Here is a 426386-nt window from a genome sequence, read left to right as displayed (position 1 = left end):
GTGCTGTATCATATAGCACCGCATAGATATTGTACCCACTTTGTTCCCAGACTTCCCCTGCACACAGTTTTATTGCACAGTGTGCAGGTGATGAGATAGTGTAACTTGTTTCCTTGTAGTATGAAGAACTTCGACACTTTGGACTTTCTCAATGGAGCAAGAAGGCATGTCCCTCTCTGCTCTTCTAGATGCTAAGAAGTTGTTGAGAGTGGCAGGGGTGGTCCTGTGGCTGCCAGACACAGATGTTTAGCACTTTCAGATCTGACACGCTGTCCTTGAAAAACCCTGAACAAAGGTGGTAAAATGTAGCATTATAATTCCTTCCAATTCCTGTAAGTGTGACATGAAGATCCTCCTTTTCCTCCTATCTATCACTGGTTTCCACAATCGCATGTTGCAACCTGGACTCAGATGAGACGGCAACTCTATCTTTGATGTCTTCATCATCATCATCATCTTTTACACCATTGTCAGTGGATGTGGGTGGTGGGAATGGAGATCAGGAGGATCCCACATCCTGCCCCTCTGTACTTGTTTCTCTCAACTTGTGAGTAGGTACAAGCTGTAACTCCTCTTTACATTGCAAACTCACTTACAGCCCCTGGATGCTATTTGCTAGTTCTAAAAGAATTATGCAAGGTTGTCAATGCTATGATTTATAGCCACCAAAATTAATTGCCTCCCATCAGCACGGAATTATCAGACTTTTTCTAAGCAATCAACAAGCATTTTCTCTGGTCACTGCACTGATTTACAGCAGCTCAATGCATCTCCTCCTGCCCAGCAAGAATTATGATAGTTTTCCTAAACAAGCAACACGTATTTTTTCTGGCCAAAAAACAATGGTACACTTGCACTGAATATAAGTCCTCCTGCCAAACATGAATATAACACTCTTTTCCTGCAACTAGTATTTACTCACACTATTAAAAGATGACATGCTCACTCACAGCCACTGAATATAATCTCCTGACTACCGTGGATTATAAGACTTGTTCTGCACAGGAAACAAGCATTTCTCTGACCACAAAAAGATGACACACTACGTTACAGCCACTGAATGCCCTCTGTTGCCTCGATTTGTTATTCACAATTTGAAAAGCAACAAGTATTTGGTGTGACCTCAAATTGATAGCACACTTCTTTACAGCCACTGAATATAGTCTCCTCTGGCCTATCAACAATTTAAATACTTTTCATACACAAGAAACAATGATTTCCTCAGGCAATAAAAGATACCACACTCAATTTCAGCTGCTGTAGGAAATATCCTCCCTGCCTACTAAGAATTGTAAGACTTTCTGCAACTGGTATTTTTTCTTGCCTCGAAATGAGGACAAACTTACTTATAGTCACTACATATAAGCTCCTCTTATACCTACCAAGTAATGTAAGACTTTTCTCCACAACTAGCAACTCCTCTGGGTACAATATGATGACACTCTGTTATTGTTGTCACATGCCAAATTAGTGGGAGCACATACAGGCCAACAGAGGGTTACGTTTTTTAACGCTTTTATTTACAAATAACATAAATGTTTGTATAACTCGCCTCAAAGTAAATTGTGATTAAACAAAAGTGTCTCTTCACATCCCGGTGTGGGCGGATCCTTGCCCAGTTTCCAAAGTCCAGGAGATTACTCTTGCATTGTCTTCACGTTGCAAATGTTCAGCCTCCTGAGCTCCCTTGTCAAGAGTGTACCACTAAAGGCTGTCCAGGTCCACAGTTCTCATACAGCTTGCAATCTGATGGTCTCCTCCACGGGTCTGAGGTCCTGGCATAGCTTCTCCCACAGTGGTCCACTTTTTTTGGGGTCTCAGTCCTGGGATCTGGGTATCCCCTGTCTTGCCTGATCGCAGGGAGACTGACAACCTGACTGTCCCTGCAATAAGTTCCCTGTCCCCAGGTGAAGTTGCACATATCCTACCTCCTTACATAAGTCTTCCCTGAACCAACCTAGTCCACTGTAACTTGCCTGTCCTTTCTTACTGGTAGTGGTACCTGTTCTCCCCTCACCTCCTCAGGTATTTCCGCTTTATCACCCCTCAGGTTTTCCTTCATCTTCCTTCCCAGATTTTATTAAAAGATAGTGTTGTGGCCTCAAAGGATGACAGGACGCTTGGAGAGGTTCTAACTGGCTTTATTGCCTGATATGACAATTAACTGCAACTGACCATGCAAGGGGGCAGGGCATGTACTCACAGTCTCAGGCTGGGTTTCCCCAGTTACTTCACTGGGGGCAAGGTGTGCATGGACTGCACGCTGTAACTTCCAGTGCCCCCATGAGGCCTCCTGTGGCATTGGACTTATGCCCTGGAAGTGGTAGTCAACAGGTTAACAGGCTTCCTGTTATAAGGCTCCACATATGGAGCAGCGCTCGCCAGTGCGACTGGTCTTGTCACTGCCAGCCTCTCTCTGGCGCCAAACGCTTCTCGCGGAGTGCGGGCTCTTGAGATCCTGTTTGGCCGAGATCTGGCGAGACCTCGCTCCCGCGATCACGTGATGTCCCCACACACCTCCTTTGCTGGGAAAAGGATGGACGGTCACTCCATGACAAAGTCTGCAAACTTGCTGGGTTTCCTGTTCTCTCTCTGTGGTCTGCTTTGATCTGGATGCGGGGCAGGGGTGTGAGAGTACTCTTGGGGAGGTGCGGGTGATTCAAGTTCTCCTTGCTTTGCCCTGCTCTGTAACTCCCTGAGTAGGGCTGGGGAGTTGCTCCTGGAGACTTCGCTGCCGCAGGTTGACTCCGAGGGACCTCTTTCCGACTGGCGATGGCTTTCAGATTGTTCTTGTTGGTTTTGATCTTCTCCGGTCTCCCAGTGTGGCTGTTCCATGGATTCCTTCCTGCGGTACATTGCCACTCTCTCTAGATTCCATTTTCTTCCGTCACTGGTGCAGATGTGGTTTGACCCTTTGGCAACAACCTCTATGGGACTGCTGTACCTGGAACCAGTCACCATGTCTTTGTGGGGAAGATGAATTTTGACCAAGTCGCCTCTGTTGACTGCTGTGTGTTGAGCAGCCCGCCGCGTGTCTCCTTGAGCCTTCATGGCTTCCTTGTTCCGCTGCATGCGAAAGACTACGTCTCCCATGTCTACGTCTTCGTCAGCCCTCACTTGATGGAGCCAAGGGGGTACCAATGTGGATGCTGCCCTTCTCCCCCTCAGCAGATGGAATGGTGACACGCCAGTGACTGCGTTAGGGGTGATGCGGTGGGCCGCGACGGCCTCCTTGACAGTCTTGTATGGGTTGTGGCCCGAGGCATGCGCTAGTTGCAGCGCTCCTTTGATGAAGCGGTTCGCCCGCTCGACCAGGCCGTTGGCCTGTGGGTGGTAGAGACTTGCTCTTCGCTGTCGAATATTGTTGAGTCTGAGGAATTTCTCCATTTCTCGAGAGACCAACTGGACACCATTGTCCGTCACAATTTCCTCCAGGAGGCCTTCACGCTGGAATATGGCGGTGAATGCTTCAATGACTGTGTTTGTGGTGATGTCCGAAGTGAAATCGACTTCGACCCATTTTGAGAAATAGTCGACTGTGACAATCCCGTATTTATGTTCTGGAGGCATGCTGTCCAGGGGGCCGATGAAGTCCAAGCCTAGTTTGTGCCAAACTCCCTTGGGGATCTCGGTGGGCAACATGGGGGCTTGTCTCACAGACTGGCGCTTGTCGCTGTTTGTGCATTCATGGCATCTTTCAACCATTTGTCGTATGTCCTGATCCATGCCTGGCCACCAGTATGCGTCGCGAATCCTGCGCCTGGTCATGTTGCACCCCAGATGGCCTGAATGCGCTCTGCACAGTACTACTTTGCGAATTCCACCGGGCGGGATCACTTGGTCGCCTCTCAGAATGAGACCGTTCATGGCAGTGATTTCGTACTTCACCTTCCAGTAGGGACGTAGGCCTTCGGGAATCGCTTTTTCATCAGGCCAACCTTCGCGGGCCCAGGCTGCCACGCGCAATAGGGCATCATCCTGCTCGAATTCCTCCTGCCAATGGCGCTCACTCAGGTCCATGTATCCGCCATTCCTCAAGTCGCCTATGGAGGCTACGACACATTCGTCTTCTAGGAATGTGGTCCCAGGGGTGTTTTGGTTCAAGAGCCTGGACATGCAGTCCGCTTGTGCATTTTTCCAGCCGGCAATGTGGGCTATCTCGTATGTATACTCTTGAAGTTTTGTGGCGATCCTGGCCAGTCTCGGGATAGCGGTCTTGGTGCCGCCTGGGCTTAACATGTGGATGAGGGGTTTGTGGTCGGTGACCAATTTAAATTTTGTGCCCCAAACGTAAAATCTGAAGTAGTCGATGGCCCAGGCACAGGCCAGCATTTCTTTCTCTACGGTGGAGTATTTCGTCTCCGCTAATGATAGTGCTTTAGATGCAAATGCCACAATGTTTTCAGTGTCGCCCCTTTTCTGGGTTAGGGTAGCCCCCAGTCCATACGCGCTGGCATCCGTGGTGATGCAGGTGTCCCATTCAGGGTTGAAGGGTTTCAGGCATGGTGCGTGCATAATCCTACTTTTGATTTTTGAAAAGGCTCCGTCTTGCTCTGGGCCCCAGGAGTATGTTGCACCTTTCTTCAAAAGTTCCCTCATGTGAGACGTGGTTTCGGAGAACCTTGGGACAAATTTTGCATAGTACTCCGCCAGGCCCAGGAATGAGCAGAGTTCTTCTCTGGACATCGGGGCCGGGGCGTCTGCTATGGCTTCCATAAGGTTCTTCTTGGGACTCACCCCTTCGCTCGAGATACAGTATCCAAGGTATTCCACCTTGCTCGCCCGGAAGACACATTTCTCGTGGCGAAGATGCACGCCTGCCTCTTGAAGCTTGCTCAGGACAGCCCTGAGTGCTCTGTCATGGGTCTCATTGTCCTTGGCATACACAAGGATGTCGTCCTGAAGGAATGACATGTTTGTGAGTCCTTTAAGTAGGGAATTCATCATTCTCTGAAATGCGGACGCTGCCGAGGACAGCCCAAACGGCATACAGGTGTATTGAAAAGTGCCGAAAGGAGTGATGAACGCCATAAGGGGGCGTGAAGACTTGTGTAATGGAATTTGGTGATAGGCATCTCGCATGGCTAACTTCGAGAAGATTGCTGCTTCTTTCATCATTAGGACAATTTTGCTGATACTGGGGAGCGGGAAGCTGTCGGTGACGACCTCTAGATTCAGACTTCTCAGGTCGATGCATATTCTGAGGTCATTGCTGGATTTCTTCTTGACTAAAACCACGAGGCTCAGCCACTCTGAGGATTCCACTGTCTCAATGGTCCCTTCTTCGACCATCTTCCAGAGATGGGCATCCAACGCAGGTCTCGCCGTGGCAGGCACCGGTCTAACTTTGTGTTTCACAGGTACCGCATTGGGTTTCAAACGAATCTTGTGAACAAAGTTTCTCACTTTCCCCGGTCTCTCGGAAAACAGGTCTGGGAACATCTCCTTGTAGTCTTGCGCTGCTCCTGAGGAGACCATAAGTACCTGTTCCGGAGTGCTGGGATCTAGTTTGATGCTAGGTCTGTGTTGATCGTCCCATCCGAGCACAGCTGGACCTTTGGGTGAGAAGTACACCTTGGTGGTGGTGGTTCTCCCTTTGAATTCAATTTGGGCTCTGATGTACCCCAGTAGGTCGACGGTTGCACCGCCGAAGAACGTCGGTTTCTGCTTGGTCGACATGATTTCCACTTTTGCTTGTCCCATCATCTCCTTGTACATGTCGATGGGGAGGATTGTGAGGTCCGATCCTGAGTCTGCCATGACATGCGCTTGCATGCCGTCCACTTTGATGGTGCAGTGGGGCTTTTCTCTCCTGGCGTGAAGGGCATTTACCATGACGACCATGGGTCTGTCCTGTAGCTCGTCATCGTCGCTTGAGGCATGGTCACCATCGACGCGGGAGCTAGTTCTTTCCCGCCACGTGCATGCCGGGGCCACATGGCCGATGCGGCCGCACTTGGAGCACTCCTCATTCCTGGCGGGGCAGTCACGATCATTTGCCATATGCTTGGTGCTGGCACATCTGTAGCATTTCGGCACCTCCCTTTGCTTGGGACCTTTTTCCCTGGGAGTGTCGCGGGGCTGCTTCTCTCTGCGCCCTCTCCATTGCAGCACTGCAAGCTCGGGTACAGGTGGATGACTTCCCGCCCCTTTGCGCCTGCTGGAGGTTTCTTCTTCCGCCCTGGCAATTTGGATGGCTTTGTCGAGGGTCACTTCCTTTTCTTGTATGAACTTGTCCTGCACCTTCCTAGAGTTGGTGTGCACAACCAGCATGTTGCAGATGACCTGTTCCGCGTTGGCGCCGAAAGCGCATAAGGATGCCAGCTCCCTCATCCTCGTGATGTAGTCGTCCACGGGTTCACTCCCTTCTTGTTTGCGAGTGTAGAATTTTAGCCTGTGTAGCACCACGTTCTCCTTATTGGTGAACCGCTTTACAATGCGACGGATTGCCTCTTTGTAGACGTTGTCGTCGTCATCCTCCACTGGTATGGCTGACAAACTGGCAAAAATGCGCTGTCCCTCAACCCCCATTGCGTTCAGCAGCATCGCCTTCTTCCTTGCAGGGGCATATCCCGTGCCGCCTACGGCCTCCAGATACGTGGAGAAAAGGGGCTCCCATTGCATCCACGGAATTGCCGGGGTCCCGGGTGAGGGGAGGAACGCAGGGGGCGGTGTGGCGCCTTGCATGGTGGGTCCTTGGGTCTTGAGATATCCTTGTCGCTAGTTATGTTATGGCCTCAAAGGTTGACAGGACGCTTGGAGAGGTTCTAACTGGCTTTATTGCCTGATATAACAATTAACTGCAACTGACCATGCAAGGGGGCAGGGCATGTACTCACAGTCTCAGGCTGGGCTTCCCCAGTTACTTCACTGGGGGCAAGGTGTGCATGGACTGCACGCTGTAACTTTCAGGGCCCCCATGAGGCCTCCTGTGGCATTGGACTTATGCCCTGGAAGTGGTAGTCAACAGGTTAACAGGCTTCCTGTTATAAGGCTCCTCATAAGGAGCAGCTCTCGCCTGTGCGACTGGTCTTGTCACTGCCAGCCTCGCTCTGGCGCCACATGCTTCTCGCGGAGCGCGGGCTCGCGATATCCCGTTTGGCCGAGATCTCGCGAGACCACGCTCCCGCGATCACGTGATGTCCCCACAGATAGCTTCTAAGCGGCGGACTGGGATCGGTCCCATGGTGCATGACTAAGAGGGTTATTCCGAGTTTGGAGGCAGCCATGGTGCTGTTAGCACCATGGTTGCCTCCAAACCTGGGTCCGGTGTCTCTGAATGGGGATTTACCAGGTCATTCCAACCTTGGAGGACCCGGTAAGTCCCCATTCAGAAACTCATTCCCCATTCCCATGTGAGCCCCCATAGGGCTCAATGGGAATGGAGAAGGCGCTAATAACAGGCACCCAAATTGTGGGCCTGTTATTTGCTCCCTGGTCCCCTAACGGGACCCTCTAAGGACGTCTGGTCTGACCAGACATTTTTCAGCGGGTCCCGCTAGAAAACCTCGGAATAGGGTGGTAAGGGGTTATCGGCACCGGCATCCTTACCGGTGCCGGTAACCCCTTACCGCCCAACTCAGAATTAGCCCCTAAGTCTTGTTACAAATGTGAGCACGTTGCTCCTGAGCTACCCTCCAGATGCATATGTTATTAGGACCACCAGTGGAAGTTGGTGAATATTTTTGGTACATGGCATAAATATTTTCCCTCATAATTAGCATGAGCGACCGAAATAGCGTGGAAGACTGAAAACAACCAAGGAGGGCGTTGGGAGGGGGGCGTTTCTTCCCCAATACAATTTTTGAAATAATGATTTGAAATGGTCATTTATTTGTACAGCACATGTAGAAATATTTGATCAAATGTCATACAGTTTGCAATTAGTTCTGTGGGGTAACATGAAAAATCCAATTGATGCAGGTAATCAAAACACATTCTCACAAGCCTTCTGTCAACAATATGACTGCACTGCCACTGTAAAGCACATATTCATGATACTTTCCCCACTATATATGCCTGCATTGCCACTGTAATGCACTTTTATGACAGTGCCTACAACATATGCAATCATTGGCCTTTAAAACATGCTTTTATGATGCTGGTACCCGAATTGTTGTCTGCATTTGCACTCTAATACACTGTCATGATGGTGGAACCCAAAATATGTCATTATTGTCTCTATACAACACTTTCATGATGCCTGTACCCACAATATATACCAGCACTGCCACTAATTGAAGTGCCACAATTCAGCCTTGCCCCAGGCAAAACAGTGCATGTGGACACACACAAGCACATGCATGCACTTCCACCTTACACACACCATTTTGTTTCCTTGTCTATCTGCTCAGCCCAGTCCCACTAGCCTCTGTTGCACCTTCTTAGAGACCCCTCTGAGTGCACACTGCATACCAGGAAGGAACCAAGATTCATCGGAGGATCACGTTTCAGATCCCTGCAGATACAAACATTGCACATTTACGATGCTCTGAAACTAGATTAAAGGGATAGGAGACTTTATCAAAAGATCATCAGGCATATCTGGCGAGCTACTCTCCCAACTTGTACTGTCATAAACCAGAAGGTGTCTCACCCACTAGTCCCAGGTGATCTGTCATCCAGGTTGCGTTTGGATCCAGTTCCTTGGGGTGGATCAGTGCGGGATAGATCACCTGGGTGAGGGGTCTTCGGCGAGTGAGAGTGGGACACTGTATGGTGAGACGCAGTATACCATTCCCTATAACACCTTTTCCCCATCCTACCAAGTGGGATACGTAGGAGTTTTACCCCTCCGCCCCTTTCTCAACATGAACACTCTGTCACTGACAGCTCACTCTAAGGGAAAACAGATTAACACCCGAGCTTTGTACCTGACGTGTCCCAATACTATGGTCAGGCAAGGACAGGCAATTTTCGACAATCGCTCACAACTGACTCCCATTACACTTCCCCACATGGATAAAAGGCAGAAAAAGAGGGCACACTCTGAACGAGGTACAGCACACAAGGAAACAGCAGTTCCAAGATGGCAGTTTAATGAGAGGAGAAAGACAGCGAAACAGGGGGGGGTCGCAAGGAGGGAAGCTAGAGTGACCTTTTCGACCAAGAACCACTGCATCCATGAAACCTCGCGAGAAAGCGTAAGACCAGGATTCCAGGCTAAAAAATCCTGCATTGTGTGTAGGAGGTAGCCGGGGCCCTCCCGCATCAGTAAACAAGGCAGGGAGAATCTCCAGCCACCATGGTATCATCCTTGGCTCCAAGAACAAAGCTGCTTCAGTGAAAGCAACACGGCCCCTAGTTGGGGAGACTAATATGAGACCGGTCTGTTGAAGAGGGAAAATGGGACGATCCCTTTCCCCGATTCCCATCCAGACCATGGCTTATGACGTCACGACCTAAGCACCCACCGCGGGATGAGTACAGCCTTATGACTGCTGCCCCAGACATCAAGATTCACCGTGGCCACGCCCCGCACCCCCAGGTCAGCTGCGCATCATCCAAAGCATGTGGTGGGACTTCAGGTGGAGCTGAGACCGACCATATGGACCAACTCGATTAGACGTCCCCCACCAATATCACCATAATTAGAGATGACAAGACGACATAGCCAACGGACAAGAACACACGTGCCACCAAGCTCCTGGATCAGACACACACCAACCCAAACAAAGAACATACTCAGTGCTATGACGCAGAGGGCCGCTCACACTCACACACATGTATCGTTGTTATTTTTCACATAGGCTAACTGTAAAGACGCTGTCTCCAGACTGATTATGATTACTTCATGCAGGTTTATTACAGCTTCTTAAGTTACAGTTATAGTTCCTCACATAAGACATACTGGATAGTTACAAGGACATCAGCTATGACAAACACCGGCTCCCATCACCCAGGCAGGCCAAGCTGTAACTGCCTTCACCTAGAACTCTCACACCACAACACTCCACCACTCAATCATCAACATTCCACGTGACATCATTAGCCGCACATCATCAGACAGGCACAACACAGCACTAACCACTGCACCGCAGAACCGCAAGACGCCAGAAGAGCTCGTGTATATGCTTGCAGATGCTTTTGCTACTAAAAACCCTCAAGATGTCACCTTGTAGATGGACCAATGTATAAGGACCCAAGTCGCACCTCGCGACCCCCGTGTTATGGACTGTATGCAGCCACCCATGAACTAGGCCAAGGTAGGCCACAAACCAGAGTCCCCAGGCCCAGAGCACCTCAAACAGAGCTGCAAGGTGCTGATCATGTAGAACAAACTCCGACGGGAGCCCCACAGCCAAGGCCACAAAGTTGCAATCTACATGCTGCGCTCTCAGCGCCAAGGTTACACCTTCCACTGCTAAACACTCTTCGGAGCAGAAATACAAATCAAATCCCGTAATTCTGCTTCAGCCACGGTCTCTCAAAACGTGACCAGACCGACCTGATACGTTGCCAAGCTCCAAGGACCAGAGAAGCTCTGGGGTCTCATGCCTGGGACCTGGACTGCAACAACGAAGTTACAAGTTGGAAACCGGCGGCGATGGGAAAGGAGCACACAACAGCCAGTAGTAAGACCTGTCCATTGTCCGCCACTGACACATAGTCATACATTGTTGCCAACACCAGGTACATCGTGAGCTGGGAATGACGCTGGTCCCAGATTTGGGGGCTCGCCGATGAACCAATCAGAACATGGGGGGCTAATCACTAATGACACTATAGTTCAACCAATCACTAACTTTCTTCATGTAACACTTTCCATGTAACCATTTTTAGGGACGACCCAAGCGTACCACCTGACCTCTTCTCCACCACTAAAACTCTCTCCTATACTGATCCATACTGACCCTACCACTCGGGGAACCAACCCGGAGTAGTGTTAGGTTTAGGGGCTAGTTTTCCCAGGTGACGCACATAGTAGCGTCATCCTGCTCGAAAAAGGGCCTGCAAGCCCATCACCGCTGAAATGTTCCTTGGGCACCTATGCTCCGAGAACCTGTTCCTGTCTGTTTTGTGCAATAAACAGCAGTAACTCTTTGCTCATGTGTGTGCCTCATACTCCTTTGGGACGCGGGAGGATTTGGGGCCTCCCCAACCCCGGAGGTCCGCGTACTGCCCTGCCGACCCCCGGGAAATCACCCCGACAAGTTGGAGGCACTGCTGAGATAGATGGTGAGATAGACCACAGAGAGATCGTTTGCGTTAAGGTGGCCCAGCAATGCGGCCCCCTCTGCCGTTGCCCACTTTGGAGGACTGCAGGACCATTGCGGAACTGCGAGACGACCGGACAGCGCAATCCGGAGATTGGCTGTCGGGAGCTGACTTCAGAAATGTTCCCGCCTGCGGTTGGCGAGTGTCCAGACGTGGTCCAGACGAGGAGAGGTGGCGAGCTGATTGTGGAGGAGTGCCCGCAGCCGAGCGGCACCAGCAGGCGAGAGCCTGATGTGAGTATGGCACACGCAACCAGCAGTGTAATGTTGTGCGGGTGGCGGGAGGCATTGTGAATAGGGTGGCAGGTGGTTTTACAGCGTGTTAAGAAAAGATTTTGGTCATTTAGCAGTGATCGATGTGCAAGGTGTAGTGCGGAACGGAACGAAGGCTGTCCCTTCGCGTGTTACGGACCATGCTGGGTGGGGCTTCGAGCTCCCACGTGTTGACTGGCGGATCGCGCTGATTGGTCTGGATCGCGGACACCTGTACAGGGTGTGTGGCTATCCTATGAGTTGGCGTTGTAGGTCGATGAATAGATGAGGATTCCTATTAATTGAGTGTTTTTAGCTCAGTGAATAGATGACATATTCCCGCAAGAGGTAGCTAGATTATTTCTTAGTGCGGAAGATAGTTGGTTGGTTAAGCCTCCCTAGGGAGGGGGCGTATCACACGCGAGGCGACGCAGCGGGTGCAGCACAATTATAATAACGAAAGTGATTAATGAATACTCCACTCCGGGTGCGGTGGGTAGACAGCTGTGGGGATTGTGGGAAATAACATTGTCAAAATTGGCGCATATTTTATGTTACAACTGTACGGACTGGTAACACATTGTACTAGATGGTGACATCACCCATAGGGCTTGCATAGGACACCGCAGTCTTCTTCAATGTAATTGGAGTAACGGCATGCGGCTAAGGAGAGGTGAAGGGGAACAGGCGGCCGCACGCAGAGAACTCCGGCACGTCCTCGACCAAAGGGGTCGTGCTGAGCAGCGGTGCGATCAGTGGGAGGGGGAAGAGACGGAATACACTGCGCAGTAGGGACAGAAAGAAAGGAGGAGGAGTTAGAAGAATATCGCAGGCGCGCAGAGTAGCGGCCGTGCTGAGAAGGCGGGGCGGCTCAAAAGCATGCCGCGCTGGGTGCGAGGATGCAAGGGGCCTCACGCGCCATGGGTAAAGGGAGCCCTAGCTCCGAAAGGAGGGATGTCAAGGGGGCGATAGCCTTATGAAGAGCAGGAGAGCTGTGGTGGCCAGCACAAATGTACTGTAATAACAACATACTTTTCTTTGCAGCGGAAAGTAGGAAGTCCCCAAATTACGGGGCCAGGTAACGGCGGTAAACAAAATTCGCAAATTTCTAAATGTCTGTCTATTATGGGATAGGGGCAGGATATAGGCCCAACACATTAACAACACCACTGCAGAACATCTGCGCAACACTAATACCGCACAGAGACAAAATAGTGAAGTACAGTATTGAATGGACTCAAGGAACAGATGACCGGATTAGGATACCGTGGCCACCCAACGGCAGCTTTGACATGACAACTCAACATTGACTGCTAGCATACCTATATAACACCTACAAGGGGAAGAAGTTAGCAGGCCACCTAGAAGTTTTCGACTTCTGGAGAATGTTTCAGGGGTATACACCGGGGATGTTGAGCATGCAGGAGGTAAAGAAGGAGGAGGGGAGCGAGGGGGAGGGTGCAGCACGCCCCATGCTCCGCCCAGTGCTGAGGAGAGCGAGGAAGAGGCAGAAAGTTCATACCCCATTGCGGAAATAAAAAAGGAAAGTGAGGGAGAGACAACCCCAATTAAAGAGCTGAAGAAGGAAACAGAAGGTTTGCATCCAATGAGGGAATTGAGAGAAGCAACACGACCGCAATTAACAGCTGCTAAGGGATACTCAAACCCTGCATACAGCCCACCACCATATGCGCCAGAAGACCACTACCAAAAGGAGCTGGGTACAGGGACTACAGCAGACACCAAACACACACAGGTAAGCTCTGGTAGCATAAAAAAGACCCAAATAGACTTGACAAGTATAGGACCAGACGAGTGGATAGCAGCACAGGTGTTATTTAAGCTTCGGGGCATGGTAACAGGAGAAGAGGAGGAGGTGATAAGGGAAGTAGATAAGGAGGAGGTAGGACACACTCAGAAAGGGAGCGAGGTAAGTACCAGGGAAGAGGGAAACATGAAGGAAGAAGAGGCGGTGTTGGAGGCGAAACTAGTAGAGCTGAGGGAGGCGCAAAGCGTATTGATTAGACAGCTCGAGCACAAGGAGCGGGAGAGGAAGGTGAAGACGCGAGAAGGGAGGGAAGCGCAAGTGGGATTAAAACAGCAAGAGGAAGAGAGAAAGAAAAGGGAAGAGGATCGCATAAGGGGGATTGCAGAATGGATAGCACGTATGGAGCAACGGGAAATCAGGAAGAAAGAAGTAGAACAAGAAGAGAACGACAAGGAGATGAGACGATTATATCAGAGAGCACACGGAAGTACCAGGAAGGGAGAATAATAGACAGTATATTGGCAAAAGAGGGCGAGACGTGGAACGACAAGGACAGAGATGCAAGGGTGCTAGGACAGGTAAGTGATGCCATACGGGGAGACGTTAGGGTGCTAGGACAGGTAAGTGACGCGATAATGAATGAACTTCGCAGGGCGAGAACAGAGTTAGAGAATGAAGGAGGCCAACGAAGCAATCAAGGGCTAAGAGGAACAAGCCAAGCACCCAGGAGTAAGATCAATGCATGTAGTAGTAAAGAGGTAGCGATACCACAAGTACGGGGAGACACGGAGGGAACAGATGAGTACACAGACATAGACTTGGAGACAGTAACAGTGGGAGGAGCACGCCCACGCACAAAATTGACATTCTCAGATGGCTTTTGTAGTGATGCAACTATTGCAGAGGATGGGTTTTTGACTAAAGCACGTACATAGGACCCCTACCAGAGGCTCTCAAAGAGGCACAAAGGGGGCGAGAAAGTTGGAATGGACAAGAGAAATGACTGATGCATTTAATGAACTAAAAGAGGCCATTTCAACGGCACCAGTTCTGGGTACCCCTAACTATGATAATGAGCTGTACATATTCTCACATTGCGATGGTGCAGTAATGAAGGCGGTGCTGACACAAAAGATGAGCATGGGATACAAACCAATAGCATTTTACAGCAGCCATTTGGATCCAGTAATTATGGGACACTTCCCGTGCGAACAACATTTGGCTGCAGCAGCTTTTGCAGTAGAAAAGCCATCATCCATTACTATGGGTTGCTCCACCACACTATACGTGGAACACAACCTTTTTGCGATATTAAACAAACCAAAATCCACACTGACTACACAGAAAGCTACAGGGTATGAGATTATCCTCTCTAGGCCTGAATAGAAAATAGTAAGGTGTAGCAATGTCAATCCAGCACAGTTCATAGCAGAGGAAGTGGCCGAAGGAGAATATGCACACGACTGTACACATGCAATTGAATTTTTCTCATCCACTAGAAAGGTGGAAGAAAATGCCCTAGAGGGGGGTGAGGTGGTAAAGATTAATGGGTCATCAACAATTGACCAAAGTGATGGTGTGAGGAGGACTGGAGCAGCTGTAGTGCGGTTGAGAGAGGATTGGACATACGTTCCGGTCAAATGTGTTAGATTACCCGAACAATACTCAGCACAAGCAGCAGAGTTGGTAGCACTGATCATAGCTTTAGAAGAAAGAAACGGGAAAAGAGTAACAATATATTCTGATAGTGTATATGTCACCTCAACAGTACATTCAGGATTATTAAAGTGGTTTAGAAGAGGATTTAGGAGAGCAGATGGTACTCCAGTGCAACATGCTCTCCTCCTGGGTGAACTAATAGAAGTAATAGCATACCGAGCAGAGGTAGCCCTGGTGAAGTGTCAGGCACACACGAAAGGGGAAGATCCAATATCAAGAGGTAATGAAACAGCAGACGTACATGCAAAATATGCTGCATACTTTGGCGAGACATGGGACCTTCAAGAAAAACAAAAAGATAAGGGGAGGGTAAGACAGATGATAATGAAGGATGGGTACACACACATCCCAGAGACCAATGGCAGAAAAGGAACTGTGGGTTAAAAGAGGATGCACCATGTCCCCCACAGATGCACTATGGCGACAGAATAATACAGTGAAAGTTGTGATGCCCCTGGCCCTACTAAAACAGCTCTGGCCCAACTACACCACCCCACTCACACAGGGAAAGAAGTAATTGCAGCATGAATAAAAGAATCATGGTTAGGCCCGAGCTAAACTCACACGATGCAAATTTCATTAGCAATTGCCTCAAATGCCAACAATTTAAAGCCGGTAACACGCTGCAAGTGATCAAATACCCCGGCCTGAAGGACCCTTTTTGCACCTACACATTGACTTTGTTGACATGATCAACGTATGTCAAGGATACAGATACATTATTGTAGTAGTATGCCCATTTTCAAGGTGGATTGAGGCCGACCCGGGCTCTCCTGCAGATGCATTTGGAGCAGCTACATTTTTTGTAAGGGAGGTCTTCCCGAGGTGGGGGGTTTGCGAAGTATTAAGATCAGACAACGGTCCCCACTTCGCCAATGAATTATTTCAGCATGTAACTGCCCTTCTGGGGATCAAGCATAAATTTGCCTGTGCATATCACCCGCAAGCAAATGGCGTCTGTGAACGCCTCAACGGCCTCCTGAAAGAAGCGATAGCAAAGATCCAACAAACAACCAAAAAAGAGCTGGCTCTATTGCCTTCCTATGGCTCTGTTTGAATTGAGGAATAAACCAGATTCGGACCACCACCTCGCACCACATGAGGTGGTGACCGGACGCCAAATGCACCTTCCCCTCACACCACCATCAAGGGCTATGAGCGATTGTCATGCAGCAAGTACTGTTTTTGGTGAAGAAATGCATGAGTATGTCTCTTCCCTGGTTACTAGTGCTGCTTTTATCTCTCAACAGATTCAACAGACGCAGGTCGGGTCAAAGAACAACCAACTGGAAACAGCAACGAACAAGGAGCAGGAACTGACTGGACAGTGGACAGTGAAAGAAGGAGACACAGTACTGCTTAGAAACTATTGGAGGAAGTGGAATTTTACAGGGCCACATACAGTCCAGAAAGTGGCCCCTAGGGCCGTCAAACTGTCCGATAAGGACGTTTGTACACACATTCACGACATCAAGCCCTACAAAGCACAGACCTGCCCCTATCCCTACAGCGACTGGGCCAACGCATCAGCACGACATCCAACAATAACGACACAGCGCAAACGCCAGATACCCCAAAAGACACAAACAAACAACCATCCATAGCCCACCCCATGGTTACGAGATTGCAGACCAAATACACCCCCACACCAGAACAATAACATTATTTTCATAAAATAACTGCTAATAGAACTGGAAAAATAAGCTTGACTAAAAAGCACCCGCCAACAACAAAAGAACATTGTCAAAGAGATCTGTAATATGCACCACACTGTGTATGCTCTCTTCTCCTTTTGTCTCGCACATGCAGGTATCGCGCATTGTAATTGTTGTATGCAAATATCTGACAAAAAACATACGCCACTGCCCAGAGGCAAATGCTACCCACAGAGCTATCCCAAAAGCACTGTCACACCAATTTCTATACATTATAAAAAGGCCAAAGTACTTAAGGCCCAGGAGAATACGCATCTATTATAATGCGTTTCTCATGCTAATAGTACGTTCGTTTCCACACCTCCATGCAGCATTACCTACCTTGAGAGATAGGACGGTAAGGAAGGCATGGGAGGAGCTTTTCGCCTGGGCATTGAACGGCCACTTGATACGCAGGGCTTGAATAACAAACACTGACAGAAATAACACAACTTTTTAGAGATTTGCAGGCGGGCACCTATATCATGTAAAGTAAAGTAGCTGCAGGACGGCAGCACAGGTAAGATAAAAATGACAGTGGTAATAGCAACTGTGATAAAGATGTTGGGGCTATTTCTCACCACTGGTCTAATAACTGCCGGTGTCTGGCAGGCCTACTATGCTTTTCACGTGACTGCAACTTCCAATACTAACATTTCCCCTACCACACCTGCAAGGAGAACTGTGTTAGATGGTACAAGTAGCACGGGACCCAACGTAAAATGAGGTAAACGTAGTGTTTCTCTAGATGTACATGGGGTGGACACATATCTTACGGAATCCGCACACGTCTCCAACAACATGTGGTATAAAAACATGTTCAAAATTGGTAAGGATAAGACAAATGACAACTGCTATGTGTGCTCGTTGATCCCATACGCCATGGGCGCCTCAAGAACATTTGTGGCTACTGAAGTACCAGCAGCTACAGCAGAAAGCCTTTTATATTTAGCACTATTTCGAAACACGAGGGCGATTTCAAGGTAAACAGGCAACACTAAGATGGAAGTCAAGGTCAACATACCCCATGAAGACAACTTCATCAAGACACTACCGGTGTATGACAATTATTGGCAGCTGACTGAAGGACTTCAATACATAACCGACGGACCTGATAAGGGAGACACAAAAGAAGTGACATTGAACTACTTGCCATGCAAACGGAATGCAAGAGAGGTTGGAGGTGAACCAGGGTGCTGGGAGAGACTACTACTATTAGTATTTGGCAAAGTGTATAAAAAGAACGGATCGGTGGATGGAGTAGTAGGAAGCAATATAGTGACATTGGCAAAATCATCAGTGATGACAGTACAAGGGGAAAACAAGAAGTGCTACAAGGAATGGACAAAGAGTGCAGCACTGCTAACATGGTTGGACAAAGAGGAGGAACCCATGACGATAATACCCGTTGAAGCACCTATACTATGTTACCAGCACAATGGTGAGGTTGATGTTGGAGTAAACGAAGGATGTAAAAGAACAATAAAGATTCCTGAGGGGGGAGCAGGAACAGCAGTACTGATGGACCACTTTTGGGCCTGCAGAACAAAATCTTATAACAGCCTACCACAATCATGAAACAAGGTCCCAATGGACCCAGTCTTGGCGCCTATGGCACCAAGCTCATTTCAAAGTGTGCTCAGCACACAGAACATCAGGGGCACGTGCAGCAAGGCCGGGCGGGGCCCGATTACCATTGAGAGGGCACGTGCAGAAGACTGAAGGAAGAGCTAGGTGGGGCCCCAAGGCGGAGCCTGCAGGGAGTGGCTGGGGCCAGGCTATATAAGCCGGCTGTCAGGACTCAGGGCTGGCAAAGACGAGGAGTGTCTAGATATGCCTCTTAAGCTGGGAAGGTCTAGAAACTATAATTCCCAGCATTCTCTGGGTCTGCGTTTAGTTCAACACACGCGCGCTTGGCCAGCTGTCTGGGATTAAGGACAGCATATTAACTGGTAACGGCAGCATGCAGGTGTGGCTTATTCCGATTCAGCGTGGAGGCAGGCAGGCCGCGTACGGAGAGGAACGATGGAGAGCAGGACTGCATGAACTACAGCCGGCCGCATTTCGGAAGGAGCAGGAGAGTGCAGATAAGGATCACAGCTTTACGGTCATTGTCTTGGAAGTCCCGTGGGGCTACCCAGACCAAAGATAAGTACGGGGAAATGCAGGGTGATTGCTTACATTGTTGGGAGTGATTTACAGCGGGTCGCATTTTGTCTGGGAAGTCCCGAGGGGCTCCCAGACATAAGATAAGTAGCGGCAAACGTTTTTGGAATGTTGTGCTGAGAAAACACAGTGTATTCACTCATGTCCTGCAGCGTTGGGAAATCCAGGCTGTTCACTCATTTATGGTTGTATTGGGCAAACCCAGTGGGTATCAAGTAATAGTGAATCTGCATCTTTAATGGGTCTCTATGAGTAATGAACTATTTACTGACAAAAGATTCAATATGATACATGGACATTACATTTATCAAGTTCACCAAATCTTCACTGGTGCAGTAAACTAGTGTAGGAGGGAAATCTTTTATGTTATATGTTGCTTTGCTGCCCGAAGGGCCATGTGTCTTGTTTATCATGATGGGAAGTTCTCCTAATGTTTGTTTTCATCATGTTGCTTGCTTATGTGTTTTCTTGTGAACCAACCGGGGTTAGTACACGTAGTAAGGTGTACTAGGTAGGAAGTTAGGTTATATATGTGGTCAGTGTTACATGCTGGACAGAGTAGGGTTCTTTCCTGGTGTTTCCCCTGTCCCATCCAAAGTAGGAGTTCCTTACCCTTTTTCCGGTGTTCCTAAATTCCCCATCCTTTCCACAACCTCTCCCTAACCCCTCTTCCCCCCATTGGCTGCCACATGGCGACCTGTTTTATATATCAGGTGTCTGTGCCAACCACAGTGGGGGGGTCGAGTTCATTCGGCTTCCGTGGTTCGGGGGAGAGTGTCGATCTCTCTTCCTTTCCTGTAAAGTGTGATTGTGACACCAGCCCCATCCGAACACTGGCGCTTCGCGTTAGTTTGCTATCAGCAACGTAACGCTCACCACAGACCAGAAGCATCTTACCAGATCCAGCACGTGCGCTCCTAGTCACCAGAGCCCTTCGCCATCCACCTGAAATCAACGTGCGCACATCCAGCCACCTCGACCATCTAACCTGGAAAACATCATCACCGGAGGCCTTGTCATTCGCTTCCTCTCGACAGTCGCTGCGCTCGCCTTAGCTGAGATCGCACCACCGTCAGAAGCACAGCCATCTGCCTTCACTCAGCGGCCGCAGCGTAAGCCTTACCTGTGATCGCTTCGTTGCTGGAAGTCTCGCCATCAGCTCCCGACTCGGCCGCATTCATACTCACCTTCTCGGAGTCATCAACAGGTACTTCCAACAACCTTACCTGTACCGCATTCCATCGATTAGGACCTTCTTTGGGTGCTGTCTCCACGCGAACCTACGTCTCCGACCACCATCAGGAGCCAGGTACCAGCCTCCAGCCTTCTCCAACCTGCTGCATCTGCAAAGAGAGTAAAAGACATAAGGTGAGCGAAATCACCAGCTTACTTACCAGTGGTTCAAATTCCCAGAGATGCTTCCTTTTGCCATCATGCGCTCCTGGGTCATCTTCATTGCTACAGGGGGAAGAAAGGACAACATACCCTTACGAACAATAACTGTCATCACAAGGACAGAGACAATACGAAAGTCATAAAAACACTTACCTTCAAGACGGAACGGTCACAGCCGGTCTGGACCTCTGCAATTAGGACCAGCGACGTAACTAGGTCCATCCGCAGCGCACCTGCTGAAGGAAAGCAGGACGGAGAGCTCGCCCTTGCATACTATCAGGTGAGCCTGCATGGGTAAACTTCTGCACACCATATTCTGGCATGAAAGGGCGGAAGAGAACCACAAATCCACCACTCAAGCCTCATTGTCTCTCACCTTCTCGCCGGAACAGGTTCTGCCTTCCAGGCCCACAAAGTGGCAGTTGTTGGGGAAGAGAAGCGGTCTGAGGTAGTCAACTACAGGGAGGGCTCCAACCGTGCCCAAACGCCCCCGCAGAGACCAGGTGAGCATAACAGAAATGGGGTATGTACCATGGTACACGTCAACGTACCATCTCTGGTAGTACTGCAAGAACACATCAACCTGGAGAATTTCCCTAAGGTGGACGAAGAAAACAAAAGCAAGAGAAGGTCCGTGGAAGAAGCAGGAAGCGCCTCAAGGAATGACGCTACTAAAGATAATAAAGTATCCAGAGTAAAAAGACAATGAGAACCACTCACTGGAAATTACCTATGGGGAAGGTCAGAAACGGCACTGAGTGAAATTCAACCAGCACACAGACTATTTAGCAGAGCGGCAATGTTCTTTTCCTCTGTGATCCATCCAGGAGTGCAGGCGTATGCAAATGCAAAATGGCTACTGTCACGACCCGTATCAAAAAAAAACCCTGGCCAGCCCATGGGCCAGGAGGGGCCTTAGATCGGGTCTCTAACAAATTCAGGCATCCTTTGCTGAAGCCCATTTGGGGCCAGTCCTGGCGCCGTTGGCGCCAGGCTCATTCTTCGTGAGGACTTGTGTTTTGGGACTACTTTGTTTCCAGTGCCAGCCACCATGGAGGCACCCACATAGCTTGGTTCCCTTGGAACCAAGCTATGCGGTATAGTGTTTTGGGCGTGGTAGCCTAGGAACTGCTTTACCTGGACTACTTTTCTGAAGCTATTTAAACCACAACCGACTTGAATGACACGCTTCGCGTTACTTTGCAATCCTGCAACGTGACGCTCATCGTGTTCAGCTGTACCTGTGAACCTCGGAAGAACAGCATCTGAAAAACAAAAGGACATGGTTAATAGCAGTAGCTTACCTGCAATTCCATCGCTATCTGCCCTCAGCTCCTGCAAACAGCATCCAAGGATCAGCGGGCCTCCCGGACCGTCGGATCTGCAAAAAAGGGAGAAGCAGGACATTAGACATTTTACAATCCTGCCGGAAGCTTACCTCACAAGTCGCCCATCGACCAGCATTGCCTTGGGACTTCTTGCTCGGGTGAGCACCGCAATCTACGGGAACGAACAGGCAACAGGTTAGCAAAGGCAAGGCATCATAGCGCTGCGCATAGCACCTACTTCCCGCATCAAGGCGCTCTCGATGCACCATCATTTACCGTCAAGTTCCAACTCAGCCAACGTTCCACAGTGAACTTCCGCGCACCTAAGGAAAGAAAAAAGACATTATTTAAACCAAAGAAAGGCATACAAGCACAACAGTAATAAGACCTACCTGAAAGACTCAAAAGGGCCAGCATCAGTGAAGTAATTAGATCGCACTCGCCCACGAAGGACAACGCGTCCCTGCCAAGAAGGCAGGGCGGAGAGCACGCCAAAACCCATAACAAGATGAGGAAAGGTCTGGGGGGGGGCTGCGGGCATACGGGGTGTTGGGAGGCTCTTACCCCAGTTGCCCAGTCTTGAACATTGCCCACCTGTATTCCAGGCAGAACTTCTCTGCTGATCATACCTGGGAGCCGCTGAGAAGGATACCAGAGTCCCCACAGCTAGGTGGCGTCCCCGTGGATACCAGGTGAGCACAACAGAACACGAAGCCTGCCAAACCAATCCACCTGGGCGCCATGGAAACATCAGAATTAGACCAATTGGCCCAATTGTTAGGAGAACTTCGTGCCGAGGTTCATTCTGCCCGACAGGAGACTAACGCTCTCCAGAGAGACGTATTGGTGACTAAAGAGGGTACCGAAGATATCAGCAGGCAAGTCTTGCAATCACAAGCGGGTCAGACGCCTCTATCTGGGAACAACCCACTGATGCAAAATCCTACCATGTCATCCACTGTCTCTACTCCGGTACAAGTTGTGTTACCAGGTACAGTTCCTTTGGCACCACCGGAGAGGTTTGCTGGTGATCCACGAAAATACACAGCTTTCATGAATCAGTGTTGCCTTCATTTTCTTTGCAGGCCGGGAGCATTCCCAAATGACCAAGCCCGGGTAGCCTTTGTTTTATGATACCTAAGTGGCAGCGCCGCAGATTGGTCAGTACCATTGGTGTCCCATGATGATCCTTTATTACATGACTTTGGGGGATTTCAGAGGGAAATGGAAAAACATTTTGCTCGCCATACCCGAGAACAAGCTGTGGACAATGAACTCCTTTCCCTCCGACAGGGGAATCAGGATTTGTTAATGTACATCGCTACTTTCAACCGATTGATTGGTTGCTGAAGCTAGGTGGCCTGAAAACAAAAGAACCACGTTGTTTCATCGGGGCTTATGAGGCAAATTAAAAGACATTCTAGCTCAAGTGGTTAATCCTCCTAGAGATTGTTCTTAATTCATAGACTTGGTTGTGCAACTGGACCACCAGTTGCAAGACCAAAAAGGAGACCGTTCTAAAATGGACCCTCGGCCAGTGTATGTTCGACCTACAGACAGTGTAACTCGAGTGCAAGAAAATACTGTGGAGCCTATGCAAATCGGAGGGGTACGACCCCCACTAACAAAACAAGAGCGAGATAAAAGGAGACAACAACAACTATGTCTGTATTGCGGAAAGTCAGGGCATTTCCTGAAGGACTGCCCAGTGAAACCCCAGAGGAAGATCGTCGGGGCCACGGAAAAAGATGAAGAGAAGGAGTGTCAGTCGGAAAACTACCCAGCTCGGCAAACGTAGAGGTCAGTTTGTCGAGTGAGAGAAAAGAGCCACCGACCTCACACTTTGCAATACCGGTGATCTTAATTAATAACCAACGATCGTCAAGAATGCATGCCATTGAAGCATACATCGACAGCGGAGCAGTTGGGAATTATATAGATCAGGACCTGGCTTCAGAGATGGGGCTTCCCCTGTGTTCCAAGCCCACTACAGACAAGGTAACCACGGTGGATGGGACAGAAATCGCTTCCGGACCCGTAACCCAGCGCACAGCCGAGATAACCTTGCTGTGCAGGACGGACATCGGGAACTTATTTCGTTCGATCTCATCAAGGCACCTCAATTCCGGCTCATAATAGGGATGCCATGGTTAGTCGCTCACAACCCTTTGATTGACTGGTGGGCCAGAAAATTAACCTTCCCCAGTGACTGCTCCCCAGCCTGTTATTACCAAGAACAGAAATCTGCTTTCAGTATCTCCACGACTCCTGAAGTGGCAACCCTGGGAGTGACTAATACCTCGCCTGAGGAATACCACGATTTCCAGGACGTATTCCAGAAGGACCAAGCAAACACGCTGCCGCCACACAGGCCCTCTGACTGCCAGATCGACCTTGTTCCCGATGCTCAAGTTCCTTGCGGCAGAATTCTATGCTCTCACGGAACCCGAGAACCTTCATCTGAAGTCTTACTTAGACCAGTACCTCGCAAATGGATTCATCCGTCCATCTAAGTCCCCTGCAGCTAGTCTTTTGTTCTTTGTACCGAAAATAGAAGGGGACGTAAGAACCTGTATTGACTACCGCGCATTAAACCAGATCACTGTGAAGAACCGTTACCCCTTGCCGCTCATCCCTGAAATGCTGGACCAGGTCAAAGATGCCCAAATTTACACCAAACTGGACCTTCGAGGAGCATGCTGCGGGTCAGAAGCGGTGACGAATGGAAAATTGCTTTCCGCACCAAATACGGTTTGTACGAATATCAAGTCATGCCCTTTGGGTTATGCAACGCTCCTGCAGCATTTCAGTATTTCATGAATGACGTATTGAGAGAGTTAATTGATGTCTGCGCCCTAGTGTGCATAGATGATATCTTAGTGTACTCAACTTAAAAACAGGATCATATCAAGCACGTGCGTTCAGTCCTCTCCAAGCTACGGGAACATCGTTTATATGCAAAGCTGGAGAAGTGTTTCTTTCACGTCACCGAAGTAGAGTTTCTGGGTTTTATTCTTACTCCAGGAGGCATCAGAATGGACCTGCATAAAATAGATGCCGTTTTGAAATGGCCATCACCAACATCAGTAAAAGGGGTACAGAGCATGTTGGGCTTTGCAAACTTCTATCGCCGGTTCATACCAGACTTCTCACAGGTTGTACACCCAATCACCGTATTGCTACGAAAAAATAACAAAAAATTTGCCTGGACCGAAGAAGCAGAAAAAGCTTTTCAGGAACTCAAAAAAAGGTTCACCTCCGCACCAATCCTGTGACATCCTCGCCCAGATCTTCCTTATATCGTGGAAACAGACGCTACCAGTATAGCGATGGGAGCTGTCCTCTCACAAAGAGATCCAGAAACAGGTCAGCTACATCCAGTGGCCTTTAGGTCGAAAAAATTCTCTCCTCCGGAGATGAATTATGCCATCACGGACAAAGAACTTTTGGCGATCAAATCCGCCTTTAAGGCCTGGCGGCACTACCTTCTGGGGGCCAGACACACCATTACAGTTATCACGGACCACCGAAACCTGCAATACCTTAAAACAGCTAAAGCCCAGTCTTTACGCCAATTGCGGTGGGCCCTTTTCTTTGCCGAATACAACTATGTCATCACTTTTTGACCAGGGGTCAAGAATGGAAAAGCTGACGGACTCTCTCATACAGGTCCTGATGACTTGGTATATACGACCCCAGACCCAGTCCTCATTATACCGGAAGACAAACTCTTGGGCCTCACTACGGCCTTAACTCAAGTAGAACTGAGAGATAAGATTCAACGAACCATGAACCCAGATGCCTTCCTCGCATGGCAAGTGCAAGGAGAACAATATTCCATTAAAGATCACTTACCCTTTTTTAAGGATCGTTTCTATGTACCCACCAAGGACTAACAACAACAAATTGTTTCAGGTTATCATGATTCCCTGATCGAAGGGCACCCTGGAATCACCAAGACTTTAGCCATGATAAAACAGAACTTCTGGTGGCCTGCCTGGCATAAGGATGTCATCCAATATATTCAGTCCTGCGGAGTCTGTGCACAAAATAAGTCGCAAAAACAAAAACCATCCGGTCTTCTGCTACCTTTGGACATTCCTCCCACTCCATGGCACACTCGTTCCCTCAAATTCATCACTGACCTACCTCCCAGCCAAGGGTTTAACACCATCCTCGTAGTCGTGGACTTATTCTCAAAAATGGCACATTTTATTCCACTCAAGGGCCTCCCTGACGCATCTACGCTAGCCAAAGTTTTCCTGGATGGTATTGTCAAATTACATGGCTTTCCATCAGTCCTGATCTCCGACTGAGGTAGCCAGTTTGTCTCCAACTTCTGGAGAAAGTGTTGCGCAATGGCGCAAATTGACATCTGGCTATCAACTAGCCGTCATCCTCAAACAGACGGTCAAACCGAGAGGACCAACCAGACCCTCGAACAACACCTACGGTGCATGTTGCACCAGGAACTAAGAGACTGGAAAGATTTACTTTGGATAGCCGAGTACGCATATAATAATTCCTTGCATTCAAGTACTGGACAAACACCCTTTTATACCCTTTATGGTAGACATCCACGTACCTCAGAACTGGATCTCCCAACCAGTTTGGAAATGCTAGCAGTAAAAACTCTTCACACCAACATCACTCAAGCTTTCAAAAGGGCCAAAGAACATCTTATTCACGCCAAAGAAAAACAAAAGCAATTTGCCGACCAACACCGGAAAAAGGCCCCTGACTATCAGGTAGGAGACAGGGTCTGGCTGGCCGCCAAATTTGTACCCATTAAAGGACCCCAGACCTTTCAGGCCAGGTATTTAGGGCCTTAAACCATCAAAGCAATTATTAATCCGGCGGCCGTCAAACTGGATTTACCAGCTAACCTACAAATCCATCCGGTATTCCACGTGTCCCTTCTAAAACCAATGCAGCCTGGTACACGGATTGGGACACCACCAAAACCCATACTTATTGAAGGGGAACCAGAATTCGAAGTCAGAAGCATCTTGGATTCCAAGTACTCAAGGGGCAAGTTTTACTATCTAGTTGATTGGAAAGGATTTGGACCCCAAGATAGGTCCTGGGAACCTTGTGGGAACATTCATGCACCACGTCTAATCAAACAATACCATCGAAACTTCCCAACTAACCCTGGGCCGGACACAAGGAACACCTTGAGAGAGGCCTTGGGGGGGAGAGCTGTCACGACCCGTCTAAAAAAAAAACCCTAACCAGCCCATGGGCCAGGAGGGGCCTTGGATCGGGTCTCTAACCAACTCAGGCATCCTTTGCTGAAGCCCTCTTGGGGCAAGTCCTGGCTCATACTTTGTGAGGACTTGTGTTTTGGGACTACTTTGTTTACAGTGCCAGCCAACATGGAGGCACCCACATAGCTTGGTTCCCTTGGAACCAAGCTATGCGGTATAGTGTTTTGGGTGTGGTAGCCTAGGAACTACTTTACCTGGACTACTTTTCTGAAGCTATTTAAACCACACCCGACTTGAATGACACGCTTCGCGTTACTTTGCAATCCTGCAACGTGATGCTCATCGTGTTCAGCTGTACCTGTGAACCTCGGAAGAACAGCATCTGAAAAACAAAAGGACATCGACATTTTACAATCCTGCCGGAAGCTTACCTCACGAGTCGCCCATCGACCAGCATCGCCTTGGGACTTCTTGCTCCGGGTGAGCATCGCAATCTACAGGAACGAAAAGGCAACAGGTTAGCAAAGGCAAAGCATCATAGCGCTGCGCATAGCGCCTACTTACCGCATCAAGGCGCTCTCGATGCACCATCATTTACCGGCGAGTCCCAACTCAGCCAACGTTCCACAGTGAACTTCCGCGCACCTAAGGAAAGAGAAAAGACATTATTTAAACCAAAGAAAGGCATACAAGCACAACAGTAATAAGACCTACTTGAAAGACTCAAAAGGGCCGGCATCAGTGAAGTAACTAGATCGCACTCGCCCACGAACGACAACGCGCCCCTGCCAAGAAGGCAGGACGGAGAGCATGCCAAAACCCGTAACAAGGTGAGGAAAGGTCCAGGGGGGCTGCGGGCATACGGGGTGTTGGGAGGCTCTTACCCCAGTTGCCCAGTCTTCAACATTGCCCACCTGTATTCCAGGCAGAACGTCTCCGCTGATCATACCTGGGAGCCGCTGAGAAGGATACCAGAGTCCCCAAAGCTGGGTGGCATCCCCGTGGATACCAGGTGAGCGTAACAGCTACAGATAACAAGATGGGAGCTAATGATGACGATTAACTCCACCGTCAACGGATTCAACGCAATCAAAGAGGAACTGATGGCAATAAGGATGGTGGCTCTACAGAATAGGTATGTGCTAGACCTTCTAACAGCAAAAGGAGGTGTTTGCGCAAACATTGGAAGTTCCTGCTGCACGTTCATTCCTGCAAACGACGAGGACAACGGCACTTTGCCTGCAGCAGTATCACAGCTGGCCAAAATGCATGCCAAAATGGAAGAAGAAGCAAAGGGGGTGAAGAAGGATGGTAGCTGGTTTTCATACAGCTGTCGTGGATGCCATCATGGTTGTCAGATGTCCTCAAGGTTGTGGCAGAATGCATGATTCTGGGAATGGCTTCACTGATGGGGATAAAACTATGGATGGCAAGGTCAAAGTGCACTGCCGAGGAAATGATAGGCATGCATGTGCTAATGCCCGCTGAAGACAACAAACACGTAGATATATTAATTAAGGAACGCAAAAGGCTGCGACAACAGATAGTGAACGCAGACGTGTACCCGCCATCGATAGAAGTTGAGAATCCACGAAACCCGAAGAGCTAGGTTGGAAAATGGGTTTATTTCAAGCCCGGTGGCGGATGTGTATACATGTCCTGGTCCTTTGAAGATCACGTGGGCAGATACGGACACCTGGCAGGAATAACAAAGGTATGGCGAGTGAGATGAGATAAAGAGTAGATAATTTTGTGGTCGACAAGTCGACCAGAGGGGGGACTGAAGAGGGAAAATGGGACGATCCCGTCCCCTGATTCCGTCCAGACCATGGCCTATGACGTCACGACCTAAGAACCCACTGCGGGATGAGTTCAGCCCTCTGACTGCTGCCCCAGACTTCAAGATTCACTGTGGCCACGCTCCGCACCCCCAGGGCGGCTGCACATCATCCAAAGCATGTGGTGGAACTTCAGGTGGAGCTGAGACCGACCATATGGACCAACTCGATTAGATGTCACCCACCAATATCGCCATCATTAGAGGTGACATGACGACATAGCCAACGGATAAGAACACACATGCCACCAAGGACCTGGATCAGACACACACCGACCCACACGAAGAACATACTCAGTGCTATGACCTAGAGGACCGCTCACACACATTCATCATTGTTATTTTTCACATAGGCTAACCACCGCACCGCAGAAACGCAAGACGTCAGAAGAGCTTGTGTATATCACACCTTGCGACCCCCGTGTTATGGACTGTATTCAGCCACCCATAAACTAGACCAAGGTAGGCCGCAAAGCAGAGTCCCCAGGCCGGGAGCAGCTCAAACGGAGCTGCAAGGTCCTGATCATGCAGAACAAACCCTTACGGGAGCCCCACAGCCAAGGCCACGAAGTTGCAATTTACACGCCACGCTCTCAGCGCCAAGGTTACACCTGCCACTGCTAAACACTCTTCAGAGCAGAAATACAAATCAAATCCCCGTACTTCTGTTTCAGCCACGGTCTCTCAAAACGTGACCAGGCCGACCTGATATGATATGATATGATATGGCATTTGTAACGCGCCTATACACAAGTGTTTCAAGGCGCGATACGATGCCAAGCTCCAAGGACCAGAGAAGCTCTGGGGTCTCATGCCTGGGACCTGGACTGCAACAACAAAGTTACAAGTTGGACACTGGCGGTGATGGGAAAGGAGAACCCAACAGCCTAGTAAGACCTGTCCGTTGTCCGCCACTGACACATAGTCATACATTGTTGCCAACACCAGGTACATCGTGAGCTGGGAATGACGCTGGTCCCAGATTTGGGGGCTCGCCGATGAACCAATCAGAACATGAGGGGCTAATCACTAATGACACTATAGTTCAACCAATCACTAACTTTCTTCATGTAACACTTTCCATGTAACCATTTTTAGGGATGACCCAAGCGTAACACCTGACCTCTTCTCCACCACTAAAACTCTCTCCCATACTGATCCATACTGACCCTACCACTCGGGGAACCAACCCAGAGTAGCGCTAGGTTTAGGGGTTAGTTTTCCAAGGTGATGCACATAGTAGCATCATCCTGCTAGAAAAAGGGCCTGCAAGCCCATCACCGCTGAGATGTTCCTTAAGCTCCGAGAATCTGTCCCTGTCTGTTTTGTGCAATAAACAGCAGTAACTCTTTGCTCTTGTGTGTGCCTCATACTCATTTGGGATGCAGAGGAGTTGGGGCCTCCCCAACACCGGAGGTCCGCGGACTGCCTTGCCGACCCCCGGGAAATCACCCCGACACTGTGCTGAAGCCAGGGTGGCAAGCAGCAAAATTGTATGGCGAGCGCTGGAACGAACATTGTTAAAACGTGTGTGATAAGAGACGCGAAGTAAGTTAAACTGCTGAGGTTAAAGCAAGCTACAATTCTTTTGAAAGAGTTGTAGAGAAAGGCTTGGTATCATCAATGAAGTGACAGCGCATGGCTACATGGCTGTGGCGTTGCCCGATGACGGGCGAACGCGGCGGCGTGACGTGTCACGCCGCCGCGTGGTGTTTAAATAAAGGGGGCGTTCCCGGCCGCGACAGAGCGACCGGGAAGCCCGAGCCAGCAACACCGTGTCTCCGTGTGGTCTGTGTTACGGGGCTTGCGGGACCGCACCGGGGGCACAGATACAGCCCCACAACAGTGGCGACGAGGTGTAGAGGAGACCCGGGCCCGGCGGTGAATGAATTCATCTAATTTTTTCTTACCGGAGCGGATCGAAGATTCGCTCCGATCAAGGCCGGGTCGCGAGGACGCACACGCGGCCGGCGGCCATTTTGTCTCGAGGCCATAAATCTTTCTCAGGCTCCGGTTTGGAGCAGAAACGTTGTATGAGCCTAATTTTTGGACACATTAAGAGCGGATAGCTCAATCTGCACGCCCATATCCTTGTTATGGATTTTTGAGTTTTTCTGGGACTCCTACGTCGTGTGAAGCTCGGAGAAGGATTGTTATGACTGGGCTTGCCTGAAACCAATCCATGCTCCAGGCTTAAATTTTGGAACTTCCTAAATTGGAATGGACATTCAATAGTGGTTGCTTGACAGCTTCTTGATCACCTTCATCATCAGTGTGCTGTGCATCTCCTTCTTCATCTCCTTCATCATCAGGTACACCTGGCGTTTTGGGTTTTGCCGGATCTACCCCATTGTGACTGTTGGTGTGCTGGGGTGACCAGATTGAGGCTGCTGCACGAACGCCGAAATGGTCGTGGGTTGAGTTGCGGCCCCCAACGCAGTAGGTGGGGGTGCCTGTGCGCTCAGGTCCATGGACGGATCTGATGGTTCAGACGGCGACACTCCATCAACGTCGCGACCCCGGGATCGTGGCCAGGTGGCTGCCCCGCGGACCGCCCAACAGCCGGCTACTGCACCCCCAGTGACTCAGGCTCCTCCAGGTCTGCTGCTGGGTCAACCTGCACCCCCCATCATGGCTCAACTACCAGTGCCCACCGCACACGCAGCTCTGCAGCCCATTCCAGAGTTTGATGCGTCAGGTCCACCCTCAAGCATGGGGCCCCGATGGAGGAGATGGGTGAGTCGTCTTGATATGTACTTCAGGGCGGCACACGTGACGGATGATGACAGTAGAATCGCCACTATGCTGTATTCGGCTGGATCCGCAGTCCAAGACATTTTTGAGTCCCTTACGCCTGCCAACAACACGTATGATGCGGCCAAGGCGGCACTCCTTACTCATTTTCTCCCTCTTGCTAACGCGGACTATGAGAGGTTTGTCATGCTCTCGGCCAAACAAAAGGAGGAGGAGACACTGGACACTTTCTATGGTCGCCTACGCCGTCTCTCTCTGGGATGTGCATGGGGGGATGCGGACGACATGATGCGCACCATGCTCATTCAAGCATGTTCGTCGGGGAAACTCAGGAGACAAGTCCTCAGGGAGCCTGGTATCACGCTGCCACGCATATTGGAGCTAGGCCGGTGCCATGAGGTAGCTGAAGCCCGGGCTGTCAAGATGGAGTCTGGATCTCGATCAGTGAGGTCGGAGGAGGTGTGCGTCGTGTGGCGAGGTGGCCGAGGAGCGAGGCGTCCGGGTGGAGGGCCCCGAGACAGGGCAGGAAGAGCCGGTGAGTCATGCCAAAAGTGCGGCTATGACCTCCCTCACGCAGCGGAGTGCCCGGCGGCTGGAAAGGTCTGTGGGAGGTGTGGACTGGCAGATCACTTCTCGAGGGTGTGCCGTGCAGCCCTGCCCGTGATGGTGCCGAGAGGTCAGGCTCGGATATGGGCCCCTCGCCAACACCAGCAGCCCAGCGTAGCCCATGTGGAACAGGGTGAGGTTGATCCTCAGGCGGAGGTGGCTGATGAAGATGACGAGGAAAACATATTTTTTGTCTCGAGTGTGGGGATGCTCAAAGGGAAGAGCAGAAGGCAGCCACGGTGTATCGTAGAGATCAACAACGCCCCGGTCCCAGTCCTGGTGGACACAGGTGCCTCTGTCAATGTGATGGCCAGGGAACATTATGACTCTCTTAAACCCCCCCCAGGTTTGGTAACGCCGAGGGCCCGTATATTTGCGTTCGGTGGTCAAGATCCCATACCACTGGATGGGGCGTTTGTAGCGAGGGTGGAGCATGATGGGTCGCACATCAAGGCTCGATTTTACGTAACCCCAGTCAGTAGCAATACCTTGCTCAGTTGTGCGGCTGCGGAAGCCTTGGGGATCGTAAGATTTGCATACGCCGTGCACCGAGAGGACATCAATGACCTCCTGGACCGTTACGCTAAACTCTTCAATGGGATCGGCAAGATGGCTGGAGAACCGATCCGATTGCATATTGATGAGTCCGTGCAACCTGTTGCGCTGAAACACCGCAGAGTGCCCTTCCATCTCAGAGAACTGGTGGACAAAGAACTGGACAATTTGGTGCACCTCGATATCATCGAGAAAGTGGAGGGCCCGACACCCTGGGTGTCCCCGATTGTGGTTGCCAGAAAACCTAAGCAACCCGACTCAGTACGCATCTGTGTGGACATGAGGCTCCCCAATAAAGCCATCCGGAGGGAGCGGCACCTCACACCGACCATCGATGACATTATTGCTGAGGTCCAAGGGGCTCGTGTGTTCTCCAAGCTGGACCTCCGAGCTGGCTATCATCAGGTCGTACTCCACCCTGAGTCCCGGTACATTACGACCTTTACTACTCATCGGGGGTTGTATCGGTACAAGCGGCTGAGCTTTGGAGTATCGTCGGCCGCCGAGGTATTCCAGAATATCATCAGGGGCGCCCTGGCAGATCTGGAAGGCGTCCTTAATATCAGCGATGATATTCTGGTGTTTGCCAAGACCGAGGTGGACCATATGCAGAGACTGGGAAAGACTCTAGAACGCCTTCTGTCGCTGGGCCTCACCCTTCACAGGGAGAAATGTGAGTTCCTGCGCTCGTCTATCGAGTTCTTTGGGTTCATATTTAAGGAGGGTGGGGTGTCGCCAGATCCGAAGAAAGTCCAAGACATTAAGGCGGCGAAAGCACCTGAGTCAGTAACGGAGGTGAGGAGTTTTCTAGGGATGGTCACGTACTGTGGGCGTTTCATCCAGAATCTGGCCTCAAGATCGGAACCTCTTCGGGCGCTCACCAAGAAGGACACGCTGTGGCACTGGGGCCCCCTGGAACAAGCTGCCTTCGAAGACATCAAAGGTGCTCTCACCATGGAGGACACTATGGCATTCTTCGACCCAGCGCTGGAGTCGGAAATTGTGGTCGATGCGAGCCCTTTCGGGCTGGGTGCTGTGTTGACCCAAATAGACATCACTGGGACCATTCGACCTGTGGCGTATGCCAGCAAGGCTCTCACAGACACGGAACAGAGATACTCCCAAATTGAACGGGAAGCTTTGGCGGTGTTATGGGGCTGCCGCCACTTCCGGCTCTACGTGCTGGGGCGCCCGGTGACTGTGGTAACAGACCATAAATCACTGATTCCAATACTGGCAGGGTCCTCATCTAAACCCCCGGCAAGAATCGAGAGATGGATGCTTGCCCTGCTCGAATACTCCGTCACCCTTGTTTACAGACCAGGAGCCAACAATGCGGCGGACTACTTATCCCGCCATCCTGGAGCGAGTGGGGGAGAGGGGTATGATACCTGTGAAGAGGAAGCGGACAGTCATATACGCATGGTCGTGGAGGCGGCAACACCAAATGCGATGTCCATAGAGGAACTGGAGGTGGCAGCAGCAGGAGATGAGTGTTTTCAAATACTGAAACAATCGATGCACAACGGATCCTGGAAGTCCATTCTGGAGGCAGTGGCCGGACGCACACCAGAAGCTAGAGCATCGCTGGAACAGTTGTGGAAGGTCAAGGAAGAGTTATCGTTCTCTAACTCCGGGCTGCTGCTCCGGGGGGACCGCATTGTTGTTCCACAATCAAAGGTCCTCGAGGTGATCAGTCTCGCCCACCATGGACATCAAGGGGCCGCCAAGACCAAGGCGCGACTCCGCTCGAAGGTTTGGTTTCCCGAGCTGGAGAGAAAGGTCGACGAGTTTGTGGCAGCATGTGTGTGGTGTCAAGCGGCCTCCCCTCTCCAACGGGAGCCTGCCATTGAGGCCATGCCTAGGGGCACGAGGCCTTGGGAGATCGTTCATGCGGACTTTGGCTCGACGTCAGTGGGGACTCATTTCCTGGTGATAATAGATGAATACTCCAGATATCCTGAGGTTGAGTTTGTGGAGTCCGTGGCATTCGAGCATGTGGTGATCGCTGTTGAGAAGATCTTTGCGGCCCATGGTTTTCCACACACACTCTGTTCCAACAATGGTTCGCCGTTTCAAAGCGAGAGATTCTCTGAGCTGATGGAGAGCTGTGGAATACATCATAGGAAGGTGTCCCCACTGTGGCCCCGGGCAAATGGGGATGCCGAGAGACTGATGCGGACATTGAACAAAACATTCCGGATTGCTCAGGGACAAGGCCAATCCTTACAACGGGCCCTTTATCAGTTTCTCCGTGTGTACCGTACCACTCCCCATGCCGCCACCGGAGTGGCCCCGGCGGAGGTGCTGTTCCGGAGATGCCCCCGAGGACTGCTGCCGGAAGCGGGGGACAGGGAACCAGGGGTCATTGATGATCAGCGAGTTGAGGTTAAAAGACGGCTTCGGATTGAGCAGGAAAATCTACGACGGGGCCTTCAACCTCAGAGGCTCGAACCAGGGGATGAGGTTCTAATCCGGAATAGACATCCCCAGGGCAAACTCTCACTACCCTACGAACCTGAACCATTGGACGTTGTGGCGGTGAAAGGTTCTATGGTCACGGCCTCTGATGGCAGGTCGGCCGTCACCCGGAACGTCAGCTTCTTCAAGAAGTTGGGTGATTCGCGAACTGAAACCCCTCCTGAACCTGATCCTCCCTACACATCGTTCAACGACAGCTTCCAGGACGAGTTGCCGGATTCTCCCCTCCGAGGTGAAGCAGCCGAGGGACATCATGTGCCGGAGGTAGGCCGGAGGTACCCCCAGCGATCTGGGCGTGGGAAACCCGCCTACCTCAGTGACTATGTTGTTGGACAGATGGCCAGTGAATTTGGGGATCCTAATAGGGGTGGCTGCAATTAAAGGGGTTCTGCTCTTCTGGGTGTGCAGTGAAGTTTTCATAAGTGTGGTTAGTGGGTTAATAAAGTTGAAGGTTTTGTATTGTTTGTTGATCCTCCCGGAAAAGGAGGAGTGTGGCGTTGCCCGATGACGGGCGAACGCGGCGGCGTGACGTGTCACGCCGCCGCGTGGTGTTTAAATAAAGGGGGCGTTCCCGGCCGCGACAGAGCGACCGGGAAGCCCGAGCCAGCAACACCGTGTCTCCGTGTGGTCTGTGTTACGGGGCTTGCGGGACCGCACCGGGGGCACAGATACAGCCCCACAACAATGGCCACGGAATAGGCCGTGATTCCTGTGTGCCCCTGCAGATCCGCGATTGATCCTGGAAAAATAAGGTGTTTGGAGTAAGCTGCAAAGTGTCCACGGATCCCTATGGAAGCATGAATATGCTAAGAATGCAGCAGCCGAAGGCCTGGGGAAATTTGTAGCAAGGAAAAGAAACTGTGTGCTGACGAAGTAGGAAGAGCTCGAGATGTGTAAAGGACAAAATGGCGCCTAACGAACAAAGGACTGCATCGCGGCACAGCCTTGTGAAAAGGTAGCTGGAAGCAAGTACTGTTACCCGCTTGTAAGCTGAGGACTCAGAAAACGAGAACACAAGGAAAGAAGCTGACGGTGCTTGGCAAGACTGAAAAGACAGCTATGCGCTGAAAAGGGCCGCGGTGAAAGCAGAAGTCTGGGAAAATTCTTATGGAGCGCAGAGACAGACACAGTGAAGCGAATAATTAAGCAGCAGCTTAGAGGACATGCTCCTGCAAGAATTAGGAGCTGGAACACTCACCTAAGGGTTTACTGTAGAGAAAGCGCACAGAGCCCTAACAAGGAGACTCTAGCTGGGCACCCCTCCCCACAATAGCAAAGATATTGAATTATAAAGATAGGGAGAAAATCCTATAACACTTCCGGAAAGGCGGTACGATCAACAGAGCATCAGCATCCATCACGGTGTACCCGGATTATACCTATCTGGTGCAAAAACAGAGGATGAGCGATGGACCAGTAAAAAGGAGGTTGCGCACAGCTAATCTCAAATACATGCTGCTGTATCCCGCGAAGATGAAAGTCTTGTATAAAGATTGAGGTGTTTTTTCGAGACACCAGAAGATGTGGGCAAGTGGATGGACTTGCAAAACATGCCGACGGAAAAAGAAGATTGGATGGGAGAAGGAGGTGATAAGTGAAGCTGCTATTAGTGATTAATATGCCTTGATGGGACATGTGGGCCACTGCATAATGGGTTGTCAGAGACACTTCAGCGTTAAATGTATACGTTTCTTACTGTAGCTTAGAGCAGGTAGCATAAGGGTGGCCTAAGACAGACGACCTGGGAATCACACTATTCACCCACATTAGGTAGTTTAGTTAGGATACTAGTAGTTTGGTATCCTCCTGCTGCACTCCGAGTACAGGCAAGACGGAGAAAGGGGCGAGATGCGAGGTAGCCTCAGATTCAGTATTGGAGCTGGGCAAAAGTGGGGAACGGTTCGGGTGGGGGGAGGGAGGGGAGTTGGGGGAGTAAGAGGAAAGTTGGCCTACGGAGACGCACCGGATAACTGGTGTGGAGATATCATGATAGTGTTGCGGATGAGAGAGACCAAAGAATATGGGGGAATTTAAAATAGTAACCTGGAACGTGAGAGGCTTGCTTGAACAGCTATATCAAAAGGAACGGGGTTATGACATACCTGCAGAGGCAGAAAATAGATGTAGCGTTTTTGCAAGAAACCTACTTAACCAGGGAGAAACAAGACAGGATAGCACCGAAATGGAGCAGGGTTACATTGGGCTGAACATACTCGGCTTATGCTCGAGGGGTCCTAATTTGGGTAGCACCAGTGGTCCCATTCCAGATCCTCCAGACCCATCAAGATACAGATGGCAGGGGATGGCCGAAAGTAGAGAAATATGCATCATCAACATGTATGCCCCGAACCAAGATACTGCAGCTTACTTCAGATCGTTGTATCCCAAGATAAGCTCACATAGAGATGGGGGGATAATATGGAGGGGGACTTTAATTGCACTTTGGACCCGACATTTGATAAATCCGATAACAAATACATGAATCCAGCCCCTGCAGCAAAAGCTTTGAACACACTGCTAAGTACATTCAAGCTAGTTGATGTTTGGAGATCCATGCACCACCGAGATCGAGGGTACTCACACTATATCACCTCAAATAATTTATACACAAGGTTGGATTATGTGTTTGGAGGTTACCTAGTCAGTTGCAATTTGTGGCCAAATGGCTATCAGATGAACAGACACCCGACTCAAGGTTGCTACGTGCAGAATGCGCTCCGTTCAATCTGAACAAAATGATATGGTTACTTGATTCAAGCGGGATGTGTGAGAGCCGATTGGTGCGCCTAGGGCGCACGATGTGGCACAGAGCATGTCGAGTAATGGGCAAAGCAACAACATATGCCCCATGAGGGGAGGCCCATGGAATTTGAGGCGCTGACGGGGATCACAGGAGTGCACAGAGGTCAATATATCACACATTCCTGACTCCTGTGGGGCCTCAGGCAGAGATGCCCGGAGACCGATGTGCCCCTACAGGCAGAGGAGGTTGTAGAGACAGTTTACGATGTTTCAGAAGGAGGACATAAAGTCTCACGCATATACCAACTGTTGATGTCTAGGGTAAGGGAACATACGGGACAGATGAGACAAAAATGGGAGGCAGATATAGGGAAACCAATTTCAGATGAGATGTTGAACAGGGTGTTGGGGTACCACAAAAAAGGTATTGAGAAATGCGAGATTACAACAGATCCAGCTATATATTACCCACAGAGCATATTTGACCACAAACAAATTAGCCAAGTTCCAACAAGCAGATGTATAGGCATGTCCGAAGTGTGGGGAGGTCAACGCAGATTTAGTACATATGTTCTGGGCATGCGTAGAGATTGGCAAATTCTGGGGGGAAGTGGCCCAAACATTGGCAAAAGCAGGAATTACCCTGGATGTGGGATCCCCTAGGGCTACTCTGTTAGGAGGTTTCCTGATACCTAAGAGAACCAAACAATTGAGCAAGCTTAAGGATTTTGCATACATACTAGCGAAACGCAGAATAGCGATGGGATGGAAAGCAAGGACAAGACCAGCAGCGCAAGTATGGTGGAGAGATCTGTTGAAACGGGCCAATGCTGAATCTGTGGTATGGCAGCAAGCGAGAGGGAGGATCCCAGAACAGAAGGAGGGTGGGTTGGAGGTTTGAAGGCAATTGGTAGCTGATCTGGCCATCTCGGAACAGAGTAATCTGGACTCGGAACAGACATCGACGTGAAGGACAGTGTAGAGTGGAGCGGTGGTGAAGGAGGGAATGACATGGAAGGAGAGGGCGACGTAGGTCGGGAAGGGTGGGGGGACTTTGGGGAAGAATACGGAGATTATATAATCAAATGTGTATTGTGTGAACTTAAGCCACAGTTGTAAGGTGGTATGTTGAGGTGTGTAAAACCAATAAAAATGTTTTTTTTTTAAATCATCAATGAAGACTGACACAGTTCAAGGGTGTTTATTGAATTTTAAAGGGTTGGTTAAAAGCCTATCTAAATCTAAATCTAAGGATAGGAGCAAGCTACAATCATCAAACTAAAATAATGCAGTCCTAGTCGAGTCTGTCAAAATAAAAGGGCCTATACTAATAAACCTATTGCCAGTCCTTACTTCTAGATACAAAATGGTGTGGGATAGTAGTGTATGCAAAAAAGGAAAAGTGTTCAAGACATATGTCAGTACAGTTGAGCAGTTGGCTTCCCTTCCACACGCTTTCAGCATGAGACAAGGCAGCACGCTCAAGCTTTGTGCACACTTTGGCTTCTTTGGCACGAGGACACAGTTCAACGGTTCAGCTGGTTTCACACCACTCTAACAAAGTCCTTAAGAAACAAAAAGGATTCTCAAAAGAAACGTCTTTTGTCAAAACACAGGCTTCTTCCGCCTTGAAAAAAAGTTCACTTTGCTTGTCAAACACAGACTTCCTTTGTCAGAATACAGGTTTCCTCTGCCTTGAAACAGAAGTTCACTTTACTTGTCAAAACACACAGTATTACTTATTTTCCCAGTGACTGCTGATACTTGTAGTTCCTTTTGTTACCCGTATAGTTCAATATCTCAGTATCAGGACCTTCTGTGCCAAAGACTCTTTGTCATTCAAAGTCTCTTACTGCAAAGGGGCTGATGTAGCAAACAAAACGCAAATGTTTCTTTCCTTTGTCAGGATTCTCACATTCATAATTTCACGATTGGTCTCCCTCATCCAGGCTCAGACCATGGAACCCCCTCGTCCAGGCTCAGATCCCTTTTCACACATTGTTCACAATTTGGTCTCCCTCATCTGTGCTCGGACCATGAATCCCCTTCTTCCGGGCTTAGATCTCTTTTCACACCCGAATCGAAGACTTTCGACTGTGCGCAGGATTTGCTTCAACCGTCGAACGGCCACTACGATTTATAATTCTTTACAACTTTTTCTTATAAACTCTTTTTAATAGTTTTCCAACAACAAAAACAAACAGATCAAGACCATCAGAGATGTCAGTGCAATGGTACATTAATAAATAAAATCAATGTCAATTTACCGCCAAAGATCAGAAAACTTTTAACGTTCACTTCTACCACTTCTCAGCTGGATACCTTACAGAGACCTTCGATTGGGTACACGCGCAGTGCCGAACCACTCTGTTGCTCAGAGTGTGTCTGGGTGACTGACCTTTTATGCTCTTTGAAAGAAGTGATTGAAGTCAGGTGTGAGTAGTTGTTCCTCCCTGCCTGACTCTGCCTGAACTCATTATCGTGACAACATGGAGACTGCCCGTAGGAATCCATTTGACCATGGATTCCTATGGGTAATCCTCATGACTCCCATCTGCCTGTTTTTCGTCCCAGTAGTTGGACTTCCAAAATGTAAGTAGGGATTGTGGGACTTGTAGGTTTTTCCTGGAGATCATGGAAAAACCATGTAGGTTTTTGTCCGGATGAAGGGGGTAAATGTATTGTGATGGGTGAATGGATTTTCTATTGGGTTTTAATTTCCTGGTCATTTTCTCCTTTTTCTTATAGAAAGGTACTGGGGTTTGATGGGATTCTGCTGACAATATCCCATGACAACGGAGGGGATGTCGAGTAGGGGTGTATCGGAATGGGAGGAATACCATGTCTCACCCGAAGGCGTGTCTCACATAAACCACAAGGACCCCCTGCCCAGCTGACCTTCCCTCGCTCGTCTTCCCCCAGGGTTGGGATCCAAGAGCGATGGCCCTCCTCTGGCCACTTGAACAAAAGATCCCCGGGAATAGCCTGGTAAAAACGCTTCAGGTTTCACACAGAGTGGTCCGTCACCGCATGGGTGTTCAATCAAATGTCTCTGCAAGGTACCCAGCTGAGAAGTGATAAAAGTAGATAACGGTGGACCAAGGACGGTAGAGGGGGATCAACTAAATACATGTGAATCAAAGGGGTCCTGCGACGGGTCAAGTCAAATCCTGCGCACAATCGAAAGTCTTTGATTTCGATGAAGTAGAGAAAGTTTGGAAGAGTACATGGATTTGGTCCCACCGCGACAGAGGGAGATCAATGGAAAGCTTTGTGTTAGAGTGGGTCTGGGGTGAATCGAAAATCAGCCAAGAATTTGTACATGCGAATCCTAAGGAGAAAGGACATTTTTAATGTTTGTCGCATCAGACCCTCTGAAGCAAGAGACTGAATGGCAAAGAGACTTTGGCATAGAAGGCCCTAATACTGAGATTTGAACAGCATCCTTGTGCTAGAGAAGCCAGAGACTGTGCTAAGCATGAGTGTACCGCCTTGTCCATTGCAGAAAACGTGGGGAAGGGAGGCCAATGGCTTGAATATCCTGACATATTACTTCTTGAACACTTTTCTTTTGCATAACATTGTTTCCCACACTATTTGTAATTAGAGGTAAGGATAAGGCAATAGGTTTATTAGTATAGGCCCTTTTATTTTTACAAGACACCACTAGGACTCTTTTATTATTATTTGATGGTCGTAGTTTGCTCCCATCTGTAGATTTAGGGTTAGAAACTAGATTGAAGTTCAATAAACACCATTAAACTGTGATCACTTGTGTCTGTCTTACTATTTGATACCATGCCTTCCTTACAGTACCGATGTGCACACAATAAGTGCCACTAAATTGTTATTATTAGCTGAATCCATTAATGACTTTTATATTTACCTGTTTTGCTCACGGAAGGTATGAAATCATTTTTTATCATTTATTTTGCACAAGCATGCATGACAGCCCTTCTAAAAGCCGGGCCAAAAATCAACCCAAATATGAGAGCCACTAACTGCAAGAAAAACAGCTTTAATGCATGCAATTACTGGCCAGGAGGCCAGTCTAGTTGCAGGAGACCAAAAGCTGAGAGCTCTCAATCGCCATCATTGGTTTACAATATTTAAAGACAAAAACCACACAATTTGAATACATTAGAATAAATTACGAAATGTCAGGTGTTTGTTAATTCCCTCATCCCCATTGACTCCGACCTATATAAGAATCTGAAGAACACCCTACATTATCCCACATTATTGGTTAAAGCAATTCTAGTGACAGTATGAGTGCATCCCCTGCAGATGATCGTGTGTGTCATCAGTAAGAAGAGGGAAGTCGAGACCCCATGGCAACAAAACTAGATACAGTAAGATCCGCTCTCATGGAACTAGACATCTGGCAACCCATATGATTTTTAGACCTTTCAGCTTCCTCATGTTTTAAACATATCTTTTTCAACTACAAGCCCCTTGAAACACTTGTGTATAGGCACATTATAAATGCCATAACATATCATGTTGCTATCCCCATTGCTCATCCTTCTAGCGAATCCAAGAACAGAAACTGTTAGTTTGCAGTACCTCATGAAATATGTGGCAAAGGCTCCATTCTCGAGGAGTAATTTCTTATATTATTTGTACTACCAGCCACTCTATCACAAACTCTGCAATCCTGGCATCCTCTAGGGGGCAGTAGAGTCACAACCCAATTTGGCACTTTGATAGTGCCTCAACCCGAGGCCTGGTTCCCATCAAAACAGGTCTTCTGTATCGTATTGGTGCCTTCCTGCTTGCCGATCTTTTTCACAACTTAGCAAGCCCCGCCCACCTGGTGCCTTCCTGCTTCCCGCTCTTTTTCACCACTTAGCAAGCCACGCCCACCTGGTGCCTTCCTGCTTGCCGCTCTGTTTCCCTACTTAAGGAGCCCTCCAGCTTCTTTTCCTTTGCAGATGGGGAGCAGGTGCAAGTGGATCTAGGTCACCTGGCCTAATCCCCGCCCACCTGGTACCTTCCTGCCTGCTGCTCTTTTTCACCACTTAGCAAGCCCCGCCCACCTGGTGCCTTCCTTCACCATCACTGTCTTGTGGCCAATGCTGGATTTGACTTTTATGGACTTCATTCATTCACGATGCGTCACTCTTTCTCAACTCTCATGCTGGACTTCCTTTGCATCTTGTACTCATGGTGGCCCTGAATCATGCTGTTCCCATCTTCATCTTGTATCCTGGCTTGCAACATTATGTGTTACTAATTACTTCTGCAATTGTATTCACTCTCCACTCTTGCTTCTCCACTCTTTTTGACTGCTTACTCTCTTTTCTCTCCTCCTTTCCCTTCTCCCTTTTCCTATCTCCTCCCCTTACTTTCTTCTATGCACTTACTCTATTAGAATTGTCCCTGGACCTAATATGATAGCAACCTCGTCTGTTTCCTCCGCCCTCCCATTACTGTTTTTTTCCTCCCCAACACGCCTCCAGCACTATCAGAAATGTCGTCAGTCCTAGTATGATAGTCGCTTGTTTTGTTCCTCCCCTCCCTTTTTGCACCCCTCTCCCTCACCTTTTGTTTTTCTCCAGCTCTACCAGAAATGTTGTCAGGCCTAGTACGGTAGTCGCCTGTCTGTTTCCATTTCCTTCCCACTCTCCCCCTCCCTTCCTTATCTATGTCTTAGCTCTTGCACTATCTGAAATGTCGTCAGGCCGAGTACAATAGTTAATTTCACAACCTTACTGTTCATGGCCTGTAGGAATGTGGTTGTATTTTCCCTTGTTCCCTCCCTTGCCTTGAAGCGCTTCGAAACACATTGTGTATAGGTGCTATATAAATAAACGATCATCTCATATCATATCATATCTATTGTATTAGCTTCCTCCTACTGCTAAGAATATAAACCGATAGTATTCACTGTGCTTAAATTCTCTGGGAAACTCTTCATGAGAAAGGATGACAGGAATATGAATCTTGCCATAAGGACTAATGTGTGCTCTGCACCCTTCTTTCCACTTCATTGCTAGAAGAGCTCGGGCGGCGAGCAAGAGGTGCGGGGCCAAGCCCTGTACTCTTCTCCATTCAACCTCGTATTTCTCAAACCCAAACAGGACGAGGTGAAGATCTACCAATCTCTGCATGCCATCTAGGTCCTTGATCCACTCCAGGACTTCATCCCAATAGACTTCGATCCGTAGGCAATCCCACCACATATGTAAGAGTTTGATGGCGTGGAGTTTATATTGGCATGATATGGAGGTTTGGAATGTTGCGCGGCACATTCTATTCCATGTTTCATGTTCGATGTCTGTCCCCAGATCTCTCTCCCATTGCGCTCTAAGATGCTCCATATTTCCTCTACCTGCTTCTATCAGTGTTTGGTACATAGCGGATATTAGGCCCTTCCTGTTTGTCCTGGAGTCAAGCAACTTTTCAAAGGGGGTAAGTTCTCTGCTCAGTTTGTCTTTCCATATCTGTTTTGTCAGCACTCCCTTGATCTGTAAAAAATGTAATGCGGTAAATACTCCTATTCCCAATGCTTCTGTGAGTTCTGGGAGTGTAATGAAGGATTCACTTCGTACGAGTTGGCCCACCCTTTCCAACCCCGCTTCATACCAGGCCTGAAATCTCTCAACATTGGGGATATGATTATTTATACCCGGGACCATAGATGGCTCAGTGTTGATGGCCATGTGGTGAACCTTCTCATCACCGTGCCTTCTCTCCATATTTCCCAAATAGTTGCCAGGATTGGATGCGCCTTTGATCTGTTTAGTATTCTCCTCCTCTGAGCCCATAGCCACTCTGAGGCTGTTGCCGGGTACAGATAGTGGTTATCCATTGCAATCCACTGTGGCTCTTTCTGATTACGGAAGTGTGGAATGAGTACCTGCAGTTGGGCTGCTTCGTAATATTGCCTGAGGTCTGGGAGGGCTACCCCGCCCTTGTCCTTAGATAGTGTTAAAGTGTCATAAGCTATTCTAGCCTTTTTCCCCTGTCACAGGAATTTTAGGACTGCTTTCTTGACCCCTAAGAAATAATGTCTTGGGATTATAATGGGAAGCATTTGAAAGGAGTACAAAAGCCTAGGAAGACAGACCATTTTTATCGTATTGAGGCGCCCTAACCAAGATATTTTGAGTTTGTTCCATCCAGCTAGGTCTGCGTGGAAGTTTTCAAGGAGTTTCGGGAAGTTGGCTTCGTATAGGGTTACTATTTGTTTCGTAATTCGTATCTCCAGGTATTGTAACTCGTTATGTTCGAGGGTAAGGTCAAGAAAGGAGTATTTGGTTTCGTTTTCATCTACGGTTCCTTTTAGGGGGAACAAGATTGATTTGGTTTGATTAATTTTGAATCCAGACATCTGGCGTACTCCTTGAGGAGGAATATAGCTCTGGGAATGGATGTTCCTGGATTGGTCACATGCAGGAGTATATCGTCAGCATAAAGTGCCACTTTGTTTTCAATCTGGCCTAGGTACATCCCCTCTACCTGGGGATCTGCCCTCATCTTTTGCGCCAATGGTTCAAGTGAGAGAGCAAACAGAATGGCTGACAGGGGGCATCCCTGTCTGGTGCCTCGCTTTAGTTCGAACCACCTGGAATATTCTCCGTTTACAGATACTGAGGCTTTAGGGTTTCGTATACACCGCCTGGATTCCTCTCCTGAAATTGGGCCCAATACCGGTCTTGCGTAAGACATGCATCAGGAAATCCCAGTCATCTCTATCAAAGGCCTTTTCTGCATTGATGGAGAGCAAGGCGGGGTCATTGTTCATATTTTGGGAGGCGTGTACCAAATGTAGGGTTTTGCACATAGTGTCGGCCCCCTGTCGGCCTTGTATAAAGCCTACTTGGTCAGGGTGGATAAGATGGGGCATGAGTGATTGGATTCTGGCGACTAGGACGCTTGTATACATTTTCGCGCCTACATTTAATAGAGAAATGGGGCGATACGATCCGCATCTTTTGGGGTCTCTTCCCTCCTTTGGGACCACTGTGATGAGGGCTCTGACAAATGAGTCTGGTGGTTTTCCTGTTTCCAGGATCTCATTAAATAGCTCTACCAGAAAGGGAGTGAGCTGGGTGCTAAAGGATTTATAGAAACCAGCCGTGTATCCATCTTCTCCTGGGGACTTGCCTAGGGTTAATCTTTTTATCGCATTCTGTATCTCTTCTCCCGTTATGGGAGTTTCCAGATAGGCTGATTCAGTGGGTGTTATTTTGGGCATATTGATGTTTTCTAAATATGACTCAATGACAGATGAGTCTGGATCTACCTCTGGGGTATATAATGTTTCATAGAAGTCGGTAAAGGCTTCGGCGATGGTGGTTTTATTAGTTTCTGTATTGGGCCCTCTTTCTGTTATCTCTTGGACTCTACGTTCTGCTCGCTGTTCCCTCAACCTGGCCGCAAGTAGAGTGTCTGCTTTGTCCCCTTTCTGATAAAATTTTTGTTTTAATAATCAGAGTTTGCGGACTATTTGCTCTTGTTCTAGAAGGTGGAGTTCTTCCCTCTTTTTCTTCGCTTCACTGATCTTGTCAGGGTCTTCCCATTTTTCGCCTCATTGTCTAGCTGATGAATTTCCTCTCGGATCCTGTTTTCGATCAGAGTTCTCTCCCTTTTTTTCCTGGCTCCCTCTCTCATGAGGATTCCCCTGCCTTTCCTGCATCCCAGACTCCCTGTTTAGAGACCTCCCCTGTATCATTAAATCTAAAGTATTCAGTAATTTCAATTTCCATCTCTGTCTTGAAGATGGGGTCTTTCCATAGAGTCTCATTACACCTCCATCTCCCGCCTTTGATTGGCAGATTCTCCCATTGCATGTCAGCGAGCACCGTATTGTGATCAGACCATGTGATTGGGGTGATCTCTGTATGTGTTGTCATGTTATATAAATCTTTTGTGAGGTAGATGTAATCAATGCCAGTGAAGGTGTTGTGTGGGGTTGAAAAGAAGGTGTAGGCTTTTTCACTGGGATGCATTTGTCTCCATACATCATTCATTCCATATAAATTCATCATCCCGGTGAAATTGGTGTTTTCATCTCTAGGTTTGTCTCGTGTTTCGGGATTACCAGTTTTTTGGTCTAATGTGGGATCAGCCCATATATTGAAGTCGCCTCCTAGGATGACATGACCGTAGGATTCTAACATAATTTTGGTAATAGTCTTGGAGAGAAATAGGGTCCGGCCTTCCATATCTGACCACGTCTTGGTGGTCTTGAAGTCTACCCCCTTCCTGATGAGGATTCCCACTCCTCCCTTTCTCAATGGGCCAGAGCCCCAGAATTCTATCCCGCCCTTCATGTACTTAGTCTCTTGCAAAAGAAGAATGTCAATTTTCGTTCTACGGAATTCTCTGTACACCAGTGATCTCTTGGTCGGCGAGTTAAGACCCTTAACATTAAGTGTTCCCACCCTTATGGAGCCCCTACTATAGGATTCAGCGGTCATCATAACCTTGAGATCTAGAATTGTACCTATTATTCTATTGTTTCCGCCGACTTGTTCTTTTTTCAAATAAGCACTTCACAGATCTGTTTTTTGGATAATCTGCCCTAGCCCTTTTCTCAGTGTTATCCCATGCCCGTGTTTTCCCCCTCCCTCCCTTTTTTCCTCTCTCCCTCCCCCTATGTGGTGGCGTTCGATCGGGTCCAGTTGATAGCACTGGCCCGGGATCGAACCACGAGTGGAGACTGTTACCTCACGGTCTCGTTAAAAAAATAGAATTAACATATTAATAAATGAGCCCCCACTAACCCTTCTTTGGAATTGCCATATGGTACCAGGTCGTACGTTGGTCCCTGTGACTTTTGTACAATCAGTATCTATGTTCACTATTATCAAGCAACAGTTAAGTTAAATGTACCATGTTTGTCAGGGATTAGTTGTCCCCATCCAGGTGAGATGTTGCCTCTACAATATTTCCTCGAACCCTTCACCTTTCTTCTCTGTGGGCCTTGAATACGCCATTCTCTCCTACCTTTTGTGGATTCGATCCGATCTTCTTCGTGTCCTTGTGGACCCAGCATGTCCGATATGCATGTTTTGAAGTCTTTCTCTGAGCTCAATCTGATCTTTGTGCCTTCATGTTCGAAGGAGAGGGAGAAGGGGTATCCCCATCTATAATGGGTGTCCCGTTCATTCAACCATTTTGTGAGAGGTTTACACATTTTCCTGAGAGCCAAGGTCAGGGAAGAGAGGTCTTGATATATCGTTATTTGAGCTCCTCCTAAGGTAATGGGGGCCTCCATTCCTTGCTCTCTCCAACACTCTGGTTTTGTCCTGATACCGGTGAAACCATGCCAGTACTGATCTTGGGCTTCCAGGTGGGCCACCGGCTCTATGAATGCGTTCCGTTTTGGGTTCATCGATGGCTTTGTCTGCTACTAGCAGTTTGATGATGTTGTGGAGCGTTGTTTTGAGGTCCCCCTCCATCTCTCCCTCTTGTTCTGGAATCCCAAAAATTTGCAAGTTATTTCTTCTCTTCCGGTTTTCTAAATCATCCATCTTAAGTTTGAACTCCTCCTCTCTCTGCTCCAAATTTGTTATTCTGTGGGCCAGTTGTGTTTCTAAGGTGTCTATTGAGGCTTGATTGTTTTCCACTCCTTCGACCCTATCTTCTATGCTATCCAGGCGTTGCGTACGTTTTTCCATTTTGCTGCTTATATTGGCCCCCATGTTCTTTATCTCTGTCAACAAAGCAGCTATATCTCCCTTCGTGGCGGCAGTGTCTGCGCTCGGACTTGGTGTTGATGCCATCCTGGGGTCGGCGGAGTGAAGAATTGTTGGTTTATATGCGTAGATGGCGAGCTTCCGTTGTACGTTCATGCACCTGGTTCAGACCCTTCAGCGTCCTCTTCGGTGTCTTGGATGGTAGGGGTACTGCCACTGAAGAGGTATGTGAGGAGGCACACGCCCCTAATATGGGGGCCCAACCCTCAGTCCTGGTGGTGTTTGTTAGGTTGTTGACTCCGAAGCAATGTCTCCTATCCCTCGTTGGGAGATGGCATTTTGTGGGGAGCGCTACAATGAGGGACGCATAGGTGCTCCGGGGCAACCTTTTACTTTGGCTGGGATATGTGTAGTAGGCGTTTCACTTGCGGTCCGTTTCACTTCTATTACACACAGGGTGCTAGTGGTTCATGCCACTTCTTGATCCCACTTTGTCGTGCACCTCTGTCTATAGCAGTGCTGTGACGTGTGCCCCAGGTTTGCAAGTACTGTCCTCTAGGGTACGGGTGGAGGGTTCATGTTGCGTTCTGCTGTTTAATTTCTTTTCTTTCCCCGCGTTTTATGGGATCAATGCGGCATCCGTGCCTACTACTGGTGGCATCGGAATGATTCCAGATAGTGAAGCTGCACTATGTTTGTCCGCTTTGTTCAGGGCCCATTTTGCAGGTATACTTTCATTCTCACTGCCCTGTCTCCATATGGCAGAGGGGCCCGTGGTGTACCTATTGTGTTTCCTCCTCCCCTGGTCATGTGCTTTGGGGGTCCCCCACTTGGAGCAGCTGTTATGTGCTCAAGCGTGGGGCCTGCCGAATTAATTGCCGCAATGTTCTTTGTACTGTACTGGATACAGGAGGTGGCGACTGGCACAGGATTGTGTGCGGTCAGCAGAGGAGCTGCGGTATGTTTGATATGGCTGACGCACTTTCCTGAACATACGTCTATCCGCTCAGGCTGCTCCAATTGACTCACACTTCCGGGTCTGCAGGCTCCGTGGAAGGGGAGTCGTCTCCTTGGAGCAGCGCCACTGCAGGAGCACAGTCTCCTGGGCTCCGCACTCGCGCCGCTCCGTTCCGCTACCTCCGCGAGGGGGGGGGCTCTCAACGCCCGTGAGACTAGTCTCTAAGTGGAGCGACACGCGCTGATGGATCCTGCGCGCTCCCCAAGTGATGGTGCCAGTTATGTTTGGATAGCGCCTCTACGTGGACTGGGGCTCGAGCGGTCGAGGCCGCGAGTCGCTCTATGCCGAAGCTGCGTGTCACTCACTATTCAACCAGGGTGTAATGTGCGAGCTGTCTGTGGTTGGTGACTGTCCCTTTTCGATCAGCACTGATGCCGCTAGTAGTTCGTTCAATGCCTCATCCCGGGTTTCCTCAGCGTTCCATCCGTCACAGCGTCTCCGGTTCCACTGGAGTTCGCGCGGAGCCGGTGTGTATTACGCAGCCGAGCAGTAAATCACATACTGTTGCTTTTCTCTATGATTCCTTGTGCGATTTTCTTTGGGTTTTTTCTTACTTTATGGTGGGTCTCATCCTATTCCGTCGAGTGTGCTTGAGTGGGGGCTTGTAGTGGGGGCTCAATCCACTTCTCCAGGACCTTGCGTCAGAGCTCACACAGAGGAGTTATTCATCTGTGCGCCCCCGCGCCCTCTGGTGGCCAACCGGATTTAAGAGTTCTAGTGGTGGGCATCTAGTAGTTCAAATAGAGTGACCAGTATCCTGGGGGCACTAGGTCCTAAATCTGAATAGGGCTGTTTTGGCAGCGGAGGACCTCTACCCTGGCTCCCAAGAGATCGTCCTTCAGACACAGCCACAGTCCTGCTTGCGCTTAGCTAGTCATATTCCTTTCTACTTGCTGTGCCTGCTGTATGAGACAATGGGATAGTTGTTTCTATTCCGTGTGAAGGCCTTTCAGTTTGCTGCCTGAGCTGTGTACGGGGATAGGAAAGTACATTGGTGATGAAAAACCAGAATATGCGATCGCATCGCTGAAGGTGGAGCCTAGCCTTTCCAGGCCTCATCCTCAAAATGGTCTTAGTTCAGTGCTTATTGGTCCAGGGCTAAGCTGGCTTGCCCACCTTGCATTACCAAGAACTATGATATGCTGTTGCCCCTACAGGGCACCCCCACTCCTCCTACAGTTCTGCTTCTACATTACCATGTGTCCCTAATACATTTTCCTGAACCAAAATCGTTTTGGGAGCAGGGGATTTCAATATGCATCCCAACACTAAGAAGCACTGTCCTTCGTTAACGATTCTTGTAGCTTTGCAAATCACCTGCCAGGACTCCTCGTATGTAGCTTCAACTGCCTGGTGTACTCCCCAGCCAGGACATTTTATGTTTTCCAATTGCCTGATATTCTTAAGTTCAACTGCCTGGTGTACTCCCCTGCCAGGGCTTCTTACATTCTTAGTGTGCGAGTAGTCTTGCTGCTGTTCTGTAGTCTCTGTACTTTTTGGTAAGGTAGTCCGACATTCCAAGATGGAATGATGTCGGCTTAGTCTATTCTTGACATGTGGAGGGAGATGATGGTGAGTGTTCTATGTGGCAAGGTAGTCTTATTTGCTCAGCAGCCATCCCTTTGATGTGGCTACCACAGAAATTAAAATGAAACCGAACACTTACTAAACTTCTTTTCAGTTTCCGTGTTTGGAGCAGCACATAGCCCTAGACATGATAGTGTACACAGCTGAGTGCTTGGGAAGTATCATTACCTTCATTGTATTCAGTGCTGGAAATAATTTACTGTGGGATCCGACCAGCGATGGAGGGGGTGTTTTTACTTCTTAGAAGATTGAACACCTGCAGAATACCCAGGAATAATGTTGCTGGCAAAGTATAAAAGGTGGACACCTTTTAACCCCAGAATCTGTATTTAAATATTTCCTGCAGAGTACAATCCAAATGAGCGGTTTCACAGGCACTGTGATCAGACCTTCATGTGTTCTTGTGGGTAAGTGTCTCACCTGGTCTTTACTTCATCTCTTTTTTTAAAATAGTTCGGAACACACTAAACACTGCAGGTGCAGTCTTCACTGGGACAAGAGCTTGTTTTTTTTTCCAGTTCCGATAGCCTGGGAGACATGTTTTATCGGGTCACGGGTCTGGAAAATTCCAAATGGACCAAATCCAGTACTGAGCCTATTCACAAACTAATTTAGGTTAAGGACCAATGTGAACTTTCCTGATTCCATCATCACAAGAAAGATGATGAAACAAAATCCTGATCCAAAGGAACCCAATACGTCCTTTATCCCATTTAGGAGGACTTTCTGTCTAACCTTTTATCCACGGAGGAAAGGACGTTCTCGGACAGTGTTGGAAGAGCCAGAAACTCTCATTTGTAACCTAACTCCATGATTCATAGCACACATTATTCTTGGGTTATCGTGACCCATTTATCTAGAAATACTGGCAGTCAGGCCACTACTTAGATACTGTAGTTGGCATCGTCTCTGCTACTTTGAGGAAGTCATTTTACTGGTAGACTGACCTGTTTTCACTCCTGTGTTTTTACCTGGCCTACTCTTGTATCAGGTGAAGGAACTCTAATGCTGCCTGTAATTCCCCAGTGCCTTGAGCACCTGGCTCTAGCTGTCTGTTTCCTCTTCTGTCGCAGTTTATCTTCATGATTATCATTACACAAACGTCCTATGATCCCGCCTTCATGGTAATCATTGAATTACAGGTATCCTTTGGCCTTCCAGTCACAAACATGGATGTTTCTCCTCCTTGAGATAGTTGACCCAATGGATATGGCTGCTCACATCACCCCATCAAATGCAAGGACTGGTAGATACTCTACCTACCTCTGCATGGCCCCGAGAATCAGAGCACAATCTACCAATAATCAAATGTAGCTCGTTGCAGGTCTTGAAAGCCGTGGAGCACTGCCTGGTGTGGGGTGTAATCAAAGGCCCCAAACTTGAAGGTCCATGTGAAAAAGGCCTACCTGTCATTACCAAAGGCAAAGCAGCAATTTAATTCACAATGGAAGAAGAAATTCAAAGGTCCCTTTCACATGAAAAACAGGATTTGTAAATACTGACACAAAAACAGCTTTGAATGCGTGTTTGCAGTTTAAATGTGAAACATATACCCTTGCTAACATAAAAATGTCAGGGAAAATATATGGCGCGTTTTGACAAAAAGTAATGTATATTATGTTTTGCATGCAAAACACCAGTAAACATTTGAAGAGAAAAGGCCACTTTGTTTCCATGAAAAAGTTTCTGTAGGCCTGAGGCAAACGCTTTGCTTGCTGTGGGACAAATGTCATAAAGGACTCCCGCTGCGGAAAGCCGGGCTTGCATCCCAGTGCAATCAAATGTGGCCTGCCTGAAATGTGTTGTTGTCATGATGCCCGCTCCCGGGGAGCCGATTCAAGCCCTGCGTCCCCGAAAGCGGACATCCAGTCCCCAAGGAAGGACCCAGCAACCCCATATAGGGGCCCTTTGGACAGTGTCCTGGCGCCTATGGCGCCAGGCTCATAAAAGACATCAGTCCTGGCGCCATAGGCGCCAGGCTCATTATGGGAGTGCTTGAGTGCACTTACCTGATGCAGACCATGCTGCAGGATCCCGGCCTCCTTGAGGCCTGAAAGGAACTACTTTACCTGTGGGACTAATTTACCATCCGGGCGTGGTCGGGGAAGGATACATACCTGATTGGAGGAAGGATACATACCTGGAACTTATTCCAAGGCTATTTAAACCCCACCCGAACAGCCACACGTGCTTCGCGTTGTTCTGCATCTAGCAGCTGGACGCTCACCGTGTCTGCTCCTGCATCCTGACTTCTGCCACGCCTGCCAGCATCCTGGATCACCTGCAGAGGAAGAGAAGAAGAGAACAGAAGAAGGAAAAGTCCTTACCTGCTAAATCCGCATCCCGGAGACATCTCGCCGACAATCCTGAAAAGGAAAACTTTTATTTAAAAGCTCATCGCGTCGATCGCTGCAGCGCCGCATTCCACTCACCTTTACAGGGCGCCTCCATGTTCAGCAGCGATCATCCGGATTCGCAGTCACGCCCCAGCGCCTAGGGAGAAAAAGACCAGAACAAAAGGTGAGAGAGAGAAGGGAATAAGGAAAGCTAAATCTCCATGTTAAGACTTACCTGTCGATACATTCCCTCGTCATTTCGGGTCCGCGCCGCATCCTGGCATTTCCGGACCCCGGCCCCTAAGGGGAAAAAGAGACATCAGCGTTAATGAGCGAATGAAAAGACATTACCAAAAAAAACGCTCATTATAGACTTACCTGATTTCTACAAGGATTTCACCTCTCATCTGTTCCCCGGCATTCCGTACCCCGGCCCCTATGGGGAAAAAGACACTAGCATTAGTACATTAATGCATGGACACAAAGGGAACCTCTGATCAAAAAAAAACTTACCTGGAAGCCAAGCAAGTTTGGTTCTCACCAATCCGAAAATCCAGTGGAGTAACTGGATGCCAACGCGCCCCTGCTTCAGAAGCAGGATGGAGAGCTCGTCCTTCCAGACCCTAAGGTGAGACACTACGAGGAATCACAGAAGGGTTTCGAGGAGGGTGAGAGGAGAAAGTGGGAGGCCGATTGCATTACCCCGCAGACAGTTAATCCCCTATTTTCACCTACTGAAGGATACTTCTGCGAGCCAGACAAGCCAGATTTGGGGGCCCGGTCCAGTCCGTCTTCCGAACCCTGCGCATCACCTTAGAAGAGGTCAGCAGCGTGAACCAGGTCAGCGCCTCTGTGGGAGTCAGGTGAGCATAACAGAACGCGAAGCCTTCCTACAAATTCCCACCCAGGCGCTATGGAAAGTTCTGAGACTGATCAGTTGGCCCAATTACTGGGGGAATTACGGGCCGAAGTGCATGTCGCTCGTCAAGAGACTAATGCCCTCAGGAGGGAATTAATAATATCAAAGGAAAGAACTGATGACCTGGCCAGACAGCTTTTGCAAGGTCAAGCTGGGCAAACTCCTCTACCCGGTTCCGGAGGGAATCCCGCTCCTGTGGTTTCCAGTAACCCTGTGCAGATTAATCTACCTGGAAACATGCCGCTGGCCCCACCCGAACGCTTTGCTGGGGACCCCAAACAATTCGCCGTATTCATGAATCAGTGTCGTTTGCACTTCCTATGCAGGCCTGGGGCCTTCCCTAATGATCAGACCAAGGTAGCCTTTGTATTGTCATATCTCAGCGGCTGCGCTGCCGATTGGTCAGTTCCACTGGTTACTCAAGATGCCCCGATTCTCCGTGATTTTCAAAGGTTTCAAGCAAGCATGGAAAGGTTATTTGCTCGACACTCTCAGGGTGTCAGAACACTCTGGTCCTAGGCGCAGGAGCGACGCAGTACCAACCACCCCCACTATGGTCGTGGAGCCTGCAAGTCGAAGCTTACGCAGGCTACCCGGACCAGAGCAGGGAAGGAGGGTTAGGGTCTCGTTGATTGGATAGGTTGGGGGATTTTAGGGAAACCGGATTGAGGTTTGGGTAGAGGTTGTGGATAGGACGGGGAATTGAAGGGTTGATTGTTGCACACTTTAGATTGTACTTGGTACCAAGTAGTTATTTGCACACCACCTCCACATAGTCAGACTTAGGCCCCCTCACTGTTCAATCTAACGTACAAGTCTAAGCCATGCACCTAATTCTGTCCACAACTAATTAGCATTTTTTCAGCATGCAAACTTAGCTCTGGGTTTCAGTGTCCTGTCCATGATGAAGCCGTCAAGTCTTGTGGCAGGTCCGTAATGTTCAGTGCTGGTCCAAGAAGCTAAAAGAAATAACACAAGTTAGGGTGTTGCCTCCGCATTCCCATAACCTTCTCATTCATTCCTCACACACACAAACACACAACATTCTAGCTGCCACCCGGGCTCAAATCACGGGCTTTAGAGTGTGCCAAAGTTCGCCACTCTTCGGGGCTTTTCCACTTGTTCCTGATGTGGAATAAATGCCAGTGTTAACTCCCACAGGGGTCTTCCTTCAGACCGCCGCGGTAACTTTTGCCCATGTGTTTTCGCCTCCCGTGCGCCGAGTTTTCCCTGGTTCCAGGAGGCGGGAACACACGTACTAGTGTTTCGTACGGTTCAGTTCCCCACTACAAATGCAAGCGCGGATTAGCGATGCGCCTAGGACACGCCCACTTATCTTTCCTGTAGGCGCAGGGGCTAGGAATGGGCGGGCTAAAGCCCCCTGCGCTTCTCCCCCGATCCCTCTGATCCCCAAGATGGGTTAAAAGACTTATCTTGCGGGAGCGAGGGGCCGAACTGCTTCTCCGGCGGGGCGGGGCCCCTCGCGAATGATTCTGGAGGAGCTGGGCTTTGCACGTCCTCTCCTTCCGAAGTCTCAAGCGCAAGCCCCGTGCCTCGGGGCTTGCGCATGCGCGTTGATGTGCCACACCCTGCTGGACTCCTGATTGGCCCGTGGCGCCCCCGAGCATGCTGGGAGTTGTAGGCAGGAGACTGCTTCTGCTGGGAGCTGTAGTTTTTGAAGGCTGCTTTTCTGCAAAAGGGGCACAGCAGCCTTTTAAATGGATACAGCTTTCTGGACCCAACTTGTACGTGCATCACAGCCCCCACCATGCCCCTCTGCACCCCTTGTCTTGGTTTGGTCTTGGCTTTGGTCCTGACAGCACTCCCCCTCCCACGGAAGGTAGGCCCTCCGGGTTTATCTGGATAATTCTTGTGGAAAGTGCGCAACAATCTTGGAGCATGAAGGTGATGTGAGGGCTCCCACGAGCGCTCTTCAGGTCCATACCCCACCCAGTCCACTAAATAATACAATTGGCCGTTAGTGCTCTTTTTGGAGTTCAAAATTGCACGTACCTCATATTCAGGTTCCCCGTGAACAATTATCGGGGGGGGTTTTTTAACGGGAGTTCCATGCGGGGCAGGTTTTAGCAGGGACGTGTGGAACGTGGGATGGATTTTCATTTGGGAGGGTAATTTCAATCGAATTGCGACTGGATTCACGATCTGTACAATTGGGAATGGGCCTAAGTAACGGGGCTGTAATTTCCGGGGACCATCCAATCGAATATTGCGGGTGGAAAGCCACACCTTGTCACCCACACGATAGGGAGGACTGGCACGGCGATTTTTGTCTGCATAATACTTATAAGAGTTTTTTGCTCTAACGAGATTACCTTGTACCTCCTTCCAAACTTGCTCAATTTCTATCCGCTGTCCCGCTAGTGTGGGCAATTCCACTTCTAAGGACGGGACAGCTACGGGAAGAATACGTGGATGTCGTCCATAAAGACAGTAAAAGGGAGTCTTTTTGGTGGACGTGTGTAAGGCATTATTGTAGGCCAGTTCAGCTAACCAAGTATGCTGGACCCAAGTGGTTTCCCTGCTTGCAGCAAAGCAACGCAAGTATTGCTCGAGCCCTTGATTTACACGCTCGGTTTGGCCGTCAGTCTCGGGATGATACCCGGATGACAAATGGACTTCCATCCCAACGATCCTACAAAATTCACGCCAAAATCGTGAAATGAATTGTGGGCCTCTGTCGGTGATAACATGGTGTGGAAGCCCGTGTAGGCGAATGACGTTTTGCAGGAAGAGTTCTGCAATTGCACTAGCGGTTGGGACTCCCTTGCAAGGAATAAAATGGGCCATTTTTGAAAAGGTATCTACTACAACCAATATTGACGTGTAACCCTGTATCTGCGGGAGATCCACAATGAGGTCCATGGTTACAGTATGCCATGGTACGTCCGGAGTTGGTAAAGGACACAGAAGGCCTGCAGGTCTTTGGTGACTGGCCTTATTGCGGGCACAGGTGTCACACTTCAATATGTGTTGCTGAACATCTTGTCGCCACTTTGGCCACCAGAAGTATCTAGCCACCAGCTCTTGTGTTTTTGACCTTCCCGGATGACCTACAAGGGATGAATCATGACACCACGACATGGCCTTTTCCCGGAGTGCCGCAGTAGGCAAATACAGAGCATGAGCGTGGTAGGGAAGCCCTGCAAGAACTACGTTCCGAGGGTCCTGTTTGCACCAATGGTGTAGTTCTTGCATAGGGAATTCTTTCTGAATTCCTTCAAAGAAATCAGAGGTCGCTCCAATAATATGAGCGGGGGGGATTATTGATTGGGGCGTGGGGTTCGCCTCTCGAATTGTCGGCTCGGGATAGCGTGACAAGATGTCAGCTTTCTGGTTGCTGTTTCCGGGCCTATATGTGATGATAAAGTCGAACTCCGCGAAATACATGGCCCAACGCAGCTGACGCGGGCTCAGGGTCTTGGCGGTTTTGATAAATTGTAGGTTTCGATGGTCCGTGATTACTGTTATCGTATGACGTGCTCCCATCAGATAGTGCCGCCATTCACTAAATGCTGCCTTTATTGCCAGCAGTTCTCGATCTGCGATGATATAATTCACCTCGGCTGGCAGCAGCTTCCTAGAATAATAGGCCACCGGATGTAATAAACCCGTCATTGGATCCCTTTGGGACAGAACGGCCCCCAAAGCATAACTGGAGGCGTCCGTTTCAACCACAAATGGTCTGGACAAGTCTGGGTGTTTTAGTACCGGAGCGTCAGTGAAGGCCTTTTTGAGCTGATTAAAACCCTGTTCGGCTGAGGCATCCCAAACAAACGGGCAACTCTTACGAAGAAGCTTCGTGATTGGAGTAACCAATGCTGAAAAATTCTTAACAAAGCGTCTGTAAAAATTTGCAAATCCTAGAAAGGATTGTATATCCTTCACATTAGCAGGGGGTGCCCAATCTAAAATTGCCTGCACCTTTTTGGTATCCATTTGTACGCCGGTTGGGGTTAGGAAATAACCTAAGAACTCCACAGTGGTACGATGAAACTCGCACTTTTCTAACTTTGCGTACAGATGATGTTCTCGCAATTTTTGCAACACCGCACGAACATGTCGGACATGTTCCTGGAGACTACTGGAATAGATGAGGATGTCGTCAATGTACACAACGGCACATACATCTAAATATTCTCGAAGTACCTCATCCAGGAAATGTTGAAAGGCGGCGGGGGCGTTACAGAGGCCGAATGGCATGACCTGATATTCATACAATCCGAACTTGGTTCGGAAGGCGGTCTTCAACTCGTCTCCTTCACGTACCCGTACCAAGTGGTATGCGCCTCGAAGGTCCAACTTGGTATAGATGACCGCATCCCTGACTTGGTCAAGAAGTACTGGGATTAAAGGGAGCGGATAACGGTTTTTAATGGTTATCCGGTTCACTCCGCGGTAATCAATACAAGTCCGGAGCTCCCCAGACTTCTTCGGTACGAAGAACAGAGGTGACGAAACTGGAGAATTGGAGTGCCGAATAAAACCACTCTTGAGGTTTGATGCTATGTATTCCCGGAGGTGGTCATTCTCAGCCTCGGTCAAAGCGTAGATGCGGCTGCATGGCAATACCGCTCCTGGCTCCAGGTCTATCCGGCAATCAAAGGGCCGGTGTGGAGGTAAAGACTCAGCAGCCTGTTTATTAAACACATCCACAAAGTCGGCATACTCTTGGGGCAGATCTTCAGGACGTACCACTGGTTGACTGTTAGCAATGCAGATGGAGCGTATGTCCGGCAAAGCCTTTTTTAAGCAATGTTCTTTGCAGTATGGAGAATTCAGGTCTATCGACCCTGAGGTCCATTGAATGTGAGGGTCATGTTTCTTTAACCATGGCAAACCCAGGATAAGCCCAAATTGCGGGGCGGCAATAATGTCAAAGGCAATCTTTTCTGTATGCCCATCTCCACACTGAAGAATCATAACACAGGTACTATGGGTAACGGGACCTGAACTAAGGGGGGTACCGTCAACTGCATGTACCAGTTCTGACGTAGGTTTACATTGCACCGGAATTCCTAAAGTACCCACGAACTGGGCATCGATGAAATTGCCAGTCGCACCCGAGTCGATTAGCAGTGTAACCTGTTTCCTCTTTGTCAAGAACTCTAAGCAACCCTTCTGAGTGATATAGGGGCCATGATTGGAATAGCCTGCAATTGGGGCCCTGCTGACTAGGCTCGGCCGGGTGACCCCCACTACCGACGAGCCAAGGCGTTTCCCTGGGTTTTTGGTTTGGCGGGGCATTCGCGAACGAAATGCCCAGCCTTACCGCAATACATACAGACCCCGTCTTTTCTTCTCTGCTCTTTCTCTTCTTTTGTTAGGGGGCCCCGGATGGAGCCGATTTGCATCGGCTCATCCCCCTCAGATTTGTCCACCGTCCCACGAGATCCTTTAAACTGGTCTAACCGTGGTACAGGACGAGATTCTCCTCTTCTCTTGTCGCCTCGCCTTTCCGCCAAGCGGTGGTCAAGACGCAAGGCTAAGTTGATCATATCCGAACACTCTCTTGGCTGTGGATCAACCTGAGCTATAAGATCTTTTAACTCATCTTTTAACCCCTGATAAAATAGGGACATCCTCTTTTCTCTGGGCCATTCGGCTTCTGCTACTAGCCGGTTGAACTGCGTGACATAAGTCACCAGTTCCCTATTGCCTTGCCTTAAACTCAGCAATTCCCGATCCTTACAGAGGGTGGCTGCCTGTCGATTAAAGATCTTCTCAAATTCCCCTAGGAACTCATCCCAGTCATACAGGACGGCATCGTCCTTTTGAACCAAAGGATTCGCCCAAGAGGCGGCGTCCCCTGTAAGGTACGATATCACGAAGGCTGTACGTGCTTGAGCAGACCGAAAGGCTGATGCCTTGGTGAGAAAGTGGAGACGACATTGGGTCAAAAACGTAGAGAATCTTTGCGGATCCCCTGCATATCGCTCTGGAGGTGCAAGGGGAACTATGGCTTCCGGGGTTACATGTACCTGTACCGGGGTAGACGGTTGACCAGGTAAGGGCGATGCTTGGGCAGCTAGATTCCGCACCTGCACGGACAAAGTTGCATATTCTTGCCTGGATGCGGCTAACTCCCCTTGCAAATCCTGCAAGGCTTTAGCAATCTCTTCCATGATTTGTTGTGAGGGTTGGCTGTGCCGCTCAGGCGCCTGGAAAATACGTGGGCTTGCGCTTCTGTCAGAACACTCTGGTCCTAGGCGCAGGAGCGACGCAGTACCAACCACCCCCACTATGGTCGTGGAGCCTGCAAGTCGAAGCTTACGCAGGCTACCCGGACCAGAGCAGGGAAGGAGGGTTAGGGTCTCGTTGATTGGATAGGTTGGGGGATTTTAGGGAAACCGGATTGAGGTTTGGGTAGAGGTTGTGGATAGGACGGGGAATTGAAGGGTTGATTGTTGCACACTTTAGATTGTACTTGGTACCAAGTAGTTATTTGCACACCACCTCCACATAGTCAGACTTAGGCCCCCTCACTGTTCAATCTAACGTACAAGTCTAAGCCATGCACCTAATTCTGTCCACAACTAATTAGCATTTTTTCAGCATGCAAACTTAGCTCTGGGTTTCAGTGTCCTGTCCATGATGAAGCCGTCAAGTCTTGTGGCAGGTCCGTAATGTTCAGTGCTGGTCCAAGAAGCTAAAAGAAATAACACAAGTTAGGGTGTTGCCTCCGCATTCCCATAACCTTCTCATTCATTCCTCACACACACAAACACACAACATTCTAGCTGCCACCCGGGCTCAAATCACGGGCTTTAGAGTGTGCCAAAGTTCGCCACTCTTCGGGGCTTTTCCACTTGTTCCTGATGTGGAAAAAATGCCAGTGATAACTCCCACAGGGGTCTTCCTTCAGACCGCCGCGGTAACTTTTGCCCATGTGTTTTCGCCTCCCGTGCGCCGAGTTTTCCCTGGTTCCAGGAGGCGGGAACACACGTACTAGTGTTTCGTACGGTTCAGTTCCCCACTACAAATGCAAGCGCGGATTAGCGACGCGCCTAGGACACGCCCACTTATCTTTCCTGTAGGCGCAGGGGCTAGGAATGGGCGGGCTAAAGCCCCCTGCGCTTCTCCCCCGATCCCTCTGATCCCCAAGATGGGTTAAAAGACTTATCTTGCGGGAGCGAGGGGCCGAACTGCTTCTCCGGCGGGGCGGGGCCCCTCGCGAATGATTCTGGAGGAGCTGGGCTTTGCACGTCCTCTCCTTCCGAAGTCTCAAGCGCAAGCCCCGTGCCTCGGGGCTTGCGCATGCGCGTTGATGTGCCACACCCTGCTGGACTCCTGATTGGCCCGTGGCGCCCCCGAGCATGCTGGGAGTTGTAGGCAGGAGACTGCTTCTGCTGGGAGCTGTAGTTTTTGAAGGCTGCTTTTCTGCAAAAGGGGCACAGCAGCCTTTTAAATGGATACAGCTTTCTGGACCCAACTTGTACGTGCATCACAGCCCCCACCATGCCCCTCTGCACCCCTTGTCTTGGTTTGGTCTTGGCTTTGGTCCTGACACAGGGGCAGGCTCTGGATGACGAACTTCTATCCCTGCGACAGGGCAATCAGGACCTCCTATCCTATATTGCAACCTTTAATAGACTAATTGTGGAAACGGGATGGCCAGAGGATAAAAGAGTCACGTTGTTTTATCGAGGCCTACGCGGAGAACTTAAAGATGTCTTGGCCCAAGTTGTAAATCCGCCCCAAGAATGCACAGAGTATATAGACTTAGTGGTCCAATTGGATCAGAAAACAGAAAAGCAGATTGGGCCAGGTTTGAGACCCGGGTGTTGGTCAAGACCCATGCTAATCCCAAGGGAATTGATGCTCTGAGCCTATGCAAATTGGAGGGGTTAAAGGACCCTTAACTCAAAAGGAACGTGAAAGGAGGCGGCAGTTAAAATTATGTCTTTATTGTGGGAATTCTGGACACTTTCTACGAGATTGCCCGGCAAAACCGCCCCGAAAGGCGGTAGGAGCCGCTGATAAAAACCATGAAGACTCTGTTTCGGGAAACGACTCCGCCCGACAAGTGTAGGGGTCCGCTTGCCGAGCTTGAAAACTAACTCTCAGACCTCGCATTTCATTGTGCCAATGGTTCTCGTAGATCCAGAACAGCCTAAGCGGTTGCATGCAATAAAGGCATACATCGATAGTGGGGCTATTGGAAACTATGTGGATCGTGAATTGGTCTCTAGGATTAACCTCCCTCTCCGTCCTAAAACCAGCAAAGATGTCATCACCACAGTCGATGGAACTGAAATTGCCTCTGGACCGGTAACACATTCCACTACTGAGGTGACTCTTATTGATCCCGACGGCCATCGGGAGGGTGTTGTGTTTGATGTAATCAAGGTTCCACAGTTTCAGGTTATTCTTGGAATCCCTTGGTTAAAGACACATAATCCTCGAATTGATTGGCGAGCTAAGAGAATAACCTTCCCGGATTGTACACAAACCTGCTACTCAGAAAACCTGAAGATTAATCTAGCATCTGTAACCCCTGCCTCCATGCTACTACCTCCGGAATACCAAGACTTTCAGGACGTCTTCCAAAAGGAACAGGCCAACACGTTACCTCCTCACAGATCATACGATTGCCAAATCGATCTGGTGCCCGGTGCACAACCCCCTTGTAGCAGGATTTATACCCTTACTGGACCTGAGAATCTGCATTTGAGACAATATTTGGATCAATACCTAGCTAATGGTTTTATTCGCCCGTCAAAGTCCCCGGCATCCTCGGCTTTGTTCTTCGTGCCCAAAAAAGAAGGCGACCTTAGAACTTGTATCGATTACCGCGCATTGAACCAGATAACGGTTAAAAACCGTTATCCTCTGCCTCTGATCCCTGAACTCCTTGACCAGGTGGAGGACGCTTGCATATACACCAAGTTAGATCTCCGGGGGGCTTATCATCTGGTACGAGTTAAAGAAGGCAACGAATAGAAAACTGCCTTCCGTACTAAATACGGATTATTCGAGTACCAGGTCATGCCTTTCGGATTGTGTAACGCGCCGGCTGCCTTCCAATACTTCATGAATGATGTCCTTCGGGAACTCATCGATGTTTGTGTTGTCGTATATATCGATGACATTCTGGTGTACTCCTCTTCGGAATCTGATCACAGAAAACACGTCAGGGCAGTACTTGAAAAACTGCGCCAACACAAACTATTTGCTAAATTGGAGAAATGTGTTTTCCATACCACAGAAGTCGAGTTTCTAGGTTTCATCCTGACACCCAAAGGAGTCTGAATGGACTCAAGAAAAGTGGATGCCATCCTCAAATGGTCATCACCTAGCTCTGTAAAAGGGGTTCAAAGCATGCTCGGCTTTGCCAATTTCTATCGCAGGTTTATCCTGGAATTTTCACGCGTGGTACAACCCATTACTGCACTCTTGAGGAAAAATAAATGTTTTGAATGGTCTGAAGAAGCCGAGCAGGCCTTTCAGGATTTAAAAGCTAAGTTTACCTCCGCACCTATATTGAAACACCCGCGTCCAGATCTCCCTTATGTCGTCGAGACTGACGCATCCAGCCTAGCCATGGGAGCTGTCCTGTCCCAAAGAGATCCCGAAACCAACCAACTGCATCCCGTAGCATTTTGGTCCAGAAAATTCTCGGCACCCGAGGTTAATTATGCAATCACGGACAAAGAACTGTTAGCCATTAAGTCCGCTTTTAAAGCCTGGCGGCATTATCTGCTTGGCGCTCGACATACCATCACAGTGATCACTGATCACCGGAATTTACAGTATTTGAAAACCGCCAAGGCTCAGTCATCACGGCAGCTCCGATGGGCTTTGTTTTTCGCTGAATTTGATTTCGTGATTACCTATCGACCTGGCTGCAAGAATGGCAAAGCAGACGCCTTAACCCGAATTGGAATGGGAGAATCTGATACAAACTCAGAACCAGTACCAATAATTCCCGAACAGAGGATTCTAGGCATGACTTCGTTACAGACGCTTGAAGACATTCAAGCTAGAGTGAAACAACTCCTGGACCCTACAACCTTACAGGAATGGATACAAAAGGGATCAGACTTTACCATAGATAATGGTTTACCTTATTCCCAAGGACGCTTATTCCTGCCACATAAGGAATTACACGAACTAGTTATTTCCGGTTATCATGATACATTAATAGAGGGACACCCCGGTATTGCCAAGACAGAGAAAAAGGTGAAACGACAATTTTGGTGGCCCTCTTGGCGAAAAGATGTTAAATCTTTTGTGAAATCCTGTGGTGTTTGTGCCCAAAATAAAAGTCAAAAGAAAAGACCAGCCGGTCTCCTTCAACCTCTAGACATACCGCCAGCACCCTGGCACACCCTATCAATGGATTTTATTACGGACCTGCCTCCTTGTTCGGGGTACAATACTATTCTGGTAATTGTGGATTTGTTTTCCAAAATGGCCCACTTTATTCCTTTGAAAGGTTTACCTTCAGCTTCTGTCCTAGCCAAAGAATTCCTCGAAAATATTGTTCGGCTACATGGATTCCCATCTATACTAATCTCTGACCGGGGAAGCCAATTCATTTCCCACTTCTGGCGCAAATGTTGTCAAATGGCGCAGATCGACGTAAGATTATCGACCAGTCACCACCCTCAGACCGATGGTCAGACCGAGAGGACAAATCAGACCGTTGAGCAGTACTTACGGTGTATGTTACAGCAATCTGAAAGCAACTGGAAAGACATTCTTTGGATAGCCGAATACGCATATAATAATTCGGTACACTCTAGAACTGGCCACAGTCCTTTTTATACTTTGTTTGGGCATCACCCTCGAACCTCAAACCTTGACTCACCTCAGAACCTCGGAATGCCTGCAGTAGAACATCTGCATTCTACAATTACCCAAGCCTTCAAAGAGGCAACTACACATTTACGACAAGCCAAGAGAAAATACAAGGAGAATGCTGATCTACATCGGAGTGAAGCACCTCCGTATCAGATTGGGGATCAAGTGTGGTTAGCTACCAGACATTTACCACTCAAAGGGCCTCAAACTTTTAACCCAAAATATCTGGGACCTTATTCTATTACGGCAATAATTAACCCAGTGGCGGTTAAACTTGATTTACCGGCTAGTATGCGAATTCACCCTGTTTTTCATGTGTCACTTCTGAAACCAGTGGTACCCGGAACCCGACTACTCAAACCTCCAGAACCTATTCTAATAGATGGGGAGCCCGAATTCGAAGTGAAGAACATTTTAGACTCAAAAATGTTTAGGTCAAAACTGTTCTACCTAATTGATTGGAAGGGGTACGGACCTCAGGAGAGGTCGTGGGAACCCAGCGACCATGTGCATGCACCTCGATTAGTCAGGAAATTCCACCAACTCTTCCCAGACAAACCAAAACCCCCGGAGGGAACAACCTTGGGAGGGGCCTTGGGGGGGAGTGCTGTCATGATGCCCGCTCCCGGGGAGCCGGTTCAAGCCCTGCGTCCCCGAAAGCGGACATCCAGTCCCCAAGGAAGGACCCAGCAACCCCATATAGGGGCCCTTTGGACAGTGTCCTGGCGCCTATGGCGCCAGGCTCATAAAAGACATCAGTCCTGGCGCCATGGGCACCAGGCTCATTATGGGAGTGCTTGGGTGCACTTACCTGATGCAGACCATGCTGCAGGATCCCGGCCTCCTTGAGGCCTGAAATGAACTACTTTACCTGTGGGACTAATTTACCATCCGGCGTGGTCGGGGAAGGATACATACCTGATTGGAGGAAGGATACATACCTTGAACTTCTTCCAAGGCTATTTAAAACCCACCCGAACAGCCACACATGCTTCGCATTGTTCTGCATCTAGCAGCTGGACCCTCACTCCTGCATCCTGACTTCTGCCACGCCTGCCAGCATCCTGGATCACCTGCAGAGGAAGAGAAGAAGAGAACAGAAGAAGGAAAAGTCCTTACCTGCTAAATCCTCATCCCGGAGACATCTCGCCGACAATCCTGAAAAGGAAAACTTTTATTTAAAAGCTCATCGCGTCGATCGCTGCAGCGCCGCATTCCACTCACCTTTACAGGGCGCCTCCTTGTTCAGCAGTGATCATCCGGATTCGCAGTCACGCCCAGGCGCCTAGGGAGAAAAAGACCAGAACAAAAGGTGAGAGAGAGAAGGGAATAAGGAAAGCTAAATCTCCATGTTAAGACTTACCTGTCGATTCATTCCCTCTTCATTTCGGGTCCCCGCCGCATCCTGGCATTTCCGGACCCCGGCCCCTAAGGGGAAAAAGAGACATCAGCGTTAATGAGCGAATGAAAAGACATTACCAAAAAAAAACGCTCATTAAAGACTTACCTGATTTCTACAAGGATTTTACCTCTCATCTCGGGTCGGTGCCTGTTCCCCGGCATTCGTACCCCGGCCCCTATGGGGAAAAAGACACTAGCATTAGTACATTAATGCATGGACACAAGGGGAACCTCTTATCAAAAAACTTACCTGGAAGCCAAGCAAGTTTGGTTCTCACCAATCCGAAAATCCAGTGGAGTAACTGGATGCCAACGCGCCCCTGCATCAGAAGCAGGATGGAGAGCTCGTCCTTCCAGACCCTAAGGCGAGACGCTACAAGGAATCACAGAAGGGTTTCGAGGAGGGTGAGAGGGGAAAGTGGGAGGCCGATTGCATTACCCCGCAGTCAGTTAATCCCCTATTTTCACCTACAGAAGGACACTTCTGCGAGCCAGACAAGCCAGATTTGGGGGCCCGGTCCAGTCCGTCTTCCGAACCCTGCGCATCACCTTAGAAGAGGTCAGCAGCGTGAACCAGGTCAGCGCCTCCGTGGGAGTCAGGTGAGCGTAACAGTTGTCCCTCAAGGCTGGACTCTGTGCACAGATTGCCCTGGCTGGTGTCAACAGGGGCTACAATTAAGAGGAGCTGAACCTTGAAAGAAATACAAGAAATGGATGTCTTTTAGGAAATAAATTGTGGTCCTCTCCAGATAAGAGGACAGGCATCATAAAGCACAGGGCCGCCATGACTCATTATCTACATTGGGGGATCTCTGTGTAGCAAATGAATCCCGTATTTTTGAGCTGTAACCAACTTCAGATGACCAACTTCAAAGAGACTAATAAAAACTCTGCTTACAGGCTGGCCCAGTGAGAACAAATGGCACTGAAGACGCGAAAGGACTATTATCATTTATGCCTTTTTCTCAGCAACTGTAAGTCGGATCTTCTTTATTTATGTGTCATTTTTTTAGATAATTTGCAGACGATTTTGGTGATATACAATTCATCCACCTTCAATTTAGGGAACTGTAATGGCCAGTTAAAATAGGTTCCTGGCCTACTGAAAATGTCACAAATTTAAGAGTTGACAAACTGGTGAAGGGTGAAATTATGAATGTGAAGAGTAAATTACATGTTCATAACTGTTATGCTTTCTGTGAAAACAGTGCAATATTGCCAAAAGGTCGTGCAAAACGGTGCAGACCTGGCTGTCATTTTATTTAATCCCCCATGATTAGCTGAAAAGGAAATTATATATATATGTTATGGCAGTTGCTAGTAAAATTATGAGGTTTTGCCACATAACTAGTTTTTGCCAATAATCTGACATGAGAACAAATGGGGATTGCAAATGAAGCTGCCATATGTCTGCTCCAGACTCGTAAACCAACCCATAGAGATGGGCTGGAATTTGGAGGAGAGAGAAAGGTAACTGTCCAATTCTAGTTGTGAGAACTCTTGAATCGTACTCCCCTGTAAACTTGATAGTGTCATTGCTGCTATAAAAGGTGGAATACACTATGAGGAAGGGAAAGAGCAGCTGACATTTTTCATCTGGGAGAGCTGCTGAAACTTACCATCTGACAGCTGCCAAACAGCAAACGAGAAAATCGAAATTACATCTGGGTGGAGCTGTCCATTATTGGGGAGGCCTAAAAAAGCTGTCTGGACTCTACGGTGAAGAGCTAGAGGCCATCCTTCAGAGTGGTGTGACCAGGCCCCAGCCCTATCCTTCCAGAGGGTCCTGACAGCCGCTGGATTTCCTAAACTTACATGGAAAGCAAGTAGAACTGAGCCCTGGGATACCAAGGTGGGGGAGTCTGCTTGCCTTAAATCCGTTCCCTTTATTGCAGGGGGAGCAGCAAAACTGTCTAGATCCTTAGCCTATTTAACTAAAAATATTAATTTAATTAATTCCTTTGGCAGAACACTACAAGGTGATTTTCAACAAAGCTCACTTCCCAGTGTGTGCTGAAAAACGACAGCCTATAATTTAATTGGGTAATTCTTTTTGTCCTGTTGACCCTGACTTCTTTAAGTCTTTGTTCCTAAATCGGTCCAATCTTTTTGTCCAACTTTGCCCATAACAGGCCTTTCGGTGGAGTGGGGTCTGAAATCCAAAATTCTTCAATCATTCAAATTTTTCTGTCAGACTTCCCCAACCCAGACCAAAGTCTGAGGCTGCCTGACAAACAAGCGCTAAATCGCCCTGTGTTTATTTTAAAGCGAAAGTGTAGGTGAAATAATAATTGCCATATCCATGTGCCCAAATTTGTAAAACTAAAGTGCTAGCCTTTTAAGCGTGCATGAAAATCTAAATTGCACAGCACTACATTCGTAATTGTTTGTGTTCAATGACTAGTGCTAATTATTATTTGAATTGAAATTGAGATAAAATACTGTAATTTGTGTGTTTCCCCAATTAATTTGTGTGATTTATTTGTGTAACAAGAAGTTGATTGTGAGCCACAAAGAAGGGGGCGGGCGTAGTTGTGCGATTTTTCTTAACATCTTATTCAAATAAACTTAAATATATTTCCTGGACACCGGCCTGGTTCTTGGCTCATTGGTAGCTCAGGAAGAGGGATCCAAAGGGTATTTGATGAATTGGAGATAGGGCTGAATAAAAGAAAACATTACACAGTTTGTTGCATGACATCTTGAGTGGGGAGGGAAGGAACTTCCTGTGTTTAGGATGGCCCCTCAATAAACCGTTAACTGTGAAGTATAACATGCATTCATAGCAGACCTCATGGAGAAGTGGAATGTGTGTAAACATCAGGGCCCCATCCGCCTTCTTGTCTACTGGACCTCAGACCGGGCATCATTCACTGTGTATGATCTTCCTGTAAGGCTGGGCAGGACCCAATCAATCAGGACATCTATGGTAAAGTTTGGACAAATTTGAGGCTCCTCTTTTCCAGTTCCTTCCATTCTCAGGGTGTCTTCTTCATTATATCAGAGAGCGATTCCTGGAAGAGCCACTTTTACTCCATGCTTGAATTGACATATTTTATGGTCTCTATCATGGTCCTTGGTATCCAAGAAGATAAACCTATGTCTTCTGACACCTCTTCTAGTACCTCTACTGCTGCATCACTGGATAAGTATGTATGCTTCTAGCCCTCAACCTTGAAAGATTCAGGCATCCCCGGAGGAAGAGGCTGATGATGAGGGAAATGTAGAAGAAGAGAATGTAGAAGAAGTGTTGGCATGCTTTATCTTCTCCCCCTCTCTACTTCACTATTTCCTTAACCTGAGAGGGTAGATGCCTGATTATTTGTGATTTGTTTTTCCATCTTTCTCTTCTGCCTAGTAGAAGAGTGTGAATCAGACGTGATGCTCAGTGCCTGCATAATGATGTGCTTTCTCTTCCGTGTGGCCTTCCTGCCAGAGGAGTATTGTAGGTTCCTTGGGTATGAAGTCACTGAAGCCCAGGCTCTTTAATCTAAAATTATTGATCTACTGGTATACATCAGTTAAGTCACATAAATAGGTTGCTGGACATAAGACACTAGCACATCCGCACCCTTCAGCTCCAAGATTTAACTGCCACACATAGAATCCCCAGCAGTCACCCACACACAACATTCCACCATGACCTCACTACATTCCCATGTACCTCACTACATTCTGCAAGAATAGTACTTGCACCTCTAGAGCAAGACTACTACACACCTCCTTCCGTTACACAACTAAAACACAAGGAGCATAAACAACAAAGAACCCCATAAACTCTGCAATGTAGACTGAAAACCAAAATCACAACCTCTCTCTTTCTCCATTAATAGTCCACCAACCACACACACACACACACATATGCAAAATCCAACATCAGGACCTGCCACACGCACAACACACCCATTCCAGATCACCCGACAATAAAGATTGCCCACGCTGATAGCTCAGGAAGTCTTCATTCTATTAAAGACAAGGAGGCGAGCATTATGGTATTTCTTTCTTTATTTACTGCCATGTCAGCACTTTGAAACTTTCAACTTTAATACTGAACATTTCTGTTTTTAGAAACAAAGTTTAGAAAACAAAATGCAGAAGTGTAAAGATCCTTTAGTCCATAGTCTTATTCGTTTAATCTGCATCAGGGAACTACAAGCCCCATGAGTCTTAGGTCTGAGGTAGTCCTGACCTTTCCCCTCTGCCCCTATCCGAGGGCAGCCCTCTCCATAAGAACCCATCAGACCAGGTCCTTTCCTCTTTCTTTATGTCTGTCCACTCGAACAACTTCATTTTTGCAAACCAAACCGTCCATTATAATTGAACAGAGAATTGTCCCTTGAAACTGAGAACTTTTGCGGTCCAACATGACCAACTTGAACTGTCTTCCTTCCACTGTTGAGTACGGTTTCATCCGGCCGTCTTTTGCTCTTCTCCTGTAAATAATGGAGAGCAAATCATGAGGGTGGGAATGAGCAAAGGAGTTACATCATAACAAATATAACAATGCATACAATAATCTTGCCATTCCGGGTGGGATAAAATGTTTGCCTCCTTGTCTTTAATAGAATGAAGACTTCCTGAGCTATAAGCGTGGGCAATCTTTATTCTATGCAGGGCTGGACTGCCCCACCGGGAAACCGGGACATCCCCCAGTAGGCCTCTGGCCACATAGGGCCTCTTTGGTGCGGAAGGATACACGTGGCGTGAAACCGTCTGGGTGCTTTCTTTTGAATTGGCTGATGCAGGCGCTGCACATTTTTTTGTTTCTTCATTGCAGGGCTGACGGCTCGCGCATGCGCTGGAGGGCCTGGGCACCGGGGAACCGCACGTGCCTTGCACACATATTGCGCAGGTCAGGTGCAGGGTCAGGTTGCAGGCAGCAGCCATCCCTACGGGCATGAGGCCTTCAGCTGGAGACTCGAAGGTAAGCAGAAACTTTTAATGAAAGCAGGGCAGTGTGCCACGAAATACAGAGGTCCCATGGGCTACCAGGGATGAGTGCAATGTTACCCTGAATTTGTGTGTCAGCTTTATAGATATGTTAAACTCAATTCGCTTTTCACAGCACTGATTTTCTTTTCACTTAGTGGCTGAGGTGGGGGAGGGGAAGCATCCGACAAAGCCGGGGCAGAATAGCTGAGCACAATGAAAGAACACAGGGTGATTTGCTGCACTGGTAAATACACAGGTGGCAGTAAAGGGTGGTGTGCCAGTTTAGGGAGTGTTGGCCCACACTTGTGTTCATGTAGATGACTGACTGCTCCGTACACTGGCTCTTTTCAGGTAATTGGCATATTCCCAGCATAGCCTGTCACCCACCACGGGATGCGGGAACAGTCCTCAGCAGCCCTCCCCTCCAGAGTTCCCCGAGATAAGATTTCATGTCATGTGCGTCCTTGAGTATAGTGGGACCCCGAGGAATTCGAAGGATGGCCAGAGGGAGGACGCGCTAGAGGTGTCTCGTACGAAACAGGCTTGGTGGGGTTTCGGGAGCCCATCTTCCACTGATATGTTGCAGTGCCCATTATTAACCCCATGCCGCCAAGTGCTCCAAACAGAAAAGAACCACACACAGTAAATTCACAAAACATCCGATTGCCATTTTCCATGAAGGCGAAATGCCTCTCGGCGTGCATTTGTTTTGTATTTTCGGTGGTACTGTTCATTTTAAAAATATGCGTGAGGTCCACAGCGTGTTGCACTGCAGCACAGACTGCCCGGAAAGCCAGTACCCGAGACAGCAGCTTAACAGGGACACGGATTTCCGGCAGGCAGGGGGTGGGGGGTGGGGATACCCAACCAGGAAGACATTAGTTTAGACGCAGAACAGAAATAATATAGAGATTGCGAACTGTGAAGGGTTTTAGCCAGGGAAAGGCTCGTGGTGGGATGATCTAGTGAAGAGCAGAGTCACGCCCTTTTAAGGGAGTCTATCGTAGAACTGGAGGTCACTGGGTAATCCTGCAGTCAGAAGTGAAAGCGATGTGAGCAGAAATGGTCCCAGTGCAGTAGCAAAGAGCGAACAATGAAGTGGCATAATGCTTTACAGTTATTTTTTAACAAACACTGACATACTTCGAAGGTAATGTGTTTATGCCCTTAATTTACAGATTTTGAAGACTGGAATCCCTATTCATGTGTGCATGAATCTCTACACACGAATGCAAAACACACACACACACACATGAGCCCACACGCAAAACACAAACAGGATTATCAGTGTGCATGATTTTGTGTGGAGAGTTGATGTACTTTTCTCCGCAGGCACCAAAATTATGTGTCTCAAACAATTCTCTGGTTAATCATAACTGCACACGTGCTATCACCATCTCTGTAATATTACCGTGTTATGGTTGCATGACACTTTACATAGGAAAATAAGAAAACAAACACTCATGCCATGATGGTTCATGGACATTTTCGTGTGAAAAATGAACGTGTCCATTTTAATTTTCAAGAATTCTAACATACAGCTATCCCTTTCCTGGAACTGGTGCACACCAAAGTCATTTAAACAGCATTGCCAATGCCAACAGTTTTGCTTTTGTGTAGGTATGGGAAGACAATCAACAGGCACAGCCGTAGTGATATATTATCTATCCATTGTTGGTAAAAGGTGCGAATACCTGGGCATCTAATGGCAGTGCCTGACAAAAGCGTAAAACGTATGAACTAACCAAAGGTATTGGCTTTTCCAACGCTTGTTTTGAACAGGACTTCAGTGGCTTTGCCAATGCTTGTTTTCAACAGGACTTCAGTGAAGGACATGCAGAGTGCTTATAAATCGAGTCCCGAAGGCAGGCCTGGTAAGTCATTTTGACTACACCAGTGGCGTGTTTACAGCTCCAATTAAGTCATTAACTCTCCGAAGACTGCTTTGAACAAACACTGGCAGGCACTTTGAATGTAAAGTCTGATGGAATTGAATGTAAAGTCTGATGGAAGGGCTTCATGAAAGAGTTCCCACAAGGAGGTGTTTTGGGCAGGCGGGGGCAGGAATGGGTGGGAATGTCCATAGGGATTAGCATGGCCATGGGCAGGCAATGGGTGGGTACATAACCAAACAACACCAACAGACTATCACCCTGATTTGAGGGAATTATTTGCATGTAAAACGGGGATTTGCATGCCATTCTGCCCGCAAATCCCTGTTTGATGAATGGGGATTTGCAGGCAGAATGACACGCACATCACCAGGGGTGGACTGGCTGCTGAAAAAATGTGTAATATGGGGCCACTTTGAAAATTATTTCCAGGGCCTCTTTTGGTTCCCAGTCCACCCCTGATTCTATGACAAGACAGGAGGCTCGCATTATGCTTGTTGAACGCTTGCTACCACCATATTTGTAATCTCAGAAACAGGCTTAAAATAAAATGTCTTAAAGGTTGATTCGGGAGACCAATCTGCTGATTTCATAATGTCCTGAAGAGACACCCCTGGCGCAAAAGCTTTGGAAGCCATCGCTCCCCTAGCAGAGTGCGCCCCAAAAAGTGACAAATCAATTCCTGTCCATTGCATGATTTCTCTCGCCCATCTAGCAATGGTCGCAGACGCTACAGCATGATAAGGCTTCCTGCGTGCTATAAGCAGCTGTGACACCCCTCGCGGTCTAAGATGCGCTGTTGCTTTTTCATAATCTTTAATACACTGCGCAACGCAAAGTTTCTTATTACTTGTGAAGTATGGGTAATCTATTACTCTCGAATCGGTCTTTGTTCTCTTGGAAATGGTAAATGATACCCCGTCTGGATAGAATATTTTCCTATCGACTTCAAGCGCTTTGACATCAGAAACTCTCCTATAGGAAGTAAGGCAGAGCAGCATAGCTAGTTTTCCTGATAGCTGAGATCGGGATAAATTCTCGTTATCTGGCCATCTGAGGAATAGACGAAATATGTCTCTCACATCCCATAACACCTTATACTTGGGTTCCGGTGGCTTCCAGAGCCTCATTCCTCTTAGCAATCTCTCGACCGCTGGGTGCTCTCCCACCGTTTTACCTTCCACTTTTTCGTGACCCGCTGAGATAGCAGACCTATAGACTCCACTGTTCTGAAGGCGCCGCCTTCTTGAAATTTAAAAGCTAAGAAGTTGAAAACCTCTTCTACAGGGGCTGAAACGGGATCCACACTGTGGTCCGAACACCAGCTAGCCCACCCGTTCCATGCCGCACCATAGCTCCGAAGGGTGGAAGGCGCCCAGGAATCTCTGATGCACTCTGCAGCGAGCTGTGAAATTCCCGGCAATTCCCATCTTTTCCTGAAACTCTGCAGGCTATCAATTGCAGCGTGCCGGCTGCTATGAGCGGGTGAGCTTGCCCTGATGGGTCGAGAAGAAGGTCCAGCAGAATGGGAACTATCCTCGGAAAATCCGTAGAAAGTTCCATCGCTACTGGAAACCAAGGCTGAGCCTTCCATAAGGGTAGGACCATCACAAGCTCCGCGTGATCCCTGCGAATTTTCGCTAGCGCTCTCGTTATCATAATGAATGGCGGGAAGGCATAATGCACTGCTCCTGTCCATGACTGCAGGATGGCGTCTGTGCCCGCTGCATCCGGGTCTATCCTCCAGCTGAAATATTCTGGCGTCTGAGCGTTCAGTCTGGACGCAAACAGATCTATGTGCAGGGGCCCCCAGAGTTCCTGCAATTGTTGGAACACTAGGGGGTGAAGCTTCCAATCGCTGGAGTCCACAAGATAACATGAATTCCAGTCTGCCACTGTCATGATGCCTACCCCCGGAGCACCAGGCCAGGCCCAGCACCCCCGGGAGCAGGCATCACGCCCCTGGGTAAAAGCCCAACGGCCCCTTATAGGGGCTCTTTGGACTCTGTCCTGGCGCCGTTGGCGCCAGGCTCATGTTGGACATCAGTCCTGGCGCCATAGGCGCCAGGCTCATAAAGGAAGGTGTTTTGTGCACTTACCTGATGCAGACCATGCTGCAAGATTCAGGCCTCCCTGAGACCTGAAAGGGACTATTTTTTCATTGGGACTATTTTGCCACTCGGGCATGGCCAGGGAAGAATACTTACCTGGAACTACTTTGGGGGCTATTTAAGCCACGCCCAGACAGTAGCTCACGCTTCGCGTTGTTCTGCATCCAAGCAGCTGAACGCTCACCGTGTCTGCTCCTGCATCTGGTCTCCAGCCACGCCCGCCTCGATCCTGGAACACCTGTAAGGAAAGAAGAGAAGAGAAAGGTGAAAACCAAGAATTTTATCAAACTTCTTACCTGCATCCGGAACCTTCACGCCAGCGTTCCTGAGAAAAGACTTTCATTTAAAAGCACTGCGTTGCTCGCTGCAGCGCCGCGCTTCACTCACCTGTCCTCAGGAGTTCTTCTGGCTCCACCGCGACTGTCTGCACCGGTCGCCACATCTCTGCGCCTAGGAGAGAGAAGAAGAGACAAAAGGTGAGCAGAAGGAACTTATGAGGAAAGCCTAATTTTCCGCCATAACACTTACCGGTCTTCTGTTGGTGGACCATTCCTCATTTCGGGTCGGCGCCGGTTCGTTGGCAGGTACCGCACCCCGGCCCCTATGGGGAAAGGACAAAAGACATTACTGGAGGAATATAAAGACATTAAGAGGGATCGCCCCCATCGCTAACTCACCTAAATTTACCATCGGCAATTCAATCCCTCAACGCATCGCCTTCATTCTGCACCTGAAATAAAGGACAGATCACAGGTAGGAAGGCAACAGAAAAGGAGGCTCTACACTTGAACTTTTGTAATCTTCATACTTACGGCGTTCCGCTCGGAAAAGTCAAGTGGATTTTGCCAGCGCCATTCTGAAAACCAGTGAAGTAACTGGACAAACACGCGCCCCTGCATCAGAAGCAGGATGGAGAGTTCATCCTTTCAAACCATAAGTTGAGCTTCAACCGGGGATTTCGGAGGAAGTTAGAGAAGAACGAGGGGGGGAAGTGGGGAGCAAGCACACTATTCTGCAGACTGTTAATCCCCTTTCTCATCTGCAGAAGGATATTCCTACGGGCCAGACAAGCACGATTTGAGGGTCCTGTTCAGTCAGTGTTCCGAGTTCTGCGCATCACGCTCGAAGAGGCCACAGCACCCCAGACTAGACCAGCGCCTCCGTGGGAGTCAGGTGAGCGTTACAGCCACTTCGTTCAGAGTTCCTGGCAAATACTCTGCTGATACCAATATTCTGTTCTGGAGACAGTAATGCCAGAAGCTCTTCGCTAATTCTGCCAGCATTTTGGACCTTGTCCCACCCAATTTGTTTATATACCTTACTGCAGAGATATTGTCCATCTTGAGCAGGACGCAGCACTTTACTCTGTCTTTCGTAAAAGCGCGAACTGCGAAAGAGCCCGCTAGTAACTCGAGGCAATTTATATGGAGCTGTAACTCTTCTTCTGACCATTTGCCTCCTGTCTGCACGTGTTCGCACCTGGCTCCCCAACCTGATCTGCTCGCATCTGATTCTATTACCAGATCTGGGGCGTCGCCGAAAATGGCGCGACTGTTCCAATCCTCCATATTCTGCAAACACCAATGGAGCTCTGTGAGGGCTGGTGGTCCAGAGTTACTAGTTGGTGGTAGCGAAGGCCTCCTTGCAGATGTCTTATTTTGAGCCGCTGAAGAGCTCGATAATGAAGCGGTTCCGGAAAAATCACTTGAATAGAGGCTGCTAGCAGACCTACTACTCTGGCTAGATTGCGAAGCGAGATAACCCTTTTCGCTATCACAGCTCTGAGCTCCTTCTTGATCGTTCTCACTTTGTACCCTGGGAGTTCGAGCCTTCACAGAATCTATTGTGAAACCCAGGAATTCTATTCTCTGGACCGGAGTCAGCTGAGATTTCTCCAGGTTCACTAAAAAACCGAGCGAAGTCAGAAGTGAGAATACCCACTGGACGCTCTTTGTCAAGGTTAATTTGTCTGGGCCAAAGACGAGGATGTCATCTAGATAGATAATAATACAAATTCCTCTCTCTCTGATGGCAGCTGCCACTGATTTCATGAGCTTGGTGAAAGCAGACGGAGCGGAGGACAGGCCGAACGGGAGGCAGGAGAAACGCCATACTTCTCCGTTCCATAGGAAGCGTAGATACTTCCGAAACGCTGCTGCTATCAGAATAGTAAGGTATGCGTCCTTGAGATCTAGGCGGGCCAGCCAGTCTCTGGTACGCAACAGATCTCGAAGCAGATGAAACCCTTCCATCTTGAAATGGTTGTATACCACCCATTCGTTTAGATCTTTCAAATTTATCACGGGCCTTATTTTGTCCCCTCTGTGAACTAGGAACATGGTGCTGAGGAAACCGGGACCTTGTTGGTACTCGCGCTCTATCGCGCCTTTGCTTTCTAACTTCGTGAGCTCGCAGTGCAGGAGCGCTGCTTTCTCTTGCGTCATGTGTATGGGGCGAGGTTCTGCTGTCTGCACGGGTGTTCCTATAAACTCTAAACGCAGCCCCACTACTGCTTAAAATACCCAAGCATCGCTTGCAAGCTTGCGGTACTCACCCGCTGATTGCCCCGGTTGTCGGTACGATTCTCTTCCTCTTCGCCCTCTTGGAAATCTTGTCCTGGCAGGGAAGAAGGTATCCTGCTGTCTAGACTGCCAGTAATTTGATTGTTGTCCCTGGGGTCTTCGCTGGAAGGTATAGCGACCGGACGAGCGACCCCTATGTCGTCCGGTCCCGGTAAAAACTCGCCCGGGGAAGATCTTCCTGATGGAACTCTGCGCACTCTCTAGAGCAGTATATGTGCCCACGAATTCAGACATTTCTTTAGCGAATGCTTCGCCGAACAACAGTCCTTTGGCGCCTTCACCTGCCTCGTAGCTGGCGAGATCACTCAATTTGTTATCTATTTTTAACAGGACTCTTCTTCTTCTTTCTGAAGAGATGGCACAGTTGGCGTTGCCTAGGAGGCATACCGCTCGTTGCGGCCAGTTACCTAGTACCGTCACGTCTACTGGAATACCGGTATCTTTTGATTTTTCCGCCAGATCCATGATCTTGGCTAGAGGCCCTGAGATGTCTAGGAGCTTGTCCTGACACCCCCCTCCAGGCACGGTCTACTCCTTTCCTTATGTCACGAGCTGCTTTGGTCACAAAGGTGACCATCTTGGGGTCTAGGTCTGGAGTATCTGCTAGATTATTCGGCAGCTCTGGTCTGGGGCACTCCGATCTCATTCGTGACCTTACTTCCCTTTCCAAGGGTTTTCTAATGTGCTGGGCCATGTATGCTGCCACTCTGGGTGACAGCGCCCAATCCGATGACTTGGGATGCCGAATGGCCTCTGGATCGAACATGTCTGTTGTATCATCGATGCTGTGGGGGTCTTCTACATCTTTATCAATGTCTTCCTCCTCCTCACCCCCTTCATCGTCGGGCGAATAGCCCTCCTCTTCGTCCCCTAGATTATACACCCCTGTGGCAGGGGGTCTGTCCTGACTTTCTTTTTTCTTTGCCAGGAAGGCTTCTTTAAGCCTGGCGACAGGGTCGCCTTCCAATTGGGGAACAGTGTTAACCCTTTCAGTGATACCCGGGGGGGTCAAAGAGTGCTTGCTCTTCCAGGCTACTTTACACCCCTTCTTTTCAACCCCTTTCTGAGGTTGTCCTGCTGACGTTCCTTCCTCCGGGCTGCTAGGCCGCCTTTTCCTGGCTGTAAGCTGTTTCTGCTGCTTAGCCATAATCATTTCTCGAGTGTCCAGCCTTTTCGTAACAGGTTACACCCCCTTTGAGACAGCTTGAATCAAGGAGTCTCCAAGTACTTTTTTAAAACTTAATGATAAGTCAGAATATTGTTGGGAAGGGTCTTCTACCCACTCTTCTTGGCTCCATTCTGGGGAAGTGGAAGGAGTATTAGTGGGGGTGCCAAATGTAGCCATGTCCTTGGTGTTGGCAGAGCCAACTGTGAGGAAGTCAGCAGCTGGAAATGCTTCTGCACACTCTTGAACACGTGCTGTATATCTGCTAGCAGCGTGTGTGTGTGAAAGCAGCTTCCCTTTTTATTTTTATTTTTATTTTTTTTCAAAAATCTGACTGGAGCTCTATTAAACCAACTTTCTTCGTTCTCTGTTCGTGCGCAATGCGCGCGGAAGCTGGATTCCCAGGGGACGCTGGGAACTGTGGAAGGTTCCAGCTCCCCTGGGTCCTAACGGCCGCTGTGTTTCGCTGGTGCCGAAATACAGAAAGAGAGAGAGCGGGGCACGGTAGTCTAACGCGGGCTAAATGTGCACGCGACTCCGGCCCCAGCTCGCTCACAACACTCTTCTTACCCGCGGTGTGCGGGAAACTCGCTGCGCTCGCGCTGCCCTAATTTTACGCGCCACAGTAAGAACATGCGCGCGTTCTGAGGTGACTACAAAATCATTGTAAATGCATTTCATTTTCCTGCGCGAGCCGTTGAAAATGGGCAGTAAGCACTACTAGTGTGTTACAACAAATATCCAAGCATTTAATACCCATATACAGGTAATATAGAGTTTATCTAGCTCTTCTACTGAAGAAACAATAAATCATGTCACTTATCTATTGGCAGCAGAAAGAAAGAGGAAAGGACCTGGTCAGAGGGGTTCTTATGTAGAGGGCTGCCCTCGGATAGGGGCAGAGGGGAAAGGTCAGGACTACCTCAGACCTAAGACTCATGGGGCTTGTAGTTCCCTGATGCAGATTAAACAAATAAGACTATGGACTAAAGGATCTTTAAACTTCTGCATTTTATTTTCTAAACTTTGTTTCTAAAAACAGAAATGTGCAGTATTAAAGTTGAAAGTTTTAAAGTGCTGACATGGCAGTAAATAAAGAAAGAAATAGCATAATGCGAGCCTCCTGTCTTGTCATAGAATGACAAGTATAAGCTCTCTCACAGAACTAAACATGTGGCCAGCACATAAACTCAACCCAACTCTGTCCCAACGGGTCATCCCCACCCTCTCTGGACCCCCGTGTTATTTCCTTGTACCCCCCCTTCCCGCACAGAGGAATCTGTCCTGCTACATTCTGGTTTCACCATCACCGTCTTGCGGCCAATGCTGGATTTTACTTTTATGGACTTCATTGATTCACGGTGCGTTACCCTTTCTCAACTCTCATGCTGGACTTCCTTTACATCTTGTACTCATGGTGACCCTGAATCATGCTATTCCCATCTTCATCTTGTATCCTGGCTTGCAACATTATGTGTTACTACTGACTTCTGCAATTGTATTCGCTCTCCCCTCTTGCTTCTCCACTCTTTTTGATGGCCTACTCTCTGTTCTCTCCTCCCCTCTCTTTTTTCCTATCTCCTCCCCTCCTCCCCTTACTTTCTTCTACGCACTTACTCTATCAGAATTGTCCCCGGACCTAGTATGATAGCAAACTCGTCTGTCACTCCCCCATCCCCTTACTGTTCCCCCCCTCCCTTCAGCACTATCCGAAATGTTGTCAGGCCTAGTACGATAATCGCTTGTTTTGTTCCTCCCCTCTCTTCCTTATCTATGTCTTAGCTCTTGCACTATCTGAAATGTCGTCAGGCCGAGTACGATAGTTAATTTCACATCCTTACTGTTCATGGCCTGTAAGAATGTCATTGTATTTTCCCTTGTTCCCTCCATTGCCTTGAAGTGCTTTGAAACACATTGTGTATAGGCGCTATATAAATAAACTCTCATATCATATCATATCATATCATATCATATCATATCAATGAAAGAACCAACAGTATGTAAAAAAACAAATGGGTGTGGACCCACAACTGCGACCAGAAGGAGCCCCACTAAACTCAAAGGGCAACAAAATAAAAACCAACTGTGCAGCATAGAACACAAACCCTACAGCGCAGCAAAGAGGACACATGCTGCTGCAGAAAACCCCTAGGATAACATGAGGCATAAAATCTATTGACCAAACCCCTGCAGCAAAACCGGTAAACAGCAAAGCACCCCACTGCAACCGTTACCTACCCTGAATCAACTACTGACAGGAAGACCGCCCTCTGATGCCAGTAAATGCAGCATCTCACTGCATTCCAAAACAAAAAGAAACTGAAACCATAACTCCAACACACAAAGCAAACCCCACAATGCAACTCCCAGTAAGCAGTCAAACATAGCATGAAAAATGCCAAGCAGACAACATATCCCAAACAAGTCCATGACCTGAGCCTGACGTCTGGCAAAGAAGATTAGGGGAACAATTGCTTGAGACAAGACACAAAATACCAACCCGACAGCACCTCACTGCAAAAACACTCAGAACCCACCCGGCCACCCTGAACAGCGGCAGCACCTCACTGCAAAACCACAAACTCTCAGAAACCACCTGGCAATTCTGGACCACAGCAGCACCTCACTGCAGAAATATTGACACACTCAGAACCCAGCGGGCCATTCAAGAAATACCAAAATCCATCAGGGGAAAGTTCCCTACGAACAATACAGAAAACAAAAAACATGGAACCACATGTAATATGCTTTGCCCAAAATATGAAACCTAAAACCCCAACAACTTGAGTTCCAGTGCTTGCTCCACACCCTCATGTCTTAAAATGGTTAAAACAAACAAACGGGAGGCCACCAGGGGGCGCACAGGCAATGGCTGCCTGAGTGCACAGCTCCCGCCTTGACTGGGTTACCGCAGGGGATTGAGCCCTCCCCACCCCCCTGGCAGGCCCACCTCGACGGACCCACCTGGGGACCCCCCCGGGCACCCACCAGGCGAAACAGCGGCGCTCGGGGTCCCCGGATAACCGTAGATCGGGACCCGGGCCTTCTGAGCGATTTGCAGGGCGCGGCCTGGGCGGCCGCGGAGCCGGAGGAGAGGCGGTCCTCGCTCGCGCCCTTCTGGTCCCTTGACTTGGCCTGCCCCCTCCACACAGGCGACCTCCTCGACGGGAGCGGAGGACCGGCCTGGATGGGGACCGGCCCCCTGAAGGCCAGGAGACACCGCGGTGGCCTGGGGGACGGGGCCCCCCCGCCCTCCGCCCCTCCCCCCGTCCCGGACAGCACCACACGAGGATCCCCCAGCGAGGTGGAGGACGGGGACTCCCTTGGCACCCGAAGGCCCGACACGGCGGGTCCGGGCCCGGTGCCCCCCCTCGACCCACGTGAACAGCACAGATCTGCCCCCCCCCCCCTCCGGGGACCTCGTTCGCGGGCCGGCGCGGCCCTGTGGAGTGACGTGGCGGTTGGGCCGCGGGGTGCCCGAGACCCCTGGAGGGCATCGGTGGGGGCCGCAGAGCATCAGCGGAACGCGCTGCCCCCCCCAGACACAGAGACTGGGCCACGGGCCCCTGGAAATACCCGGGAGCGAGGCCCCCACCCGCAGAGGGTGGGGCGTGTGCCCGCCCAGAGGTGGTCCGCCCACCCCCCTACCTTCTGAAGATCAGGGTTCGGCCAGGTTGCTGGGCCCCCGCGGGCGGGCTGCGGGAGTTGAGGCACCTTTCCCCCCCTGTCTGCTTGGACCCCCGGCCTCCCCCCCCCTTTTCCTGGAGACACAAAGCCAGCGCACCTCGACCTGGGGGATACCCAGGTGTGAGGCCCCCGTCGGTCGCAGGTAGGGCATGTGCCCGCCCGGGGGTGGACCCCCCTCCCCCCATCTCCATATCTAGTGTCCACTGGCTGAGGGTGGGAGCATCGAACAATCCACCTGACCAGGCCACAGGGGCCCTCCAGGCGCCATCACCCCCTCTCAAGGAGACCAGAGGAGGCCCAAATCGGGCACGACGAAATTGACCAGGGTGTGAGGCCCCTGCCGGCGGACAGGTGGGGCGTGTGCCCGCCCCCCCGGACTACGATACTCCCCAGGGGACATCGGTGAAGACCCCAAACGGAGCGAGGGGTGACCGGACCGCGCCTCCTCTTCCCCGGCACGCTCCCCCCGAGACGGTCTGGGCGGCCAAGGACTGGGACGGGGGGGACCCCCCACCCCCGTTCGGGACCGCGGAGCATTGGCCTGCAGAGCATAAGGAAGCGTCAGATGAGCTGGAGGGAAGCCCTACAGGGATACCGCTTCCAGGACACCGCAAGGGGCAGCGGGGGCACGAGCCTCAAGAGGACCATGGCCCATTCAGAGGGTGCAACCCCGTCCTCAGCTGCAATGGAAAGGGGCTTTGCCTCGATTTTACAGGAAATCAGGGACATGCGGTCCGACATAGCCCAGAAATTTGAGAAAATGGACCAAAGGGTGGACAAGGTCGAGGACAGACTGTTGCAGGTCGAGACCAACCAATCGTCTTCAGCAGCCCAGGACGTACAAACATACATGAGGCTGGCGGCCCTGGAGAAGAGAGACGAGGAAAGAGCTCGGCAGATGGACGATTTCGAGAACAGGGAGAGGAGAAACAACCTCAGAATTTTCGGTGTGCCCGAGACAGAAGGGGAAACGGAGAGGGACATCACCCGAGTGGTGCGTGAGATCATCACCCTCTTGTTCGCAGAAGAGATGACAACCAAACCCACCTTCGACAGGGTACACAGAGCGGGGGGCAGGGCGGGAGCCCCCAGATCGATCTTGGTCCGGTTCCACTACTACACAGAGAAAATGAAAGTGCTGGAGGAGGCCAGAAAGGCCAGAGAAATCACCTACAATAATGCCCAGATCTCCATATACCAGGACCTCTCCGCCTACACGCTGGCTAAGCGTAGAATGTGCCGCCCCCTCACGCAACTGCTCAAGGAAAAGGGCATACTCTATAGATGGGGCTACCCGTTCTCCCTAACTTTCGAATGCATGGGCCAACGCTCGACCCTGACCACGGAAGAGGATATAAGGGGGGCTATTCAAGAGTACACAGTGGACTCGAACCCCAGGAGGGGCCCAACGGGGCCGGAGCATGGCAGACCTAATGGCCCTGGTCTGTCCGGTGAAAGAAGAAAGCGCACCGGCGCTAGGAAATACAGGAAAATGAACACCCCTTCCCCAGCGAAAGACGGAGAATGGAATGACTCAGAGGACTGAAACGGGGACGTCCAATCGGGTCCTTGACAGATGGGCGCAGATCCTGAGATTTCACTATTTACATCGTCCTACTGAACAGCAAGTATGATGGGTTCACACGCGGGACGCAGCTGAGGGGGGGTTCTGTGGGGCTCAAGGGAATGAGCATCTTACGTGGATTTCCTGGCCGAGGTGGGCAGGCTGGTGGTTCGGCTAAAAGCCAGTGATGGCGGAACTAATTGGCTGGACGCCGGGGTGGGGGGTGGCGGGGTACACAAAAGTTGGGGTTGTTCAGTTGGGGTTTGGGGAAGGGGGCAGTTGGGGTTTCGTTCTAGGCCCAGCCGAGGGGCAGGGGAAGGGGGCGCAGGGGATCAAAATACTATCCAATGGGAGCATGCAGGGAAGAGCTATGGGAAGAAGTTGACCGAGAAAGAGGAAATTCTAGATCATGGCTGATAGTCTGCCCGCCCTGGAGGTGGGCTCCCTTAACGTACGAGGCTTGAACACCCCTACGAAAAGATCCCTGGTTTGCAGGGAATTTAGACGGGCAAACCTCGATTTTCTCTTCGTGCAAGAGACTCACTGGCCACGGGGGAAGGAGCCTAAGATGCGGGGAGGAGGGATCGGGGAGGTCTTCAGCGCTTCCCACAAATGCAAAAAGAGGGGGGTCGCCATCTTAGTAGCGAGGAACGTGGGTTTCGAGAACAAGGCCACGCTGAAAGACCCAGGGGGCCGCTATCTGCTAGTGCGAGGATCCCTGCAGGGGGCCCCACTCACCCTTGCCGTTATCTACGGCCCCAACGAGGGCCAAGCGCAATTCTGGGAGGAGGTGAGCGATAAACTCAAGCATTTCGTCCAGGGCACGGTAGTGGTGGGGGGAGACTTCAACATGGTCCTGGACCCAGTCCGAGATAGAAAACGTGCGGGACACCAGCCCTCCAGAGCGGCAGACAAGATCATGGCTCGCAACTTCCAAAGGGTCAACTCAGAACTTAGCCTGATGGACACGATTCCGACCCCCAGAACAGACGCCCCCTCTTTCACATATTATTCAGCGGTCCACACGTCTTTTTCCACGATAGATTACATCCTGGCAGACGAGATCATTTCGGGCTACAGGGTTGACCCGGTCCCCTGGTCCGACCATGATCTGGTCCGCATCACTATAGCGAGGGGAGGGCTAAGCGATTGCAGGGGGAGGTGGACGTGCAATGACTCCTTGTTGAAAGATGAGGTCCTAGCCCAGGAGGTTCTCGAGACCATCACAGACTTATCAACGATAATGGGGAGGTAGGCTTGCATACCTTATGGGACGCCTTCAAGGCTACCCTTCGGGGAGTCCTGATCAAAATGGGAGCCAAGAAAAAAAGGGAAAGGGAGACCCAGGAAAGGGTTTTGAGGGCGAAGATTGCCCAACTCCAACCGGGGGGCCCTCCCACGGCCCCCTTGGACCGTGCTCAGGTGGCCGCTCTGGCCGACCACAGGCTCCAGCTGAGGGATCTCCTCCTCCACAAGACGGAGAGAAGTCTCCAACTGATCAAACAAAAGTATTACGAAAAGGGGGACAGGGCGGACAAGATCCTGGCTTGGAAACTGAGGGAGGTTCAGAGAAGTAGATTGGTGAAGGCAGTGAAGAACGAGGCGGGTGTGGTGGGCCACGATACGCCCCACATTGGAGAGGCCTTCCGCCGATACTATGAGAAGTTATATTCTTCGGAATACAATGGGGGTGAGGCGGAGATTGAGGGGTTCCTAAACTCTTTACAGATCCCGGCCCTGTCCAGGGAGATGGCGGAGGAGTTGGAGGGTCCGGTGACAGAGGACGTTGTGGAACGGGCGATCCGAGGTATGAAAGTGGGCACTTCCCCGGGGGAAGACGGTTATTCGGTCTACTTCTATAAAAGGTTCCGCTCGACCCTTTCCCCCCACTTGGTGAAGGTGTTCAACGCGGTGCTGGAGGGGGGTTCCCTCCCGGACTCCATGATGGAGGCAATCATAGTGGTTCTCCCCAAACTCCCCAAAGAGGACAGGGACCCCGCGGAGTGTTCCTCTTACTGCCCAATTTCTTTGTTGAATATTGACGTAAAAATCCTGGCCAAGGTGATAGGGGGGCGGGTGGAGGGGATCCTACCGAAACTGATCCATGGTGACCAGGTGGGGTTCATCAGGGGAAGACAGGGCTCAGATAACATCCGTAAAACTATTGATCTACTTCACTATGCCCAGGTGTCTGACTTAGACGCAAGCGTCCTGTCCCTCGATTCGGAAAAGGCGTTCGACAGGGTGGAGTGGAGATTCATGGAACTCACACTCCGGAAAATGGGCTTTGGGTCACACATTAGAGAATGGGTGGCGGCGTTATATAGGGCCCCAAGGGCTAGGGTCCAAGTGAACGGCAAGTTGTCAGAACCATTCCCCCTCTCGCGGGGAACAAGGCAGGGTTGCCCATTGTCCCCTTTGATCTACGTCCTCTCCATGGAACCTGTGGCCATTGCGGTCAGAGCTCACCCGGACATAAGGGGGATAAGGCGAGGCGAAGTGGAATTCAAACTCTCCCTGTTCGTGGACGATATCCTGGCCTACCTGGTGGACCCGGTGTCCTCGCTTCCCCCCCTCCTGTCCCTGATGGCAGCCTTTGGTCGCCTCTCGGGCCTTAAGATTAATGCCTCTAAATCAGTTCTGCTCCCCATGAGATCCCTGGACCCGGTCTTGGATCCGCTGGTCAGCCTGGAAGGGATAACAATAGGGAAGGTCTCCATTAGATACCTGGGAGTCCTTCTCACCCGGGACCTGTCCAACCTCGCCCAGGCCAATTATGATCCCATTGTATCAAGAGTCACTGCAGATCTTAGGAGGTGGGGGGCAATGATTCTGTCATGGTACGGTCAGATGACGGCGGTGAAGATGAACATACTCCCGCGCTTGCTATACCTCTTTACCGCCCTCCCGACTAAAGTCCCCGACCAAACCTTCAGGGTCCTCCAGAACGCAGTGCGGGAATTTATATGGCAGGGTAGAACCCCGAGAACCGCAAAGGCCGTCCTGACCTTGCCGAGGGAGATGGGAGGGTTTGGGCTGCCAGACTTTCAACTCTACTTCCGCGCTGCCCAGCTGCGCGTACTTTTGGAACATATGAAAGAGGGGATGGGCACATACTGGTCGTACCTAGAGGACATGGACGCTCACCCGCTTAAGGTTCGGCACCTCCTTTGGGCCCCAAGCAAATTCATCCCGAATAGACTCAAATCACACCCAACTTTGGGAGTCCTCTGGGCGATCTGGAAGGAAGGCCCCCAGACGGCCCACTTAACGACATGGCCGTCACTGATGTCCTCGCTCTGGGGTCACCCCCTCAAACTGGGAAGCAGGGGGTTCCGCAACGCACAGTCCTGGTCTGACTCGGGGTTGGAGTGGGCGGGGCAAGTGTTTAGGTATGGAGAGTTTCTGCGCTATGAGGATTTGAGAGAGGCCCTGGGGCAGGGGTCCCTCACCATATTTGAATATCTCCGCTTGAAGGGAATCCTAGGCGACCAATCCTGGGGACAGAATTTGAAAAGACAGCTGACCCCCTTTGAGAAATTCCCGGATACAGCGACCACCAGAAAAGGGGCGGTCTCAGGGATGTACAGAATACTGAACACTGTTAACCTGGGGGAAAGGAGGAGATTCCGTGCTTTTTGGAGGGACTTGGCGGGGGAGGAGATCTCTGAAGACGCCTGGGCAAGGATATTTAAAATAGCCTTCCATGGGAACCTATTCACAGCGGACATGGAACACAACCTCAAGATCCTTCAGGGGTGGCATAGAGATCCCGCAAAATTGTCGAAGATGTTTACGGGAGTGTCCCCTGCATGCCCGAGGGGTTGCGACCAGGTCGGTACAAGAGGGCACATGTGGTGGCACTGCCCGAAAGCACAGGCGTAATGGGTGGAGGTTAGAGGCTGGATCGCGGAAGTCTCGGAGGAACTGTTCCCCCTAAACCCTCTAACAATGCTACTGGGCCTCCCCCCTGAGGACGCGGACATAGCCAGATACCCAAGAATGTGGGAAACAATGCTGAGGGCGGGAAGGGTGGCCCTGGCCCAGAAATGGAAAAGCCCGGAGACCCCCTCAAAGGAGGGCTGGTTAAAAAAAGTCAAAAACATGTTCCTGATGGATAAACTCACGGCAATGATGAACAATGGTCTGGGCACATTCCAAGCCAACTGGTACGGGGTACAGCAGACATGGGGATGGGACGTTCACTGATCCACAGGGTAGAGTCACGGAAGGAACGGGCGCCCACGCCCCAGGAGACGGCAGACATTACACAGCCACACATGCAGTCAACGCTCAGGTTCTTTCTCAAGCTCCGGATACATTGAGCTCCCTACGCGTCTCCTTAAAAGAAGCATTCGTAAAGGAGACTAAGTTTGTTTGGGGGGGTGGATTCGCGGGGGGAGTGCGTAGGGGGGATCACCGGGCCTGTTACAAGTATAATTTTTTTATCTTTGCTGAAAAGGTTTCATGCCCGTTTGTTCTATTATGAAAATGCTAATAAAACAAAGTTTAAAAAAAAAAAAAACAAACGGTCCAAATCTAGAACCCGTGCATCCATGTACCCACATGCCCATATAAGTCCCAAAACCAGTCCCCTGCACCCTGCACCCTCATAGCCACGAAAAAAAGTCCTGTGTTTCCCTGCACACACTTGTCCATGTAGCCCCCTGAAAGAAACAATGTCACAGCAGGAACCCAAATCACATCCCCATGTCCTGTTAAAAAGCCGATATTGTCCAATAAATGTCCATGTGCATCCCCGATCCCTCAAGTCCAAAAGAAACATTTCCCTGTGCTTACCCATGCTTCCCCAGACTCCACAACTACATCCTAAATGGGAAAGGCCACACACATGAACATAGCAGCAGTAACAGGCCCTAAACTGGCATTTCTAATTTCAAACACCTCCCCAGGACCACGACACAAACACAGCACACAATAAAAAAATACAGGCCTCACAAACATGTTATTGATAATCTCTCCTGCACCCCGGGGCAATCAAGATGAAATAGCTCCAGCAGTTGATGGTCAAAATCCCCCCCAACACACAGTACCTCCATGAAATTGCTCACCAGCAGGACCACATAATTTTCCTTTCACCATCCTTTACGGCGGCTTCCCCTCCATTCTCCCTTCTCATGTCCTTATTAGCTCTGATTAATCCCGCAGCACTCGGGCCCATCCTGACACCTGTGCGCTTCACTATCACAGAGTATCAATGACAGCTATGATGCTCTACCGTTTGAATTCCCTGTCTGTACCTGCTCAAAGCAGACAGAGGAATCCCTAACTAACCTGGCCTAGTTTCCCTGCATGCAAGTTATGCTCAAAGAAGCTGTGAAGAACTCTGATTGGTTGGTAAGTCAAAAAAGTCCACTTTCTGTCTGTGGTGTGGGTGCTTTCAGAAGCATACAACAGAGTGACGTAACTCTGTTGCATGCATAAACGGGGCATCCCTGCTACGGCATGTCAGTGAACGAGCAGAGCCTGGATGGCTAACAGCATCTACTGTGTATTCTGTGGGGTTGGGGGCTACCTTCGTACGAGGCCCACTGGGGGGCCATATAACATTAAGATGGACCCGGAGGTCGGGCTAGGCGTGGTGACTCCCAGTACACTCACAGTTGGCAGTGTTGTTATCGAGTGACATTCGCGTGCCGTGGATTCATAATGTGCAATGTCAAACAGAAAGACGATGAGCCATTGGACATATTATATGGCAGACTGAGACATATTTCATCTACGTGTGCATGGGACAATGAGGAAGGCATGATGTGCAATCAGCTAATTCAAGGTTGCATGTCACGAAAGCAGCTACGCCAAGTACTGAGAGAGCCAGGCCGAACCCTGGCATGAATTCTCCAACTAGGGGGGTCACATGAACTAGCAGATACGCGCACTTCCAAAATGGACACGGCTATTCGCACATTAAAAATTGATGACGTGTGTTCTGTGGGGCACCCTCAAAGGACAAGAGGGGTGCAGAGAAATATGACATCTGCAAGGTTGAGCCTTCCGACACCTAACCCTTGCCTCCAATGTGGGTATGACCTCCCATATGCAGCTGAGTGTCCTGCAAAGGGTAGAGCGTGCAGAGGTTGTGGAAATCCCGACACTATGCACGCAATTGCCTGGCACCGCTCCCAGTGGTGGTGCAGAGAGAAACAGCTAGAAAGGGGTCGGTCAGACAAGGACGTCCCCAGAATGTGGCCCTGATGAATCAAGAAGAATACCTGGGTGGACAGGACCTGGAAGCGGAGGATGACGAGATCATTTTCTTAATCTCCAACGTGAGTGAAATGAAGGCAAGAGCCAGACGACAACCAAACTGTATAGTGAGAGTTAACGGGTCGGATGTTCCCGTGCTGGTGGATACCGGAGCCTCTGTGAATGTGATGGAACTGAACACTATGAGGCGATGGCAGAACTTCCAGCTCTAAACTACGCAGAGTGCACATCTTCACGCCTCGAGGGGACAAACCTATTCCGCTATTCTGCGCATTTGTCTTTAAGGCCAGGTTTTTCATTACGGGTGTTAGTGGCAACACCCTACTGAGCTGTGCTGCGGCTTAAGCACTGAAAAGCGTGAGCTTCACATCTGCGGTGCACGTTGAAGATGTCCAGGTGGTGTTGGTGTGATTTGCCAAGGTATTTGTAGGAATTGGAAAACTAGTAGGTGACCCCGTCAAACTCCACATAGACCAGTCCATTCGCCCAGTATCCCTGAAACAAAGAAGGGTTACTTTTCATCTGAGGGCACTGGTGGACAAGGAACTGGATAGTCTGGTCAAGCTTGACGTTTTCTAAAAGCTAGGAGGACCGACTCCTTGAGTATCCCCTATTGTTGTGGCAAGAAAACCCTGATTCAGTAAGAATTTGTGTAGACATGAGGTTACCAAACAAGCCATAAAGAGGGCACCTGACCCCACACCATTGATGATATTGTTGCAGAACTTCAGGGAGCCAGGTTTTTTTCAAAACCAGTTTTGAGGGCTGAATACCATAAGGAAGTAATCCAACCTGAGTCAAGGAACATAACCACCTTTATGACACACAGAGGACTGTATCGGTACAAGCGCCTTCGTCTTGGAGTGTCTTCGGCTGCTGAAGTTTTTCAGAACATAATACGGGGCGCCCTAGCTGATTTAGAGGGTGTGCTGAACATAAGTGATGACATTCTGGTCTTCGCCGGCTCTGAGGTTGACCACATGGAAAGACTGGTTAAAACACTAGAACGGATCAAGTTGCTGGGTCTCACTCTGCACAAAGAGAAATGTGAGTTCCTAAAGACCAGCATTAATTTCTTTAGATTTGTATTCAAGGAAGGTGGCGTTTCACCTGACCCAGGAAGGTTCGGGACATTAAAGGGGCCAAACCCCCAGACTGTGACAGAAGTACGCAGCTTCCTGGGGATGGTGACGTACTGTGGTCGCTTTATCAGGAATTTGGTCACATTAGGAGAGCCATTAAGAAACCTTACAAAGAAGAAGACCGTGTGGCAATGTCCACTGGAACAGACTGTATTCGTTCAGGTCAAGGAAGCCCTCACGGCAAACAACACCATGGCATTCTATGACTCATCTTTGATGTCGGAAATCATGGTTGATGCAAGCCTGTTTGGTCTGGGTGTGGTACTGATGCAGCGCGATGCCAGCGGAACTGTGAGACCGGTGGCGTTCGCCAGCCGTGCCCTCTTAGAGACGGAGCAGAGGTACTCCCAAATTGAGCGCGAAGCTCTGGCAGTACTGTGGGGGTGCCGGCACTTCCATCTATACATCTTGGGAAGACATGCGACAGTGGTCACTGACCATAAGCCGCTCATTTTGATCATGGCTGGCTCATCTTCCAAACCACCGGCCAGGATCGAGAGGTGAATGGTGGCACTACTGGAGTATGGAGTAGGTCTGGTGTACAAAGCTAGGGCCAATAATGCTGATTACTCCTCACAAGGCATCCACAGGAGGGAGGGGCACATGGCTGGTGAAAATAGTGCAGAGGAGACAGAAGACTATGTTCAGGTCATCTATGAGTTAACCACCCTGAACTCGATGCCCATCCAGGAAATAGCAGAGGCATCTGAAGAGGACAAGTGTTTCCGTCTTCTTCAAGGGGCATTGCAGCGGTGAGAGTGGAGAGGAATTTTGGAAGGTCTAAACAAAAGGACTCAGGATGCCCGTGCCACCCTCGAACAACTGTGGAAGATCAGAGAGGAACATTCATCGACTCAGGCCTAATACTCAAGGACCAAAGATGGTGGTTCCTGCAAGCAAGATCCAGCAAGTAATAACAATGGCTCACCAGGGGCATCAAGGGACAGCCAAGACTAAGACTTAAGGTGTGGTTTCCATACCTGAAGAAGCGAGTGGATGAGTTTGTGGCCAGGTGCGTGTGGTGTCAAGTGGCATCCCCGTTGCAACGAGAACCATCAATAGTCCATTCCATGGAGCTCACAACACTGGGAAAATGTGCATGTGGACTTCGGCGCAGTTGGAAGAGACACGCATTTCATGGTGGTGATCGACCAATGGACAAGATACCCCAAAGTTGAGTTCCTTGAGTCAGTGGCATTTCACCATATTGCTTCGGCCCTGGAAAAGGTCTTTGCAATGCATTGTTTTCCGCAAGTGGTATGTTCAGACAATGGGCCACCTTTGCAAGAAGAGAATTTTGGACAAATAATGAGATAGTGTGGCATTCAACACCGAAAGAAATCACCAGGTTGGCCCAGGGCAAAAGGTGAAGCTGAACGCTTCATTCGAACTCTCAACAAGGTGTTCTGCATTGCCCACGGACAGGGCCAGTGCCTGAACAGAGCCCTCTATCAATCTATCAATTCCTGAGAGAAAATTGAGTGACCCTCCACTGCTCAACTGGCGCTGCGCCTGCTGAACCGTTGTTCAAAAGATGGACCAGAGGACTGTTACTGGACACTGGAGAGAGGGCGCCTGCAGAGATCGACGACGAGAGGGTGGCCGAAGAGAGGACGGCCAGAAACGAGGGAGAGAACATTCAGAGACGTCTCCGGACACAGCAGTTGGTTCAGGGAGATGAAGTGCTCGTAAAGAATCAACATCTGCTAGGGAAGCTATCACTGCCGTACAAACCCAGTCCCATGGACGTAGTAGAGGTGAAAGGTTCATTGGTGACTGCGTCTGATGTGAAAGCCACAGTAACGAGGAACACAAGTTTCTTCAAGAAAGTAAGTGAAGGCAGTCATACGAGCATCACGCCATGGAGCGGGTAGGAGGAAGAGCCTGATGAAGGTGGAGGGGGTGGCAGTCCCCAAGAACCGGTGGACCGAGGAGAGGCAGATGAGGGGACATGCGCTACCCATAATGCACCAGCCGATGTAGGCCTTCCTGTCTAAATGACTATGTGCTGGATGCATAATTGTGATGGGACACCGGTTGATTGTTGGTACAAATGTTATATCAGTTATTGATGGTAAATTGTGTTGCACGCTTCTTTTTGTATTTGTTATGAAAAAGGAGGCGTGTCGTTGGTTTAAGAAGCACGCAACAGAGTGACGTAACTCTGTCGTGTGAATAAACGGGGCGGCTAACAGCATCCCCTGTGTATTCTGTGGGGCTGGGTGCTAACTTTGAACGAGACCCACTGGGGGAGCCATATAACACTCCCCAATTGGGTGCCAGCTGATCACCGGTAACCGCAGGGGAGCCCACTGCTGCTCCATCCCCATCCCTACCTGCAAATAGGTGTTTCCAGGTTATGCACCACCCACCGCCTCAGTACACTAAGAGCCAGCCACCAACCCTGTGTCGCTAAACAGACACCCATAATCCAAAACCTAAACCAAGATGTGACCGAAAGAAAGCCTGATGCATGTGGGCAGGTCCCTCTCGACCCGTCACCTACAGCTCCCTACCACAAGTCACTAGGTTTTTGTTAATGTTATGGCGGGTCAGATGGCATTGACTGGTACAGTGGAACGAGCGTATACGCATGCGCGAGCCTCGTTTGGGCTCACGCATGCGCAATGTGAATAAACGCATCCCGAACGGCAGTTGCCGCTGGGACCTTGCAAGCCACAGGCGTGCCTCTGCGTTCTTTACTGTATGCATGTATGTGTGTGTTTTAAGGCGGCCCGAGGCACTCTGGAAGGTCAACATTGGCGACGAGGACATCGGCTCGTGGTAGGAGTATGAATGCAACACAGTTACGACCCGCAAGGCGTGGCAATCCTTCCTCCTACGCAGCCGGAATCCGACGCTGATACGGTCGACCGTCTTGAATTCGCTCGTGGTGCAGTAGCGGCCCGCGAGGGTGCTCGTGCGCTGCCCACGAGTCGTAAAATTACAATTTTTTGAACATTCATGGTTCTCTTTCCAGGAGAGCCGCGATTGTGGCCCTGGGGGCCCACAAATTAAGAAAAAGGGGAAGAGAGTCATCCCAGCCTGAAGTCCCAATCCAAGGGGGAGTCACTGAAAAAGGAGCCTGCGTGCTACACAAAAAGGACATTAAGGTCAGTGGTCAACAGTGCTGGACTGGAAACTCACTGCTGCCAACATTCTTTCAGCAGTGAAATGCTACCCAAGAGAGAAAGGTTAGCAGCCTCATACACGTGGATGAGGTGCCTGTGCGACCTGTGAGAATGAGTGACCAAGAAGGTGAAGCAGCGGCACCTGCGCAAGTGTCACGTCGGCAGCATGGCACCCTGGCACCCATGCCGGAGTTCCACACTTCAGGTCCACCATCCAAGCTGGGGCCCAAGTGGCTCGTATGGATCAAGAAGCTGGACATGTTCTTCAGAGCGACTGGGGAAGATGACAACGATGCTAAGGTTGCAACGCTGCTATACTCAGCAGGTACTGAGGTGCTACGCATCTATGAATCACTAAACATTCAAGTGGTAACATATGCCGCCGTCAAGACTGCTCTTCAGAATCACTTCATTCCGCTTTCGAATGTGGACTTTGATAGGTTAGTGATGTGTGGCGAAAAGCAACACGACGATGAGTCCCTGGACCAATTCTGTGCACGACTGCGCCAACTGTCAAGCACGTGCAGATGGGTCAATGAGGAGGTGATGATCAGAAACCAACTAATACAGGGGTGTATTTCAAGTAAGTTGCGGAGGCAAATCCTGTAGGACCCTGGAATGATATTGGTCCAAATCCTAGACACTGGCAGGGTATATGAACTAGCAGAAAGCAGGGGGCTAAAATGGAAGCGGCGGTACGCCCAAGCAAAGGGGAAGAGGCTTTTGCCATAGGAAAGTTAACCCCATCGAAGTCCCATTGGAGCCAAAAGCGCCAAGATACATCCTCCGCCCAGGGCACCCCAGCAGTATGCAAATACTGCGGATACGATTTACCGCACGCTGAGGACTGCCCCGCAAAGTCAAGGGTATGTGGTAGGTGCAACACACCGGGCCACTACGCAAGAATGTGCAGAGCTGCAGCGCCAGTGATGACTCACAGGGGCACTGCGAGTGGTGATAATTTCAGGAGACCACGGAGCGTAGCCATGCTGGAACGGGACACACAGAGACTGAACATGGCTGAAGAGGAAGACAAAGAAATATTCTTCATTTCCAATATAGCTTCGGGAGCCAAGAAAAGAAGGCAGCCCACCTGTGTAGTGGACATGAAGGGCACCCCCACACCGGTCCTCATAGACACAGGTGCATCTGTGTGCATTCTGGCCACAGAGCATTACAAGGCCCTCCCTGGCCCACCGCAGCTGGAAAATTCGAAAGCCAGAATCTACACATTCGGAGGCGACACGCCCCTGCCGATCCAAGGGGTCTTTGTTGCGCCAGTTACCCATGGCCCTAATGCGATCAAAGCTCGTTTTTATGTGACAGATGTCAGCCCACACTCTCTCCTAAACTGCGCAGCATCGGAGGTGCTGAACATCGTCCATTTCACGCTAGCAGTGTACCAGGCAGACATTGAACAGCTCCTGAGCAGGTTTGAAAACATGTTCCAAGGGGTAGGCAAGCTAAAAGCAGCACCGATTCGCCTACACATTGACGAGACTGTAAGGCCCACCGCTCTCAAGCATAGGAGGATACCTTTCCATTTGAGAACGTAAGTGGAGAAGGAACTGCAGACTCTAATCAAGATGGACATCATCGAGAAAGTTGAAGGACCCACGCCGTGGGTATCGCCAATCGTTGTAGCACCTAAACCCAAACAACCAGGTGCTGTCTGCATCTGTGTGGACATGCGGTTGCCCAATGCGGCCATAAAAAGGGAACGCCACATTACCCCAATGCTGGACAACTTTGTCAGTGAGCTGCAAGGGGCCAAAGTCTTTTTAAAGTTTGACCTACCTTCCGGGTACCATCAGCTTGAGCTTCACCCGGAATCAAGGTACATAACGACCTTCACAACCCATGAGGGGCTATATCAATTTAAGCGACTGAGCTTTGGCATTTCCTCCGCCGCCGAAGTTTTTCAAAACTCGATCAGGGGTGCACTGGCTGGCCCACGTGGGGTCCTCAACATGAGCGACGATATCTTAGTGTTTGCGTCGTCGGAAATGGAACACATGAAGCGGCTAAAACTGACCCTGCAGAGATTGAGCGACAGGGGGTTGACGCTGCACCGAAGTAAGTGCGAGTTTATCAGAGACCGCATAGAGTTCTTCAGGTACGTCTTTTATGCAGGGGGGATCTTGCCCGACCCGGAAAAGGTTTGCGACATTCGCGAGGCCGCAGCACCGGAATCGCCCACAGAAGTGCGCAGTTTCCTTGGAATGGTGAATTACTGCGGCCGATTCATCACACGACTTGCTTTGCTCTCAGAACCTCTCCGAGCTCTGAGGAAGAGTGACGTGCCGTGGACATGGGAAAAAAGGGAACAAAAGGCGTTCCAGGACATTAAGCTGGCACTGTCTGATCAGGGCACCATGGCCTACTTTGATCCAGCAGTCGAGTTTGAGATCGTGGTGGATGCCAGCCCTGTGGGTTCGGGGGCTGTACTGCTGCAGGCAGGCGCACAAGGAAGTTTGCGTCCAATCGGGTATGCAAGCAAGGTGCTGTCAGAGACAGAAAAAAGATATTCTTAAATCGAGAGAGAAGCGCTCGCAATTTTGTGGGGCTGCCGACATTTCCGCCTTTACATACATGGGAAGCCAGTGGTCGTGGTCACTGATCACAAACCCCTTATCCTCATCATGGCAGGGGCATCCTCGAAACCTCCACCGCAGATTGAACGCTGGATGCTGTCACTCATAGAATATGGGGTGAAACTTCAGTACAGGCCCGGAACAAACAACCCTGCTGACTACCTGTCTCGCCACCCAAATAGCAAATGGGAGCAAGGCCAAAGAGAGATCGTGGCGTGTCAAGAAATAATACACAACGTCATAGAGGTGGCCATGCCAGTAGCACTGTCGAGAGAGGTCATCGCCAGAGCGACCAACAAAGACAAAATATTCAAGGTCATCCAGTCGGCCATCAGGAGTGGAGAGTGGAAGGAGGTCCTGAACAACAACACAAGGCGGGAAGTGAGAGCGCAACGGGACCTACAGGCACTGTGGAAGGTGAGACACGAACTGTCAATCTCAGAGGAAGGCCTACTCCTACGGGGCCGACAGATAGTGATCTCATGTGCACTTGTGCCAAAAGTGCTTGAACTGGCGCATACATGTCACCAGGGGTCCGCCAAAACTAAGGCGAGGCTGAGGCCAAAAGCGTGGTTTCCCGACCTGGAAGAAAGGGTGGATGAGCATGTGCAGAGATGCCTGCCGTGGCAGGCCGCAAGTCCAGCAGAAAGGGCACCTTCCATCAAATCCATGGACAGGAGCGAACACCCGTGGGGAACGGAGCACGCAGATTTCGGCTCAACTGGCAGAGGGATGTACTTCTTAGCCGTCATAGACCAGTGGTCGAGGTACCCCGAAGTAGAGCTGGTAGAATCCACCGCATGTGACCACACAATCCTAGCCCTAGAGAAAATGTTTGTGACCCACGGGTTCCCGACCGTCCTATGCTCGGACAATTGCCCACTGTTCATGGGGAGTCCGTTCGCAAAGTATATGGAGGAGAGGGGGATACAACACAGGAAAGTGACACCTCTATGGCCCAGGGCGAACGGTGAAGCGGAGAGATTTATGAGGACTTTAAACTAAGTATTTCGGATCTCGGTGAATGGAGGGGGAGAACTAAAGAGGAACCATATTTGAGTTCTTGCGGGAGTACAGAACAACCCCTCATCAATCCACAGGAGTTTCCGCTGTGGAGGCCCTGTTCAGACGCTGCCAAGAGGGCTCCTCCCGGAGCTGAAAGGGAGAGCGCCAGGAGTGATCGATGACGCCCGGGTCAGACAGGAAAGAATGGCCAGGAACGAGAAGGAGAGTGAGAGAAGACGCATGCAGGAGAAGGAGGTGACAGTGGGCGATAACGTGCTGGTCAAGAACCGCCACCCAGAGGGTAAACTGGCGCTCACTTACGAGCCGCAACCCTGGAAAGTGACCCACGTGAAAGGGTCGATGATAACCGCAGCCAACGAGAGGGGAACTGTAACCAGGAACAAGTCTTTCTTCAAGAAAGTGGACTCGAGTCTCGTGGAGGAATCACATGATAAGGCCTTGCGTCCAGAAGCGAGAGAATGTCTCCCAGAGGCGGAGAGACCAGAGGGACCTGCGCCCAATGAGGTTGCACCGCTGCCGACCAGTGGGAGCAGCAGTCGGTATCCGACCAGACAGGATCAACAACCCCCTGCGCGATTCAAAAACTATAACATGGACTCAGGGGACTGAGCCAGCAGCAGCCAAGGTTGAGCGACTCACGTTGGGTCCTGTTATGTTACAGATCGTTGATTGTTTTCTGTTTAAAGAAAAGGAGGGATGTTACAGTGGAACGAGCGTATACACATGCGCAAGCCTCGTTTGCGCTCACGCATTCACAATGTGAATAAACGTGTCCCGAACGGCAGTTGCCGCTGGGGCACTGCAAGCCACAGACGTGTCTCTGCATTTTACTGTATGCCTGTGTGTGTGTGTGTGTTGTATGCTTTACTGTATGCATGTGTGTGTGTGTTGTAAGGCGGCCCGAGGCACTCCGGAAGGTCAACCTGGCACTTCTTCTTCTTCTTACTGATAGATTTTTATCAGCTGTGATTTTTGGATACCGAGGCTTGAGCATCATTACTCCATCTTCTCGGGGGCCATGCGCTGCTTTTATTGAAGGTATGACAGCTCTACCACGTGTCACTATGCCCGTGACACCACGAGCACAGGTGGGGCTTCGGGTCACAACAGTTAAATCGGGGCTTTTTTCTTTGAATTTTGCATTTGTCACTGTGAAGACAGAACTGCAATTTCAAACCTTAACTTGAGCGCTCTGGAATACCATCAAAGGACATCGTTTTCATGTCGTCATGCAATGCTTGCGTGTGTAGTAAGTTTTTGCCCAGTCATGCAGCAGGCGTGTGATTTTGGTCAAGATTTGTCAGGTTGCATAGGTCTGACCAGCTTGAGTTTACGCAAGAATATCCTAGAACTCTGTCCCTGGTCTTCTCTGCCTCCGCTCACCCTGGGAAGGCGGGGGAGGGGGCGGACCGTTTAACTGGCAGGAAACAGGCCAGCGCACACACAAGTAAACTACAGTTTCAAACAATAGCCAATAGTTCGGGTAGAGGATGCTCTCATCTAAATAATATCCGTGCTCTGCATTTGTAACGGGCACCCCTTGGCCTGCTCCCAGGCCCAGGAGAGGAAACAACATTTGCATCGTACTGAAGATAGAGCCGGGAACGGCGGAAGTTCACTGACTGCAGAATTAGTGCGGAAGAAATACAGCGTCGGGTAAAACGTCAACATGGACGTGTTTGGTATAATTTCCTGGCTGATGCTGTCTGCGGTGGGCGCCGGGGTCCTCGCCTTCCTGCTCTTCTGCTGCTACCTGCAATACATTCACATGAAGTTCGACCACATCCCGGGACCCCCGAGGGACAGGTGAGAAGCTTAGAATGCATTAACCCCCAAACCGCCATGGCTACATGTGCACTGTCATTGCCTGCCCTACTTCTTCACACCACTTCCTGAGTTTTCACTTGACCGGAAGTGATGTCCAGTGACACAAGCTTCCTCCAGAGACCCACGTTTACTAAGCAAGACATCTCTTTTGAAGGATCACAAGCTGCGTTACAGCCCAGGCTGTCTACGGGACGATAGAAGGGTTCAATCTTCCCAGTTATTTTTCAACAGTTGGTCGGTAAAAAGACACGCATCATCACAGACGCACTCATTTGTATAGAAAAGGTCGTTTTAATGTGACCACACGCTTGCGAAACCACTGTGGCGTCGCTTGTCTCTTTAACAGCGATACTCCCGTGACATTCGTTCCCCCTCTTTTAACGCAGACACCAACTCTCCTTGGCTCGGGCTAGCATACAGATCTACTCTCCCCCAGCCTCTTTTTCCGAACATGTCCTCTTTTCATCCCCACCAGGGTCGGACTGGGACAAGAAATAGGGCCGGACGCCCAAGAAAAAGTGGCCCACCCCTCGCCTCAAGACCCTTGACCTCTGATGACATAATTTTATCCCACCCCAAAGTGACATCCCGGGAAACGATGAAACACGACCTTTCACCCCTTGACAAAACAGAAAATGGCATCAAATAGCATTGCTCTTAAGTACACTAGGAAAAATATGGTTATGATTTCACTAATGTGATATATATTTCATACAAGAATGGCTCACCATATGTATCATTAATATCTGTCAAATTACTGTGAATGCAAGCAGACGTCCAAGGCTAAATGATAATATGTTATTGTATAGCACTTACGCTTAAGCTCTTTTTTATAGAACAAATATGCATACAATATCACCCAACCTGTGTTGGTGCTCATTTATCGACCTGAGAAGGATGAAAGGCTGAGATGGCCTTGCTGGGATTCAAACCTGCAGATCACACACACATCGCAGCAGTGAGCGCTCACCCACTGAGCTATCATACCTGCTATAGTAAAATGAGCAATTATTGTGTAGTGGATACCATTAAACTGGTAACTAAGATTTGCAGACCAGTTAAATTCATCTGCAGGTCTGGTGCAAAGTTGGCTGCATGTCAAGCCTTCATGCATCTACTTTCAGGCTTCAGAGGTTGGCAAAATAGGGAAAGCAGCGCACTCACAGGACATTCCATACTCTGAGCACTCGTTACCTCATACATGCAAACAAACATCCTGAACAGCATGCCAGGGAGATGGGAAAAATAGACACATTACAACAAAGCATTCATTGTGGCACAATGAAGTCAATGGCCACTTGATGCCTGATGCTCTTTTTCACCACTTTGCAAGCCCTGCCCACCTGGTGCCTTCCTTCACCATCACTGTCTTGTGGCCAATGCTGATTTGACTTTTATGGACTTCATTTATTCACGGTGCGTCACTCTTTCTCAACTCTCATGCTGGACTTCCTTTGCATCTTGCACTCATGGTGGCCCTGAATCATGCTGTTCCCAGCTTCATCTTGTATCCTGGCTCGCAACATTATGTGTTACTACTGACTTCTGCAATTGTATTTGCTCTCCACTCTTGCTTCTCCACTCTTTTTGACTGCTTACTCTCTTTTCTCTCCTCCTTTCCCTTGTCACTTTTCCTATCTCCTCCCCTTACTTTCTTCTATGCACTTACTCTATCAGAATTATCCCTGGACCTAATATGATAGCAACCTTGTATGTTTCCTCCACCCTCCCATTACTGTTTTTTTCCTCCCCACCACACCTCCAGCACTATCTGAAATGTCGTCAGGCCTAGTATGATAGTCGCTTGTTTTGTTCCTCCCCTCCCTTTCTGCACTCATCTCCCTCACCTTTTGTTTATCTCCGGCTCTATCAGAAATGTCGTCAGGCCTAGTACGGTAGTCGCATGTCTGTTTCCATTTCCTTCCCACTCTCCTATCTGAAATCTCTTCAGGCCGAGTACGATAGTTAATTTCACATCCTTACTGTTCATGGCCTGTAGGAATGTGGTTGTATTTTCCCTTGTTCCCTCCCTTGCCTTGAAGCGCTTTGAAACACATTGTGTATATGCGCTATATAAATAAACGATCATATCATATCATATCATGCTCAAATATTTCTACAGTGTACAGAAGCTTTTAGACACAAGGAATTTGTCAAGTGACCGAGGACACCTCTCAGCAAATCGCATCTTGTGATGATCATAACAGAGACAACGGCAGAAAAAAACATGCTATTACTGCAACGGGCAAAACGCAAAATACATAGTCCGAAATGGATGCTTATTCTACTCTAAAATTGGTTGTTGATCATTAATATCACTAATGTATATTTATCACTAATACAACAGCACAGCCACTTCAGGGGGCACCATGGCCTCAACTGTGCATGCTGCAGCAGCATGTGAACGATGCATGTCTCATAATTTATGATGCACACATCATGCATACAAATCAATCATTAGGTAAAATGTGTTACCTTGCTTTGATGAATTATGCCGTTGCAGGTGTTTATTTTAATCTCAAAAATAAATATTGTTTTTTCCAAAAAGTTTTTTTTTCAAATGTTTTTTTTCAAACCGGCCCAGGAGTGGGCAAAAACTGGCCCCCAGTCCCCAGAGACAATTTCGTCCCGGACACGGGCCTAGAGGCAGAGGGGCCAATCCGAACCTGATCCCCACTAACCTATTCCGCAGTCAGCAAAACCCCTTCTCCGAGTGCTTTAAGTAGAATTGGAAATCGAGGGGGGCCCTAGTTAGCAGGTGTGACCTAAGGACATGCCCCTAACCACCCCCTCCCTCGCCTTGATTAGGGCGGGGGGCTGGTAAAAGTTGGAGCTGGGCCACACTGGTATTATTAGCTTTGATGCGCCCAGACCCTCCTTTTAAACAAAAGAAGGGGCTGGGCAGACCAAAAGGCGAGACACCAGTGTGCCCCAGCTCGCACGCAGTCCTTTCATTCAAGGAGCCCACTTTAACCACGGGCTCCTTCAATTAAAGGTCTGTACTTGAAACAGAAGGAGGGCGGGAGGGCCCAATCTCTCCTTTGGTTTAAAAGAAGAGCTGGCCTGTGTACCCTTCCTCCTGTTTCAAGTACATAGACATGAGGCAGCCTGCACTGCACAGTTATGCCTGCTGCTTGTGCTGACACCTGCAGGCAGCTTGTGTAACCGTAAAGCCTCTACACGGGTTGCCTGAGGTGTCGGCTGGCTGGGGCTAGTCGGGGGTGGACCCCGGCTCGGGAGCCTTTGCTGGAGACTGCCGGGGCCTGGCGCCAGCTGGCCCCGGCCCACTTAAGCCCTGCCTTCTCTGTAGTGGTCCTATCTCTGCCACTTATCTTCTCCCATGCACTTTGCCAAACTTATCTCTTTCGTATCCAAGAGGTTCCGTAGCAAATAAAACCTGTTTGTTAAGTAAAAGACGTTGGGCCTCATTGCGAGTTGGCTGGTAAAAAAGCAAATTACAGGCATGCCAGTGCAACCGTGTCCGTGTAGCACTGCTGCTGCAATCAACGGTTGATTCTGAGTCAGCATGCACACGCTTACTGGCATGCCGGTAATGGCTGCACCGGCATGCCGGTAAGGCCCTCCAAACCCCCGATAGCGGCATCATCAATGCCGCAGACACCGGCATCCTAGCTGCCGTTCAGATGTTACCGTAGATACCGGCATCGTAAATACCGGTACCGGAAGTGCCGCTACCGGAAGCAACATCAGCGCACCGGAACGGGAAATGGTCCGGCGGCCATCTTTAAAAACACAATCCATTGCAATCCTCTGCCTACAGCACCTGGATCAGAGAAATCTGGGCTGCGTCAGTAAGGTGATGACCAAGGCAACCAGAAAAGGCATTGTGTGGCTGCGAAAGCCACGTTTCAGTGATGAGGAGCTCATCATGCTCGCTGACACACTAGTTGAGCATGCAGATGTTGTGTTCTGTGCAGACCTGCACTGTGCGGCACAAATACGCAAAAAAAACATCTGGGAGGAGGTGACGCAGAAGCTCTCTGCGGTGGGGACAACCCCACACACCGTTAGAGACTGCAGGAAACGCTGGGACGATCTGCGGCTGCGTGTCTGCAACATCCTCTCAGAAAATCGCAGCCAGGCCCAGGCAACAGGTGGTGGAGCATCATCCCCTATAAAGCTGGCAGGTTGGGAGGAGACATGCATCTCCGTCATAAACATGGAGGCCATCGAGGGTGTTGACCATTCCGAGATGGGAGTCCCATCATAGGCCGATGACGGTGAGTGACCCTTAGCATAATACAAAAGTCACCACACCCATCTAATACCCCAAGTACAATGGTGGAGTCCAAATGGCAAGTAGATGAGAGCAAATACATGGCCCATCACCTCCCACCTAAAGTCAGCCCTTACAAAACCGCAATATCCTTGCCATGAAAACACACAACAAACCCCACTGACACAAACCACATGAGTCCCCAATTTCAAACAGAAGCACCATCTGCATGCACACACACACACACACACACATACATCACTGTACAGATGCAGGCCTGACCACTGTGCCATCCCATTGCATGGTACACACATCTCCACTACTGACTGCACACTTGACCCACATCCAAACAGCACAAGGCACACAACCCCTGAGGCATGGCTAAAGCACGAAAGCCATGATACACCTGTAGGCCACCCAACAGACACCATGCCCACCATGGCTGCACCAGAAGGATGCCCAAACACTGCACCCCTCCAACTCCTGTAAGCACCATGGCCGCCACTCCAACATGTACACGACAAAGCACAGGACTCTAAATGTACCAGCAACAATGAATGTAGGATGTACGTTCACCCATGACTGATGCCCTGCCTCTCTGCTCCCCACAGGCTCGGGATCAGACAGCGAGGAGGAACACACCGCAACACCAAAAAAGACACCAGCACGCCTGAGCAGAGGGAACGACGATGCCTCCAGGCCGTCAACATCAAGGGCTGGCCAGAAGCGAACCACCACTCCCAAGCCACAGCCCCCCAGCCAACAGGGTACACAGGCTGGAAACCCAGACGAGCAGCTACCTCCAACACCTATGCAGGTGCCCCAGCAAGAACACATTGCTGCAATCAAGACACCCATGCCAAAAGGCACACCTACCACAAAGGTTACATAAAAAAACTCTGCCCTACAGCAAACACCTCAGGTGGATGAGGAGGGATCACCAGTGGCCAGTGATGTGGAGGGGCCACAGTCAACAGCCACGAGTGATATCGGTGAGGCGGCACAATCCATGCAACATAGCGCGGAGGAGGAGGAGGAAGTGGAGGAGGCGGACACCGCAGGCTATTGCATGTCTGAGGACATGCCAAACACCCCAACCTTGCTGCTTACACCACAGTTCTCCTCCCAACATGGGTCAGGTGGACGCAGCTCTGCGGAGGACATGCCCGTAGTTGAACGTAGCCCTGAAACCAGACACACACCACCTCCCGTACAACCACCAGCTGCACAAACCATACAGGACCTGGAGGGGCGGCTGACCCACATGGAGGAGCGCCAGAAGGCCATGCATGACATGGTGAAGCAGTACATTGCTGATGGGGAAGCCACACGCTGGGCCATGCAAGAAAATTCCAGGACAGTAAGCCGTGCTGTCTACCGTGTGGCCCGGTGGGTGTGTGAAGGTATGGCAGCCATGACACAGGCTGTCACCCAGTTGGTTGCCACCATGGCCCAACATCCTTATGCAGAGGCCGACCCACAACCCCCACCACCGACCAGCACAACCCCGGTGAGTTCTACCCAGACAAGCCCGGTGCGGAGGTCACTGCGCAGTGTGCGCCGCCCAGCCGAACAACCCCCTCCACCTAAAAGGGGGCGTCAGTAGCCTGACACACATGGACATGTCAGGTGGGAGTCCAGTTGAACTTGAAGTGGGTGCAGGCGGGTGTGTGGGGGTGTTGGGGGCGTGGGTGTGTGGGGGTTTTGGGGACTGGGGAATGGGGGGCATGGGTGTGTGGGGGTTTTGGGGGGTGGGGGTAGTTTGTAGTATATTAAAGGGTAGAGGTCCACGTTGGTTCCTGTACACTGTACATAGTTTTCATTTAATTAGTACACCTGGTGTGCATAAGAAAAACACATGACTGGACATTGCTTTTTGAGTGTGTCAATTTATTTCTTACCAGTGCCTTGTGTTACCCATTCCATCAAAAGTATTGTGCAATCAAAGTTTGGTGTACAACACATCCTTCATTCACAGTGTGCCGTGGTCGATATGCAGCATCTTCACCATCATCCTCCTCATCTTCCGGCGGTATCAGGTCTGTGTCAGGGGGCAGGGGTATGTTGCGCCGGATGCACTTGTTGTGCAGCATGGCACATGCCAGGACTATCATGCCCACCTTCTCAGGCCTGTATATGAGTGCCCCACCCGACCTGCTGAGGCAGCAAAAACGGGCTTTCAAAAGGCCAAAAGTCTGCTCAATCGTGACACGTGTGCGTGCATGTGCATGGTTATAGTCCTCTTCGTGCCTGTTGACTGGTTGCCCGATGGGGTCAGGAGCCACGGCTTCAGGCGATACCCAGCATCACCTGCACTGGAGCACGGTAAGTGTATTTGTGAAGATTGTTGTCATTCCTTGTGTGCAATGCCTGTACAGTGTTCATGGTCACATGCCACAGATTCATCATGACTGCACTTGACATTTCCTTATAGTAGACTCAGGTAAGTGTATTTAGGGATATTGATATTGATATTTTATTTCTATCACGCTCGTACACAAGTGTTTCAGAGCGCGACAAGGCAAGGGAGGGGAACAGGGGAGAACAAAAACAATGATCTTACTAGGCCCAGTGACATTGAGAACGTGCAAGTGCATGGGAGAGGGGGAGGGGAAAAGTGCATGGAAGGGGGGAGAAGTGGAAAGTGCGGAGCAAAGGAGAAACAGATAAATAATAATAAATAGATAAATAATAAAGGCAACAAACAGTGGTTGTGCAGCCAGCAATTGGCTAGTGCTGGGTATAACTCCATGAACTTGATGTTGCCTCAGCTATCGCCTAATCTGAGTGGGACCACTCTCAGGAAGTAGCCTGTGTGCTACCTCTTCATGCATATCCTTCTCGTCTTATGCAGGCAGTCTGCCTATGATGTACCCTTTCCTGTGGAAAGTGATTCTGTGTTAATTGTTTAACTCTTGTAACCACGTGTTTCTATTCCAATCTGTAACCTGCAACCGTTGTAACCATTTGCGTGAAACCTATGCACCCAGCTGCCCCAGGGCAAGGTGCGCAATATAAATAAACAAATACAAATACAAATAAGGCAGCAGATAGGTCTCATAAGTGCAGGAAGAAAAAAGGGGGGGCTGTATGGGTACAGATACAGACCCCAGTGCAAGGGGTGGCCTGGGGGCATTGCGGGAGGGTGGCAGGGTGAGCAGGTACCTGGGCCCGGAGGACAGAGGGTGGCCAGGTGCACAGTGCCAAGAGTCACAACAGGTCCCTGCAGATGCAGGTGGCACCGGCATCACGGGTCGTAACGGTTGTCAATGCCGGTATTCACTTATCGGTATCGTTATTACTGGACCGGCAACCGTGTAGTGAGGCCCATTGCCGATTATACACAAGTGAACCACATCCTGTTGAGACGTGCCAGTCACATTAAATGTAAGCTCATCGTGTACCAAAACCGTTACGATCCAATATGCAAAAACCCCCAACATCTCTACCTGTTTACCTGTTACCTGGCTCTGCCCATAGCCCTGCTCCACACTCTGCCATGTGAGAATGCTGTCTAAACATACACACAATCCTGCCATTGCTCCTGTCATCGTTTGGTTATATCTCCTAGTTGATGCCAAAAGTGTACATGGACAGAAAGAGAACTAATGGTTTGGCATGTTGTGAGGGGAAATGACTTTGCTTGATAAATACAGGGATTGGGCTTGTGACGTCCACGTTTTGCAAACGTTTTCCTTGTCACGTGTTGGGGACAGGGAGTTGCAGGAAGGGGAGGGGCAGGAGGTGGGAGAGGGAAGGCAGTTCCTGTTGAGACATGCAAGAATAAAGACATGCATATTCATACTCTAGAATCCGTCTCCTCCCTGCTGCGCCGGCCGTGTTTGGTTGAGAGAGAACGCGTGGGTGCCTCAGGCGAGGGGTTTTGAGACCCCTCACTGTGACAGCTCTTCCTCACGAAGGCGCGAGTGGAGCGAGTGGCCGCACCAAGCACCGGAGGGCGAGATTGGTGGTCCGCCGCCCCCATTCATAGTGAGAGAGAGGCACCCGGGCAGCGGAGGAACGCGAGGAGCTTCCCGTACCTCAACCCTGGGTGTGGAGCTCAGCTCTGCCCACGCAAACACCATCCCTGCCACAGGCTCTCCAGACAGCTGCAGTGCGCAACAGCCGCGGCACAAATAAGGACCCTGCAACGCCAGTCTGGAAACAAATGGAGACTTCAAAGATCAGTGAAGTAGGCAGTAGGGTGCGCAAGGAAGCACACTGCCTGTAGTGAAACTCCACTGGCTACAGCAGCATCACAAAGGCTAGGCCAGTCAGACAACAGAGGTGCAGGCATCTGGAAGCACGTGGAGGGCGGGAAGAAAAGCGCGTGCTCCATTTCACAGACAGCTCCACCAGCACCTCGGGCAGAACCCGCCTTCTTTCATCTCCATCATTGCCAGCCTGAAAACTCATCCAGGTCAGTGGAAAGGGGACACAGCCAGCACATTGTCAGGTTGTGAAGTACAGTCACCCGCGCAAAGCAATATAAAGGTGGAGGTGAGCACATCCAAGCCAAAATGTCGGATACTGATAATCCCACAGACCCATCACACCAGCGGCAACCCTAGCCCCAAGAATGCAAGACAGCTTCATCACACAATTACCCTCCCATTTTGACCTGACAGAATCCAGCAGTTTAGGCCACGCTAGAAAAGATGGATTAGAGATTTTGAAGTGTGCCTCAAAGCAGTTGGCCCCATAGATGAGGAAAAGAAGCACAGTCTCTTCACCCTTTCCATTGGCCCCAACGTCAGGGACATCGTGGATGAACTCCCTGATGAAGCCAAAGACACGTATTCAAACCTAAAAGCAACCCTAACAGACTACTTTATTCCACATACGAATGTAAACTACGAGAGGCACGTGTTCCACACGACCAAGTAAACCAAGGGAGAGTCCATGGATGCCTTCGTCGTGAGGCTTAGAGTAAAAATGAAACACTGTGACTTTAACAATTATTCAAACAATGAGGCATTAGGATCCCATAGTGGATTGCGAATGCGCGGAGTTCAGAAAAGACTGTTACAGAAACAACGCACGCTAGAGGAAATACTACGCCTCGTTCGCTCGGACGCAGCTCTGGCCTCCCAAGTAAAAGGCCTGGGCGAAATCAAGATAATCAAGATAACCCACGGTAAAAGTGAATGCATCACAAACTGGACACTGTGTTTTGTTTAGGGGCAACGGCAAACCATTCTGTTATTGATGTGGCTACGAATTCCGGTTATAGGTGAAAGGATCGAATCCAAAGGATCAAAATGCAATAGTTTTGAGTCAAAAGGACTGGGAAAAAAAGGTCGATGTTTTTCTTAATTTTTTTGGGGTATAAAAACCACTTTTTTTCCTAAACGGAAACCTAAAAGAAAAAAAAAAAAAAGGTATTCTACCTTTTTTTTCCGTCCTTTTGACTCTCAACTATTGTATTAGATCATTTTGTTGACAATCACTTTAAAGCCGTCTGCCGAATGTACCGAAGCCAGATGCGAGGCATAGGCAAACAACCCGCCAGAAGAGACAGACAGGCACAAAACCCCCCTAGGACACACCACCAAACATTCGAACCTGCCCCACGCATACTCATGGAAGAAAAATCAGAAAGAAGGTCACACAAATGAGCGTCGAATGAGTGGCGAGACAGCAAGCCGTCACCGACGAGATCGAAGAGGCGGCCCCAGAGATACGTACACTACCTAGTTGAACACTTGCAGTCAGAAAGCAGATCAAGCGCATTATCAGAGGAAGAAACTCAAAGAAAGGAAAAGCATTGAGAGGAGCCAAGGAAAAGGGGATACTTGTACGCCTTAGGTAACCCAACTGCAAAGGAACACAGCCCAACCCCCATTCTTCAAGTAAACCAGACACCTGCCGAATTCCTGCTTGACACGGGTGCAACCGTTAACGTCATTAGCGAAGACGTGTACAATAGCATACCTCAGGCCCTCAGCTCAAACCGGCAAAATTCCACATCTATCCCTAAGGTCCCACACCATGCGTATCCACCATAGTCCCTTGGAGTAGCGGCAGAGTAGCAGTCTCAGGCAGTGACTGCAGGCTACTCTCTTTCAGTCTGTCTACAGTGTTTGTCCCTGACCAGCGACCAGTTAAAAGCTCTTTGATATCGCAGAGTAGCGGCAGAGTAGCAGTCTCAGGCAGTGACTGCAGGCTACTCTCTTTCAGTCTGTCTACAGTGTTTGTTCCTGACCAGCGACCAGTTAAAAGCTCCTTGATACCGCAGAGTGGCTGCAGAGTAGCGGCAGAGTAGCAGTCTCAGGCAGTGACTGCAGGCTACTCTCTTTCAGTCTATCTACAGTGTTTGTTCCTGACCAGCGACCAGTTAAAAGCTCCTAGTAGCGGCAGAGTAGCAGTGTCAGGCAGTGACTGCAGGCTACTCTCTTTCAGTCTGACTACAGTGTTTGTTCCTGACCAGCGACCAGTTAAAAGCTCCTTGATACCGCGGAGCGGCCGCGGAGTAGCGGCAGAGTAGCAGTCTATGGCAGCCATGGACGCTGAGGACGCTACTCTGCTATCGCCGCTCAATCCTGCAGAACGCGATAAAGACTCACATCAAAGGAGCTCACGCTCCCGTACTCGAGCAGAAGTGGGAAGAAAACAGCCCTTGAGTACTGAGAAAATTTCACCACATCCCAAACAAAGCAACTTGATCAATAAAGATACACTGGTGCGAGAAATGTGGCAGGTGAATTATTGAAGCAAGATCAAGATCATATAATAACGGGCCCAGGGAGCTGTGGAGGCTCCTGCCCCAAGACAATTTGGACCAAGGAGCAGGTGGCGGCGAAAACAACACCCACAGCACGGGGAGCCCAGGCTACCTTATTGAGCACCAATCCTGCGGAGATGCGGGGAGAGGCAAACTTCGACACACTGCCCGCCCGCCAAAACACGGAGCAAACCAACCTTAACTCATCGGAGGAATCCGCCGCTTCACTGGATATTGCCGGCGGTGCTCCCCACGGACAAGGCCGTGCCTCATCGGTCGCAAACTCCCTGCCGTCCGTCGGAGGACGGACAGCGTTGATTTCTGCGGAGATGGGAGGGGCCACTCTGCGGGAGCAAGCCGGGGAACGAGAGGGGGTTCCGGCAAGCAACCAGGACGCTACAGCGGTACGCCCTGTGGTGGGGTTGTACGGGCAGGAAACTGTGGAGGACGACGTTGATCGACCAGTAGTGGAGGACCCCCTGGTGGCAGAGTTGATTGAGGCACGAACTGGAAATGAACAGGTTTCAAACCTGTATGAAGCCCCCTATCCTGGGGGCTAACTTGGAGGTACACCGGTAAGGGTGGACGTGGTAATCCACCCGACGCCTCCTTTTACGCCTCCTACCACAGGAGGGTCAAAAGAAATAGATCAAAACAAAGACGGCGAGGTCCAGGGCGAACACAGTGACTCCACAGAGCGTTCACCCACAAGACCCTTGGACACACGAACGGATGAAGGCCCGTGTCCCAAAAAATTGAAAACAGTGCAAAAATATTTTAAAAAAACATGTCACCAGCTCCTTCTTCAAGCCAACCTGTACACCCAGGCAATTTACCAAGGTCTAAAGGAGCCGAATCCAACAGTGCGGATAAACAGAGAGCCAAACGGACGATAAGGCGAACACTGAAAGCCACAAACAACAAAAGGAAGCCAGAAAACAAAATGTACTCTTCCCATAGCCTAGCAGACTTTTTTGTGAAACGTCATAAAAGAAAGTTTGAAAACATATGTGAAGTAAGCGACAGCGAGATGCTGGAAGTTGTCTACAGCTCAGAGGATTTGGTGAGTGAGAAACCTAGCACAATTTTAGACACCAGCGTGCCTAGCCTAGAGGGTCAAAAGAATCCACCGTCCAGCCCAACGGATGAGATAGAAGAACTTGAGTCCAGAGGTAAACATCAGCCAGATGCAACCCCTCCAATGACACTAGAGAAAGAGATTGGGACGGACTGCTTGGAAACTCCCCAATTGCCAATTGATAGAAGGCAAAATGACAAAGACACAGAGGAGGCAAGAAAGAAAGCCCTCATGGAAAGTGATGAAGCTGCTGCCTTGACGACGATACCTGAGGTGATAAATCCAGTGGTGAAAGACACATACATACCTGTAATTATTACGCCAATTAAGGAAAAGGGACGAAGTCCTTGTCGAGAATCTATGCCTGAGAAATCACCTGAAAAAAAATTGGACATGGTGACGCTTATGTCAGCAGTCACGGTGGCCATGGCGTCTTTTACCAAACTATATGAGGCCATAAATGATTCATTTAAGGACCATAGTTCTCTACTGGCAACAATGCATTCAAAGTTCCTATATTTGGAAGGCTACGTCACTGCGGTTGAAAAAGAAAAAATAAACGCATGCAAACTCCGACACCGAGTGATACCTTCAGAAGAAGTCAAAACGTCCTCTACAACTGCAACCATTGAAAGGGGATCTCAAACTGCGCATAGTGAGCCAAACAAAAGCCAACTGCCACCGAATGTAGCGGAGGGTGCAGATACGTATATCACTAAGCCAAGTTCTACAGTTTAACAGCCAGCTAAAAAGTCCAAGGCCATTAGCCTGCCGCGGAGCAATCTAGAAAGGAAAGGCAGTGCCATTAGCCTCCAGGAACGCAAGAAGGTCCAAAGCTGTGCATGTGAAAAAAAAGACACAATAGTGGCGTTCGACTTTGAGAACCCTACTACGAAAGCTAGTGAATCAACGATAAACAAAGACTTCTCTATTTTCGCAGATTGCCGACCGATAAATGTACCAGCTACTAACACCGAGAAACAACTGGTATTTTGCTTACCGGTTCAGGAAAAGAGCTTCATTGATAGAAAGCTGTGCCATAAGGACGGACTAAGGTCAAACACAAAATCAAATTGCTCAACTCCAACCCACGTTGAGGAAGCTTCTATTCCAATTTGTATTGACCTTATGGAGACGTCCAAAGCTTCAAACACCTCAAAATCTACAGAAGACCTCTTGATGGAAGAAGTTCTTGAAAACCTGAGCCAATCCTGTGAGGTAATCCCCTCTGAACTCACTGAGAGATCAACGAGAAGGGGGAAAAAATGTGAACACAAATCTGAATCTCAACTAGACACAGCTACAAAAGATGTAGAAGACAAATTCCTATTTATATCATTGGAGGACCGATGTAAGAAGATATCCCACACTGCTAATTGGGGCTCTGAAATACCGTCAGAGAAAGGTTGTAAGAAACCCAGCCAAGGATCCCAAAATCACTACCATACCAAAGTCATAAAATCTGACAACTGTAGTGTAGGGAAACTGGCATACAACGCAGTTGAAAAAGGGGAGCAGACTCATGATCGACACAAGAGAGATGCATGGCGAGAAGATAGCAAAGAGAATAGTAGAGTTAATAGACATGAAAGAGAACCGCAAGGAAGAGGGGTGCTACCTAAAAAGCGACTCCATTCGATGAAGATCGGTCCTTCTGCCTTCAAACTGGAACAAATAGGCAATTGCCGAGACTATGTGATCTTGAACAGAAGAACGGTGATGGAATTGATACATAGCATCCTTAAATTAAGATCTGTAGAATCGAGGGACTTGCAAATAGTGGAGCCGATCCACGAAGGCCGACAAGTGACCGCCTATTTATTTATCTCCTCGAGATCAGTCAAACAGAAGCTGCGTGACACCCTCAAGCACCTTCTGAAACTGGGATATGACCTAAGTGAAATTGAAGTCGAGGGAGGTGAACAATTGGAGGAAGGCATAAACTTTAGTCCCAATCACCGAAGTTTAAGGAAAAGGGTAGATTCGATCAAGGACACTAGATCTTCCAATGAGAGGAGGCAAAAACATCCTTCAGAGCGGGATAACTACGCAAAGTCAGTAGCATCAGTGACAGAAACGTCGCCCATCGTGCATAAGAGAAGATCCCACTTAGAAACTACAAAAAAATCAGAAAGACCTCGACCAACCTCAGTAAGCTATAAAGAAAGATCAGACGAGCCAGTGACGAAATATGAAAGATATCTGCGTGGGCCACTAACACCAATTAAAAGAATTTGTATTGAGATGGTTACAACGGCTCAAAATTCTAACGAAGATAAGGAAAAATCCAACCCTCTACAAAACCTCTGGCCATGGCTTCCGAAAGCCTTGGCCCAGCAAAAAAAAAAATAGCAATTCAAGTCCAGCAATATCTCTGACGACGACTCTACACGAGGCTTAGACATCAATCAAGCCAAACTAGGCTCGTGGAACACCCGTGGGTTTATGCATCTTGCAGTACGGGGTGACGTCATCTTGGCCTCTTTTAAAGGAATGGTCTAGTAAAAATGTTTATTGTCCCTACGGGCTGGCCATGTTTTTTTAAGCCTAAGTGGCTCGATTTTAGAAAACTTTCCTATGGACCTTACCCGAGTTTTCGTCCATTAAACGCACGCGAAAACAAGCACCAGGCAGCCGCCATTTTCTGATAATCCTATCTTTTCCCCGATCGCCCTGGCTGACCTGCTTTTGCGGCACTAAATCAATTCCCCCGCCCCTGAGCCTGACATTATCAAAACATTCATATTCCCCGCCTCTCCCCGTGACGTTACTGTGCTGCGTAGGCAAACGCGCCCAGTCGTCTTCTGCGTGACTCCTCACAGAACCCGGAAACCAACACAGATCAACTCACAACACAGCGCGCCACAATTCGGAATATGAAACTGTACTTTAAAATGAAACAGCAACACGGTACATTTGGTAAAGTACATTTATTTGACATTAAATGTTTAGAGAATATTCAGCAATTGACATATGAACTCCGGAAGCCATTTATTTTCTTTTATCTGTATCCGCAATAACTGTTCCGTTTCATCTTGAGTCACGCGCTGTTCCTTTATGGTACACAGGGTGTTCATTTTCGTAAAAAGAATCACTTTGGAAGCACTGTGAACCGCAAGGCTGTTCCATCAACTAGGCATTAGTCCAGCCTAAAGGTTGATATGTTGCTTCTAGCCACTAGTACAGCGTAAGGGCATGTGGGCCCTTGGCGATCGTCCCATAATATGGTGATCGTGCTCCAGTTGTTGACACGAAGCTGCAGGTGTCTGCTGAAGAATCCATCCGCCGGTGTCTCAAACAGATGGCAGTGGCAGAAAGGGATCAAATACCTGTTATGAAAACAAAAAAATGATAATTAGTCTCGCTAGCCGAACTTCATTAATATTACTCATTTTATTTATTACGGCCGATCAGAAACTATTTGCTTGCAAGGATAGTTCAATGGAGTATGTTCGCCTCTAAAATCAATGCGAAAAGTAACGAGATAAATCGAGGCCAACACACAATGATAAACGACAGTTCTACATGCGTGAGGAATGATATGATATATGATATGGCACTTGTAACGTGCCTATACTCAAGTGTTTCTAGGCGTGACGAGGCAGGTGGGGAACAAGGGCAGACAGACAACAATCCTACTAGGCCAGGTGTCTTTCTGATCGCGCATGGGGAAGGGCTGTACATGGTTAGTTGAATACAAATTAAATAATTGGGCCAGCTGGTGGCAAGTGCAAGGTAAATGCCGGGGGAAGAGGCTCAAGGATACAGAGACAGTCCGGTAGTGCAGGGAAAAGTGGCTGGGCCAAGGACCGAGATCGGTGAGACCAGTGGACCTCCATGCCCATGTGCCCACTACGAACAGTTTTACTTGCTTTTCCTAGCTCTTCATTCATTCATTTATTCATGCATCCATTCATTAAATCTTCATTCCGGTATAAAATCGTGTAAAGATTTACTTACATTATATTTGAAATTTCCATTGTGTCTCTTTGTAATGCAGTCTGTAAAACGGACCGTGCTCTTGACAATGATTTTTCGTATACTGACCTAAAACTGAAACTCGGTCTAGTTTCTGAATTTTCTGCCTTATCGTCTCTTACGTTATTGCGCACTCCCTTCAAATGTAGTTCTTTCGGCATGGTCCCTGTCTCAAGGTCAAAAAACAATAGACCCTTATACTTCCAGTGCGACTTGTGGGCCTCATCTGGGCGCTGTCCTTCGCATTCTTTATTTGCAACATCACGTAGTATAGGCAACTGTGAGAACTTGAAGTTTAGAATCCGTCTATGTAGTGCGCCTCAATGTGCAAATGCGAACTGGCTTCTCTCCCAAATGCCACGGCCCGCTTGGCTGGCTCGTTCTAAGTGCCCCAATTTTGTCCCCGTTGTCTGCGAGCTTTGCAGCCCAAATTGAGACATTAAATTTTTGGCGGAAGGTCAGGGAAAGTATAAAGTACCACAGGAGTTGAGTTAAAAGTGAGATTTATTGTTTGTTTGTTTGTTTTATTATTTGCAATACGCAAGCTTCCCCTCCGTTAACAGTGCGCAGCATTTACATTTACATGAGATGAGACATGAGAAAAATATATACATACACATATGTGAGGTGAATAGAGAGAATTCAAAGATGACACCCAGCTTGTTCGCCACCCATGATGGTGAAGGTAGGGGTTAGGTTTACAGGTACACTGTACAATAACATTTATTTACAAAAAGACAATCGTATTGCAATTATTTAAACCGGGATTTGTACTTCACAATCAGCTGTGCTTCGGGTGGGCATGGCACAGTTGCAATGTTCGGTGGCAATGGATCACTGCTCTGCACAGAAACGTCCAAAATTCCATATCTGTGCTTATCTAACACAGCAACAATAAGGGCTTTCACAAAGTCGAACTGCATTTTATCATAGACTGGTTTGATCACCCATTGCTTACTTCGTTTTGAAAACACCTTAGTGTAGCGAGGCATCCTTACTTTACCCCTAGTCCTAGATTGTTCACGTCCGACATTGCTGTTATGGGCCAAGACCGCTAGTAGAGTGCGATGTTTCATGCCCCGAAAGCTAAAATGCAAGCGCTTTGGCCTGTACTTTAGGCACATATTGTGGAACACCTCCAAATCTCCTGTGTGACAGAATTCTGTCAGTCCTCTCAAATCTCTTGATAGAGTTTTGTCGAAAACAATCTTCTCAATGGCTTTGTGTGTCGGTGAAGATGGAATCAACCACTTCTTCTTCCGTGCCTCCTCTGGGGACAAAGGGCCATGTTCACATTGGTGGAAATGTTCATTTGCTGTCCAGCGGTGAACGTTGGTACAGTGGTGCATCAGTGACCGCCATTTTTCAAGTAGTATTTCCACTGACCCCTCACAAGTTTTTGAGCTCCACCAAAGATGGTTGGTGATAGAATGTGACCACTGCAAAATACTTTCAAAACCTTTTTTTTTCCCTGCAGCCGAGATTTTCTTATTGATTGATTTAGCAAGATGCCATACGTCAAATTGATGTTTAATATGTGGGAACTGCTCTCTCATTGTCTTGGCAATTGAAACGTGTCTATCCGTGGCTATGAGGTCGATGTGCATTCCCCTCGATTGTAGATATTCCACTGATTTTATAAAACTTAGTTTCTCCATGGCCACTGAGGATGTACATTGTGTTACCTGCACGACCACCGAACTCACAATTTTCTCATTATCCATGTCCTGAAAGTGGTAGGTGCAGTACTTGGCAGAAAATCCAGGGCTGTCGCACTGTCCATCGCCGGCTAGCCTGAATCGTTTGCCTTCGAATGTACTTGCTAGAGACAATTGTTCAATTTTCCAAGCATCACTAATGGCCGGAAACAGATAATCACGTTGGTATGTGTAGTACAGCGCTTTAGAAATGAAATGGAGTCCCACAAACTGAAAGAAAGCATCTAACTTTCTAAAACTGGAGCCACTAAAAAGTGATGCAGCTGCACACAGTAGATTGCCTGCTGGGAGTTTCCCCAGCATCGGTTGTGCAGACCATGAGAACCTATGATTTAATCTACAGGCGGCATTTATTTTGACGTTATTTGACGAGTCACATTAATCAATGGCTTCCCACATACTTTCCCTCTAATGGAATGCACACATTTCAGCATACTTATAATTTCCATCAAACAACTGTCGAATACAATGTATTTGCTCTCTTTCATTAGACTGTCATCCTGCGTCAACGTTGATTCGGCCTTTGACGTTGTGGAGATTTCAACACATTGGAAAGTAATATCGCTGATATCAAGTTCTGATGCGTCTATGGATGCTGCGGCTGGTTCATTCTCTGTCATTTCAACATCTATTACTTCAACATTGATGGGAGAACACAACAATGTCGACAGGTTTTTTGGTGTCAAATATTTGGCGGGTGTAGATTGTGTAAATTGATCTGCAACTAATTCAGAGCTATCTTCAATACATTCAATAACATCTTCTTGTGGTGGTGCGGTCTCACTGTAGCTATGGTCCAATGCAACTTTGCTGTAGTCTCCAAACACAATTAATTCATGTTCTGGCCATTGGACATGAGCATCTCGAGCCTGAACACGCCTCGCCTCAATTAATAGTTCCCCCATAGTGTACACGGTCTGGCAAGCCACATCTCTCATTCGCTTCACTGTCTGTGTGTGTATAGTTCTGACACCCACGGGTAACTGGAAGAGAGATTGGAAAAGGGATGTTCAGTTTAAACACAATATGGAGTGTAGTAGAATTGACTGGAAAAAAACATAAAATAGTCCCCAGCACAAACATTTTTTTAAAGTTATGAACTGTTTGTAACTAACCTTTTTTGTTTTTTTTTCTTTGCAACTTTTTTGACTCGACCTTCAACATCTGCATGCTGTAGCTCCGATTCGTTTCCGCATGTCCTCCCTTCCTCTTGCGCTGCAACGACTATATTTTCTGTATCCGCATAGACAGCACGGAATGAGGCTCCATCGTCTCCCTGAAACATAGTACTTTCATTACTATGTATCAAAATATTGTTAGCATAAAACACACGTGAGGACGAACACACAGGTACATCTCAATAGCCAAATACGATTTAAACATTGTGTGCAACAATCAAACGACAAGTATTCGACCAGTGATGATCTATTTCGATGGAACTGTCAGTATCCATACCTCTGGCTCTGCATGGACTGCCATGAATGGTTGTATTGGAGAGGAGGCATCCGCATCTCCCTGAAACACAGTACTTGCATTAGTATGCTTTTCAATATTGGAAACACAACACACACTTGGGGTCGACGGCACAGTTACATATAAAGAGATAACCGCAAATGATGCATTGTCCAAAAGAATCAAGGAAAATCCAAATATGATCACATTTCATCGACTTATTTCAATGATTCCTTTACATCTGCATCATCTAAATGAGATGTTGTGATTGTGGTGGAAGCTCCGTCGTCTCCCTGAAACACAGTACTTGGATTAGTATGGTTTTCAATATTGGAAACATAACACACACTTGGGGTCGAACGCAGAGGTACATATAAAGAAATAACCGCGAAAGATGCATTGTCCAAAAGAATCAAGGAAAATCCAAATATGATCACATTTCATCGACTTATTTCAACGATTCCTTTACATCTGCATCATCTAAATGAGATGTTGTGATTGTTGTGGAAGCTCCGTCGTCTCCCTGAAACACAGTACTTGGATTAGTATGGTTTTCAATATTGGAAACATAACACACACTTGGGGTCGAACGCACAGGTACATATAAAGAGATAACCGCGAAAGATGCATTCTCCAAAAGAATCAAGGAAAATCCAAATATGATCACATTTCATCGACTTATTTCAACGATTCCTTTACATCTGCATCATCTAAATGAGATGTTGTGATTGTGGTGGAAGCTTCGTCGTCTCCCTGAAACACAGCACTTGCGTTAATAGGGAAGAAAGTATAGCAAATGGAATCACGTTATATGATCACGCATGATGGAGCTGTCATTATCCATACCTCGTGCTGCTGAAGAATATCTATGGATGTTGCAAATGTAGTGCGCACTTCCGAAAGCTGTTGCGCCGATTTGTATACTTGAATGTCAGGCTCTGCATCAAGTGCAGGGGTTGACGTTCCATCAACTGCCTGAAACATAGTACTTGCATTAGTGAGGATTACAATTGTGAAAACATAACACACACCAGGGGTCGACAGCACAGGTACATATCAACGGCTAACCACGAATGAAACATTGTGTAGAACAATCAAACGACAAGAATTCCAGCTCTGATGATGATGCTCGATGGAGCTGTCAGTATCCATACCTCCTGATGTTGAAAAACATCTAGAAATGTTGTAGATGTGGCGGACGCTTCAGCATCTCCCTGAAAGACAGTACTTGCATTAGTATGGATAACACTAATTATAACTGAAAACAAACACCAGTGGACGATAACTAAGGTGAATATCAATTGGAAAGCAGTAACCAAACATTCGGTAAAATAATTACACGATAGAATAAAACTATTACTTGACATGCATAAAACAAGTATGTAGCGGGTTAGCCTAGTAAGATTACCTGATACGCGCTAGAAGTGGTTGATAACTGCGACCACGTCAAGGATGTAGAATGTTCTTGCTTCAGATTCAAGGGATAGTCAAGAAGTTGTAAAGGTCAATTAATGATTGATAATGAAATGCCAATATTAAAAATAGCCATGTAAGCCGACAGAATACTTGAAAAATGCTCAATACAGCACAGTTCCCTGTCCCCATATATATATACATTGCGTTTGTGGGTTATGAAATCGAAAAAGAATATATTGATAAATGTCATTATTCAAAAAACTATACACTCATATCAATATCGAAATTATTACAAGGGATAGAACACCTACAATATCAATTAATCCATTCGGCTACACACTACCGCAAGGCCGAAAGCTAAATCCGGACACTTGACTCACCGGTGGCGGAATGTGGACGAATAGAGTGAGAATAGCGTTTTGGCGCAATTTCCGTGTCGTTCGCCGTTTATTCTTCTTTGTTACCCAAGAAGTTGTGTGCATGTCCAAAGAAAAGTGCCGGCTGCAGATGCGGTATCGATCACCCCTCTTGTCCTCTAAGACTTGTTGGACTCTACTTTCCAGCTCATCCAGTGGATATCCACAATGTCTGACCCATTCTCTTATTCGCTCAACAGTTTTCGGGAATACATGCATTGTAGTTCCTTCAGATTTCGCATGGGTCTTCGAAGGGCAACCGCTAATCGAACAGGCAGGCATTGTTGATAAATCTGAAAAGTAAATATCGACATTATTATACAATCTTCAAGAGTAAAGATTTGATACAAAAGTAAATGAATCATACAATGATCAATGCAAGGTTTGTTTTGGTTGCAGGAACTATACCAGTTCATTATGTGCTGCTTAGTATTTGCATAAGTTGCAGAAATGTATAATTGATGTGACTGAAATCTGAACATGTGACTCGTCCCTTGGATGTTCTGCTTGCACGAGAAGGAAACATGCTTACATTATAGACTGGACCCCCGAAGGATGCAATTCAATGACAATAGACACAGATGAAAATAAATAGATCTATTGATAGCATAGCAATGGAAACTCAAGTCCATACCAATGAGACCAATGAACACAGCACTATTGTGTACTCTACTCGAAAATAGATAGAAATTTAAAAATCTGCGAAATATGACCAGGATACATGGCCTTACCTTGACCAACAAACAGTTGGATTCAGCAAGCAGAGCAGTATGTTGCGGGAGAATAGGTGGATGGCCACAGGTAGCGCACTGATGGGTATGCTCGAAGCGGTCACAGTAGTTCACGGATAGCACGACGACAAGCAGATTAGCATAGATCTCAGTGGTTCCCAGGTAGCACATTCAGGAGTTGACTTGCAAAGCACAAAGATGTTCTCATGAGACATATCGAGTGGTTTTTAAAGTATTAGAAACTGGGGTGTGTTTGTGAATGAATGACGTATGTATGTCGTGGTATTAGGGGGGCGGCCTGCTTGAAGGGGAGGCCTGCCTGGAGACACGGGGTCTGAGGAGGCCATGTGACCGATGGCCCCTTGGCGTGGGACACCTTTTGAAGTGTACATGCAGTTTGGCACCTTGGCCTTTCGCGCCCCTGACAGCCCCCCATGCCAGCGCTCATCCCCGGGTGTGAACCGCCTTTGATAGAGGGGGGTGGGATGGATGGGCCTGGGGCGTGCAGATAAGGCACAGGAAGACTGCTGAATGGAGACACACTTATGTGTATTTCAGGGGGGCGGCCTGCCTCAGCGGAGGCCTGCCTGGAGACACGGGGTCTGAGGAGGCCATGTGACCGATGGCCCCTTGGCGTGGGACACCTTTTGAAGTGTACATGTAGTTTGGCACCTTGGCCGTTTGCGCCCGTCACAGTCCCCCATGCCAGCGCGCATCCACCAGCGCGAACCGCCTTTGATACAGGGGGGGTGGGATGGATGGCCCTGGGGCGTGCAGATAAGGTACAGGAAGACTGCTGAATGGAGACACACCTATGTGGATTGCAGGGGGGCGGCCTGCCTCAGGGGAGGCCTGCCTGGAGACACGGGGTCTGAGGAGACCATGTGAACAATGGCCCCTTGGCGTGGGACACCTTTTGAAGTGTACATGTAGTTTGGCACCTTGGCCTTTCGTGCCCCTGACAGCGCCCCATGCCAGCGCGCATCCACCGACGCGAACCGCCTTTATATCAATATACAGTATATCGCCTTTATATCAATGATAGTAAATCGTTGCTTATCAATAACAAATGCCACATACCGGAGATTCTTGTGAGCACAGACCCACTCTTCAACCGGTGTATTATAGCGGTCAAGACTGTATAATCCAATGGTAAATGTTAGTATAGATATATGTGTGATTTTTATAGAGACATAACCTACTGAAAGACTTTGAACAAGTGTGTTTTAGTGCACGCATTATCGAGAATATGTTATGTTAGCTTAGATAGATAGTGACCACCCTGCTTCACAGCAACCAGACCTTCACCCATTCGGAGCACAGATGTCAGACGTCCATCCTTGAATGGAGACATACTTGAATTATTTAAAAAATCGAGACAACCGTTGTTAAAATATATGTGGTGTTTTATTTTGTATCTTATTGTCATGACACAAAAATACAAGACTTTAAAGATTATACAGGTCAGGTTGCAGCACAGCGAGAGAAAATCCCCTGTACTGACCACTGTCACTCGGGAACGTTTCTCTAATGGCACGAACGGCACAGGCGGGTATCACTCTTCGAACGCGGTGTCCAAGCCTCCCGTGAAGCCACCATGTAAAGGAACGATAGGCCACCAGCCTGTACCACCTGTGAAAAGGAATGAAACAAACTGTTTTTAAATTACCGGCGCGAACCGCCTTTGATACAGGGGGGTGGGATGGATGGCCCTGGGGCGTGCAGATAAGGCACAGGAAGACTGCTGAATGGAGACACACTTATGTGGATAGCAGGGGGGCGGCCTGCTTCAAGGGGAGGCCAGGCTGGAGACACTGGGTCTGAGGAGGCCATGTGACCGATGGCCCCTTGGCGTGGGACACCTTTTGAAGTGTACATGTAGTTTGGCACCTTGGCCGTTTGCGCCCGTCACAGTCCCCCATGCCAGCGCGCATCCACCAGCGCGAACCGCCTTTGATACAGGGGGGGTGGGATGGATGGCCCTGGGGCGTGCAGATAAGGCACAGGAAGACTGCTGAATGGAGACACACCTATGTGGATTGCAGGGGGGCGGCCTGCCTCAGGGGAGGCCTGCCTGGAGACACGGGGTCTGAGGAGACCATGTGAACAATGGCCCCTTGGCGTGGGACACCTTTTGAAGTGTACATGTAGTTTGGCACCTTGGCCTTTCGCGCCCCTGACAGCGCCCCATGCCAGCGCGCATCCACCGACGCGAACCGCCTTTATATCAATATACAGTATATCGCCTTTATATCAATGATAGTAAATCGTTGCTTATCAATAACAAATGCCACATACCAGAGATTCTTGTGAGCACAGACCCACACTTCAACCGGTGTATTATAGTGGTCAAGACTGTATAATCCAATGGTAAATGTTAGTATAGATATATGTGTGACTTTTATAGAGACATAACCTACTGAAAGACTTTGAACAAGTGTGTTTTAGTGCACGCATTATCGAGAATATGTTATGTTAGCTTAGATAGATAGTGACCACCCTGCTTCACAGCAACCAGACCTTCACCCATTCGGAGCACAGATGTCAGACGTCCATCCTTGAATGGAGACATACTTGAATTATTTAAAAAATCGAGACAACCGTTGTTAAAATATATGTGGTGTTTTATTTTGTATCTTATTGTCATGACACAAAAATACAAGACTTTAAAGATTATACAGGTCAGGTTGCAGCACAGCGAGAGAAAATCCCCTGTACTGACCGCTGTCACTCGGGAACGTTTCTCTAATGGCACGAACGGCACAGGCGGGTATCACTCTTCGAACGCGGTGTCCAAGCCTCCCGTGAAGCCACCATGTAAAGGAACGATAGGCCACCAGCCTGTACCACCTGTGAATAGGAATGAAACAAACTGTTTTTAAATTACCAAGATAAGTTTAATAAACGTTTGTTGTCAATGACAATTCTTGTAACTAATGGCATTTTACACGGAAAAATGCTATCTAGACAATGCACACTATTCAACGACTTACATGCGTTACAATGATATGTAGATGTAATTTTGGATATAGTAGAAGACCATGAAATAGGAGTGGCATGACAAGCAGAGTATACTTACTCGTTACTCGGATTACGAGGACGAACAGTTGCTCGAAGTTCGTGCATAAGCACCAGAAGTATTCTCAATGGAAAAGGAATGAAACTGATTAAAATCTTAACAATATCACTCTTTATGATTTTGATACAAGTAAAATGGAACTACTGGAATGTAGTATTGAATAAATCAGCGTCAACAACAGCGATAATCATTAACGTGTACTGGAATCCTGATGCCATTTCTAATCAAGACTTTTTGGATATGGTGGAAAAAGAAATTGACAAAGCATATATCGAATACTCTGAAGTCCATCTGTATGTCTGTGGAGACTTGAACGCTGTATGCATCAAGAAATTGACAGGAAAGGCCGGAACCAAGGCAGAACTTAGGGGGGAAAAATGGTCACTGTTGATGAAATCCAAAAATCTTGTTAATGTGGACACACTATTCCCAAGTATAAACCAGCTTCCAACATGGGAAGGACTCAGTTCGTCGGCAACAATAGACTACATTTACGCCTCGTCTGCCCTACTATCAATTATCGCATCCTTTGACATTGTGAAAACCAAGGCGAGTGACCACAACTTGCTATGCCTAACCTGGCCAGTCACCTTAAGGGAAAAAACAGCACCTGTCCCAATGCTTGAAGCGAATTTGAAAGGAAACCGACTCGCCCTGAGCTTAAATAATGTCATCTCCCTAACAACTTATTACGCCAAGCTGAAGTCATCGGACGGCGTCTTCATACCACCTGATTACAGTACCTTGCTGAATGTCTTCAAGAAGCCCAGACTGAAAAACAGAACATCTACGAACAAATCAGTCCACACCTATGATCAAATTCTGGTTACTAGAAGATGACAACTTAGGAAACTAAAGAGAAGATTTGTGAAAGTTAGTGAAAGTTAGTTCCAACATCAACAAACAGGCATGGATCAGCGAGCTAAGGTCCTACAAGTCTTGGCTGATAGAGCATCGTCATGCTTTGTATCAAATAGACTTAGAAGATATGCTGCGATGTGTGTGTGTAGTAAAAACTCTCGCGAATTCTGGGCTCTGATTAATGCAACCGAACGGATCAACTCAGATGCATTAATCAATGGTATTGCAGAGGCTAAATGGACATTGCATTTTGAAAATCTCTTCTTCGACTCTGCTGCTGACATCACAACTATACAGGACCAAGGTTCATCATCTTGGGTTGAGCTCCACGATCCTGAAGATGTACTGTACATTGTGAAAAAATTGAAAAACTCAAGAGCCCCAGGGCCGGACGGCCTGACCAATATGCATTTAAAAGAACACCCGGAGGCTTGGGCTAAGTTTATTAGTGCCGTTTTCCGAAGAGTTACATCAGCGAAAGTTCTACCGGAATCTTGGACCAACGCTGTGGTTGTTCCTATCTATAAAAAGGGGACGAGAGATGATCCTAAGAACTTTCGGCCTATTGCCCTGCTAAATGTGATCGGCAAGGTTTATGGCTCATTACTTCTTCGACATTTCCAAAACTGGGCAAAGGACGCTCCTTGCAATGGCACGTTCCAATCTGGTTTTAAAAAGAATGTGGGAACAACGATCAACATTCTAACGATTAACATCCTAAAAAGCAAGTCTCTTGCCGGTGGCACACAAACCTATATGGCTTTTATTGATCTGAGCCAAGCCTTCGACCAAGTCAACAGATCGAGGCTCTGTGAAAAGCTAAGGTCTTGGAAGTGCACAGCGGCTATACTACATCCCATTATAGCACTCCACACGGCTACAAGGATCTAAGTGAGGCTCGACCATCAAGGGGCACTCTCTGAGGAGATCCTAACAAACCAGGGGGTTAAGCAAGGATGCCCGTTGGCCCTGGCGCTCTTTTTGAGTTTCATTGGAGACTACTAAGAAACAGAGCACAAGGTCAGATCATTTCCGCCGCAAATTGCAAACATGAAAATTTCAAGAATTCTGTATGCAGATGATATCATCATCGCAGACCAAACAGCAATAGGGCTACAGAGACAACTTACCAACTTTGCTGAATACATCGCTGCAAATGGTCTCGAAATAAACAAGCCCAATACCAAAATTTTGTTCTTCAGAAAAGGGAGACAAAAAAGCGACTGCTTTATATGGTCTATGGAAGAAGAGAACATCGAGACGGTCACAGAATTTAAATATCTGGGTATTATGGTGGACAACTCGCGAAAGGAAAACGCAATGCAAAAACAGCTGCTGGCAAAAACGAAGAGCTTAATATCCCAGGCAAAAGCGATAGATAATAAATTTGGTCGCTTCTCTCTTATACCAATTGTGGACTTTTACAAAGCAAAGGTCATCCCTACACTCGTGTATGGAGCTGAAGCCATGCCCGGGCTACCCAAAAAAATCTGGACCACACTTGAAAGTCAATACTGGAGGGAAGTTTTGAACTTACCAAGCTCAACGCCATTGGTCTTGATAAGACGTGAAATGAGTCAGCTCTCAATGGTCTCGATTGTAGAAAGGAAAATCATGATGCTGTTCAGAAAACTACTGCTGGAGAAACGACCTATGTTACTTGAAGCAATAAACAAAGAGGCAGAAGGAGGGTGTTCCGCGGTCCTGAATCAATGGTACAATGATCAAGAAGTGAAACTGGACTCCTGGACTCCAAAAAAGAGCTGATGGAGAATCCTATGAAAATCCCCAAAAAACGAAACAAGCTTGATTGGATTAACACCTTGGAACACACCGCCTCGTACAAACTGGTGTCACACCTGCCCCTCATGACCTATAAATTACATGAACTACAACCGTTCGTGAAAAAATACCCTAACCGCAAGCTGAGGAATACCTTTTTAAGAGCCCGACTCAATTTACTCCACACCAACGAAATCTTGAAGATACGAGGCCTGGCCACAACAAACAAACGCAGATTTTGTAAGGATCCGTCGGTAGAGGAAACGACGAAACATCTGCTTGTAGTGTGTGCAGGAGTGGAGGTTATAAGAAGTTCCTATTTGAAGGAGATGTTAGCTGCGGCACATATCTTTAACGAAGAGACCTGGTGGTTTAGGTTAATTGGAGGTGGCCGTACAACCTGGGTCACAGCTACAGCAAAGATTTTGGACACAATTCTTTCAACTGTAGATAAAGAAAAGTAGAGACTGAAAACTTAAAGGAACTCAACACAAAATCTTTTAAAAACCCTTGGGTTAAATAAAGTATTAAAAAAAATAACAATAAAAAATAGTCCCTTTCCCGAAGAGGGACTCAACCAACATACGCATATGCGTAGACATGCGCAGGCCAAATGGATCCATTCTGAGAGAACAACACCCAGTACCACGCATCACCGACATGGTGCACCTGTTAAATGGAGCCACGACCTTCTCCAAACTAGATCTCAACAAGGAATACCATCAACTGGAACTCAGCAAAAACTTGAGGTACACCACCTCCGCCACTCACCTAGGTTTATATAGATATAAAAGGCTCAGCTTCAGAGTCTCATCGGCAGCGGAGATCTTCCAATCCGAATGTCATGATGCCTACCCCCAGGCATCCGGACCAAGCCCAACAGCCCCGGGAGCAGGCATCTAGACATTTAGTAAAACCTCAGCAGCCCCGGCTAGGGGCTATCTTGGTTCAGTCCTGGCGCCTTGGGCGCCAGGCTCATAGTAGGAATCTGTCCTGGCGCCTAAGGCGCCAGGCTCATATTCATTAATTACCTCAGGCAGACCATGCTGCAAATGACTCCAATCCAACATGAAGCCTGAAAGGGACTATTTATCTACAGGGACAATTTTTTACTCGGGTGTGGTTCTAGGGACTTCTTACCTGGAACTACTTTTGAGGCTATTTAAACCACACCCGACCAGCAACACACGCTTCGCGTTATTCTGCATCCAGCAGCGTAACACTCCCCGCGTTGCGCTCATTGGGTGCAAGTCTCACATCTTGATTTGAAGCACACTCTCATGTATTAGATTAAAGTCACACATCTTAACAGAAAAGTGACGCTCATTTAGCATGTCACATCAGAAAGTTTCGGAACACTTTAAATCGATTTAGCTGTTGTCATTGCTTGCATTTTGTTATGCCAAGCTTGACTCTTTATTGGGTAATTTTCCAATAAATGTAGCACAAGTGAGTCAGACACCAAGGGCCTGATTCATGGAACGTTTTCATATGGGATTGCGCCATTATAAAACACTTCCATGAATCAGGCCCTAAATGTCCGTCTTTCAGCTGAACAACGGGTAATGATAATAATTCAACTCTTGCCCTTCCCTCAATTCATATGCTAGTTTCATCCATCAAAGCCTTTAACAAAACGGGCACATCCCTGACCACCCCCTTAACAAAAAAATAGTGATCCAGTGAAGGTGGCCCTTGGTCTCTTAATGTTCTACAGAACAACTACCATTTCAAAAAGGAGCCACAGTAACTCCCACAGTGCATTACACATGGAATAGCAAGTAGGCATGGCCTGGTCGTGCAAATTCAACCCTCAAACCGCAGCCAAAAGTCATCCTGTGCGTGTGCAGGAAGGAATATAAAGAAAGCTTTAGTGTTCTATTTTACTGTGAGTGTCCCAACGAATGGTGCCGCTCCACCCAGATTTTCACAGCGCCGCTCTCCAAAGCCCACCTCCCTTCCACCAGCTGCCGAGGCATCTTCTCCATAATCACTTCCAGTTGATCCATTGCTGAGCACCAATTTTCTTCTCACCTTGGGACCTTTGGACACTAACTTAAAAACAAATTCAAAATATGGGCTCAACGAAACCATCCACTACCTGGGTAAAAGTGCAACCGTACTTTCAACCTGACCAGTGTTGGAACCATAGACCTCTGCTCCTGCACATGTCATCCACATTTCATCCAGTCCCTTTACATACATGCCAACATTCAGACGCACCTGGGAGGGAGATTTCTACAGGGAAATCGGGAGACACACATATACCCATAGGAATACATTGGGGCTACAGTTATTTTAGGTGGGAGACCGTGAAAAATAGCAATGTTTTTCACTGAAAAATCGGGAGTTTCCCACCTAAATCGGGAGGGTTGGCATGTATGCCTTTAACGCCCTCCCTTCTAAAGCAAAATGTTTGGCCCCACACCTACTGCATTCGTGCTTAAATCTACAAAACTCTCGAATGTTCATGCATTTATTAAAAGAACAGCAGACATCGACTGGCGGATACTGAATTCAATTCCCAGCACTCAGTGGATGGGTTGCCCTAGAAAGGTCCTGTGAACATAGTGAGTTGCTTGAGCGCACCAGATGGGCGCCATTCACTTAAGCCATAAATCCATGCCTAATTCTTTCAACGCCACCAACTCCAGTCCTCCAGTATCCAATCTCTAAACGCTTTGTCATAGCTTTGCCTTCCTAGGCGGCCAACCTTTGCAAAAGTCTTCATCATGACGTCCATGTATGTAAACAATGCCACACAAATCTATCTAGGCAATTTTTACAATACACTCATCCATAAATTCCATAAAGGATGAGGCCTGGGGTCCACATTTCAAATTGCATGCTGCTAGCCATGCTTAAAAAGTTACTTACCCCCTCAGTTCTCCACATATACACACTGGATGATTACTTACTTGCCAAGAGTCACTCGCCAATGACTAGCGGCAAGTGTAGATTTTGTGGTCTTTTAGCTAATTTCTTTTACTCTTATTAGGGCTTTTCTTTGCACTTCAGTTCCCTATGGCGAAGCCATGTGACTTGGCAATGCTGCAGATAATGTTTTGAGGTGGGAGTTATTTACTCCCTATTTTTAAACTTTGAGAGTAAATGTGATTTCATTAGAGTAAACATGACTTTTCTCCTTTGCAAGAGAGTAAAGTGTATGTAACATCCAGCTGACGTGTGCAAAAACTGTATGGAAATCATTACTGTTTAGCAGCTTTTTGCATTGTGACAGAATACACCTTTCATTATTTCTCTAAGTTCTGGCCATTTGATCTCTCCTGTATATATTTAAATGTTGAAAACACGAAACCTAGCCAATTAGATCTTAAAGCAAACATGAATTGTATTGTGTGTTTTGAGGTTCGATAGCAGAATTGTCTTTTGATGTTTAATGAAAGTCCTCATTTCCTGGAGCTATTACTACTACCTAATGGTATGCCAATGTTATGATACAACCGTGTAGAGAGGCGAGGACTCAACGCTAAATTCTATACCTAATCTCTTGTCTTGGTCAAATGGTTATTTGTATAGCGCTTTTGGCAAAGCCCTGTACATAGAACTTATTTATCATAATTATCACCAAACCGAACTCGGTGCTCCTTTATCTTCCTTGAAAGGATCAAAGGCAGAGTTGGCCTTGCCGGTATTCTAACCTGCAACCTGCTCAGTCCCAGCCTCCTTTATGGGATGTTGTTACCTTTTCCCCCTCTTATTAGTATTATTACTTATAAGAAGGCATCCACAGTCTAGGCAAACCAGGAAGGAGGTGAAGAAGAAAGATTCTGAAGACAGGACAGGGCATCCCCCTTTTCCCTATGAGAACCAACCTCCCGCTTCCCGTCCTTTATGGGCTGCGGTAAAACATTTCCCCTCATTTAACCCACTAGTACTGGGACGAGGAAGAGGCGGCTAGGAGTAGTGAACACTAGTAACTCATTTCACCACTCTATTACTGAGATGAGGAAGAGGCCTGCAGAGTATTGTGAAGGTGAGGCATGTCCAAAATTCTCCTCTAATTGCAAACAGGCAATTACAATTTGGTAAATTCACACCTGCATGGTAAATTCACACCTGCAACCTGTCAAGTGGTTGCAGGTGTATAAGAAGGGAGGAGACCAGCAGTAAAGAGACCAGCAGGGAATTCTTTATGCGAGGAGGCTGGCATTGTGGATCCTGCAGGAGAGCCAGGACACTGGCAGACGACCCCAAGGAACTGTGAAGCCCTGGCTCAGACAGGCCGCGAGAAGATCACAGGTGTGGGAGCCTCCATTGTCAGAGATACGCAGCAGGAGTTGCGGGCAAAGAAAAGGAAGCAAAGTGACCGACATTGTCCGTGCAGAGGAAGCAGATCTGCCGGGCGAGAACGGGAGATAAACTGAAGTGCAAACGGGGCTCGCGGGTGAAGGAAAACCAGCAGGCAGAGCTGAAAAGGGAACGCCAAGACAGGTGAGTGAAGAGGGAAAGTCCCTCAAGTCGGGGGGCTCCTGGGGGCTGTGGGAAAGCTTTGTGAACGCTGAATGAATGAAACGGCTTGCGCACAATGAAACAAACCCGAAGCCATAGGTTTGGGAGCAAATTAAGCAGAGCATAGTATGCAAGCGGCAAAGCTAATAATCACAGATTTTGAATACCGAACTGAATGAGAACTTTTTGGCAAAACTGCAACCTGATGACAAATGAATGTGAAATTGAGATATTGCCTAACTGAAAGCAAAACATGAAACAAGAAAGCAAGTAAGCCAAGAGGCTGACAAAGAGAAGCCAACTGAGTGTGGCCATTCACGCAGGGGCATATACAGAAGAACCTGTATGGGCTAGAAAGCCTAGGGTTCCCGGTTGCGCAACCTGTGATGGGTGGACCGTGTGGTCTGACAGATGCGCCTAGACCGTGGAAACCTAAATTGTGAGAGCTACAGACATTGTTGAATTGAACTAAGAAGCAGTAATATGATTGAATTATTAATCAAATACAGAAGCAGTGTAAAGTTGACGCGCTCTGAAACACTTGTGTATGAGAGCGATATAAATAAAATATCATATCATATCATACGTGTAGTTGTTTTGAAAATTTAAAGATTGAGAATAAGTGCAACTTGACTATCTTAAACCTGGGCAAGGGCACCGCAAGGATTTGTGGAACTGCATTGAACTTGGGGAAGGGAACCCCGATGATTTGTAGAGTTGTCTTGGACTTGGGAAAAGTAATCCGGACACTTCGGTGGAACTTTCTTGAACTTGGGGAAGGGGAGTTGAAAAGTAAGCTAGGAGCTGGAAGATGCGCAGAACTTTATTTCAGTCACTATTTCTTTTATTGCTGACATCCATACACATTGTTTAGCTTTAGTTGTGAGGGCAAAGATAGGTTTTGGACAACGACAGACTTTTAAATTGAACTTTCAGACTCAGACTTCCCTTAGTTTCATTCAGGTAGGGAAATCCCACCTCAGTATAGGGCAAGTTAGGTCTTCATCCATCCTGACATTTAAGTTAATAAAACCTTTTTGTTTGAACTTTGAATCTGTTGTCTGTGGCTTGCTTCATGATGCCTTTACAGGTGCTACTGCCCCCCAGTTTCCCCCTTCCCAAGAACCCAAGGAAGAGACACTGCTGCTTCCTACTCCTAGGATCCCTTACATATGTTTCTGTGCATGTTTCAGGTGACTTTTTTAGGATGTTGTCACATCTGCTGTTTTGACGACCTATCTTCATTTTGTGGTGCAATCTCTATACAATACTCTCTTAATTTTGATTAGGTGTACCCTGGGGCACATGCTCCCTCTATTGCGATCAACCTGTGGTGGCGCTCCTTTAAATGGAGTGTCAGACTTGCTCTTTTTTGTCCTTGATCCTGCACCCTCATTCATCAAGGTTGACTTCCGTAACTCTACTCTTGTTGTCAAAGAACGTTCTCATTTTGTGCATGTTCACCTTGTCTCCTAATCAGTGCCTTAAGTGGCACTACAAAATGAACCAGCGTTCATGAAGGCAGTGGGGCCTAACGGCAAGGGTCCTGCTGGCATGTTAGGCCACGCCCCCCTGACGAGCCCGGCTCAATGGGTTACTAGCACCCCTGCCAGGCAGCTTTTTGGGTGCTGATCTCTGCATTTATATGCTATAGGCTTGCCTGGCAGGGGACAGCGCCTCGCCTATTCAGTCTTAATGGTGGCGCTGCCCCTCGCCAGCTGGGGAGGGGCAGCGTCACCATTATGGCTGAAAGGGTGAGGCTGCTGGAAGCAGAGGCCGTTTTCATGAAGACTGAAACTCCCACGAATGCGCGGGAGCTTCAGAATTTAGAAAACAAGGCCTCTGCTTCCAGCGGCCTCACGTTTTCTCCATAAGGGTGGTGCCGGCCCACGGGCATCTCTTGCTTGAAGGAATGGCTTGCAGGTGCAGTGCCACCATTATGGCTGAAATGCATTTTTTTCTGAAGCCTGAAGCTCTCCCACACGAGCAAGAGCTTCAGGCTATAGAAAAAAAGCCTTTTCATGTAGTGGCCGGGGCTGCCACGGGAGATTAGTGTGCCCCGGCAGGGCCCCGCCTCAAAACAAGATTTTGGAGCCTGCTTAAAGCCCTGCTCCTAATTGTATTGTGTGTTGCCTTTTACCAGTGGGTGCCATTACAGTAGCCTGGGCTGATTGTTCTGCCGAACTCTATGATTGGTGATGGTTGACTATATTTGGTCGTGGTCAATCTTGTTTGGCAATAGTCTTCGGTGGTTAGTGAAGATAAACTATGGTTGGTAATGTTTGGCAAAGGTGCTGATGTTGGGGGACTGTTGACGATTGTTGACGATGGTAAACAGTACTTGGACAATGTATAACGTGAAATGTGCGCACTACACTCAGAAAAATGCAGCATATTTTCTGCACGGAAATGCTCTTCCTTTCCCCTTCGAAGTTCAGACTCTGTAGGGCAGTGATAAATGAACACAGTCAGTAGCACGTTTTTAACAAGTCTGAATGTTATTTTCTTTCATACTTTATGATGTAGCAACTAGTCTATCCCTAAACCTGCTGCTTGCATCTTGATTTAAAATAAATTCCAGTTATGTGTTTCAACACCTGCGGCGGAGGAGCCCTGTTAGCATTCTTATCAACATGCATACGCTTATTTCTGCAAAACTCTGTTTCAGATTCTACGTTTCACTTTAGGGTCAGTGTGCCAGCCGTGTTACATCTGTAGCTACATGGTATGCCCCATAACTCCAAGCCTCATTCCTCTTTGCCCCACACATCCAGGTCCCGTTTCCCTGCTACCCCTCACACACTTCTTTCTTTCTTCAAACACTCCTCTACCCTAATAACCCTTTCCTAGCCCATCTCTGTTTACCCTTCCTCCCACTATTCTAATTGCCCTCATTCTACTACTTGGCCATTCCTTCCAATCCCTCTGTTCCCCACCCACTCACCTATTTCCAATCCTGCAGTATCTCTCCACAGCTAACTCCTGACATGAATTCCTTCCTCTCCCACTCTTCATGTACTCCAACACTCCATACTCGTGTGCTGTTATACCCGTTCATTCCTACACTAGCTCACTAGCAGTCCTACCCTCTTCCCACTTTTCCACTTCCTGTGCTCCTCACTTCCTATTTCAACCCACCCTGCCCCTAGTCACCCACCCGCCCCTGCAGCTGACTCCCTTTCCCAGTCCCCTCGCCCCCAGTTATCACTGCAACCAATTCATGATCCTAATGCTCGCTCTGACTCCAATCTCCACTGTACCTTTTCCCATCTACTCCAGCTTCCCTCCTTTCTTCTCTCCCACTAATGACTATACTTATATTCCCTCTCCCCTTCCCATCACTGATCTCTCTAGTTACATGCTGTCCTCCTCCTGCAAAACTCTGCCATGCACTGCAAGTGTTAAATCGCCTCAGCTGGCCCCTTGCACCAATCACCCCTATATCAGTACCCCACTCCCACACCACCATGCTCCAATTACCCTGCACCGCAGCATACTCCAATCTTCACTCCTGCTATGCTGTTTAACCCGCCTCCTCAATTTGCACCCTTTCTCAACCCTACTCATGTTTTTCAGGTCAAGTAAAGTCCGTTTTATTTGGCTAGATTTTAAAATTTTCAGAAAGTTGCAATACAAGCCTACTTCTTACATGCAAAAACATAGAACACTTTATATGTTAAGTTACATAAAATACACGTTGCGCTAAAACTGTCTGCAAACGCACAAAGGGCCTCATTGCGGGTTCAGAGATAACTATAATTACCGTCACTTTTTCAGTACTCATGATTATGATTTGCAAACCTATTAGGAGGCATTGCTTCCAGCATATGTACAGAGGAATTACCTCGAGTAGAATAATCTCCAATGGTTATTCCTCCATTCCCCAACAGTAGAATGGGTTATTTCAGCTATCCGTTACCCATGCCACCGCACCACCCCTGGCCATCCACAGAGGGTAAGCTCTAGTTCAGTGCCACTGAGGGCTGCATTGCAGTTATGCAACTTAACTCAAATGGGTGCTTTATGCTTCAGAAGACAGTCAGAAACCTCCTCCACAAAAAATCCTTGCCCAATATGGTAATACCACATTTCCCCAAAATGGGTAATAACACAAGGGTCCCACATGACTCAAAATCATGCAGATCCTTCACGTTACTGCTACTGCATCCTTAACACATGCAGTAATAGTAAAGGAGTTTGGCAGTATTACTAGAGATGGTACCACTAAACTTGTAATGGGGTCCAGAGGCTTACAGTGCAGGGCACACTTCAGGAGCCCTCTCCAGAAAGTAAAGAAAGCCACCAGAGAGCAGAGCTGCAACTCCACTTGGGGATCCAATATTGAAAGTTGGTTAAGAACGTCCAGCAGTCTCCCAGCTCACCTACCATTCCAGAGTGCCTGCACAATGCCCACAGGTCCTGTGCAGGGTCCGCCATCTTGGCTTGGGCACTCTGACTGAACTAAAGGTCGTAGGAAAAAAGAAATGTATGCTTAAATAGACCAAATCCACATCTAACTCTCATCCCCAATATATCCTAGCACTGATACTGTGTGAAGGCCTCCCTACCAAAACATTTGCTGTACACACATTACATCTGCAATGTGAAAGACCCAACCAACTGAACCTCGCCTTCCCGAAGCCACCTGAAAATACCCTGGAATAGTGGGGTCCTATAAGGTTAGCTATACTGATTAATCTGAATGAGGTTGGAGAGAGGATTATTGAAGAACTGAGGAGCACTGGTTAAGTGAGGCGCACTGAGCCTGCCAAGACAGACATTTTCCGGAAGTGTGTTGTATCTTGTGGTGAGAGTCACCTGCGTGTCTGTAGTGTTGGAGGCACACGTGAGGTTGCGTGTGGAGTTCTGACAGGGACGGTTGGTCGAGTCTTGGTGACAGCTGGGACCGTGTTGGCTGCTGGGTGGGGCGTCCAGTGTTTCCTCCCATGAGTGATCATCAACATTGTAAATGAGACAATAAACACCCTTGAAGACTTACCCAGTGCTGTCATCATTTACCCGGCAGCTACTTTGCCACAAAGTGCTTTCTGTTTTCGGAAAAGTGTTGTCTCTTCAGAATCCTACTCCAGTGGAGATTAGAGTGTATGTGTATCCTCGCAAAACTTTGGGCCTGATTTACAAAGCCTTTTTCAATGGAGTTGCCCATTCAAAAGTGTTTTTGAAATCAGACCCTTTGGCCCTCATTAGGACCCTGGCGGTAAGGGGTTTGCGCCAGCGTTAGCTGCGCCGACCCCTTACCGCCAACTACGAGTTCCCATAGCGCCATGGTCATTTTTCCGCCCGCTTTTTGTGGGCGTAAAAATCCATGGCGCTATGGGACCTTGGTGTTAATTACGCCACCGTAATTTACGGTGGCGTAATTAACGCCTTCCCCACTCCCATTGAGCCCTATGGGGCCGAAATGGGAATGGGGAAGGGTAAATGGGTCAATGGGGACTTACCGCCCCGCCGACCTCGGAATGGGGCGGTAAGTCCGCCATCCGCCATGGCGTAAAGGGACTTTGCGCCATGGCGGAAAAGTCCGCCGACGGCGGAAAAAATCCGCCAGGGTCCTAATGAGGGCCTTTGTCTTTTAGAATATGTTTTTTACATTGTTTGTTTTTGTTTTGATATTATAGATATCTTTAATGATGTATTGTTTTTTTTAATGACTTTTATGGTCGCTTTTATTTTATGTAATACAGTGCTCAGCAGCTGGTGTATATTTTGAATAAATACAATTGGCAACACAAATAACAGATGTTAACCATGTGCTCTTATCAAACATTAAGGTTTTTGTGGCAACAGCAAATGTATTTAATACCTTGTTACAACTTCAGAGATATTTTATATATAGGATATCAGTACCCCCAAGGTGCATCTCATAAGGTAGTCTTAACTACCACACTCCTAGTGTTCAAAAATGTTGCTACCCTAACCTCTGCACTGGACTCTGCCAAATCCTCCTACTTCACAAACGTAATCTTTGCCCTTCAGAATCACCCCCGTAAACTTTCATCAACCCGGCAATCTTTGCTCACATCACCCAAGCCGGTATCCATCGCCTCATCCCTTTCTACTCAAGAGATTGCTCACTACTTTCCCTCTAAAATTTCAAATACATGACACTCACACAGCCCTCCTCTCTCCTTCCCCAACCCATCTGTCTACCATATACCTCCCTGCCTCTTCTACTCTTGCCTACTTCTTACCAATGTTTCCTATTGAATTCCAACCCATCTTGCGCTTCTATCGACCCTTTTGGTCCCCAAATGGTCACAGACATAAAGCCTCAATATGAGTTGGCCGGTGCAGAATTACTGTTTAATGGCACGTTTCTGCACCAGCCAACTACAAGTTGGTCAGTGAGGCACCTGAATTACCTACAGCTAAGAGCTGGCGGTAAATCGTTCGCCAGTAATTTGGTCACTGAAAAATTGCAGTTTTTACATCTAATCGTGGCAAAAAGGCTGTGGTGTGACCCAGTAAAAGTGTTTCCATTATACCACAAAAGTGGAGTGGGGGTTGCAGGGTGTCCCCCGCTCCCCTTGTGCGGAATAACAGGTGCATGGTGTGAAGGGGTGTTCCCCTTATCCATTACATGGATTGCGAGGGCCACACCACAGCCTTTTTGCCGCAATTCTTATTAAAATTGCTATTTTCGCTGTGACTTTATTACATGGAACCAGTAAGTCAGGCACCTTACCAGCAGAGATCGCCAGTATTACTGGCACCGCCATTACCGGCAAATTCCCCCATGGAGTCAATAGGACTCCATGGAACTGGGATTTACATCTGACATCGGCACTCGTAATCCGACAGTAATACCGCCGGACCGAGTGCCGGTATCAGTATTTCAGTTTGCCTGTATCCTGGCGAATTTCCCGCTGGGTTACCAGAAAACTTGTAATGAGGCTCACAGTCTCATTCGCTTGCCCTTATCTCACTGATCTCTTTAACCTCCCTCTCCGCTGGACTCTTCCCTGCCTCATTCAAATCTGCAACTGTTTTACCCCTATTGAAGAAACCATCTGCTGACCCAAACGTCCCAGTAGAATTCCACCCAGTTTCACTTCTTCCTCATTATTCAAAGGTCCCTGAGTGGGTTGTCTTCCAGCGAATCACTGAGTACCTTTGTGATAATGGCCTTGTAGATCGACTTCAACCTTGCTTCCGTAATAAACACTCCACCAAAACTGCACACATGTATGTCTCCAACTTTCTCTATAATGCTCACCAGTCCAAACTCTCTTTTATACTCCTCCTTTTGGACCTTTCTGCCACATTCAACACCGTCAACCACTCCTCATTCCTTGCAAATCTGCTCTTGCCTAGATTGTCCATTATGATTGATCCTTTAAAATCCCATGGAACTCACACACCTCACCTCTGATCCCCACAACCCCTCTCCCTCTCAGCTTTCCCAAGGATCAGTACTTGGACAACTGCTCTTTACACTCTATACCTCTGCCCTACTAAGATGTACCTCATTCTTTAGCTTTCACTATCACCTTTTTGCTGATGACACACATATATAATTTTCTCCTTTCCCTCCCTTAACCCCTGCCATCTCGCAACAGATTACAAACTGCCTCCCTGCAATTCTTCATTGGATGGTCTCTGCTGCCTCATGCTGAACTTTCCAAAAATGGAAGTCATCTTTCTCTATGCTTCCATTGTCATCCCTCTCCTCACCTGCTCCCTCACCCAAGTCTTAGAATCTTGGAGTCCTCTTTGATAGCTACCTACAACAACTGCAGAAATTCATCACTACCACTGCGTCTGCTGCTTGTATTACCCTCAACATTCTGAAAATTCTTGGTTTTCTTACTAACCATTCTACAAAATCACCAGTCTCCACTCTCGCGCTCAGCAAACTGGACTAATGATCCAACCTACTCCTTGACCATCCTCTCCACATTTCCTCCCTCTAAACAAAGATCTCTGCTTTGCAACCCGCACTCTCTCCAACCTACCCAGATTCTCCCCCACTTCTAACCACTGACAACATGCTGGTTAGCTCATCATCTCTTTTCAAATTCCTTACTCTAATCTGCAAAGCTTTTACTGGTTGTGCTCCTCAGTACCTGTCTGACTGTATCTCAGTTTACTCACCAGCTTGTTTCCACCGATCCTCCTCTGCATGCAACCTCACCATCCCATACCCTCCCTGTGCCTCCTTTCACTTTTTCTCTTTCTCCCTACTTTCCCCGCTCCACTGGAACCCAATACCCATAATAATTAAAGCCAGCCCAACTGTGGATCTTACTTGCTAAAGATGGAACTCCCCCTGACCTCTCCCCCATCCTCCCTACCTAACCTGTGAGAATCCTAAGGGTATCCTCACTCCTACTCCCCCTGGATCCTCTTCTCAGGTGGCCAGGGAAAGGCCATGGTTTTTGGATCCTGGCCCTGTGGGCAGAGAAGCGAGGGAGGATCAGCTCGGTGGAGGGTCCACCAATGGGGATTGGAAGTGGGGTGCCCTGGGGTGAGACATGGTATCCCCCTTTTCCTGTTGAGGAACAACCTAGCCCTCCCTGGCCTTTGTAGGCTACTGTTGAACAGCTCCCTGCATTTCCCCAAATTCAACCTCTAACAGTACCGAGACGAGGAAGAGGCGACTAAGAGTAATAAACACTTCAGTGGAAGCAGTGCGGCATCCGCTCATCCAAACTGCCGATCTACATTGGTGGATGAGGTACGTGCACCAGAGTGTATGGGTCGTTGCAAGGTGCTTTTCTTCTTTATTGCATCGGCGTGCCGAGCTGCGTCATCATGAAGACATGCTCGGGCACGCCAACCGCGTTTAAGCCCGCGCGGCGAGTTTGACGTGAAACAAATACTGCCTTAAAGCAGAGACGCGAGCCAGCATCTCGACGTGGGCGAAAAATGCTCACAGACCCAGCTCACGTATACTGAACCTGCCTGCATGCTCTGCAACTCCTGTGCGCCTGCACTCACAGTGGTAGTCCCGCTGTCTTACAAAATAAACAAACGGTCTGCTTTTTCGCGCTGGAGCACTTAAATGTTAATATGCAAGATACACAAATCTTAATATGTGAGATACATAAATGCACAACTGAAACCCGCAATGAAATAAAGGGACAGTCAGAGACTGTAGCATATAAATTATCACAGTAATCTCGGAAAAACTCAAAATAGAACTTATCTGCTGGAAAGCAAGAAAAAGAAGAGGAAGACACCCGGACAGGACATGACATGGGGGAGTCTGGAGGGTCCTCATTGGTTGGATTTTAAAAAGGAAAACTACTGAAGCAGGAAAGGTCTCATGGTAGATCGTTTTTCCCTAAATAGTTTCCAGTTTGTTTGAAAAAGTGAGAACAAATGTTGGAAAATGTTTTAAAGTTTTGTTTATGGAATTTCTTTCTGTGATTTGAAGCGCTGCTGTATAGTAACATTAAATAGGTATAAGCATAATGCTCACCTCCGTGTCTTTAATAGAATCAAGACTCCCTGTGCTATACGCCTGGGTAATCTTCATTGGTGTCCCCAAAATCATGCACGCATAATAAGGGTAGTGTGAGAACGGAACCAAATATGTGATTGCAAAGCAATGAAAGGGTCAGATATACCTTACCTTTTTTGTTTGTCTTGCAGCTTTTTCCTTGGACACTTTCCGTCAATATCAAGGAAATCAGACGATGGTGGCACTATCTATGACCTCCTCCTGGAGTGGTGAGTATTGAGAAGTCCCTTTTCATTCACTCGAGTCTCCTAGTAATCAAGGACATGCTCACACACACCTTGTGGTACTCCTAATGAAAGAGCTTGATGGAAACATACTCCGTGATTACAGATGTTGGTAATAAACAAGGTTGGGTTTTCCTGTGAAATCCATTCTTTGAGGGAGTTTGTGGGAAATGGAGCACATTGGGCCCAAAGCATCGGTTGAAGCTAGTGCTTCATGTAATTAAAGTTGCTCATAATGGCCGTAGAAAACTGATCCATGCTGGCCATCCCATTAAAACACTTGCAGAACGCTACGACCGCCCTTCTGGCTCGTCCTTCAGCGGACAATACAACAACTATTCTGCAGAAATGCACATCTACTTACTGGGCCCACGAAAACATAGGCTTCCATTGCGGTAATGGAAATGAGTGTTCAAAATGGCCGTTCCTCTGCGCCATAGTTCTTTTGCTCGTTTTTCGCACACGCACCACACTGAGTTAGACTGTCAACTCTGATTTGACACTTAGACATTTTAATCATCAATCCTAATTTTTACAAAATTGTCAGTACTGCTTACACCCTAGTAACATGTTTAATGGCTGCCTCGACCCACACATGTATGTTGTCTTGATAATTGTCACAATCTTGTGGAAGGGCCACTGCAGAGGTTGCTATGCCCCACATGGATCTAGGTCTGAAGTCTGCAAATATAAGAGCGACATGGCGGGAGGCCACCAGGTGAAAGACGTGCCCTGCAAGGTTCCTCTTATACCTCTGCCCTTACCCATGTACACTTTAGTTTGGGGGTCTTCGTCACCATCCCTCCCCTCCCACTCCGCAGCCCTTTCCCCCTGTCCCACTTTGCCTGCTTTTTCCCTCGGCCCCAGCACTTACCTTAATCCAACTCCTGCTCCATCTTTTTCCACTCTCCAGTACACTTCTTCGAAGTGTGACGTACTGAGTGTTGCCTAATGTGATGCAGCCTTTTATGTGTGGCACTTAAGGGAAGTGGCCATGTGACAATTATAGGCTCTACTCAGCCCTAATGTAGGATGCATAGCTCATGAGTAAGGCACTAGCCTCCAACATGAGGGCAGCCTGCACTTCACAAGTTCACATCCCACGTTCATCCTTTCCAGTTTGATGAATTGTGTATCACTTAAATGAGGGGATAAAAATACCTGGCAGTACAGCATTTAGAACTGGTGGACTCCGGCATGAAGCTCAATTCAAGAATACACTTCGGGCCCTGTACCTTGGGTCCTCCTTAGCTATGTCCCTATACAATGAGGCGTCAGGGAAATGGAGAAAGTCATCAGACTTTGCTTCCTCTTCGTCTCCTGACTCTGCCTCAGAGTAAGGGACACATGTGAGGATAGAGGTTAGTAACTGCTTGTGACGTAATCTGAATATCCGTCCCTACCGCGGAACCTCGCTAGCCGTATCCATCGTTCACTCATGAGAGAGTATCAGCTATGGCTGTGCTTGACATTAGTGAATTGGAGAAGCAAGTTTGAATCATCTCTTCTGCCACACGATTCACGAGTCTCTTCTGGGTGAAGGAAGTGTTTATACAGCTGCTGGAGAACTAAATGATGACTTATAAAAGACTATACCCTAAACTATGTTTTGTTCCTCAAAGAAGCTCAGATGTTTCGCACTGGGACACCGCTCCAACATAGGTGCTAAAAGAGGGAAGGAACCCGTACTGTTCCTTATTGGGCTTGACTCTAGTGAAGGGTTTATGGGTATTTCAGCTGGGCCGGGTTCACTTGTGCCTTTAGAGTTGTATAGATCTTCAGAGACACTCCGGTTGGCTGGTGCTCACACCGCTGGAAACCTCTGGAGCTGAATCTCACATGGGACCCTTTCCATTCCTGTGGGTGTTGATTCCCCATTGCCTCCGTCTTGTTGTGGTGGCCCAGTGGATGTGTCAGTGTGCTCCCGCAGTAGCTGAAGCATATCCTCATGTGAGGAAGAAGTGGGAGAGCCTGCCTCTGGGGTGACGTGCATTGTGTTTCCCTCAGAGGGAGACAAGTTGGAGTCTGTGTCTGGTGTGTGAATGCCTGTGAGAATGCTGTCTTGCATATTGTATATGTGGGACTTTGTGGCGTGAGAATGGATGTCATGCGTGCTGGTGGAATATTGAGTGTACAATGCATGCATGAACGAGTGAATGTTCTAAATACAACACTCTTACTTTGTCCCAGACCAGCTTATCAAGCTCCATCCTCAAAGCTTCCCCATCCATTACAGTCACACGACACACTTTGTGTAATTATGGAAGGGCCTCCTCTTTTGTATCATTTTACGTGCGAAACCTTCCGGATAATTCTTCACTAGCACTTATATTCACACCCAACATCTGTACATCTTCACCTGCCATTATTTTAACTATCGTTTCTCAAACCATCTCATATACAACTTACCCTCTGCCTATTTGTCCTTTTATTGTATACATGCCTATTTCTCCCCTATCATTTGTATGGATGTGTGCCTATATGATCTGGGATTTGTCTACAGGCAGCAGAAATACAATATCACGTTTACAATCTTGCTCATATACAGCATGTAAATGTGATATAGATGGAGAAAATAAATGGATTAAAATCTTTACTTCCACACTGTTGCGCCTCGACACGTTCCAAGGCCCCTTCTTAATTTGCAACAGAGCCAACTATACAACACAGGCTTCAAATATGTGCTTCCCAGAATGGCTTCTTTGTAGGGGACAGTTCTCACAAGCCAGTATCTTATAGCTGGGCTCTGATGCTAAAGTAATGACCTGAGGAAAAAAAGATGGAATTTGTGATATGTTGTATTGCTCTACAGATGGTGATTCGTGGTGTATTCATTTGAGTTGAGATAGCATCCTGAAATGGGTTCCTTGGCTAAGTTTGGATGAAATTGGGTGATATGAAATATAGACCCCTTAATATATCAAAATGTCGATTCTCAAAGCAGTATTTCGTGGCCTAATCACAGATGCAGCATTTTCGGCTTTTTGAGGATTGTCCACCCAATGGAAAAGCCTATATCATTTCTTCCCCAGCTATAGGGGAAGCGTTTGTTCTCCCCTCAGCTCATGCCGTCCCAACACTTGATTTTCCTGCTTGGCCGTTGAGTGACATCACTCTTTCTTTTACTAACATGCTATGTGCCATTGTCCAGCCCTACTATGTTATGGGTACAGAGTTTAGAGGCAAGTATCCTGGTCTTCCAGGAGTGCATTTTACTGATTCCCAAAGTGGACCTAGTGGCTGACACCTTGTTCGTCATGTAAGGTTTCTGATATTTTTGATACGCGTCATACTAGTCCCAGGGACATCATCAGGGAATTGCTCTCATCCTTCATGGAAGCAGTCTACAGTCCAGCAGAATAGCAAAGCTTTTCAGCTTGTCATGCAGGCAAGATAACCTCAAGGTACGCCCCAAAGCAGTCGATCACAGCTTGGACCAGTATAAGGGGATCTGGCTTTTTTATTGGTGGGTGGAGCTTTGGCGCCCCAGGTCAACCCACAAGGCATTTCCCAGGCAGGGCATCCCTGTGTCATTCTCTCTCTGGTAGTTCTTGGTCATTGTGCCACATCTCACACCACATATGCTGTGTTTCCAAAATGGCTATAGTCTTCCAGGAACTGGATACATTTTTCTCACATGTTACCCAGTTCAATTTGCTATTTCAATAGAGATTTGGAAATCAATTAATAACTAAATGGAGATTTCGTCCATTGTGTGGGAGGCGAAATGAGCCTTTGTCAGAGCGACATTCCAGCATTGTAATTTTGAGAGATAGTTTAAAGAAATCACATTATAAGTACGTGTATCCTGATGAAAAGCTTTGGCATTAAATATGTGCATTCCACACGATGACTCTTCTGAGCAAGGAGCAGATGTGTAGAAATTCTTTTTTTTTTCTGCAGTTGGGAGTATACAGAGTCACAATAAACAATATTGAATTAAACAAATCCATTGTAATGACTGAGAACCAGACTCAGCTACACCTAACTTTTGTTTTTGACATAGGAATATTTAAATAGCATGGGTGATCAATAACGGTCTTAATTGTGTAGTTTCGGATCATGTTTAATTTTAACAACGGCTAATTGTGGATTGTTATCGAACTCTCCAGTACAATGAAATAATTGTAATTTGTGTTCTTGTTTATTTTCCCTTCCAGGGCTGAGAAATATGGTCCAGTTGTGCGTTTTAATGGTTTGCATACGGTGTCACTAATTGTAACAAGTCCTGAAGCAACAAAGGTATAGCAACATAATAAACTCAAATCAAGAGCAAATGTTATGTGTATAGATCAGTGAAACTTGTATATAAAATGGGAAAAGCGTGAGCAGCATTGTGAGGATTGAGGAAGGGCGTTATAAACAAGTACTTTAACTGGTAAGCACTGTCCCATATACAGATAGGCTAACAAGTTAGATCACCGAGTTATCACTTCCAACCTGTTGCAATAAACACTTCAGTAACACATGCATGTACATGTCTGCATAAGTACGCATTCACATACTGATTGTCCGAGTATCATTACATGAAGCGAGATGTGTTCACATGTTTGCAAAAGCTGCAGAGTTTGCGCCTGTACGTACACTTCCAGACATGGAGGCTTGCAGGCAAGGGCATGTAGATCTTTTGGCATAGATGTTGAGATGCTGTCAATGCAGTTCAGGTGTACACATGCATACATGTCACAAGCTTTGACACTCTCCTCCCTGACGGCTACAAGATCCTCTCCACCCCCAGATCCAGCCGACACGGTGGGGGTGTTAGCCCTGATCTTCCCTAAGTGGATTCCTACCTCTATCATCCCCACTCAGACCTACTCCTCTTTCGAATGCCTTGTCTGTAGGTTCTGTCTCTCTCCTAGCCACTCCCTTACTATTGCTACTCTCTACGGGCCCCCTGGTCAAGTCACCTATTTTTTTCTGAGTGGGCAGACCCCACCTCCGCCCTCCTGAACTCTACCTCTCAACTCCTCCTCCCTGGTGATCTCCACATCCATCTTGATTCTCCCTGTTCCTCATCTGCGCTCTTTCGCGACCTCTGTGATTCACTCTCCCTCTCTATCCTCCCCTCCGGCCCCACTCCCTCTGCTTGCCACACACTGATGTCTTGATCTCCTCTGGCCTCCCCCTTTCTACCCCCCCTCATTACTCCTCTCTCCTGGAGTTATCACTGCCTCCTCTCCTCTCATCTCCCCATCTCCTCCCGTCAAGCCAAGCATGCCCCAAGACTGCCACCCACCTTCTCGGACATCCGGCCCATGAAGCGTTTGTCAGTTGAGGCTTTTGCTGCCACCTTCTAACCCCCACCTTCACTTCAGGCTGGCGCACACCCTGACACAGCCCTGGCTCTGCTCTACTCCTCCATCTCTGCTACTCTTGATGCTCTTGCCCCTATCATGAGGATCCGTTTGAAGCCCAAAGTGAAGTGCAATTCTTGGTATGACTGACCTAGCTACACTTAAATGTAAGTGTAGGGCGGCCGAGAGGAAATGGAGGGCCTCATGTTCATCCTCTGATAAACTGGCTTGCCACCTGCCCCAAAGGCAATACCGACTCTCTGTACACAGCAAGAAGAGAGTCCAAATTCAAGCCTGTGTCTCTGCGGCATTGAACAATTCGGCCGAACTCTTTAAAATCTGCAAGGAGCTGGCCAACCCTTCTGCAGTATCCACCTCTCCTCTGGCCTCTCAGGCTCTTTGCAATGACCTTGCCTCACACTTTATCTCTAAAACCAAGGACATCTTGTCCACACTCTCCTACTCTCCCGCTCCTCTCCCCTCCCCTTCTCTGCGTGTTGATCCACCCTCAGCTACTCCCCTCCCTCTTTCTCAGGCCTTTCCTCTTTTCTCCTGTGATGAGGTCACTAGACAAGTCTGATCTATGAAAGCCTCATCAAAACAGGTCCATCCCTCTAAAACTTTAAGGACCACATCGATACCCTCGCACCAGCCCTTGCTGATTTCTGCAACCTTTCCTTCGCCACTGGATCTTTCCCCTCCCCTCTGAAGCACTCCTTGTGCATCCTCTCCTCAAGAAACCCACAGCTTATCCTTCTTGTCCAGCTAACTATTGCCCAATTTCCATTACTCCCTTTTTGGGTAAGCTCCTGGAAAAGCTTGCCATTTCTCATCTTAACCTTCATTCCGACTCTGTGGGCTCTCTCCATGACCACCAATCCGGCTTCAGAGCTGCCAGAGGTACGGAAACTGCTCTCCTGAACATCCGTAAAGACCTGCTCTCCAACCTGGACTCTAGTATTCCCTCTGTCCTTATCCTACTTGATCTCTCCTCAGCTTTTGATGCGGTCAACCATACCACCCTGCTCAATCGTCTCCATGACAACCTGGATATCACTGATCAGGCTGTGGCCTGGGTGACCTTTCTCTCCGATCGACCCTCCAAGGTACAACTTGGGTCCTTCCTCTCTTCTATCTCCCTCTCTACTTGTGGTGTTCCCCAGGGGTCTAACCTCTCACCCTGGCTTTTCAACCAATACTTGGCAACTCTCGCCTACTGTATTTCCATTTTTTGCTCAAATTTCCAGTGCTATGCCGACGACACCCAACTCATTTTGAGGCTTCCCTCAGCCACCTCCTCTCCTTCCCTCATCTCTTACTGTCTAATCGCCATTCAAAATTAGTGTGCCGCCAATGATCTTTGTTTAAATGCCAACAAAACTGAGATCCTCCTCATTGGTACAACCTCTGCACCCTTTCCCCTCACTCTCTGGCTGGCCTCCCTTGGCCCTCCCCCTGCCCCTACCTGCGAAGCTAAGATCTCGGGGTCATCTTTGACTCCACACTTTCCTTCTCTGCACAGATCTCCAACGTCTCTAAAAAGTCTAACGCCTCCTTAGAGGTACTCTTCCTTTCCTCTCCTTCCCTCAGAAGCTCACTGTCTCCCAAGCTCTGATTCTCTCTAGGTTGGACTACTGTAACAGCCTCTTTCTAAATCTACCTGCCTCCACTCTCCCCCCTTCACAACTAATCCAGAACAGGACTGCGAGTCCTTGGCCTCAAGCCCTGGGATTGTATCTCTCCAGCTCTGAAATCCCTTCATTGGCTCCCAGTGGATGCATGGATTAAATTTAAAACCCTTTGCATTGTCCACAAGGCTTTCTGGGGCCTAGGTACAAAATACCTGAACTATCCCTGCGTAACGACCTCCCCTCTCGAGCCCTTCACTTCTCTACCTCTAACTCCCTCAGGGTCAGTCGTTTTTCAAAGAAACGAGCTGGGGGCAGATTTCTGTCTTCAGCTGGGGCCTCCCATTGGGACTGCCTCCCTGCCACCTTGAAACTTGAGGAGAACCATCTACGGTTCCGTAATCTCAAGACCTTCCTCTTCGCCTATGCCTTTGCCCCTCTTCTCCCATGTTGATCTGCTTTCTCTCTCGACACTGTCGCACCTGGCCACCCCCTGTCCTTCGGGCCCAGATACCTGCTCACCCTGCCACCCTCTTGCACTGGTCCCTTGCCACTCTTTGACACTGGGGCTTGTATCTGTACCCATACAGCCACCCATTCCTCTTCTGCACTTATCAGATACACCCTATCTGACTAACCTTGCACTTTGCAACTCACAGGCTGCACTACCACTGTTCTTGATCACCTTATTTATTTATTTATTTGCTTATTATTTATCTTGTTCTCTCCTATGCTCTACACTTTCCAATGTCTCTCCTCTCCCATGCACAATCCCCTTTTTCCCTTCTCCATGCTCTTGCACGTTCTCAATGTTACTGGGCCAAGTAAGATCGTTGTTTTTTGTTTTCTTCCCCTGTCCCCCTTCGCTTTGCCTGGTCGCGCTCTGAAACACCTGTGTACGAGCGCGATATAAATAAAATATCATATCATATCATGCGCTCACATTTTAGCAGTCCATCCAGAGATCAGGTCTATATGTGTCCATGCATATTTTATATATTTCATATATTTATATATGTTTTTATTCCTGTATATACTTATAGAATTGTAAGCATATTTTTCCGGGACATATTTAAATCTATATATTATCACAGTGTACTTACTATGTGAGACCAAGAGTGGACTATCTTTATTGGGGGTTTTAGCACAGGAATGGGAAACTCAAGGGAAAATTTGATTTTCCCAAACATAAATAAATGTCGGGATGGTTCTCCCTAAATAGGATTTGGCCCTTTCTCATCAGTGCCACGTCCCCCTTGTCAACTGTCTCTCTCCTGGATTACGCAGTCCTCTGCTTTTACAGTCTCTCTCTAGTAAATGTCATACAGTTCACAAAGAGGTTATGTCATCCCCTCTTGGTGATGCAGCTCTTGGGGCAGTTGACATAAATGACAGAGCTTAAGGGGGTCGCTGGGATCGAACCGTGGCTTTCTCCTGTGTTCTCTTGCCCCACCTCTGTGCAGGGCCAACCTGCTCTTACAATCTAATGTTGTGGCGAACCAGAAAGAGGAGAAGGACAACAAGACATATTCAACTTTAAATCAAATTGTTATTTAACTTAAAAGAAAATGCCTCACCTAGTCCGAACCTACGGTGCAAGTTCCCTATCCTAGAAAGTAAGAAAAAGGTGCACGTTAGGATGTCGTCCAAACTAAACTCCTGTCGTGTGTCCTAACCTGTGCTGGTGCTCTCAACTGTTCCCACCACTTGACAAAATAAAAATAAAACGCCTGTTCGGCTTGAGTGAAAAGCGTTTGTGTAGCTGTCCCCCACAGTTTGAAGAGTTCTTAAAAAATAAGTGTCCTTTTCAACCAATGATTCCTTAAGAGGAGCATAAATGTCTCTCTCACACAACACTTTCTTCTAGATGGCAAAATGTGCTATGGAAAATTAGCAAAAGTGTCTCTTTTACGCAACACTTTCTTCAGGATGGCAAAAAGTGTCTTTTGAAGAATAGCCAAAGTGTTTCCTTTCCACAACAACTGTTAAAGGAGGGCAAGAAGGGCGAATGTGTCTTTTCAAACAATGATTAGCAGAAATGTCTATTTCACTCAACACTTTCGTGAGGATGTGTTTTCTTGGTGTACTCCCAAGCCAGGAATCCTTATGGGTTTTGTAGTTCCCCTGGTATACTCCCCTGCCAGGTCTCATTCTCACAAAGGCTCACTGCCTTATGTGTGTCTTCCACCAGGACTGTCTACAATGTTCTCGTTCAGTTCAACACAGTTGTACTCCTTCACTGTTTATACTGTTTTGACTTTAGATGTTACTTATTCCAATTTTCCCCATATTGACATCTCATAAATGAAGACTTGTACAAAATGTGCCTTTCAACTTCTTCATTAGTGTTCAATTGCTTATGACAACATTTACCCAAGCGTTCCCCAAATCAACATCTCATATATGGAGAATTGTGTACATTCTGTCTTTCTATATTACATGGTTGATATTCAAAACAAGTTTCCAATTGTTTGTACACCTGTCAGTATGCCCCGGGGTTCCCAATACTTCTGGGCAGACTCACTAGTGTTTGCTGGCGTTTCCGACATGTACCGCTTGGCTGCGGCGAAGTCCTTGCTTCTGGGAAAGCGTTTTCTGCTCTGCAAACCCTTTTGCAGGTCTCTTGTCGCCTTCTCGTTCGCCCGCTGGTTGAACTGCTGCTCTTCAATGTGACCGTGTCCCCGACAGCCTCTCTACTGCTGCCGGCACCCCAGCGGCACTCCTGCGGTACCCGTTGTGCTTCTGTCGGTCTCTCGTCTTTCCAGTAGGAAGCACCTGCCTCAATCAAGCTTCGTTCTGTTTCCAACTTTGCCTGCTCTGCATCTCTCGTCTCCACATTCAACTTGAAAAGGAACACCATTTTTGTCACACACAGCTGATTTCCATCACAACTAGTCTGCACATTTAGCTTGATGTTTCTTTTAATCCACATTAACTCCTTCTTCTTCCTCTTCCTCGTCTCAGTACTTGAGTCTCTATAGGGGTTGGAGTCCATAGGATTATTGTTTAAATCAAAACAATCAGAAACAGAAAGTGTTACAGATGTGTTATGTACATATGAGGTGTGAATGCTATCAGTGTTTGACAAGAAGGGGGTTTTAGGATTTTACAATCGGAACTATTTGTATAATGACAACATGCCATCAGGAACTTAGGAATTGATAGTGTCTTCTTCACATGAAAGGGAAGAATACCGGGTCTCCCCTGATGGGGTCACCTCATCTCCCCGATAACCGTGATCCTCCCTCATGATACCACCCCCAGGGTCAGGATCAGGTAGCCATCAGGCAGCTGCCATCCCCTGGTCACGTGGGAGGAGGCTTTAGGCTGGGGATCAGTGATGACTCCACTGGATTCATCACTGTAGTAAAGAGGGTATTTCTCATCCCTTTCCAAACCCTTGTATTAAAGGTACTAATTCAGCGGCAGACAGGGGGACGCACCTACCAACTGTTAGAGTAAAGAAGGGGGACAGTGGGGGCAGCTACACAGGAAATGACAGGTATTCTAAGCCACAGACGCCCCATACAAAGGGCTTCACCGGGAACGGTAGGGGGTAATGATGCAGTCCAAGATACTGGCTTATGATTATTTAACGAAAGGGAATGCCAAAAATAGCACCATCATAAACACACCTAGTGCGAAACCCCCTGAGGTGGGTTGGACCCAGGAAACCTCAATCAGAAACACGTGACCAATACGACAGGGATCTGCAAAGGGGGTGGAGCTTAACCTAACTAGAACAAGGTGATGTAGTTACAGGGCGGTCAGAGAAACTAGACGTCCTACACATCAGCAGGGAGAGAGGCTCTGTACCAGTGTGCCGGTCACATGACCCCCCCAAGCCCATCGGCAGGCGGCTGTGGGAGAGGAACACTGGACAGAGTGGCGTTCCTAGGAGAACCAATCGGACGGTAAGTTCTAGAGCTCTGGTGAGGTGGCCAGCCTTCAAAGTATCTACCACAGAGTTTGCAAAGGTCATCATCTAACAGGTATCATGTGAATGTTCCCTTTCCCACCAGCTGCAGGGTGTCTTGTGTTCCGTTCTCAATGAGGCTGACGAATGGCAGTGTATTAAAGTTCTGGGCTGTCAGCACAAATGTTACATCAGTAATAACAAGTTGTTCCGGGGTGGGGTGTGAATAAATGTGGTACCACATGCATAGGCATTGTAATGGGAAACTGTTAAATTGTTTGCTTCAATTATGCTTCACTAATCAACGTAAACTTCGAGGTGGTGATGTCTACGAACCAATGAAATCCCTGGGAAACATAGAAAAAGTGAATTCTCTATCTTGCAAGTCTTTCGATGGATTTCCACCATTGTATTTCTTGGTATAAAATTACTGTTCATATTCCATTCAGATGTCAGCCTTTCGATCAGAGCCTGTCCACTGTCATATTTGATTTGTGCTCAACCAGCTGTAATACACATTGTTGCTTCTTGCCCAGTGTTTGCTCTGCTTTTTGAGTACATGGTTTTTATTATGCTCTAATTGGTGTACCCTTGGCTACGTTTTTGGAGGCCCCAGCGAGATGTCTCAGTCCTCCCCGTACCACTGAGGGAATCCCCCTCCCTGGGGGCACAGGTGTGGCGACCGCAGACATATTCGCTGCGCATCACTGTTAAGATAGATTTCTGAACTCTAACCTGGTGGGTAGAGGTTCAGAAGGGCAGCCTAGTTTCTTGGAACAGGGTAACCTCTGGACAACCCAGACCAATCAGGGTAGCTATGGCAGACGGTCAAGACTAAGTCTCAGGAGGGGTGAGGGTGACTGAAGGACCTCAATTAGCACACAAAGCAAGGACACTTACAAATTACTCCAGACAGGTGTTATATCAAAAATATAAACACATTTATTTCAAGGCCTTTGTAACATCGACCATAGCAAAAGAATCACAGTAACACTAAGTAAACTAACACATCACAATCAATATAATATATATACAAGACCATTGGGGTCTAAAGGGTTAATGTCATGATCTCTGCTTCCAAAAGGTCAGGGTTTTCCCAACTCCCTTGGAAGCAGATCCATAACCCAGGTTCCGAGTGCCAACCAGTCCCAATTGGGACCTTTTGGACCCAGTCCTGGCGCCAGTGGCACCAGGCTCATAAATATGCCCAGTCCCAGCGCTGGAAGCGCCGGGCTCATAATGCTTGGGTGGACTTACCTTCAGCAGACCATGCTGCTTACTTGCCTGCCAGTTGAGCCTCTGATCCTCTTCTGTTTGGAACTACTTTTCCTGTTGGGTGGGGCTGGAGCCACTCACTAGATTCAGAACACTGGAACTCTTCTGGAAGGCAGGAACTCTTTTCTTACCAGGAACTCTTTTCTTACTTAGGCGTGGCTGTGGAAGGAGACCTAAGCACTACAGGAGGCTATTTAAACCACACCCGGTGGATGAATCTTGCTTTGCGTTATTCTGCAACCTCTGCAGCAGAACGCTCATCGTGTCTTCTGCATCCGGTCCTGGGCCTAAGGAAAAAGGCTTACCATCCTGAATCCAGTCTTCAGCAACACCTATAAAGACAAGAAAGAACAGGTTAGCATTCCGGCATCTGAAAGGCAAAGGCTTACCATCCTGAATCCAGTCTTCAGCAACACCTATAAAGACAAGAAAGAACAGGTTAGCATTCCGGCATCTGAAAGGCAAAGGCTTACCTACTCTTCGTGCGCTCCGGAGGTCTTCACACTGCATTCCGGCATCTGAAAGACAAAAGTTTACCAACTCTTTGCACGCTCCGGAGGCCTTCGGCGCTGCATCCCGCATCTGAAAGACAAAACAAGGTGCGTTTAAAGACATTGGGGAACTTTAATACTCACGTGCCATTACTCCTTTCCACATCTAATCCAGTGGGTATTCCGGCACCCTGCAGCCGCTCCGAACTCGTACCTGCAAAATAAAAAGACAGTTAGAGCGCATAGTGAAGCAGGCAACAAGCGCTTACTTACGTGCTTCCAGGCGCTTCTATTCATCACACGGGCTCCATCTTCAACTCACTTCAGCCCGTCATCCGCCATCGCCGGAACCCTGCAAAACAAGAGACATCATTACTAAAGACTTTAAAGACATTTGAATGACTCGAAACTTACCTTTCGTGCAGTAAACGACGGACAGCAGTCCTCTGAAGTCAAGAGGCCTGCGCTACCTATCCAGTGAAGAAACTGGTTACAGCACCCTGCCCCGAGGCAGATGGAGAGCTCGGCATTCACTTACCTAAGACATCTTACTCTACACGTCAGGCATACAGTGCACAGAGGTCCAGCCCAAAGAGCCAACCGGGTGCTACACATCACCTTTGAAGATACGGTAGTCGCCCAGTCAAGACCGGCGCCTCTGCGAGAATCAGGTGAGCGTTACAGAACGCAAAGCCTACCGCAAAACTCTCGCCCAGGCGCTATGGAAACCTCGGATACTGACCCCCTAGCCCGGTTACTTGGGGAACTAAGGGCAGAAGTGCATGCAGCTCGTCAGGAAACGAATGCTCTAAGAAGGGAACTAATTATTTCCAAGGAGAGAACAGACAATCTTGCTAGACAAGTGCTACAGTCACAAGCCGGACAGACCCCGTTACCCGCATCAGGGGCAAATCTTCCTTCAACATCCTCTATGAATCCAGTGCAGATCAACCTACCTGGGAATGTACCTCTGGCTCCGCCCGAACGATTTTCTGGTGACCCAAAGAGGTTTGCAGTATTTATCAATCAGTGCCGGTTGCACTTCTTATGCCGGCCAGCAGCCTTTCCAACTGATGAAGCAAAAGTAGCTTTTGTACTTTCGTACCTTAGTGGCAATGCGGCAGACTGGTCGATCCCTCTAGTTAATCAAGATGATCCGGTTCTCCATGATTTTCAAGCCTTTCAGCTTAGTATGGAAAAACTGTTCGCAAGACATTCACAGGGGCAGGCCTTGGACAATGAGCTTCTTTCGTTGCGACAGGGTAATCAAGACCTTTTGGCTTATATTGCATCTTTCAATAGACTAATAGTGGAAACTCAATGGCCTGAGGACAAAAGGATTACGCTGTTTTATAGAGGTCTACGTGGAGAGCTCAAAGACGTTTTAGCCCAAGTAGTGAATCCCCCACAAGACTGTTCGGATTATATAGACTTGGTCGTTCAAATAGATCACAGGCTGCAGAACAGGAAGGCCGATCGTTCCAAGTTTGATGCTCGAGTATTTTCCAAACCGCCAACTCCTTCCAAAGGAGTAGACTCCGGGGAACCCATGCAAATAGGGGGTCTGAAAGGTCCTCTAACACAAAGGGAGCGGGAAAGGAGGAAACAGTTGCAATTATGCCTATATTGCGGAAACTCAGGGCACTTTCTTCGAGACTGTCCGGTGAAACCTGCCAAGAAGGCAGTAGGAGCTGCAGTTACCAAAGTTACAAACTCTGAGCAGGGAAACGACCTCGCCCGACAAGAATAGAGGTCCTCTTGCCGAGCGTGAAAACCAGTTCCGTGACCTCGCATTTCGTGATACCTATGGTCCTCATTAGCCCTGATAATCCGGATCGATTACATGCAATTGAAGCTTACGTCGACAGCGGTGCCATCGGCAATTATGTGGATCATGAAATGGTTTTGAGGATGAATCTAACTCTTTGTCCCAAGGCTGTAAAGGACGTCATTACTACGGTGGATGGTACGGAGATAGCCTCCGGGCCAGTAACGCATACCACTCAAGAGGTGACGCTAGTAAGTCAAGATGGACACCATGAGAAGATCGTGTTCGATGTGATCAAGGCCCCTCAGTTTCAGATTATTCTAGGAATACCTTGGTTAGAGAAACACAATCCTCTGATCGATTGGCGAGCAAGAACGGTCCAGTTTCCAGAATGTGTCTCTACTTGTCACCCTCCACCTGGTGTTGCACTGGCCGCAATTTCTTCAGAGACTCCCCAGTTACCTCCCGAATACCTAGAATACCAAGATGTTTTCCGGAAGGATCAGGCTAACTCTCTACCTCCTCATAGGTCTTATGACTGCCAGATAGACCTGATACCTGGATCTACTCCTCCTTGTAGTAGAATGTATGCCCTCACCGAGCCTGAGAACCTTCACCTTCGACAATACCTGGATCAATACCTGGCAAATGGGTTTATTCGTCCTTCCAAGTCCCCTGCTTCTTCAGCTTTGTTCTTCGTTCCAAAAAAGGAAGGAGACCTTAGAACTTGTATCGATTATCGCTCCCTGAACCAGATCACTGTTAAGAATAGATATCCGTTACCTTTGATCCCTGAACTCCTGGACCAAGTCAGAAAAGCATGCATATATACAAAGCTGGATCTTAGAGGAGCTTACCACTTGGTACGAGTAAAAGAGGGCGATGAATGGAAGACGGCCTTCCGCACCAAGTATGGGCTATTTGAATATCAGGTCATGCCCTTCGGACTTTGCAATGCCCCGGCCGCCTTTCAATATTTTATGAACGATGTCCTCAGAGAGCTCATAGATGTATGTGTTGTTGTTTACATTGACGACATCCTCGTTTATTCTTCATCGGAATCTGAACATCGGAAACACGTGAAAATGGTCCTCGAAAGATTGCGTCAACACAAACTTTTCGCTAAGTTGGAAAAATGTGTTTTCAACGTGACTGAAGTTGAATTCTTGGGATTCATATTATCACCTGGCGGAGTGCGTATGGATTCAAAGAAGGTCGATGCAGTTCTCAAATGGCCATCACCATCCTCCGTAAAAGGTGTGCAAAGCATGTTAGGCTTCGCTAACTTTTACCGCAGGTTTATCCCCGAATTCTCTCGAATAGTCCAGCCCATCACTGCCTTGTTAAAGAAAAACAAACGTTTTGAATGGTCTACCGAGGCGGAACAAGCTTTCCAGGATTTGAAGACTAAATTTATCTCGGCACCAATCTTAAAACACCCTCGCCCCGAACTCCCCTACATCGTGGAAACTGATGCTTCAAGCCTTGCCATGGGGGCAGTTATATCACAAAAGGACCCGGTAACCAATCAGTTGCATCCCGTGGCATTTTGGTCCCGCAAATTCTCGCCTCCTGAAATCAATTACACGATTACTGACAAGGAACTTCTGGCTATCAAGTCTGCCTTTAAGGCTTGGCGGCATTATCTGCTGGGGGCCCGACACACCTTTACTGTGATTACGGATCACCGAAACCTGCAATATTTGAAGACCGCAAAAGCCCAATCCTCTAGACAACTCCGTTGGGCATTATTCTTTGCCGAGTTTGACTTCATAATTACCTATCGACCTGGTACAAAGAACGGTAAAGCCGATGCCCTTTCTCGGATGGGAGTGGAAGAACACTTGGTCAACCCTAAACCTGTACCAATCATTCCCGAACAAAGAATTCTGGGTGTAATCGCCACAGAATCCATAGAGGAAGTTAAGGATAAAGCCAGGCAACTTGTAACTCCAGCAGACATACAGAATTGGCATCTGCAGGGAAAGGACTTTGCAGTAAAGGACAACTTATTGTATTTCCAAGAACGATTATACCTACCCAGCACAGATTTACAGAAAAAAGTAATCTCTTGTTATCACGACTCTTTAATGGAAGGTCATCCTGGTATAGCCAAGACCTCAGAAAAGATCAAGCGCTACTTCTGGTGGCCGTCTTGGAAAAAAGATATCAGAGACTTTATAATGTCCTGTGGAGTATGTGCCCAAAACAAGAGTCAAAAGGAAAGACCAGCAGGCCTCTTACGCCCTATTGACATCCCACCTCGCCCTTGGCATACGCTTTCTATGGACTTCATCACCGATCTACCTCCATGCTCCGGATACAATACGATTCTAGTAATCGTGGACTTATTCTCCAAGATGGCGCATTTCATTCCGCTCAAAGGCTTGCCAACAGCAGCAACTCTGGCCCGAGAATTTCTCGAAAACATCGTCCGACTGCACGGTTTTCCTTCGGTTCTAATTTCGGATCGAGGTAGTCAATTTATTTCTCATTTTTGGCGAAGTTGCTGTCGGTCGGCTCAAATTGATGTGAGACTATCGACCAGTCACCACCCTCAGACCGACGGACAAACCGAGAGGACCAATCAAACTCTGGAACAGTATTTACGCTGCATGCTGCAACAAACTGAAAAAACTTGGAAAGATATCCTTTGGATAGCCGAGTATGCCTACAATAACTCTGTCCATTCGGGAACTGGGAAAACCCCGTTTTTTCTTTTGTACGGCAGTCACCCTCGAACCTCGGAGTTGGATCCCCTCCAAGATCTTGAAACACCAGCAGTAGACTACCTGCATTCTACAATCACCCAAGCCTTTAAGGAAGCTGTTTCTCACCTTCAAAGGGCTAAAGAACAATACAAGAAAGGAGCAGATCAACATCGGAAGGAAGCCCCTCACTATCAAGTAGGGGATCAAGTCTGGTTATCCACCAAATATCTATCTCTAAAAGGGCCACGCACATTCAACCCAAGATACCTTGGTCCCTATTCCATCACTACCATAGTAAACCCAGTAGCGGTCAAGTTGGACTTGCCCCCGCACATGAAGATACATCCGGTCTTCCACGTCTCTCTATTAAAACCCGTGCAACCTCAAACCCGACTAACCAAATCTCCAAAACCTATCCTAGTGGATGGAGAACTCGAGTTTGAAGTCAAAAGCATTCTGGACTCCAAGATCTCCAAATCTAAACTATTCTACCTAATTGACTGGAAAGGCTACGGCCCCCAAGAGAGATCCTGGGAACCTGCTGAATATGTCCACGCTCCTCGCCTAATCAAAAGATTTCACCGAACATTTCCTGACAAGCCAAAACCCCCGGAGAAGCCCGGTTTGGGAGGGGCCTTGAAGGGGGGTACTGTCATGATCTCTGCTTCCAAAAGGTCAGGGTTTTCCCAACTCCCTTGGAAGCAGATCCATAACCCAGGTTCCGAGTGCCAACCAGTCCCAATTGGGACCTTTTGGACCCAGTCCTGGCGCCAGTGGCACCAGGCTCATAAATATGCCCAGTCCCAGCGCTTGAAGCGCCGGGCTCATAATGCTTGGGTGGACTTACCTTCAGCAGACCATGCTGCTTACTTGCCTGCCAGTTGAGCCTCTGATCCTCTTCTGTTTGGAACTACTTTTCCTGTTGGGTGGGGCTGGAGCCACTCCCTAGATTCAGAACACTGGAACTCTTCTGGAAGGCAGGAACTCTTTTCTTACCAGGAACTCTTTTCTTACTTAGGCGTGGCTGTGGAAGGAGACATCTAAGCACTACAGGAGGCTATTTAAACCACACCCGGTGGATGAATCTTGCTTTGCGTTATTCTGCAACCTCTGCAGCAGAACGCTCATCGTGTCTTCTGCATCCGGTCCTGGGCCTAAGGAAAAAGGCTTACCATCCTGAATCCAGTCTTCAGCAACACCTATAAAGACAAGAAAGAACAGGTTAGCATTCCGGCATCTGAAAGGCAAAGGCTTACCATCCTGAATCCAGTCTTCAGCAACACCTATAAAGACAAGAAAGAACAGGTTAGCATTCCGGCATCTGAAAGGCAAAGGCTTACCTACTCTTCGTGCGCTCCGGAGGTCTTCACACTGCATTCCGGCATCTGAAAGACAAAAGTTTACCAACTCTTTGCACGCTCCGGAGGCCTTCGGCGCTGCATCCCGCATCTGAAAGACAAAACAAGGTGCGTTTAAAGACATTGGGGAACTTTAATACTCACGTGCCATTACTCCTTTCCACATCTAATCCAGTGGGTATTCCGGCACCCTGCAGCCGCTCCGAACTCGTACCTGCAAAATAAAAAGACAGTTAGAGCGCATAGTGAAGCAGGCAACAAGCGCTTACTTACGTGCTTCCAGGCGCTTCTATTCATCACACGGGCTCCATCTTCAACTCACTTCAGCCCGTCATCCGCCATCGCCGGAACCCTGCAAAACAAGAGACATCATTACTAAAGACTTTAAAGACATTTGAATGACTCGAAACTTACCGTTCGTGCAGTAAACGACGGACAGCAGTCCTCTGAAGTCAAGAGGCCTGCGCTACCTATCCAGTGAAGAAACTGGTTACAGCACCCTGCCCCGAGGCAGATGGAGAGCTCGGCATTCACTTACCTAAGACATCTTACTCTACACGTCAGGCATACAGTGCACAGAGGTCCAGCCCAAAGAGCCAACCGGGTGCTACACATCACCTTTGAAGATACGGTAGTCGCCCAGTCAAGACCGGCGCCTCTGCGAGAATCAGGTGAGCGTTACAGTTAAATGCACGAAATATGTCGACAACCTAGAGGGGCAGGAAACAGGCAGTGCAGATAGTCTTTAGACCCAGTTCAATATCGAGAATACACCTAACTAAGAGGCAGTACAAGCCCTAAGAAAGTACATAAAATGCAAGTGCTCGCGGTTGTGCCAATGGGCAGAACAAGGTCTCTTCAGGGGTCTCTAGCAGCTCGGGAAGGTGGATGAGGCGATGCAGAACAAGTTCCCACTATTCAAGAATGACCTCCACTTGAAGGCAGAGGCAGTTAGAGAGTTCGGGATGGAGTCGCTATTTCCGAATAGCAGTGAAAAGGAGAGGGACCCCCAGGGGCCACTAGTGCGTAAAAATGGGCCCTTGTGCTAGGGGTCACTGGTTGGGGTATGGAGTACTCACCGGTCCCCGGCACAAGCAGACCCAAACTTCGCCACTTCAGTCCACTTCGCTTGCAGGTTCGAATGCGGCAAAAAGGACGTCTCGGCACCTTTCAGTTCCTGAGATACAGCGATGATTCCCAAACGGGACAGTGGCGATTTTTACGCTCTGGGTGGATGAATCGACCCAGTTTCACTGCAGCAGGGTTCAGGGGCAAGAGGGTCACAAATGCAGCGGACTTGCAAAAGACATTGCCACGGCAGGGCAACAGGGTAACTGCGTTTACTCCGGTCCTGGCGCACTCGTCTCACTTCAGACCTGGGAATGCCAAATGTACGAAATTCGGTGTGAGGGTGCCGGGAACACAGAGCTAGCAGTATACCAGGTTTCGAGGGCCTCCTCAAAATGGCAGCAGTGACAGAGCAAAGCAACTGGGTAAGCTGGTCAGTCCACTGGTTGGCCGAGGGACACTTCAGAGAAAGCTTACATTGCAGGGTTTGATGAAGGTGCCGAGAATAGTTGGTCCACTATTCCAATGGGTCGAAGCGTCTTCGCAGACCTTCTAGAACGACCAGATGCAGAGGGGTCCCACGGGACGACAGCGGGCTCAGGGTTCCAAACTTTTCAGCGGGTCAACAGCGGTTCCTCGAATCGGCATCGTGTTGCAGGATACTTAGATCCTATCCTTTGTTCAGTGAGAATTCAGGAGATCGACATGGTAGTGGTGTTTTCAGCCTCCTCTTAACCAAAGTTCCCTTCGCGCCAAAATGGAGAGGACCCAATGGGAGATCTGCTCACAAACACACACTCCATACGTGGACCAATCACGGACCACGGTGGTCCCAGTCATTTATGGCACTCCAGACTCTCTGGCACCCAGGATGTGTATTGGAACCATACGTTCCAGCCCACATCGTGGAGGCACATACACAAGGCATGCAGAAGTCAGCGAAAGCATTGGGATTCGTGGGAAAGTGTATGACCAAATAAGGACTGACCCAGGTCAACTCGACCTGGGGAAGGTGAAGGGGCAAGATGGCCAAAGGACAGGACAAAGAAACTCATGGCATGGCCATTTTGGAGCCAGGCCACCTTTTCGTGCCAAATGCGATTAACATGGCAGGAAAGGGTTAAAAATAATGCGAAAAGATAGCTGCCACCAGTCTTGTCCCTGACACATATGCACAGTTCATAAAAAGTCCAGCAAGAGTATCTAGGGCCTTTGGAAATGACTAAAGACCCAAGTGTGCTGTATGGTAAGATACATTGCACACTTGTTACATGTTGCACAAAAGTTGCAACATGAGGAAAGGACTAAGGGAAATAAATTCTCCCAGTACTAACTGTCTTAAGCGCATGTCAGTTTCCCCATAAAAAGTGAGCGAAAGCCCAGAGGAGTGCCGCTGAAGGCTGTGCTTCTCTGGCAAAGCCAGTCAATGGTATCTAAACAGCAGCAAAAAGATTGGGGGTTGACACATGGAGGGAAAATTACATACAATTATGAAATCTTTTCTAACAATCACTGAGGAGGCTCTGCAGATGCCAAGCTCGCAAAGGTCTGCCAAGTCCCGAATGCCGTCCCATGCTCAGTGGAGGGGTGACACTGTGGTGGAGGCTCTGTGCTGAAGGGACTCGGGAGTATCCAGGACGTGAGTATAACCATGCAGGAAGACACTGCACAATAGTGCATGCCTATGGAGGTGGAGGGATAGATTGTTTTTATGGTGTATAGGACGCATCCTCTGAGAAGTGAGGATGATCGGCCATAGTAGTGTAGATATTAGAGTGTACCACTCATTAGGGAGTGGGTTCTGGTGTGAGCACACCTGCACTAGAGCAGGAGAGGTGCATAGTCTGTGACGAACTCCGTTAGAAAGGAGTGGCGCATAGTGCAGGAGATTGTATAGTTGCGTCATTGGGGTACAAGTTGTGTTGGTTTCTTTTGTAGAGAGGGACACGCGCGTGGTAGTTGGAGTCTTTCAGTGGTGGACGAGTCAGTACCAAGAGGTATCTTGTGTAAAATAGGCTTTTGCATTTCAACAGCGGGAGTGGGCCGGTGATGCATGGCTAGACACTGGACATTCTTGCACTAACATAGGGAACAGGGAGTCCATTGAGAGGGCTAATAAGTACTAACATTGAGTGAGTGGTCAGGCCTGTGGAGAGGGCCATTGCCAACGAGTAGAATGTCTGGTAGGCCCTGTGTAGAGAGCCAGAGCGAAAGTTGAGAGGAGAGAATGGGAATAAAAAAGGCGAAGGGTTGGGAGAGCAGAAGCCGGGGGGAACAGCCCACTAGACCACATGTGCAGCAAATTGCCCCAGTAGCGCGATTATACAAATATATATTTCAGTGCCTGGGGAGACTGCAGGGCAGTATTTCTATGCATGGCCAGGGGAAGGGACCTTTGAGAGTAAGATAATAGAGAATATGTTCTTGTACCTATTAACGAAATATAAAGGCTCCAAGTTAAAAAGCAGATGAGGAGGAAGAGCAAGGTGGATAAGGGAGAATGTCGATCTGGAAGAATACAATTCAAATTTGATGGGGAGGACAAAGAGGAATAAACAAAGAAAAACAATGAAAGGGATGAGAAAGGCGCAGCCACAGATGAAGGGTTATTGGGAGACAAATGGAGTGACGGGACAGTGACGAATTAATACCCGACAAACTTAGGAGAAGGGGAATAAAAGAGTGGAAATGACTGGACAGTGACGGTTGTGACAGGGACTGGTCCACCTCCTTACGTAATAGGACAGAGAAGGTAAAAATGGGGTTAACACAAGCTGTCAAAGAGGGAGGGACAGGACCTAAGACACAGGTAATGGCATTACTACAGAAGGGACCAGGTGGAGCCCATTAGGTGTCCTTGCAAACAATAAACTGGAACAACCTATTATGTAGCTGGCCCTCCCTAGTGCCTGGGGGCCAGTAAATGGATACAGGCACTCGAGAAAAAGACAGCGGGAGTGATGCTGGCCGTAGGGGATATGAAAAGGTTGTTTGCCGCAATTATATGAGAACATACAGACAAAATGTGGAATCAGGCTTGCTATAAAGGAGTGAAATCGAGCACCAATGCTCATGATGGAGCTCCATTTAACAATTGTCGAGCACATGTCTGGGAAGTTTTAATGAGCATTATCCAGACAGCTATTAGCTGGGGACAGCGATGGCTAACAAAATGAAAGGTGACGATGACCCAGCTGAATATATAAAGCGAGTTCAGGATTTATGGACCCAAGAGGCGCGAAGGTCCTGGGCCGAATGCATACCATTGTTCTATCGCATACTAGTAAAAGGACTGCAAACAGAAGTATAGGCTTCCTTGGACAAGGTTTTGGGTATACAAGCTAATAGGTGGCCCAAAATACAAGCCACAATAGTACATTACTGTAAGAGGCAGCCGGAAAGTGAGAGGCACACAGCCGGAAATGCAGCAAAGGCAGAAAACAGATTAGTAAAAAAAAAATGCCCAAATACACCATGGAAGGAGCACTGTTAGTGCCAGCACAGCTGTGGCACCAGCATGAGAAGGAGGGTTTCCCGCTGACAAACCCCACAACAAGGAGGGTGCATGCAGCTGCAGTATGGACCACAATGGGGAACACCACCACAGGGGAATTACATACATGCGGGATACTTCCCTATAGGAAAAGGTTTTTTCACAACAGGGAAGAGGGGGGGTATCGAGGAACAGGATACAGGTTTTTCGGACCATGCTAAGAACATTGGACACGTGGTGCGCACCTATCCATTTATGCAACAGGCACAGGTAACCCAAGTAGTGCAAGAGCAGGTGCTGCAGTGGCAGCCGATGCAGTGTCCCCTAGGGCAGTTACAACCAACGCAGATGTCCGAACAGCAGGGAGGAGGGCATCCCCAAGGAAGGACAACTGGCAGCGAGATAAGGGTCCCAGCGATGGTTGGGCCACCCGCAGCAGCAGGCGGAACCACAGTGGTGCTAGGGCAAAACGTGGTGCCCCATTACACAAGGGTCAGCTTGGTAGAGAGGAACCCTTTCAGCTTCCCGCCGATTAACACACAGCAAGAGGTAGGCGCACAGAAAGTCTGAGCGTGTCCAGTCCTGGCAGCAACTGACGTTCCCGAAGAGGGCCCCGAGGTGGCAGTGAAAATACGACCAACAGAGTTCTCGTTTCTCATAGATATAGGAGCAACCAAATCCTGCATTAGGGAGGGGGGATTCCCTTTATCTACCAAAGTGATGGATACGCAGGGCTTTTCACTAACCTTAGGGACACAACATGTCGTAGCTCCCTTACTGTACTCCAAAGACACACCCATCATTATTTTGGGGAGAGACCTGCCCAGCAAACTGAATGCAACCATATCATTCACAGAGAAAGGGATGGTGTGCTCCACGCCCGGCATTTACTATGCCCGGGTAGCAGCTCTTCTCTTGGCAGCTCTCACACAAAGCACCTTGCGAGCACAGCCACTATACCAAAGCATGTTCCAGTACAGGGTCGCAGTTCAGATAGGATAGGTCCAGTGAATACAGGGGAAGGTGTTCCGTCTGGTTTTGGAGTTCCTATTCAGACCACAGTGTCAGAAAGATGACTTAAAGGGGAAAATAATGGTGTTGCAGCTTGAAGAAGCAGTAATATGCAAAGACATGGTGATTCTGTGTGGAACAGACGATGACAACACGAAGCGGCGAACAGTGCTGTGCATTGACCCCATCTTGACAATTACAGGAGTATTGGATGAACAGTTGTTCGCAGATTGTCAGGTACTGTTAGGATACAGTGACATATTCTGAGATATTAGGTCTGGGGAAAATTAGTATAGAAAGGTTTTTGGAAGTTATTATGAGTTTAATTTTAAAACAGCCAATTTTGCCCTTAACATTCATTGCAGTCTATGGAGAATGCCCCAAGCCAAGATGGAGGTCCTCAGTCTAAGTTCTGATTGGCTGGTGATTGTTTATAGGGAAGACAATGAACATTCTAAACTGCCTTTCATCGTCTTTGCCCAGCTGAGAGGTCGCGTATTAAGCTGCTCCTGCTTAACTTGTTCAGGGGTTTCAAGTTTCAAGCGGTCGAGCGGCTTATTTGGAAAAGCAAACAGGAATCTTGCGGAGATTCATTTTGGCACTGAACAGGAGTAAGAAGATTTCGAGTTATCCAAGAAGAAAAAGGTTTCAAAGACTCTTCACAAGATAAGTCCTTTTAAAACTCAAGACTCTTTCTATAATGTCATTGTAGAAGATTTAATCTGATTTTCAAGTTCATATGAAAAATATTTACTAAGAACTTTATTGCTGTCGCATGTTTGGCTTTGCTACGCTACGTTTTCTATCAAGCGCGTGGTTTTTCCGTTAACAGAAGCCTGCGCGTGAGAGACTTCGCTTGAGTATCTAGCGCGAGCTCTTTGGTGTCGCGTGATACTCTTGTGCGTGTGTTTTTTCTACCCGCGGTTGAACTTCCGCGCGTGTGCATCTTGTTTTAAGCGCGTGTGGATTTTTCCAGCTTTTCCGACTTTAGCGCGTGTGCGTGTGATCGCATCTTGGACTAAGCGCGTGTGGATTTTTACCCGCGGTTTGTCGTCAGCGCGTGTGCTCGCATCTTGGACTAAGCGCGTGTGGATTTTTACCCGCGGTTTGTCGTCAGCGCGTGTGCTCGCATATTGGACTAAGCGCGTGTGGATTTTTACCCGCGGTTGAACTTCAGCGCGTGTGCGTGTTTTCGTTTAATCGCGTTTGGATTTTTTCCCGTGGTTTTGACTTAGCGCGTGTGGTTTTTTCCTGCGATTTAATCTACAGCGCTTCAACGATCTTCACTCAGTTTGGATCCCTATGCGAGTTTAAGAGATTTCCACGTGAGATTTTTGACGCAAGTTTCAAGAACTGTTTATTTAAGTAAAAACACTCTAAAAAGAAATTTATAAGAAGAAATATAAATACTTTCCAGAAACACTAGAACTTCCATTTACTTTTAATGAACTTCAGACTTTGTTCAAGCTTCTTGAGTTTAAAGAAGATTACCTGCAAAGTTAATTTCACATTCATGGACCTACTAAGAAGGCTGAATGATCGTTGAGATTCAAGTCAACTAGTAAGGAAGTCTAGTCAGCTTATCACTTCTCTGGGCATTTTGTAGAGAAGTTCCAGGTATGGTTTTTACTTTATTTGGTAAAGGATATTGATACTTAAGGTTAGTATAGTGCCTCATGAATAACAAGGTGTATTATATGTTTATGTTTTACCACAGGTGAAGAACCAGCTAGTCTTAGCTTCCAGCCTGGTGTTTGTTAATTTGTCCCTTCCCCCTTTCCCCTGGAAGTGAGGTAAACTGAGCAGTTTATAGTATCAGCTCAGAGTGCCACATTTTGGGTGGATTGTCGGGGGCTCAGCAGCTTCTGCAGACACCAGGATCTCAGCCTGACAGAATGAAAGGCCCATAAAAAAGAAAAAGTCTGCCCAAGCTGTATGAACCCCGACGAGACAGCCATGGAGGCGTTGGGAGAAATGGTTAGGGAAATTAGAGAAGAGTTACGGGTGGCTCATCGAGAATACTCAAATCTTAATAAAAGAATAGATGAGTTAAATTTAAAGGTAACACAAATACAAGAAAAGGAAGTTTCGGAAGGTGCAGGAAACCCACCTGAGCTGGTGAGAGTAGGGGAAGAACAAGAACATAGACTTTCAAGGGAAGTGGTGGGTGGTTTAGGAACTTTAGTTATGCCTGTTCCTTTGGCTGCTCCTGAGCGTTTTTTGGGAGATCCGAGAAAGTTTCAAATTTTTCAGACTCAGTGTGAATTACATTTCTTAAGTCGTCCCGAGTTATTTTCAACGGATGCTTTCAAGGTCACATTTACATTATCTTATTTATCAGGAGAAGCATCTGCGTGGGGAAGTCTCTTGGTGAGTCAAAAGAGTTTGGCTTTGAATAATTATTCCCTGTTCCAGGCCGAATTTAAAAAGATGTTTGATAAGAGACAGGTATCTCTAGAGGTAGATGGAGAACTACTGGAGTTACGTCAGGGAGGAAAGGAGTTGATTTCTTATATCACTCAATTTAGAACTTTAATTTTAGAGAGTAGATGGCCAGAGGAGAAGAGGGCTTCCTTATTTTATCGGGGCTTAAAAGATGAATTGAAAGATGCTTTGGCTGGTGTTTTAGAACGACCAACTACTTTAGATGCTCTAATTGATTTGGTGGTTCGGTTAGATTTTCGTTTAAACGAAAGACGTTTAGAGCGTAGACGTTCTCAGGGGGAAGTTAGGTTTCCAGGAAGAGTAGAGAGATCTAAGGTTGAGGTGGTGAACAGGGAAGTTAAGTCCAAGGGAAATGAGCTGGAGAGTCGGGTGAGAGGTCCGTTGTCAAAGGAAGAGAAGACAAGAAGAAGGGAGAATAATTTGTGCCTATACTGCGGTAGGAGTGGTCATTTCCTTGAAAACTGTCCTTTTACCTCCAAGAAGATCTTCAATTCTTCAGGCAGAGTACAACAAGTTGCTAACACGATACAGACAGCTGTTCCTCATATAACTGTGAACGTATCCTTAATGTTTGAAAAGAAAATCTTAGGTTCTGGGCCAATTATTATTGATTCAGGGGCTACAGGAAATTTTATGGACAGAGGATTGGCAAAGAGTTTAGGTGTTCCTTTAGTGGCTAAGAAAGAAGTTGAGCAGGTAAGGGCAGTTGATGGTACATCTCTTTCTTCAGGTCCAATCACTCATAATACAGAGGTACTTGAGAAGAAGTTAACTGGAGGTCATAAGGAAACTATCTCTTTTGAATTAATTGATGCTCCAATCTTGAAAATAATCTTGGGTATGCCCTGGCTTACTCTGCATAATCCTAGAATTGATTGGAGTGCAAGAATTGTATCCCTAGAATCAACCTTTTGTAAGGAACATTGTTTCTTGGGGAAAAGTCATGGAGAGGAAGAAAGATTTGTGAATTCTGTTTCGTTTTCACTTGCAGAAAGAGGGGCAATAGGTTTTGATGTTGGAGCAGTAGTGGGTGAACTTCCTACTTGTTATCAAGATTTTTGGGATGTATTTGATGAAAAGGAAGCTGAAGAGTTGCCTCCTCATAGACTGTTTGACTGCAGGATAGATTTGGAGCCTGGAGCTATTTTACCTAGCAGTAGGGTTTATGCCCTGACAGAAAAAGAGAATGACTATTTGAAAGAATACTTAAAGGAAAATTTGGCTAAGGGTTTTATTCGGCACTCTCAATCGCCGGCTGCCTCACCATTGTTTTTTGTGCCAAAATCTGACGGTTCCCTCAGAACTTGTATAGATTATAGGGCGGTAAATAGAATGACAGTAAAAAATAGGTATCCGCTCCCTCTCATCTCTGAGATGTTAAATCAAATTCAAGGTGCCACCATTTTTTCTAAATTGGATTTAAGGGGGGCTTATCATCTGGTACGAGTTCAAGAGGGGGATGAGTGGAAGACGGCATTTAAGACCAGATTTGGCCTGTACGAGTACCAAGTGATGCCATTCGGTCTTTGCAATGCCCCAGCGGCTTTTCAATTTTTTATCGATGAGGTTCTTCGGGAATTTCTTGATATTTTTGTTATTGTTTATATTGACGATATTTTGATTTTTTCCCAAAGTTTGGAGAAACACAAAATTCATGTTCGACAGGTCTTGAGAAAATTGAGAGAGAATAATCTTTACGCTAAATTGGAGAAGAGTCAGTTCCATACGAATTCAGTGGAATTTTTAGGTTTTGTGATCACTCCTAGTGGTCTGGAAATGAATCCGAAAAAGGTGGAAGCGGTTCGTGATTGGCCTATTCCAACAAAGGTGAAGGAGATCCAGAGTTTTTTGGGATTTGCCAACTTTTACCGAAGATTCATTGAAGGCTTCTCCAGTTTGGTGACTCCAATTACTCGACTTTTGAAGAAAGGAGTTCCTTTTGTTTGGGACGTTAAGGCTAATGAGGCTTTTAAAGTATTGAAGGAGAAATTCATAACTACTCCTATCTTGATTCATCCTGATACTTCCAAGCCATTTTTTGTAGAGGCTGATGCTTCCAATGTGGCAATGGGAGCAGTGTTGTCGCAGAGGCATAATGTTACTGGACAATTGCATCCTGTGGCCTACTTTTCTAAGAGGTTCTCACCAGCGGAAGAAAATTATACCATTTCAGATCGCGAGCTTCTTGCTATCAAAGCAGCATTTGAAGAATGGCGACATTTTTTAAAAGGAGCACGTCACACTGTGACAGTATTAACCGATCACCGAAACTTACTCTTTTTGAAGACAGCAAGAACTCTGACACCTCGACAACTAAGGTGGTCTTTATTTTTTGCAGATTATGATTTTATAGTTACTTTTAAGCCAGGAAATCAAAATAAAAAAGCAGATGCTCTGTCACGGCAATTTCCAGAAAGTGAAGTTAAGTCGGTTTGTGAGTCACTTCCTCTGATCGCTCCAGAACATTTTGTTCTTGCTGGAATTGAGAAAGAAAACAAAATCTTTAAACAAGTACGAGAATCCATATCTGAGAGACAACTTGAACATTGGGTTTGTTTGGATCCAGCTCGCAAGATTAAAGATGGTTTACCTTATCTAGACGACAGACTCTATTTACCATCTATTGAACTTAGAGAAAAGATTTTGAAGGAATGTCACGATTCAGTTCTGGCAGGACATCCAGGATATCGAAAAACACTTGAGTTGGTCAGAAGACATTTTTGGTGGGAGAAAATTTGACAAGATACTCTTAATTTTGTTAAGACCTGTGAAGTTTGTGCTAGATCTAAGAACCTCATCGGAAAGCCTTCTGGGTTATTGGAACCGTTGCCAGTTCCACCGCGGCCTTGGTATTCAGTGTCCTTAGATTTCATCACGGATCTACCACTAGATAAGGGGTGTACATCAGTATTGGTTGTAGTGGATTTACTCACTAAAGAAGCACATTTCATTCCAATGAAGGGAGAGGTTACCGCTGATAGTTTAGCTCACAGTTTCTTACAAGAAGTAGTTAAACTGCATGGAATTCCCAGTCAGGTCATCTCAGACAGAGGGTCTCAATTTATTTCTAAATTTTGGAGAGCTTTCTGTAAGAGATTGGGAGTTGAGGTATGTCTATCATCCGGTTACCATCCCGAAACCAATGGGCAAGTGGAAAGGATAAATCAGGAGTTGGAGAAATATTTGAGATGTTATCTACAGACGGGGGAAGAGTGGGTAGATATGTTGTGGGTGGCAGAATTTGCATATAACAACTGTAGTAAGGATGCCACCTCAATGTCTCCATTTTATTTGGGACGAGGTTTTCATCCTCGTTTTCTTAGTATAGAGATCGATTATGATGCTGAAAACCCGGAAGTGGAAAAGAGACTAGAGATCATGAAAAGAAATTTGGAGAAGGCAAAAGGGGTGTTGGTGGAGAGTAAACAAAAATATAAAAGATTTGCGGACCTTAAAAGAAAGACTAGTCCCCAGTATAGGGAGGGAGATTTGGTATGGTTATCAACCAAATTTTTGAGAATTAAGGGAAGAAATAAGTTTTGCCCTCGTTTTGTAGGGCCGTTTGTTGTTGAAAGGGTGATAAATCCAGTGGCTGTTCGCCTTAGATTACCAAGACATATGAAAACTCATCCAACTTTTCATGTTAGCTTGTTGAAACCTGTGGTTAAAGGAACTAGATTGACACCTACTCCTTCACCAGTTGTATTTGAGGAAGATGATTCAGAAGAATTTGTAGTTAAGAAAATTCTGGACTCTAGAATAGTGAGAGGAAAGCTACAGTATCTCATTGATTGGGAGGGTTTTGGTCCTGAAGAACGCACTTGGGAGAAAGCAAGTGATGTACATGCTCCTCATTTGGTTGAAAAATTCCATAAGAAATTTCCATTGAAAAAAGGCCCAGGGACTGGGCGTTAGAAGGGGGGTACTGTCAGGTACTGTTAGGATACAGTGACATATTCTGAGACATTAGGTCTGGGGAAAATTAGTATAGAAAGGTTTTTGGAAGTTATTATGAGTTTAATTTTAAAACAGCCAATTTTGCCCTTAACATTCATTGCAGTCTATGGAGAATGCCCCAAGCCAAGATGGAGGTCCTCAGTCTAAGTTCTGATTGGCTGGTGATTGTTTATAGGGAAGACAATGAACATTCTAAACTGCCTTTCATCGTCTTTGCCCAGCTGAGAGGTCGCGTATTAAGCTGCGCCTGCTTAACTTGTTCAGGGGTTTCAAGTTTCAAGCGGTCGAGCGGCTTATTTGGAAAAGCAAACAGGAATCTTGCCGAGATTCATTTTGGCACTGAACAGGAGTAAGAAGATTTCGAGTTATCCAAGAAGAAAAAGGTTTCAAAGACTCTTCACAAGATAAGTCCTTTTAAAACTCAAGACTCTTTCTATAATGTCATTGTAGAAGATTTAATCTGATTTTCAAGTTCATATGAAAAATATTTACTAAGAACTTTATTGCTGTCGCATGTTTGGCTTTGCTACGCTACGTTTTCTATCAAGCGCGTGGTTTTTCCGTTAACAGAAGCCTGCGCGTGAGAGACTTCGCTTGAGTATCTAGCGCGAGCTCTTTGGTGTCGCGTGATACTCTTGTGCGTGTGTTTTTTCTACCCGCGGTTGAACTTCCGCGCGTGTGCATCTTGTTTTAAGCGCGTGTGGATTTTTCCAGCTTTTCCGACTTTAGCGCGTGTGCGTGTGATCGCATCTTGGACTAAGCGCGTGTGGATTTTTACCCGCGGTTTGTCGTCAGCGCGTGTGCTCGCATCTTGGACTAAGCGCGTGTGGATTTTTACCCGCGGTTTGTCGTCAGCGCGTGTGCTCGCATATTGGACTAAGCGCGTGTGGATTTTTACCCGCGGTTGAACTTCAGCGCGTGTGCGTGTTTTCGTTTAATCGCGTGTGGATTTTTTCCCGTGGTTTCGACTTAGCGCGTGTGGTTTTTTCCTGCGGTTTAATCTACAGCGCTTCAACGATCTTCACTCAGTTTGGATCCCTATGCGAGTTTAAGAGATTTCCACGTGAGATTTTTGACGCAAGTTTCAAGAACTGTTTATTTAAGTAAAAACACTCTAAAAAGAAATTTATAAGAAGAAATATAAATACTTTCCAGAAACACTAGAACTTCCATTTACTTTTAATGAACTTCAGACTTTGTTCAAGCTTCTTGAGTTTAAAGAAGATTACCTGCAAAGTTAATTTCACATTCATGGACCTACTAAGAAGGCTGAATGATCGTTGAGATTCAAGTCAACTAGTAAGGAAGTCTAGTCAGCTTATCACTTCTCTGGGCATTTTGTAGAGAAGTTCCAGGTATGGTTTTTACTTTATTTGGTAAAGGATATTGATACTTAAGGTTAGTATAGTGCCTCATGAATAACAAGGTGTATTATATGTTTATGTTTTACCACAGGTGAAGAACCAGCTAGTCTTAGCTTCCAGCCTGGTGTTTGTTAATTTGTCCCTTCCCCCTTTCCCCTGGAAGTGAGGTAAACTGAGCAGTTTATAGTATCAGCTCAGAGTGCCACATTTTGGGTGGATTGTCGGGGGCTCAGCAGCTTCTGCAGACACCAGGATCTCAGCCTGACACAGATGAGGCGGACGAAGGGGAGATGGTGTTCCAGATGCAGATACCTTGCCCAGTTCAGATACTGGAATAAATGGTTCCCGTTTTGACACAACTAGTGAAGAAGGAGTATAAACACACAGAGGGAGATCTTAAAAGGGTGCCAGATGAGTTGTGGACCAAGGAGATTCACGATCTGTGGGTACTGAAAGGGAATGGGGCAGTACTAATAAAACTGAAACGAGGGGCCCTGCTGCCCCGGGCAAAACAATACCCATTGACAAGAGAAACGGATGAAGGGATATATTCCACTTTGCACGCATAATGGCACCAAGGAATTCAGACCTGTACATCAACCTGTAACACAGCGATCTATCCGATAAAGAAATCAAAGTGGCGAGTCATGGCATTTCATTCAGGATGTACGTCCCCTAAATGAAGTGATGGATGCAGAATTTCCTGTGGTTCCAAACCCTGCCCACAATATTGTGCAATATCCCAGCAAAGGCAAAGTACTTCCCAGTCATTGGGCCTCATTCCGAGTGCGGCGGTAAGGGGTTAACGGCGCCGGTAAGGATGCCGGTGCTGTTAACCCCTTACCGCCGCATTCCGAGGCCCTTTAGCGGGTCCCGCTAAGGGCGGTTGGTAAAACCAGCCGCCCTTAGCGGGAGCCGCTAAAGGTACAGGGAGCTAATAACGGGCCCCTTATTAACGGGCCCCTTATTAGCTCCCTCCCCATTCCCATTGAGCCCTATGGGGGCTTGAATGGGAATGGGAATGTGTTTTTTGAATGAGGAATTACCGGGTCCTCCAAGGTTGGAATGGCTCGGTAATTCCTCATTCAATGAACCCGGACCCGGTATGCGGTAAGGGGGTAGCCATGGTGCTAATAGCACCATGGCCACCTCCAATCTCGGAATGAGGCCCATTGACTTAAAAAATGCCTTCTTCTCTATACCTTTGTACCCACACTCAAGATATCTGACCACCTTCACGTATTGCAGAACTAGATTCAAACACACACATTTGCCCCAGGGGTACTGCGACTCGCCCAGTATTTTCAAAAGGATAATACAAATGGATATATGCAATGTGCAAACATCAAGCACTGTGATTCAATATGTTGACGATATGTTAATATACAGTAAGACAGAAGAGTGTAGAACAGACTCAGTACACGTTTTGTCACTACTTGCAGAGAAAGGGTACAAGGTGGATAATGTGGGAACCAAAGGGTGTCTCACCCGCTAGTCCTCACGGACTTGTCGTCCAGATGGCCAGGACACGGCCATCCCTTTTGGACCCAGTTTCTGGGGTGGACCAGTGCGGGAGGATCACTTGGGTGAGGGGTCTTTCGGGAGTAGGGGTGAGATTGCCGATGGTGAGAGGCGATATTCCCCCCTCTTTTGTTCATCTCCCCCATCCTATTTTTTAGGATTTACTGAAGTCCCCACTCCCTCCCCACCCCTTTTACACAAACACTTGGCCGAGGAAGAGGGTGACTAAGAGTAACCAAACTGACTATCTCACATCGTACTGCACATGTCCCGTTAATCGGGTCAGGCCAATTCAGGCCCTTTACCCTAAGTGCATACACCTGATACCAGTTAGCTCTCCTCACATGAATAAAAGGTAACCCCTAAAAACACACTCTGAGACAGGCGGAACACGCGAACCAGCAGAACCTCCGGGACAAAGGCATACCTACTGGAGCAGAGCAAGGGACCAAGGGACGAGAGCAGCGGCCCGAAAACCCCAAGGCTTCCCTATTGGATGTTGTTGCCTCAGACAGACCGTGAAAGACACATGTAGAAGGCCAGATCCCACAAGTGAAGATTGCATTGTGTTTCAAGGACGCCAGTAACATTTCTGGGTAAATGGCAGAGTTGAGGAGGCGAGGCCAAGCCTGCGATACTAACCTTGACTCGAAAATTGGAAACCGCAAAACAAGAAAGAAGTGCACACATCCGGTGAGTTGGCAAGCGACCTGAGAGACCAGTGTGTGTTAAAGTGAACGAAGAAGCAACATCGTATCACAAGTGAAGGCTGCACTTGTGTGGATGAGACACGAAGAAAGGCAGAACGGCTGTCCTCACACAATAGAGGCCGCGGGGACACCAACCACTAGCTTACTACAGTGGAAGCCTAGATCCAGTAATGCAAGTCACTTCCCTTGCGAGCAATCGCATGCGGCTGCAGCGGTTGCAATTGAGAAGGCATCAACAATTACCATGGGGTGTCCCGTAGTATTGTACATGGAACACTCATTATTCGCCATTCTTGAGGAATCAAAAAAGTACACCTAGCTACCCAAAGAGCATTGGGATATAAGGTCATATTAATCAACCCAGGCATAGAGGTGGTAAGGTGCCGAAGTGTAAACCCAGTAATCTACTTAGCAGAACCAATAAAGGAAGGGAATTGCATAAATGATTGAGCAGCACACATGGACAGGGTGGAAGGGAATGAGAAATAGCAGGAGTAGACATGGTCTATATTGAGGGGTCATCAAGTATCGAAACAGAGACAATAAGGAGGCATACTGCTGCGGCACTAGTGTGCTGTTTAAATGGGGAATATGAACTAGCATCTCAGCAGCATTATTCAGCAGAGGCAGCAGAATTAGTGGCGAAGATAGGAGCACTACAAATTATGGAGGGGCATGCAGCAAACTTTTTTTTCCGACTCTGCCTATGTCACGTCAACTATCCATTCAGGACTGGCACGGTGGGAAAGGGGGGGATTCAAAAGAAGGGACGGGTCCCCCGCACAACATGTGGAACTACAAAAATAATTATTTGAGGCCCTAAAAGTTCCAGTAGAGGTGACGATAATAAAATGCGCTGCACACACAGGAAAACAAGACAGGATATCCATGGGGAACGAAATGGCCGACAGAGCGGCAAGATTAGCAGCATATTTACTAGAGGGAGCGGGAGTTAAGAGGTACCCCGGAGAAGGGTAAAGTGTCCTTTCTGGTGCCATTCATCGCACCAGAAAGGAAGAAGAGTGGGGAGGAAGAAAAGGAGGAACATTTTAACATGATCCCCATAGTACAAATAATAGAATTACAAGGAGAGGTACCAAAAGAGGAAAAAGAACCAATCGTATCTGATTTGGCGGATCTGATTTGGCGGCAGAATAGCACAGGGAATCCTGTAATGCCCAGAAAATTGTAGACCAGCTATATTTCCCCACCGATGCGTCCAAAGAAAGCATAGCTGCAGAACTGAGTGAGGAAGTTCCAAACATGCATGACCGAGTGAATGAGTTCATGGGAAATTGTATGGTTTACAAACAGTTTCTGTCTGGCCATACTTTAAAAACTTTGTTGGAATCAATACCATGGCCAGAAGGGCACTTCCAGCACTTGCATATCGATTATGTTGACATGCAAGAAAGATATGCCTCCTACAGGGTCATAATCATAGTGGTCTGTCCATTTTTGGCCTGAGGTAAGGCCCTGTGCAAAGAATGATGCAAAATCCGCTGCGAAGATCCTAGTGAGGGAAGTATTCCCAGGATGGGGTATATGTGAGGAGATAAGGTCAGATAATGGCCAATCTCTTTGAGGAGATAACACATCTCTTAGGGATCAAACACAAACTTTGCATGGTTGCAGGCAAACGTGATTGTGTAGAGAATGAATGGATTACTAAAAGAGCACTTGGCTAAGCTAACAACTATGTGCCTAAATTGGGTTTGTTGCCTCCCTCTTGCACGTTTTGCCGTTCACATTCTGCAGAGCACGATCTTGCTGCGCTTGAAATTGTAACAGGAAGGAGAACGAATGCGCCAGTCCCTCTTTCACATTCAATTTCAGATGTTAACCCTAGCTCAGAAGTCCTTGGCAATTAAATGAAAGACTATTTAATTGAGATGACCAAAGTGCTTCGCTACATCTCACGCCAGGTCCAGCAATCTACAAGTGAGCAAACCAACATTGGAGAGTGTGCACAAGCCTGCCAAGCATTTCCACAAACAAAGGGCCTCATTACGAGGCAGGCGCTCCCGTAATGAAGGGTGCCAGTACAGGACCGGCACCGTTCATTACGGGATGCCTGATTACGAGGTCCCCAGACGTCCTTTCCAGGTCCCGCGAGGGGACCAAGGAACTAATAACCGGCCTGTTATTAACAGGCCCGTTATTCGCTCCCTCCCCATTCCCATTGAGCCCTATGGGGGCTCCAATGGGAATGGGGATGGGTTCCTTCATTGAAGGAACCCGGAGCTGGAACACGGTATGGAGGCCCAAAGTCTCTTCATCCAGAGGCAAAGGGCCTCATTACGGGTCTGGCGGTAACCTTGCCGGTGCTACTGGAGGGTTGTCACCAGACCTGTAAAATTTTACAGGCACTTGACTCCCCGGTGCTACCGGCTCATTACGGGTCCGGCGGCCCGGGAATCAGGTTCCGGCAAATTGTAAGTCCCCACTCCCATAGAGTCCTATGGGACTATATGGGATGGGAACATGGAAACACTGGCACTGTTACTAACGGTGCCGGTACTTCCGTGACAGGTCTGTCTACCATGGGTGCTGCGCCTGGCAGGGTCAGACCTGTTGGGCACATCGGCCACAGCAGGTAGACTCTGAGTTTGCTGATCCGGAAACAAGTGTGCCTGAGAGCTTACCGACACCCTTGTTTCCAGACTGGCAAACTCGTAATGAAGCCCAAAGTACTTATTCAAAATACAGTAGGAAAGTGGAAGGAGCCTCGGTTTTGTGGTCCTTTTGAAGTGGTCTTCTCAACACCCACAGCAGTGAAAATAAAAAATAAAAAAACAACATGCATGGATTCAACACTGTTCGTGTTGACACCAGCAGCACATCAGGAAGGGGAGGAATCACTTGATGGGGAGTATTATCCCAATTACATTCATTTTTTGTACTATAATAAAGGTATAATAAGGTGTTACAGAAGACCCGCAACAGAAATAGACAATGGCTGAGCGAGAAGAAGAGGGGGGTGGGATTAAAGAGAAGAGTGTGGTAAATGTAAAAGGTGTTGTATTGTTCTGCATCTTTTTCTGGGAGGGAGTGGACCTGGCCTCAGAAAATTAACGTTATTGGGGATGGTGAGATGCGGGGAGCACCAATAGTATGTGCTATGTGTGCTCACTCAACCCACACCTCACAGGAAGCTTAAGCAATTTTTGCCACAAGAGGTGACAGCAGAAGAGGGAGGATGTCTGGTACATATGGCTTTGTGCAGGACTATGGGTATGTTCCAAGGGCATACAGAGGAAGTAAAGTGAATTAATGAGGGGGAAGAGGTGTACAGGGACAACTTCATAAAGCTAAAAAGTATGGCCCTGGGGGAGAAGAGTAAGCACCTGGTTCTGAAATATGTAACGGAGGGGGAGTTCCCCACCTGTCCATAAAAGAATATACTGTAAGAACTCCACAGGGTACGATATGCCATGGTGCTACAGCAGACCCTTGATCCAAATCCAGGGTTCAGTACTGCACGATGGAAAATGGGAAAGGGGAATGGCACAATGCCATTCAGAAGCACTGGTGGGCTTCGAAGAAAGGGTGGTTAAGAAAATAAATGCAGGATGTACGAACATTTGGAACAGTTATGTATATGCTTTAACATGGATAAACGAAAACCCACATCCAGAAATCATAAAGCCGCTCACACAGTGTTCTTGGTATTTCAGAGCAAATGGAACAATAATGCTGGGGATGAATACCAGTTGCAGGAGGACTATGGACATCATGGTGTAGCAAAAGGGTACTGCAGCTGTGATGGACACCTTCTGGGCGTGTGGTAAGAGAACAGACGCCCAGCTACCACCAGACTGGAAGGGGGTGTGCGCATTGGTAACCCTCCATAATCCTACCTTAGTTGTGTCCGGCTCAGACTTGATATGATATGATATGATAAGGTATTTGTAACGCGCCTATACACAAGTGTTTCAAGGCGCAACGAGGCAGGGAGGGAGGGAAACAAGGGGAAGACAGACAAACGATCCTACTAGGCCAGGTGTCATTCAGATCGCGCAAGTGCAGAGGAAGGGGAAAAGGAGAAAGTGCAGGGGGAGGAGGTGGGGGGGAAAGTGCAGTACAAGGTAAGTAGCGTAAATAAATAATAAAAATAATAAATAATAAATAAAAAGGGCCAGCTGGTGGCAAGTGCGAGGTAAGTGCAGAGCTGGGAAGGGGGCTGTAGGGATACAGTGACAGTCCCGCAGTGCAGGGGGAGCCAGGGAGGCAGTGCAAGTGGAGAGTGGCTGGACCCTGGACCGAGGTCGCTGAGAGTGGCCCAGATGCAGGTATAGTGCAGAATTCAGTGGGGAGTTAAGCAGGTTTAGCAGGGGAGAGGGAGAGAGAAGGCAGAAGCGAAGAGGAAGGTTTTGAGGTGCTTCCGGAACCGGAGATGGTTCTCCTCAAGTTTCAGGGAGGCAGGAAGGCTGTTCCAGAGGGAGGCCCCTGCTGCGGAGAGAGATCTGCCCCCAGCTCGTTGCTTCGAGAAGCGGCTGACCATGAGGGAGTTGGAGACGGATGAGCGAAGGGCTTGTGAAGGAAGATATTTAGGAAGAGAGAGTTGAAGGTATTTAGGCCCCAGGCCCCAGAAGGCCTTGTGGACAATGCAGAGGGTTTTGAACTTAATCCTCGCAGCCACTGGGAGCCAGTGAAGAGATTTCAGTCCTGGAGAGATACGGTCCCTGGGCTTGAGGCCAAGGACAAGTCTCGCAGTTCTGTTCTGGATAAGTTGCAGAGGGCGGAGAGTGGAGGCAGGCAGATTAAGATAGAGGCTGTTACAGTAGTCCAGCCTTGAGAGAACCAGGGCTCGGGAGACAGTGAGCTTCTGGGGGAAGGAGAGGAAGGGAAGAATACCTCTGAGGAGGTGCAGCTGGTAGTGTGACTTCTTAGAGACGTCAGATATATGAGGAGAGAAGGAGAGTGTGGAGTCGAAGATGACCCCGAGGTTTTTAGCCTTGCAGGTAGGGGCAGGAAGGGGGCCAAGGGAGGCCGGCCAGAGAGCTGCAGGGAAGGAGGGAGTGGATGTGCCGATGAGTAGAATCTCAGTCTTACTGGCGTTAAGGCAGAGGTCGTTGGCGGCACACCATTCCTGGATAGCAGACAGACAGTCGGAGATGAGGGAAGGAGAGGAGGAGGCTGAGGGTAGCCTGAAAATGAGCTGGGTATCGTCCGCATAGCACTGGAAGTAGGGGCAGAGAGTGGCGATGCGGTGGGCAAGGAGTGCCAGATACTGGTTGAAAAGCCAGGGAGAGAGGTTGGATCCCTGGGGGACACCACAGGTGGAGAAAAAGATGTCAGAGAGGAAGGAGCCCATTTGGACCTGGGAGGGTCGACCGGAAAGGAAAGAGGTCAGCCATGCCAGAGCCTGACCAGTGATACCCAGGTCATCACGGAGACGGTTGAGCAGGATGGCATGGTTGACAGTGTCAAAGGCAGAGGAGAGATCGAGCAGAATGAGAACACAGGGAGTGTTGGAATCGAGGTTCAGGAGCACGGATGTTCAGGAGAGCAGTTTCCGTGCTTCTGGCCTCTCTGAAGCCGGATTGATGGTCATGAAGATTACCAACAGTTTCAGCATGGAGGTTAAGCTGGGAGATGGCCAGTTTCTCCAGGAGCTTGCCCAGGAAGGGAGTAATGGAGATTGGGCGATAGTTGGCCGGGCAGGAGGGGTCGGAAGAGGGTTTCTTGAGGAGGGGGTGCACAAGGGAGTGCTTGAGGGGGGATGGGAAGACTCCAGAGGCGAATGAGTGGTTGCAAAAGTCAGCCAGGGCAGGAGCCAGGGAGTCGATGTGGTCCTTGATGGTTTTGGAGGAACAGGGGTGAACCTGTTTAGACGAGGCTTTCATAGATCGGACTTGTCTGGAAACCTCATCAGCAGAAAAAGGTGGAAAAGCAGAGAAGGAGGGCGGAGGGGCGGCTGCAAGAGAGCAAGAGGAAGAGCCGGGAAGAGAGGGAGGGAGGAGAGAGGAGGAGAGCGAGGACAGGATGTCCTGAGTTTTTGAGATGAAGTGCGAGGCCAGTGCAGTGCAGAGGGCCTGGGAGGGGACAGGAGAGGTAGAGACTGCAGCAGGGTTGGCCAGCTCCTTGCAGATTTTAAAGAGTTCGGCCGTGTTGTTAGAAGCCTCAGAGATGCGGGCTTGGATAAGGGCTCTCTTCTTGGTGAGGACGGAGAGCCGGTATTGCCTTTGGAGCAGGCGGCAGGCCAGTTTGTCAGAGGATGAACATGAAGCACGCCATTTCCTCTCTGCCACCCTGCACTTGCGTTTTAGGGTGACGAGATCAGAGTCATACCAGGAGTTACATTTGGCTTTGGGCTTCAGGCGGATTCTCATGACGGGGGCAAGGATATCGAGAGAATCAGATATAGAGGAATAGAGCATGGAGAGGGCTGTGTCAGGGTGGGAGTCAGCCGAGGGGGGAGGAGGGGGCGAGAAGGTAGCAGCGAAAGCCTCAACTGACACGCGCTTCATGGGTCGGATGACCGAGAAGGTGGGTGGCAGTGGAGAGGGTGGCTTTGCCTGTGGGGTAGGGAGGGAGAGGTGGGAGGATAGGAGAAAGTGATCGCTCCAGGAGAGAGGAGGGGAGAGAGGGAGGGAGAGGGGAAGGTCAGAAGAGATCAGAGCATCAAGAGTGTGCCCTGCAGAGTGAGGAGGCCCAGACGGGAGAATAGAGAGTGAGAGAGAGTTGCAGAGTTCGCGAAAGAGACCAGTGGGGGGACAGGAGGCATCGAGGTGGATGTTGAAGTCACCGAGAAAGAGGAGTTGGGTGGTTGAGGACAGGAGTGAGGAGGAGAGGTCAGCCCACTCAGAGAGGAAGGAGGAAATTAGACCAGGTGGCCGATAGATAGTAGCCACGTTAAGGGAATGGCTAGGAGAGAGAGAGAGTCGGCAGACAAGACATTCAAAAGAGGAGTAGGTCTGCGTAGGAGTGACAGTGGCAGGAATCCACTCAGGGAAGATAAGGGCAACACCACCCCCTGAACGGTTGGGCCTGGGCACGGAGAGGATCTTGTAGCCGTCAGGTAGGAGTGTGTCGAAGCTGGTGGCAGAGCTGGCAGTGAACCATGTCTCAGTGAGACCGAGGACGTCGAGGTCCAGTTCCTCAAGAAGGCGACAGATATCAGAGGAGTGCTTGATGGCAGAGTGAGAATTTAGAGTGGCAATGTGGAGAAGGTTGCCACCCTTGAAAAACTTCTGGGGAGGGGTACAGATCAGAGGTACGCCCTGCGGAGGTGTTAGAGAAGGAGTTGAAGAGGGAGCAAGAGAAGGGGCAGGGAGGGAGGGGAGAGGCAAGGTAGCCGAGGACAGAGGAGGGGGGACAGCGGGAGCGGAGAGGAAGTTGATGAGGCGTGGGAAGCGTCTATCAAAGAGGTGAAGGTTGGCCTGAGGGCCTTGGACCAAGACGGTCCCGTTAGCATAGACGTTAATGATGGCCTTAGAGGAGTGGAAAGGGGCCAAGAGGACATCCCAACGGGTGCCACCATTAATGGGAGAGGAGGAGAAAGGAGAGAGCACAGCGACCATGTGAAGGGTCCATAGGTCAGGTGAAGGCACGAAAAAGAGAATGTCAGTGAGAGTTTCCTTGGAGCAGGCGCTCGTGTAGGTGTCAGCGATAGGGAGGCCTGGGTTGGAGACCAGGATGTCCTTTTTAAACTTTTTCCTACCGGATTTAGTGAGGAGAGCAGGATAGTCAATAGAGAAGCAGTTAGAGTAGATAGGCGAGATAGAGAGCACCATGGAGTAGGAAGGGAGGCGGACGACACGAGTATGCAGACAGGAAGTGAGTGGAGGGCACTAGTTTACCACAATGCAGAGCAAACAGTAATGCGTAGTAGGTCAGGGCCACCTAAGTTTGAGAATCCTGCGAGGGGAGAAAAAGCACCCTAGTTTACCACAATGCAGAGCAAACAGTAATGCGTAGTAGGTCAGGGCCACCTAAGTTTAAGAATCCTGCGAGGGGAGAAAAACACCCAAGTTTAACACAATGCAGAGCAAACAGTAATGCGTAGTAGGTCAGGGCCACCTAAGTTTGAGAATCCTGCGAGGGGAGAAAAAGCACCCTAGTTTACCACAATGCAGAGCAAAACAGTAATGCGTAGTAGGTCAGGGCCACCTAAGTTTGAGAATCCTGCGAGGGGAGAAAAACACCCTAGTTTAACACAATGCAGAGCAAACAGTAATGCGTAGTAGGTCAGGGCCACCTAAGTTTGAGAATCCTGCGAGGGGAGAAGAACACCCTAGTTTACCAATAAATTGGAATAGGGGGGCGAGGCATCATGCGGATGAGGTGAGCAAGGTGAGGAGGGGTGGGCCGGAGGGCGGAGGAGCTGGCGCCTGGCGTCCCCTGCGGACACCTGCAGACACACAGGGAGCCGCAGTCGTAGGAGCCGCCCTTTGCCTAAGGGGCCCTTGGCCTAGGGGGCTGCCGGGCAGGGGGGCTGCCCAGAGGGAGTGGGATATAAAGCAGGGGGAGAGGAGGAAGGGAGAGGGGAAGGAGGACCAGGAAGTGAGGAGGAGGGAGGGGGCAGGGGGCACCACAGACGCGCATTCAATGAGTTGTTCACATATAAAGAGAAAGTGCCAGCAGAAATACAAAGAAACAAACGCAAAGTAACAGGGAAGAAAAGGTCCAGCAGAAACTTCATTTCGGCAGAATCCACCAAGAGCCTAGAGAACATTCCACCCCATCTGAAATTGTTCAGCTCAGCATCTGTCATTTTTACCTCTCTCCTGCTTCCTGGGTTACAAGGGCAGCCAATGCAAAGTGGTTACAGATCACGCGTTACGAACTGCTTCAGCTGGCAAATGCAACTGAAAAGGGACTCAACGTGGTGTATGAAGATCTACGGGCCCCACGGTTAATGGCCCTCCCAAATAGTTTCATTTTGGATCTTATGACGGCGATGGAGGGAGGGGTGGGCCATAAAAGAGGGGGTACATGCTGTACCGCAATTTCTGCTAATGATGCCGCAAATGGAACAATCACAGACGCAGTAGAGGAAATAAGAACAATAAACAAGAGAATGGTAAAAAGAAACACAAGACATTTCATCGGCAACCTGGCTGAATTCATTATTCACATGGGCACCTAACTGGCTTGTGGCAGCATTTAAGATAACTGTCCCTGTGCTTGTCGCGATCCTTAACATCACCTGCATCAGTCGTCTAATCATCCATTGGTGTAAATCCCACCGCATAACAACAGTTACATAATGACATTACAGAAAATTAAGGTTGGGAGGTATTAGGTGAGGATCACCCAGTATGAATGAGAGAGAATGAACTAGAAATAATTTTCGCAGCACCCCACCAGGCTTGCAAAATTACAAAGCATTATGAGGAGAGTCTTTACCTGATGGAACAAACATACTGATTTTTGGGGAATATTTGGATGGATATGTGGAGGAAGGGGACATGACCAGGGTAACCAGGGTGTGGGTGTGCAAGGAAAAGGGAGCAAGGATGTGAGGGACAGAAATGTTGATCGAAGTGGGTAATGTATTAAAGGTGCTAATTCTGTCCCAGACAGGGGGACGCAGCTACCAACTGCGAGAGTAAAGAAAGGGGAAGGTGGGGGCAGCTACACGAGAAATGACACGGGTATTCTAAGCCACAGACGCACCATACAAAGTGTTCACCGGGAGCGGTAGGGGGTAATGATGAATTGGGTGTATTCACAGTCCAAGATACTGGGCCTCATTACGAGGTGGGCGGTAAGGGATTACCGGCACCGGTAAAGGCACTGGTGCCGGTAATCCCTTAGCGCCCTACTACGAGTTCCCTTGGCGGGTCCTCCCTTAACGCCTGGTTTTTCTAGTCGTTAAGGACAGGACCCGCAAAGGGACTTTACAGCTAATAACGGTACCGCAATTTACGGCACCGTTATTAGCGCCTTCCCCATTCCCATTGAGCCCTATGGGCACTTCCTAAAAATGACAAACTATTTTACTTTTTGATCACATAAGAAAACTACGAAATTATTCATGAAAAAATAAATCTTTTACTTTTGGCTGTAGTGCTTGAAAATTAAACCAATGTCCCAAAACATTCACATTTATATATAATAAAAAAGAAATTGAACACTTCTAACATAAATGTTGTACAGTTGAGCAGTATCAGTGAGCAGAGCAATCCTAAGCAGAGTTCTTTACAAAGGGGAAAGGGAGAGATGATAGCGATGATAATCCGTAGGAGGAGGGGGACATATACTTTGAAACATTGATGGGCGACAGCACAAACTAACAACAAAGATTATATACATTTTGTACAGATACTGATATTTTATTTAGAGTAGTGGTGTGCTTGTGAATACAATGCAGGAGTGCAGTGCAGGCCGGATGCGGGTACTGAGGGGTAGAGAACTTGCATCCTTTTCTGGTACCCCTTCCCTAGTTAACAGGATATTTTTTGGGCAGTTTTGAAGGCTGAGAGAATGCCTATATGTTGGCTCCTGAGGACTTCCAGTTGTGGGGTGCAAGTGAAGAGGCCTCTAGGGGACCCTTGCATAGTGGAAACAAGGCAAATCACCACACACGAACTGACACGCCAGACACAAGGTTGTATTCCCAAAAGCTAGGGTTTATTGCAAAGCAAATAGTCTCAGTTGGCCAACTCAGTCTCACGCCCCACGACGTGTGTCTCCAGACCTCGAGGGACGCAAGAGAGCAAATAACGTACATCGGTTACATATATACAAAATGGACATCCTGCAATCAGTCATGACATGTTCATTACGCCCATCTTACAGTTTCTTTGATCTGGGTCTGATGATTGACAATTTTCGACGAATATGACACCTTCAAACATCTTTTTTAGCAACAATATGCAACATTGCGAGTATAGAGACATATTTCTTTGTTGAACAGAACACAGTACTTCTGTTCTTGCAGGCAAGCTGTGTACGGGGGAAGAGTCGCATTCCAGGCCTTGCTATCTCCTATTTGCTATTCGTGACCTGGGAGTCAGCACGCTCTGCTGGGCTTAGGAAAGGGGGGCCGTAAGAAAAGCATAATTCAAGTCTTTAGCTGTTTCTTTCTAGCATTTCTACCATATTAACGAGACTGGCTGGCATCAGTGAAATGATTAAATGCTGTGTTGCTCTCCTCCAAGGCTATATGCGGGACGGGATTGGGAATTCCTCTCTGGGGCTGCCTACGTTATGTTTCAACGAATAACTCCCGGCCTTGCGGCCTTGCTTTTTCGCTTTGAACAACAAAGTAATCAGTGAAGCAGAATAAGCAGAATAAGCTTTCGGATAAGCAGTTTTGAACAAAAAGCAATGAGCAAACGTTAGAGAACAAAATGGCAATTCTAGCTACATAAAAAATGGCCACATATTGGTCAAACCTATGAGTCTGTATTTCTGACGTTTAGTGCATGAGACGGTTGGTCGTCGGCCAATATGATACATTGCCATTGGTCGTGAGAGGTATCTATTTTTCTAGACTGACAAACACCTCCTTTTAGCCGATTGCCAAATGCCTTATCCATACATTGCATCCTCCTCTGATGATGTGTCTGAAGTCTCTATATTTGAATTTGAACCTGAATCTTGCGAGTATCTTTATGATCTTGGCCATATGTTTGTTTTTGGGTTACCAAATGCATACACTCTTCACTTATCTCAGTGCACACTAGGGGCAGACAGTGTATGCAACAACAGCAAGTCATAAATATTCCGAACACTACTACTAGTATTGCAATTAACTTCCATCCCCACGCACGTAATATCTCCCAGAACCAGGACCCTGCCTCCCAGTTCCCATTCATGGTATGGAGTTCAGAACTCAGATAACTTTCTTATCGCTTCATAAATCGCAGGGGAGGAGTCATTTACAAATACGCAGCACGCTGATCCCACGATTTTGCAAACCCCTGCACGATCAATCAGGATTACATCAAGAGCCATTCTATTTTGCAACGTCATTAATCTAATCCCCTTCTCTTCTAGCGTCATGTTGTATAGTATATTTGTTGTTATGTTTATTGTATTCTCTAATATTCTGGACAGTTGCCTTTGTTATAGGAATTTATTGCTTGGGCCAGAAATGGTACGAATGATTTTGCTAAGTCTTCTGTAATCAAAACGCCTTCTGTACTTCTTTGCGGCCTAGATCCGGACAGCCTAGCTAGATCTGCTGTCTCCAAGAGGAACACTCCTGTAGACCCAAATAACATGTGCCTCCCCAGTTTCTGGGTAACCAGGGATACTCTTTTTCTTCGCATATAAAATAAACGGGATCACCTACATACACTGGTTCTACTTCTCTTTTGAGAACCGCTGTATTCATGCAACCAGTAAACGTTCCTACTGAATAGGAGCCTTTCTTCTTTAGGCAAAAAGGGACAGTTCGTGGGCTATAATTCACTGTATAAGAAGGGGGCATTGCATCTTTATTTTCTTCTGCTCTAACATGAAACGTGATTACTGATGTTTTGGATGGTGGAGACAATCTATCTCGTCGTACAGGTTTAGGCGTAAGTGGCAAGGTAGCGAAAGTGGGAGGAAGCACATGTGGGTGTGGAACTGTCAGGCTAAGTAGGGTTTGGGATTGAGGGGTGAACGGAGAGTAAAAGGAGATAGAGTTGGTGTCGTAAGGGGGGGATTTTATAAATAGACTGGAATATAAGGAGGAGGAATTTGAAGAGGGTCCTGGCTGGAAAGCAAGCCAACCTGTGTGGAGTCAGTGGGCAGGAGGGGAGCGTAGAAGGTTGCAGAGTGTGATTTGTTGAGATGAGCATTTAATTGAGGGGAGTGTAAGGAAGGCATGGTATCAAGAATAGACAGACACAAGTGATCACAGTTCAAGGGTGTTTATTAAACTGTATAGGTAGGGTGGAATAATGCCTGATCTAAGCCTAAATCTAAGATGGGAGCAAACTACGACTATCAAATCAAAATAGGGCAGTCCTAGTGGCGTCTTGTCAAAACAAAAGGCCTATACTAAGAAAAACCTATTGCCAATCCTTACACTAAATACAAAAGAGTGTGGGATAGGGCTCAGAAGAAATTAAGAAGTGTTTACAAATAATATGTCAAGATGCGGTGGTCATGGTTTCCCTTACCCACGTTTTGAGCACGGGACAAGATGGGACTCGGAGCACAGCACATGCTCGAACCTCCCCAGCACTAGACAACAGTTCTGTTTTCAGCTATCCGGGTTTTCGATGGCCCAAGTCTCTTGCTTTCGAGGGCCTGATGTATTCAAAATACCAACAAACAAAAGTTCCTGTCTGTATACATGTTGGGTGATGGTTTGTCACCCTTGGATCCCCCTCTTCCGGGCTCAGATTCCCCAAACAGTTTCTACCAATATCAGGACCTTCGGAGGTTAGCTTTCTGGCTTCTGATGGCCTGATAGGTTCAAAAATAATAAACAAAAAGTTCCTTTCAAATTCACATTGAGCTGATGATACTTCACCCATGGGTCCCCCTCTTCTGGGTGCAGACCCCTCTCGAATATCAGCCTCCCACCCGTTGGGTTCACTGTGGCTTAAATTTTAAAATTATTTCTTCATTGTATTCACGTGTTGTTTGGGTGTGAGTTTCATATCCCTAGATGCCCCTCTTCCGTGCGCAGATTTTGCTCAACTGCTTGCCTCCCTTGGTCAGGTTCAAAAGGCTTTCAACACAATCTCCTCTGCGTGTATTCTTGAATCTTAATGTCTTTTTAAACAGTTCTAGGTGGACAACCCTCGGCCGGGTTCACTCTTGCCAACTGTTAATATGGATTTCTGAACTCTGTCCTGGAGGGGCAGAGGTTCAGAAGGCCAGCCTAGTTTCTTGGAACAGGGTAACCTCTGCACAAGCCAGACCAATCAGGGTAGCGATGGCGGCGGTCAAGACTAGGTCTCAAGAGGGGTGAGGGTGACTGATAGCCCGCAATGAGCACACAAAGCAAGGACGCTTACAAATTACTCCAGAGAGGTGTTATATTAAAAATATAGACACATTTATTACAAGGCCTTTGTAACATCGACCATAGTAAAGAATCACGGCAAAACTCCAATAAACCAACACATCACAAGCAATACAATATATATACAAGACCAAGGGGTCTAAGGAATTAGAAGCACGAAATATGCAGACCTCCTCGATGGGGAGGAAAACAGGCAGTTCAAGTAATCGTTAGACCCAGTTCGACATCAGAGGCCACCTAACTAGCAGGAAGTCCGAGCCCTACGAAGAGTGGAGCCTTGTGCTCAAAAGTACTTGCACACGCGGGTGCCAAAGGGCAAAGGGGAGTCTCTTCAGGGAAATGAGGCAGTTCAGAGAGGTGAACAAAACGATGATGAACAGTTCCCCGCTACTCGAGCGCGGCCTCCACTTGTGGGCAGAAGCACGGCGTGAGTGCGGAAAAGGGTTGCTGTTTACGACAGCGATGGAAAGCCACAGGCTCCTGCGGGAGGGCGACCGGTTAGGGTATTGACTACTCACTCCCCGATGCAGGCAGACACAGGCTTCTCCGGTTCCGTTTCGGTACTGGCAGGTTCAGATGCGATCAGCAGGATGTCTCGATGCCGTGTAGATTCCGCGACAGCAGGAGTCAGGGTCGAGGGTGTCCCAAATGCAGTGAACACGCACATATTGTTACCACAGCAGGGCAACTCGGCAACCGCGTGTATTCCGGTCCCAAAGCACACGTCTCACTTCAGACCTGGGAACGCCAAGTGTACGAATCGTCTGAGAGTGCCGAGGACTCGGAATTTAGCAGCAGCTAGACGGCGGTGACAGAGCAAGATTCCTGTGTAGGCTGGTCAGTCCACTGTATGGCCCAGGGACGCTTCCGAAGGCTTACGTACAGGATTTGGTGAAGATGCCGAGAATAGTTGTTCCCACTATTCTAAAGGGTCGAAGCGCCTTTGCAGACCTTCTCGTTCGATCAGAGGCCGAGTGGTCTCGCAGGACGACAGCAGTGCAGGGTGCCAAACCTTAAGCGGGTCACCAGCGATTCCTCAACTCAGCTTCTTAATTGCAGGATACTTGGCTCCTTATCCTTTGTTCATGAGAACTCAGGAGATCGACATGGTAGTGGGGTTTTCAGCCTCCTCTTATCCAAAGTTCCCTTCATGCCAAAACGGACAGGGCTCAATGGGAGATCCGCTCACAAACACTCACACCATGCGTGGACCTATCACGGACCACGGTGGTCCCAGGCATTCAGGACAATCTAGACTCTCTGGCATCCAGGCTGTGTATTGGGAACGACATCCCAGCCCACATCCTGGAGGCACACACAAGGCATGCAGAAGCCCGCGAAAGCGTTGTGTTTCGCGGGAAAGTGCATGACCAAATAAGGACTGCCCTGGGGCGGCTCGACCTGGGGGAAGGTGAAGGGGCAAGACGGTCAGCGGACAGGACAAAGAACCTCGTGGCATGGCCATTTTGGAGGCCAGGCCACCCATTTGGGCCAAACACGGGAAGCGCGGTTAACATGGCAAAAAGAGGTTCAAAACACAAAGAAACGATAGCTGCCACCAGTCCCGTCCGTGACACACTTGCACATTTCATGGTAAGTCCAGTGAGAGTTTCTAGGGCCTTTGGAATGACCAGAGACCCAAGAGCACGGTAATGTAAGTTATGGTGCACTCTTGTTTCATGTTGCTCAAAAGCTGCAATATAAGGAAAGGACTAAGGGAAACAAAGTCTCCCGGTACTGACTGTCTTAAGGGCATGTCAGTTTCCCCGTTAAAATTGAGCGAAAGCCCAGAAGAGTGCAGCGGAAGGCGGCGCTTCTCTGGCAAAGTCTAGATCAGGGTGTAAAACAACAGCAAAAAGTTTAGGGGTTGCCACATGGAAGGAAAATTACCTACAATTATGAAATCTTTCCTAACACCAACACCCTATTCTTTGGGACTTTAGACTTTGCCCCTTTTCATCGGCATTCCTCCTTTGGGTTCACTCTTGCCAATCTCACAGTTCCTTCTACTTTCTTGCGATATAGTATTCACGTCCCTTATTCACGATCATCTGCCTACCAAAGACATTCGACTGTACAGAGGTTTTTACTAGACCCCCTTATGACCACTTTGACCCTCTTCTTCGACTTTCCGAAGACCTTCTGGTAATATTAGTTTCAACCATTGGGTTATCGCCGAGAGTTTCTCAGGTGAGCAACCATGTGGCACCTGGCTCATCTGCAGCTGGCTTTCCCCTTTCACAATAACAGTTCTTAGTACGTTTTGCAATCAGCCGTTTGCTACTTTTGCCTGGATAGCTTTCTCATTGTGCGGTCTGCCTTGCTTGTATGGTGCTCTCGTGCTCCACCTTTTAGTCCTGTGAGGAAGGGAAAGGGTCGCCAGGTGTGTGTGATTCTGGTCAATTACCTAACTTTGCCTGAATCTTGTGTTGGGACATGTCAGGTAAACGGCTCTGGTGTTAGTCCATTGTCTTTCGTGTTGTGCGAAAGTGTTTGTGTCAGAAAAGGGGGGAGGGCAGTGTTTTGGAATATCCTACGTGGTAGTATGGGGAAGATGTGTTGAAAGAAGCAGGATACCGTGTCTCACCCATCGGAGTCCCACTCCGACTTCCCAAGGACCCCCCACCCCAGGTCATCCTCTCTCACTGGTGCACCCCCAGGAACTGGATCCAATAGCGATGGCCATGTCCTAGCCACCTGGATGGCAGATCCACGGGGACTAGCCAGATAGACACCTTCAGGTTTCTCACAGGCGGAAGGAGAGAGGAAGACCCCGTAGAAGGCTAGAGCAGGAGTGAAGATGGCTGAAGGCTACAGTGGATCAAGGTTTTAATAGTGTCATACTTGAGCTCGTGCCAAATCTTGTGAATATTGTACATCTTAAACCTGGGAGCTGAAGCAGTATAAGTAATGCATTGCTGGATCTGTATTTCACCGTCAAAGTGGACCCTAAGTTTGCAAACCTCGGTAGTGAAGAGGTTGGGGAAAGGATGGAGGGGAGGGAAGGGTGCATAGGGAAATGGGAACAGGTCGTGGCTCAGCAGAGTTGGGCATCAGGTGTCAGAGTGCTATCCTGCGACAGATAATGGGGCATAGTTGGATATAATGGAAGATACGCCCATGGCAGTGGAAGAAAAAGAGAAATTGATCTGGGGGACATCAGTAAATAGGTGGTAGGAGAAGCAAAATGGGGAGATTGTTTTGCCGAGGGTGGAGGTGAAGGGCATGAAGAGAGGAGGTCATTGAACAGACCCTTAAGGTACCTCCACAGGATGGTAGCTAAGAGCAGGAGTGCCAGTACTCCAGGAGGTAGAACAGAAGCAGTCGGATGGGCAGGAGACAGTCTAGTGCTGAGTCGCAGGTGTCAATGTAAGAGAGGGTAAGAAGTAAAGGAGTGGTCAACAGTTTGTAAGGCAGCAGAGAGTTTGTGGCAGATGAGCATTGAGGTGAGGTGAAGTGGGGGCAGAGGTGAGGAGATGTGAGCAATTGCTGTTTCTGTAGAATGCCTGCTGTGGGTTGGATTGAAGTCGGTCAAAGAGGGGGTTTGTCTCTAGGTGCTCGATGATGGGGTTAAACTCTGTGCTCAAATATTTTGCAGGAGAGAGACAGATAGTTGATGGTTATTTTAGGGTGGGAAGGACAGTATTAATCTTGTAGGAGGAAGAGAAGATCCTGGTTGCAATGGAAAGGTTGAAGATACGGGAGAGGCAGGAGCAGGCCAAGGTTGGTAGTTCCATGATGGTCTGTGGAACAAAAGAGTCCAGAGGAGCACGTAATGGCATGGCCGCCTGGATGACAAGTGACACTTTAGTAGGGTTGTGGGAGAAAAAGACAGAATAAAGAAGGGGCGAAGAGGAAAATGAGGAAAATGGTGGCGGGGGAACACAAGGTGAGGGTTATGAGGGTGGTCACAGTATCTATGATTTTGAATATTTTTCAGAAAAAGCAATGTCATTGGCTGTGTGGAATGAGGAGATGGAGCAGAGGCAAAGTAGAACATGCATTACTTGTGGGTTGGCGGAAAGATTGTGTGGAAGAGAGCGGAAAAAGGAGATTTTGGTAGTATAGCATTGAAATATGGCCGAGTCATGGCCATTTAACAAAATCAAGAAGAGTAGAGCGGGACATAGACCAGCAGTGCAGGTGGAGTCACATGGTTATTTTCAGCTGGGAACGAAGTTGGGAAAGCAAGCAGAACATTCATCACTTTTATTATATTTAAAATGTTGCCTCTTTTGAATGGAGAGGCAAATGCCAAGTTGCGGTGGACAAAGTCTCGTTCATTGAAGCTAGAATTGTTTAGTGGGAGAGCAGAAAGGGAAGAACTGGCTCACACTAGATAGGGAGCAGTGGAGTCATCTTTGAATTCACATTTATTGATTGCTATGATAGTAAGGAAGGAGAGAGGAGTGGGAAAGAAACTGATAAGTGAAGGAGGGAATGATCAGAGGTGGAGAGTTGAATGTGATGGGGAGGTTGAGCTGGGGTTAGACGACCAGAACCAGAGGTTGAGGCCAGGAAGAAAGACTAAGTTGGCGATCGATTAGGGTAATAGTGAGGGAGGTTGCCATAAGAATTGGAACTGCAATGTGTTTAATAGAAGAGGGAAGGACCTGTGAGGGTGAGTTGGGCAGATGGGCAGTTCTGGCTGATGATGAGGCCCATCTCATCTTCTTTCCTTGTCAGTCGGTGACAGTGAAAGAAAGATGCATAATTGGTGAAGAGTAACAAGTGTGGAAGTGTTATGGGGGGGGGAGTTTCATGCCCAATAATGGAGAGAGGGCTTTTAGGAATCATAGAAACCAGTGAGGAAAAAACATTCTTGCAGAGTGCTTAGGCATTCCAGAGCCAAAGATTAGGGTTGGAGGAGGATAGGAAGGTAAAATAATGCCTTGTGAGTACAAGTAAATATTCTACAAATTCAATATGTATACCCTTTGCACAATACATTGGGAACGTCATGGCCAAAGTCCAGTGAATCGTCACCTAACCAAAATAAAGAAGCCCAGTCAACTGAAAATATAATAACTTGAAATTCAGCCTCATTCTTGCATTTACATTCTCAAGGATCCCAAACTCACCCACTGCCAGGATTCTCAATACATCTGACCCTTATGACAGAGGGCTTCTGGCCTGAATCATGGCACCCTGGGGAGATGGATTTATGCCATGTCTTTTTGTTCCTAGGAGTTCCTGATGTCTCCAAAATATCCAAAAGATCCTCTCATCTATGACACCCTCGGCACGTTGTTCGGAGTAAGGTATGCCTAACAAAATGTTTATCGGTATCTACATTAGCTATATTGTCACTAAAAGAATACCATTATAATTTCTTGTTGTTAATCTTTCCGTAATCTTCCAGTTGTTACATCAGGTTAGACTTGGAATCAGGAAGAACTTTCGTAGCTCAAACCCTTGGATATGCTTTCTTTACACAACAGATTAGAGGGACTGATGCATTATCTTGCAGATGGAATAAATCACTGATACAATATTTGTTATTTTATCTGGTAGTCCTGTGCCTGTACAGAGCACTCAACCTCTTGACCTATGCTTTACATGGGACAGAAGTTGGTTTAGAATTATCCTATCAAGTACATATGGGGGTAAAACATTCTATATGACCACCTGCAGGGGCGTTCCAACTGTCTCGTATGCATTCTTCTCTTGTGATTGGAAAGTTTGTTGAGTACGGAGTTATTTTAATGCAGATTTGAAGGTTAGCTTAGTTTGGAGCAGTGGTAGTGGAAAGTGTGGAGGGCAGCCCCTGATTCTGATCATTTAACTTGCACCATTATCAAAGATACAGTAATACAACTGCGAGACAGTAAAATCTGGTGCTTCCTCTATGGAGGTTAAAAAGACAAATGAGGGAGACCACCAGGGGGCGCTGGCAGTATGGAATCCTGAGTAACTGTTCTCCCCGTTAACCCTCGACTAATGGCAGAATTCAACAGCTTGCCCTGCCCGTAAACTGCTGATACTCGCCGTCTGGGTAGCAGAAGGGATCAAGAAGCACCAGTCCGTGGTTTAAGCAAAATCGGACAGGGGATCCTGGCAAACAGACTCTGGGAAGTTGGCCGCCTGCCGCTCAGATCTCGGCGGCCAGGCCGTCCCGCTAGATAGCGAGGTAATGAAGCCGAGATGCCTGGGGGCGCCGTGAAACACAGGGAAGAGGCCAAACATAACCCACACACCTTTCGCACCAGGCAGCCTGCAACGGATCAAGCCAGACACAGAAGCTCGCCAGAAGGGAGATCGGCTCAGATCACAGGAAAGAACATCCAGCAGAGCCTGACATAGCAGCTCCCTGCGGGGCCCCTGCAGCTGACGTGCACCCCGGCACGGCAACACCCGTGTTTGGCGCAAGCTGCCTCAGCTAAAACTTGGCGCCCCGATCGAGAGGGAGACCGTTGCAGAGTCAGCCCATTCAGTGCTATTCAACTTCCCCGCACCCGCCCCCCGCTCCCGAGCAGTGCATGGACACGCTATGAGGAGAAGAATGGAGAGGAGAGCAAGGAGAGCGGAGCCGGATCACCGATGTCCAACACCACAACCTCTGGATAGCAGCCATCAGTGCAGGACTCCCAAAGAGCCCCTAGACTAAGCAGGCGAACGGCAAAAGCATCAATGGGCTGCGGTCCCCACGAGCAACACACAGTAATACGCCACAGACACAGCAAGTGCCAAGCCATCCCAGCATAAGAGAGGTGGTAGCAATGCCTGCAAGAGATACTGAGCAGAAACACCACTGCCCCCGGACAAAGGAACTTTGTACGCGGCCACCGCCCGCCAGAATCACTGGGCCTTGGCGCAGGGAGACCCCCCTGGAGCACGCCAGGCCCTACCAAGCTTCAGAAACTGCTCAACGCTATTGCAGAGGTTCTCGTGCTGCCAGCTAGCGGCCCAATGAAGCCAGCGGCTCCAGAAGGAAGTCCCCTGCCCCCTCCAACCCCAGCAAGAATACTGGGTAAGGAGAGCGGGACGGACCCAATCAGGCAACTTGACTGCCAAACTTAGTAGTGGGCCACATGGAAAGCTGGGGAGAAACCTCAAAAACACTGCCTTCCCCCTGGCGGTTTCCCTACCGTTAGAGCCCCAACACACAGAGGCGAGCACTCCATCAACCTGCTCTCGCTGACCGGCGAGTTCCGCCCTCGCCTGGGAGGCCAGGGCGGGAATGGCAGTTGAAACTGGGGAAGAGGACAACCCTACCTCACCCCAAAGCCTGCGATACCAGCAGAGATAGGGGAGACACTGGCAAGAGGAACGGTGTACAGTCGAGTGTCAAGCCGCCCCCATAAAACCTTGAAATGAGGGGATAGACAAAACGCTCCATATCTGCCCCAAAGTCGGGTAGTCAGCAGCCCTTCACAAGCCCCTGCCAACAGTGCTTTGCAGTATGCCAGGAAGAGAGCACAAGCAGCAGCACCATCCACCACGCAGGATACCCAGCAACTGTGCGGAGAAGCACTCTAACAGGAACCGGAACATACATTGCGCACCAGGGTCCAAAGAATCCAAGGCATAAGGTGAAGGAAGGTGCCAAACAACCCCCTGACATCCAACAAGAGGCCCAGTGGAGAGTTCACTCCCCAAACACCAAACACCAGGGTGACAAGCAGCACACACCTGTACCTAACGACAGCGGCCGGTGACACACTGTTGAGGTCTCATAGAAACAGCAGCCTTCACCTCATCAGCAGCCCTGGGCACTGTGCTGCCTGCCTCGCTCCCCCAAGAGAGACACCAGAAAGTAAAAGATGCGCGCCAGAGAGACATGCTTAAGGCAATCGCCTGCCTCTACGGCGTGCGTAGCTAGCCTCCACACGGCCAAGCCGCCCCTTGGCAGGAAAAACATCATCAATACACAGCTGGGAGCACTGCCGAGAGTCGAATAAAGGGTAGACTTGCAGCTAAGCACCATAAGCGCACGGAAGATACGACTACCTCCCATCAGGGTTGTTGAAGTAGTGCACCACGAATGCAGACCGAAATAGCCCCCTCAACAGTTCAGAAGTTACGGGAATTCCAAAGAGAGAGCACAACCATGGCAACCTCCCTAGCCCAAGAGGAGCCCTTAATCCCTGAAGGAGACCAAGAAACATCAACAAAGGTGGACATCCAACTCTTACTGGACGAAATCTGCGCATTCAGAACTAGCATGACCATGACGGTTAGTGTTCTCCAGGAAAAGGTCCATTGGATAGAAGATAAGGTCGAGGCGCTTGAAAACTACCAACAGTCGGCTGATATAATGGAGAGGAAAACGGAAGGTCGATTTCAAGAGCTTGAACAGAAAAACTGGGACCTTGAAGAGAAAGTTGACGACTTGGAAAATAGAGAGAGAAGGGCAAACATAAGGATCCAAGGCCTTAAGGAGACCCCCAACGAGACGCCAGCATCGCTGGAGAGAAGGGTTAAAGACCTCATAGCCACCATACTACCCTTGCCAATATCGCCACAGCTGGAATGCGAAAGGGTCCACCGAGCTGGCGGCCCCCCTGGCTGTCCAAGATCAGTATTAGTGAGCATAAAGTGGACATCCTCCAGCGAGCAAGGAAGAAAGACACAATAGACTTTGAAGACTCAAAAATCAGAATCTATCAAGAGCTGTCATCCGCCACCCTGGCCCAGAGAAGGGCCTGCCGCCAACTCACTCTATGGCTGCGAGACCTGGGCACGAAATATAGATGGAACCACCCGTTTGCCAATGCTTTTACCTACAAAGACGAGGAATACAGAATTACCTTGGGGGAGGAGGCCAACCGTGTTCTGAAAAATCTGCAGGGAAAGGCAGATGCGGCTGAAGGAGAAGAAATGCCATCCTCATCAGAGCCGTCACAAATGCCCTCAGGCCCCTGGCGGCAGATAAGCAGATCCAAGGGCAGTAGGAAGTTTAAAAGATTAAACACCCCATGACGGGAGGACAAAAAAAAAAGGGAAAAAAAAGCAGCCGGGCTGGACACTTCTGAAAATTGACAGCGAGCTTCGCATGAATGGCTGATGTTATGTTGCAACAGAAGTCTCGAGGGTTAACAGGGCGACACCTGTTGTTAACGCTCAGGGCGTCTCCACTGATACCAGGAGATAGCCTTCAATTTCTTCCTCTTTTTTCAACGTTTCTTTTTCTTTTTCACATACAATGGGATTGGGAGGGGGAGGGAATACAGGGGCCCTACCAGTTTATAGGGGGAAATGATGCAGCACACATGAGAGAAGAGAAGCAAAGGGATCAGAATAAAACACAAAACGCTAAGCCACAGACAGAATGTGCATTGCGCAAAGATGATGGTGGGTGACACCATTCGGATAGGGTTCCTCAATGTCAAAGGCCTAAACTCACTGCAGAAAAGATCCATGCTAGTTCGAACATTTAAGCAGGCCAACCTTGACATTCTCTTTGTCCAAGAAACTAAGTTTAAGCATAAGTGAGAGTTTGATTTGAAGGGGAAAAACCTGGGAGGAACCATATGGTCACCAGGGCCGGAAAAAAAGGAGGAGTGGATATTTTGTATCGCTCCTCCCTGGGACTTCAAATATCACAAACACGCAGAAACACAGCAGGGAGATTCCTCATTGTGCAGGGCTCCATTAGATCCACAACGCTTACGCTGTGCTCTATATGTGCTCCGAACAACCATCAACTATCCTTCAGTAGGGACCTCTTTGCAAAGCTAGACGGAGAGAGAACCGGATCATTGATCTATGGGGGGGACTTTAACCTTATTATGGACCCAGCTTTAGACTGGAAATCGTACAGAGTAGGTGCCCTCTCTCCCCAGACAGTAGAGCCTTCCAGCACCTTATTACAGCACATCAGCTAATTGACGCATGGAGGACCATACATCCACTAAGCAAAGCCTACACGTTCTACTCTCCCCCTCACCAAACCTACTCCCACATAGATTACGTCTTCCAGGAAGGACATCTTGAACACTTAGTTGTAGAAACAGCCATCGAAGTGGTGGGATGATCGGACCATGACATGATCACAATTGACCTTGATATGGGTTGGGGCAAACCAGTAAACAAACGATGGACATGTAACAACAGGTTGTTTAAAGACAATCCCTTTAGGGAGTCACTGGACGCAGAAATACTTGACTTCTTTAAAAGAAACAATACAGGGGAAATCCCCCTCACCACGGTCTGGGAGGCCACGAAGGCTACAATAAGAGGCTTGATAATAGCCCAAGGATTCTCGTCAAAAGATTAAAGCTCCTAAGAGAGACCCAGGTTAAGCAAGCGATAGAAGACAAAGAAAACACCCTAATGGGGCCTCAGACTGGAGCTCAAAGAGATATGGGCAGAAAAGGTGATAACTCACCTAAGATTCGTGAAACAAAGGTATTTTGATAAAGGGAACAAAGCCCACATGATATTAGCAGCTAGACCTAGAAAAGAGAGAGCAGACAGAGCAGTCTTAAAAATTAACCTCGCTTCAAAAACGGTCCTGGTAAACCCGACAGAAATCACAGCCCGCTTCGCCCAGTAATATCAGCAACTATATACGTCAGACATCAACCCTTCCCCTGAGAGCACCGAAGAATTCATGGACAAAATCACGTTTCCATCGTTGTCTGCCACAGACCAAGATCAACTGAACAGCCCAATTACCTCAGAAGAGGTTGAACATGCTATCTCCCACTTAAAATCAGGCTCAGCACCAGGTTCAGACGGGTTCACCCCTGCGTATTACAAGAGATTCAAGGATGCGCTAGCCCGGTTTCTAACACTCCTTCTCTACAGTATTATGGCTACTGGTAAAGCTCCACCCACCTTCACAGAGGCTAGGATCATCGTCACACCCAAAGAGGGGAAAGACAGGTTATACTGTAGCTCCTATAAACCAATATCACTTTTAAATGTTGATGCCAAAATATACGCAAGCATCCTGGCCAAAAGACTAAGCAAAGTTCTCCCTCTGCTGGTCCACAATGACCAGGCGTCTATGTCACGGAAAGGCAGGGAGCTGATAATGTCCACAAGACATTAGACCTAATGGCCTCCATCACGGCTCCAGAAGTAGAACCCACGCTGATCTCGATTGATGCCGAAAAGGCTTTCGACCAGGTGGAGTGGGGTTTCATGTTGGACATCCTAGACAAAGCAGGCCTGGGCTCTGAATGGATTAGGGTCACACAAGCATTATACAAAAATACCCATGCCGGAGTGGTAGTGAATGGGATTGCATCAACTCAGTTCAAACTAACTAGAGAAACTAGACAGGGGTGCCCCCTTTCTCCGTTCGGCTATGTACTGTTCATGGAACCCCTCGCCCAAAACATCAAAAGAACGACAGGATCAAAGGGCTTGTCAGATATGGCAGTGAGTATAAATTGCTTTATTTGCGCACGATTTGCTGGCTTATGTCACTCACCCTTCGCAATCCATCCCAGCTCTCCTGCAAGAGATAGAGGAATACGGATCACATTCAGGGTTCCGAATAAATCGAAGCAAAACAGTAGTCCTCCCCCTTAAAGACACTGACACTCAGCCAGTAGCAACCCCACAAGCCTGGGGCCTCCAGGTCGCGCAATCTAGCATACGATACCTGGGAATCACAATCACAAAAAACCTACGGGACCTATGCCAGGCCAACTATAAGCCGCTCTGTGCCACTATCCAACTAACTAACTAACTAACTAACTAACTAAAAAGTTTCTTATATAGCGCAATCACTCACCCGAAAGTCTCAGGGCGCTTACATAACATGACAGACATATAACATAAATTGAAGGGAGGGAAGAGAAGTAGCCGTAATGGCGACTAATACGTCCTGAGAGGTAGCCAGTGATCTTAAGGCATCCGATGGAGATTAAACACCAACGCGACCTAGACAACTGGAGCAAGCTTAACCTCTCTTGGGCGGGCAGACTAACCACAATAAAAATGAATATCCTGCCACACCTCCTTTTCCTGTTCCAATCCCCCCTGATCGCGCTCCCGGGCACATACTTAAACACAGCCAAAAAAACTCTGCAAGCATTCCTTTGGGATAAGAAGGAACCACAAATTGCTTAAAAAACACTAATTCTCCAGAAAGAGAAGGGTGGCCTAGCTTACCCAGACATTCATGAATACCATGCTGCAACACAGTTGCGCATTCTGGTGAACCACATCCAGGAATCCAAAAGTAAGCAATGGGTTAATTTGGAAAATGGTCTTTTTTCGTCCCAGTAACCATGGGCGAATGGCTATGGGTCTCCCGGAAGGCGATACCGTGTAAAGCACGGGAACATCCAGTGTTGGAAGCACTATCGGCCATATGGAACAAGAGAAACCCTGGCATGGTAGTAGTCACAACCTGGCCTTCACCCCTCAGCTGCATCTGGGCCCCCCCCAATTAGGACTCCCATTTCAGAGCCCCTCCGCTTCCAGCCCCAATACGAACAAGGCCTGGTCAGAGCAGGCCAATTGTGGAAGGACGGATCCTTCCTGACAAAGGAGGAACTCGAAAATGCACAACAGGGCCTGAGCATCAAACCCTTACCATACTTGCAGCTGAAAGGTGTCCTTACAGACCGGAAGTGGAAAGGCCAGCTAATACGCCCTCTTACCCCATTCAAGAATATACTGAACATGCACATAGGCAACCAAGGAACTCATAACAAGCATGTACAGAGATTCATAGACAGGGGACACATCTCACTCCCAAACACGAAAGCAAAGTGGGACTTGGAGCTGGACTGGGATAAAAACCAAGAGGGCTGGGATGCTATATACAGAGCGGTATGCAAGTCCTCCATTGCTGTGCAAAACAAAATGCATAACTGCAGGATCCTTTTACAGTGGCACTTAACCCCCCTAGCCAAAATGTATGAGGGAATCACCCCCTATTGCTTGAGGGGATGCACAGAGGTATGCACATATTGGCACCAGTGGGGGGTTTGCCACCACATACAGTTCTGGAAGGAAATCCTGGGGTAGATCCACCAGATTGAAGGCATCCATAGGGATATAACCCCTCTACTGGTTCTCTTTGGGTCGGACTAATAGAGGAAAGATACCTGCTCCTCCCACACATGCCCAGAAATGTGCTACTAGCAGCACACATCTGCTTCACGATAAAAGGGAAAGCCTCCACTCTCCCTACCAAAACAGATTGTTTGTGTAAAGCAAAGGAAATCTAAGAAAAGAAAAGCTTAACGGCCCTGCTAATGGAATCACACACACACATTGACCAGCAGTGGCCCCCCTTCCTGCAATTCTTCAGAGACGCACAAATTGACCCTGAGTGACGTACCAACCCAGTACAGTGCCACAAAACACAACACACTGCCATTTAGACTCTCGCACCCAGGACACACATCTACATATGCCCATATACGGCCAGTACCCAGGACCCACTCTGTCGAGACCCACGACATCACGCTCCTTACCTGAAATGCTCAAAACTCCCTTTGCACGACTCGCACGTTCCCGGCTGACAACGTAAACTCTCATTTCCGACCGGACAGTAGCCAACCCAAGCGGTTAAGACCATGGGGGTGGGAGGTATACAGGGGGGGGGGGGGATCTTTATTGTCTTTCTCTTTTCTCTCCCTGACTTTTCTCACTCCACCCCTTTGTCTCCTTTTCCTTTCCTCTTGATGGGGGTGGGGGATCCTCAAACCTGAACGTTTTAAAATTCGACCTTGTTGATCTAAATGTTACATTTATCGACTGCATTATATGATATGATATGATATGATATGGCATTTGTAACGCGGCTATACACAAGTGTTTCAAGGCGCGACGAGGCAGGGAGGGGGGAACAAGGGGAAGACAGACAACGATCCTACTAGGCCAGGTGTCATTCAGACCGCGCAAGTGCAGGGGTAGAGGGAAGGGAAAAAGTGCAAGGGGAAGGGGGAGGGGGGGAGTGCAGTACAAATAAGTAGAATAGAAATAAAATAATAAATAAATAGGGCCAGCTGGTGGCAAGTGCAAGGTAAGTGCAGACAAGTGCTGGGGGGGGGGGGCTGTAGTGATACAGAGACAGTCCCGCAGTGCAGGGGTTGCCAGGGAGGCAGTGCAAGTGAAGAGTGACTGGGCCCAGGACCGAGGTCGGTGAGAGTGGCCCAGTTGCAGAATCAGTGCAGTTTTGGTGAAGAATTTAGCAGGGGAGAGGGAGAGAGAAAGCAGAAGTGAAGAGGAAGGTTTTGAGGTGCTTCCGGAACCGGAGATGGTTCTCCTCAAGTTTCAGGGAGGCAGGAAGGCTGTTCCAGAGGGAGGCCCCTGCCGCGGAGAGAGATCTACCCCCAGCTCGTTGCTTCGAGAAGCGGCTGACCCTGAGGGAGTTGGAGACGGATGAGCGTAGGGCTCGGGAAGGAAGATATTTAGGAAGAGAGAGTTGAAGGTATTTAGGCCCCAGGCCCCAGAAGGCCTTGTGGACAGTGCAGAGGATTTTGAACTTAATCCTCGCAGCCACTGGGAGCCAGTGTAGAGATTTCAGTCCTGGAGAGATACGGTCCCTGGGGTTGAGGCCAAGGACAAGTCTCGCAGTTCTGTTCTGGATGAGTTGCAGAGGGCGGAGAGTGGAGGCAGGCAGATTAAGATAGAGGCTGTTACAGTAGTCCAGCTTCGAGAGAACCAGGGCTCGGGAGACAGTGAGCTTCTGGGGGAAGGAGAGGAAGGGAAGAATACCTCTTATGACATAATGTTTATGTATTCATAGATCACAATAAATAAATATAAAAAAAGACAAATGACTTACTTTTAAATAGCGAAATAGAAAGTTAACAATATGATTGTGGTACCTATCTATGTGGGTATCCTGTTGTTTCCACGACAGTAATTACTTCAAAGTAATTTACTTCAAAAATACTTCGGAAAAAATACATGTGGTTGTGGGTTAAGGGGTAAAAAGGTGGTGGGGAGGGGATTGGGGTAGTGGTAGTAGTGAAGGGGAGGCAGGGGGCAGATCCCCACCCCAAATTAAAAACAAAAAACAACATTTGGAGTGAATTTTCGAAGTCATTACTGTTGTGGAAATGTCATGGAACCATCTGTGTGTGTGCTAGCATCCAGACTCTGTTTCAACAATTCTCACATCTTAGCATGGCAGGCCCATGCTGCTATGCCCTGAAAGGGGCTGCTATCGTCACCACATTGCAAGCTTCACCACATTTATCCTGTGAAATGCTGCCTGTACTCTGTCACTTCACACGGCTGCCTGGTTATGCAACACCGGAGCTTGCTCAACATGAATTTTCCAATGTAGCCATGTAGAGCCCCATTGCTGCTCACATCTGGGCAATCATGCCCAAAAATGTCATGCAGCTATTATTGCCATTCTTGTTTCCCCACTGCATGAGCAACCACATACTGACAATGCTAAGGTTTTATTCTGATTCTTCCTTGATTTTGCAATGTGGACGTATACCAGCTTTTATTCTATGCTTCTTCAAATATGGGCAACAAGCTTCACAACAGTTGAACCTTTTATTAGTCGCCTCCTGTCTTTCACAATATCTGCTTTTTTTAAATTGCCTTGCTTTCACTTTCTTTTGGCTTGTGTAATGGTTGTCTGCATTAGGTTCTAATAATCTTGGCTCATACTGTTACTCGGCTCTCAATAAACTTACACGCTTAAAGTTAGTTATTTGTTTTTTAAAAATACAGTTTTTGCTGCTTTTCCGGAGCACTCCGGGGTCACTATCAGCTGGTGAACTCACCGGGTAAGGCATGCTCATCCGAGCTCCTCGTGACCCGCCAAACTGCTACTCTTGGCCCGCTGTCTCCCGCACCACTTGTAAAAGTATCTTCCTTCGCTCTGGAGGTTCTCAGGTGCTCTCCGGCCACCGGAGACAGTCCCTTGGGGAAGAAAGCTTGCCACGAGTCCACATCCTGCTGCGCAGCCTCTGCAAAACAGGTCTTCAGAGGGCAAGTTTCCCTCTTCCACGCTTCCTGCTGCTGAACCTCTGCACTTAAGGCTTCTGGAGGCAAAGACCCTGTCAGGACTGGCTACTGTTTTCTGCTTGACAATGGTCCCTGTGTCTTCTCCCTCCTCCGTTTCTGCTTCGGCTGCTCACACGCTTCACACATGTCTTTCGGCTTACTAATAGCATGCACCCAAGTGGGCCGTTTAAGCCTCTCAGTCTCCCTCAAGTGTGGGTGATTTCAACTAACAAGCTGACCACTCCTGCAGCATTGTTCCTCTTTGGCCCTCTTCTTTGCCCCAGTACTTCAGGAATTGTGGGACTTGAAGTCCCTAATGACAAAGTTAGTTTTCCTAGCTTTACTTTCATTCTCAAACTCGTTTCTATTCCCTATAATATTCTGTAAAGGATTATCATAAGGATCAATCACAAGACTTGATTGTATAGAAGAATTAAGGTATTTAGAGATTGAATTGTTATTATTCACAGACTCCCTTTCACTGTATTGGGAGTTAGGAGAATTTCTAGCAAGTTTCCATGGTTTTAGGAGGGTTTTTACTCCTTCCAATTCCTCTGAGTTTATGATTGTTTATACCCACTTTAAGATGTTCAAATTGTGAAACAAAAAGATTGTTATGACAACAAGCCATTACAGACTTTGGTATTGAGGATATGTCCTCCCGAGAGGAAGTTAAATACTGCGACTCACCCCATGGAGTCCTCTTTTTCCCATGGGCCCTTTCTCCTCCCAGGTGATCCTCCACCCCCAAGGTTAGGATCAGAAAGCGTCTGCCTTTCCCTGGCCACCTGGGAGGAGACTTTGTGCTGGGGATCAGTGAGGGATCTGCATGATTCATCAAACAATCCTGAAGAATCTTAAAATGTGTGATCCTAAGCATTGCTTCACTGGCCCTCTTCGCAAAGTTCCCAAAGATGCACTGAGCAACCCTGTCCAATACCTGCTCTCCTGCCACCTATTTAATATACCTACTGTTTTCTATTTTGCGAACGCTTAATCAATCAAGGTGGCATATACTACCCCCAGTCCCATCTCCCCTTTCCAAGCATATTTTAGTTTGGAGATAGGAGAACTTTTTATGGGAGTCTGTTGAGCCCCCTGGACCGATCCCAAGTAATGTGTTGTTTGCCGATATCTCCATACTTCTTGGCTTGACAGACCATACTTTGTTGCAACTTCAGTGAAAGCTTTGGAGCAATGACCCTCCCATACGTCTGTAATTCGCAAGTTCCTGCGGTCAATCCTGCCCCCCGAATACACCATCTTATTCTCAATCTTAATCGCTCGATTATTCCATAGGGATGCCTCCCTCCAGATGCCACTGAAGTTGCACATGGATCAAGGAGTAGGCCTCTCCCAGGCTGGCACGATAGGCCTCGCAATGAAGATTACCCATGCTTACAGCGCAGAGTAGTCTTGATTCTATTAAAGACACGGAGGCAAGCATTATGCTTTCCTTCTTTATTACTGCTTTTCACATTCACATTTTTTCAAATCTTTTTAAACTTTTAAACTAAAAAAACAAGTTTTTGTTGCCACATAAGCTCTTCCGGAGCTCAAAACAAAAAATGGTTGTAGAGTTTCCAAAAAATGTTTCCGGAACTACAAATCCCCATAATCCTCAGGTGCCGGGTAGTCCTGTGCTGCTCCTCCCGGCCTAGCCTTTGTGTAAAAAGTAAGCCTCTCTCTTGAGCCTACTCCTATTTCTTTGGCAGCGAACTTCGCCTTAACCTGAACGCCAACTGTCAATTGCAAACCACAACTGAACAAATGTAACTTTCTCTCGTGTCATAAACACAGCTCTGGTCTGCTGATGACGAAGGGGTTCTCGTAGCACTTCCACCTGTGATCTATGCTCTGCTCACTGGCCAGGTGGCCTTCTGGTCATCTCCTGGAAAGAAACGGAGACGGTATCATAAGGGAGGGAAATACACAGACATAATTACCATCAATACATTTCCCTGGGTGCACCCACTTGTATATTCAGGGTGGGATATAATGCTCGCCTCTGTGTCTTTAATAGAATGAAGACTACCCTCTGCTGTAGGCATGGGTAATCTTCATTCTATGACAAGAAAGGAGGCGAGCATTATGCTGGTTCAAAGCTATTTGCTATCTGAGAAATGGCCTTAAAATAGAAAGTCTTAAATGTTGATTCTTTAGACCAATCTGCAGATCTCATGATATCTTGTAGCATACCCCTGCCGTAAAGGCTCTTGATGCCATAGCGCCCCTTGCAGAATGCGTGCTAAATTTCGATAAGTCAATACCTGCCCAATTCATAACCTCCCTGACCAATCTAGCAATTGTGGCATCATAGAGCTTCCTGCGTGCAATTAGGAGCTGTGTGACTCCCCTCGGCCTTACGTCTGCCGTGGCTAGCTCATAATCTTTGATACACTGTTCTACGCGTAGCTTGTTATTGTTAGGGAGATACGGGTACTAAATAATTGTGGAATCTGACTTCATCCTGCTCGCTATGTTGAAAGCCACCCTTCAGGATATAACATTTATCTGTCCATGTATAGCGCTTTAACATCCAAGACTCTCCTACACGCTATCAAGCAGAGGAGCATCGCCAATTTCCCTGAGAGCTGAGACTGTGAAAGGCTCCTATTATCTGGCCAACTTAAGAACAGTTGAAATACTACTTGCACGTCCCAGAGGACGGAATATCTAGGCTCTGGTGGCTTTCGCACCTTGATGCCCTTGAGCAAACGCCGCACTGCTGGGTGCTCTCCTACAGGTTCCCTTATACTTTGCCGTGCCCAGTTGATATAGCAGTCCTGTAAGCCCGGACTGTTCTGTATGCACAGCTGTCGCTAAATATCTCTGCTAAGAAATTCAACACGGGAACTGTAAGGGCTAAAACGGGATGAACACAGAAGCTCGCACAGTAGATGGTCTAGCTTTTCCACGCGGCACAATAGCTCCTACTGGTGGTAGGTGCCCAGGAGTCTCTAATACAGTCGGCAGCGAGTTGCGAAATGCCTGGCCTTACCCATCGCTGCCTGAAATCTTGCATGCCATCAAGCGCAGGATGTTCTCCTCCACTAGAGGGTGAAGTTGCCCGCTCGGGCTCTGCAGGATGTTCCGCTTGTGAGGAAGAATCCTCGGAAAATCTGTGGAAAGTTCCATCACTACTGGAAACCATGGCTGGGACTTCCATAACAGTACTACTAACACCAGCTGTGCTCGGTCACTGCGGACTTCCGCTAGCACTCTCGTCAGCATGACAAATGGAAGAAACACGTAGTGGACTGCTCCGGGCCACTGTTGCTAGAACGTGTCTGTCCCCGCCGCTCCCGGGTCTATCCTCCAGCTGAAGTACCTGGCAGTTTGGGCGATGAGCCTGGATGCAAATAGGTCGATGTCTAGGGGACCCCAGATCTCCCTGATTTGTGTGAAGACCCCTGGATGTAGCCTCCAGTCTCTGGAGTCTACCAGTTACAGAGAATTCCAATCTGCTACCATATTCTGTACCCCTGGCAAATATTCCGCAGACACTGATATCTGATGTTGTAGGCAGTGATGCCAAAAGTCTTTTGCTAATTCTGATAGCATCCTGGAGGAGATTCCTCCCAACTTGTTTATATATTGAACGGCCGAAATATTGTCCTTCTTGAGAAGGACGCAACAATTGGCTTGGTCTTTGATAAAGGCACATACGGTGAAGGAGCCCGTTATATGTAGGCAAAGCTCTTCTTTGGACCATATCCCTCCTGTCACTAAACTTCTGCATCGCACTCCCCAGCCGGCTCTGCTCGCGTCCGATTCTATGACTAGGTCTGGTGTGTCTCCAAAATATCTCCCGGCCGTTCCAGGCTTCCATGTTCTGTAAGCACCAATGCAGCTCCGTAAGAGCCTCTTGATCTAGTGTAACAAACTGATGATAGCCTAGCCCCCCTCAGAGCTGTCTGATTTTTAGTGTCTGAAGAGCTCTGTAATGAAGCGGTCCCGTGAAGATTGCCTGAATTGAGGCTGCTAGAAGACCCACTATCCTAGCCAGATTGCAAGCAAAATAACCTTCCTCGCAATAACCGCCCTCAGCTCTTTTTTTATCGCTCTTACCTTGTGCGTCGGCAGCTCGATAGACCCTTTTTGGTGTCCATGACAAACCCTAAAAACTCTATCTTCTGAGCGGGATAAAGGCCTGACTTCTCTGCATTTATGACAAAACCGAGGGCGGAGACTAGGTTGCATACCCATCTGGCCTGGTCCCGTAGGTTGGCGGCACTCTAACCCAGAATAAGGATATCGTCCAGGTAGGCGATAATTCTGATCCCTCTCTCCCGAATGGCTGCTGCTACTGGTCGCATAATCTTGGTAAAGGTCCACGGGGCCGACGCTAGCACGAAGGGTAGGCACATGAACCTCCAGATTTCTTTGCCCCACCCAAAGCGAAGGTACCTCTGATGTTCTACTGCTATCGGAATGGTAAGATATGCGTCTTTGAGGTCTAGCCGGACAAGCCAATCCCCTGTCCTGAGAAGGTCTTGTAAAAGATTAATCCCAACCATCTTGAAGTGTCAGTACGTAACCCGTTCATTCAGACTCTTCAAGTTGATCATTGGCCTCACCTTTTACCCGTGTACCAGGAACATATTTCTGAGGAAACACGAACCATCTTGCACTTCTCCCTCTATCAATACTTTATTCGCCAGTAGTGCAATTCGATGAAGAGCTGTTTCTGTATATCCATGTACATTGCTGGGGGTTCTCGCGCTTGTGAGGGAATGCCTGTGAACTCTAGGCACATGCCTGATATAGCTTGCAGCACACATGCGTGCCATTCACGCAAGATCAGAGCGTCCGTCCCCCCCACTCTCGGGCAACCCCCCTCTGGGTACTCAACAGCAGTTGTACTTTGTTGTCTTTACCCCCTATTCCTCTCCGGTTTCTGGGGAAGCGGGCTCTGGCTGTAAGAATGTATCATGTTGTCTACTCTCCCAGTACTGCACTCTGGGGTCTTAAGGTTTTCCGATGCATTCCAAAACTACTGAATGATCAACCCCGTTGTTGTCCGATCCCTGTGAAAACTCGTCCTGGCAATATTTTCTGAATGGAGTTCTGAGCCTTCTCTAGGGCCGGGTACGTTCCCACAAACTGCACCATTTCCTTGGTGAAAGCTTCCTGATGAGCATGCCCTTTGCGCCCTCTTCTGCTTTGTATGAAGCCAAATCTTGAGCTTGTTGTCTATCTTTAGCAACACTTCTCTCCTTTCTGATGAAAGAGCGCAGTCAGCGTTGCCTAACAGGCAAACCACTCGTCGTGCCCAGCTGCCTAGACCCCACACGTCTACGGGCATTCCTGTGTCTATGGCCTTCTCGGCCAGGTCCATAATCTTTGCAAACAGACCCGCCAGATCCAGAAGTTTGTCCTGGCAGCCCGGCCAAGCTCGGTCCACCCCTTTCCTAATATCCTTGGCTGTTTTGGTGACGAAGGTTACCATCTTCGGATCTATGTCCGGGGTATACGTCACTCTGCCTGGGAGGTCTGGCCTAGGGCATTTAGCCCTCATTTTGGATCACACTTCTCTGTTCAGTGGTTTCCGTATGTGCTGGGACATATACTTCGCTACTCTGGGTGACGGCAACCATTTGGTGGACTTAGGATGCCCAATTGCCTCGGGGTCGAACATGTCACCTAGACCCTCTTCCTCCTCTGGAGGTGGCTCGTCGACGTTGGGTTCCAGGGGAGACTCATTTTCTTCCTCCCCCCCTTCGTCATCCATCGAATAACCGGCATACTCTTGATCCTCTTCATTGTTCACACCTGGGGCAGGAGGGTCGAGAACATGGCACCGTCGCCTTCAGTAGAAAGGCTTTTATCAGCCTACTCTTGCGAGCCTTCTTACACCCCTCTCGTTCAAACCCGGACAAGGGGTGTCGTGTTGGGGTTCCCTCTCCAGGACTATCTGCCTGTCTTTTCCTGGATCTGTCGTGGTCTGCCTTCTGCTTGGTAAGCATGGCCTCTAGCACATGCAATCTCTTTGTCAGGGGCTGCACCTCCTCAGACACTGCCTGAGACAATAAGTCTCCTAAGACCGTTTTAAAACTCAGGGAGAGGTCTACATCCCCTCCTGTGGGCTCTTCCACCCATTCTTCTGTCTGAGCTCCACTCAGGGGAGGTGCTTTGCGACACTCTAGGCCCTTCGAAATATGCCATTGTGAATGCTCGAACTAGCGAGCTGCTAGGGAACACAGCTGTAGTGGCCTGTGTGTCCTGCAAACGATTGCTTTATTATATATATATATATATATATATATATATATATATATATATATATATATATATATATCTTTCATTTGCAATCTGGAACTCCAGGCAACATGCTTTCCGTGTGCGATCCGCGATATAATGTGTTGCAGTGTTTGCTGGGATGTGGCTCAGTGATCTATGATATGATATGATATGGCATTTGTAACGCGCCTATACACAAGTGTTTCAAGTGTTTCAAGGTGCGACGAGGCAGGGAGGGGGGAACAAGGGGAAGACAGACAACGATCCTACTAGGCCAGGTGTCATTCAGATTGCGCAAGTGCAGGGGTAGGGGGAAGGGAGAAAGTGCAAGGGGAGGGGAGGGGGGAAGTGCAGTACACGGTAAGTGGAAGAAAATAAATAAAGGGCCAACTGGTGGCAAGTGCAAGGTAAGTGCAGACAAGTGCTGGGAACGGGGGCTGTAGGGATACAGAGACAGTCCCGCAGTGCAGGGGTTGCCAGGGAGGCAGTGTAAGTGGAGAGTGGCTGGGCCCAGGACCGAGGTTGGCGAGAGGGGCCCAGTTGCAGATTCGGTGCAGATTCAGCGAAGAGTTAGAAGGCGAGAGGGAGAGAGAAAGCAGAAGCAAAGAGGAAGGTTTTGAGGTGCTTCCGGAACCGGAGATGGTTCTCCTCAAGTTTCAGGGAGGCAGGAAGGCTGTTCCAGAGGGAGGCCCCTGTCGAGGAGCGAGATCTACCCCCAGCTCGTTGCTTCGAGAAGCGGCTGACCCTGAGGGAGTTGGAGACGGATGAGCGATGGGCTCGGGAAGGAAGATATTTAGGAAGAGAGAGTTGAAGGTATTTAGGCCCCAGGCCCCAGAAGGCCTTGTGGACAATGCAGAGGATTTTGAACTTTATCCTCGCAGCCAGTGTAGAGACTTCAGTCCTGGAGAGATACGGTCCCTGGGCTTTAGGCCAAGGACAAGTCTCGCAGTTCTGTTCTGGATGAGTTGCAGAGGGCGGAGAGTGGAGGCAGGCAGATTAAGATAGAGGCTGTTACAGTAGTCCAGCTTTGAGAGAACCAGGGCTTGTGAGACAGTGAGCTTCTGGGGGAAGGAGAGGAAGGGAAGAATACCTCTGAGAAGGTGCAGCTGGTAGTGTGACTTCTTAGAGACGTCAGATATATGAGGAGAGAAGGAGAGTGTGGAGTCGAAGATAACCCCGAGGTTTTTTGCCTTGCAGGTAGGAGCAGGAAGAGGGCCAAGAGAGGCCGGCCAGAGAGCTGCAGGGAAGGAGGGAGTGGGTGTGCCGATGAGTAGAATCTCAGTCTTACTGGCATTAAGGCATAGGTCATTGGCGGAACACCATTCCTGGATAGCAGACAGACAGTCAGAGATGAGGGAAGGAGAGGAGGAGGCCGAGGGTAGCCTGAAAATGAGCTGGGTATCGTCCGCATAGCACTGAAAGTTGGGTCAGAGAGCGGCGATGCGGTGGGCAAGGAGTGCCAGGTACTGGTTGAACAGCCAGGGGGAGAGATTTGATCCCTGGGGGACACCACAGGTGGAGAAAAAGATGTCAGAGAGGAATGACTCCAGTTGGACCTGGGAGGGTCGATTGGAGAGGAAAGAGGTCAGCCACGCCAGAGCCTGACCAGTGATACCCAGGTTATCACGGAGACGGTTGAGCAGGATGGCATGGTTGACAGTGTCAAAGGCAGAAGAGAGATCGAGCAGAATGAGAACAGACGGAGTGTTGGAGTCAAGGTTCAAGAGTAGGTCCTCACGGATGTTCAGGAGAGCAGTTTCCGTGCTTCTGGCAGCTGTGAAGCCAGATTGATGGTCATGAAGACTGCCAACAGATTCAGCATGGAGTTTAAGCTGGGAGATGGCCAGTTTCTCCAGGAGCTTGCCCAGGAAGGGAGTGATGGAGATTGGGCGATAGTTAGCCGGGCAGGAGGGGTCAGAAGAGGGTTTCTTAAGAAGAGGGTGCACAAGGGAGTGCTTAAGGGGGGATGGGAAGACTCCAGAGGCGAAGGAGTGGTTGCAAAAGTCAGCCAGGGCCGGAGCCAGGGAGTCGATGTGGTCCCTGATAGTTTTGGAGGAACAGGGGTGAACCTGTTTAGACGAGACTTTCATAGATCGGACTTGTCTGGAAACCTTGTCAGCAGAAAAAAGGGGAAAGGCAGAGAAGGAGGGAGGTGGGGTGGCTGCAGAGGGGCCAGAGGAAGAGCCAGGAAGAGAGGGAGGGAGGTGATAGGAGGAGAGTGCGGACAGGATGTCCCGAGTTTTAGAGATGAAGTGAGAGGCCAGTGCAGCGCAGAGGGCCTGGGAGGGGACAGGAGAGGTAGAGACTGCAGCAGGGTTGGCAAGCTCCTTGCAGATTTTAAAGAGTTTGGCCGAGTTGTTAGATGCCGCAGAGATGCGGGCTTGGATAAGGGCTCTCTTCTTGGTGAGAACGGAGAGACGGTATTGCCTTTGGAGCAGGCGGCAGGCCAGTTTGTCAGAGGATGAACATGAAGCACGCCATTTCCTCTCTGCCACCCTGCACTTGCGTTTAAGGGTGACGAGCTCCGAGTCATACCAGGAGTTACATTTGGCTTTGGGCTTCAGGCGGATTCTCATGACAGGGGCAAGGATATCAAGAGTATCAGCTATAGCAGAGTGGAGCATGGAGAGGGCTGTGTCAGGGTGGGAGTCAGCCGAAGGGGGAGGGGGGGGTGAGATGGTGGCAGCAAAAGCCTCAACTGACACGCGCTTCATGGGTCGGATGACCGAGAAGGTGGGTGGCAGTGATGAGGGTGGCTTTGCCTGTGGGGTAGGGAGGGTGAGGTGGGAGGATAGGAGAAAGTGATCACTCCAGGAGAGGGGAGTGGAGAGAGGGACGGAGAGGGGAAGGTCAGAAGAGATCAGAGCATCAAGAGTGTGCCCTGCAGAATGAGTAGGCCCAGACGGGAGAATAGATAGTGAGAGAGAGTCGCAGAGGTCACGAAAGAGTCCCGTGGGGGGACAGGAGGCATCCAAGTGGATGCTGAAGTCACCAAGAAAGAGGAGTTGAGTGGTTGAGGACAGGAGTGAGAAGAAGAGGTCAGCCCTCTCAGAGAGGTTCCTAGTGCCCCGCGGGCTCCATTCCTTGACATGTTTACTGCTACCATTGTGAGGAGGTGAGCGCTCCCGCAGGTCCTGGTGCCCTGCGGGCTCCATGCCTCAACACGGTTATGCTACCGTTGTGAAGAGGCGAGCACTCCAGTGGGGTCCTAGTGCCCCACGGCCTCCATGCTTCGGTACGGCTACTCTTATCGTTGTGAGGAGGCAGGGCTAGCTACCTAATGTGAGCGCGTTCTCTCACGCGGCTACGACCCTGTCCTCCTTAAGAAAGTACTTGGTGATACGCACGCATCTACGGTGGTGAAAGGAAGGTTTGTCTCACTCGCGGCCTCTACACGCTGACAATGTGCTAATATGTTATACTGTACGCGCGTTGTCAATAATGAAGGTAACATAAATACCTTATATTATCTACGCTATGCAAGTAATGAAAAAGCCACAGGGAAGATTACTCATCTTTGGGGCCGCAACAAAGAAAAAGGAGTAGGCTCAAGAGGGAGGATTACTTATACACAGGGATAGATCATCCCAGGACTACCTGGAACCCGAGGTTTATGGGGATTTGTAGTTCAGGAAACATTTTTGGGAAACTCTACAACCCTTTTTTGTTTTGAGCTCCGGAAGAGCTTCTGTGGCAACAAACATGTTTTATTTTAGTTTAAAAGTTTAAAAATGTTTGAAAGAATGTGAAGGGCTGTGAGAGCAATAATAAAGAAGAAAAGTTTGATGCTCCCTCCTGTCTTGACATAGAATGGGGTGTTGTTTCAATGCAGCATCTACGTTAAAACAATAATGTCTTCCCCGTATTCTGATCTATCTTCTGTTCCCATTGCTCTGAGGAGGGCCTGTCCTCCGGAGCCTTAAGGAAAGTGACCACCTGTGAGAGGTTGGAGGTCACGGACCTGCCACATGCCAAATATTTATGGAACACCCACCCCATCTATCCTGAATTAAGCAATGAAATCTGTATTACACAGGAGACACATGTCAGTGATATTAATCTAGAAGGCTCAACAACTAATGACAGGATCAAGCAATGAAATCTGTATTACAAAGGAGACACATGTCAGTGATATTAATCTAGAAGGCTCAATAACTAATGACAGGAATCTTTGGGACAAGTCCATTAAAAAGGCGAAATTAACAAGTTACTTACCAACTGGTAACGTTCTTTCGATTGGATGTTCCTCCAACGTATTCGTCATCTTAGATGTATTCCATTTAGCTTTAGCTGCTTCGTAAAAGAATTTCGGCAGAAGGCGCCGTGCCTCGATGTCGTCGAGTCAATGGTTCCTTGAAGGCCTCCGTCGAGGGTGATGTCATTGGGTGTATAAGTAGCACGCACGGCGCCCGTTGGCCTCAGTTCTGTTTTCCCCCTTCATGATTGATATTTCACTGTATAGGGTGTGCCGGCAGACAGGTATTTGCCTTGCGAGAGTTAGAGTGGCAAAAGCACAGAAAAATCTACAGAGGGGTAGGTTGTAGTGCGATGAGGAATACGCTGGAGGAACATCCAATCGAAAGAATGTTACCAGTTGGTAAGTAACTTGTTCTTCGAGTGGATTGTGTCCTCCAACGTATTCCTCATCTTAGATAGACTCCCAAAGCAGTATGGACAATTTCTCTGGAGGAGGGATTAGATTTTTTCGATACCCTTAGATGGCTGAACATAGTACGGCTTTACCATAATTCAGCTCCTTAGACTGGGAAGCATCCAGGCTATAGAATTTTGAAAAAGTATGCAGCGAGGACCAAGTTGCTGCTTCACAAATGGGCCTTATAGGAACACCTCTTTGTAGGGCTGTCGACGAGGCGATGCCTCTGGTGGACCTATTTGCGCTAATCTGTAGCATTCTGAAATACACAGCACAATCCAGCATGATATTGTTTGCTTTGTCACTGACTGACCCAATCTCTTTCCTGTGTAGCCAATAAACAGTTGATTGTCCACTCTAAGCCTAGAAAGCCTAGAGATGTAAAAGCTTAAAGCTCTTTTTGGATCCAACCTGTGTAATCTTTCCTCCTCCTTACTAGGATGGGGTGGAGGATAGAATGCCGGTAAAACGATTTTTTGACTTAAATGAAAATCAGATACCACTTTTGGTAAAAATGAGGGTTTAACCTTCAACACAATTCTGTCCTTGTGGAACACAGTATAGGGTGGCCCAGAAGACAGTGCCTGCAATTCGCTCACTCTTCTTGCAGATGTTAAAGCAACTAGGAAAGCCGTTTTCCATGTCAGTAATCTTAATGGACAAGTGTGCATAGGATCGAAAGGAGCACACATTAAGAATTTTAAGATTAGATTGAGATCCCAAATTGGGACTTGAAAGAGGGAACACATTTGTGAGTCCTTTTAAGAATCGTATTATCAAAGCAATTTTGAAATAGGAGCATTCTTCCGACGTGCGCTTGAAGATGGAAAGAGCCGCAAGATAACCTTTAATGGTTCCAACATTTAGACCTTTGTGTGCTAGGGAGAGGAGGAAGGACAATACTTCCGGGATAGGACATAAAAAAGGATTGACATTCTTTTCTCTGCACCAGTTGCAAAACTTTTTCCCACGGCAACGGTATAGAGACTTTGTTGCTGGTCTTCTTGCCGAAAGCAACACCTCCATGACGTCATCTGGAAGGTTCCAATCCTTATATCTCAGCCTTTCAGATAACAAGCGTGAAGGTTGAGCGTTTTGACCTCTGGATGGAGAACCTGACCCTCCATTTGAGAGAGAAGTTCTCTCTCTGAGGAAGATGTACTGGTGGACAGATGGACATGTCTAGAAGGTCTGGGTACCACGTTCTCGTGGCCCAATACAGGGCAATTAGGATCATGTGGCTCCCGAAGCGTCTCAATTTCCTGATGACCTGAGGAATGACGGGAATCGGTGGGAAGGCGTATAATAGTGGGAAATTCCACTCCACTCCGAACGCGTCACCCAGGGCTCCTCTCGGGTGAAATTCTCTTGAGCATTACCTTTTGCACTTCCGGGTTTATTCCGGTCACAAATAGGTCTACTTGAGGGGTTCCCCAAATGGCGAAGATCTCTTGAATGACGTCCTGAGCCAGTTCCCATTCGTGGGACACCGTGCTCTGCCTGCTCAGAGCACCTGCCGTCATATTCTCCTCCCCGGCTAGGTGAACTGCCATTAAAGAGATTCCTTTGTGAATTGCCCAATACCAGAGATGCATTGCCTCTCTGCATAGAGGTAGTGACCCTACACCTCCTCTTTGGCTAGATAATGCATGGCCACTGTGTTGTCCGACATTATCAGGACATTCTTTCCTCTGACAGACGGCAGGAAAGCTTTCAGCGCTAGTCTGATTGCTCTCAGCTCTAGAAGGTTTATGTGTAGTTTGGACTCCGATGGAGACCAACGACCGCTGATTGTCAGATAGTTGGCATGAGCTCCCCACCCTTTGAGTGAGGCGTCCGTCACTACTGTGATCTCCGGCCATGGTTGCCAAAAAAGTTCTCCTTTCAGGATATTCTCTGAACAAGTCCACCATAGAAGATCCTGACGAACCTTGTTCAGAATCTGGAGAAGATCCGTCATTCGACCTGAGAACTGGGACCATAGAGTCTTTGGAGCCCATTGAAGGGGTCTCTTTCTCAGACGTGCCTCTGGCACCAGAAATATGCTGGATGCCATGAGGCCGAGTAACCTTAAGAAGTCGTAGGCCTGAAGATTTTTGGGCATTTTGGAATTTGGAAACCATCTGAAGAATGTCTTGAGCCCTCGACCTGGGAGGCGAGCTCTTTCCCAGGGATGTGTCTATTACGGCTCCTATATATTGGAGCCGTTGAGAAGGTGTCATTTATGACTTCTTGAAATTGAGGGAGAAGCCCATTCTGTGGAGGAAGTGGCAGGTGACTTTCAGGTGATTTAGTGCTTGTATGGCAGAATGTGCTCTGATCAGCCAATTGTCCAGGTAGGGGTACATGTGAATCCCCCCCCTCCTGAGGTGCGCTACCACCACTACCATCAGTTTGGTGAAGACCCTCGGGGCGGAGGTCAATCCGCTTGCCAGGACTCAAAACTGATAGTGTGAGTCGCCAACTACAAACCTCAGGTATTTTCTGTGCTTGAGATGAATCGGAACATGAAAATAAGCATCCTGGAGGTCCAATGACACCAACCAATCCTGAAGTTGAAGGGCCTGAAGGATCTGAGAAAGGGTAATTATCTTGAACTTGTCCTTCCTGAGGAACTTGTTCAAGTTTCTTAAGTCCAGGATGGGTCTCAGTCCTCCGTCCTGTTTGGGGATCGAAAAATACGGGGAGTACCATCCCTTATTCCTCTCCGCTGCCGGTACCGGTTCTATAGCACATTTCTCCAGCAGGGTTAAAACTTGCTGCTGTAGGAGCGGGTCTGAAAACTTCAAAGGGTGTCTCCCTGGTGGATTGCTTTGAGGTTGCGTTGGAAAAGGAAGACAGTAACCTTGGGCTATTATTTCTAGAGCCCAAACATCTGAAGTAATGGCTCGCCATTCTTGCAGATGCTGTGACAGCCTGCCTCCTACAGGTGTCTTGTGATGCAAGTCCTCAAAGCAGTTTTGAGGCGGTTGCTGCAGCCGCTGATGGCAAAGAGGCTGTAGCTGGAGCTGGCTTTGCACATTTTCTTTATCCACCGCGAGTGGACTTTCTTTGGCCCCTTTGACTGGCCATTCCTCTCGCCCTTCCATATGAGGAGTAGTAACGATAGGATTGTCCCCTCCAAGATTGACTTGTTGCACGAAAAGGCTGAGGTTGCCTGATGGCAGCTCCCAAAGACTTAGCAGCTGCTTTTGAGGTCTGCAACCTCTTAAGGCTCGCGTCAGCCTTGCTGGCAAAAAGGTGAGACCTGTCAAAGGACATGTTTAGAAGACGGTACTGCACGTCTGGTGCGAAACCCGACTTCCGTAACCATGCAAATCTGCGCATTACCATGCTAGTGCCCATGGACCTGCTCACACTATCAACAGTGTCCAATCCAGATTCAAGGGATTCCTGCATAGCCTCCTTTCAATCTCTAACGATGGCTAGGAATCCTTCCCTTTCTTCCCCTTCTGGTATGTGCTCTGCCGCCATCGCAATGCACTCCCACAGAGTGTACAAAAACTTTGCCAAGACACATGTGGAGTTGGCTGATTTTAATGCCATACTCCCAGCTGAAAATACCTTCCATGCCCAACCATCCACATGCTTATCGTCCCTGTCTGGAGAGATAGAAGGGTACGCTAATTTGTTAGAAGCTGTGGCTGCCTGTATGACCAAACTCTCGGGAGTGGGATGTTTAGACAGATAGCCAGGGTTGCTAATGGCAGGGCGGTATTTGGAAGCAAGGGATTTATTCACTGGAGGAATAGAATTCAGAGTCTCCCAATTTTTGGCCACCCTATTTTGTAAGGCTCTGTGAAAAGGTAGAATCGGGTCTTCAGTAGGCCCATGATCCAATATGTCTGTAAAATCATCTTGGACAAATTGGGCTGGAGGTCTGGCCCATCCTAAATAATCTATTACTTTAGTCATTAGTTGACGGTATGATGGACTGGCATGTTCACCTGGCTCTGGTTTACCAAAATCATTTTCAGGAGACGTATCAATACCACTTGCATTGTGCAGTGATTTAACCAGATCCCTCATCCTGCTTTGTTCTGAAATCAGGCATTCTGGGACATTTGGAGTGCCATATTCTAGCCCAAAAGGTACATTTTCCTCATCAGATTTCTCCTGTTCCTCAAAAATTGAGGTCAGGGACTTGAAAAACTCCTTCCTAGGGAGAGGTTTGAAAACCTTTTCTGGGAGAGGTGGAGGAGGAGTGTTAATGGGTCCTGAAGGCATCACAGGTGTTTTAGCCTTCTAATTCCCTCTTCCTGGCTGATCTTGCAGAACTAGAGGTTTCGGCTTTGAGGGCTTCGGGGTCGACGTCGACAAAGTCTTCGATAGTGTTGATGGCGTTGGCGTAATACCCGTCTTCGACGGCGTCGACTTTGAGGGCGTCGAGGCGCTCTTCAAAGACTTGCCCTTCGAGGTAAGTTCAGTCTCGGACGGCGTCGGTGACCTTGAGCGGTCGACTCGACTCGAGCGGTCTTTCTCGCTCGGCGTCCTAGAAGGTTCTCTATCCTTCCTCCTTCGATCACGCGGGCTCCAGGGTGCTCGAGTGTCGGAGCGATGACGCTCTGGCCCGCTTCCGAGGAAGGCGCGGACCAAGGCTTTGCTTTTTCGAACATTTCCATCATTTTGAACCTGAATGCTTCCCATTCTTTGGATGATGAATGTTTTATGGGACATTTCATTCTTTTTGGGGATTCGTCCGAGAACGAAGTGGAGGGGGACCTGTGGCATCGTTCGAGCGATGGGAATTGCTTCGGGACCTGGACCGATGCCTTTCGAGTCGAGGAGATATCTCCTCACGGGTCTTCGACTCGACGCTAGAGGCTTTATGGTCGGATTTCCGACCTACCTGCAGTTTTCCCCCTCCTCTCTCGCAAGGCCTTCCCCGTCATCGCTTGACACTTCATACAGGCCTCCATGTCGTGGCCTTCTCCGAGGCACCACAAACACTCTGGGTGCGGGTCGGTGATCGACATTTTTGAACTGCACGACTTGCACTTTTTGAAACCCGATCTTGGGGTCGTGGTCGGCGTTGATGACGAGGACATATTTGTATTTTTTGCTATTCTCCCAGAACTTGAGGCGCGCCGAATTTCTGAAGCAACGTATACTGCAGAAAAACAGAACTGAGGCCGACAGGCGCTGCACGTGCTACTTATACACCCGATGATGTCACCTTTGACGGAGGCCTTCGAGGGACCATCGACTCGACGACATCGACGCACGGCACCCTCTGCCGAAATTTCTTTCCGAAAGAAGCTAAAGCTGGATGGAATACATCTAAGATGAGGAATACGCTGGAGGACACAATCCACTCGAAATTAACTTACTATGTAGAAAAGAAGCACACTAACAAAGTATAGGAATCATTCAAATACATTTATTTGACACAATTAGTACATGATTGTCTATTTCTGTTTTATCTAATAACCAATCTATGTTCATAGGATAAGACAAGCGCAACTGATACTGGAAAGCTTCTTAGTTTACTCAGTTCAATATTAGGCATCCAAGCGTGCCCGCTACCTAGTTTTTACCCCACCCAGTACGAATATTAAATTATATTGGGCCTCATTACGAGGCTGGCGGTAGCCGTGCCTGTAGTACAGGCACGGCTGCTGCCGGTATTATTTTTTTCTGGTGCCCAGAAAAGGGCAATTACCGGGTCATTACGACCTTGCCGGACCCGGTAATTTCTTTTCCCCATTCCCATTTGAGCCCCATAGGGCCCTATGGGGAAGGTGCTACTGTCCTGTTCTGCTCGCGGGTGCCAGTACGGCCACCAGGTCGTAGCAGAACTTGTAGAATGGTCTTACGGTAGCAACGGTGCCGGTAGCGCTACCGGCACCGTTGTTGCCTTAACGTCATACTTGTAATGAAGCCCAATGTCTCGTTATTTCTTAAAACAGTACATTTGCATTTTTTATTTAAACAGGTGATATTTTTGAAAAAAGGCATCTGATTTAAATCTACAGTAGGTCTGACCAGAAAGCTCTTCTTTAATTAGTTAAAGCTGGATGTTAGAATTTGGAACCACTGCAAATGTCCCCTCAACCCCATATAAACAGGAACCAGTGTGGCAATCGGCAGTTTCATTTCATTCCCTTTTTTAAAAGAAGGTTTTTCATTTTTGGGGTGCAGGGCTTTGTCTCACACCCTCCATTTTCTTGTGTTAAAAACCCCACAATGTTTTATTATTAATTTTAACTGACATCAGTACAATACTTATTGTAAACCCTTTACCACATGGGTGTTAATGCAGTATGTGACTGGCTTTAAGGCATATACCCGTTCCTTGTATGATTTCTCAGCTGCTAGTCTGTGCAGAGCCTGCATCACTTTCGATGGCAATTGGTGTATTCTGTGTGACGTTGAGCCTCAGTCGCTCAAACTCCAGTATATGCAGGCTAAAGGAAGGGGACCAATACCCAAGGCTGCAGTCAGCTTTATCTTGAAATGGTGAGGTTCAGACCTAGGTATGTGTGACTGCCGTACCAGGATCGGTACAGGCTTTGGAGGGCTTTTCAGTATTTTGGCAAAATTTGGCTTGAGAGCTTTTTCAGGACATTACAGGGACCATGGTTCCTGTCTTTCTTGTGTTTGGGTACCCTCTAGGGCTGCTGAATAGCATGTTGCTACCATCCTATGGTAACAACAAATATTTGTCACCTGCACATGGTCTGTGCAGTTACTATGAAGGGCTCGAAACTTCAGCCAAATCCCTCAAAGGCTAAGTTGGTACTGCATACCCACCCTTCGGAGTTGGAGTGGCTCACCCTTCAGAATTCTGCTGCTTCAGTAGTAGAGGCTCTGGCAGTTTACACAATAAATTCCAACTTTACCTCCTGGAAAGTCAGCTTCTTAATCACATTGTGCAGAGCAGTCTCCGAAGGTGAACAAAATGAAGCCTTGTACCCAGGGTGATTTTATAGATTCACTTGGTATAAGAGCCTTGTTACTCCCATAAGAAGAATAAGCATAAAGACAAGGCCAGTAAAACCAAAGCGCTACAGCTGACTCCCGTGTATTCATTTATTGACCTGTTTGCTTCTACCCCTGAACGAGGCTCGGTTGGATGACTGAGGTTTCAAGGGTTTTCATCCCAGTTGATATTTAGAATTCTTTGATTGGTTCTCATTCCTCTTATTTTGTTCTTCCTCAACAGGTCCCAACTATTGTCTTTTTAATTTATGTACGTTGTCTAAGACCTGTTGTTTTTAATATCCAGCAGTTTCCTGTTCACTATGTAGCATATTTGTGAGCCTGCCACTGTATTTTTTGTCTGCGGAAGACCCAGTGAAAATGTCTTTGGTGGGCTTTGCTATTTCCCCCCATGTCAGGTCAATGTTCTTCAGGTGAGGAGGACAGATGGTGGGATCCAGTGGTCACGGTATTGGAACGATGTTGTGTTCAACCTACTCCTCCTGTGCAGCCTGTTCATATTCCTGGTGATCCATTACCAATGTTGCTCCACCTTTACCACTGCAAGTGACCTATCCTATGTAGGCCAGCCTGTTTAAACATTACAGGCTCCAGGACAAATGGAAAGTACTTCCTCAGATGAAAATGAATCTATTATTTTGACTATACACTATAAAGAAGTCTTGCCTACGGCTGTAGTGGCCATAGAACCTTTGGATCCCAAGAAACTGGTGGATTTGGACCCTTTTGCCACAATATAGTCCAATGCTTGTTTGTCTTATTCCCAATGGAAACTTCAGTTCTGGGGTCTGCTGCTCTGCAGTGGACAAACCCCTTTTCTGACCCTGATTTTTCTAGGAACTTGGGTAGTAAGTGCAAGGCTTCCGAGGGTGATCCAGTAGCTCTAAAAGTAATATTCTTGCAAAACCATCTGTAGTTTCTGCTACTCTTGGAAAGGAAAATATTCAGCATCTCTAATTGCACAATATTTGTATTTTATTTGTATTTCATTATATTTTATATAGCGCTTTTTACCAAAGCGCTTCACAGAAAACAATCAGCAGTACATTAAAATAGCAGTAGGAAGTGGTGTTCAGAGTCGACCGGTAACAATCAAACAAGCAATTGACGTAAATTAGTTTTTAAAGAAGAGCGAAAGAGAGAATAGGAAGTGATAGAGCAGAGAGATATCTGGATAATGAGAGTGTGCATGGAAAAGTCTGTTTTCTAAAATGTGGCCCTTGCTTTTTGATGGGCTGATTCTGCTACAAGCATGGCTTCTTATTCTTTTGTGCTTTCTTTGGCAAAAAGAAAGCAGCTTTTAACGCAGTCTTGATGTGTGGCTAGGTCAATGTTTCTGGGCAGTCATGGAATAACATGATTACCTTAATACCTCAGATCTATATGCCATTGTATAAAATCCCAATGATAAATCGAAAATCAAGAAGAGGAGATTTTGGTCAAAGGGAAACTCAACAGCCATCACATCAGTAGAAGTAGATTCTTCTAAGAAGACGTCCTCAAACCCTTTGGAGTTTTTGTTTCAGAGCCACCCATTATTTTAAGAAGAGGATTGTTGCTCGTAGGATGCAGGCAGGAGCAGGACATTTATACAATAATGGCAAGAGATAAACCTCATCTGAGTTTTCAACCTTCTAAACGTTGTTACCCTTTTAGTATCCTTTAGGGGCCTACGCCCTTCCCTCTTTGTCATCTGAGGTTACCAATGGAACTTTTTTGAAAGGCTGAAACAGTTGTAGTCCAAAAGTAGAAATTATGTAAGATCAACATGGTCAGGTATTTTTATTTTTTCACCATCACTTAGCACTTCTGAAAATATCAGGGACCCTAAGTGCAGTCTTTATTTGCCATTACTAAATCAATTTTTTATTTTGGAAATCTTCCACGTTGTCAAAATTCCTTAGATCCTGGCATTATGACAGAAGGTTTTGAGGATTCTGAGAATATTGATCTTCTATTTGTGATTTTGCAAAAATAGTTTTGTCCGTTCTGGAGATTTCTCTTCCAACAATGCTTCCCAGAGGTAAGTGTCCCAGCAGTTTCTCAATCATCAGGTTCATTCGATATCGGTACAGCAGCAAGATTGCCCATTGGAATACGGACCAGTAAATGACTGTATTTATTGGGTAGCTGCTAGGGAATGAATAGTTTGGTGAATCTGGCAACATCATCACTGATTCTCTGGAGGGAATCTTCCCTTACGTGGCGAAGGAAAGGCAGAAGCTATCTGACTCTGACCCTGGGGGTGGCTATCTGCGGGAGGACCACGTAAGGGAGGAGAAACTTCAGAGAGACAGTAAAAACATTGGATCAGATTAATCCTTCAGCTGTATTTCTGAGCAACACCTATGTGCCTTAACAACATTCTTGTACGGCTTATTGTAATGTAGACGGAGAATTCCCAGGTTTTACTAACCAGCAACCTTATTTACATTCCCCACTTCAATAGTACTGAGGCGAGAAAGAGTAATAAGCGTGACTAGAAGCTGTTAGCCACCGCTGCATTCTAGTAGTTGGAACATGCTAACCAATGCCGGGACATTTAAAACTGACACAGCTGAACAGAATGTGAGAGAGAGACAGAGACTGCAGCTCAGTGTGACTTATTCTGACGCTGGTTGGGATACCGGAGGTGAACAGACTGCAGGACGCAGTATGGAGGCTGACGAGAACGGTGTGCAGAGAGGTAGAGCCGAGAGAAGTTTGCTGCATCATTGTCGCGGGCAGCTGGAGCCACCAACTGAAGAGGAAGGCAAATCGCCAACCAATCGGTGGACGAAACGCACTCCCAGTCAGCAAGCTGAGTGCAAAGAAGAGAGTGAGACACGAGGTACGCCGAAGCCTCTGATGAAGAATGGAAAGCCAAGGGTGAGCAAATGGGATACCGTTGCGCTTCACGGCGAATATGCGTACTGTTGACAGTGCGACAGAGCCCAATTAAAGGAACAGGAATAATTAATGTGAATACAAACATGGTTAAGAAAGTGTCAGTGACCCAATAGTTCAAAGGTATTATTTCCTGGTTGCCAAAGAGAGTGAATGAAGAACTGAAAAGCCCTGGCAGGATAACCAGGCAAACAGTGAGTTTGAGACTCACACCCATGAGAGGACATAATAAGCCCTGTTAGGAGAATAAACCAGGCGGCTTGCGAGTCTGGTACCAGCACCCAAGTAACACAGTTGTGATACCCTGGAAGGAAAGTAACCAGATGTAGGGGAAAGATTGAGAAAGCTCAGGGGTAAAACCCCTGCCTTGAAATTGTAGAACAGTAACAATCAATGCAAAAAGCGAAGAACCATACCCCTTGGAAGGATAAATGAGATCCAGAGAGTGTGAGATTGAATATCCAAAAGAACTGTGTGATTGAAGGGAAACAGCTACCCCTCCACCCCCAACACTTGAGGTTGTAGAAGCACCGAATGGTGAAAACCGAAGGAACAAAGGGAAAGAGTTATTTTCCTTAAAATTGTGGAAGACTGGAAATACCTAAGTGGAAAAACTCAGGGGAAGAGCTGTCCCTCTTCAAAGCAGTGGAACATTATTGTCCTTTTTCAGAAACACTGAGTAGACCGTGGAAGACCAGAAGAAACACAGGGGGAGGGAACAACCCTTTTCTGGTGCAACTTTATTTCCTTTTCTTTTCTACACCTTAGAACTTTATGTTTGGAACTTTGAAAGAACGCTACAAATGTACAGTTTACAGAAATTCTCGATTTGCACATTATATTGAGTTTAGCGTGTGAGGGTCAGTTTAGGGTTTTGGACACAGGACGAAGACACTTTTTAGTTTAAACATCCTGACACAGATATTCATTGGTTTTGTTGAGGCAGTGAAACCCCTCATAGACTAAGGGATAGGTAGGATTCCCCCAACCCCTCTTGTTATTTTGACAATATAAGTCGTATGCCAATTTGAAACTTGTTACTGTGAATGAGTCTTACTCTTGATCCCTGACAATAGAAAGATTAGTGCAGAGCCCAAATCTGAAACTAAGCAGACCCGCAGGCTAAAAGGAGCACGTGGTTCTTAAGCAATACTTTAAGGGGAGGAAGGAGTATTTTCTTTATTTTAAACATTGTTGGAGAAAGTGTACTTGCACCCAGAGCAAACACAATATTCTTAGATACTATGCAAAGGTAGTACTTTCACTGTAACTAAGAGTGCTTGTTCATCGGCCCAATGAGACCAAATCAATCAAGAATTTAAGATGTGTATATTGGGATGAATCTGAGGATGTCCCTTATCCCTTAGGGGAAGACCTTTCCCATGGGGCCAGGGTGGTGCATCCACAGTACAATATTCCACCTGGGGATGGTGCACCGAGGGAGGATCACATGGAGAGGGAATCCTTCTATGTGATTGGGGACAATCATCACCAGAGAATGCGTTATCTTCCTGCTTCACCATATCCAACTCCTCATCCAAATCCTCCTGCTGCCTCCCTGGATAGTGCTAATATGTATTGCTGTAAAGTTAGCCAAACTAACTTACTTCACAACACTGAGAGACAAAATCATACCAAGCATTATGCATGCAGCCAAACTAACGTACATGAGAATATTGAAAGATCAGATCATCCAATGTACTATGCATGTAGCTTTAAAGTTGATACTGTGATGAAGAAGATGGCCAGGAGTGGCCCAAACGAATACATCACCCCCAACAAGCGAGTTTCAAATCAATCCAGAGTCAAGCCGAAGCTGGAACGAACGTGCTGCAGAGACATGAGCAAAGGGAAAGCCGTCCGCGGGAGAGGGATAGCGAGAGACTTACCCACACACAAGGCGAAGCGTGGGCAAGACCGAACGCACAGCCTGAGGGAAGTTTCAGTTAGCAAGGACACTGCAGACTACGCTGGAAGCCTCAACGCTACCGGAGCATACAGGAGGAATACAGCTGCCCGGGAGCTGTCGGTACCACAAAGAGGATGCACACAGGTACGTAGGTTGCTCGGGAGCTGTGAGAGGTCTGGGGATGCATCGGGGTGAGCTCAGGAACTGGAGACAGAGGGTCTGGGACCCTGTAAGCAAGGTGAGACAGTTGTATACTTGGCAGGAGAGTGAACCAAACATATATAACACAAAGATGCAAGTCTGGCACCCGCAGGAGGGTTTGGGACCCGAAAGAAAGAGAAGGACTGGGACCCAGAAGAAAGTAAGAGACCGTTGTATATTTGGCAGGAGAGTGAACCAAACAAATACAATACAATTGTGTGAGTTTTGCAAGAGGGTCTGGGATCTGGATGAATGAGAGGGTCAGGGACTCCGAAACAACTGAGAGTTGTACACGTGGCAGGAGAGTGAACCAAGAGGATACAACACAAGCATGCAAGTCTGAGACCCAAATGTGAAGCCAAAGTTTTGTGAGGCTATGATATGATATTATTTATTATATTATTTATAGCGTGCCTATATACAAGTGTTTCAGGATGACAAAAGTGTCTCTTTCAAACAACAGTTCCTTTGGTTCTTTATACTCAGTTCAGAAAATTCCAGAATGTTTAGCTCTTTCTGGGTTTCTTTCAACTGAGTTCTCAAAAAGAATCTTATTCAAATGAGAACTTCCACATTAGATGTCCTTGTTACAGCTTTAATGGATCTCCTGGTATACCTTCCTGCCAGGAATCCCCTTTGGGGATCTGCAGATACCCTGGTCTACTCTTTGTACTCTTCTGACAGGTATCGTCCCACATTGTCTTATATCTTCCATATACTTTGGGTGGATTGCCTGGCATCCTCCCCTCCCAGGAATCCTCCCTGCGATCTTGCAGATCCCCCGGTATAAAGGTATCGACCCCCCACATGTTCATTGTTCCCTAAAGTCTCTTCATTAGTTGATTTACAATCTGTTTCTTTTATCAAAGATGACAAATATTTCTGGCGTGTTATTTATCAAATAGTCTCTATGTTTTTGTTTTTCGGATGGTTCCCAAAAAACCTCATACACCATATTTCCCACTATTCTGCCCCTATTGATTTTTTTAAGAATTGAGAAAGATTTAAAAAAATAAACCTCATTTCTTCTCCACAAGAAAGAAGGAGAAACATTTTTAACTTCCTCTCGTTACAGGGGTTAACATATAGGGACACCCTGATGGGGAAATCTATCCCTAACTGCAAAGAAACTTTATTTTATCTTTTCCAGGTATCAGAGAGTCTTATGGGCAGAAAAGATGGTAAATGTTGCCCTCAACATGTTTTCTAGCTGGTAAAATGGCTTGACTGGATAACAGTGGGAATACAACCCCTACATTAGAGTTTGAAGGAATAAGGGTCTCGTGATTTTTTCTTAAAGATCCCAATCTTCTGGCAGAGAAAAGAGACTGCTTAGAATTCTCTCTAGATACAGGTTTTGAGGAAATGGAACCTGCCTCAGTTTCATTTGTAGGAGGGGTATTGCTATTCCACTCTTCGGCAGATGTAACAAATGTGGGGCTAGTATTTATTATACTCGTGTGGTATGCCCAGTTTTTATCAACTGAGTCTGATCCCACTACTGACACCATATGTGAGAGGTCAGAAATGAGACGCAAACACACAGTTGTAATACTTTCATTATCAGACATCTTTATTAAACTAAAAAGGATTGGATAAAGGCCTCTCTGTCCTACCTTAAAGAGAGTTTCCCTACCTAGGAAACTAAAACTAAAGATCAGTCTGTGTCAAGTCATCAAACTTATAACCTGTGCTTGTGTCCAAAGCATACTAATCTGATGCTCACACTAGAAATGAACAGCTACGCGTGCAAGGAAATGTCTCTGACCTATGTTTGACACAAAGTGTTCATAGTTAAAGCAAATACATACATTCAACAGAAACAGTCTTTGCCCAGGAGAAATCATTGGATCAGTGGGTGGTTCCCTCCCCATGGATACTTAGGCAGGATGGCAAAAAGTGTCTCTTTTAAACAACAGTTTTTTGAGGATGGCAAAAGTGTCTCTTTCAAACAACAGTTGCTTTGGTTCATTATACTCAGTTCAGAAAGTTCTTGTGCAATCAATATGTTCCAGAACATTTAGCTCTTTCTGGATTTCTTTGTACTGAGTTCACAAAAAGGATTTGATTCAAATGAGAACTTCCACACTAGATTTCCTTGTTACAGCTATAATGGATCTCCTGTTATACTTTCCTGCCAGGAATCCCCTTTTGGGCTCTTCACACCGCCTGGTGTACTCTCCTGAAAGGCATCTTGCCACATTGCCTTATAACTTCCATATACTTTGGATGGATTGCCTGGTATACTCCCATGCCAGCAATCCCCCTGGGGTCTTGCAGATCCCCTGGTATACTTCTCTGGCAGGTATCTTCCACCAAATGTTCACTGCCTGATGTGCTCCTTTCATCAGGAATTCTTCTCAGTTTCATTGTCCTTTAGTATAGCACTTTGTGTTACTTTTTTTTAACATGTTTTTATTGGTTTTTGAACAAATAAACATTTAACATCACTGTTGCATCAAATGAAACCTCAAATAACCCCTCTTCCCTCCCCCCTCCCATCCCAACTTTCCAAGACCACAAATGTTCCATAGCGTAACTTCAAGTTCGGGTTGCCTTAAGGGCTGCTGCTATCTTCGGAGGTAGCAGCAGGTGCTGGTGGATGAAATAATGACACCGTGAGCGCCACCCATTGTTGAAAGCCCTCACTGATGTCGAGTCTCTGTTCCTTCTGCGCGTTTTCCCACGCTCCCATTTCGGCAATTGTCCACTTGCGGAGATCTTCCCACCATAATGCTACGCTGGGGGTTTTGGGAGACTTCCACCCCATGGCTATGCATTATTTTGCTAGGATATATATCAAATATTTGAGCCTACACAGGGGCCTGTTCTTCTTCTTGTTCCTTTTGTATCTACCCAGAATGCACGCACCTGGTGACGTTACGTCCACGATAATGTCCGAGTTAGCGACCTTCGCCGCTATCTGTGACCAAAATGTTCGTATGACTTGGCAATCCCAAAACATGTGGGTCATTCCTGCATGGGGCTCGTTGCATTTGGGGCACCCCGTTGATCTAGCTCCTTTGAATTTGGCGAAAACTTCAGGTGTGAGGCACCCCCTGTTGGTGATATAAAACTGTATTAGTTGGAGCCGGGCATTCCTGGACACTTTCTTATGGTAGTGGGCTATTGAATCCCATTCTTTGGGCCTCATTACGACCCAGGTAAGTTACCGCCTGGGCCGTGACTTTACCACCATGGCGTAAAGTAGGTTTACGCCATGGTGGTTGGCGGACTTACCGCCCCATTCTGACCTTGGCGGGGCGGTAAGTCCCCAATCCCCATTTACCCTTCCCCATTCCCATTTTTGCCCCATAGGGCATAATGGGAGTGGGGAAGGCGTTAATTACGCCACCGTAAATTACGGTGGCGTAATTAACTCCATGGTCCCTTAGCGCCATGGATTTTAACACCTGCTAAAAGCATGTGTTAAGTCCGCCATGGCGCTAAGGGACCTCGTACTCAGGCGGTAAGGGTCGGCGCTGTTTACGCCGCCGTAAAACCCTTACCGCCTGAGTCGTAATGAGGCCCTTTGTCCTCAAATTGCTGGCCTAGCTCCATTTCCCATTTCGACCTGCATTTGAGATCTTGTCTGGTTACACTGTCTACAAGTGTTTCGTACAGTCTTGAGATTTTGTGTCCGCCCTCAGCTGTACTTAACATGTTTTCGATGGTATCGAGTCCATTTTCCGGGTCCTCCACATCAGGCCATCTGTTGGCGAGCTTCCTTGTCACTGCTCCGTGGAGCCGGAACTGTCCTACCGGCAAACCGGTGTTTTCATGCAACTCTGAGAACGCCAAAACGGTCTGGTCGTTCACGAGGTCTCGGAGGGTAGCGACCCCCAGGGTTCCCAAGTGCTTCTGATCTCCTTCAGGCCTCCCGGTCTGCTTGCCATGATTGCTGCGATAGGTATTTGGGGTGAGTATGGGTCGACTAGCCCTGTGATCATGCAGGCTCTTTTCCAAATCTGGATTCCCAGTTTCATTAAGTGAGGTGCGTGCTGGCTCACTCCATCTGGGGCCCAGAATAGGTCTCTGAGTAGCATGTGGGGGATGGCTGGTTGTAAAAGGTGATTGTCGGTGGTGGCCTCGTCCGCCATTCACTGAATCACATGCTTTAGTTGGCCGGCTAAGTAGTATAGCTCAAAGTTGGGGATATTTAGACCGCCTTTGATGTAGGGTCTTTGCATCACCTCCAGTGCCACTCTGTGTCGCCCTTCCTGCGACAGGAATCTCCGGCACAGTTTGTTCAAGTCCTTAAAGAACCTCTGGGGGATGTTGTAGGGAATGTTGGTAAAAAAATGGAGTAGGCGGGGTAGCGCCACCATCTTTAACAAGCCAGCCCTTCCGGTGACAGAAAGCGGGAGTTTGCCCCAGGAGGTCATAGATTTTTCCAGGTTATCTCTGGCTCTCTGTGTGTTGAGGGTGTGCTCTGTTTTAGGGTCTCGATATATGTCTATCCCTAGGTACTTGAAGGTGGTGATCTCCCATCTAAAGGCCATGGCTGGGAGTCTATCTGCGCTGGTTTCGCTTAGCGATGCAAGGGGGAAGAGGCAAGATTTATCGTGGTTAATTAGTATTCCTGTGTATCTGCTAAACCTGTCTAGTGTCTCCAATATGTAGGGCAATAAGTGTTCTGGGTTGTTTAAGTAGAGGAGTGTGTCGTCCACGTACATGGGACCAGGTGGGTCACTCCATCAATCGTGATGCCCCCGTCCCCATATTCCTGCCTTAGGTATGCCACCACAGATTCTATTGCAATAATGTATAGCATGGGGGAGAGTGGGCATCCCTGACGGGTGCCCCTGTAGAGGCTCCATTTTGCCGAATATGTGTTGTTTGTGCGCACCCTAGCCGTGGGGTCGGTGTAAATGAGTTTAGTCCATTTTAGGAATGCCGGCCCTATCCCCATCTTGGTCATGGTGGCATGCAGCCATTTCCATCAGACTGAATCAAATGCTTTGGTGGCGTCCAGGGACGCCACCGCACATTTCCCGAGATTGCCATTGGTGCTGTACACCACATGATGTCATTTGCATATATTTTCAGTGATGGTTCGGCCGGGTACATAGCCCGTCTGGTCCTGGTGTATCAACTGGGGAATCACTCTGCGAAGTCTCCTAGCCAATAGGGCCATCAAGATCTTATTATCTACGTTGAGCATGAATAGGGGTCTATATGAGCCACACTCTCCGCTATCTTTGCCCGGTTTCAGTAGGGGGATAATCACTGCTTCCCTCATGGTGTCAGGGAGGGTGCCAGTTTCGTATGCCTCATTGAACACCTGAGCCAGGAGCGGGGCCATCGTTTCCTGGAATGTTTTGTAAAATTCCCCAGGGAGCCCATCGGTTCCCGGAGCCTTGCTGGAGGGGAGGGATCTGATGGTAGCCAGGACCTCCTCTGGGGTAATGGGTTCGTCTAGGGCCTCGGCTAGTTGGCCGTCAAGTTTGGGCAGCCTTATGATGTCTAAGACACCCTCTATTTCGCTATCGGAAGCTGACTGGGGTTCAGTGTACAGTGCCTGGTAATAACCGGCAAAAGCTGAGTTTATTTCAGCCTGCGTCTGCACCAGTTTGCCGTCGGGGGTATGGACTTGGCAGATGGGCGTCCTGGGGCTTCCCTTTTGTAGAGCCATGCTAGCAGTTTACCTGGCTTATCACCTAGGGCATGGCTACGTTCGGTATGCTTGGTGTAACTAAGCTTCCCTAGTTACGCCCAGAGCTCCAGGCAGACCTGTTTAAGCTCTATTATTCTCAGTACATGGGCAGGGTTGGCAGGAGCATTGTCCTCCAGTGCCTTGAGCTCGCTTTCGTTGCGTGTTAGTGAGGTGAGTATGGACTTCTGGGCACCTCCTATTGCTGCGATCATCTCTCCCCTTATGACCACTTTAAACGCCTCCCAGGCCGTGCTGATGAGCCGTACGCTGTCCTTATTTAATTGCCAGTAGTCTAGAGTGTGTTCTCTAATCTGTCCGGTGAAAGCCTCGTCCAGCAAGGCTTCAGACCTGAGCCTCCAAGTGGACACAGGGGGTCTCGGTGCAAACACTAACCACGTGTTTATCAATGGGGAGTGGTCTGACAGCACCCTGGCTAGGTATTGTGTGTCCCTAAACATGGCTAGGCGTTCTTCACTTACGTGGATATAATCGATTCTAGTGTGGACAGCATGTGGGGCCGAATAGTAGGAGTACTCCCGTTTCTCTGGGTGGCCTTCTCTCCACAGGTCTCTAAGCGCTAATTGTTGTGTCAGTGTGTTCAAGATATTGGCGGGAGGGGCCGGGCGGGTGTGCTTGTTATCAGATCTGTCTACAATGGGATTCAGAGTGCAGTTGTGCCCCCCCCCCCATATGAAGGTACAATCCCTGTATGGGCTAAAGCGCTTAAATAGGGAGCGAAAGAAGACAGTGGCGTCGTGGTTGGATGCATAGGTGCTAACTAAGCAGAGATCCTTGCCCTCGATGTTGGCATGCACTAGAGCCATTCTGCCTTCATTGTCCGTTTTAGTGTTCAGCAGCCTCACAGGGATGGTGGGGGCTATCCAGATCAGGACACCTCTTGCGTACGTTGAGTATGAGGATCCGATCATTGTCCCTCTCCAGATTTTGGACAAGGAGGCTAACTTTTGTGCGTTGAGATGCGTTTCCTGCAGAAGGGCGATTCCGACTTTATTGCGCTTTATGAATGCGTAGATCCGGCGCTGCTTGATGTAGCTGTTCATTCCTCGGACATTCCAAGTCAAAATTCTAATGGTGTCTGCCATGGGTCCGGTTTAGTCCAGTTTGCCTGGGGGGTGCTCTTGGTGCGTCCTCTCGTGGTTTTGGCAGCCTTCCATGTTCTGAGTGGTCTTGGTATAATTAAACAACTAACCCAACCGTGGGTGCATAACCCCAGGTTCCCTCCCCCCTTTAACGTTAAACTTCCCTGTAACGTAACATGTCCAGCGGGCTTCCCCCTGTTTCTGCTCCATTTGACCTCAGAGTGGTCTCTTGGTGCCCTACGGGCGGGTTTAATATACCCTAATTCCTCCTGGGGGCAGAAGGCATCGCTTTCACCGTCGAGGTGTAGGTGCGGTCATGGTTCAGTGTAGCTCTGGTAGGATCTAAGTTGCTGTTCCCAATTATGAGCTGACTTGTATTCATTGCATTTCCCGGGTGTGCAGATACCTTAGCTCCGGGCGGTTGTTCCGTTCGCTGTTCGCCGTGGTTTGCGGTCCTTTATGTCGAGTTCCGGGAGTTGCTGTTTATCCATCCACTCAGTAACTTCAGCAGGGGTATCGAACAGGTGCGCCTTGTTGTCTGGCAGTACTTTCAGTCTGGCGAGGTACAGGAGCATGTAGCGCAGGCCCGCTTTCTTCAGTCTAGTTTTCGTTTGTATAAATTGGGCTCTTCTAACTTGCACTTGGAAGGTGTAGTCAGGGTATATAGCTATCTTTGCCGCGTCTCGCTCTATGCAGCCTCGCGATCTCGAGAAGGCCAAGATAGTCTCTCTGTCCCTGTAGTTAAGCACCTTAGCGATCACGGGCCTGGGAGGCGTCCCCGGAGGCGGTCTTTTGGTGAGCGAGCGGTGCGCTCTTTCGATGGTGAAACCCTGCGTCAGGTTCCCTGGCCCAATTTCTTGCAATAGGAGGTTCTCAATATAGTTCGTGGGGTCGTTCCCCTCAATGCCCTCGGGCAAGCCAATGACTCTTATGTTGTTGCGACGTGCCCTCCCTTCGGCTTCATCGGCTCTGTCCTCCAGGTTTTTCATCTTTTGGGTTGATATGTCCGCGTCCCTCAGGAGTTGGGTTTTGGTCTCAGTGTTCTCCCGGACCTGAGTCTCAAGGGTCTCTGTTCTGCTTGCTATGGAACGGACGTCCTGTATGAGCAAGTTCAGGTCGATTGTCACAGCATCGATTTTGCTTTCCATGGTTTTTTGCAGGGTCAAGATGGCTTCCATCAACTGCAAATTTGGTGGTTCTGTTGGCTTCCCAGGCGGTACCCCTTTAGTCGGCGTGGAGCCCGTGGGGCGGGCTGCCACCCTGGACGCCCCGCATGCAGCATAAGTGTCCATTGTGGTCTGCTTCTGTCTGCCTTTAACGTTTTTGACGGGCATACCCTGACGGGCTGGGGGTGCTGGGGCTTGCGAGATGGCTGGTCCGGGCCTCAGCCGCGCCGCGATCTCAGCCCGGGCTCCGCACTGTTGTCCGGTTGACTTCTGATTTTATGGGGGGTGGGAGCTTCCGGACCGGTCCTGGGCAGTAAAGTGGGAAGGCTCAGGGTGAGTTGTGAAGCAGGTGCAGGGTATGCCCCTCGATGTTATGGAGGGAGTCCAGGGCAGTGCTCAAGCAAGACCGGGCACCGCAGGACGTAACGCAGTTGCAGCAGGGTGTTCGTCCCGTCAGCCAGTCCGGCGGGGCCCACCTAGGTGTCGGTGAGGTCCAGCCTCTGGGCCCGAGGTGCAATGGGCTCCACAGGGTCTGCGGCCCAAGGTTGGGCCGGCTTAGTTCGTTGTGGCCGGGGGGGCTGGCGGTGGTGTTGTGCCCCTCAGTCCCCCCGCCCGCCTCCTCCTCACCTGGCGCTGCTCTGAGTCCTACGGCGACTCGGTGCCGCAGTGCGGGCCTGCCCGCCCTCCCGGTGTTGCCTCAGTTGTGGGGAAGGCAGAACGTTGTGGCTGAGCGTTTCAGCGGGCGGCGCGGTCCTCACTCACAGGGCCTGCCCGCACTCACAGACCAGCCCCCTTGGGCGCCCGCTCCCCGCAGGGGCCTCAGGGAGGAGCGTGCTCGGCTCTCCGGGGCATACAGGCTCCGCTCCGGCGGCAGCCGACCCCAAGCGCAGTCCGCTCGCCGAGCTCTCCAGTGCTCGCGCAGGTCGCCTACTCGCCTGCCGAGTCGCGGGCTCGCGTAGTGTGGATCACAGGCTCGGTGCCCGGCCTGCCGTGCCTCGGTCTCTCAGCTCTCGGCAGGCGCCATTTTTTCCGACTCGGGCCGCGGGCCTCACGATAACTCCTTGGTGTCTCCCTGCAGGGAAGGGTCTCAGCGACCCAATTTTCTCGCAGGATCACCTGACCTCTATCAGCCACGTTCGTGGAAGTTATTGACTGCTTTTTGCGCCCGGGAACAGGTGGGATTCAGCAGGATTATAGTTGCATCAGACGGAGCTCACTGAAAAGCGACCAGCTTACATGGCGACTAGCCACGCCCCCCCCGCACTTTGTATTACTTCACTGTGTTTCTACTTTATTTGCTTGAGGTACTACTTGTGCCAACTTTCACACATTGGTATCTCATACATGGGGACATGTTCAAGTTCTGCCTTTGTGCTTTACATGGTCGGTATTCAAACATTTGTATTTGATTTATTTGCTTACATGCCTCCGGGGGCCCCCAATCGCTCTGGGCAGTCACCACTATCTTGCAGCATTCCCGACCCATGGCACATCGCTGCGATGAAGCTTCCTCTCTGGGACAGCCTCCTTCGCACTGCAGACTTTCCTCTAGCGCTCCCAGTAGCCAAGCGCTCACCTGCCGGCTTCTCTCAGTGGCCGAAGACTGCTGCTTCTCGGCACGACCGGGTCTCCGGTTGCTCGGCTGCTGCTCCTGGTGCTACGATGGTCCTCCAATGCTGTCCCGCTGCATCTCTCCTGGCATTGCGCCATGCCTTTATCTAACTTGCGCAGTTGCAAGCTGCTATCTGGAAGTGCCTGCTCTCTCGATCTCCTCCAGCACTGTCCTTTCCCATATGGCTAATTTGTCTTGCTCTGCCTGCATGTCGAGTGTGGATACCATTTTTAAATGCCCCACACACTCGTGATTAACCTTAAACAACTAGTCTGTATATTCAGCGTTATGTTTCTTTCAATCTGGAACAACTCCTTCTTCCTCTTCCTCGTCTCAATACTTGAGGCCTCATGGGAGTTGGAGTCAATAGAATTTCTAGGATTTTAAAGTGATGTTGTTTAGGACTTTTACTTCGAACAACATTAGAAACAGGAGATGTTAGGTTTGTTTTAAGTGAGTGTGTGAGGTGTGAATGGTATTTTGTCTTGAGTGATTTGCAGGAAGGGGTTTCTGGGATTTGTATGGGAACATCAGGCCATAAGGAACTAAGAATTATGAGGTCTTCTTCTCTAGAAAGGGAAGAATACTGTGGCTCTCCTGATAGGGTCACCACCTTTCCCCGACAGCCATCTCCCCCATGTGATCCTGCATCATAGTACCACACCAGGGCCAGGATCAGGTAGCGGCTGCCATCCCCTGGCCACATGGGAGGAGATCCTTACCGGAGAATCAACTGTAATTGCATACCTTATGGGTATTTTCATTCTCAGTCATTTCTTATTGAGACGTGCAGCAGGAGTACATTGGGGTAGCTGATGGGAAGTAAGAGTAAGAGAAGGTTTATAAATAGTGGGAGGGTTAAAGGGACACTTTTTTTTATCTCAAGTTGGTCACTGCTCTCAGTGGGGTCCTCCCGTTGAGTAGCACCCCCAGGGGGACTATCGGCTAGCAGCCTCACCTCCCCCTCCTCATGGAAAGGGGCTCCCCCATCTAAAGCTGTGACTATACATTGGAATTTGTCACAAAGTTCTCTGGATCTCTTCTTATATATGGTAAATAGGATGGCCTATATCCATGTGTCCGGAAAGCTACTATTTGCCAAGAATTTTTTTTAAAAAAAAGTAAGAACAGGTTCTCAGAATTCCATCATGTTTTTAAATTGAAAAAGATTATTTCACTGCATACTTTTGGGCCTATTGCTTTTTCTAGTGTCTAAGAACCGTGAACTCTGGTAATGCAGAGGTGGCATAGTGATTGTTCACTGGTTCTCTCTGCTAATGAACATTTCTCACTTGCGGTGTGGTGGATGAGCTTGTTCATGCAAAGTGAGTCCACAGAATTCAGAATGTATCATAACACTATCTGGATTCCATTGTCGTAGAACTTTCCGTGCAGACCTCTAGATTTTTACTGTATTGTTGCATTGCTTCCATTCAGTTTAATGCTTATAATTGAATGGAATTATGTTGTCTCGCCCTTGTTTCTCTCGTTTACTGTAGATGCTTGGGAAAAGGGCTGCTGACAGATCGCGATTATGATCACTGGCACAAGCAACGCAGGATGATGGACCCCGCTTTCAGCCGCACGTAAGTCAGATGTGTGCAGCCAACCAGTGGGTTTTGATTTTTCGAAGTGGACTGGGCAAAGCAGCTTTTATGAAGCTGGGACTTCCAAATTGCTCATCTGGGTCTTCTGATCTGACTCCATGAAATGCAATACTGCTGGTGGGCAATTTCCAGGAGAGGTTTAAAGACCTACCTTCTTTCACTCAACCCATACCCTCAAGTTGCTTCCTTGACTCTCTATGTAATACGCACAGTGCCATTACTACTTCATGATGGTTGAAAAGCAAAGAGCAGCCATACCACCTACCATGGGACAGCAAGTGTTGGGTCACAGTAGGATCTTCCACGAAAAGCTTCATCATCAGCATTGACTCACTTTAGAACTAAGGCTCTGCCAGCACACAGTAACATCTGGCTCCTTCAAGGCCACAGCAGGACCCTTGTGATTTGTTTTGTCTGAGCTGTTTGCTTACCTTCTTTGAACCAACTCCGACCATTAGCTAGAAGCATAGACATGGTAGGGCCTGAGCGGGCAAAGCCCACCCAAAACCTGTAAATGCCCACTCTGCAGCACTGGATGGACATTTACAGATGTTAACATCACTGTGGTGGGCCCAACTACATTAGCGTCAGGCCCCACTTGTTATACAATCCTATAAACCAGTGTGAAATGGAGTGCAGCACTTGAAAAAACATCCTAACTAAACATATGCAGCTGAAGCACTGAGGAGGTAGCAAGAACATTCCACAGTTTGCTGAATTCCCCCCATACTGAAGCGAGAAGTTGACTTGTTGGCCTGTCTTGCTGGCCCAAATGCAATGGTAGCAGACAGAGAAAATGAATGCAGGTTATTGCTGCGGACAGTGTTGATGTGACTTGATCTACCTTGCAGCTACCTGAAGGGTTTAATCGGCACGTTCAATGAGAAAGCTGAGGCACTGATGGAAAAGCTGGCAGAAAATGCTGATGGAAAAACAGAGGTCCGGATTCATGACCTGATGAGCCGGGTGACACTGGATGTGATTGCTAAGGTGAGACTTGTCGTATTCGGGAAACGCACAGTGCAGAACACATGGAACTGCAAGTGAATTTTGTTGACTTCTGCTGTCTCGTAGCAATGTGAAAACAAATAAAACAATAACATTCTACTTGCTTCCATATTATTTAGATTGCTAAGAATTTAACTCCTACGGAACTTTGCAAACTTCCTAACTTAAATTCATCACAATATTTGCATTATGTCCAGAAGAAGGAATTTTACCAAACTGTTCTGTATCACTTGACTTTAACTAGTGTCAGTTGGTGGCATAAGGATGACCGCTTGACTGTAGCAAAGACGCACCTTGCAACAGAGTTTTATGGCCAGGCTGCATGAGCCAAGCCTCCAGCTGAGAGCACACTGATCACGGTTGCTCTAAAGCTCCTTGAAGTGGCTTCTATGAGGAGCAAGCTGGTCTGTAGGTAGTGGGCTGGCTTGTAGAGGCTTCGGGGTGAGTGGGATAATCTGGAATGATGTCTGGGCGAGAAACACACAGACTGGAATATAACAGTACCATGATTACTGATGACAAGAGTAGTTGCCAAGCGCATAAGGATTGGATGCCTCATGACCTCACAATGTAAGTGGTGGGATTGGGCTACTGCACAGTGCAGAGAGTAGTAAAGCGCCACCATCGGTGGGAGGGGTGGAATGCAAATGACTATTTATTGCTGCATCCCTGAATGGCGCTGGATACTGAAGTGGCATAAGAGGAAATTCCGTACAGCTCTCCATATCACAAGTCCACCTGATGCCAACAGGTAGTAAGCCCGAGCAGGAGCCTCTGATAACACGACCCTAGAAACCCCAGTTTGCACCTGATAGATATCTAGTCAGTTTCTCCTGTGATGGTTGTGGTGTGCCGCGCTGGTGGGGCCGGCGGGGGATGAACTGTTAGCAGGCCGCACCACCGTGTCAGCACGGGCTCGGATCAGGAGCTCAAGAAAGCATGTCATGCTGCGTGTTGGTTTCGCTCTGCTCTGCCGGCTTCGGGCTGGCCCTTTTTTACACCTCACGTCATCGCGTTACGTGAGGCGGATACAACATTCCTCGTTTATTTTAAATGAACAAAACATTAACAATACCAGCATGCTCCAGTCCAATGCAGGCGGGGCTTGCTTCTAAGGAACAGGTAAAATCCCACCCAGTCTTTGTGTCTTCACCACTCATAGTCTTGCAGCCTCGCTTGGGCTATGGGCGGCGGCCCTCAGGCTATACCTATGACGCCGCAGGGGCGTGTTTGTCTCTGATTTACCTTCCCCATCTTGCTCACCTTCTATCTGGTCTGGTGCATTTTCTTCATCCGCTAACTCACCTGGGCTGCCACCTTGAGTGTCCTCCTCCTCGACCATTGGCGCCGGATGGTGCTGTGCTGGGTCGTCGTCTCCTTGGAGTTGCCCGTTTCCGTATGCCCATTTCCTCTGGCACTTTCTTAAACCAGGAGGCATTTCTAATGATCGTTTGCTGCCCTCTACTTGCCGTCACCATCGACCCTTCAGTCCTTGTCACCTTCCACGTTTGGTGGTCATATCTCCGTTTGGTGGTCATATCTCGACTCTAATTTTGACCACGTGGGGTTTCACAGGACCAACACTCTGCCTCCAACTTTGTGTCTGGCTTCCCTGGCGTTCCTCTTGTGGCTCATGTACTTATTTTCTGCAACTCTTTTTGTGTGAGTCCTTCCGCTGTCGTCCACACCCTTGTTCGGGTGATGAGGAATAGACAAGTTAACCATTTGTTCCTTACCATATATGAGATCTGTCGGGGGTACATTTGTGGAGCTATGAGGTGTAGTTCCTCAGAACCGGTACAAGTCCACCCACCAGTGGCTGTTTTGACTCTTTGAGATATGTAGCACCTTATTGATTGTCCTCATAAATCTTTCTACATCCCAATTAGCTTGTGGCTAACGGTGGGTGATGCAGTGGTGTTGGATATGGAGTTCCTCCATCTATTTGTTCATGTCTGTCTGCTGAAAAGGTGGTCCGTTATCACTCTTGATACGCCGTGGTAGATCATGTGTCGCGAACATTTTTCCAATGCGGGATGACAGTGTCCTCTGAGGTCTGAGTTGATGATCTCCACTTTGGGGTACTGTGAGTGGTGGTCAATTGCTACCAGGAGATAGATGCTCTCCTGAACAGTGAAAAAATCGATAATGATGGCATCCCACCTCGAGGATCCGCATTTCGCTGATTGAATCGGTTCAGGGTGCGGGGATGCTCCTGTGATTTGACATGGGAGGCAGGCCCCGACAATCTCCTCCACCTTTGTGTCAAGGTGAGGAAACCACACCCAGTGTCTTATCCTGGCCTTCGTGCGGGCCTTCCCTTGGTGTCCCTCATGTGCAAGGGAGACGATCCTGTCTTGCGGGCTTCAGGGGATCACTATCCGGGTGCCTCTTAAGATCAGACCCTTGCTGGAGATGGACAGTTCCTGCTGCACCGGAACATCCCCATCAGAAATGCTCTGGCCGCCGGCGTCCAGTTGTGAACACGTCGAAGAAAAGAGTTCAAATCCCCGCCATAATCGTGTTTTTGATGATGTTGCAGCACGGGTCATCTTGTGTGGCCTTGATGATGTCCGTGATGCTGTCTGTTTTGTGCTTTGTGGCGTTGATGACTTGGCATATATGTTCCTCTGTCTCCTCTGCCTTGTCCACCTCTCCCTGTGTTGCAGGGTGCGGTTGCCTCGACAGGAAGTCTGCAGGGTTGTCCGCCTCTGCCTGGTATAGCAACTCGAACTCATACTGCTGCAGGTGCAGTAACCTCTTTCCTATCCTAGCCGACGGGTGCTGAAGACCCTGTGAAGATTCGGAGTAGTGGTTTGTGGTCAGCGAATGCTCCGAATTTTTGCCCGTAAAGGTAAATGTGGAAGTGTCGGCATCCCCACAGGGCCGTATTGCTTCTTTCTCGATGTGGGAGTATCTCTTTTCAGTCGTTGTGAGAGCCCTGTGTGCATGTACCAGGATTGCCCCGAGTCCAACTGGGCTTGCATCCACGTGTAACTCCGTGGCCAGAGCCGGCTCATAGTAGGCCATTGTTGTGTCGGCCGGATGTGATTTCTTGATGCACTCAAACTCTTCGATGCATTGTGGGCTCCATTCCCATTTGGCGTTCTTCCTGGTGAGTTCTCGGAGCGGCTCTGACATGGTGGCCAGGTTGGTGATGAATCATGCCCAGAAAACTTTGCACTTCTTTGGGTGTGGTTGGGGGGGAGGCTTCCTTTATCTCCGCTACCTTCTGGGGTCAGCTGACACCCCTTCTCTTTTGGAGACATAGCCAAAGAAAGTGATCTCCTCCTTTAGGAACTTGCGTTTGTCCCTGTGTACTGTGAGCCCTGCTTTCTCTAACCTGTCAAGGACTAACTCTGTGCAATGCAGATGTTCCTCCCTGTTTTCAGCATGGATGACGATATCGTCACTGATGTTAAGTACACCAGCATACCCTGGATTACTTCCTGGATGGCCTGTTGGAATACCTCACTGCCGAGAATATCCCGAAACCTAGCTTCTTGTAGCGCTGCAGACCCAGGTGGGTCGAGAAAGTTGTAATGTACCTCAAATCCCGGTGTAGTTTGAGCTGTGATAGCCGGCGTTGAGATCAATTTTAGAGAAAATCTTTGACCCTGTGAGCTCCGTGATGATCGCGTCCAATGTCAGCGTGCTGTGTCCCTCTCTCTTTACGACTGCGTTGGGTAGGCACATATCTATGCATATCCGTACCTTCCCAGGTTGCTTGGGCTTTTTCGTAACAACCATGGGGGAAACCCAGGGGGTTGGGCAGGTTACTTGCCAGATGATGCCAGCCTTTTCAAGTTCATGCAGTTCTTTAGCTACAATGTCCCTCATGTGAAACAGGGTTCTTCTATGGCGGATTGCCCATGGCTGCACTGATTGGTCAATGTTGAGCTTGATCAGTTTGCCTTTGAGGCATCCTATGCCCTGCAGAATGCTCGGGTGTTTGGCTAGTAAGTCGGTGATCTCAGTGGAATCTGTTACGTCACAAATTAATTGGACGAGTCCCAAGTTTTCCGCAGCCTCCCAACTAAGTAGGAACTCAATGCCGGTGTTGACCACCTATATTTTGGAGTTGATGTTATGTCACCCCTAATCAATGTGGTTCAGAATCGCCCCACCACGGGAGTGGTTTCTTGCTGTCATAGGCATCCAGTTCTGGATGGAGTCTAACTGGCTAAAACTAAACGGCCGGAACACAGAGATTTTGATCTCTGGTCCGCCTGGCACAGCTGAGGAATGGACAAATGACTTCTGGCCAGTCTCACTGGGCCCACTACCTAAGCCTGCTAAAGTAGTGCAGAATCTAGGGATTAAAATGTCTGAATCTGTGTCTATGGAGGCACAGGTAAATTCAGTATATGGTGCTCGTTTTATGAAAATTAAACTGTTAAATAAAGTTCTTCCGTTTATTCCTGATAAATTTCGTGCTCAAGTAGTTGCAGCCTGTGTTAATGGGAGCCTGGATTATTGCAATGCCATCTATTTGGAGCAACCGGCCTTCCTCATCCAGCTCCTACAAGTACTACAAAATGCAGCAGTGCGCCTCGTTACACACATTCCGTTAGGAGTAGGAGTGACCAGGGCTCGGAAATGTCTACATTGGCTACCCATCGAAGCACAGGTAAAATTTAAAGCGCTGGTTATCATGCACCGTGCTCTAAGTGGCAAGGGGTGCCTGGCCATCCAGAAGAAACTGGAGACATATACTCCAGCAGGCTCTGTAAGATCTTTAAATGCAGCATTCCTGCAAATACCTAAATATAGGACAGAACGTCTGGGTTGCAGTGCCTTTTCAGTGGCAGGGCCCAAGCTTTGGAATTCACTGCCTCTTGAGCTGAGGAACATTGAGGAATTTGTAGTCTTCAAACAAAGCCTCAAGATGTTTCTTTTCAGTTAAACGTCCCCTGCTCTTAGCTGTGCTTGTGTGTGCTGCTGGATGACTAAGCGCCATGATGCCTTTGGTGAAAGAGCGTCATACAAATAGCTGATTGATTGATTGATTGATTGATAGGCGAACAATTGGGTGTCTGCATGCTTGAGTGTGGGCTGCGGGCACAGTTTCCAGAACTTCCTTGTCTGCATGATGTTCACTGATGCCCCTGTGTCGATGGTCGAATTCGACAACGAAATGGAGATAAGACGCCAAATAATAAATGGTATGTCATCCGAGAAACTGCACAGGCTGGTCTTGAGTGAAAAAGGAATCACTTTGGCGGGAATACTTGAATACGGACGCGAGAAGGAGCTGTCACACGCAGGGGCAGCCCAAATGGGCACCACTCTCCAGAAATTGCAGGTGGCGTCAATGACAGCAACCATAGCGCAGGTAACGTTTCCTGTGACTGTATGTTCACAAGGCATTTTGCCCTTTTCTTTTTCCTATTCTGGGTGTCGTTGCCCTGGTTTAGTGTCGAGATGAGGTGGACTTTGCCTTTTTTTTCACTCGTCCTGCTGCGAATGCTGTCGCCACTTCCTCATCTTCATCCCCTGATTCATCTGTTGATGAGTTGTTTCTGGTTGCTACCAAGCGTGTCTCTGCCTGTTTCTTCTTCTTTGTCGATTGCTTTGTGGGCGGCGGTTGTGGGTGTTTGTTCTGGCCTGCTGATGCCCTGCAGACACGTGCATAATGGTCTCTCCGGCCACAGGCTCTGCATGTGGTACCTTGTGCTGGGCAGATCCTTTGTTGAGCTGGGGATTCTTGGCTGCCATCATGGCGAGTTATGCTTCGCTGTTGTCATACTTTTGTGGGGGTCAGTTCATTACCTGCGCTATGGTTGCTGTCATTGACGCCACCTGCAATTTCTGGAGATTGGTGCCCATTTGGGCTGCCCTTGCGTGTGACAGCTCCTTCTCGCGCCCGTATTCAAGTATTCTCGCCAAAGTGATTCCTTTTTCACTCAAGACCAGCCTGTGCAGTTTCTCGGATGACATACCATTTATTATTTGGCGTCTTATCTCCATTTTGTTGTCGAATTCGCAGGACAGTGCCAACCTCCTCAACTGTATGTGATATGAGTCTAGGGTCTCTTCTGCTTGCACTGTGGTGCAGAAGTTGAAAGTCTCAAAGTCTGGATTGAGCTGCAGGATGAAATGTGCAGTTAAAGCGTCTCTGGCAAGTTAGTATGTGTCACCTATCGCCAGCGAGTTGCAAATATGCAGTACATCATCACAGACATTGAGTAGCAGGTGAGATTTCATTTTCCTGGGCGTGGTGATGTCCTTGCAGTCCATGGCCATTTCAAACTTCTGGATCCAGATTGTCCAGCGAGCCCCACAGATGATGGGTCTGTGTAGGGGTCAAATGGTCCAAGGGCTGCTCTTACGCCCCCTTAGTGATGGGGGTGGTGTTTGGGGCGGCAGTGTTGCTGCCACCCTCAGCAGCGTATTGGCTCTGGGTGTAGAAAACCTTGTAGCCATGTTGCTGCGCATGGGGGTGTTCACTGCCACGTCAATTGGGAGGGGCCAGGACCGTCTTCCTTCTCACCTGTGGTGTGTGATCAGTGTTCTGATCCCTCCTTGCTGGGCGCATGTTTTCCTTTTATTTTCTGTGTTGTTCAGGAGAAAAGAAGTACACGTTGCATGTGTGTTAGCACATGTTTTTTTTTTTTCCGGATTCACGTGCCGAGGAGTGCAGCTCCTCGGCGTATCCCAAAATTGTCTGCGGGATCGATGTGGCCTGATCCACCGCATTATCATCTTTGTTGTGTGAGCCATACTGACTCCTCATCGCCAGTGTTGGGTCCCTCGCCGGTGTGGCCGGCGGGGGATGAACTGATAGCAGTCCGCGTCACCGTATCAGCACGGGCGCGTATCAGGAGCACAAGAAAGGACATCATGCTGCGTGTCGGTTTCGCTCCGCTCTGCCAGATTTTGGTGGGCGGGCCCGGGCCCTTTATTGCGCCTCACGTCATCACGTTATGCGTGATGCGAGGTGGATACAACATTGGTGTGAGAATGAATGTGTTATTACAAGGACATAGATATACAAAAACAACATAAAGACGGTGCATTGCAGGTATTTTTCTTTACTTGCACTCAGGGACAATATACATATTGATCAGAGGTTTTATTGTGAACTAGGTCTATTGTTGTTCCAGGGACAGCTATGTATGCTCTGCATCTTTTTTAATTATTTTGTTACTCCCAAAAAGTGATGCTTTTTACGTGTGCCTTGTTTCATAGTTTTTTTTTTAAGAAGGAAGGGTTTATATGAGAAAGTACTCTGCATTAATTGTGTGCAGCAATGTGTTTCTGTGTAACCTTTGGGACATTGTGCACTTTGGAAGTCGTGGACGTCTTCCTACACTGTCTTTGCCGGGAGGAGCAATTCGCAGAGACAGCATAAACTGTTAAATACAAGCTGTATGCGCAGTGTGCAACAGTGTGCTTCCGTGTTTCGTGCTTGATGCCTTTCTGCCTGGTGTTTGTTATTTTTACCGAAAACGTTAACTGTAGCCTCATTTCTTCAAGCGCAACAGAGACACAGCCTTCTGGAACGCCGGCTGCATAAACAAAGGGTGATTGGGTGAGTGATCTGAAATGATATTCACTCTCTCCAGTCAGCATGAACGTCTGCATTCATGGAAGGGGAGGTCCGGTAGATCCTCCTAATCTACAGAGTTCTTTGCCTTACTCTTAAATGGAGATCGTCAGTAATGACTTTGACTTTTCCTCGGGAAGTAGGGAAAGTTAAATCTTGATTTGCAAAACTGTGCTTCTGGCCCAGGGCACGTCTATGGTTTTACAGGAAAACTGACCAGGCTTAGACTTTACGCTTACTGCTACGTCGATAAAAATGATGGTTTTTTTATCCCATGTGAAAACAATCAAATATTGGGGTTGCAAATGTCGGCAGGAAACCCTAATAAGCATAAACTGGAAAGTGAGACAAAAACACCAAACATGGATTTCTAACCTGTTGAGCCTTTGCTGATGGAGGGCGAGAGAGAAAGTGTGAACCAGCTTGGAATTGGTACTGCCACCGGATTCATTGTCGAATACTCCGGAGTTGTTTAACACTCCGGCCGGTAAATCTGAATCAATGTTCTATGAATCTTGATTCTATCAAGTTCTACAGAGTATTCAAACCCTCCAAGGGCGGACATGGGCCCGCACGCATTGGCTGCTTTAAACTATGTTTTATCTTCATTGGTAAAGGTCTTTGACATTTTAAAATAAGAGTTCCGGGCAAATACGGAACAATTGCAGGGAATCTGTGAGATTTTGGGCACCATTCCCAAGCCGGAAGAAGTTGGATGCTTCTTCAATAACAAGGTCTGGGCATTGTGACAAAATTAGTAAGCATTCATGAGGAATGTAGAATTATGCCCTTCCACGAGAAGGTCTTTGATATTGCTGTCAAAACTGAGGAGATTAAAAAATATATTTCACTTGCGTTAAGCCAATGCAAGCAAAAAGATGTGAGCGCTAATTGTTTACATTCGGTTTCTGTCAATCAAACGCTCCTTTAGAAGTGAATAAGGTGCGTATGGGGGATAGGTTTGAGGTAAAGAATGAAAGAACTATATTAAAACCTTGCTCTCCCATCCAATGAGTGGAGGAGTTTTCCTTTCTAGATACTCCGCCCCTCAAAGGAGCCAATAGAAGACATTCTTCACCTAGGAGCAATTGAGGACACGTTGCAACAATCAGTGGCCTTTGGATTCGATAAGTGAAACAATGGTATCTAGAAAGAAGAAACAAAAGGAGAAGAATATTGTAAAGGAAGTGCTACAGCAGATTAAAAAGACAAAAAAATTAAATGAAGAAAGTTAATAGAAGTTCCTCTTTGAAGTTTGTGGGAACATTGAATCTCCAATTAGACCAGGAAAAAGTCCCTATTCAAAATGTCACGAAGGACGGACTAAAGATTGCCCCGCTATTTCAAAAACTTAGCGGTGCACAGAAGTCTAAGCCTTAGTCCAAACGGCCTCACAGTATTCCCTAAATATATAGATATACTCAGCAATTCCCTATTCCAAAAGGATGGGGAAAAGCCATCTTCGAGTCAAATAAGTAATTTGGCACGCTCATTATTTCAGCTCATTCATTGTGCTTAATTAGAATGTATCAGTGAACATAAGATGGGGATTCAGTCTTATGCTCCTTTAGGGTGCAAAGACATGGTCAACATTGATGGTGCATAAGTACGGATAAATATGGCATGCCAAACGGAATTGGAGGTCCCGGTACGAGGCCTCACAGAATTTTGTTTGTTGCCGTGGATAGTGGTCGGGTTGGGGATCTCTAAAAAAGAGAAGTGTGCCAGAGGCAAATAGCTGTCCAAGGGTCAAACACTAAGCAAGTGGTAAACCATCCACTGTGGGCTAAACCCACTAGCACATGAAATGACTACCACCTGCTTTTACTTGGAGGATATCTTTACACGTGAGGATGGTTTAACTTTGAAAAGAGGTACAGTGTCAGGCATCCTACCCGAAATTCCATCTTTAAAAGCGATGGCATCAAGGATATTGACATGATTGATTTCTGTGATGATAAAAGGAGGGATCTTGTGGCTGGTACCATGAGCCCAGAGATCTTAGTTTAGCTTTGGTGGATGACATTCGATGAAGGGGATTTGATATTTACACCGGTCTCTGTGAGCAAACAATCTACCCTCCTATCCCAAACTATTCCAAAAGGAATGAAGCACTTCCTTTGTAGGGCATGATAATGTCATGCTCAAAAGATCAGAGTAAGACCTGTGTGGTGACAATGGAACCTCCAGAGGGTGTAAATGTCAGTCCGGGGGGGGTTCTGGTCATGGTTGTCCCAGACGCTTGGTGGACAATCTGGGGGGCGGAGGAGGGGGACGTGATTGTCAAGGCCGGATTTTTAGTGTTTGCTCATGTAATTCTCCAGGGTTCCAGCATCTTCTTAATTCGGAGGATTTGTGTGAGAAATTATGTAAGCATGACCTTATCATTCTACAAGAAATATTTTTGCTGGATAATATTTCATAGGATGGATATCATAACTGCCAGCAAAATGTAATTAAAGGTCCTTTTGGCTGCCCTAACTGGGGATTATTGACAGTGGCAAGGGCTGATAGTCTATAGCTTGGCGGTACTGAAACGTTCCCTGTATGGTGTCTTACCAATGCATCCAGTATTGAAGTAAGGTGACCATCATCTGCTAATAATTGATGTATATTGCAACTATGCAGAGAAGTCGCAAAACTTCATGATGGATCACATTGCTGATATTCTGACTGAATGGTCAGAGCTATGTGTTTTTGGGTCTATAATTATAGCAGGTGATTTCAATGCAAACGTATGAATCCCTCTAAAACCATAGGTGTCCAAAAGAATAAAAACAAAAATAATTCACTGAAAGTAGTCCAACATCAAAAAGGGAAAACATTTTCAATATTTTTTGACAACTGGAATCTTTGTGTGGTCACGGGAAATCATCAAAAAAGTGAATGTTATGGCAACACATGGAAAAGTGGGAATAGCACATCTATTATTGATTGTATAATTGTATCAGAGAATTTGTGGGCAGTACATAATTATTATGAAATAAAAGAAGGTTATCCCAGTGATCATGCAAGATTGGAAGCTAATCTCCCCATGCTTAGTCACTCATCATGCAAGGATAAAATGGGATTGATTGATGTTTCCCGGGGGAAAATAGATTCATTTGGGCGCATAGGCATATTCAAGAATGTAACATGCAAATTGGAGAGAAACTGATAGGCAAGCAAGGAGAAGCAAACAAGAGCGCATGCACGGTACAATATCTTCTGATTTTCCTAAAGAACCTTTTAGCACCAAGGAAAATGAAAGTGAATTCAAGAACTACTCCCTATGGCGTTGATGCCCAGTACTATAAACAAAGGTATAGGAATGATGTCAAAAGACTAAAACATTTGGGAGTAGAAAGCCACTTAATGGATAGTCAATTAAAGATTTAAAACAACGTTATAAAAACAGAGTCAAATCTATTCAGGCTTGCACGTATCAAAGGGAGGGGCAAAAGATGTGCTCTTGTATTATGGCCAATGCTCCTGGTTTTATGGTATTTATTTTTCTGCCATTTACGTCTTATTTTTACATATTTATTTGTTTGCCTTTGTTTCTGTATTTATCCACATTTATTTTTTGTCATATAAAAAGGTCATTTGCAACCAGTATTTTTCTACATTTATTCTAATTAAAAAAAATCATTTATTAAAGCACACAGGCAGCCATATAGGAAAGAAATGCTAGCTCCATGTTTTCCATAACAACAAACGGTTGCTCCTATGACTGCAGCTGCCTTAAGATATATGCTGTCAGCAATTTGAAGAACTGAAATGCTATTTTTGTACAACATTTACACTCTCGATGCTGCCAATCTGCAATGCGATTGGCCTGCGATGTATGAGTGAAATCATAGAGAACCAAACAGAAAGGCCTGTTTTCCGTTTTCTTACATTTTTATAAATAATTACAGACAGAAAACAGATTGATTTCCACCTGTATTTATGTGTAAAAATCAGTAAAAACTGGAAGCCTTAATTATGGCTAAAGGGGAAATAAACTACTGGAAACTAATACAAATAAAAGATGATTTCCAATGTTTAGCACAGTCAAATCCCATCTCTGAATCGACTTGGGTACAGCATTTTATGAAATTATATGAAAAACCTGAAGATAATTTGGCAGACTTTGAACGTTTTTAGAAAGTATCCTGGATTTTAAATCCAACGGTGATCCAAATTGAAAACATCATTAAATATAGTAGTAATTCAAGGGCACCAGGTCTCTGTAATGAAGTAATTAAAAGAGATTTGGTAAAGTTGGCGGAAATTCTGTGCAGTCTTTGTCTGTCCATTATCTCAAAAGAAGACCCCGAACAATATGGCAAATTGCATACATAATACCTATTTTTAAAAAATGCCAGAGGGACTCCCCATTCAATTATAGGCCCATTGCCCTATTATACGCATACTTGAAGATTTTGGGCCTCATTACGACCCAGGCGGATTTCGCGGTGCTAAATGCACCGCGAAGCATGGCGGAAAGCCGCCGATAGCGCCATGGGGGTTGGCGGATTTACCGCCCCATTCCGACCTTGGCGGGGCGGTAAATCCCCAATCCCCATTCTGCCCTTCCCCATTCCCATTTTTGCCCCATAGGGTATAATGGGAGTGGGGAAGGAGTTAATTACGCCACCGTAAAATACGGTGGCGTAATTAACAACGAGGTCCCGTAGCGCCATGGTTTTCTCCGCCTGGTAAAACCAGGCGGAAAAGGCCGCCATGGCGCTACGGGAACTCGTAGTATGGCGGAGAGGTACGCCATGCACTACGCTGGCGTAAAACCCTCTCCGCCAGGGTCCTAATGAGGCCCTTTGTGTCAGTGGTTCTTTCATCTTTCAAAGAATGGGCAAATGAGGGATTCTAAAGCCAAACCAAGTGTGATTCAGAGCGGGGGTGGATACAACAGTAGCAGGATGGGTGATGAATCACATGCATGGTAAAGGAAATGTTTGTCATTACAGTAGATCTCTCCCTTGCCTTTCACAACGTAAACAGATACAAATTGTCATCAAAATTACAGAAATGGGGATTGCTGCATGGCTTATTAGCAATTCTCATCAATCTACATGAAAATTCAGTGCTGAAGGTGAGATTAAACCAAGAAGGCATGTTGTCTGCCATGAGTCCGACCTACCCAGGCCTCCATCAGGGCTGTATTTTAGCCCCCTTTTTATTTAACATATAGATGGCTGATTTGGGGGATCATTTGAAGTCTGTGTCGTTTGTAGCTCCCTGTTTTAGGGACAAAAATCTATTGGCTAACCTATGCCAACCGCATTATAATGATGGACTATACTAAAGTTGGATCACAAAGATTAATTGAGAGTTTTAACACGTATTGCAAAAACAATGATTTAATGATAAATACACAGAAAACTCAGATATTAGTCCTGATGGCGGGTAAAAGATTTTTAAAAAGCAATTGGTGGATAGAAGTTGGTATGGAACAGGTGGACAGCATGATATATGCTGTTTCTAATCCCGGAAAAAGAGTGGTTCTAGAAGGTTTTTATGACAAACCACTGTTAGCTGTTGCACAAATGAACATTTTTAATTACAGATACAGAACGTTTTTTATCATTCTCTTTTAAAATTTTATAAGGCAAAAGTCATTCCCACTTTAACTTATGGAGTTGAAATGTATCATAGTTTACTGGATGAGGATCTTAAGCATCTTGAAGGTTTTATATGGGAAAGGGCTTTAAGGCTTCCAATGTCAATACCCGTAAGTGTGATCAGACTTCCATTGGGGTTATTGTCATTGGAAGCACACATTTTATGGAAGAAAATTTTATTGTTGGTTTGTTTGTTTGTTTGTTTTGTTTGTTTTAAATTTTAAACCCATCCGGAAAATTCACTGTTTGCAGGCTTTAATGAAATGGATTAAAACAGAAGAATCTTATTTTGATCAATACAATAGAGAAATTGGAAGATTAGGGCCTGAGTGGAGACTCCATGTGTGAGAACCACAGAGCTTATAAGCAGCGATTATGGCTCACTGACTGGGGTAGAACTTGTGATTCTGTTGGGGGGGGGGGTTATAAACATTATATTAGATTAATGACAGGCCATAAACGGTTAGGGGAGTGCGTAATAACGCTCCCATTTACCTTAATGGAAATTTAGATACTCCTTACTAAGGTTTAGGCTGGATATTCTACCCACAGGGTCATACTGTCTTGGATGGAAGAAATTGAACTGTGTACCAGATAAGTGTAGATTTTGTTTAAACGAAAGTGAGACGCTGAATCATTTATTTCTATTTTTTAAATGCAAGGTATTGGTAGAACAGCGACAAACTTGTTTCGAAAAATATATAAGTATGGCTGGTCGAAACATGGGTCCCTCAGTATCGAATTTGTATTGGTCAACTCTGGCCTATCAATTTAGGAAGGCCCTGTATCAATTCTTGGGTTTGATAAATTTGGTGGAGTAGAATAAAGAAAGTGGCATGTAAATTCTTGTGAATGAAAGAACTAATGAAATAGAAATTAGCATCCTAGATGAGAAATGTGTAATAAATGTGGTTAAGTTTTAAGATGGTGAAGCATGACATTTTATTTGAAATGTATGAATCAATAATGCTTTATGGTGTTTTATTATTGTAATTTTATGTAGAATTGATTTAATGTAATAACTATGAGTTTCTCGTTTTTATGATCATTTGTGAAAGGTTTTATTCTGTTATAAAACTTAATGCACAATAAAGATTACAAAAAATAATGTTTTTTTAAGCAGCTAGATGTCTACTTATTTATGAGAAATGTGCCTGACAAAATAATTAAATACATATAGTTGGGTTATTTCAATGTTGTTTGGGTTACGCAGTGAGAAACCATGAAGACCACTTATTTATGTGATACCTTTTAATATATACATTGCAGTCCGGGGAGCTGGAATCACCCACAGGGACTGTCAAGTCAGACCTGGTGTTTACACAAAGCATTAATATCACAAATCCTGAATTCTCTTAATAATATGGGCTTAAGGATACCACTATCCCTTCTCCTTTCTATATACTAATGAGGGTACAGTAAGGAACATTTTAGTACTTGAGGTTCTGAAACAAATACTTGACTCATTGTCAGAAAAACATAGCCAAGATCCTTGGAAGTTTACTAAGGTGATATACATACACTTTTGAGTTGAAGAGTTGAATTTTATGACACTAACTATCCTTAGTTTCTCTAAGTAGGGAAATCCCACCGTAGTATAAGGCAAGTTAAGACTTACTCCATCCTAATATTCAGGAAATAAACCATTGATTTTAGAAAAAGTGATGTTGGGGGCGTGGCCAAGCGGCAACAGAGATGGCCGCTTAGGTGAGGAGCTCCTAGAGCCATGATTTTATACAGAAACGTGAACGCTTAATTGAAAAGTTATCCACTTATCTGCATTATATATAAACTGTACCTGATGCGGAGCAGGATTTGTGATGCTGACGAACAGATTTCTTTGACCGAAGATGTGGTCCACCTCCTGTCAGCTTTGATGGCTGCAACGCTCGATGGTACTGCATCCCTGTGATAAATGCGATGCACACGTTTGTAGCTTCGTTTCACCATGGGTACGATGATAAATAGCAAGAGCTGTCTTCTGGGGCCTAATCCACATGTCCTTTTGGGATCTTTTATGACTCTGACGGTGAGACCTTTACTGTCTGCTCGGCAACAGTGAGGGGCGGCGTAGCAGAACGTTTAGTCAGCTGACGTGGTTTACAAGTCGTATCATCCCTCTCGCCTAAGGATACCAGAATTCTACACAACAAAGGTTTTAAACTAATAATAAACGACCGTACTGGAATATGAGATTTTCTATACACGCCGGCAGCTTAATAAGTGTAATATCTCCATGTTGTACACATTTAGAGCCTAATTCTTAAATTCCTCTACTTGGTCAATATAGCAAATCATTTTAGATACAGGGTAGTGGTGCATTACCATACAAACAGTCTTTAATGCAAAAGCTTCATTTATGATGGAATTTCCGCTTTGAGAACTAAAGAATTACTGTTTTGTACTACTTTTGCTGGTTTAAGTAATACAATTGTCACAGAGGAATATTCAGGATTTTTTTTCATTTACAGTACTATCGCTTGGCATTATATGGCTATTGCTTAATGGCACAAATGAAATTTCTGATACCACGTTACCATTTTTTATAGGTTCCCTTAAACCTATATCCATTCTACTGCCTGACTATATCAGTTAAAGCCTACTTATGCTGTGCTCCATTTGCTACTTGATTTGCCAATAATTTTGATATATTATTGCTGCCATCAGTCGCATATTTTCATTACTTGGTTTTGACTCTTGGTTAAAATGACGGATGCAACAAAGGTGTCCATGTCTTCTGACAATTCTCCTCTCAATACGTGCATGGAAAGAATTCTTGAAGAATTAGGAAATATTTGTACCTCTATTTCCACACTTGATTCTCGCTCTTCCTCCATACAAGAAAAGATCAAAGGCTTCACAAATGATATTAAAACCTTTTCAAGTAGATTTGAGGAAGCAGAAGAAAGAATAGGTGTTGTAGAGGATATAATGGAAGGCTTGGAGAGCATGCAAGTAAAACTAGTGCATTTAGAAAATGAAGTTTCAGAGTTGGAAGATAGAAACAGAAGAGACAATCTCTGCTTCTACGGAATTCCGGAAAAGATAGAAGGAGATGGCCCGATCAATTTTCTTACAAACTGGATCCCCTCAATACTAGGAATAACTTTTACACCTCCTTTGGAACTGCAACAAGCACATAGGGTCCGCCCACAGTCATCTAACAGCAACAACTGGAGGAGACCTTTTATTGCATGCTTTCTTCGTCATCAACAAGCTTGCCAAACTCTAAATACTGCTAAGAGGAACTCCCCCATAATATTCCAGAACAACAAAATGTTCATATCTCCAGATTTTTCCAAGAATACTCAAGCAAAAAGGAAGAGATTCTTGGATATGAGGCCCTTTCTAAAATCTCACAACATAAGATGTGGCTTGTTAGAACCAGCAAGGATGATTATTACCATCCCAGATGGCCCCACCAAAGAATTTTCGGACCCAACCAAGATTCAAAATCTACTCCAAGAGCTTCAATCTTCCCCGATGGATGTGTCTGCCCCAAGTCATCCGGTCAACAATCCAAAAGCAGATCTTCCATGCTGTTCGAGATCCTACTAAATACCCAGAAACCAGCATATAAAATATACTCCGAAACGTAGCAGATCAACGTCATCCATTCCACTGGAGATACCGTCCACCTCAACCCATCTAAGAGACAAATCAAGATCTCCTATCAAAGCTTTGGACCTCACTCTCTCAAACCCGCAAACTTGACTAAACCTCTAAATACAGTACCTACATATCCTTTTCTTCAAAGATTCAACCTCCTCTTGCGTACTTAAAACTCTACTTCCTCTCTTTACTATTCTTAATGCTTTTATACTTAGTTCATGATGCTTCAACCTTTATTGTTACTTAATTCTTTGGCTCCACTACATCTCCGTACTTTGGTATCCCTCATGTTTTTTTTGCTTGCTTGCTTTCTAACTGTCCACATTTGTACCTCTTCCTTTTTACATGCTCATACTTAATCTTTTAAATCCTACGTTTTTACATCTCTTTCTCATTTTCTATATTGTCGTCTTCCCTCCCTGATGTTCTTCTCCATGTTTTCCAAGATTACTGTTCGATTTAGCAGTTTTTGCTTCATTGACTTTGCTATTTTATTTAGAATCTAGTTATGGCTGCATGTTAATTTTTTCTCACATCTTGCCACATATCATTCTGTTGTTAGTTTTTTTCTCTCTAATACTCTGATGGTGATAAAACTTCTTACATCGAATGTTAAAGGTGTGGGCCACCCTATCAAACGCTCTATGATTATTACGCAATTTGCCAATCAAAAATCAGACATAATTTGCCTCCAGGAAACTCATTTAAGTTCTGACACTAAAAACTGCAAATTTAGAGCTCCTTGGCCAAGCCACACTCTTTATTCCAATGCCCTAGACAAGAAAGGAGGAGTTTCCATTCTAATAAATAAAATATTGAAGTTAATCCTAGTTAATGAATAAAAGGACCCAGAAGGCCGATGGATTATTATAGACGCCATAATAAATAATTTACCAGCCACCATTGTCAATGTCTATGGCCCAAATGCCCCTTACCCAAGCTTTTGGTCCAATTTACTATTTAAACAATCTCACAAAAACCTTGATAAACTTATCTTATCTGGAGATATGACCATATTTATGACTTTGTTCTTGATCAGAAATCCACATCAAAATTAATTAATTCTAAATCTCGAAATAATTTCCTAAATATGCTGCAAAACCTTAACTTAATTGATTCTTGGAACTTTTGTCACCCTGAGACTAAATACTACACATTTTGTTCCTCACCTCATCAATCTTTTTCTAGATTAGATTACATTTTTGTTAATTCTTCCTTAACGTCTTCTATCTTGAACTCTGAAATTGGACCAGTAACTATATCAGATCACTCACACATCTCCTCCACTATTGAATAGTCCCCTTCCTCTAATCTCTCCCCTAGATGGAAATTCAATTTGTATCTGCTTAAAGATCAATCCTTTATTGACAAAATTAATTTGTTCATCAAAGGATTCTTCTTCAATAATCACCCCCAAACACACCTCCTTACATAATAACTGGGATGCCTTCAAAGCTTCCCTTCGGGGTTTTATAATTCAATTTGCTGCTATCAAAAAAAGACAATCTGAATCCATACATAATACTCTTTTAAATTCTATCAAAAACCTTGAACAATCTCATTACACAAACCCAGATCCCAATATCTTGAAAGAGCTTCTAATTAAACATATTGAATTTAATAAAATTTACGCTGACCAAGCTGCTAACTCTATTCTTAGATCCAGAAAGTTAGCCTCTTATTTGAAAAAAAAGAAAGAAAAATCCCTTATAACTCATATTATTTCCTCCAAAGGTAACAGATTAACTAAACCTAAAGACATCAATGACGCCTTCCTTGATTTCTACTCTAAATTATATTCCTCTGATCCCACCATTACTTCCAAACAAATTAATTCCTTTTTCAAATCCAGCACAAAAGAGTCAGTCAGTCAGTTAGATGTATCTCATTTTAATAATCCCATCACCCTTGATGAAATTAAACAAGCTATATCGGACCTCAAACCCAAAAAGAGCTCCCGGCCCTGATGGATTCACTTCTGATTTCTATAAAACTTTTATGGAACCCATAGCACCTAAACTTTTAGAACTTTATGCTTATTTTAATGAAATTGAATAAAGTCCTGGATCATTTAGTGAAGCTCTCTTAATTCTATTTCCCAAACATGATAAAGATCCTTCCTTAATAAAAAAATTACAGACCCATTTCCCTCATTAATTCGGATTCTAAGATCCTAGCTAAAATACTTGCCAAACGATTAGAATTACTCCTCCCCAAACGTATACACCTCGATCAATCTGGATTTATCAAAGGTCGCTTTGCCTCATCCAATTTTAGACTCCTATTTAATACTTTAACCTACTCCCAAAACTCACATGAACCCCTCGCCCTTCTTGCCCTTGATGCCGAAAAAGCTTTTGATCGGGTGCCGTGGTCATTTATATTCCACTATTTAGCTTGGCATGGTATTCCTCCTTCCTTTATTAGTTTAATTAAAATTCTCTACTCTTCACCTACCACTCACATTTTCATTAATAATTCTCTTTCCTCTTCTTTTCGTATAGAAAGAGGTACCCGACAAGGATGCCCCTATTTCCCTTACTTGTCTTGATTCACCGTTTCTGCCCTTTCTGGACTTCATGGTCCATCAAGTACCGCAATGTCATACCCGCTATTCTACCAACATGGCCGACACCATTGAGAAGCCGCTGTCTAGTGTTTCCGCAAGACCTGCCATTTCCTAGAAAACAGACACGCCCCTGCATGCTCTGCACGTCTCAACGCTACCTTTCCGAGTATCCGGCAAGTGTGTACCTAACTCTCCCCCTACTCCCGTGCTACTCCCTTTTTAGTTAGCGGTTCCTAAATATCGATCCTGGTATCAATTGTTCTGCTCCTCGGGCTCCCGCCTGAGGATCTGCTCGTCCCTCTTCCTTCCCAGGCCTTCGGTCCTGCTCCTTCCTTGCTCGCATTCTGCCTTCTGCACTGGATGAGTACCTGGACTCCTCCCTGGTTCCTAGACCCATCCTGGACTTAAGACCATTACTCACCTGATATTCCTGGAATATTGAACGCTTACCATCTCTCCGAGGCTGGTGTCCGGTCTACACACTGGAGACAGAGGATATCCGTCCGTACCTGTACAAGTCCCGTACGTCCAAAAAGAAAGAAAAACCTCCGAGAAAGAAGACTTCAAAGGACAAACAGGTGAGACAAGAGGCAGAGTTTGACAGTTTGAGACGCCAAAGACTTGATATAGAATTCAATCTGGAGGCTGTTGTCCAGTACGCATGAGAGGAATGCAAGAATTAACAACAGAAGTTCAGAACCTCAAGGCCGAGAATGCAGCACTAAAACAACTCGTTCTACCAGGGACTCGGCATTCCAGGAAAGTGCCTTGGTAGGGGGCATAGTGGACAAGTACGACGGTTCCACAAAGGCATTTTTGTCTGGTGCATTTCACATTTAAACCCTACTATTTTTCCACACCCTTGGCGAAAGTGGGATTTATAATCTCACACCTCTCTGGAAATGCTTTAGCCTGGGCAACTTCCTTGGTGAATGCGGGTGACCCGCTGCTGGACAACTATGATGGATTTGTGGATGCTTTCAAAACCATGTTTTTTCCGCCCTGAACAAGTGTACAGTGCTCAGGAGAAGCTGCTGGTGTTCCAACAAGGAAACCAAGATATGTTGTTTTATGTAACCCGCTTTAAGCAATTGGCTAAGGAGGCAGATTGGACCCAGGAGGCATGCTTTACCTTCATTCGTCGAGGTTTAAATGAAGAAATCAAGGATGAATTGGCTAGAGTGGCCCGTCCAGATTCCTTCCAGGCTTTGATAGATTTGTCTCTACAAATCGACATACGTATTCGAGAGAGAAAGGCAGAGAAAAGAAAGACTCAAACAGTACCACCAAAGGTTCCGTGGATTATCCTAGCACTAGAGAAACAACCACTCCTCACTCCCCTGATCCTGAACCTATGCAACTTGGCTCCTTGCGGGGTCCAATCTCTCCACAAGAAAGGATTCGCAGGATCAACACTGGACTCTGTATGTATTGTGCTTCTGATAAACGGTTTACACTGATAATTTCGACAACAAAAATGTCGAAAGTCAAAATATCGAAAAAAAAATGTAGAAAAAAAAATGTCGACTTTTTTTTCAATGCATTTTTTTTTTAAATGGGGGGGTTCCCCCAACCCCCCTTTTTTAATTTTTTTTTTTAATTTTTCCCTTTTTTTTAACTCCCGAACCCCTAAAATAAATATATAATTAAAAAAAACGAGTCGACATTTTTTTTTCGACATTTTTTTGTCGACATTTTTGTCTGTCGACATTTTTTTTTCGAAATTATGACCACCCACCCTGATAAACATCTCGTAAGAAACTGTCCAATAGCCCCGTGTCGGTATTCGGGAATCGCCAGCCTCTGATCTTGAACGGAGCCCAGCTTCGGGAGAAAGGTACTTGCTCTGCTTCTTCTCCTTCCTTGAACTGTCTTCATCAAAACACCTTGGTGGTACTACAGGCATTCTTGTCTTCAGCCAATAAGGAGACTCATTCCATCCTGGCCCTAGTGGATTGTGGTGCTATGGGAATATTCCTAGACCACGAATCGGGCCTTAAAGCACAATATTACTCTAGAATCCAAAGAAACAATCTAGGCAGTCGAAGGGATAGATGGGAAACCACTGTCTTCTGGGCCCATAACCAAGCAAACCATGGAACTACTGCTCTCAATAAACAACCACAAGGAGATGCTACGTTTTGATATAATAAAGGCAGCTCATTACTCAATGGTTCTGGGCATGCCCTGGCTTCGAAAACACAACCCATACATCAAGTGGGCAGCCGGATCCTTGTTTCTAGGTTCCGAATTTTGTCTGTCTCATTGTCTATCCCGGAATTTGATGCAAACTATATCCATAGAATCCCGGATCCCAGAACAACCCATATTTGTGTTTCCAATGTTACCCAAGTACCTGAGATATATCAACAATTTTCAGATGTATTCTCGACAGCCATTGTTCAGTCACTACCTCCCCACGGACCAGAAGACTGTACTATTGATACTGAAGGCTCCACAATTATACCATTTGGAAGGATGTTTATACTTTCAGAGCCTGAGAAAAGAGCTCTACGTGAATACCTGGACACTAATCTCGCCAATGGAACCAATCGTCCTTCTAAGTCTCCTTCTGGGGCCTCTTTTTGTCGTGCCCAAAAAGGACACCAAGGAACTCTGACCATGCCTGGACTACCGGGGCCTTAACCAATGCACCCTCAAGGACCGCTATACTTAACAACTCATTTCAGACATATTGGAAGCAATATGTGGCGCTGTAATCTTTACCAAACTCGACTTATGGGACGCTTACCATCTGATCCGCATAAAGGAAGGCGATGAGTGGAAGACTGCCTTCAAGGCGCCCTTTGGTCACTTTGAATATTTGGTTATGCCATTTGGTCTTGCCAACGCTCCCGCGGTTTTCCAGCGCTTCATGGATAGAGTCTTTTCAGATATGCTATTCCTCTTTGTCATTGTTTACCTGGATGACATATTGATATATTCCAACGATCCCCTATTGCATCAAGAATATGTGACCTTGGTTTTACAACACCTACGACAAAAAAATCTGCTGCCTAAACCAGAAAAGTGTATCTTTCATGTCCCAACAGTCCATTACCTGGGATTTGTTTTGAGTTCCAAAGGAATAGAAATGGATCCCGCCAAGGTTGCCTCTATCCTTTCGTGGCCTGCTCCTACAACAGTAAAACAGATCCAATCCTTCCTGGGACTTGCACATTTTTATAGGAAATTCATTCCAACATTCTCTGCCATAGTTTAACCTATAGTTGCATTGTTAAAGAAAGACATTGCTTTCAACTGGTTTGTTGATCAAGACACTGTCTTCCAAGAACTAAAACAAAGGTTTACTCAAGGTCCCGACCTGGCTCAACCTGACATCAATAAACCCTTCCTGTTAAAAACTGATGCCTCATATTACACAATTGGGGCAGTGTTAAAACAAGACTCCGAGGACAAAGAAGAACATTCCATTGCTTACCTATCTCGAACTCTGAATCCCAGGGAGGCCCATTACACAGTCCTGGAGAAGGAATTGCTCGCCATCCGGCAGGCTTTTACATAGTGCCATCATCTGCTTCTGGGTGCCAAATTCCGGGTACAAGTACAAACTGATCACAGGAATTTACAGGTCCTGCAATCCCTGGAGTACAGAAACAGTCGTCAGGCTAGTTGGGCCTTTTTCTTTGCCCAATATCAGTTTCACATCCATCACGTACCTGGAACAACCAACATAATCGCTGATGCCTTATCCAGACGTCCTGATTACGAACCGGTTGAGGCACGTGCTTTTCCCAAGATGGTTCCCGACACTGTATTTGTGGCCCAGGCCAGCTCCTTATTGGACAATGTCCGTACTTAGACACCACTTTCTGATCTCTGGAAGGATTACACCAAGACCAACCAATGGTCCCTGATTGCTAAAGATGGTTACCTTTTCAAGGACAAGAGATTGATGATACCTACTCAGACCCTGAGAACCAAGATAATAAACCTCTGTCATGATACCTTCCATTCCGGGTATCGGGGCATTATAGCTACTCTCCATCTCATCCAGAGACATTTTTGGTGCCCTAGAATGATTGATGGGGTAAAGGCATACATCCAATCCTGTGCTGTCTGCAGTCAGAACAAGTGCGACAATGGAAAACCTGCAGGCCTTCTCCACCAACCCACATTGCCAGACCGTCCTTGGGAAATAATTGCCACCGATTTTATCGTGGATTTACCTCCTTCCAAGGGTTTCACTACCATTATGGTTACCACCAATCTATTTTCCCATTCCTATTGGCCCACTTCACTCCCTTGTACAAGCTACCTTCGGCACAAGAAATGGCAGGGATATTTTTTAACCACATCTTTAGGCTGCATGGTCTCCCTTCCAAGATCATTTCAGATCGTGGGCCTCAATACATTTCACGATTCTGGAAGTACCTGTGCCATATGTTAGGTATTCAATGTGCCTTATCTTCAGGATATCATCCTCAGTCCAACGGGATAACCGAACAAGTAAATCAGACCCTAGAACAATATTTATGATGCTTTTCTGCCAAGGTCCAGGATGATTGGTCAGTTCTAATCCCAGTTGCTGAATTTGCATACACAATTTAAACCACTCTGCTATCAAGACAAGCCCTTTCTTTTGCAATCAAGGTTTCCATCGATCTGTCCTGGCAACTCTCCTACCTCACTCCACCCCGGTTCCTTCGGTTGATTCCTGAATTGAACATCTAGTCACTGTACATAAGGACGTTAAGTCATTTGGAAAAAGCCAGGGTGGATGTTAAAAGACACGCTGATACCAGGAGGAGACCCGGTCCCATGTATGCCATTGGCAACAAGGTCTGGCTTTCCTCTAGACTCTTGCCTCGACACCTGCGACCCAATAAATTGGCCCCTTGATTTTACGGGCCTTTTTCCATAAAGGAAATCATTAACCCAGTGGCATATCGACTTCAATTACCAGAATCCTGGAAGAAGATACATTCTGTTTTTCACAGTTTCTTGCTAAAACCCTAGTCTCAATCCACCAGGACAGCTCATCGACCTACCCCTGTGCTCGTCAATGATCAGATCGAGTTTGAGGTCTCCAGGATATGTGATTCCAGATATACGAGAGGTCGACTACAATACTTGGTGGAATGGAAAGGTTATCCCCCCAGCGAACGAACATGGGAATCAGTGTCCAACATGAATGCCCCCCGTTTGGTACAGAGATTCCATCTAACTCATCCAGGTAAACCCGGTGGATCGAGGTTTAAGAGGGGGCATTCTGTTATGATTCACCGTTTCCGCCCTTTCTGGAATTCACGGTCCATCAAGCACTGCAATGTCATACCGACTATTCTACCAACATGGCCGACACCATTGAGAAGCCACTGTCTAGTGTTTCCGCAAGACCTGCCACTTCCTAGAAAACAGACATGCCCCCGCAGCTCTGTGCGTCTCAACGCTACCTTTCCGAGTATCCAGCAAGTGCGTACCTAACTCTCCCTCTACTTACGTGCTACTCCCTTTCTAGTTAGCAGTTCCTAAATATCCATCCTGGTATCAATTGTGCTGCTCCTCGCGCTCCCGCTTGAGGATCCGCTCGTCCCTCTTCCTTCCCGGACCTTCTGGTCCTGCTCCTTCCATGCTCACATTCTGCCTTCTGCACTGTGCGAGTACCTTGACTACTTCCTGGTTCCTAGACCCATCCCGGACTTAAGACCATTACTCACCTGATCTTCCTGGAATATTAAATGCTTACCATCTCTCCGAGGCTGGTGTCCGGTCTACACACTGGAGACAGAGGATACCCGCCCGTACCTGTACAAGTCCCGAACGTCCAGAAAGAAAGAAAGACCTCCGAGAAAGAAGACTTCAGACAAACAGGTGAGACAAGAGGCAGAGTGTGACATTACTATTCAATTTAGCCTTAGAGCCTTTTCTCCAAAGTATTAGAATGAATGTTGATATTAAAGGTATTTTTATAAATAATATTGAAATTAAGCTATCAGCATATGCAGATGATATCCTAATATATCTTTCAGAACCCGCTCTATCAATTCACCACTTACTGAACATGATAAATAATTTCTCTACGGTATCTGGGTATAAAATAAATCTTGATAAATCGGAATTCATGCCTCCAACCAACTCTTGCAATCCTGCCAATACCCCTCTATCCAGCCTATCTTGGCAACCCTCGCATATTAAATATCTAGGGCTTTTCATAGTTAAAGACATTGATACCACTATCAAGCTCAATACTAATTATCTTATTGAGAAAGCTACAGAAATGACTGAAAGATGCTCACCTCTCTTTCTTTCATGGTGGGGATGATTGGACACTATCAAAATGATGATCAGTCCCATTATTTTATACTCATTTTCCATGAATCCCACCGTAATTGTAACACTGACATGCTATCCACAGGGACGCCACCCGATCTGGTTGGACTGCTTCCGACCTGGATCCACCTCCCCTGGGTTCTCGTTCTGCTGAGGTTCTAGTCTGGAATACAGGAGTTCAGATTTAGGCCACAATCTCTTCCTCTCTGGGCCCACCCCCTTGTGAACCCAACAATCCCCTTAGACCCTTCCTCACCTTGGATTTCGATATGATGCGCACTCGGTCCTGCAGTTCTGTGCAGGGGTGCGTCGTGGATGGGATGCTTCGCAGCCAAGTTCGCTTCACTGGCACGGGCCCATAAGTCCAGACCTGCTGCGACTTAGTTCTTCAGGTAAGTCTATTGTTCTTGATAATTTTCCGTAGTTGTAATTGCCCCGATTAATGTCTTCCTTCTCTCTTAGGTGCGGAAGGGATGATGAAGATGCCGAGCTGGCTGACGGGCTGTCCTCGAGATGGTAAGTGAATGCGTGCAGCGCGGCACTATGTGCGCTTTTGCCGTGTGTTAACCTGTGTTATTCTTCTCTTGCAGACCCCCGTGATGTTCCGTATGGTAAGCTGCAGAGAGGATGCGGAGCGATGAGTAGATGTTGCTCGAATCAACGTCGAGTAAGTATGAGTGTTAACCAGCCTTGCCTTTCTCTTGCAGGTTGATGGAAGGCCGGAACGGGAATGAACCAACAGCGAGTTCTAATCAGGTAAGCGTGCTTCCGAATGATGTTTGAATGAGAGATGTGAACGCTTACTAATGCTGTCTTTCTATTTCCTCCCCCAGGTTGCGGCTTCCTGGAGAGATCGACCTTCCGACGAGATCCTGGATGTTCGGGACACTGGAGCGATCGACAGGAGCTGGATTAACTAGCAGGTACGGATGGCTAATGATGTTCTTCTCCTTCTTCTTTTGCAGGTGCAGGCATGGAATGCAGAGGGCAGACCACGGTGAACGTCACGCTGCGAGTGCAGAGCAACACGAAGCGTATTCTGCAGCTCAGGCGTGGCTTAAATAGTCTCCAGGTATCCCAGGTGGCTTCAGGCCTGACCACACCCTAAATGCTAGACCGCATGGTTCAGTTCTGGAACTGAACCATGTGGGGGCGTCCATGTTGTGCCATTGCATTGAGAGCTCCAGCTCACCTTCTGCCATATGAGCCTGGCGTTAAAGGTGCCAGGACTGACTCCAAGAGAGTCTTGGGGGACATGATTGGGCCCTTGGGGCCATGCACAGACACTGTGATGCGGCCCAGAGGCCCGAGTGCTAGGGCCAGGGGCTATGGCCATGACAGCACTCCCCCAAGGCCCTTCTCAAGGTGGTTCTTCTAACTGGTCCTGGCTTGGTGGGGTAATCACGATGGAAATATCGTATAAAACGTGGTGCATGGATGTAATCGCTAGTTTCCCATGTTCTGTCCTGTGGACCATATCCCTTCCAGTCTACTATGTAGTATAATTTTGTTCTGACGTACTTTGAGTCCAGGATGTCTTTGACTTCAAATTCCGGTTCTTCATTGACCATTACAGGTTCGGTGGTGTGGTTACCTGTGTTCCAGGCTGAACTGGTTTTAAAGAGATACATGGAACACAGGGTGAATATGCATGTTGGTCGGCAGGGCCAGTTTAACTGCAGCTGGGTTTATGATGGATTCAATGGTAAAAGGTCCTAGGTATCGTGGGCGGAATGTCTGGGTCCCTTTTAGAGGTACATGCTTAGATGCTAGCCACACTCTGTCTCCTACTTGGTAGTTGGGGGCCCTTTCACAATGCAGGTATGTGTATTTCTTTTGGCGAACTTGGCTTAACGTAAATGCTCAATGGCTCTTGTGAAGGCCTGAGAAATGATGGCGTGTAAGGTTTTGATGGCCGGCATTTCCAGAGTCGTAGGAACGTCCAGTTCGGACATGCGTGGGTGTCTGCCATCTATAGTATAAAATGGAGTCTGTCCAGTACTGCTGTGTTGAGAATTATTATAGGCATAGTCGGCAATCAACAACAAGTCTTTCCAATCCCCTTCCACTTGATGGAGCATACAGTGCAAGTACTGTTCGAGTGTTTGGTTCGTCCTTTCCGTTTGGCCATCCGTTTGGGGGTGGTGGCTAGTGGATAGCCTAAATTCGATTTGGGCCATTGAACAACATTTCCTCCAGAAGTTTGATACAAATTGGGTACCCCGATCCGAGATAAGTACTGACGGGAACCCATGGAGCCGTACAATGTGTTCTAGGAATGTCTTTTCCAGACTGAATGCATTTGGGAGACCTTTAAACAGCAAGAAGTGGACCATTTTAGAGAACAAGTCTACGACCACTAGGATGGTATTGTATCCTTGACTAGAGGGTAGGTCGGTGATAAAGTCAAGAGATAAAGTATGCCATGGAGCCGGCGGAATGTCCAATGGTCTAAGGAGCCCAACTGGTTTCTGTTTCGATGACTTATTCTTTGCACAAATGCCACAAGAGATGATGAATGGAATAACGTCTTTGCTCCACGTGGGCCAACAGTAGCTCCGTTTTACCTTGGCCAGGGTTTTGGCAATTCCAGGGTGGCCTTCCATGAGGGAGTCATGATATCCCGAGATGACCTGTTCCTGAAGCTCTTTCTTGGGCAAGAATAAACGGTTCCTGAAGTATGGTAGTTGGTCCTTAACTGCATAGTGTTCACTCCGCAAATCCCATTCTTGTAATAATTCAGGAGTCATCGTATGTTGGATCCCTTGCAGCAATTCGACTTGAGTCATGGTGATTGTAATCCCTAGGAGTTTGTCGCTCGGGATGATGGTCACAGTATAAGGGGTCGTGTACACCAGTTCATCTGTACCCATGCGCAAAAAGGGCATTTGCTTTGCCATTTCTGACTCCGGGTCAGAACGTGATTACGTAGTCGTACTCTGCAAGGAAAAGGGCCGAGCGGAGTTGCCGAGAGGATTGAGCCTTCGCACTCTTTAACTATTGTAGATCTCAATGGTCAGTTATTACAGTGATAGTGTGCATGGCCCCTAGCAGATAATGTCGCCAGGGCTTGAAGGCTGATTTTATGGCCAGAAGCTCCTTGTCCGTGATGGCATAATTGAGTTTGGGTGGCGAAAACTTACACGACCAGAAGGCTACCGGATGTAAATGGCTGGTGTGTGGGTCCCTTTGCAATAGAACAGCATCCATAGCCAAACTGGAGGCATCCGTTTCTACCACATACGGAAAATCTGGGCAAGGGTGTCGTAATATTGGAGCAGAAGTGAATCTCACCTTGAGTTCCTGAAAATCCTTTTCAGCCTCTTCTGCCCAGGATCTTCTTATTGCACTTCCTCAATAAAGACGTGATTGGATGTACTATTTGAGAGAATCCCGGGATGAATCGGCAGTAGAAGTTTGCAAAGCCCAACAGGCTCTGGACCCCTTTGAATGAACTTGGGGCTGGCCAATTTAGAATGGCATCAACCTTGTGCACATCCATTCAGATTCCCTTTGGAGTGAAAATGAACCCCAGGAACTCTACCTCAGTAACGTGAAATTAGCATTTTTCAAGTTTGGCATAAAGATGATGTTGGCAGAGCTTGGTAAGGACGGAACGCACATGCTTGACATGGTCCTGTTTTGAGGCTGATTATACCAGGATATCGTCTATATAGACTGTCAAGCAACTTCAATTCAGAACTCCAACTAAGTCAATGCCGAGTCTGGGATGCCCAAGGGAAGCCCTTATTTATATATTCTTATGAAAAGTTCATAGATCTGGATGATAAACCCTTGTATAACGCCCCTCTCTTTGAATCCCCCTAACCTCACTGAGCCAAGAAGTAGGTTTGTTTTGCAAATTAAAAGATTTATTGAAAAATTAAACAAGATATATCACACTTTTATAAATAAATTAATATTTGATAGCACACTTATGAATATGACAGAGATCAACAATGGATAGTATTACACTGGCACACCTTTTTTAATTTTACTTAGGAGTTGGTATGGAGAGGATAGAGTAGCTGAGAATGCTTTAATGGGTTCAAGGAAATGCAATGATAGAAAAGAATGCGGCACAGAAATAACTGAGATGGTTTCCACAAGAGATAATATAATCACTTTTCCCCTTGTGGCAATTCACACCCCTCCTATGCAATATAAGGAGATGGAAGTAAAGCACACAGTGTTCAGGAATACAATCCACATGCAATTCAAATTTCAGTTCTCCCCAGCAAGCTTAGAGCAACAGGGATGATTTTAAAACACAGGCAAAAATACTTTAAATGTGATTTGCAAAGAAGTGAAAATATGCTAAAAATGATTTTAATTCCCTATGGGAGATTCAGGGTAGGTGATAGCTACTTAAGATTGGTTCAGGTCAACACTATCAGTGATTCATGAGGGATTATCAGGTTGAAAACGGATTTCAGCAATGCAAAGCAAAAGCAGCTATTTTTTTACAAGTGGTGAAATGAGCTAGTTGCAATTCGCTGCACTTTTTCCGAGTGCGTCGAGCAGGATTACGGAAAAACTATAAGGAATAGAAAGTTTGTTGGAAAGCTCAGGATCTTAGCTTTAAAATGAAAGTTAAATCTCATTCCTAGCACACGCGGTTCAAACCATACGGACGATTTTGTGGAGGTAGATTTTCAGAAATGAAATAATGATTCAGAATGGCAAATGATACTTTCACAGCTTTACAGTCACAGAATGAACACACGATTTCTAATGCAATTCTAGGCAGGTTGAATTGGATGGGATAAGCTTATTTTAAACTAATAGATGACTATGCACAGTTCTGGCTGGGTACTCACACTATAAATTTGAAATAGGCCGTCAAGATCTGGTCAGGTTGGCTGCGGTTCCCTCGCCACGGAAGGTCTCTGGTACCGGTTCTGCTCACAGCGATCTGGTTTGGGTCTGCTATCGGCACTGCACAGCGGTCTGGTCTGGTCTCTGGTTCTGGCATAAGTTCTTGGCACGGCACAGCGATCTGGATACAGCTCTGCTTTCTGGGTTTTTCTGGCACAGGGTTCTAGGCCAGAATCAAACAGCTCAGACGGCTGTTGAATAGTTTGGTTAGGTTGCTGGATTCTGAGGCCTCTGAAGGATTCAGCTTGTGGACTAGGCCTCTCTGCTACAAGTTCTGAAGTCTGGATTCTAAGTTCTGGATATGGTCCTTCTGGATATTGTCTGGTCCGGCAAAATGCTTCGCAAGAAACCAGTTTGAATTGGAAAGTGAATGTCTCTACCTGGGTCTCATGGGTCTGTGCGTGGGCATAACTAAGCCTGTCCCTCACAACTTATCATTGGCCAGGTTTTCCTCTTTCCCTTGTTTGGGGGAAGGAAATGGAGTGTCATCGTGATGAGGTATGTTTATGGGTCAGAGGATCCTCCCCTTGTCACTTTGCACACAAATCTATTTTTGATTCAAATGCATATTTATCTATGTACAATTTTTCTAATATTATATGTCCAGTTAACATATTTTCTGTAGCACCAAACCATCCGATCCCTGTCTTTGTAAGATGTCGTGTCCACTTCTGACAGAATTCTGCCCTTTTCATCCAGAACACAACCTCTAAACTTTTCCAGAATTTACACAAATGTGCGCAAGGAATATGGAATAAGTGTCAGATTTTTAACATACAGACATTTGGAGTAAAACCCTATTTTCCACTACTGCCCACCGGAACATACCACAGAGTCCTAACACCTCTTAAAATGTGCACAGAAAAATCACAGGAATTATGATATTATTTATATAATTTTGACAGTTATGTACTATGAATTATCCATCTTTTTAAAATTATGCTCTGGCCCAGATGGGTGTGGTTTAGGTTCCAAAGCACATGGGGGAATTTCTGTCTGTTCCTGCCTCCAGCTCAGGTGGCTCCCAGAGGCAGCACCCCCTCCCATTTCCTTCCAAGAGGAAGCCATTTATGACCCTGATTTAGCATTTACCTGAGCCAAGGAAAGTTCATTGTTCTGTTTTCCTGCAGTCCTCTCCCCTAATTCAATCAGAGAGGTGTGATCTCCTTTTGGTGGGGGCAGCAGAATGCAGCCAGGCCTGTGAACAGTAGGTGTTAAGAATTCTCATTAACCAGCAAGGCTTTGAAGTTTCCAGCTAACTCAGGTTCCTTGTCAGCTCCTGAAAGACAGGCCTCTTGTCAGAGTTTCAGAGTTTAGACTGCTAGCGCCGGTTAGTGTCGAGCGCCGGTACTGCACCCATTTTTGGGAGCTGTCTTGAATTAAAACATTTTTAAAAAAGGATTTTACTTGATAGCATTTACTAACAGTGTATTGCTATAGATTCTGCAGTAGAGTAATTTTGTGTTCATGATTTTAGCAATTTTTGACATCAATTAAAACAGATTTTTAACAGCACCATATTCCTTTGCACTGATTTCATTCATAGCGCTTCTGGCCATCACGCTCGCACTGGTGGGTGGCAGGTCAGGCGACCATTTTGGTGTGCGCAAAACTGCGCGGTTTTCCTGGATTCTGGCGCAAATGTGGGCTTTTCAGCCATCTTGGATTTTCTAAGACCACAGCACCAAATGTTGTAGCATAATAGTTCAAACGTGGGTCAAGACACCTGACAAGCCCCCCCGCCCGACTGCACTTTGATTTCAAGTCGGGTACAAAGGATGTTTTGATCCACACGCTGGGATGTCCGCATCTTCTTCTGATTCCGCAGATGGCACAGTTCAGCATCTTTTCCTCCATCAGGGTGGATCGATCGGTTCTCCTCACCGGTCCTGATGGGAGTTTCAAGTGGTACCCCGGGCCCCTCGGATCTTTGCTCTGGGTCCCCGGGTCGTCCTCCTTGGTCAGTCTCCATGGTTTTATCTCTCCTAGGATGACAAAGCAAAGCGGCAGAAACATATTCGTAGACATTTCCCCACCACTATTAATGGTGGGGCGAACATATACATTTTATACATCAGGAGACATTTGCATTCAATTTTATAGGCTATATGTGGAATATTTTAGGGTTGGACTTGTATTACTCTGGATCGGCCACCTCTGGGATTGCAGAGGACTCCTGCAATTGCTGCAGAGTGTGCCTGGGATGGCAACACTTTAGCTGATTAATATGGACCCACTTGTCTTCCCCTTCCGCCGAACTACCTTTGGGGATGCGGATCTTGTAGGCGACTGATGAGATCTTGTCTACAATTTCAAAAGGTCCCATCCATGTAGGCAGACATTTTCGCTGTTTGGCCTGGTTCCTTTGGAAATTGTATAGATAGACCCGGTCTCCCACATTGTATTCTTTCCTAATAGTCTTCAAATCATAGTGAGTCTTCATACTTAGCTGATGTTTCTAGGTTTCGCTGAGCATAGGCAAAAGCATGTTGAAGGTGTTTCCTCAAATTCTCCACATACTCATGAGTTGTGGAGGCATTGATTAATGTCGGCTCTTGGGTCCTGTAGAGCAAATGCTGGGGAAGCACCATCTTGCATCCAGTCATCAGCTCAAACGGTGACATTTTAGTTGCAGATGAAGGGGTAGATCTGATGGCCATAAGGATATCCCAACTTGGCCCAGAATCTGCCACAAACTTTTTTAAGATGCTCAAAATGGTTCTTTTGTATCTCTCCACTGCACCAGAAGAGGCTGGCCGGTAAGCAATATGCAGATTCCTTTTAACCCCCAGTATCTCCCACATCTTAGTCATTACTTTGCTGGTAAAATGGCTACCTCCGTCTGACTCAATCCTTTGGGGTAGACCAAAACGCGAAAAGATGTGGTTGATCATCAGGGCAGCTGCTGTTTCTGCCTTGCAGTTTGGGGCCGGGAGACATTCCACCCATTTAGTAAATAAGCATGTCACCGTCAACATGTACTTATTTCCCCTAGAAGAGCGAATCACGGGGCCTATGAAGTCGACTTGCAAATCTGACCATGGCAGTGTCATCCCCCTCTTTTGGAGAGGCGCACAGTGTGTGAGGGATGTTGGCTGAAATTGTGCACACAAAGGACACCCCTTCAAGTATTGGTCGAGGTCCTGCCCCATGTGTGGCCAGTATGCAACCTCTCTTAAGATCTCAAGTGTTGTATGAAACCCCCTATGACCGGCGGTGGCCGAATCATGGGCGTGACTTAACATCAGGCTTCGGAATTAGGTAGGGACTACCCACTGACCATGGCCAGCTTGGGATTTCCTTACCAACAAACCGTCTTGGATTCGAAACATTTTTGGACATTTCATCAACACTCTAAGGTCCTCTTTCCCAATGTAATCAGTATTCGTCAGGGGAAAGTTCTCAGGGTCCTCCATGTGTTGGTAAAACTTACCAATTATTGGATCCCCCTTTTGAGCCGTGATCAAATCAGCATCTGGGGTCTCCTTACTCCATTGTGCAGTTGAAAGATCATTGTGAGCATTTGTCTGGGACCTAGTGATAGCAGTGACCTGAATTTCCCCCAACAGGGACTCAATCTCTATTAGATCCTCTTGGATGGCCCCGGTTTTGGCCAGCTGATCAGCTAAGTCATTTCCAGTTTTGTCTGGTCCCTCTACTTTGGAATGACCCTTGATCTTTTTCCAGTAGATGGTCATCCCATTCACGGTGACCATATCATCAATGTTTTGAATTAACTTCCCATGTTTCAAGGGTTTGTTATTAGCACATAACATGCCTCTGGTTTTCCAATTAACCAGGTGCTCCACAAACCCGTTCCGCACATAATCTGAATCTGTGATTATGACCAGTTCGTGGAGTTGATGTTGGACAGCAGTGAGAATGGCCTGATGCACAGCCATCAACTCTGCCACCTGACTACTTCGGGGACCAATTTTGTACCCAGCGGAGGGTTCACCCATCCATTCCCTACACCGGCCACAAGTTCTTTTCCCCCGTTGTCAACATGGTAAGAGCATCCATCCACATAGACAGTGGGCATTCCCTCACACTTGTCTTCTTCAAATACTTTGTGGGGAGAATTAAGGTATGCCTCCATGTTGTCCTTGATTTTTAGACTTTCGTCCTCGAGACAGTTTTCTCTGGCACAATCATGCAAGTCAGCCAGAGCTTGCGCGAGGGGACTCTTCTTGTTTTGGCCATATCTGACCTCCACAGGAAAGCATTGCATTGACAGAATCCAGGAAGTAATTCGGGAATTACTCACATTTCCGGCCCGGATTCTGTCACTTTGGAGATATTGCAGAGGGTGGTGTGGAGTCTCCACTATGATGTGTTCCCCCTGGATAAACGGGCGGTAATTCTTCAATGCCCACACCGCTGCCAGGAGTGCCTTCTCACAATCGTTGAATTTTTCCTCCACAGAGGATAAAGTTTTGCTCGCATAGGAGATTACTTTATTGACCTTGTCATGCTTTTGATATAATACTGCAGTCAAGCATGTATTAGAGAACCCTGTCTCCAAGAAAAACTCATTGTTTCTGACAGGGTAAGCTAGGCAAGGCACTTGTGAGAGGCTTCTTTTGAGCTGTCTTACTGCCTCGGATTGTTCTGGACCCCATTCCCACTTGACCACCCCCTTCAAGAGATGAATCAGGGGTCTGGTGATCTCTGCGTAGCCCTCAATGAACTTTCTGCTGTAATTAGTCAGTCCAAGGAGGCTCCTTAGTTCCCGCAGAGTTGTGGGGTCTTTCAGTTTCTGAAGTGCTTCCACTTTCTTTTCCTGGGGACAGAGACCCTGAGGAGTAATCTCATGCTCCAAGAAATTAACACAGGTTCTACACCACTGCGCTTTCTGAAAGGAAAGTTTTGCTCCGGCGGCCCTCAACTGTGTCCGAACATAACGGATCTTCGCTATGTGTTCCTCCACAGATTAACTTTTGTTGAGGACATCATCTACATAAGGCAGGTTACCCCTCGCACCCAGGTCGGGCATGGCCTTATGTAGGAAAATGTTGAATTCATTGCCGGTGTTGAAGTATCCGAAGGGAGTCCGGGTCCATGTGCACTGATGACCCACAAAGGTAAAAGCCAGTTTGTATTGGTCCTCCCTACTGACAGGCAGAGTCCAGTACCCATTGGTCAGGTCTATTGCAGTGAATACCTGTGACCCCTGGATCTGGGCCAGCCCTTGGTCAAGGTAGGGAAGAGGCCATCGGGAAGTATGGACCCGTTTGTTGTGCTCCCTAATGTCGGCGCAGAGTCTCCACTGGCCGTTTGGCATCAATATTCCCAGCACCGGATTATTGAAGGTGCTGTGTACTGGACGGATTATTCCCTGGGACTCAAGGTTCTTATTTATTTCAGTAAGGACTCCCTGGATGCGAGAGGCAAGCAATATTGCTTCACAAACACAGGAGTCATGCCAGGGTCCGTGGGAATTGTAATTGTGTGGATGTCGGTGCGACCACAGTCATATGAGTCTACCGCAAAGAGATCTTTAAAAACCAAGAAAACTTGTTTCAACTTTTGCTTCTGTTCCAGAGTCACACAGGCATCAGCTAGGTTGACTCTCTCTTCCACCATCTGCCTGAAGCCTGGAAAGACTTCTGGTTTTGCTATCTCAGCGGCCTCCTCCAGCTGGGTGGAGAAGTCCCTGGTGAGAGTGCTGATTTGGACTGGAGGCTTCAGCTGGGAAAGGCAGCCCTCGTGGGCCTGGAAAATCACCTCATCCCTTCTGAAGTCACAAGTCACATCTTCCTTACCATAAGGGCAGGAAGTATACACCAGGAAGTTCCCCCCATGCCGGGTAAAGATCCTGTCTTGTGTTGTATTGTCATCACTGTCACTGTCAAAACAGTCCTTGGGGATTGGTCCTAATAGTTCATTTCCTAAATCAATGGAGAAATGTCGGTCATCAACCGCCATTCCAATAATGGTGCCTGCGGGCTAGAGTAATACTCTTTAAGTCGCTGTTATCCACCTCTATTGGAATGGTGTCATGTTCTATGTTGACTAATGGTGTTGGGTTTACCCCTAAACCTTGCTGTTGGTGAGAAGCATTTATATGAATATAAGCATTAGGGTTTTTCAATTTTTGTACTCTTTTAACTTTCACTTCCAGGGAGAATTGTCGGGTCCTTTCTGGGATGGTGACTTCCTCTTTAATCTGAATTTCGACTGCCTAAGGTAGCAATTGAGCTGACCTAAATGCTTTTTCTGGATCATCAAAGCCCATGGGATTATCCGCTAATTGGGACCAAGCTTTGAAGTTCATTAGGTCCAAACTAATGGCAAAGCGTTTGAGAATATCACTGCCTAAGTAAAAGGCGGCAGTGACGTCTCACAATGGAGATTTTGAGCATACACCTGCTTGGCAGGAGATGTTTGGAATTGGGTGTTTCCAGATCCATTTCCCATTTGTCTATCAGTTTGAATGTGGGAATGGCTGGATCTTTTGGGAGTTGGTGGAACATGGCTTCGCTGATGAAGCTCTTACCGTTGTTCACACACACTCGGGCGAGAACAGAGTCCTTCCCATTATTTAACTGAACAGGGATGAACAACTGCTCTCCAATTTGCTGAATATCAGCCAGGCTCTGAGCTGATTTCACATCTTTCTGGACTATTGGAGTGGGAATGTCTGATTGTGGATTAGTAAAGAATTTCAGAGTGTTTCCTTCCAGTGTGGAATACCACCTTAAACTGGAAGGAAGGTTGATTTTCAGAAACAGAGAGGACCCCCCGTCACCAGTCTGTTGTCCTACTACTGTTACTGTCACGCCTGGAATTTGGTTGTTCTGGAAGTGAAATTCTACTTGGTCAGATTTTTGTTCAACCATGTGGCAGGTGCCGTTTAAACTATCACGGTTGACGCTCTGTTTTAATTTTATTGGTCGGCTAGTCTGGGTCCAGAGGACCTTGTTTACGCAATCTATTAGGGGTGACAACCTTCTCAGGATGTCATTCCCTACTAAACAAGGGGTGCCCTCTGGAGTCACTACTATGACCGGGTGTTTCACCTTGTGTCGCCCAATTTTAATGTCCAAATCTGCAGTCCCCTCGACGGGAATTTCCTTCCCGTCAAAGTTCTGAAGTTGTCCAGGAAGAGAGGTGAGAGGAATATGGTAATTCTCCCCTCTTCCTGCATTTAGTTCATCAAAGGCCCTTTTGGACAAAAGGGTAGCTTGGGATCCAGTGTCCACCAGTGCCAAAATTGTACCCTGCCCCTGCACTTGTACTGGGGCATAGTATCTTCCCTCCTTCTCCTCAAGGGGGCACAGATAATGCACATTTTTGGACAACTGGTGGGCTAATTTTTTAGTTTTGGACATTGCGAGAGAAGAGATGTGGGCAGAATTCTGTGGAGAGTCATGGGAATCTGCAAGAAAAAGTTGGCAACTGGAAATCAGAGACATTGTGGGTTCCCCTGGTTCCGGTTCTGGGCCACCCCCCTTTTTGGAGGCAGTCACCAGGATGGGTTTGAACCAGGGGATTTTGATGTGGTGGGTTCTGGGATGAGATGATGGGCGGCGCTAGCTCAGTCCCCACATCTCCCCAGTCGGGATTTGGATCCCTTGGGACCCATTTTTCATTGGGAGGAGTTCCCCCATCTCTGAAGGAGAAGATCCCTTTCCCAGGATCCTCTGAGGATCCCTCTCCCTCAAATTGGAAGATCTACACCTCCTCCACAAAATGGGTCTGTTTGGGTCCTTTGTTTCTCCTACCTCCTCTCTGCTCCTTGGGTGGCAGACTTTCAGGGGTAGGAGATTTTGTTTCCGGTTCCTGGGTTTCCAGGGGCTGTTTACAAGTGGTGAAGGAAGCTTCCTACAAGGCTTTACACCCCCCTTCCCCATGTGCCTCTTCCCTGGGAACCGGTGGGTTATCAGGGTGCTGCCCCCGTCATTGTTCTGGAGCACCAAGCCCAGAGTTTGGGGCATTCTGTGCCGGCATGCTCATCTGAGGATTCTGTTGAGCCCTCAGCATGTGACCCAGATCCCGTGCCATATTTTGGACCTGGCGCTCTAACTGTGAAACCCGCTCAGGCTGATACGGGGTTCTATTTTCTCCCCTGGGCTGATCCCGGGAAGGGTAGCTATCCCTTCTCTGGTAGTACCCCGGGTTGGGAAGATTTGGGTACACCTCCACCCTTGGCCTCCCCTCTCCTGGATTAGGTGGTCTGGGCTCAGGGAATTGGGGAAAGAAGGATGGATGATTTTGGGGCTGGAAATTGGGTGGATACCTGGGGGAAAAAGTTCTGCCCAGGGTTTGGTGAATTTCTGCCCTACTGCGGGAAGTTAGGAGGGGAGTTCCCTGGGTTAGGTGCTTGGCTGGATCCCCCTCCTTGGGCTGGAAGAGTCCACACATACCCCAGGATGGGTCGGTTTCCCTTGTAGCGGGGACTTACATAGTCAGGGGAGCGAGGGACCCCATTTGTGGGACTACCTCCTTGGCTCCCTGTCTGTGACTGGCCCGAGGGCCTTCTGGGCTGAGAATTATTCGGCGCAGGCAGGTTTTTAGGCCCCCCATCTCCAAATCTAAAATGGGGGCAACCTTTACCTCTGCCAACTTAGCAGCAGCAGGGGTGCTGGTTGGTTTGGGACTTTTCTGGGCGTTATTTTTATTTTCTATGAGCTTCTGCACCTCATAGATTCGGGTGGCCTGCTCAATGACCCAGTCTAGTGATCTTTTCTCGTGAAAATCTCTCACTAGCGGGGTCATGATGTATTTGGGCAAAGCATGGAAAAACGTATTCACAAACTCTTTACTGTCCGTGCGCACCCTTCTGGTAGTCTGCGCAAAGGCACGCTTCAATTCCTGCACAAATTCTTGTGGGGCCTGATCCTCCCCACATTGCAAATTGTAGGCTGCCTTGCGAGCCTCTTGGGCATTCCGGTGAACAGAAAAATGTTTCAAGATGGCCGCGCTATATGTGGACCTTCTTGAATGGTTTTGGTCTTCCAGCCCCGCAAAGAAACTGGAGTATTCTGGGGAGAATGTCCATTTTACTTACTGAATGCAGCTACTGCTGTCCTTCAAATGGAAAGTCTCCATCATTTGCTTGTAAAGCTCCAAGTGTTCCCAAACAGAATACTTGGCGTTCTTGTGATAAGGGGTGATGACACTCCTTATTGCCGTAATCTGTTTTAAGGGGTCCTTAGGCAAGGCCCTTTTTGCCTTATTGGCCTTTTTGGTTCGGGTAACCCTGGTCCATTCATCCTCTGACTCAGAAGCACTGCTCCCAGAGGTGCCCGTCTGATCTTTCAGGTTTTCGAGGATTCTGCGAGCCCGGGAATGGCTAGCAGAATGTGGGGACCTGGTCTCCTGTGTCCTGTGACGCTCAGAGGAGTCTTCAGATCCCTCCTTGCTGCCAGGATTTGATGGGTAACCCCCACTGACCTAACTTGGCAGAGGTTTTCAGGATGCCCTTAGTGGGCCTACTCTCCTGGGGTTCCCCACTAAATTGCACTGTACTTAGGTGCCCGTACCCAGATGCCCACCCATCCATTCCTGGGAGGTACTGGCCTATGAGCCCCATACATTTGGCTGGATAGTAATCTGCCATCCCCGTGGCCCTGGGCTCATGTGCGCCATGGGACATGGGGGTGGCAGAGTCCAAGGACTGGGAGAGATGAAGGCTTCTGGTACTAGGGCTCCTGAGGTTATGCTCAGGTGTTTCCCTTTCCCAGTGAACCTCATCTCTATCAGCCCCCGCTCCCTGTTGCCATGCAAGAGCCTGTGCTTTCAGTTCCTCAGTTAAGGCCTTATTAGACTCTTTCAGTCTCTCATGCATGGCTACCTGTTGCTGGAGCCTATCATTGTCCTGGCAGAGAGCCTCATTCTCTCTCTGTGCTTCCTGGTTGATCCTGGAGTACTGGGCCAGTCTTTGCTGCAGGAGGGTTGCCTCCTGAGTCCCATCCCTGCTGGCCTGTTCCTTTCTTGCCAGAGCATCTTCCACCCTCCTGGTGTGCTCTAACAAGTTCTGATGCTCTTTTTGGAGGTCACACAGTCCCTGGAGGGCCAGGTGATTTTCTTCCATTTTTCTTTTTAAGTGGCATACTTCCTGGCCTAAGGTGTCCCTTTCCTGACTAAGAGCCTGCATCTGTGTTGCCAGGACGTCCCTCTGCCTTTTAAGGGCACCAGCTTTCTGGCGCTCTTCCTCAAATTCTGTCTGGGTATCCAGGTCTTTCAGAATCAGTTTGTTGCTCTCTGTCTTCTCCCCATCTAGGTGGCTTTGCCGGGTGACTACCTGCTCTGTGCATACCCTATTGAAGTCCAGTTGTTGCTCCAGCTTTTTCTGGCCTTGCAGTAGGGAGTCCAAACCTTCTTGGTACTCCTTCTGCAAGGCCAGAAATCTGGTATCCTGGTCAGACTTTTCCTGTTGCAGGATACCCATATCCTCTTTTATTTTAATGATATACTGCCTACTATCATTTTCTGACTCCTGGCTCCTCTGCAGCCTATGCTCGGAAGAGACCAGGTCAGATTGGGCCTTCTCTAATGCCATCAGTTGCCTATTTGCCAGATCTTGGCCTTCAGCACATTTGTCCTGTATGGCTCCCATATATAAATATAAATATGCCGCTACCCTGGCAATCTTGTTGTGCTCATCCTTGGCCTTAGGGGCCATATATAGTTCACTCAGGGCCACATGTAAGGGACCCTGATCTCTCCATATATCTGACCCAGTTACAGTGACCTGTTGCACAATTGCCTGCAACCACACATTCTGGTCCTGTTCCGTCCATTCGCCTCTCACAAATAGTTTATGGAAGAGGTGCTCTCTGGCTATTTTGATATCTACCAAGGTCGTCATTCTGGAAATTAATTGCCTTCCTGACTTACAGAAGTTAGTATTTTATTTTGCAAAACAGACCGTCTCCTTAGAGCGTCCTTCTTTTGAGGCGTGGCGATCCAACAGGATTTATGTATGCTGTCAGTTAGCACACTGTATTAAGCTGCACAAATGATAGATCTAATCCGACGTCCCGGACGAGCCCCCACTCTGTTAAGCGACTTCAATTCAGCACTCCAACTAAGTCAATGCCGAGTCTGGGATGCCCAAGGGAAGCCCTTATTTATATATTCTTATGAAAAGTTCATAGATCTGGATGATAAACCCTTGTATAACGCCCCTCTCTTTGAATCCCCCTGACCTCACTGAGCCAAGAAGTAGGTTTGTTTAGCAAATTAAAAGATTTATTGAAAAATTAAACAAGATATATCACACTTTTATAAATACATTAATATTTGATAGCACACGTATGAATATGACAGTGATCAACAATGGATAGTATTACACTGGCACACCTTTTTTAATTTTACTTAGGAGTTGGTATGGAGAGGATAGAGTAGCTGAGAATGCTTTAATGGGTTCAAGGAAATGCAATGATAGAAAAGAATGCGGCACAGAAATAACTGAGATGGTTTTTCACAAGAGATAATATAATCACTTTTCCCCTTGTGGCAATTCACACCCCCCCCTATGCAATATAAGGAGATGGAAATAAAGCACACAGTTTTCAGGAATACAATCCACATGCAATTCAAATTTCAGTTCTCCCCTAGCAAGCTTAGAGCAACAGGGATGATTTTAAAACAGGCAAAAATACTTTAAATGTGATTTGCAAAGAAGTGAAAATATGCTAAAAATGATTTTAATTCCCTATAGGAGATTCAGGGTAGGTGATAGCTACTTAAGATTGGTTCTGGTCAACACTATCAGTGATTCATGAGGGATTATCAGGTTGAAAACGGATTTCTGCAATGCAAAGCAAAAGCAGCTATTTTTTTACAAGTGGTGAAATGAGTTAGTTGCAATTTGCGGCACTTTTTCTGAGTGGGTCGAGCGCGATTACGGAATAACTATAAGGAATAGAAAGTTTGTTGGAAAGCTCAGGATCTTAGCTTTAGAATGAAAGTTAAATCTCGTTCCTAGCACACGCGGTTCAAAAGATACAGACGATTTTGTGGAGGTCGATTTTCAGAAATGAAATAATGATTCAGAATGGCAAATTACACTTTCACAGCTTTACAGTCATAGAATGAACACACGATTTCTAATGCAGTTCTAGGCAGGTTGAATTGGATGGGATAAGCTTATTTTAAACTAATAGATGACTATGCACAGTTCTGGTACTCACACTATAAATTTGAAATAGGCCGTCAAGATCTGGTCAGGTTGGCTGCGGTTCCCTCGCCACGGACGGTCTCTGGTACCGGTTCTGCTCACAGCAATCTGGTCTGGGTCTGTTATCGGCACTGCACAGCAGTCTGGTCTGTTCTGGTCTCTGGTTCTGGCAAAAGTTCTTGGCACGGCGATCTGGATACAGCTCTGCTTTCTGGGTTTTTCTGGCACATACCACAGAGTCCTAACACCTCTTAAAATGTGCACAGAAAAATCACAGGAATGATGATATTATTTATATAATTTTGACAGTTATGTACTATGAATTATCCATCTTTTTAAAATTATGCTCTGGCCCAGATGGGTGTGGTTTAGGTTCCAAAGCACATGGGGGAATTTTTGTCTCCCAGAGGCAGCGCCCCTCCCATTTCCTTCCAAGAGGAAGCCATTTACGACCCCTGATTTAGCATTTGCCTGAGCCAAGGAAAGTTCATTGTTCTGTTTTCCTGCAGTCCCCTCCCTTGATTCAATCAGAGAGGTGTGATCTCCTTTTGGTGGGGGCAGCAGAATGCAGCCAGGCCTGTGAACAGTAGGTGTTAAGAATTCTCATTAACCAGCAAGGCTTTGAAGTTTCCAGCTAACTCAGGTTCCTTGTCAGCTCCTGAAAGACAGGCCTCCTGTCAGAGTTTAGATCGCTAGCACCGGTTAGTGTCGAGCGCCGGTACTGCACCCATTTTGGGAGCTGTCTTGAATTAATACATTTTAAAAAAAGGATTTTACTTGATAGCATTTACTAACAGTGTATTGCTATAGATTCTGCAGTAGAGTAATTTTGTGGCCATGATTTTAGCAATTTTTGACATCAATTAAAACAGATTTTTAACAGCACCATATTCCTTTGCACTGATTTCGCTCATGGCGCTTCTGGCCCATCACGCTCGCACTGGTGGGTGGCAGGTCAGGCGACCATTTTGGTGTGCGCAAAACTGCACGGGTTTCCTGGATTCTGGCGTAAATGTGGGCTTTTCAGCCATCTTGGATTTTCTAAGCCCACAGCACCAATTGTTGTAGCATAGGGCACAGGCGTCAATCAGCTCTCTTAAGACATTGTTCATGAAGTACTGAAATGCGGCGGGGCGTGACAAAGGCCAAATGGCATCACCTGGTATTCATATAAGCCATATTTGGTACGAAACGCTGTTTTCCATTTTAATACGAACACGGTGGTATGCCCCTCTAAGGCCCAAATTCGTGTAGATTTGGGCATCTTTGACTTGGTTTAAAAATTCCAGGATAAGGGGCAAGGGATAACGATTTTTAACAGTGACTTGGTTCAGTGCGCGATAGTCAATGCAAGTCCTCAAATCTCCTTCCTTCTTCAGCATGAAGAATAGGAGAGATGCTGCAGGTGACGTTGAAGGGTGATTGAAACCGTTGGCCAGATATTGTTCCAGGTAGGACTTCAGATGTTGGTTCTCTTGTTCTTTAAGTGCATAGATTCGACTACAAGGGATTTGTGCACCAGGTACCTGGTCGATCTGGCAATCGTAGGGTCTGTGGGGTGGCAAGGTATTAGCTTGTTCCTTTTGAAACAAGTCTTGAAAGTCCTGATATTGGCTTGGCAGGGCACCAACCACACCTAAGGCACTTGCCGCCCGTTCCTGGACAGACGAGTCTGTGTTCGTTGACTTCCTTCCATTATAATAGCAAGTGCGTGTACAGCCTTGGGAAAAAGCCAGTTCTCTTGTGCGCCATTCGATTCGTGGATTGTGTGCGCCCAGCCACGGCATCCCTAGGATCAGTCCGAACTGAGGTGCCTTGATAAGATCAAAAGCGATTGATTCCCGGTGGCCGTCCTGACATAAGAGGGTTAGAACAGTGGTACATTCAGACACTGGGCCGGCAGCGATTTCAGTACCGTCTACGGTTGTTACAGTCATGGTGCTTGACTTAGGGCAGAGTGAGAGCCCCATCTTTGCTGCAAGATTCTGATCCATGTAATTCCCCACGGCTCCGCCGTTGATGTATGCTTCTACCGAATGCATCCTTGACGGTTGTTGGTGGTTGATTAGGATCACCGTTAACGCAAAATGGGAGGTCTTTAGTTGACATTCTTCGCTCGACAAATGGACCCCTACATTTGCCACGCTTGGTAGTTTTCCGACTCCTCACTTGGTTTCTCCTTATCTGTGGCTCCTGCGGTCCTTCTTGGTGGCTTTACTGGGCACTCTTTGAGGAAATGACCTACTTTTCCGCAGTATAAGCATAACTGCTGTTCCCTCCTCTTGTCCCTTTCTGCTTTGGTTAAAGGGGGTCTTACCCCTCCTAGCTGCATTGGTTGCATGGAACTATCCGTTCCTCGCTGAACATGGTCCTTGGAGCGCACGTACAAGGGGCGTGCGTCTAGTCTGCTTCGATCCGTTCTTCAATCTTGCAACCTATGATCAAATTGAACCACCAAGTTAATAAACTCGGCACAGTCCTTGGGTGGATCCACTACTTGGGCAAGAACATCCTTTAGCTCCTCTATTAAGCCCCTGTGGAATAGCAAGGTCCTTTTGTCCTACAGCCACTCTGCTCCGACCACAAGCCTGTTGAAGGTCGCTATGTATGTCAATAGGTCTTGGTTTCCTTGACGGAGTGATAAGAGTTCATTGTCTAAAGCCTGTCCATGAGAACGACGGGCAAAGAGCTTTTCCATCTCTTGCCGAAAGCCCCCAAAATCGCGTAGCAGTGGGTCATCCCGGGTAACAAAAGGTACAGACCAATCTGCAGCACTACCACTCAGATAAGACAGCACAAAGGCCACTCGTGCCTGGTCATTGAACGCCCCAGGTCTGCAAAGAAAATGGAGGCAACACTGATTCATAAAGGTTGCGTACTTCCTCAGGTCCCCCGAGAAACGCTCTGGTGGGGCTAAAGGAACTGCTCCAGGAAGGGTGATCTGCACCGCATTAATTGGTGGTGCTGCATCGATGGAATGGTCCCAGGCAATGGGCTTGTCCGGCCTGTGATTGAAGGAGTTGTCTACTGAGATTATCAGTGTGTTCTTTGGCCACTATTAGTTCTTTCCGCAAGGCATTGGTCTCCTGTCTGGCTGAATGCACTTCTTCGCGTAACTGCCCCAGCACCTGAGCTAGCTGATCTGTTTCTGAGGTTTCATGTTGGGCGCCCGGGTGGATTATAGTTGTGAGGCTTTGCTTTCTGTAACGCTCACCTGGTATCCACAGCGACGCCACCCGATCTGGTTGGACTGCTTCCGTCCTGGATCCACCTACCCCGGGTTCTCGTTCTGCCGAGGTTCTAGTCTGGAATACAGGAGTTCCGATTTAGCCCACAATCTCTTCCTTTCTGGGCCCACCCCCTTGTGAACCCAACGATCCCCTTAGAGCCTTCCTCACCTTGGATTTCGATATGATGCGCTCTCTGTCCTGCAGTTCTGTGCAGGGGTGTGTCGTGGATGGGGCGCTTCGCAGCCAAGTTCGCTTCACTGGCGCAGGCCCGTGAGTCCAGACCTGCTGCGACTCAGTTCTTCAGGTAAGTCTATTCTTGATAATTTGTCCGTAGTTGTAATTGCACCTGTTAATGGCTTCCTTCTCTCTTAGGTGCGGAAGGGATGATGAAGATGCCGAGCTGGCTGAGGGGCTGTGCTCGAGATGGTAAGTGAATGCGCAGAGCGCAGCGCTATGTGCGCTTTTGCCATGTGCTAACCTGTGTTATTCTTCTCTTGCAGGCCGCTTTGAAGTTCCGGATGGTAAGCTGCCAAGAGGATGCAGAGCGATAAGTAGGTATTGTTCAAATCGCCGTCGAGTGAGTATGAGTGTTAACCAGCCTTGCCTTTCTCTTGCAGGTTGATGGAAGGCCGGAATGGGAATTAACCAACAGCGAGTTCCGATCAGGTAAGCGTGCTTCCGAATGATGTTTGAATGAGAGATGCAAACGCTTACTAATGCTGTATTTCTATTTCCTCCCCCAGGTTGCGGCTCAAAGGAGAGATCGGTCTTCCGACAAGATGCTGGATGTTCGGGACACTGGAGCGATCGACAGGAGCTGGATTCACTAGCAGGTAAGGATGGCTAATGATGTGTTTCTCCTTCTTCTTTTGCAGGTGCAGGCCTGGAATGCAGAGGACAGACCACAGTGAATGTCATGCTGCAAGTGCAGAGCAACGTGAAGCGTGTTCTGCAGCTCGGGCGTGGCTTAACTAGTCTGCAGGTATCCCATGTGCCTTCAGGCCTGACCACACCCTAAATGCTAGAACGCATGGTTCAGTTCTGGAACTGAACCATGTGGGGGCATCCATGTTGTGCCATTGCAGTGAGAGCTCAAGCTCCCCCTTCTGCCATATGAGCCTGGTGCCAAAGGCGCCAGGACTGACTCCAAGAGAGTCTTGGGGGGCATGATTGGGCTCTTGGGGCCATGCAGGGACACTGTGATGTGGCGCAGAGGCCCCGAGTGCTAGGGCCAGGGGCTGTGGGCATGACAATAATTCATGACTCTTTCTATAAAAAAACTTGACTCCCTCCTTCTTAAATTTCTTTGGAATCAAAAAATCCCACGCATAGCCATAAACAAATTAAGGCTTCCCAAATCCTTAGTAGGTGCAAAATTCCCTATTCCCTATTCCAGATATATCACAAAGCCTTTATCCTAAAACAATTAGTCTTATTCAAACAGTATGAACTCCGCCCTTATTATGCCCCCCTATGGATAAAAGTTGAATCTGGACATATTTATCCCCTCTCCGGTTCTCACTTCTTAACTACTTCCTCCTGGTCTATATCTCCTCTTTCCCCTCATTACATTTCTTTAAAATTATGTGGAACAAACTTCCTGTTAACTTTTTTTTCTAAAACTAATCCTGAGAATATCTTCTTTGGTTTACTCTACCAAACTTAATCGCTCCACTATTCATAGATGGTATTTATCTGGCATTAAATTTGTCAAACAATTAGTCCACAACTCATCTATAGTCCCTTTTACGGATATCTGCTCATGTTATAACATCCCTATATCTGACCTCCCCTACTACACTTCTTTGATCAAAACAATCTCTAAATCATTATCTACTTTTAATCAATAATCTCTTGGTCCTCTCCTTAATATACTGATTACCAATTCATCCACTAAGGCTGCCACATATTATTCGATTATAAATGAATACTCATTGTCCAAACCTCAATATTATGAGACAATGGCAAATGGATTGGTACATGCAGATTCCCTCCTATCAATGGACTATAATATGGAAGATCTGCCATTCTACATCTCCTGCTGCAAACCTTACACAAACTTACCTTTTCACTGGGCCTTCCTAACTCCTTTACGCATTGCCAAACATGTGGATAGTTATTCTAATAAATGTTGGTCTGGTTGTGAACTTAATGCAGATTTTATTCACTTAATATATCATTTGTAAAATTACTTCATGCTTTTTGGTCAAAGGTCTGGTCTCACTTGCAATACATTTTTCATCTAACTGAACCATTAACTTTGGCCAACCTTATGACTGGCACTGTTGCCAATCCAGTTATAAGACAAATAGTCTTGCCAAGTTTGTCTAGCCTGTTAATTAATATTGACTTTCAAAACATTACTTTTAATTGGAAGAATACTACCAATTTATCACTTAATATTTGGTGGACTTCTGTCTGCTCATTACATTGTATTGAAAAATGTCATGCTGTTACTTTTGATTATTTACATAAATTTGATAAAAAAAATGGAATGTATTCTTGGAATATCTCAATACTTGTGTATAACCGAGTATAGCCCTTGCCCTTTCCCCTTACTTCCCTTTTGTTCTGTGTCCTGTTTTTTGTCTTGTCTTTATACCCCTAATGCTGTATTGATACATTGCTTCATTTTTATTAATTATCAGCTTTTTCTTTAAGGATTATTCAATTGCTTTTCAACGTATTCTAAATGTTCTATATAGGATTTGGTACAAGAAACAGTTACAGTTTAAAATGATTAACAGTTCTTTTTCTTGTATTATCTGCCTCTTCAATACTTAAATAAACTCTTTAAACAGAAAAAAGAGAGAAAAAGTGATGTTGTCTGTGTATTACTTCATGATGCCTTCACAGAAGGGAAACCTGTTTACAAGCCAAGAGCTGGAAAGAGCTCTGAACTTTTACTTGAACACTACTTATTTTGATGCTGACAACCCTACACATTGTATACATTTAGATGTGAGGGCAAGTATAGATTTTGGACACAGACAGACATTTGCTTTGTACTTCCTGACACAGAATATCCTTAGTTGTCTTTAGGTAGGGAATTCTCACCTTGGCCTAATGCAAGTTAGGCCGGGACTTTTGGGCGTTAGGAATCGGAGTGTGGAGGTACAGGAGAGATTAATGCAGTGCAGAGCATGGTGGGCTGGAGAGGAGGATGAGCTGAATTGAGGCGGTGGAGAGGAGAAAGAGAGAGGACGAGATTAGCATGAAGAGCAGAGAGGAGTAGGTGGAGAGAGGGTCGAGGAAGAAGAGAGAGAACAGAGAGGAGTATTTATGATGGAGAGGAAAGGGAGAGTGGGAAAGAGGAGAAATGAAGGAGAGGAAGTCGAGTAGGAGGGGAGGAAGAAGTATCTCTTAGGACCTGTTTCCTAAATTGGTGGCGAAGGGGCCAGAGTGAAAAGCCTAAGAGGAACCAACCAGCCAAAAGCAGGAAGGGTTGAGAGACAAGCTTGTATGGTCCAATAAGTAGTACCCTGGGGTCCAACTAGTTGCATATTTGACAATGTCCAACTACTGTCAGAAGACTTAAGAGTACATGGAATGAGAGCTAGTGGGAGTGTCATGGCGGACGAACACATGAACCGGGTGACATTGTCTTGAACCAAGGAAGACGCAGAGCTAATAAAGTAGTGTTCAGGATAGTATACTTCCCAGAAACTGAGTGATTGTTTTGCTATACTTCATCAACTCTGGGAAAGAGGGAAGGACTGAGGACAGTGGTTCGAAAGACACCATGGGCCTCATTACGACTTTTGCGTAATGGGTTAAAGGGCTCCGCTAATGGAGGCGGACCCGTTAAACCCATTATGCAAAATTACAAGGTCCCCTCGCGGGACCCGGCAAGGACGCCTGGTAAAACCAGGCGTTGTTACCGGGTCCCGCGAGGGGACCAGGGAGCTAACAACGGGCCGGTCGTATCGGCCCGTTGTTAGCTCCCTCTCCCATTCCCATTGAGCCCTATGTGGGCTCAATGGGAATGGGGAAGGTCCGGCCCGGGTTCCCAGAGGGAGGAATTACCGGGACCTCCAAACTCTGAATGGCCCGGTAATTCCCCATGCCAAAGCTGTAATTAGGCCCCATATGTGTGGATTGTACCAATCTAAATCTCAACCCGGGGCCTCAGTCAAAAACAAATCCCTACTTTCTGGTACAAAAATAAATCTGATAGTGAATTTTTAAATAGTTTTGAATGATCTGTAGATCTCAGGCAGTGAAAAATAGTAATAAAGTGTTTGGGTAGGCTGAGGGAGAAGCTGAGACATTAGAAGGTGGTGTTTTGCTTTAGTTGGGAATGTTCTTTGGAACATTGCGTATTTCTCGCATCTCGTGAAATAAATAGACCTGAATTCAAAAAGTGAGATTCAAATTCATGTCTCCTGGTTGCTCGGGCAGCTGCTTAAACAATAGGTCCCATTTAGAATTTGGGTTAGGTTTCAAACCATACCTTATGATGTACGATGTTCCGGATATATGCTACTTTCTCGTGCATGTGCAACGGAGCGGAAGATATTGCGGTGGTGCTTTTTGCTATTGGCTTGAATGATGTTTTCTTTTGCCTAAATAGTCAATTTACTATGATTTCAGGGGTCGAAGTAGGGCAACAAAGGTGACTAATATAGTGGGGGTCATTTTAAAAAAAGTTCACTTTAGGGGACAAGGTCGGTTTGCACTTCTGTGCAAAACGTCCCCACTGTCGAATTTTAAACTTTTCCATGCCATAGTGGAAAATTAAAATATAAAACACAGGCGAAACGGCATTAACACCCGAATTTTCCACTACGTTTGTGAAAAAGCGTAAATGCCTCCCACAATTAATGATCATGAGAAACATTAACAATGGTGGTTTATTGTCTCTGCCTGCAATTACAAGGTTTAAAAGTGTGGTGGATTCCATAGAAAGCATTAGATTAATGCCAGTATGAAAATACATGCTGGCGTTTAAACTATGCGTTGTTTTGAGGTGGAGGAGAGGAGTACGGCCAGCAAGTTTTGTCTGTTCAGTTACCCCACTCTCCCTCAAAAGAAAAGAAAATCCTACGGATTATTAAAGGTATTCGGAAAGGAGAAACACATAGGCCTGTAAACCTTAATAAACAAACAGTGAGACTTGCAAATTGAGCCCCAATGCCAAAACATCCCTAAATATAATGAACCAAAGCAGAATACATTTAATGTAAAGTGTCTTGTATTGCACAACTAAAGGGACATAAATGGCTTTCTTGCAAAATGTTGTTATGGAAAGGTTGTCTTTCCATCATGTATTTGAACTGGGCTTGGTATTGCTTAGGTTTATGATTGGCTTTAATGGAAGGTAAAAATGTAAATTGAAAATGAATCAAATATTTTATAATCTCAAGCAGCAGATCTCCCAGCGCTGTGACCATTTATTTGTTGTATTTCAAACTCATTTAATTTTCTGCTTTGATTCCTCCATGTTCGGAAAAATTATGTTTTGAATATTGAGTGAGCCTTGGATTGAAAGACAATCTCATTATCACTCCCTTTTGGGATTAGAAGTACTGCATCTGGTAAATAAAGGACAAACAAGCTTCCTAACCCATCAGAATTGAGAGGGTGGGGATAAGGGAGAATATTGTCCCACCTCCGGCGTCCTGTCTTGTTGGGACACTGTATGTATACATTCCACCTTTTCATGAATTTGCTAAATTCCCCTCTAATGAAGTTCTATATTATTGCTCTTAGGCAGCCTTTGGAATGGAACTCAACTCACTGAATGATGACCAGACACCATTTCCAAGAGCAATCTCATCGGTCGTGAAAGGAATGTATGAGCAACGCATACCCTTCTTAAAGGTTCGTTTAGATTCCATTACTTTTAGCATGGTTATAATCTAGCTCGATTTAATTAACCACTTCTTTTGTGCATCATTGAAGTGGTTGCCTTGGAAACGGCAGCTGGTAAAGGATGCGCAGGAGAGCGTGCGACTGCTGCGTCGTACAGGAAAGGAATGCATCCAGCGCAGGAAGAAGGCCATCGAGAATGGCGAGGAGATACCATTGGATATTCTGACGCAGATTTTGAAAGGAGCCGGTAAGCAAGCCTTACCTTCCAAGAAGCTGGTAAACAAGCCATTCATTCGAAGTAGCCAGTCAGCTAGCTTTACATTTCAAGTAGCTGCTAACAGTCATCCATTTCAAGTAGTTGTTAAACTAGCCTTCCATTTCAAACAGCCGGTAAGGTAGCATCCCATTGCAAGTAGATGCTAAATTGGCCTTCCATTCGAAGTAGCTCGTAAGCAAGTCTCCCATTCCAAGTAGCCGTTAAGCAAGCCTTCCATTTCAGGTAGCCATTTAGCAAGCCTTCCATTTCAAGTAGCTGATATTTATTTTTTTCGGAGCCGATGAGATTGCCTTTGATTTTAACTAGCCACAGTCCTGGCTTTTATTTTAATAAGTCTTAAGCTAGCCTTTAATTTTAAGGAACCTCTAAGCGAACCTTTTGAAATTAAGGTGTTAACCTAGCCTTTGATGTTAAGGAGCTAGCAGTGGCCTCCAAGAGCTTGCCTTGAGAGCCTCAACCACACCAGTTTTTCAGAAAAACTCCCATTCAGATCAGTATATTAGATGTGTTTTGTGTGGATATCTTGAAAACGTGGGATTTATTTAGCTCCCGGAGAGTGGACTTTCAAAAGAACAACTTTGAAAACATTGGCCTTCATTATATGTTTGCTGGTATGCCACTGGTTATTCCGGCTATTCCTACCGTTACCAGCGCCTATCTGTGATAAAATATGTGATATTGCGGGTGCTGGCAACGGTAGGTAAATCCCCATTCCAGTCCATAGGACTCGAGAGTAGGATTGCCGGAATTACTGGCACCAGATATACCGGCTGTTTTTTGCCCTTGGCTGGAGGTAAATCAGTCAACCTCCGACCGGCAAACTTGTAGTTTGGTGGTGTGGGAAAAGTGTGGGTAATGGAATTACTGCCCCTTTTTTCCTGCACTGCCAAACTTGTAATCAGGGCCAATGTATTGATAATATTTCAGAAAAATTGCACTTTTAAAATAGTCATTGACAATTCCTGTGGCCTTATGACACTTGAGGAGACCAGACCCCGAGCAGATCCTCTCTTTGCGAAGAGCCATGCTTTAATTCCCCCCTCTTAATCCAAGATAATTCTCTATCAACTGAATTGAAGGGGTGATGGAAAGAGCACTTGCTATTGCCATATTCATATATTTAAAACAGAAATGAGTCTAGGTTACTGCAGATTGAGCGCATATTTTTGTGCTAACGACCCATCCAGCGTGCATTGTTATATAAGGAGCAGTCTGTCGTATGCTCACTGTTATGATATATTTTATTTATAGCGTGCCTATACGCAAGTGTTTACTTGTTACCCATTTATTTCCCTGCTTGCAGCATTGGAAGGGGATTGCGAGGAGGAAATGATGCTGGACAACTTTGTTACTTTCTTCATTGCTGGTTAGTAGAAGCAGAAATTCATTACTTTCCGATCTACTCATCGGCATGATATCTATATTTTACAAGTGCCGTAATTGATTCCAATTTCATTATGATTCTATAAGGTTAGGAAAGTTGAAACAAGTCAAATTGACTGACACATGAGACTTTATTTGTAAGGCCCTTCATCACAGGAAAATGTACAAATTCCAATGGTTTACCTTTTGTATTAACTGATAGCTCTTGTTGTGAATTCATGTACTAAGAAAAGCATGGTGAGTCATGAGGCAACATAGAGATTTGAAAGAGTACAATTGCATGAAACTGCCTCCATGCATAAGGATAGTGGCCAAATATCCTACCTTGTTTCTGAAATACTTGGCAATATACAATAAAGGGAAATGACGATGTACAAATTAGGCTAAAACAGAAGATGACTTAGTATCCTGAGATAGGGCCCAATGTCCTAGAATATAGTCAATATCCATCTGTTTTTCAGTATACCTACGGTGCATGAAATATAATGGGGGTTATTTTCAAGGTGAAGGGAATTGTAAAGTTTTCTATCACTTTTACCACTCCACTTCATTTCCCTACTTTTGTCAGTCGGAGTTGGGGATCAGGGCGGACATAACATATAAGCCTCACTTTCCATTCCGCCATTAACTGAGGGTGCAGTAACACAAGCAGGGATTTTCATGCTGGTGTGTTTGCAATGGAATCCTAAGGAATCCACTATGAGGAATCTGAGGGTATCCTCACCCCTTTCCCTGGCAATGCCTACACCCAGGTGGCCAGGGAAAGGCTGAAGCTACCAGATCCTGTCCCTGTGGGTGGATATGCGATGGAGGACTACCTGGGGGAGAGGAGGCGAGGTACCCTTAGGTGAGACACTATATCCCCCTTTTCTGTTTCACAATGAACCTTCCCCTTCCCAAGCGTTTGTAGGATATTTTCATTCCCTTCCCCATTTTCTAAGTGAGTCACCTACTAACACCCACCAACTAAGTACTGAGATCAGGAAGAGGCAAACCAGGGCAATGCATCCTTTTCCCATTGACTTGCACAATCACCTACACCAGTTAGGTACTGGGACGAGGAGGCAGCAAGCAAGAGCAATGCCGAACACCCAAACAGGTAGTGAGCGGTCTAGTGTTTTTTGGACCAATTAACCTGGCGGGATGTTTAATACTGACATGAACAAAGAAGAGGGGGTCAGCTGGGGAAGCAGGTCCACAGACTGCTGGAGGAGCGCAGACCCTTACTGGAATGCAGCATGGCAGAAGAAGCACTCGAGACCACCAGTCAGATGCAAAGCGTATGCAGCGGGAAGCAGTGCTGGGGGAAGCTGGAAGCCTGTGGCAGACTGTAGAGAGGAAGCAGTCTTGACCAGGCCGAGCTTCGGAGTGAGGTAAGTGAATGGTCCAACGATAACCTCGTTGTACAAACTGGGGCACAGCATAGGGCAAAACAAATTTTGCTTCTAATTCAATACAATTTCTTGAAATACTATCATATAGTCGATTATTCAATAGGTACATATTAATTCATATTCAACATTTCATATAAAAGAAAGCAATTATTTTTGTGTTTCAGACATTGCTTCTTAAAGAAAATCAAAGTTGTGCATCATAAAAAAAATATTGACATATTAACCCATATGTTTTTTACAATACACGTTTCTTTCACATATTTTTCTCATATGTTTCCAACTATTATTTGTTCGCGTGATCCAATAATCTTGATAGGTTTCCCATCTTTAAACTATGCGTTTTGGGCAATTGATACCCTTGTTCAGGTTTAAGAGTATTGGATTGTTTTCTGTAAGACATAAATTGATATATCTAGATTACTTAGTGTGTGATATGTTTATTAAAGAATAAACTTGCAATGGCTCAGTTCAGATAAACTAACCTTAGAATTAGTATCTCCCTCTCAGGAAAAGCTTGCTGCCCAAACAGGGTAAATTTCAAAAGCTGTAAAATAAGGATAAAACGTGTTTCACTAGTGAGTGATCTTAGTTGTAAGGAGCGGTGGTGTGCAGAGGGAACAGTCGCTATAATGAGCGCTGGGTCCGCCTGCATATCACCCAATTCATGAGAGTTCTTAATACGGTACATAATTCCCAGGATGACATGTGTAACTCACCACCAATTAGCTGATCACGACTTTGGCGTTACCGCTGGCGGTAATAGCCCTGCCGCCGACCTCCCCGGCGCTAATAGCGCCGGATCACGAGTTCAGCGGTAAAGTAATTCCCCATTGAGCCCATTCGGGAATGCCCCATTCCCCATTGGGCTCAATGGGGAAAATGTGCGCTCTTACCGCCGGCGGATTTCCCGCCGGCGGTAATAGCGCAAATTTTCAGCGGATTTCCCCCCAGCTAAGAGCTGGGGCGAAATCCGCCGAAGTCCTGATTTGGCAGACCCTTAAATCTGGCGGTATTAGCGCTACCGCCGGATTTAAGGGTTACCGCCAAAGTCGTGATCAGGCCCATTGTCTTCTTAGGTTATTGCTTCAATTTTGGAAGAACACTGAAAATAAATCAGGCGTGGTTCTTTTTAGAATGTGCTTAATGCAGTTTACAAGTTTAAGTTAATGCATTCTCTTGGCTGTGCACCCTGCTTTGCCCATTTCCTACTATATGGGTGTGCACTATATAATTCACTTCTGCCCTGCTGCGCTAATCTTGAAGTTTTGGAGGGTTGCCGATCGACCCGTAATGTTTCCTGCTTTTACTCGCTCTTCCCCCGTACATCTGTGATAACAGGGATTCGATTAATTCTAGGATATGGGGCTTGGCTAAGAACCAGTTTTTATTGCTAAATTCGCGATAGAACACGAAAAGCTATTCTTACCCGTTCAGAGTGGTATACCTGCATCTGCATTCCGCGAGCTCCTGCTCTCTGAGAAGTTCACAGTGAGGCCTGAGCTGCGAGAGACGCATCTGTGGCAGATGCGAAGCCACAGAGAGCCGATGCAGAGGAAAAGTGAGGTGCTGCACACGCGAGAGGGATCGTGGGGGTCAGAAATCTCCCTTCATCGCCCAACCGGTGAGTCAGCCTACAGAAGTGGGTACACTGGGCACGTCAGACGGGCTCACAAACCCGTGAGGACATTTGTTTTGAATACTGATATGAATTAAAGCCAGTACTTTTGAATACTGAACAAAAGCAATTACTTTTGGCGTACAGAATTAAAGGGAAAATATTAAAGAGAAATTGTGAAACCATTTAAAAGTCCTGATGAGAAATAGAAAGGGGACTATTCAGAAAACATCATTTTCTAAATCTATAAAGGAACTTTATGAGTTGTGAGAACGAACATTGGCAAAAGCCATTTGAATGCATGAAAACAGTTTTGTGAATCCTGTGAAATGTACCATTGTGAAACCGGAGAAAAGTAACCAAATCAGAGGAGCTGGAACGTATCCCTGAGAACTGTGTTTTGACAAAGTTGAGAAACTTGAAAGCTTGGTGAAGGGAACCCCTTTGCATTGCAAAATGTCTTGAAGCTTGTGGAAGGTAACCCCTTTGAATTGCAAACTTTCTTGAAGCTTGGAGAAAGGAATCACTTGGCATTGGGAACTGTTTTGACATGTGGGAAAGAGATCCCTGTGGCATGCCCAGAGCTCGGAGAAGCTCTGAACAGTTATTGAACCCTTATTATTTAGATATTTTAACCCCTACACATTTTTCCAAGTATTAAGCGAGGGCCAGGTTAGGTTTGGACACAGACAGAGCTTTTAATTTGGACATCCTGATGCAGACTTTCCTTAGTTTTTGTTAAATTGGTGAAATTCCCCTTAGAATAGGGCAAGTTAGGCCTTTTTCCAACCTTCTTTTCATTTAATAAAAGTGTATATCCAAAACTATACATCTCTTGTCTGTGTCTACTTCATGATGCCTTCACACCGCCTTAAATGAGCACCTTGTAAAAGCAGGTAGATTCCATAGGAATAAATTATAAAAGTTGTTTGTACTTTGCAGGTGACTTTTCCACCACATAGTAAAAAAGGAAATTGCATAGGCAGACATTTTGTACAAAGGTGCAAACTGAGGCGGTCCCTTCTATTGCAATTAAGAAGTGGAGGAAAATAACCTGCATAAAAACATTATGATTGACGCAGGCACCATTTGTCCAAATACTACAATTGAGCCACAGTTTCAATATGACTGATTCATTGGCAAATAATCCTCAATAAAAGTCACTCTGGGTCATGTACCTCCCCACGTACCTTCTATGCAAAGTTCTTTAGACTCTTAGGTCAGAGACAGCTCAAACACTCTGTGATTTTAACACTGATGACAAGCACCCTAGATTTGCACTTGTTGTGCCTCTCCAGACAGCCAAACCCATCTGAAATGGGACCTATTTTCAACACTAGGCCAGAAGACTGAGGGAGTCAATGATTAGGGTGTGTTGGCTCTAGGAGATGAAGTGAATTTGCAAACCCATCCCCAATTTTCCTAATTTGATACTGTCTCAGATGAGGTAGATTCCTTCCCACTCAAATGCCTAAAAGGCCAACAGTAGATTGCAGGCCTCTTAAATTCTTAAAAAATACTAGACCTGCAGGTCGAGTTCCTTAGTTACATACTCGACCTAAGAGAAATGCACTCGCCCCCACGGTCATGGGTGACAAAATGTGTGCCAGTGTTTTCTGTAAAATGGTGCATGTCTCCATAAGCGCACTCATTGGCCTTTAACTGCAAACAAAGTTTGTTTTCAGTAAATGGAAAGTAAACGTTTCCAACATGTGTATATTTGCCATCAAGGTCTAGTACCATAAAAATTGCACTCTAACTCCATTAAATCTTCTCGACTATGCGATTGGATGAGTACATTTTGCAAGCGCTGGATTGGTTCAACAGCCTTTGCTTGCTACTATCCCTCCACTGTTGAGCTCAAAGGAGAATACGCTAAAAGGAAAACCACACAATCTGCCATCTGGGGAGGCACTCTGTTTGGCATTCTACCACAACCCAAGAAGCCCTTCAACTGTGACAGTTATGGCTCATAAAACCCCTTCTTCTGCCTTTTTCTGAAGGTACGGCCTTGCCATAGATAACTCAACAGAGCGACTCTTGATGAAGCTGAATAAAACAGGATAGAATGAAAGTCCAGGTGAATAATTAAAAGCTGTATTGCTCAGTGGTACCCTTCCAATACTGACACCACGATATATGAATTCAGGTTTTGTGGTGTGGAATAGGGAATTTGCTAGTGACACGATTTCTAGGCTGATTTGTCAACCAGCCCAACAGTTTCCCCTTCTTTCTGTCAATGCGGAAAAAATGTTGTTGGGTGACATTACATAGAACACAGACTGCTCTGGAGGTAGTAAGTCATGGCGATTGGCCTAGCTGGAGGTAATTGGGTTTCACAAATAGTAAAACAACTGGGGTACAGCAGAATGCTATGGGAGATCTTATGCCTACCACATGAACACTTGCAATGGAAGTGGTCAGATTGACATAAACGAGTAATCTGATCTCATCTACAGCAGATGGAATTGTATTCTTCTTTAACCCTTCATTGCCCTATGAAAGCATATGTACTTCCTAAAAATAGTGGTGTGATTTTACAACCTGTGCTGATAGACATATTTTATATATACGGTTCCATATGTTTTTACCACATGTTTTTTCATTGCAGTTTTTCTTAACCGCTCATTTCTTAATTCTTTGTAGCAATTGTTTTGTCTGCAGAATATAGGGGGAACCCTGCTATCACTGTTTGCTGTGGTCATTTATTCTTTTTTTGTTTTGTTAGAATCCCTATTTTCACCCCAGAGTGGTAATAACAATGTCGACAGGTAGGCTTCATCCGTCGTTAACGGTGAAGCCCACCAATGAGAGCATTATTGCTTAGTTAGAACATTAGCAAAACAAACAATGTGATAGCTGGAAGGTTTTGAATTAATCATAACCACGGGCACAGTTCTGGGCAACCCTCCAGATCATCGTTTTTCAGCCTGCCAAGACATTACAAAAGGGAAAAAACCATATGCAAATCAGGCCTGTTCCTACCCCAAAAAGGGCAGTCCAGCCCGAACTGCTAGGTCACATCCCTTCTGATGCCCACCACTGGGAACATTATTGCTTAGTTAGAACATTGCAATGTTTTCAGTTCCACTGCATAAAATGCAGTGGCAGCGGTAAAACAGCTGACATACGTATTCTGTCCCAACATTCCGTTATGTATCCTTTGCCTTTCCTTGTTTTAAATGTAACATTCTAACCCCAATGCTTGAAATGTTCTAATAGCAATAAAGCCCCCTGCAGAGGTCATTACTAGGTTATAATAGCACTTTGTCTTTGTTAACCTGAGCAGTGGCCATTACCTCTTAGTACCTTGCTTCTGAATGCAAATCATTGATTAAATAGTGCATGATTCTGATGTTTGCTATTTAAATACAATGAAAACAGATATGGGAACTAAAGCATGAAGAGGGAAATTAAACCACACACATCTGATTAAAGCAGGCATGTGTGGATTAGAAAGCATCTTTCAAACCATGACTGTATTAACACTGTTGTTCTTTATTGTAGGTCAGGAGACCACAGCCAATCAGTTAGCATTTGCGGTGATGTCGCTGGGCCGTAACCAGGAGATATTAAATAAGTGTGTAAACCTATGTTTCCTCTAAATAGCAGATAGATTTTGCTGTGTTTTGCTTTTGCTCATCCAATGGCTGGGCAAATTGGATAAGTATAATTCTACATATTTTATATTTTTTTAGAAATTGTATGTTCAGGCTACTGTACCAAGGATTTCTGCTCCATTCTATAGATCACGCCGCCCGACTCCACTTGAAATGCAGGGCTCTAAATAGAACAAGTAGACTCAGTGTGAGGCAGCATAGGGTTTGCATGTCGCTCGCCAGTGCCTGTGAATGCCACACGGTCCTTTAAAAAATAGAACATGTTGATGTCAAAGTGAGACGGGTATATTATTGCACAGCCCCTCTGAAGCCAAAAGTTATACCCTTATCCAATTTAATCAACTGTAAAATGACCTCAAAGTATTGATCAATCCAATATAAAACAATAGACAACTTGTGTATGGATGTTGTCCTACTGCACATAATTGTCACAAAAAGTCTATTTGCCAGTTTGTCTTTCACAAAATGTTTAAAGTTGCCCCGGGTTACAAGGGAGACACCAGTTAAGATGTACGGCCTTATGATGAGATGAAAGGTAACATTAAAAACAGCAGATTTTGCACAAAAAAACAATGTTATCACCCTCCCAATTACAAGTTGGGGGTTATTACTGCTCACAGTACTCCCAAGGTAATACCACCAACGGCAAATATCGACCTATTCTGAGTTGGGTTTTCAAAGTGAAAAATTGCCAATTTGTGCCTCTACCCCAGAGGTGGCAGTAAAAATAGTAGATCTGCAGTTTTCGTAGTGTTCGTGGCTTTTAGCATCTTATCGAAGTAAACATCTTGGCCAGAATTGCTGGACGATATTGGGTGAGTGGCGATGGCAGGTAAGAGTGCCTATCATTTGCGCAGCCACCTGACATCGCTTGCGGGAAGCAAGGCTGGCTTATTGAGCCCTCCATGAGGTGATGAACCTAAGACTGACAATAAAAATACGGCCTCCTCCAATCAGGAGGTAGTCAGGGCTTGACCGAAGATAATATGGTCACAGAGCTATTGCTACAGCTGGGCGACCCTCCACTAATATCTATCATGGCAGGGGGTAGGCCGAGGGAAACTTAAACATACAGTGGCCATGAGCACCACTCTAATAGCGGGCCATAAGATTACAGACCTTTTCCTGTCCCCATTACCAGCACAAAGCTCAGACCACTATTCCCGCGGCATGCAGTAGATTCTCAGGAGCACACCAGCATCAATGATTTGAGCATGCTGGAACTGAATGAGGAGTTGGATTGCTTCTCCCTAAATCTCGACCAAAGAGGGGAGCGAGTTGCGTATGGTGATGGAGATCTAATCCAGGATGATTCTGCGGTCCTTGTACAAGAAGACCTTTGCTCTAGCACCCCCTCTATGCTAAAAGAACTTTTATCTTCTAGGGAGGGTGATCCTCTACATCACACTTTGCGAGAGGCGGATGAAAGAATAAATCTGACGTCTCCCGTGATTTATGCCTTAAACTCTGAATTGAGTGCACTTGTGAAACTCTATGACAATATTCGGGATGAGGTCCGAGGACACTATATCACTCAGCAAAATCAATCTGAAATTGGAACTATTGAATAATCTCTCGCACGTCGCAAAATCTATCATAGAACATACTAAAATTCAGGGAGCTGTTCCCAAGGTTGGGGTTAATGCTGGGGGTATTGGGGCTTTGCAAGGGCAGAAGTCATGCCCAAGGAAGGCAAGCTCTAAAAAGTCTCTAGAGTCAAAAGCAGCAAGATGTCGCATTGCCCTACCCACGGATCATACAGAGCAGAGGGGTTAGATTAAAAAAAAAAGAAACAGAAAATCCAAAAAATCTGACAAAAGAAATTCTCAGAAGTGTCTTCATTCCCTTCATTTAACGAAGGCAGCAGCTTCAAAAGCTTTGGGTAAAGCTGCAGGCTCTGTATCTAAGCCTGGCCAGGATGAACAGCCTAAAGGGGAGGGGTCGTTGTTAACAGCCAAAACCATGGGTCCTATTGTCTCGCAGGAAGGCACATTACATTCAAGAATTCACTCAAACTCCCTTTTCCAAGCTGGTTCCCCAATGTCTCTTATCATTCTTAGCATAACTTGAAATTAGCTTACAGTGGTTTTCACAGATTCGGCTCTCTTTATATTCTTTATACTGCCCCCATTGGGACCACAAAGATGCTTGCCGAGTTCCTTTCGGCTCTCCAGTGCCACACCTTTGAGAAGCTGGCCAGGGAATTGTGGTTCAAAGTGATTTACTGGGTTTTTTCAACTTCACATTCTACGCTGTGCTCGGTTCCCCGGAGGTTACCAGGTTTCTTTCTGACGAGAAAGGGTTGGATTCTCAGCTTTTTATAAAAGAGAAGACCACGACAAAGACAATGATTTTCTTCTTATTTGAAAGGGGAGTGTTGACCCTGTGGATTGAAAGGACTGGACTCTTGGCATTATCAGGTGTCGACCAATCATAAGTTTGGAACAGTCTTTTGATAGAGGGTGATTGGTTTTTACTTGGAAGACCAGCCCCGGATAATTCTGGGGTGTGCGCGCAGGAGGGCTTCTATTTCCCACATGCTTTGGGATGTTACGTCTTAGATTGTCCTCGAAAGCCCCCTTAATGACTCTGTGCCTGCCAATGATGCTCCAGAAGACACCTGGATGGTCTTCTGTTTGCTCGGCAGAGTACGAGAAGATAACCTCTTAAATAACATTTTTGGGGATTTGGGGTTGGAGTTTTAAAGACAGACACAATTCACAACCGCCGAGGTGTGTATTACTTCTTTGTTAGTTAACCATTCTCTACACTTGATTTCTTAGTTAACCGTTCTTCATACTAGCATGTTGTTGCCTGTTTTCCAAGGCTCTCTTAGCTTTCCTTTGTATCCCTCCTAGACTTTTAACAGCTCCTGTTACCTGCTCTTGTAGTCTGGATGCTTCACTGGTTCTGCCTGGGAACTTTTGACAATCAATAGTTTTTCTCTTGTTGGGTGTTTCTTTCATTGGCCCTGTACTGTTGGCTATGGACTTGACCGTACCTTCAGTGTGGGTCGTTCAGCCACTACCACTCTGGATGCTTCTCAAGCCTGTCGGTGCGACTTTGCGACAGGCCGGGGATAGGAGTCTCAGCACAGTTGTCGGACCGCACGATCCACCCACTACAAGTCACGCCACCAAAACCCAATCTCTGTCCTTCCGTTTGGGCCGGTTCCCGGCCGACTGATACTCTTTCCGGGGTGACTCATAAATAGCATACGTTTGTTTTGCCGGGGCGTTGCGCCAATTCTCCTCTTTTTCAGCGTTACTCTTGCCCACCACTCTTGCCAGGTTTCACTTGTCTACTGTTTAATGTTCTGCCTACATGTGGGACGCCGTCTCCACTTTCTGCTTATACTTCGCCTACTGCCAACACCTAGTCGGCCTCCGAGAAATTCTTGTGTGTTCTCTTGAACCACATTCTCTATGTCTCTTCCTAAAGCCTCTCAAGACTTCCTTCGGTCTCTCCCTCTGAATGGCCTCAATCTCCAGGATTCCAATTCTATATTCTTTGCTGCCTCGCTCTCTGTCTCCATCTCTCTTCCCCTTGTCGTTTGTTTCTGGGGTCTTGATATAGCAGGGTCCACCCTGGCGTAATGTCAGTTGCATTGACTACAGCTGGTCGAGCATCTTTCCCGCTTAACTGCAGCATTCTCAAGTTTGTCTTCATCCCTGTACTTGTCACATTAAGATTGTCTGACCCTGCACAATAATACATGGTTTCAGAAATAAGTATTGCAAAAAGAGGTTTGGGCGATGTTACTACCTTATGGGGTCGGAGTTAAAGGGGCCATGTCCATGATTCTCATCCTTGTCCTTAGGAGGGGAGTTCCTCTCCATGAGGTCCTCCCGCATTTTGCCACCCCTTGGGGGCCTATTGGTTAGCGGCTGCACCTCCCTAGCCCTGGGGGAAAAGTGACGGTATCTGAAGTATCGTCACATAATACATCAACGTTATCACACAAACTGTCAACTTTATCTTTAGAATCTTTTCACACCTTCCTTATGAATAAAATTGGGCAATTTTGCAAGGGAGGGCCGTGTCTGCAAATATCCACACGTCCCCATAAGTATGCTGAACTCGTACAAAATAGGAAATAATTTGAGGTAAGAGATTAAAGAAATCCATTGTTCATAAAACGGGGTAGAATTGAAGGAGGAAAAAATTACAAAGTTGAAGCAAGGGTATACAAATTGGACAAAGGCATATATGTATATGCTAATACAACGAGATGGTGAATACATGTATTTTTTGGTGCTATATGAAGGGAATATGGCAATGTCACAGAATGCTTGCGATGGGGGGCAGTGGTCCCTAACAATATCGGAAGATTGGATCTCCGAAATTATACAGCATTCATCTTAATTTGCGAGCTCCATGTCCCAACGGTTTATGCAACAGGGTGATGAAGCTTGCACCGACAATTATTATACCCGTTTTTAAGAAGGGAGATTGGACTTGTCTGGGTAGCTTCCACCCCATAGCCCTCCTAGACACGGATAGTAAGATTTTCTCTGCAGTCATTTTGATAGAACTTGAAGAATGGTTGCAGAGAACAAATTGTCTTTCCAAATGTCAACAGGATTCCGGAGGGGCATGGGGACAGAGGTCATTGTCCTTGTAATAAGTTCCCTCATAGAAGATGCGCATAGGAGGGGGGCTCTCCCGCTATATGTGGGATGTGTAGACCTATCTCAAGCATTTGATATGGTGATAGGTCTCGGTTCTGGGGTAAACTAAATAAAATGAGTCTGCTTTTGACAATCCTGATCCACCACCATGCAAACACTTTAGGGCCTCATCACGAGTTGGGCGGTAACGCCGGCGCTAATAGCGCTGGTGCTATCTGCCCTACCGCCAAACCCACCGGCGCTATTAGCGCCGGATCACGGGTTTGGTGGAATTGGAAATCCCCATTCCCCATTGAGCCCATTCGGGAATGCCCCATTCCCCATTGGGCTCAATGGGGAAATTTCACTCTCATACCGCCGGCGGATTTCCCGCCGGTGGTATGAGCGCGAATTTTCGGCGGATTTCCCCCCAGCTCAGAGCTGTGGAGAAATCTTCTGAAGCCCTGATTTGGCAGACCCTTAAATGTGGCGGTAACAGCGCTACCGCCGGATTTAAGGGCTACCGCGAAACTCGTGATGAGGCCATAGTGTTAGGAAGGATATGAAAGGCTCCCTGTAAAAAGTGATACCTACTAGAAGAAGGCTAAAGGAGGGGTACATTTTGGCCCCTGCCTTTTCAATTTATATATGTCAGACTAAGGAGATTATTTGTGCCCCATTGAGTTTGTTCCTCCTTAAATTGCGAATGAGCAAATTTCCTGGTTATGTTATGCCGACAATTTTCTCCTTTTAGATCGGACTTGAGTAGTTCTACAGCGTCTAATAACTAACTTCTATGAATATACTAATAAGAATTGTTTGACGATTTATTGACAGAAAACAAATGTTATGTGTTTCAATGGCTCGAGGGCAAGGCCCACTAATTACAGTTGGCATCTGGGGGGTCCAAATTGGTGGTTGTTGATAATCTAAGGTACCTGGGTTTCACTTTTGTGAGAGTGTCCAATCGAACAGTGCTACGATTTAAACTACTTGAGAAGGGGACCCAATTTGGGACGCAGATGTAATTTATTGTGCAAAAGTAATGCAGATTTTCCCTAACTCCTCTTAAGAAGTTCTATAAACATAAAGTACTGCCAGCGCTTTTATATGGTCCTAGAAATGTGTTCGTTTTCAGAGGACTTTGAATTTGGGAAATTAGAAGGAAGAATCTGGTGAAAAGGCTTTGCATCCTCCAATTTGTGTACCGATTGTGATCATAAGGGACGAGTTAGGGTTATTATCGATGCATGCAGCAATTATTCGGAAAGCTATCTCTCTTTACAGGACAGTCCTTATGGGGAAGGAAAATTTTCTGTACCAGGCGCTTGGCTCACAGATTAGCAAACCTGACTCTGGCTGCTTGAGCCATTTCAAAGGTAAATGTTTAAAAATGTTGGCAATGCTGAATGTAGACAGTGAACATTTGATCATAAATCCAGAAGAAGTCAAGAAGAAACTCTATGAAGATGACTTGTAATTCCAGAAGTGCGTATACATTGTTTTTTGGCTTGAGTATAGTGAGTTATCGGTTGGATTCCATTCACACGTACACAAGCAAATGCTCTGATGGGCGATACATGAGAACTTTTTTGAGATTGAGATTTAACGTACTGCATACTAGAGAATTACTGTTTATAAAACAGCTCACTGTTGATAATATTTGCAGGTTTTGCTCTCAAGAAGTCGAATCCCTGAAGCACATCTGTATGTGTTTGCAGCCTCTGAGAGTTAACATTTTTTCCAAATTTGTCTATACTCTGGAGTATCTTAATGAGGAATCTTTTTGGTATAGGATTTTTAGCGGTCAATCAATATCATTACTAATAGCTGTTTCAATTCATGAATTTTAAATGGAGTGGAAGGTCTGATTTGAAATATTTTGTCTTAGCTGATTAATGTATACAAGCTCAATGCTGATGCAACATTTTCTCATAATGCTTACCCTTGTGAATTACACATTCATGACTTTTTATTTAAAGATATTGGATGTTATTATGTTCTCTGGGGTGTTGAGGTCTTTTTTGAGATGATGAATTGATTTTATATGATGAACTAGCAGTTGTACCCTTGCTTCGCAATTCGTACAAAATAAAAGAAATTAGACAAAGTTATATTTATATTTGATACTTTTTACATTGTCTACACCATGGAACCTACCCACATGCCGAATTTTGGGTTTGTAGCATGCTGGGAAGTATGCTGAACATTTCGAACAGACACAACACACATCCACAAATGTCGCTTTTATATATAGATAGAGCTAGATTTTTAATTGTAATGATTTTTATAATAATTGTGTTAACTTGGTTTTGTTACGGTATTTGAGAAATCAATATGATAATGTAAAAATGAAATTGTAAGAAGCCACTATGTTTTTAACGTTTGTATCCCTGTAGGGTAGGGAGGTGCAAGCGCTTTCTTTCAGTACACGGAACAACTTTTTTTAAGGGGGTGAAAATGTGGGCATCTCTGATGCCAATGCTCTCACACACTTTTTGAAGTAATGCCCGAAGAGTCGCAATTGACCACTTTGCGCATTTAAAAATAAATGCATAACAGTGCTATGAACTACTACTGTACATTATCCATGACAATCCTCAGTGTGATTTTGGAAAAAGGAAATAAAAAAACGAAAAATATTGGAACTGGTATTGCTGGGATACTACAAGCTGTATTCCAGGAACACCACGACCTTTTCCACTAGGGCAGTAATAAACTTTGAATTGGGCAGAGTTTAAGGAATGCTACCAGATGTAGTGGTTATTAACTCTAGCACTATTCCTGCTCCAAAATCTGCACCCTCTCGTAATGAGCCCTATAGAAATGTGAATTCCCGAGCATATGGGAAGCGATTGGCAAGGGGGAGGCAGGGCGTGCATCAATGAATGTCACTAATCAACCAAATAGTCTGATGTGCGGTGGGGAGTGGGCAGGCTAGGAGGTAGTTATTGTAAAATGTTTTTGAGGCAAGAGGCGATAATATCTGTAGTTTTTCTGAATGCGATTAGCTAAGTGCAGCTGCTTATGTCAGCAGAATAGCTTAATTTCAGAGCTACAGGGTTTGCATCAAGCATCTCCTGTGGCTCTCCCCTAAGTGCATTGATTCTGCGATGATTAGCTAGTCGACAGGTTGCAAGGGCCTGAACGATTTGCATAGATTGTCTCTGGAACGCGGGGTGGGCTCAGGCACACTAGGCACTTGAAGGTCAGTCTGAGGATCTTGATACATACACACAGGGAGGCAGTTAAGTGTCCACGGGATTGTAGGTTTATGACCCCTTTAATTTAGCCCTGTGATGAGGCTGGCATCAGCCCTTTGAGCCTTCTGCTTATTCGCCGGAAAGCGTGTGTCCCGCTTCCCACAAGAGGAAAAAGAAATATCCATTTCCATCACTATAGGTTCTGATTTAAGGTTTGTTATGTAACTGCATAGAGGTAACACTTGTTCCCACTGACCTTCTAGGTCTCTGAATACTGTCATCTAAGGCTGACCTTTGGCCACATCATGTACAGCATTTCCAGTGGCCTTTCATTTTATGCAATGTCCCTCTCAGTACAGGCCCCAAACAGTCAAGATTTCAGTACAAAGTTCAGCCGTTCCAGAGTCACTTGCAATGATGCTCCAAAGCAACCTTGCAAGTGTGCCACTGTGCTGGGCACCAGGGATAAATAAAGGTTGGAAAGTGTACTGGTGTTTGCACATTTATGGCTGCAGACAGATTATTCAAAGAGGATCCTTTTGTAAATAGGGGCTTGGGGTTTGGCAGTGGGAACAGTACTGCCGCCAACACAACGGTATGTGCTTAAATCGACTGAAACACATACACTGAAGAAAGAGAGATACTTAACTTATTCTGCATTTACCCACAGGGTGCAAGCTGAAGTAGATGAGGTTATTGGCTGCAAGAGAGACATTGAATATGAAGACCTTGGCAAACTGCAGTATCTGTCACAGGTAAAACATGAAAGTATGCTGCAGAATCATTGGCATCAAGTGGTGTTTTTACAATCAATACCTACCACTGCCCAAGCCAGTGATAACAAAGGGATCCCAAGAAGGTTAAAGGTACCTTAGATAAGATGCTTATGCTCTTAAATAAATACAGAATGAAATTGTCATCTTTTATAGATAAATACTCAGGTTGACCTACCAATGGCAACATAGGGGTTTTAACATTAGCAACTATTCAGTCTCGTTAGCTGAATAATTTATAAACGATTGGAAATATATATATATTTAACCTTTTGAATAACATTAAGGCACTTTTTATGTTAATCTCTAAATACCCTTATTTTAGTTAGCTCTGCATTTATAGCATATTGTAATCCTATAAGAGTTAAACAGAAATGTACTGTATCATTGGAAGGAGGATAATAGGAGATATGATGACAGTAAATGTTTGGTTGGTTCGTTTTTTTACACTTTTTAATCCTCTCGCCCATATTGGTTGTATATAAATTAAACAATAGAGGAGCTACTAAGCATCCTTATATAAGGCCATTTTCTATTTCGATTTTGTCTGAAAATCCTTTGTGATAATCTGATCCGAGATCAATGTGGAATATAATTAAATTAATGAAGATTAGCTTTTTGACGTGTCACTATTTGCTAGTTTTTGTCAATAAAGTATACCTTTCCAATGTGTTTGCTAAATTAATAAATACCCAATAATGTAGTATATTTTTGGCTTGCATATATTTTAAAATAAGATGGGTTTCCGCTAATAAGTTATTCATAGTCGATACCACTTTCATAAAACCAGTCTGTAGAAGAGAGATACGTTTATTTTCTTGTTTTGTCGGCAAATCTTGTAATATAATAATTCTATAATTCATTGGGTTAACTCTATCCCCTTAAATATTGACGACCATCAGAAGTTCATCTGGACCAGCTGTCCTCATTATTTTCATATGTTGGATGTATCTTACATTCAGTATAATTCGTCACTTTATAATCTCACTTAAATTATTCAACAGGTTATAAATCTCTTTAAATGAATCTCACAACCTTGTTCTAGAATTATTAGGGTTTTTAACTACATCACAGGCCACTTGTCCTCTCTTTACAGTTTGCCCAAAGAAATCCTGAATTTCCATCTTTAGGTGCCTCAAGCAGTTCCTTCCACTTTATTTTTTATCTCAGTATACTTTATTTTTTCAGATGATAATGCTTTTTATATTATTGCTTTTTTTCTTTAATTTGTACATTAGGACCCAAAAAGCCATTCTCAAAAATATATCTCAGAATTTAATATTCTACTTCAAATTGTTACTTAGTTATCATATATGTTTTATTTGTTTTTTTTTTACAAAAAGCAACATTATGACTTTTTGTAACCCAGTTTTTTTTACATATTTAACAACTTTATCAATAATATGTACTGTCACGAATCTCAGGATGTTGTCACTGCTTCCGCAGGGGTCCCTTCCTATGAGGCCAGGGAGGTGAGGCCACTACCTGATAGGCCCCGTGGGGGTGATATTCAGCGAGTGGATCTCATGTGAGAGGAAACCCCCTGTGTGAGCAGTGATGGCTATTGTGGGAGAACACAGTATTCATCCAGCCCCTACACTTTTCCTTCACCCCCACTCTCTCCATCCCTACCCTCTTTTACCATATAGTTCTGTAACATACAGGATGTAAGAAGAACTGAGACGAGAAAGAATAGGGGAAACTATCATGAAAATCCAAAACCAGAAAAGACTGAGCTGAGGAAGCGGCGCGGATCCGCAGGGATCATCATAAGAACTTACCTGACCGGTCTAGCTTTCAACTGTAGACCTTAATGGGAACGGACATAAAACTGACAACTGACTTACCCGATGCTCTGGAGAGGAACCGTGACAGGGACTGAGGCTCGCAGATGTGTACAGCAAGAGCAGGGCACAGAGATCCTGAAGGGGCGTTCCCCACTGGACCCACTGAGAAAACCGAGAGGCTGGCTTCGGGAAGTGCCTGTAGCGCAACACTAGAGGAACACGTGGTCTGACGAGAAGGGAGATGCCGAAGTGGGCCTGAAGCCACTGTGTCAAGCTGTGAAATGCCCCAAAGTGCCGGCAAAGCAAAAAAGACACGAGGAAGCCGATGACCGACTGGAGGACTGCAGCCAAGACCCTAAACGTATTTGGGTGGTTTAGCCTATGGTTGGGCATCCCGAGAGGGTGCAAGAAACCATGAGAAGCATAGTGGATGAAAAGTGGGGGAGAGAAGGTAACCCTTATGCAATATTAAGATAGACTTTACCAGACAATGGTAACAAGGGGAATAGGGTTGGGGTCCTTATGAGAAAAGGATATATCAAGTAACAAGAAGGTCTAATCTAATTCATGGCAGTACTTGGAGGGAAGGCAATTGAAGGCTGTCACACAAGAGAAATCATAGAGAGAACTGTGAGAGAAATACATATGAAGGCAGTACTGAAGCAAGTCTGTGAACCATAGAGAGAAATGTGTGAGAAATACATATGAAGCCAGTACATTGCAGGGGAGTAAACCAAGTCTGTATGTGAACCATAAAGAGAACTGTGAGATAAATACATATGAAGACAGTACTTGGCAGGAGAGTAAATCAAGTCTATGTGAGATCAAGAAACCATAACGAGAAATGTGAGAGTGACATATCATATATGAAGACGGTACTTGGCATGGAAGTAAACCAAGTCTACAAGTGACAACAAGAGACCATAAAATGAACTGTGAGAATAATACAGAGAAACACAGAACATGGCAGGCGAGTAAACCAAGTCTGTGTCTGGGACTAAGAGACCTGCTAGTGCCTTGTAGGAGGAACCCAGGTCTGCCAACCCAGTGTCTGGGACCCACTAAGATTTGGAGAAGCATTCAAATTCCTCTTCTTTGTTACAGTGCTTCGTGAAAGGAACTAGTTCTGCCAACCTGGGTCGGGGACCCCAGAGACGAGGCGTCAGAAAGGCAGATCGGGAACTGAGACATTTCCCACCAATTGTTGAATTGCGTCATAAGCCTGAACGAGGCTGGGAAAGGCAGACATCCCCCAGCAGTTGATTAACTGTACCAGAAGCCAGAGGAAGGCTGAAGAAGGGAAACATTCCCCTAAAACTTGATAAGCCCCGACCTGTCTTTTGGTCCAGGGGAAGGAAGTCCATCCTCTGGGCTAGGTAGACCTCATTTTTATTTAGTTTAACTTAGAGTGTGAGGGACAGAGCTAGGATTCTGACATTGGACTTTTTGCTTTGGGCATCCTGACTGAGACACTAGTTATTTTGGTAGAGGCAGGGAATCCCCTTTTGGAGCTAGGGAAAGATAGGGTTTTCTTTCCATGTTCTCACTTGAATAAAGGTTTATGCCAACCACTACGGCCACTCCATGTCAGAACCTTTTTGTGCGCCCATACAGTACATAAATCGCTATACTTCGGATGTTTAAGAATGGTGCCTTTCAAATTAAAATAATTTAAAGACTTCTCTCATGGCCTTTAGAATTTTGTCTGACCACACTAGCTTACTGTAATTTGTATGAAGTAAATTATCCTCAGAAACAATGGTGGAGCTTTTGAATACTTGATCTCCCGTGTTAAAAAGCATGTTATTATATACTGACCACTTTCCAAGACCAGCGACAATACAAAAGAGTACAGTAATATATGCGAATGTATCAACAGGAGTAACAAATATGGTCTAAAATTGTTTTACTTTGCAATTTTCCATATGTTATCTTTGTAGGATTCTCTTTGGAAAAGCAACATCCAGAAAACATAAATCAAGAGAAGAATAGAAGTTTAGAAATACTCCCCACCCCCCATGAGTTATATTTGTATCTGTCTTGATAGATCTAGGCCTATTCCTGCCATCATCATTTCAGTTTATCATCAAGTAGATTGTTCCTACCCAAGCATTTAAAGCTCCAAGCCAGTATTATGGAATCATATCTGAATTTAGTTATTTACTCTAAATACTCCATTCATAAATTCCAAAATAGTATTGCAAATATAGCATGGCAGGAGAGAATGTGTTTATTAAAATAATGGCAGGGTTACTGGCATACACATGAGTTATCCTTAAAGTATCAATGTCATGATCTTAATCTGCTTAAAGTCTAATGCTGTGTGCATTCTTTCCATAATCATTTGCCAACCACTAAGGAGGACACCTGGAGATTTGACTCTTGGTTTCTAATGACATTAAAATGTTGCACTTAAAACATGTTGGGTATTCACATTTTCTGTAAACATATAACATCATAAGGACTTAATACATCTTGGATATCAACATTCTTTACCTCCTGTCATATTCAAAGTTTATAAACATTTGGCATCTGCAGCAACCTGATTGCTACTAGGGACATTGAAGTAAATGAAATTGCAAAGTCCCTGATAGCCAATACTAATTCGGGAACATTATCCAATACTTTTCTCTTTTTTACTTGGCTAATATGTTTCTTCCCTTGACTAATTGCAGTAGTTTTGAAGGTATTGAGGTAACAAGCATTGTATGTTTTCTTTCTTTTTTCATGATCCATTCCAATTTTAAAAAGGCACGTTGAATCCTTCCCCATACAGGAGTTAATTACATTTTGTGATGAAGCATTTCTTATCACAAAAGCATGAATTGCCAAGGTGCCTGACTGATCTGTAAATTGTCAAATCAGGTTCAGTATTGCATGGGGGTAGCTCAAAAGAGGTTCTGGGCAAATCCCACTATTCTCTCTCAAATGCAAAGGACACTTTGTCCATACCCTTAGTTGTAACCACCCCAGTTGGGTAGTAATATGCACAAATTGGATTAATTTTAAAAGATTAATACAAAATATCCTTCCGATTATTTAATATTTACTTTAAAAAACCCAATATCATGCCTGGTCTTCATCCATTTAAGTAATGGTCTCTTCTTAAGTGGCCACATTCATTTTGTGGCAACACACATTTACTAAAGGCTTTTCCAAGGCTATTGAAGTTATACAAATAAATAGATAGGTTTCTTTTACTGCGCTTCATACCAAACTCTAGCATATGAGCGCAGTACCAGGACAGAGTACCAAACTCATGCTGCTCAGTGTAGTCTTGTTTACAAGACCAGCGTGTTGCACCTGAGCTATCCTTCCAGGCTTATACCTTGTGTTTATTTAACAATGGAAGCAGTTATCTGACTATTCATTGACAAATCTTCCTTTTATCCTAATTGATAGTTTGCCTCCTCATACATCACACTGGGGGTCATTCCGAGGTGGGCGGTAAGGGGTTACCGGCACCGGTAAGGATGCCGGTGCCGGTAACCCCTTACCGCCCTATTCTGAGGTTCCCTAGCGGGACCCGCTGAGAACTTTTGGTCAGACCAGACGTCCTTAGCGGGTCCCGTTAGGGGACCAGGACGAAAATAACAGGCCGCTATTTGCGGGCCCGTTATTAGCGCCTTCCCCATTCCCATTGAGCCCTATAGGGGCTCAATGGGAATGGTATTCGGCATGGGGACTTACCGGGTCCGCATAGGTCGGATGTCCCGCTATGTCCCCATTCCGCCTACCGGCACCCGAGTTTGGAGGCAGCCATGGTGCTAATAGCACCATGGCTGCCTCCAAACTCGGAATGACCCCCACTATGTTGACAATTCCTCCAAGCCCTCTTACTCTCCTGAATTTCCTTTTACATGGATTTTTTTATTTTTCCCTTCCTTCATTGTAACCCTTTTTTATTCTTTCAATTCTTTATCCTCCCTTTTTCTTTGAAGAATCAGGAGTCCAGCTCATTTCGGAGTTTTTTGTTTGATTTTACACTAGATTCCAGAGATTACATTTTTTGCAGATAAATTCAATTTCATTTTTGCAGTCCTGGAAAACCCTACATTACTCTCTCTGCATTTGTCAACTATCCCGTGATTATACTGCTTGGAAAATACCCATGCAAACATTTCCTAATAATTTTCTTACAGGTATTTTATAGGAGTCGTATAAGAAATGTGTTATAAGATCTTTTCCGAATATTATATTGTAGTTAACTAAGGTCTGTGTGTGGCCCAACTGACACTTCTTGTAATTGTGTTTTTTTTTAATCTTTCTTGGATCTCTACTCAAACAATCACTTATTTATCTTCTGAGCTCTATAATAGTAGTTGCTAATATTATGCAAATTATTGTTACAGAGTGTATTGAACACAGAAGAATGATAGACTAGACAGGCCATTCCGTGGTTTGAACATGTGACTGCAGATTGCCTACAGATGTCGGAGTCAAGCGCTTAACTGGCTGAGCATCTTCATGGAATGCCATCTATGATATGTTCTAAAATGGTTCTTTTACAAATTAGTGCACCGGCCTGTAAGACCGTGGTAATAAGAGCATTTCTTTTCTGTTCCGAAACGCTCCGGAAAATATGTCAGTTTTCCCTTTCCATGGCAGCCATTGAAAATTAATGTAATAAGGTAAACAAACAAAATGACAGCCATGGAAAGGGAGAAAGGACTACATGTAGTCCCTTCTTCCTTTCCATGACTGCCTGTCGTGGTTCGGGCGCCCATGCACTGGAGACAGAAGTGTTTCCAGAGCGTCTGCTCCCGAAATGGACAAAAAAGAAGGTAAGTGGGGTTGGGAGGGCAGGTAGGGGATTCTTTGGATTTGAGGGTGTGGCGGAGGGAATAACACTTACCTCGATCCCCGGCGGGGGATGATGGCAGCCTCCAGCATGTGGTGGCTAGGAGCGGGGATTACCCCATTCCGAGCCTCCTCATTGGCTGAGTGGCTGCCACCCCCCTTCCCACCAGGGACAGAAGGGAATGGAACATGATGAGGATAGGGATTCCCAGTCGGGTAACGCTCCAGTAAGGGCCAATGGGATTGCATGTTACAATCTCATTGTCCCTCGCCGGGTTCTAATAGCAATAGCCCCCTTGCAGGGGGGGCATTACCACTTCAGGTAGTGCCCGAGGCCTTCATTAGGCCCTGGCTTTGCTCGGGCCTGTAACTATGGGCCCCGGGGCATTACCTAAAGTGGTAATACCCCCATGCTCGGGGTCTATTGCTTAAATAGACGTGTCTAGCTACCCACCCTTTTCTAGAAGGAAATTCATAGGTGGGAGATCAATTTATATGGGATTAGTTCGAGGCTAGGTTTGCTGTTGCCTGACCATTGGTTTCATATGGCTGATCAGTATATGGTTATGAAGTAGCCCCGTTCACTGCACAAAGTCAAAATAAAGCCAAACCATTCTTTCCTGTTTATAGTCATGTGCCCTCATGAGTGGATCTGTGGGTCAAAGAAATGTAAGGCATCCAGAAAGGGGAAGCGATAGTTCAGCAGTCTTTGGTGGAGAGAGAAGACGTGCAGCACAGAGCAAGCCATGTAGGAGACCATTGGTAGTACATGGCAGGAGGCAGCAGCATTTCTAAAAAGCCAAGGCTTACCCAGATCGCATGAAAGCTGAGATACCAAGATGCGGCAGCGATGCTGCGGGAAAGAATTGCTACAACATTGGCAAGTCCTCGAAGACCTTTAAAGAAGATACTTGTAGTGGGAGTAGCGTAGAGTCCGGCACAAGCTTGTTAACGAGCATTCAGTAAAGATGACCATTGGTAAATGGGAAAGAGGGAGAGAAGTTGTTGCAGGAGCACCTGCGATACAGAGTTGGTGACAAATGAGGAGGGCCCAGAATAATTCACCTTAGAGAAATGGTGAAAGAAGGCTGAAAGAACAAGAGATACCAGAGAGGAAATGAGCAGGGTCTGCCGTTGTTTCAACAAAGTAAATTACTTTGTGGTAATTTACTTAATTTCATGCACTTTGAATTACTTAGAATTTAGTACATGTATTTGAGGGTTAAGGGGTAAAACGAGGGGCTTGGGCGCCAGGGGTACGGGTGGTAGTGAAGGGGAGGGGACGCATGGGGGAGCCCCCAAATAAAACTACAATTAAAAAATGAAATCAAAGTGATTGTAATGAAGTAAATTACCAAAAATAATTTACTTTGTTGTAATAACGCAGAGCTAATGGGCAGTTGGAAGCAAACAGACTACAAAAAGAACAAAAGAAGAAATACAAAGCAAACCCCAGCGAGAATGTTTGGAATTGTGTTTGAGACTCCAAAGGCCAAGCACAATGGCACTGACAATGGTACGTGAAACGGAGAAGAATTACACATTGTGAGTGTTGGTTCCAACACTTCAAAATCCTAGGCCAATAGCTTCTGTAAATCCAAGGGAACCAGAGAAAGATCGCAAATTAGGAGTTGTTGGTTCAATACTAGAAAATCCTAGGACACTGGTGCTCACAAATCATTAATATATGCAAGGATGTGTGAGAGGGAGGGAGAGAGGGATATTGAAAACCCGGGGGAGTGGGCCAGTGGAACTATTAAGGGCCGAAATGGCAACAAGTTGTTCCTAGAAGAATTAGGTCTTGAGTTATTTTCTTAAGCAAAGATGAGATGGGGCAAATCTGATGCGCAGAGTCCAGGTGCATGGCAGGAAAAGACAGTTCTGCAGGAGCCTTCAGAGATGTTGAGTTTTACAGCCACCCCATTGCTGCACATTAAATATGTTCTGGTACTTTGAGTCCTAAAGTAATAACGAGTATGGCGAGTAATACAATGTTATCTTTGATGACATGCAATGTCTTCATTAAGGACATAGACTAATGTTCTTATAGTGAGAGCTATACCTTGCATACTATTTACTTTAAATATTGACTCTCGTGTCTGTTCCTGACTCACCTAGGTTCTCAAGGAAACCCTGCGGTTATACCCTACGGCTCCTGTCACTTCACGCCTGCTGGAAAACGAGACAGTCATAGAAGGAGTCAAAATCCCAGCTAATGTTGTTATGATTGTAAGTCAAAAAGAGCAAATGAACACTATTGTAGGCTAGTGGTGGGTAGGTGGCAGGCCTCACCCTGACCATTAATAATTCTGAGGTCCCAATGAAGATGATGAAGAGCAAAATATAATAGTTAATTCATCGTGGACTCTTTGTTATGCATGTGTTGTTGTGGACAGATGAATTGTATTGCAGCAGTGCTATCTCTACATAATTATAATTGGTTATTTATAACACGCTTAATACCCAGAGGTTTCTAAGCGCGGACCGGGGATCGAACCTGTGTTGCTCCGTGTCGCCTTGCTTCCAAGGCGATCATGTTGCCCCTGAACTACCCTCCTGGCCTACATCTCTTCTAGCAACCACTTCTCTTTCTCCCTTTAGAGTTGCCCAGCTTTGTCGGATTTCTTTGTACTCAGCAGTTACCGATAAAATCCTCATATTAACCCTTAGACTCCACCACCAGTGTCCTACTTCCTCCTCTCCATCAGAAGATTCTGCTTTTCCTCCCATGGTGGAGGATGTTCTGGTGTCTGGTTGCTCCACCAAGGAATCAAACTCCACTTTCAGCTTCATTCCGAAACGAATCATCAGTGGTTAAGAAGGACCTATGGCGTTTCCTAACAGTTTTTTTCGCCGAATGCAACTTTGCAGAATTCTTTTGGCTGATTTTACCACTTTTTTTATCACAAAGATAGCGGGAGGAGATGCCCTCCACTTCTCAATCACTCCCTTCTATATACGAAACCCAAACTTAGTATGTCTAGGCCAGGGGTCTGCAACCTTTGGCTCGCCAGATGTTTTGCACTACAAATCCCATTAGCTCTAGCCAGCATAGTCAATGGCTAGGTGTCATGGGAGCTGTAGTCCAAAACATCTGGAGAGCCACAGGTTGCAGACCCCTGGTCTAGGCTTGTAGTAAAAATAATGGTTTAGAAAATCGGCCACAACATTTTGGGGGAAAGTGAGGACTACTGTTAAAAGCGCATCTGAAAACTCATCTTTACAGGAAATAATATTCCACCAGTCCCTCGGTCTGTTAGGACCAGTAGCAAGAGGCGGTTCAGTCCACAGTATGTGCTCTATAAGTTATCACTCAATCTGCCACCAACTTACTCATATCAGCCTAAACCTCTGCTTGTCGATTTTAAATGGTTTACTAGTTGTTTGCAGTTACAATCTATTTGTACTAACACACTCTTACCACCCGTTGGAGTGTGCAAGGTTTAATTAATTAATCTTTTTTATAATGCGCATTAATGCCAGAGACCAGTCTCTAAGTGCGGGACTGGGATTCAAACCTCTGTTGCTTTGCGTTGTCTTGCTTCCAAGACATTCGCGTTGCACCTGAGCTAACCTCGCAGAGGTTTCTAAAATAAGTAAGCTCTTAGCTTTTGCTTCAACATTTTGGGTTACTCGTCCTGACTCATGAGGATAACGAGAAGAGAAGCAAGTTCAAGCCTGTGATCCAAAGAGTGTGAGGTCTTGGACCGGTACCAAATTAAAAAAAAAAAAATCTGCAGAGAGGATGAATAATGAAACTAAAGAGGTACAATAACTTTGACTGAAATACCTCGTTAAAAACGAAGAAAGCAAAATTAAACCGACCAAACTATTATTTAAATAAATAAATAAATAAAATAAAGTAGATCAAAAGCAACAAAAAAAACGCACTTCTGAGCAGTAAGGCTCCAATCAGGTCAGGGGAGAAGAGGAGGGTTGGCAATGCCGGCAGTGCCTCTGTTTTCAAGGTATACCATTATAGACGGAAATGGGTGCATGCAAATGAAGCGGGCTGAATTGAACTGGGAGCTGGATGGTAGAAATCTCCAGCACTACAGAATCAATAAGTAACCAACACATATTTTTAACCCCTTAAGTGCCAAGGACGAGTATGCACGTCCTTTTTGCATAGACTTGGATAATAGCCTAGCACAATACCCTTTTTTCAGAAAACAAGTCAAATAGTACATTTAGCTATTTTTACTTTCTTCATTTAAGATCTCTATATTTTACCACTACCATTCTAGTCTGGTTTATAAGTCCATGGAAATCATGACACAGAGCCATTGGATCATCCTGCTACCCCTGGTGCCACTCGAGTCAGGTTGATGGCAAAGCTTAGTCGTGTTCAGGATTCAGATGCCATTCTGTGAAGCAGACAACGAAATGCCTGCAATGGAATGACGCTGCATTGCTTGTAGAAATCAACAAACACAAACTCATGTGCATAGGGCGCTTTGATTGTTTGCAGCTGCATAATGATCTTGCAATGGCCACATTTGAGACACCTCTTCTCCTCTCTTCATCCCTGGCCTCCCAGTGGACTCGACTAGTTGGACTGTTCGATGCCTCTCCTCTGGTAACAGCCCCCCCCCCTTTGCCTACTCCCCACATCCTGTGCAAGTGTTCACCCCTACTAGCATAGCTCCCCTGAGGTGTTAAACCGCTCTTTTTGCCCACTGCTACTTCACCCTCTTTATATTAACCCTGCGGTCGCTCCAACTTCTACCTGGCGCAAGCCCTCTGTTGTTGGAGTCTTTGGATTGTCGCCCCTTAATTGCTTGGTTCCTGCTCCTATGCTTTACCACTCCTTCCTGTAGTTTCTCATATTACTCTGTAAAGTGCTCCATTGCTTTCCAAAGCGAGGGTTTGGCTGAATAAATAATAATATTGTACCAATAACTCCCATATTCCACCTGCCTGAGTCCATGGTGGAGGCAATTCCCCCACGCATGCTTCTTCAAACCTGTTTACACCCCACATTGCGAAACACCAGTCTATTCCACAGTATCACTCTTTCCATCCCTGTCCAGCACATCCATACTTTGGGGATGGGTTATTTCCCACAGTGACTATCTATGTGCCACTTGGCTATAATAAAGCTAGTCTTTGGCAGATGTATGGTGTATCGGTTAGCCTCTGTGTCCTCCCACATCCCTAAGTGGTTCAGCCCCACTTGTTCCCTGTTGTCCATCCCACTAGCTCTCACACCACTGTAAGGGCTTTGTGCCAGTATTTCTTGATTTCAACACAGCCCTGTATATCAGGGATCACAACCTTTGTCTCTCAAGATGTTTTGGACTACAATTCTCATCAGCCCTGGCCAGCATACTCAATGATACGGGATCGTGGGAGTCGGTCCAAAACACCTGGGGAGCTCCAGGTTGCAGAGCACGGACATATATTGTGGAAGAAATTGACCCTCTCTGTTATAAATATTACACTTCAAATGCTGCAACTTAATCAATAGTGAATGAGCTAGGTTTCGAGCAGTGTACGATGTGAAGATACTTATTTTAAATCAGCAAAGCTTTGAGTGACAAACTTTGCTTTAATAAAATGCTTTAACATTGTTATGTTAAGTTGATTTATACTGCGCAGTGTTACCATTGGCATGGTCTCCAGGTGCTCACGTGGCTCTGTAAGAAAGAGGGTGGTTTGTGGGTTAGTGGGGGAAGTGGGATAGGATAGCAGTTGTACTCTTCTGTTGATGCTTGCAGAACCAGGAAAAACTGGCGTCTGTACATGCCGGCTTTCTAAGTGAGTTCTGATTGTGTGCACTGGCCCATTGTATCCAGAGGGGTAAGGCCCAGTATCTGGGTTGTTTGTTGTATGCGGATGATTGTTATGTTGGATGTGTGTTTTGTGTGTAGTTTGGCTGGCCCTTAAGCCAAGTGTGATTCTTGGGAAGTATGCGGGCAGGGAGCAGGGTTGATTAGTACTTTGGCTAACCTCAAAGTTATTCTAAGTGCAATATGTTGGCTTCCCTCAAAAAACTCTTCTAAGTGCAATGGATTGACTTCACAATGCATTTTAGTGCAGTGTATTTGCTACCCTCATAAAATATTCTGAGTGCAATATATTGGCTAACCTCATAAAATATTCTGAGTGCAATATATTGGCTAACCTCATAAAATATTCTGAGTGCAATATATTGGCTATCGTCACAATTTATCTAGGTGTGATACATTGGCTATCCTAAAAACTTTTCTAAGGGCAATATATAAGCACCCTCATAAAATCTTCTATTTCCAATATATCGGTCACCCTCCCAAATCTCCTATACATTGGTTTTCTTCACAATTCGTCTAAGTGCAATCCATTTGCTTGTCTATTGTTTAGTCTAATGGAATAGAAGATAAGGGGTGGCAATGATTGACACGTGTGCACACTCAACTGTATTATTGGATGATTTTTCTGGGTAGTAGCGTGATTCTTGTGTTAATGGAAAGGGGTCTCTTTTGGCGAAATCGAAATAAAATCTTGAGATTCAGTGATTGACAGGTCGGTAGCAACATTTTCTTTAACAGCTGCCAGAAGTGTGGACTACTCTTCGGCAGGCTCCTAGTTTCAACCATTTGAGAATAAAGTACTAAACCCATTTCTGTGTAGGGCATTCTGAAGAAACTGGCCAACATCGCTCAAATGACTGCCTTTCTGACTGCAACGAAAGATTACAACTAACTATATTGAGAAGGCAAAACATTATTTATAAAGAGCAAACATTACCAGAACAATCCAGTTTCAATGCGCTGAACAATAGGACATACAGGACAATGAAGGAAAATAACACACTACACAATCAGAATAACATAATAAAATAGTAGCGGGAGCCCGCATATATTACGCCAACCTAGCTCTCTCTCTGGGCTTTCGTACTCTCGCTCTCTCTGACTCCATGTCTCTGACTCTTTCTATGTGGTTGAGAGTCATGTCGTCATGTACGTGTGTGCTAGGGCCATCCAGCCTTTGCTGACAGTTGCGTAAAGGTTCTATGTGATAATCCTGAATATTGATGGCTGTGTGCATAAAAGACCGATTTCTTTCAGTCGATTTGGTGCAGCCTTCAAATGCAGGATTATTAGGATTCTGAGGGGGGTTCACCTCCTCCAATTCCCCTGGCAATTGATCCCCCACCCGCCCTCACCCTTTCCTGCACTAGCGTGAATTTCCTTTAACTTTGGGGGTTTCATCCCTGAAATCCCTTTGCTCCCCTGCCCCCTCCCTGCTAAAAATATTCCCCCTCAACCCCACCACAGACACACACTTAAATTTAATCTTAGCCATTCCCCTGCCGCCTCCCTTCCCTGCCACAAACGTCGCTGAGGGCGTAATAATAATTAGGTTGCACTTGCCTTACTGTCTTACTAAGCAGAGCATGTTATCAAAACCTAAATCACCATATGAATTATGTATTTTCTTATTGAAGGTTGTCATTCTAGGATGGACAGTCTCTTAGACTTTTATTGAACCCTTTGGAAACACCCTTACTAGAAAGGATTCGGGTGGCTTTGCATAAAATGAAAGAGCATTTTAAGAACATAAGGATGACCACAGATCATTATAAATGACATATAGGTCTGCAATAATAGGATTGTATGCCTGAATCCCTGGGCGTGGTGCTCATTAAATTTTTCACACCCCTCACCCAAAAATGTAAATGATGGTAACACTGAACCATATATGGTATGATATAGGATATGATAAGTAATTTATAACGTGCCTGTACACAAGTGTTTCTCGGCGCGACAAGACAAGGAGGGGAAATACAAGGGGAACAAAACAGCGATCTTACTAGGCCTTGTGCCATTCAGATCGTGCAAGTGCAGGGGGAAAGGGAGAGTGCAATAAGCAAAGCTCAAGTGAATGCCGCCAGGGTGGCCGGTTCTAAGTAAGTGCCAGGAGGCAGGCGACTGTAGGGTTGCACATAGAGTCCCTACTGAGCGCTGGCCCATAGGCAGTGCATCGGGCTACTGGTCATGAAAGGAGCCTGTTCCCCATAAGATTCAGAGGGTGGCCAGGTAACCGGTTAGTGCAGCAGACAACAACATCAGCAAGGGAGAGAGATAGCGAAAAGCAAGGTCTTGAGTTGCTTTCGGAACCTGAGGTGGGCCTGCTGAAGGTTTGAGAGAAGCAGGGCTATTCCAGACGGAGGCACCAGCCGAGGAGAGAGATCGACCCCCCCACTCTCAGCCTGGACAAGCGTCTGACCCTCAGAGAGTTGGACGTGGATGAACAGAGGGCTCGAGAAGGAAAGTGTTTAGGAGGAGGGAGTTGAATGTAGTGTGGTCCCCGGCCCCAGAAAGTCTTGGGGACAATGCGCAGGGTCTTGAACTTGATCCTTGCAGCCACCGTGAGCCAGTGGAAAGATTTCAGGGCTGGAGAGATAAGATCTCTGGGCTTGAGGCCAAGGACAAGTCTCACAGTCCTGTTCTGGATTAGTTGCAGAGGGGGAAGAGTAGAGGCAGGCGGATTTAGAAAGAGGCTGTTTCAGTAGTCCAACCTGGAGAGAACCAGGGCTCTGGAGACAGTGAGCTTCTGGGGGAAAGTGAGAAAAGGAAGAATAACTCTGAGGAGGTGCAGCTGGTAGTGGTATTCTTTGAGACGTCCATGATGTGAGGCGAGAAGGAGAGGGTGAAGTCGAAGATGACACCAAGGTTTTTTGCCTCGCCGGAAGGCTCAGGTAGAGGGCTCAAGGAGGGCAGTCAGAGTGAAAGAGGGAAAGCGGGAGCAGGGTTCCCAATGATGAGGATCTCAGTCTTACTGGCATTCAGGCAGAAATCATTAGAGGCACAACATTCCTGAATCGCGGATAGACAATCAGGAAGGAGCGAGAGAGGAGAGGAGGCTGAGGGGAGCCTGGAGGAGAGCTGAGTGTCATCCGCATAACACTGAAAATTAGGAGAGAAGATAGAGGTGACAAGTAAAGGTTGAAGAGCCTGGGCGAGAGGTTAGAGCCTTGGGGAACACCACATGTGGAGAGAGAGGCGGTGGAGAGAAAGGACCCGTTTTGGACCTGGGAGGGTCGATCAGAGAGGAAGGAGGTCAACCAGGCTAGAGCCTGATCCGTGATGTCCAGGTTGTCACTAAACGATTGATCAGGATGGAGTGGTTGGCCGTGTCAAAAGCAGACGAAAGATCAAGGAGGATGAGGCCAGAGGGAAGGCTAGGGTCGATATTCGAAAGCAGGTCTTCACGGGTGTTCAGGAGAGCAGTTTCCGTGCTTCTGGCTGCCCTAAAGCCAGACTGATGGTCATGGAGACAACCAACAGATTTGGTATGGAGAATAAGCTGGGAGATAGCCAACTTTTCCAGGAGTATGCCTAAGAAAGGAGTGATAGGGAGCAGGCATTAATTTGCCAGAGAGGAAGGTTTCAGCAGAAGACATCTTGAGGAGGAGGTGCCCAAGGGAGTGCTTTAGGGAGCAGGGGAAAATTCCAGTGGCAAAAGAGTAATTGCAGAAATCGGCCAAGACTGGAGTAAGGGTGTCAATGTGGTGCTTGATGGTTTTGTGGGAGGAGGAGAGCACCTGCTTGGATGATACTTTCATAGATTAGACTTGTCTAGAAACATCGTCTGGAGTGAACACAGGGAAAGAGGAGAGCGGAAGAGGAAAGGGAGAGGTGGCCGGAGAAGGGCTGAAAGAGGTAGAGGGAGAAGAAGAGGAGAGAGAGGACAGGATGTCCTGAGTTTTAGTGGTGAAGTGAGAAGCCAGTGCTGAGCAGGGGGACTGGGAGGCATTAGAAGAGTTGGAGACTGCTGCAGGATTGGACAACTCCTTGCAGATTATTAAGAGTTTGGCCGTGTTGTTAGAGGCCGCAGGGACGTGGACACAGATTGAGACAACCTGAGACTTCATACTTTAAATTTGAGGCTAGAACAGCTAGGACAACAGTCACTCCCATAAGATCCAGTAACGTTTCTATTCCCTGTGCAGAATTTTACCCGCAGGCGGGGAATTTATGCTTGGTTCTCAGTGACAGCATAAGAGAATTATGTATACAGGATAAAAAATACAAGGGATTTTAACCACCAGAATTTAATACAGTCAATCTGGAGTTTCATAGGTCAAAACATTTCCAGAGGCGAAAGCCCCTCTCACATGAAGGCTTATCTCCTCCCATCTGGACTTTACTATATTTAAATTCTTTGGGGGTTAAAGTGGTAATTGGATGGAAGGTACCACCACTGTTAGCACGTAAGTGCACTTGCTTCCTCTCCATGAATTATACCGGATGTGCAAGATGCAGTGTTGAAAGAAAGAAGAAAGGGGTTAAAACGGGTAAAATTGTGTTAACACCTTTTATTAACACTGTTTTGCATAGAAATGTTGTCTACCTTCCATTCATGCATGGCGAAATGGCACCTGCAATGGACAACATTTGCAATCAATGCACTCTGGACTTCAAAAATGTTTCCTTTAGTCAGGTCCATTATTGATACATTGTCACAACAGCCATTGTATCATTCAGGTTGCGGGAAAGATGGCATCCCCCATGAGACAAGTGGAGGGCTAATATTAGGGCCTACTTTAGATGACGATCCTCAAAGACTGACACCAGGTGGGCATTCAGGGTTTCCACAACATTCAAGAGATAAATGTGCACCCAGTACATATTGGGTCATTTGCATATGTATTGGTTATTCGAAGTGTGTGACTTGATGCAGTACTGAGTACAGCTTGCCCCCAGCACCCTTCCTGTCTCTTCCACGGACGCTTTATTCCAAATGGGAAATAGAAATATGACCTTGGCAGGAGTAAACACAGGAGCTAATGTTCTTATGATGTCAGAGTTCACAGTTCTTGCCAGGGGAACCCCTATAGAAGGTTTAGCACAAAAGTGATGAAGTGATAGACTATATTCCCACCTGTCTTCTCATTTACAAAAGTCACTGTTTCAGGCCGGATTCACAAAGAAAACCCTGAAAGCTTAAATACGACAAAGGTTTCACAAATAGGAGGGACTGTATTTTCAACAAGCTCTTTGTGAAATCGGTAGTTGCTAGCCACGTCTGGTGGCCGCGTTACAACGGTGGTGGTGCCATAGAAGGAGTGGCGGTAACAGAATCAGTGCTACTTTTACCACACTGCCACATTACGAGCTTGTAGGGAAAGTTTAGGAAAAACCGCCAGCACTTAGCTTGAGCTCTGGCCTCTTTACCTCTAACAAATGGAGGAATAATCACTGACAGAGTTACCGCACAAGGGAATTCCTCCAAACCAAATGGAGGTATAAGGGACTTCATTACGGGCAACAAGACCATTCTGGAATCTAGAGGATGTGCCTCCAATTTCGAGGAGGTATTGACAGTGCCGGCCCCAGGTCTGCCCTGTGTGAGATTTTTCGGTGCTCCCCACCCCCAACAACCCCCGCCCCCCTGCCCAGCCACACCCTCCTCAGCATTCTGAAAGCACTGGTCATGCGCACGCCGGATTCGAGGGGCTGCCGGATGCGTTAGAAAATTGTACTTTTGGCTAGGGTCTGTCACTAATCGCTCCAACCCATCACACATGCAGATCAGGAGAGGGCTCAGTTCTGTTGTTCGGCTGATACTTGTTCTCTGGAACAAGTATCAGCCGACAACAGTACTGAGCCCCCTGCTGTTCTTGTAAAGTGTGTTTAAGGGACACGCCTTTAATAGGCACTGGGCCAGACCAATACTTAAGTTTACATGACCCTGAGCCGGAGCCTCCAGCTCAGTGTCTTGTAAACTGAAGGCAAGGCGCCCTTTATTTGCTGCACGGGGGGGCGCCCATATGCTGCTGCACCCCCAGAGCCAGTGCTGGGTATTGATAACCGACTATGCCAGAATTCCGAATTCTGCCTTACTAGTACTGCGGCTGCATGTTATGTTGTGTTATGTTGCTGAGGTTTGTACCGCGCACCACTGCCTTCATTTAGTCATAGCAAAGTGCTGCGACTTAGACCCTAGTGTTGCTGAGTGCTCTGCAGCCCCTTGTTCAGGAGGGGCTAGCGTCACCCTGCACCCCCAAGTGCTTTACAATTAGGCCAGACCTCTGTTGACTGTTTCTAAGCACTAGAGCACTGACAAAGCTTTTTTTCATGCAAATATAATCATACACACAGACGCGGCAAGGCAAATTAAGATAGTTAGTATTTAAAAATAAGGTGTAAATAACTATTAGCTGAATATACTTTTAAATGTTTTTCTATTTAGTTTTAAAATCTCAACGCACGACAGAATTAGCCTCTGTACCAAAAGGAATGCAGTCTGTACTAAAGGTAGACTACAGGCATTGCCTGGTGTTTGCTAGCGCTGGCATGCCAGCACGTAACTTAGCAGCTGTTTGCTGTGTGTCAAAAAGCCCAGGCAGGCTAAGGCTCATGCACACAATGCAAAATTATAGGAAAATAAGGTTTTAAAGTGGAATTACTGGACCAGATAAAAATATGAATATAATGAGTGAAGTATGGAGAGCATGACGGGAAATGTGTTTATATATAAATGTTCATGGGTAGCAAAATGATGGAAAATTAAGCTACTGTGTATTTTTGCATAGGCTAGTGATATGTAAAGTAATATGCCATAAACGGAAAACCCAGCCATGAAGGAAGGAAGACTGCGGCATCCCTTGTAGGGAAAGAAGGACAGTTTTGGACGGAGCCATGCCAATATCCAGTGACCAAGTCAAGAGTATTTAAGCTCCCTGCCTGGCACCAGTCTGTAGGAGCTGGGAACGGTTAGGGACAGAATACACTGTTCAGGGAGCAGAGCTGTTTGCCCCATCCTCATTTCTGTACAGATTAAACTTGTAATCCTTGCAAGATAAGACTCTAGGCCTTAATTCCCAAGAGGGGTGCTTTTTATTCTGGTGTGAGCGTAATCAAGGGGTACCCTTATAAATTGGGCTACCTTTCACCCTCTTGCCTGTTTCGCACCCTCTGTGGTTTGACACATCTGACAGCTTATCTTTTAAAAGGACCCATGTAGCTCAGTTCACTTGAGTGGCTGGTCAAATGCTGGATGCTTGCTTCTAATGCTGCAGTCTGTTTTTTCAATAAAGTTTTAAAGTATGGGGGGAATTATAGAGGTCAAAGGGTGTTAATTCCAGTGATGTCATCAAGGATGCCGGAGAGCATGCAGTGTCACTTCTCATACACCATTGACAAGCACGTTACCTAGTTCCTATAGGTGGAAGGGTGGGTGCTTCCGTATCGCATCACACAAACAAATGGCAAAACAGAGGCCAAAAACAACGTATTTTTTTAATCAAATTTCTGTGGGATATTTGCAAATTTGTTCAACAAAATAGATGTGAGGGGTTAGTTTAGTGTATACATTAATGCAGGCGGATATGGAGGAGCGGGGGGCTCCCCTGCATTTAAATCCGAAAACCTGTTTCCTTAAAACCCACATTTTGGGAAATTCAATTTAAAATAATTATTTTTTGTTATATTATAACGTAGATCTAGTGCTTTTCGGGGGAATGTGTATAACCACAGACTCTGCCTGTGCCTTGAGCAAGAGGTGTGATCTATTTCTCAAAGCAAAATGGCAATTGAAAACCAGGAAAAGCAGGAATTGTGCTCCTCGTTCCAGACAAGAACTTGTTTGTAAACAGGCCTATTGAAACACATATGTGGGATGTGGTTTCGGCAATTTAAAGTGCTGTAAGTCAGAATAGGACATGGCTTTCTGTGCTATCCCTAAAATGATCCTTTATGTTTGCAGTTCACTATGTACACTGTGGGAAGGACGGACAAGTTTTATAAGGACCCCCTCATCTTTGACCCAGACCGATTCAGCCCAGATGCCCCCAAGTAAGTTTATTTTGTTGTGAAATATATATTTCCATAATATAAACAAAAAATGCCAAAGTTGCTCAGTCTGGTCCTCTGATATTCGTATATATTTTTTATTCTGGAAGGGTAACAGTTTATTCATGCAAAATTCTCAATTAATCTTTTGAACTGTACAAACATAAATACACAAATAACTGGTGGTGCAAACATCCCCAGTGCGCCTGGAGTAATGGGGTGGAACAAGGGGGTGGTCTTAGGAACATTGGGTAAGACGGTGGAGGAGTGAAAGGTCCGTTGAGCTGTTGAAAGATCACAAGGAGGTTGCAAAGGAGTACTGAGGAATTTGTAAAGGGATTTAGGTGCTAAGGGAAGCACTGGATCGGGAGAGAAATTGTGGGGGGTGGGAGGATATAGTGGCACCCTGAGAGGTGCCTGGGCCTTTGTATGAAGACAGGGGGCGCTGGGTGTTAATATGAGGGAAGGAGGCTGAGAGGTGCCTGGGCCTTTGTAGTGGCTGGGGAGCACTGGGAATAGACAATGAGGAATTGTGAAGGGGCTGAAGGGTCACTGCATAGCTGTGCAGTGGGCATGGTGGGTCGAATGGGCCTCTGTGAGTAGCCTGGCGGGTGCTCAGTGTTAATGTGAGGGGCTGACTGTGCACTGGTAGTGGCATGGGAGCACTGGGGCATTGGGAAGGGGCAGAGGGAGCACTGCAGAGGTGAGTGCTGAAGAAGCAGCAGCACTGGGTGGGGCAGCGGGGGGCGGTGGGGCATCTGCATCTTACCAACTACCTTTCCAGCAACCTAGGCCTGAACCTAGGAGCAATTGAATTTGCAGTGTGCAGAATGTAAATTAATCAATCAATGAAGTGTATCAATCAGTCCTGGCTGCTGCAGATGACCTCGCCCTCTACCCCACGTGGATCAAAATAGTGTCCCCACCCAGGGATATGGAAAAGGCAAACCAGCATTTCTCCTCCTACTAGATTTGTTGGCGGCCTTTGATCTCGTGGACCATGATAGCCTGTGTAAACATCTCATAAATACTGCTAATTTCCCCACCGAAGCCACAGCAAGGATCGCCTCAGTCCTTAAAGGGAGACTTATGAGGGTCTTCGCTGACCAGGCATGCACAGCACCCACAACCATACACTGTGGTGTCCCGCAACGATCCTGCACGGCACCTACTCTGTACAATATCTTTACCCTACCCCTCTTCAATGACATGGATGATCGTGGCATAGCATACACTAACTATGCCGACGACACCCAAGTCTTACTTCCTCTTACGGGCTCCTAGGAACAGGACGCTGCAGCCTTAGACAACATCTACGCAGCCATTCAGACATTGATGGCAGCAAATGGTCTGTGCCTCAACGGGGACAAAACAGAGATCCTCCTTGTAGGCTACAAAGACACTCTTAACAAACTCGACCCGCAATATAAGACTTTCAAACTTGAGAGTACACCTACTACTGTGTCAACAGCAGTCAAACTTAAGTTTTTTTTATTGACTCTTCATTGTCAATGACACACCAAGTTTGTACAATTTCATCCTCTGCAGCCTTCACCACTAAAATCATCAACACAGTCAAACCTTACTTGTCAAACACAAACCACCTCGCAATAGACAGAGCTACAGTTGGGGCTTAACTTGACTTTTGTAATGCTCTACTCCTGGGTACTTCCTCTAAAAACCTTCATAGGTTACACGTTACTCATAATAATGCCCTTAGAGCTGCACTGGGCATCTCTAAAAGGGAACACCGGTCACAGGCAAGAAGGGATGCACATTGGCTACCAGTCAAAGAGCGCATTCTTTTCAAAACCATGGCTATCACACACAAGTGCATCTCCCGCACTGCCCCCTTTATTTATCAGAAAAGATTACTCCACTCACATCGGCCAGACTCATTCGATCACATCACTCGGACATGATGTACGTCCCCACCTTCAAAAGAACCAGACCTGGAGGCTTGTGCTTCCAACATCTAGCGCCCAAACACTGGAATGCCTTGCCCACAGCACTCAGAAATGAAGCATCATACACAATCTTCCGGAAGAGCTCTGAAAACTAAACTGTTTCATCTGTAAATGCCACTAGCTGATTTGACACCGTAACAGTGTTCCACTGTAACCAAGGAACATACTTCCATCCCTTTCTTTCAACCTGTAACTCTACTATGTGTTTGTATCATCATTGTACATGATTGTCATCAATGCCCTTTTTTCTGTACTACTCTTGTAACTAAGTAAGATTACTGCAACAGCGCCACAATGCCTAAGGGCCGAGCAGCAACCATCACCATACGTATGCCTAGCAGTCCAGTCAAATTGAAACTCCTCACTGTGCCAATTTCTACACCCTGTTCTGCGAGCATGTGAATTTAATAATAATAGAAGCGTGTACCATTGATAAGGAAACCCAAATATAAAATAAAGATTCAGTTTTTACCCACATAACCCCAACTGGTACAAAATAAGTAATTTTAAGCCATATTCAAGTCTCCTCGTCACCATTCCAGTCTTCTCCACCCACTCTTTAGGGCCCGGAAGCTTCCATCGTGGAAGTATTTCAAAACCTCTCAGGGCAGTGGCACGCAATCCTAGCGTCAGCTGTATATAGAACTTGTGCAGTCAGGTGAACAATGATGGTGCCCTCCACAATAACCTCCCCAGCACCCACACAACGCAAGCTTAGTAAATAGCCCCAGATCACCCCTTGTGAAGTGGGCACTAACCAGTGGAAGTATCGACTAATTTCTATTAATAATGATTTAGCTGACACGCCCACCACAGTAATTCAGTGCTATCAAAAGGAAATTGGCCCCATAATTAATTCTGATCAGACCCTTTCCTTGGTGATCTTTTTGCCAAACAGACTATCACTTACATTAACACCTACAGATACTCACACTCAGTACCCTCTTCCTCCAGTAAATCCAGACCCCTATACAAATTCCCGTACTCTTAAATTGCTTCCTTACCTCCATACTCAGTTTGTCACATTTAAAAAATGGTGGAAAAAGACAAAAAGGCTATATTGCAAGCTTACCATGGCACCCCATTCATAGAGCGTTATTGCGTCACAGTTATCATGCTTTCACCTTCAGAAATATAAATAGTTTTCTGATGCTTGTAAATCTGCTTAGAATCACATGCTGTGCATATAGTCCGACATCTAGTAGTATTGCATTTTGTCTTTTGAGAATCGAAAGGGGATGTCGAAATGGGCGTGCTTGTAACACTATCCCTAACGTGACGTGTAGTATACCCAAAATCGCTCACGCGGTGAGGTCCCTCAGATAGTTTTTTCCCTCTCAGCTAGCTGGTCGCCTTATGCGGAGCTCGTAAATTGCTAAGTTTCTATTTCATTGTCCACGACCGTTGGTTGTTTAATATCTGCCAATTCTTCATCGATGATTACTCCTGAACAAACGCCGAAGACGACTGCAGATTTCGGCGGCTGGTGCTTCGGTCGACGCTGTCGACCGCGTGGCCTTGGCCTTCTGGGCATACCTATACAGTAGGGAGAGTGGGGCCCAGGGTTCTGTTTCTTTTGTAGAATGCATTTCCTTCTCCCCTCTCTCTTCCCTTCTGGTTTCGCTGTCGCTTTTAACCTCAGCTATGGAACAGATTCCTTTTAAATTTTGCAAATCTTGCAACAGCAAATATCCATGGAAAGACACAGACTGGAGGTGTAATAAGTGTCTACCTCGAGATCACAAAGAGCAGTCCTGCAAGTCCTGCCAACTTTTGCGTCCGAAGACGATAAAAGAATGGCGGACAAAACGGTGGGCGGCCTACGCCATGCAGCAGGCCGTGAGTAGCTCCCCCGTCGGCGCAGGTGCCTCCAGTGACGAGGGTGTAAGCGACAGCCATGGCTCCAATGTTGACTCCATTGAACTCTCTGCGGAACAGGCAAGTTCCGAGATGTCCGTTCCCGGCCCTGACAGGCAGGCCACTGTTTCTGCTATGGGGAGGCAACACCCCGGCGACAAGGACACACACGCACCACGTAAGGAAAAACACACAACCCCCGAGCCTCCTCTATGTACTCGTCGGGAAGGCCACCAACGCCAACAGGAATGGCAAAACGTTCAACAGAACCCACCGTTCCCCATGATCGGCCACCCTCCCCGCAACCATCCATACAGCATATGTCGGGGCATCCAAGTGAAAAGGGTGTCAGCACCAAACATCATAAGAGTGCCGAAACGCCTCCTAAGAGAGCGTCAGCGCCAAAGGTTTTGGAGGCACTGAAAACCACGACAAGGCCGTTAGGCTCGTCGAAATCACTCCCAGATCCCCAGAGATCCGCCAGAGTCTCGCAAACATCATCTCGGCGGCAAATAGGCCAAAGGACACATCGAAAGACATGTCGAGAAGGTCGAGAAGAATATTCGGATGGGTCCCAGCCCCATCTAAGACACTGGCAGACAAATTTAGACCGCCTAGAGACCCAAGTCCTCAAAAAGAGTCCTTTTCCCCCTCCAGTCCACTCTGGTTCATCTCTATGGACCAAAGATAGGTTTGAGGGATACATGAACAAGCTTCCCAAGTTTGTAGATTTTTCTGAAAGATGTATCACCCCCAAAGAGACCAAGAGAGGAAGACTCTTACCCTACTTTGTCCAAAGTTCAAAGAACTTCGAGTCAGTTCCCTCATGAGGAGGTGTTTGACCTAACTGAACCAAAGGAAATCCATCAGGACCCCTATGATCAGGGAAAGAATCCCTTTGACAAGACGATAGACCAGTCTCCAGACGGGGGCGATGAACAACCGGTAGGCGATGCACCATAGCTGTCACCTTCCACTACCCCAGATCCAGACCCCCTGTGTATAGATCCTGCCTCCTAACCTCCTAAAAGGCAAGCCTCACCTACTGATGACCACATGGCATTCAATGCTATTCTTAAAAAGGCTGCTCAACACTTTCAAATTGCCACTCAAGAGGCGGTACAAGACACTGGGCCTCATTACGACCCTGGCGGAAAGTGACTGACCGGACCGCAACAGCGTAAATAGCGTTTCCGCCATTGCACGAAGGAGCAAAGTGCGGCCAATCACGACCCATCGGGCACGAGCATTACGCCATGGCGGAATCCGAAAGGCTGCGATGGCGGAAATGACCCCAAAACGGCCCTTACCGCCGCCGTACGCTGCACCAGGTGCAATACCGCCACCCATCTTAGCGGTCACCGTAATGAGCGGTCACCGTAACGAGCGTGCACCGCAAATTACGGCCACCGTAAATATACGGAAACGGAAGTAAAAGCATGTGGCCGGAACGGGAAACAGCACGCCGCACAACTATAAAATCCGAATCCCAACACAACCATAAAAAATCCGACCCTGACACACATCCCAACCCGTCAGCAACCCCAGTTAAAAAAATAAATATGGGAAAGGTAGCCAAGAAAGCGTGTGACCGCAAGCGGCAGGTACACTTCTCCCGAGAGGAACTGACCGTGCTCACCGAGACCCTCCAGGAAAATTCCGCCGTCGTCTTCTCCAGTCAAATGACCAGGACGGCCCTTGCCAACAAGAAGGCCATATGGGCCCTGGTGGCACAGCGCGTAAGTGCGGTGGGGACAACACCCCGCACGCCACAGCAATGTCGCAAGCGGTGGGACGACCTGCGGATCCGCGTACGCAGCATACTTTCTGCGAACAGGAACATCGCCACAGCTACCGGGGGGGGTTCAGAGTCGCCCATCAAGTTGACCCCCTGGGAGGAAATCTGCGCCTCCACCATAGGAATGGAGAGCATAGAGGGAGTCGGAGGGATGGAGAAAGGAGTGCCGACATCCGGAGAATCAGGTAGGTTGGCCAAGAGAAACAATGCGAAATCCACAAACCACGAACATGTGCAGTACCATGTGACCCCATAGTGCAATACATACTTTGCCCTGACAGCGCCCTCTAAAAGTCAGAATGAACAAACAAATCAATCAAGAAGCCATAAACAACCCCTACATGTGCAGCATGCACCCCCTAACTGCAGGCAGCCAAATGAATGCATCCTCAATCCACACGAAAATGAGACCACCTCCAAGGCCCAGTCCCAAATCAGCCTCATGTACCACCCCAATGCATTTGATACGTTGCCATTCCAAATCCGACAGACCCATAACTAACGCTCGCCCCTCTTTACTCCACCACAGGGTCCGATACCAACGACGAGCTGCAGGACACCCCTACCAGCACGCCTGCAAAGAGGGCCAGGACCAACGTCCCAAGAGCCTCCACCTCAGGTGCAAGGATCAAGACACGGCAGCAGCAGGAATCAAGTGGCAGCACACTGGAGGGGACTGCAACAGGCACCCCAGCAGCCAGCAAGTCCACAACCCCAGCACCACAGGTCCCCCCAAAGAACGTATCTGATGGCACTGCCTCTGGTGGTAGCAGCACCATAGGTGACACAGCTGTCATGCCAGCATGCTCCGACACGGAAAACAGTGCTGGCGACGTAGGTACCATCCATGACCTTTCCCAATCCCCCTGCATGTTCCATCCCCTACACCATGATGAAACCACGCAGGGGCACCCTGAAGACGACGACTGGCCAACCCCCACAAGTCCTGTGCCAAGGCAACATGTGTTGAGCAGCCCCCCTGTCACACCACCGCAAATGTCCATGGCCCAGCAGAGGCAACAGTCCCTCGACCTGCTGATCGAGCAACAGCAGGAAGCGTCCACGCTACTCAAGGACCATGCAAATGAATGCGGGGGTTCCAGGGCAGCCATGGAAACATCCACCGAGACACTCAGGGCACAAATAGAGAAAAGTAGTGAGAGCCTCAGGGGAGAAATGGAGAGAAGCACCGAGAGCCTGAGAGCACAAATGGAGAAAAGCACCGAGAGCCTGAGGGGGGAACTGCATGCGACGTCCAAAGACGTTTGTGCTGAACTTGCTGCTGTGCGCCGTGTGCTCTCGGAGCTCTCACAAACCCTCAGAGACATGCATGGACGCGAGCAGGCAGAGACATCATCCGTGGCAAGTTCCGTCCAGGGCAGCCCCCAACGCAGATCTGGCAGGAACCTGCGCTCCACGGGCAGGGGTGCCCCTGATACCCGTAGAGGGGGCTTGCAATAGCGTCTACCCACGGACAGCATGCATATTTGGACACTGGTGTTGGGGGGGGAGGTAGTAGGGTGGAGGGGGTGTGTTGGGCTTCACTGGGTGGCGGGTCCATAGGGTGTATAAATCAAATCACATTAACAATACAGCACCTCATTATCATCCAATGACATGTGTGGACATTGCTATTTGCGTACGAGGCCTTCATAGGCGTACAGTCCACAATGTGCCTGTACTACACACACACAGTGCCACAGGTCCCCTTTCCGTGTAATAGGCACCATGCGTGGTTGCTAGAAGCATGCATCTATGATGCTCTGTCGGATTGCACGTGCATCCTGTGCCTCATGGACTCCTTGAGGTGCCTCCACATCCCCACCCTCATCATCATCATCATCTTCAGGTGCATGCAGTACAGCGTCAGGGGGCATGGGCACATTCCTACGTATGCACATGTTGTGCAGCATGACACATGCCATGACCATCTTAGAAACCTTCACATGGCTGTACATGAGTGCCCCGCCAGACCTGCTGAGGCTGCGGAAACGAGCCTTCAGTAGGCCGAATGCCTGTTCAATGACCACACGGGTACGTGAGTGGGCATGGTTGTAGTCCTCCTCATGCTCGTTCTGTGGGTTCCGGATTGGTGTAAGGAGCCATCTCTTCAGTGGATACCCGGCATCACCTGTATGAGACGAATGAAGGGTGTCAGTGGAATGATAGTGCTAAGTAGCCCCCCCCCCCCCTGCAAGGTCATTGACGCATCAAATGGGCCACGATGTCATGCATGGAATGAGACTCACCGAGTAGCCAGGATCTGTGCCCTGCGTGTCGCTCCATGTAGCGTGGTATTCTTGTGTTCCTCAGGACCATAGAATCATGGGTAGATCCTGGAAATCTGGCACAACAATGCGTAAATATCTTGTTGGAGTCACACACCATTTGCACATTGATTGAATGAAATTGTTTCCGGTTCCGGTACTGGACCTCCATGGCATGTGGGACAACCAATTCAACATGGGTGCAGTCGATGGCACCAATGCAACCCGGGATGCCGCCAAGTGCATGGAATCCCACTTTAGCGTTGGTAATCTCCTGGTACGTGCGTGGTAGTGTGATGTGGTCGTCGGCGTGCTTCAGGAGGGCATCGTGCACTTGGAAGAGTGTCCGTGAGAACAGTGGCTGTGAAATGCCATGCAACTGTCCCACTGTGTGCTGGTAGGTGCCTGTGGCCAGGAAGTGGAGTGCAGACACCACCTTCAGTAGGGGTGGGATGGCGGTTGGGCTATCTATCATGCTCACGAGGTCAGCATGTGTCATGTCCACAATGGCGATTATGGTGTCCCGGTCCAAACGGTAGAGGGTGTGGATCTGCTCAGCAGTGAGGTTGAACGGATCGGCTCGGAGGCGTGGGATTGCGGGCCGCCTGCGTGGTGGTAGTGGCAGTGCTTGTGGGCCTTGCTGACCCTGCCTTGCCCTCCTCCTCCTCCTTCTCCTCCGTCTCCCCTGTGCGCCCGGTTGTTGTACCTGTTGTTGTTCGTCGTCTTCTTGTAGTTGTAGCACTTGCAGTGCTATCTGGTACCCCAGGCCCAACATCGCTAGTCCTGCCGGTAGCATTTTGGAGTGGGAGTGGTTGTGGGAGGGGTTTGGGTCTGCAATATATGTGCTGTCGGCCTGTATGGCCTCCACCTGTGCTGATTGAATGAATCTGTGGCAGATGCAATCCCTTCTGGTCGAGCACGTCCCGCACGTAAGGCTGCATTTGGCCGCATGGCATCTTGGGATTTGAATCATGTATCTAATCCCGATGGCAGTGTGATGTACTTTGACTGATCTTCATGCTATGCTCCCATTGTTACACATGCTATGATTGCAGCCGCTTACATACCTGTGAAGAGTCAGTGGTATGTAGGGCTCGATCGATGGCCGACCCTCATGCAGCACAGTAACGTACTTCACCGACGGGCGTGGCGTCCCATTTGTGATTGCAGCCAGTTAGCATCATGACACACAGCCGCACTACATTGATGTAATTGTGAATGCAAGCGTTCACAGAAGCCTTTTCGACGTAATGTTGCAAGTGAGGAATTCGAAGGCCAGCATTTTGGGTTTTGAAGTAGCGGCGAGGATACGCCCACAGGTCTGGCTGGAAATGTAACGTTCTATTGTAGAATGTCCTTGGGACATGGCCCATAACGAGCAGGCAATGAATGATATGAATTGAATGGGATGCGCAATAGCGTAGTGGACGATAAGGCAGGACGTTCCCAAATCCATCTTGCTTCACAACACTACAGATCCGGCCAGGGGCACAGTGGTTTTTGCGGACTGCATTACGCACAGACGCGATGGAAGTTTCACATATTATGTGAGTGAATATTCATGCGTTTTCATTGCGGGATGAGGGAATGATGTGTGGATGCATGGACTGATGATTCCGTTTAGGGTCTGCCATGTACATGGGTTTTTTGATTCACTCCCCTTCCCCTGCGTTATGTGATGCAAGGCTGCCATAGTGGGACATACGTCTATCTGCCCTTGTCGGATCCTCCCTGTCTCGACGCGCCTTCATACACTTGTGTCTAGGCACGTTACTAATCCCATGTCATGGGTTCTATCTTGACGGACGCATGCACAGTAACCGACGTTGCCAATGGTGTATTTAGCTCGATTGGTTTCGTTATGATTCGATACTGATTTAGGGGTGTGTATATTCCTTTGGAGTGGGCTAGCATGCATATGGGTGTGGATTTGGTGTGTTGAATGAAGATTGTAATGCATCATGAGTCCCGTAATGCAATCGGTTGATTTGTGTTTCTTTTGGGTGACAGGTATCTCCTGCCCTATTGCAGATGCCATCTCTACGCCACTCCTCCAGATGGTTTTTACTCTCGACTCCTGCAGCTTCGGGTGAATCAGTGGAGCACCATTTCGATCATATGGGACGATCGCCAATGGGCCACATGCCCTTACGCTGTACTGGTGGCTAGGTGCAACATTTCGGCCTTTCAGCTCGACTAGTGCCTGCCTCATGGGACGGACCTGCGGTTCTTGCCGCTTCCATGTTGCCTTTTGGAACGTTGATGTAGGCCCTGTGTGCCATGATGGTACAGGGCGTCACACAAGTGGAAGCCGGTCAATTATTGCAGATGCAGCCCTCGGTGATGATGGTTGTTTTGGTGGTATTTTGCAAATTGCTGTGGGGCCTTTGTCATTTGGATGTGCATTTAAATTGTATTCCGATATTTGTCGTGTTGCGTTGTTCTTTGCAGGTGATGTGGCGATTTTCGCTTTGTGGCGGTATGTATTGCGTGATGATCTGCATTGTGTTCCGCCTTCTGAGTTGAGTTGTGTGGTACAGTACTGGCCGCGTTTGCCTACGTAGCACAGTATGGTCACGGATAGAGGCTGCCATTGTGACTGTTTACATGATGTGCTGTTCAGGGGCGGGGGATTGGCTTTTGGCCGACTGGTGCCTGTCAGCCAGGTCGATTGGTGGAATGATGGGTTGTTCAGAATGTGGCTGGTCACAGGTGACTGTGTTTGCGTGCGTTTGTTGGAGGGGGACTGGGGTCATGTCCATTGGAATGGCTTCTGTGTTGATGCCATCTGTGCCCTGCAGCTCCCATCGGCCCCTCTTGGGATGAGCCTGGCTGCTCAGTCACTCTGCCGACTTGTGTGGTACATGCTTCTGCTGATGGTTGGTTTGTTTACTGGCATGAGTACAGGGCTGGTGCAATCCCCCTCAGGATGCTGTTTTGGATGTTGCCTTGCGCTGGTGGCAAGCGATGGGGGACTACTGTTGTTTTGTGTCATGTGTTCTTGATTTTCATTTTGATGTGTTGTACCTTCACATGCCTGTGCTGCGTCAGTACGGCTATGGTGACATGCCGTACATGGATGCCCACTCACGGGGCGCTTTGAGCCCCTGCATGCTTTTCTACGTTGGCATGCATGGGTGAATTGTGGATTTCACTGGTTGCATAGTGTGAGTACATTGCGCCTGCCAGGAGTTGTGCAATGAGGCCAGGGAGTGGAGTACAGGCACTCAGTGGGCCATTTACGGTTGGTTCGCGTTGCCGTATTTCTCGCCATGGCGGAATGGTACTTTACGACGTGCTTGATGGCGTTCAGTACATGTCCGCTAGGGTCAGAATTCGCGTACCGTTGCGCCATGGCGGTGATTCCGGTTTTGCAAGGCGCGCGTGCGCGTACTTGGTGCAGTTAGCGTTGCCGTTCACTGCGGTGTCGCTAATGGCATCGTACTTTACGGTGACGGGTCATGATCGCAACGAGCGGTGTTCGATGGCGGTATTGCATTTCCGCCATCATTTTTCCATTTCCGCAAGGGTCGTAATGAGGCCCACTGACTTTGTAGAGGATATCTTAAAAGAAAAACCACCCTCAACTCAAGCGATACCTCTATTGAATTCTATCAAAAAGCGCATTGCTCCCTCTTTGTTAACTCCATCTCAAAGAATACCCTAAAACTGGAGCAGCTATAAGTATCCCTGCTTGTACACTTGCTGTCTAAGCAGTCTGCCATCTCCGACGCACAGCATCACTGCACAGCCACTGCACTCCAACCCCCTGCCTCAACCGCAGCCAATCTCCCACTGCCGGCGCTACTCGCCGCATGCACCGCCCTAGTGTACGTGCCAACCGCATATTTGGACTGCCCCCATGTTACTACGCTCGTTGCCCATGTCGGCCACCTTTAACTGTTTAATGCATTGCATCGCTGAGAATATGGCTTCTTTGCTCACAAACAACAGATCTAGTCCTATTAGCAGGCTGTACTGCAGGTCAAACACTTTATGTGCATTATATGATCTAGCCTTTTGCATTAAGCTAACCTGGCCCATCGTCCTTTACTAAACTGCCCACTGTGAAATAGCATACCCCACTGTAGCGAACTGCCTATCATGTAATAGCATACATCATTGTAGCAAACTGCCTATTATGTACTAGCATACCTGACTTCGGAAGGGAACTGCCTAGTGTGCACTAGCATACCCTACTGTAGCGAACTGCTTATTATGTACTAGCATACCTAACTTCTGAAGGGAACTGCCTAGTGTGCACTAGCATACCCTACTGTAGCGAACTGCCTATTATGTACTAGCATACCTAACTTCTGAAGGGAACTGCCTAGTGTGTACTAGCATACCCTACTGTAGCGAACTGCCTATTATGTACTAGCATACCTCGTTGTAGCGAACTGCCTATTATGTACTAGCATACCTCATTGTAGCGAACTGCCTATTATGTACCAGCATCCTTAACTTCTGATGTGAACTGCCTAGTGTGTACTAGCATATCTCACTCTAGCGAACTACCTATTATGTACTAGCATACCTCATTGTAGCGAACTGCTGCCTATTATGTACCAGTATACCTAACTTCTGAAGTGAACTGCCTAGTGTGTACTAGCATACCTCACTGTAGCGAACTGCCTATTATGTACTAGCATACCTCATTGTAGCGAACTGCCTATTATGTACCAGCATACCTAACTTCTGAAGTGAACTGCCTAGTGTGTACTAGCATACCTCACTGTAGCGAACTGCCTATTATGTACTAGCATACCTCATTGTAGCGAACTGCCTATTATGTACCAGCATACCTAACTTCTGAAGTGAACTGCCTATTGCGAACCAGCATACCACACTGTAGGGAACTAGACTATTGTGATCTAGCATACCTCACTGAAGTGTGCCAGCCTATTCCGCCTAAGTGACCCAGCTTACCATATTTAGGTGAATTAGCTCACTCTGCCCAAGTGAACCAGCACACCACTTCGCTCTCATAGCATCCTTCTGCAGAACCACACTAACAATGGCAACCATCCTACCACTATTTAACTCCGTCCTACGTCCTTCCTAGACTACAACCATCACGGCATCCACAACTACCACCCCCTAAGCATGTGGCAACTGTGGCTCGCAATGACCCTAAATAGGCCATCGCACCCAGCTCTCCCTTTAGCCCTATAGAATGGATTCGCCGATTTGCTTCACCTCCTACACCCTGGATCCCTTGCTCAGTGAAAGACAGAAACTTGAGACTCGGCTCCCGACTCCCTCTCCGCAGGTCACTCTCTAGAAAAGACCACCAGTCCTCATCTCCAATCCGGGCCACCAGACAGCCTAATCCCTAATACAAATCAAACTCATAATACAGCTGTTGAACGCCCTACCATCAAAGGCGCTCTCATCAATGCCCGGTCCTTGCTCGCACATGCGCTCGATATTGTTGACCTTATCTCATCTAATGACCTACACTTTCTGGCCATTAATGAAATCTGGCTGCCCAGGCAGCAGGCCGGGCACTATCCCTAGTCATACCAGACGGCTATTCAATAATAAGAAAAGCTAGAGACACAGGTAAAGGAGGCGGAGTAGCTTTCATAGCTAAAACCTCCTTAGGCCTCTTAGCCACCTCGTCTGTTTGCCTGCCTTCTTCTGAACTTCTAACAGTTAAGCTCGCTCTTCAGCGTCCCAAACAATCCGTATGCACCTTATCTACAGGCCTACAGGTCACATCTCCTCCTTCGAGGAAGACATATCTGACCTTCTAACTAACAACACCAAACCAGGATCTCAAATCATCCTGCTTGATGACTTTAACCTAGGCCTTGGCGATCCCAATGACTCAGATCCCTTATCCTTGGAAAACACTATCACTCAACTCGGCTTCAACCACATCGTCACAGCACCGAAGCATAATAAAGGCAGAACCCTGGATTAGTTGACAGACCATAATTGTGCTACTACCATCCTCAAAAACGAACCAACTGCCTGGTCCGACCACCACGTCATCACTTTTTCCATCCAAGGCAATGCCCCAAACAGCACTATTCCAACCATAGTTCCGCAAACACTTGCCAGGAACAATCGTAAGATAACATTGCAAAGCCTACGCCCTTGCATCCATAATATCCTTGTCCCTGCAAACTACATAGATCTGGATGCAAATAAACTTGTTGACCTCTACAACAAAACGCTTGAGGCAGCAGTAGACAACATCTTACCCATTAAACTTACCAAGCTAAACCAGTAGCCCATCTTAACAAATGGTTTACCCCTGAATTGAAAAGCCTCTGGAATGCCAAAAGAGTGGCAGAATCTTCCTGGAGAAAAACGCCTACCCCAGCTAACACAGCGCTCTTCTCTGCAGCTGCTTCCACTTACAAATCAGCCATCCTCTCAGCTAAGAAAGAAACCTATGACAATAGAATCGTCACTGCCAAATCTAGAACAAAAGAGCTTTTCAATATCCTTGGGGAATTTGAGTCACCATCCACTACCGTGGATTCCTGTGTGAAAGACACAGTCTGGTGCTCCAAAATTCAAAACACTAATACTTTCCCATCCCAGTGACACAAAGCCCCTACTTGCCCGCCCTTCTCCTTCTCTCCGGTTACTGCCACAGAAGTAGAAAATATCATTAAAGGCCTCAAGCCATCCAGATGCCAAGGGGATTTATGCCCAGCCACAATCATTCAGGATGGCGCTAATGACGTGGCCCCTTTCATAACAGCCATAATAAACTCTTCCTTCAAAACCAGCTCTGTACCCAACAGCCTTAAAGAGCCCTGGGCCATGCCCCTCTTAAAAAAAAAAATTTAGACCCTAACAATCCCACTAACTACAGGCCTATCACCACTCATCCCTACATCCTAAAAATCCTGGATAGAGTGACCTATTTACAAATTCAGAAACATCTGGAGGACAACAACTTATTGGGCATCAGACAATCTGGCTTTAGGCCAAGGCACGGAACAGAAACGGCCCTTCTGGACTTTAAAATCCAGATGGACGAGGCGAAGGATAACGGCAAGTTAGTCATACTCCTGCTACTTGACCTCTCAGCAGCGTTCAACCTTGTCGACCCCCAGATCCTCACTGAACATTTGACGTCAGCAGCCACCTTTTCTAGTGAGGCCTCCACCTGGGTACAATCCTTCCTGGCCAATCTCATGACCAGGGTCTTCTCACCTTCTGCATCAGTGGACTCCATCTATTGCGGCGTCCCACAAGGATTGTGTGTATCACCTACCCTCTAAAATATTTTTACAAAGCTTCTGTTTGACCGTCTCGGCAACTTGGGTGTCACATATATGAATGATGCTGATGACACTCAGGTTCTCATCACGCTTTCAGGATGCTACGAAGAGGACTCTAAACTGATTAATGGCCTATACCTGGAGATCCAGGCGTGGATTGCAGACCACAGTTTATGTCTTAATGATGAAAAAACTGAGCTGTTGATTGTCGGCTCTCTAAAACTTCTTAACAAATTAGACCCGCTTTATGCATCCATCATCATTGATGGAAACTCGATCAAAGTAGCCAAAGAAATCAAAACCTTAGGTGTATACCTGGATTCGACTCTCTCGCTAAAAAAACAAGTGAATGCTACTGCATCCTCCACAGCTTACACAAACAAGCTGATCAATGCATGCAAATGTTTCCTGTCGCCCAGTAGCTGCATTACCTTAGCAAGAGCACTAGTGCTTTCCAAAATTGGCTACTGCAACACCCTATTCCTAGGCACCTCTGAGCACAACCTGAACAAACTCCAGATTCTTCAGAACAATGCCTTAAGAGCGGCACTGAGTATTCCTCGATCCTCCCACATCACCAGCTTAGACAGGACGGGTTGCCAGTCAATTCGTCGAAAAAAATTGGTCGACCAGACAAATGGTCGAAGCAAATTGGTCGAAAACCATTTCGTCGAAATTTTTTTTTTTCTATTTTAACCCTTTTTTTTTTTTTTTTTTGGGGGGGTCCCCCCCCAACCCCCTTTTTTTCTCTAAAAACCCCTTTTTTAACTAAACGAAAACCCAAAAAATAAATATATAAATAAAAAAAAATTTCGACGAAATGGTTTTCGACGAAATTGCGTCGACCAAATTGCAGTCGACCAGTTTTTTTTCGACGAGTTGACTGGACACCGACAGGACGCTCATTGGCTCCCAGTACGAGACAGAATAACCCTCAGATCGCTGGTCATCACCCATAAGTGTCTATCGAACACAGCCCCAAGTCCCTTGCTGTTAAATTGAACAAACGCCAATCAGACAGACCAACCAGGGGTTTGTACTCGCACTGCCTCGCCATACCTAAATTTAACTTAAACAAAGCGGGCGGTTCTAGCTTCCTGGTCCTAGCTGCCAAACTATGGCGCGCTTTACCCCTAAACCTTGGAATGGAACCATCGTTCTGAACCTTCAGTGCCAATATTAAGATAGGGCTCGCCAACAAGAATTACTTAACGTCTGCTTAATACATCTCTTCTGTATCTCACTGTGTACTGTACCTCATCGTGTTTCAACCTGCGACCATTATGTAACCTTGGTCTTCTGCACTTATCTTTTTTTGTCTTCTGTAATTGTCCCTGTCTACCATAAAAATGTATGTAACCTGTTGAACTTGCTTAAGTCTCTGGCGACCAGTTACCTCAGGGTTTAGCGCACAGTATAAATAAAGAAACTAAACAAAAAAAAAAATACGAAACAAGAGCTGTAAATCCATTAGTCGAAAAGCTTTTTCGCCCCTCTCCAGACCCACTATATATATCCGCCGACATGCCACTCCCACCTCCCTAGTTGTCACAACTACAAGGAAGAGAGCCGGAGTACCCTTGTCTACGGCAGAGGCACCTCCATACAAGGACTGCAAGAAGTTATATGCCCTTGGAAAGCGCATTACAACATCAGCAACTTACTCCACTAGGATAGCTAACAACACCACATTGCTGTCCAATGGAATTTGCTCCAGCAGGAGGGCCTGCAAGAAATCCCAGAGCCGGCGCGATCACGCCTTCTGCCAGTTGTTTGAGAAGGGAGGCAGGACAATCAGAACATCCTTGAAAATGCCCTGGAAGCTGCAGAAACAGCAGGTCGAACACTGGCCCAAGGTACCCTGCTTAAAATGCATGCATGGCTCAAGAATTCGGGATTCAAGCCTGAGACGCAGGCATCCCTTATTAACAAGCCAGTTGAAGAGACTAACCTGTTTGGGAAGGCAGTAGATGAGGCCTTGGAAACAGCTAAAAAGGAACACAAAACCTTCAAGTCTCTAAACCAGATTATGAAAAGACCCTATCAGAAGCGAGGGTGGAGCTCTCGCCGCTCCCTTCGGGGACAATCCTTCTCACGTTCCCCCCACAATCATTACGGAACAGGGAATACACCTTGGTCCACTGGACAAGGGGCAACTGCCACCGGCCAATATCCACAGAGAGGGCAGCACCGTGGCAAGGAATGGGAATAACCTCCACCCCAAGAGGCTCCCCAGCTTCCACCCAAAAATGACTCGGCAGTCCGGGTCCCCTCAGATGCCTTCCCGGTCCGGGGACGAATAACATCTTTCTTTCATGAATGGGAGGAAATCACCACAGACCGGTGGGTGCTCAAGACCGTCACCAACGGTTACTGTATCGAGTTCAGCCGACCACCTTGATACCGACCACCAACGTCCAGATGCTTATCGCCAGAACACTTCAAGATCCTGCTACAAGAGGTGGAGATCCTGCAAGAAAAGGGCATGATAGAAGTCGTCCCGATTCTACAGGTAAACAAGGGTATTTATTCAGTGTATTTCCTTGTACCGGAAAAGGATCTCACCGTGCGTCCTGTGCTAGGCTTGTGCCCAGCGAACAAATTTGTCAAGCCAAAAAAGTTCAGAATGACAACACTGCAAGAAGTAATCTCTCTACTAACACAGGGGGGTTACATGGCAACATTGGACATGAAAGATGCATACTTTCATATTTCAATGCTGCCAGCGCAGAGAAAGTACCTAAGGTTCATGATAGAGGACAAACACTATCAGTTCAGGGTCCTTCCCTTGGGCATTGCCTCAACCCCAAGGGTATTTACAAAAGTGTGGCGGTAGTAGCGGCTCAGCTGCGCAGGCAGTCCATTCCATTCTATCCTTACCTCGATGACTGGCTAATAACAGGGCACTTGTACGGAACATGCCCATCAAACACCCAGAAGACGGTAGATCTACTCTTCAGTCTGGGATTCTCAATCAACGAGAAAAAGTCCAGCCTAGACCCCAGCCAAGTCAAACAATTTCTGGGGGGCTCTAATTCGAACAGAAGACAGCGTTGTCTTCCCCTCCAACGAGAGGGTTCAAAACATGCTGTTCCAGATCCTTCATTATGTGGCCAATCGCAAAGTGACTGTAGGCAAAGCCGTGCGACTGTTAGGGGTGATGGCCTCCTGCATTTACTTAGTCCCACATGCACGTTTTTGCGCATGCGCCCCATGCAAGAGTGGCTCAACAGACAATGGTGTAAGGCCAGGGGACAATGGGACAATCAAGTGGTTGTCTCGGCAGCCCTCAGTCTCTCTCTGCAGTGGTGATCGAGGGAAAACCTCTTACAGGGGAAAACCTTCACCAACCACGCAGTAGAAGCGACTCTCACCACTCTCACCACAGAGGCATCTTTCACGGGTTGGGGGCTCACCTCCTTCATCACACGGCGCACAGCGTTTGGTCCCCAGCAGTAGCATCCAACCACATAAACCTGTTGGAATTGTTAGCAGTGTTCAAAGGCCTGAAGGCTTTTCAAACACAACTACAGGGAAGGCAGTACCACAGCCATATATTACCTGAACAAACGGGGGCACGCTCTCTCCAGGGCTATCCAAACTGTCCCAGAACATATGGAGGTGGGCTCTCAAACACAAGATGTTCCTCCTGTCTCAACACGTTCCAGGGGAACTCAATCTTCTGGCAGACGTGCTCAGCAGAGACTTCCCACTACACACAGAGTATGAATGGATGGCAATTACACAAAGGCATCATCTCCAACGTCTTCGCAACAATGGGGCTTCCCAGAGATCAACTCTGGAGAATGCACAATGCCCAGATTACACCTCCAGGTACCACAAGAACCGCTCCAACGGGAACGGTCTCTGGATAACAAGGTCAGGGAAATATGTGTACGCTTTTCCCCCTGACTCCCCTACTCAACTAGATAGTGCACAAAATGCACCAGGAACCAGTCACAATGATTCTGGTGGCCCCAATGTTGGCCTGCCAGCCATGGTTCTCCCATCTGAAGGCAATGTCAATCTCTCCAATGAAGCTACCCTGCCCATACAACATGCTATCACAAGACATGGGGGGGACACTCCATCCATGCTCGCAAACTCTCAATTTAGCGGCCTGGCTCCTGAAGTCATAGAGTTCGGGCACCTCCAACTTCCTCAGAGATGCATGGACATACATAGAGAAGCAAGAAAGCCTAACACCAGACATTGCTACACCAATAAATGGAAACACTTTGTTATCTGCTGCAATTCCAAGAGCATCAATCCCATAGACTGCTCACCAACACATATTGTCTTATACCTGACTCATCTACTTGACTCAGGTCTGGTTTTTAATTCCCTGAAGGTCCACCTAGCTGCACTTTCAGCTTATACTACGTCCCAGAAATAGGTGTTGTGGTGGAAGTTCTCAGTGATCAAGACTTTTATGGAAGGGCTTAAAAGACTTAATCCCGCTATTTCAAACCCAGCTCCCAGATGGGATATAAATATGGTATTAACTAGACTAATGGGATCTCCCTTTGATCCTATGCACACGGCTAGCCTTAAAGCACTCACTTACAAGACCGCCTTCCTAGTGGCAGTCACTTCAATAAGAAGAGTTGGTGAACTACAGACCCTTTCAGTTCAAGACCAATTTGTCACAATTCACAAAGACAAGGTGGTTCTGCGCACTCACCCACGGTTTGCGCCTAAATTCATTTCAAAGTTCCATCTGAACCAATCAATAGAACTACCCACATTCTTCTAGAACGCCACTAACCGGGCAGAAAAAGCCTACATACTCTTTATGTGCACAGGGCAGTCATATATTAGTCCTTCGTGCTTCCTTGAAATCTCTTCTTCTCCATTCCCCACCCTGACACCCTTATCCCCTCCTTTCACCTCTCTCTCTTCCTGCATGTCTTCCCTTACTCACCTCTTCCTACCTGCTCCGTTTCCTCTCACGCTTCCTCCCCTCCTCTTGCATCTTCATTCTATTCCCCATCCTGTCTCCCTCTTCCTTCCCCTTCTTCACCCCCTCCTTTTCTCGTTTATCTTCATAGCCAAATTGAACTACATAATGTTTTGTTGGTTGGATTCATGTTTTGTAATTTGCTTCTACTGTTATCATTTTATATGTATTCTTGTTGTTATAATGTAAAGCGCTTTGGCGTAAAGCGCTATATAAACATAATAAACACAAATAAATACAAATATATTATATCATCTGCAAAAGACTAAACCACTAAGGAAAACAAACCAGTTTTTTGTTTCAGTGGCGGCTGGTAGAGAAGGGGACCCTGTCTCTGAATCAGCCATCTCAAAGTGGATTGTAAATTGCATCACACTCAGCTACACTCTTGCCAAGAGAGATCTGGCCATCAAGCCTAGAGCACAATCTACTCGGGCACAGGTGCTTCCATAGCATTCATTGCAAATGTTCCTCTCGAGTCCATTTGCAAAGCGGCAACCTGGAGTTCTGTACACACCTTTACAAAACATTACTGCCTAGATACTCACTCTAGATCTGATTCTCAGGTGGGACAAGCGGTACTAAGACATCTCTTTACTACTGTTCCTTCTCACATCTCACCACCAACTCTGGGTACTGCTTGCTAGTCTATGCACAGCATGTGATTCTAAGCAGATTCACAAGCATCAGAAGACATGCATTACTTACCGTAATAGCATTTCTGATGATTGATGGCAATCTGAGTCTTAATGCTGCGAAAACAAAAAAAATCAGCTTTTTTCAGCAATGAGCCTCCCATTAAATTTGCCCGAACTGGCAGTTGCCTGGCATAGAACAGTGTGTAAATCCTAGAGATCCTCCTACACCTCTCCCACATCCTAGAAATAATTGCAGCCACCCAAAACCCACAGGCAAAGGTTTCACTTGATAAAGTCCTCCTCGAGTGCACATTAGGTGCGCAAGCCCGAATCGGATCACATAACTGCACCGGAAGCAAAGAAGGTGTCTCCAAAGAAAGGCACAGAGCCTACGCACACCACATGTATTCTCTGTTAGCGAGTAAGTCCACTTACTGTAGGCCTCATATTTTGGAACACAGAACCTTCCAGCTGCCATTATTCCTGAGCTGACCCTGAATTTCATTATCTCGGAAACCCCACCACCTGAACGTACTTGGGATATATGGTCATGCGCATGGGGGTTGGTGGAGCCACTTGTCACACCCCAGTGAAATGATGAGAGAGAAGTAGGTGGCCAAGCCAAATAGGCCACACTGTGAGAGTGTTGTGCTAAGTCAAATGTATCCACTGGGAGAGTATAGAGCAAGGATCCTGCTGGCAACTGTGATGGGCACGGTGGAGTCATCACTGAGATCCCAGCGGCGACCTCCTCTCATGTGGCCAGGGGAGAGCAGCCGCTGCCTTAGCATGACCTTGGGGGTGGCTATATGAGGGAGGATCACATGGGAGGAGATGACTTACAGTGAGATGTCATGACTTCATCGGATGAGACATGGTATCTCCCATTTTCCCTTGAAGATAACATTCCCATATCTAATATCCTGATGGCCTCATGTCAGACATCTACTCATTCTACTCTATAGAATAGGGAAACCCCTTTGCCCAAACCTATAGACCAATTCTCCACCTTCGGTCTACCTTGTGAAACCTTTGAAAATACTTATTCACATTATCAGAATCAATTTGCAACCACAGACTCCATGTCACAGGACTCTCAAACTACTTGGATGAAGAAGATCAATCAAAGAATGCAGATTGCAGCATGCCGCTAGTGCAGCGAGCGCTCTAGTATTCACTCATGTGCACCTGAGCCCGGGAAGTCCAAAAGGCAGAAGCAAAGAGTCTGCGAGGTCTGCTGCAGCTGGCGAGAGAGAGCCCAACCACTCTGCGAGAACTGAGAAGGAGAAAGGCTGGAGCCAGCATAGTGGAGCCAGGAGGCTCACTGACGAAACAAGCTGCTGCACAGGAACATGCTGTGAGAACGCCAAGAGCCGGTGAGGACTCCAGAGCTTTCGCAGATGACCAACGGCATTACTTCACTTACCGTACCCGAGAAGGAAGCAGGCCATATCTTTCGAAGCCATGAGAGACGGAAGAAAGAAGCAGAGGCGGTTGCAACAAGTAGAAATCCTTTACTGTGAGAGAAACCGGGAATGCCAGTCAGAGCCGGAGAGTCTGCCCACAGGCAGTGGGAACGCCGGGGCATAACGGCAACCGCACCGAATGCAGATAGTTGTACGCAACGTAATTGAGAGAGAGGAAGAGAGCGAAAGGACATTATTTAAAGGGAAAGGAACCATGTATAAAACCCATACGAATATATGAATGGGTGCAATGAAATCAAATAGAAAACCCGAGTAAGATGATATATCAAGAGGATATGTTATCCAGCATGGTTGATACGGAATTCTGGAAGAGGGCAAAGGCCCATGATTACAAGTGTGTGAGAACAAGAAGCCCTGGCAGGAAAGTATACCAGACAGTTACAAGTGTGTGAGAACAAGAAGCCCTGGCAGGAGAGTATACCAGGCAATAGCCTGAAGTGTACACGATCCAAAGAAGTCCTGAGGGATAATGTCAGGACCAGACAAAGGATTGTGATAAGCAGGAGTAGAAAAACCATCCCGGTAGAAAGTTATACCAGAAATCTTGAAAGAGACAAAGTTACAAAGTCAGCCAAGTTCTTTGATTAAGGTGACTGTTGGGCAACAAAGGCACATATAATTGTTGTTTGTGAAATATTCAAGAACAAAGAAGAATCTAGGGGAAGGGATCCACTCTCAGGAACAAGGATTGTTGTTTTTGAAGAACTTCTGCGTTGCAGCCATTTATTCTTTCTTTATGAACGCATTTTACCAACCATCCATGTTTAAAGACATTCCCCCTTCACCTTAGTGTTACGTTTATATCGTGCGGGTGAGAATAGAACTTTGGACACAGGACTATTTGATTTGGACATTCTGACGCAGGCAGATCCCTAGTTTTGGTTTAGATAGGGAATTCCTCTTAGAACAGGGTCAGAGAGCCATTTTTTCTTTCTTTATGAACGCTTTTTATCAACCGTCCATGGTTAAAGACATTCCCCCTTCACCTTAGTGTTACGTTTATATTGTGCGGGTGAGAATAGAACTTTGGACACAGGACTATTTGATTTGGACATTCTGACGCAGGCAGATCCCTAGTTTTGGTTTAGATAGGGAAATTCCTCTTGGAACAGGGTCAGAGAGGCATTTTCCCAACCCCTTTTATTTTCAATAAAAGTCTTTAACCAAAACACGTCAAATTTGTTTCTGACTTTCATTCCTGCCTCCTCACACAACCTTGATCCAGACAATGTCAAGAGCCAGAGAATATTAAGGAGAAGGAGCAAGAGAATAGGCTGCTGGGGCACAAGCACAGATTGTGGTGGTAGCCGCAAAGCCACTGGTTCCAACAGGAAGTGAGCAACCCTGAGAACTTGAAACGAGACTAAGGTGTGCTCAAGTCCAGGTGGGTGACACTTAGTGTGTGGGGCGGGGGTATAATAACAGGAGCCTGAAAAGGACACTGGGGTTTGGGGGGACTACCGAACCAGGCCCTTTGGAAAGAGGTAGACAACTGTGTAGGCTTTTCCCAGCAAAAGTCTAATAAAACCCTTGGGATGAAGGGGAGCAATGTGACTTGCCCCAGTATGATTGGGCAATGTGACTTGCCTCGGTAAGATTGGATTGCACAGTGACAGAATCCCAGAGGTGCTGATCATTGGCCAAGTAAAGAAGTGGGCTGGGGAACCTACAATTCCTTGAGATTATGAGTGCTTTCAAGGAACTTTTTCCTGGATGTGGACTAGCTAACGGCATTGAATGGATCAGGGACTGCAGATAGCACCAATGACAGTAGGTGCTCTCAGCACAGGCCCTTTTCTCTTTTTTTGATTCATCCATCCCAACACGGTCACCTGAGCATCTGAGAATCTCTTATGGTGGACAGATATTCTCTCAGTCGGGGTTTCCCTCACTCCACCCTTATTCTAGCAACCGGGTTAAGAGGAAACAGGAATTATGTGGGAGCAATAAATCCAGAGGGAGACCAGGTAAATCCTTGGATTCTGAGATAGGACCCCGGACCTGTTCACACAGGGTCACCGGAAGCATGCATGCAGACTCACTCCCACATGTCCCGTGTCTTGGGCCATGCACCCTTGCTTCTGTCACTAGGTGTTGAGGAATCTACTGTAGGCTCTGTGACGAATCTAGGGAATTTGTCCCTTCTCCCCAAGGGGGACTGCCCCGCTCCCTGTAAGACTATGAAGGTGAGCCCACTTTGCAACATCCTCCCTAGGGGTCGATGCAAGTAGGACCTCACCAGGAGACCCTCCCCGTTTGGGGACAAGGATTCCTGTGAGGAACTCCGTGATGGCGTCTATGTGATGGCCTATATGGAATTATCTAACACTCCAAATCAGCATAAGTTCTATAACTGGGACAAGAGAAAGGGGACTTACCATTACCAAACAGAAAGAGAGCCTATCTCTTTAAATCAAAAACTCTGAATAACTGTGCTGGGTACGCTTAAAGAGGAGGTCAGGGGCGAGAGAGAGACACAATCAGGGCAAGGCCTCTGTACAGAGAACATCTGAGGAAGGTGGGGCCAACACAGGCCCCAGAGCTGCAAGTTTTAGAATTGCTTCAGAGAGGAGCAAGAGACGCTGAAGGGGCAGCATGTACGAGAAAGCAAAAGCTTGGAAGACAGCTTGGTGGCGGCATGACCATCCCTGCAGCATGGTGAACAGGCTGTTCCCTCACATACGCCAATACCACTGCATCGTCAAACCGAATCACGGGCCTAATACCCGTAACGACAAAGACGGCAGGAAGGAGAAGGAAAACGTCTGAAGTGGATGTCATGGAGAACAAACAGAGAAACGAAGAGAAGGAAGAAGAATTATACTCGTCCCAGTATAAATGGAGAGAGTGTGAAAATCCCATTGGTGAACTTGAACTGTATGAATGTGATAAAGAGAAGCGCATAATTTAGATGGATGGCAAGAAATAAAACTCGAACATTGTTACTCTGGAAAAAGGGGAAAATAACCCAGAGTCTAAGAAGCACAAATTAGAACACAATAGACGGAGATAATTGTGTACTAAAGACCTAAGGGGTCCCCTAGGATAGACTGCATACAAAGAAGTCCTGTGAATGAAAAGGTGAATCACAACTGTTTAGAAACCCAAACTGTCAGAGAAAAAGTCAATAGATCAGAACTCTCAGAATCCTGTAGGAAGGAGAAAATGATTCTGACCAGAACCAAGCAACCATTAATGAAAGGTGATAGAAAGTCTCTCGATCCCATCATCAACTAACACAAATGATCACGAGAGACTATTTGAGAATGGTATGCTAATCTGAAAAGAGAAAGAAGAGAAGACAAGTCCTGAAGCACAACCAACAGGAGAAGGGAGTCATTATCCTGACCTTAGTTGATTAAGTGTTTGGGTCAGTTAGGTTAGTTTTGGATGGCACACTGTTTTTCTTTGGACATTTATCCACGACTGACTAGCACCGTGGTTAGTAAAGTAGGTAGGGCCGCCCATTTATGATCAGGAAAGACAGGCATTCTTTATTCTTTAGTAGAAACATGTTACAAATGTCCTCAGAGTGTCTGTGTCCTTCTTCTGATCCGCTACAGCTCCATAACAAGGGAACACGATTTTGTGCAGAGGATTCTGCTTGAAAGATACTCCCTCTTCTTCAGACTTGTAGTGTTTCGGCAGCCAGCTAATAGTAGGTTAACTCCTAATGATGATTCAGATATTGGGACGCATGGGGATTTACTGTTACCACCATTTGGTCAGTCGGAATTACCGCCGGATTACAAATGGTGGTAGGCTATGTTAGTCCCCATTTATGGGAGTCCATAGGACTCCATGGGGATTTTGGCAGAATGACCACCAGCGATAATTCTGCCGGAAGGTAATTCTGCCGATTTAGCCTTTTTTTGTCTGTAAAGCAGAGTAATTACCACCAGCATTCTGCTGGAGGTTTTCATATGCCTTACCTCCAAACCCATAGTTCGATGGTGTGGTAATTCAGAGTTAATGCATAATACACTCTAGGTGTGTTGATGTAAAGCTGCACGCTAGTTGTGTGGATGTAAAGATGCACGATCCACTCTAGGTGTGTGGATGTAAAGATGCACTCAAAATGTTCCTTAATTTGGAGATACCAGTTATTTTGCAGGTTAGGAGGAAGTCTGAGGGCGGACCTTGGGACTGGTTGTTTATGTAAGCTAAGAGTAGGGTTAGGCATACAGTCCCCTTAGTAATTCCTTCAAGTCCATCTTCATTCACATATTTTTCCAGGGGTAAATCTTCTACATATTAGATGAGCCGGAAGGTTGTATTACAAACACTGAGCACAGTTACCCCTAGTGACCAGCATAGGATCCTATTTTGTGCGTATCGCTGCTACTTGGCTCATTTCGATTGATTTATCAATCAATATCACCTTTATTTGGCTCAGAGCATAAAAGAACATCAACACAGAACATTATAATGCATAAAAAGAAAAAAAGATGCATCAAAATGTATAAAAAAACAATTTAAAAGATAAAATCAGAATTTACATAAGGTGTAGTTCATCAAGTTCATCCAGATACAGAGGCAAATGTCTCATAGTAATAGTTGGGGGAGAGAAAGATAAAAAATGATAGGATGCTCGCAGCCCCCAAAATTCAGCACTACATAGTTTGGCAATGTGGCAAAATCAGCTTCCACCTAACTAAAAGAATGGGAACCAATGTGCCTTTTATTGTGTTTTAGGCGCAAAAAGCCAAGCACAATACGTATATTTAACTACCCTATAAACCCTTTCCGGATCATCAGTACTCTTACATAGCTCCAGGACCTCACTTGCAGTGGGAGTGCCCGAAGTTCTTAAAAAGGGTTTAAGATATAGAGATCTCTGTCCTCTAATTTTAGGACAGAAAAACAAGAAGTGGATAACAGTCTCTTCACAGGTGTTGCATGAAGGTCATCTGGCCAGGTTCCCTTGTCCCCACGGGTGACCTTCACACCTTCAATTTGCCTATTCTGAAGTTAATGTACAATGCACAGGCATAAGGAGGGTTCATCAAATCCATATATTTTTTCAAAACCAATGTAAGATTTTATTATTACACAATCCGGCACCAGCTTTAGATTCCTGCAGGCTGCCACCATTCTCTCTCTATAGAGTTCATCGTGTAATTTAGTTTTAGGACAGTATATTTGTGTGTGATATTAAAAGGGCAGAAACTCTGGTGCACTCTGCCCTTTCCACTCAGCAAACCGGTCTGGAGCCTGCTTGTGATCTCATTTTCGATAGCCCAAGTCTGGAGGTACTCTAAAATCACCTTTGCAAAAACCTTGCTTGAGCTGTCTAACAGTGATATTGGGCAGTAGTTTGCCGGGCACTTCTTCCTTCCCTGTTTATTATAAATGGGCACTATTTCTGGTAGCCACCATGATTCAGGAACAGAATTGTTTGTAACGCACGCTTTGAAGAGTTTTCAGAGGGCCGGAGCCCAAATGGATGGCTCCTCTTTATAAATGTCAATTGGCACTTCATCTGGGCCTGCTACCTTGCATGCCTTCTGTGAATTGATGGTCATTTTCACGTCTTCAATGCTAAATGTGAACCCACTCTCGCCCCCCATACCCCCCACCACACCACCCGGTTGGGGCACACTAGCATCCCTCATTATATTATCATTTATATTTGTTAATTTTTAGTTTGGGCTATTTGCTGCCATTGCACGTGTTGTCTACATGCCAACAATATTGGCATTAGAAGTGAAGATATGAGTGAGGTAAGATTTGAGGAGGGATACTCCGCCTGTGCACGTTTGGAGTTTTACCCACTAGGTGACCACCCATTGCCATGCTGGTCTCTATGGCCCATCCCACTCACTGCCTGCCGCTCCCCACCTAAAACACTCCCTTACCTGATGTCATGTCCTGGGCAAGAAATAGTTAATGTCAGGACGAAAGTGTCCTAGGAAGCTGCGTCACGCTGGGGGAGCCGAATGGGCTCCCATAGCTGAGCACATTCACACTGGGGAAATGCGCGCATAGGCAGTTCCCGACAAGAGAAATAAAGACGTTTTGCCATGTCAACACAGCTCTGTGTCCTCATTTTCTCTTGACTGCGCCGTGATGCACATGCACTACACCTGGGATCTCTTTCAGCTAGCTCTATGCTTTTAAGGGGATGTTAATGTTATTTCTGAGTAGTCTTCTGAAAGGTAATGGCTTAATTGCAGAGTAAACCTACAAATATCTAAAAGTATGCCTTCAGCCACTTGATTTATAAGCAGTATCTGTGTCCTTGCATCTCTTGCTTGCAGGGAATTTCTGTTAAAAACAAGAATTGGCAAAGCTGCCAGTTTTGGCTAATGCATAGGCATTAAACACGCATTAGACTGGCACTCCCATAATATGCACAGAAACTCCATTTGTCAGCTCTTGTCAGTTTTATGGTCAGCTATTAACATTATGGTAGTGCTCTGGATATGTGTATCTTATCCATACACAAAAAACAAAACTGTTGACTTTACCGACGCTTGTTAATGTCAATATACATCTGTCCTCCCATCTCATGGCGTGGCTTGGTCCGTGTGCTTTGTAGGGCGGCAATGCCCTCTTGCAGCGTTCTTACTGGGGGTCATGGAACGCCATCCTTGCTCGAGCCACTCCTATTTGCGGCTTCTGCAGGGATCTTCAACTGGTGGTTTTCCAGATGTTTTGGATTTTGACTCCCTGTGATCCCACACCATTTACTCTACTGCTTAGGGCTGATTGGAGTTGTAGTCCAAAACATGTGGAGATCTAAGAGGTTGCAGACACCTATTATAGGGTAAGACACAAAGAAACATTTTTAAGGCTGAAACTTCTGCTGTTTACCAATTTGAATGCTGTCTTGTGAATGCTGTCTTTTTTTTAACAAGTTTCCAATATGTACTAATTTGTACTGATTTTGGGAAATCTTACCTGTCTGTTTCTTTTGTGCATCCATTGATTAATTTAAAGAAAGAATCCTACCCACAGAATATGATGATTGTGAAAACTGCTTCTGTTTTTAATTGTCTAGGTCTCACTATACTTACTTCCCGTTTTCCCTCGGACCACGTTCCTGCATTGGACAGATATTTGCTCAGGTAAGACATTAAAACAAAGATACTCCAGTCTTTGATTACATATTGTCTTCAGCCAGCCTGGAATTGTCTCCCTAGGTGTCTGTTAGCAGAATACTGACTCCCTAGAGGAGGACCTTGTTATCTAGTGTCAGAGATGGAGAGGAACACAGAATCTTTCCCCGTTGTTTAGTTTGTGTTTTGTGATAGAACCATATTTTTTTCTAAAGATTCTTTATACGTTTTGGCTATAAGGTAGTGCTACACCTATAAGCAGAAATGATTGCTCTGGAGTACGGCTAAGGGGAGATGGCAAATAAGGAGGCAGAAAAAGCTTATAGTTGGTGTTTGGCTATTTACTCACCCATTGACTGACCACGACCATGCTAATCGCTAGGCCATTCTCACCCCCTTCCTGCCTCTCCCTTCCCAAAACACACTGTCCTGGGATAGAGGTGAGCTTCCTTGTCAATCCTTAACATAAATTATTGCACCGGAAGTCCCTGCCAGTGTTTCTTTAAAGTAGTCTTCTGAAAGTTAACGGTTTAATTGGAGCTGGAGCTGTAAACATGCTAGTAGTGTAATAAAAATGTCTTAACCAGGCCTGCCTTCAACCACTTGATTTATAAGCACTATGTGTGTCCCTCACTCAAGTAGTGTTTAAAACATGCATCGGCAAAGCCAACAGTTTTGGCTCGTGCATAGGTATTAGAAAGGCATTTGCCAGGCACAGCTACAATATGAACCGATGCTTGCACCATTTGGCAACTGCTAACATTAATGGCCAGCTAGTACCATTATGGCAGTGCCTGGCAAATGCCTTAGCCATCTCTACACAAATGCCAAAACATTTGACATTGACAATGCTTGTTTCCTATGTGGTGTTGGATCTGGCTTAACCTATGAGTGTAAATTCTCAGAATTCCACAAGCTGTGATTTATTATCCCTTTAAATTACTCTGCAGCCTCATCGTTATCCTGTACAGAGTACTATACAAGGCAAGGATAAGCTAAGCCCTGCAACGTGGTGCCGTTGGGTGCATGAGATCTCTGAGGAAATCCCTGAGAGTGTGGCCACTCCTGGGGCCGACGAGAGTGGTGCAAAGGGCATCGTGCACCAGGATCCAGAATGAGGTTAAAGTCAGAGAAATGGTCACAAAGTGAGCTGAGAGATTGGCCTGGCTCCAAGTAATTGATTTTATTCAGGGATATGGGGGGGCACTCTGAAGGGGGATTCAGAGTCGCAAATTACCTGTGAGCCCTGCACTACATAAAAGGTGAAACCAGGAGGTAAATAGTTAGTTCAGTGTTTCCCACCTGCTGACCTGCACCTGCCCTGGACACCAGCAGAGCCAGATATTCTAACATTTTCCAGCTCTAGACTCTGAGTCAGAATCTTAAACCCAAAATCTGTTGCAAGTAGTACTTGGCTGCTATTCAGTTAACTATTAAAATACCTTGGGCCTCATTCCGAGTACGGCGCTAACCAATGGCGCTATTAACGCCTTGGTTGACGCCGTACCCGGACCGGCAGCGCCTTGGTGGATGGCGGAATTACCGCCCCATTCCAAGGTTGGCGGGGCGGTAATTCCCCAATCCCCATTTACCCTTCCCCATTCCCATTCTTGCCCCATAGGGCATAATGGGAGTGGGGAAGGCGTCAATTACGCCACCGTAAATTACGGTGGCGTAATTAACATCAAGGTCCCTTAGCGCCATGGTTTTTAACACCTGCTAAAAGCAGGTGTTAAAACCGCCATGGCGCAAAGGGAACTCGGAGTATGGCGGTAAGGGATTACCGCCACCGCTCTCGTTAGCGGTGGCCGCTATCCCTTACCGCCATACTCGGAATGAGGCCCCTTGTCTTGGAAAAACTGGTTATTTTTGTTTGGCTTTATGTATTATACAACTTGAAATCCTGATGGGTTTTCAGGATATCCCTCATTAATATTCATGAGAAACAATGTGCATACATTTAGAATCATTGCATGCAAATTTATCTCATGAAGATTAATGATGGGTATCCTGCATATGTGCTTCTTGTCTAACACATCTATGTCATGGTCTCAGTCGTGATGTCATCAGCTTTTTGCACAGTCAGTCTACTTGCTCCATTGACTACAAATGTATCTCTTCAACACCGTCAACAGGATAGGATCTAAATGGCTGTCTGAGTGAGTACCGTTTCTCACATCTGCAGTACATCGGCGATGGGGAGTAGGGGGCCAGGAACAATGTATACCTTTCATTACTGTGATGTTAAGATGAGGGCGGGCCCGGTGCAACCAGGGCCATGTTCATGTCCCCCTCTTCAATCCCTCCTGTCGTCGATATATCAACAACACTTCCTTGGAGGTTCTGCCTGTTAATGTATGGCTTTGGAATCCATACTTTCGCCACTCCTCCCAGGTGTCCTTCATACTTCACTTGTTCGTCGAAACCCCAGGTCATATAGCAGCAGTCCCCATCGGGTTTGCCCCATACCCAGTGTCCCATGTAGTTGTGTGATTCTGGGGTAAATGAAATCCTTGTGCCTGGAGGGAATATGGGCATTGCTTCAAGTGTGACTGTAGTACTCTCTCCGTCTGCCTTTGTTTCTACATCCAATAATATTTTCATCCCTATTGTCTTCTGGGTAGTCCTCTTGCACTGGGTTATGGCTACTATAATGACACAGAAAGCGATGAGCACTAGTACCAGGGCAGCTACTAGTACCTTCAACCCGTTGGCCATCCGTGATGGTATCCAGGAAAAGATGTATGTCAGCCAATCTGTGTCTTCCCCCTGCTGTGCTTGTTATGTCGTCCATCTGGCATGTAAGTCTGATAACTGCATGATGGCGTCTGTGAGGGTTCCATTGGGCCTCATTACGATTGTGGCGGTAAGGCAACAACGGTGCTGGTAGTGCTACTGGCGCCTTTGTTACCATGCCATCACATTATGAGTTCTGCTCGCAGGTGCCGCTCTGCATGCCTGGTAAGACCAGGCGTACAGAGCGGCACCTGCGAGCAGGACTAGATGGTAGCAACAATACCATTATGAACGGTACTGCTGCTAACATCCTCCCCATTCCCATTGAGCACTATGGGGATGAAATGGGAATGGGGAATAATTATTACCAGCGCCCAGAAAAGGGCAATTACCGGGTCCGCCAAGGTCGGCATGACCCAGTTAGTGCCCTTTTCTGGGCGCCGGTAAAAAAATCATTACCGGCGGCAGCCGTGCCCTTAATAAGGGCACTGCTACCACCTGCCTCGTAATGAGGCCCATTGTCTCCATTGTGAGCAGACACATAGGTGCAGCAAGACGGGCCTATCTTTGTGCACACTCCTCCTTCCACAGCTGTGAGGCGATCCAAGACAAATCTGCTTTGGAGGGTCATCAGCCTGACATCTCTCAGTTCTTCTTTGATAGAGTTGAACCCATTTACTGTCGAATGTATTGTCTGGACCCCTGGGACATCTGACGCGAAAAACATTTCAAACAGCCTGTGTTCTGGTGGTATCACATCGAGTGCTTCTTCCATCATTGTAGAAATATAGTTTCCTCTCTTTACTTTTGTCAGCTCCACAGATCTTGTCTTCCTCTGGTGTGCATCCATTTTGGGAAACCCGTCTACTTGTATGTCCTTTTGAGGCACCACTAAGGCTGGTGTATTCAGCTGTGCTAGAGAACATATCCCTCCCCAGTTCAGTGGTAGTTGCATGTATGCCTTAGAAACATAGGCCCAGTAGATGTCCATTATTACTGCAGTGCCAACCTTCATACCCAGTCTCCTTGATGTTCGTTTGCATCCTTTGTTCACCCAACCTTGACTGGTCCATCATTCTGTAAACACAGGGAAGCATTCAAAAGTGATATTAGTGACATAGGACCTGCTTTGTTCTCAACCTATGTGAGCAGCCTGGCACTTGCCATTAATTCTTTGAGGAAATCATCATTTTCCTTCTGTACCACTTCTCGGGGAACCGTCAGGAATGCCTGTGCTTTACACCCCATCATCCTTTCCATCCATCCTTCTACTGTGACCACCTGTCAATACACTAACAGTTGAGGTCTCTCCCAGCATCCTGACAGTCCTCCTGTTTCTCTATTCCCTGTTTTTGGGCACTGCAACTTCTTTTGTGTCCCTATCCTGGCTTGCCCTTTGTTTAGGCCATCCAAAATATCTATATCGTTTTATCTGAGCTCCAATAATCGTCCATCATTGTTCGAGTTGTGATATAGCTGTCCTTATACGGGAACATCTTTTGTGACATCCATCACAGTGTGGCCCATCTTCCTTGAAACTGCCCTCTTGTAGTGCAGAGCGCTAGGTGCATAAGGCAATGTGCTCTGGCTGCTGGAATCGTTGTGGCTATGAATGTTCTGGAGGCACTCATGGCACAGGGGGTAAGAGAGCACACATAGCAGCTCTCCTTTGTGGTCTCTCTTTCCACCTTGGTCATGTGCTGGTACCATATATTGTTGGTGACGTGGGCCAAATCTGTTGGTGTTTGCGCTTCGCCTGAGTCTTTTTACTTCTCGGACAGCGCTGGTGACCAGTTCAGGCATAGCTTCAGTTACAATGGGAGTAGGGGTTGTGTTAGCATATACCTCAGTGTGCTTGTAATACAATGAAGCACTTTGCAAGGCAAGGAGGTTAAAGAGGGGAGGATAGCGCAGGGGCAACATGCTCGCCTTGGAAGCAAGATGACACAGAGCAACACAGGTTTGATCTCTGGGTCCGTGCTTAGAAACCTCTGGGTATTAAGCGCTTTATAAATAACCGATCATATCATATCATAACAGCAGAATGCAAAAAATGTAATACAGTGGCTCTTGCTGCAGTGTCCATGTTTGCATATGTGTGTGTACACTCTTGCTGTTGTCACAAACTCTAAACAAGCACTTACCAATACTCACAACCTTTGGAATTACCATTATTGAAGGGGTCAGTTTCTCCTGTGATAATATTGTGCTAATGCAGCAATAAAGAGCCTTTCAGAAATAAATTGCAAAGCAAGGCAATAATAGGCATGTTATTTCTTGTCAGAATTGGATAACTGTGTGCTACGTAAATAAGAAAAGCAAAAACAAAAAAGAATTCTGGTATCATTTGGCCTTAGTTTCTATGAGTTCATAAAGTGCTTTTTCTTTTGTCATGCAAGTATACAATTACTTGTCGAGACTCAGTTTGCATAAACGCTTTGATTACCTAGTGTGCCTAATCTAACTTTCTGTATGCTCCTGTCTAGCTCTGGTCCTTGAATTTGTTTGAATCTGTCACTGTTCCTCTTCTTCTTGCTGTATGCAGTCTATGTGTTGGGCCAGGGGGAGTCTCGCCTCAGCAGGGCTTGACGTATCACAGATAATTCCAAGCTTTCTTTCCTACCAATTTAACAGCCTTATCTGTTGCTTACTCTACTGTAAAGGGTCCCTCGCAACATGGCTTAAGCCATGTTCTATTGAAGCTCCTCAACAAAACTTGGTCCACTGGATAAAGAAGAGGGGCCTGGAGCAGTACGTGTAGTTCTATTGGTGTGCCATCTTCATCATCCTCTCCGACCTCTCCTGTTGCGATTTCAGCAGTTGAGAGATAAAAGAAGCAAGATATTTGCACATTCCATTACCATTATGGGCATCCGTCAGTGCTCTAATGGGAGGAGCAAGTGGGAAGCGCATGCGTCGTCCTGTCACCACCTCATGAGGAGTTAAATGGGGGTCAAATGCAGTCTGATTGCGCAATGCGAACAATGCTATGGGCAGGCAATGAAGCCACCCCTTTAGTGTCATTTTTACTTTTGCAATTTTTCTTCGAGTAGGCAATTGAGGCATTCACAAAACACATTTGCTTGCGGATGATAAGCGCAGGCAAACCTTTGCTTAATCCCCAGCAGGGCTGTGATATGCTCAAACATTTCATTTATGAAGTGAGGTCCGTTGTCAGATCGCAGGCCCTCGCACATACCCCACCGAGGAATTTAGCCATACAAAGCGCATTTGGGTGTGAGCAAGAACCAGCTTTGATCCAGCGAGAAAATGGGTACACCACTACGAGCATGTACCTGTAGCCATTACAATTTCGAATCATATCCACATAATCTATATGGAGATGATGGAAAGGCCCATTAGGGTGCGCTATTGCTCCTCTCACTACATGCAACGTGTGTTCCTGCAGTAAACCTCTGACATATTGCTCCTCTCACTATATGCAAAGTGTGTTCCTGCAGTAAACCTCTGACAGATAATACATTTATTCAGAAAGGTGGCAATATGGTGTGCCAAGTTGGGACAGAACCAATCTTATGCTATATGTGCGGCATATACTAACATCTTTACTAAGGTGGGTTGGGTAATGGAGCTGCGTAAGAGCTACTTGCAATAATGTAAGGAGAATAACCAGCTTTCTGATGCTCTGCTGTCACCACATAGCATCTGTGGGGGATATTGAACACCCCATCCTTATCCATAATTCCTTCTCTTCTGTTGGTGCTCATCTGTGAAGTTCTAATATTTGGGTAATGTGTAATGAACTATACCCTGCTCGCAATACCATGATAAGCACTTGCGTGCAGGCATTTATTGAGTGGATGTGGAACTCATTTATTTTTAGAAAATATGCTGCTCGCTTTCCTTCTGCGATTTCGTTGCCACAAGAAACCACATCCTCCCCCTTGTGTGGGCTTGGCACTTCACTGCAGCAATTGCTGATGGGAGATGTAGTGCATATATGAGCCTATCCAACAGAGGTGCGTGCTCCACTTGCGTGCCACCAGCACATCGAAAGCCCCGCATTTTCCAACATGACATTCATGCATGTACTGTTGTCGTCACATAGGCAGAGTCGGAGTACACTGTGATATCCTCGTCCTTGTGTACCTCTAGCGCTATTATAAGTGCAATAAATTCTGCTGCTTGCGCTGAAAAATGCAAGGGCAATCTCACACTCGCCACGACTTCAAATGTCAAGTATGTAGTTCTCCTGTCGTCTGGTCAATTGTTGAGGACCCATCAACCAAGAGTACTTCCTCGCCCCAATGGCATTTTCTCTCGCTCTTAAAATGTCATCATACTACTCTGTGTACGTGGTACAGTCATGTACCTTTTTATTTTTTATTTATTGTTCGGTTGTTAGGCGCTTCTACAAAAAGTAAATACTGGTTCAAAATGCACACAGGCCAACAGTGAGGGGACAAGGGAAATTGAAACTATTTAAAAAACATAAAATATTACATACAGTGAGGAGGGGCGAACATACTATGCCTTGTGAATGTTCATAATGTGCAAGTGTAGACGGGAGGGGGAGTGGGATAGGTGCTGGGGTGCTCATGGGTGAGCAACAGGTGAAGTACAATGAAAGGTAAGTATGAGCCTCCATGGGGGAGGGTGAGCTGAGGCAAGTGCTGAGGATAGACAGAATCTCGGGGTGATTTGGCCCTCTTCTAGTGGCTCTGCTATGAATGTCACTGGGTTTACAATTCTACACCTCACTACTTTTACTGCTGAATTCGAGATAATCAGCTCATATCCGGATTCTCCCTGTGTACAGAGTAGTATAACAGCCCATTGTGACACTTGCTAATTTTTCTACTGCAAAGGCTGCAGCAGCCAATGCTAGTTCGCAAGGATAATGGCCTCTCATCTCTGGATCTAAATGCCCACTGTAGAAAGCTATCGGTTTGTGCCCTAAGGTAGTCTTCTGTGTGAGCACTGCTGTCATCACTACTCCATTTGTGTACGAAAACAAATACAATTTTGCACTGTAGTCAGGAATTCCCAGGACTGGGGCCATGCATATTGCCTCTTTTAGTTCACCAAATGCTTCTGTCATCTCCCCTGTCCATGTTAGTTTGCCGTCTCCCCTCTGATTCACCCTGAGCCCGTTTAAAAGAGGTGTAGTGTTAGTACTGTAGTGGAATACCCAGGCTCTGCAATAGTTACAGAGACCTAAGATTTGCCGCATCTCCCTCACCGTCTTAGGTGGCGATGTTCTGAAAATCGCCTCTGCTCTTTCAGGAGTCACCTTTCTACCCTGTTGGGATATTAACTGTCCAATGTATAGAACCTCCCTCTGGCATTACTGTAGTTTTGCCCTGTCCACCTTGTACCCCTTTCTGCCAATACTGTCAACAGATGCACTGAGTCTTTTTGACACTGTTCTTCCAATTTGCTACATAGTAAGATGTTGTCCACGTGCTGAATAACCGTGCTATCTAAATGGACATTACCCAGGTCCATTTGAAGGACCCTATTGAATATAGAAGGCGATTCACTGTACCCTTGTGGTAGTCTCGTGTGTTTCCACATTTCATTTCTATATAGGAACAAAGTAAATCCTATGTCTTCATGAACTGGGATAGACAAGAAAGCATTCTACAAGTCTATCACAGTGAAATTAGTTGCATCTGATGGAACACTGCATAATATTGTCGCTGGATGGGGAACTAAAGGAAACTCTGCTTTGACAATATTGCTCAAAGGGCGCAAATCCTGAATAAAACACCACATTCTCCCAGTTGCCTTCTTCACCGGGTACATGGTTGTGTTACATTGAGATTCTGATGGTACTAAGATTCCCTGGTGCACTACCGCAGAGATTGTATTGAAAATGTTTTGCCTGCTTCCCTAGATAGAGGGTATTTCTTTGCCCTCTGCAGAATCACCCCTGGCTTGAGCTTGATTTTAACAGCTCCTACCCCTTTCAGCAAGCAAACGTCATATGGGCTGTTGTTCCATAATATGCTCAGTACTTGTGCTAGGTCTTCCTCAAGAAATAGAGGTGGCACATTTTTCATCAGGGCATCCTTTGTGGGACTTCCCTGTAATGGATTCTAACTGTGAGAAACCAAAGGGTGTCTCACCTACTAGTCCCCGGGGAACTCTCTCTCAGGTGGCCAGGGCACGGCCATCGCCTTTGGATCTAGACCCTGGGGGTGGACCAGTGTGGGAGGATCACCTGAGTGAGTGGTCTTCGGAGTGGGGGTGAGGCACCCGATGGTGAGACGCGGCATTGCCCCCTTTTTTGTACACCTAACACATCTTAATTTTTAGGATTATCCGAGGTCCCAACTCCCCCAACGCCCCTTACTACACAAATACTGGGCCGAGGAAGAGGGCAACTGAGAGTAACAAGACTAACTCTTATACATCACACCGGACATGTCCCGCTAATCGGGTCAGGCAAAGTCACCCACTTGACGTTAAGTACATACACCTGATACCAAGTAGCTCTTCTCACACGAATGAAAAGCGGAACATAAAGACATACTCTGAGCAAGGTGGAGCACGAGTAAGAGCAGAACATCCTGGGTGAAGGTGAACCTACTGGAGCAGAGCAATAGACCAAGGGACAAGAGCAGTGGGTCGAGAATATCAGGAGTTCCCTAACGGAGGTCGTTACCTCCAAAAGGTCGTGAAAGACATGTGGAGAAGGCCAAATCCCAAAGCAGAAGGCTGCATTGTGTTTCAAGGATGCCAGCGACCCTCCCGGGTGAACGGCAGAGTTGGGAAGGCAAGGCCAAGAATGTGGTACTAACCTTGACTTGTGGATTTGAAAACAGTAAACAAGAGAAAGAACGCACACAGCCAGTGCATTGGCAAGTGACTTGAAAGACTTGTCTGTGTTAAGGAAAAATTGAAGTTGCAACATTATATCGCAAGTGAAGGCTGCACACTTGTGGATGAGACGCGAAGAAATGCAGACCTGTGAATGACCTTTGAAATAAGGACAGCTTTAAAACCAGCAATACTGAGTAACAGAGTGGTCCGGCGAAAGGAAGTACCCCACTTGAAAGTCTCTGTGAAAGTTGAATTGTTTGTAGCGATAGTGTGAATGAACTGTAAAAGGGATGAACCTGTGTTCCCAACAAAAGCCCTTTAAGATGAGGTAACAATACTTTCAGATAGATGGGGATGCAGAATATAATCAAACATCAATAATGAAACTGACTCAGAAAGTTGGAAAAGTGCGTCTGTTTTAAAATCAATTATCTAAAACAGGGAGTATAACGAACATCAACGAGCACGCTCAATCTTCTCACTCAATTCATTTCATAAAAAACGTAACTTGTATACTAAAAACTCATCATCATTGACGTCAATCTACGTTTCAACCTACAAAAAAACCTACTTGGGAAAGTGATAGGCTTAAAGGGAACATCTAGGTATACATTCCATACTTGTCAGGGTAGGTGATTGGGTCTCTATCATCGGGTGGGGCAACTAAGCCCTCCTCTAGTGCAGGTCACTTAGAGCGTCATCAAATACACAACGTCCCATTGGTTATACAAACTACTACTACGTGTCCCTTTATTATTGGTTGGCACCCTTGTACCCCTCTATAATATTCCACCTATGCAAGCAGCACGCAGGCTAACATCCAGGTGCTGGTGGGCTGGTCATAACAATAGCTTCCCACCAATTAGCCTGTCATCTCTCATCACTCTTGCTGTCTGCCAGTCAATTAGCCCTTTGTACATTGGCCTTGGAAATGTTCTCTGTGCCTGAGAATACGAGGGAGTATAGGCATACTCTGTCTCTTGGTTTCGATACAGCTCGTCCCAGTGTCTACTTTCATCTAACCACGTGACTGCAGACCATGTTTTAGAGTCTTTGGGCCTCATTACACGGATGGCGGTAGGGATTTACCGGTACCGGTAAAATACCGGTACCGGTAAATCCCTACCGCCTTACTACGAGGTCCCTTTGCGGGTTGGGGGATTTAACACCTGCTTTTTGCAGGCGTTAAAATCCAACCCGGTAAGGGACCTCGGAGCTAATTACGGCACCGGAAAATTGCGGTGCCATAGTTAGCGCCTTCCCCATTCCCATAGAGCCCTATGGGGCAGAAATGGGAATGGGAAAGGGCAATGGCGGAAAGGGGATTTACCGCCCCTCCAACCTTGGAATGGGGTGGTAAATCCCCTTTCCGCCAAGGCGGTGCCGGTATTTTACCGGCATGAGCCATGGCGCTAATAGCACCATGGCTCACCGCCTACCGGGTAATGAGGCCCTTTCTGTATTTAAAATACCATTACATGATGAACCTCTGATGTCTTCAATGTTCTCACTTCTCATCTAAGACAGGAGTTTTGTTCTTTTCACACGTTCTGTAACTACTGCATGAACATTCAGGTTCATGGTGGCCTTGACTTCTGGTGCTGGGCCAGCTAAGCCTCTCTTCAATTTACCTCTGAATTTTGATTGCTTTCCAACTGCGACACACTAAAAGCCTTTATTTTCACTGGATCAGCTTTGCTAAAATGCGTTGTGGAATCATCCATAGTCTCTACATTCCTATGCATATACGTTGGTGCATCGCCACAATATATTCACTAAATAGCTAGCCTTTAAGAATACTTTGGCCCTCATTACAACCCAGTCGTTAAGGGGTTAACGGCGCCGTAAAAGGTGGCGGCACCGCTAAACCCTTAATGCCAGATTACGAGGTCCCTTTGTGGTTTGGAGAATTTAACGCCTGCTTTTTGCAGGCGTTAAAAACCAACCCGCAAAGGGACCTTGGTGCTAAGTACGGTGCCGCAATTTGCGGCACCGTACTTAGCGCCTTCCCCATTCCCATTGAGCCCTATGGGGCAAAAATGGGAATGGGGAAGGGCCATGGCGGCATGGGGAATTACCGCCACGCCAACCTCGGAATGGAGCGGTAATTCCCCATTCCGCCATGGCGGAGTCGGTAAGTTACCGGCATGGACCATGGTGCTATTAGCACCATGGTCCAATGCCAGGGTCGTAATGAGGGCCTTTGTCTACTTGCGTTACTGCCTCTGTACAATTGTAAAATGACTTGATATCTTCTTCATTATGTCTGTAGCATGAGTATCTTCATCTCGAGCCCGAAATGTTGCTCATCTTTAACACCTCCTCTTTAGAGTCTATGGGCCTCATTAGGACCCAGACGGTAAGGGGTTTGCGGCGGCGTAAACAGCGCCGACCCTTACCGCCTGATTCCGAGGTCCCTTAGCGCCATGGAGGATTTAACACCTGCTTTTAGCAGGTGTTAAAATCCATGGCGCTAAGGGACCTTGTTGTTAATTACGCCACCGTAATTTACGGTGGCGTAATTAACGCCTTCCCCACTCCCATTATGCCCTATGGGGCAAAAATGGGAATGGGGAAGGGTAAATGGGGATTGGGGACTTACCGCCCCGCCAACCTCGGAATGGGGCGGTAAGTCCGCCAACCACCATGGCGTAAACATAGTTTACGCCATGGTGGTAAAGGTACGACCCAGGCGGTAACTTACCGCCTGTGTCGTAATGAGGCCCTATATAATGTCTATACTCTTCAGCATCTTCTTCTGAGTGTGTCAGCTCTGCTCTGTATGACATCACCAAACTTCTTCCTTGCTTGTTTTTCCCACTTCCTCCCGGGATTTCGTTCAAATGGCCATCATATTGTCGTGAATTCATGTACTGCTTCCTCAATGGGAACCTACTTCCAAGATTCTTTTCGGTATATGTATTTTCACTGGTACTGCACGTGTCTCACACTCTGGCTCCCAACATATAGGCAGCATGGGGGCGGACCTTGGAGTGGGGGTACTTGGCTCCACCTCTACAGGGTAGTGATCAATATTAACCCCAAGAGAAGGGGAGAGTAAAAAGCTGAATGTTGAACTTTGAGTCGAAGTTGTCCTGTGAAGGTCTGTATAGAAAGCCACGCACATTCGAAAGTCTTCGACATCCAAAAATGGTCTAAGCCCGACTGCGGGAGACCTGAAGTGTAATAAGTTTGGGGAAGGGAGCCCCTTGCATGTATTGTTGAACTTTTTGTTGTGAAAGGTCTGAGCCCGACAGAGGGGGACCAATGTGAACGTTTGAGGTCTGAGCATGATAGAGGGGGACTGGCATGAACTTTTTGTTGAATGTTGTTTGAAAGGCTGAAAAGAGAGATTTTAATGTGGAAGGCCAGACGGGCCTCAGTCCACGTTTTTTACAGTTTATGTGTTAAAAACCCAAGCCAGAGTGTGTCATCCTCACTACGGGGATCGCCTTTCTCCGTGCTGTCAGACTTGGGGAGGAGAGCTGATTCAGCCACATTTATTCTTTATGTTTGAACACCCATTTTCCTTTACATAGATATCTCCTTTAACACTTTTTGTACAAGAGATAGGGCAGGCATTAGGTTTTGTTAGCATAGGCCATTTTGATTTGACAGACTACACTAGGACTGTTTTTTTTACTTAAGGTTTAATTAGGTTTTATTAAGGGTACAAAACAGACCAGTGTTGTTTTTGATTTCAAAATCACATAATAATCAACCGTCTTAGTCCCCCCTAACCTCCCTCATCGTCTGCTTCCTCACCGGTATCTTACCACAAATCCCTTTCCCCTGTCTACTAGAACCCCAATACGCCCTCCCTCTTCTCCCAAGCCCATCTCAAAAACTTGTCCTATCTCGGAGGAGCTGTCCCTTTTGTGTCTCCACTTGCCTGCTTCTGCTTCCTCGGTGGCACACCACCCCCAAAAAACAAAACTGCTCAAGTGTCTATGTGATCTGCTGGGTTCTACCCTTCCAGCCCCCATTTCAGCAGTAGCACACTGCACTCCACACAGAACTCACTCAACCTATCATGTACTATCACTATTAGTTTCTCCATCACCATCATGCTGTGTACCTTCCCCTCCCAGCCTTCTTTCGATGGTAATGTTTCATTCTTCCAGCTCTGTGCAATGGCCAGTCTTCCCGCCTTCAGCATTTCTTCCCACAGCCTAGGGAGCCTGTATTCCTCTGCGTCCTTTGCCAGGACCCCCAAGAGCATTTTCAAAGGGTCCAAGCCCAACCTGACTCCTGTTACCTCCTCCATCCAGCACAGCACCTCCTTCCGAAAACATCTGCACCTTGGGGCACTGCCACCACATATGGGCTAGAGATCCCCTCTGCCCACATCCCCTAGGAAACATTGGAGAGGCTCCCTCAAACATCCTGGATAGTTTCATAGGGTCCCTATGCCATCCCATCAACATCTTAAAGGTATGCTCCATCGAGGAGGTGAACAATCCGCCCTGATAGGTCACCTTGTAGATTTGCGCCCATAGCTCCTCTGGAATCTCCTCCCCTACTAGGTCCACTCAATACCTCTGAAATGTCTGCCTCCGCTCCAGATGGGCTTTGTTCATGGTTTTATAAAGTCTAGTCAAGATACCCCTTCTCATGCTGGAGGCGTCCACGACCTTCTCAACATCAGTAAGGCCTCTAGCTACTGAGTCTCCCCACTTTGTATCTGTTAATAGGCCCTTGATGCAGAGGTATTCAAACACTAAAACCACATCCTTCCCCAGTGCCTCGCGGATGGACTCCAGATCCCAGAAAAGCCCATCGTTAAACAGTTGTCCACCCATTCCAGTCCCCCATCTGACCACTTCTGCAAGCAGGCTAGCCCCTGCCGTCCGAGGTGAAATGGGGGTTCCCACACCGAGGACATCGGGGAGGGCCACGTCGAGAACTTACGGTTACCCTTGTTGGCCATACGGACCAAAAAACTTTCACTAGGATCTTTACGTCACTGTTGAGGAGGGAGATGGGTCTATAGGAGGAGCACATGCTTGTGTTCTTTCCCTCTTTCAGGATGGCTATTATTGTTGCCACCAACATCGTTGTACACCTTCACTAAGCATGGGGCCAACAGCGACCTGAACAGCTTATAGAATTTAATGGTGAACCCGTCCTCCCCCGGGGCTGTCCCTGCCTTCATGCCCTTTATAGCCGTTAGGACCTCCTCCACATTTATTGGGCATTCAAGGTTCTCCATCCCTTCCTGGGGGAGCCCCGGAATGAGTAGACCCCTCAGAAAAGCATCTATTTGTGACTCCTCTCCCTTCCATTCTGACGCATAGAGGCTGCTATTGTACTATTCTTTCCCAATGCCCTTGGGTTCGAAAACCATCCCACCTTCCTCTGCCTTCATAGCTCCAATCATTCTGCGCTTCTTCTCTTCCCTCAGTCTCCATACCAAAATCCTGTCCCCTTTATCTCCCCTCTCACGCTATTTCTGTTTCAGGAACAGAAGCTTCTTTTCTGTGTATTGGGTCATAATGGCCTTCAATTGTGTTTTATAGCTTCGGAGCTCCTTCGCTTTTGGCGGAGAGATATAGTTTCCGTGGGGCCTCCTCGGCTGTATCTGCGTCGTAGTTCGCTCTCCTTCTTTTCCCTCTCTTTTTTCATTTTGGAGCCTATCCCAATCAGCACCCCCGAGATTGTTGCCTTGAAGCCCTCCCACACTGATTGGATTTTCACCTCCCCTGTATCATTAAGAGAAAAATATTCCTTGATTTCTGTGAGCAGCCCCTGTTGTACCTCCCTATCTTTTAGTAGGAAATCATGACATCTCCAGCTCCCCGTCAAGTCACCTCCTCACCCCATATTGAGCGATACCACCACCATATCATGATCAGACCATGGAATCGGGGCGACCTGAGACTCCAAAACCTGTGCTTTCAGGGTTGCATCCACCAGGGTCAGGTCAATGCATGAGAAGGAGTTGTGGGCCGTCGAGTAGAAAGTGAAAGGCCTACCCCCTTTTGTGGGGGGTATAAGGGAGTGAACCAGGCCCAAAACATCATGTATTTGTCTAAAACGTTATGACTCTCATGCCCTTGCCCTCACCGTCGGTCCCTCCCCCATCCTCCTGCGATCCTTCTCCGGGTCTAGTACTATATTGAAGTCCCCGCCAACCATCAACTGACCCTCCGTGAACTCAATCAGTTTTTCCCGGACCCCTTCCCAAAAGTCCCCTTGATCCACATTTGGAGCGTAGACCGAACCCAGTGTGAACCCACAGTCTGGGCTCTTTCCCCTAGGCCAATGCGTTTCCTTAAGGCACAACAAGCCCAACTTTGTACGTTTAAATTCACGGAGGACCATCAATCTCTTATTTGGTGAGTTGAGGCCTCGTGTATTGGGGGAGCCGACCCTCATCTCACTCGATCTAGACATTCCTCTGCCGTTGGACCACCAAACAACCACCCCTTGCCCCGAGACATTTTCCTCGATGGGCTTTTGACTCCAGAGCCCGTGAAACCTTTACCAAACCATTAACCTTTGCACGCTGAACTTTGGAAAACACACCCAACTCCTCCTTTCCCTTCCCGCCCACCACCTCCCCACCCCCTCGGCATCCAACCCCATCCGGATCTGTCATATTCGATGGCATCAGATCACCAGTGGGCCTTCTGAACCTAGGACCTGCTATAAATCAAGCACTTTTCCCTGAGCCCCTTCCATCACCAGATACCTGCAGTAACCCCACCGACTCGTCACACCTCCTCTCTTCCTCCACCAACATACTGCCCCCTGGGCAACACCACTCATTCCTTACATAACAAAAAAGATCCAGAGATACTCTTTTTATTTTTAAATTTATTTATTGGCATTTATCATTTTTACATTTGCATGACATAAAATATGTCCATAGTTAAAGGATAATAGGTGTTTCGTAATAAGACATTAACAATTTAACAATTCAACTTTAACTGTCTCCAAGTGTTCCTTCCATCATGACAGAGGAGTCTGCCGGTTCAGCGGGGGTTAGGCAAGCCGGGGAGAGGGGGAAGAGGGGACTTGAACTTATAAGGACCCAGTGAGGTTGTGGCTAGTTGCTCTCGGGGTTCTGTGATATTGGTCGTGAATCCGTTTTCCATAGGTTTGTTCTTGTTCATGGGGGCTTGTCATCCGAGGGGTGAAACAGGGATCCTGTGAGTTCTTTCCAGGCCGCTAGGGTCATGCTCGAGGCGTCCGTGGATCTGGCAACACTGTCTTCCCATGCCTTTGTTTCAGCTTGTACCCAGCGTTCCAATTCTCTGTACCATACTTTTTGTTGGGGTCCTGCGGGTTTTTTCCAGGACATTGTGATTGTCCTTTTTGCCAGTATGCACATAATATCCATTAATTTGGCCAGGTGTTTAAGTTTGGCCGGCCTGGGTTACATTCCCGGAAGGTATTCATCTGGGGTCCATTTGTACCTAGTCGACCCTGCTTTTTTGCTTGTCAGCTGTACGGTGGTCCACAGGGACTGTGTTTTATTGCACGACCAGAACATGTGAATAAGGTCCGCATTATTCTCTCCGCACCAGGTGCAGCCAGAGTGTGGTGATTTATTGAATTTCGCCAGCCTGGATGGGGCTAAGTATGTTCGGTATAACAGGTTCAGTTGTATTTGTCTAAATCTATGGTTTCTGGAGACTGTTTTAGGGTACGCTAGTGCCCCCTCCCATTCTCCATCAGCTACTTCCCGGCCCATGTCCATTTAGGGGTGTCACTCAGGTGGCCGTAGATTTGGGACACTGGTTTCCATCCCTCTCCCAAGCTGTACAATAATGTAATCAAGGGGTTTGATTCCGGTTCTTCCGGCCATGTTGTCCACTTGTTTTGTGCTGTAGTTCGTATCCTTTGATACCACAGGAACTGGCCCGTGTGGATTCCAGCTTCCTCCTGTAGTATTTCAAATTCCTTAAAAGTGCCATCGGCATACAGGTCTCCCCATGTATATATCCCTTTCTCTTCCCAGTGTCTGAGGTGTTGCGGTCCATGTCGGATCTGCATAGGTCCGAGATCATTGGTATGTCTGGGGAGTACTGATGCTTTACGTGGGCGAGTGCCTCTGCTCTGTGCCATACTTTTCGCCCTAGGGCAGCCAAGAAGGGGGCATTTCGCATCAGGTGGCTGGGGGCCCAGATAAGTTCCTTCAAATGGATCGGGGAGGCCAAGGGTTGTAGCAGGGTCGTCTCAGATGTGGTGTCGTCTGCCAACCACTTGGTCACAAAACTGAGTTGCGCTGCCAAATAATATTTCTCAAAGTTTGGAAGTTAAATTCCCCCCTGGCTGTACGGTAGGACCAAGGTGGTGAGTGCTATCTTGCGTCTTCCTTTCCCCCATAGGAAATCACAGAGTATCACTTCTAACAGGCGAAAAAAGGAAGCATTGATGTAGTAATGTACATTTTGGAACCTGTACAGGAATCTGGGGAGGACAATCATTTTAATTATTGAGGCTCTGCCCATCATAGACAGGGGAAGTTTTGCCCAGAAGTTCATGGATTTTCTTAAGACGGGGATTGCTGACTTCGTGTTGTGTTCGTGCATCAGTGCAGGGGTGGGCATTATTTGTATTCCCAGGTATTTAAACGAGGTGACCTCCCACTGTATCCCCACAGAAGGGAGTTCTACAATATCTTTGCTCTTGAGGCCAGCCAGAGGGAAGAGGCAGGTCTTCGCCCTGGTAAATTGTATGCCTGAGACCTTCGCAAAGTTGTCTAAGACGTCTAGCATTGTGGGCACGTTACTGTATGGGTCCCTAACATAGAGCAGTACGTCGTCTGCATAAAGTGAGATGATGTGGTCCACTCCCCCCAGACATATCCCAGCGTCGAAGAATTGTTTCCGAAAATAGATGGCAATAGGTTCCAGTCCTAGTACATAAAGCATGGGGGATAGTGGGCATCCCTGCCTAGTGCCCCTGCATATGTCCCAGGCCTCAGATATGTATTTTCCGGTTTTTACCCTAGCCCTGGGTTTTGTATAAAGTATCTTGATCCACTTAATGAATCCCGGGCCAAAGCCGAAACCTTCTAGAACCGCTCCAAGCCATTCCCAATATATAGAATCGAATGCCTTAATGGCATCAAGGGATAGCAGTGCACATGCCTCAGTGCTAGCCTCAGTTTGGTTTATAACCTGTTGTAATCTGCGTAAGTTCATGGTCGTGTTCCGGCTCGGTATGAAGCCACACTGATCCATGTGCATGATCTCCCCTATGATTCTAGCCAACCTCTTTGCTAGTATCGTTGTCAATATTTTCACATCGTAGTTAAGCATGGCTATTGGGCGGTAAGAGCCACATTTGTCGACGGGTTTGTTAGGTTTAATGATCGGGATCAAAAGGGTCTCTCTCATGCGGTTGGGCAATATCCCTCTCTCATATGCTTCTTGAAAAACCTCATGTAATAAGGGTGTTAGGGAGGTCTTGAATGCTTTATAAAACTCAGTGGTTAGCCCATCATTCCCAGGGGTCTTGCAGGTGGCCAGCGATTTAATCGCCTCTGTTATATCTTCAGTTGTGATGTCTGCATTTAGGGCCTCAGTCTGTTCAGGGGTTAGTCTGGGGAGTCCTATTTCCTCCAAGGTATCTGTGATTTGTTCTCGGGAACTTGGTCCTTGTGGGAGTATACGTGTTCATAAAAGCACTTGAAGGCGTCATTTATGCCTTGTTGTGTTTGGAATTTATTGCCCTCTGCGTCCTGTATCATGGTGATTGTGCGCCTTTCTTGCACAGCCAGGCCAGAATTCTACTTGGCCTGTCGGCTTATATGTATGCTCTGTTAGTCTTGGTGGTGTAGTCGAATTTAGCTAGTCTATCCCATGCCGATGTGCATTTAACTCTAAGTGCTTTGAGGGGGTCCTCTCTCTGGTGAGTGTTCACCGGGGTGGCCTCAAGTTGCTCAATCACTTGCTCCCACTGGTCTAATTCGCCCGCAGCTGTTTTCTAATGCCTCCTGCTTTTGTTATAATTTCCCCCCTTGTCACTACTTTTAGGGCGTCCCACATCATGCTCAGGTGGTCGACACTTCCGGTATTTACCTCTATAAAGTTATCTATAAAATTGTGCAGCTCCTCCCTGAATGCCAGGTCTCCCAGGGCATCTATCGGCATTCAACACATAGGAATAGGGGGTCTAGGGCCAGCGTGGTTCCATTCTACTAGAAGTGGCGAGTGGTCTGAGATGGTTCTCCCTAGGTGTTGTGCACTGTCTATTTGTGACAGGTGTTCTTTGCTTATGAAAACATAATCTAATCTCGTATGAAGGTTATGTGGGGAGAAGTACGAGTATCCCCGGGCGTTGGGGTGCTGCTCCCTCCATGTGTCGGCAAGATCTAGTCCGTCTATTAATAGGGACAGGGCTACCGTTGCTGCTGAGGGACCTTTCGGGTGGGGCTGGGATCTCGTACACAGTTGAAGTCCCCCGCCCAAAAGAAGATGCTGTGCCTGTATGGGGTGATTTTGGGATACATTGAGTTCAGATGTGCCGGAATATTAGTGTTGGTAAGGTAGGAGTTCACTATACATACCTCTTCCTGTTCTAGTCGGCCCCACATTATCGCAAACCTGCCCTCCAGGTCTATATCGAACTTAATTAAATGGGTGGGAGTTGGGGATGAATCCAGGTGTATACTCCTCTGGCATATTTGGAGTAAGTGGTTCCAATTCCTTGTCCTCCCCAATGCTCGCCTAATTTGGCCAGAGAGTCCGCCGTGCAATGTGTCTCCTGCAACAGTGCTATTTGCACTCCCTTTCTGTTCAAGTAGGACTTGATTCTGTTCCGGCGTAGGTAAGTTCCCAAGGCCCTCACATTCCAAGTCATTATTTTTATTCTAGTTGCCATGGTGGATTAATAGGATATCCGCTGCTTCAGTCCGGCAACCGTCGACTTCTTCCGCTCGCTCACCCAGTTTTGGCTTCCTCCCTCCCTGCCCATGTAACGCTCACCTGATTCCCGTAGAGGCGCCGGTCTTGACTGGGCGTATACCGTATCTTCAAAGGTGATGTGTAACACACGGCTGGCTCTTTGGGCTGGACCTCTGTGCACTGTATGTCTGACTTGAAGGGTAAGATGTCTGCAGATAGAAAATATGGGATTAAGGAACTGGGTTATTGAATGTCTCTCTTCTTCCCTTTCTCTTCTCCTGTAGAACCCCAAAGGTTAACGCTCTCACGTTAGGTAAGTGAACGCTGTGCTCCATCTGCCTCGGGGCAGGGTGCTGTAACCAGTTTCTTCACTGGATAAGGGGAGCAGGCCTCTTGACTTCAGAGGACTGCTGTCCGTCGTTTACTGCACGAACGGTAAGTTTCGAGTAATTCTAATGTCTTTAAAGTCTTTAGTAATGATGTCTCTTGTTTTGCAGGGTTCCGGCGATGGCGGATGACGGGCTGAAGTGAGTTGAAGATGGAGCCCGTGTGATGAATAGAAGCGCCTGGAAGCACGTAAGTAAGCGCTTGTTGCCTGCTTCACGATGCGCTCTAACTGTCTTTTTATTTTGCAGGTACAAGTTCGGAGCGGCTGCAGGGTGCCGGAATACCCACTGGGTTAGATGTGGAAAGGAGTAATGGCACGTGAGTATTAAAGTTCCCCAATGTCTTTAAACGCACCTTGTTTTGTCTTTCAGATGCGGGATGCAGCGCCGAAGGCCTCCGGAGTGTGCGAAGAGTTGGTAAGCTTTTGTCTTTCAGATGCCGGAATGCAGCGCGAGGCGTTGGTGACAGCCGATGGACCAGGTAAGTGAAGAGCTGTCACTGAAGACGGTAATGCTAACCTGTTCTTTCTTGTCTTTATAGGTGTTGCTGAAGACTGGATTCAGGATGGTAAGCCTTTTTCCTTAGGCCCAGGATCAGATGCAGAAGACACGATGAGCGTTCTGCTGCAGAGGATGCAGAATAACGCAAAGCAAGATTCATCCATCGGGTGTGGTTTAAATAGCCTCCTGTAGTGCTTAGGTGTCTCCTTCCACAGCCACGCCTAGGTAAGAAAAGAGTTCCTGCTTTCCAGAAGAGTTCCAGTGTTCTGAATCTAGGGAGTGGCTCCTGCCCCACCCAACAGGAAAAGTAGTTCCAAACAGAAGAGGATCAGAGGCTCAACTGGCAGGCAAGTAAGCAGCATGGTCTGCTGCAGGTAAGTCCACCCAAGCATTATGAGCCCGGCGCTTCCAGCGCTGGGACTGGGCATATTTATGAGCCTGGTGCCACTGGCGCCAGGACTGGGTCCAAAAGGTCCCAATTGGGACTGGTTGGCACTCGGAACCTGGGTTATGGATCTGCTTCCAAGGGAGTTGGGAAAACCCTGACCTTTTGGAAGCAGAGATCATGACAGTACCCCCCCTCAAGGCCCCTCCCAAACCGGGCTTCTCCGGGGGTTTTGGCTTGTCAGGAAATGTTCGGTGAAATCTTTTGATTAGGCGAGGAGCGTGGACATATTCAGCAGGTTCCCAGGATCTCTCTTGGGGGCCGTAGCCTTTCCAGTCAATTAGGTAAAATAGTTTAGATTTGGAGATCTTGGAGTCCAGAATGCTTTTGACTTCAAAGTCGAGTTCTCCATCAACTAGGATAGGTTTTGGAGATTTAGTTAGTCGGGTTTGAGGTTGCACGGGTTTTAATAGAGAGACGTGGAAGACCGGATGTATCTTCATGTGCGGGGGCAAGTCCAACTTGACCGCTACTGGGTTTACTATGGTAGTGATGGAATAGGGACAAGGTATCTTGGGTTGAATGTGCGTGGCCCTTTTAGAGGTAGATATTTGGTGGATAACCAGACTTGATCCCCTACTTGATATTGAGGGGCTTCCTTCCGATGTTGATCTGCTCCTTTCTTGTATTGTTCTTTAGCCCTTTGAAGGTGAGAAACAGCTTCCTTAAAGGCTTGGGTGATTGTAGAATGCAGGTAGTCTACTGCTGGTGTTTCAAGATCTTGGAGGGGATCCAACTCCGAGGTTCGAGGGTGACTGCCGTACAAAAGAAAAAACGGGGTTTTCCCAGTTCCCGAATGGACAGAGTTATTGTAGGCATATTCGGCTATCCAAAGGATGTCTTTCCAAGTTTTTTCAGTTTGTTGCAGCATGCAGCGTAAATACTGTTCCAGAGTTTGATTGGTCCTCTCGGTTTGTCCGTCGGTCTGAGGGTGGTGACTGGTCGATAGTCTCACATCAATTTGAGCCGACCGACAGCAACTCCGCCAAAAATGAGAAATAAATTGACTACCTCGATCCGAAATTAGAACCGAAGGAAAACCGTGCAGTCGGACGATGTTTTCGAGAAATTCTCGGGCCAGAGTTGCTGCTGTTGGCAAGCCTTTGAGCGGAATGAAATGCGCCATCTTGGAGAATAAGTCCACGATTACTAGAATCGTATTGTATCCGGAGCATGGAGGTAGATCGGTGATGAAGTCCATAGAAAGCGTATGCCAAGGGCGAGGTGGGATGTCAATAGGGCGTAAGAGGCCTGCTGGTCTTTCCTTTTGACTCTTGTTTTGGGCGCATACTCCACAGGACATTATAAAGTCTCTGATATCTTTTTTCGAAGACGGCCACCAGAAGTAGCGCTTGATCTTTTCTGAGGTCTTGGCCATACCGGGATGTCCTTCCATTAAAGAATCGTGATAACAAGAGATTACTTTTTTCTGTAAATCTGTGCTGGGTAGGTATAATCGTTCTTGGAAATACAATAAGTTGTCCTTTACTGCAAAGTCCTTTCCCTGCAGATGCCAATTCTGTATGTCTGCTGGAGTTACAAGTTGCCTGGCTTTATCCTTAACTTCCTCTATGGATTCTGTGGCGATTACACCCAGAATTCTTTGTTCGGGAAAGATTGGTACAGGTTTAGGGTTGATCAAGTGTTCTTCCACTCCCATCCGAGAAAGGGCATCAGCTTTACCGTTCTTTGTACCAGGTCGATAGGTAATTATGAAGTCAAACTCGGCAAAGAATAATGCCCAACGGAGTTGTCTAGAGGATTGGGCTTTTGCGGTTTTCAAATATTGCAGGTTTCGGTGATCCGTAATCACAGTAACGGTGTGTCGGGCCCCGAGCAGATAATGCCGCCAAGCCTTAAAGGCAGACTTGATAGCCAGAAGTTCCTTGTCAGTAATCGTGTAATTGATTTCAGGAGGCGAGAAGTTGCGGGACCAAAATGCCACGGGATGCAACTGATTGGTTACCGGGTCCTTTTGTGATAGAACTGCCCCCATGGCAAGGCTTGAAGCATCAGTTTCCACGATGTAGGGGAGTTCGGGGCGAGGGTGTTTTAAGATTGGTGCAGAGATAAATTTAGTCTTCAAATCCTGGAAAGCTTGTTCCGCCTCGGTAGACCATTCAAAACGTTTGTTTTTCTTTAACAAGGCAGTGATGGGCTGGACTATTCGAGAGAATTCGGGGATAAACCTGCGGTAAAAGTTAGCGAAGCCTAACATGCTTTGCACACCTTTTACGGAGGATGGTGATGGCCATTTGAGAACTGCATCGACCTTCTTTGAATCCATACGCTCTCCGCCAGGTGATAATATGAATCCCAAGAATTCAACTTCAGTCACGTTGAAAACACATTTTTCCAACTTAGCAAAAAGTTTGTGTTGACGCAATCTTTCGAGGACCATTTTCACGTGTTTCCGATGTTCAGATTCCGATGAAGAATAAACGAGGATGTCGTCAATGTAAACAACAACACACACATCTATGAGCTCTCTGAGGACATCGTTCATAAAATATTGAAAGGCGGCCAGGGCATTGCAAAGTCCGAAGGGCATGACCTGATATTCAAATAGCCCATACTTGGTGCGGAAGGCCGTCTTCCATTCATCCCCCTCTTTTACTCGTACCAAGTGGTAAGCTCCTCTAAGATCCAGCTTTGTATATATGCATGCTTTTCTGACTTGGTCCAGGAGTTCAGGGATCAAAGGTAAAGATATCTATTCTTAACAGTGATCTGGTTCAGGGAGCGATAATCTATACAAGTTCTATGGTCTCCTTCCTTTTTTGGAACGAAGAACAAAGCTGAAGAAGCAGGGGACTTGGAAGGACGAATAAACCCATTTGCCAGGTATTGATCCAGGTATTGTCGAAGGTGAAGGTTCTCAGGCTCGGTGAGGGCATAAATTCTACTACAAGGAGGAGTAGATCCAGGTATCAGGTCTATCTGGCAGTCATAAGACCTATGAGGAGGTAGAGAGTTAGCCTGATCCTTCCGGAAAACATCTTGGTATTCTAGGTATTCGGGAGGTAACTGGGGAGTCTCTGAAGAAATTGCTGCCAGTGCAACACCAGGTGGAGGGTGACAAGTAGAGACACATTCTGGAAACTGGACCGTTTTTGCTCGCCAATCGATCAGAGGATTGTGTTTCTCTAACCAAGGTATTCCTAGAATAATCTGAAACTGAGGGGCCTTGATCACATCGAACACGATCTTCTCATGGTGTCCATCTTGACTTACTAGCGTCACCTCTTGAGTGGTATGCGTTACTGGCCCGGAGGCTATCTCCGTACCATCCACCGTAGTAATGACGTCCTTTACAGCCTTGGGACAAAGAGTTAGATTCATCCTCAAAACCATTTCATGATCCACATAATTGCCGATGGCACCGCTGTCGACGTAAGCTTCAATTGCATGTAATCGATCCGGATTATCAGGGCTAATGAGGACCATAGGTATCACGAAATGCGAGGTCATCTGTTCGCTCCTTGGAAATAATCAGTTCCCTTCTTAGAGCGTTCGTTTCCTGACGGGCTGCATGCACTTCTGCCCTTAGTTCCCCAAGTAACTGGTCTAGCTGGTCGGTATCCGAGGTTTCCATAGCGCCTGGACGGGAGTTTTGTGGTAGGCTTTGCGTTCTGTAACGCTCACCTGATTCCCGTAGAGGCGCCGGTCTTGACTGGGCGTATACCGTATCTTCAAAGGTGATGTGTAACACACGGCTGGCTCTTTGGGCTGGACCTCTGTGCACTGTATGTCTGACTTGAAGGGTAAGATGTCTGCAGATAGAAAATATGGGATTAAGGAACTGGGTTATTGAATGTCTCTCTTCTTCCCTTTCTCTTCTCCTGTAGAACCCCAAAGGTTAACGCTCTCACCTTAGGTAAGTGAACGCTGTGCTCCATCTGCCTCGGGGCAGGGTGCTGTAACCAGTTTCTTCACTGGATAAGGGGAGCAGGCCTCTTGACTTCAGAGGACTGCTGTCCGTCGTTTACTGCACGAACGGTAAGTTTCGAGTAATTCTAATGTCTTTAAAGTCTTTAGTAATGATGTCTCTTGTTTTGCAGGGTTCCGGCGATGGCGGATGACGGGCTGAAGTGAGTTGAAGATGGAGCCCGTGTGATGAATAGAAGCGCCTGGAAGCACGTAAGTAAGCGCTTGTTGCCTGCTTCACGATGCGCTCTAACTGTCTTTTTATTTTTCAGGTACAAGTTCGGAGCGGCTGCAGGGTGCCGGAATACCCACTGGGTTAGATGTGGAAAGGAGTAATGGCACGTGAGTATTAAAGTTCCCCAATGTCTTTAAACGCACCTTGTTTTGTCTTTCAGATGCGGGATGCAGCGCCGAAGGCCTCCGGAGTGTGCGAAGAGTTGGTAAGCTTTTGTCTTTCAGATGCCGGAATGCAGCGCGAGGCGTTGGTGACAGCCGATGGACCAGGTAAGTGAAGAGCTGTCACTGAAGACGGTAATGCTAACCTGTTCTTTCTTGTCTTTATAGGTGTCGCTGAAGACTGGATTCAGGATGGTAAGCCTTTTTCCTTAGGCCCAGGATCAGATGCAGAAGACACGATGAGCGTTCTGCTGCAGAGGATGCAGAATAACGCAAAGCAAGATTCATCCATCGGGTGTGGTTTAAATAGCCTCCTGTAGTGCTTAGGTGTCTCCTTCCACAGCCACGCCTAGGTAAGAAAAGAGTTCCTGCTTTCCAGAAGAGTTCCAGTGTTCTGAATCTAGGGAGTGGCTCCTGCCCCACCCAACAGGAAAAGTAGTTCCAAACAGAAGAGGATCAGAGGCTCAACTGGCAGGCAAGTAAGCAGCATGGTCTGCTGCAGGTAAGTCCACCCAAGCATTATGAGCCCGGCGCTTCCAGCGCTGGGACTGGGCATATTTATGAGCCTGGTGCCACTGGCGCCAGGACTGGGTCCAAAAGGTCCCAATTGGGACTGGTTGGCACTCGGAACCTGGGTTATGGATCTGCTTCCAAGGGAGTTGGGAAAACCCTGACCTTTTGGAAGCAGAGATCATGACAGCCCATCTTCCCCGGCACCATCTGTTACACCTGTTGGAGACTTTCTAACTTGAGTAACTCCCATTGTATGAATGGGGAAAACAAACAAAACAACTCAAACTGCCCCTAGCAGTTGCTTTCAACTTGCAGTGCTAAGGGGGTCCCGAGCCTTCCAGGCCACTCCTGGCCTTCCAGATTAGGTAGTGTGTAGGCGGACTGCCTGCACAGTTTCCGGTGGGGTGGATCGCCTTTCTTTTGCTCGTGTGGTCCTCCGAGCTCCTGTCCGATCTGGCTTACATCACAGTAGGACTCAATTGTAGTATAATTGTCTGCTGTTTATATTCGTGTGGGGAAATCCCTTTACTCTTCTTGCCATGGCGGGTGCGTGGTCAGCCCAAGTCTGACCGTGGTAGTTCCTCCTTGCCATCAGCCAGGTTATTATGTTCAAGCCACATGTTTGCTGCGGCTGGGGTCTCCAGAAATATCGCTCTTCCTTTATACAGAATCTTGAAGCGCGACGGGTAGAGCAACATGTATTTTAGGTTGAGCTTTCGTAATTGTGCTTTTATTGGGATGAAGGAGTTCATTGCTCGTTGCACTGTGGGGGTATAATCTGGGTACATGACTATTGTCGAGTCTTTTCTCTTGATCTCTCCACCCCAATGTAGTCATCTGTTTCCCCTTCCCCCAGGGGGAGTATTGAGTTTTCAGAATTTCCGAAACTTAGGGATCTTCTGTCTGGCCTTCAGTTGGCCACTGCAACATGCTTCTTCCGTCACTTCGCCCGGGCCCCTTGGGAAGGGCTGGGTGTCCCCCATGAGTTTGGTTATCACCCTTTGAATGTCATCTTCCGTTGTCAGCCTGTAGGAGTAGCCCTCGTATTCAAAGGATATGGAAAAGGGAAAGCCCCAATCAGTCTCTCACTCCCTTATCAGTGAGCCATTTTGTCAGGGGGCCCCATTGCTTCATTCTAGCCAGCGTAAATACTGACAGATCCTGGTAGATAGCTATCTTTGCGGACCCATAAGTGACTGAATCCGCCTTCCTTGCCTTTTCAAGTATCTTCACCTTTTCTGGGAAATAGTGGAACCTCGCCAGCATCGTTCTAGGTCCCTCCGCTAAACCTCCCACTCGATGTGCTCTGTCTGTCGTGGCTCATCGATCGCATCTGAACCGAACATGATTCTCAGTACCTCCATGATGTACCTCTTTATATCCCCCCTGGTTTCTCCCTCTTTCCGGAAACCCAAAGAAACAGAGGTTGTTCCTTCGCTCCCTATTTTCGAAGTTGTCTATTTTTAGTTTCACTTCGGTCTCCCTCCTTTCCAGTTCCGAGGGCATCATGTCCATCTGTGTTTCCAACGTATCAAGTGAAGTTTGATTGTTCTCCAAGCTGTTAACCCTCTCATCGATGGAGTCCATTCTCTTGTCCATGTTATCTAGCCTGAGGCCCAGAGCTGAGCGCATCCCCCTAATTTCCTCCATCAGGGTTGGCTATGTCCTTCTTGGTAGACACTGAGTCTTCCTCCATTGCTCTGGCCTGGGTGGGCTGGGTCTGGGGCGCAACGGCTTTGGGGGTTTGAAATTGGAACCTCTCCAGGGCATTTTTCCAGCTCATTTATCTTCGGGGTCCCTGTGCTCTCTGTAGCCCCGTTAACGGCCTGTCTGCCGCGCTCTGTTAAAATCTGTTGTTCAGTTTTAGTGATGTGTTAGGGTAATTTCTGGAGGTCGGCAGGGCTGCACCCTTGGTCTGTCGACCTCCAGCTGTGGGAAGGCCCTAACTCCTTCCGCGTCCCGAAGAAGTAGGAGACCTACACAAGAGCAATAGGTTACTGCTGTTTATTACACGAAACAGACAGGGACAGGTTCAGGAGCGTAGGTTCCCCAAAAACCTCTTGTTCTCCTCGGGCTCTCAGGCCCCTTTTGTAACTACACCAAACAGACAGGGACGGGGGTTGTTGTGTGTCGTCCTGCCGTTGTGTTAATTGCCGTACTGTGTGGACCTGCTGTTGCTGTGTTGATGTCATTTGTTGGTGTGCTTGTTGCTGGGGGGGTTGGTGTTGCATCTGTTGTGTAGTTTTTAGCATGTCTGGATGTTGTTGTAGCCGTGGTTGTGTCAAGCCACCTTGCTGTCCCATTTGCATCTGACCTGTTTGTAACGTTTCTTGTGGGTTGTAGTTATTAAGTCCCCCTTGGTAGCCCTGTTGTCCTTGCTCCCCCATCCTGCTTGTGTCGGTCTTGCCCTGCTGTCACGCTCACCTGATTCCCACGGAGGCGCAGGTCTGGCTTCGAGTGCTGATGCTTCTTCTATGGTGAAGCGCAGGGCTCTGAAGATGACTCTCTGGCTCGCAGGAATATTCCCCTGTGCGTGAAAAGGGAGTATTACCCACTGACGGAATAATGCTCAAGCCTCCCACTCCCTTCCAACCCTCCACGATACCCTTCCTCGATTCCCTGTGAAGTCTCACCTTAGGGTCTGGAAGGATGAGTTCTCCATCCTGCTTCTGATGCAGGGGCGCGTTGAAACCCAGTTACTTCACTGGATTGAGGTTTGATGGGAGTTCAAATAAGCTTGACTATTCAGGTAAGGCGCTGTAAGAGTTCTGTAGCAAGTTCAAAAAGTTCAAGCTTAATAATAATGTTCATTGGGCCTCATTACGAGTCCGGCGTTAACCGAGGCGGTAAAACCGCCTGGTTAACGCCGGACTCGTATTACCATTCCGCCTCCGTGATTCCCGGAATTACCGGGGCATCACAACCCCGGTTTTCCGGGAATCACGGAGGCGGAATGGTGTAAATCCCCATTCCCATTGAGTCCTATGGGACTCAATGGGAATCGGGATCATGGAAACACCGGCAGCATCTTGTAATGCTGCCGGTGTTTCCTCGTCCGCCTGCAGGCGGGCGGTGTTAAACCCGCCAGGTCAGACCTGGCGGGAACATCACCTCCCGCCTGCAGGGGTCGGGATCAGGCGGTCCGGAAACAACGGTGGCGGCGGGTTTACCGCCACCGTTATTTCCGGACCGCCACGGTCGTAATGAGGCCCATTGTCTTATTGCAGCAAGCGCTAACGCTTATGTCTTTTTCCCCTTAGGGGCCGGGGTTCGGAATGCCAGAGATATGGCGCCGACCCGAAGTGAAACGTGCAGTTCCAGTAAATGACAGGTAAGTTCTGGATGAGCGTTCGGGTAATGTCTTTGCATTCGCTCATTCAATGGGCCTCATTACGAGTCCGGCGTTAACCGAGGCGGTAAAACCGCCTGGTTAACGCCGGACTCGTATTACCATTCCGCCTCCGTGATTCCCGGAATTACCGGGGCATCACAACCCCGGTTTTCCGGGAATCACGGAGGCGGAATGGTGTAAATCCCCATTCCCATTGAGTCCTATGGGACTCAATGGGAATCGGGATCATGGAAACACCGGCAGCATCTTGTAATGCTGCCGGTGTTTCCTCGTCCGCCTGCAGGCGGGCGGTGTTAAACCAGCCAGGTCAGACCTGGCGGGAACATCACCTCCCGCCTGCAAGGGTCGGGATCAGGCGGTCCGGAAACAACGGTGGCGGCGGGTTTACCGCCACCGTTATTTCCGGACCGCCACGGTCGTAATGAGGCCCAATGTCTTTGTCTTTTTTCCCCATAGGGGCCGGGGTCCGGAATGCCAGGAAGCGGCAGGACCCGAAATGAAATGAGAATGACCCAACAGGTAAGTCTTAGAAGGAAACTGAGCTTTTCCTATTCCTTCCTTCTCTCACCTTGTGTTCTTGTCTTTTTCTCTCTAGGCTCTGGGAAGTGGCTGCGGATCCGGATGATCGCTGCTGAAGATGGAGGTGCCCAGGAAAGGTGAGTGAAATGCAGCGCTGCGGCGATCGAAGCAAAATGCTTTTAAAATGATGTCTTCCCTTTCTGGATTGTCGGAGTGATGTCTCCGTGATGCAGCTTTAGCAGGTAAGATCTTCTTTCTCTCCAATTCTCTCTTAGCAGGTGACCCAGGATGCTGACAGGCGTGGCTGAAGTCCAGATGCAGGAGCTGACACGGTGAGCCTCCAGCTGCGAGGAGCAGAACAACGCGAAGCGTGAGTTGCTGATCGGGCGTGGTTCAAATAGCTTTGGAAGAAGTTCCAGGTATGTATCCTTCCACCGATCAGGTATGTATCCTTCCCCGACCACACCCAGGGGAAAGTAGTCCCACAGGTAAAGTAGTTCCATTCAGGCCTCAAGAGGGCCTAGATGTAGCAGCATGGTCTGCATCAGGTAAGTGCACATTAAAACACTTGAACACTTGTCTAGCTTTATGAGCCTGGCGCCTAAGGCACCAGGACAGGGGTCCAACATGAGCCTGGCGCCTAAGGCGCCAGGACTGTGTCCAAAGGGCCCCAGCTTGGGCCCGCTGGCACTTCCCTGGGGGGAATGATGCCTGCCTCTGGGGTTGCTGGGTCGGACCTGGCTCCTTAGAGGTAGGTATCATGACACCTGCATGTTCGTGATACGTGTCCTACTAGCCCGCAGGTCCAGCATGTAGGCGGCTCCCAGGCTTGCCATGGGTATCCTCCTGTGCTGTGCAAATAACCCTGTTGTCCATATTGGGAATATCCCCTCAATCTCCCTCCTTGCTGGTGTGCTGAGGGGCCAAACCCCCTCCCTCTGTTGAACTCTCCCCTTCCTCTGTAGTTGTTCGTGTAGCCGTTACCCATTTGCGGATACCCTCCCCCCATGGATTGTGCATATGGTTGTTGTGCCGTGTATGGGCGCGGGCGTGGCAGCTGCTGCGGCATAATGGGTACTTGTTGCTGTATTGTTGGTTATTCTTGTGCGGGGGCTGGTACCTGTAGGGTGGGGCTTGTTATGAGCACTCCCGCCAGGGCATATTTTGACAGCTTCTTTTGAACCAGTTTTGCCTCGTCTGGCTTCCTATCTTCCTCTTTCTGTTTCTTCTTTTCTTGCCATAGCCTACAATGGTGTACTATTGTTAATTGTATCTCTGGCCATGCTTTTGCTTCCATCCCCACCAATTTCTTTAATTGCCACCGCACTGGTTCTGGGAGTCCCTGTATCAGTATGTGATAAAATAGGGCTAGTGTTTTGTCCCACGGCTCCCGTGTGTCCAGGCGCCACTTCTCCTGAATTTCTTGAATGTAATTAACAGGGTCCTCGTTCTCACGCATTTTGCGTGATGGGATCGCCCCTATATCTGATGTGTCGGGGTACTGCACCCTCAAGGCTTGCTATAGCGCATGTCTGCAGTTTGCGAATGGTGACCCATCATATCACGTGTCGCTGATGGTCACTCCCGGGAAACCCGCCCTCTTCCAAATATCATCTGTGGCATCGGCCAAAATTGATGTTAACAACGCCTTGATGGCCCCAACCGCTAGCCTGTGCCCCGCAGTTAACTTTTCCATTTCATATATCCACTTCCCCGACCCTCCACTTAGGGATGGTAGTCTACTCTTAATGTTTTCTTTGTCTGCATGTTTCCATGGTACATATTGTGGTCTTGTTCCGCCCCTCTCCAAGAGTGGCATCTGTGTGTATTCTGCTATTTCCTCTGGTGTGCACCTATGTTGTGTGATGTGTATGTTTTGAGTCTCCTCCGCCATATCGGATAAATTGTCAAAAAAGCCAGTAAGGTGACGTGCATGCTGTGCGTTCCCGGTGCTCCTATGGTCCCTGCATTGGCCGGTCTGGTTGTTGTTATGTGCTATTGCTGATCCTTCCTTCCTGCTCCCAGGGAGATCTCTGAGTCTGTTGACATATGGTGTGTGCTTGGTTGATGAAGTTACTGTTTTTGGTATCCCTTCCCTCTGTGTGTTTGTGCCCTCCCGTCCAGCTATGTCTTCTCATGTGTTCTGCATTCCCATGACGACCCTGTGACTGTGTGTGTGATATACAGTTTGCGAAGTCCCTCTCCGCTTCCATCGGTAGGTCCCCCGCATGATTCTTCCTCTTCCTCATCGCTACAGAACCCCCGTAAGAATGATCATTTTGCGTGGGTGTGGGTATCGTACAGTTACTGGGCCTCATTACGACCCTGGCGCTAAACCATGGTGCTGTTAGCACCATGGTCCATGCCGGGGTCCGCCATGGTGAATGGCGGAATTACCGCCCCATTCCAAGGTTGGCGGGCGGTAATTCCCCATTCACCATGGGCCCTTCCCCATTCCCATTTTTGCCCCATACGGCTCAATGGGAATGGGGAAGGCGCTAAGTACGGTGCCGCAAATTGCGGCACCATACTTAGCACCAAGGTCCCTTTGCAGCACCCTACTTTAACGGCTGGTAAAACCAGCCGTTATGGTCGGGTCCCGCAAAGGGACCTCGTAATTAGGCGCTAGGTGTTTAACGGCGCCGCAGCCTTTTACGGCACCGTTAAACACTTAGCGCCTGGGTCGTAATGAGGCCCACTGTTTCTAAATCTATGTCTGTGCACCTACCTGTATCCCCTATATCTGCCCCTAATTGAGGTGTCCTGACTGCTTCGCAACTGCGTATGTTCAACTTGCTCCTTATTGTTCTGTTACCTTCTCTTGGCTCTTGGTCGCCTGGACGTTCGCCCCCACTCCCTAATTCCGCTCTAGCTTTGCATAGCTTGTTCATTATGGCATCCCTTATCTGTCCTAACACCCTCACATCTCGATCCTTGGTACTCGTTTCTCCACCCTCCCTTGCTAGTATGCTCTCTATTATCTTTCCTTCCTCGTACTTACGTGTGCTGTCTGACAGAATCTTTTTCTTCCAGAATGTCATTTCCTGGTCACTCTCTACCCTCTCTTCTTCTTTTCTCCTGATCTCCTGCTGTTTCATGCACGCTGCTCTTTCTGCAATACTCCATATACGAGTCTCCTCCTACTTTCTTTCTGCTTCCTCATGTTGCTTTAATTTCATTCTCACCCCGTTTTCTCTCTCCAGCTCTAACTGTCTCTCCAGTTCTTTTAGCTCAAGTTGTTTAGTGATTACACTTCACGTCTTCCTTAACTCTGCTAGTTTTGCCTCTAGCACTGCCTCTTCTTCTTCCGCTGGTTTCCCTTCTTCCCTTTTACTTACCTCACAGTCCCTCTGCGGTCGTCCTATCCCCGCTTTGTCTATTGCCTGCATCACCTCCTGTCCTGTCACTGTCCTTCGCAGTTTTAATAGCACCTGAGCCGCTATCCATTCGTCTGGCCCTACAGCTGCTAACTCCAGCTGCATTTCTTTATGCCATCAACGTTCGCCTGTGTCCCCTTTGTACCTACCGTGTCCCCTGCGCACATATCTTTTTGGTAGTTGTCCTCTGGTGCGTACGGTGGTGGGTTGTATGTAGGGTTTGATTATCCTTCAGCGGCTGTTAGTTCTCGGTGCTGTGTTGCTTCTTTCACCTCCCTTATTGGGTATATCCCTTTTGTCTCTTTCTTGACCTCCTTTACTGTGTAGGACCCCTCCGCCTCTTCCTCACGCTCCTCTGCGTTCTTCGTTACCTCGCAGGGAGCCTGGGGCGTATTGCACCCTTCCCCCTCGCTCACCTCTTTCTTTACTTCCTGCATGCTCATCATCCCAGGGATATACCAGAAACATCCTCCAGAGATCGAAAACCTCTAAATGGCTTGCTAATTTCTTCCCCTTGTATGTGTTGTGTAAATATGCTAGCAGTGAATGTTGTGCTTCCATTCTAAAGCTACCATTGGGCGGCCACACTATCCTTATCTTCTCGTCTGTCCCTTTAGTCCATTAAATACTGTATTTTACTATTTTATCTTTGTGCGGTGGTGACATTGCACAAATGTGTTGGAGTGGCGTTGTTAATAACACCTGTGTATAGGCGCGTTATAAATGCCATATCATATCAAATCAATGGGCCTCATTACGAGTCCGGCGGTAACGGAGCCGGAAAAACCGTCACGTTACCGCCAGACTCGTATTACCATTCCGCCTCTGTGATTCCCGGAATTACCGGGGCATTACGACCCCAGTGACCTGGGAATTCGGCAGGCGGAATTTTGTAAGTCCCCATTGCCATGGAGCCCCATAGGACTCCATAGGGATGGGGACCATAGAAACACCGGTTCCATCTATGACAGAGCCGGTGTTTCCATGTCCGCCTGCAGGCGGGTGGTGTTAAATCCGCCAGGTCAGACCTGGCGGGAGTGACACCTCCTGCCTGCAGGACTCTTAATCAGCCGGCCCGGAAAGAACGGTGGTGGCGGTTTTACCACCACCGTTCTTGCCGGACCGGCAGGGTCGTAATGAGGCCCATTGTGTGGAACCCATTGTCCGCTCCTAGCCCATAATATAATGACATTTTTCAAATATATACCATCGTTACCTGGCCCCTTAGTTGGGGACTTTCGACTCTCCGCTGTCAATAGGAGGGAAAAAGAAAAAGGTTTGTGTTACAATACTCTCGAAGTGTTCACTACCAACTTCTCTGTTGTCCTACACCTGGCTGCCGCCCTTCAACACGCTTTCCGGTGTGGCTAGGGTCCCCTTCAACCCGTGGCGCGCGAGTTCCCCTGCGACCTTGCACCCAGCGCTGCGTGCTCCGGGGCCACCCCGCCACTCTCAGGTGGCCGCTGCTCAGCACGCCTGTGTCAGAATCCTAACCCTGCCTCCGCTCTACTCTCTCACAGCCTACGCTGCGTATGTCTGTGCCTTCCCACTCTCACGGGTTGCCTCGCTGCTCGGCACAGCCCCTTCGATTGATGACATGCCGGCGTTCTCTGTGCGTAGCCGCCTGCTCACCTTTACCCCACCCTAGCCGCTGACTGCGGCTCCAATTTCGCTAAAAGGGAAACGTGATGTCCTATGCAAGCCCTACCTATGGGTGACGTCACCAACTAATACAACGAATTTCGTATACACACAGTTTGAATAGGTAATGCGCGTTCAACAATAGCAATCCCCACAATCCCCACAGCTGTCTTCCCACCACACCTTGAGTGGAGTATTCATTAATCACCGTTATTATTATAATTGGGCTGCACATGCTGCGTTGCCTCGCGTGTGATACGCTTCTTCACTAGGGGAACTTAAGGAGCCAACTATCTTCTGCAAACTGAGAGAGAGTATGGCTACCTCCTGCGGGAATACGTCATCTATTCACTGAGCTAAAATACTCAATTTATAGGGATCCTCATCTATTCACCGGACTACAACGCCGACTCATAGGAATACCACACTCCCAAACATGTGTTCGCTATCCAGACCAATCAGCGCGACACTCCGTTCAGCACGTGGGGACTCGTAGCCCCACCCAATATGCTCAATAACACAAGGAGGGACAACCTCCGTTCCACTCCATACTACAACTCACATATCAATCACCACTGACAGACCAAATTTAGCGACAATGTAAAACCACCCACCACCCAATTCATAATACCTCCCTCCACCCTCACAACATTACATTGCTGTTTGTGTGGACCGTACTCCCATCGGGCTCACGTCTGCCGGTGTTGCTCGGCTGCGGACACCCCTCCAATCAGATCGCCACTTCCCCTTGTCTGGACTGCATCTGGACACTCGCCAACCGATGGCGGGAAATTTCTGAAGTCGGCTCCCGACAGCCAATCTCCAGATTGTGCAGTCCAATTGTCTCACAGTTCCGCAATGGTCCTGCAGTCCTCCAAAGGGGGCAACGGTGGAGGGGGCCGTATTGCTGGGCCACCTTGTCGCAAACAGCCTCGCTGTGATCTCAGCACTGCCTCCAAAATATTAGGGTAATTTCTGGAGGTTGGCATGGCAACACCCTTGGTCCGCGGACCTCCAGCTGTGGGAAGGCCCTAACTCCTTCCGCGTCCTGAAGAAGTAGGAGGCCCACACAATAGCAATAGGTTACTGCTGTTTATTACAGGAAACAGACAGCGACAGGTTCAAGGAGCGTAGGTTCCACAAAAACTTCTCGTTCTCCTCGGGCTCGCAGGCCCCTTTTGTAACTGAGTGATGTAACAATGTTGCGAAAGCTCATCCCCAAACCTACCGCTACTCCGGCTTGGTTCCCCGAGTGGTAGGGTCAGTATAGGACAGTATATTGCGAAGGATTATTGGTGGAGAAGAGGTCAGGTGGTACGCTTGGGTAGTCCCTAAAAGTGTTTACACATAAATTGTTACATAGAGAGGGTTAGTGATTGGTTCGGTTATGATGTGGTCAGTGGTTAGCCCCCCATGTCCTGATTGGTTCATCTGCGATTCCCCAAGCCTGGGACCATCGTCGTTCCCAGCTCACAATGTACCTGGTGCTGGCAACAATGTGTGACTATGTGTCAGTGGAGGACACTGGACAGGTCCTGCTACTAGCCGTTAGAGTGCTCCTTCACCATCGCTACCGGTGTCTTCTTCGTTACTTCTTTGTTGCAAGTTGGGTCCCAGACGTGAGACCCCAGAGCTTCTTCAGTCCTTGGAGTTTTGCATCGTATTAGGTCGGTCTGGTCACGTGTTGAGAGACCGTGGCTGAGGGAGAATTATGGGGATTTAATTTGTATTTCTGCTCCGAGGAGTCGTAGCAGCGTCAGGTGTGACCTTGGCTTGGAGAGCGCGGCGTGTAGATTGCAACGTTGCGACCTTGGCTGCAGGGCTCTAGTCAAGGTCGGATTGCATGATCAGCACCTTGTAGTTCTGTTTGAACTGCTCTGAGTCTGTGGACTGCGACTGGGTTTGCGACCTACTTTGGCTTGGTTATATGCAGCGGTATAAAAGTCCATAAGGCAAGGGGTGTGAGGGTGCGGTGTAGTTCTTTATACATCGGTCCATCCATGGGGTCTTATCTTCAGAGGTTAGTAGCAAGAAGCGTCTGCAAGCATATACACAAACTCTTCTGGCGTCTTGCGTTTCTGCAGTGTGGTTGCTGACCTATGTGAAAAATAAAAACGATGCATGTCTTTGAGTGTGCGCAGTCCTCTAAGTGGTAGCACTGAGCGTGTTCTTCATGTGGGTTGGTGCGTGTCTGGTCCAGGTGCATGGCTGCACGTGTGTTTCCGTCCGTTGTGGCTATGTTGTCATGTCATCTCTAATGATGATAGTATAGGATTGTGACGTTTAGTCGAGCTGGTCCATATAGTCAGCCTCAGCTCCATCTTGTTTCCCACCTCGTGCTCTGGATGGGATGCGGACAGCTTGTGGAGGTGGGGCGTGGCCACAGTGGATATTGACATCCGGGGCGGCAGACAGAGGTACAAGCTCATCCCGCTGAGGGTACTTGCGTCGTGACATCATCAGCCATAGTTTGTACGTGGGTCGGGGGAAGGGACTGTCTCATTTTTCCTCTTCAGATGTACTGTTCTATTCTTGACCCACACACAGCCTCCCACGTTCTGGTGGGTGGGAGAAGTCCAGGGCGGGCAGGACTGGACCTTGCTCTTCTTTCTGGAATCAACTCCCTCCTGCTATGGCCTGGGGGCTATGTGGTTCACCCTCAGGGGTCCTTTTTGTGGCGGCCTCTCCCCTTTGCTTCCACCAGTTCAAGCGTTCTCCCCTCCTTATCACTCAGCACTCTTCTGAAGCAGACCTTGGGTGAACTGCAGGGAAGTATGCACACGTCCCTCTTCCCACTAAGGGGGCCCTCACCTCTTCCTCTGTGTCCTGTACAGACCCCACCTGTCCCAGGCATTGTCTGGCGTTGTCTACATTTTTAGTGGATTGCAGGGTCGCTCTGCACCCAATTTGCCTTTAGATCAACGGGGCCTTGATGGCTGCCCCAGGTCTCAATCTCCCCAGGGACCTTTTCACAGTGCTCAACTGTGGCCCCCCACTTCTCCTCTTTCTCCTCCTCTTCTCCTGCTCACCGGTCTTCTCTCTCCTGGGGTGGAATGCCTCAGGGAGGAGTCTTCAGTCCCACCTCACCTTGGGTCACACAGGTGCACTTTCCTGTCTTTCCGGTCTACCAGGATGGTATCTTCTCCATCCTTTGCTGCCTTACTCCTCATGGGGCCCAGGTGTCATCTCCCAGGGACCCCTGTCCGTTTCATTCGCTCTCATCTCCCCTCCTGTTGTCCCCGACTTCTCTGGGCCGGCAGCAGTGCCGTGGCACTGTGTTTAGGCTCTCACCTTGATCAGCGCACTCCTGCACCCAGGGTCTGGGGCGCCCCTCCAGCTCTGGTCCCTGTTAATACTGTGCTCCTCTTGTTCACTTCACCAGTGGGGTCCCCTGGTACTCTTACAGGGGCTCTATCGTGACCCACTCCTCCTTCTGCTATTGGGCTCCTGACACTACTCTTCTGGGGTGCCACTAGCTCCGTCCCTCTGTGCTTCCTTCCCTGGGGAGGAGGGGCAAAGACAAAGTGGGCACTGTGTGGTGGGCGCTCCCCCCACTTCAACATCTCTCCGCCCGGGGGTTGCCTCACCACATCCTCTGCCCTCCGCTATAGTTCCTCCTATATGTGGGGGGGCCTTTCTCGGGCGGGCACACGCCCCAGGCAAAAACCTGGGGACCCTCACCTAGTTTCCACCCTGCACTGGCTCCACGTGGCTTTCCACCACAGCTCATTGAAGCACAATGGCACTGCTGGGCAGGCCCATACCTTTCTTCACCCCCTAGGGGTCCCAGCCTCTACCAATGTATGTCACTTGCCGGTAGGGCCCACTGCTGTGCCGGGGGCTCACCACTGTGTCCACTGTGGTCAGAGACTTCCTCGGCCTCTCCTCTGGTACTGGTGCTCCTGCTCGGCACCTCTCACCTCAGTATCCTGGTGAGGGACGCTGTCCTCTCCCCATGCCTTGCACTCCCACCTGGGTCCACCTCTGCTGGGCCAGGGGTAGGGGTGGGATGCAATCTCCACTTCTTTGGGGCCTCTTCACTGCAGGAGTCCCCGCGGGGCCCTTGTTGCGGTCCGGGCCACCACCGCAGCATATCCTTTCAGCAGGATTACTTTTGCTTTCCCGCTGACAGTTGCCGTGTTGTTTTCTCCTCTGTCCCTGGTCCGATCCGTTCCGTTGTTGGACTGGAGTGGGGACAGAGGTTTCAGGGACCACCTGGTCTTGGCAGCTGCCGACTGGAGGGGTCCTAGTGGGGGCTCACACACACTTTTCGAGCCATCAGGGCTGGAGAGATGCGCTCAGGCTGTGTCCATGTGTTCGCCCCCTGGTGGCCTCCCACTTTGACTGGTTTGGTTATTGTTTGATGGTCGAGACTACTCCCATCCTAGCTATAGGGCAAAGTAGGAGTTTTTTCCAAACCCAGGAACTTTAATAAAGGTTTTACAAAGTGTACCTTTTGTGTCAGTGTCATACTTGTGATACCATGCCAACCTTACGTCAACCAGTAAGTAATGCTCACAAAAAACACTGTCTCAATATCTGAATAGTCATCCTGAAACAATTCTTCATCTGCAAGTCGGTCAGTCGATGTCCTCACCCACTGCTATTACTGCTCTCCAAGCTCTTCCCATGTCATCAGTCCAGGTTATAACTACTCTCGTCTCTAACTATAACTGCCTCCAATTCTAGTGGAAACACTTGTCCTTCTTCCTCGTCTAAGGAGATTTCTGGTCTGAACAAAACTTTGTTTGCCCTGTATCCCTGGAAACCATGCTAGTAGCACTTCCACCACATACTGAAATAGTTTGAGATCTAGGGGCACCCCCCTCTGTACAGTCTAACCGCAGAATGCATGAATACATTCTTGTGCATTTATATAGTGAATTCCTCAGATAGAACAATCTATCCCTTGCTCAGTGAATGAAATGGTCATGCTAAGTTTACTCATGTCCCTTCCCAATATGTTAACTGGTGTCTGGCGGGAATATAACAGTGGCATGGCAAGGTCATGCTCTCCAATGGAAATTGGCAGTTTGTCAGTAAATGGAACTAAATCTGTAGCCCCTAGAAACCTTGAGCATTCATGGCAATGCCGGACATGGGGTATCTCCCATCCCTAATACAGGATCTAGTCGCCCCATATATATAAGAAAAGAGAATGTTTTGTCACCTATGGTTACCCCTGCATGTGGTTCCTCATTCGGGTCGGGTTGTAACAGAGAGGATTGAACACATCCAGTCAGTCTGTGGGCTGTCCTATTGTGGGTATAAAGTTATCCCTGTCCCTGTGAAAGGATTCCCTCGTACTCCGGTTGCACCCCCTAGTCTCTGTGCAGGAGTCTGAATTGTGGTATCCGTGTGTCTCTTGGCTACAGCCTTCTGGTGTATCGGTGCTTGAGATGCTGTTTGCGGTGGTTGTGTGTACACCCATGCCTGCAGTGTATACGTCGTTCGCTGTTGTGCGTGTTGTGCTAGCACCATTTGGGGCGCATATGCCTGCATCTGCGTTTGATCTTGGACATAATAGTCGGGTTGCTCACGATTTTATTTTGGCGGGTATGTCACCCGCCCCCATTCTGGTGCATTCCCCCTCTGCTTCAACACACTCGTGATATGTGGCCAATCTTTCCGCATGTCCAACATTGTGGAGGGGTCCTGTGGGTCTGGGCTGTCCCTGATAAACCTGTCTCCTCCCTGCTGTGATGGGTACCCTGCTCCCCTCCCCCTGGGCATGCCTCCTATTCCCTGCAGCCAATAGTTATTATCTCTCCTTGCTACAAAGCTTCCTCCTGCCATTTGCTGCTGGTCCTGCGCTTTCTGGGTAACTACTCCCTCTCCGCTTGTCAACATCGCCCCTTCCATTGTATACTTTGACAATTGTTTCTGAAGTAACTTAGTTTCTTCCTGTTTTCTTTCCTCGTGTTTCTTTCTTGCATTCTCCTGCATTAGTCAACAATAGTGTACTATAGTCAACAAAATTTCTGTCCATGGCTTCACCTTCATACCCACAAATGTGTTAAATTGCTTGTGTACCTGCTCTGGTAATCCCTGGCATAGTATGTGGTAAAATAAACCCACAGTTTTGTCCCACAGTTCACGCGTCTCGAGACACCAACATTCTTGGATCTCCTGAATATATTGAAGTGGGTCTTCGTCATCACACAGTTTGCGTGCCATAATTGCACTTATGTCAGATATGTCTGGGTACTGCAACCTCAGAGCATGCCAAACGGCGCCCTGCAGTTTTAAACAGCACTCCATCATGCGCTGTATTTTGCGCTGTCACTACAGGATATCCTGCCCATTTACAAACATCGTCAGCTACCTTCTCAAGACTGCCAGAGAGTAAGCTCTGCATGTCACCCACTGGTAGTGTTGTCACTGCTGTCAATCTTTCTAGTTCATAAATCTGTTTCCCCCTCCTGCAGTCAACAATGGCAACTTACACCTCAAATTATCCTTCGCCATCTGTTGCCACAGTATATATTGTGGTCGCCTGCCACCCTTTTCTAACAGCGGAAAAAAAACTGCGTCAGCCACACACCTTTGTCATAGTTCCCTATGTCTTTCGTGACTTATAAATGCTCTGTCATGCTAGCTCTCTTTCGTCCTGGTTACGCTCTCAACCTCTGCGCTATGGAGTAACTTTGTCTGCTGTATGCAATCTACTTTTGGAGCGTTTGAGGCACCCCTCGGCTCCAGCTTTCCCCTTTCTATATCCTCCTCTTCTTCCCACAGTGTCTCAGGCTCAGGGTTTACCCCTTCGGAGCCGCGGCGCGGCCTCCTCCCTTCTTTGTCATCACTCACCATTAGTTCCTCATCTGACCCCATTGTCCCTAAACTGTCATCACTGTCTTCATTCCTCACGTCCTAAAAATTAAGTCACCTCAACATATTTTCCCCTGCTGTCTCCTTGCTGCTTTGTCCAGTGAGTCACTGCCACCCCTCACCCCCTCAGTGGTGATCCAGCTACATTCCTGCTTGTTTTAGGGGCAGCAGCGCTATCCCTCCTGCTTCTATACAATATCCCAATCCTCCTTTGTATTCCCGCTTCCTCGTCGTCGTCTGAAAACCTAGACCCTGTCATTATATCCTCTACATCCTTAAGGCGTCTCTCCCTACTTTTCTCTCTCTCCAACACTTGTATATAGGCACGTTATAAATACCATATCATATCATATCCTGCTCCTGCCTTTTGTCCCTCTCTTCCTCCTCTCTGCACCAATGTTCTTTACCAGTTCTCTCAATCTCCATTTTTCACTTCTACCTCAATTGCACTTGCCTCGTTTTCTTCTTCAGCTTTTATCATCACCTTGTCCTCTATCTCAGTCTGTCTTCTCCTCTTTTCCCTTTCCTCTCTCTCTCTCTCCTCTCTCTCCTTCTCTACTTTCTCTGCTTCCTTCCTGAATTGTTCATGTTCCCTCTTCCCTTTCTCTTCTTTTCACTTTCTCCATTAACTCTGCCCATTCTCTGTCCTCTTCCTCCTTCTCCCTTTCTTTCTTAGCCTTCTCCTCTAGTTTTCTGGACTCTGTTGCATTCCTTTGATCTAATGTAAGCAATATCTGTCCTCCCACCCACTCATTCGGTCGGACTGTCGCCTCATCGTCCTCTTTACGTCCCCGAGTCCCTTTGTCGCCCTCCGTCAACCTTGCTTGCAGGTCGCTGCTCTCTTTGCGTTCATCAATCATAGTCCCTGTTTTGTCCCTGCCTTTTGTCCCTCTCTTCTTCCTCTCTGCACCGATGTTCTTTACCAATTCTTTCAATCTCCATTTTTCACTTCTACCTCAATTGCACTTGCCTCTTTTTCTTCTTCAGCCTCCATCATCACCTTGTCCTCTATCTCAGTCTGTCTTCTCCTCTTTTCCCTTTCCTCTCTCTCCTCTCTCTCCTTCTCTCTCCTTCTCTTCTACTTTCTCTGCTTCCTTCCTGAATTGTTCATGTTCCCTCTTCTCTTCCCTTTCTCTTCTTTTCATTTTCTCCATTAACTCTATAAGCAGGAGGTGCATACATAGGGTTAGTGTACCCTGCTGCTGCTTTTTACGTTTTCAAGGGGTAAAATCACTGGCCTCCTGTCGATGGGTCTGTGGTTTGAGGAGCAGCCATGGGCGCTTCGCCCCCGCATTATACTGGCTGAGGATCCATTCTCTCTTGGGTGGGTATTCTTACTTTTCCTCAAACATCTTCCATAACTCTAGCATTGCTAACCTGTTGCTTATTTTCTGTCCCTTATACGCTGTATGTAAATATCTGGTCATGTGTTGCAGCACAGATTTCGAAAGACTGCCTTCCCGGGGCCATGGCCTCGCCATTTTGGCATCTGTATCGCAAGTCCATTCCGTGCTATACTTGCATATTTGGTCCTGATACTGCGGAAGGGACTTGCACAAATGTTTAAGGGAAGTATTACCCATGATGGCACGTCACTCTCACTGCCGATACTTTCTTAACCTCAAATCAGGGTTTTTCGTACACTTCAAGCAATGCCAACCTTCATTTGGTGATTCTCGTCAACAATAAACCAACTTTCCACAATAAACAGCCTCCACTATGTTCCACCAGCCTCTCCGGCTAGGCAACACTAACAAGGACGTGTTCTGCACAATTCCCACACTCTAATCTCTGCCCTAACAACCAAGCCACAACTCTCCAGGTGCTCTTCGAGCCCAACCCAAATAGTACAGAAATGTTCTCGTTTTCCAAAGCTTCAACATACTTTGCCCCGCTACCAAAACTCCTTTTCCATTTTTCTTCAATCCCAACTCTGTTCCCCACTGCGGGCCGTCACTCTTGAGTCAATGCGTTATGTCCTATTAACAGCCTTTTGTGACATCACCAACCATTATGTATGTAAAACACTTTGGGCCTCATTACGAGGTGGGCGGTAAGGGTTAACGGGCACCGGTAAGGAGACCGGTGCCGGTAAACCCTTACCGCCCTATTCCGAGGTCCCTTAGCGGGTCCCAGCAGGAACGGCTGGTCTGACCAGCCGTTCTCTGCGGGACCAGTTAAGCGACAGCGCCTTCCCCATTCCCATTAAGCCCTATGGGGGCTCAAATGGGAATGGGGAATGTTATTTGGAATGGGGACTTATCGGATCCGCATAGGTAAGAATGCTCCGGTAAGTCCCCATTCCGCCTACCCGGACCCGGGTTTGGAGGCAGCCATGGCGCTAATAGCACCATGGCTACCTCCAAACTCGTAATGACCCCCTTTGACTGCACTCACAAGCCCCACAATACACAAAAAACCACAACACAAATACCCCACAGCCGCCATACTGTTCTTCCTTCCTGCCGCTGCCAAAATAAGGTAAGTAGAGGGTGTGGGAAATGAAAAAAAGAGGAAAGAAAAGAGGGATGGAGGCTGGGGGAAGATGGAGGCAGGTGAGCTGGCCATCAGGTGGCTAGGAATGCAGGCTTCAACTGGCAATTAAAGCATGGCTCCCCCTGCCCGGGTGCTAATGTGTTTTAAAACGTCCTATGTAGGCCATGGTTTGTCCTGCTGTTGGACGTTCCTCCTGGGAACGGGAGTCCTTGTCCCGTAAGGGGGAGTCTCTCCCAGTGACGTCCCACTTGCCTCTACCCCTAGGGAGGGTATTGTGGCGCGTGCTCACCGCCCTAGCCTCACGCGAGGGGGCTCGCCCTTAAGTAGAAGGGATGAATTCCCTCGATTCGTCACAGTGCCTAGCTTGTCAGGTAAGTAGGCATAATGCCAGCGTTGACTACTGTTCATTAAAGTGTCATTGTTAAATAATTGACAAAGTGCTAAGTCTTTCACCTGAGAGAATCAAGGGAGAAACTGAAGGTTGTGTTTTAGGGACATTTGTGGGACATGTCTTCTCTATGTTCTTGGGGGGCCCATTCTGACTGCCCATGCTTTTGGATGAAGTAGAACTGCAACGTGTCTCCTTTTCATGTGCAGATCAATGTACAATTAAATGAAATACACAATGGCATAAAGTACAGATTTGATTTTCTGGTGATATAATTAAGGTGAGTGTGATTATTGTATTGTATTTATTATTTTTATTTAGCGCTTTCATCCAAAGCGCTTTACATTATAACAACAGAATACATAGAACTTTATAACCAAGAAGCAATTTACAATGAATAAAACCAATAAAAACAGTAAGCAGAGCAATTCATCAATGAGGGGGGAGGGGAGGGGAGAGGAGAGGAGGGGAGGAAGGAGAAGGGATATAAGGGTGAAGTGAGGGAGGATAAGGTGAAGGGGGAGGGAGGAGAGGATCATAGGGGGGATTCGAGGGAAGGGGAGAGGATGAGAGGAGGGGAAGGTTTCAAGGCGGGGAATGGAAAAGAAGAGATTTCAGAGAAGTGCAAAAGGAGGAAAAGGTAGGTATGGAGCAGATCGAGAGAGGTAAGGAGTTCCAGTGGAGGGGGGCCAGGAGCTGAAAGGAGCAGAAATGGGAGGAGGCACATGGGGAAGGGGGAACAGCGAGAAGGAAGTGGTCGGCTGAACGAAGGGGGCGGGAGGGATTATAGAAAGAGAGGAGAGATACAGAGGGCCAGGTCATGGAGAGATTTAAAGACTAGACAGAGGAAATGAAATTTAAGTTGGAAGTGAAAGGGAAGCCAGCCAAGAGCGGAGAGCGAAGAGGAAATGGAGTCATGCGGGGCAAGGAGACAGAGGGTACGGATAGCTGAGTGGTATATAGATTTGAGGGGAGCAAGATGAGAAGCTGGTAGTCCAAAGAGTAGGGAGGAGCAGTAGAAGAGGCGAGAGAAGATAAGGGAGGGGATTATAAGTTTTGTTGCATGGAAGGTGAGAGAAGAGCGGACCTTGCGAATATTGAAGAGGTGGTAGCGACAGGCGCTAGAGGTAAGAGAAAAATGGTGGGCAAAGGAGAGGGAAGGGTCAAAGTGAATGCCTACATTGCGAGCGTGGGCAGAGATAGGAAGATTGGAGGGGGGAAAGTGAAGGAAAGGTGGAGTAGAAGGAGGGGGGATTAATTCTCATGCATTGCATAAGTCCCATTCAAGAGGAAGCATAATTAATCAGTTGACGTCAGGCGCTTTTTGTTATTAAATCTGTAAAAATGGCAGGGTCATTTTCTCAAATTAGTACAAGTAAAGGAATAACAGAGGATGTGCTATATTTTGTTAATGCTAGTTTCAGAAATTTGCAGGTGACCTTATTCCCAAAGGCGAAATGAGCTTGTCAGGGTGGCTGGCCAGCAGTGTAAAAGATGCACTGGCCAGCTCTTTTGCACACATTAGCGTTGGGAGTGTTAATGTATTAAAGGCTCCCAGCACCCACGTGGGTTCGGGAAATGCTGTTGACAGTGATATGCCATTCAATAGCCCGCCATTGTGCAATGCGAAACAATGAGCAGAAATATTTCTTTCGGCCAGGAGGATATCTTAGTGACAACTCACTCACAATGGGAACAAGACGATGCCATGCAACATGGGTTTGATATCCGGTCTTTTAAACTGGACGATATTAATTATCAATTACTGACTGTATTAGTTTATCCCTGTTTGGGGGATAGAAATGCAAGTGCGAGTTTACCGGTTCATACTTGAAAAACGAATGCATGACAGGGTCAGGAATTACCCTGATATTGAATTCACACACCCCTGTACCAGTTCAGAATAGCTGCAGGAGGTTACTCTTGTTTTCTGCACTTTTTAATGCACATCCCTTTTTGAATACACAATGCAAATTGAAGTGCAGTGAAATGCGCCCTTGCCCTTTATTTGCACAAATGTGGTGGGAAAGTGCATCTGAATCTGTGCATGTGTGGCTCCCTTTGTGCATAGGGCACATGTTATTTATGTATTTATTGGGGAACGCATGAGCCACTTGTGCCTTGTGTAAAATTCCAGTTTTGCATTTACATCATGACACATGAAAGGAGGCACCATCAGTTCTGTCTAACTTCTGCCTTCTTTCCCCAGATGGAGGCTAAAGTGGTGATGGCAAAACTCTTGCAAAGATATGACTTTGAACTGGTGGCCGGACAGAGCTTCAAGATATTGGACACTGGATCTCTTAGGCCCCTGGATGGTGTCATCTGCAGGATCACCCCAAGAAGAAACACACACACATCAAAATAATCATTATTTCTATTGTCATTTGTGTACATTTAAATAATGTCCGGAGTGGTGTGCCACCAACAATCTCTGCCTTAATGCCTCATCAGCACACCTTCACCCTCCTTTCCTGTCACTCTGGCCGGCCTAAAATCTCAGGGTCATCTTTGACTCCAAGCGCTCCTTGTCTGCCCACATCTTTGATGTCTCTAAAAAGTCAAACTACCAACTGCACCTCCGCTGAGGTATTCTGCCTTTCCTCTCCTTCCCCCAGAAGATCACTGTCTCTCGAGCCCTGGTTCTCTCAAGGTTGGATTATTGCAACAGCCTATTTCTAATCTACCTGCTTCTACTCTCCGCCCTTTGCAACTCATCCAGTACAGGACTGCAAGACTTGTCTTGGCCTCAAACCCTGGGATCGTATCTCTCCAGTCCTGAAATCTCTTCATTGGCTCCCAGTGGCTGCAAGGATTAAATGCAAGACCCTTTGCATTATCCACAAGGCTTTCAGGGGCCTGGGTCTAAAATACCTTCAACTCTCCCTCCACAAATACCTTCCTTCTCGAGCTCTTTGCTCCGCCACCTCCAACACCCTCAGGGTGAGTCGTTTCTCAAAGAAACAAGCTGGGGGTAGATCTCTGTCTTCAGCTGAGGCCTCCCTCTGGAACAGCCTCACTGCCACCCTGAAACTTGAGGAGAACCATCTCCGGTTCCGGAAGCACCTTAAGACCTTCCTCTTTGCTTCTGCCATCTCTCCTCCTATCCCCTGCTGATCTGTTCCGCTTCGGCATCGTGCACCTGGTTAAACTCTGATTTCGGGCCCAGGTACTTTCCCAACCTGCCAAGCACCCGTACTGCCACCTGGCAACCCTTGCACTTGGGTCTGTATCTGTAACTCTGCAGTCCCCTCTCTTTCCCTGCACTTCTCAGACACCCCATGTCTGAACCCTAAACCTAGCACTTGCCACTTGCTGGCTGTACTACCACTTGTTGTTTTTATTAATTTGTTCAGCACTTTCCATTTCTCCCCTCACTCCCCTGCACTTTCCCCTTCCCTCTCCCCTGCACTTGCGGGTTCTCAATGTCACTGGGTCTAGTAAGATCGTTGTTTTAGTTCTCCCTCGTTCCCCTCCCTTGCTTCGTCGCACTCTGCAACACTTGTGTATGATCGCGATACAAGTAAAATATCAATATCAATTTCAATTATACTTAATAAAAACACTGTCTTTGAATATATTCACATGGTTATTCACTCTGCAAATGTGCCTTTTATGTTATTCTTTGTGGAACGACGTAAACAAGCAGAGTCATATTTTATTATTAAATTTATTCCAACCTTCCTACCATGAAACAAATCTTTTGATGCAAATGCCACCTTTTCCACTGTTGTAAACTTACCCATAAATGTTATCAAAAAGCTTATGGTAAAATGTAGCCATGTGGAATTGGATAAAATGAGTGCCCTGAATTGTTATCATTATTAGAAATCATAAAGGACTCTCTGTTAGAATCACCATTACCCAACCATTACTTTGCTATGGAAATATTCGATTATTGTATTCTGTTTAGCTATCCATAGTATATTGCTGAAGTAGACACCATTACCCAATCACATATTAGACTGTCACTTTATATGCATTTGCAAATATGCTTTTCGAATGATAAAGAAATAAGCTGCCACTTTGCACTTTGCCATTTGCAAATAGAATGACATTTGCACTTCCACATATTTGAAGTGCCATGTAGTGTTTTAGAGACATGATATATACTCACCATGATATGCTATGTAATCATGCTTGCATTAGAAATAACGCTTAGTCTGAGAGAAACATTAGGCCTGTAATGACACACACAGTGTCATATTTGAAATGCCATGGAGAGACATTTAGAATGACACACATGTATGCTTTGTAGAGACACATTAGAGATATGTTTGACACGCTGTCACACATGTATGTATGTATGTTGAGGCACTTAGAATTAGTTTGCTTTATAGTATGAGAGATTTGCGGTAAACACTAGGAAGCATTCAGAACGAAACACGAGGCCCATGATCCATTTTCTGATGGAGAGACAGAAGTTGCCTGCGCCACTGGCTCAGTGCGGAGAATTGTTATGAGTTAACAGGGTACACTGAGAAGGTATTTGTAAAGATTTGCTTGGCAGGAACACAGATAGAGGGAAGGAAGCTTATCAGCTTGGCTGGTGTGCTTCGCGGAAAGAACACGAGGGTTGGGGCCAATGGAGTGGGTAGACAGGCGAGAGGGAAGCGTTTTCACACAGAAGAGGTGCTTTAAGAACGGGGCCTAAGAGCCTTTTATAATGAAGAGAGTGCCAACACAGTGGAGAGAATGGGTATGAACAGTGAATAGATGGAATAAGATGGGGTATTTCGCAACAGACTCGAAAAGGCAAGGCAGCGAGATATGATATCACGCTGATAGCGCAGTAACAGGACATGGTGTGCAAAGAAACACGCAAGGAGACAGGCAGGGATTTTGATAAACGCTGAGAGAGACATTCCATAGATATTCCGTGCGTCATTGGAGACTATAACCAGGAGTGGCTGGAGGGAAAGGAGAGAGAGAGTTTTGGGAGGAGTTCGAGGGGGTTTGAGGTCTGCACTGGGAGAACTGCATGAGGAGAGTTGAGACTGCACGAGAGATCAGGAGAGCCACAGAGAGGGTTGGCTGGAGATGGTGCTTGGTGCAGCAGACTGATGGGCCTTGATGAGATTGAGAGCTTGGGAGTTCGAGTGGCCAGATCTTGAGAGGCAGACACTGACTGACCTGGCACATAGCAGAATGGGAAGTATGGGTTTGGCCTAGGCTTACATTTATTGATAAGAACAGACACACACACACACACACACACAGGTTTGGGTGAAGGGGAAACTAGACAGGGATTGTTTAGAGTATGAAGATGGTGTGGATTTGATGGTGTGGATTTACCCATGAAGGTGATGGATGCTAGCGCTTGCATTAGATTGCATTAGAACCACACAATTGCAGCACAGGCTTACATAGTTACTGCATGGTAGCTTTGCAGCAGAAGTATAAAAGGTGCAAATTAGACATAGCATTAGAACTGGCTGCATTGTCATGTATTATGCTTAGCTGTGTGTATATAAATAAATGTATCCCATTGTTATAAATTGAATCGATTCTTTGTGTTTTCTTTGTGTCTTAGTGTTATTTGTTATTGCCCACGGTAGTAAAATAGGTGTATGTTATTAGAACACATTGCACATAGGGCCTGATATGAATGCAGTCAAAGGGGGGGGTATAGTGATCCACACCCCCAATAGGAGGTTGTCAGATTGTCAAAGTTTGTCTGAAGACCGGAACGTGCTTGCCCAAAGGGGGGGGGGCAACACGACGGTTAGGGGTTTGGGTTTTCAGACTGACAGCCAAATGTTTCCAAATAAACGACAACTATCATATCCAATCATTAATTATTTGAATCTTGAAAACGCCTTGATGATACATAATCCGGATATAGACCTGACGGGTCTCAGGCAGGATTTGGGAGGGGATCGCCCTATCAGTGTTGCCGGAATACTTGATCAACAGATGACATAGAGATCTATGACTCTTGCTGGGATTATTGGCATCCGATTTCACCAAAAACAACAGGTAACACAAAATTCCTTTGACTCAACCGCCTGGCGTGTTCATTGTGTTCAAGGTTCAACTACTACACGACTACACCAATAGCCTTTAATATCTCAATACAATCCATCAGACACAAGAACTAGTCTTGCTACAGGGAAACACAATCCGGATGCTAGTGGGGTCAGCCGAGCCACACCTCACCAGAGAATCTAAGAAACAAATATTACGCTGGGAGCCAAGTAGAGCGAGTGCTCCCTTGCAGGAATCTGCACAGTAGAGGAACTTGAGAAGGCTGGGAAAGAGGTCTGAGCTATAAGAGAAACCACCAGTGGTGTTCTGAAAGGGTTCTTGGGGACCCAAAGCCTAGGGCTTGCAGAGGATTGGAGCCCAAGGAATCACCAAATGTAGGGCATAAAAAGAGCTGGAGGTGGGCTTTGGTGCACCCAAGTCCAATCTCGACCTCAGAGGTGTCGGAGTCAGGGGTGGGTGTCCCATACATTAGCATCCCCCTTGCCTTAAGGGGTACATTTTTGACTGCAGACTCAAAAATTTACCCAGGACTGACGGGTAAAACATAGACTGGCATGTGGCCAAAGCTTAGCAGGGATACCATATGCAAGCAAGCATCAGGATGGGTTCCCTTAGCCCTGCATCTCAAACTGTGAGCGATTATGTGACCTTTAGGGAAGTTTTATCCTCAACTAGAAGTGTGAGTGACTCTGCATAGTAACAATAGACCATAACCTGGAATAAGTGAAGACATTTCAAGCTCAGGTCCCACGACCATGGTCTTATCTGTCCTATCAGCAGTCTGGAACTATACCTTTCACATATTTTGAACCCTCTCCTGTATGTGGGACATATCTACAAAAACACTGGCATGTCTCATACACCTGAGCATGCTCATGCAAATTGCGTTGCATGGCCCCATCCACGAGGAGGTATTTATGGAGAAGCCAAAAAACATGCAGCTTGGAGTCATATAATGCAGAGGCGTGGGTGTGGCAGAAAGCGTAGAGTATAGCATGAAGGGATGGAAAAGCAGAAGCTAAAAAATGTGGTAGAATGCCAAGGAGGCGAAGGATTGGAAGAGAGAGGAGAGGAGCAAGAGAGAACAGAGGAAAGGAGGAGGAGGTGAGAGGAAGAGAACAGTGGAGAGGAGGAGGATGAGAGAAGCACAGGGGAGAACAGAGAGGGGCTGAGGAGGACTGAGCACTATAGTCCAGACGAAAACCTGACTGTACAACCCTAAATGCATCTTGTGGGCACAGTTGAAACCTAAACTCTGCTTGGCTAGTACAGAGATATAATGTGAACATGATCTGACAAACAAACTTGCATTGTCTTTTGATTGCTTGTCTGTGACAGAACCCACAATCTTAATCTCGAAGTAGAGTGGTCTGCCTTTTGTGGTTGTGGGCCCTCTAGGTGCCAGACGCTCACAACCAGAGCAAGTGTTACCTGAGGTGCGAAAAGTCATTGGGGGATTGCTTTGGAAGAGGAGGCTGACAGCAGAGGGTTTGCCACTGCCACATACATACAGTGTAAAAGAGGAATCAGCGTAGACAATGGAGGGTTTGCAACAGTCCTGTGCATGGTGTTGTATCATGATCATGAAGCACTACAAAGATATTGTACACACTTTGGTTCAGACTTTCCCCTGCACACAGTTTTATTACACAAAGTGCAGGTGATGAGATGTATCACTTGTTGCTGTGAGAAACCTGGCAGTGTCTCACTTATTAGTCCCCGGGGATCTGTCTTCCAGGTGGCGAGGACACGGCCATCGCTATTGGATCCAGTTTGTGAGGGTGGACCAGTGCGGGAGGATCACCTGGACGAGGGGTCCTCGGGGAGTGGAAGTGGGACACCAACGGGTGAGATGCAGTCCCCCCTTACCTATAACACCTTTTCCCCATCCTAACCCGTAGGATATTCAGAAGTTCTACCGCCGCCCCTTTTCCAACACACTTTCCTACACCGTGACAGACAACAGACTAACACCACAGCCGTTTACCTGACTTGTCCCAACACAAGGGTCAGGCAGAGTCAGGCACTTGACAATAACTATGCACACCTGACGGCCCTTTCCCTTCCCCACATGGATAAAAGGTGTAGCACGAGAGCACACTTTGAGCAAGGCAGACTGCACAATGAGACAGCTATTCCAGGATGGCAGCTCAAGAGGAAGAGAAAGGCGGTGATAACCGAAAGGACAACATGGAGGGAAGTGCCCTTGCTTTTTTCGACCCAGACCCGCAAAGCCTCTGTGAAATGAATTATAAGGCCGGGAACAGCGGCTATCGTGTGGTGTAATAGAAGCCAGCAGTGTACGGAGCCCTCCTACGCTGATAAACAAGCCAGGGAGAGACGCTTGCTACTCTGACTCCAGAAACAAGAAATACCAAGCGGTTCATCACAGCCGATGAGTCAGAGAGAGAACCGATAGTAAAAGGAACTGTGTTGAATGAAGGTTGCAAATGGCAACATAATGTGAATGAAGAACAAAGACTGTGGGCCTCATTACAAGTCAGCCGGTCCGGAAACAACAGTGGCGGTAAATCCGCCGCCATCGTTGTTTCCGGCCCAGCTGATTCCGAGTCCTGCAGGCGGGAGGTGTCACTCCCGCCAGGTCTGACCTGGTGGGAGTAACACTACCTGCCTGCAGGCGGACATGAAAACACCGGCTCTGTCATAGACGGAATCAGTGTTTCCATGCTCCCCATCCTCGTGGAGTCCTATGGGACTCATGGGAATGGGTAATTACAGAATTCCACCTCCAGAATTACCGGGTCACTGGGGTTGTAATGCCCCGGTAATTCCGGCAATCACGGAGGCAAAATGGTATTACTGGTCCGGCGGCAGCCTGCCGGTTTCTCCGGCACAGCTACCGCCAGACTGGTAATGAGGCCCTGTGTGTTTTACAGAACTGTTGAAACAATACAAGGAAAGACCAGCTGCAGAGTGGTTTGGCGCCATGTTGGCGCTCATTCAAAGAGATTGACAGGTCCCCGCTGGTTAAAACTACAGATCCCAGGAGGCCCTTGGAGAGCTGACGCAAGAGGTCAAAATGGTCATACAAGGGTCGAGTAACATCCCTTGTACAATCGAAAGTCTTTGACCCGTAACCAAGAGGAAAGAAAAGTGAAGTAAATCCTGCATTGTGTAAAATAAAGTGAACTGTGTAGCTGGCAAGTGTGATCCCGGCTGAGGCGTGTCTGCAAAACGGGGTGAAGTACGATAACCCTGTGAACATTGTGTTGACAAGAATGAACCCGGCTGAGGGATGTCTACAGTGAAAGATTGTTTAAAAAGACATTAAGACTTGTGAATACAAGTGAAATATTCTGAGCAAAAGGCCGTAGTGAAACCGACCGAGGGAGGCCCACGTTGCAAGAAGGATCAGTGTCTGGTTCAGGGGGATCCAAGGGTGGAGAGAAATCGCCCAACGTGAAGTTTTATTGAAGATACTTTGTTTATGGTCCACCAGGCCTTCTAAGGCAAGAGACTTTTGCAGAAAAGAGACTTGGCACCAGAAGATCCTGGTATCGTTGCAAGGAACTATAACCTTGTGCTGGCTAGTCCCAAGAGTGTGCTGTGCTAGAAGGTCCTGTCTTGTCCTGTGCTAAAAACGTGGGGAAGGGAGACACCACCCAAACCATCTTGACTTATCATTTGGTGAACCCTTCTTTCTTTTGTTGAGAACATTATCCCACACTATTTTGTAACTTAGAGGCAAGGATTGGCAATAGTTTATTTTTTAGTATAGGCCCTTTTTATTTGACAAGATGCTACTAGGACTGCCTTATTCTTATTTGATGGCCGCAGCTTGCTCCAATGTTAGATTTAGGTTTAGATTAGGTGTTTTTCTCACCCATTCATACACTTTAATAAACACCCTTGAACTGTGACTACTTGTGTCTGTCTTTACTGTTGCCACCATGAGTTCCTTACATTGCCCTGTAGTATGTAGAACTTGCGTACTTTGGACTTTCTCACTGGAGCAAGAAGACATGTCCTCTCATGTCCTCTCTGCTCTTCTGGATACTTAGATGTTGGTGGGAGTGGTGGAGTTGGCCCTGCAGCTGCCACACACATATGTTTTGCACTTTCAGATCGGAAACGCTGTCATTGAAAAACCTTGAACAAAGGTGATAAAATGTAGCATTGTCATTTCTTCCAATGTCTCTAATTGTGGCATGAACATCCTCGCTTTCCTCCTATGTATCGCTGGTTTGTAAAATTGCATGTTGCAACCTGGACTCAAATGAGTCACCAACTGTATCTTCGATGTCGTCATCATCATTATCTTTTACACCATTGTCAATGGATGTGGGTGGTGGGGATGTAGAATCAGTATTCTCCAGCATGGGGTCTGGCATGGATTCACATGCTCATGAATATTCCCTGTCGTCAGGCTGGGAATCCTCAGTAAAGAAAAAATCAGTTTCAGTTTCGTTTCTGAATTGTCTTTCTCCTAATAACCAATCATTGGTCTCTGGGTCATACTGCCCCCAGCCAATGACTGCCCTCTACCTAAGCCCCTCCTCTAGCAGCCATCTTCAAATTTTTACCGCACGTTCAAGTGTTGGGAGTCCTCGTGCTATAGCTCTCGAGCTTTTACTGCGTTTTGTGATTTTTCAAAGAGTTTAATCTCATTTTTCCGGTCAATCGAGCCTCAAGCTCCACCGTTTCTACTTCCGATCAACGGGGACCCGTTTTGGAATGTTTTACGCCCCTCCAGGGCGAAGTTTTCATTGAGTTTCGCTTCTTGGAGGATTCCAGAAAATCTTTGAGGCTTACCCAGCGTGAAGATGGCCCAAGACAAAGGAAACACGATGTCCGGATTCAAGCTGTTCAGGAGCTGCCCTGGATGCGGATTGCAGAATGTCTTCAAGGAGGATGAGCATTCCAGATGTCCCTACTGCCTTCACGAAGACAAAACGCACGTGGAGAAGGACTGTGCGTTTTGCAAGAACATGTCGGAACGGACCATGAGGGATCGGCGTGTCCGGCTCACCAACTGGCTGGAAGGGAAGAGCCCAGTGGTAGGTGAGAAAAAGAAGAAGTCTGAGCGGTCTTCTAAGACCTTTGAGGGCGCTCCGGCGACGCGGGCCCAACATAAGGCAAAGCACCGTGAGTCTGCGGGCACCGGGAGCGACGATCGGTCAGGCTCCTCGGCTGCCAGGCAGGGCGCACTTTCACCAACGCCATCAACCACGAGCCAACGCTCTGGCTTGGGGAAGAGGAAATCAGGGAACCTGGGTAAGCTTCGGGAGAAGCCCTGGTTGATCCCGACGGAGACAGCCGAGGGGGAGCGAGGCGGTGACCCTCCCCCCAAGGTGAAGGCCTCAGGCACGCCCAAGGTCATCAAGGCCTTGATTCACCCGGCTAAGGCCTCTATTGAAGGAGTCGCGGTGGCCCTGGCGAAGCCTGTGGAGACTATCCCAGTGGCGGCGACCTCAGGGCCTAGAGTTTCCCTGCCACCACAGAGGAAATCGACTTTTCAGCCCATCGATAAGACCCCATTGAAACCCTGGGTGGAAAAAGAGGGGTGGGGCGATGGCCATCACAGACACAGATACAGCCTCTGAGGAGGAGCTGGCTGGAGTCGGGAAGATCCTGAACAAGAAGTTCGAGGAAGTCCGGTCCCACGGGAGGGATCCCGATGAGGTGGACTGTTATCGATAAGACTAAGATCCCCTTCCGAAGACCCCTCCTCACCTGGGTCCATTAAAGGATCGTCAGAGAGCTCCTCCAGGTCCTTCGTCCTTCCTTTCCCACCAGTTCTTTTTTTCTTTCCCTTTCGATCATGAAGGTATGGGTGGACTCCCCCGGAAGCCACCCTGCCTCAGTGAATGTAACACAGAGGGAGAGGGGCTCTCCTGGGAGCCAACCCCTCGGATATCAGAGAAAAAGCCTTGCGACAAAAAACCCTGTAGTTGCAGAAGTAGGTGGAAGCGATTGCCAAGGAGGATCGTGGTAACTGGAGCAGAACGTCCCTTGATGTAACAATCCAACTTACGCCACGGAGGGAGCCAGTTGAGAAAAGGAAATTAATGGAAAAGCACAGAGGGCAAGGGCGGCTTGCGCAAGAGAAGGAGAAATCAAGCAGCAGCAGAAGGCAAGCAGAAGGGAATGCAAAGAGAAGACAATAAACACAAGCGAGCGTACCGTCAGCAGAACGGTTGCAACGCTCGGAGCCTTCGGCAGGGAATGTTTACATACCGTGGCGGCCATCTTCTAAATAAACTAGAACGCTGATACAGACGTCTGTATCAGCGTGATGGCCCTATCAATGGCGGCGCCACCTCGTCCATAATCGCCACGGACGAATCCTGACAGTATAACCCCTTCTCATCGGGATTCCCCTGGGTTTATTCGGGTGCAGGCGATGAAAGCGTTGAATCAAAAGAGGTGTATTTAGATTCTTGACCGGTTCCCATGTTCTTTCCGCTGCTGTGTATCCTTTCCAATGGACTAGGTATTGTAAGGTACCTTTCCTGTAACGGTAATCAATCAACCTTGACACCTCATATTCTTCGGGTGTCGAATCTTCAGGCAAGGTTCGTCTTTTTTGTCTCCGATGGTACGGGTCTGGTATATATTCCTTTAATAAAGATGTGTGGAATACAGGATGTATCCTTCTCAAGGCATGTGGCAGTCTTAGACAGAATGTAACTGGATTTATCCGCTCTTCAAAAAGATATGGTCCAATGAATCTTGGGGCGAACTTGCCAGTATGTGTCCATCTGGGAAGGAAACGTGTGGATAGCCACACTCTTGTTCCTTTAGTCCAAGGAGGATTAGGTTTTCTACGGCGATCCGCATATTTCTTGCACGTTTCCTTGCTAAAATCCAGATTCTTGATTGCTTCTCTATGGGCGTCCTTCACACTCTCAAGAAGCCTATCCACGGATGGTACCTTGGAAGGAGTGATGCTCTTATCGGGTAGATGCCTGGGGTGGTAACCATAAGTACAAAAGAAGGGGCTCATTCCTAGAGAAGAGTGTTTGGAGTTATTATAAGCAAACTCAGCCAATGGTAACAAGTTTGTCCAATCATCTTGTTTCTGGTTACAAAAGCATCTTAAGTATTGCTCTAGCGTGGCGTTTAGATGTTCGGTTTGACCATTACTTTGTGGTGGTATCCAGATGATAGAGCTCGGTGTACACCCAGACCATGGCACAATGCTGTCCAGAACGGACTAATCCTGACACGGACGAGGAAAGCGACAGTGGTGCCGACGAGGAGCCTGTGGAGGCAGAGGATTCCACTCCCCGGCCGTCACTCCCGTCGCAGCCGGTACCTGGGCCACAAGACAACTCAGGAGTGATCTTGATGGCGATCCAGGCCTTGTGTACGGAGATAAGGACAAGGTTGCCCTTACCACCAACGGACGATCCAGCGGAGCATGGACCATCGGGAAGCCCTCCAAGCAAGCGGAGGAGAGTTCACCCCCTCCCGCCCAGCCAGCCTTCACGGCCTTCTCAACCTTCATCGCTCTCTCCTGATCCAAGGGATGACACGGGAACAGAGACGGCCACGACGGGGACGGATGACGATGGTGGTGACGACGGGATGGGCCTTCCATCACCACCTCCCTGGGCCTCCCCAGGCAATGAAATTGGCTCCTTCCACGCCATGATCGCCAGGGCATCCAAGCTCTTCCAGCTCTGCCCTGAGGAACAGAAGAAGGAAGGTTTCTTTTTTCAACGGCATGAGGCCAAGAGGAAGACGGTCCTCTCGATTCCCTTACTCAACGACATCTGGGACGAGGGGTTGTCCCTCCTGAAGAACCGTCCACGACCCCCGCCAGGAGAGACCGGTATGAGAAGAAGTACCGGGTCCCGGATTGCACCCCAATGTGCCTTAGGGCGCAGCCGACCCCGGATTCGGTCGTCTCCGCGGCGGCCAAGAAGAAAGCGGCATGGGCGACGACTTCAACTCGACCTCCCCGCCGGACGGCGAGGGGAAGAAACTGGACACCATGGGACGACGGGTCACCTCGACTCCTGTTGGGTGTCCTGACCCACGTTTGAGCTATCATGCTGCAACATTTGGTGCTGTGGGCTTAGAAAATCCAAGATGGCCAAAAAGCCCACATGTGCGCCAAAATCCAGGAGAACCACGCAGTTTGTGCACACTAAAATGGTTGCCTAACTTGCCACCCACCAGTGCGAGCAGGATGGGCCGGGGTGCCATGAGTGAAATGTGTGCCAAAGGAAAAACCGCACTTTAAAATCACCTTTTGTTTCTCTGAATGCCAGCTCAAAATGCCTATTTTCAAACATTGCAACACATCCAAAAATCTCACTGAACACCAGCGGACATCTGGCAGAATGAAGTATGTGTGCATACTAAATCTGGGAAGGTGAAGAGCCCAAAACAATGTTCATAACAAAACTGGCTGAGCTATGCATGTCAGCAGCCTAACTGAAACTGGATTAAAACCACCAAAATCGAAATGTTAAATTAACTGAGTGACCTACTTTTGAGTGTCACATAGTTTGTAACTGTTAAAATGTCATAGTTTTGAACTTAGAATCAGCATTCTAGCTGCATATGTAAAAATTGTCTTGACTTAAACTGGGGAACAAAAAGTGACATTTTACCTGAAACCTGGCTTAAGGAAACTGGAATTCTGCCAGACAGCTACCCCCGACAGGAGTGGGGGCTTGCCCAACAAATGCATTCCCAGGCCTGGCTGCATTCTGTTGCTCCTGCCAAAATCTCCAGAACCTGTAGCAGTACCCAGAAGCAGAGCAGTATCCAGAATCCAGAGAGGCTAGACCAGCAGAGCTGTCCCAGATCACTGTGAAGTGCCGAGACCAGAACCGGAGTCCAGTCCAAAACCTGACCAGATCCGTGGCGAGGCCTATTTCAAAAATATATTGTGAGTACCTAGCAGAACTGTGCAGAACCAATCTCTTAGTTAAAATAATCTAATCCAAACTATTTTAATCTAACCAGAACTGCCTCCTAGAAGCTGTCACCTGTCATTTTCTAGCTGCAAGCTGTAACCTGTCGCTTTGAACTTTTAAAATTTCAAATCCGAAAAAACAACCTTCAAAAACCGTTCATAACTCCGTAACCGTTTGGGCTAGGAACTTGGTTTAACTTTCCTCTGAAAGCTTAGAATCTTTCCTTTCCAACAAGCCTAGCACTGACTTCCTACTCCTTATAATGTCTCCGCAATCACGATTCACGCATTCGCGAATTTTGCCGCGATTTGCGATTGGGCTCGATTTCTTTACTTGTAAAAAGATAGCTGCTTTTGCCTGAACTGCTAAATTTCGTTTGCCTCTTAAGAACCATCCCTGAATCATTGCTAGAGTAAGCCTGAACTAATATTAACTAGATACCACTCACCCTGAACCTCCTGAAGGGAATTAAAAGCATTTTCAGCATATTTCTCACTTCATTGTCACCATATTCAAAGCATTTTGCCTGTGTTTCAAAACTCCTATCTGTTGTATAAGATGCTGGGGGGGAATTGAACTGAATTCTATTTGATTGCATTCCTAAGAACTGTGTGCTCTCATCTTCATCTCCTTACATTGCATAAAGGGGGGGGGGTGAATTGTCCAAGAAAGTGATTACATTGTCTTTTGCTGAAATCCTATCAAGTTATTTTCTGTACTGCATTTTCATTCCACATTGTATCTATTTGAAACCATAAAAGTATTGTTGCTATCTTATCCATCCTATAACCACTCATCATTGATTATAAAGAAGTGTGCTAGTGCCAGACTATCCATTATTGATTACTGCTCAGATTAAGTGTGATATTCAATTATTAATTTATTATAAAGTGTGATCTATATATATATTGTTTAAATTCTCAAATAAACCTTTTAAACTTGCAAAACAGAACTACTTCTTGGCTCAGTGGGGTCAGGGGGATTCCAAGAGAGGGGTGTTATATAGGGGTAGTCATCCAGAACTCATGAACTTGGTCACAAAGATATATCAATAAGGGTTTCCATTCAGTATCCCAGACTAGGCATTGACTTAGCTGTAGTGTTGAATTGAATCTTCTTACACTCCGGAGGCTAGCAAGGTGCCTCCAAAGGATTTGGCGGTGGCTCCTCGACGTACTGCCAGGCGGCCCGCTCCTCTTCGCTGGAGGCCTACAGAGGACGTGGCAAGTCAGGAGGATCTTGTCGTCATTGCCAAGGAGGCCAAGGCAGCAAGGCCGCTGCCAAGCAGGACTAAACCGGCCGTAGCGTCGGGCCCCCACTTGAGCGTCCCGGTGAGAGGCCGGCTGGCGAAGTTCATCAGCGTGTGCGAGGTAAATCCATCTGCACCGACCGATGGGTGCTGGATGCCCTGGCCCGCGGACACACTCTTGAGTTTCTAAAGAAGTGCCCCCGCATTCCACCTGTTGGCAGGAAGGAAAACCATGTCTCTCAACTGCTGCTCGATGTAAGGGCGATGCTGAAGAAAGGAGCCATCGAGCTCATCCCAAAGAGGCTCCGGGGCTCCGGAGTTTACTCACGATACTTCCTCGTAAGAAAGAAGACCGACGGCTGGCGACCCATCCTGGACCTTCGTCGTCTAAACAAGTAGATCAAGTCCCATTAGTTCCGGATGGTCACCCTCCAGCACGTGCTGGGACAGCTGGAGGAAGGCGATTTTCTATCGTCGCTGGACTTGGAGGATGCCTACTTTCACATCCCCATTCTAAAAGGTCATCGAAAATTTGTGAGATTCGTAGTCCAAGGGCGACATTATCAGTTCAAGGCCCTTCCCTTCGGATTGAAGTCGGCACCCAGGGTATTCACCAAGTGCCTAGCACCACTGGCGGAGCGGCTGCGCCTGCAGGGGATCCACGTCTACCCCTACCTGGACGATTGGCTCATCCGAGCAAAGACAAGAGAACTCGCCGTCGGGCACACTGCGAAGACTGTCCAACTGCTCACAGAGCTGGGATTCTCGATCCACTTCGCGAAATCCCACTTAGTGCCGTCGCAAGTCACTCTGTTCCTGGGAGCCAGGCTCGACACAGTGGTGCGATTGGCCTCTGCGTCGGAGGAAAGGACGAAGGCCATCATGGGCAAGGTGCAACAGCTGTCAACCATGGACGTGGCCAGGGTGAGGTCCATCAAGTCCCTGCTCGGCATGATGTCCTCATGCATGTACCTCGTGTGACTATGCAGGTTGCAGATGCGTCCTCTACAAGAGTTCCTCGACGCCCGTTCGATGCAAGCGGTGGGCAGCTTCGAAGACAGGATCTCGCTCAACGAGACCTTCCGCCAAGCGATCCGGTAGTGGGGCACCTGCGCGCATCTGGCGACGGTGATGACGGATGCTTGACTGGAGGGATGGGGGGCGGACACCAGAGATCTCCACGCAAGAGGCCTTTGGCTCCCGGAGGAGAGGTCACTACACATCAATGTCCTGGAGCTCCGAGCCGTGTTCTGGGCCCTCAGGTCGTTCCTCCCGTCCCTCAAGGGCAAGGTGGTAAGGATCTTCACCGACAACACCACCACGATGTTCTACATCACATGCAAACCCTCCCTCCTACCCCTCTGCGGCTCTTCTCTTGGTCCTACTGCCACTTTACGTGCTACCAAATCTGAAGATGGCTGCCAGAGGAGGGGCTTAGGTAGAGGGCAGTCATTGGCTGGGGGCAGTATGACCCAGAGACCAGTGATTGGTTATTGGGAGAAAGACAGTTCTTCAGAAACGAAACTGAAACTGATTTTCTCTTTACTGAGGATTCCCAGCCTGACGACAGGGAATATTCATGAGCAAGTGTATCCATGCCAGACCCATGCTGGAGAACAACAGGTAAGTAACTTATTCCATTTCCCACATCCTGCACCACTGCACTTGTTCCTCTCAACTTGTGAGTAGATAAAATCTGTAACTCCTCTTCACCGACTGCCAAGTGTGAGTGGAAGGAGGAGACTGACACACGGGAGGCATGCTTTGCGGCAAAGACTTTTTTTGTACCAAATAAAAGAAAGAAACCTATCTAACCCTAAATCTAAGAGGGCTTTCCCTGCATCAAAGGAAATGTTAGAATTTCCGTAGCTAAAAGGTTCACCTTTCTGTGTCAAAATACTACTTCTAATCCTCACACTTATAACAAAACAAAAATAGACTAGTCTGTTCAGGGCTCAGAAGAATGGCGCACTTGGACCGTGTGATTTGCAAAGTAGGGGGAATCTCTCCCTCTTTCGGGCCTTTCTTAGGCTTCTCTTGACAGTGTATTGTAGTTGAAGAAATAGTACCCTTCCCTGGGCCTTTTTCAGGTTCCTCTTGGCGTTTCACGGTTATTGGCGGAATGTCACCCTCCCCTCGGCCTTTCTCAGATTCCTCAGATTCCTCTTGGTGCTGTTATCAAAAGTGGGTCCCTGACCCTTTCTTCTGCTTCTCATATACAGGTTCAAAACCCCCTTTTATTGATTTCTTATCTGTGGGTCCCAGACCCCTTTGTTCAGGCTTCTTAAATGTGGGTCCCAGACCTCTTCATATTGGTTTCTCAAATTTGGGTTCACGGCCCCTTCGTACAGGTTTCTCAAATGCAGGTCCCAGACCCCTTCGTATTGGATGCTCTGTATTGGTTTCTCAAGAGTGGGTCCCAGACCCCTTTGTATTGGTTTCTCAAGTGTGGCCCCAGACCCCTTTACAATGTGTTTTTAATTGTTCCAGAGGTCTACGGGCAGCCCCTGTAGCTTCTCTCTGGGCTCCAGGTCCTTCACCTTCTTCTCGGGTCTCAGTTTGTCTTCCTGCAGCTCTTCTTAGCTTTCTCCTGTTCTCACGCTGGTTTCCGCGTCTCCTCCACTCTCCCGTGGAGCCGTGCAGAATGGACCTGCTCGCCGGTGTCGTGCAGCGCTCTCGTGTGCCCGGCTCTTCAGTCTTGCTCGTTCTCAGCATGTCGCACCCCATCCAAGTAAGGTAGGGACTCTGAACTCTCCCCGTAACAACAATGTTAGCCCCACTTCCATCTTTAAGCTGCTTGTGACTGGATAACTAGACAGTTCACTCTCGTTTTCTGAGAGGTTGGTTAGGACACTGTTTATCTTCTTCGTCACAGTACTTTTAGGGGTGACTCATTGGAGTTAGTACTGATCTTCCTCGTCCCAGTAGTTTGAGAGGAAAGCTCAGTGAAGTCCACCCTATTCTTCCTCGTCCCAGTTGTAATGTTGCTGCTATAACAGAAATACATAGGGGAACCTACAGGATCTGGGGAAGGAAAAGAAGATGAGGAAGGAAAGGAGGGTGAAGGTGTGTTGTAATGCATTGACCTCTGGTGTCCTCCCTGTATCCCAGAGCGGGAATCCCTCCACATGAAATCCACCCACTGAGTACCACACCTAGGGGCCTATCAGGTAGCGGCCTCACCTCTCTGGCCTCATGGAAAGGGTCTCCCACTCGGGGAGAAGAGACAACTTCACGAGATTCGTCAGGCCAATTTTGGTGATTTAAACCTGTTTTCGAATGCCCCTCTATCCCACTGACAACTTTAGATTCTCGAGACATATTGGTCACTCATAATGGCCATGTCTGCTTAGCAACAAGAATATCTTACATTGCAAACTCACTTAAAGCAACTGAATGTTGTTTCCTACCTCTAAAAGAATAATACAACCTTTTATAAGCCAACACAAAGTATTTTTTCTTGCCACAGACTATCTGCCCACAATATAAATGATTTATAGCCACAGGGTGTGAGCTGGCACAGAAACAACACAAACAGCACAGGGGTTTCAAAATAAAAGAATGTCCAACCAATATTTCATAAAAACAGGATCTTTAATTAAACTGAGAAAACTACACACAATTAGTAACAATAATACTGGCCCACAGCTGTAAGGGAAAATATTGAGAAAACGCAACAGAATAAAGAGGTACTCTGGGTTTGTAGACAGAGGTGCTCAGGCAAAGATTTCAGTAGCTAAATGTCAATTTATGAAGATGTCTTTTAGAAAGGTATAAAAGGGATGATCCCAAGGGCCCTATAAGGCAGACAAGGGGACAGCACCAATTTGAATACCTTCAGTTTCTAGCGTTTGAGGCTTGATGACAACAGCATTGAGCCAGTCTTCAGGGTGCTTTTTCTGCAGTAGAGCCAGTGTTGAGACAGTCGAGTTGTGCTGTCCCAGTAGCAAGTCGGTGTCAAGGCGACTTCAAGACAGTGGATCAAGTTGTGGTCAGAGACAGGTCGAGTCAATGGCTTCCAACAGGTTGAGTCCTGACTTCGTTCACATCACCAGCATCACCCTCCGAAACCATTGATTCCTGTGCAACTTACCAATTCAAGATATTGGCAAAAGACATTATGAAAAGAATTTTTATATAAATGAATTTATTTTTTACATTTGTAGAGCGCACTGCAGCTCAAAGGCATAGAGGCGCTATTACATAAAAGTGTAAGCAGGCAAGATTTTGAATACATAGAGGACATGAGGTACTTAGTTACAGAAAAGGAGTGAGGGTACATGTGTCGTTCGTCTGTACGCAGAAGTCAAGGCAGGTGGGTCAGAAAAACAGCCTAGTTTTAATGGCTTTGCAGAAGGCTAGGTGAGAGTCAATCCCCCTGAGGTGCATAGGCAGGCCGTTCCAGTGTGAGGCTGCTAAGGCTGGGAAGCTAGTGCCACCCGCACGTACTCTGCAGGTCTTAGGGGTGGAAATCAGGTTGGTGTAGGCAGTTCTGGAGGGCCTAGCAGAAGTTGGCCGGGATATCCTTTGGGCAAGGTATGGAGGAGCCAGGTCATGGAGGCATTTATGGGTGAGGGAGAGGATTTTAAAGATGATTCTCTGCCTGATGGGCAGCCAGTGGACCTGCCTTCTAAGATCAGAAATGTGGTCCTTCTTGGAGAATCCTGTGGCTGCCCTAAGGGCGTTATTCTGGGCGAGTTGGAGCTTAGCGATGTTTTGCTGGATCTCCCACTAAGGAGAGCATTGCAATAATCCAACCTAGATCCTATCCTAGCCCTGGCAATAGTGAGGCCATTTTGAGAGTATAGGATGGGTCTTGCTGAATTAATCAGTTTGGAGTAGTATGCCGATGACGAGTCTATGGCATTTACTTGCCTGTCCATGGTGAGATTAGAGTCCAGATAGACTCCTAGGGTCTTGACTGTTTGGGAGACCGCAATTGGTATGTTGTCAATGGTAAAGGAAGAGTATTGTTTGTCGAGGTTACCCAGAATAGTCGGTGACACAATGAGTAGGAGCTCGGTCTTCTCACTATTAAGACATAACCAAATGTCTGCCATCCTAGCTTGGATGGTGGCGTAAATGGAGTTGAGGGTGTTCTTGTACCCGGGTCTATCTGCGATAAACTAATGTATGTTCTTGTAGCTCCGTGCATGGATACCTATATGCTTCATGTCTATGTGCACCTACGTCGTGATGTCAGTGATGACGTCTTTAGTTTTCACGGTTGCGGTCAGTCAACTTGTTCAATCAATGGCAACTCTATCTGCACCATATCATCAGTTGGGTATGGTTTGAATGGCTGTCTGAGTAATGTTTCTCACATCTGCGATACATCGACGATGGTGATGAAAGACCCAAGAGTGATGTACATCTATCATTTCTTTTCCATCGAGCTGCGAGTCATTTGGGGATCACAAGGGCCACGGTTGGACCTCAGTCTTCAATCCCACCGCTGGTCGACGAGTTGGCCACACTACCCAGACGACTCTCTTCACGTACAGTTTTGGGAGCCAAACCTTTGTTATTCTACCGCGGTGTCCATGATACTTTGCATGGTCGCCCAAACTCCAGGTTAAATAACTGCAATCTCCACTAGGGTTGCACCTTACTCATTTTTCCCAATAGTAACGTGGATTGAAGGGAAACTCTAATACTGTTCCTTCTGGGAACAGACGGCACTGCGTCAGCTGTGATTTCAGTTAATTACGTGTCTTTGTTTCCTCATCTTCTTCGGTCTCAAGGTCTAGTAATACTTTTATCCTTATAGTCTTTTCAGTAGTATTCCTGCACTCTGATATTGCTACTCTGATGGCACAGAAGGCGAATAACACTAGTACCAATGCTGCTACCAGTACTTTCAGTCAGTTGCCCATCCATGATGGTATCCAGGAGAAGATGTATGACAACCAGTCTTCATCTTTTCCTACAGCGTTCATCTCTGTATACATTTTAGCGTGCAGTTCTGATAGTTGGGTGATAGCCTCTGTCAGGGTCCCATTCTCTTAATTGTGGGCAGGTATGAATGTACAGGAAGAAGGGCCGCTCTTGGCGCAAACACCTCCTTCCATTGCTGTGAGGAGGTCCACAATGTAGCGGTT

General features: G+C 47.3%; 1 protein-coding gene across 1 annotated transcript; it reads left to right on the top strand.

Moving 5' to 3' along the window:
* Window positions 1-99941: 99941 nt before the first annotated feature.
* LOC138526943 (cholesterol 24-hydroxylase-like) lies at window positions 99942-409657 on the top strand. Its single transcript, XM_069637836.1, has 15 exons — window positions 99942-100317; window positions 141902-141979; window positions 146155-146236; window positions 195116-195189; window positions 239682-239768; window positions 240641-240779; window positions 292375-292485; window positions 292567-292723; window positions 294057-294119; window positions 300653-300725; window positions 309249-309333; window positions 318057-318167; window positions 329634-329722; window positions 358944-359010; window positions 406364-409657. Exons 1-15 carry the CDS (start codon window positions 100181-100183, stop codon window positions 406520-406522), a joined length of 1512 nt encoding a protein of 503 aa, XP_069493937.1. The 5' UTR covers window positions 99942-100180; the 3' UTR covers window positions 406523-409657.
* Window positions 409658-426386: the final 16729 nt, after the last annotated feature.

The sequence above is a fragment of the Ambystoma mexicanum genome, chromosome 14 (assembly GCF_040938575.1).
Source record: "Ambystoma mexicanum isolate Mex_15411 chromosome 14, UKY_AmexF1_1, whole genome shotgun sequence".
Taxonomy (NCBI): Eukaryota; Metazoa; Chordata; class Amphibia; order Caudata; family Ambystomatidae; genus Ambystoma; species Ambystoma mexicanum.
This window is presented reverse-complemented; position numbering and strand designations above follow the sequence as displayed.

What these genes read in the sequence shown, in the direction of transcription:
- LOC138526943 (XM_069637836.1), top strand. Translation starts at nt 100,181, where the DNA reads ATGGACGTGTTTGGTATAATTTCCTGGCTGATGCTGTCTGCGGTGGGC. An exon ending in TATGACCTCCTCCTGGAGTG is followed by an intron (nt 141,980 to 146,154) that starts GTGAGTATTGAG and finishes TTTCCCTTCCAG; the next exon opens with GGCTGAGAAATATGGTCCAG. An exon ending in AACGCATACCCTTCTTAAAG is followed by an intron (nt 292,486 to 292,566) that starts GTTCGTTTAGAT and finishes GCATCATTGAAG; the next exon opens with TGGTTGCCTTGGAAACGGCA.